This window comes from Pezoporus flaviventris, unplaced genomic scaffold, assembly GCF_033815535.1.
Source record: "Pezoporus flaviventris isolate CSIRO_AGI_PZ_B2104156 unplaced genomic scaffold, CSIRO_AGI_Pfla_v1 ptg000001l, whole genome shotgun sequence".
NCBI lineage: Eukaryota > Metazoa > Chordata > Aves > Psittaciformes > Psittacidae > Pezoporus > Pezoporus flaviventris.
In genome coordinates this window covers 27,396,521-27,888,748 of record NW_026892549.1, presented here as the reverse complement: position 1 = coordinate 27,888,748, position 492,228 = coordinate 27,396,521, and the positions used below count along the sequence as shown (strand labels likewise).

The 492,228-nt window shown below is 38.9% G+C and overlaps 4 protein-coding genes and 1 pseudogene across 23 annotated transcripts in view; 2 read left to right on the top strand and 3 right to left on the bottom strand.

The window, feature by feature from the left end:
• Positions 1 to 9,377: 9,377 nt before the first annotated feature.
• LDB3 (LIM domain binding 3) lies at positions 9,378 to 134,112 on the bottom strand. 13 transcript variants are annotated; one of them, XM_061449530.1, is made up of 18 exons: positions 126,414 to 126,553; positions 126,181 to 126,306; positions 95,128 to 95,279; positions 82,030 to 82,105; positions 69,753 to 69,775; positions 66,114 to 66,317; positions 59,940 to 60,109; positions 58,924 to 58,960; positions 44,354 to 44,389; positions 37,679 to 37,840; positions 35,962 to 36,069; positions 30,944 to 30,991; positions 28,117 to 28,244; positions 21,324 to 21,618; positions 19,923 to 20,103; positions 17,589 to 17,709; positions 16,057 to 16,172; positions 9,378 to 14,064 (listed from the first exon to the last, which is right to left on the bottom strand). In XM_061449530.1, exons 2-18 carry the CDS (start codon positions 126,271 to 126,273, stop codon positions 13,975 to 13,977), a joined length of 2,040 nt encoding a protein of 679 aa, XP_061305514.1. In that variant the 5' UTR covers positions 126,274 to 126,306; positions 126,414 to 126,553; the 3' UTR covers positions 9,378 to 13,974. The 13 variants fall into 13 exon arrangements, with proteins under 13 accessions (XP_061305514.1, XP_061305480.1, XP_061305499.1 ...); XM_061449496.1 differs by lacking the exons at positions 66,114 to 66,317; positions 69,753 to 69,775; positions 126,414 to 126,553 and adding exons at positions 74,330 to 74,736; positions 133,982 to 134,112; XM_061449515.1 differs by lacking the exons at positions 66,114 to 66,317; positions 69,753 to 69,775; positions 126,414 to 126,553 and adding exons at positions 74,330 to 74,736; positions 133,126 to 133,376.
• Positions 134,113 to 149,077: 14,965 nt separating this feature from the next.
• On the bottom strand, positions 149,078 to 200,522 carry OPN4 (opsin 4). The gene is made up of 12 exons (XM_061448124.1): positions 200,385 to 200,522; positions 174,917 to 175,102; positions 167,150 to 167,289; positions 165,101 to 165,234; positions 163,757 to 163,960; positions 160,453 to 160,624; positions 159,430 to 159,594; positions 156,069 to 156,176; positions 154,764 to 154,944; positions 152,216 to 152,368; positions 151,615 to 151,683; positions 149,078 to 150,321 (listed from the first exon to the last, which is right to left on the bottom strand). The coding sequence occupies exons 1-12, from the start codon at positions 200,520 to 200,522 to the stop codon at positions 150,037 to 150,039; spliced, it is 1,935 nt and encodes a 644-aa protein (XP_061304108.1). The 3' UTR covers positions 149,078 to 150,036.
• On the bottom strand, positions 159,470 to 162,310 carry LOC133267322 (dnaJ homolog subfamily B member 11-like; annotated as a pseudogene).
• Positions 200,523 to 222,286: 21,764 nt separating the features above from the next.
• Positions 222,287 to 292,415, top strand: WAPL (WAPL cohesin release factor). 6 transcript variants are annotated; one of them, XM_061449380.1, is made up of 19 exons: positions 222,287 to 222,416; positions 225,673 to 226,196; positions 242,979 to 244,022; positions 250,602 to 250,720; positions 265,315 to 265,410; positions 269,053 to 269,205; positions 269,455 to 269,591; positions 271,543 to 271,654; positions 276,735 to 276,962; positions 282,189 to 282,300; positions 283,225 to 283,322; positions 284,934 to 285,010; positions 286,260 to 286,435; positions 286,736 to 286,851; positions 287,463 to 287,624; positions 288,863 to 289,070; positions 290,234 to 290,322; positions 291,403 to 291,498; positions 291,878 to 292,415. In XM_061449380.1, the coding sequence occupies exons 2-19, from the start codon at positions 225,695 to 225,697 to the stop codon at positions 291,941 to 291,943; spliced, it is 3,591 nt and encodes a 1,196-aa protein (XP_061305364.1). In that variant the 5' UTR covers positions 222,287 to 222,416; positions 225,673 to 225,694; the 3' UTR covers positions 291,944 to 292,415. The 6 variants fall into 6 exon arrangements, with proteins under 6 accessions (XP_061305364.1, XP_061305398.1, XP_061305408.1 ...); XM_061449387.1 differs by lacking the exon at positions 222,287 to 222,416 and adding an exon at positions 222,837 to 223,265; XM_061449406.1 differs by lacking the exon at positions 222,287 to 222,416 and adding an exon at positions 223,682 to 223,982.
• Positions 292,416 to 308,205: 15,790 nt separating this feature from the next.
• The window catches only part of GRID1 (glutamate ionotropic receptor delta type subunit 1), a 596,456-nt gene continuing 412,433 nt past the window's right edge, over positions 308,206 to 492,228 (top strand). The window contains exons 1-2 of one of the 3 annotated variants that reach the window (XM_061449455.1): positions 308,206 to 308,333; positions 372,335 to 372,490. In XM_061449455.1, the coding sequence (XP_061305439.1) occupies positions 308,270 to 308,333; positions 372,335 to 372,490 (220 nt within the window). In that variant the 5' untranslated portion in view covers positions 308,206 to 308,269. Of the gene's footprint in view, positions 308,334 to 369,736; positions 370,164 to 372,334; positions 372,491 to 492,228 lie in introns of those variants that run through there. The other 2 variants (XM_061449436.1, XM_061449445.1) reach the window with 2 other exon arrangements.

The window sequence follows — 492,228 nt, the reverse complement described above, 5'->3', positions numbered from 1 at the left end:
CTTCCCTAGGAAAGAAGGGCTTTCCCAGTGAAGAGCGTAGGGAGCTCCTCTAGGGAAGACCGGGAAGCTGTGCGGGCAGAAACTGGCCAAGTAGGTGTCATGGAGGCACTGCTGGCGAAGAAGAGGGATTGAGAGATGGGAAGCAGCTGGGGCTGGATATGGCTGCAGGGCCCGGAAGTTCCATCTAGATGCTGGCAGAGTTGGCGCCGTGGAAAATGGACAAACTGCCAGGATTGAGAGAGTAGGTGGGGTGGAGGATTACCGTAGCTGCTTTGATGTGAATTAAAAGGGAGCCTGTGTGTGAGCTGGGGTGGGCAACAAGCAGGCAGTGGTGGCACTAGCACAGGGAAAAACAAGAGCCTCAAATGGGCCTTTTAGGTTTGTGGAAAAAGAGTTAAAAAAAGGTTGGTGCTGCAGTGCTCTATGAGAGATAGAGTTCCATTGCAAAGGACAGGATTATCTGTTTGCTTTTTTCCATTACCTGTATCTCTAAATGAATAAGCCCAGTTAGTTAGATTGGAATACATTATAACTTCTGCAATGAACTGCTTTGCTCACTGATAAGGTTGCTGAAGGCCATGATTTGCATTGCGCTTCCAAGTTCTTCATCATTAGGACAAATTAGCAAAGTAGTAATTTGTCTGTCTGTCTTCAAATGAGGTCTCCTAGCAGTAGTGCAGAAGGAGTTTTAATGACTGTATGTCATATGACAAGGAGACCACACTGGTCCCGTTTGGGCTGCGCCTTTTAACCCTTCACTCATCAAAGCGGCAGCAGTTGTATTGTTGAAGTGGGCTTGCCTTTCGCATTTCCTGTCACTTGGCTATTCTGCATCAAGGACTTTGTACACAAAGCCAACTATAGGGGGAAATGAAGTTCATATGGATCGTACAAACCTACTCAGTTTCCCTTTGCTCCAGACGAAAACACCCTTCAGGTCTTCAAGACCAGCAATTGCTAGTGTCAAGATGCCTGTCCAGATAAACTGTTTCTAGAGAATAACCAGTTGGGAGGCAATCTCATTTACCGGTGCCAAAGAACCACATGTGCATAGATTGTGGGAAACACAGGCTTGCTTATTTAGTTGACCTCTCTGCAGCCTAGCTCCATTTTAGCATGCTAATATTAGATAGGTCTTGTAAATACTGTGTACTGCACTCCAGAGCTGGCACATCTGAATGTAAGATGAGAGCACTGCCTCTGCAGTATTGTCACCTGTGTTATACCCATGGATTGCTAGGTGAGTGCTTAGCTGGCACACTATCCTATATAGCAAAACAAAAGAGGAAGTGTAAGTTCAAACCTAACAACTTCACAGACTCCTTTAAAATGTGGGCAGTTAAGAGCACACCTAGGAAGTGTAGGTGGCCAGATACAACTGTGATATGCATTTAAAAATACAGGTCTCATCTCACTAGACTTTAGAAAATTTTTTCCGATAACCATTATCCAGAAAAATCTGTGAGTGTCCAAAATAAAAGACAGCCTGCAAGAAAGACAAAATCACAGCTTTCATGCCAAATAATACAGAACTTGAATACTTATGTTTATAATTTCAAAGGAAAATATGAGTCTGCTGTTCTTCCACTCTACTATCAGACTGTACCAACAGAATAGACACTTAATATGGAAGAAGAATGCGACATGCGTTTGTGTGCTCCCAAGCAGAACCAAAGCTGTTAGAGCTAGCATCTCTTTAAGTAGTATCTGTGTGGTTATATACTCTTGTACTTTTCAGATGCTGGATACTTGTTTAATAGGCATGAATTTAGCAAAAGCCACTAGCCTTGAAATTTATTTGATCCTTTGTGTGAAATAGATCAACTATTTCCACCCAATTCATGGTGAGTAAATTTGCACATCACAGAAACTGCTGTCCCAGCTAGTACTTTGCAAGGCACTGAAGATGCCACAAGTGGTAGTCCCCGTCAGGTCAGAAATCATGTTGCTGTGTATGTAGCTTGCACTGCCATGCCATGCCTATTCTCTGCATAAATGAGCGCTGTGTAAATAGTTGTCTTAATCACAGAATAAAGTCAGTAGAAGTAAACTACATCATAATAATATTAGGGCTGCAGAAGAAGGAACAGAACTTTTATCTAAAATGATGAATCATAGCACCCTTAAAGAGTATTTAGATTGTGATGGATATCTGATGAAACATCATATGGAAAGTACTGGTGTCTTTCAAAACAGTGCAGAACTTACATTAGATTTCCAATTTTATACAGGTATAAATTGTCATTTTTGAAACATGGATTTTTAACTAAAGTATGAAAACAATGCAAGTAGGCTAAAATTCCTTATTTACAATCATACAGCAGTCTGTGTATGAGAAGGAGAGTGTTGGGCCAATCCTGACACATGAAATGTTCAACCTGGTCTTAGAAGATTCTTCATTATGCGCCACCTGAAGAACCCAGTTGTATTTTCCCAAATGAAAGTAACTGGAAATTTAATCCAAGATTTTTGTCAGTTAAACTGTAAAGAATCAAACCTGGTTTTGTTTTGCTTTTACTTATCCTTTCAGGGTAAGTAGAGATATCTATTTGAACCAGAGGAGGAATACTTTAGATGACAGTCAGAAAGACACAGGGTTCAAGTGAGCTAGTTATCGTTAACAGACAGCTTAACCTGGTGAAGATTTTAGGAGTTTGCAAAAACTCGGACACATCAGGTTTTGGTAACATTAAATATTTGTTAATTGAACAACACTCAAAGACTGTAATCTGAAAATCTGAATATATTAATTCGAAATTTGGCCAGGATGGGGTGTGGAAGTCTAACATGAAGCAGAAGCAGCAGTTCAAGACTGACTCTCATGATGGAGAGAGCTGTATTTAAAAAAAGTAAAAAAAACCCCACATTAATAGGATAGTCTTCCAGCTGTTTTCTTTGTCATTTCCTCTCCAGGAATTTCTTAGTCGTCCTTGGAATCACTTGGGAACTGCAAATCTTAATCGAAAGATCTTTAAGAACAAAGAGACATATATAGGGAGGTCAGCCACGTGATACGACTTTATCTTTGTAGATCCTTCTTCTCTTCAGCCTCTGGAATTCATATGTCTTAAATCTGTGGTCCAAATACATTTTTGAAAACTGTTTGCAATTAGATGAGTATTTCTCTCTTACTGTTACCAAAATAAATATTCTATGTTACATATTAAAAAAATATTGTCCTTCAGCCAGGGACACAATTTTTTCACTTAAAATGACATGAATTTGGCTTTGTCTTTTTTCAGAATTATTTTACTTGAAAGCATATTCTTTTGATTATAAATTTATTCAGCTGTTTGTTACTTAGAGATGTCATGGATTTTATTTATTAGGTGTTTTAAATGTAAGCATAATTAATTCAATAAGGCAGAATCAAATCTGAAGAAATGTGTTATAAAAAAAATTCTGCTAATAAAGCACTGGTAGCAAAAAGGCAAAAGTCTTCATCAGCACCACAAGCCCTGGCGAACCTTCAGCCCACAGAGCCCTGTGTGGAGCTGAGCACAATGCAGCACTGCTCAATGTGCAGAGCACAGGCACAAGGAAACAGGAAACTGTTCCCAGAGCTTAAGAACTTGATGTATTTAGAGGTTACTTCTGGGCTTCTGCAGACCAGATTTGTTTTTAGCTTTGTGCAGGTGGACAGGGAGGAAGAAGGATGTAATGGCTATACCTGTCATGTGCCTTACACAGCTGCTGCAGGAAGTGAACTGGTTCCCTACTGAGCTGTGTAGTATGCAACTCAGTTGCATCTTGCAAAGGGCTGTAGTATTGAGAGCACTGCGCTTGATGTTACAAGTGCTCTAGGAGACATTTTGACAGTCGAGCAAAACTTCCGGTTGCTTTTTCTGTTTCTTCTTATGCCTAGTTGAACTGTATATTTCTGTTTTTATGGATTCCCAGGTACAAAACCCTTATTGCAGTCTTTTCACTAGGCCATAATAAACCCTGAGATAACTCTCCTTATAAGTACCAAGAAACTTTTGAAATTATTTTTTCTTAAAACCAGTGTTGGATAGTAAGAACATCAAAAGTCTCCACAGAAAAAGTGTTTTCAGGCTCAGCAGAGGCCTCACCTGGGTGCTTCACTCACTTCAGTTTGTTTGGTGAATTAGTACTGTGTTTTCTCTAGAGGCCTGCAAATAAAATCCTGAAAGTCTTCATTTGGTCTGAGAAGATGAAGTATTTAGATTTAGTCTCTTAGTGCTGATTTTGAAGTGTTAATTCTGATTTAACTATCAGTCTGCAGTGCCGAATGCTCTACAAGGAAGTTTTAATTATCAGCTTCTCTCCAAGAGTACATCTATTTGTGTGCCTCCACCTTTTATTATGAGGTATTTGTTAGTCGCTTTTACAAGTTTGAATAATCCTTATATTGAAAAGCATGTATTAACATTTCTCAATTAACAGATCTGAATTCTTTACAAAACAAATGAACTAAATAATTTCAATTTATCAAATACTTAAATTTTTCTAGTATAAGTATATATTTAATCATGAATGCATTGCTGTTAAATAAGAACAAATGGAGCAAAATTAATAATATGCTTGTATTTCAGTCACAGCCGTCAATTAGTGTGTCTGAAAATACATAATGAAATGAAGGGCATAGCAGTAAAGCTTTTCTCCCTTAGTCTGTAGCATACCTGGAACTGGAACTTGAACACGTTAAAGAAACACAAACTACTAAATGCAAATCCTCACAAACAGTCTATAACTTTGCTTCCAGTGAGGAACTGGCCTGTGTCTGCAAATCTCCTGATTTGGCAGCTATACCAAATTCAGTTTAAACTCCCGCTGGCATCAGCGAAAATTACCTGATTAGCAATGCAGGATTGGAACTAAGATAATAGCATATTAAAATTCCACTATAAATTCAAGGCTACTAATGGAAATTAAATCCCCAAAATATAGTATGTTCAAAGCAGTTGAACACTTTTCAGTTTACATACTCAAAAAGCTAAACAATAGTAGCTACTGCATGCGTGACCATCAGGAAACACAGCTGTGCTTCTTTTGTGTTACAATTAATTACTTCCGTTGTATATAAAATTGAAAGTATTGGTACTCTGGGGCGGAAAAAGGATATCCTGATACACTGCTCCTATTTCCTTAGCAAGGCCTATTACTGAATGTTTCACCATTAATTCAGTTACAGTGAATTATCCTGTAAGGAATAAAGGAAGGGTAGATTGAGTAGTTAATTGCTATGCTAAAAGCTGCATTCCTTTGCATGTTCACTCTCATTAATTTTTATCTCATTTTACGACTTTCACATGTGCCCTCTTTGATAGCAATTCACTTTTAAGTAGTTGCACTTAATAATGAAAGTATAAAGTAAATGTTTACTTAACTATCCTTTGATTTAAATATTTTTCTGGTGTTTTTTTCTTCATGTTATGGGAGCAGAGGAAGCAGAAAGCTCTGTCCCACTCCTTTAAAGGAATGAGGAAAATCTTCTCAGCTTAAGTATTTGTGGCCAGGTTCTCTGAAGCTGGCACACAGAGATACCTTTCTGTGCCAGTGAATTTCCCTAAGCTGGAGGGGGATAAGGATTCTTACCCAGAGTTAGGGAGGAGTAGTAACAGCCCAGCATTCCTCTGTTACGCATTGGTTGTACTAAATAGTGACAGTCTGGACCCTAAGGATATACACTGCCCCCAGACTTTAATGCCTACTTTTTAATAACACTCTCTTTTTAGAGAACTTCTGAACAGAGAGCAGATTCTGCAACTGCTTAAGAAATCAATCAGGTGTCCAGCAACTACCAGCCATGTAAGTCTATAAAAGGTAGATAATATGTTATGTATTTGACACTAAGAATTTAATCTGCCAGGATGCTCCTTCTAACCTGAAAGTCCATAGTTGTGTGCATAGGTGTAATTAACACCACCAGACTGTTTCCAATCCATTACAAGATATGTAGCACAAAGCTCAGTAAATGACATGGGGGAAATGTGGAGTCCCTCAATGTGAGCACAAATAAATCCTGCCAAATGAACTTAAATCTTCGCAAGTTTGAATTCAGCCTACTTGGGGTCACAACTAAGTAATGGAAGAACGACAACCCAGAAAAGCTCCCATAAACTGGTTTACATAATACAGATGGCAGAAAATAATCATCCACATAAAATACTCTCCTTCTCCTGCAGAGCTGGCACTGGGATAAGAGACTCAAAGGTTAACTATGTTCTGTCATTATTTTGTAACAACACAGTTTAGATTCAGGTATGCTAAATTTGATGCAGCACCTAGAACCTGAATCTCGCTAGCACTGTCACGTTCTTGCAAGGATTTTTTGGCCAGAAGTATAGTGCAATGTAGCATAGATGCTGTGTAGCATATATGCAGTAAAGCAGAAACTTCCAATTAGTGTCATATATATTGTGTATCCACAATAGATCTTAGTAAATCTGGTATTTCCAGGATGCATTAGGCTGACCGAATACACTCACTCAGGCGGCACAGCATATTGTATTTCTTTTTACCCCACATTGTTACCCACCTTACAAGCATGTTTAACAGAAAGTCTGGTCAGGCTTCCACATGTGCAGAATTCATAGGGAAATTTATAATGTCCTCAGAATCCATACAGAGAAAAATTTCCAGGAAGAAAAAGAAAATGGGTTAGGGAACATGCAGGCCTAGCAGTGGCATTGGGTACTGCAGGAGGACATTTAGTTGTGAAGGAATATATTTAGTCTTTGTTTATAATGCACAAATAAATTTTTTATTCATATTTTTTATATGAAGTTAGATTTTGGCAAGTGTGCCCTTCTTTCTGCTCCCACGTCTTCTATGATATCAGAATAGTAAAGATGTTACCTCAAAGCACAAAGATATTGGTAATGAAAAACTGGGAACAAAAACTAGGTCTCTAGGTGCACTTGGTTTAATGCATTATTATTATGCTATGTATAGTAAATGGACCATATATCAACAATTTAGGCCCAAATACTGCAGGTATGAAACTCATCCACATAACATACATGTTCCATGCATGAATATTGGAATGTTTGTATTCATCAACATTAAGATTTCTTTAAATCAAACTAAATCATCCTAACATCCTAACATTCTTTTCCAGACTACATATGACTGGATCTTAAAATAATTAAAATACTGTGATTTTTTTGTTTTGAAATAGATCCTTAATTATGACAATGGATATTTATTAATCTTCCTAAAAATCCAAAACATCCCATTCAATGTAAGAATAAAACATTCCAGAAAACCAGTAAATTCTCTAGCTTTCTTGTAGGAGCAGTATTCATTCCACAACCACTGGAAGGCTCATCAGATTTATTCAATTCAAAGATGTACTTTTATCTAGATCTTCTAATTAAAAGAAGAATAAATCATTAATTCAGTTTCAGAAAGGCCTCAACTTGTTTTCAGTAGCACTACACATAGGAAAACTAAGAGCAAGCAGAAAAATTTCCATAACATCTTTGTCATGAGTGAAAATAATCTGATTTCTAAAGTAGTAAGATTATAAAATACTTTTTTGAGGTGGAGGCAGATTTATCAATGGTACTGATGCATACTAATTTATTATCCCCTTAACAGTTAAAATCTAGAAACTTTTTAAGAAAAAACATGTTTTGTTTAAAAGTTTACCTTCCTTCAAAAAAAATTTCATTCTGCTTCTCCTTATTACACAGAAAAGTCTGGTGACTCAGTCTGACAGTCCTTATTAGTACAACACATTTGTTACTGTTTTCTTTTGATGTAATCTTCCTGAAAGGAGGAGGAACTGTATTTCTAACAGCAATCCAAGGCATGTTTTATAGGCATACAGCACAGAATTTATGCCTGAATATAATCTGAATCTCATCCATAACTCTGATTTGGCTGGGAGAACAAAGCATTTCATTGTGTATTCAATAATGGTTTCAGCAATCTTATTCACACATTCCTTCCTTTCTTAATCAACAGAAACTGACTGAATTTAAGATTCATGATGGGGGGATGGGGAAGAGCAGACAGGATGGGACAGGGAAACAATGCCAAAGCCTATATTTTTGAAATCACCACTTTTTTTTGGAGCAAACCATAATCCCTCTTCTATTAAGAATCTCTTACTGCAACTCTTGTCAAACTATTTTGCACTGTGTCCTTTCCTAACGAACTTTGCTCTATACACTTTCTGCACCCTTTAGCTGGCACAGTGCTATGCTTTTGCCTCTATTGCTTCCACTTCAAACAGCTGAACTCTCTGGGGATCACAGTGCACAGTTTAGGAATCACTGTCTTGTGCAAAGGTTAAAGGTCAGAATGGACAATCTGAAAACCAGCAATTGCAAACTGTCAGAAAACTGCAGATGTTCTGTTCATTCTTTTGAATTGTGTTTTTCCTTGTGCACATTGTAAACAGAAATTAGGGCTGTAAAATAAAATCAAAGTGCACAAAGTTGTGATTCTTGATGCTGTACTTTGTAATGCTATCTAAAGCCAAGTCTGTCCATTTATCATCTAACTTCTTAATTAGGTTTTAACATAATTACTTGTATCTTTAAAAATCCTGCATTCCTGAGGGGTGTGCATTAGGAATACTCAAAATGGCTGTTTTTATAAACCACACAGTTATAACAAAGCTATTCTTTCATTTGGAAGTATTTCTCAGCACTAGAGCTCAGTGAAGATGTTTAAAGCTTTTTGTGTATTATTTAAGTCACTTCTGCTAAGAAGTGGAAGAACACTCACCTGAACTTATGCATCAAACTTTGTTCTCAGATGCATCAATGTAACCTAAGACAGAATTTACCCATTCCTTATAAAGTTACTATAAACAGTATTTGTTGACACAATAAGGTCTACGACTATACAAGCCTTGCTAAGTTACAACATGTACTGTTAGTACACTACATTTTTTAAGCAGACTAACACCATCATATAATCACAGAATGGTTTGGGATGGAAGGGACCTTAAAGATCATCCAGTTCAAACCCCCTGCCATGGGCAGGGATACCTTCCACTAAATCAGGTTGCTCAGAGCCCCATCCAGCTTGGCCTTGAACACTGCCAGGTATGGGGCAGCCAAAAATACTTCAAGCAACCTGTTCCAGTGCCTCACCACCCTCACAGTGAAGAACTTCTTCCTTGTATCTAATCTAAACCTACGCTCTTCCAGTTCAAAGACATTCCCCCTTGTCCAATCACTACATGCCCTTGTAATAAGCCCCTCTCCATATTTCATGTAGGCCCCCTTTAGGCACTGGAAGCTGCTGCTCTAAGGCCTCCCCAGAGCCTTCTTCAGGCTGAACGAGCCCAACTCTCTCAGCCTGCCTTCACAGAAGAGGTGCTCTAGTGCGCCAATCATCAGCATTTGTTTAAAACAAATTACCTGGATAACAAAACATTCAAGATTGCTACACAACAAATTTGAAACCAGTGCTTTTATTTTTTATTTTCAGGTCCGAAGTAGAGAAAACAAGCTTGTGTAAGCTTTCTTATCAGTATTACATGGCTGAAAGCTGCCAGCTGTTCACATGCCATATTAATAAATATGCCCAAATCATAAAGCTTTAACTGTATTTGCACATTGCTTTTATTACTAGACTGTTTTATTCATGTTGGCACAGGTAATCCATGCAACGTAGTTACTCACACCTCATAAACCACACTACATTCTGTTTCTGAAATAACTAGGAACTTAGGAAAAATAAATGCATCTAAAAGCAAGGGCACTTGTGGCATCAAGTCAGCATGTCAATATGTTATAAAACCTAGACTTCTAATATGATCACTGCAGGCAAGAAACCACTCATTTTCAAATTCTGATGTTTATAAATACTAAAGAAATTAAGATCTGCTACCAGGAGACAAGTACTACAAATAAATGTTAGGGTGCCCAGCAGTAGACACTAATGAGTGTATTCAGTGCGGTGGACATTCACATTATTAAACATAAATACAAATAGTCTTTAACAAAACATTTCACCAAAAGTACTGACCACTGAAGGACCAAAAGAAAATATTTTTTCCTTGTTTTGAATTGATTTTAGAAACGTGTAATGTGTAAACCCAATGTAGTAAAAACTAACTTCTAAAAAGAAAAAAAAAATAGTAAGAGTGGTTTTTTTTTCAGGTAATAAAAGCAGTCTTCTTTGGAAACATTTCATTTACCCTGTTCCTCAAAAAGAACAGAAGAAAAAGCATTAAGACCATTTTTGCAGCATTTGACTGAAAAGTTATTGAACATTTTTGTAATTAGATAAAAGACTGGTATTTTTATTTGGTCATTCAGGAGTACAGTATCTTTATGATGTAAAACCTGACCTTAATTTGAATGAAAAGAAATATTTAGAGGAACTTAGAACTTGTCCCTGGCATCTATTATGAGACCTAAAACATAAACAAGTATACATTATTCATCTTGCATATTTTTGTACAGAGTGTACATTCAGTGATAGTTGAAAGGCCCTATTCTGAATTACATATATCTATGCATCTTTCCCCCTCCATATCACAAAGGTGACATGTGGCAAAAGAGTGTCAGCAGTTATGTGGTATTCTACCCCTATGAAAGTCAAAATACTACATTATTCTTCACAAATTTCTGGTTCAGATATGTGCAAAAATTGTATCTTAATATAGATATCAAGGGCAGGTAAGTGGATTCCCTATTTTTGGACCATATTATGAAGCAGCACAAGTCAAAACAGGAAATTTATTACATGATAATCCTCAGGGTATCTCTGTTCTTCATTCAGAGATACCAGTGTACCTCATATAGTGATATGTAAACTAGCTTTAATCTCACTTGCTCAGACACCAGCTGGAGTCAGGGCATGTATTACAATGCAGGTTATCTGCCCAAGGAAATTTTCAGGACTCTCTCAAGCTAGTATGGTTCCCATTGAAGTCAGTGCTGCTGTATTTTCACTGTTGCCACTCTGCAAGCTAGCTCAGCTACACTTACAGACATTGCATTCACCTTTCTGCTGTACTGACTTCAAATTTACTAGATTGGATCCTGTATCTCCCTTGCTCACCCCTTCTGTAAGTATTCATATTATCTCTCTGGGCTGTAAGCTTGTAAGTTTACTTTGCTTACAAGTAGCTTGCAAGCTACTTGTGCCCTAATTTCTTGCTTCAAGCCCTTTCCCTGACTGCAGTCAGTCACCCTAGCTATTACCCTCTAAACCCCTCTGCCCCACCCCAACTATCTAACATGTCAGCTTAGTGAAACTGGCCTTACCTAGCTGTTCCCCCTCCTCTGACATCAGCTTCACTAAGGGCTTCCAGTCTCCTCAATGTGTCATCTTTTCACACTCAACCAGGGGCCCCCAGAGCCCCTACATTCTGGCTGCCACAAGTGCTCTCCCTTCTCTGATCTAAGCCCCCCTTCCCCTGCCCACACTAAGATTCTTGCCTCCCACACTCCTGTCCACTGCAGCAGCTCGCAGGCTGTCCTGGATCACTTCAGCTGGCAATCTGGGCTCCTGCGTGAACATGAAGAAGAGACAGTCCCAGGTGTGCTGCCTACCACCATCTCCTTACAGACTGTACCCCTGCCTAAGCTGCAGACCTCCATCTCTGGTCATCTCCTAAAATGCTTCCTTTACACCACCAGTGAAGAGAGAGCTTTTAGGACTTTGAGGGGGAAGGTGGAGAGAGACACACATATAAAGACATGCAGATTAAAATTAATGAAATTTCACACATGACATTCTGAGGCATCACAAGTCTTAGCATTTTGTGTCCACCCAAGGAGCCTGACTCCTTGTTTGATGCTGATAGTCAGAGACTAGTCCTAGTCAGTGGGTAACACAGAAATCGTCAATGCAGTCTTAATATATAAAATACTGATGTAAATTTTCTTACATAACAGAGAATAATAAACAGTATTTTGTTTAATTACATCCAAAAAATTAAAAGGAAATCTGGAATTGTCTCACTGTTATGGAAAGGTATTCAATGAAGTCAAATATGAGTGAAAAAAATACTGCCATGATTACAATTTATTCCTCTAGAGAATATTACGAGCTAGATTTTTGGATTTTGTAATCAATGGAACCATATTCACACCAGCCCAGCACCAACTGAAAACAGAAAATTTGCTTGCTATATTAAAAAAAGGGCTTTGCATATAATGTACTAGTGGTTTAGAATAATTCATGCACACAAAAATCTAACCCTGTAGCACTCAGATCAGATCACTGCTACGATCAGTGAGAACTAAGATACCAAGATACCCACTGAATAAATTACAGGTCATACATATCAAAACTGCCACAGGCAGTTCAGGTTATTTTTGTCCAAGATGCAGACTGCTTGCAACTAACATAACTCTCATATTAGAGCTCCAAATTTCTTTTATTCCGCCCCCAAGCTTTGGATAGCTCTTCATCCTTGAAAAGACTCAACCATTTCCTTAAAATGGGCATTAGCCATAGGAGGGAAAAGGCAGACAATGCTCTGCAATTTCTTCTTACTCAAAAAAAGTAAAATAGGGTGTAGATGGCACCAGAATGTGGCCCATAGAATGTATCCTCAGCCTCAGAAACACTAATTCAAAATTAGTGAATTCAAAATGCTGCGAGCTGTCAATACACACATCATAATTCTCACTTAAAGAAATAAATAAAACTTGAGTAGTGATCAGCCTTTCCATTTTAACTTAGACTGCTATCTCCAATACAAAAGTCATTGATATTTAGAATTCAAAATTCAGAAGTATTATCAGTAGTACAAGTATTGCTCTTTAACAAAAAAAAAAAAAAAATTTTTAAATAACTGTTCGGACAACTTCAAAGTTGTTCCTAAGGTATTAGAAAAGACGATTTTATGGTTATCCTCACTGTCAGATACTATCTACTGTTTTACAGTGGCAAATAACTACAACAATTTGGGATGTGTCACATTTAAACCAGTAAAAGTGATGAAGAGTGGGTGTCCATTATGCTCCCTTAGGAATTTTTAATCAACATTAATTTACTATAGGGAAAAAAGCAAAAGAAAAGATGCCCTTTTCCTAACTATATGGGACACAGTAGAGAACTTTTGCAAGCTATCTCCCACTTCCTAACTGTGCTAGATGGGTGCTTGTCTTCTGTGTTCATCAATATGAAGGTCCATACATAGATTCCTACTTCCCATTGATATCAGTGGGAATTAGAAACCAAAGCAACAGGAAAGGAAAACTGGTTTTGAATTAAAAGCTGGCCTTTCCAGCCAGTTCTATTCCATTCAATGCAGAAGTAATTTGGAGAAAGTCAGTTGTCCTTTTCCATGAGGATTTGAAAATGAACTCATCTATTGTGCATGTAGAAGCCAAGTGCTAGTAAGATGGACCCAACGTGCTTTTCTCAGTCTTACTGGGCTATGGAAGGCATCATTCTGTTTCCACTTTATTTTCAAACTAAGTTATGGTTTATCTCCTAGGCTTCTCAACTACATATGGATTTCAAGGCAGAATTCATATTTGTAAAGAATCTAAAATGTTTGATGCTATGAGGTGGCACCACAACATAATAGAATAGCACTCACTTTTCATAGAAGAAACCCTAATCTATTTATTTCCGTTGGCATCCTATGGCCTTTGCTTCTACAGATTATTGTACATGTGGCACTTACTCATTCTTGTTATGAAAGAAAATGACATTACAAAAGGTCTTTTCCAGTTGTTCTTAAACACTAGGTGTGTGGTCTAAGGAATAAAACTGCTGTGGGTAATTAATTTGAAATTGTATTTGCATATTATGTTTTATATTCCAGTTTTTAGTTAATTTCATTATTTTTCCCCAACTGTTGCTCTAGTTCATATGCTTTGATTGTTCATTCAGTAGGTTTCTGTAGGAACCTTCCAAAAGCATGTCCTGCTTTTACAAAAGAGGTTAAAGTTAAACTTCAGAAGCATCAACTTCCTAGATTTTACCAAAACAAATGCTAGCCATGGTTATCAACTTTATAACTGCCCAGTTAGCCATCTGGGCTTTTTTCAGCATTACTGACTATCAGCTCCTCTTCATTTAAACATTGATGGCATGGGCATGCTTCTTGCACAGTGGCTTGTCCTTCTTGGAGTAGAATGGCTGACCTTCCAAATTCACATGGCATACCTAGAATTAATAATAAATACAATCAGGAATTATTAAAAAAAAAAGAAGAAAAAAAGAGAGAGAGAAAGACATGATTATTACAACTGTATTTCTCTTCTGCCTACACATTTCTTTGGCAGAAGTGCATCTGATTCCAGGATCAAAGTGCATGCCTTGGTAGTTTTCCTACTCCATGTTGAGGTTAGGCTCTGGTTTGCATCTGCTCTTCTTCTGCTCTCTCTCTACTTTCTTGCCATCACTAACCACTAAATTCACTATTAAAAAAGGGCACACAACCCCTTGGCAGCTCCAGCATGTCCCAGCAGTGTTTGTGGAGACTGTCAAAGGAGAGTGGAACACTCAAGCACATGCAGCTAGCTCATCTAAGACCTAGCTTCTTATCTTTTCATGTATGATTTTTCAAAAGCTCTGGTTAGGTGCCATGGTCCCAGAGGTAGCATCCTTCAATGGTACCATTAGATACTCATTCCTGTTATTACTTTGTCTTGGTATAGGTGCTTATGTGATCAAGAAGCGAGTCATTTGGACATCCGGAATCACTGAAAACTACTTACTTATTCTTACCAGGTTATTCTTGAACCGATAGAATTCTCTGCCTGGCTGCTGAAATGCTGGTGTTGACATAACAAAGCACTTGAGAATGCATGGCCCAGGCAGGGCAGCCAAGGTTTAGATAAGCTTAAACAGCCTTTGAATTGTATAGGTATCTACACAGGGTAGTGCAACACCGCTTGCAAGGTCAGAGTTGACTAGAACCACTTAAGAAAGTCCATACATCAGAAACTAGGAATAAGAATAAATGTTGTGCATAATGCTTATGGCAGGCTTAAGACCAGTGAGGGACAACATCAGTGATGTGCTTCTGCAAGTGGAAGAAAAATCATGTGAAAAGATACGGGGATAGCATGCTAGAAATTAAGAGTTATGTGTTTATTTGCATTTGACTTAACCCACTGAAAGAAATTAAGTTAGTGCCTAACAAATGCTGTGAGAACTGCATTAACAAAACTATCGCCTCCAAAGAAAATTGGGTTGCCAATTTAAATAAATACATAAGAATGCAGTTAAATGAACTTACAAAAAAGAACAAGAAATACTCAGAGAAAATGTCTAAGTGACTAATAGCTGTTAATTTGGGAAGGAAACTCACTGTCTTAGTATTCCTTTCTATGTTAGAGTTCACAGGAATTTTTTCTCTCACTCACTTCCATGTACCTTAAGAGACCAGTAGCTGGTTTAGCTTTAGAGATTTATAAACATTTTTATACTTTCGATTCTTGAACCTAAATTTTAAAGTTAACCAACATTAGAAATTGTCATTGTCATTTTTGATGTGGCCAGCATACTATTTTTAGTTAATTAGAGGCTCTAGATACTATTACCTTAGGAATGATACATTGCAGAGTAGCACAGCTGTGTTAGAACCATATGAAGAGTGCTGTTTATCATATGGATTTTACTATTTTGTGTGCAGAGTGTGGGAATTTGGCCACACTACATAGCTGTACATACACCACAGATTGATGAGTTTGACCAACTTCTATGCTAATTACTATTCATTCTCACTAAGCAAACTTCTTTTTACAAGTTTCAACAAGCATTTTGCATGGAAATACGAACTGCATTGCTTTGTAAGTAAAATTGTGGCTATACTGTTGGGTATGGTGTTAATTTATTTTAAATCCTGCTTTATCTTTATCTGGTAAACATTGGAAAGAGTAACAGCAATACTGGTATATATTACTGTATGAACTCTCTAAAACTGGATGATTTATTAGAAAGCACTCCGTTGTGATGGTCAAATATAATAATTCTAGTAAAAGTTTATGGAGGACAAAATGATTCCCATCCTCCATCTGCAAGGAAAAAATGAAATTCAATCCCTCTGCATTCTTAGTCATAATGTTAGTCATTCTTGCTTTCAGGTCTTCTGATGTTACTTCACAATTTATGAGTGTAAAGAAATGAGATAGTATTTGGTATAGAACCCACAGCACAAATGAAGCAGGTATCATGCCAAGTGTGTCCAAGTGCTTCAATGAATTTATCTCCAGCTTCAACAGGAAAATCACAGCCATGGCATTTTGTGCTGAACAAAGCAATATAATCTAAAATAAAACAAAAAGCAAACTTAGAACAAGCTCTTAACATAATTGTATTAAATCCAAGAGAAATAGAAAGTTTCCAGAGGATCATTTTTTTCTTGTTTTTGCTCAATTTCTTCCTACATTCACTGAAACACACTGAAATCTGTTTCTTTTCTTTCATTACTTAAATACTAACTCAGTGCAAAACCCCACATCAGCATGACAGCTGTCATCACAAGCACTGGAAACAAAAAAAAAATCATGAAATACAAAATTATGTTTCTCCCAGTTTTAATGTATGTGGAAGCTATTAATAAGGGCAAATATGGTCATACAAAACACAATTTAATGGCCAGTGATGTTACCTTAAGGGCGGTGTAGAAGCATAATTTAAGTTTCTATGACTGGATTTATATTCTCTCTGCAATGAGAGAGAATAGTATGGAAACCCCATACTGGCTGGTTAATACATCTTTACTTTGAACATCAACTGCAGTCTGAAAGATTTGGCATTGAAAAAGATTAGCAGAAATTCAAAAGGTATATGGAATTCGTGAGCCACTAGAGGTTATGGCAAACCCTCTGATTCTAATGGGTAGGTGCCAAGTCAGTCATGCTGTATGGTTTGCATTCTTCACTAAGAGTTACTTTGATTTGTAAAATTTGATTTGCACAACCATAAGGAAGGACTCTCCAGAGAGGAAGAGGCCAGAAGCTCATTAGATAGACAACACAGGGCTAACAGTGGGAATATCACTTAAACCTTAACCTGCTTCCTGACCATGTCATGCAACTCATTTGCATGGCAAGCGCCATTTATTAAACTATATTACCCTTTCCATAGTTTGGAAGGCTCTTCCTTTCTTAGTTGGCAAGAAGCAGTTCATTTGTTGCAACACTCGGAAAACAAAATCTGCACTACCGTGTGTTGCACATCTAACAGAGCTATCTTTTCATATATGTTGGTTGATCAGTTTTAGGGTGAGAGAGCAGTACCAGAAGTCATAATTCAAGCAACTTTAGTAGAGAGAATGTGGGCAGCAACCCACACATACTGTCTAGAAGTGCTACCGGAATCCTAAAAGAAGAATTTTTCACCCAATCACATGTAGTTTTCTGGTAAGCAGACTCTACCAGGAAAGGGAGGGGGAGAGGGGGTAAAGTGCAGGGAGAGAAGTGGAAGGTAAGTATCATAATATGTGAGGGGGAGAAATGAGGTAAGCATTCTGGGACATAGAGGCAAAAGACCAGTGGCTCTGCCAGTCTGTCATGTAAAGTGGAGAACACAAGGGAAACACCTGTATATGCGGAAAGTGGAAACAAAATCCATGCTGAATGGGTAACTGATTTTATTTTGTTCAGCTGCTTTATTCTTATGTTGCTTCCATAAAACATGAAGCACATGATTACTGAGCAGAACTGTCCAGTTTGCCATACCTTTCTCACAGTAAGGTTCTCCATCCTCCATGTGAAAGAGGCTATTCCCAAACGGCATCTTACAAGCTGCACAGACAAAGCAACTTGTGTGCCAAGTCTGTCTTAGGGCATGCATCACTTCCTGTAAAGCAAACAAACAAACAAATCTCCAGTGGAATAGCATGTCCTGTAACTACCTACTGGAGAACAAAGAGAGGGCAGAGATGCTATAAATTTTTCCCAATTCTCCCCCTCAAAATTAAAGAAGTGTGACAGAAATTGGGCTCCTTTGGAGAGAAAGAGGAAATAGGACTGCAAACTTTCTGGAACAACATATTTGCCAAAATGAAACAACATAGTTCAGCCAGCTGTTTGTATCAACATGCTCAATCACTGTTGCAGGAGAGATTCTGCACAAAGATTCTGATTATTTTCTCCTTTGTTTTGACATGACTAGTATGAACTCTTCAATGCAAGAGTATGATTTGTTAAATAAATTTTAAAGCGTAATTTTCTTTCTGAGACCAAGAAATACATGGAGGTGATAATATTTTAATTCTGATGTTTCAAAGTAACTTACATTATGTACTAATTTCTGTAAGCTGCTCAGAAGAATGCTTCACAAACTAATGTGAAAATCTAAAAAAAAAAAAAAATCTGAAAAATAGGTTCTTAGATTTTAATGTATGTGATCAGTGGAAATGAGTCTGTGTTGTCTGTTCCGAGGCCATGTGCTCAGCACAGGAAAACAAATTCTGTGCAACTGATGTTCTCTTCAACTGACTATCCAGATTTTTATCAGCTTCTTTCTTTTATCCAGTATAGATCAATGTCTATTACTGACGGCTTCATTACTATCTTGTCACACAGAAGCCCTCCAAGTCCAAAACCTCCTGTATTGAGCTCTGCTAACTTCTCAGTCTTACTTGTACCCAAGATGTTGTTCGACAATATATCTCTGCCAAACAGTCCAGTTTTCAGAGGGCTTCATAACAGGTGCAAATTAATTTAACTTCATTAACTTTAGTGAAACAGCATAGATTTACACCAGCTGAGAATCTAGATCCTGGTTTATGTTGCTTCCAGCTATATACCTAGACTCTTATTCTCTTCTAAAGATTATTTTTAATCTCCATTGGCTATGACAAAAGGGACTGAAGTCCTCTTCCATTGAGTGAATAGACAAAATAGTCTAATTTATGTTTGCCATATATCTCATTAGAGAACCACCATTTGAGATTCATTAACTTCTGTTACTATTTGCAAACAACTATCCCTGATAAATAGGTTTGGATCCATTTATGAACCTCACTAAGCTAAGAAGCAAAAAACAGATTGAGAAATCTTATTACTATAAATAGAGGCAGCTGGCATCTTTGCTATTTTCCTGATGAAAATCCATAACGGGGAACTGATTTGTGCCAGCATTAATTAGGTAAGTTAAGTCAGTACTCTGCTGTAAAATTACTGCTGCAGCAGCAAACAAGAGTTGGTTGGAGCCAGAGCTTCACCCTAGATGTCTGATGCTGCCATGCCTAATTGGCCATTGCAGAGAAAAACATCTAGTCTATCAATGCTAACATTTAGACATGTGAAAAGGTGACAGCTAAACAGTGAAAAAACACTGTGGTACTACTTGCTTCCTTGTTTAAGAGAATCATGTCATATATTCTCTATTACTGCAGGCATAACTACCTTGCTAAAATTATTTTATGGTATTCCAACCTCATCACTATCTAACATATATGTGTAGCAAATTTACTTGTACCTAAACATGAGTACATTAAGACAAAATAGGCACCTAGTTTTGCCTTTCTGGAATTCAGATCTTTGTATTTATTCTGGATTTTCTTAACTATAAGAAGTCAATAGAATTCCTTTCAGCAGATGTGTTGCTAGCTGCCAGTGAGGTGCAGCAAGAGCAATGGGCCTCTTCCTAAGATCACTGACTATTCCATTGGAATTTAGACTAAGTCCTGTGTAAGAAAAAAAAAACAACAAACAAACTGAGTTCAAGTCTCTTACTATAAACATAAGGAAAAGATAGAAAAAAGTAACTATGTATCAGATAGTGAGGAACTATCCAGGAAGTGTTACTTATTTTACACTCAGTGAGATGGTAGCTGGATTACATATTCTGTCTAAGAGTTGAATACGGTACAGAAATATCCAAGATTTTGGATAGATAAAAATTACTATAAAATAGTACGTTTTTCATTCTGAAATAATCAAAAGGCTGGGAAATTATTATTAAATGGGGGAAATAAATATCTACATTCACTACTTACAGTCTAAACTACTTCATTATTTCAATGAATGATGCAGTTGGAGAAAGGGTTAAGCTTGTTCTCTTACCCCCATGATCTTAGTGTGACATCTGGCACAGGTTGGTGCAAAGAACTGTTCATAACAGCGCTCACAGTACACACTATTCTGCTCTTCCACAAAGCACATATCAGCCAAGGATGTCTTGCAGTAAGCACAATTGAATTCTTCTGGGTGCCAAGAGCGACCCATGGCTACCAGGAAAGGACCCCTGTAAACAATTGTAATTATCTTAATAGATAAAAAAAAAGATTGAATGACCCTGATAACAAACCCACTTTGTTAGACATCACATACACAGCATTCTACTTAAACCATGAAAGTGCATTAAAATAAGATCCAGAAGCCTGAACAGAAATGGTCTTTTTCAAGATCATTACTCACGCACTTTGCCAATTGGTTAAAATCTTTCATTATTGTTTAGTCGTATCTATTGGATTTAACAGACAACTGTGAGAAAAATCATCATTTTCCTATCTCCATAGCTCTAAGTGGCCTTTGTAAAGAACTGCAAAGACAACAGGAAAAGGCCAAGGGTTGTAACACAGAAGATTATGCTACTATTTGAAAGCACGAAAAAGTAGGCAAGTTTCCAAACAAAAACACCCACATCTCACAATAGTTCCTCAAGTCTCCTTCTCCTGCCTTCCTCTCATCTGAGAGAGCACTGCATGTGGCATATTCAAGAAATGTCAAACTATCAGATGACAGCTTGCTGTTTCATTATACTGAAGACACATTAAATTCATTTTGGTGATTTACTCTTGATTGTGTTTAGGTATAGTGATTATTCCTGGAATCTTTCAATTTCAGGATATATGAAGGGCAATAATCAGCAATTCCACACCACCAAACCAGCTCCTTTTACTGGGGGGAGACTATCATTAAACATGGATTACTTAAAGTTGGTTAGCAGTCCACAGGGTAACAATGGGCAATGGTCCAGCAGAATGAACTGGGAAAGGAGAAGGGAGAAGCATTCTATGAATCACTGGTAATAGAGCGTAGGCATTATCTTTTTCCAGACAGAAAAGCAACAATTACACTTGGCTGCTCTTCCAAGATGATGTCTTCTTCCCTTTCTCTCCATTATCCTCCCCTCAGCCCCCAAACTCTCCCAATGAAGCTATATGTACTTCCTTCAAAGGGTACCTTAGGACCAAAAACTTGTTTAAAAAACAAACAGCAATCTGCCACAGAATCCAAGAAACAAACAATTAGCATGTATAACTTTGCAATGATAAAACGTGAACCACAGAATAGCAAAATGAGCTCTGGAAATGTTAAATTAATGAAGCAGAAAACAGACATCCCTGCTGGGCAATTTAACTGAGTCTTAGGCTCTGGTACTGTATATTAATATACAATATCCAGTGTCTCTGATTTATTTCTTTTTCTGCTTCATCCCTTTTCAAAACCTCATGACCTTACCGAATTATACTGTTACAGTGCCCACAGAGAGGAGTTCGGCTGCTGGCTGCAAAACGCTCAGCCCTCTGAACTGTTCCTCTAGCAGGAGCTTGGGAAGAAGTTGAAACTGGAGATGGGTAAGCAGAAGTTGAGGCAGGAGATGGTACGGGAGCACCCCTTGGTAGGATGTGCTTTGTGACAGTGGTGGTGGTTTTTCCAGGTGCAAATTTCTGGGAAAAGGACTCATCTGTTACCCAGGGAGGGCGACTTGCAGGCTCAGCGTTGGCAGGGGTGTAGGAATGAACTGGTGCCGGCGCTGTTTTAAGTATCCCAAAAGAAAGCAAAAAGTATTTTAAAGTCTTTTCTTTTGATGGCAAAGCAGCAACACTTACCAGATGTACTCATAAAAAAGTGACACATAAAAAAATAAAAGCTGCAGGTGACATTTAATTATGGTCTTTCCCATACTGCTCATTAATTCTGGACTGAGGCCAAGGACATCAGCACAGTCACTGACTTCTAATCTACACGCATTACAGAAGTCATTGTCTGCTGGCTTTTACAGATTTTATGGAGATCATTTTTAAGGACATATCTTCATTTTCTGGTAGGAATGGATATGACAATTCTGTGATAATTTCAAAGACTGCCATATAATCTATTTAAGACAAGTTAAAAATAGAAACACCAGATCATATAATAAAATTTTTAAATAAAAAGTTATGCTTGAATTTTGATCTTGTTCTATTCATTAAAATGCAGCATTTGCCACAGATGTCACCAAACACAGGCTCACCAAGGAACACAGAGATAGAGAGCACTAGAAGCAATACTGAGGGAGCTAGTTCAGCTCACATGACCAGCAAGACAAAGCCAAGAGCACTTAGAGGAAGGCCTGATTTGTGGTTATGACTGATCACTGTTCAGTTCTTCACTTTCCCACAGACTTCCTGTATAACTTCAAGCAAAGCGTAGTATCTCTGTGCTTCAGTTCCTATGTATAAAATGGAAATGTTACACTTCCTTTCTTCCACCTTTTGCCTATCACATGAAATCTTAGTGCAGGCTACCTCTGTGTTTGTATGCACCAGGCTCTAATCTTGGGTGGAGCTTTATCACAAAAAATAAGCAGAAGCTAGAGCCTGCGCATAGCAAAAAGCTTTCCCATTGCCCATCTTTTTTCAGAATGTCAGCTCTTATACTGACTAAAGTCACTGCCCAAGAAACTGCCTCGCTTTGCCAAGTACAGGAGCACTAAATGCAGTTTGCCCTTTGCAAGGAAAACAAAGTGAATGATAGTTGGTTTGTGTGAGAAGGAACAGAAGCTTGGAAAGAGCATAGATTTGGGAACAGAAGTCAGTTCTGCAGTCTAGTTAAATACCCTGCGCCTTGTAGATCACAATGCCAATAAAATGATGATCAAATACAACGTTTACAGTTTTAAGGAGCTTGCAGGTATAAAGGTATTTCAACAAAGAAGGTTCTGAGTGTAACATGAATCTTTCTGCATAATTAAATGGCAAGAAGATTGTTCTACTTAACACTCCTCCCTTAGCCCACACCCATCCACACAGAATACTGATTATTGGCAATTAAAGGTACTTAAATTGCATATATATCAATCCACTGTGATCACCCCAGTGATCTCTGATTTTTTTACTGAGTTCGGAGTTGAAGCTAATGAATCTTCTTGATAAAATTTTCTTATGCTACACTATCAAAAAATTTCTGCTTCATAAAACTCTATCCCACCTTAGCTTCAGGCTTCTTTTTTAACTTCGGTATGGTAAACAGTGTTTAAAGATTTCAGAACTCAGTTTATATGCAATCTCTTTAAATCCTGAGGCTGTTGCTATTTATGTATTAAGGTATTAAGCTAGGCAAAATTAGAAGGCAATATTTCATCTCTAATTGGTGAGTTCAAAAGGCTCCCACCTATGAGGCTCTCTAATTAAATAAGGTGACTTCTAGCTCACTCAGTTTTGTGAAAGGATTCTCCCTCTCCCAAGAGCCAGTTCTTGTTCATGCAAAGAACAGCAGTGTATCCCACAGGGGGCCTAACAAAATGGTGAGATGTTCGAACCCAGAGTTCCAGAAGTGAAGAACAAATGCAGTCCAGGTACCATTTTTAGGATACCTTTTTCTATGACTGTCTTTCATAAATGCTTACAACCTCTTAGCTTTTCACTTTTTCTCCCTTAATCTCACAATGATGGTGTTTTATTTTTCCAGTTAGTTTATTCCAACCAGTGCAGACAGCATATGATTTATCTGGGTTTGGATTAATCTAGACTCCTTTGAAGGATAAACACTGGGGAAGTGCTTATTCTCTCTACCCTATATTTCTTTTTACTCTATCTTTTCTACATGCTGCAGTAAAATAAAGCAGAATTTTTTTTTTTTCCAGTTGCTGAAAGAAGATACCAGGGGAATTATTGCAAAATACAAATATTGGGTGTTTGTAACTGCTCCGAGTTCTCTTTTCAGCTATTCTAATTTGCTTTCACAGGCTGGATTTATTACAACATATTTCCTCCCCATGAACAGGCAGGAATTACTGTTATTTAAAATAGTGTCATTGCAATGTATTAGAAGGGTTCCAGTAACTTGGAGATTTTAGCTATTGTTGTTAAGAAGGAGTTGTTATTATAGAATCACAGAATAGTTAGGGTTGGAAAGGACCTTAAGATTGTCAAGTTCCAACCCCCCTGCCATGGGCAGGGACACCTCCCGCTAAACCATGTCACCCAAGGATCTGTCCAACCTGGCCTTGAACACTGCCAGGGATGGAGCATTCACAACTTCCCTGGGAAGTTCTATTATCTTAGAGCTATAACAGTAAGCTTATTCGAACAACTCTCATCTTAGTAACTTCTGCCATACAAATTCACCTTGTTTGTGTATTTCAAAGTCTTCCAACATACATGCAGCAGATAAAAAGGTCCTATTTGCTGTTAAACTGTACTAAGATTCAGTATATAAGAGATAATCAAAATATCAGTACTGTGTGAGCTGACCCTTGACTGTTCAAAAATGAATACTTACAACAATTCAGTAACCCAGCCTCTATCACCTTGTTTCACTCAGTCCTCAGACTCTCTTCGAGTAGGAGAGAAAGAATGGGACTATTGTTATCTTGAGAGAATGGCAGAAGAGGTTTCTCTTAACAGCAGTAGGAGCAAGCAAATTCCTTGCTTCTGGGAAATCTGGAATTCTCCCCATCAGCTCTTCATTTGTGGTCAATGGATATCTTCCCTCCACAAAAGGTGTGTACCAAAGATGCATTTGATAAAGAGTCATATAATCTAATACTTTAGTCTTACATAATAGCTCACACTGTGAAAACAATTTCCCTTTTCTGTTTTCCTCTGATAGTAAAACACGTAATGGTTATTTGTAATTTTCCAGTAACAAATATAATTCATAATCACAACTGATTTTGCTTGTTCTATGCTTACTGGCCACATCCTTGAAGACCCAAATTTTCCTATATACTGTTCCAGTACATGGTAGATGACGGATACAACGGATAACACAACATGGAAGTTCAGATTAGATATAAGGTAGAAGTCCTTTCCTGTGAGGGTAGTGAGGCACTGGAAGTGAGGTTGCCCAAATATGTGGCAAATGCTTCATCCCTGGTAGTGTTCAAGGCCAGGTTGGACAGAGCCTTGGGAGACATGGTCTACTTTGAGGTGTCCCTGCCCATGGCAGGGGGGTTGCAACTGGATGATCTTAAGGTCCTTTCCAACTCTAACCATTCTATGATTCTATGTCCTCTATATTCTTATTTAGAAGAATTTAAAATGGAAGATGGTATGTAACTTGCTGTTTTAGTTTTAAAGGTGCTCAGGATTGAGTGAAAAGTTCATTTGAGATCTGTGGGAATTTTTCTACCAATTTCTAAAAGAGCAGATTAGGCCTTTACACTTGAGCACTTCTACATACATGAGTAGCCCTGTTAGGGCTTGGGATTTAAAAGGAAAGATTTGCTTTCTTACTTTCAGGTATCATGTTACTTCGTAGTATAATTCTGGCGTTTGAGTTGCTTGGACTGTATGAAAGCACTATTCTAGGCTTGGAAAGCATACAAGAAAGGAAACACAAGTATTTTTCTGCCATCTAGTGGACCTTGTTCAGAAAAGAAGTATGCTCCTTTTAAAAACGAGTTCTGAAGGGAAAAGAATTTGGAGTTCAGATTTTTCCCTGTAGGAAGAAAACAAAGATTTTTAGCAGCAGCCAATTCCTACTGCATTAGGTTAGTCAAAGTAGCACTCTTTCTTTGCTTTAAAGTGTAGATTACTCAGATCTAAGTGAGATACTTACCAATGTAATTTTGAGATTGTTTTCAGTATAAACAAAATTTAGCCCCATTTATTTATTTATTTTCAAACTGACACAGATTAAAATAGTCCTGTAAATTCTCTTAGTGATTGATTCAGGTTTCTGGATATTGCATGTATGAGACTGCTGCTGCATGTTTTAATCTGGAAGTTGCCGGTCCACTTTTTTTTACGGGAAACCAGTCATTTCATTCCCATCAACTCTGAAAGCTAGGATAAAGACATTCCTCTTCTAAATTCTATGTTGCAAACCCTTAATCTCCACTATTTCGGACTTTTCACACAGTAGATTTAGAAAAATAGAAGTCTAAGAAATTATTTGATAAGTGATAGTATAGTTATTCCAAAAGCCTGAGGTTGTATTCAGGTTGGAAGAAAAATAGGTATTTTGTGATCTCATTTATCAATTTGAGAACAGTTGGTCTCTCAGATTGAGGCTGAATTTTATGCTGCTGGACAGAATTTATGTGCATTGACAAGGCTGAGTGAGGAAGTTTTATAACTGTCTTGATGGCTTGTTTCAAAGTACTATTGAACTTTCCCATCTGTGACAGGAAATGCCGTTTCCTCCATTTCTTCCCAAGTGACAATTTCCTGTTTGCTCAGGACTGCAACTGCATCTGGGGCCAGCTCACCTTCCAAAACAATGAAATGCTGCTACATCAAATATATAAAACTTTAAAAATGTACAAGAAAACCCAAACATCTTCAATAAAATCCTTGTATGTAATGTCTTTTATACCTGAATAATTTTGGGGTTCAATTCCAAAGGTATTTTAGAATAGAATCCTTTACTGCATATTTCAAAGTCTTGAACAATATAGGGAGACTTACTGTTTCTTTCTCTGCCAATCTTAATGCTATTTGAATTTTGTCTTTGTAATATATCACATCAGGTATTATTCTGAATTTTCTCCTGCCCTCTAAAGTACACTATATCCTTGCAGTGCCTGCAAAATAAGACTATTCCACACGCAGTCAGACAATATGTGCAGCTGAAGTAAATTTGCTGTATAAATAGTGACACAGAACAGTTTCCATACTGTGTACTTTAGGCCTTTATTGGCAGTAGGGCTCAAAACCAGCAATATAAGGAATTGCAAAGAAGACACCCCACACAGGAGAGAACAAAAACATTGCCTCTTATTCCAAGTCTAATTCAACAGCCAGCTTTTTCTTTAGCAGATACAGCTACTAATTTGATACAGCTACAGATTCATTTCTGTGGCAGGTTTGCCTATTGAGAACTGGAGTTTATAATTCCCCCAAATGAGCATTGGGCTTTGTAGCAATCAGTGTATTTTGGAGATAGTCTGACTTGCCACAGTTTGCTCTGTTCTGCCTTATGGAAATAAACCCTGTCTTCATCTTTCCTTCTTTTGCAAGACAAAAATAATTAATATTTGCCTTCAGTGAGAACATGGTATATGCCGACACACTTAACCAAAAGCAAATGAGAAGCTGAAATTTGTATTTACTTTGAGACCCTTAAACAGCTCATGGTAACTCTGAACTGGCTTTTCCACCTTTATATCTCAAATACAAAAATCAAGCAATTAATCTTTCTGTCTGCTTTACGTCTGAGTAAAATTTCTGCATTGGTTTCATTTCAGTAGATCCAGAGATAGAACATTACAGAAGACAGAGTTTAAGCTTGTTAGAATTCTTGGCCGTTTCATATTTACTTGACAATCAAGATATAAATCAATATTTTAATTCTTTTGCTAAGATCAGGAGAAGCTTAATTTGAAACAGAACTGCATTTAGACTTATATTGCTGCCTCATTTAATTTGTTCATTTTGAGGGTTCACATTTTGGTCATCAATGGTTTTAGTTCACTCTGTTGGTAACATATTAATACAAGGGGAATTTAAATAACATCAAGGAGTATATTTTCCACATGTATGAATAATCAAATATATTCCTTCATAAACTAGGTATGTGGGAAATAGAAGCATAGCATATGAAGTACCTTAATAGGTCGATCTTTATATCAACTATAAGCCTGAGTTTGAGAAGTTCAGTGTGTGGCCCTGTCTATTTTGCAAATATATCCTACTCAAGCTACCTTTACTTATTTTATTTCCTACCTGAGTTGTGCATTCTTAAGCTGTTTTAGCAACTTTGAAGTGTAACTGGGCTCCCAACTGGGCACACTAGGTTATTTTACAAATGTATTTCTTTTGAAAAACCAGGCTACGTATTTTTTATTACAGATTTCCCCCTTGCTTTTCTTCTTTTTCCGTTTCTTCCACATTTTCACTCCAAAGCAGAATACAAATACAACATAATCCTTGATCTTAAGATAACCTGAAACAAAACTACCAACTAGCAGCATTTGGTTCCATGTGTGTAAATCTTTCCTAATGTGTGTCCTATTGCAAGATGCGCACTCTTTCCATTTTCTTTTTCTAAAAGAAGCTTGTGCATTTCTTTTCTGAATCCTCTCAGTGTGTTGAAGCTACCTTACCTGGCTGGTAGACAGAAGGCTTTATGCTGGCAGTAGTAACAACTCTCATTTTGGAAGTACCAGAAGCAGCAGGACTTTCACCATAGCTTCCAGAAACTGGCATTGGAGTATATGACTGGCTTGTGTTTCTAAAAGCAAAATGAAGGTATGAGCAACTTTACAAACAGCAAAAGTTACTGATACTGAAATGACGGATTTGGCAGCTTCCAAAGCACTGGGAGAGGAACTGTCCTTGAGAGCTATGGAGAGAACATAGTGAGATTCATTAGTTGTCATTGCTAAGAAAGGCTGAGACAATTCTTTGAAAAGAAAAAATAGCCAAATAAGGATTTTGAATAATGCCAAGTTGCTCTTGTTGTCACAGAAAATAGCTTACTGAAGGAATATGAGAAATTTATTAAAGGAATTCTAAGTTTAACAAGGGATTAGAATTCAGGAACATGCCTACAAAGTTGGGATCTTCTGTCCCTCTGGAAACCAACAGGACTGTTCTTTTGTAAGATAAATCAATGAGGGATATCTCCTTGACTTAAAAAGATCAATTTTAAGAACAATTACTGCTACTACAAATATTAACTACTATTTATAAGCATTGTACTCTTTTTCAGAAAGACTGTAGTGACCTTTAAAAAATCATTTCTGAAACTAACTCTTTTCCCTGTTTAAACTGAAAACAGGATTTACAATCATTTTTCTAATGTTCAGATTTAGCTAACCCAAAAGCACATGATATGCAATATTATGATGCACTTGCTGCATTCCTAGATTAAAAACTTCTGCTCAGGATTCGAAACATCAATGAGAAATAGCTTTTCTCTGTCTTATGGCTTGGATAGCGATTCTCAGTTTGACCAAAGTAACACATTGAAATACATGCCTCATCTATTTGCCTGTTACTTAGGATGATTTTATTTGTAGTGACTTTGCTTCATAGACCACTAAAAGAGCATTATAAACAAAGCAAGCAAGAAAGAATAAAGTATGAGGGAGGGAAGCAACAGATACTGGGATGTGTGCAATTAAAAAAAACCAAACATTCATTGTTGAACATCATTCTTGCTCACCAGGAAAACATACTTCTACTTTGTTTTCCCCTTCAGTTTCACTCTCTGTATGAATCAAATCCCTATCTATTTGTGCTGACAGCTTAGGAGTTATTTCCATATTGGCTTTGTCTATAGGAAAACGGTTGCCAGCACAAGAACCATCCAGCTTTGCAAGACCACTGGTCCATCTTGATTTGTGCATTCTTTAGCAGTGGAAATAGATGCCATGTGGAGAATTTTTATATATGGCAAACCTAGCAAATTCCTTTGAGTCCTGGTAAAAAAAAACAAAACATCCTGACACATGTAAATGTTTGATTTTTAATTTTGAGCAAATCAAACCTATCCTGACAACATAGCATTTTGCTACTCTGACAGTGCTTATATTATAGATCTAATTTGCATAGCATTACTGCCTCAGGCTAATTTATCTGTTTAATTAGACCTAGAAACATAGCTATTTTACAATGACTACAACTGATTATTTCTGTACTTAGTCTAGGGCTTAGGGCTATATGAGTGAACTGTAGCATGAGTGAACAGGACTCTCCCAAGATAAACTGTTTTAGTGGATTTGTATTCACTGTAAATTCTGTTGTGAACTATGCTGTGATTTTGTAACCACTAAAGCTATTCTAAGCACAGTAAGAATTTTTACTTTTCATTCATTCCATCTATTTCCTGTTGATGCCTCCTCACCTGTAGTACATAAGACTGCACTGTAGTCGGGGTCACTGGACAGAGGATCATTGCTCCTACCGTATCACAGTCAGGAAGTTGTACACTTCAGGTACATTGGCTTCACATACAACTCTCAAAATGCCTTTAGCTAAACACATACTATCAAAGACTTTTCCTTGTTTTAAAATCTACTATTCAAGGTAAACAAGACAGAAAACCAGTAAAACATACTTACCTTTACAGGATCAGTGATCAATATTTACAATGTGGATTAAAAGATTTTACATCATGTGTCATACAGCCTTAATCTGAAGGTCCACTGGTAGAAAGACTCATTTGAAGCTCTCTTAATGTACAAAATACATAAAGAAGTTCTGAGCCAGACGACTGATACTTAGACTGTCATGAAGAAAAATGGTTATTCAAAATTCAAGTGCTTCCCAAAGTTAACAGCATGGTAAAATGACACCACTTGTATATTCAGGGAAATAAAGTTGAAAAACCAAAGAACACCACACATAAACCCCCCCACATATTCATAGTACCAAAATCATGGCAAAATTAAAAGAAGTCAATTGCTGAACTATTTTACGAGTGTATGATGCATATTAATTACAGTGAGGAAGATCAGAAGGCTTGTCAAAGAGAAATAAAATGATACGCTACATTAAGTGTTTTAGTGAAGTTAAAAGATTTATGAGAATTTCTGCTGAAAAGATGCATGTGATGAAAAGAAAGAAGGAAGGAAAAGAAGGAAGGGAAAGAAAGGAGAGAAAGAGAAAAAATAAAAAAAGAAAGAAGGAAAAGAATAAAAAGATATCCTAAGGATCAAAGATGCTTTCATGAGACAGGAAGCAATGGAGCAATGGCACCTTGAGAAGCAGTGAAAGCACCCTTACTGAATTTATCTGTAGTAGCCAACGACATGTGACAGGCAGCAAATTAAATACCGGCTCTGAAAACTATTAGTTGTCAGAAAGAGTAAATATTTCTAAGCAGATCATTTTTATGTTAACACTTTACTAGATGCCTACTAGCAGCAGTAAACTGTTTTGTTAAGTGCTTTTAAGGTAGTGTAGCTGCAGAAAACATATTTATACCTCTTCTTTGATTGGTAGTTGATGGAGGTGGAAGAATGCCGGTTGAAACTAAAATGAGACAAAAGTTGTATTTGAAAAAATATACCAAGATATCTTGTCCTACAGTGAATTTTCTTATGATTAAGAGGTGCTCTTAAGTGCTAAAGTAAACAACATGTATATATTTATAATCATATAAGTTCAGTATTACTTTACAAATTACATTTTGCTTGCTTATCTTATTTAAGCTAGGAATCATAGTGAAACCTGAATAATAGTAACATAAATAAATGAGCTGGGTGTACTGCTCCCTAAGTCATTCTCATTCAGTTTTTCTCATTCTTTAGTTGATGAATTTTAAATCAACCACTGCATTGTTTGCTTTCACATTCACCATTTATTTGTATTAGCACAGAAAAAGTATGAGTTTCTTTTTGTCAGTGTCATAAGCTAAAGTTGCATCAAACCTTAAAAGAAAACCTTGAATGAACTGAAGTCCAAAGATCACCTAAGTTTCTTAGCTTATGAAGCAACTAGGACAACCCCACAGAAAGGACAGGCTGAAGATAGTTGCAGCAATAACATGAAGCCATCACATTAAACTTTTCCTTTGCTGTACCATTCTCCTCTTCATTTACTACAGAGAGTCTTAGGGAAACAGGGAGATTTTTTTTTTTTCTTGGGGAAACAGCATCGCTTCAGAACGTGCATGATTCTTTTCTATAAATACAGAAAATACTTAAAAGCCTACATAATGTATGATACGAGAAACAAGAGGATTCAGAATGAACACCACTCTGGTCTAAATACAGAGCAGAGCAGGGCTGCATGGCATCAATCATATCCCACAGAAGCACAGCCCACATTTGCCAGAATTACTGGAAGCCTATCAGATGTATCAGTCATTTCCATAGCTTCTGAAGAAGAGATTTTCTTCCCTTTACCACAGACACAGTGCTTGGATTAAAATCCTAGGATCACAAAAGCTACACCTTCCCTTTAGAACCATAGTTGTAACTTTCCATCATTTCTCCTGTCTTTGTATCCCCAGAGTGCTGTCTCAGTGTTGCCCTGCTTTTACCTTCCAGATGGAACAACCACTTGCATAAAGAGCTTCATAGTGTATTTAAAACACTCCAGCTATGTTTTCCTCTTTGTAAGTAAGATTGCAAGTGAAAAAGTAACATAACGTTGCAGATTTAAAAGGAAATGTAACACAGTCAGTTAAGGATTAATGACTTAGTTCAATCATTCCTCTTTAGGAACATTATACAGGTTTTACTCATGTTAGATGTTATGCATACAGCCTTGTTCACAAAGGCAAAATCACTATAGAAATTGGATCTACCAAAGTTTAAAATCAGATTTAAATGGTTAAGGACTGTGACCAAGAAATCATCCCACATTTTCTTGGCAGACCTTTTTAAGGTATCTAGAAGGAAAAAACAAACCAAACCAAAACCAAACCAACAAACACTGAAACAATGGTGGCAGAATCTCAGCCTCATTCTATCTGAGCAGGTTTTACAGGGTGGGGATACTGTTGTAACTAAGGTCATCCATATTTTATTTTGAACTAAAATCATATGAAATGCTGCAATGCTCCAATGGTATATGTGAAGCTGAAACTGGATTTTTAAGTCTGTACTTCGGCATGCTTTGAATTACACATTAATTTAGAAGTCAGTTTTAGTCCCTTATGCTTGAATACACTAGCTATAATATATGACAGTTTTAAAAACAAAGATGGAAGTAGCGCTCAAAAATAAAGAACCTATTTCAGCTACAACACAGCCCTCCAGAAAACCAAACAAATGGGGTTTGCTTCTTTATCCAGCTATTAGGGAATGCATTTTTTACAGGTCTGACAAGTTTCTGATTTGCCTTTGTGTCCCAAGGTTTGCTGCATTACTGAACTTCCAAGAGAGACACCAGCTAAGACAATAACATTTGCCAGCTCAAAACAGCTCAAAGCATAAGTTAGCATGATACCCTGTGTATTCCATTGGCAAGTAATATCTTAGGACAGCAGCATATAAAGCTGATGCACAGTAGATCTTACATCTTTGACTTAAATAATTACCAGGTACAAGCAATAGTTTTTTAGTAGTCTGATTAAGGCATTGCTTTCTGAAATGGACAGCTGTTTTCACAGGTTCACAGAATTCTGAGGTTGGATGAGACCTCAGGAGGTCTCTCACCTCGCCTCCTGCTCAAAGCAGGTCCAGCTTTGAGGTCAGCCCAGGTTACTCAGTGTCTTATCCAGTGATGTCTTGAAAACCTTCAAAGAATGGAGACATCAAGTCTCCCCAGACAACCTGCTTCCTCTCAAAGGGGCAGGAAAAGGTAAAATGGTTCATGCCAATAATGCAAGAGATAAAAGACATTTGAATTGGAAGTAAACTTTAATATCTCAAGGTGACCTTTTTATACTCATTAAACTTGTGATTCACACTGATTAGTTCATATTGATATATAACTACAAATTAATTTGTAATGTCAAGGCCACACACTGCTTCCCTTCTCCCCATTAAAAGAATGTAAAATTAAAGTCAAGTGGATAAATCAAGAAGTAGTATTATATTAGCTCTAAGACAGCCATGCAAGTAGTGTCAGCAATAATGGCTATCTTTATACTAATTTATTAGCTGTTTATATGTAAACTATACATAATTGTTGTTTGACTGTCATTTCCAAGACAGCAATGAAAACAAAGGTCATTTATGGAAGAGCAGATTTATCCCAAAAGATAACAACAAATATCTGCATCTACTTTTTATACCAAAAGCTATGCCAGCAGTTGTCAATCTGCCCCCGTTACATTCTGTATATACATATTCTAACACAGCTACCATACTTCAATGTGAAGAATGCCTATTCTGGGATTCAGAAGGTCTGTCCTTAGTTTTGGGATCAATACAAATAAATTATGAGCTTCTTAAATGCACAGCCTTCAGTTAAATAAAAAGTATGCACACACTAACCATTTTGTGAAAATATGCCTTCTGCCTACTTGGGCAGCCTTATTTTAAAGATTTTCTATGATGATAAACTGCCTCTGAAAGGTTTCTAGAGATCTACCACTTTTATGGCTCTGATTTAAAAGCTCATGACACTATGATTCATATATTAATATTGGGTTCCAAAGTTTTTAGATGACTCCAGGTGGGGTCTTATAACTAATTCAGAATGGACTAGCAGTTTGCTCAGTGTTCAAGTCTGTGTTTTTCTTCACCCAGTCAGGCAGCTACACAGAATAATTAAAAAAAAAAACAAAACAAACAAACCTGAAATAAAGCTATTTCTTAAAACTGGAAAATTTGTAGTTTTGACATTTTGAAAGTGTGGTGTGTTCTTTAGCCCTTCCCTTATATTCTCCTGTTTAAGATACTCAGAAATTCTCAATGAGTAGAAGAATGTTTTTTACTCAAGCCTTTCTAATCATGGATGTGCAATAAAATAAATCTGATTAAGCTTTTACCAATGGAGTCCTAAAACTGATAGATGCAATGCATCTGTGATTTTATCTTTCTGCATTCCTCAAAAAAATTGTTCTTTAAAAGGAAGTCTTATATTTTCTGATCGTTTTTCTTGAAGGAGAAAAACTAAGATCCTGTGTGACAGCAATGCTAATCTCAATGAAATATGCATATACTGCAGAAATAAAAAGTATTACATGCAGAACTACTACTACGTGCAGGCTTCAGAGTGCTATTATTAGCTACTACATATAATTCTCACTGAAGGCAGTAAAATACCAAGGCAATCTCTTATGCACGTAAGTGAAAATATACCTCTAATAGCAAGAGAGGTATATGGGTCCTAATATACAGACTAATAAAATATGAAGATGTCTTCTCGCCAGCCAGAGTAGTCACCAAGGCTTCAATCTAATTTCATCTTCTGACTGATGGATACACTGCAGTACTCAATTGAGAGAAACCCTAAAACAGTATTTTCTGTAGCTCAGATATTCACAGTTACCTTTGCTTAGGCAGCAAGGGATTTTCCCTGGTTATAAGAGACTTTTAATGGTCTCCTGCAACAACTAGCTGAAAAGAGATTTGTTACTAAAACAAATGGTGGATGAACTAGTACTGGTGATACTTACGAATTTAATCATACTACACGTACTGAATAAAAAGCAATGTAAAAATTACTTCTGAAAATCAGTGAGTACTCTCCCAAGTAACAAGCCATAGGACAAGCAAAAACAGTATTAAGTTGCACCAGGGGAGGTTTTGATTGCATTTTAGGATAAATTTCTTCACTGAGAAAGATCCTTCTTCACTCTTGAGAAAGATCATTATACTTCTTGATGTATAGCTTTGGAAGGTGTCCCTGTCCATGGCAGAGGACTTCGAACCAGGTGATTTTTAAGGTCCCTTCCAACCCAAACCATTCTATGACTCCTTTTCATATCAAGATAAGAGAGACCTGGATAATTATAATCTCAAATGTATTGCTGATTCAGCTTTTCATTATTTCTGAAGATTGTGTTCAAATAATGAATCTTAAAATGTACTGGTTTCTCCTCTATTAGTCTTGACAAAGTGTTAATGAAAGCAGTGAAAAGGCGAAGCAGTGAAGCAGTACAGCAGCATTCTCTTTCTAGTAATAGATGCTACCTTTCCCTATCAGTGGTCTTTCGTTAAGTCATGATGAAAAGCATAATAAAAGAAGGTCTGTGATTCCTGGGACCCTGTTTTCACCAAGAAAAAAAAAAAAAAGTCTGTCATTCTCACCAGTGTCACTAGACAAATATTTTCATCTTAGAATGGCAAAACCAGCATAAACCAACCAAATTAAACACCTTTGTTCCAAAAGGCTATTTTGGTCACATATCTTAAATCTAGAGCTTAGGTGTTTCCTAGCTCAGTTTTAATGTGAAAGATAAGCAAGAAGGCTGTTCCTTTAAACATGTCATGCTTTTCAGCGGTCCCTGCCAAAGCCAGTCTCTTAAGAAGGTGAAAACCTTAAATCACAGAGAGTAATACAGAATAAAAACAAATTAAAAGAAGAGAGCTTTACAGATATACCTAGCCTGAGATGAGATAGCAGATGAAACAGTGGAAGCTGCTACTGACATGTTCTTGGACCCGTGATAAGGCTTAGGCTGTGAGAGAGAGCTGGGAGCTACAGGCACTCTGCAGAAGACACAGTAAAAGCATGAAAGTATGTACAAAATAATTTCAGAGGGGCAAAGACAGTGACATCAGAATGAAGCTTTGTTGGAGTTCAGATACAGGAGGACTGCTGCATAGTTACCAGGAACAGGTTTTCTGTAGCATACATCCGCAGACTTACAGAATAGCACAATCAAGCACATTCCTACAGAGCACAAGACAAAATGCATGTCATGTAAAAATCTTAAAACCAGAGTCTATTGATTACTCAGAAAGACAGTACTTCAGGACACAACTTCTGTCAATGATACATGTTTTGATCTGCAAGATCTGAAGATGTTTGAGCCTGAATTTAAGCTAGACTTTTTAACATGAAAGTAGTAGTAGACAAACAATTCTCCTATTTAAAACACCAAGTCATCAGCATGATTAGTTTAGGCATTTACTTTTGAAGAGCATATTAGACAATCCATTTTCTTCATGTTACAGTTTCAACTGAGGGCTAAAAATTATTTAAACCATATCATTAGTTCACATAAAAGTGCCTTACAGTGCAGTCTAAAGTACAGAATAATACCTTATTCAAACCTCGTTTGCTGGCTGGATGATTGCTTTTCTTGCACTGAAATAAAAACACTGGAGTCTGGTAGGTCACAGTTTGGTAAAACTGACTAAAGTGAGAAACTAGTTTGTATACGTAAATAATTTCAGTCAACTGGAAACATTAAACAAGAACTAGAGCTGAGAGAACATTTCCAATCCCATTCACACAAATTGAAGCTATGACAGACTGCACCTCACATCTCAATTATTTAAAGTAGTTTACAATTCTACTTGTGTTTTTCCTTGGATTTTTAAAGCATGTGACATCTTTTGGGAATGTTCATGCGGAAAAATAAAGGGGGGGGAGGGGGAATTCACTCTTACTATCTCCAAAATTACTGTAACGCAAGTGACAGCAGTATAAACCCCATGCATTTCTGCACAGACTGCCTTGACAGCTTTTAATATACAACTCTAACACCCGCACTATAAGTGTTCTGAATACACACCTCTTTGGAACTCACTTTAGCTCTTGGGCTACATCTCATTAGAGAAAAGAGAACAGAGAAATCTAACAAATTACTTAATACCTTACAGAGCAAGTCAAACATCAAGTGTGTGGCTTTACTGACGTATTGCTCATTATCCACCGTGTTTTACTGACTTCTGCTATGATATGGTAAGCTGAATCCCAGGAGTAAATAACATTTTCTAATTTTGCTTTTCATGCCATACTGCAGAAACACTATTAAAAGAACCCTCATTCACTGTAACTATTATGAGGAACTGTTTTAATTTTATTACAAGTGGTGAAAAAACAGTTCTAGCTTTAACCCTTGCCTTGCTTTCTGAGAATGTAAGCTGTATTGCAGACTTAAAGCTACATTTTTAGGGAAGTTTTATTTTGCAAAGTTTCTGTAAAATGAACAACGTGCTTCAAAATAAGAAAACACACTAAAATATATAAAAGCACACAAAATAGATTATAGCTTTTACATACTACATTCTTAAGTTAAGAATGTGTATGCACCATTTCCAGAGCCATACAGGGATGTATTTGCAAAAGGACAAAGCAATGAAGCATTACCTTTGGAAGGAGGATGAGAAAGACTCTTGCACTACTGAGGTGGCTGCTGGTGGCATCAGACAGGCTGTATTTTGAGCAGCAGCAGCAGGCTGATGGGCTGAAGCATGTGGTGCAGGAGCAGAGGCGGAACTGGTAGACACCGGAGCATGCTCAACAGGGGTACTAATTAGAGTTAAATTAAATAAAACAAGAAGCATCTTAAAAGGTGCATATTTAAATGTAGAGCTACTATGTTTGAACCTGCAAACATAGTAGCAGGCTGTGTTACTGAGGGGAAAGCACAACTATGCAAAAAAAGAAAAAAATAAGACATCTGTTAGGCCTTCTCAGATGTGCAGTTAAGACTAATGCAGTTTTGGTGCTGCTGGACTGAAATTTATCCCAGGTGTTACTCAGTACTTAAGTCCTGCTTCTGCTGAAGCCAGTGGCAGGAAACATGGCATGCATACTTAAATGGTTGCAAAGAGCCTGTCACAAATTCTGAGCTCAGGTAAACTTCATCCAGTATTTACTCCTGGAGCTGAAGCTTATGTTAGGAGTAAACTTTTTAATTAGGTGAAGAAAAGCAATTTAAAGGGTATTATCACAGTCTTATATCAGCATGTTTCCTGCAAGTTCTGGTAGTCTAGGAATCCAGTCAGCACAGTCTTGTGTTGGGTTCAGTCAGCTTTGTGCAATAAAGGTAGCAGGAAGATGTTTAGTCTTTAGTCAACCTCTGACCTAGATTCACCTTACATTACACTGGACAACCCATCAAACAATAAGATGCTTTTTTATACACAGAAGACTATGCAAATGTAAGATGTGGAATAATATTTTACTACACCAGTTTTAAAATCACTTGGGTGATGAGCATGAGTTTTATCCTTGTGGTGCTCCTGTGTTATTGTGGCACAGATAACATGGAGTAGAGAAATACTGATGTCTAATTATTTCCCTCTATTTGATTGCAAAATAGATTAATTGAAATTAATAATAAAAATTCTGTGGTTATTCTAGTAACCTACTGAACTACCAGTGTCTTTCGTCACCTGCTATCAGAGCACCCAGTGCTTATTGACATATTTCAGCCTTAGAGCCTCACTCAAATTAGAAAGTATTAATCATCTCTTACAGACAGACAAAGGGGGCAAAGTTATCCATTAGAGTTTTGCAAGATAGTTTAGTCAAAGCCATCCACTACTAAGAAATGAACCAATCTTTTGGGAGATTCAGTTTACTGTCTTCCACTAGCTCTTACATCAAATTAAAAAAATAAAAATAAAAACCATTAAGTGGACTTACAAGAATCAAGTTCTTTGCTGACCATTTCAATAAAATTAATATCAACAAAAGAACAATAATATGTGCCTTCATTTTTCACTTGCCAATATACCTAGTAAAAATCACTAGGTCATTTAAAATTAAAAGGGGAATGGGAAAGATAAAAAAAAGAAACAAAAGACAAAAGCTTTATTTTACGTTTAGGCAGCTTTTACTGTGGATTTTTTAAATTATTATCCATAGAACAAATAAGCCGCAGAAAAATAGCTAATTGCAATTTGATTTTCCAGATTATTGCATACTATTTGGGGGCACAGACCTCAGAGGCAATGTAAGCATGTGCCCCCCAGGCACAAGGGATGTTTTTCTTGATGCCATATTATTGTGCTGTAATCTTCCGCAGTAGTTATCACAATCTTTTTTTTTCCCCCTATAACCAGGGCATTACTGTACATAACATAGTTGTCTTGTCCACAAGCTGTGGTATAAGAACATAATGGATGTATTTTTACTTCTTTTGCTCAGACTTGTAAGTATATTGCCACATCTCCGAGTTCTTACAAGTGACTCCTTTGTGATCATTGATGGTGATGAAATTCAGCAATTCTCTTGTGCTGTGTACAAAGAATACCCAAAATAGTCCTTTCTGAGCACAGTATCAAATAACAGAAGAAAGCTTAGAGTTCCACGACTGGTTTTCAGCCAAACCCTACCTCTCAAACATTTTTCCTCTCAGCTTTTTTCCTATGTGAATTTGTCATTGTGCAAGTACTTCCTCTGTCTTTCAGCCATTCTATCTAATGTTTTCTTTGGCTTCTCTCAGAAGCATGGATTCAAGAAGTTATATTCCTCAGGACCTAGAATGACTGCTTGGTAATTCAGAATTTGTGACACCCTTGTTCTTCACGGGACTGTCCCATTTCTCCTGTTCTCCTTTCCTCCACTTTCTTGTACGGTTTAATAGTCTAAATGATAGTCTTATTTCAACTGAGTATTTTACAGTTTGATTAGCTGAAATGGAAGCATGGTTGTTATGCCTACCAATTTCAAAGCTGAATGCAACTTGTGACAAAAGCAGAAGTTATTTTCTTCCTTATGAGTTTCATCTTCTATTATATACATAACAAGTGAGCTCCTATAAATACACATCCTGTTCCCAATTCTGCTTTTCAAATCATTACACCAAAAGTTTTGCAACAGTTTTGCAAAAGTTTGCCCATCATGATATGCATCTGAAATTCAGATCAGTTCTTCCACCTTGATGCACCAGCATTATGATGCAAATTCTTCTGCTTAGCTAATACAGTATCAATTGCATAGACTACATAGCAGCATAGCTGTATATTATACATCACAGCTATGGATCACAGGCAAGCCTGTGACCAAGTTTTAATACATTAAAAGGGTGTTGAGTTAGAATTTAGTACTTACATATCTTTGATTTGACAAACAGGAAACAACTGAAACTATACTGCACATTAAAAAGGACCTTAATATATGTCCTAAGAACAAATATAAAGTAGGAGTTCACATATTTTGTGTTTATTTTCACTGAAGTAAAAGGGAATTTGCTACAGATTTCAAAAGAATAAAGACTTCATACCTTGAACAGAAGAAAACAGTAAAGTTACTTAATCATTGTAACCATCTCCAAAATGTTAAGCAAAACACACACTATACAGTACGTGGACATGAACCTGTGTGAAACAGATTTGAACTAGACAAACACATATAGATGAAATAAATGCAACTAATACTGGAATACCTTATAAAATTTAAAGGAAATACAACAGATTTTATCTTGCATGCTGTTTGTGATGGTTCTTTTATTGATCACCTTCCTGTGGGGTATAATATATTCATTAACAGAGCAAGGAATTGCAATAAGTATAAATGAAGTAGTTGTAACCATAAAAATCAGAGTGATCTGGTTATAGAAATTATTTGCAGTTAGTAACTAGTTCTCTACTCAATTTTATAGAAAGACTGAGACTAACTTGACTGGTTTTAGTTTAACCACTATATATTTTAAATAATTTTATTTAGGTGTTCAAAGAAAATAACATAACTTTTTATTCCCTTAGCTTGCCCCCATTTTAGATTTTCAGTCTGGGGTTTTTTTAGCCCTTCACGTGCAGAAGGATTTAGGAACTGATAAATGTAAATGCTATTTTATAAAATAGTTCATTTATTGTAATAGCCTCATTTTTACATATGTTACAGAAGTTTGTGTCTTTTTCTTAATTATTCTGTACACTTTCAATCTTTATAGGTTTTTGTATTTTAAGGAAAGCAAAAGGAAATGGATCTTCTCAAACATCTCCATATTTGTGGTAACAGATAAACATAAAGTGCACAATGTGAGTAAGTTAGGTGGATGAAAACAAACATCTCTCTCCTCAGCTGATTTTCACTCAAGAAAAGGAACACAGATCAGTAGCGGTTAAGTGAATAATAACGGTTAACAATCATAATGAGAAACCACAGCAACAAATGCACTCAAGCGTTTTTAAAAAAATGAGTGCAGATTAACTTCTTCCCTTCAATAAAGTCTTAAATTCTGAGACTTTCTGTGCAAGTAACGATCAAGTGGATTATTAAAGCAGTACCTTGTCTCCTTTATGTAATTCATAAAGTTATTTTGAATACTCCAACAGATCTCTTGTAAAGAATTCAAAATATAGTGAGCAAAAATAAAAATGAATAGGCAAAAATTATTGCTTATTGTGGCATTTGTAGAATAAACTGTGTTTAGAGAAAGACATAGCATGGAAGACCTTTGCGTATGAGTACAGGGATGTCTGTAGAAATACAATAAACTTCATCAGCTGCTATTTCTCTGCAGAAGGTGCTTAATGACTGTTGTCTCTATATGGTAGGTGCAATCTTTAGCAGTGCCACTTAAAGCCCACATGAACTAGAAGTTGACGGAATTTGTAGAACTTCATCATCTGCCTTTTAGGCAATGGACACTTCCATCTGAAGGAGTTAGAGGCTGTTATTACCAAACCACTCCAAAGCTCCAAACCAGGTCAGTTATGCAGTTACACATCACAGTGTACCTTTGATGACTGGATGAAGTAAGAGGGACTTTCTGGCCAGTAGCAGTGAAACTGACCTCCCTCTGGCTTGTACCCGCTCCAAGCCTCACAGACCCCTTGGAGGCCACTGGCTTAGCATTGTCAGTTTTGGCATCCATGGTGCATGATTTAGGAGGATGCCAAATACTTGAGGTCACATACTGTGGCGCATGTGCAGTACCTGTAGGCCTGAGTAACAAAGATTACAAGGGGATTTGTAAATGAAGTATTTCTTAGGTAATAGCAGGTATTTGAGGGAGAGACAGAATTCCAGCCACAGAAGAGACTGGTGATTTAATAGAGAAAGGTTTGTTTGATTATTTTTATTTTTCAGAGATACACATGCTTACTGTCTACCATACCAAATACAGCATCATTTTAGAATGCTAATGTCTGGCTCTTTGAAACAGCAGTTATTTATATGGAGCAAAGCCTTCAGAAAAACAAATAAAAACAAAAGTGCTGAACCTCATAATTGAAAAGTTAAGTCTAGGTTTAATAATGAAGACTCTATTTCTCAGTTTTCTGTTTCCTGGAAGAAGATTTATATCTTAAATATCCAATATCCTCTTTTTGTATCCCCAAAATTCCTTATTACCATAGGAGATCATCATGACAAAGTCATGACAAATGTTGACAGTTGGGGCCCCCAACATAAGAAGGACATAGGCATGTTGGAGCAAGTCCAGAGGAAGGCTATGGAGATGCTCAGAGGGCTGGAGCACTTCTCTGAAGACAGGCTGAGAAAGTTGGGCTTGTTCAGCCTGGGGAAGAGAAGGCTCCAGGGAGACCTTAGAACAGCTTCCAGTACCTAAAGGGAGCCTAGAAAAAAGCTGGAGAAAGACTTATTACAAGAGCCTGTAGTGACAGGACAACGAGGAATGACTTTAAACTGAAGGAGGGGAGGTTTAGATTAGATATTAGGAAGAAGTTCTTCACTCTGAGGGGTGGTGAGGTGCTGGCACAGGTTGCCCAGAGAAGTTGAACACTGCCAAAGATGGGGCAGCCACAAGTCCAGGTTGGATGGGGCTTTGAGCAACCTGGTCTAGTGCAAGGTGTCCTGGCCCATGGCAGGGGGGTTGGAACTCGGTGATATTTAAGGTTCCTTCCAACCCAAACCATTTTATGATGATTCTATGAAAGGCTTTAAGAACCAAAAAGTACCTCGTGTAAAATCTGGAAACCGTATTGGTAGGAATATCAAAATAAAATGCATAGCAGAGCTATGATGATAATTGTGGTGGAGAAAAGCTATGGCATGACAAACCACGCTAGATTAAGACATTGTAGTATGACGTGAACATCAGTCATACATCAGAAATTGTTCCTGATGAAGAAAAAGAAAATAATATTTTAGTTAAGCAGCTGCATAGTCCTGTAGGTGATTTTGCACAAATAAAATTGCTGATGGAATTGAACTAACAACATGTTAGTTGTTTTTCAATTTAATTTATATTCAGGTGTTATGCAGGAATCAAGGGGTTTATTTCATTCTTTCGACATAATTTAAAAATAAAACTAAATTTTCCCTACTGTTCCAAGTGCCAGTTGCCATTGCTTGTCATAAGTAATGTTAACACTTGCACTTGGATTTAACTGTATGCAATCTTTGTTCAAATCTGAGTTGTCTTACAAAAAAACCCAAAATAAAAAGGTGAGAATAAACAAGGCAGGAAAGATGCTATAAAATTCTTTCCATGACAAACTAGAAAGAGGCACTTCTTTGCTCCATTAAGCAATTGGTTAGATCACTCAGAAAGTATCTGTGTTTCAGTACTTGTGTGTTTTAGTATATGAACTAATAAAAATAAATACATTTCTATATGTAACTGCAAAATGTGCTGATATTCTTTGGGAGAAAGCAACTTTGAAATGGAAGAACTTACTTAGAGAGATATTATGTTTTGAACCCCATGAGCCACTGAGGATCAATCCAGATATGCAAGAATCTGATATATAAATGTTCTTAATATACCAAAAGGATAATCTTATTTATGTTTTAAAAAACACCTTGAACAATCTAGACAAAGTTTAAAATGAAAATTCTTCTTAAAACTCCATCACAAACTGACAATATTTCAAGAACATTTGATAAAAGCTTCTTATTTTTTTTAGGTTTGTAAGTTCTGAGAAACATGATCCCCACCTGCTCCATCTCACAGAGCTTTTTGTAGGAAAAAAATGCCTAACAAACACACTTAGTTGAAACCTCGATATCCATCATCTGCTCAAACAGTGTACAAACTCCATGTTTTTGAGGTAAGAACATTATTTAGAAAGCAGAGGTAAACTCCAAATAGCAGGTAAGCTAAACACACATATCAAAAGTTACCTGTTTTCTGATGCTGCAGCAACATTTTCCTTGTCTCTGTGAAAGGAGGGGATACAGTATGAATAAAGTAAATGCTATTGCCAGTGGTGGCAAAAAAACCAAACCACCAATAAAAACAAAACCTGGGGAGAAAGAAGATGGGTTGAGGAGAAATGTTTGGTTGCAAAAAGCATCCTAGAGTGGTTGCTCATAAGAAACCTCTTCAGCTCTCCAAGTGAAACCCACCAAGTATGCAAGTTTACTGTATGCTGCTTCTCAGTTGCAAACAACTTTGTTTCAGTATTAAAGTAAAAGGAAGGAAAATTAACAGTTACAAATTAGACATTTTATGTGTGTATGTATATAATTTCAGGCATAGCTGTGACTTTAGTAAGTTCCTCCTTAAAAGAAAATGTCAAGAATATTTCAGCAGAATGTAGTTTGACGCCCACTGCAAGTGGTAAAAATAATCAGATTTGGGCTTATCATTTTGAAGTGATAAGCAGTTAAATGGTTAGCAAAGGCTCATACAAGAGGCATTATATATGTTTGGCATCACTTAAACATTCTCCACCTTACCCAATTAAGTACTAGTTTTCTCAATCTAAGTCAGATTAGAAACAAGTGAAATGATTCCTTCATTGAGGTGAAGAGTAAGTCAGCCCCAGTTTCAGTGATAATTAGGTTCTTGTTCTGTAAACACACATACAAGCTTACAAAAATAACTAACCAGTTTAAGTGCAAACAATTGTGTATCTGTAAGAAGTTAAGACATAGGAGTCTAAGGCTAAAGGATTTTAGTCTTTATGAATGTGAAATCCAGTTTAGTAATTGAGATGGTTTCAATATTTAGCAATTTAGTGGGTGGTTGCATCCTTTCCCATTTAAAAGATTGTGCTGGAATTTCAGGATGTTTAAAGTTGAAATATGTGAAATACGAACATTTGAAACTGGGATCTAGGATCACAAAATACAAAGCAAATGTATCCCTATTTTTCAAAAGGCTTTTCAGAAGGAAGGTTCAGTTGGGTAAATTAGGACATGCATTTATTTATACGGATTTGTTGGGCTCAAATTATTGTCTTACATTAACTTTGGAAAGCTATTCTTAATATTTTCCACATTATTAGTAATATATAACACATTTCTATGTTTATGTATGGACATGTACATATTTAGGTACAGTCACATACTATTGCCTTGGCTTAGCTCCCATAAAGTTATAAAAAAACAGTCTAGTTTTTATCAGCAAAGGTTTGGGCATAGGTGTTCTCTACTAATTTTTAAAACCCCTAACTCAAATGTAACCCCTAAAACATATGACTTAAAGCCAGAGTTTCAATCACAGAAGCAGATTTGTAATAACCCTCAGATGTGGCTGACTAAGAATGTTATTATGGTCAGAATGGAAGAACCTATCCTGAAAGTAAATACGCCAAGAAGATCAATTGGTGCACCACTCTAAAGCAATGAGAAACCAAACACCATCTTTAAGGTAACCAAGCCACGAGTTCACTTGAACACCAGGTACAGGAAAGCCAGGGTGAAACAAAGCAGAGGAGGATGGATTAGAAACTGTGCAGGTGTGAGGAGGAAGTGTTAGTGCACCAAGCGCCATAATCATGCAACAGTGTTAAAACACCGTCACAGCCTGAAAAAGAATGAAGCCTTGTTTAATTCCAGCATTACTAAATATGCTATGAGAAATTACAGTCAAGACCAAGAGGCAGGCAATTGAGGGTCAGGCAGATGCAGTGTTACTATTAATTAGTAACAGCATTACTATTAATCTGATCCAAACATTTCCGCCCCACTAGCTGTGGCTATACTGAAGAATGCAAAAGAAAAGGTCACTTGACTTTGAAGTCAGAATTTCACAAAAAACTTTTCTCTGGGAGTACAAGCATAGGATAACACTGAATGACAATGGCAGGGGGGAATTGTGGTGGTTAAAAAGAGGGAGAGAAGTATAGTAAACATACTTCCACAGAATAAAGCAAAAGAAAAGCGGAGAGTAAAATGGAAAGCTGGGTTCAAAGGTACACAGTATTTCTTCATGGTTTTGCTTCCACAAACTACTCCTCTTCCCAGTCAACAGGAGTTAATTCCCATTTGGCTAACAGTGAGAAAGGCTCATGATCAGATGAGTCTCTTGTTGGCAACACCTGTATTTTGTGGAACAGACTGCTGAATTTCCAGCCTTTACTATCAAATGTTGGGGGTTTTTTTGCTAAAACTAAACGCAGAATTCATCTTACTTTTGAGTAAAATACACCCCTGGGGGAAGGCTCAGTGAAGCTGATACCTTCACAACATGAAAGAATTCGGCTCAAAATACTGTGAGTGGTTTGAATCTCTGGCTACACAGACTGCTTAGAGAACTGACAGTAGTGGATAGCAGCTTTGAACTACCTGGGAGAGATGCAATGTTTTTATTCATTTAATTTTTGTCTACAGCCCTTTTAGACCCCACCTGGAATGGCTTTTGGTAGAAGGGCCTTAGTCAATGACTTCCAAGAACAGTGCAGCTCCCACAGATCTTATTAAATATTGGACATCTATCTTAAACAAGTTTTATTTATGCAATATACTGTCTTCCCAATTACACAGTATATTATTATTAAATGACAGTATATAATAATTAAACATTTCCTTCTCATAAAAATATGCTACATGATAGGGTCTTAAAAAGACAGAGTTAATGAAATAACAAAGAATTGTTAAGAGTTTGAGTAACAAAATGTAAAATTTATTTGCAAGCCAGGCTTTTGTGTGTGAGGATCCTAGAGAGAGCCTAAAGAAACTTGGTGGAGCTTGTGCACCTTCCATCTACCCTCTCCTTAGAGGATGACAGACCTAGACTTTCTCTCTCTTGAATAGCTACTCTCTGATCCATTGAAATGCTGAAGACAGACATCACTTAAGCTGTAATGAAGACCTGATGACATAAGGAATATTAGGCATCCCGGGAGATCATATGATCCTTCAACTCTTCTCTTTCAGTACTGAAGTTAACTGAACACTGTAGTTGACTTGTTCTGCCATATTCTCATGGAGAGAGAATTTCTTTTTCTCAGTGTACAAATGAGGCACTGAAACTTACTAGAATTGCTCATGGTCAAAGAGAAGGTCCATAGCAGGGCAAAGAACTGAAGTAACTCCTGAATCGCAGCCAAGTATTTAAATTATCAGCTCACCCTTTTTACTAAGTGATTATGGATTTTTAAATAAATATTACTGTTTGGTTTATCATTATTTTCTTGTATAGATCATCCAATAGTATTCTATAGAACCTTACCAATACATACTTGCTTTTTTTCAAAGAAGAAATAGTTATTAAGACTTAGAGATTACTAATGCCTCTATCTACTGAAATTTAAAAAATTTTTAAAAATCTGGTTTTCTAGTAGTATATTGTAGATTTGCAGGACTTGTCCTCATTACAACATCTTTCATCCTAACAGGTACTTATATTTATATAAACATGTTTGCCTACAAATAAAATTTCACTTTGAGAAGTAGAAGTCACAAAATACTATAAAAAGAATTCTTACAGGGTGGCTGGGTGTAAAGTTATGTGAAGGCCATTTCATAATTGCCTTCCAAACATTTTTGTCTCAAAGGCACAAGATACTGACACTGTTGGAAGTTGGACACCGAGCTAGATTAACTGCTGTTCTGATCCAGTGAGGCCATTTCTACCTTTCTGTGCTTGCAGCCGAGAATTTTTCCATGGTCAGATGAATATAAAACTATTAAGACTGTTTGTCTTTTGCTTTCCTCCCTCTAAGCTATATTTTTGCTATCTTAACAAAGACACCACAAGACATACAAGGATATCACAGGCAGTTAACTGGAGAGGACAAAAGACAACTATCATGCTGGTTTAGCTAAAACTTTAGCTTGGGATCAGAAAAGAGGGGTAGAAGAGCTAGTCTCTCTTTTTCAGCCACTGTAGTTAAGAATGTGAGCAGCCCACGCCAAAACAATTGCAATATATCCTACTAGTATGCCTCCATCCAAAATAGGAAAATACATTTCTCCCAGAAGGCAGCCTGGTTTGTGCAGACAGTGCCACAGAATAGGAAAAGCATCATCATATATTCAGGGGAAGAAAAAACAACCAGCAGCTTACTTTCTACAAGTAGTATTGAAGTCAATCTAAGCATCTCACTAAAATCAAAGCAAATGCCTCCTCTGGAAGCATTTTAGTGGTATCTACTGGTATGCTGTTTTATTTAACAGTTTAATAATAAACGCATAAATGCACCTGGAAATACAGCAGCATCAGTGTCGGAGAAAGTTTACTTCTCCAAGATTTACACAGTGATGTTTGGCATGCAAGTATATGTTCTCCAATTTATCTTATTGGTAAACCCATCACTTCGATAAGATCAAAGACTGCAAAAGGTGGAGCAATTGAGCTGGGATATGTTTCAGATAATTATTCCCTATCTTGGCATTAAATGTGCAATTTGACTTATCCGAATGATTCCCTCTAACTTTTGATAACCTCACTGTAAAAGAAAAGGTATCTGCCACCAGGCACCTGAATGCAGGATCAGGGCTTTCCATTTGTATTTGTGACCAATATAGACAAAACAATGCACAACGCATGTAGGCACTGTACACAAGGAAGTTATTCCCCTTTCACTGAAGTGTTCTTTCTCATCAGGACTTCACTTCTCTCTAGGGAAGCTGAGAGAAGAACAAGAGCCCATCGACCTCAATTTCAGCTGGTAGTTCTTAGAGCTACTTTTTAATCTGTGCACATCAATAAGAAAATTCATACTTTCTCTACACGGTATTATCCTAAGTTTGAAGCTGCATCTGAAATACAGTAACATGTATTTTCTATTCAGTTCCTGAACCAAGTAAGTGATACGAATTAGAGCAGTTGTCATTCCTTCAGAACATGAACTACATTTCATTTCTGAAATTCTCTTAAGTATGTTCTTACCTTCCCTCTCTCATTTGTTATCATATAACATCCTGGTTCAGCTACAACAAATGGATAGGTGGAAATGAACTATTAGGAAGCTATTAGTATTTAGGGTAATTTTACTGACATTAATGCAATTTAGAAGCAGAGCAAAAGGAAGCTGTGCCAGAGCTATGCTATTTGCCAGTTCCCCAGCTCACCCTAAACAAAGCTCTGTGAGCCCGTCTGATGATCCACAGACCACAGCTGAGTACCTCTGGGTTACACACGCCTGCTGAAAAGCCTGCTACATGCGAGAACTGCTATTTCCTTGTTAGACTGAAGGCAGTGCAAGGGAGTAGTCAGAAAGAAAGGTGGCATTATACACTGGTATCTTAGTTAGCCATCTACATTAGTGGAAGGATACATATCAGAATCTTAAAGGTTGCACAATACGAATAAAAGTGAAGTTAATTTTTGCCCATGCAAAAGCTCAGTGGCAGACAGAAACATGCAGAAAACTGAGATGGTAAAGACAAAACGTTAAATATAGGTCAGTACCCTCAACCCATCCTCCTCCCCCCTGCCCACCCAATTGAATCTTGAGCTTTAACAAGCTCTGTTAGCTTATGCACTACTTTCTCTATAAACTATTTTGAGAAAACCTTCATGGTATTTGCTGATTTCGTTTGGAGGCCTCACTCTAATTTTAAGAGAGCTCATTTGAGTGGATACACTGTGTCTTATGGTCACCATCTTTGATCAGTTGGTTCTACAGAGAACTGGCTTGAAAACAAGCAATTTATGATCTCAAAATTATTTTTCCAAACAGGACTTCAAGGAGTATTTTGGGGAAGAAAGGCATTGTAGTTGATCAGTTTTCCCTTCTGGTTTCACTCAGAATTCCACAGACACAATTGAGTTGTTTCACTATTACTATGTTTTTCTCACTCTTTGGGTGCTAAAAAGTAAGTGAAGAACAGAATATAGTGAACTGATGTGCTTATTATTATTTACTGCAGCTACGTTCCTTAAGTGAGAAAGCTACCTATAGAAGTCTGCATTATTTCAGGGGCTGCTGTGGAAAAATAAGGTATCTCTTTCAAAAGGATTTTGGAGATCTTATTAGCATATAGATAGGGAGTTTTTGGCAATTGGGCAAGTCAGCAATGCTCATCATTGGAAATTATGGCGAACAGAGGAAGGGGATCAAGGTGCCTCAGCTTATCTTGGTGGTGGCAGATGGCTTTGATAAGCAGCAGTAGAACAATGAATGTTATTGTGCCTGAGAGCAAAGTTTAGTCAATTAAATTTTGTGTATATTTCAGAAAGCTGTTGGTCAAAGGCTGATTGAAGAAACATACCATACCAAAATTCTAGCTTTTTAACTTTGCAAGCCAAACTTTGTGCAAGTATTCATCTATTTTCTCATATGTGGAATGACAGCCCTGGTCACTGAACTGTGACACTGCTAAAGAAGCTACAAAATCAACCCAGTCCCTGGGGAACCCAAGTGCACAAGTGAAAAAATGGCATCACTTCTTCTGCCCCTGAAGAAGGCTTCAGGCAGCAAGAGTTGGACTTCCCATAAGCGATAAAGTAGTCCCTAAAATACGTGTTCCTTGATCCTGAAGATACACTCCACATAGTTGTGCATAATGAGAGCAAAACTGAAATGAAGAGAAAGTGACCTCTGCATTTGTTACATAGCAAAAACTCGCCCTCCTTCCCATGCAGGCAGGCGTGACAAGAGGGAAGCAAGGGAAGAAGCCACCACAGAACCTTTCTCCTTTTGTATTTTTATCATGCAAGAAAGGAAGAGAGGTCAAGTTCTTTCCTGAAGTCACACTCTAGCCACATCCCATCAGCACACACTGCATGCACTCAGTATTGTTGTGGCACGCTAAGCACCATCGCTGGTGAGGAGGAGACGATTTGAATAGAATACAAGGCAGCAGTATTCAGTAAACAGGTTAGTTTGTATCAAACACTCTTATATCACAGCAGAAAATGAGCATTTCCCTGTGTCATAACCAGACAAGCAGATTTACCTGGAAGGTCTTTTGGTTTTGATTTCCTACTGGCATCAGCTTTGCTGTATCTTCATTAAATGCTTATAACACTATGCTTTACTGGCAATATTAGGAAGGGCAGGGGATTAATATCACTATCCACATCCTACATTTTGCTTTAATTTTGTCATGGAGGCTATTTAGAAGACAGTATTGTCACCAACCATTGTCCTCTGCTCAGCAGAACAGTCACGGTTCAAATTATATTCAGCGTGGCAGATACACCTGCCTATCATCAGCGCTATTTCAAAGGATTGCATGACTCATCAAGTCTTCAATCAGGAACCTATTTCAAGCCTCACTGTCATTAACTGAGAATAATTTTCCTAGGCAAAGCAGCAGACTTTTACAAATGGTCAAGAAACACTGCAAGATGGGGCTGGTTAATCAGAAGCAACATAGAGTGAGATAAGCCTAGACATATTAAGAATAGGGCGTAATGAGGCCACACTTGGCCTTCTGTTGGAATGAAGCCAGTAGTTTCTTAAAGCTGTTCATGATTTCTTATCAGGCCTATGTCTGTTACAGTCTCTAGCAATGAGATGTTGTAGAATGAGAAATCCAGCCCAATTTCTCCACCTTACAGAAAAAGTCTGCCCCCTACTCAGGAGGGAAAAACAAGACCTCTTAATAGTATAAAGAAACATCTATAATGTTCATTTACTGGGCTTGAAGATCACCATCACAACAAAAAGGCAGATTTTTGAGGAGTTAGGGAATTACTAGTCAAAACATGAACAAGAAACTGGATAGAAAAATTTGCCTGACAGTTTAATTAACAAAGCCCATCACTTGGGAGGTTTTTTGAGAGGGACTGGACTAAGCAGTAGAAATATACTGTAGTAAACAACCTTGCCTTAGGGATTGGTAACAGCACCTTCACAAAAGGACTTTATCATTGCAAAAGTTCCTAAAATTACCAAATATTGGAAGATTTTTTTTTTCAATTACTTTTTTCCTTTACATAAATAATTGAAATTTTACAAGCTTGGAGCATGTTTAGATTCTATTTTTTGTGAACTCCAGGAAAAAGGACTATAACTATTTCCCCATCTGATTACATGGTTTATACGCACTCAATTTTTATGATTAAATTCATCTGAAGCAGAGCTAAGGGGGAGGGGTTCCTTAACTACATCTCCATTAATTTCTTATCTGATCAAACTATGCTTTTCTGATTATTAAATACCTTTAAAAATAACATTAAGTGTAAACATTGATATAATCTAGACATTTTCTTTTCCATTATAATACATGCACTAGGACTATTTGAAACAAATAGTGTCTGTATTATGTTCATAAAACATTAAAGATTCACAATTCCTATTTATGTGAAAATACTATTAATACTTATTCAGAAAACCATTTCATCTGATTGAAAATTAGATCTGGAAGATTTTCACTTAGGTACCTTTGATGTTTATGAAAAAAAAATTGAGATGTTAAATTCAATCAGAATTTCCCATATATAAATAAAATTCAACCACTCTGAATCAAAGTTTGATCTTAGCAACATTCAGGAGAAGTTAAAATGTTGCTCTTATTTCATGCAGTTATGCTGATTTTCCACAGGCACTACTAAGATGGTGTGATCAGAATCTGTGTTCCCATAAGGAGAATACAAATGGATGTTGTGCAATAAATGGCATGCTTACAGAACTGCTATGGTAATTATCCAAGAACAGTGAAAAGCATTTTAAAAGGAAATAGCGCTCATTTACTCTTAAATAATAGTCAAAAATTACTATTTTTTAAGTATGATGGCTAGATTTTTTTTTAAACACTCCAATACTTTGTTGGTTCATACAAAATTCCCCTTGAACAGTAGCTTTTTCTTCTTCTGCATAAAGCAGAAAAAAAAAAAAAGGAGTTGGAGTGAACTTTTCTCTTATATGGACTGCTAATATGAATTCCAGATGTTTGGAAGCAGCAAAAAGTGCAAGAGATCTAATCTAATCTCAGGCACTAATCTCTTTGATCAGAACCACTGCTACCAGATAAAGGTACCTAATTTGCAGTTTATAGAAGTTAATGGAAAAATAAAATATTGAGGGCTGTAGGCAGGGCTGCAATGGAGTCAGCCTTTCATTGCACAGAGTTTTATCACCAGAAACTTTTGCTTCAATCAGTGCTGGGGACTCCTAATGCAGGTTGTTGAGGGCTAACATCAAGTGTTTCTGTGGAAACCACAACCAGTTTGAGTTGCATTTTTTGTTTCATTTAGTGGCCAGAGCATAAACTAGAAAGGGGAGCGACACTGCTCTTGGTGTACTTCAGTGAGAAAACAGAAAAACCTGGGGGCCTTCGGTATAGGTTCGCTACATCTTTTCTGACACAGCTTAAAAGCAAAGCGTGGTAACGTTGAAACAAAGAGAACCCGTTCTAAGCACCAGCAATGTCTCTACTGCCTTCACCATGGGCACAAATTAATAATCATTTCCAGAGAATTAGTATTATTCAAATGGAAATGCTAAATGAAATCATCAATAGGTTGTCATCTAACATGTATTAGCTATGCTTTGTTCTCATTCACATCTAATACAATATTTGTTCATTTCTGTTGCTGTTCTTTCAACTGCTCTGATGGGTTTATTCTAATTCAGATAACTCAAAAGTCAGTAATAATTATAGGTAATAGCAGAAAGCTTTTTGATCAGATTTTCTATTGAAAGAGGAAGAACTTTCCCTTCCACAATAATCAGCTGAAACAGTTATTGTTTCAAAACAGAATAAAGTGATCTGCAAAACAGGCACGTAATTATTTCAGTTTTAAAACCTTTTATTTCAGAGAAAGCATGCTGCTATATACAGAAGAAAGAATGTGGGTCAAAGCAAGAGTAATACAGAATGGGCAACATAATCCTTTAAACCTTACATATTCCTTAAAACTTGCAGATGCTTTTACAAACTAGAGTGCACCAGTAGAACTATATATTCTTCTCACTCCTAAATCACCTCTAGTAAAATGTCATTTCCTCACAGGTCCTGAGCAACTACAGCTATCTCTAGCTTTAATATAGTGACAAATTCAGGTTTCCAACAGAAAACTTGTAGCAATGGTTTCAGCATATGTCTTCTACCAGTATAATATTTTGAAGAAATATCACCTTATGTTGCTAATATCTTATTTCACACAGCATCATTCAACTATGCAAACTAAGTATGTTGTACATTTAGCAAGGTCTAGGCCAGGCTCAGCTAGTTTTGCTTTTCATCTTTCTTCCTCATACTTAATTATCTTTACAGCAGTAAAACTCAGTAATCTCTCATTACTCTTCCTCCTAACAAAATACTGTCAATAACTTCCCTCCCATTTTCTTCTAGAATTAAAGTCAAGAGAGTACAACAGGGAAGTTCTCCTGTCTACTGAAGTTACATTTTGTATAGTAAAGGACAAAAGCTAATCTACTCTATAATGAAGAACATGAACCAGGTTGTATCACTATTTTCACTTCTGGTGACAGCGAATGGATACCAGGCTAACAATAGGAATCTACAGAAGACGGACACTCAGGAGAAGAAAGGCCCTAGCAGTATTTCCTCTGTGTGACACTCTTACGCTCTAACTCAGGACAGTGGTTAATTTTCTACTGTAATTCTCTGTCTCATGTATTTGGCTGCTAAAGGTGGGCTTTTAGCTTTTAACATTAAGGATTTGCGCTGACAGGCCGTGATGCCAGTTGCGCAATTTGGCAAAGCGTGGGCTGTTACGTTCCGTTTCAAACCTTTCCCTGTGGCATGAAGAAAGGGAGAGAGAGAAAGAGAGAGAGAGAGAGAGACACACACAGAGAAGAAAGAAGGGAGGGAGAAAGAAAGGGGTTAGGGACCATGGCTACCACTCCCCTGCCTTATAACTAGGGCAATAGCAATTTATTTGGATATTTTTCTTTGGCTTTCAAGTCAAAAGCTGCATGATCCTGTTTGAACCATGCACAAGAGGTTCTGCAGTTGTCCATTTCCCAGAAATAACTTGATGCAACTTCATATTCTTTGACTTGGGCTTGGTAATACAGGGCTGCTTTGGCTAGAAATGCAGTCAAATCCCATTGTTTCCCTGCCAGCAGATTCTCCAAGTTTTTTCCTCCCTCCCCCCAGCTGAGCAGTCAGTGAAAGTTAACTCCATACAAGAGCAAAATGAATGCAGATATTTTCCATTCTGTAATACCTAGGGCAGCCTATATATATATATATCCTGCTGTCCTTCCTGGAAGGACCACCAGCGACCAGTTCAGCAGTACCTTCCTAAAGCTTTTCTTAGTATAATGCAAGTGAGTACATATGCAAGTCTTCACATTTGCATAAGTATTTCTGGTCATTTGTGTCAAAAAGCAGAATAACACAGGATTTTCAAAGCACAGTCCTGCGAAGCATTGGCCACCTCCTGCCAATACTCCTAGCTACTTCTGCTTGCAAATTGGGGTGCTCGACCAAGTTGCAAGCAGTGTTCAGCACCTCTCAAGATTTTATCTTTGCTAGATGTTCTATAGTTTAAATTCAGGTTTGGTTTTGTTTTTTAATAAAAACAGGAAGAGGAGGCTGTGGGATGCAAGCACAGTCAAGAAGTATATCAAACAGAATGGAAAATAAAATGTCCTGGTTATTTGCAAAATGTCATTGATTCACTGCAAACAAGGTAATTTTCCTCTCATTATTTACACCCAAACCCAAGGCAATTGTGTTAATGCAGCAGAACTTGAGAGTGAAACCAGCCAAACAGAAATGAACAGACTGGGCTGCTTTTACTCCTCAGGCTGAAGAAAGCACAAAACAATACACAGAGTAAACACGAACAAATTCACTGATATTTCTGAATTTTCTGTTCCTAATAACACAGTGTCATGCAAGTAACGCTCCTGAAGGAGTCCTGATGTATGACTTCTCAAGCAATCTTTCATGCTTTTAAGAAATTCAAAGATAGAAAGTATTCCTAGCTGAAATGCTGAAGCTTCATGATGGCATTTTTGTAAGTTACACTGGAGCATATTAGCTACAGCGAGTCTTGAGGAAATTTAAGAATTCCCTTACTGCTTTAAGGACATACCCCTCCAATCATGGAAAAGGTATTCAGAAACATCTGTTTGGCTTGAAATGGATACCATCCTTCCGGAAAATATTCCATGACAATTATCACAACAGCAATGGAAAGTTTTCATAGCAAGTTATAATCTTACACGTGCCTTCAGAATAGCAGTAGCATGAGCAAAGGAGAATCATGCAGTGCACTCATTACTGAAAGGAATATTCTGCCACCTGAAAATTCCCAAGCTTTATAGGTTCTGTTCAGAGCATACGTTGTGAAGTTAGAAGCAGCAATCCAGAAGTGACTATTTGTGTGTAAAACAGTTCCACCAAAACTCAGCTGTATGGTTTTTTTCTTACTTTCCCACACCCCCAATCATTTGTAAGAAACCTGATCACCACTTCATGCAGTTCTTGCTGATTACACTGATGAGCTGACACAGAGAGACAACAGAAAGCACCAGAGAGAGACTGCTCACAGCATGCCCAGAGACAGAATTTCCCACCCTGTGAAATCTCTGGCAGCTTAAGTTTTGGAACATGAAGGATTTTTCCAGAATGCCAGCAAAGCATGGGATTAGTGCATGCTGGATCTCGTAAGACTCAGGTTCCACAGTTCCATGGAAACCTGTTTTTGGGAGCCCAGGAAACCTTCCAGGTGATCCCAAACTGTGGGCATGGAGGAAGGCATGGTTGTACAGGCTGCCTAGAGTAGATACCAAAGAGGAGTTTCTACTCCATTTTGTACTGGAAGAGTGGAGTTAAAGTACAGATTCTATGCATCTGACACAGATCCTTCTGTCCTCTACAGAATCAAAAGTGCCAGGGGCCTTGCAAAAAGATTAAACAGAAGGGGGGTCCAGTATGCCCAAGAGAGTGGTATGTGATAGATGCATGCATAACCAGGACTGTTGCTACGAGATCTGCAGTGGAGGATGTGCAATGTTTGAGGCATGAGGCCACCAAGATGGGAAAGCACCATCAGGTAGGAAGGAGACCCCATTTCATTCCTTTCACCAGAGCTCATGCAATCTGCACTGTGTAACCACCTAGTATATATTCCCTTCTGCTTCTGCTACCAATTAATGCCCTTGAATCTCTTTGGGTAATGCAGCTGTGCCTAGCTATAACCATAACTGTTCTTGTTGAAAAAAGGATAACACAGTAATACCTCAAGACTGCAAAAAATATGTGAAGCACAGTGGATATAGTCATGTACGTTCAGTTACACTGAACAGAACATGCAATTTACACATGTTGATGTGTTACTAGAAAATTATTTTCAACATCTCTGATACCATGTTAAGTTCCAATATCTATTATTTTCCAAAGCCACAGACTACAGCTAGAAAGATTATTTCTTTAAAACAACAGACTACTCCCAGACATACATAGGGTCTGTTAAATTCAGCACAATGTTTCAAATCCTATCATAAGGATTTGGATTTATGCCATTACATCAAACCGGATAATGCACAATATATTTAATCAGAATTAAGCTTGCACATTTGGGAGAAGAAATAAATCCCTTAGGGATATAATACCAAGCCTGATGTTCAGGCACCTTGGCATGAATTTCAGTGAACTGCAACGGAAGGTTTATAGCAAACGCATACTGAAAGTATACTTGTATTTTCACAGGGAAAGATGACAGACATCTTTCTCACTGATTCAACATTTGTAACTTGCACTGAGATCAAAAGCTCAGAACCTTTATAGAAACCACATGGCTGTTAAAAAAAAATATTAGAAAAAGGAATAAGTAGATTGAGTATCAAAACCATCACAAACCCAGCCAGCAGCTCAGAGTAGCTAATGTGATACAGGGATTTGAAGTATGCAAATAGAAAACCAGGCTTGCATGCAGGATGCTCCCATTCAACTGCAGTTTTTAAGCTCAACAAAAAATTCTATAATAAATCTATATCTATTTCCTGGCAATGCAAGGCAACATAAGATGATAAATCTTTAATTCCTTATTGTACCTCTGAATATATCCACTTTTTCAGTGTTCTGGGTAGATCATATGAAACAAATATATCTACCCACTAGCAAAAGCAGTCCTGTGCTTCCATAGCCTACAAATTTGTTTGTATTTATCCCAAGCAAGACATAAGCAAGTGATTATGGATACGGATGGAAACAATTCATTTACAGTATCTTTTCAGGAGAATAAAATGTCGCTCACAGGGTCATCCAAATAAATTGCTCACAAATTTCAGTGCTATCACATTATATATTGTCATTCAGTTACACAATCAAGTAGTTACACAAGGCTTGGTCTTAGGAACTACTGCATTCACAGACCCAGTAAAATACACAAAAGTTGCATGTGCAGAGAGTGTTCAGGTTTGGACACACACTTTAGGAGTTTTGCATTGTCTTTCCTAGAAACGTGCTAATTTGTTATCCTTTTCATTCAAAGGCCTCTCAGTAATAGCACTTTTAGTGATTTAAGTAAATGCATTAGAATATCTGAAGACAAAAATATAATAATGCACGTTCATATTAATGCTGGTTTAAAACATTTTTGGTTATCAGTAAGTAGAAAACCTTATTTTTCACAAGGAGTTGCCTACCTTGACCTCCTCAGGGCTTCTTCATCTGGATCTTGCACTGCAGGCAAAAAAAAATATTTCAGTTGAAAAAGAAAGGAAAGAAAGAAGGAAAGAATTTGCTTTCTGATGAAATCTTAAAGTTCTTTAGAAGCATATCTACAGGTACATTCATGCTGACTTCACAGCATCAGATTTTGTAAGAACAGCATGAAGAGGAGCAAGCCCCTAGAGCTGGGAAAGACATTAGTAGGAAGGTAGCTGTTGCAAATACTTCCTCATTCATTTATTAGCAATGTTTCACAGCTGTAGACAATGATCCTACAGAGAGGGCCACCTGTTCTGCAGGAAAGCATGAGAAGAAGCAGCAGATTTCATTTAATGAGAAGATACTAAGTATTTCCCCCTGGTGTGAGAAAAGTCCCTGAACTTCCTTCTGTCTAGATCAGAAACAAGCTCTGAGGTTAGTACCAAGCAGTCAGAGAAACACTTCCATAGGCACAAGCAACAAAGTTCAAGCTCCCAGGACATTCACAGCAGTTCTGTGTTCAGATAACAGGGCTGATATAGCTGTAGGTTCACCACAAGTAATGATCTGTGATTTTTTTTTTTGACCTCTGGGTGTCACTTCTATAAGACTGTGACAAGAGACATAAGTTATTCATCTTTTTCTCTAATGAATGGACACAGCTTTGTATGTCTAGGCTGCTGGAAAATGAAAGATTATGCTGCAGAGGTAAGATTTGTAGCTAAGAAGAACTATGGGGCCCCAGATGCTCTATCACTGTAGAGTCTGTTATACTTCCATGGTGAGACCCATGGCACATCAAAGAATTTTCTTCGTAATGCATGAGACGGAACATTTTGATTTCACAGTTCCCTCCAGTTACACCCAGGGTTCTCTGATCTTAGCCCTCATTGACAATGACTACACACTGGATGTGAGTCTTCCTTGACTATCAGTTGCTAATACTGGCCTAAGAAAATAAAAACATCAGTCTAAAATCGGGGTGAGGGGGATGTTTTGTTATTCCACTTACTGTACTCAGTTCCAGTCATCTGGGCAAGGATGCGAAAAGACTTGGACTGCAGATTGGCAGAACGGCGACTCCAGTCTTCGCTTTCATCTTCAGGCTTGTTCTGAGTTTTAAGCACAGCCTGATACACTGGAGAGGCACTGTCTACGTGAGGATCTTTAAGAGGAAGGGTACTGCAATTCAGAAAGTGAAACGTTGTGAAATAGCACATGGTAGCTGTCTTCCCAACCTCCCTCTGGTCTTAGCTCCTCATCCAGCATAACAGCAATCTAAAACATGGCTTTGAAAATACCATTTTTCAAAAACACCCCACATAGATTAATTTTATGTGAATGAAGAATATTATGCCTCATTCTGTCTTGGAAATAGCCTGTTATCATTCAAATCTGCATATTCAAACCAGTGTGAAAATGCTTGGAAATGTCTGTTCATGATTCCTCAGCCAATGCAGCCACCAATTTACAGCGGTTAAAATAACGGGTGGTGGCAAATGAGAGTATGCCAGGCAAAACCATTTATTCCTCTGACCATTCTTGTCCCGTATTGTTTCTTATAAAAACAGCTTCATGTTGGTACTGTTTTATGTTATGTCTTATTATAGTTTGGGGCCAGTGTCTTTTAAGGATGCAATTAGAAATACAAACCATATCTCATTATAAAAATAATGCGATAGGCTTTTATAAATTTTTCTAGAGATTATTATTCTTTCCAAACTGACTGAAACTTCCAGCTGCCATAACTCTGGATTCACTGTCTACTAAACATGTGACGCATAAGAAGTCTATACTTGTACTCCACTTGCATACGTATTTTGTAGCCGAAATCTTTAACAGCAGAATGTACCTCAGAGCCTTATGACATCTCTGCAGTATGAACTTGCAAAGTGATACATCCAGGAAGAAAATCCCAATTTTGCACACCTAAAGTCAAAGCTACCAACCTCTGTAGCACAAGTGTCGCAACGTCTCTTTGATTCATGATGCAAGCTAGAAACAGACTTAGTAACTTAATAGCCTTTATTTTTTTCCCCTGTAAAAATAAGTTCTGCATAGTATACAATTAAAATTAACAGAGCTGCAGAAATACACGCTGAGGGGATGATGTTTGCTTGGCATAACCTGGCTCCATGATTTCTGTAAATACAAGATCTATTTTTCAAGCATGTGATTTATTGTACCAGCTTTAATATGCTATTCCATACAGAGCTTTGCAAGCAGCATGCTCAACTTCATCAAAACTGTGAAATGGCTTAAAAGTTAAGGGCCATTTGTTCCAGCTAAGTCACTGCCATAAAATTCCAGGAGCAGTTACCTGCTATAAAAGTTGCTTTCTTGTTAACTCAAAGTTAGTGTTCTCTAAGTTACCACTGTACAGAGAAAATCTACGGAGAAGTTGGGTTTGAAAGCCTGAGAGGAATCATGAAAAAGCCAAGAAGCATGTCTGATGTCCTACATACAGCAATTACTTTCATAAAAAACTATTACCAGGTCGTGCTGTAAATATCAGTATTTCCAGCTGACACACTCCTCTTCTTCAGCACTGGGTAATACATGCTCTTTTAATGGATTTGCACCTAACAATAGTGCAGGATGTGTTCTTTGAGTTAGACTGGAAGGGGCTCTGGGACATGATGTGTGCTTATATGCATATGCTACGGGATTTTTTTTCTTAGAGGAATATTTATATTCCTCATAACCCCTGGGTAGATGCAAACTTCTCACTTCCTCGAGGATCCACCAGGGTACAAAACCCAGTTATTTTTCTTTTATATGTTTCACCACAATCACCTATGTGATGGAGCATAGCTTAAAAAAAGCCTGACTCTTCACTTTAAACTCTGCCACAGAAAATAAAAGTAACATAAAGAAGTCCCTCAGCATGGAGGCACTTCAGGCCTATGTCTTGGTACTGGCTAAAAGCAGACAGGACCTTGCCCTGTAATACTGTCATAGGCAACTGACTGCCTGACTTTGCCCAACAGTTTGAATCCCCAGACTTACTTTTTAACCCCACTGCAATTTAAAAAGCTGCTGTGATACCAAATTTCACAGCTGCAGACTGTTGTAGGGTGGATAATAAACCACTAGATAGATAGCACTGCCGATTTTTCAACCATAGACTACTGTGGCGACAGCAGTGTGCAAGTCATGGACAGTTCAAAGTCCTGTGTTTAAACCCTCTAGCTGAAATGCTTTGTTCTTCTATTATGACATATTATCTTCTATAATATACAAAAAAGCAGTGTAAAAGTGTATGCATAGATAACGTCATTAGCTCAAAGGTAGTTAAAAAATGCTAAAGGCTGGACCACAGATTTCACAGTAGCAATGTGTGGCATTAATATGACATTAATATCCTTATGGTAGATGATTAAGGCAGGAAATGGAGCTTGGTGAATTAACCTTCCCTAGCAGAGTGAAACATCCTCATATAAATTGAACTAAATACATTGGAATATTTCCAACTCTGTCTTTAATGCAACAGGCCTTTTTCATTTTTTAAAATTATAATTATATTGTAGATGAGTAACTAGGACATATAAGCCACTCAGCATGGAAGTGTAAAATAGAGCGCATTGTTGATTACGATCATTTAATAAACCTAAATGTGACAGTTCATTTTTACAGACAGCATAGAGATGCACATAACCATGTTAATACCTCTGTTATACCTCTTCTTAATTTAATTTTTTTTCCATCTGGGTGTGTATGTGCAGAAATACCATGCATCTTTAAGCATATTACTTTAAATTGAAGTTATTGAAAAAAAAATTCTTCCCAAATGGGTTACAGCTTTTGAGGACTTTCCTTATTATAAGCTATTTTAGTAGGTTTCAGTAGAAAAATGTCCCCTTTTTTCACATCATCATACAAGTCACACACTAATAACATTAAAACAAGCTTTAAAGATAGTCAAACCTCTTTGAATAAGTAGCAATGTGATTTTTTTTCCTTGCAATTCATTATAAACTAAGGCTTACCAAGAGAACCAATCCCTGGAGTCATTGTTCAGATTTAAGTACATAAGTAGAAATTTAGGAACACTGTAGTGTTCTACCCCTAGTGTAGACATTTGATAAAATATTGTGACTTCAGATTCCAGTCTAAATTAAATTAACCCAACAAACAAACAGTTCATTTAGACTGGTAAACTATCTGAGTAAGTTGACTTATTGTAGAGGATACATGAGATTTTAATTTCCGCAATCACATTATTGATCCTACTACTAGAACTGTTAGATCTTAATCCTGACAAAGTTATTGGATTTATGCATACTTATATGACTTGTGAATTTGGCTAAAACTGCATAACGGAATTTAGAAGAGGTTTGACAGAAATGTACTTGAAATGTACTGACCACATAGTTATACTGCAACTCTTGGCTCTTGGTATAGCAAAATCAATTAAAACAAAGCACCATAGAGTAGAAAAGATATAAAGTCAGGGCATTCTATTTTTTCTACTTTTAAGTTCCAGCATGAGGTCTGAATAACTGCAGTAGAAATAATTTATATGCTTTCCTTTGTGTTTTCAATTTCCATGGGGTTTATTTTCTAAGCGACATGAACCTGATTCTGATCTCACTGACTTAAATTGAAACATCACCAATTTCAAATGGTCAAGCTAGAAAATGAATTCTTATCCTAAGCCTGTCTCTTCATCACTGATAAAAGTAGTAAGCAGCATTTCCAGCTATTGTCTGCCACAAAGAACAGAAGCCCTCTAGATCTGCAGTCTGAATATGCTTACCGTCACCCTGTGGCTTCAGGGCTTATCTCTTACGTAAAACAAAAAGGCCAAAGAAGAGCAATTAAGTGCTGAGACCAAATGATAGGCAGAGAATCGAGACAAACTGAAGCAGTACACAATCGTCTACTTTTATGTGACAGTCTTCTCAGACAAATATGTCTGCATAAGCATAATCAATCAGACTCTATCAGCTAAGCAAACTAAAGAACATCCTTGGTTTCCACAGCAAATTAAAGTTCAGAGTATCACAAAGGTCAAAGCAACACCTTAAGGAAATGAGTTACAGGTTTAATTAAAAGCTTATCAGTCAATGGGTAGGCCATTATATCAGCACAGACCTTGTCTTTATATCTAGACCAAAAATGCTGTGTTAATTGTTATAAAATAATCTACAGAGAAAATTGTTTAGACACCGTTACCAGTTTAAAAACCAGAAGTTACAAACCATGCTGTAGCTCACAGCACTGTAGATTTAGAAATTCCCCTGCACCTGACTGTGTATAAAAATAGGAACATTAGTTTATTCTGGGGCCAGGTGAATGTCAGGCTTAGGAGTCGCATTCCAAAATGAAGGACAAGCTTAAACAGTAGTTTATGTACTGGATCTTGAAGAAAAACTTTTTTGCAGCATTACAGGGGAGAACATAGTCATGGAGTTAGTTGTCTGCAAAGACTAGTGTTCCTCTGGAACTGCCTGATACAAAAGGATTAATGGAGATAATCGCTTCATTTCAAAACCAGCCATGCAATAGGTGGATTCCATGTTCAAAATGAGGATAAGCAGTTAGAACAGAGCTTTTGCTAGTGGCACTCAACACAGCTCTTGCTGTGACTGGTGCAATGACTCAACAGTCCATGAAATCCTATTTTTTATTTGTTATCTATGTATCCATTCATTTAACTCTTTTCAAGATATCTGTATATACCAATATAATTTTTTACCACATTATGATTTATGATTCAAGCCTCTCTAGTTTTTCAGATTCTTTACTTCATAATTTTGCATGTTAAAACAAATCCCTGCCCCTCAGAAGTGTGCTGGTCTTCCAGTTCTAGTTGCACTCATTGGCCTTTTCTCAGTCTATCTGTGATTTTCTAGAAAGGGCATTTTCTACTCCCCATAGCACAGGGTGTTTTGATCTCTTCCACTGGTGGGAAAAGATTATAACATTTTCCAGTCCAGCAGAGCCACTCCCGTGACTGGAAATGCATTTCAGAGATTCTTTTAATGTGCTGTTTAGAAAATGAAAAGGATCCACATGCTCAGCAGTGCAACTTTATAATCATCTAGCCATTTAAATAGGTAAAACTTTTAAACATTGCTATTCCCATTACAATGTTACAGCATTTAGTAGAAAATGACAATATATCACAAAATGTCTCTCATAATCCATGCCTATGAAAGACACGAACCCTTATAAAGAACACTGATAGAATGAACTTTTTTCACTGTACTTTGCTAATTGGAATGAGTCTACATACCCCTGTGGAGATTCACCAAGTCACGGTCAAAACCAGCTAAAGGTATCGTTTGGAAACCATCATTAGGGAGAGTTGCAATGAACAGAATGACGGTGCAAAAAAAAAATCAGTGGGGGGAAAAAAGGATTTAAAAAAAAAGAAATAAATGGGCTGTGAAAGAGAGAACAAGCAAATACATAAAAGTATCCACCTGTTTAACAGGCCTGCAGCTAACTTACCCAAAAGAAACTATGTCAAAGTGTGTTGCTATACCTGTATTTTGTCACATGAAAAGAAGGAAAGTTCTCTTTAGGGTAGAAAGATACCGAGTAGGAGAGAAACCTGACTACATTCATCGCATATGTAATTTCAGTTTAGTCATTACAACTGAGGATAAGATGATCAGCTAAGATTACCAGAAACATGCATTAGAAAAGCAGGATTAAAGATCAATGGATTTTGCCATAGTCCAAAGCATATGTGTGAGACACATGCACACTATGTGAACTAGGGCTAGGAATAATACAACGTAACACTCTATTCTGAAGAACAGAAGAGTAGCCAGTACTAAATAAATATTTTGCATTCTTTGTGGATCAATAAAAATTCCATTCCCTTTTTCTGTTGAGTTGTGCATATAATGTAGTTCCTATTACACAGCACAGTCATCATAAATGAAAATTCATCCAATGTCCTTTATAGAGCACTAGATATATTTTTGTGGAGTTTACCAGTTCTAGAAAGAATACCAAAAGAGAAATGCTACATTTTCCAACTATCCATCCTTTTAACTTCACAATGATTAAGCGCCCTCAAACACTGTCTAGGCATGATTTGGATTTTTTACATGTAAGATACTCCAAAAGAAAAAAAAAGGTCCAGGAAGAGCTGCTGTGTCATGTGTGCAGGGACTGTTAGACGCATCATGCAGAAAAAACACCATTACACACAAGGAAATAACCTTACCCAGCAAATTCTCCACCCTGGGCTTGTGCCTGGCCTGCAATGGCATCCATGATAGCATCTTGGGAATACATGCTGATCGGGGTGTTATACTGGGCGTGAATTATAGTAGCCTTCCCGCCTAGGCCTTTCACCTCAATGGGTTTGTGTGTAGACAGGGCAGAGTCCTTCAGGACATTGGGGTTGAACCGCTCCGTGAACTCCGTGCTGGGTTATGCAAGAGTGAGGGTCGACAGGGAAGGGAGGGGAAGAAAGGAGAAAGGTGTGACAGTTAAGTGAGAGAAAAAAGCACCAAGAGAGGAGTGTGCATGGCTGTTCATGGCGTCTCACCACAAAAGCTTCTGATCAGAGGGTAAGAGACAACATTAAAGTAACAGATAAAAACCGTCTGTGGTAGTGGGTGACATTTTTGTGTTGGCTCAAGTATAAAGAGCCAAAAAGGTGAAATAGTTGTCACTGTATAAAGGCTCATGACAAATCCTTAAGTATTTATGTGATGCTTACATATATTAAAATTCTATTCTTACATGCATACATACACGTAAGGGTATATAAACATACACCCACATATAATCATGCTCATACATACTGCAGAGAATTTCCAGTTTATTCATTCATTCATTCATTCATTCATTCATTCATTCATTCATTCATTCAGAAGGGTCTTACAAAGTGCTACAGAATGCAACGGGGTGAACAGATGACAGGTCATCTATAATTTAGAAGGTTCCGGTACTTTCTGTCTGGATTATTAATCATAGTGAAATATAGTACCTGTGCCTTTTAATCTTCAAAGCTTTCCTAACAAAGCCTAAATTAATCTTCCCAAAATGTCAGTATAACCAGCCGTTAAGTGTTGCCAGAGCATGATAAATGCTCAGCCTCAGATCAAAATATCCTACATTGCAATCAACAGAACTGCAGCTGGAAGAGTAGCTCCAGCTCCAGTAGCTCCAGTGGCTCCATTTATAAGGAAGGACACTTATTTGAGAAAATGAGCCATAAGCAAGTTAATCAAAGCTTCCATTGCAACAGAATGAGTCACACTTCACCTAAAGAGCCCCTGGCTTCCTTGCAGTGCCTACCTGTACATGCTCTAGCCTGAGAGTTAGGACTGACTATTGCCTGAAGTCTCAATGAGCAAGCTAAACCTCAGCTGTCAGTCACTGGAGTAGATGCTCTTCCCCAGCCTATGGGAGATCCGATGAATCTCTCTCTGCTGGTCCTGTCCTGACAGCAGCAGGATGCCAGCAGTATAGATTTTGTATGCTCATGAAACTTGGCAAAACTGACAATTCTGCCCTTTGGGAAATAACGGGTATTTCACAAAGGTTTCATTCTGAACTGAGCCCAAAAGCTGGAAATGATTATGTGTCTGCCCCCCCAAAAATCTGCAAAATTTAATCCCGTTTGATCGAACATTCTTCCTTTTCTTTTTGAAACCATTACACCAAAAGTTTATCAGCTAATATAATGTCCTTGTCTGATTTTTTTTTCCTGTGGCTGAACAGCTTCTCTGGTTGGCAAGGGAACAATACTGTGCCTGTCTGCTGTGGGTTAGCCCCAGAGGATGAGTGTTCAAACTGAACCCTCAACCTGGCATGAAGGAAAAAGGAAAATCAAGTAAAGCTGGCAGCCATCTGATTTAGTTTCCCCAAGATGATCAAAGGTGATGTGCCAGCTCTGAACCCAGCCAGGGGATTTCTCTATGTTTTCAGCCTTTTGTTTGGTGGGATGCCCTGACTGAAGATTGACAGTAAGAAAGATACAGTCACACATCATTCAACATACCTGAGAGAACACTAAAAGCCACATGCTCAAGGAACAAAGACATAAACAAGCACATGCTGCATTACAGCCACAGGCTTTAGTTACATACATCAACATTTTAAGGGAGGGGACTGGGAAACTGCATTATGCATTCAAAGAGTGAAAAATCATCTTTTAAAAATGACATTTTCACACTTAAAATATCTCTCTGTTCCTCAATCCTGACAATATTATTATTATACTGACATCATCTGTTGGAGGGTAATATGCAGAGACATGCAGGTTGTTATAATCTTGACTTTCCAGCATGCACATGCCTTACTTTAACAACGGTATCTCTTTTCTTCGTAATACCCTAAATGATCACATGATAATTACAAACACACAGGTCCTCAAGATCTTGAATTTAGTGTTCTCTTTTCTCCACACTGTTAGAAGTATGGAAGAGATTCTATACCAAAAATTTGAGAAGACTGAATGAGAAGACAGAGGTTAAATACGCCACTTTTAGAGAACAAAGTTCAAAGCAACTGGTTTCCACAATTAGAAAAATAAAAGCTAGTCATCTTAGAACACCCTATACTTCCCTAACAGTAGCACAGTCATGATTTAGGCTTCCACTTACGGTATTTAAACAATTTCAGTGGTGTCTTTCAAGAGGTTTTAGTCACATTACACATACCAAGGCAAAACTTTCACTAAAGTTAACAGGATTCCCATAAAAAAAAATAAGAGAAAGGCATACAGTGTTTTCAACTGCAGAGTTTTTGTTGTAACTCTGGACATAAACAGAAGAGATGATTAGTGTTTGTAAGAGGTGCTACGCTCTAAGACACACTGGCAGAGGCAAGACCCTAGCGAAAGCTGGAGCACGTCTGCAAAATAATTGGGATTTTCCTACTAAGCTGCAAAAGGATCAGAAAAAATAAATCCCAAAGCAGGTAAGAATGAAAACACCCCAATGATGTGACTTCTACCTTCTAACACCGTAATTATCAGTGTAAACTGTACAATTTTATCACCCCAAAGGAGTTACATCATTTGCCTGACGTCACACTCACACCTCATTAAAATCACACAGAACGCCAGGTCAGTGGGAATGATCTATATTAAATATTATTTCAACTTTATGTATTCTACTACTTCTGACCTCTTGTCAGTTTAAATTTGACATTTATTTAGTAAAATTATTTATGCTGAATTTAACGCAGTCTCCAGCAATTTCTGAACAACAATCAGTTCAGAGTCAGAAAGCAGGAACTGAGAGACAATACTCTGCCCCTAGAAAAGTAAACATCAAAGCTGAGGACACTGTCAATATTCCTAAATAAAGCAGACCAATCACACTTACAAATCAATAGTTGCTTCTTGTTTGGGTTTACTAAGTTAAATTACTTTTTAGATATTTTCCATATCAGTATCTTATACCAACCTCAAGTTGAATTTTAGTGGAGTGGAAATTAATTTTGAGGCTAAAAATACATCACTAATAAAACACCAAAAAAGGCTCAGATAAGGTTCTCCAAATCCTGAAGGCCTCAAGACTGCTTAAAGAGTTAGGAAGAATTAAACTCTGGCTGTAGAAATTAAAACATCTGAAACCATTTACAAGAACTGAGCAAGCTCAGATGCTAACTCAATTTGCAGCATTAGAACATCACCAAGAAATGCTGAACATGTGGTGTGCTTAGAAGGGAGCCCCACTGGACACCAGTGGCAGTGCATGATGTTTGCCATGCCAGTAAAAGGTTCTTAAAAATACTTCCACTTGCAAGCAGACACAGCAGGAACACAAGGGATCATGCTACCCCAGAAACGTTCACGCATACAGCACAACACAAATACTTGGAACTAGACAGAAGTGATACTAACTTGGCAGCAGTGTTGGTTATGACCTAAAAGAAGAGAAAGAGAACAAACAACATCAAAACCAACCAGAAAAAGTCAATTGTTTTTAGAGTGCAAAAGGTATTTACAGAAGCTTACTAAAGCTTTTTCAGACCATCCACAAATAAGAACAAAAAGTAAATGCATGCCTGAAAACCCCAACATGATTAAGAAAGGAAAAAATACAGGGATTATATAGTTGATCCACTGGGACTTAGTAGGGTACCATGGCATTTTGGCTGACCCTTGAACATTATTTTATTGCCATGCATCCTTAAAAGTACTATTCTCAAAGTGTATGGGGAGAGGGAGCAAAGGGAACAAAGAAGCACTTGTTGAGCAAATTATCATTTGAAAATATCAAATGAGTGGTCAGATATTACATATTCAGGGTTGAAATCTTCTCCTGAGGCCACCTTCAAAGTTGGTATTGCAAGATTGACGTTTTTGTCTTTTAAATGCTGGAGAATATCCAAAGAATATATTGGTGAGTGTTTAAAACCTAAAACTAAGGAAAACACCTTTGTATTTAACAAACTATTGGCCTAAATCTGACTTTACCTACATTACGCCAACAGTGGTGCAAGCTGATTAATTTCAGAAGAGTCATTTCTAATTTATTCCGTGTGAAAGGAAGCAAGTCTATGCATTCTGTGTTTTTTTGGATACCCGTATCAGGATATTTTATTCCATCTGGTACGTACACAGTATGAAGAAAATCATATGTTTAAGCTTCACTGCATGAACAAGAAGTGAGGGTGGCTTGCACAGCAATTCCAAAGAAACCTAATACAAAACTCAACATAGGCCTTACTCAGGCCAAAGCTGGGAGTGATGAACAGCTAGCATGCTCAGACTGTTGCATTACATTATTTGCCAATAACTCTTTCTTTTGGTTGCACAAATAGCATTAACGGGCTATGACACTGACTTTAACTTAGTTTTCTCAGAGCTTAGAATACCTGTATTTTGCTCATATTCTTGGGTAAAGAGTAATTCATTGTATTTTGCACAAATTAAAGAGGAAGAGAGTCCAGCATCAGTTAATAAACATTTCTTCTTATTTAGCTGCACAGAATGCTGTTGATAGAACTGGGCACTGAATCTTCCAACTTACTGCTGTAACATTTCTGGATCTGGGATTGATACGAAATACTGGACAACAATGTCATACTGTTAAGAGTGACATTTAAAGTGGATTTGTCTCCTTCTGCTTTGGCCTTACAGAACCTTTAATATTACTGCTTCTTTCTACATAAAGTCCTTTTGCACTAGCTCATCCAGCTGCCTCTTCCATGATGTAAAACACTCTAATGAGCCAAAGCTGCAGTACAGGCTTTGCACTTCTGCATTCCCATGGAAAAGCAACCACAGACTCTAGGATTCGTGAATGTTGTAACTTTATAAACCCTACATTAAGCCAAATATATCAGTCTGTCCCAGGGGCCAGGAGAGATATATTAGGAACAAGCTGCAGCCTGTAAGCACATCAGTGATCCTATATCCATTTTAGGTATGTGCAGGACAGCTGGGCACTCATTTACAATGAAACATAGTGTAATAGTATCATTTTCTGAAGTGGACTCCATGCCTGCTTTAATCTTCTAATCCAGGTTCTATTAGTCTAAAATAATACTTTAAGGGTAGAACTTCCTTAATTAAAGGAACCACTTTTTTGCATATATGTTCTTATAATGATATAATGATAAAAATCATTATGTGCACACACTAAGAACAGCTCGAAAAATTTACTAAAAATCTCAGTAAAGATTTTTCTAGATGTGAAGAGGCTACTATCGCTTCCTTCAGAAAGAGTAAAGCTTTACTTCTCCTTATGTTCAGTACATGATGAGAAAATTCGCTCCAGTTCAGAGCCACACATTATTTTAGCTTGATTCTAAATAGGACATGTATGAAACACCCAACTTGCTGCTCTCAGAGGTCACACAGTCAGAATCTAGTAACCCAAGCCACCCAGCACATACTTGTGGGACAGGTATTTACTGCCCTTGACCTACAATGTGAAAAATAACTTACACTGGAATGAAAAAGAACCACGTTACAAGCTATTACTCACTCTTCGTATTTATTAATACTCCCTTTTCCAGGGCTTTCAGCACATCAGGTTCCGCACGCTTAACAGGCCACATCTGTTTTTCACCCTGTGCCAGGGTGATAAAGCTTTAGTGTAAAACTGCATCAGAGAATCAGATACTTTGTTATTCTTCTTCACAGATCAAGGAAATAATCTCAAAATTTATTTTACCTTTCTGATAGGATTTTCCAAAGGGTTTAGCTAAGCTTCTAACAGCAATTCACACAATAAAGTTTAAATGATTTGGTGAAAAGGACACCAAATTGGAATATAAAATATCCTTTAAGATCAACCCCAGACCTGAATTTGCTTATAGTGCCAAGTGCATGTTCACGAATGCATAAGAGATTTGGAGCACCATAATTTCACTATCTGTATGCAGCATCTCATGTTGTACTATATGATAAAAACATCCACAACAAAGGGCAGAGATGATTCTGCAGAGCGCACAGTGCTTTCCTTGTGCACTCTTCCATGTATATCCATAATGAGATCAATACTATCATGGATGATACCAAGTCCCAGGGTAGTTACACGTTCCAGGTTACTCTTTAAAAAGCAGTGAGGAAGATGCCTCTAACTTCATTGGTAACACTCAAGTGGGAGCAGGAATGACAGGATTCTTGAACTCTGAATTTTCTCTGCATGTAAACAGAGATGTACAATTCTCTAACTCTCAGAGGAATTGTCTGAAAAGACACATGTACTTTGTAGCTCTGGGCCCTTTCATGTTTTCAGAATGTTTCTGGGCTGCAGGATAAAGGCTGATTTTTTTTTTTTTTATGGAACAGTTACATGATCTCTCATAAATTTTCTGATTTGTTCATTGGTGCTGCAGATACTACAGGCAGACAGACAGCGACTCCCTGCAATTTTGATCAAAATAAAATATATCTCAGATTTATTCTAAGGTAGACCCTTGCTTTGTAATGCAGTGCACTGCCACAAACATGCACTAACGTGTACGTGTAAAGGAGACATAAACCATGGAAAAGCAGCAAAGTGAAGACAGTGAAGTGTTTTCTGCAGGTTCACCTTTTATGCACCCCAGCAATCACTGTCATATTAATGTCGTCCAATCACAATGCCCTCTGGAATCAAGAGAATGGATGCAGCTGTGTTGTAATTTTGGTAACACAGACAGTCAGAATGCTGAGCCACCCAAAATATAGCCCCTTCACCCTTGCCCTTGCAGATGTTAAGGAGATATGTGAAGATAGTGCAAGAAAGATAGTGAGATATACTCCCCGGAAACTCTGCATATTGAAATATGTCATTTTCCTCAAGCAAACTGTAAATTAACAAGGAAGCATTCTGAGGTTTATTTTGCTGATCTTGCTTACTAACTGAAATGATTTTCTTTTAAACACTAATTGCTTTTCTTAATTACCCAGTATAAGAAAGGAGGATAGGATTTTTTCAGATAAGTTAATTAAGACTGTTAATGCCAAGCGCTCAAGAGAGTTTCAACAAATCATCTAAACTGCCTGAATCATCGAGAACATGATATACGCTCTGTAATAAGGATAAAATAGCCTTACTTCACTACAACTTAACAACCCCCTAGTTTTACTCTTGCAAAGAGCTTCTGCAGTGGAATGTAACATACCTGAATATATGCATTTGCTATCAGACCTCAAGTGGATTGTCTGAATTTCCTGTTTTTTCTTATACAGCCAAGTCCCTAGTACACTCTTCCCCATATTATAATGAGAAATTTATCTTTATTTTAAATAAACCCAAATAAACAAATTAGAGATTTGTTTGCAAATTAATACATGAAGACAGGAAAAACAGGAAAACTGTTTCACTCTGCTTTTTCTCACATGTTGTAGTTCCAGCTCCCCACTTCACAAATCTACTAGTTGATCTGCAACAGAGTTAACACTGAAAACTTTGACAGCATGGGATCAAACTACCTTGGTAGCACCTAGAAATCATTCCTTGTTTCATACAAGAGTAAAGCTAACAGATGTGAGACCGACAAGGTTCAGACCAGAGGATCCAAAATACTGCAATTTTGACTCATTTTGCATAGGAAGGCAAGAATTACAGCAGACACGCCAGCTGACTAGCATGTCAGATTTGCAGTTTCTCTTTAGGAAAGTACTAAAGATCAGATCTGTCTTATAGCAGCTTCTATAATGGCCAGCAGTGATAGCTGGTTCTACGAGACTACATGCATTAGTTTAAATCGCTAAATGCCAACCCTGAGATGAGTCATAGCATTCTCCTCATGCTCTGGTGACTATTGCCAATCCATATTGCAATTCAATTACCAAAGACCAAGAGTTATTCTGTAATGGTACTGTGTGTATGTTTTCGGGGGTACTGGAAATTGCAGTGATCGTTCCAGATTTTAATCATGATTACCAGACAGATACACAATAGGGTAGGTACTATTACATTCATTTTTCAGCAAATTCATTACTTATTTTAATATTAAATATTTTACCACATTACCTACCCTCTAGGAAGTCCACCTTCCGAAGCCCTTCGGTTGAGACTTAATTTATGCATCTCAGCCATTTCCCTTAGAGTCTCTGCTGAGTAAAGGCCAATAGGGTTGTTATACTGCCTTGCAGGGCTCATCTGGTGTACAGGACTATTGCCATCAGTCAATACAGGGCTTAGCTTTGAACCTAGATTACTCTTTGCAGGTGAAATGTCAGGAGTCACAGACTGAGAGGACACGGAAGATCTAACTGTGGTAGTCTTTAAGTAGGAAGAGCTATTTGAAAAGCTGATCTCTTGCTTGTTGAGGTAGCCTGAAAACGTTCCATTGGTTGCTAAAATACTACCCACAGGCCCAGTCGCCGTGTTAGTTAGAGGACTGAAGGTTGTTCTGTTGCCATTGATTTCCCAAGCAGGTTCCTGTAGTAGCAAACATGCAAGCCAAGAAAAGAAAAAAAGAAAACAGCAATCATAGAACACATGCAAAAATAACATATCTGCAATTAATGCTTTCTAAACATATTGATAAGCTTGCAATAAATAGATTGGAGTCAAAGCACCCAACCTTTCAGGGAAGATTTAAACAACGGAAGGCATTGTTTCAAAATAAGGGAAGCAAAACATACTCAGGCATTTTTTTAACTGGGTTTTAGTTGAAACCAACAAATAAAGCTTAACATTAAAAGAGCATTTGCTACTTGTCAACCTCATAGCAATAGTTTTATATAAAGACAACACTGATCACTAACTGCCAGGATAATTAAGAAATCTTCAAGTCTTGAGGTCAGAATCATTTGAGATAGTATACAAACATAAAAGTCAATGCCATTATTATAAAAAACATGATTGTAAACCACACCATTCTATTTTCCATGAGTACATTTCAAGTTACTGAAGCCCACACACTGCATTGCTTTCATAGGCTCTGGTTCATGCTAATTAGGCCATGCAGCATGGTTAGCAGATAGACCAACAGGACTCGACAACAGGTACTGTTCAACAGACAGGATGCCTCTATTCTGATCATTTCTGCGTAATTTTCACCTGAAGGAATATGTGCATGAGTATGTAGATGATGAGTGTATGATCCCACAGTCATGTCCCAGATAATATTCCTAACTAGGACAGCAGGATGTATTGTCTTAGTGGAAGTCACCGGAATCTCCCACAATAGCTGTACCCATAGAAGTCTATGCTGGTGCTCAGATTAGAAACATTCTACCAAAACCCTATGCTGGAAAAATGAAGTAGTATGCTTTAGTTTCATAAATGATTTGCTATTAATGCAGCTTTGTGAAACCAAAATAAAAGGTAATTATCAAAAAAAGAGAAATACTGCCTTTTCAGCAACACAAGGCAGGAAATAAGTTGTGGCACGAGTTCTGAGGAAGTTCATGTAAAACTTCAATATTCACGTTGCCTAAAACACCCTATCACTGCTTCAACTCCTTACGGTGCAACACCATCTAAATCCCTAGGACTGGAGGGCACTCAACGCTCTGTGGAAGCACAGAGCTCCCTTATGGTTAAATTGCCTCATTTCACTCCAGCTACTGGCAGCATGTAGTAACCACAGCTCTGTACTTTTTGGAAGTATGGACAATTTTCTCAAAGAGGAATGCAAACTTCACTTTCAGGTGAGCATTTTATTCCTTTACTCTCAGTTATCTTATTCTTTAATGTCTAAAGGTTCAGTGACCGGAACATGAATAGCATGATTCTAACACTGATTAACATCTCTCTAATGACTGCATTTTGAACATAGCATCCTGAGTGGGGAAACTCATTAGCACATGTTTTAAAATAATGAATCTTATGGTTTCAAAAGCTGTTTCATTTTTCACTGCTGTTTGCCTGTAATTACATGTTTTGGGTGAAAAATACAATCAACAGCTGAGGTACCCAATAAACTATGTGAATGCTTGGCAATTTCTCTAGAGCTATAATATCAATTTGTAATTTATCTCAGAAGCTCCTGGCTCCAGCCTAACTTGGGCTTTTTTGCTACAGGAGAAAGATCACTTCAACCTCTCCCTCTGGACCTAGATTACACTGCAGCCATAACTGGTACCCAGATGCCACAATGCACACTCACAGTTAAGAGGTCCCCCAGTAATGCTGGCAGCATGCTGCAGTCCAGCTCTGGAGAACAGGGACAGTCAGGGGATGTTATCCTGAAGAAGAGCAATACAAGAGCAGGCGGTGGCCTGCAGTGACATTTTGCCTCCTTTGTGCTGGCAACTGCTTCAATCACCATCTTTAACATCTTACACACATGTCCCCCATAGCCTTGCAGGAAACATAGGCCTAAGAGAATAATTTGGCCTCTGATTTTCTACTTTAGCTAGTATTGGTTATTTACTGATATTGATACTAAGGATCACTAGAAAGAGAAATATTTTATATTTTTCTTTTGGCTTTTTCTATATTGCATATTTAAATTTAGGGAGATTACATTTGAAAATTACAGATAATACTGCCAGATTAATTAAAATTAATTGAAAAAAAAACCTAAATGTCTAAGGATGCAATTAATCATGACATTAAATACATTTGTTTTGAATCGAAAATGTAAGGCAGATAAAATGAATTGAGAACATTTTTCTTAGGAATAAACAGGAAGAGATTTTAACTGGCATTAATAGCTGCCTGAGGCTGTAGAAATAGATAATCCTAAAAGGATTTTACAGACTATGCCTTCTTAAATAAATACATTTGAATTACATACTTCAGTCATTATACTCTGACATCAACACCAGCAAATAACCAACCATTAAGTGGCCTACTACAAGCTTCCAAGTATTAAACAAACAGAAAACAGGGATTCTCTCTAAAAATATGTTGTAAAAGTGGCACGAATGCACAAGGGCATGTTCATAAATTAAGCCATCACTTGTGCAAATGACTTTTACATGCTAGCAGGGAGGGACAAACCAAATATTTAATAAAAAATAAAATACAGAGGCAATAGAGAAGAAAAAGGATATGCAACAGTTATACTTTGTTGCCCTGAGAAGTCTGTGGCTTTTATCTAAGTTAACTGTGGGTTCCTTTTCCATACCCCTTAATAAGAGGACTTGCAAGGGGATCTGATTTTAAAGTATCAGTTTTGACTTCTAATGAGATGAATGCCAGGTATTTCCTTAATCCTAATGCATTTTCATAGTTTTGGTAGTACTGGACACTAACAGTAGGCAAAGGGAAAAATACAGGACTACCATAAAAAAAAGACTTTGCTCACCTTTATGGCATGAGTGGAATTTTAGTTTCACTGCTTAAACAATTTCTAGTTGTAATACCAGCACGCTGACAACTCAACACTAGAATTCCCAGGAACCCAGCAGCGCCAGGTTAGCATTCTCCATTTTGAGTTAATATTCATGGTAGCTTTAAGGTAGTTGCTTTTGCTGTGTTCAGGGGGAAAGGGATCAAACAGGAACTGCTCAGACAGCAGCTGTATAATGTCTGCTAAAGATTCACTACCCAATAATCATCTTATTTACCTCTTCCCTTTTGTGATTGTCAAAGACTCTCTCATTCAGTTTATTCCTAGTGGATATTTTAGGATTATTTTCCTTTCCTCCAGTTCAGTGGCAAAAACAGATCAATGCAGCACTTCTGAACTCATTTCTGAATGTGAAGGTCAAATCTCTAATACTGATCAGCAGCACGGCTTTTAGCATTACATCACATGAAATGCAGCCAACAGCAACAAACGTTCCCCTGCTTCACAACTCTCTTATCCCGTTCTGTTGCGCTCTCTGCGGCTGGAAAAGCAAGCTAACATTTCGAACTATGCAAGTCTGACGCTACCCTTCGGCCGACCAGAAGAGGGGGCTCTGACACTGAGCAATGGGATTCTTCCCTCGAGAAGGATGCTGAGATCTACAGCAATCCCTCACTACGAGGGGAAAATTGCATTTTAATGTCCCACTGTAAAGTCAGTGAATGAGCTCAAAAACTGATAAATGAAGTCTCAGACTGTTGCCTTTCCGAAATATTATTATTCTTTTCTTTATAAACATTCAGTTTCCATGAAAGGCAAATGCTCCTTATGTATCAGGGAAGAGAGAAACAAATTCATATTGGAAAACACACCACCAGTTTTTCAGCTCCTCTTCCTTTAGCAGCCCATGCTCTATTTATCTATGACCGTACAGTCTTTATTCATTTCTAATGAATAATGAATAATGCTATACTAATGAATTTGACCTCCCAACATGCCAAATTATTACCTTAAAAGTTTTACAGAAAGAAGGAAATGGTGGCACCATGACATTAAATGACTGCACAAAGACATCCAACAAACAGCTTTTAGCTCAGCCAGCTCTTCCATCCTATGCTTCACTTAAAAAGTCAGTCACTCCTTCATCTCTTTTCTCTTAACCACATAGATTCCCAAATTTGTCAGGAAACAAGTCATAAGCATCGTGAGATCCTCACTGGGTCTCTGGAATAACTGTGTTCAGTATTGTTCCATAAACAGGACAACACAGAGTCATATCTTTAAAATTAAAGAGGCTGCCTTGATACCTTTATGTAAAAGGACAAATGTTAAAGCTATGCTCAGCTGTATAGCTTCTGCTTGACCAAGTTTTGTTCCCTCTGAAAAGCTTCAGGAATTCACCAAGGCTTTGTTTCAAGCCTTGGAATCACGCTGACTCTTCTTGTTACTTGAGTGCTTTCAGCATTAGTTATACCCCTTCTTCCAGCTACGCCACACCTATGCAAAAGACTTGACTAAATGTTTTGACTAAACCCAAAAGATTTAACTAGACTGAATTAAAACTGTTTCAAGTTTGAGACTAATGTCAGCTAAGGAAATAGTGAAACTGCAAATCATTCCAGTAACAGCCCCACAGCTCATTAACGCCATACCTAGGGTTGTAGAACCTGTATCATCCATAATATTGATCAGCTCAAGGAAGTATGGAGAGAATGGAATGAAATGGAAAGGAATGTCAAAAAAAATAAAATAAAAAAATCATGGTGAAGAACTCTGTGGTTTTTCTACCTTCCTTGCATGTTTCTAAAATAATGTATGCTTCGTTTTCTAAGACACAAAGAACCATAACCATAGCAGTCAAAGAAGACATACATGCTTGAAAATTAGTGGAAGCTGCAACTGGATCAGCACAATGTACAAGAAAATTTATGGTTTAAACTAGATACTGAACTTGCACATGCAGATTTTTTTAGCTAACACTGCCATGCCTTAACCTTGACTCAGAGCAAAGTGAGAAAAACTTCTCTTGATGTTTGAGGACAACACTGTCCTGACTGTCTTGTAATGTGGTTTTTTGCCCTTTTTTGAAATGCAATCAATTTCATTTCATGTGACCTGTGAGAGTCTAAACACTGTCAAGCAGTGATGTGGAGGTGACAGCTTCTGCCTATGTGACACGGAATTCTTCATTTCTACAGTGATACTGTTATTAGAAATAACAAAGGGACAAACACAGAAACCTTGATTTTTAAAGTATATTTACTGTAACATACCTTATTGCAACATTCCCAGAGCACTGTCTGTATCAGTAAAGACTTTATATTCCAGATTTTGAGATTTACCCAGTGATTCAATGCTTCATACCCTTCCAAACCACCCTCAAGGAAGAATTTTTCTTCAATTAAAAATTGACTGTTGTCTACTAGCGTATATTAGTGACATAAATGTCACTCCAACATTCTACTGCTACCTATTCCTCCTGGGCCAAAGACCCTGCACTTAAGACTTTTCTTAATACTGCTACTCTGTTTCCCACCATACCTTGTCCTAGATACCACTGTTTTCCTCCAGAAGGGCTCCAGTAAATCTCTTTTCCATTGCAAGTACTACCTGTAGCCCATTCAGAATAGGTGGCCTCCATGTTCCAACTCAGACCACCCTACGGTTCTGTGATTCCTAAACACTGATGCACACGATTCTCAAGTGTGAGAAAACATGCTCCTGAAAAAAACGTTGAGTTCCTTAATCCTCATCTCTCTCTGAAGGGTTAAAATAAGACATGTAAAGTGACTTTACAGCTTTCATGCCAAAGGCGCTTTTAGGACCTTTAGAAAAAAACCTGCAGTGAGTGAAATTAACTTTTCTATAGGGTAGGTAGTTAAGGGAGAAAACTGTTTTGTGTGGTAAACAGCTTTAAATACATATGGCAGTAATTTTAAAATTGACACTTGCCAGGGAAGAAATGCACCCGATCGATAGAGAGTCATGAAAATCTCATGTTGTAGAAACCTGTGTCCCTGTGGTGGAAGTAGAGTAATTGTCATACCCGCACAGGTGCTACTGAGGGTCTCAAAAGATAACTGTCAGTCTTGTGCTGGTGAATTACTCTGAATAAACATGTCTACTTGTTGCATTGAAAACTAACAGCATTCTGTGTAGTTCGTGAGGGAAAATAAGTACTCTCTCCCCCTTCCGCTATCTATTACTTTGCTGGTGCAGCTGAACTCCAGTCTAACTGGAAGAATGATCCGTTGTTTTTCTTCTAGGAACTTCAAAGTACTGTTTGGTGACTCTTCCAGTAACTTTCTCCAAGCTAACTTTTATAAAATCAAGATAGAAGGAGGAACAACTCTGAGCAAGATCAATTCTAAATTTCATTTCCTCTGGACAAAAAGTTTACTAGGTCCAGAGGAAAAAAAAATATTATTTCTTCCTCAACTAATAAACAGCCAGACAGGTTCATTTCAAATTTGAGAGAATAAAACTGAATCAAATTTATCTGCCCAAGTGTGTTCTCTTCTGTTATTTTGCCCAAATTTGCAAACTTGGTTACAGGGATGATGTTATCTTCTGAGCTTTGAATGTGGAAAACACGTTTTTCATGAAAATAACTTAAAATTGTATCTATGGAAGTCAGAACTGCCAAAACTAGTAGAACATCACCTAATTCCCCATGTATTTTGATCTTCAGTATTTCTTATTTACACAACATGTTAGGGATGACACTGGCATTCACAGAAGGGATAAAGTTGCAGAAATGGAGATTTCCCCCTCTCCATTTATCTAATTAAATGCATCAGCAATAGAAATGTCTTACGCAGTGCTTGAGCCTAAGGATACATAACATCTTTCAGGTACCCTTGCTCCCCAGTGCCGCCCAAAGATACAGATGATGAGTTACCAGGTGCAGTCAATGAATGCTATTTATTCTGATACAAACATTTATTTTATGGAAGATGACAAGATTTGACAACAGAAACCAAGGCATCCAGTTCCTCTGCCACCGTTATTCATTAAATTGACTTATCCTCTTTATTTTTTATTCCCGTGTCTTTTGAATAATGTGACAAGAATACAATATGATGCAAGCTTCCAAATGCCTTAATGTTCTCATTCCAAATCAGCATCTTTCCAGTTGTAGTCAGGACTTCAACACGCTCAGGTACAGTCTAATGTTTTTTTCCCCAAGAATCTGCAAAAGCAAATTTTGAGAAGCTTTGGTAGCCTCTTGCAGCCCAGATGAAAACAAGCTGCTCAGAATGGATTAGACCAGATAACTTCAGAGGACAGCTGGATGCTTTGTTTCTGCTAATAAGAAATTAACAACATACAGATCACACTGCATTATGACAGCTTTGCTGACTGTGCATTCATTCAATGCTTACTTATTTGGGGTGGGCAAAAGCTATTTCCTGTAGTAAGTATTTACCTTCACCATGGCGGATAAAAATGGTATCAACTTTGGCTGAAGAGAAATTGTCACATACCTTCTGGTGGGGAATTACAGCCTTGGGAGTATCAATTCTGGGTGCTGTGGTTGAAATTGGCACTGGACGTTTAGATCTAGGGATAACCCCCCCAAAAAAAAAAGAAAAAAAAAAAAATAAAAAATAGGTTAGCAATCTGGACTCCTATTTTTCAGCTCTCATTTAATGCAAAATAATGAAAAGCCACCAGCTAAAGAAGCACTCTCTGATGCAGGAGATAATCCCTTTTCCAGTTCCCTGTGACAAACTGCATCTTCTTAGATGACACTCAGCCACAACTAGATAAATATAGGTTTGGGTAGTATTCTGGAAAAAAGGACTTTCAAAATGCAGAGACTAAACTTTGGTACTGAGGCATCTCAAGATCAACTCCTCAAAAGTTTATTATTTAAATAGCTTAGGTTGTATAGCAATTGCCGTAAGTTAAACCTCTCTGCAGGAAGAAACTGAGCTTCATTTCAGACAGTTTAGTATAGTTTTAAAAAGGAGCAGATCACTACTGAATTAATAACATTCCACTCCAAATGCCTGCCCTTCACCTGTATTTGACAAATATACATACACAAGCATTTAAAAACCAAAAACTAACTCAACTAAAATGCTTTCAAAACACACAGCTTGCCCTTTCATTGGAACATAACATAGAAAGCACAGAGATAAATCCTGACTGAAGCACTCTAGGATGCTCAGGTAAGTGAAGATACATTTCTGGGAGGTGTTGCGAGAAGCTACATAGCTCTGAACATCCCCCTGAAGCCTTTCCAGTACACATGGGATCACCAGAGAAAATGAAATGAAAAATGCAAAAATAGTTAAACAGAAGAATCAGAATTATGTAAGTAATATCCTATTGTCAACCTACAGATCAGGATTATGCCTAGAATTCTCACCTTTCAAAGTACATTTCAAAATTAGGGCAGGTACCAAACCAAAATACAAATTCTTAAAAGCATGCAAAATCAAGTGGAAGTGACTGAGGCATTCAGAGTTGTTTGCTTTAGAGAGATGAGTAAGGGAAGACAATACCAAGGTTTAGAAAATAATGAATGGCAGAAAAGGGGAAGTAGAGCTACGTTCCTGGACATTCAGTGAAATTAAAAAGACAACACACGTAAAATTGATAAAGGCAAAAACTTTTTCCTAGAGTACTTGATTAACCCGAAGTGAAACTGTTACAAGACACCACTGAGACTATGAGAACAGCAGGATATTAGAAAGGATTAGATATTTACACTTGCAAGAAAAAGGCCAACAGCTGCTGTACCTTGGGTAAAAATAAGTAGCCATACAGACACTCATTTGTTATGGCACAACTTAGAAGACCAGTAGTGGAAGAGCATTATTTCCTTACTGAAGGCTGTATTGTACTTTCCTTTGAAATACTTCCCAGTGGCATCTATCAGATATAAAGCTAAGCTAGACAAAAACTGGGCTCATCCGTAGTGGCAATCCCTGCATTAATACCTAGCTCCACACTGAGCTGTGTGTTTAGCTTTAGCTGCCACATCCGTAATATTTCCATAAGCAAGAGTAAACAAACAAACAAACAAAAAACTAGGAAAAAGGAGTAATCCTTACAGGAACTGTGTGATTTCCATATAGAAAATATAGAAGTTACACTACTTTGAGAGCTGAAAACAGCTGATGCAATAGATGCTTACCTCATAATGAGATACTGTGGAGCAATGAAAACTGGAGTTTTGTTTAACAACAGATAATTATCCTATGAAATTCACTGACAGAGTATTCCTGAAGCAAGAAGCTAGAAAACTGTAAAAGGCACTAATGCTGATATTCACAGCTGGAATCTATCACAATATACTCCCTAAGATATAATTATCTGAGAAACATACACCTTTAAGTTCTAAGAACAAGAGTTAACCACTAACTGCCTAGAACAAAATTTCGTCAGGCACGTTACCGACTGATCTTCACTCAGGAGAGAGTGCTGTACCCTTCCTCCAACCATTTCAGCTTAAAAAGAGAAACAATAAATTATATTCATGCACATGTATCATGAAAGACAGCAAAAAAATAAAAAGAAAACAATCAGCTGCACTCCAGAACAAAATCAGAATTGCCACAAACTGACTGGTGATTTATGAACAAAGATGTAAGCGGAGATTCTGATCGTCCTTCCACTGGTGTCATTTCTGGGTACACCCAGTTATTTCTCTGAAGTTACATGGGTGAACCTGGGCAAACTCAAGACCGGAGCTGTGCAGAGTACACATTAAGTGTACCCCTTGCTCTGCTCACTGATTATGAATTTTAGTGCCAAAGTTGCTCAGCACTGTAAATGTCGCTTGTCATGTACAGAGGTATAGCAAACAACCACATACTGCATGTTTGACTCATATTTGGAAAACACTGGTATTGCAGCACAGGAATTTATTTACCAAACTACTCCATCACTTCTGTTGTTTATTGTATGTCTGTTTTCTATCACTCATTACCTGACAGGAGAAGATGATGTTAAAAAGCTGTATTTCTTCCACATTACTGATAAGCTACATCTGTCATTCATAGTGCTATCCAACCAAGATATTTATTTCACACTGACTCTGAGGTTTCAAGATGCTACTTTAAAATAATGAGTTTCCTACATAACTCAGCCCTGCATATTTACAGCTTTGAGATTTAAAAACAGAATGATGAGACTTGCTAGATTTAGCAGAGTCTTGAAACAGCGAAAAGGGCAGAAGAGGTGAAGTCAATTTGTGGAGTGAAAGTGTATGCACTTACAGAATAAAGTGATTATTTACATAAAGGCCATTACTCCTCTGGGAAAAGTATCTGCAAGTTCAGGTCAATTTTTTCCTCCCTCTTTTGCTAGATGCAACACAAGTTTGCTTTTCAGCTGATGATGGTGCTGTTGTAAATGTGTGTGTCCAGATCTACATCTTAATCCATTGATTACAAAATTATTTTATTCCAAACCTTCAGGGAATGCATTTGCTTAGCAGGGCTATGAGGAAGATGAAAGTCCAAATCTCACAAACAACAGTGACAATTTTAGATTTGATATTGAAATGTTCCATCAAGATTTGTTTTGTCATTGCAATTGGATTTCAACTGTTAGACATTTTCTCCGATATTTTCAAAGTAAAAAATAGAAGCAAAAACCTCATTTAAAAATGAAAACTCAGAACAGTTTTAATGATGAACAAATACATTGTTCTGGTATTAATTCTCCTCCTTTCCACAGATATACCTTCCCTCTTTCTCAACACTGGTTCTCTTTCTTAGTGATGTTCCAAACCAAGATAGATGTAGTTTTGCAAAGCAGATCAATTTGACAGCACTGCTGATATGGCTGTCAAAATTTCTACTTATTCCCACCTATATAAATATACCTTGACTTGAAGAGCACTTCAATCCTGGTAGCTACACTCACAACAGAGGTTCATTTGAAGTCAACTGCATCAAGAGGAGCTGCATGTCCCAGGAAGGGCTGCAAGAAAGTTCTGTAATGCACTATCAGTTTAACCCATGTCTCAGGGGAGCACAATACTGTACTTGCAGAGAGGTAACATGATCTAAGAGATAACAGCTCTCTTCCATCTTCGTGTGGCTTTTTCATATTTTGTTTCTTCATCAGTCAGTGTCTTTCTAATTCTCAGGACAGCTAAAATAAGCATTTCTTCTCTTACATTAAGATTTTCCTTTCATTTTAATACATATGAGCACTTATTTAGACCTTGTTGAGCATCTTAATAATGTTATCTTAATATTTCAACCACTAGAAAATGAAATTACTTGTCACCTAATTGAAACCAAGTCATTCTGGAGTGGAGCAGGTAAGCACATAGCAGGATGCAAAACAACAGAGCATGTAGAATTGGGCTTTTGCTATGTATCTATTTTAATGCAATAGTATCCCTGACCATTTGGCAGAGGTGATGGGGGTAAGAGGCATAGAAGGGACAGACTAAATATTACACATGGTTATCAATTTGAGGTGTCCATTTAATAAGATCAGTAATCTGTCACTTAAATCTTCAGTGAATTAAGTAGCCAAACAGAAGCTGCTTCTTGTTTGTAAGTCTTGCACAGAAAATCTTGAGACTTGTGATACCATGGTTTAATTCTCTAAGCCCTGCCTGGGACATCAGCAAGCACCTGTTTTAGTGATTCCCATGAGATTCACAGACAAAACCCAGAAACACTTGATGGTATTTAAAATGCAACTGTGATCACTTTGGGGCTAGGATGAGACCTACTTTCCCTCTCAGGTTATCATCTGTGCCTGCAAGAAAACTGGGAAAGTATTTCCATCAGCAGTTTTGCTCTCTATATGTTAACGGTGAATGCAAGTATTAACACTTAGCTGGATGACTGATTTCTTAATTATTTCCCTGCATTGTGCTGCACTCAGATAATAAAGATTCAGCACCTGTATGTAACCTACCATACCCTGGTCTTGAGATGTGACTCAACCGTGCCCAGTAAACATAATAAATAACAATTTTTAAGAATGCAGGTACAGACTTCAGAGCAGCACTGGGGACTGCTGTAGAGCATCACCCTAAAGAGACAGCTCTCGAATCAGGGAATCACAACATTCAAAGATATGATGATTCACAGAAAAATAACATAGAGCTTTGTAACTGCCTTTTGCTCATACAGAGGAGTTCAAGCGTTGCCCAAATCTAGATTTCTATACTACGCAGATTAATTCTATTCTTTCCCTTGCCACTCAACATCTTCAAAAATCAAAAGCTTAACTCAGGATAATTTGAGCATCCTGACCACAAATTACTTTCTTTAGTTTCCCAAAGATGTTAATGAAACATATTTACTCAGCTGATTTTACTGTAACTCCTCTTAGTTGGGATGTGCACCTTATTGCCACATAGCTTTTAGAGTATTTCTAATTGACATATATGGGTGAAAAATCAGTGACCATGGAAAATTAACTGCAGTACACCTCATTTAGGTCTTAACTTCTTCTGTTTCCAAGCTAAAACACTACAATGCGGTTCCCATTAATGCCTGTATCTGAGAAGCTTTGACTGGAAAGAAAGTCAAGAAAGTTAGGCAGGACTTATCAAAATAATCTGTTTCCTTTTGAAGTACTCAAGTCCTGTTTGAAGTTGTCATTACAGTAATGCTGAAACTCCACATGGCCAGCCTATACCCAGTGCTCAGCACTGCCATGCTGCCACAGACTCCAGCCAAGGAGATCACAGACATGAAGATGCCTAAAAGCCAGGCAAAACAGACCTTGGTGTATCACTGCTCTTGCTGTAAGAAACAATGGGACCATCAATGATTAAAATTTTGTGAAAAAAGAATGAGCCCTGGCAGCTTTCATAGTGGCTGGGGAGCAAGAAGCACCATAGTAAAAATGATCCAAAGGAAACCACAGACTTCGCATGCACAAATAACACATTACAGGATTGATCTAGTAAAGCTTTAGTATTTCATCTGATTGAACAGTTCCTCATTCCATTTCTAAAAAATACTCTATCATTCATTCCAATCAGCTTCAACTGTGTAATTTACATTTTGACATAACCATGCTTAAGCTAATCAATATTAAGCAATAAGAAAAGGTCCCAGCCCTAATACGTTGTGACCTTCCTGTCACTATAACATTTTGGGTAACATATCGACTTCCTCGTAGAATACAACCAGTAACTGTCTGAAAGAGTACAACTGTCGTGTACTTAGTAAGCTATGTCAGCCCACTGACTCTCGTGAGATGTGCCCATGTTTCCCTAGCTTGACCTTTCCATGGTGGAGTGCAGTGTAATATGTGAAAAGATCCTCACAGAAATAATCTTTCTCAGACAAGTAAGAATGATTTTTTTAACCTCACCTCTAAGCTGGTATTTGGGGGAAAAAGAAAATTGACATACACTCAGAAGAGTTCCAATCCCGAAGCAGAATCTTGTTGCAATGAAAACTTCATTGCCCTTTAAGGTCTTGGCACATATCCACAGTTTCCAGACTCTTTTTTAAAACTAACAAGAACACTTTATGCAGTGAGTGTAAATAGCAGTCCACCCAGTTAAACTGCTCGTGTAAGGAATGCATTTATATTTATTGCGGTGACTGACATTGATATTTCATTTTCCATGGAAAAAGCTGCTCATTAATTTTAACAGCATTAAATGTTACTACTCAAAGACAGTAACTCACAGCCCTTTCCAAATCCTAGCCTGACATCTGTTAACTGTCCTCTCATACCCACATACAAAGACAACTGGCCATGCAATAGGATTCTCCTCTATTTCATAAGTAGTTAGAGAGAACCACCTCTCAGCTCACAGTAATACATGGTAGCTTCTTTAATCCACTAGTAGAATATGCTTTTTTTAATGTTTTGAATATAGAGCATCATCTGAAGTCTAGGGAGGAAACCTCGGTTACTGGAGGCAGATGCTCTCAAGAGTTCAAGAGTCACATGCCTAAGCAAAGTAAACTAACTTATATCACATTTCACATCCACAATTAGTGTTCCTCTTCTTTATATACTAATTTGCTTAAAATTTTAAAATTATATCTCATTGTGATTCAGGAAAGCACACAGTCAGCAACTTAACTACTCTGCTTTTCTTGTCTGCCCAAAGGTAGGTTCTGTAACACTTCTCCTGAGTACAGGTACATGCAGTTACCTACAGACTAAGGCGCTCACTGAGTGAATGGAGAACTCCAACACAGACTTTCTACATGGTCACAGATCTGAGTACTTGAGGCAGTCTAGGTCATAATTATTCCAGTGAACAGCACATGGAATATCTAACATTGCATGAGTTTTGACTTTATTTCTTTCTAATATTTAGCCAGTATTTTCTTAATTTAAGCATTAAATCCTACTGAGACTCATAGTGGCATATTTAAACAAAAATGATGCAGAACTCAAGGGAATGGATTAAAGAACAGAGCTTTATTTTTTATTTCTTTTCTTTTGATACTCTGTTTTTTCTGAAGTGTCCTCGAATTTCAAGCTATATTTCTACAGCAGTATGAACGTATTTGTACCTTAAAATAGGATAAGAGTTCATAATTTCTAGTGAAATGTTATCAAACACAAATGGCACATCTTTGTCAACACAAGCTAAATACTGTGTTTTGATAAGAGTCAGGCATTCATACCCTTAATCCATGGTCTTGCATGGTCACAACCACCTCACTTCTGCATCTAGTAATTCAGAGATCCTTACTGGAGTCTTGATGTGGTCCTTGTTCCCCAAACTTTTAAATGCTGCTGCACTAGCTGTTGAGTCCCAGGTGGGACTTCTGCGTGTGAAAGTGTTGCTGCAACCTCACCAAAGGAGCAGTCATCTGGTACTGGGCATTCAGTTTCCATAGCTTGAAGACTACAGTCAGAAAGCCAGGAACATCCAGGGAAAACTTAGTCCCTCTACGAACAGATTTCAGGAGATATATTCATAATGCGGAACATGAACACTAGTAAATTACCACTAGCATTCGTGTTCCTTTTAAGAAACCAAAAGTCATATTCATATGGCCTCAAATCCTACCTCTGGTCTGTAAGCAGCCTCTGAACGAAAACATCATTAGTCTGATGGCTGTAACAGAATCACATAAAGTAAAAAATTCCAAATCCATATTTTAATTTTCTGTTTGTCTACAATTGTCTACAACGCTACAGTCCTACAATACTTTTAGGAAACATTTCTACAGAACAGTCTTAGTACCACTATTTCAGGCTATGCTTTCATCAATAATGTTTATATAGTTTTAATTTACTCTTAAACTGGGACAGATACTCTCTTCTAATTCTTCTGATCATAAACTCAGCCTAAATCTGATTCCGATTTAAAATACGCCCATCAGCAGACCTAATACATACACAGAATTGGTTACTATTCACAGCTTCAGACAAAAGAAAGCAGTTTGCCATAACCACTGAATTCCCCTTGCTTGCAGTTTGCTGTCACCACATGCTTTATTTATAGTAGGCCTGAAATAAATACTGCAGGATCAGCCATCTTTTGGAGCTGCACAAAAAAGGAAAGCTATTAAATATTTACCATAAGTCTCTCACAGCTTTATTTCTGAGACTTTCCCTTTCACTAGAGAAAAGGATTATTTAGCTCACAACTTTCCAGCAAAAGACAGTCAGTTGTGCCTATCTGGAAGTGAATGGTAGCACCACCGGCATGCCCTGGGAGGGAAAGGCTGTGTCAACACACACACCAAGCACAGAAGGGCTGCACAGCCCCTGCTCCTCTCTAGCAGCACAGGGAGACGCCAAGGCAGGAGCCTTAGAGTGTTCCAGGAATGCTTGTGCCAGCAGAATGAGGCACGCTCATGTTACAGCACTTTCCAAAACCAAGCCAGTACATTTGGTGAATCCTTTCCAAGGAGGCTGATCAGATTCCTTAAGTTAAGATCAAATGAGTGTTACGGATACTCCACTGAAACCTGTTGACAAATAATATTGCACTCTAGTGCATTGCATTTACTGTGAATTTTAAATAGAAACCCATTTGTACGGAATGATAACAGATTTTGCATGCATTTCATTTTTCACCTATGAAGTGCAGGATAATAAGTTCATGGACAAGTATGTGTGGGACAGCCAGCCAGTTGAAGATGAACTTTGACTGGCCTAGAACTAAAATGCCGGGGGCAGCTGTGTAGCTCAAGTAACTGATTAGAAACTGATACTGAAAAATGATTGAGAACTAAATTCCAGGAAGTCACAAAAGACTAAAAGCACACCAATGTCTTTTTCCACCACAACCCAGGTCATTAGAGTATGATCACAGCCTTCCATAGCATGGTCTTGCAGAACTTGCACCAATCCCCATCAGTACATCTACATTAATGTAGGTTTCTAAGGAAAGAGCTGCATCTATTTAAGTATCTAATGGTTTAGAGTATCAGCCTTTTTTGCCTCAATAATATTATGCCTCATGGAGTTCTACTGGGTAACAGTGCACATTGCAAAGAAATTTCTTTTCCTTCTCCCTTCACTGCTGCTCTCTTTTCTTCAACAAAGAGAACTCACTTCCTAGATCTCTTTTGTCTTCTACACTGAAGGAAGCAGAGGTGATCTGGAGGGTCCATACTTCCCACATCTCTGGATCACATGTTTCTTTCTCCAAGAATGGTCCAAATAATTCAAATCCCTGCCACTTGCCTGTCTGCATCCTTTAACTTCCCCAAAGCAGCACGGGGAAGCACGCTTCAAGCTCTGGGGTACTAGGTAGCCAGACACTGAAAATGAGCAGTCCTAAAATGCAGTGTTTCATGCAAACTAGTAAAAAGACAAGTTCTGTCTGCCTGATCAAACCTCTGGCACAGCTGGTGAGACTTCCATCCTAATTTTCTGGTTTCACATGAAAACATAGCATGGGTGAAGTGATAAAAACAAATTTAACAGGGAGTTTAGGGAAGGAAGCTGTCAGAAAAAAAACCAAAATCAACTTGACATCCACAATTCCTGAACCCATTATGAGATTTTTACATGGATAATAAAACTCAGGCCAGCACTGTGCACTAAGTACTCACTGAAGAGCTGTGTTAGTGCACCTTGAACAGTGCAAACTGATGGTACTTGAATTAAAACTAAGCTGGTACACAGAGTGCAGACACTCACTGTGTAGGGAGGCAAGTACAAATGGGCATTCTTAATGTTTCCCTTCTCCTACATCTGATGTCTTGCAATTTGATGTCCTGCACAAGTGCTGACACGGTGTACAGTTTTTCTTGACAGCCATATAAAAACCAGTTCCCCACCCTGAAAAAAGAACCCCACAGGAAAATTGAGTGTGATAATAAAAGTGAGTAGCAGCAAATACTGTCCAAGCTGTCAGGTTATAAACAATACCCATGAAACCTTCATGGCCAGGATCAATAAAAGGAAAGGCCATTGCTCTTGAGAGCCAAGAGCCATTAGAAAAATAAAAAGCTTTCTGTCTCACAGCATTTATGTCTAGATTTCACATTCCACTGCTCCTTCCATGGCCTCCTAGACTAAACAAGCAAGTTCATTTATACTTCCAGTGCTGCAACAGGGAAACCAAGTCACAGATTGCCTGGTAAAGCATTCCATGACTTTGAAACATATTGTGTAGAGCCACGTGACTACTTCATGTAAATGTCCAAGATCACCAAAATTTAGGGCTTAAGTTTTCCCATCACAACAGTGAATTTCCTAATGCACATATATGCCTTTTCATTTGAAAGGATTTCCAATGTTTCCAGACTTTTATGGGAATAAGACAACTGGCTGTACCCATCTCTACCATCTTTACAGAAACTAGATTCGTTTTTTCCATAGTAGTGGAACACTCCACTCCAGTTTCATTGCTGCAAGCCATGTCTAAAAAAGTTAAAATGATCTCTTAGCACAGTCATTTTCCTGGTAACCAAGTGCAGGAGATTCTGCCTTTCTCCTGTTTTGTTTTTACTTGGTTGAAAATTGCTATCATTAGTGACTGCTCCCATATTTTTCATGTTAACTATTTTTCCTCTCACCAATAAAATTTTCATAAAATTATTTTTGTTGAGAAAAAAAATTCATTGTAAATTTTGTGCAGGTGACTAAACTGCCACAAGCTTTTTGTACTTAAGTAAATTAATCCATTTGTGCTTAGGAAAATAACTTTTCAAGGTGAGATTAAGCTAACTTCCCAAATATTGTGGTGATGCTTTTTGTTCAAGACACTGGGATGCTGGAACTGCGTAACTGACATGCATATGTCAGCTGGCCGAGATCACATGCTGACAGGGTTTAGCTTGTGCAAACACTGACTTGTGCAAAGTGAAAGCCAGCTTAATGCTTCTGAGCACAACTTTCTGAATAGCCCCTAATTATCTAAGAAAAAACACTCTATTAAAAATAATTACTTTTTAATCTTAGTGTTTCCCATACAGCTCCAGCAAGGCTGAACGACTCACCAATGCAAACTAATAACTCACATGAAAAAGCAACTGTCATACTGAAGAGGAGATTCTATGAATTGTATGCACTTAGAGCACAAACATTATTTGTGAAAGTTCTCATTTGCTAACAAAGAAGTTGTCTGACCTATTAATGCCTAATAGTATTTCCAATCACTTTATGCCATTTTTCTTCTTTTCAAAATGGATCTTAATTCATCTACATCTATTATCTATGCAAGCATATTTCAGTCTGTGGAACGCCCCATTACAGCTTACTTCAGCTGTCCATTATTGACATAACTTGATTATCTGAATCACATACTACTGTTTTGGAGCTGCGGGACAAGGCAAGCCTTAAAAAAAAGAAACAAAACAATAGATGAGCAAGAAAGCAGTAAGTAATGACACTTCCACTAGAATTAAGTGGACAAAGAGTAATGTATACCACAATAAATAAGTCTTCAGCATTCTGAAAATATTTTAAGAAAACTAACAATTACTTTAATCATTCAACAATAAATAAGTTGTCCTGGATGCTGTAAATCACCTTTTTTTTTTATGATGTGGCAACTAGATTTCTTGCAATTTAGATGTCAGCAAGTACAAAAGTACAACAATTACTCACATGAGATGTCCCTGCCAGCACTTGATCAAAATTATGGTTTTAGCGACTTGCATCTGTGATATGCATAAGGATAATCTGGTTTTGTTAGTCAAAGATTTGGGAATCCATCCTCTGTGTGGAAGGAGAGGTGATTATCTGTAGTTTTAAATGCCAAGCCACAGAGACAGCCACTGGACCTTTTTCAGGTCCAATATTCAGGAAACCTAACCTCAAATATGCAACAAGCCTAAGCACAAAAGGAAACATTTTCTTTCCATGAAAAAACACAGGGATTCAACAGAAAAGCAGATAGAAGTTCTAAAATAAATTATCAGAAATTATTTTCCTTAACTTTCAAATCCAAAATAATCCAGAACAATGTAAATATTTTTAAAAAGTTATCATACATATACTCATAATATCACTAGCATTCATTAGAACCGAGAAAAAGAAGCTGGACTGGGCTATAGGAGTTCAATTACACACATCAAAATGGCACCCCATCTGCCCTCAACAATTTGGAAATATCATTTTCTTCTGGTGTCTAATATAACGCCCATTTCAGTACATTTAGGATTAGGCTCCTGGTCTCTCTCACTCTGGCTGAAAACTTTCTGGCTGAAAACCTTGCCTAAGCACACTAGAGGCACACATGCACATCCTATGAGGCAGCAGAAGTTACTCCATACGTCTCCCTGCCTCACTTGCATTCGCTGAAACAGCTACAGCATGCCCTTTGAGAAAAATCTCAAAGATTTTTCTTTGAGAGAATCTGGAACATCTGGAAAGTTTTAATTTAAACTCTTTTCTAGGAAATACCTAAGTGTACCCAGTGTTCTCACAGAAGCTAACAAATGTGTTGCAATTTTGTTAGCATCTTTCTACTTTGTGTACTTGTTTTACACATTATCTGGAATGCCCACTTACAGGCAAACATGGGAGTTACAAAGTCATGTGGAAAATTCAGCCATACATTTTGCTTTAAAGTACCCCGCTCTGTCTTGGAAACCTCAGGTAAAGGTCTTTTTCCCTTAGGTGTTAGCCTGTTCTCGATACTGTTTTAGCTCTATTGCACATCCATGTATGAGATTTTCTGGTATATTCTCAGAAATTATACTTCCACATTACAACCTGCTTTCTGTACCAGTCTTTGCCTAGCCTCTGGAAAAATTACCTTCTCCAGAATGCAATAAAAATAGCAATTACTTTGCTTTATAACATCATGGATCTTTAAATATTAATGCAACTATAACACAAAATCTCTGTGCAAGGTTATCTGATTTGAGAGTAGGTTTCCTTGGAAGTAACATTAACCAGGAAGAGCTGAGACACCTGTTATGTATTCTGCTTTAACAGATTTTAAGAAGCTTGAAAGGATACAGGATTACACCTGAATAAGGTAGGCTAAATTCAACACAGATACACTCAACATATCAACCATAATGATTTCTGTAAGAATCTATGCTGCTTTCGACAAGAATTAAAGCAGATTTCGGCATTCTGTCTCATATCTGTGCATTGAACACATCAAGTAAATCTAACAGACAGAAAAAACATATCACTTAGTCACAAGTTTCATAGGAAGCCCTTAGTTAATACAAGGACTTTAACTTATATCAACATACTTCTGAAGAGTGAGGCTCAGGTTGTGGCTGGCTGACTTGATCTTGTTCTGGGCCTCTAAGTGGGTCATGCTGTCAGTGTTGACTCCATCAATGGCTACCACAAGGTCGCCTTGGTTCATCTGTGACTGTGCTGCCTTACTGCCAGGGGTGATCTGCGTGGGAAAAGGAAAAAAAGTCGTATCAGGATAAGTCATTCTGTACGTAAAGCTCTCACAGAGAACTCAACCAGATTTTTAATAAGGAATAGATGAAGAAATAAATACAGTAATAGATACAACATTAGCTGTATCTGTTATTGTACGGGTGGAACAACAAAATTTACAGAAATTACACTCAAAGTTAACTCACATTTCAGGACAACATCTACTTGCTATTACTTCCATTTTGAAAGGTTAAGCCCAATGCAGTGGTTCCCTTACCACATACTATCTCCTCCTCAAGGAAATAACAATTACTATTTATATTGGATTACTATATAGATACATTACTCAGAAGCAGAAAACGAATGAACTGCTGCATGATTTTATTGTATTTTTCCTCCTAAACCCTGTTTTTCCCAAACTGATTCATTATATTGAGCAGACAGAAAATGAATGTGTGTGAGGGGCCTTGGACATGCTTTGCATCTTTCATAGCAAGCTTGACAGAAAACCATTCTGCTTACCCTTACCCACATACAACTACAGCTCCATTACCAAGACAGATTACTATATACCCGAGATGACCTCATCAACCTGTTGGACCTGACTCTCCAAAGGCAGACCAGCACTTTTAGAAATAAGCCGCAATGCTTCAACTACAAACCCAACTACTGAGACAACAGCTCAAAAGGTCTGGTCATTCACTATGGCATCACATTTTGTTACCTCCAGATGTCTTGTGAACTGCATGCTCTCTGAATGGACAGTGTCCTGACCTCAGTTTTACACAGTCATCTCTGCTTGCACCAGGATGACACTGATACGGTATAGCTACTTAATGAAACTTGACTCCATTAGGGAACTCCAACTAAAACAGAAAAGCTTTCACATACCATCAGATTTTAGTGAGCACATTAGAGTTGTCCTCTGTTTTCAGCACTCAGTACTTAAAGGGTATGGCCATAAGCTATCGGTCTTTGCTCTTATTTTTAGACACTCCCCTATATTCCTCACTTCTAAGAAAACCCTAGGATAATCTAAAATACTACAGCAAAGGCTACAGTCAAAAAGTCTGTTCCTTCACCACATTGAACATAAAATAAAGATGTGTCTGATTATGAGCCAAAATTCTCCTGTGAATTCAGCCAGACAAATGGGAAGTTAAATTCCTAAGGAAACCAAAACCCAACACAAATCCACACACTTTTCATCATCAAACGTTAAGTGAAATTCCTTAACCTACCTTTCCCCAATATGAACTCCAAACACTTAAAAAAGTCGTTCCAAAACAATTCCCTAGACTGCTTCTTTATTCTCTTCCCCTGACAAAGATAAAGAAGAAAAAAACAGAAAAAAAATCCTTTCTTAACAACCCACTAAAGGTGCTCAGTATTGATGTTGGCAGTCTAATTGACAGTGTAATCTGACAATAGCAGTTGTCATCTTACTAGAACACAGGCTCTAGTATCGGGATACTAGAACACAGCACCCTGAATACTTGGACACTCTACATAAAAATAGAGATTACTTTGGAATTAGGCACTGTAAAAAACATCCCAGAACTGATCTGACTGGAAGAGACAGCTTTCTATTCCTTTTCATTACAGATAAAACCAATCAGAACTCGATGCTTTCCAAGTGAAGGACAGCCACAGATACAATGTTCTAATGCAAAGTAGAGTTGACTGATGATGGCAGCGCCATTCCCTGATGTATTTTTCTGGTGTTAAGAAACTGAGCAGTGGGGAAAATGCTTCCTGGTAGTTTCAATTATGCAGTTTTATTCTGCTGTCTAATGCACGCTCATAGAAAGAGATTAGTAGAAACGAGAGACTCGTATTACAAGCATCGTTTTCCCAGCCTATTATACAAACATTAGCTTCTATGCTATGTAATTTCATTGACCTGCATGGTGTGAAGTACACAGAATTCAGAAGCCTATGAAGAATATGGATTATTTGCAAACCTACCTATACAGTTACTGAAAGAGCCTGGATGTGTAATCTGTTTAAAACATTCAAATCAAAGTACAAAATTACACCTATTTTAGTTAGAAGCTAACAGACTTCTCTGAGATTTTCAAGTGAACCCACAGTGTGTGTTTGCAGCAGACATTAAGAACAGTCAGTAATTGTTGGGGACAAAATACCAGTGTACAGATGGATACAGAACAGCCAGATATGAAGTGCCAAGGCACATTCAAGACTATCTTGTTCCCATTTTTAAAGATCCAGCAGAAAGGAATGGAATGTAAAGTGTTTATCTGTTGGTATTTTCCTTTGAAAACTCATCTTTGATCCACTGAAAATTTACTAAATATAATCACAAGCAGAGAAGATCTCACTGTGTCTTTGAGAAATCTTTCAGGATTATTTTCTATTTAAAAAGCTTTTGAAAAATACTTTTATAAATGAAGGGTGAATGATAATTAACTCTTGGAAACAGACTGCAAATCCAGATCTGTCTACACAGTAAATTCTAGTTTGCCCCCATCTCAGCCTCTCTTCTATTAACAGCAGTAATGAAAGTAAAGAAATACAGTACTATCTAGACCAAATATGCATTTTCCAATTTGACCACCAATGTATTTTTCTTAGAACTTCTCTGGGCAAGATCTAGACAGAACTATTTCAGAAAACCTTTGTAACTCACTTGCTCTGGATTACAACATTAGCTTTCAGATGCTAGGTGCTGCAAACACCTTTATTCGAGGCTACAGTGATATCTTCCCCAGAGAGTCAGGGTATAGCTATTTCTGCCAACTAATTTCCAAAATCCAAGCCAGGATACCACTGACACCTAGTTTTAACAGCATTGCTTTAGCACCTCAAGCCCAAGCACAGACTTCGCCTTGAGAAGCCATGTATTTTTCCCTCAGAAAAGCAGAGGAACACTTGCTGCTTCAGATACGTGAATTTTCAGCCCTCACAGATTTCTTATGAGGCAGACATCTGACTTCCAATATTCCCAGCTTAAAGCAAGTGGGCACTCTGGAAGTACCACATGTTGCTTTCAATGCGCTATGGAGAATTCTTACTACGCTTTGTTGTGAGCAGATCTGTATACTGGGTGAATATATAGTACGATAGTGACAGCTGTGCCCTAAACATTAAGTCTGCACTGGGTTCAGAGTAACTACTACTTAGCAGGAGTTCTGGGAGGCAGTGTACAAAGTGCAGCTGCTGCACCACCTTGAGAACAGCAAGTGTTCCCACCCAAGCCCGCTCAGCTACACTCCAGAGGGGGACAGAATAGGGATCAGGCATCATTTGGATGGCTGAGTGTTAAAATACTAACAAGAATGCTTGTACAAACAGATGGATGGACACAGCTTTCCTACCCCAAGGAACTCATTTACAAGTCAGACAAAAATACATAGGGAGGCCTATAGAACTGAGAGGTGTTAATGCAGTAGCTTGCAGCATTAGCTAGGGTATCTTTTTTTAATCAGAACTTGAGTTATGCCTGACCCCTTCCTGACCCCAACCCCAAAATCAACAAGTTATATTTTCCACTTTTCAGAGAATCAAGTATTTGCTAGCACTTAGACATATGCTAAAGCACTAGGAGTGAATACTCTCTTCTTTTCAGGATCCCTGGAATAGAAGAAAATATTAAAAGAAAATACAGTATAATACACTTTTACAAAAGTAGACTATAATACGCTCTTACAAGAAAATGAAAGGACAATAAGGATTATTAGAAAATATGCTTCCTTTACAGAGAAAACAGCATTTAAGTCTCCCCATTACATTTTCCAAGTGGATTTTTGTACAGATGCTTCCAACAAGCCTTCACAGGCTTTTTAAGCACTGAGGCTCATGCCAGCTCATTTAGCTTCCTCATTTAGCAAATAGGAGCACGACCTACTGAAATGAGGAAAGACATGCTTTGAAACCCCACCCCAGTACAGTCACACTGAACTGGTGAATGCCCATATGAATACAAGTAGTTATGCCTGGACTGAAGACATATCAGTTCCTCTACCACTGTGAACAAGTTGAGGAAATGTATATTAATGTTTCCTAAATCATACAATCATAGAATGGTTTGTGTTGGAAAGGACCTTAAAGATCATCTAGTTCCACATCCCCTACCACAGGCAGAGACACCTTCCACTAGACCAAGTTGCTCAAAGCCTCATCCAACCTGGCCTTGAATGCTGCCAGGGATAGGGCAACCACAGCTTCTCTGGACAACCTGTTCTAGGGTCTCACCACCCTCACAGTAAAGAGCTTCTTCCTAATATGTAACCTAAATCTCCCCTCTTTCAGTTCAAAGCCATTCCCCCTTCTCCTATCCCTACATACACTTTCAAAAATTCCCTCTCCAGCTTTCTTGTAGATCTCCGTTAGGTACTGGAAGCTGCCCTAAGGTCTCCATCAAGTCTTCTCCAGGCTAAACAAGCCCAACTCTCTCAGCCTGTCTTCATAGCACAGGTGCTCCAGCCCTCTGAGCATCTAATTGTGTCACTTTCTATAATACTGCTGAAAGGGAAAATCATGGATTTTCCTAGAAAATATAATACAATTCAATAAAACAGCAAAGAAAAGAAATAAAACCCAGTAGGACAAATCACAGGCAGAAAATACACCATTTCATGTGACACATTAGCAGAAGACATGAAACAGGAACAGAGAAAGAAACTGCCTAGAGAGTGGTATGTTTGCTCTGTGGTGTAGACTATCTTTGATGGTGATTTTTACACCTTTCAGTGTCAGCTGATAAATGTAAAGACAGAGAACTGCAAGAAACTGGAAATGAAAGTCTTTTCTTGCATCACTAACCAAGCCTAAAGAAAATTCCCTTTTTGCAGTTACCATTTTCCTCAATAATATGTCTCATTGTTTTCAATTTACTACCAGGGTTTAATTTTTTTTTCTCCTTTCTGCTTTTGCTTTTAATGAGACAACCTGCCTTAAATGAACACTCATGGCATCTGCAAAATATGCCACTGACACCTTGAAGGGCTTCCGTTTATATTAAACAGAGCTGACCTGGCAAGCTGCAGAAACACTCTCAAGTGGCCTCTCAGGCTATGCTTCATCTGTAGTTAAGAAAGGAGATTACAAGACATGTGAGAACACCCAAAATAGCTTTAATCTACCTCTCTTAGGTACTAAGAGACATGATGCTACAGCAGCACAGAGATTCCATGGGGCAGACAGTCAAAACACTTACAATTCAGGACACCCTGTACTGAAAGCTGTATTACAAGAACAGAAGGGCTACCAGCACTTCAGGCTATCCAGCTTACCTCAGTCTCAGGTATGCCAGGCCACATTGGAATGTTACCTCAATTAACACCAGAAATTTTCCTTCTACTTAATGCTTTTTTAAGACTGCTGTTCATATATATAAGTTCTTCAAGGAAGAAGACTGACAACTGGTCCTTCTTGCTAAGCTACATACACCCAGGTGATGAAAATAAGCCAAATGTAAAAGATTTTCAGCTGGGAAATAACAGGAAGTATATAGCCAATGCTTGGAGATTGCCCTAGACAAGGCTTCTGGGGAATTTCTCGAGAGTGAGCGTGAATGCTCTGGTTCCTGCTTAGAAGGAAGATCTATTCCATTCCTTGCCCCAACTCCACATCACCTAAATGAAAAATTTTCAGCCCTTTGTTACAAAAGAAATATCTTGCAGCTTAGCCTGTTAGAAGCATAACTCATCTATGTACACCAGCTATACAGATGAGAGTAAAAATGTGGATGCGGCTTTTTAGTGAGATGTGTTGGCATAGCTATAAAACTATGCAGCTCTCTAAATCTTGTGTGGTATGACTAATAGTAATCTCTCTTTTCATAATCTTCATCTAAAAATAGCTGTTAGATCTATTCAGTCTATTCTCAGTTAGCATCACATACTGTGCCAAGATAGGGTGTGCTATGTATCTTACACAAGTGAAATGGAAGCAGAGAAGTGAGTCATATAATAACAAACCTTGATTGTTTTGTTACAACAGTTTTTAAGAAACAAATGAGTAAGTTGTTTGGTATCAAGTTTTAATAACCTTAATGCAAATTAAAACTGAGACTGTTGAGGTACTGATCCTTAGTACTCTGGCAGGCCGTGTGCCTAAGCAGTTCTGTTGACTTCTGCAGGACAACTCCCTGCAGCAAAGTAACACTCAGCTTGTAAGTGCTTGCAGGATTGGAACTGCCAAGTTTCTTCAAAGGTTCCCCTTCCTCTTCCCTACTTCTTTTTCAAATTCTAATTAACTTCAAGGCAGTTTCATAAGGTAGGATGTTTCTTTGTGTTTCAACTAGGCAGATCTCACTTATCAATATAGCCTTTCACATTTTCACAGCAATCAGCTTCCTTAATTTTACATTCTGTGCAGTCTTCTCACCTCCTCATACAAAAACAATTTGTCTTGTCTCCCCCTACAAGCGTTAGCAATAAACTGAGGGCTTTGTGTCTTTTGCTATTGGCCACTATGGTAAGATGCTCTTTCTTTCAAGTTCATTCTGCTTAATGCAGTTCATTGTATATAACTAAGACTGCAATGCTTTATAACTTTGAAGGGCTTTTGATTGGTTCAGCAACAATAAGCCCTGACTAAAAGGGCATTTGAGACAATACTGTGACTTTCAGTTTGGCAGTTAGTGGCCTGCAGCCACCTGTGATATTAAGCAACTTAAAATAGCTTTGACTTTGAGTAAGTCCTGAGGTTCTATCACTGATCTGACAGATGTGTGACTCTTCTGCTCCTGTGTGTTTTTAAATTAGGGTACTTATTACATTGATACAGGCTTACATATAACTGTTCTTTAAATGTGCATTTGTTTATTGAGTTCTTTTTGTTTCTGGCCATCAGAATACCAGGGGAGTAATTCTTCCTCTGATCACTAAAACACAAACTGCCAGTTTGACGGCAAATAGCAGTCCTGCCTCTAAACCATAAGTATGTGGTATTCAATTCCATGCTTTGCCTACAGATGCTAGAATAGTATAATACACATAGGCATCTGTATGAAAGAGGACGAAACACAGCACATGTACACGGTGACAGAGATGTCAAATCAGAATTAAATTTGCAAGAATGACGTTAGGTATTGTGCCATTACTTTTACATCTAAACTTTTAAGGAGCCATACAGCCCAATGTTGATCTGTTTCAATTGGATGGCCCAGCATTAGCCATCCATCATATAGCATCAATTACTCAAACACTGTCCTTATCCATAACTGTTTTGTACGTGTAGCATTCATCCATGCTCTGCGAGAGAATAAACAAAAGCACAGGCTTCAGACTTCAGAAAGTGAAGAACTCCTTTCAAGATCCAAGTGAATAAAAAAAGAATAGAAGCAAAGTTCCTCTGAGAAAGTGCAATGCAAATTTCTTCTGTAATATGCTGTATTGCGTTTAGCGCATAATGCAACATCCTGCAAGGCATCCCAGCAGGATCCCTGGAAATTTAGAGACATGGCAGTTAAAATACAATCTTGTCACGTTTAACAGGTACGTAAATTGCTGGATGTTTCAGGAAGCAAGGGAAGTTATAGACTGAAGATGTTCTTTTTTTTATGTGTTAAAATGTAATACCTTAAGCTTTGTTTTCCTAGCTTTTCAATCGATCACAGAGATGCCACTTCCCTTACGAAGCCACAGGAACCCCATTTTTTTAACAGGAAATAATTTGAACCACTGACGTAATCTCAAATCCAAAAAGGAAAACTTGTTATGTTGAAGATTGTGAAGACTAGCAGAATAATAATTAAAAGCAACACAACCTGAATTTTTAAAAAGGAAGCATCTTGGTTTAGTGCTTATCTTTACTGAGGAGGGATGTGGATATGGCTGAAGACAAGGACTGCACTTTATAGTGTTACGATGCAAGTGCTGATGGTGGGTACAACAATCTTCAAAAATGTCCCACTTAAAGCTTGCAGAGTATAATACCCCCCCCCCCCCCGATTTTATTTGACAAAGCACAAGCTAGTGACATATATGGTTTTCTAAAGGTAAAAGCATCCCTCTAAGTGAATTTTACATCCATCAGCTTTATAATCCTATAGTGCATAAATGTAGCTGAGTACCTTCCCACACATCTCACAGTGGCTTCAGGGCACATAGCAATAGTAAGACGGAAAGTTTTCAAAGTACGTTTTTGTCTTTTTTCCATATACTAATTTTCCATAACTGTACAATATCATTTTTTTTATGTGACTTTAGAGTGGCTTCCTGTTTACAGAAAAAAATGAAATAATAGAAACGTAATGTTTAAACTACTTACTGTCTGTAGCTAAAGGCTATTTAAGACTTGAAAGTAACATTGAAACAGTACCATTTGTTGAGAAAAATACAGTGACTACTAACACTACTAATGCAACATGGGTGGATTCAGTGATCTACTTGACTTCTCTCCCCTATGAACCACAAGCTTGTTGTGATGAACCAGGAGGCCAAGTAAACCCTGAGTGGCTCTTCTAAGGCTCACAAGCTTGTTTAATTTCTGGTCAGAAAGAAGTCAGATCAGCTGGGTGTGCTATATACAAAGCTGGACTGATAGTCTTCTTTCCCCACAGAGTACTGCTTCATCAGCTCCCCTTCCCAACCTGTACAATTTCCTAGCAAGAATCTGAAGTAAAAATATTTTAAAAAACATTACACAAAAGACAAAGATATTATGTTCTGAAAACTTAGAGAAAGTCTTCATTAAACATCAATAATGTTTATGAGCCGACACATCCTGAAAGGTATATCTAAAAATACTGCTAAGTTAAGAAAATGCAACATCAAGAAGGGTGCACTGAATCAAGGTTTTGACAAGAATGTCCCATAATCTTAGAAGCTGTTTGAGAAGCTGATTTAGAAGCAGGTTATTTAGAAAGAGCTTTAATAAATTAATAACCATAGCCAGTTAACCTTAATTTGCCCATGGTGAATGACTCTTCATTTAAATTGACCTGTGTATGCAGATCCAAACAATGCCACTCACCTTCATCACATCATGTCTTCTATTTTGGGCTGAAATGGTTCAAAAAATTCCCAACTACTACCAGAAAAGCTGTTCTTGGGGAATTTTCATTCCAGATAAAGGCAGGAGTCTGTGATCTCATTCAGCAGAGTGCATAGTTCAAGCAGCCTCAATTATCTTTGGATAAACTACTGGGTTGTTTTGGTTTGGGGTTGTTTTTTTTTTGGTTTGGGTTTGTTGTTTTTTTTTGGCAGAGGGAAAATTATTTATTTAGATTCCCAATCCCTCCACAATTTTTTAAAATGGTAAAGCATATTTATTGGACCATCCCACTCAGCAGCATATTCCAAATACTGCTAGAAAAATAAGACGACTTCTACACAGGACTACTTCTACAATAGGAAAACTCGAAACTTTTTGACATTCACAGAACTTGTTTCTTGTTGTGACAGAAATGCCATCTGGACCTCTTGCCAGCGGTAATACCAGGTGTATAACCTACTTTGTCAACATTCACCCAACAGTCTTTCAGGCACACAGAGTAAGCACTGCCTTGTGGACAAGCTGATCTGTTGTCTGACGACAGGTTTTGCATCCCCAAGGAGTTATGCAGCACGTGTGTGTATGGAGTGGGATTTCAATGTGCAAAGACTGTGACCGGTAACTGGCACTTGAAAGAAGGTATTAAGGCAGGAAGAGAAGGCTAATTAGTATTTCCTATCCAGCTGACATGCTCCTGTGGAGAAGCCTTTCACCTTCTGAGCTACTCACCCTGCTGATCAACAGGTGGGGTTTAGAGAGCTTTCAGTCTGCATCAGGAATGCTAAGTGGGGTGTGTCCCATCTTAATAAATTCTTCAGCTCTTTGTACTACATTCCAGAGGATCCAGTGGAAAGTCTCCATTGTTTCAGTTACAGAAGGCAAAGCAAGCACCATGAACTGTGAATGAACACTTTCTATCTAACCAAAAGGACCCTGCAAAACACAGCCTGCAGATTTGCCTGTGGTACTGACATTGCTGGTTAGTGATACTTTTACCTGTAAAACTTGTGAGCAATGTTTCTGTCAGTTCCTTTTTGGGCACTCTGCTTCTCTGCTGTTTTATCTCATCTAGATCTGGCGTTCACCATTTACTGGTGCAAGCAGCACCAAGCTAAGGCAGGATTACTTTTCCAGAGCATGCAGGTTTTAATAATGTTTCAGGTAAGGCCTTGAAGCACACTGTTTACACGTACTCCGACAAATGCTATTCCTCTGTTCATTCCTATTTCTTTCAGGTAGTTAATTATATTTGGGAGGAAAGTAACAGTGGATCATAAGGATTTCTACCAGTTTGGCAGCATGATCAGTGGTTTAGGAGCTTAGGGTAGAATTTCAAAATCAGCTTACACATTCATATCTAATAAATATTCTTGGGTAACAAAGATTAGGTGCATAAATTATGTATGAAAAACATCATTACTCTGGTTGGTGTAATTAGCCAGGCTTTATCTAGATGAACACGGTTCTGATTCTTAGTTTACGATATTCATTCATCTTTGATTCACAGCACAGCTCCTTATGGATCGTCAAGCTGCAGAGCAAAATTATTCTGCAGGGTGCTTTACTTCCATTTCAAAGCTCTACTTTTGTCTCTATTCCTTCCTTGATAACTATAGACTTATTTTCAGAAGCAGAGGTTGTAGTGAGCTACACACCTAGCCACAGTGAGTTGCAAAATTTTGCATGTCTAAATTAGGGATTTTCCTCCCCTAGTCCAAGGTACATACATTAATTATGATAATCTGATTGCATATTTTATTATGGAATAAATGTTCACAGGACATCTATTTAAGTCCATGGAAGGAATGCAATCAAGTTCAGAATTTGGCTTAACAGTGTTTTCCTTGGCTGTGTTAGACACTGTAACTTCTGCAGTGGAGCATGTCAAAATAATTGGTTTGGAAGAGGCAACAGTAAGGTTGCAGTTTGACCAAGACAGAATTTCATGAAGTCTAAGGTAGTTTGGCTTTCTGTGCCCAGCTTGTCTTTCTTCCTTCATCTTGCACCAAATGAATTGCTAAACAATGAATTGTGTAGATGACAAAATATGACAGTTACTTTAATAGGGATTCCTGCTGCTAGTAAAACCATTATCTGCCTGATGCAAATGAGGAATGAAAGGAACACGTAGAAAAAAGTTAACCCTCCACTTTGATCTCAAATGAGGACATAGCTAAACTGCATGACAATGAGCTTCATCACTGTTTTGTCAAGCAAGCATCCGAATGGCTGAATTAAAGTGACATTTTGGACTGCATAAAGCAAAAATGTCTTTAAAGATTGATGTATTCCCTAATACCAACATGCAAATCTCAGATCCAACCAGAAATATGACTGACAGAATTATGAAAGCTCTCTGTTGTGTAATGTTTACAGTAATATTTTTCAGAACTGTACAGCCATGCGCAAACAAAGTCTGTAGGAGTTTTGGAGTTTTAATATGTTGTCAGAGTCTGGTCTTAGCCAAGTTTCTCCACAACCTCTTCAATCAAGAGATTACTTAGTGGATGACTGGCTCCCACCCTCTCTACTTTATATTTTTCATCTGTTTCCTATTTTCAGTATCCTTCCTTCTCTCACAGCATGTTGTTCAATAACATTGCTTAGTCTCATGAATTATGTTTGCAGAGAAAATATTTTAAAACTGTCAGTGATGGAACTTAGATGTGCTTCACATCAAGACTATTCTAACCACCAACAGCAGCAGAAAAATTTCTCAAAGTGAATATGCACCTATTTAACAACAGGAGGCTTTTACTTCAGATACCAAGAACAGGAAATAAATGAAAATTAAGAATGCCTGGATGGCTACTGGGCAGCTAGGGATATTTCTGGGACAGACAGAAGTGCCAAATGGAGCTGTATTAGTAAGCTCTCTTTATCCTAGGATGGGCTTTCTATTTATAGAATTAAACAACTTTTCAATAGACTGTAAGATTACATATGTATATGACAGGGGAGCAAGACATGCATTTTATATATAATTGCCTAATAAAGTCCAAAGATGCTCCCAAACTCTTACTAAACCTATTTTAAATAGTACCACAGATTATGTCCATTTGGTTTTCTCAGCTGGTGACAGGCATTTTCTTCTGAATGGCCTTCCCCTCTGCCTTTTTGTGTCATTTCCAGGACTGAAAGAAATTCACCCTCTACCTTCTGTTTCCATTTCCTGTGTATCACCTATCTAAAATCCTCAGAAAAGAGCTCCTTCATAAATCCAGATCATACCAATGAGTCATACTTAGTCCAGCATACACTGAAGTAAAAGTAATTTCTATTCCAGTTATATCAACCTCCTATTCTATAGCTACAAAGCAACAATTTCATAATGATGCTATTCTTCAACAGCTATTCAAAGTCAGAACTAGAAAAAGACTTACATTAGTCCATCTTAACATTGAGTCGCTACTGGAAATAGCATTTTACTACCAAAATTTTATCATCAAATTGGAGTGACTTCTGAAGCTGCAAAGGGAGACATAAAGCATAAACTGTAGCTGATATTAAAGCTATATGCATCAACCACACAGAAAATGTAAATATAAGTTTAGATTAATCTGGCTAATTTTCTTCTCTGATGGAGACACACCACAAATCTGAGGAAATTCTCTGGTTTTAAACAGTGAGGCACTGACATGTCTGTTTGACATATATACAGTGCCTAGCACAAGAGGGCCCAGGCCTTCCCTGGCCCTCTACTTCAGGGTAATACAAGTATTGTAAATAAAGAACCAGCAAGTTTCACAGAGTGACAAACGAGATGTCAAGCAGTATTTTTGCCAAATGGTACACAAGACTTGTATAAAGAAATCCCCCGGTTATTAAAATGAGCTCCTAATAAAAATGCAAACAGAAAAAAAGGAGAAGCTGAGATAAAAAGATAAAAATTGTTTTACAAGATTCTGGCTATGACAGAGAAGAACAAGACACTGTCTTCACTCTCCGCTTCAAAACATCTAACATCATCTCATCTAACTCTGCTACCCTGTGTGATGCCACAAACAGAACTGACATGAAAGCACGGACTTCAAGCTCTATACTACTTGCCCTTGTAGTCTAGGCAATAATTCTAGCACCTGTTGCAGTCTATGTGAATAGATTTGCAGTAGTAGCACAGAGGTAAAAGCTCCACAGACAATAAGGTAACAGTCATGTCTCTTTGGAGGTCCCTTATCCTTTTTTATCATGGATGACCCTGTAACAATGTGCAATGCGATAGTCCAGAGGGTAAAAGCACTAGGCTGTCAATCTGAAATTTTGCTGGCTGCAACTCAGATATGACACCAAGTCATGCCCATCTTATGTAAAGACTGATAAGGTGGCCATGCGCTGTTTGTGCTGTATCAGTGTAATTAGAAAGTCTTATGCTTTTATTAGTAAGTAAACGGATAATCAGCCATCAGAAAAGAAAGAAAGAAAAAAACAAAAAAACAAAACCAAAACCCCAGAATGAAGAACCGGAAGTCTGAATATCGAAAGTGGTTAAACGCTTCTAAAGAAGGAACAGCAAAGACCAGAACTGCTCTATGATTAACAGCTTGAAACAACAGGATTACAAGCACTTTCCCCAAGGTGTGAATCAAGCTGTTCAGAAGTTTGTGAGTCAAGGAGTCTGATGCAAGAAATGAATTCCATTGTGCATATTCCTCCCATGACCCCAGCCTGTTTGCCTGAAAGACCAGAGAACTTCTGTCTCTTGGGATATTATTTTTCTGTGCTGTCTGTCAACACATTAGAAATAAAGCTTTAGCACAGCAAAACATTATGGTCCCAATTCCCCATTACTTAGCACAAAGTTATTCCCTTCAGAGAAGATGCAAATATTTCAGTTTCTCTGTTAACTGCTTTGTAGCACTACAAATGACTGCACAGCTCCCTGGCAATGGTAAACAAAAGTTTGCATTTTCCCCTCAGGCAAAATATCAATGATTTCTTCTCAAATAACATTTGGACAACATACCTTTAATTTACAACAGGGTTCTCAAAGCTCTTCTACTCCCTCTACAGTTTTATGTTAATGTTTGCTGGTTTTACGAGTATTGAAGTAAAACCAAGTTTGTGGGCAGCCTAGTGTTCACGTCCCCATTTCCTTCTGTCCTGAAGAGCTACCTCCCTGCTGCTCTTACCAAAAATGACAACTTGCAAGTCCATCTCACCTCTACCATTTAGACCCATGTCTAATGACTATGGCTAGGGCCACAGCAAACTCACTTCACAAAACAAGAAAGCTGGCAGGACTCACACATAACTCCCATCTTGCAAAGTCAATGTGTATCAGACAGTCCTTTTCTGCTCCAGTGTGTAAACACTCAAAGCACACAATCTTTGCAACTTTTTGAATTACATATATGCCCAAATTCCAGAAATTAAAGTTTGAAGATGCCTGTGTTGGCAGAATGCAGACAAGAAGTCCATGTTAGTGGCAGCAAGTGAGAAGAATGGTCCATAGGATCAAAAGGATCTACCTACATTTACCTGAAGTTCACTTAAGCAAATCCTTGTCATGACAAACCTATGATGCATGGAGATCCATTTAAGAAAAATATAAGTGTAATGGATTTAGGAGAGATTGGATTTTAGAGTTGTACACTTATCTCAGGGGGGAGAAAGGATGGCTACAGAAATTTCTGAGGTAAATATGAGTAAATACTAAGAAAGTACCCCCGTCCTACCCAAAAAAGCCCAACAAATACCATCTTTTGTTTCCCATTCTAGCTTTATATAATAGATACAACAATCAGCTGTGAAACATCCATGTGTAGATAGGGCACACTCTCAAATCCAATCATAATATGCAATATGCCAAAGAGGTTGAGGGATGTGTATGTTTTTGTATAAGCTACAAAGTGTCCATAGAACAGGACACACATAGAACTATATTTCTATATAGTGGACAATAAGCTTCTAATACACTATTTTGTTAACCCATCATTTGAACTATGTTAATATTAGTAAAGTAAACAAAGTTTGATCTATTTTTGTTATAAACTTGTAATTTAGCTATGATAGTACTTTCAGTATTTAGTAATACAGACTGATGTTTCCAAAGCCTGACTTAAGAGTATTCAGTGCAACAGCACTTGCTAATATATTGACTGTCTTAGGTATTTTTTTTAAAGTGGAATTTATTTGTAACAGAAATTGATTTGCTGTGTTAAAAATGAAGTTACTTCTATATGCGGCCTGTACTTATGTACATGGCTGTTTCATGAAGGGCACTAATCCAAATTATTACGTGTACTAAATGTCAATTAATTCTCCCTTATGAGTTATGATAAATGATTATTTTAGGGTGAAGCTATACAGTTTCCAAAGGGTCTTTATCACAGCTACATTGACAGGACGGTAAGTATGGTGGTATGTTTAGTACTACCCTAAAGTAGCTGAAGTATGTGCTACAGCAGGTGCCACAAGTAGAACATAGATCTGCTTTGACATTAGAACGTAGGGTATAGAGCAAGTGTAGGATTGACGGATTTGAAAAGAGCATATGCTGTGAGTGGTTTGGAAAAGCAGAGCCTTCAGGGTACAGCATAAGAGTCAAAGCTAACTGAATCTGAAGAAATCCTGCCTCTTCATGGCAACAGTAGTTCGTACTTCATGGTCATCAGGGTATCTGTCATTAAAGGAGTATTTTGCCACTTCTAATGGAAAAGATCACTGAAGTGTAAGCTTTTGGTGAAAGTAAAATCAAAGTACAAAAAAATGCTGTTTGAACTTTAAATGATACATTTCTGCCACACCACTGTAAAAATGGTAATTGCACCTATTTTACAAAATGTAAACATATTTTACATCTCTTTCACATTCTTGTTAATGTCCTCTTCATGAAAACCTGATCTTGAATTTTTGCACCAATCAATGTTGGTAATTAAGGTACCTCCAGTCCTTCAGGCACAAAGAGGCATAGAAAATGAAAGCCTTTACCAAAAGATCTCTCTGCATCTTTGAATTTCTATGTCCCCAACCTACACTGACCAACTCACTCTAACAACATAGGAGATAAAAAGCCCCTCATTGGCCACAGCTATGCCTTCCTGCTGACGCACATACACTTCTTGTATCCATAAGCATGTCTATGCTCCTTCACTTCTCACAATGATTTGGAAACAGTCAGTGTGGTTGTGATCTGTACAAAGTTTCTCCCACAAGAAATTTTTCACAGATTCTAGTAGCTTTTGCAATGTCATTCTACAAAGATGTTGATTCTTCCTTTCCTAATACCTGAGCAATGGTACAACAGTATTGTTTTCATGTTCAAAAATTACTATTGACTTTTCTTGATCCATCTGAAAAATCAAATTTTTGCTTTGTATATGAATTAAGGTCATAGATAACTTGTAAAAATTAAGTCAAATATCCTACTAGTCTGCTAGATAGTCAGGTTATAGACTTGAGGTATGCCAAAACTGTAGCTAAAATTAAAGATCTATGAAAAATAATAGAATCATCCCAAATGCTACTAGGAAAGCACCCTAAGCAGTGCATACACTTCCTAGATAATCATAAAATACATACACAGCCAGAAAACCTCAGCTTCATCTCTGATTAAAAAACTAGAGATAGGTTCTCAGATACTAGAAAAAAATACCACATTCTATGGTGCCCACTCTCCTTAATGGAGTTATGCTGGAGTATACCAACTAAAAGCATTATTCTTATCTTAGTGAGTACAGCATTTCTCTTGCAAAAGGAATTTTAACTATACATTAAATGACAGTTTTTCCAATCACCTTTTACACACAAGTGATTGAGAACAGCGATATTGTACTTCAACTCGTAAGACTCTCTTCACAAATATATTTCTCCTGCAGCTTCACAGAACTAGTGGAATTATACCAGGAATAAATCTGTTCCAGTATCTTCAGTTACTCTATTTGGAAACTAGTCATTTGCCTGACCTTCAGTGCAATGCTAAAAACAGAGTTTGTCTGTCATCAAGAGCCAGTGAGATTTCAGATAAAACAGAAGTCATGGCTCCTGCAATGAAATTCCAGGAGTGTTCATCAAAGGCTTGCCAACAGTAGCATCTCACTCAGTCAATACGTTCATACGTCAATAAAACTGGGGAAAAAAAAAATAAGATTTGACTTTTGGAACTGGGCATGTCAGAGAACTGGGCATGTACTCAGTCTGACATATGTGTAAACAAAATATTCTTTAATTATATAATGATATTCTACCTAAACTTTTATGACTTGAATAGCTTTGGTTCTTTCAGGGCCAAATTCCCCCCTTTGGGTTTTTTTGGTGTTGGTTTGGCTTTTTATTACTTTTACTGAGGAACATTCCTTCTTGCTATGAACATCAAATAAATCAACTTTGTTCTAAACCCCAATGTAAATACTGTGAGCAAGCACTGAAGTGGAAGCAGGGCTATTTAGTCTCCAAGCTTCAAACTTCCTTGTTTAAATTAAAACAGATTAATCTTGTGTTCATTAAAATAGGAGGATTGCTATAGCAGGAAAGCTACCAAGCAAGGCTTCAAACTCGTTCCTTACGGTCCTATGCCAGTACATAGGCTTCAAATGCTCTTTCTTCTTTCAGACTTGATCCTGGCATTTCTCTTGACGTTACTCAATCCAAATACAACACCCAATATACTATCCCAGTCCTAGCAGAATACTGTCAAATGCTTTGACAGTGAACAACAGGGAAAGCAAAAACTACCAGTCATTTCCACATGCATCCTAGATATCCATTAATATGTACATAATTTGTTAGCAACCTCACTGTCATGGAATATATACCTACATTTCCAGTATTCATGCAGTTTGTCCAGCCTTGCAGTTACTTCTTACTTGGGTTCAACTTAGAAGATACAGCTACATTTATGATAAGACTAAGACTGGGTTGGAGTGAAGCTAGAAGGACACCATGTTAACTTTAATATGATGTTCTCATATCACAAGACAGACAATGTATTTTTAATCAAAATATAAAGACCTGTCTTACTCTCTCTCTCACTAGTCTTTGCAATGAAAATTAGCCATAAAAATACCCAGAGGACAGAGGTGTTGGAGAAGAATAGAAAATCAAAACCCCACTAAACTTCAAGACAATGTTGGGCATTACAGGAAGCGAAAGCTGTATTTCAAAGCTAAACAGAGGTTAAGATTCATACTATTAAAGTACAGCTTATAGACAGTTCTCCTTAAACATTAAGCCATGGCACTCTCTATCTAATTAAATTGAGAATTGTCACAGTGCAGCCTATTTGCAATAGGTCACTCTGACAAGTCACCAGAGGAAAAGAGGACACACGAGGCACAGTCAAACCAATGGTTATTTGTCCTTGCTCTCACAGTAGTGCCCACAAGTTCAGTTGGAGATGCTGAGCCTGTTGGACAAGTTTTGCAAATTCATCCAAGAAGAAAATATCCACAGCTATCGAAACTGTTGTCTAACTAGGCAATGCATAGAAAAAGATTAGCAAAAAGAAACAAAGCACTGCAGCTGGGAGAAAAATCCATGTTCTTAAATACTAAAGAAATGAAACTGACAAAAAGTAGAAAAATACAATCAAAACAGCCTAGATATTTACTTATTCTGGCAGCACAGCAAGATAAACAGGGCAAAATATAAGTCATAGCATGACAAATGACAGAGAAAGAATATATATATATATATTAAAGAGTACATGTTCATCACAAGCATACAGAATAATTTATTTTTTTATACGCCATTTGCATTCAAAGATAAATACGTAAGTGACAGGCAGCATACATTCAGGAGGAAAATAGGGAGAACACTTCTTGTGTATTAACAAAAAGTGTAAAACTAAGCTAAAAAAAAAAAGGATGAAGGACATTGCAAGTCACCACCTTCGTCAGTTTTTCTTAGGGTTTGATATCTTTCTAAACAAACATGCTTTTACTTGATTTCGTATTTCCTTTTAAAAAAATAGGTATTTTGAGCTTTTAATATTATGGCTTTACTAAGTAAGTTTATGAAAATATTCAAATAAATATTAAAAAAGAATCATAGAATCATAGAATAGTTAGGGTTGGAAAGGGCCTTAAGATCATCAAGTTCCAAACCCCCTGCTGTGGGCAGGGACACCTCACAGTAAACCATATCACCCAAGGCTTTGTCCAACCTGGACTTGAACACCACCAGGGATGGAGCATTCACAGCTTCCTTGGGCAACCCATTCCAGGGCCTCACCACCCCTACAGTAAAGAACTTCTTCCTTATATCCAATCTAAACTTCCCCTGTTCAAGTTTTAACGCACACATGTGTCAACTTTGCCTTTTCAAGGTGGTCACTATCAGCTCTTGTAGGGTGTTAGAATTTAGCCAGAAAAGATGCTTTTCTCTTACAACACAGTGAAAACTAATTTTTACTGAGTATCACATTAATGTAGTGGTAGCAATGGTGGGAAGATAGAAACAGCTTCAGAAGATGGTGTGTACGTTCTTCTTTTTATCAAAGAGACTTTGGCAATTTGGATAATTTTCTTGCTAGTTCCACATTTTGTTATTGTAAAATTGGTTCTCTGCAGTGGGAAAAGATAGTATTTTAGAGAGTATTTTCAATGCATCTCTCTTCACAGCATTAGTATATCCCAAGAAAGTTTCATACTACTGTGAACATATGACCTAGATAGCCACTACACAGACAGTATCCAACAGCAGATGCTTTAGGGGAAAATAAAAAAGTAAGGACTTCTGTCATCCAGGTGGATGTTCTAAAATGAAATGCCAACAAGCAAAGTTTCTTCCTAAACCCTTTATCTGCACATTGAACAAAGGGGCTTCACAACCAATTACATGGTCAGAGCTCTTCCTTGGCCTCCCAAGCTTGGAGATTCATTTAAGGCAAATAATCATAAGTGTTATATTAAAACTACCCCTTTGTGCTGTTTCCTGGCCTACAAAGAATTTTAATAAAACAAAAAAAGTTAGAGACCACATTAAGTAATCAAACTAAACACTCAGAGTGGCAAAAGAAAGAGATACTTTTAACCATATAATCAAATGGCATGAAACTCAGATCCAGCTCTGAATTCCTTCTTCATGGGAAGGATCAGCATCTCACACTGTACTTATAAAATGCAACGCTCTACAACCGAGTGTCCTGCCTCCTTTCCAGGTTGTCTTTAGGACACATGAACACCAGGGAATCATGGGTGGAATGTATAAAAGATCTTATTGCAGCTGCTTGTACTGCATCTGTTCAAGGGATAAATAAAGCAGCTAAGTTCTAGTTTTGGTTTCATTTGCTGCCGGTCCCTTGATGTGCAAAGAAATGATATACCACCTCCTCATCTTGTCAATCATATTGCAATAAATATGTCTTCAATATTGTGGAAGTGATTTTTTGTGTTTTTTTTTTTGGGGGGGGGGGGCGGGGTTGGCCAAGAATATTCCCACATGCTGGGAAAAACTAAAACCACTTCATATTCTTCCAAACAAGAACCCTGTTTGTGTAAATCAGACTTCTTCCCATTCACACTAGGAAAATAATTAAAACTGGGTCTAGATGAAACTGATCTGAAATTAAAACTGAATGCACAAATTGTACAGAACTTACAGAAGGTTTATTCTGCTTTGTTCTCTCCCGCCACTTTATTCACCTCTGACTCCTGAAGCTTGAAACACATTATCATACTGCATAAAAGAAGAAATACTTGATCCATGCTAGTTGAAGATCCAGGCCTTCTTGATGTGAGTCATGGGGGTTACTCCATTGTCATTTAGGGCATACGCATACATGCACATCTTCACTTGGCACGTTCTCCACAAAAGCTTATTATGTTACTCATAGGGCAGATTTTTTTTTTTTCCAACTCTTGCTCTCTTGCCTATTTCTTTAGGTCACCTAAAGACTGTTTTCTAGAAATACAATGAAGTAAATGATGTTAGCCTCATGGCCTTAGAAAAGATGCACATATTCTGTGTTTTGCCATGAATACCTTACAGAATACTATCTGCTTGAGGTCTTTTTGGTTCTTGTTTTTTCAAGAAGATTAATGTGTCCTACTATCTATGCTCAGCACATTTTCTTCAGAGAAAAAGTTTAAGGTTACAGTCTAAAATAACAATTTGCAGGGTGAGCAAGCAAAGCTCTGCAGAAACTTAAGCACAGAAATGTAGGAAAAGGGAACCACTGATGAGCAGGACAAAACCATCATTTTGCAGGCCATAGGATACTTGGTTGTAAAGGGAGAGAAGTCTCTTTCAGGAATTCTCAGTGGGCATATACTCTATTCTCAATGCAGAAATTACATTGGTATTAGTTGCAGCATGGGTTCCCCGACACAGGGTATATATATATAATCAGAGAAACCACACAGCTACACACAGAGCAATTGCGAACCTTCATAAGGTGTCCTGTTCAGCCAACTCCTTCCTGCAGCCTTACATCAACGCATACGGAAGGAGGAGACAGCAGAGTACCATCCCACATGGAGCAAGGATGAACGCAAAGAGCCAGGATTAGGGGTCTCCCACATGACCACAGACCACAGCAACAGCAGTACTTATCCTTGCAGCCAACTAAGACATACAGTTCTCAAGTGTAAGGTAGTTCCTCCATCAAAAGAGGATAGTTCTGCTATGTCTTGGGGATGAAACAGTCAAACAGTTCCATCATCCTTCACTAGGTCGACTCTTTCTGTCAGGGGCTTTCTTTCAATGGCCTGCTACCCACTACTCTGTGTGCTCATCCTGAACTACTGATAACTATATACCAACACAGCACACATTTTAATTTTAGAAATGTTACACTGAAAAGAAGCAGAGGGCAATTAAACTGAGACTGCTGTTCAAATAGGTTTGGTTTGTTGTTCAAACAACTGATGACACTTAACAGACTTTTGACCACTTCTTGTTAACAAGAAAGAAAAGCCATGTAATAGAGATCCTCATCTGCCCCACCCCATTTAGCTGACCAGAAGGATTTAATCTTGAATAATTTGTTCAATAATTTATGAAAACAACTGAGATAATCTTCTGGACAGGAAAGCGATTTTGACAGTAGGTCAGAAACGTACTTGTATTTTGCAATGCCTGTCAAAAAATTAGCAAAAAGTCTACCCATTTATCTCCTAGAGTAGATAATCTTGGCCAACCCTGATGAAAAAGAACATCTTGTTTCGGCTGCCTATTTCTTTTTTAAACGCCTGCCATAGTACCAACTGCCCTTGGCCGTTTTTGAACCAGCTATGACTAGGTAAGGAGAGAATGCTGACATTCTCAAATAGAGCAGGATGGTCCCAGTGACCCCCAGGATCAAGATAAGGCAACCCAAATTCACCCTAATACCAGAGCATTCTGATTTGGCACTATGTACAAGAATCTGGGGTTACATGTAGTATTTTTGGAGTTTTGGATACCATGCCCCATTCCAGAAGCTTGAGGTAAATGCAGCATTCATTCCAATTCAAAATAGCTTCCTAAGTTACAGGATGCTTTAAATATAGCATGAGAGTCCCACAGAGGCTTCTGAAGAGTGTGCACGGCACCCTAAACAGGTATAATAAGCACCATGATGCCTCACAGTTATTTTTCTTCATGCCAAAGGCTAATTGTCACTAACACTGGCTTTAAACTGAAGAGCCATAAATTGCTTAAAGTAAGTGTATGCCCCTAAACCTGTTACCTTTAATGAGAATAAGGATTTCTGGCTGTGTTAACAAGTATGGCTAACCAAGGGCAGGAAGTAAGGCAGCCAAAATAGCCCAGCAACTGGAGTCTAGACCCTGAGCAAGGGAAAAGAGGGGATATGGTGCGCGCATATGAAAGGCTGTGTTCCTCCTAATCCTCAGCTGCCATTGCTACAAATCAAGTGCATTTGGAAGGATTTTGGGTAAAGGTTAAAACCTATTTATGCACAGTGTCCAGGCACTGAACACCTGTGGAAGAGATGATCACAACACCAGCTATGTATGTGGGAGTGCAGAAAGTAACTCTACCCTTACCAGGGGATTTGCATGCCTTTAAGACATTTGACCCATTATATCTTCCTAAAAGAAGAGCAAGACCTCATTGACTTTTTGGAAAAATGGCTGCTAGTCGCTACTAACAAAAAGAGGAGTCGCCTTGTATGACGCACATTCAACATGTCACCTGGAGCCATTCATAAGATGGAAACAAATAATTTTCAGGGTAGCTAATTCCTGAAACACAGACTGCTTATGCTCAAAGTCAGTGGGTTAAAAAAAAAAGTAGTTCTTCCTCCCCCCTGTAAATAAGTGCTGGGTGCTTTTGCTCCTGAAAATCTCACAGAAGAACACAGAAACACTTTCATGTTGGATAATGGAAGTTTTTAGAACTGTTTCCAGTTACTGATGTCCAACAGTAACACTAGACCAAGCTTCAGGGCCAGTTTCAAATGATCAAGCTTTTATTTCATTTAGGACCTTATGTTATGATAGCAGCTAAACAAAATATATCACCTATGCAGTACGTTTTAACAGGTGATACCTGCCTGCTTTTAAATATATATTATGTAAATGATGGGTCAACACAACGTGATGAAACAGCACACTTGTTGACATCCTTGTCTTCACTCTGTACCAGCAAAAATTAAATTCTTCATTAAGTGCCATTTTTTATATATCATAGCATATTTTCATCAAATTAAGATTTAGGAATTTGGACAACTGGAACAAAAGGCTTATCCTGAGATTCTGCTGTTAGGTAACCCTTTTATTAAGGCTTTAATTACATTAGTACAGAAGAAAGAGCCCTTTAACATACTATATATAAGCCATCCTTTTTCAACTAGCATTACTCATTTCAAAGCATATCATAGGTGACATTGCCAGACAATGTTATAAATTAGTTTCTTTCCTCAACACTTGCAAGTATTGATTTTTACCATGTTCAGCAAAAAATTTCCCTCCTTTCTCTGCCCTTCTCATGATCTTTCAATGGGGATTAATAATTTACATGCACATTGAGCATCTGGCTATTCCTGCAAGAAAACTCAGAATAAAAAAAAAAGCAGTACCTGATATTACATTGGACACCATCTAACACTATATTATACATTAAAATGGTGACATCTCAGGTACCTATGTGTAGAAACTTCTAGTTACGCACAGATCAGTCACATCAAATTGCGTTGTCGCTAACTCCAGTCCACTACAAACTAGATTATAGTGAAGACCATTGTATCTTGCACACTATTTTGATCCTTTCACAGTGCTATTAAAGGTTTATAGGTTTCATTTTGTTTTTTTAATACATACATTTTATAGTTATAAAATAACATACACTTAATGCTCCTAATTGAGCAACAAGACTGACCAGAGGAGAACTGCTGTTGCTGGTATTGAAAGCTAATGCTAATGTATTCTCAGAACTAATTTCCTCTCTTTGTGTTCCACTGGCTGGAGAACATTTTGCAATTATGTATTCAGAATGGGGCTAATGACAAGGTTATCTGCTATGTTAGAAAACAGCGATTTACAGAGTTCAGATAATAACAAAAAGTTTTACCTGAAAAAAGCTTATTGTGCATTTTATTTATAAAGCACTAACTGTTCAGCAGCTTTAAATTTGTAATTTAATGGTTACCTCCTGTTGCATTTACTAGTTCTAAAGGATCTGCAAAATTATTAACTTTAATAATAATTAAGTAAGTCTAAGGACTTCCTGAAATACCACAAGAACTATATTCTCAAAGAAACAAACTCTAGGCCAAAGGCTGAGAATTTTGTCAGACTAGGTTATCCAGTTGCCAGGAAACACTTTTAAATGTTAAGAGAAAAGGGAACATATCTCATGTCATGGATCTCATTCCTCAGATTAAGATACCTCCTCCTTCTCCATAAAGACACAATAACCAGGGTTATCCCCACTTGTGAATGTCTCAGCTTCTCACCAGCCTTGGGCCCAAGTTTCTCACAGTTTAACACTATGCCTCCTGTTCAACCAAAGAGCTCTGTTCCTCTCCCTTTTGCAGGAAAGAAAGCTGCAAAATTACTGCAGAGTGGGTTGTGGCTTTTTTTTTTTTTTTTGTATGAATAGTAAGCTAGCACCAGTAGATACCAACTGTAGTTATAACTGAGTTGGTAATTGCATAGATGCTGTTCAGCCCCATTTTATTTCATACACTAAGCTCTTTTGACAGCTAATGCCACACAGCACTGATGATTCAGATACAACCACATCCCAAAGAGAAAAGCTGCATTTAACAGGTGAAATAAAGAAAGGGCTTCAAACTCAGAAGTTATGTATTATGTGCCAGGATAGTAACAGCAGCAGGTTTGATAATGTAACATCACTTAAGCCAGTACCTCAGCTATTATTCATGTCAATGGGGCCTATATTCTAATAGGGCTAAATGTTTCTCCTGCAATTCAAAACATGGATAGAATTAAGAAACAGAGCATTAAACAGAGCTGTGTGTGATGGCTGCACAGACACAGTGCAGAGTACAAAATACTGCTTCACCAGTGAGCTTAGTATTTAGTGATTACTTTAACCATACAGAAATACAAACATTTCTGATAATGGTAGCTGTAAACATACAGAATTGGCTTGCAAATTAGTTTGAAAGCAAAGATACCATCTAAAGTAACTAGTATTCTCCCATGACACTGACACATTTGTACATATAACAAACGACTGCACAAAATAAAACTCAGAATGTTATAACTTTGGATGGTGTGACTGTTGCTCAAGGAGTTATATGCAAGTTAAGCCCATTATTCCAAAGAAATGCTGATGCCCACAGAATAGATGTTTTATCAAAAAGAGACATGAAAGTTTTGGAGTGTACTTGAAAATTGGCCTGGAAGTATTTTATTTTCCTCTCACAAGGTACTAGAGTGAGTTAAATTGTAGAAGACTGGAAATATGTGAAACCATTCATGCATAAGAAATTACTAGAGTTTATCTAGATATAATACAGTCGTTACATTAAATAGCTCATTTTCCCTCTCAGAAGCTGACTCAGTCATTTCAGTTTGGGGGGAAAAGGAATCATCTCTACTGAATAGCAGTTAAAAGACTTTCAAAGGACAAAAAACTTACCTGTTAGTTTTGCAGAATAACAACTATTATAAATACTGATCTATAGTTTTTAGTATTGTGAGGGATTCACATTTGTAAATTAAAGCAGAAACCAAACCCACACTCTCACAAAGTTGCCGTTGTAGCTGTAGGACAACTACTCAGCAGTTCAAGTCACCAGAGATGGATGCTTAATGGATGATGTGGAACCAGCATTTCAAGTGAACTTGTTGATTTGTTCAGTTCAGTCTAACAGGTAAACTGCACTCTTCTGATTAAAAGTTATGTACAGCAGCACATGGCTATCTAAACGGAAGTTGCAGGATGCATAGTGCCTGACCTGAATAATCTGAGGTTTCCCTGCATTCAAGAATAGAACAAAAAAAAAGCAGAAATGGACTCCATTCATGCATCACTTGACCGTTGTAAGGTGCTGATAGCCCATATGCATCAGGCCTACAGGAAATGAATACTCTCACATAGCTCTTCTAAAGGAAATGCAGTCACAGCAAGAGGTCAACATATGCATGCTAGAGAGTGGAGGAGGGACAGGAAGCAATCAGGAAAAGATGCTAATAAAAATGAAAGAGCTCAACAAATGTGAGGAAAAGCCTTCCTGCTCCTCCAGAGATATGGCCTGCAAAATGCTAGAATAGATCCCCCCCAAAGAGCTGCTCCAGGCTGCTTGTATCAGATAAGCTAAATCTCATTTTTTTCCTATTAGTGCTTGCCATTTACCCTCAGTGCATTTACATCATCACCAGATATCTTCCACACTTCACAGAATAAAGCCAAAATAGTCCTCTAAACTTTTGTTTTGTTTAAACACTATGTTCTTCAGCTTCAGGATCCAACTTTTGATTGGAAACCCAGGCAAGATTTGTAGAAAATACAAAACTGTATGGATAACCCCAGAGTGAATATACTAGTCATGAATTACCACACTGTTCTGGATAATATTTCTGCTATCTTAGATGATGATAATTCTTGCATAACTTCCAGCTCATCATATCACCTGCAAGCCAGTCTGTCTCTCTAGAGAAGCTTGCCATTCAGCAATAAACATTCAGCAATATATGAAGAGGCTCTGCTATTGCTTCTATCCATGTGCAATTGTAACATTTTAGGTAACAGGGCAACTCAGCACTTCAGGTAACTGACTATACCTAACAGCCTTCTTACAGGCTATTAGGTCTATAAAACTAAGGAATTCTGCTTGCTTCTAGACAGTGCAAGCAAGCAGCAGGAGAAAACCTGATTTGCTGCCTACATCAATTTGGAAAGACCAGATTTATGCATATGATCATGCCATTGCTGATAGCTCTTAGCATTGCCAACAACCTGTAAGTCTCATCCATTTCAGTAGGACTGACATGCTCAGCTTTACTGAGGGTCTATCAATACTGTTTTCATACCTCTGCTACCTCATGACATCTTTTGACAAAGTTTCTTCTAGAGGATAGGATGGTCTGTAGGGTAGGGACTGGAAAAATATTTTTCAATATTCCTAGATTAATTTCTAATGCCATTGTTAAAGAAATGTGAAAGCTGCAAGGGTGACCTTAACTCTTCTCCACTTGTTTCTGTCTTGTCTTTTCCTCACCCCACCCCCTCTAAGTTAGTCAGGCACTTATTTTTAGACAAAGAACAGATAAGCAGAACAATCCATTTCAGGGAACATATCTTCAGCTGTCACTCAGCTCACTGACTATAACTCCTGTGTCTTAGGCTGTTGACTATTTAACAGTGAGCTGATCACCTGAACCTACCTGAAGGGAAGAAAATAACAGTATCTCAGACAGCATTTTAAAAAGAGTTCTTTAAAACTGAACTGTTGTGCCAAACATCTTTGATTAATTACCTTCTTTGCCCACTGTTTTAAAATGTATTTTCCTCAACAGAAGCATTTGTCGTATCACAGCCTCAGACTGTGCTTTTGTCAAGCTTCAAAGACCTTCACATTTTCTCCCCTGCTTCTCAGATGAAGTTCAAGCTGAGTGGGAATTGTAAAGTAATGACTGACAGAGTGCAGCGCAACAGTCAACTAAGCCACAGCCCTAGTTCATAAGTCCAGTGTGGCCACCGTATGTCTAAGTGTGGGCCAGCTTCATACTAGCTTCCCCTTTCAGGGAAGTCCTTCGAAACATGCATGAGTAAGACTATAGATGGGATGAACAATCCCAGTGTGGTAGACTGTTGTCACCATCTTTCTCAGGAGGTCAAAGGCAACTCTCTAATAGCATGACTTGTGGCATGATAGAAGAACACAAAGCCTCCATGAGAAAGGATGAGTCTTTTTTTTCTTTTTCTCTGTGGCACACCCAATCAGTCTTACTGCTTTCGGACCGTTAGAAAATAATGAGCGTGTCTACATATGAAATCTATCTGCCTACATAGAGGGATACAATGCATATGTAGACAAAAAGGGCCACTGCACTGGTATTAAATTCCATCTGGTATTAAAAGCAATTGTAAGACCCTTACAGCTGAAGTGTTTGGGGTCTAGGACTCATCTTGCACCTAGGGAGTCCAATCCCATCTCAGGAGAGCTGTGGATCAAAACCAGTCAACATGTGTGGCATGTGGATGGCATCCACTGGCAACATTTAGAGCTGTGTGCCTTTCCCAAGAAAGGGATTTTCTTCAGTTATTTTGCCTCCCCAATAGTATCTTGAGAATGCAAGTACATCTTTCCTTTTCCCCCATGGTAATATTGCAATTATGGCTAAATTCACAGCTGAACTCATTTATGATGGCAAATTGCTGATTAAAGGGAATATCTTAACTGTTTGGAGATATATTTATGTGAGAGATGTTAAACTAAAAATGGACTTTAAGAACGCTATCATCATCGAGTTCCAATTAAAAAGCTATCACAACTAGCAGACTTCCACACTCCAGCTCCCTCATGCTACGTAGCCTAAAGAGGCTATGTTCATTTCTGCATGCCTGCTTTTTACCCCTAAGGCTGGCTACAAATTGAATCCAATCCCAAAGCAACTAAAAACTGGGCCTCACTGGGAAAGAGTTCAAAATATTTAACGGTGCTTTCTGACACTTCTACTGCTGGAAATGCAGCCAGCTGTGTGAAGAGGTAATTTCTCCACACCTCTGGGAATCCATCCTTTGCAGTTTCACTGCTACTTACCATATGCTCTCAAAAGCCCTATGAAAATCTATAGCCTTTGGACATAATGAGTATACTTTAAGAGATTATAATCTAAGAAAATGGATTCTTTGGGAAACAACTGTTTTTTTCTTTCTGATTGTGTCATATATAGTGCAAGTCCCACAGCCCCAGCCTTTGACTGACAGCCTCTAGGTATGACTTATAAAAAAAAAAATCAATACCATACAGTACACACTGCAAAGTGTTATGAAAATGCCTACAGAAATATGTTGACATCTCTCCATACTTACCTTCAGTGGGATAAAGAAAGAAATACCAAAATTATTTATCATACTGAAATTAGTATAAGTTTATGAAATGAGTTTATTTTTGTGTACAGGGCTCCTTTTTGTTTGTTTTTTCTTGTTTGTTTTTAACACTGACAGAACAGCCTTCTTTGCAATTACTATGCCTCTTCCTCAAAAGGGGTTATGAAATGTTCCTCTTACCATCACAGGACCTAGTATTAAGTTAAATGTGGCTCTGTCTTCAGAGGAAAGAATATTCTGCATAAGAATAAGGGACATGAAATAATAGAGAGCTTTATAGTATGAATATGAAATACTGCAGTTAAGATTTAAGAAGGTCATTGACGACTGAGTCATGATCGTTGCAGGGAAATCAATTTGGTACCCACAACTTCACAGACTCTGTTTTCATTAGGCAAAAAAAACAACCCAACAAACAACAAACCCAGTTTTCAGGGTAGTGTAGTGTTTTTTTTTTTTTTTTTGCAGTGGAGCAGACCTTTTGTTTGCATTCTATTTGTTTGTCTGATGAAATCATCCTGGTATTCCTTTTAAACACTCATGTAAGTAACCCCTCTCATCATTGCCCTGCAAAACAAGCCTTCTGCAGGTGATCTGTGGGGAACCAAGACGTCTCTAAAAAGATCTGAAGATTCCGGAACAGATCTGAGATTGTCAGAGTAGAAACAAAAGAAAGAAAAAAAATTAAAAAAGAGACAGGAGCCACAAGAGAGTAGAAAGTAGTTTCCAAACCAGAAGTTACACAGGACTATCTAGCTGATAAGAAAAAGGTAGGTAAGGAAATACTTACAAATTCCCTGAAAACTATCCAATGATTAAAAACCTTTAGGCAACTGAGCCAATTCAGCTAATAAGAGCACTCCACTCTAACAACTTAAAATACTGATCTTAGAGGAGTCAGCTAGGAAATAAATGGACTGATCTGTAATCGACAGATACATCAAGTAATTAATTATTAAATCACATGTTGGTTGTCAGCTGCAAATGGAAGGCTTCTACATAATTTAAGACAGTATTTTAAGTACTATTGAGACTTCTGCTTGACATGTCTCATTTTCATCTGCTTATTGCTCCCCCCCCAAAAAGAGGGGACATGTATCCCTGTCTTTGTCCAGTTTTAGCACCTAGGCTTCACGTATTTACAAGCAGTTACATGATCATTTTCTAAAAATATAGTTCTATATTCCCATTCACAGTTGTTCTATTCCCTTCCCTCCAAATAGACACCACCATATCATATCATTGAGGCCCTGATCAGCAAAAAAAGAGACACCACCACACAAAACAGAACTGGAAGCTTACTTAAAAGAGACAGTGTAAGCATTCTTAAAAACATACTAATGAGAACTGTCTTCCTGAGGCATCATCAATGCCAGGTTGTACCTTGAAGTGGTAAATTTTAAGCCCACATTATATTCTCTTTTTTCAGACCTAGCTGCAAAGATCCTCTATTTTGCTAGGCCAGGTCAGTCTACACATAACCAGTTCACTGCTATTTCCAACATAAACAAGCTCAACAAGACTTTTTTCTCACTTACTCTGGAGATGGTCAAGGGCATATTGAAGTCCTTGCCCCCTTGCAGTCGGAAACCCCATGGTCCAGGTCCATTCAGAGTCACGCTGTAAGCCATGGTGTATCTCTTTCACACAGCAATGAGAAGGCACTGCAGAACAGAAGGATAGGATAGACAGAGAAAGTGAAAAAAAAAAAGCCAGAATGAAAAAAAGGGAAGAGTTTTATATAATGAAAGTGATTATCTTTCTGCCTTGCCTGTTCAGTTGTGCTCTGATATCACCTAAGAATAGATGGGAACTATAATGCAGATGCTGATATCCCAGCTGAGTAGGGTCCATAAAAGGTGTGTAACCAGACACCTACTATGCAAAGACTTCATGACTCAGAGGTCTAATATAGCCCCCAGGGAAGGGGACAGATCCTTCTAGGCTTCTCGAGCCCCTCTTCATGCTCAGTTACCTTATGGGCAAAACACATCTTGTAATAGAACAAAACTCCATGCTAAAATCCCAAACACCCAAAACTCTTTATTGACCTGTTAACAGCTACATAGCCATTTTTAACTTTCTGCTTCAGAATGTTTATTACACTGTGATATACAATGTTCTACAAGCAAGTTGTTTTTACACAGGTATTTCCATATGTAGCAGGAAAGGCGCCAAAGTGTTGACCTTTTTTTTTTTTGCATTAGTTTGTTAAACTGAAAAAAGTACATGCTACATGCATGTAGCATCACAACCGCCCCCCCACCCCGATTTCATGCTTGGCTCTTGCCTTCCCAAGGGAAAAAAAATTAATTCTCTCTGAATGCAGACAGAGGTATTGTGGGTTATTTATAATCAGCATTTAACTTCCTTGGCAAAAGCACAGTTTCACTACATACCTGTCTCATTATTTTGATGCAAGTGTTCTAAAGGTGTGACACTTAAACAGAAGCCTAAGAATACAAATAGCTAGCTAACTGCTTCCTTAATTCATTCCATGATTTTTCATAGTTTATATTCCCACGTTAGGTGTTCTATAAAACTTTAAAACTTTATAATTCTTATTCAGTAATGCTGGACAGCATTTCTGCCTTAGATTTGCAACAGCTAAAATACAGAGAATATGAGGGAAGGCAAGAAGTTGTTGGCAGAACTATAGATACAAGCAAAAACCTTCTGCTCTCATGGTAAAGCTAGAAACATTAAAACACTCACCCCTTTCAAGTCATTAATACACACAGGACCTCCAGAACCACTCTCCTGTTAACTCCACAGCATCCCTGCCTTTACCCTCTGGTTAGAAAGAAATTCCCATTACATTGCGGTGTGGGGGACAAAAAAATAAAATCCCATGGGTTCTACTCTGATAATCAAAAAGACAACCAAAACCACATAACGCACTGGAATGAGGTAGCTCATTTTGAACACTTATAGTAGGGCACTCTGCCCATACACCTACCTTAAAATGTGGTAGAAAAACTGAGCTCAGTCTTTATCTGAGGAGATGGTCAACCGTTTTTCAAAACCATGGGGCAATGTGTTTAGTATTCACAGAATACTAAATGGTAGAAAACCCATTTGTACAAGGGAATAATTAAACTCTGCATACACACCAGACTAAACCACGTAACTGTATTTTTCAGTCAGAGGTCCAAATTAAACCACAGCAGTTCACGTGGATGTGAATGAAAGCTACATTAAGCCAGTAGAATGGGCCCAAACCAAAACCAAAGCAAATAGCAAGACACAGCTTGAAAAGAAATGGGTTTCTGACATCTCACAAATGCCTCTAGGGCACATTTACATTAACAGCTGTAACCTACTCTGTATGAGTCCAGAACCAGTGATGTTTGGATGATGACTTTAAGGGAAAACAAAACCAAATTGCTGCAGTTCAAGTCGCAGAGTTTTCGGTTTTTGTTTGGTTTGGGTTTTGGGTTTTCTGTTTGGTTGGTTGGTTGGTTTTGATGGTCATCTGCACACACAAAAGATTGAAGGTAAATTGTCACTGCACTATTCTTTTCCTAAGAAGTCATTACTGTTTTTTAGTGACCTTTCTTGGCTCCATTTTAAAGATTCAGAAAAATGGAATAAAAACAGAAGACAAACACAGCAAGTCATTGCTTCACTAGTAAAGACAGTATCACAGAATAAAAGTATTAGAAGAAAGGTTACTTTTTTATGGATTGTTCTGTGCATGTTGCCTTCCTATACCTAAATCTTCAGTCAGGGAAGAGGGGGAGCAAAACCCAGACCACAATAAAACTACACAGCAAGCTGAAGAGAATAACCATTAAGAAACAGAGATGCTGTTTAATCAAACTTTATTAATTTCTATCCTGCTTTCACATGTTTAATATGACATTTGCTTATCAGTTTAGGACATTTGAAAGGATCTGAGATCCATCAGGCTGGGTGGTGTGCTAGGAAACTACAGCGGTAATCTCATTAGAGGTACTGTCATTTGAATGAAATGTTAAACTGAGGTCACTCTTTCCTACTCCTTTGGTTTCTGTCCGTGTCTGCATGAACATTCAGCATAGCTTGGCACTTTTAAAAAGAAAGTGTAGACGATATTCCAGTGTCCTGGCCAACACTCCCCTTCAGGAAGGGGAAGGTCCTCACAGGACCACAGCTCTTTCATGTGCCCGTACTATCACTACCAAGTACATTTTTGAAGTATAAATATTCCAGATTTTTCTTTCTCCAGCCTTCTCCAAGTCCTTCCCTCCTACGTTTGTTTCCCATCTGCCTCACTGGAGAAAGCTTTGTGCCTAATAATGAAAAGCAAACAGTAAAGGAGCTCATGTTGTAGTCACAGCTTCATTTGCTGAGGACACTCTTTGCATAGGTCTCACTTGTCTTCTACAGACTTCTAATACAATCAGCCTTAAAATAAAAAAGCTGGTGATCTAGGCAGATGACTACTTCAACCCTGTCCTGTTTCCAAAGGTGAGAGACATGGGTGTTCTCACCATGTCAAACATCCAAAGCAAACCCAGCAACTGGACTGGTGCAGCAGGTATAGCTCCAACATGGTTACCAGCAGAAATCTCAGCAAAACCTCCTGGGAAACCTGAGGACGAAATAAACTGTGTGTACATAATAGAGAATCCCCTTGTTTTCAGCAGCTTCTGATGTTTAGATGAGGTTTTAGTTGCTCTACATAACTGCCTGTTAGATGGACCCAAAAATAATTCTCTGTTTGCTCAAACAACAGTATTTTGTTTCTTTTGGTGAGCCTTCTTCCCTACATTCTCCAGCTATGTCAAAATCTTGCTTATAGTTCCCCCCGCTTCAGGCAGAAGCTATGCTGAGTCAGATGAGGTCACTGGTGTAAGGGTGACATTTAAAGGAATAAAAACAACCAAACATATTCCAGGAGGAGGGTGACATTTTCTCTACAGACATCAAGACAGAGAATTGTCCAGACCTCACCAGGTCCCCCCCAGGGTTGACTGATGGGAACAGCTGTGAGGAAGCTGGATGGACACCTCTACAGCAGAGGAGAATGCCACCACCTTCAGCAAATATTTGGAGCCTGGGCAGAGCCATCCTTCCACGTCAGAGACCTTACACTAGCGGAAACAATTCACACATGCTAAGAGACCACGTTGTATTACAGTGAATTGACTTTAGCAAAGCTACAACTGCATGCTTGGAAGTGCATCACCATTAAGTGAATGAAATAAAAACCACTAGTGTCAATGCTAAATTAGGTGGAAAGAAACAAGTAATGGAAACTCCAATTGTTCAAGTTGCTACTACTTCATTAAGCTGGCTACATTACTCATCAGTTATATTTTAGCTGCTGTGCTAGATATGCTCATAGAAAAACCTTGAATTACTGTTACTGCAGCAACGAGGTTGTATTACCAAGCATTTCAGAGCATCTCATGCTCGAGAGTTGAACTTCTGATCTGCAACAGACTATGCCTCTTTGGCAACATTCACCATTATGACAGACATGTTCTTTTTCTCATGGATTCCTGCACTGTTCCCAGTAAGTTTATCTACACTCTTTCAGAAGAGCGGAAAGGCAAGGAGAATGGATCAGGAGCATGTGAAGAAACTACTCACCTAGACACTGCATGAAGAAAACTCAAGCTTTGAACCAGATGTCTGATATATGCAATGCTACCGGTTACCAAAATTTTAAATAAACCCAATATTAATTATATTTTATGTGGATTAATAAGGAACTGTATTTGAGGACTGATCTTCACTGCAATCCACAAGACAAAATAGCTGATCAGTGCTACAAAATTTGAAACTGATGTATTAGAGATGTAAAAGCTTTTAAGCTCTGAATTCCTACCTTTACAATGTCAAACTGAATATAAAATTACCAAGAGCAAAGATTTTTCCCACAAGTTCAGCACAAGTTCTGTATTGCTTCCAACGCAAGACTATCTACAATGCAAAAGAGCTCACTGCCATCTCTCTTCCTACAGTGCAGAGCTCTGAACTGAACTAATCCTACTTGTACTTCTATGTATAGCTTTGTTTCACCCATTTAATCAAAACCCTTCAGTTCTCACAGAACTTTGTGGTTTTGAGTTCCTCTTAGCCCCTTTATCAAGTTGTCTGAAGTCCTGCATTCAGATCTTTCTTAAGAAACTACATTTTCTATCATGCTTGGCTTCACCAAAATCTACTTTGTCCATGCCATTCTAGTTTGTAGGTCCCAACAGAATATAGTATTGCTGGAGAGATAAGCCAGAGCAATACAATGATTGAATATTATCTCCGTTCTCTGTAATACATCTTCAGAAATGCAGCTCAAACTGTTTTCTGTTTGGCTGTTTGCTGTTGCCAGTATCGCCTTATCAATTCATCAAATTTGCTGTTTACCTCAATTCTAGATTCTTCACCATGACAGAAAAACGGCTTTTCACATTTTTTTCCTGCTGCATGGCTGGTTTTGGTTTGTTTTTCTTCCTGCCATGACCTCTTTCTACTACTACAGAAGGCTGGGTATATACCATAGTGTAGACAGACACTTTTGATCTTCAAAAGATTTGAAGATTTTTGCTAATTGTGTTAAACTACAAACTATACCTGTAGAGAGACAGGCTACGAAGGAAAAAGATACCTGTCCAGCCTGTTTACATAGACTTTTTTGCCCCTGTATTACAAAAAGACTTAAGTGTATGTTACCAAGTTCTCACTTTACCAGCACCTCAGTCATTGTTTTTAAAGGCACCCACTACAGTACGCAATACTTAACACCTCCATGGCACGTTTGGTGTCTTGCCAGGATATCAAATTTCCTTTTTTTTTTCTAAGGTAAAAAACACCTGAACACCTGCTGCTTTACCATGTCAATTTACATATACAGCCATAGCACTTAGGTTACCAGCTTCAGGTCACAAAATGAGTCAACAGCAGCGACTGGATTACAATGCAGGGCTCAGTTTCTAATACAGATACTTGAACTAGATAAAGAAGGCTGCAAAATGTGCCACTGTTTATTTTTTATCATTCTTCCCTGACTCTGGGCTAAATTGGGAAAGTTGATTGGAACCCTGTGATTACTGTAATATGGGCTTTACTGCAGGGGATCCTAATTGACTGTTTTGGCTTAACAGAGGAAAACAGCAGACAAAAAACCCCAAACAAACAAACCCAAACACACACACACACACAAATGGCTAAAGAAGTTATATGCAGATCACTGTTCACACAGACCAGGGGTCTCAGCTATGATATCAATGTCACAGTATCTCTATGGTGTTGGCTTGCCCCCAGAGAGCCTGCGATTTGGCACAGTGCAATGAACATATAAGGCTCACAAGAAGGTTCCTGTGCCACCAGTGCTGTTTGTCTGCTACACAGATTCCTCAAGGATCACTGCACCACGCTGATGTAGCAGTGTGTCCCTATGCATATGCCCAAATGACCAAGGATTCAAGATTTAATCTTGAATCGATCAGGCTTACAGAAGTTAGATTTCAGCCGAATGACTCACCTACTCTTTCTTGCCTTCCCACTAAATGCTCTACTAGGTAACGTTTACCACAACAGAAATTCTTTAAACCTGCAGGTTGGACTTCAAAGACAGCAAATGGCTGCACTCCATAGCCGTCATTCGCAAGCCGTCTTTGCCTAGCATAGGGCCAGTGCTCCTGCCCGTTCGGCTTCTGCTGACCTCTTAACCGAAGAGCACTGGCAGCTTACTCTCCCTACGCAGAGGCGGAACGCTGGGAGCTGCGGCACTCGGCATTAGCCGCCGCCCCTAGGCCCACTCTGCCGGACAGAGTTCGGCCCTTCGCTCTGGTGCCGGCGCTTCTCCTTCCGTCAGAGCCGCGGCACGACCCACCTTGCCCACTTGCAGTTATCTCGAGTAGCGCAACCGGTAACTCTAGACCGGTAAGGAGCCCACCGCTACCTCAGGCCACGCACCGCTTTACCGTGACACGGGTGGCGGCGGGCGTGGGGCTGCCGCTCCGCCGCGGCCAAGCCCCCAGCGGACCGGCGGGCGGAGATCTCCGCCCCCACGGGAGCGGCCGCTGCCCTCAGCGGGCGGTGCTTGCGGTCACACGCACCCACGGACATCTCACGGGCATCCCACCTCCCGCCGGGCCACCACCCCCGGGGAGTTGCCGTCAAGTCACTTAGCCCCCGGGCGCTGAGGAGCGGGAGAGGCGGCCACGCCGCGGCACTCAGGAGGCAGGGGGGTGGCCAAGGTGCAGCTTTTAAAGTGCCCACGTCCCTTCCGGGCGCCTCCGCCGCGGGTGGGCGTGGCGTGCCAGGGGCGCCGGTGCCCACCGGGAGCCGTCAGCGCCGCGCTGACGGGCAGCCGTCTGTCACTCAGCGGGGCGGCGGCTTCGCCGGGTCGCCGCGAGGGGGCGCCAGGGGGGAGAGGTAGAGCGTTTGGGGGCTTGTCGCCATGGCTGGTTGCGGAGCGACCGTTAACCGAGAAACCGTTGTCTGCGGCGTCCGATCACTTCCTAACAGGTCCGTTTTTGAACGGAGATCACCTCTTGGCCTTGGTGGCAGAGCAGGAAGGTGACAAAGCTGTAGGAGCGGTTCGGCTGAGCGCCGGGGGAGCAGGTAGCCGGGGGGCGCCGGGCGCTACGCGTCTGGGTGCCCTCAGGGAAGAAATGGCGGCGGCAGCGGGAAGGGAGGTCGGGGGAGGGCTGTGCCCTGCGGAGGGACCGGGAACGTTCTGGAAAGCGGCGCGGGAGGCGGGTGATGCTCCGGCTTTCCGGCACTCCTCATACGGGGCACTGGGCTCCTCGACTGCAGGTGGTCCGGAGAGATAGGCAGGAAACTGGGGATGTGCCCAAGCTCAGGGAAAGCTCCTAACCATGTTTGTTAATGCTTTGCGAGCTTGGAGCCTGCAGCCTTCACTTCCACGTACCGCCAGAACGCGTGAAATTTCTGTTTTCCCCTTACAAAAAGTGGAAGAGACTTATTTTCCCCTTCAGTGGTTCACTGGTTGATAGGCAATGGTCGTTTTAATTGAGTGGTAAAGTTAAAACTACAGCCTAAGAGAAGCCAAAGGATTTGGAAGACCATTTTCCAAAAGTACAGAGTAAAAAAGGTTATTGTCCACCTGAATTAAAAACACTTAGCCTTGTGGTCACTTCATATGACTGAGCTTTGTCAAGATCTACCTGCTACATACATCCCTCTATTCAGTGTTATTACAGTTACGTGATTTTTTTTTTTAAATATGCCCCCAAAAGTATCTTCCAGAAAGACAGCTGTTTTCTCAGTGCAGTGAGTAAGCCGCTGCTTTACGAGCCTGTTCAAGAGAACAACCAACAACAACAAACCCCAAAACTGAAATAACACACCCGGTTCTCAAGCACATAGACACTCGAACCTGACCCATCCGAATTGCCTGGGACCTGCACAGGAGCACGAACGCCCTGGGCAGGGGAAGCTCGCCGCCCAGGCGGGAGTGCCACTGATCCCATCTCCTCCGGTAACTGGGGCTGCGATCCTGGAGAGCGGGGAGACAGCTGTGGAGGGCACGGGTGCATTCCCGGGGCCGCGCCTGCAGCTGCCCGACGAGCAGTTCCCCGCTGCCGGTGCGCGGCCCCGTCAGCACCAGGGACAGGTGCCGCGCCCCGGAGCGCGCCTCAGCCGGTAGTGGCCGCGACGCTCCGGGGGGCGCGCAGCTGTCAGCGCTCCTAGGCCTGTGCCCCTTACGCGGGGTCTCGGATGGCGGCGCTTAACAAAACCTCTTATCATGTAAGAGCCCAAAAGTATGTCTCAAGAGTAAACCCACCCACTGTGAACACTTTCTCAGCACACTTAAAAGACTTGTAGTTGAGGTTTAGTATTTCTTGCCTTAAGGAAACTAGTCTTTTTATGCCACATGTACACCATGATGCACATTAAGTGGGCTGTTTTGGTCTGATACACAGGATGCACAGACCAGGCCAGGAAATCATAACCTAAATTATCTCTGTGTTTATACTTGGCCAAAGTTCATATTGAAATGGATTGTGACTTAATGGTAGTTACAGAAATATTCCACTGACAAGTCAGCTTACATCCCCAGAGAAAACATTTTGCATCTTGTCAAATGCCTGAATACATTGCTTTTCACGGAGCATTGAAGTTATCAATGTTACCACAAGAATGCAGTTTACATGACAGGTTTGTCACATCTAAGGCAATGCATGAATAGAGCAGATCAGTTTTACCATGGATTATAAAACCAAAATCCTTGCAACTGTTGTTGGGTTTTGGAGGGGTGGAGTGTTTGTGGGTTTTGTGGGGTTTTTTTTTTTGACTTGTTGTTCTTGTTTGGTTGTTTTTTTTTTCCCAAAAACATCACAAAACAGAAAATAGGGGTATGGTTGTAGTGGAAGGAAAGCATACCATAGTGTGTGCATACTCAGTTTTACAGATCACTTACCTTTTAACAACATATTAGATACTACTTTTCTCAAAATTGTTCATAGATAAAATTATACGTCTCATTAGGGAAAAAAAGTGATTATGCTGACAGCAGTTTATTTAATTTGGTTTTTAATAAAGGAATTAGAAAATTGATTTTAAAGTGGCTGTTTCTGGCCACTGGTGCCTTGAGCCATGGAAATACCAAAGGATTGTTTTAAAATTGCTTCTTACTATACCGTTACTAGAGCTATGAGCAATTGCCTGTTAGATTAAGTCCTGAGACAGCAGTGAAATTGTATGGTTAACAAATTTACTCAAATCAATTTATCTAAACATTGCATATATTTGTTTACAGTGGTGATGCTAATCAATTCTGATGATGATAGATACTTCCATATCTACAAATTTATAAAAATAATGGCTATTTGCACGGCATAACTGTGCAATGAGGTGCTTTTCAAGTCAGTGATTATTTGATTCCAAATTTGGTATAACAAAAAACCTAAATATCTTTTACTTTTCTGTGAGAAAGCTTCAGAACTCCAAGAGATATTTCATTTTTCAGCCTTGAATTAAGCTTTTACCCTGCTGTAAGTCTCCCTCTTGTTTAAGTTCATACCCTGTTTGCATCAAGGCTCTTTGATTCTCTTTAGGAAGATTAGGTGGGAATAAATGAGGTCAGAATCTGATTTGATTTTCTGTGGCACATGGCTAGGCACTTCTGTGTGCTCTGTACTAGACTCATCATATGCTGTATGCATGTGCATTTAAAACCCTCCTTAGACCTTCAGTAGCGTATTTAAGGGGTAGGAGTTTTGATTGTCAGAGGCTTTTTGTAGTGGGATCTGTGTTAATGAGTATCAGGATGAAAATACATGCTTTGTTATCCTTGGAGTTAGTTGTAGCTCTTTGTCATCCTTTGAATTCCTCATTGACTCTGCTGTCTCTTAGAAGCCCTCTTTACATAACAAAAGCTGCAAAATGACCACAAGTAGTTCTGTAGATTAATAAGCCTTGTAAAGTATCATAAATGATGACTTAAGCTGGAAAACACCATCCAGATGGAGGGAAATGATGTCTATTTTATTATGAATAGGGTGATGATCTGTTAGATTATTCCATTCTACATGTGATAAAAAAAATCATATTTAGATTTCAGGGCTTATACCTGAATCTTTACAAGGCCTTTAGCAACCTGTTTTTCTGCTCCCTGCTCCCATCATCAACAAGGATGACTGCACATTGGCACATAATCCTGTTCTGATAAGTGCCAGATCAGTTATCCTTCAGAATTTTATTTGTTTGAAACAGGGTGGAATCCAATGCGTGTTGCTCATTAAGTCACTCACAGCCAGGGAATTTTGAAAGTATGGGAGCTCTACCTGCTAAGTGCTCTCTAAAAGAGCCTACGAACTTCTTCTCAGAAACTTCTGCATGTCTTTTGAGGGGAAAGAAAGTCCTCTATTCTCTTTTTCAAGCAAGGACTAGTCACAGTACTAAACTTGCACTTTAAATAATGTTTAAAAAATACACTGCTGCCCTACCAATGGGCTTGGAATAGTTCCGTGAAACACCTTCAGGATCACCACTTATTTTGCAGAAAATCTTATGGAAATGTAGCAAGCACAGCTCAGGTGAGGATCATATTTTTAAAGCAATTCTACTTTGGTAATTTTACCCTTGTAAGACAGAGATCCATCATTCCTATTTTCAGTCTTATCTTACCAGTTTTGCAAAATTCCTATTACTGCCCACATAGAAGAGCAAACAAACAAGCAAACAAAATGATCAAAACATCAAGCTGTTACATAGACTTCAATAAAACTCTGTGAATTGCAACTCTATAGTTTTACTTAAACAAAAAAGAAGTCTATTCATGTGGCAACCTTGAACTGTTCCTGTCATTTCCCTGAGCTACATGATTAGCATAACATTCCTAGTACAGGGTAAAACCAGAGTTATAGCAGTAGGTAATTCAAGATGGACTGTCAGCAGGATGAACCCCAGCAATGCAGCTTGACTCATAACCCAGGCTGCTTTCATACTTGGGCCCAGTCTAGCCTCAAAATGTCAGTGTTGACTACACAAATATTGTGCTCCCGTTTTAGACAGAAGAAAAGTTGGAATTCTCTTTAAATTTAAACTTGATTTATTTTCAGTTACTTTGTCTAAATAAATGTCAGCCTCTTAATTCTAGCTCACTGTTCAACTGTAAGTATTCAGTTGTAAATGCATGCTATTTGTATGAAGGGACAGGTGAATCTTTTTCCACCTGTTTCACTCAATATTTCTCTGCATCTCTCAGTTGTAATCTGATTAATCCATCATTGCATCTTTCTTAAAACAGGCACTGCTAATCCTCTTTTTGAGTATGGAAAAAGGTTTAGTTTGCAATCTTCATGCAAAACCCTCCTAATTTTGCCTTGCAGCAAACTAAGTGATATGGTCATTTACGGATAAACTTGGGCACTGCAGTAAATTGAATTGTCAAGGTCACAAAGGGAGTTAATGCCTTACTCGTGCTCAAAACTGATTCTCTTGGATACTTACCACAAAGTAGTGTCAGCTGAGTATCAGTCTTGTTCAGTTTGGTTACTTGGTGCCTTGATCTGATTATTTGTTCAGTTGAGCCTGAATCAATCAAATTGATTTATTGAAACAATTTTAATTGTGGTATCTGAAGACCAGGATAAACTTACCTGAGAAAACTGTGAGCCACTTGTCTCTTCCAAATAAGGGCTTACCTCAAGTACTGTTTCCTTTAGCACTAAAAAATTGTCTGAGCATGAAAATACATACCCAGAGCTTTTTAAAACAGATGCATACAGAGGGATATATGACCTCTAGATTATCCAAATGAAGAAAGACTGCCCAGCTCACCTACTTTAACAAACAAGAGTTAACAAATATTTTGCTTTGCTGCTGATACAGTCACTACATCCAAGCAGTGAAGGAGGAACATAATGACCCACACTTTTCTGGGAATTTTTCATTTAACTGTAAATAGAACATGGCTCAGCAGCTTTTCTCAAAGTGGCCTACAAGTAGTGCTTTAGCCACTTTGTAGTTACAGATAAAGATAATAATTTTAAAATAAATCTAGTCACTGGAGAATCACTGCTCTATATGGGTATTTTTCAGAGAGTATCATCTTGGTGCCCCACCTCTCAACAATGAACAGAATTTTTCCTGGGATTTCAAGCATAAAGTAAGTTTGTTTCACACCACAGCTCAACAGATTATGTGGCGTAAACTGTTATAGTAGCAGTATGTCTGTTAAAATGGAAAGAGAACAAATTAGATTGAAACCTAGCACAACAGTTTTCATTTAATACATTTATGCTAGCAATCTGTCCTGCTAGTTACACAAATCTACACAAGAGAATATATGCAAAAGCAAACATGTGCTATTCAACATCGGTTTGGAGACTGTAGCCAAATGCTCCAATAAAATACAATGACAGAACTGCTTCATATGAGGATTTAGCTATTTAGTAATGATTTAATCAAAGTCATCTCAGTTTCATTCACACATTCTTCCATTCCTTTCTCAGTGTTTTCAGTTGTACTGGGAATAAGGGAAGAATTGAACTCAAAGCAAGAAGGGCAGGGCGAGAGAATGTGCTAGCTGACTTAACTTGATTCTCCCACATGGTAATTTTTTTGTTATTTGAAAGGTGTGTAGGAAGACTGTTTCTCAGTTGAGAGGAATAAAGATTAGGAATGTCTTGAGGGTGAGATGTGAAACGTACAGCTCATGTAAGACAGGAACTGGCAAATCAACTATGTAATTTGACCTGCCCAGAGTTTTCCTGCAGTTGGTAGAATGAGGACTGGGAGAGAAAGGCACACCATGTCAAAAAACTGTTCTTGACTGCCTCCATTCAATTATAATAAGTGAAATAAACAAATTATTTTAATAATTAGCTTTACTGGCAATTTTGTTAGTAAGTTTACTTAGGGTTAGCTAAACTTTCCAACAGAGTTTCAGTGGCCTATGGGAGGACAAATGGGATACAAATTCAGGATCCTGTTATAAGAGTAACCACATTTGATTCCCCATGTTTAAAGGAATGCATGAATTAACAAGAACAGAGTTCCCAGACAAGTCAATAGGAATGTCTTATTCCAATTATCTTATTTTGTTCCTGAGCTCTTTGCTTTACATGTTGGATATCGGTTGTAGAGGGACCAGAATGGAAGTTCCAATGAAATGTGTGCTCTGTGATGAGCTTTTATCTTCTGATGAGATCCTTCAAATTGAGAACAAGTAAAATAATAGCAGTCAAATTATTAATGAAGTCAAATAATTCTGCTGGAACCAATGTTTCTTAAGTAGAACCAATCCACGGGCTCTTGGAAGGAGGAAGCAGAGAAAGATGTGAATTACTCGCATGTTGAAACTGAAACATTATGGTGTCCTCTTGATTTGTCAAATCAATATTTTGAGTGTAATTTGCACTGAATGTATAATAGCTGGGACTGTTACATTTAGTACTTAGGTGAGACTTCCTGGAAGGCTACTATGAGGTCTCCACGCAGCCTTCTCTTCTCCAGGCTGAACAGCCCCAACTTTCTCAGCCTTTCTTCATATGGGAGGTGCTCCAGCCCCCTGCTCATCCTCATGGCCCTCCTCTGGACTTGCTCCAACAGCTCCATGTCCTTTTTATGTTGAAGACACCAGAACTGGACACAATACTCCAAGTGGGGTCTCATGAGAGCAGAGTAGAGGGGCAGGATCACCTCCTTTGACCTGCTGGTCACACTTCTTTTGATGCAGCCCAGTATATACAGCTGTCTTTCTGGGCTGTGAGTGCACACTGAAGCTGGCTTGTGTTCAGTTTCTCATCAACCAAAACCCCCAGGTCCTTCTCTGCAGGGCTGCTCTGAATGTCTTTGCTGCCAAACCTGTAGCTGTGCCTGGGATTTCCCTGACCCAGGTATAGGACCTTGTACTTATTTGGCTTGGCTGAACTTCATGAGGTGGGCATGAGCCCACCTCTCAAGTGTGTCGAGGTCCCTCTGGATGGCATCTCTTCCTTCCAATGCGTCAATTGAACCACACAGCTTGATGTCAACGGCAAGCTTGCTGAAGGTGCACTCAATCCCACTGTCCATGGCACTGGGAAAGATGTTGAACAGGATCAACATCGACCCCTGAGGGATACCACTCATTACCGGTCTCCATTTGGACATTGAGCCGTTGACCACAACTCTTTGCATATGGCCATACAGCCAGTTCTTTATCCACCTATCAAACTGATCTCCAGTTTAGAGACAAGGACATAGCGCGAGACGGTGTCAAATGCTTTGCACAAATCCAAGTAGATGACATCAACTGCTCTACCCCTGTCCATCAGTTCCATAGCCCTGTCATAGAAGACCACCAAATAGGTCAGACAGTATTTCCCCTTAGTGAAGTCATGATGGCTGTCACTAAGCACCTCGTTGTTTTTCATGTGCCTTAGCACATCTGCTCCAAGATTTTGCCAGGCACAGAGGTGAGACTGACTGGTCTGTAGTTCCTTGGGTCATCAATTTTCCCCTTCTTAAAAATGGGGGTTATATTTCCCTTTTTCCAGTCATCGGGAACTTCACATGACTGTTATTGTTTTTCAGATATGATGGACAGTGGCTTAGCAACTTCATTTGCCAGCTCCTTCAGGACCCATGGACAGATTTCATCAGGTCCCATGGACTTGTGCACACTCAGGTTCTTAAGATGGTCTCGAATCAGATCCTCTCGTACAGTGGGTCTAAGGTCTTCATTCTCAAGAGTCCCTGCATCTGCCTTCCAAGACTTGGGCAGCGTGGTCCGAGTATTTCTAGTGAAGACTGAGGCAAAGTCATCGAGAACCTCAGATTCTTCAAATCCAGGGTAGCCAGTTCTCCCCTTAGCTTCTGGAGAGGGCCCACATTATCCTTAGTCTGTCTTTTGTTTGCTACATACCTATGGAAGCCTTTCCTGTTATCTTTCACATCACTTGCCAGACTCAATTCTAACTGGGCCTTAGCTTTTCTACCCTCGTCTCTAGCTTCCTGGACAGTATCCCTGTATTCTTCCGAGGCCAATCTGTCCTTGCTTCTTTCACCTTATATAAGCTTCTTTTTCCCCCCTCTTTCTCAGCAGCTCCTTATCCATCCACAGAGGCCTGCTGGCCCTCTTGCCTCATTTCCTTCTTGTCAGGATGCAATGCTGCTGAGCTTGTATCAGGTGATCCTTGAATCTCAGCGAGTAGTCTTGGGCCCCACTGCCCTCTAGGACTTTATCCCATGGAGCCTTACTAAGCAGGGTCCTGAAGAGGCCAAAGTCTCTTTTGAAGTCCAGGGCAGTGAGCTTGCTGCACGCTCTTCTCACGGTCCTGAGGATCTCAAACTCAACCATCTCATGATCACTACATCCAAGGCTGCCCTGGAGCATCACATTCCCAACCAGCCCTCCCTGTTTGTGAGCTCGAGTTCAAGCATGGCACCTCTCCTTGTTGGCTCGTCTATTACTTGCAAGAGGAAGTTGTCTTCCACACATTCAAGGATCCTGGGTTGCTTGTGCTGTCCTGTACCCTTGCTCCAGCAGATATCAGTATGGCTGAAGTCCCCCATGAGGACAAGGGCCTGCGAGCGTGAGGCTGCTGCTGCTATCTGTCTATAGAGCGCATCATCCACAGAGTCCTCCTGATTGGGTGGTCTGTAACAGATCCCCAAAGTGATGTCCCCCATTGCTGTTCTCCCTTGTCCCTGACCCACAAGCTCTCTCTTGACTCATCACTTGTCCCCAGACAAAGTTCCATACTCTCCAGCCTACCACTGACATAATTGGGTACTCCCCTCCTCATCTACCTGGCCTGTCTATCCTAAGGAGCCTATAACTTTCCATTCCAACACTCCAGTCAGAGGAGCCATCCCACCATGTTTTTGTGATACCAGTGATATCATGTCCCCGTAGCCATGTACACATCTCTAATTCCTCATTTATTCCCCCCCCATCTCATCCCCCTTGAGATTGGGTCAGGCCAACAGATGGATACCTCTGTGCCTTTGAAAGTAGGGTCACCTACTACTATGACCTGCTGCTTTTTTCTGGAGGCACCAGTAGTGATCACCTTCACTGATGCATCAGCTGGTTGCTCATTTGGTGTGGTGGGTGTTTCCTCATTAGCCCCCTGCAGAACTGTGAAGCTGTTCTGGGTGAGGATGTCAGATTTTGGAGGAAGCCCCTTGCTTTTGATTGTGATGTTTCCTTGTTTTTTTTTTTGTTTGATTGTTTGTTTGGTGGGGGTTTTTTTTGTGCGTTTTTGTGTTGTGTTTTTTTTTGTTGTTGTTGTTTGTTTTTTGGGGGGGTGTTGTTTTGCTTTGTTACTAGTCCCCAGCTTCCTGGATTACTGCCCTCCTTTTCTTTACGCACTGTGGTGGACGCTTGAGGCTCCTGCACAGTTTGGGCCTGGAGCAAGCAGTCCAGCTCCCTCTCAGCTTCTCTGAGATCTTTCAGCTGCAGACGGTGTGCCGCAGCTCAGCTACCTGCTGCAGGAGGACCTCCACCAGGGAGCACCGAGTGCAGCCCTGCCCATTGTGCACCCTCCCCTCAAAAGACCAGTGCAGGCACTCTCTACACTCCAAGTTCTACGCTGCAACCTCCCCTCTCACCGGCTGTACCTGGTGCCGACGCTGCCACAGCCGGGGCATCCAGAGCGGAGCTCCCAGACCAGGCCCTGGCCCTGGCCCTGGCCCTGGCCCTGGCCCTGGCCCTGGCCCTGGGGCGAACCCTCATCATTCGACTGGCTGCTCACTCGCGCTGCCAGCGCCAACCTCGGCACCACACACTGTTCCCGCGCTGCCTGGGGCGGGTTTTCCCCGCTCAGGGCGGTGCCGTGCCTCCTGGCACCGCCCCCTGTGAGTCCCTCCTCGCCTCAGCGGAGTTACCAGGTTCTGCTCAAGGCCCGGCGAGGGCTTGAGGCTTCCTTAGGGGGTGTCTGCGCTCAGAATTGAGGCTCCTGGATGCGGCATTTTCCGTCGCTCCGGGGTTGAAGGCTCCTCTCTGCAGACACCTCGGCAAATGAAATACTAGTATTGTGAAAATCTCAAGCAAGTAGTCACTAAGACGCAAAGTTGTTAGTAGGGGGTGTTGTTTTATTCCTATGGGGCTTTCTGCTTTAACATTTTTAACAGAAATTCATTGATTTGAGATCCCTGTGAAGTGGTTTAGCTGCCATGATTTTCTGTTCAGAAAATACTCCTCAATAGTGGATGAGAAATTGTGTCTTTCTGAAACCCGGTTTCCATCAGGTTCCACATTGAGTGGCTGAATTGTTATGCTGTTAATCTTTACTGGTACGCTATTTCTACCTGTCTAGCTAATCTAAGCCCAGAATTTTAGGTTTCCCAGAAACGGCTTCCAGTGATGTTGGACAGTCAACAGTGTTATTTTGAAAACTCCTGCAATAATTTCACTTTTAAGAGCTGGAATTCAGGTGGCTCAAGCTATTGCTGTGTTCATGACCTGTTCTAATAAGGAATTGCCTTTCTCCTGTGACCCAGTAAAAATGGAGCAGGTTCAGCTGTGATGGGGATTCTTTCTATTTCAGGAAACAGCACAATGAAGGGAAGCTGCAAGATGCAGCTCTGTAATGCATGCTGTGGCCTTCTTAGCCCTGTTTCTGAAATCACTATGGTCTGGCTCCTACACATGAGAAAAAGTCAAGGAGCGTTGAGTCATGAAAGAAGCAAGGAGAAATCTGACACAGATGGTAACTGTGTTCCTTTTCTGATAGTGGCCCATAATGGGGAAAAAGAAGAGGCATGTTTCATATGAAGTTACTGTTGTGCAACACTCCTGGATCCCCTAGTTTGTTTACAATCACTTTATTTTGATGCAGTGCTAATGGCTGTTCTGAATTGTGTTTGCTTTTTTGCTTCCTTTGCCTTTGTCCATCCTCTAACGTGATAATTTGGGGTAAAGCAAGAATTAAAGTAGGTGTGATTTACTGAAATGAAGTTTCACATGATGTTTCATGGAGTTTTCATTGGTTTAATTCCTTCAGTTGAAATAAGTGCTCTCTGCAGTGCCCAAAGAGAGCAGCTTTTACTGCATGAAACTTATTTTTGATCTGACTGAACTTAATGTTCCAGGACCTGAAATATTGGTGTCTTTTTCTTTTTCAGAGGAATGATTTTCAGAAGGACTCTATGTAGTGAATATGACCAACCACTGAGCTGCCTGATGTTACTACTGTCTCAACTCTGTCCTTCACTGGGTGAAGTTCTCTTCTTACTTCACTGAGCAGCAGCAGAAAGTGAGTTTTAACAAGTGTGTCTGGAAAATAGCATTTTGAATAAGATGTATCAATACACATTAAGGGTTCTGCCGTGTGCTTCTGTTACTCAGAGACTTCTGCTGAGGACAGCAGCATTGGAAGGATTAATATTTTAAAGTAACTGTTGGAGGATTATCATAAATCCAGACTCCATCTGTGTACATGATAAGGTGGAAGCATACATGGTTTCTTTAAAAGCCAGGAGGGGATTGTGTTTAATTAATACTGGGTTTAGCACCTGAGGGCACTGGGGACTGCTTGGAAAGGGGTACAAAGGTACATCTGGGCATGTGTCTCATTTTTAAAGAACGGGGGCTTTTGAAGGAAGTGCTGTTACATTAGAAGTACACTTTGTCTGTGGTTCTTCAGGCATGGCACTGTGTGGAAGGGTATAGATTTTCCATTCTGTTTTTTCCAGTCAGTGGAAAAAATAGCAGTTGTAAGTATGCCTGTTAAGGGTCCCATGGCCTATTCAGGAAATGTCCTTTTTGAAACTTTACATGGGAGAGGTTGTGCTGTCCAGTGATGTAATCTTGTATTTTTGCATCAGTTTCTTCTGTGGGCATCTTCTTGCACACTTGCGGAAGTCACAGTGAAGTCTAAATGTCGAGGGTAATTAATAATGCCTTTGTTTTTTACACTGTAGAGTAAAACATACTTCACAAAAATTCCCCTTAGCAACTTTTCTACGTATGTGTCATGTTAATTTTTTTAGAGGCTGAAGCTAATTATTTAGAACAAGGTAGAATGCTGAAGTTGGGTCATAACACTGAAAGGAGATACTTTGTGAGGAGAAGGAAACACGAATTCATATAATGCAACATATACTGCAACTGCACTATCATAAAATTTCCCATTACTGACGCAGGAGATTGCTATCTCCAGGATTAACTGTAATATCAGTATATCACATACGACTCCATAAAAGAAAACACCAAACAGACTAATGGAATAAGAGGCACATGATGAGCTTTACTTTCAAGTTATGTCTGTGTGTTGTGACAGTTAAACCTGAGCTGCAGCTCACTTTGCTCTACAGCATTCTAAAGACCTGATAAAGTTAAAAAGGATGTTTTTGCAAATTCTACTTATCTTTTAAGTTACAGTCATCATCAGAAGATATACTTTGGCTGGTTTTGCTTTGAATTTCTGTGCTTCTGAGTCATAGATCTGGTTGATTATGACTGACTGTATATTGTAGCAGCCCAAATGAAAGTGGGTTTTAAAAAGGTTCTCCCACATAAAGTTTCTTTGGCAAGAGTTGGTTAAAATTTTAATAAAAAAAACTTCGGTCTTAAATCTGTATCAATATTGCTGGTTTTGTGAGTTTAAAAATTATAATAATTTTTAAAAAATAACCCAAACACAAGGGTAGAGAGCATAAGTTCACTGTGGAGAGGAATGAATCCCTTTCAGTTCTTCTCAGCAGCTGGTCTTATTACTTACCCCTAGTTTCAGGTGAATCTTAATCTTGAGATACAATTTCATTGCCAAAAAGTGCTTGTAGGTAATACGTGAACCAGCCACTGTGAGGCTAGCTTTGCAGTCTAATATCGTGAGATCCTGATGTCTCTACGCACAGTGATGTGATACCAGTGTTTGGAAAACGTACTAGCCTTTTCCTACACTGAAGTGACTCTTGCAGCATTTGCTTTGCTTTGCAAGCTGGGTATATAGAATTCCTGTTCCATGTGTCCAGCAGAGCCCTTCTGCTGGGAGGAATGCTGTAGCTAAAAGAAGTATTTTCCTTAAAAAAAAAAAAAAAAACAAAAAAGCCGCAACTTCTTACTGCTGTTTGTGCTTTATATTAGGCTGTTAAGCTAGATTTGCTCTATAGAAACTTTTCTGGCTTTATTGAGTTTAAACTGATGATGTACATGGTCTACTGTCCTTAGAAGGGACGTAAATAGGACAACATATAAACCTTGACAACTGTGAACTTTGTGTTTAGGCTATAAATTTGATGGGAGTAAGGAAGGTATACTAATCTTTTTGTTCTGCATGAAACGTTTAGTGTATGGGATTATGGCCCATGTGTAGGGTTGCTATGGATGACAGTACTAATAATTTACTTCTTTATTTTAAGATTGCTTTTATATAAACCTATTTATAGCATGGAACTCCTCACATTGCTATGGTGTTAACAACTGCAAGGCTAAAAGCACAAATGTTTGAACTGAGATACCTGTTGCTCAGCCACTGAAATACCATTGTCTGATACTAACATTACTTTGCAGATAAGGGCCCTCTCTCAATAGAGCCTTGTGCAAATGGTGGTTTCAGAAGCAGAGACAGATGCCCTGTTGGAGTTGCTGAGATGGTGATATCTTTTACTGAGGGATCAGAGGATGAGGGCCACATTGCAGCACCTCTTGGAATGACCTAAGGGAAGAATGGCACACTCACACTGAGGAAAATGGAGTACATGTAACTTGCCCATATTATACCCTGAAGAGCTGTAGAAACACCCATACAGCATTTGAGGTACCTTTGTTTTTTTTTTTCTGAATGTCAAGACTGCTGTTGCTTTTGAATATGACTTCAAGGAAAATAGTTTTTGCTACTCTGACTTACCCGAGAATGTGTGAAAATTTAATCAATGTCATGTGCTATGATGCTGCTTTCTAGCCCAGTGGTGGATGCATAATAGTTTCCAAAAGTATGGAAAACGAGGCTGTAAACTGCAAAACATAGGGACTGAGATCCCTGGCAGTACATGAAAATTTAAAAGACTGGCAACTTGTGACTACTGCTTTACACACTATTTCAGTCTTGACCTGCAATAGCCTTTTATTACACTGGCTTTGGGCACCTTCTTTGCAGGACCACCAATAGTGACCAATTGCTGCTCAGTTTTGCAGAATTGCTCGGATGATCAAACATTTTCATTTGTTGACCCAAGTCTCAATTAGAGCTTAAGCCCATGAAGATGAAGAGCTTGCTGTTAAATCAGAGCACTGCTTGCTATTACCTTTGCCAGCAGGCTGCTCTATGAACAGCTGCTGTGGTACAAAAGGCCAAAGAGAAGCGCCTCAGTTTGCCCTAGTCCTTTCACACCCCCATGTCACTGGAACATACCCAAACTACAGGCAGTCTTTCCAGTGCAGAACAGGCTGTACAGTTGACTCTAACTGAAACGTGAATCATCTCAGTCCTAAATTATTTTAATCCAGTCATCTGTGTTAAACGGTGTAAAGAGACAGCAAAGCATAAAGAATGGTTGCCAAGTAGAGGATACAGGACACAAAGCTGCTAAGATGAGATGAAATATGAACTAATAATGATTTATTACAAATGCCACTGGGATTATAGTGGGAATCACTTGGAGAGATACTCAGGTGAAATGAATTTTGTAGGCTTTCCCCGGAATGATTATTACAGTCTTAGTAGAGGTGAAGGGAAGGCAAAGCTGTTAGTTACACTAGGAGTACACACAAGAGTTTTGAAGTGCTCCCAAATAAATTCTCCCTAATTAATATAGGCTTTTCAAGCCTCCTGTAAGTAGACAAGCATGAACAGCTGTAGTTCTTTTTATAGACACAAACTAATCTCTAGTACATGTTGGAGTTGAAGGATGTAGAGAACAGCATGCTGTGGATTTGTAAGGCTTTTCTAGCCATGAAAGTATTCTTTTTATATTCTCTAAAAGTAGAAGGGAATGCAGAAGAGTGCAGAGTATAGTCTTCAAGAATCCTACTTGGGAATAAAGTCATGACAAGAGCAAAGGGTCTAGCTCTTAATGACACATACCACACACCTCTTATTAACATGTGTGAGTTTTGACCTATTTTCTTGACAGGTTCAGCCTTTTGTGACCCATATGAAATGGGCAGCATTCACTAGCATTTCTTCCCAGTTTCCACTTGTGTGAACGGCCTTCATGAAAAAGGATGAGAAGAATTACATGCTTCATGGTTTTTAAAATAATTGTAAATGCCTAAGCAATAACTTATAATAAAATCCCTTAGCCTTGATGAATATCTTTGAACATTCTTCCTGTTTGACAATGATATGTTTTCTCTCTCTCTTTATTGCTAGCTGTATGTATTTTCAGTTTAATATTGTCCTCTGCCTGTAGACGATATCCGGTTTTGGCAGGTGAAGGGCGGAACTCTAATAGCTCCTTTCCATCTCTAATGCCCGTGATTTTATTTACATGAAAGCATCCTGGATTTTGAACAGCTTGTTTCTTTTGGCAGTTTATTACCAGCCTGAATGTCCCACTTTTTCATGATCTAACATTCGGCTGCTGCAGAAGTCATTATCACCTCCATTTTTAGTTTTAATAACCTTGCTTTTAATAAACCTCGGTTTGAAGTAAATTTCCAAAACCTCCCTTCAAAACAATGCCCCAGATCTTCTAGAACCCACTGGTTACTTTTTTTCTCCTCAAAGGAATAAGCTGGTTACACTTTTATTTATCTTATGGCTTTTTCTGATGTGACATAGGGAGAACTGATTTACTTAGGGCAAAATGACTTGCTGGGTTCTCTCCATTATTGTAACCAAAGGGAGAACTAACTACTAAAGGGCTCATGGGGAAGAACTGTTTCAATGGCTCTTTGTGCCCTGTGCTTTTTGGCTCAGAAATTGTATGTCCCCATTGTGGACTAACTGTACCTCATAACTCTTGTGATGTAGACTGCTATGGATTGCAAATGAATTTTGTCCATTTATTCTCATGCACTAGAAGGAGCACTGGGGAGAAGTAGAAAAATCACTGTTTCACAGAACTCTTCTCTTTTGATTTCAGAAAAGAGTCACTGTGGGGAAAAAAACTCAGCTATAAGAATACTGCTGTTTAGAGAAGGTAAAAATGAAAATGCTGAAGTGGGGATGGTGTGGATTCCACACATCTCTAGAACAGCTGTTTTTAGGCAGCTAACCCTTACCCTCCCAAGATTCACTTCAAAAAAGCACGTCTAAAGGTAAACCACTTTGAAGTATTAGAAGGCAGATGTATTGACTTACCCATAAGACATTTCAGTACAACAATTGCTTTGAATTCTGCATTCTTCTCATGAAACCTGCTAAAGGAAAGTTGGAAGGAGTTTCCTAATACTTTCTCATGGCTCTGGGGAGGTTAGCTAAGAGTGGGTTAAACTGGTCCCTTAAGTGACTGTTGGAAAAAGAAGCCATGGAAGTATGGAAAGAACCATAGTGCCGTCCTCAGTGTTACTCCTTTCTCTTTCCCCAGAATCTCAGAAATGAAAATCAAGATCTGAGACTTCAAATTACTGCTCAAGTGCATTGCCTTTCAATTGGATTGTAGAAGAAAATGAGGGAAAGTATGTCATTGATTATAGAAGGGAGCACTGACTGTGCGTTCAAGTTTTCATTTGGTTGAAGAACTTCACAATAATGAAGAAACCATCTTCAAGAAGTAATGTACATTTTTTCCCCAAACCTCTCAGCTTTAGCTCTGTAGTAGCTTTGAAGTTAAGCTACACTAGGTGAACAATGGCCAGTTTCGAATCTCATATTTCCCTTTCCTCTCTAGTTAATCCTAGGAGGCTTACGGGTAAGACCCATGCAGTGGTGGGATATACCTGAGCACAGTAAAATCCAAGTGAAATTTTTTCATGAGCTGCACACAAAAAAAGAAATAATAAAATTACAGTGTGACTCTGATCAAGAAGTGGACTATTTGAGAAAGTTTTGATGCTGAAAAGCTTACTCCTCTTGCTTTTATCCTTGCTTGTCTTGTGTCTTTGCAGGAGCACTTCAGAGCAATGTAGGAAGGTATTCTGGATTCAGCAGGTCTGTAGTTGTTCTAGAGGTATTGGCTAAGGTGACGTTGTTGCTTGCACCACTCACTAGGCTGTTGGACTTCCTGTTTTGCTTGTGGCTGTTGATCTTAGGGTACAGGAAACCAGAGTGGTATCCAGAAGGAAGCTCTACTCCTTGGACATTGCTGTATGTTATTGTGATGCTGGGTATCTGGGCTGCAGGTGGTCCAGAGTGAGACTGTCCTTTTCTTTGTCCAGTACCATTCAGGCTTTCAGCTCTCTAAAGGATGTAAGGATTTAAAAGATACTAACATCATAAATATCTACAAGGAGATCAGGTTGCATCATCTATGAAAAAGTGGCATATATTTAGATAAGCACTTTGCCAATCTGCATCACTAACTGAAAAACAAAGGTGGATAATAAAGTAGATCTGAATATTTTTACAGTATTTCATGAACAACTTATGAGGAAAAAAAATGTTTAACAAGTTAACATACTAAAGCATAGATTTTTCATTTGGTACTTAAGAGCTGGTCTACTTCGATAAAGACCAAACTAATGACAGCACATTTGACTACAAACAGAAATGCTGTGAGGATGTTCAGACAGACTATGAGTTCAAGTAAGTAAGGAGTCCCTCCATAAAGAGGGACTGTTTAGGTTCTCTGGGGCAACAGGTGATGTGAAATGCAGTGATAGCAGCATGGATGGTTGAAGGGGAAAGCAAACTAGAGAATGAAGTGAAAAGGGCAATTGAGGAAGGTATTAATTGGCATTTTTTGGCAATAGCAATGTTATCTCTCACTTTCACAGGACCAAAAAATCAAGAGTGTTAGGATGAAGACAACAATAGCTGGTAAGGATCACTGCTAACAATAAGATATAATTTAAGATTTTTATATTACATTTGGCTTAATACTGTAAAGAAAAAACTGGCTTGTTTACATCTGTCAGCTATTTTCTCTTATTTCACTGTCTTCTATCAAGAACTAAGGCAACTTGCCTCACTTGTGGCAGATGTCCAAAAAAAAAAATTTATCGGTATTCTGTAGCTTCGTTACATGGAAGAAGAAATAGACACTAACACAATATCCTACTGAGTAAGTAATATGGCGTGTTTCAAAAACTTACCTTGATTTCCTTCAAGTTGCATTTTTTAGATGTTTGCTGCTACAACATTAAATAGTTAAAAATGTCACTTTGTACAGCAGTACTTGCCACAAGACTATGGCTGTCTCAGAGGTACAGTCATCAGAATGGCTGTCTCAGCTTACTTTGCATATTATTTGTATGAAGATGGCACAAAATTAATGCTTCCATGCTCCACTAAGGAAATCACAGACCTCATCATAAGACCTACTGAATGAAAGAAAATATTCAAGTTCCTTGAAGAAGCGGGACTTAAGGAGATCATTGTGATACATGTGTTCTCCTTCTGCTTAGTTTCAGCAATGATCTACACTTTTTGGTCATATTTTCTATATTCTGCTGGGAGTAGACTGGGTTGTCACTAGGTTTTGTTCACTTGGTTAATTAGACCCATGCCAAATATTAAAATAATAATTCTTACAGTAGGTGTAGCAGTGTATTCTGTGACGTTTAGTTCCACCATGGATATGTCATCAGAATCTACAGCTGTCTGAAAAATAAACACAGATAAGAAAGACATAAATGACATGTAGATATGTTACAGTATTTTACATACATGAAATTCAAAGTATAGTTTAAAAAAGGAGGGGAGACAACAGAGGACTGACAGAAAAGTAGTGATATGCTAAAGATAGCCTTGGTTTTTATCTCTCACCACGTGTGTCCTTTTGATAGCAAATGGTGAGACAACAGGGTTGGCTAAGTGATTTGGACAGTGGAATACAAATATTACTGAATACACACTTAAAACCAAACACAAAGCAACATACCATTCAGATGCTAAGTTCACTAACAGAGCACCATTGCTTGTCAGAAGTGCAACAAAGACAGCTGAATAATGAACCAGGGTAGAAATAAAAAGCTGATGACCTTTCACAGCCACTTAAGTCTTCACTTCCTGTGTTAGCTCATAGGTCATCCCCATCTTCTTGGCAGGAACCTTCATGCTTAATTATGGTAAAATGTGCAGATTTGTTAACCTACCAGTTGTCAGAGAATTTAGATATTACACAGTCTATTACCTTCTCACAAATCCCAGAATCAGGGCTCTTCAGTTTAGGTTTGGTTCTTACGTCACTAGTTTGAGTTGTGCCTTTACCCATTTTGTAGGAAATCTGTCTGCTAGCAAGTCTGGAGAGCATACGGGGGTTATCAGTTTCTGTGTCAGTACAGCCCTAAAATGAAAACAGCAAAAGTAGTCACTCTGGGTTCCTTAGACTTCCATCCATTTGCCCCAAGCGCACCAGTTTTACCTAGACAGGAATTGTAAAACAGAAATTGTATAAAAGACATTTCACATAAGTTACGCCATGCGTGACTTCACAAAATCTTTGCTTGTAAGACGTACAAACAAAACTATCAAGTCTTTTGAGTCTAAAATTCAGCTTACTTCTTTCTTTTTTTTTTTTTTCCTCCAGAGGATGCACTGAAGATTTTCAAACAAAATAATGTTTTATTATAGTCTATTGTTGAAACTTCTCTGATTCACATTGTAGCTCTGAAGTGATCAGTGTTTCCATACTAGTACCCAAATAGAAAGCACAGGGCCAAAGGAGAAATCAGGGCCAAAGGAGAAATTAGGGCCAAAGTTTCCAAAGTAGCTTGGGTGGAAGCAGAAGTAAATGGAAGGAAATTACCAGGGAATGCAGAATCAGTGCTTCAAAAACATTTTGTTTTGTGAACAAGCTGTGATTTTCCAAACTTAGAAGGATTTTTTAGAAGAGCTTAGCAAAATAACCAGGAGGACAATCTAAATATTTCTTTTCCTGCTGAAGCACATGAGGTTGGGCTCAGCTATTTTTTGGATTGCAGCTTATCAAAAAATGTATACCCTGCTTCCCATTCCATGCATAGAGTGTAGTAGCACATACAGTCTGATTCGATTGAATTTCAAAGTGGAAGTAACTTTATTTTCTGAGCATCTGTTCTAGAGTTGGATATATTTCATTGCAAAGAACTTACTGGAAATTGTTTCCTTAGAATTTTCCAAGGTGCAGAATATCTTTGCATTCACAGGAGTAAAAAAAAAAAAAAAAAAAAGTCATGAAGCTAATTTATTGTCTTACAGTTTGATGACCAGCCTTGATATAAAATACACGGCAGCATATGTACTGCCTTTTTGAATTGCGGGTATATATCTAGAAAGCTTAGAGCTTAATTGAGGCACAGATGGTACCAAACAAAATCCAAATAAATTATCTGTGAGCATCAAAGCAATTTTGTTTAGTTTAAACTTGAGCCCTTGTTTCTGTTCTGTACTTCAGCTAAACTGATACACTTACTAATAAATCATTGTTCTATGGTCAAATCAAATAGTTAAGGGAAATACGTTCTTTTCACAAAATGACTCTATCACTGTTCTGAACAAGATCTAGACTTAATGTTTACAGAAAATTCCAGACTGAAGCATGCCAATTGCTTGAAATTTTTTATTTTTGGTTAACTACTTTGTACCCAGTTTTGTACTTTTGTTCTCTGCTGTTCTACCTTGAGTATTAAGAGCTGCTTCCCTAAGCAAAAAAGAATTGCTGAATTGCTTGTATGTTTTCCCCTTCCCCAGTAATGATAGTAGTACAAAACCACACAATGTTACTGAAGGAGTTTGTTAGGTTTTTTAAGAATCAGTATTTACAATCTAAAAGATTCAATATAGAAATGTTCTTTTTTTATTAGCCAGTGACTAGTATCATGTGAGCGGTGGCTACTAGCCAGTAGAATTTGATTTTGATTAGACCGAAGAAATCAAAGTGTCAGTGTTAAAAACAACTGACAGAATTCAGTGCTTGGCTGGATTAGATATGTATATTACCTTGACTATGAAAAAGAATCACCAAGAAAATTATGGCTTTTCATATACTTGGAAATGTCATTTAAAACAATTGCAATGAATAACTGAAGTGTAACTAAGAGTGTAAAGAGTAACTAAGTAACTAAAGTGCTTAGTTACTTAGTAAGGTAACTTTGGGTTGCAAGAGGGAGCTTAAGATGCTGAATATATTCTGTTTCCTGCTGCCATGCAAAACACTGTGTTTCATTTAGACTGGCAGTAGCAAGCTGTTGAGGTGATGAGAATGATTCTATAATGGATTTACTGATTTGTCTAAATCTAGTGATTAATATGTTTCCAAATATATCCCACTTCACTTTCAGAAAACGTTACTGTTTCATTACAACCTTGCTTTCACTAGAGAACTATTTAGTGACTAGCAGTTTCTTTTTTGTTTGTGTCCAGACTGCAAATCTCGGATCAGACAAGTACACCCTCAAAATATGAGCAGATTTTCAAGGGTGCTCTGACTTGAAGCATCCCTTACTTTCTAAAATTCTTGTTGTTCTACCTTTCCACTCTTGCTTCAGTGTCACCAACCATCAAGAGTACAAAGATTACATTCTGCTTTTATACTTCAGCCTTCTGTCTTATATTTCACTTTGTCTCTCTGCTTTCTCTGGAGCTCTTGTAATAAGCACCATAATGCATTTAATCTAAAGAATGTACCAATTTGAAGGACTCAGTGTGAAGATTAATTACTTTGCAATTAAAAATGGGTGTATGGGAAGTGTCTCCCTTACTGATTCACTGTCAGAGAGAAAAGACAGTCGCCTTTTTCCTTTCTGCGGCCCGCTTATCTCAGAAGACTGGCTGGTTACGGTCTCTCGTCTGGAGGAGGGGTAACTGCTGAAAGACTGTGAGTCTTCAGGAGAAACTCTCAGCAGGGATCCAAGACAAGGAACATATGTTGCAATGGCTGTTCTAATGGATGAGAGATAGAACCAGTCAAATTTTTTTCTGTTAGCACGAACTTCAGTCATCATAAACAATGCATGTATTCAAAGAGATGAACTAATGCTGCATAGCCTGGAAAATTGCTGAGTACAAAAAGTTTTCCACATATCCAGTATCTCATTTACAATCACCCTGCAAGATCACTTATTCACAGTGTTCTGCAGAACTGAATTTTTTTGCTTGGCAGGGATAAGAGCATTAAAGTATAACTCTTTGGACTGAAGGGAGCTATTAAAATGATGTTTTGTCTGCTTTCAGCTTAATCAGGGCAAAAAAAAAAATTCTGTCCCTTTAAACTGAACCCTGCAGAAGTAACACATAATGAATTATTTTAATGTTCCCCTAAGCAGCTCTTCTAGCTTCCTCTTACGCATCTGTTTGCCAACTATCTGTAAAGTTGTACAAAATGTGCAGTTATATTACCATATTTCTTTCCTCATATGCAGCATAAGCACACTCTTTTGCCTAGCTTTCTTCTTCCTCCCAACATTCCCCAGTTAGATGTTCATGCCCACCTCTTCTCTATTCAGTTCCCGGTAGTTCTTTGTAAAGCGTATTTATTGCTTTGCTGCCATCCATCAGATCTCACAGCCTGCATCTGAACTTGATATGGTAATGACCCTAGATATTACAGCTCAGAAGAAATACTATCTGAAAAATGAAAGCTTGAAGAAAGCTGGGGGATGTACAGAGTAGGGAAGAGGTGGTTTGACTTCAAATTGCATCTCTCACTGGCCAGGTTAACAAACTGCTATTTGCAACAGTGATAAATGTCTGTAGTTCTCATGAAGATACTTTTTTAAAAATGATGGCGCTTTCCTTTGAGGTGCTAAGGTCTCTATATTTTATCATGTAATCTGTAAGTACAGATCAGTATCCATAAACGTCTCTAACTCCTATCTGCATAGTAACTTGCTCTAAGTACAAATTCTACTGAAAATATGGCATTAAGAAGTTTTCTAGGGGAGGATGAGGCTGTCTTGCGGAGGTAAAATGAGCAGGTGAAGGAGAGTTCAGATTCTAGTTCTAAAAGTGACAGTTATTGTCTGATTTTCTTTGCTATATTAAAGTTAACTTAAGAGTGAACTTACCTGTATTTGGGGTGAATGATGGCATAAATGATAGGGTTATGGATGACAGAAGCTTTGGCAATCACAGCTGGTATGGAGTTTGTGAAGGGTGTTAGGACATGAGAATACCTAGAGTAATGCAAATGCATTATATATTTAGTACTCAGTTCTGTGTAGTCTGTGCAGTTATACACTGACAAGACAATGCTTTATTAGTGTTCCAGGGAGAATAAAACGGGGGTTTCCATACCCAGTGATAGAACAAATTTTATATCCTTTGTCTGTAATGTTTAACAGCATTACATTTCTAAGAAACATTTCTAATTACATTTCCGAGAAACACTATTTTCTTGGGACTTCTCTTGCAATACTTCACTACTGTGACTCAGGATGGTGGTAATTCCCATGCTGACAAAGCCAACATTCCCTAATGAAAAAGTCAGCTTTCAATGTGAACGTGCGTTGATCAGGGTATCTCTGTTCCAAACTTAGCAGATATACTTGACCACAGATAAACTTGTGGTTACTAGATAGCTGTTCAGAATGAAGCATTATAGGGAAAGATAACTGAAAATCTATTTTTCTATTGAAACTTTTTTTTTTTTCTGATCTGAATTAAAAAATGAAGGGGAAGTATTTTTCTGAACTGAACAGTTAAGGAGAAATATTTTCAGGTGTCATATGTCACACATGTTATTGTGGCCATGCGTATGTACAGGTGATGTGATTCTAAAGGATAAAAGAATTATGATGCCATGCTGCTATCAGCCAGTTAATTTTTGAAGGTAGCTTGAAGTAGCCCTTAAGGTTTTGGTCAGGAGAAATTCAATAGAACAACTCAGACCACAATAACAATAACATTTCATAGGCAGTTTCTAGTAGGCAAATTTTCCATAGACCTGCTTGGAGGCTATAAATATCTTCCTGCACTGGCAGAAAGAGTTCTAAGTTAAGTGGCCCAGTAAGTCAGTCTTTCCTCCCAACAGTAATATCCTTTCTGTATCACTGCTTCTCTTACTGGGAACACAGTCTAAGCTCCATCTTTCCATTAGCCTTACATTCCTGTATGATTGGAGAAAACAGATTTTCCTCTCAATCCTCTCAGAAGAAGTTCTTTCATATACATGCTGCAAACAAACAACAGAATTGCATAAGTAGGTGGCAGCTCATTTTCCTGCTGAAGAAATTTTTCATCATGCTATGTGAATATTTATGGCTTGCTAATGGTGATACAGGAATCATTTTGTCAACTGCCTGAATGTTGAGATGTCATTTCACCTCTAATTTGAGGCTTTTTTTTGATAAGCATGTTCTCCATATACAATTTTTAACATGGTTTCTCCTAATCATATGTTTAAAGCATTGTTTAGAGGTGTAGTTCTTCAGAGATTCTGGAGAACAAACAATAGCATGGCCTTGCTGTAAAGCAGTTTTTGACCCTGAGATGAGAGAGATGATGCTTTTGTAAGACTGATGGAGAGGTCATAGTGACAAAGGCTGAGAAATAGTGACAAAGGCTTATGTTTAAGCTAACAATTCCCAGAAATACAACCTTTATACCAGCAATATTAGTGAACCAGAGTATTTTCTAAAGAAATTAAGGTACTTCCTTAATTTTGAGTATGTTGTTACTCTGTCAAATGAGTTGCCTTTAGTCCAAGACTACAGCCACAGACTCCATGTCTGCTTCCCATTTGTAGTACGCAGTGATTTTATCTGAGTTCATTGTAATAAACGTCCACAGAAGACCTGCAGCCTTGGTCTGTTAATCTCTGAAAAAGTCCCAGAAGTATTGCCTAAAAGGCATACTTCAGAAAAAAAAAAGGTGAATAAAGCTGTGTTGCTCACCAGATGTCTTCATGAGCAAAATTTGCAAATGCTCATTTGTCGCATAGAGTTACAAAATTGTCCATTTGTTCATGTTTTGTCAGTGTGAGACATGGGCTAGAAGTCAAGTTCAGCAGGCACTTGATCATCCTAAGGTAGATGCTGAATCATACAGGACAGTGTGACATTACTACGTAGCTAAAATGTAGAGCTTAAACCATCTTCTAGTTTTTTAATTATTTTTTGGTGGGAGGCAGTAGCTTAGAGCAAGTAGTTCTGCAGTGTAGCTGTGCTTCATTTCTTTGTCTTCTTGCTCTTTCTCTCTCTCTGTCTGCTCACATGTGACCAGGGGTGGGTACTGAGTACCTAAGTCCCCCTGTGACAGGAAATGGGATGCTGGGGCACATCCTAAGGATGTGTTTCTGAGTGAGGAATGTATTTACCTTCACAGAGAAAATGTTTGCTGCTGCTTGGAATTGCCCGTGTCGATACAAAGGGGGAGAATCCTCTTACCATTTTTTCTTAGGTATAAGATTTTAGAAATCCTATGTTTAGGAAGATGCCTTCCTAAACCATGTTTGAAAAGAGGCCCTGCAATGGCCTCTTCCTCAGGTGTGTAACAAAAATCAACCCTGCATCCCAGAATGCTCCGTCATACATAAATTTATCCTATGTGTCAATTTTAGGAAAACCTACTTTTTATTTCTGACTTGAGAAATACAGATACAAGTGCCCTGTACTATCATAGGAGTCTTCCACTTGAGGATTTGCAGCTGACAAGACTTTCTAAAGCAGATAGTCACAACATTTTACAAAGACCAAACTGAAACACAGGAAAATTCACAGGTTAACATGGGAGAAATACTTGCATAGAGCCAAGGCATGTGGACTTCCAATCCATTACTTACGCTGGATTGTATCAATTATAGCCTGGTATCAGGCTATGTACAGATACAGTATTAATAGTATCATGCTTTTGTTGAAATTACTGCGTAGAATGCTGACAACTAAATAGATGAAAACATGCTTAGGTTGTTTATACTTATGATCTTTTATATCCAACATGAAAAAGCTCCCCAATGCAAGTATATACTAGTTTTGAACTTGCTTATCATGTAAGTAATTTCAGCACTTTGATGTAACACAATAAAATGAGTAGACTTTTGTAAGTAAAAGAAGTGGGGAAAGAAAAGAGAATCAATTCCTGGGTGGATTTTTGGGGCCCCTTATTTAGCATATTGGTGCTAAATAAATTTCAGATGTTTCAAATATCCTAGTGCAGAGAATCTGCATTCAGGAGTCATCAGCGCAGTAATGTTATGTTGCCGGTAACAATCTTCCTTTTTTTTCCATAACTTTCTTTCTAAGTCAAACTAAGAAAAATAATAGAGTTAGTATGTGCCTCATTTGTTGTATGTCACTCCTAAATATGTGAATGTTTTGGCTGCACTTCAGGCATTAAAATTGACAAGTAGCTTTGACTTTTATCTGTTTTCTACAGTTTTACACCTTTTGCTTTCACTGAATATTCCTTTGTTGATACATTCATAATTACCCAGCAAAAGCTACCAGAGCAACAACAGAGTATGGTGACCAGGAAATGACATAAAGCAAGATGACAATCAGTGCAATTTTGGCCATCTTCCACTCATTTTTCATCCTCTGAAACTGTTTCTGGAACTCTTTATTTCCATGTTTGCATCCAAAAGCTTGAATAGACCTAGGAAATAAACATACAACAGCAAAAAAAGGAGGTAGGGAATTGAGAAAATGGCTTCATAAAGTGTGGCAACAAGTACTCTTATGCTAGTTTATGCTAAGTTTCATGCACTTTTAATGTGTGTTAATGTATACACGTGACCAGTCCTTTCATTGCACTAATCAGTGGCAAATTCATATGTGCTTCAGTAAAGAAAATAGTCCCGTACCAGAAGAATTTCCATATAAATTGGGTATTCAAGCATTGAACAATACTGTGTTAAATATCACTAGAGAAGTCTTTGCTTCTATAGGTCCGATTTTGCTACCTTATTCTCACTTTGTGCTTCTGTGACTAGATATGCTGATATCTACAGGACAGATACCTACAGATTACAAATGTAGTGGCAGACATTGACCTTTATTTTTACAACAATAGCTTTTCTTTCAAAGGCCTTTAATTAAATGGTTTACCTCTTTTCACCCTTTGTCAAACTTGTAGTTTAATTTGACCTACTTTTTGTGGAATATTTGTTGATACACTGTTGTTAGGTGTCTGGTGTCTGGTATTTCTTTTGGTTGGTTAATTTCTGTGCTGCTTTCTCATCCTTCAGATTTCTATTGCTGCTACTCATACCATTTCCTGCAGCATTAGCCAATATACTGAACAGCTCTGGCTTAAATTCAGGAATGGCCCTTCTAAGCATCATGCTTCTTACCGTGTTGACTGTCGACAGAATTCTTGTTTGGTTTCCTTTATCAGTCATGCATACAAATTAAAAATGAAATCTTAACAATTTTCTTTTCTTAGTCTTTGTTTCAAGAAAATAAGCAGGCAATGAAATGGAAGGATAAAAGCTTAAAGCTGTTGGCTACTTACTTGTTGGCCTTCTTGATAGCCTCAAATATAAAGACATAGCTGTATATGATAGCAATCAAAGGAATGAAAAAGACAAAGCAGAAAAGCAGCATTGTGTATGCACGGACTGATGGTGTCAAAGTCATGTAGTCCCAGGAACAGGAAGTCATCAGACCCTCGGGAACATATGCACCTAGAAAGACAAGAAAATGCATAAGCCATGACATGATTCTTCCTCTCTGTGCAGAAGTAAGAGAAAGAAACTTAGAATAGCATGGGATTTAGTCCCATTCTCATAAAGGGGAAAAGAGTCTAAAGGATACACAGTGCTTTGTTCAAAGCACTTCTTTTTATTTTCTTTTACTCTGTTGTCCTGTTATATTTATGTTTAGAAGTCTAAGGCTTCATATCAGAAAGCTGAATAATTTTGTTTCATAAAATCATAGAATGGTTTGAGTTGGAAAAGACGTTAAGATCATCTAGTTCCAACTCTCCTGCCATGGGCAGGCACACCGTGCACTAAACCTTGTCGCCCAAGGCTTTGTCCAGCCTGGACTTGAACGCTTCCAGGGATGGAGCTTCACAGCTTTCTCAGGCAACCTGTTCCAGTGCCTCACCACCCTCACAGTAAAGAAATTATTCCTTGTATCTAACCTAAATCTCCCCTGTTTAAGCTTGAACACATTGCCCCTTGTCCTATTGCTACAGTCCCTGATGAAGAGTCCCTCTCCAGCATCCTTGTAGGCCCCCTTCAGATATTGGAAGGCTGCTATGAGATCCAGTGTGAACAGACCCAACTTTGCTAGCCTGTCTTCATATGGGAGGTACTCCAGCCCCCTTATTATCCTCATGGCACTTCTGTTTTGATTTTTTTTTTAATTAAAGAATTATAAACATATGGGTCAACTTTATTTTGCAGTTAAGGGAACAACCAGGAAAGCAAAGACTGCCTGCAGTACTTGTGGTGCCTGGGTTGTTTCCTGTGGTGAAAATGAACCAGGTGTACAAGCAGACTTCATCACTGCAATGAGTCCTTCATTTATCTTCTCCCTCCTCTCCAGTGAGTTTTTTGTTCTCCTTCACCAATGAAAGAATATTCCTGACCACCCCCCATGCCTGGCTCTATCTCTATTTTCAGTGTTTACTCCTCATTCACAAGCTTGACATTTGGACATTTCGTCACAAACAAGTTCATGAGTCATCTGGAAACATCCAGGAACCAACTGGGTGGTCCTCATCTCCTGCTGGCAATTTAATTTCCATTTGCCAGGTGCCTGTCTTGCCACTGCTTGTTCCTGACAACTTCTATGAAGTTTTCTGAATATACCTTTTCAAGTGTAGCTCCAGGTCCACAGTGATGTCTGTTCCTTGGAGAATGTTCCTGTCTTATTGGCAAGGGTTACCTCCAAACATGAATCAGAAGTCCCCAGAGAAGTGTGAGAAGATGTTTCCATGGGAGTTCTGGTGCCTATTCTTCAGTCCTCCTCACAATATGCATTATACTGCTTCCTCTTCTCCTCATCTGACAGCACCTTATAGGCAGCACCCAGGTCCTGGAACTTTCATGTCCAGGAGTTGTCATGGTTCTTGTCAGGATGGAGCTGCAGCACCAGTTTCTGGTAGGCCTTCTTGATGTCCTTGATGGAGGTGTTGCAGGACATCCCCCCGATCTTGCAGAAGTCCCTCATGGTGGCAGCCTTCCCACAGAGCCCGAGCAGCAGGAGGCAGAAGCAGCCAAGCCAGCTAAGGGCCATGGTGCAGCAACCAGGCCTGCCGGGGGAGGCAGCAGGGAGAGGGAGCAGCATTTCATTTTCTGAATACTGTTTAAAGCTCAGTATAGTCAAAGGGCATCTCTCCAAATCCTTCAGTGGATCTTGGATCGGACTGCACTGTTTTTAAGTATCTCCCTTTCCTGTCATATTGTCTTCCCAAGGAGTGAAAAGAAACTGATTGCTACAGCTACTACTTTTTTAAGCTTGTGCAGCCAAGAGAAATTTCCTGTGCAAAGGAAAATGATTTCTTGTGCAGATCAGACTAATTTTGTCAAGAGGTATAGTTCAGTACAAAGCAAAAAGCATCATACATACATAATATTCTGCCTGATATAAAATATAATCTCCTTAAAGGAACTGTGTCAAAATGTTAAGTAAAAATGTTGTCACCAGGAGTGTCTTCTTAACTTTATATTTTAATTTTCACTGTTTTCTGTAATATTTTCTGTTGAATTGTTAAAAGTATTGCACCAGATGTGCTCAGATACATCTGATTGAAGTATGAGAGTTAGTACTGTGGGTGCTATTAGAATCTAATTACAAGATAACAACACCTTTTAAGCAACTATTTTACCTTCTCCAATTAAGAATCTAGAATCTAAGACTACATTCTCATTTTGTCATTCTAATAGCTACTCATTCAAGTAAAGGCTTCTTCTCCCAGTACTGCAGTTCGACTGCTTAAACATACTTCATGTTTATGGGTGACCAGAATGACAATAACAAGACAATAACAAAATTCTGCTGAAATACTACTCAGTAGCTGAGTTGGTTGTAGCATCGTTTGGGAAGGTCAAACATTGCTGTATTCTCACCTCGGCTGAGTTGACACATTCTCTTCTGGAATTAGGAAGAACAATAATGGGCTAGAGGTTTGAATGATGACTGACTGAAACGGATGACTCATAGGAAACAATGGTAGAGAGATGGATTAAAATGAGGAAGAATAACAGAAACTCTATTTGTTACAAGTTGCAAGGATCAAGATGCTGCGTTTGTGTTCTAATTTGCAGGCATAAGATTCACATTTACAAAAGCAAATTAGTTACTGAATGACATCCTTATTGGAAGCCGTAGTTCAAGATACCAATGGCTGAGTGGAGAACAGAACCAAAACCTGGTGCAATCTGCCCATCTATAGTATTGTCAAGACTTACTGAAGATGTACTTGCAAAAAATACTCAGATTGTATTCCTCTTTTGTGTGAATTATTTCACTTATATTTAATTAGATTTGGTTCAGTCGAAATAGGTATAGGAAAATAGGTGGCTGCATCCTGCCAAGGCCAGTTTTGGAACTGATTTTATCTACTGTTCTTTATTCATTAAAGAATGAGCTTAAGGAAGAGTGCCATTGTCACATAATATGCTGTAATACACTTCCCCCCCTCCCCCTTTGATTAGAGATCTTTAGTTTCAATACATATTTTATCAGTTTTCTTCAAATCTATTTATTCAAACCTAATATGCAAGCATTAACTCTCTTCTATACCTGTAACTGGTCTTTAATCCAATGCTATGAGGGAAAAAAAGCTTTTATTCAATTTAACTTACTCCATCCAAAGAAGGGTGGGAGGCTCCAAGCCAAAGAGTACAGCCAGACTCCTACCAGGATTATTAGGGCCTTCTTCTTAGACATCACTCCAACAGAAGCCAGAGGTTTCGTGATGACAAAATATCTGTCCAAGGCAATCACCATCAAAGTGATCATAGATGTAATGCCAAAAAGAGCTCCGCAGAAGGCATACAGCTCACAGCCTTTCAATGAAGAAGACAGAAGTAGCAGTGAAATTAATCTGCCATGCTAATTAATTTCTGGGATAGTTCAAGACTGTGTTTCTTGTGAACAAATGTCTTCTGGAATTTGTAAAGCAACGGAAGTTCACTTTTCCTGCAGTTGGAATGCTGTCTCAAAGCTGCTATCTTGCCAATTACATTATTTGTGGAGATAAACTTCAAAGATTTTGTTTGCTTGAATTGCTGGAGACAGTGACACTTAACATGTTTTTCTCACTGATTTCTGATGTTTCTAGTGGGATAATTTTAACAGTCCATTAGTAGCTTGTTTAACTCCAGTTCTACTGCAGCTCCAGTAGGAAGGGATGGTTTTTTAACAGTGGGTTATAGCTACTTTGATATCATAGAACCATTTACATTTCAAGGTCATCATAGCTGAAGTAAATATGCAGACTATGAATATATTAATGAGTGATTCTGCTGAGGTAAATATGCAGATGATGTATACATTAATAAATTATTTTAATTATTGAAACAGCCTAGTGATTAAAAGCAGTGCTTTGGGTTTTCATTTTAACATGTATACTTGAACCGTTTGTGGAACTAAAAAAACTGCTTTTGGGCATCAGAGATCATAATAGCAACATTACCTCTCTGACCTTCCTGTCTGTTGATACCTGTTCAAGAAGCAAGAATGAAGGCACCTTCATTCCACATCTTTCTGCATAGGAAATGTTCTGTTAATATTTCTGTTGTTAAAACTCACTTTTGCCAAGCTTTCTTGCCTCACTTTGCCAAGTGCCAGTCCCAGAGCAGGTTATTTAGAAGAGCATTTAAGCTGGTGTGTTGTGGGGTGGCGTTGCTTGTAACTTCAGAGCTAAGGTATGACATAACTGGGGAAGAATTCTGGCAAGAAGACTAGTCCTGTGCCTTACGTTGCCAATGTCACCCTTGTATCTACCTCATGTATGTAATTTTCCTCTCCCTGGTATTTATTGCACACAGGCAAAAATGTTCAAAGAAACATTTGTGTCAACAGTGAAACAATGTTGAAAAATGTTCTCAACATTTCAAGGGGACCTGAGGATAAGAAATAATAGTTTAGCTGCCACTATGATAAGAACATACTTAGTGATAATCTTACAAAGAATATATACAAACCTTTCTCACCAAAAATCCAGCGTTTGTGGAAGCTGTTGGTGAAAAAAACTGGAGACTGTGTAATGGACATCAGGAAGTCACTAACAGCTAGATTGATGATGAATATGTTGGCTGGAGTCTGAAGGCTCCTACTCCTAAAGAGAGCAGAAGAAATATTGCTAAACACTGTTGCACTGTTAATTTCATTGTTGCTCTTTCCTGTGAACATTGTTAGCTTCACAAATACCTAGGCACATTCTATGCAGTAAGCTAGAGCAGAGTGCTTCTCATTTCCTTCACAAGAGAACATAAGCAAAGCTGTTTTATACCTTTATACTCCTGTGCACTTTAGAGGATTCACAGCTCAGTGACGGGGGTAAACTGTATTGTTCTTTAAATATTCTGACCCAGTGCACTGCATGTCCATGATTAACAGGAAATTAAAGTGATGTACTCTATGGATTTCTGGATCTAGGTCATTTTAAGTAGGGGGAGGAGAGTGCATTTCCCACTGCTGATAAAACCAGCAGTGACAAATACAGGGATTAAGCAAACTCACATGTACCACATCAAGCATTTTGGTTTACATCCCTTCTTCTCTGTGACACTCATTTCACTGCCCAGACACTAGCTTTAAACAGATCAATAGCTGTCCTTCAGTGTATCCTGCCTGTGTATGTTATTCACAGTATTGTAGTATAGTGTTTTAAGGGGTGCACATAAAAGCTCAACTGAGAACTCCTCAGTTTGCGATCTCTGTGTAACATTTTAGCTCCTTTCTCTAATTTTCAATCTGAGGCACAATTGAAAAATACCAGCATAAATGATGAGTTTTTTGCACTGATCCAGAATCAACTGATAGGGCTACCGTAACCTGTTCGCAATTTAGGAGCAAGGAGTTATTATTAGTAGATGCTGATGGGCCACTTGTATTTTGTTCAGTAGTCTGCAAAGTTACTGAATATATTTCTGGCAGCTGGTTGTCTTACAGTTTGCCATTACTTGAGACTGCTTTGTAGGCATCTGATGTGTTCTCCAAACTTCTGATGTATTTATTACTTTGCAATCAATATCCCTTTCTGTCTTCATAACGTCTTCAAATTAAGACGGATGTCCTTCAGTGGAACTGCAGCTGCCATGGCTGGATTTCCTGTATGGGACCAACCAAAGAGCTAAGCAGCTCAAGTACTTCATCCTCACATATATGGTCTGCACGCCAGCACCTATTCTGTTTTTAAGGCCATATATCGTTCACACTGAAGTGTTGGTATCTACTATGAATGCACATACTGAAACCTGCCATTTAATGCACCACATAAATATAGGCTCAACACCCAGCCTTTCACCCACACTCCAGTGATTCAAGTTAACACAGACAAATTATCATAGAATTGCTGTTATTTTAGTTCATTACATTTGTTCCCAAAGATCAATGATGAAGTAGAAGCTCACTGGCGTGGACATCGTGCCAATGCTCTGCCCAAGTGTGACAAAACAGAAACAGGATGGCAGAACAGGAATGGTGAAAGTATCACATTTTAGTCAGAGATCCAGTTTCCTTCAGCTATAAAAGCTGGAATGTGGATTTAGTTAAAAGGAAATAGGCCAAGTGTTAGAAAATGTGAAAACAAGAGACATGACAGTAAGGAACAGAGTGGGAAAAGAAACTGGGTAGTAAGCAGCACTTCTAAAATAGAGAAGATATGTGGGAGACACAGGTGCAAAACATCCCATCAGTCCAGTGCAGACATAATTCAGCCAATAGAAGAAAAAAAAGTCACTGGCTGGTTTCTGCTTTGGCTGCTTTTCTATTGCTTGACATATCTGGGTGATTCTTTGCAGTTTTACTAAGAGTTTTCCTGTGGCTATGGTTAATGGGAGGGAGTCACAGAGAAGTGGCAGGTTGTCATTTTTTTTTTCCTACAGCAATGTCTTTTGGTGCATTTTACTATGTCTGGATAGTAGTCTGAAGGTAACATTGGCTGTGCTGCATTTGCAGAGCACAGTCAAGGTACTGTTAATGTTCATAAATCTGAGTATTTTTAAAAAAAAAATCAGAAAGACAGATACCTGCAGAAGACATAGAAGACCAGGAAATTACCCAGAGTTCCTGTGATTCCCACAATAAGAACAACTACTCCAATTGTATAGTGGGCATGGTCTGGGACATCCACTGTAGGAAAGGCACCCGGCACATCTTGCACTATCATCTTCTGTGGAGTAAACAAGAGGTCACAGGTATATCAGACTTTACTGAATAAACTGGCATGTGCTTCTCTAGAGGAGGAAATTGTCAAGGATGAAAAAAAGCAGCAAGCAAAAAAAAAAAAAGTTAATTGCTTTTAAATCACATTTACTGTTGATCATCTTCAGGAGACAAATATGCCATCAGCAGTGCAAAGGTCAAAGGGCTGTTTATATTTTTACTGTTGGTTTAGAATTTTGATGAAGAAAGGCAATGAATTTTCTCCCAATAGAAAGATAGGGATATAGAGAACTGAAAAGAGAGGAGGGGGACCCTTTTCATTGCATCTGACATCAAGTAATGCAGTGCTAAACAAGTAAGTTTTCTGTAGTTTTCGGGGGAGTTTCTGTACCTGTGAAGTGCGATTTCTGTTTTCCTCTGACATCACTGGCTAGACTTCTCTAACTAGAAATGATCTTCTGTGGATGAATATGCATTTTTTTCTTTAGTAGTATGGCTATTTCATTTCTCCTGCTGAATAACACTGAATTGTGAGCTGCCCTCAAGACTCAGTTACCAAAAGCCTGGCAGCATTCAGCAAGAGTTCCTTGGAAACTAAATTAAGGATTAGAAAAACTAAACCACAAATCCTTTATACCTTATGCGTGGTTTCCATACCAGTTCTATTTTCACTCTACACTGAATTAAGGTATTTTGCTGTCTGTGAAGTATGTGACAAATCACTTGATGAAAGCATATGTGTCTTAATCAACTAATAACTCACAGCAAAATTCAGTAGTCAAGTCTGAAGGCTACAGCATTTTAAACAATAATTTAAAAACATTTTTTGGTTACTTATCAGGAGCCATGAACACATTTTAAGCTGAGTGACCCCAGATTAGTAATGAAGCAAATAAGGCTGCATCCAGGAAGCAGGATGACCTGATAGACCTTGAAGAGAACAGCTGTCCAAACCATCACCGTTATGCTGCCTTTTGCCATAAGGTCAGGCAGGGAGACTTAAACACTTCTGTGCAACTGCCACTGTTCTCAACATGTCTTGGCATCAGCTCCAACCACCTAATGGAGTCATGACAAATATCAAGTCCTGTCCTCACTCATCTGCATGGACAGATCCTGTCTGTTCTTCATAGCCAGGCTTACCTCATCAAGAATGGCAGTCACTATGGAATGGCATGCCAATGCCACTGCTCATAGCTCAAGCCTGCAAGATGCAGCCATGGCATTCCTCAGCTACTGAGCTATAAGAATCACACAAGGATTGAGAAATGCATGGGAAATGTTTTGAATCATTTGTAGCCTCCCTACTATGAACACTGTCAACTTAGCTGTGGCCTAGGATCCAGGACAAGTGAATTGCCTGTATCAAGGTCTGTGCCTTTATCAAGCTTTAATAGTGCTATGAGGCTGTATATGTTCTTTTGAATTGTAAATACTGGCAGGTGGTGGTACAGCTGTCATGTGCAGTCATTCCTTCCCAGGAAAAGGAAGGTTGCTGGTAAGAAAGGAGGAAAGTGCTCATGGGTAGACATGAAGTTCTCCCTTTTATGCTGCAGTTGTTTATGCAGTAGTTGGTATTTGCAGTCAGAGTGCAACTCAGAAATGCCTTTGACAATACCCCAGTTATCAAAGGAAACGGTTATTTTCAGACAATAGAGGCAGACATTACTTCTGAATACATCTGTGAGATTGGGCAGAAGTTATGAGAGTGTATATTTAAAACAAGGGTGGCAATAGCAGGAGGTGAACCCCAGGACTGTTTGGAATTCTGGAAGAGTTTGTCTTTGCTTGTATGCTGAAGATTTGCCCACAGCCATCCTCAACAACTAGAAAGCACTCCCTGGGTTTCTGCATTAGCAGCAATAAAATGCTGGACAAATACCCTGAGCTTAGAGAAGGAAGATGTGGATATGGCTGTTACTGTAATTGGAGGAAAAGGTTGAAGTTGATATACTAACTGAATAACAGTATCATGGCATTTTTTGTTCAGGTTCCTGTACCAAATTGTAGGTTGGCGTCACATCATCAACAACAGTGGGCATCTTGCCTAATTAGAAATTGCTGTGTCTAACACACTGCCAGTAAAATAACCCCAAAATCCCACACTAATAGCAAGCGGAGAGGGAGAGTCTGAGATAAAATTGTTGCAAATAAATGACATTGGGTGTTCCTTGGTTTGTTTTGGTTTGTTTTTTTTGTTGTTTTTTTATTGTTTGGTTGTTTTTTTTTCGTTAGGATTGTGGCTCAAACATATTTTAACTGCTGTTCTAAAGAGAGTTCATGATGATTATTAATGGAATGGAGATTTCTGATATTTTTTTCCTGTAGCTATCCATTTAATAACAACTGGATCAAGGTAGCAGAAATGAAGCAACTAAAGGAGCTTGTTTTGGCTACAAAGAACAGATTAAAGTGGTTTTAATTTGAATTGAATTTATGGAGAACTAAGGACAAGGAAAAATTTAAAAGGTAAATATAAACACACAGAGAAATCACAAGAGAGAAGAGGTTATTTAAGGGACAGTAGAAGACTTTAAAATCACTTGCTCAGGAATAAAACAAGTTCAGAATCAACAAAAATGTCAAGTGTGAAAAAAATAAAGGAATAACTTAGTGGAGCCATGATAGAACATAAGCAATACTAAGTATATGGGAGGAACAAATATATGGGAGGAAAGAGGAACAAATTCACATTTTAGAGTGGACTTCCTGTTGGCCTGGGATTTTTACCACAGGGTCCAATTCTGACTATTCTCTAAGAGGCAAAAGTCATTTATTAAAAAAAGTAATTTCAGTGGTTTTGTTGGAAATACAGAGCTGATTCAAATTTTCTTTAAGGCAAAGAAAGGTACTGGTTGACTGACAAGGCATAAATAAGACCTGACCACTTCAAGTTCATCACTAAGTTGCATGCATACTGCTTCCTTACTAGAAAATGAAAACACATGCCTGTATCACTCTTAGTTGCAGATCTTCTACAGGAATTGTACTTCAAAATAAAGGACAAGGAGAAAAAGATAGTGCTTGAAGAAATCAGGTCAGCAGAATAATCAAGAAATCAGACAATTCCCAAAGCTTTTCTCTATTCAGTTTCTCCAGCAGATGGGCCTTATTTAGCCTCTGTCTTCTGTTTTCACCCCATGGTATGAGTATTTGGTTGGCAGGGGAGAATAAAACCCCACTGTTGCAATCTCCACTGTAGCAATTGTCCTTTGAGAATACTCTGAACAAGTATTCCAATTGCATTGATAATACACAGCATTGTTGCCTTGCATTTTTTTTTTCTATTCAGAATTCTTTTTAGAATCACCTCCTAATGAAGAAAAAAAAAAACAGGCAAAACCAGCACTTCATTATTCCTCTTCCAAGTGATGTGAAAACACAGCTAATTTAATGTTACATTGTTCAAAACGTCACCAAATGCACAAAGAAACTGAACTGGAAGCTAAGAGGTTGGACATTTTCCAGTGGATGGACAAATGGACCACAGCTTTCCTGAGTCAAGAAGATACTTGCACCTGAGGCTCTAGACCACTGGGTGCCAGTATACCCACAGACCAGCTGTGCTGCAGGTGGCTTGGGTCGGTATTCATTCTGTAGGAAGCAATTCATTGGGAAGCACCAACTTCCTGAGAGTCATTGCACATTTCTCAAGCAAGCATGAAATGATCATGGAAGCTGTAGAGGACATCAAGGTAGTAACTGTAATGTAACAAAATTTCCTTACGGTAAGTACTGAAAGTCAGCTGGAGAACATATCGTAGCCGTGGACAGCATTTTAGTCAAGCTTAAAAGCAAGGTTTATAATACTGTTTGAGTATGTGAAAAATGGCCTTTCGCTAGAACTGTAGAAGAATTTGTGTTCTTAATCTCCAATAGGCATATAATTTATTATTTATTTACACCATAGTTTTGCATAATCAGATGGATAATTTTAGTGTCATCAGGAACTTAGGGAAGTGCCACACTGATTCAGAGCACCATTCCAGACCAAACACTAGCCTGCCTTTAGCCACAGCTGGGTGTTTCACAGAGCTTCAAAACATGCATAGTGAACAGTGATGTGGGAATTTAATTTTCACTATAGAGTCTTAGCAGTTAATTTGTAGCCTAAAACAGGCTTACTGTCCATTTGAAAGGATAATCTTAGAGGAGGATATTTTTATTCTCCAGATATAGGTGTAATCCTTTTCTAAATCCTACTTATCATTTGCCTCAATAGAGTTAGTAGCAGGAAGTTACGAAGTTAGGAAGTTGCCCTACATTAGTGTATTTCTTTCCAGCAGGTTTAAGTATATCTTTGTGAAAACACTAGAATAGAGGGAAATAGATAGGTTTAATGCAATCTACTTTCTTAAAATGTTCACTGTTCTCCCTAAGGAAATGCTTGTCTACTGCCTGCAACAAAACAGCTAGAACAGAACTGACCATGTTTTCTGTTACCATTCAGTAAATTTGACTGAGACTTACAAATTTAAGATGTTTTTGGGGAGTTTGGAAAAGAGGGAGTGTTTGATAGATAAATAGGTCTAAGTCCTTTCTGTTCTGGCCTTGTCTGTGGAAGCTGCAGCACAACATGGAGCCTCATTCTATATCTATGGCCTGTTTCCCCAGCTGGTTACAAGGGAAGCAGAATTCTTTCTGGAGGGCCAATTTGAGGAGCAGCCTGCTTCTTCAGGAAGAGAACAGTGCGCTGTCATTTCTGCTAAGGCTTGGTGCAAGCAGAGTGTTGTGGCTTAAGCACTGAACCCAGGACACAGAGAAAGGGGTAAAAATGAATCAGCCACAGAGTACATCAGTGTAGGGCAGAACTTGAATTTCACCATGAAGTTTGTTAAGACCCTGCAAGACACTGGTCTGAAGAGAGTTAAAAGGCTAAAGGAATTCCTTTGCAGTCCAGGACAAAACAGTGATTCCTAAGTGATTTGCCCAGGTTAGAAGGAATTCTAGATCAGATATAAATAGGAATATTTGACACCTGCATCTATTCTTTCTTGGGAATCTGTTTATTATACACGTTTTCATAAAGAGATGACTCTTTAAATAGTTATTTTGTAATATAGTAAAAAACCCCAAACAAGAAAAAAAAAACCAAAAAAACAAATCAAAACCAAAACACAACAAACCAACGCTAACAAAAAAAACCAAACCAGCTTAGAATAACTTCTAGCAGAGAACATACCATTTTCGAAAGGACAACACACAAACAATGCAGTTCAACTATTACTGTGGAAAAAAACCCACCCTGTTTTCAAAGTAAGAAAAAGGTCATATCACTTAACTAACTGTCCACTTGGAAATGTTGATTGTTGAAGTTCTACTAAAGCTAACAGTGTTGATGGTAGGAGCAAGGCCATGAATGTAAATACTTGTACTGAACATAAAATCCTGTTTGATATAGCCCACTCCTCATGTTCTCCCAATGGTAAGAGTATAAAGCAAGGTTTAGTTTATACTTACAGGGAAAGCAGAAATCCTCATAAGGTCATTTCGGGATTTGAACATATTTCAGTGCTGGTTCTGATTGATATATTGATTTTTATTTTTGTGCGTGTGACATTGTCTCCAAAGCCAGGAACAGAAAAGACTAGGACAAGGACATTTTTCAGCTACCTCTGCCTGGACATTTGATGGATTGCATCTATTTGGTGTAAAACAACACAAAGAAAGGGGCATAGGAACTGCTATGTCACTGCTTTTATGAATTCATCTGGCTTCAAACTGTAAGCATTGGTCTTGCATATTGAAAGTTTCAATGGAACAGAGCCCAGTTCCAAAACACAACAAGTTTTGACAGTCCCACATTGATTTTGGGAATGTATCAAGTTTCTTTGTTCTTAATTTTCCTACAAATACAGATAATGAAGTGGCTTATTTACACAGTAGGACTTCTACAACCAATGGTAGCATTAGGCCTTTTACATTACAGCAAATCATACAGTTTAGAAAAATTATCAGAAATACTGTAATTTCCTAGGGTTTCTAGGTGCAGTGTTGGTACTGCCTATCTAAAAGGGACTTCAAACAACTGGTAACACTTATTTTTCTTTACGGTTCCTTGCCCTGATTTCTGAGCTTGCCTCTGTAGGCACTTGCTCTGTGATGACAGGCAGCACAAAGAGGAGTGTAATCCCATCTCAATTATGGTTTCAGCAGGGTGAGGCCAACTGCTAAACCCTCTTTCCAGTAGACAGCAGGACTTTCCATAGATGATGCTTTTCCCGTTGAGCAATTTGGATAGCAGATTTTGTATCCTATCTTCTGGATTTAATATCAACCACAAGCAGCACTTATTGCTTTCAGTCCTGAAATTCTCTTAAACCAATCTTTGTGTCAAATTAAAATGCAAAACTTTGAAAATACACACACTTGGTCTAGAGAGAGGAAACAGCTAATTATGTTTTTTCAGCAGGATAAGGAAGAAATCCATTTCTAATTTTCTGATGTAAGTAACTCTGTCCCCAGAATCCTTTTCCATTTTTCCATGTGCTCTCCAGTCCCTGTTATCCCTGCCTGCTGTGTTCCACTATCCTCTTTCATATGTTATCCATCTAATTTAGTTTATAAGCGCCTTGGCTCAGGACCCTTCTCTGTTTATCTTTCTGTAAGACACTGCACAAATCCAGTTTTTATTAAAAAATAAATAATCAGACTGCATTTTTACTATGCAAATACTAAAATATTTACTGATCCTTCATTATAAATTAGGGTCAAACTGAAAAACTCAATCCAACATCCTGTATGCATAAAACCTTCTGGAGTGTTTGTGTTGAAACTTGAACACAGTTTTAAAGTGTCTACTGTGTTATGTGGGCCATGCCAAAATACCTGGTGTGACCACAACAAGAATTTAAGTTGAATTTCAGATTTGGAAAACTTTTAAAATTAGCTTGTTTAAATATTTTATTCTTTACTTTTAAACAGACTTATGTGTAAACAACAGGTGAACAAAACTGTGTAGTTCTAATAGTAGACTGAGAGACGCAACAGGAAGAGGACTTCTGACTTCTTTGGTTTGGGCGTGTGGGTGGGAATGGAGAATATTTTTAGTCAGCCCAAAGGAATTTGATCCTGAAATGTCATCACAGTAGAGTCTCACCTTCACACCTCTAAGGAAATTTTCTTTCTGTTTGGTATTTAACAGCTGAGAAAGAGCTTTGATAGAACTTACCTGAAAGCCTTCTGAACAGATCTCATGGGTAACTGCAAATAACGACTCTTTAACATTTACACTCCACTGCACTTACAGACTGTTACAGAAATTAGGGGGATTTCCATGTTGAATAGTAACACAAGACAGCATTGTGTTTAACTACTAAACAGCTGTTTAATGCCCAAGAACCTCTTCTTTTGACAGTTTGCAACGTATTTGGTGTGCTTTGCCATTAGCCCTTCCTCCCTATCTTCTGCCCATGTAACTGCTGAAAAACCCTACTTCTACAGTCCTTTTTGTGGTAAATAAATAGTTAAAGTAATGAAAAGAAGATTTTAAAGTTTTCATTATGTTGTTCATTATGACATTACAGCAACAAATGTGTGCATGCACCTTAAATGTCCATTCACAGTTCCACAAATGCCAGCTTTGCCAGCAGAACTACTTGCTACAGCTTTTAGTGATAGAAAACACTTACTGTTGGGTCTCTAAGCAGCAGGTCCATCAGTGTGTAGGCATTGGCTTCCAAGTCATTCCAGGTGTTGAAGGACTCCACAATTTTGGTGCAGTTGGTATCCTCACAGGGACAAGAGATCTCCCTTTGAATGAGCTGACTATTTACATGAACAAAATCTAAGAAAAGGAAAGAAAGAAAAGCTCTCCTCTGAATTTAGTCAGCCAATTTACCTTTTTATGTGTATGTAAAGCAGATTGTTAGGTTCTCTGGAATAACGTGAGGTCCAGTGCAGAGTTTCCCACTAGAGCTTCAGATCGCTTCACTCCATCTTCAGCTTAGCAAAGGGCAGCAGCAGCAGCTTCCACTTAAATACAGGAGACAGCAGGGTCTGCACATGCCCAGTTTGAAGATTGTTCCATGCAGATTCCAGCTGCACTTTAATGCAAGTATATAAAACTAACGCTGACTTAAAAGTGCTGTTTTCTTTTTTGCCTTTGACAGTTATGTGTCTGAATTATAAGGCTATATCCATATTATCCACATGTGAAGACAAACAAGTTAAAAGATTGACTTCACTGTCTGTTGTAAATATTAGACTTTACTGTTCATTTTCACTGTACTGGTAAATTAGTTTTTTGTAGTCTGCTTTTAAAGAAGATGTATGTGTACAGTTCTGCTGAAATTGGCTGAACTCAGATTCTGATATTTAACAATGTGCTTATGTGCACTTCTGTCTTGTAGAATTTAGGTCACAGTTGGTCCACTTCTAAAAATAAACAAAAAATAGGGATAAAACCCACTGACATCATCTTTTTCGGCTCTTCAGTTAAAAAAAATAAATAAAACCACAAAACCCCAGGCAAATACCTTAGGCAGAGAACAGCAGACAGCCACTTCTTTCAAGAGTCGTCTGCTTTCTTTTACAGTTGTGTTTAGTTAGCGTGTACATGAACAGATTCTTCTTCACACAAATCTTCCTTTGCACTGCACTATGCAAAGAGATGCAAATTGCTGTATTCACAGTTGAAGGCCCATTACTGTGGTAAGAGAAGTTTAATTGCAATAGAGAATTAAGCAGAGTGTGAAAAAGCTGTTCCAGCAGATACTGCAGCCTGAATATCACAGAGTTTAGGCCTTCTACCCACTGTAAAAATAGCCTAAATGAAAGCTATTTAGCTTCAATGCAGTTGATAATAAAAACAGATGGTGCGAACTGTTCCTGGAGGCCCTTGTGAGAAGGTTGTTTTATCTGTAGGATCTGTATTCCTCCACCTTTGCATGGATTCCAATTCTCACGTACTTTTCCTTAAATTAGCACTTGCACAATCTAACCTTAGACTGGGGGAAAACATTGCATTTCTTTGCATGAACAGGTTCTGTGCCTCTGTATCAAAGGCACTCATCTACAGTGCTGAAATTACCTTTCCTTGATAGTCATACAAGGCATGTAGCATTTACTTTGTGTCACCAGGCCACTGAACATTACCCAGAGGAGACACTTATACTCTACAAGCACTCAAACTGTGAGATCTTAAAAATAATTATTAGGAGATTTGTTGTGAAAGGCAGAGAGATTTCACTGAGTATCTCTACCCTTCAGTGTTAGGTAGACACGACCAACCCAGATTTCAACTATCATCTGTGGCAGAACTGATCTCAGAGGTGGCTAATCACTGACAATTTTCAACATGGTCAGTGTCTGAAATTTTGTGGTCATTTTCTAGGGAGTGCTCTTCCCCTTTTCTCTATGCGTGACATCAGACACTTGAATATCAGGGCAATAGTGGATATGACATTAATGGTACGAACTTCAGAAGACACTGATGTGAACTCCAAATCCATCCCTGTATGCCTGGATACACAGTGTTTGCATGCAGCACACTGTAGGTGTGAAGCAGCAGACAGTGGGGTTGGACATCTTGACAGGAGACTTTTGGAAGGTAATTTTGCATTTTACTACTAAAAAGGCAGTTGTCATTACAGAAAGCCACAACGTGAAACTGTCAAAAACTTGTACTTTATTCAACTTAAGCTTATCAAGGGAATAGAGCAGAAAATGCGTTTTCATTATGAAGTGCAAAGAAAAAATGCAATGGGAGATTTGTGTGAACTTCATATTCAGAGAAGTTCCATACAGTTACATTGTGCTCTTATCAAACTGATAAGATACAAAGTTTGAGACATACAATCTTCAAGGACAGGCATAAATACTAGGTCAGAGGTGTTCTCTGACTTGGCATTCTAATTTTCTTTGCTCAAATCCACTTAGTTTTCTGCTTTGTGTCTTAGTTTTGCGTAATGACAACACTCATTCTCTTTACATACAGCTTGTACATTAAGTTTTTCTTTTCCCTTGGTCACAGATTACATTTTTCTTCCTTCTTATTTCCTCTCATCTTAATAACAACTCAGTGCACTGAAAATATTTCCTTTCCAATTAGCTTGGAAGCATTCAATTTTTGGTATTGTTGGGGAAGCCCATAATATGTCTGGCAGAGTCATCAAATCATGGAATAAATGTAGTCTTTTTTAAAGTAAATCAGACATTGTAGAAACTATGTAGCTTCTTGATTCATTAGATTTGGTGGTGTCGTAATTTCCAGATAGAATAATCAGATTAGTACAGCAGTTCTCAAGAGTATATTATAAAAGAATAAAAGTATAAAGGACAGAAAGAAAGTTTTCCCAGTGAGAAATGGATGCTAGTCCAAAGATTTGATTTGATATCCTTCCTTAGGCTCTGGGGCTGTTTTTGTGAATAGTAAGCATTTGCAAGCTAGAGGTGAAATTGTTTCTGAAAATTGGACCCTAACACTAAGATTCATGTCCAATGGAAATGTTCTCATATGATTACAGTTGTCTGATCCTGTGTTATAGCCAATTGCTAGAGGCAATTCAGCTGACCTATTTTCTGTGCAATGGATCAGCTTCCATGGAAGGAAGTCATGTCCTAGAACTGCAGAAGGTGTGAAGTATGAGACTTCTCATTCTCTGTACCAAGGGTTTGGGAATTCAGACAAAGAAAAATAGCAAATCATTCACAGAACTTCTCTCTCAGATTTGCTTTTGGTTTATATGCAGTATTTGGTTTATATGCGAGTATTACATTGCAAATAAAAGACAGGCTAGGGACAATGTGGTCCCTCTCCAGAAGCTAACAGGAGAACTGGCTGCCCTGGATTTGGAGAATCTGAGGGTTCTTAATGACTTCTTTGCCTCAGTCTTTACTTGCAAATGCTCTGACCACACCACCCAAGTCTTGCAAGGCAGATGCAGGGACTATGAGAATGAAGACCCTAGGCCCACTGTAGGAGAGGATCTGGTTTGAGACCATCTTAAGAACCTGAATGTACACAAGTCCATGGGACCTGATGAAATCCATCCATGGGTCCTGAAGGAGCTGGCGAATAAAGTTGCTAAGCCACTGGCCATCATATTTGAAAAATCATGGCAGTCAGGTGACATTCCCGATGACTGGAAAAAGGGAAATATAACCCCCATTTTCAAGAAGGGGAAAATGGATGACCTGGGGAATTACAGACCAGTCAGTCTCACCTCTGTGCCTGGCAAAATCTTGGAGCAGATTCTCCTGGAAGGCATCCTAAGGCACATGAAAAACAACAAGGTGCTTGGTGACAGCCAGCATGGCTTCACTAAGGGGAAATCCTGCCTGACCCATTTGGTGGCCTTCTATGATGGGGCTACAGAACTGATGGACAGGGGTAGAGCAGTTGACGTCATCTACCTGGACTTGTGCAAAGCGTTCGACACTGTCTCACACGACATCCTTGTCTCTAAATTGGAGAGACATCAATTTGATGGATGGACCACTCGGTGGATAAAGAACTGGCTGGATGGCCGCTCACTAAGAGTTGTGGTCAATGGCTCAATGTCCGGCTGGAGACCAGTAACGAGTGGTGTCCCTCAGGGATGGGTGTTGGGACCGGTCTTGTTTGACATCTTTGTCGCTGACATGGACAGTGGGATTGAGTGCGCCCTCAGCAAGTTTGCCAATGACACCAAGCTGTGTGGTTCGGTTGATACCCTGGAGGGAAGGAATGCCATCCAGAGGGACCTGGACACGCTTGTGAGGTGGGCTGATGCCAACCTTATGAAGTTTAACCATGCCAAGTGCAAGGTCCTACACCTGGGTCGGAGCAATCCCAGGCACAGCTACAGGTTGGGCATAGAAGAGATTCAGAGCAGCCCTGTGGAGAAGGACTTGGGGGTGTTGGTCAATGAGAAAATGAACATGAGTCAGCTTCAGTGTGCGATCACAGCCCAGAAAGCCAACCGTATCCTGGGCTGCATCAAAAGGAGAGTGACCAGCAGGTCGAAGGAGGTGATCCTGCCCCTCTGCTCTCGTGAGACCTCACTTGGAGTATTGTGTGCAGTTTTGGTGTCCTCAACATACAAAGGACATGGAACTGTTGGAACAAGTCCAGAGGAGGGCTATGAGGACGATCAGGGGACTGGAGCACCTCCCGTATGAAGATAGGCCGGGAAAGTCGGGGCTGTTGAGCCTGGAGAAGAGAAGGCTGCGTGGAGACCTCATAGCAGCCTTCCAGTATCGGAAGGGGGCCTACAGGGATGCTGGGGAGGGATTCTTCATTAGGGACTGTAGTGACAGGACAAGGGGTAGCAGGTTAAAACTTAAACAGGGTAAGTTTAGATTGGATATAAGGAAAAAGTTCTTTAAGGTGGTGAGGCACTGGAATGGGTTGCCCAGGGAGGTTGAGAATGCTCCATCCCTGGTGGTGTTCAAGGCCAGGTTGGACAGAGCCTTGGGTGAGATGGTTTAGTGGGAGGTTTTGCTGCCCATGGCAGGGGTGTTGGAACTAGATAATCTTAAGGTCCTTTCAAACCCTAACCATTCTATGATTCTATGATTAAATCAGAACAACTCAAAGTCTTTTGCTGAGCAATAACTGTTTTCCTTTAAGGTTATCTCACTTAAAGTTATCAGAACACTAGACTTACAGATCTGGAGGGAAATTTGATCTCTGGCTCTCCCTTGTTTATTCTCTACCAAAAGCTTAGCTCTGTTGTATCCCTGGAAAACTTAACGGAAGAAATGTATCAGTTCATAACCCCAGGTAATTACTAAAGCTATCCAGCTCATCCTAAAGTTTTCAAATATTTCTGCCAGTGTTGTGTGTGAAACATGCCAGAAGCCTACCTGGCTTATGGCCCAGGTCTGAATTACCCTCCAGTCACTTCTGGAGAAAAGAAAACATGCCCAGAATTCATCTTTGAGTCCTGTCACATTGAAGTATGGTGAGAACATCCTTCCCTGTTTTAGAGTCCTGACTTTCACCTGCTCCTCTGTGGTGGGTTGACCCTGGCTGGATGTCAGGTGCCCATCAAGTCACTCTGTCACTCCCCTCCTCAGCAGGGGAAGAGGGGAGAGGAAATAAGATGGAAAAAACTTGTGGCTCAAGATACAGGCAATTTAATAAAACAAAAGCAGAGGCAAAACATGGAAGCAAATGAAAACAAAATATTTATTCTCTGCTTTCCATCAGCAGGCAATGTCCAGCTATTTCCTGGGAAGTAAGGCTTCAATACACATAGTGATTGCTACACTAAACATCGTAACAAATGCTTCACTTCCTCCTTTCTCTTGGCTGTTACTGCTGGGCAGACATTATATGGTATGGAATATCTCTTTGGTCAGTTTGGGTCAGCTGTCCTGGCTGTTCTCTCTCCTGGGATCTTACCCACCCCTAGCCTACTTGTGAGGGGGGAATGCTGGAGGGACAGCCTTGCGGCTGTGAGACTAGCCAAAACACCGGTGCCTTGTCAACACCATTATAGCTACCAACACAAAGCACAGCACTATGAGTGCTGCTATGGGGAAAATTAGCTCCATTTCGGCCAGACCAAATACAACTCCTTGATATTGATAATTCTGTTCATAGATTTTTATAAACTACAGGCAGAAGTAGCAGAAAGAGCCATTCCATGAAACTGAGAAAACTGCCAAACAAGACAGGGGAACGATAATACATGGGTAAAATTTAATTAAAGTCCAAATGTGCTTAGGAGTTCTTTCACAGTGAGTGAAAGGGATCAGTGTCTTCTTTGGGAGCTCTGCGTGGAATTAGGTTTTAACTGATCTGTAGGAGTACAGAATGGACTGAAAGAACAGGTAATTTGTTGCTTAGAAGTTAAGCAGGCTGCTGTTGGAGAGTTAGAAGACCAGGGGTATGGTCAGCCAAGCATTAATGTCCCTGAGACATATTTACACCTGGGCTTCCTTTAGTTTTCCAAAAGATTACCCAGATTTAGTTTTCCAAAAGATTACCTAGGTTTCTGAGGCCAACATAAGGAAAGTGGAATAGACTACTCAGTCATAGAAAAGGTAAAGTCCCACTTGTCTTCAACACAAACAAGATACTGTGCAGATACAGTTCTGACACTTGGGTTACCACAAATGAGGAATGCACAAGGGGAGGAAGTCGGGTGTTTCTGAAACTTACTACTAAGTTGTGTGATTTTTTTCCCCATTATGACAGGGAGAATGATAGTGATAACCCCTGTAAAACAACTTGGGAATAAAAAAGCTGCCCTCAAAATATGCTCTGCTTGCCTTCTAGACACACTAGATCTTCCTCTAAGTCTTGGGATAGAGGGAGGAATTACCGATTTTTCACTTGAGAGCCTAACCATTTTCAGTATGTCTTTCAAATACAATACCACATTATAAAATCTGAGTCCATTGCAGCCTTCCTCGCACATTCCCTCCTGTACAGAAGTTGTAAGCCCTGGGTATCCGGTGTGGTATTGCTTGTCAATGGCGGTAACATCTGAAAATACACTTCCCTGAGAGACCTACTTTTGTACTGGTACCTGCAGCAAACTCGTCTGCTTAGATATACAGGTGAAAACTGATTGGTCGTTTTATACAGAAATTTGGTTTCAACCATCTGTGTTCTTTTGCCTTTTAGCAACTAAGATCTGTCAGGTGGGATCTCTCCCACTTCCTAATTGTTCCCAGACAGTGTACTCCAATTTTGGCACCCCAGATAACAAAGCAGGGAGAGAGTTGTGTAATATATATCTTCTTTGCGCTCTATTAATCATAGAAATTAAATTTAGTTACTCATGCCTGGAGTAACTTGGTGAGGGGATATGAAGGCAAGAATACCCTTTGTAAATGGTTAAACTGAGCGCAAAGTTCTGTATTAACTTTTTGGGATCACAATCTTGGGACTACCCAAAAATCTACAGACAAAATAGAAAACAGTAAATCAAATCAACATGGTTTCTGCTCAGCTGTAGAAGTGAATAATTCACCTTATAGGTAGTTCTGATTTTCTGAGGTAGCCAAGATCTGCAGTGAACAGCAAAAGCACGAACTGCAGGGTGCAGCCAGCAAGCATGTAGCACTGTGGAGCTGTTTAGCCTCACAGCAGGAGAGTGAGAATCCCAGGGCTGGACTGAATACAGAAGAGCCAGACCAGAAAGGATGGTTTAGAAAAGTTCATTCAAACACAAGTTTTTTTCCCAAGACTTACAAAAAATATGAAATTTAAAAGTCTTTTCCACAGAGATGAAAAGATTATATCAGTGATCCCTCAACAGCATGAATTTAGCTGTGTAACATGACATTAAACTGCCACTCTATGGCAAGACCCAATCCAGGTGTTCTGCCTTAGTTTCCGCAGGAGTATTTCCAGCTTACTTTAGTGGTTTATGTCTTCCAGGCTAGATAGCTTGAAAAGGTCAACCCACCTTTGTCCTCTTGTCCTTCCTCACAGTCTGAAGACAAAGAGTCACACTGAGAGGTCTCCAGATCAGCCAAGATGGATTTGCAGTGCCTCCAGAAAAATCTTACCTTATTTTGTGGGCTGAGCTCTTGAATTCATCCTTCCCTGTCTTCTAAGGCTTAACCTCTTTGCAAAGCCAACCCTTCTCAAGAGAACTCTGGTTAGCCAAACATTTCTCAACTAATTTCACCTGGAAGCTTCCCTACTTCCAGTTTGCAAATAAGAGCTCTCACATATCCATCCCCTTCCGCACATGTGAAATAAAGCTGATTGTGCTGTGCAGGTGCAGTCTAGTGCCTACTGTAGGCAGGGACAAATCATACTTTGAAGATGACATAAAAATTGCTGTATCATTGCAAAGAGAACAACCTCCCCATCCTTCTGGCAATAATTAGATACAAAACTTAAACTTCCATTACTACTCTCTTGCCCATAATAAATCAGGTCTGTACAACAGACAACTTAGTTTGCAGTGGGCTGAAATGATGGGTCAGCACATGGTGGTCTCCAAGCTGCCTTGTCTTTGCTGGAAGTAAGCATTATGAAATATTTGCTTATGCAGAGATCCAGCAGAGCAGTGTGTTTCTGAGGTAGGGTAGGACTCAGAGAGCATTGATAGAAAAGGGGAGAAATATTTGCAGAGAAAGTCTATGTATCAAGCATTTTCCCCCAGTCAAGTAGTGACTGCCACTAGCGGTCCACACAGTGGCCAGTGACAGCCAGCAGTGCCAGGTTTGGGTCAGCATTTATAGAGAGCTTGTACTGCTTACAGGAAGAATGATTGATACCTTTTTCTTTATTGTTTGTTTTTTCTTAATCTTAATGTGCTTATGTAGTAGTTAATTCTGAAATAGAAAGAACTCCATGACATAGAGCCTGTCACAGGGAGGGGCTGCAGAAATATCTTGGTAAGTAGGATAGAGGACAGTAAAGGACACTAATGAAAAGACTAAGGGAAGAGGAATAATAAGAAGCAATTTGTACCCACACACAGCAATCAAAATGAAAACCCTGGGGTTTGAGAAATAATAGTTCATGATAACCAGAAGGTAAACAAAGTGTGATGTTACTTGGTATTAAGAATTATCGTCTTTGTCCTTAGATAGTAGAACAATTGCTTCAGACGATATGCAGAGAATATATATACTGCCCCGATGGTTATACAACTGTTTTTCCTGGTGCATACTGTCTTATTTTACAACATCCTTGTGAAAGAAATCCTGTCCTTTCTAGAAATACCATCAGACATTCTGGGAAAAAATCCAACAACAAACCAACTGAACTGACTGCAGCTTAAGTCTCAGCAGCTTTCAGTTATTGTGGGTACCCTGTGCTTTGCTGTTCTAGACTGCACTGTGCCCATTGCTTTCAGGAAGTTGGGCAGAATGAGGAGGGACCACTCACTAACATCACTGAATTTTCAAAATCTTGTATTTGAATTGTTTCTGAAAACAGCCTGAAGACCAGGTGCAAATTAAGAATACCAGAGGATATTTCAGCCAAGTCTGTAAGAGTTTTCCATGCAAGTGTCCTGCCCAAGATAAAATGGCCAGCAACAACTAAAACAGAAGCAGGATTTGGCTCATACTGCAACCGCTAAATATTTGTGCAGGAAATTCTGTCGTGATCATTAAGAAAAGAGATGTTATGAGGCGTTTGTTCCTGCTGCAAGTTGAAACCTTGCACAAAAAATCCAAAATCAAACAGACCTAATGCTTAAGCTAGAAGAGCATCTATGGCAGTTCTATAATTAGAGCTTTTCAGTGTACAGCAGTGTAAAGCCATATGCCCATTTCTTTATAAACTCTTGTGCTAGTGCTGCCATCCAGCCTGTCATCACCTTGGACTTTGATTTCCCAAGTATTCACGAGGCCTCTGAATGAACAGATTCTTCTTTGTTTAACTCTGCAGTGTGGCCTTTATTAATATCTGCTCTGCTAAATGCCTCCTCTGGATCCTTATTGACTTCCTTTTCGGTTGGTATGACATGCTTTTTCTCTGCCCTTAATTAATGGAATGCACAGGGCAATTATCATAGAGCTGCAGACAGGGTGCAAGTGTGCCAGTGCGGCTGTGTCCAGCTCAGTCTGAGCCCTTTTTAACTTGATCCTGGTCCTCTCCTAGCCCATTGCTTTAACTATTATTGCTATGCATCCCCTTCTTCGATCCCGCTTTTCTATTAAATCATATATATATTGCTGGTCTTCACTTCCAAAGGCTTCCATGGATTATCTATCTCCCGCTTACATACCATCTTTCAGACAGTATTGGCTTGCCTGCTCTCACATCCTGTCAGACAGTGATGCTCATCTTCATCATTTACTGAAGATAGTTTCCAACATGCATGATTTGCTTGTCTTTATGCGGTTCCTCATGCTGGTGGCAGTGGCAATAGGAGACACTGACAATAGTTAGGCTCCAGGCACACAGAGCCTGCTGGCCGTATTGTCAGCTCTGACCTATATTGTATTATTGTTACCTGCTACTTTCCTGCCAGTATGCCTCCACTTCTTGTCTCCCTATACTTTGATAACAAGTTCTTTGGAGCAGAGACTTTTTAGTCTGTGCTGATGTAATGCTTTGATTTGCCTAACATTTCTAGGCATGAGAGTAATGTGAACATGGTGGGCTTTTATTCTCTGGTAGTGTCATGAATTTCCTTAACAACTATATTCTGCTTAATTTTGTCTTGATTAGTTTGTTCAGTAGTGAGTTGGTGAATAGTTCAGTATGGTTACAATAAAAAGTCAACAGAAGCTCGTGGTTTTGTTTTAATAAAAATATGGACATCTGTTTGAAGATTGTTTTCAGAGTTTAAAAAGCAAAAGAGAAAGCCTTCTGAATAAATAACTATCTCAAAAGCAAACCTGTGTGAACTCATGATAAAAACCACTGGCACTGATCTGTAGAAAGCCAAACTATTATTTCTCACTTTACTTTTATAATTCTGCCTGCTCCATATGGAACTAGAAATCCTGTTCATGACTTGCAGATGATGCTGCCCCCATAGTTGAATAGTAATTTTGTGGCACAGCAGACAAACATAGACAAATGTCTTCTCTACTTACTGTAAGAATTTGTCACTGAAGAATATCCTGAAATTCATATATGTGATTGGGAAAGCTGGACACTGCATTCTTTCTGCTTTTTTGAGATGGCTACAAATGTGCTTGAAACACCAAATAACATTAAAACACACGTCCTTGAATATGGACTTAATTTCTGGGCCTCGTTCCCCAAAGCAGGTGAGCTATTTTGCACATGACCGTACAGTTTCCTCCTTGTACAAACTGAAACTTCAGAATGCCACCAGTAGAAAGTGACTCACCTCTCCCTGTATAAACAAACAAGTGGTTCCCATTATGAGGGACATCAGATTTAGGCATACCTTATCTCAATTTGGAGTGAATAATTCAGCTACTTCTTTTCCTAATAAGAAAATCAGTGTACTCTTTTCTAAGAAGAATTTCAGTAATGGGACTTAAAACTGCAGAACACCCCAATAAAGAACAGACTTTTAGAAGCATTTTTCCAAAGAACGGACATTTAGAGGCATTTTTCCCTATTTCTGTTTGTTTACAGAAATGTTTTCTTTGCATCTTTTTACCCTATTTTGCAGCTTTAGTAACAAAATGTAATCTACTAAGAGTAAAATTCTCATCCTCTCTTGCTCCCCTTAAAAAAATCTCTACCCAGCCAAAAAGTTAGGCCTTTGCCCTTAATACACAAAGAATATTTTACTAAGGAAATGCATTGCTGCTGCCTTTGACATGAGAGGTGAAAATGTTACATTTTTCAGGGTTTATTTGTAGGAACTAATTGTCAAGAGAAGAGGTAATGAGAAATGTAGGCACTTGTGTCTTCAAAAATTTAAGTGAAGGTAAGTTCAAAAAATCCTAACCATTCAATCAGTACAAACTGTTACTGTTAATATTCCTGACTATACTTAACAGCCTACTCAGTCTTTTTGGTTTCAAGTTCATTGACTTGAGGTAGAGTTACTTTCTTGGATTTCTTTCAAAGTGAGAGAACAGGCCTGTTTATTTCTCAGTTCACAGGGAAATGTCCTTGTGCAGCAGTCAGAAATGGTTATCATCATCAGACAACTGCAGTGATCTCAACATGCTCTAGTATCTTGCAGACAGCAAGTCAACAATGATCATGTTGGTTACTCCATAGAAACAATAGAAACACAGTCTTGTGGCAGCATTCTGAAATTAGATACCAAAGAAACTCAAACCTGTTTTCTGAACACAAACATTTCACCTTTGAGGAACAGTATACCTTTTAGGACTCAGTTTTACAGTTCTCCAAAATAGATATTCCACCAAACTACTACAAGCTTCCAGGTCTAATTGCCCATACAGAATTAAGCAGTTTTGTATTTTTATAATGGTTCTACTCCTCACATAGCGTAAGTCAACATAGCTCTACTAACAGCTGTTACTGCTGGAGGACCTGTTAGAAAGCAACTGAAAGCTAGTATGTAAATTGGCCAAGAAAGATTCTGCCACAGAAACAGTTTCCAAGCACTGTTCAGATGCCAAAGCATCTTTATTTCCTAGCAATACTTGTTACTTGACAAGAGTCTAGTTTCTGGATGAGCCCTCCAGAGCTGCTTTATAATGAGAAAACAATGGAGGTCTTTTATTCCATTCACTGTCCTGATTTGAACACTACAGGACTCATTCTCCAGAGGAACTTTTTGATAATTTAACAAGTGACTTGGTTCCCCTACAACTCCAGTTCAATACCTGTAGAGCAGAAAGAGTAGCCTTTCTTTTCTCATGGGAACGTTTTGAGATGGTCAGTCCTGAATACCTATTTACTATCTGGCCATTTATTTCGAATCTTAAATTTGGAATCTTCTGACATTATCTTCCAGTATCTGAAGGGGGCCTATAGGGATGCTGGGGAGGGACTCTTCATTAGGGACTGTAGTGATAGGACAAGGGGTAATGGGTTCAAACTTAAACAGGGGAAGTTTAAATTTGGTATAAGGAAGAAGTTCTTTCCTGTTAGGGTGGTGAGGCACTGGAATGGGTTGCCCAGGGAGGCTGTGAATGCTCCAACCCTGGCGGTGTTCAAGACCAGGTTGGACGAAGCCTTGGGTGGGAATGTTTAGTGTGAGGTGTCACTGCCCATGGCAGCAGGGTTGGAATTAGATGATCTTAAGGTAATTTCCAACCCTAACCATTCTGTGATTCTATTCTATGATTTTGGAAGATCAGAGCAAGAGATCTCATGAGTGATTTCTAAAAAAAAATATAAATTATCTGTTGCATTAGAGAAAGATGTTGGTATTTAATAAGTATCTCTAAGAACAGAACAGTTTGAGAATGACCATTCTGAATCAGCACGAAGGTCTGTCTCACCCAACATCCAGTGGCTGAAAGCAGCATGCTGGAAAAGAGTGCAAGAATATGGTGAGATTTCTCTAGAATACTCTTTCAGTTTCTAACAGTATGCAGCTCAGCAAACCTGTGCCTCTCAAACCGTATCTCAGTGATCTAAATCAAACACTGATGGGGCTTTTGTGGGTTTGTAAAAGGATTCTGAATATAAGTAAGAATATAGTTTCAAGTTATCAACATAAAAGTCAGAGAGAAGAAAGGCTGCAGTCTGAGCCATGAAGCTATTTTGGTCCAAACCAAATTACTTTTTAGTTCGAGCAGAAGCACAGAATTCTGAAATCTAACGCAGCCTTTCTTGGAAAGCTTTGTATAATTTAAAACACAGTCATACTACAACACCAGTTATCATCTCAGCTCAGCAACTTTCTTCATGATAGGCAAGTGTCTTTCAAAAAAGTTGCCTGAATAAACCAGCTGAGACACAAGCTGCCTTTCCCTCCTTTCCCCTAATGATTGGAAGAGAAATCAATCTTCTTAAACTGAATTTTTGGTTCACAGATTTTAATGCAATGTTTTTGGGTTTGGTTTGGCTTGGTTTGGTTTTAACGGATCCTAAATAGCTTTATTAAAAGTTCTGATTTTCAAGGTTTGATGGTCAAAACTTTAAGATTCACATTATAGAGAAGTGCCTGCAACTGAAGCACCCAGAATGACTAGTTGAAGATTTAGGAACATGTTTTTTGTATGAGAATTAGGCTGTTAGAACTGAGAGGCTGAATAAAACCAGAAATGTAGCAGAGTAATGCAACATTAACATCCATTATGTTGGGAATAGTTTCTAATCACTGCTATTTCTCAGGCTTTTCTTGTGCTTTGATGATGCTTCTACTGAATTTCTCTACCTCCAGTTATTAGACATTACTGCAGTAAAAAGCTCTTCATGATTCACTGAGTGCAGAAAAAAATGGAGGGGAGACTTAAAGAAGAGCAACTATTTTGCATTCTCCAACCATTACCCAACAGGATAAAGCATTGCACTGGGGCTGAGTTCTGAGTTTTTGGTACCCAGTTGAGTTATTAATATGTATGATCCCCAAATGTAAGGTGTTTTGCAAATTTTGCTTAATGATCAGTATTGAGAGGTCATATTAGAGATCATTCTATCAGAAATATTTGGAAGGCAGATGCAGGGACTGTGAGAATCATAGAATCATAGAATAGTTAGGGTTGGAAAGGACCTTAAGATCATCTAGTTCCAACCCCCCTACCATGGGCAGGGACACCTTACGCTAAATCATATCACCCAAGGCCTCGTCCAACGAAGACCCTAGGCCCACTGTAGGAGAGGATCCGGTTCGAGACCATCTTAGGAACCTGAATGTACACAAGTCCATGGGACCTGATGAAATCTGTCCATGGGTCCTGAAGGAGCTGGCAAATGAAGTTGCTAAGCCACTGGCCATCATATTTGAGAAATCATGGCAGTCAGGTGACGTTCCCGATGACCGGAAAAAGGGAAATATAACCCCCATTTTCAAGAAGGGGAAAATGGATAACCTGGGGAATTACAGACCAGTCAGTCTCACCTCCGTGCCTGGCAAAATCTTGGAGCAGATTCTCCTGGAAGGCATGCTAAGGCACATGAAAATCAACAAGGTGCTTGGTGACAGCCAACACGGCTTCACTAAGGGGAAATCCTGCCTGACCCATTTGGTGGCCTTCTATGATGGGGCTACAGAACTGATGGACAGGGGTAGAGCAGTTGATGTCATCTACCTGGACTTGTGCAAAGCGTTCGACACTGTCTCACACGACATCCTTGCCTCTAAATTGGAGAGACATCAATTTGATGGATGGACCACTTGGTGGATAAAGAACTGGCTGGATGGCCGCACGCAAAGAGTTGTGGTCAATGGCTCAATGTCCGGCTGGAGACCAGTAACGAGTGGTGTCCCTCAGGAACTGGTGTTGGGACCGGTCTTGTTTAACATCTTTGTCGCTGACATGAACAGTGGGATTGAGTGCGCCCTCAGCAAGTTTGCCGATGACACCAAGCTGTGTGGTTCGGTTGACACGCTGGAGGGAAGGAATGCCATCCAGAGGGACCCTGACACGCTTGTGGGGTGGGCTGATGCCAACCTCATGAAGTTTAACCATGCCAAGTGCAAGGTCCTACACCTGGGTCGGAGCAATCCCAGGCACAGCTACAGGTTGGGCAGAGAAGAGATTCAGAACAGCCCTGTGGAGAAGGACTTGGGGGTATTGGTCGATGAGAAAATGAACATGAGCCAGCTTCAGTGTGCGATCGCAGCCCAGAAAGCCAACCGTATCCTGGGCTGCATCAAAAGGAGCATGACCAGCAGGTCGAAGGAGGTGATTCTGCCCCTCTACTCTGTTCTTGCGAGACCTCACCTGGAGTATTGTGTGCAGTTCTGGTGTCCTCAACATAAAAAGGACTTGGAACTGTTGGAACAAGTCCAGAGGAGGGCCACGAGGATGATCAGGGGACTGGAGCACCTCCTGTACGAAGATAGGCTGGGAAAGTTGGGGCTGTTCAGCCTGGAGAAGAGAAGGCTGCGTGGAGACCTCATAGCAGCCTTCCAGTATCTGAAGGGGGCCTATTAGGATGCTGGGGATGGACTCTTCATTAGGGACTGTAGTGATAGGGCAAGGGGTAATGGGCTCAAACTTAAACAAGGGAAGTTTAAAATGGGTATACGGAGGAAGTTCTTTACTGTAAGGGTGGTGAGGCACTGGAATGGGTTGCCCAGGGAGGTTGTGAATGCTCCATCCCTGGCGGTGTTCAAGGCCAGGTTGGACAGAGCCTTGGGTGACATGGTTTAGTGGGAGGTTTTGCTGCCCATGGCAGGGGTGTTGGAACTAGATAATCTTAAGGTCCTTTCAAACCCTAACTATTCTATGATTCTAGGATTAACCCACAGGGAACTGGGTCTTTCAGGCCTTTAATGATCACGTGTGCTCATGCATGCTGGAGAGGGACTCTTCATGAGGGAATTTAGCATTAGGGCAAGGGGTAATGGGTTTAAACTTAAACAGAGGAAGTTCAGGTTAGATATAAGGAAGTTCTTTACTGTGAGGGTAGTGAGGCACTGGAACAGGTTGCCCAAAGAAGTGGTAAATGCTCCATCCCTGGCAGTGGTCAGGGCCAGGTTTGGACAGAGCCTTGGGTGGCATGGTCTAGTGTGAGGTGTCCCAGCCCATGGCTGGGGGTTGGAACTAGATGATCTTAAAACCCAAACCATTCTATGATTCTAGGATGCTATGATTTTGAAGCGCTGGTTCTGGCATTTCAGCTATATACTTATAGTGAGGTCACTTAATGCCATTTTCTGAAACTGCATATATAGGAATGAAAGATACTGATGGTCTTCTTTGCAGGTTACTTAGCTAACTAAACTCTGAGGAATTATTTGCAATTTGCTTTTAATTTTGAAAGCTGCTGCTTTTATGTACCCCACCAATCTGTTACCACACATTAGTTTGTGTGTCTGAAAATGATCTAATTTTTCCAATTAAGACAGCTCATCTAATGAAAGATATTTACATACAGAGCTTGCACAACCTCTCTTTACATAGTAACAGTTACAGCAAATGCCAACAGAAATAATGGCATGTTTTCCTGACTTGATAGCATCTCTCCCCAAAATTCATGAAAATACGCCAGAAACATAAAACACAGGAGTACCATCATTAAAAACCAAGGGTGTGTTGTGTGGAGAAACACAGGAGAGGGGCAGCTGTAATGAAGCCTACAGATATCATTTGCAACTCATTTTCCAGTGTCATAATGAATTGTTTCTCCATTGAACAGAGGCCAGCTTTGGTGGAAGGGCATTAAATACAGTAGTAGGCAATGTGTATGACAAACAGGGTAAAGCACAAACCATTTGGTCCTCTGTAAGAGTGAAGGGATTGTGTTTCAGTAAAAGAATTGGGAATCATAATGCAGGGCTTTAGGAGACTGCGGCAAAATTTTTGAAGAAGGAAAATTCCACCTTTATGGAGTTGCAGACACTCCATATAGCGATGATGGTACGTTTTCCTGCCTGTCATTCGGTTTAGGTTTTACAAATACACAAGTATTTCTTTTCAGTTGACTCGTACAAATGGTTCCTGGAATTCAGCAGCTGAGCTGGATTATTTAAGATTTATACCATTTCTCTAGGAATAACTGTTTCCAGTCACATGTAGCTAGCAACTTATATGATGATGTATGAGCCAAGATGAAACTCAGCAGTTTCCTTTGATAGTGCTGGCTGGACTTCAAATATCAGTACTCCGGTTAGCAATTTATATGATGAAATGTAATAATGACTGTGGCATGAAAATGATCATTTAACAGAGTTTTTTATTTTTCCCAGATAAAAATATGTTTGAAAAATAAGTGTTGTAAAAGTTTCTCCATGATATACTAGTGACTGGGCAGGACTGAGTACCAAAAAAATGTCTGTAACTCGTATTCCTCATATCTGCAATGTGCAGATGTTCTTGGAAGCATGGGTGTCCCTCTTCAGCTGAAGACAATAATTATAGCATGCTACTGTTCAAGATTTACTATTTTAAGATGAAAAGAGTAGGAGTATCTACATATTGGACTTGCATAGCAAGAGAAGTAATGTAAAAGCAGTATATTTATTTTAACAGTTTATGTGTAGATCAGCACTTAAACTGTGTTCAGTGTCAAACTGAACCTGAATTTCAGGTGGGTTGTCCTCCTGCAGCACTTGGGTTCCTGTAGTTCCTGTAGCCATGCAATGCAGCCCTGGCTGTGAAATGGTTACCTTCTCAGGCCTTCCATCCTTCTCTGAACTATTTTTTCTCTTAAGCATCTGATGCTTTTGTCTTGACTGAATGGGACAAAGAAGCCAGGTTTCCTCTTTGTCTTTCCTTTTTTAGGAAGCAGTCACCGGTCTTCAATTACGCAGTAGTCCAGCTGTTTAGAAAGTTTTCTGCATTGGAGGGTTAAGGCAGAAACCTGCTAGACTGCAGTATCTAGAATTCTACCAGAAGTTTCATTTACAACAGATGTTTGCCATGTTTTGCCAGAGGCTTGATCAGTTTACAGCTTTTCCTAAGTGTCAGTTGTTAGTACAAAAAGCAGGTACAAAAAAGCTGACATTTCTTCTGTCCTTTTTTAACAAATTGGGGTAAAGAACATTATTTGTCATAAAGAACATAGTGTGACTTTCTCATTTCTCCTTTATTGAATCTCAGAAGCAAAGTACTGTGTTGTAACTGAAGTGGCCTCCAGGTAAAGTTTCTTCTGAGAAAATAATGATGCTCTAAATACAAATCTGGAATAATACTAGAGGGTTTTCAACTGTGGCTTGGGCAATTTCTCATCAAGCCTAGATAATAGTTTATTCCTTTGCAATATGTTAAACAGTTTACATGAAACAAAAGGAAAGTAACAGGGAAAGCAGTATATATTATGCAAGAAGATGCTTTCTTAATCTCTGAAGTTGTTGTGGTCAGATGTAAAGATTTTTTTTCCTCTGTTCTATTTTACGTTTCTATTATTGTCAGCAAATTTGATGTCTTCTGCAAATTAAATAAATTATGTCCTTTTGACATAACTGGCCTCTGTATTGTAAGAAAGTATTCTCTGCCAAATGCTACTCATTCAGTTTTAAGCTTGTCTGCAAGCTGTACAGAGGCAAGCATTTACCTAGCTGATATGTAGCTTTCACATGGCTTTATTTCTTTTCATCTTACCCCATGTAAAAAGAAATCTCCAGCTGGGACTAGCACAAATGCTAATATCTGATACTATGGAGCATGTCCACTGGAAATTCCAAGAAAATCAGCTCTCAGGCTAAAGAATCTGTATCCACATTAAGGATAAATGACAGCAATATTTGGACATCTTCCAAGGCCCCTGTTAACAGCTTCCTGGTACTGTTAAAAGAATTGCAATCACAGGAGATAAAATTCTTATGATTGATAAGAAATGCTTACGCAGAGATAATGTAGACCTTAGAAAAGTGGGAAGTCATCTTAAACACCCACAGCCATTGGGAACTTAGTTGTCTTTTAGCTAGCTGTGTGCCTTCTTTAAACGCCTCCATCAAGTGACTCATCCCATACTGAGATAGATAGTCTAAGACTAGCCAGAACAAGCCACCCTCTAGGGCTGCCTCTGTCTATCTCTATACTACAGAGAGGGCACAGAGGACCAGCAGAAACAAGGTATAAAACTCTTGCTAAGGTTACCTGAGTTGAATCCACCCTCAGGACATAGCTATGGGAGAAATACACATGGGAAAGAAATATCATTATGCTGGGGGCTGGCTTTTCTATTCGTTAGTACTAGTGGATTCAAGAAACAGGGCTTAGAATTATTATTTGGACTACTTCACATACCACTTCAGTGGCCTCTATTACTGTAATGTTGTACATTCAAACTATACAGGTGACTGTGCTCTGTGTATCAAAAGATAGTAATTTGTAGGGAACAGTGGATTAGAATGCTACATTAAAAATTAAATCTCTTCTTAAATACATAAAACCCTCAAAATCTTCATGATGGGACAGTGACAGCAAAAAATAAGTTGTAAGAGACTTACTGCTGTAGTAAAAAAGGAAATAATACATGAAAATGACTGCATCTGTTCCTAAAATAATCATAAAGAATCTTCATGTCTGCAAGAAAAGGTAGTAAAAATCAGTAGTGCTGGAGCCAGTGAAATACTTTCCGAACAAGTCCTGTAAATAACAGAATCAATGCAAATACAGAGTCATTGCATTGTGTCATTTAAAAAAGCACCTTGCTTTAACGCATCTCTTTTCATGTTTATGTGATGACTTATTTCAGTTGTTTGTCTATAGGAACGTGGTGTTACTGAGCCTAAAATCAAGAGCTACTGCTGGAGCTAAAGAATGAGGTCAGTTAACTTGCAGGGGTTAAGACAGGCTAGGTACTAGGGAGGGACAAAATGACTTGTGTTATAACTGACAATGCAGTTCTGACATGGTGCATGTTATTACTAAACAAATGTGCAACAAACACATCATTAGTTATAGAAGCCCTCAAGCTGCCACAGGTACTCCTGATTTTTAACTGTATCTTTAGATCTCCCATTCATGGTCAAAATCAGTCTCGCTTTAGTAGGAGACAGGGAAGGCAATTTCATATGTGAGTTTCCAGAGGTCAGGAAAGGCACTGGGGTGCAGCTTTCCTGCTGTGGAAAAGGACAGTTCACCATGTGCTTTTCAAGAGGGCACCCCAGCCAAACATTTGAAATTTGAATGTACCGAGGGTCTGGCTTTCATTAATGGTGACACTGTCTTGTCATACAAGGGGACAAACCAGGTTTGAATAAGAATGGATCCTTGTATTCTGTCCATACCACAGAACTCCTTTGTTTGACCAAGGAGGAATACAATGAGACTGTGAGAAAATGAGAAATTATATTTCAAGTGACATTTTCTTTGTGGTTTCCAGGAGAGTGATAGAAAGAAATCGGATGTTTTGACTATTCCTTTTGGTTTGCTAGTAAGTTCGCAGCTAGAAATTCTAAAGCTTAGGGCATGCATTTTTCTGTAGTTATTTACCTGGGGGCAAATAGATATGTTCAAAATTAATATTGTTTATGTATTCATATTAATATAATTTAATAGCAAACGTATTTACCTCAAAATCAAAGGCTTGTTCTCATAGGTCTGGAGATGGGGCTCAAAAGACTTTGCACTGACTATTCCTGACTTCTTGTTTTAGGATAGGCAAAGGAAAGCAAGAAAGAACGAAAAAATATTCCTAATGGAAAGTGTTTGTAGTATTTCAAGATTCTGTTGGAGTCTTGAGGTCCAAAATGTCTTGGGCAAGTGACAATTGTATTTCTAGCCCTACACCTAGAAATATATTGCTTTGCAGCCATATAGCTCTGACAGTACATGCTGAGTAGCTTATATACTTAGAGAGACAAAGTAGTTTTAGATTATACTCTTTCATGGATTGTGCCTTATATGGGAACAGGGTGTCTAAATGTCCTCCTGTGTATTCTGAAGTCTCTCGTAAGGTCCGGGAGCTGGGGAAATAACCAACAAGAGGAAAATGTTAATGCTACCAGAAATCAGATAATAACCACTCTCCCCCTTCTGTTATATAATGTATTATCATTATTAGGTGATGAGTGAAAAGAAAAGGTATTAGTGCCAAAGAAAGAATGAATTAGTATTGTATGAGGCAGGAGATTGACACTATAAATTCAGAATGCAACTTTACACAGACTGATTTATTTACCAGAAGACAGATACTACTCAACTGATTTAAATTAATTTAATTCTTCTTCTTCCACAGTCATTACCAAGAAAACCTTTTTAACAGCCTGTCCTCACCTGAGGAACTTTGTGCTCCACTTCATACAGAGTGCTTGGCTTTCAGTCTCCTTGCAGAAGAATAATGGCTATTAGGTAACAAGGTCTAACAGAAAAACACCACCCAGACATGGGAAACCAGGTACATTTAAAACTTCTGTACTATAACTCTTCTTTTACAACCACCTGCAATATCTTTTATATTAAAGTCCCACATATATATGTATTAAAGTACCATTTATATTAAAGTTGATTTACATAGGCATATGATGTTTGTACTGCTTTGTCCCACAGCTAATGGAAGTGGTACTTTCTCATTTTTGAGAATTAACTTTGATGACTAAATTTTACAGACATTCAATAACCTCGCAATGAGTAAGATTTCCCCCAAACACCACAATACAGTACTTAAAAAAATCTGTCCTTGAAATAACTCATCATCACGCAGCCACTTGCTCACGCCATCCCTCTCTGCTCTCTGGGCAAGATGGGGAGGAGAATCAAAAGAATGTAAACCCTATGGGCTGAGATAAGAACAGTTCAGTAACTAAGTAACTAAGAACAGTTCAGTAACTAACTACTACTACTACTACTAATAATGATAATGATAAGGGAAATAACGAGGGGATAGAATATAAAACTAAAAGGGGAAAGGGAAAAAAAACCAAGCAAAACAATAAACACAAGTGCTATACAGTACGATTGCTCACCACCCACTCACTGATACCCAGCCTGACCCAAGCAGTGATCATTCTGTTCTGGGTGACTCCCCCGAGTTTATATACTGGGCATGACATGCTGTGGTCTGGAATACCCCTTTGGCCAGTTTGGGTCAGGTGTCCTGTTTCTGCTCTGTCCTGGCTTCTTTTGCCCTCCTCACTGGCAAAGCGTGAGAGACTGAAAAGTCCTTGATCAGGGTAAGCACTACTGAGCAGCAACTAAAAACATTGGTGTGTTATCAGTGTTGTTCTCAAACTAAAGCCAAAACACAGCACTGCACCAGCTCCTAGGAAGAAAATTAGCTCTATCCCAGACAAAACCAAGACATATCTGTGCAACAAAAATAGTAAGGGACTTAAAAGTGCAGGTGTTAAATACTACATTAATGAGTGAAGTGTCTGTGGTCTACCAAAGACCTGTCAAACACAGGTAGAATAGCATGCAGAAAATAGCCAAAGATATATAATCTGTACTGAACAGAGGTACTGATGACTGAAGTGTATGTATTCACTGTATAAAGTAATCCAAAAGTCAAAAGTGCATAATAGGAAGTGATAGCTAGAGGAATATGTACAATGTGTAAGTTACTAGTTAAAAAGGTAAGGGGTACTGGAATTTGTACCTTTTGAGTACAAGAGACTGAAGAGCTGGATCTGGTTGTATGGGGCTTAGTCACAAACCCCAAGTGCACCCTACTGCTCTGAATAAAATGTGAGAAATACAGAACTGAGTAAACCCATACACCTGGACACTGCAAAGAATCTGGAACCTGGAAGTGGTGGGATGAGGAGCTGCCAAAGTGACTGAAGAGCCTCCACATTGCTAACAGCAGACTAGTCCCTGGAGAGCAGTAGCATCCAGGCACAGAGCGCCTTGTGGCCAGTGGCAGAGTCAGGCTCTGAACAGAGCAATGAATGTGAAACACCACCCTGTTAACTTTCAAAAAACACTGCTGCACATGGATGAGTTCTCCATTTTTTCAACTACCTTATACTTTCCAAGTATAGTGCAAATTCCTCTTACATAGAAGGTAGATGGTACCATTTAAGTGAGTATTAGAAAAACATAGTAAAGGAGAGAACAGTTCAGTGGCACAGAGGACAGACGAGCAGAGAAATGAAAGGAGACATAGCTAGGCACTGAGTAAAGAACACAGAGACATTCATCTAACAACAGTAACAAGAGGTGACAGTCCTTCACTGTCTAGGAGCAGAAATAAATCTACTTACAGCATTAATCAGTAATGCTTGAAATCAATAATACATAACAGACTAATGGATCTGAAAAGTCATTAGTGGTGTGGGAAGCTTACTTCCTAAAAGTAATCTGCATGAACATTAACATTAGAGCTAGTCAGAGAATGTATAATGTTGCCTGTGGAAAAACTGATATCTTCAAGTGGTATGAAACGCGTAAATTCTGGTTTTTTTTCATGAAAAAAAAAAAGTCAAAATAAGTCTCTTGGTAGCTCCCAGTCAATATTTTTGCATGAAGCTTCTAAACTAAGAATACGTTTATTTCAAAAATATTGTGAAATAATACAGATATTCAGAGTTTTTTTAAGGATTGCACTATTAAAATTATTGGGAAAATATCTAGTTGAACTGCCTTTTGCTAATGGACAACTATTTAGAATTTTTGTAGTAAAGCTAACGAACACAAGAAGTTAATGTGGGAAATAATGAAATACAGTGACTATGCCACGTTGCTACCTTTCTGTTTAGCTTGATAAAAGCCAAAAAACTTTATATATTGCATCTAGACTATTAGAAGTCTGTTCCATTACAGGAATGCATTGTTGCATGTTTTTTATTACTCTCCACACAGAAAGAAAAAAGATGTAAGGGTTGTGATAAGACTAGTAAGTCAAATCAAATGTATGTTTTTAAGGAATATCTACTGAAACCAAGTATGTTGATCTTGATAATGGTTTTGGAGTAACACTTGTGTGAGAGGATTACAAATTTGTAAAGCAAGTCTGTCATAGAAATCATCTCTCCAAAGGAGGGACTCCTCTGGAAGAACATCAGTACTTAGACAAGAATGGCCTTTGAATGTCCAAGGCAGATGAAGAAGGGCTCTTCTGGGCTTTGCTCATCAAAAAACAGGTATCCCTATTAACAAGTAGCATAGAAACAGGATGGGAGGAGGTATGTTTCTCATTCCCTCTACCCAGGAATGGGAAAAAACTTCTAAGATAGTTTTCTATGAGGAAGAAAAAAAAAAAAAAGAGTTCTGAAATTCCATGTGAAATATTTTTAAAAGCAACCAGCAGACATTTGAGACCTCCAAAAGTTAACATAAATGCTGATCATACTACTTTTCTCTTTACTCTAAAGGAGATTTAGTAACTTAAGGCCCCACTTCTAGTTTGCTTTCTTTTGTTTTATCCCTTTGGTCCCTTTCTTTTCTTTCCATTTGTGCCTGTAAGTTGCTGTTTCATTGAAAGGCAGGTTAAAAACAGTGTGAGCTCTAACTGGAAATAACAAATGAGGTCAGTTTCACTTTGGAAGCAAATTATAGTAAAACTGGTTTCAAAAACTGGGCAAGTTTCCAGAAGTGTTTATAGATCATAAGGTATAAAATAAGATTGCAGAAGGTCTGTAAGAATCAGTGTGATAACTTAGTATTAACTGGTATCATTTAACCTCTATCAAATCTGATAAGGACATGAAGCTTATGGTAACTAAAACAAAAACATATGCTAAGTCATATTGATTTTAATGATGTTTATGTGTGTGGTAGATTAAGGCATTGTTATCTTTAACAGCCCCTTTGTTGGTTATGAAAGTAAATATTGATATGCCCACTTCATTGATTAGCACGGAATCTTCCTAAACAAGTGAATTATTTACAGCACTCAAACCCTAGAGGTGTGGCTGTAGTCCACTGCCCAAAGCATACTCTAGTATAAACAAAACATCTCAGGTGAGTTCTCAGTCATAAGAGCTCCAGCCACCCCTGCACACACATGCATTAAATCACATAATGGTAGGCACTGGAGTGGGGTTGTGTTCTTTCAGGAGTTAGCATGTGAAAAGAAGAATCACTTTACATAGTATTGTACATACCAATCTACCAGTTTAGAAGATGTCATCCTAAGGGTTGGAGGCCTGTTGAATAGAAATTGTGATTATAAGTGGAAGAAATTAACAGTAGAATGACCTTAAAAAAATACACTCAGAATTATTTAAGTAGGGTCCTGTGAAAGCTTGAGAGTTCAAGCAACAGTTCATTTACCCAAGTTATGCCATTCTTGTTGCACTATAAATACTGCCTTAGTGATGAAGTAATTCCTTTTCTCACCTTTTTCACCTTACTCAGTTCTTTTTCACCCAGACCCAACTTATCTTGATTTTCATCCCATCCTTCATTTCTTCCTTCCTTCAGTTTTCCCAAGTGGTATTTCTCATTCATTCTTTTTCTTACTTCTCCTTTCTTCATTTCAGTCTTTCAGTCCATGTGGAAGAATAAATACTTAGATTTGTGAGAAACTGGAAAAGCAAAAAGCAGGCTATTTTTCTTAACAGGGAAAGTGATGGACCATACCTGCAGCAAACTAATCTCTGGGAGCCTAACAGTCACTGCTTGGAATAATTCAGAGTTTCATATCTGCCAGTCCCACTCTAATTTTGTGTTCAAGAGTCCTTTGCACACCCAGCAAGCTAACAAGTACACAAACTTTGTAACAAGATCCTTAGAAAGCTTTCACTGCTATGTTTGGCACAGACTTAGGGACTTTTCGTTAGGTAATGAAGGAAACCTCCATTGCAGAGAATGACATTACTTAATGACACGATGGAAACAAGGAAACATAGTTTTTCCCCCCCAGAGTAAAGGCATATTTCAGCGTGTTGCTGCATATAATACACTCACTGAATTACAATCATTTGGGAAAGCCTATGCTTACTCTGAAAGATAACTAACAGTTTAAAAAAGGCCCACACCCAGTGCTAGAAGAATGTAACTATGTAGATGCTATTTCATCGATACATCTGTTTTGCTAAATAGATGTTGGCCTGATTATTTGTAAATTAGATCTAAAATACCATCATTCTGATTTTGGAAATTAGATAAGGAGAATGGAGGTACTTTGTTTTAACAAATAGTATTAAGTTAAGGGGTGCTTTGGTGGTGCTTAGTGAACTACTACAGAATCTGTTTTATAGTGTAATACAGTCTGTTGAACACTAAACAATGAAACTGGGTTTCTGCATGTTGTTCTTTCATTTGATAACATTGTTCAAATAAATGCAATCACAGCAAGATAAGCTATCTTCTGAGATAGGACTCAGGGTCTTACCTGTTTCACAAGAAACTATTTTCAAGTAAACAATAAGGAAGGTGTGGGGATAGCTTGTTCTGCATGAAATTAGAGGGCAAATTTTATTCCTTTGAATACAATTTCATTTGAATAGCTATTAATTTTTAATTTGAAAACATTGATAAGGCACAATAACTTCAATGACAACCTATTTTATCACATGACAAAACCACAATGCCTTGTCTCAATCTGTTCTACATCAGAACATCCCGTGTACATTTGTTACATTATACATTATAGGAAATACCTTTTTTTTTTAAGTGAAATGATAACACAAGGTAAGAAAGACTTTCTGATATAGTGCAGTAAAAACTGCTTCAGCAGAGCCCAAGTCTTTAGGAAGACTTCTTGCCCACTTGGTCTTTTGTTCTGCATCTCATCCTCTGTAGTCACCACTCTCCTTTTATTTAAGTTGTGATGAAAGGTATACAAGAACCTTCTGAATTTATAGAAAAATAATAGTTGGACATGTTCTTTCCCTTAATGGAACCTGTGGAATTCCATGTTTCTCAAACTTCTCTCCTTTGGTTCTACGTCTGAAGTAATGTTTGATATAATCTCAGTTGTATACTTCTTCTTACTATCTATTCTTACTATATTCTCTTACTGTCACTTGGTCTGAGCAATACTCAGTGCTTGAAAAGCAAGTTGCACCATGATTTACCTACCATTCATTAAAATTATTACATTATCTGTTAGATTCTGATTAATCATGAAACAGATCTCTTAAGAAATTTAATTTCAAGAGAAGCACATGTTGTTTCTGTTACCTTTTCAAGCCACCTGTTCTACTGCAGCTGGAAATGGTTCAGCTTTTATGAAACAATAGCATATGTTTTTCCTAGCCAGCTTATCAGTTTGATTATAGCAAGAGTTAAAAATAGCAGCAAAATAATTTATTAATTGTTGGAGAGAAGACTGAATATTCTGAAAGTACTGATCAGGAGAGCTGGGACATAAAAAATATCTGACACATGAACCCCATGAACAGCATCTCAAAATCATTCATCCTTTAGAGAAGTTCCTCAAGTGGGAGTTGCAGTGAGATTCGTGACATCTTTATGGACAGTCTGGTTCAGCAGAGAAGGGCTGAGAACCATTGTTGTAATCCAAATTAAGCATCAACAACAGTTTCTATTCCTTCTCATAATATATTATTTTCTTATTTAAATTGTAATTAGCAAAGAGAGTGCCAGTTAGTCTGTTTAGAAAGGAACTTCAGGCAGTGTCACAACACTAGAGCTGTAAAAAGCTCTGCTGTAGGAGTACTGGTCTCTAGCTTAGTGATTGTCTTATCTGGCTATTGATTCCAGCCATGACTTACAGGCTGCCTTTCTGGCTTCATAGGTTTGTCTTGTCTCTGTGGGGTCTGATGAGTGCTTAATCAGCTGTGTCTGACTCTGGCTGGACCAGACCTCATCTGTAGATCATTTTTCTCTTTTGACCTTGGACCACCACCATTGCCACAACTTGCTAGCTAACCTGGATACTTGATCAAATGTGCTGCTCTCTCTGGGTCTGCCTTATTCAGGTATTGAGGGCACTACCAGCCTTGTTACTGTGCCTAGCTCCTTGTCCATTAGGGAAGAGCTTGTCCTTGCTGCATCCTGACAAAATGAAGCTTAGCAGCTATAGAACTGATCTGTATGGTTTTTAGGCATCTTCAGAGACTATATTTCTAGTCCATATAAACTTTCTCCTTAATGCTACTGTTAGCAATGCTTTACAGCTCACAGAAATGCCTCTGCTTGTTCTCCTCAACTGCCCTTCAGGCTCTTCTTACAGTTTGTCATTTATGTAATGCATTTTCATACTGCTTCCTAGAGGCATGGTTCTCCCTTCCTGTGAAATGAGCCTGTTCAGAGAACTGAAAACAAAGTGCAGCAGAAGTGAGTACTTTACATCAGAAAGCTGATGGAGGCTGAGCATGAGGAATGATGATACAGCTCTATTCTGGAGTCCTTAGATATGCCTATTAAATTACTTGCAGAGTTTTTCCTAGCTGTGCGGGAGTCATAGGGTTGCTTTTACTGCTTCTGAAAGCAATTACAGGGCAATTGTTTTAGTGGATTGTTTTAGTGGAGATTACTTATTTGGTGCTTGAGGTAGTTCCTGTTGTCAAATCCCAGGAGTAAAATAATGACAGGACAATCCATATGGCATTGGATTACTGTGTGAGCATTTTGACTTACTTTGTCTTACCTTAAAAATGTGAGAGGGCAAAGGTCTGATACAGAGCACCACAGGCCAACTGCAACTCAAATGTAAGCACTCCTGTTATATCAGTCGGGTCCTACTACCCTTTATGAGGGAGGCCCGGCAGGCCAGATGCTGTTCTCATAAAGCAGGCTACTGAGGAAAGGGAAGTAATAACATTCCCTTCTCCCCAGTGCAGCATTTCTCACCACAGAATGAACTCTTTTTAGTGAGAAGCTGTAACAGACTTCAAGGGTCAGCATGTTTGCATTCTAGGAGTGTAAAAAAAGGTGGTTTCATCCCACACAAAACACCCTGAAGAAAGACAAAAAAGTCACAAAGGCAAACGCAGTATCTTCATCTTATAGTTCAGAAATGGGACATAACGTAGACAGTTGTGTAAAGCCATTTGGGAAGTCCGTAGCAGAAATAGAGGTTGTCTGAGTCCCAGCGTTGTCTAGACAACCTCTCTGTCCTTGCTTGCACAGAAAGCTATGTTCTTCTAAGAAGCGAAAAAGAAATTCTTTCTGCCTGCCTCATGGCTACTACCAGAGAGGATGTTGGCTGTTCAGTAGCAGAGTCTGTGTTTGAGGGTGTGAATGTGCAGAGGAATGAAAAAGCTGCAAGCAGAACTGTAACTGCTGGTTATAACTCCCTGGCAGCCGGGGAGTGGACTGATGTGGCAGCAGGGACAGCCTAGTCAGATGGGGATTATGGCAGCAGAACCTACTTCAGCAGCATAAGTATGCGAAACAGACCAGATGCTGTTTACAGCATGTGGAAATTATTTATTAACATTCTTAGATACTAATGATAATAACCTTAGGTGTTGTTACAGGAAATACTTGAAGTATAAGAAGTATTTATTATTTAGTCAACCCTGTCTGACTCCACCAGATACCCTAGAAACGGCAAGAAAGGAAAATTATATCTATTCTTGCCTTCTGGAGATACAGGAATCTGTTTTCAGCATAGGACTTGCATATCAAGTAAGTTTCTTTTGCATCAGTGTCGAGGAAGATCCTGCATTAGGCAGGAAAATTACTTATTTCCCCTCACATCTACATTTCTCACAGCCTTAACATTTTTCCACCTTCCTCTTCTTAGAGACTGTCTGCATCTGGTTGTTAAATCACTTTTGCCCCACAGGGAGCTGCTTTTTTCACAATGTTCTGTATACTACTTACACGATAAGTAATTTGTCATAGAACTATGATCACAGGAATTAGTGTTCAGCCTAAATCACTTGTCTTTCTAGTATAATGGACTAGTGTATCTCAAAGGATACTGCTGTGTGCTTAGCCTTCATGCTGTCCTGTAGCGTCGTTACAGACTTTCTTTACCCCTTGCAACCTTTTAAAGGTCAGAGCCTCCTGGGCACCAGTGGCCTTTGGTGCTTCCCTTAGGGAGGCAGTGCCACAGCCTGTAAACGTTCTGCTCACTTGTTCTCAGAAAGCTTTAAAATCTTCTGCTTTGTAGGAAACACTTCTCTGATCCCCTTTCCTACCATAATGCTAATGGTCCTTGGCAGAGCAGAGCCCTGGCTTTTCATGTTTTCAGGCTCCAACGCCCTGTGTAAGGGATCCAGAAGTAAAGAGGGGCAGAGTGTAAAGGTGACAAGAGTATAAAAGAAATACAACAAACCTACCTGTTAAGGAATTACAAGTTGGGTGTTAACTTTGGCTAACAGCTTTTATTTAAAGTATGTAGGAAACCCCAAGCTAAGAGCATGGGGTTTTGTCTTTGTAGCTATTTTAATCTGAATTAAGAACATTTCTTGTTTTGAGTGTCTAGATTCATGTGTATCTTATCTGCTCCTTAATTACTGATTTATTGTGAGCTATCAAGTAAATACTAAATATGCACAGGCTTTTATGTAAGGACAGACAACGGAAGTGGTAATATTCTGGCATGTCAAAGCCTATTTACAGAGTAACTTGTGGGTACACTTGTCTAACAGAGCCATTCAAACCTACTGAATAGAAGTAATTCCCACTGATACTGAGAGCTGGTTTAGGGTCATGATCTACATGGACATTTTCCAAGCCACAAATTATATAACTGAAGAGGCTGGGTGCAAGCAGTGAATTTAGATACTCAGAGTTATCACAGTACAATACATTGTTTTTATAAGGAGATAACTGTAAATGCAATTCAGTAAAAGAGAATTGACCGTGCTCCCTTTTGAAACATAATTACTTTAGTTAACTCCTTTCCTGAAAGAAAAATCAAATGTTTATGGGAGTCTTTTGGAGGTGAAAAAGTGAAGTTTTTTATTAACATAGAAACATATTGTTATTAAATGTATATGTTTTAAAATTATCAAGTAGTTTTACTAACTTGCAGTCAGCTAATGATGAATGCCTTCCCTGAGGGCTGTTAGTGGGAAGGTGTAAGTTTGATTTGAATTACTGGCTTGTATGAAGCCAAGCAATGTGGTTGTGGTGTGTCGCAGTGTTTTTTGCTGTTGGTGATGTGCCTATAAGGAAAGAGCAAAACTCTTAATCTAGTTTAGTTATTTACTTTGTTGTGCATGCTTCCCTTTAAAAAAACTGAACTCCAGCATCTTAGAAAAAACTAATCCGTTTCTACAGAAATAGCCAAAGAGCAGAGTTGTATCCAGCTGGGTGATGGAGAAATAGGAGACTTGCCATCCTCTAGGTCCATCCTTTCTCCTCCTAAGCATGTCAGAGAAGCCAAGGTAGAAAATACAGGAGAAGCAGGAAAGGAGGAGAAGGAAAACGATAAGAAGAGATGGATGTGAATGTGAAATGACAGGAATGGTGAAGAGATGAAACTGGCTAAATAGGAATGATGATGGGAAAGCCTGCACATTGTTTGCCTAAAAGTAATGGAGAAGTGTGTGGTTGGCTATTTTTCACTCCCTGTCTTTATGATGATTACAGCTATGACTGTGCAGAAGGACTGACATTTTGCAAGATGCTGTATGACCTGTCTTCTATAACTGCTGCTTGGCAAAGATACATATGCGTGGCTGATCTGGGAGCCTCTACACTATGTCTGTAGTTCCTGTATTTGATAACTATGCTCTTGAACCTGTGTAATTTCAGATGCACTTTGTCATGCAGTCTGAGGAATGTCTCTGCTAGCTGTACTCTGAAGCCTCAGGTGATACCACCTAATGTCTCTGGGTGGCTACCCTAGTCCAGCACAAATCCCAAGAGTCACTACCTGCTAAGTTCAAATGACATCTTTTGTAGCAAATGCCTGGCTATTAGACAGCTGGGTCTGACATACGGAAAAGTAGATCCTTTTCTTTTAAAGCATCTGCAGAATTTCCTCAATTAGGCAAAATCAGGAGTATGTCTTACACAGTTCTTTTCAGGACTACACCACTTTATTGATCAAATCTTCAGAGTTTTGAAAAGACAAACTGTTGCATTTTAAAAGGTGAGCACAGCTGGCCAATCATCATGTGTTGCTCTGGACTTGCTGCTTTTACTGATTTCTCTCTCTCTGGTAGTCCGTTTGCTCTGTGTAAGAGTTGCAAGTTAACCGAATGGCATATTTTATTGGATTGAATTGAACTGTATTGTATTGTGTTGTGTGGTGTGTTGGCAAACTGTATAGTGGAATGGGACCAATGGTGCCAATACAGAAGTTCCCAGTGAAGTTCTATTTGCATTCCTTGTGAATTGCTACTGCTGCCTCTGCAGGATTTAACTTCCTTTCTATTTTTATATCATTTTCCAAGTCTGTGGTTGATATTCTCTGACAGGGACAGCTGAGAATCTTGGGATTTCCTATTACAGATAATTAAGGAAAATACTAATTCATGTATGACAGATGCCTTGTGGCAAATTGCACCGCATGAATATCATTGCCTTCACTGCTAATTCTGTTTCCTACTGATTACTGAATCTGTCTTCGCATATAAGGTGCTAGAGGCATGCAGCAGGTTTTTGAGCAAGTAGGTGTGTAAAGAAAGCTGCAGAGAAGCTCCTATTTTTTTCCTAAAGTGTTGCTTTATGGGCCAGTTGTCCTCAATTTTTCTGTACCTAGAATATGTGACAGCTTGCATTTTATGCTTTTTTAGTGGAGCTTGGAGACAAACCTGGGAGGGGAACTTGAATTCATCAGGGACTTTTTAAGTTCACCATAGTTATTACCAAATTGGTGTATGGTTCCCTATTAGATTACAGTCAAGCTGCTTGTTTTGTTCAAAAGAGAAATTGCTATCAGGGAGCATCAAGAGTGAGCTGCCTTACAAGGTAGGCAAGCCAGGAGCTGAAGGTGACAGCAAGGTAGGCAGATGAAGTGACCTCACCAATCCAAGTCTTGTGTAATAAGAGCAGTGAAGGGCTAGTGGCAGTAACCAAGCATGACCACAGTCATCACTAGACAAGTCTACAGCAATTAGGCACATCCAAGGTCCAACAAGAAAGCTTACTCAGGGTCCAGATCAGCAAGGCACATCACACATACCGAAACTCACTGAAAACGTAGTTTAGGATTAGAGGCTACACTTCAGACCTTCTCAGCTAGACCAGGGTGAGGTCTGCACTTAAATGCAGCTTAAAGTGAAATGGAGGAAGCCCTGATGAGGCTTCTCACAGCTCTTGCCCACAAGCTTGACCCAGTGTTGCAGCTGCACATTGCTGAGCTGGCCTTGAGCACTGGGCACTTAAGAGGCAGGGGTGGGAAGTTGCAGAGCCTGTTGCTGCAGTCATGCAGCAGTTGTAAACTACTACATGCCTAGTTCTTGAGCTGTTTCTTAGGCAGGAGGCAGGATATTGGGTTAGATGGATTTACAGTCTGATCTGGTGCAGCAGTTGTTATGGTAACATGTTAAACCTTTCTGGCCTCGGAATTTTAATTTGGCCATAGAAGAACAGGACTTCAGTATCAACTGAATGAACTGCCTCAGGCTGAGAAGGTTTGAAGTTTAATACTTTTGTAAAGTAGTACGTCCTTATTAGTTGTCAGCATAAACATATAAACAAGTATTCAAACAAGCAGGGAGCTGTGATCAGTACAAAGCTGGCCTCCAACATCTTGTGGAATAGATCTTTTTCCTGGAGACTGGCTCTTCATCCTGTCAGTGAAAAGATATGATGGTTTAATCCCTGTTCTCTAGGAAGGAATGTGCTGGAGTCTCCTGACTCGTAATTTACTAATAAGCAGAAAGGTAAATGTTGATTGCAACATGTCTAAGTACAGTGAAACATGAGCAGAGAGAAAGGAGTAAGTATAATGAAACATGAGCAGAGAGAAAGGAGATCTGTGCTTGCCTTTCACCTTCTCAAGTGTCTCCTGCAGAGGAATATGAGAGCAGCTTCACTGGAGACACACCAGTTTGCTCTCATCCACCCACAATGGGTACCAGCATCAGGGACGCTATGGCAGGCCTGGCTTTTACAGTTCTATACCTGATGAAGAGCTAGTTTGAGTGTGCAGAGTCACGCCCTATACATCCTGCCTGCTGTGGCCCCCAACTAAGTCAGTAAAGTTGCTACCTGGGGGGGGGGGAAGACTTTTCAGTTGTAAACAGATCAAACTTCATCTGGAATAAAGGAAACACTTAAGTGTGGCCTGAAGTAGGTCAGAGGTTACGCTTAAAACCTGCTTAACCAGAGGCAGTTTATTCAGTTTATTCAATTTTGAAGTCCTGTTATTTCATGTCCAAGTTACCTGTTTGAGGGCACTACTAGCAGGCATGCTTAACACTAACTTCCTTGTACTATAGAGAAAAATACAGACTAGATTCCTGGAGCTCAGCATGATAGATGGGAAATCAGTACAAATTAACAGGACATGTGCTTGGCTGAGGTTGCTGGTTGACCTTTAAGACAGGGATATGGCAGAGTTCAGTAACTGGATTTGACAGACTCCATTGCAACAGCTTGCTCTCCTAGCCCTGTCGTGCCTCTGCTTTTAGCTAATTTTATAAGTTTATATTTCAGCGTGGTTAACCCTGGTTATGGTCATTCTGATATCTATTAAATTAACTGTTTTTTACCAAGCTTTTTTTGCAAGACCCTTAGAAACCCCTGAACACTAGTAGCAGAACAAAGGCAAACAATGCACCTCAGAATTCCTTGTAATTCTTTATCTCCTCTCCCTTGGAATACTGCAAACCCAGTGTCTAATCCTGAACACTTTTTCTATTGATCTGAATAACCCAGTGAGTGCAGAAACTTGTATTTTCTATTCATGCACTGCAGCCATCCTAACCTCCAGTGTTGTGCTACAGAGAATGAGGTATCCTGTGGGCCCTAATTTAAGCAGCTAATATTATAGAGAGATGAAGTGAACATATTTTAATATCTAGGTATAAGTGTGTATAGATATGATGCCATTTTCAAAAAATATATGGATCACTTGGCACTTACTTGGATATGTAATTTATCATAGAATCATAAAGTAGTCCTGGTGAGAAGGGTCCTCAGGACGTCTCTGAACCAACCTTCTGCTCAAAGCATGGTTAACTCTAAGGCCAAACCAGACAGCTTAGGGCTTTATCCAGCTAGGTCTCAAAAGCCTTCAAGAATGGGAACTGCACAGCCTCTCTGGGCAAATTGTTCCCCTGCCTGCCTGAAAAGACTTTTCTAAACTGGCAGTTGGAGTTCCTCTTGTTATCACAACTAAACCCATATTGTAAGACAAGTGCATTGAATTGTAGTTCAGCTGCTTAAGAGGGGTTAATGTCAGATGCAGAACAGAATGCTGAGAACCTATGTGGGCCATAGTTGAAGTGCTGCTGACAGGGACAGAGGCTGATGTGCGTAAAAGCAATGCTCCAGCAGGGATATAGGGGCCCTAATCGTGTGGTACTTAATTGCAAATGGAGCTCAGTGTCTGTAACTCAGCCAGAGTAGAGGCTGCTACAAGAAGCAGTGCCATGACACCAGAAGTACCCCAAAGTAAAAGATATGTTTGTAAAAGTACTGACTGGGTCTTCCATACCTTGTTTTTCTAACAAGTTTTACGCATCTTCCTCCCCTGCAATCTAGTCATGATTCGTGCCTGTGTCTGGTGCTGCTCATATCTTTGTAGAGCAGCAAAACCAGCGTGAAATGGATGTGATCTTCTTTCACTGCTGCCCAAAAGGTTCTGAATAGCAACCCTGAAACAGAGCAGGCTTGTTGGATTCAGTCTGCAGCTGCGTGACAAATCTGCCTCTAAGCCTGCAGCTTCAAGAAGACAGCACAGCATCTGTTCCCATAAAAGATAGCTTTTGGCTTGTCTTTTTGGAAATAATGAGGAACTTAAACTACTGGATTTACATGAAAACTTAGAAACAGGTGACATGAGCTTCCCTCATTTGCCAAGAAAAGCCTCCCACTTATCTTTGAGAAAGGACTGGATGGATTATCCTCAATTTCAATTAAATACTTTAACTCCACATGTGGAGAAATTAACATCTAATTTACAAAAAGCTTTATCCTGGTATAATAATTATAATCTATCATGTGAATCTCTGTTTAGCCAAGGTATAAAGTCTCTGTGATTTTTATGGGCTGGTTCTTTCTATATGCATTTGCTTGTCACCATGACAACTTCCTATCAGTTTGTCTGACACTGTGCACTTCAGAGAAGTTACAGTTAACCCAGGGCTTGAATGCAGAGTACCAAGGAGTAATATCTGAGCATCTGATTTCCATGGGCTCATGCATAGTTCTGCTCTGCTCAAGTCTGATGCATCCATTCACTCAAGTTTAAGAAGAATTACATTTTTTCAGCAAATCTTCAAGCTGCAGCATACTGAAATTTCTCCAGTATTTTTCATTCTAATTATGCACACAGGTTTGTATAGCTAGTATTATACCATGTTTGTAAAATCAATGTGTAACTGTCGCTTAAGAGATTCATAGCCTGACTTACAGAAATGTCTCTACATTTCCCTTAGAAATTATTCTCTTTACAGTCTAGCTTAGAACTTTTTATTACTGTGTACCGAGATCAGCACTTAACTGGCAAGTATTCTACCACAGAACCTAGAAAAATATTCCTGCCTGTGCAAATGTGTCTGATCTGCTCTGTCAGAAGCAAGTTTTCAATTTAAACTTTAGTACTCAAAAGATCTGTGCATTCTTTGATCTGAGATGTTTGGGCTGATACTTTGTGAGTATGCTGATCTGTGTTGCTGAGTGGTGGTGGGTGCTCGTTGCCATGCTTCCTCACCACCCCATACAGCATTTCTGTTGTCTTGGCAGAGTTTGCACTGGAAACTAGCAGACTTTATCAAAATAGGCTTTCAGATAGGAAGCTCCAGTTACTTGAAGGATGGATTTGCAGGACAAAGAGTTGAAAAATTTATCTGGGCTTTGTTCAGCCGTATCTGAAAGTGCCCCGGTGTTAGAGGTGAAACAGTGTTAGAGGAGACAACTCTAATCCTGCCAGAGATTAAGGGCAAAATTTCCTAATTAAACGTAAATGGCTAGACCTCTAACAGTGATGTTTATTGCCAATTGTTTGGCAAGACTGTGGTTATTTCCCTGTCAACCTCAGAAGAAAACCCTTGACCACAAATTGTCTTAAACAGAAATATTCATGCTTAGCTTATGTAGTGAGCCTAATGGTAGATGGAGGTATTAGTCTACTGCACAGAGCAGTAGCACTGCTTTCACTTATTGCATTGATTCTGCATGTTCCAGCTGCAGTGTCTCTGAACATACATTATGCATATTACATCCATTTCTGTGTGTAAAGTCTTGCATATTTGGTTTCTTGAAGAGTTGTAAAGGGTAACCTGAAAGATGCACAGGAATATTCTCTTTTCCTAAACAAAATATCTCAACTATCTTAAAAAGAAATTTGTTACCCTTGGCTGCATTATCTAATCTAAAAGGCATGTAGAAAAGTAACAACTCTTAAGTATTTCCATCATAGAAAGAGATGCTTGTTCCAGCTTTTGCTAAAAGGCCACTGGAAATACCTTATTTGAATCGCAATCCTTGAGATGGGCTATTTCTTTTGTTTTGCCATTGAAATAAAGCCTTCCAGGAGCTCTCTAGACCTCATCACTGTAAAATCTCACAGTAAGATGATAAGAAAGTTGAGTTTTGTATCACCTAACAGAAAAACAAGGCACAAAACAATGAAGGGGGTGGGTGAGGTGGGAGAAATGAGAGAAAACTCTCTCTTAGGGAGTTTACTGGCATTTATTATTTTTACAAGTGCTGGCTGAAGTTTCATTCAGAAATGTCTGTATGACCTACAAGACTAATACACTTGTGACAAACTTGTTCAGCACTACAAACAGCGGGGATTTGTTAGAACCAAAACTATGATCTCAGCTGGTTGTGCTACTGATGAGATTTTAACTTTTGGAATCCATGCAAGCAAATGAAAACAAATTAAGATCTATTAAATTATATACTTTTTGAATACAGTTATATTAATGAAATGACTAAGGAAACCATTGGAGATACATCCCAGTGTACTCTAGTAAGCCAGAATCCACTGGACTGTTTTAATGTATTACTGCCAGTAACAAAATGTATGACTTGACAGTGCCTTTAGAGTGATAAAAATGCAGTTCCAAGTAGTTAATGATCAGATGGAGTCAAAGTACTATTTTGAAAAATAACCAGAAAATGTTTTGTTAACAGTAACAACAAATTCGAACATGGGCCTTAGCCTGAGGGGAAAAAAAAAAAAAAAAAAAAAAATTAGTAATCCTAAGGGCACATGCATAAATTAATGCGTCTGCATTTTCAATAAATGTTTGGTAACTTCTTTATTTACCAGTAGGTGTCACTGGAGTCCAGCAGAGAGCTATTACTACTTCTAAATCTCTTTTCTGCTTAATCGAACCTTTATTTCATAGAGAAGCATTTGGTATTTGTACATTTTAAAGTACATACAATAAAAATTAAGAACTGTGGTCAATGCTCTTTCAAATATGTTTTCTTTTCCTGTCTCAGCTACTGATGACTGTTGGTTTAAATGCTGGATAATTCAATGGATTGAGAAAGAATTCTGATTTTTTTTTTCTCTGCAGTATGCCTGAATCTGGTCCAAGCTGATAATGACCAAAGTGATTATTCGATGAAAAGGTGATGCCAATTAGCAATGCCTGTATGATTACTAGCCCTTGCCCAAGGTTCCATTTGGGGAGGAGGGGAATGGAAAATCAAGCTAAAAGACCTAAATGTCCTTTTTTTTTTTTTTCCCACCTATACTGAAAACTACAGGGAGTCTGGGAACTGAAGGGGACAGGAAGGACCTGGAAGCCACAAAGCAGTTCTCTGCAAGACTGAGAAAGCATTTAAGGAAGAAAACTGATGGATGCTCCACTTTGGTGTCTGTAGGTTCCTACCTCTGGAAATGAGCAGTATGGTCTTGCCGTCAGATATTTTTTTCCTTCAGTCTTAAATTTAAATTCCAAGAATACAAAGAATCTATATAATCATGTCCTATTAGTACTTTATTATATGAATATTTCTCTGAAGATCTGGATCTTGCTTCCTATGCCTTACCTTAGAAAAAGCAGTACTGTGATGAACAAGACTGCTTAGGACTGAGCTGATGTAGAGCACAGAATGATGTTTTCCTATTTTAATGAACTGTCTGCTATGTGTTTGCTAGACAGGTGATCAGCAAAGGTATTTTGATTGAAACATACTTTCAGGTACACTCAGATATTTGCTATCTGAAAGGCACAAAAAAGCACCAAATAGACACCTGTTGTTACTACATAATGCTCAAGCCACTTGATGTCATACATTGAAAGATAAAGGGGAGTTAGGTTTTGTTTTCATCTAGGCATGGTAAAAGGCTTATTCTTTATGAAAACCACCAGGGAGACATTTTGAGTTAGTTGAAGCAGTCCTAGTGTGAGCCTAAGCTCTTGCATCAGTACATTCCTCCAATCTCTTTGAAATATTTACCAAGAAATGACTGAACTAGACAGTAAACATTTATCTCAGAAATTCAAGATCACACATCCAATAGGAAAGTGCAGCATAAAAAGCTGCTGTAGGCCAATGTATAATTAGAATAATAATGTTTGTTCCATTGCCTTTACACTAGGCTAGATGCGGTAATGAGCCACTAATGTACACTAGGCTAGATCCGGTCAACACACAGGTTGTTTTTAGCCTTTTGTTATCTCACTTAAATACATTTCTGAAGTACTCTGCCACCACTCATTTGCCCACTCTTTACTGCATGCTGTAGGATGATCTTTGACCATTTCACAGAACACGGTTATGCTGTACACAGTGAACCTTGTTAAATGTGGACAGGATTGCAGAACTGGCACAATGTACGGCCCTGGATGTACCAGGCTTTTGTGTAAGAGGCAGAAGACACTGCGGCTTTCTTCATGGTACTGCACTGTAATTTGAATAAAGGTGAAAGTAATTTGTTCAGGGCTGTATTCTGGCAGGAAACTAATGAAGTCACTAGCTGATATTTTCTTGCCTCCTAGCTTCCCATGAGGAAATCGTAATTTAATGATTTTTTCAAATTTTCATTTTATCAGCTTAATTTGCTAGATAGTACATTAATTTTGCCATGACCTTCAGGGACACGTCCATCCAGTCCTCCTTAGTCCCACAAGTTTTAATTCTCTGTGGATTTTCTTTTCCAGTTGTAGTTTATGTTGCTGTTATTTGTATCACTACGTATGACCCTCAAAGGCCACGCATACTGTGCAGCTTAGTTGTTTGATCTGATATTGCTATGGTTTAATGTTTGCAACTGCTGTGGAAGTGCTTAGTTACTGGCCAAGTTCTACTCTTCCTAAGAAATAGAAACAAGTACATTTACAACAAAAATGTTGTAAATAAAAACTCAAAAGGGAACTGAATTACAGCATCTGCACACAAGACACACACAAACCGAATAAAGCTAAGAAGACAAAGGAACATAACATGTAAGTTTTGGTCATGTACATGCCCTTTTTAACTGTCGAAGGAAGCAAAATAAGCAACAGGAATGACTGCTACCCTGTTGCTGGAGGAGAAATTGAATAGGACAATGACAGTCCCACCAATGAACTGTTTATAAGAACAGTTAACACAGCAATTGCTTGTTGCATTCCCCAGCAAGTACTGTGTTGGTACATTTTGGTAGCTTTCCTTAAGGGCTGCCACCATGAATACAGACATAAATTCAGTAATAATGTGAAACAGTAAGTTCTTAAAAGAAACACACACACACACAAAAAAAAAAAAAATCAGGTAAAGGATAAGATTGGTATTGAATCTGGTCCTCCTATAAGGCTGCAACAGATCTCAGGCATTTGAAAGAGTCAGCCCCCTTTTATTCCATAACAATACAATGGAAACTTTACCTGACCAAAGAACCCAGACCTTCCTCGCTGCTTTTAAAGTTAGGCTGCCTCCTCACTGCAAATGTGTTTTTTATTCCTGAAACACTTTGGCACATTGTAAAATCTTCATGGGAAACAGCAAAGGTGGTTACTTTCTCAGCAGAGCTTGCAGAGATAAACTGCATGGCAGAATAAAGTTCTGGCCTTGACAACTATAACAACGTGAAACCTACTTTGTGCTTTTCCCACTAGTATTTCACCACAGGTTTTTCCAGTAGGTTTGCAGGCTGATTACCCAAGGAAAAAAACTGCACAGAACAACCACTGAGAATTTAGCTGTAGGTGAATGACTACTGTTGCCTCATCGAGTAAAACTAGTCTTTCCAGAAGCTTTTATATTGCAGAGATGGAGATGAAGCTGCCTCTCACCTGATTGCAAAAGATGGGTGTGCAGGCAAAGAGAACGTGGAGTGGTGCAACTTTTCCTGCTAGCTGCCCAGGTCTGATTCATTAGTGCCATGATCCATGGAACTCTTTTTTTGTCACAGAGAACTGGCCCTTTGCTGCACTCCTATAAGCATTCCTTTGCCCTGTCCAGGGGTGCTTGTTTTAACCTTCCAGTTAACTCAGTGTCTTTGTTTGACCACCTCATATGGCAAGACAGCTGGCATATTATGCAAATACTGAAAAACATGATCCAAAACTGCATAAAGATCCCCTATTTGAATACCTTTCAGTCTCTTTTCTCTCAGGGTTCAGTGTCAGAAATAAGCAGTACACCATCCACTGGAAATATCTAACTAAGAACAGTTATATTTTTGACAGATCAGACTTCCTTGTACACTGGGTTGCAGACCTTTCCTCTTTCCCCACTCCTGTATGTTCTGCCTCATGTTTTTCTGAGAGGAAGGTGTATTGAGTTTGTGTGACAAAGTCTTGATTGGTATCAGGGACCTCCAGAGGGGTTGCTTCTGTGAGAAGCTGCTAGAAGCTTCCTCCTTGATTGGTTGAACCAGTGCCAGCCGTGTCTTAAGATGGACCTGTCAGTGGCCAAGGCTGAGCCCATTTGTGATGGTGGTAGTGCCTCTGGGATAATGTATTTAAGAAATTGGATAAACCTGCACAACAGGAATTTCAGCTGGAAGGAGGAGTGGGCATATGTGAGATCAACAGCTCTGCAGACAGCAAGGTCAATGAAGAAGGAGGGCAGGCGCCAGAGCAGAGATTCCCCTGCAGCCTGTGATACAGCCCATGGAGAGGCAGCTGTGCCCCTGCAACCCATGGAGGTTAACGGGGGAGCAGATCTCCACCTGCAGCCCAGGGAGGAGGACCCGGTGCTGGAGCAGGCGGATGCCCATGCTGAAGCAGGCTCCTGGCAGGACCTGTGGCCCCGTGGAGAAAGGAGCCCACATGGGAGCAAGTTTGCTGCAGGATTGGTGACCCAGCAGGGGACCCACGCTGGAGCAGTCTGTTCCTGAATGACTGCACCCATGGAAGGGACCCACGCTGGAGCAGTCTGTTCCTGAGGGGCTGTACCCATGGAAGGGACCCACGCTGGAGCAGTTCATGAAGTACTGCAGCCTGTAAAAAAGACTCATGATGCAGAAATTTCTGGAGAACTTGTTCTTCCATGGGAGGGACTCCACACTGGAGTCGAGCAAGAGTGTGAGTCGTCCTTCCCCTGAGGAGGAGGGAGTGGCAAAGACATGTGATGAACTGACCAGGACACCCATTCCCTGTCCCCCTGCCACAATGGGGGAGAGGAGATAAAGATAAGCAGTAAAGTTAAGCCTGGGAAAAAAGGGAAGGGTAGGAGGAAGACGGTTTTAAGATTTGTTTTTATTTCTCATCAGCCAGCTCTGATTGGTAATAAATTAACTAGTATCTCCAAGTCTGTGACAGTAGTTGCTGAATGATCTCCCTGTCCTTATCTCAATCTATGAGTCTTTCCTTCTATTTTCTCTCCCCTGTCCAGCTGAGGAGAGGAGTGATAGAGCAACATACTGTTGAGCACCTGGTATCCAGCCAGGGTCAACCCACCACATCTGCTGTGATCCAGCCGCTGCTACTCTCAGTGCAACCTAGCTGTTCTCACCCACCCCCATACTGCTGGTGGTGGTGTTGCTGAGCTTCCTCAAGCATGCATATGTAGTAATACTAATGTATAAATTACTATTTTCAGAGCTGTTTCACAGAAGTTGACTAAAGCATGGTAATTACTTACTTATTGTGTTTCTTTATCCTCCCTTTGCTATGCAAATAGCAAGGGGGAAATTCTAGCCCCAGTGAATTGAAATGGCAAAGCCCTGAGTGCTCTGACCCATGTGTGCATGTGACACTTGAAGGACAGGAACAAGAGGAGCCTGACATTTTGCAAAGAAAGCAAAACACACTGAAATGTTTAGCATTCTAATTGGCACTAACTGGGACATGAAAGCACTGCAGCAGCTGTGCGTGCAGGAAGAACAGCAGGACATCTGCTTCTGCATCCCTTCTCACCTGGACAAAGGGCAAGTGAAGAAGTACTATAGGAAGCTGGAAAGAACTTGGGAGGCAAATAGTGACTAGTGTGAGATGCAAAAGAATGGCAAGGGAGAAGCTGCAGAGTAGACTGAGTGGCCACTGGCGTTCATGGTTCTGAGGGGAGCAGTCTGGCCATGATGAGTAAAGGAGAGAGCCTTCCTGTGAATTACGCTTTGCTGCTTGGGTATTGCTGTGCTGGGAAGCAGGGCAATCAGTTATTGAGCTTATTCTCCTTTTGTGGAAAAAAGAGTGGAGCAAGAATATATTCTGCTGTTAATTTATGTACTTGATATGAAGGATACTTTGTGCTATGGTCCTTTTAAAGTCTGTCTGTAGCTCCCTTTAAGCTGATACTACTGTCAAATTCTAGTTTTTGTTCATGAGGCAGCACTGAGAAGCCTTCCTGACAGCTTCTGGAAGGCTGTTGTGACTGTCTACATCTCCCCACAGAGTTTCTGCTGCATGGGAAATCTTCCATTTTCTTTCGGAAAAAACTGACACAGTTTAATATGTTCTAATGGCTGCCTCAAGACTGAACTATGTGAAAAGCTCTGTACTAGGCTACAGCTCATTTTGAAAAGTCTGTGTTGCTCCCTGCACAGAGATCTGGGAACAGAACCTCAGAAAGAGAATGGGAGGGTTCTAGAGTGCATTAAGATGTGATGCACCCAAGTATCTCTTCTATCCTTCTTGTATATTCCTTTTGCTGTTATACTTTGATCTCCTCTGTCTCCAGCTTTGATGTATTCCAGCTGTGTTTTTCAGTGCTTTCTGGTTTCACTGTAAAAGAGCAAAGATGCTAGTTTCTCTTGCAGGGAGGAGTGGAATGGAATGCAACAGGATGCTGCAGGACTCACTTTGGCTTTCCCAGAAAAGTTTTTAAGATGGAAAATCTAAAGTTGTAAGATGGCTGCTTACTTCCCACTGCTCTCTCATGGAAAAATGCCAAACTAGAGTGCTTCATGTGCTCCTTTTTTTTTGTGAAGGGTTTTGTGAGGTTGGGTTTTGTCAACTATAAATAATAGAATTCCACAAAAAATATAACATTCCTGTTGAATTCCACCCTGAGAATTAAATTTAACTATTGCCAAACATAGATGGGATTTGGCTTTTATTTGCTGTCTTGGTACTTGCATATTTGAGGTAAGCCAGATGAAATTAGCAAAGCTTAACATGTCAATTTCCAAGCTCATTAAGTTACCAGATGTAAAATTTTCAGAAGTGTATTAAGTCAGGTGCAGAAAACTGTTCCATCCTTTTGTTGTTCTTGAACATAACAAAGTTTGTTTTCCATCAGCACCTAAGTAGAAGATTTTATTGGACTTGTAGGCTTCTGCTGATACCCAAGATAGGACACGAAGCACCTAAATTAGTTTAATTCATCCTCTGTTAGTTATGTGAAATTCCATCATGATCATGAATCTGCAGTGTTTCAGATGACTATGGAGATTCTACAAAGACTGAAAATATTGTTGGAAATATGAAGCCAGCCCAGGGGGTATAGGGTGTGTGAGAGCTTCCAAATGACAATTACTGTCACTGTACTGCAGAATTCTCTAAATTACTGTTTAAATCACTTATATAGCTGTGCCTTTAAGTTAGAAACATATTTAATTTCAGCTCTTACTAACCTTCTATCCAAATAGAAACTATTTCCAAACAGTTTCTTGGTGTCCCTTCCTTACTCTGGCCATACTCTTCACATTCTCTGGTTCTCAGGACAAAGGCGTTTTTCTTTATGTTGTAAAGAACTCCACAGAGCCTGACATTATTTTCAGCCCTCAGAGTACTGTTTCTTCCTGTTTGTCTAACACATCAGTCAGTTACCGAAAACAACTTTTAGACTCAAACAGTATGCAAAACTCAAACTGGCTTAGCTATCCATTTTGCTCTTGAAGTTTAAATGAGCTCATTAGTAGCTCTGATGCAAGAATACTCACAGCAGGAAAAAGAAATCTCACTTCTTATATTCAAATTCTGTATTTAAAAAAATGGTAACCTGTTTTCAGTAGCTTTTCAGTAGCTGAGTCAGGTGGTTAAAAATACAGGTGACCTTGTAAGCTTTCTTTGAAACAAACCTTAAATGTATCTCAAATGGCTCTTGTGCACTTCAGCACAAGGCTCAAGTCTATTTTATCTTCACTCTCTAGTTGTATACTGGTGAGTTGTATACACTCTCACCAGTTGCATTGCGGCTTTAGAGAGCACATTCAGAGTGTGTTCTTCAGAATACCAAAAAGCTACCAACACATCAGTAGATATATGGTAAAGGCCCCAGGTCAACTTACTTGCAGGATCACTTGATCCTGCATTGATAGTCTTGCATCTCTTTATTGAAAGCCAGTAACTTTGCATGGGTTAAAGGTAAAACTAATAAAAAAGTAATGTTTCTTAACTACAGGTATCAAGACAACTCTCACCTCTTCTGTGCAGTGATATCAGCCTCTTCATTTTTTATTTTTTTTTATTAATTTTGCATTTGGCACCTGTATTTTAAAACCTTTCCTCAAACAACAGATGGTTGTTGTATCATCCAATGTGTTATGAAAACAATTTAGGTTCCAAGGTTTTTAGAGGGGGTTTTGGGGTTGCTTTTGCCCCCCCCCCCCTTTTTTTTTTCTTTCCTGAGGGCCTCACTCCACTGAAAAATTGCCAATCGGTATGATCTTTTTTAATGCACCATTTTTCTCATAGTGCACCCTTAGTTTTCTATTGCACAAGTATTTTATAAAATGCTGCTTACAGAATGTAGAATAGTGCATTTGATGATTGTGTGCTGCCTGTACACATTTCCTGTACGACACAATCTCCATGGAGTGTTTTTTCACCCTACACAGAGTGCATCATTAATTAAGTCTCAAAGGTGTGCATAAATATAATGTACGTGGGTGGCTGTAACTGCTCTGTATAAGCTGGTGCTAGTGGAAGCAGGAGCTTGTGAAAGCCACTGTTTTTACCGTCTACACTATGAGGATTTCATGGGACTTCTCAGCAGAGCACGTTTCCTCTCTGCAGCGGATGTAAAGGCTTGAGACTGTGCAACCACCGTGAGTACCAATGAAGTGCTGCCATGAGTGGAAGGGGCCGTCACTCCCCTGGGTGAGGCTGCCCGCTGCTGCTTGGCGTAACAAACTTTTAATTGAGTCGACGTAGGGCTGGTGCGGTGCCCGCCGTGCTGCCAAACTGCTCAGGAGGGTTCTGACCGTATCTCTGCCCGCTCCAGCTGCTTCCTGCACCGGGCTACCGGGGAGACCCCGGACCCCGCTCGGGGCCCCTGTCCGGTGCCGGGCTGTGATGGCCGTGGCGGGCCTCGCTGTCCTCGCCTTCGGAAACCGCAGAGGAGACACTTTCCTCCCGGGGGCGCTCTCGAACGAAGGCCGCCTTGGAGAGCGCGCGGGTCCCGTCAGGCCGCGCCACGACATCGCAGCCCGTCCCGGCCTCTACTAAGCGACGGGACCCTCGCGGGCCCAGCACAGCTCGGGGCCGCACTTGGAGCGGGTTTTGTTGCCGACTCCCGGGGGCTTCGCGGGCCCCCGCAGTGGGAGAGGCATCCCCCACCGAGACAGGCGCCCACCAAGCTGCAAACTACAGCTCCCAGCAGCTACCGCGCGGGGTGGGCCTGCGTCAGCTCCGCGCGCGGGGTGGGCGCATGCGCGGCTGCGGCGCTGTCGGTTGAGTAACGCGGGTTGCGATTGGCTGCGGGTGGTGGCCGGGCGTGGGACGCGCAGTGACGGAAGGAGCGGGGCAAATGGCGGAGAGATGGTCCTGGGCCCCGTCCCGAGAGCGGCGATAATCCCGGCGCGGAGGAAGCGGCGCCGGAGGAGGCGGCGCCGGGGCCCCTAACGCCCGCGCCACCCTGGGAGGCTGCCACCGCCGCCGGGGAGCAGGCGGAGGTGTCCCGTCGGAGAGCGCCTTTCGCAGGCGGCAGATCGGCGGCCAGAAACCGCGGCGAGAGCTACATCCGCGGCGCCGCCCGGAACGCGCAGGCCCAGCACCCACCGCTCGCTTGCCCGCCCGCCCACCCACACCTGCTGCCACGACCGACGCCGAGGTAGGTGCCGGGCGAGGAGCGGCTGGGGGACGCCCGCTCGGCGCCCGAGGCCTGTGCGGGCCGCGGAGCAGGCCCTTACGCCCCGGCGGGCAGGAGCCTCCTGCCGCTGTCCCGCTTCCGGGGCGGTGGCGGCGGGGTGCGTGGGGGAGCCGCGGCCGTCCCTGGCCCGCCGGGAAGTTTTCGTTGCGGTAGTCGCGGGACTTTGGTCGAGTGTTAAGTGCGGGCTAGGGCCCGCGGGAGGGGGGAGGATGCGGCCTGCAAGAGCGGCGGATGCCGGCGGGCTCGGTCGTTTCCCCGGACCGAGGGCTGCCCTGCGGCCCGTGGACTTGTGTAATGGGGGTTGGTTTTCTTTCGGGGCGGGGAGAGGGAGCCATGGAGGAAGGGAAATGACATCAGAAATGGCCGGCTTGCACGGTGGGGTGACCCGGTTCCGCTGGCACCCCTTTCCCCCAGCCGCAGGGGGAGGGAGGAAGAAAAGAAACTGTCACCGTGGGATTTCATCAGCTTCTTCTGCCTGCGTGCATTTAACCTATTTTCCTTTACTTTGGTTATGTAAGAGGAGCGGTGTAGCGAGGAGCGACCAGTAGGGATGGCCTGTGGGCTTTCTGGGGAATCGCCGGGGTCTTTTATGTTTAGCTGGTCCGCCGAGTTAGCGCCGGCAAAAGCACTGACGTGTATTTACATTTCTTGCACTGCTCCAGGTATCGCAGCAAAGTACAGGAGAGAGGGGCAGGGAGTAGAAATAGAGGGAATTTGGTCGAGTTTGTTATTTCACACTGAGTGAAAAGCAAGAGGGAATTTTAAGTGAAGTGTCAAAATCCTCATCTGTTGATATTCTCGTGCAAGGAGGTACCTGCGTGTTTCCTTATCTTTAATCTCAATCTAAGATGTGAGTTTATAGCACGGTGTATTTATAGGCTTTTGGATACTCACCTTTTAATCTGTTTACGTATTTATTTTATTCTATTTTCACAATCTTTACTTACAATTTACAATATTTATTAGAGTTTTGACGTTTTGATTCAAAACTCCGTATGAGACAATCTTAATTATTAAACTTAGAAGTAGGAAAATGTGATGAGAGGAGCTCTAATATCTGAAAACAAAGTTCTCTTCACTACAGGAGTCTTTTTAAAACTGCAGGCCACGAGTCATAATCTAAATCTGCCATTTACAGATGCTGGAAATGGATAAATTGAAATAGTTGAGTCAGGGTGTAGGGGAGGGCAATGTGCTGAGTGAAGTGTTTAGGCTTTTTTTGTAATAGTTGTAGAGGAATGGAGATGTTAAATATTTCACTTCAGTTTCTATAGCTTTAAAACTTGGTATTTCTGGTATAAAATATCTGTTAGAACTATTTCAAGCATTGACAAAATAAAACTAGTAAATTTGATTTATTTTGCTGTTTGTTGTCTACAGTATGTAGGGAAGTCTTAGTTTCACTCTTGAATGAAAAACAGGAAGTTAGAGCTAGTTACAGGGGGCAAAAAAAAAGAAAAAGTTTGGCTATGATGGGTTTGGAGCAAGTCAACACTGGAGGAGAAAGGATGGAGATGGGGTTAAAGGGTAAGGCCTACTGGGAGCAACCAGAAGGAATCTGCAGAATGGTGTTTTGCAGACTTGTTGTCAGTAGATAAGCACATGCCTTTACTGTCCAGCTGCTAACCTGCTGAGGAGAAGTGCTTCCGAAAGTGGTGACTCCTGTATCTCTTCTGCCTTGCAGTACCATCCACCTGGTAAACTTCTGAAGTTCAAATTTGATACTTTTAATTCACTTAAAATTTGCTCAAGGATAGGTGGCCTGATGAATTCTCAGTTCATATGATAAGTGAAACTTGGCTTCTTCTGATAAAGTAGAATATTATTAAGTGAGACAGTCTTTCCAGAATGAAGTGGTAGAATGGCTTAGTCTTGGCAGAAGCTGGTCTGGCACTTCAGGTTGAGAAACTCTGAGTGTTGAGAGGAAAACTAAAATATGGAAGACTGTATACCACATATTTTGGGAAATAATAATAGTAAAACCAGATGTTTTGAACAAATAGGTCAAGTGATAAGTTTATTAACCATGATTTTAAATGCTATTTTTCATATACTTTATGTGAAGGCAGTTGACGTTTGAAGAGTTGGGTTTCCTTGGCTCTGTATCTTAAATACATGCCCCCTTTTCAACAGATGTTTTGCCGGTACGGAGAGTAATTTCAGAGGGAAAGATGGACTTGATTAGATTCAGACTGACTGTAAAGGATTCCAATTTCCTATTCATGTTCAGGCCAAACAGGAAAAAAGAGTGCTGGTTTACAAAACAGATATGATCATTTTCTTTTTATGTTGTCTTTTGTTCAGTAGCTTGAGTATTTGTTTTGGGGAAAAAGAAACAAAGTGGTTTGTCTTCTTGAGTTAAGCAAAAGTAGGAATAGAACACATGTAGGGAACTTTTTAAATGTGTTCCTGTTTCATCTGTTCATATTTAAACTTTATTCCTCTGAGAGACCAAACTGAATTGGGCTAGAGTTGTAACAACCAGTCAACAATTGTGGTTTATGCTGGTCCACACAAGGAGGATTCCTCCATGTTCTTAGAAATGGATTGAGAAATGTCTTTGTTGCTGTCCCTTGATCAATTGGATTTACTCATGGGGGATTGTTACGTTCCAGTCTTTACCGTGGCTGTGCAGATGGCATAAACCACATCGTGTTACAAATAATATGATTGCTATGTATGTCTGAGTGTGCAAGAAGAACATGAGTTGGAGTTGTCATAATAGTTTGTAATTAACATCTAAAATATTTACAGCAACTTGAAATATTCTGACAGTTTTTTTTGATTTAACTGCAAAGAATCTTTTAAAGCCATACTGTGCTGTTCGGCTCTAGCAGAGAGCTGCATGTTCAGATGTGGTGAAAATACTGCTTAGTTTTCTGTTGGTGTTTCATGAAAGCAGTGCCATGTACAAAATTAGAGCAAAGCAATAAAAAAAATGATGTGTTTCTAGCACAGTATTTTTTCATTGTGCCATTGTTTTATAAATGTGCAAGTAACTGAATTTTGAGTTAATTTGGTAGATACATATTGCAGAAACTTTTGACATAATGACAATCACATGTAAATGAGTTGGTCTAGAGAGAAAATCAGATGATGTATCTGTTATTCATGTGAAGTATACATGCCTAGTGCTTGTGGGCTCCAAAAGGATGGAAGTACAATCATCTGCCCTAGAAAGTTGGTGAATTTATGTTTCTTCTTCCCTTTCTACCAGAGAATATGAAACAGGAGCCAAAATGACATCCCGATTTGGAAAGACCTACAGCCGGAAAGGGGGAAACGGCAGTTCCAAGTTTGACGAAGTATTTTCCAACAAACGGACCACCCTTAGTACAAAATGGGGAGAAACCACCTTCATGGCCAAATTAGGACAGAAGAGGCCGAGTGTCAAACCAGATATTTCCGAAGCTCCTAAAAAACCCAAAGTTGAAGATGAGGTAACAGAGGATCCATTTGGTTTTGACAGTGATGAAGAATCTCTTCCTGTGTCTTCGAAGAATGTGACACAGGCTAAAAGCTCCTCTCAGCTGGAACCCAGTGAAGCTGCTCAGTCTGAGGACTTCACTCCTCTACTTGAAGCTAACAGCAGAATTAATCAGTCAGACAGTGGAGAACATGTTGCATCCAGCAAGTGCATAACTTTTGACAATACTGTTCCTCTCTTAAAAGAAAAGAGCACAAGCAAAACCATGGAAGATGGAGAATGCCAAGGCAGCAGTGCTAAGCTTGTAACTGCGGGTATGTTTACTCAACTGTCTATGGGGTTCTGTTATTGTCTGTTTTTTACTAATCCACATTTAGACTTTGTGTTTTCAGGGGTTGGTTAAATGTTCTAATAAAACCGTGGGGTGGTTAATTCTTAATTGTAAGAGATTGTCAAGAATATGCTATTTAACTAAAACAATCGGGAAGCATTTTGTGTTTTACGTGTTGATTTCAGGTCTTTGGCACTCTGATTCTTATGTCTGCAAATTGAAATACAGTACTTTAGATTCAACGTATTATGTTAGTCTACCTTGAATAGAATAATCTTCCTTTTCTAAAAATGTGTTCTGAGCTCAGCGCATTCGTGGTTTGGTTTGGGATTTTTTAACATGTAGTGTTTTGAAGGGTGATGAGTTGGTAATAACAGAATGCTTTAGAATAGAATTCTTAAGTTGCTGGCTTTAATTTAGTGCAGGTTCATGGTTACTACCATGCGGGTGCAGATACAGCTTACTACTTGCCTTACTTAATTATTTGAATGGAAAAAGTACTTTTCTGAACCTCAGTTGCACAAAGGTCTTTCTTTCTTTTTTTTGTTTGTTTGTTTTGATTTGGGTTTTTTTGTTTTTTTTTTCTATCGATGTGTATGCAAAAAGTTCTGGACCCATGAAATGAAATTCTGTCTAGCTTCTTCTAGGAGCTGTTTTGAGGCTCTGATGTGTTTGTAAGGTATCTTAATACTTTTCAGAGGGAAATCACAAACCCCATGGAGCTCAATATTGCTGTAATTTTGTTCAAGACATTCTTAGACAAGATCAGATGTTATTAGAGCTCATGTTTTCACATAATGGGCTAATTAAACTGCAGCTTCTAAATTGGGCAGAAGATGACATTAGATGAACCTTGATGAATATGACACCTACTGACTTGCTCTGGATTATCATAGTCAACTTTAATGACAGAATATGTAACTGAATTCTCAGATACAGTTAACGTTAGGATGAGAAATTTGAGTCTACCTGTTTAGTTGTAATACAGTGGACAAGAAGATAGTGAATAGTGGAAGGTATGCATAGCTCAGTTATTTACGAAGTAATTTTATTAGTGATGTAACACATGAAAACCAAAAAAGTGTTGACTTGAATTGTAGTTTGACAGACGCAATGGTGGGACGTGTAGCTGTCTTTTGATTTTACTCTTACTTTTGCTGCTGAAATATTTCTCATTTTCATATGTTTTTCTGTAGTTTATCTATCTGTAAGTATGATCCACCCTCACACCTTCAGCCTGGAAATACAATTTATGTTTTCCTAAGTTTGAATATAGTTTTCATGAGAGATTGAATACATTCACCCTCCAACTTTTGCAAGGCGAAGGAATAATTGCACGTTTCTTTCCTTGTTAATGAGAGTTTGTAGCACAGCAAGTTTTACAGTAAAATGGATTCCATGTAGAAAAGCTTTGTTAGAACAGTATTTTTCAGGTTGGAAAAGAATATGAGAGAGCAGTGGGAAGAAAATGTGATAGAGTGCTGAACATTCATAGTGCTTGAAAGGCCAAGAGGAACAGACAGACGTCTGCAGTTTCATTGGTGCTTCCTGGTTCCAGTAGTGTAGTAAATAATAAAATAACAGTGTTTAGCACGGGCAAATCTTTTAATTTGATGCTTGCTTAAATTCTAGAACCCCTTGTAAGGCAATACTATGTATATCATAAATATATACAGCTCTAAAAGTAAGGAAGCCAATGGATCTTGGTGGGTAGGTCCATCAGGGGCTGTTTGAGCATAGTGGTGGTTTGAATGCAGAGGAGATTACTTAAACAACAGTTTACTGAAGGAATTCTGTTCTTGCATGCTTTCCTGATTGCAGTTCATCCAGAAGCAGGGAATGATAAGGTGGTTCTTGATCTGATTAAATTATTCTTTCAGAATCTATTAGATTCAGTTTATACACAGTCAAATGAAGATTAAGGTCCATTTCATCACTTTCTTCAGAAATTAAATTCAACTGAGTATGAATCTTTGCAAAATGTTCTAGGAGGGCCTTTAAATAAGGGTGAGGGAACCAAGACTATAGCTTTTTAGTTTGGACAGTTTTTCTAAATGAAACTTGGATGGCTTAAGCAGCTATTATGTTTGTGTGTAGATTGATCCAAAATAAATAAAATTGTCTCTGAGGACATCACTCAGAACATTGAGCAATTAGAGGCAGTTGTATAATTAGCCAGCATAGATGTACATACTTCAGAAGGTTTTTTTCTGGATTGACAGTCAAGTTATAAAGTTTGGTGGCATGAGGCTATCTTCCAGAACTGGAGAGAGTTCGTTTTAGTGATTGTGGGTGAATGTATGGGGGAAGAGGGAACTTGGGGGGAGTTAAAACTAAATAGCAATAAAAATGTTGGTGTGTGATCTTCTAAGGTATGGTGTATGCACTTTTACTGTCTACATGTCCTCACCCTCGCCACAATCATTTTCTCCTTCCTGGTGACTTTTGTACTCTACTAGGTTCAACCAGATCTGTTCAGCAGGCTCTGCAATTTCTGAAAGGGAAAGAAAGGGCGGGGGGGGGTGTGGGTGTGTGTGTGTGTGAACAGAGGGAAGGGCAAGCAAATGGAACAATGTTAATATTCCCAGTGTGAAAGAGACTGCAATGTGAGCTTAACCTTAACCCACATATACCAGTATTATCTCTAGGTGTAGGAAACTAGGCTATATTGGTACTGATGTTCATGAAAGTGCTCATTAACTTGCTTAAAGTGCAGTTCGTTAGTCCTTGTCCTGATACTGACTAGACAGTGCATGATTTAAGCTCTCCTGATAGCATGTGCCATTTGTTGTATCTTAAGTGTTAACATATGTGAAATAAGGTTAACAATTAGAACAAGGCAGAAACTCTGATTTGACATGGCTTTGGTAAGCAGGGAGCTGCACTTTAACCTGCTACTTCTGCTCCATGTGTATTGTCCTGCCTCAGTGTCCATTTCTTTAGACATTAAAATAAAGGTGGTGGTGATGCAAGTGTCAGTTAATTTTAACTGATGTTTGGTATTAAAAAAGTGTGTTTGTTTGTTTTAATGTTTGTGCAACCAGATAACACAGTTGAGGATCTGTCTGTACCTTTTATTTTAAATGGCTGGACTTACTGCTTTGTTGGTTTTTTGTTCTGTTTTTAAATAGCCTTCAGCTAGTGCTGAATCTCATTTTAAAGGCTTTGAGAAGCTCTTAATGTGGAAAGCTTCTCATAATCTTACCCTAATGTTACTTGATCAAGACTTAGTACTGTCAGAAGAATGTTCATGGGTAATCCTATATGTAACAGATAATTTACCTGAGTTGCTACTATCTGTACATTAGTAATAGCAAAAGAGTATTCAGTGTTAATAGCTGCTCTTAGGTCACTTCTGTTAAAGTTGGAGGACTTGGTAGCTAGAAATAAGTTGTGTTATTGGAAAAATATTATACTGGTAATTCCTACCAAGCAAAAATTTATCAGCTTAGTAGGTGAGTTTTTTTTATGAGGGAGTCTTACATTAGGATAAAGTGAAAACCCACAGATCGATACTTATTTGGAATTATGAAAAGCCTCGGTGGGTCATGATTTTTTGGGGTTGCTTCAAACTGTTAAGCTAATTCTGTATGGCAGAGTTGTTGAGTGCAATTTACTTACCTCTTGAGGAAGAATTTCAATTTTGGCCTTTACTGTCCAAAAAATGGAGCAAGAAGTTGGGAAACTAAATGAAGTCTGAGCATTTGGCTGTCTTAGGAGACAGCTGGCAGCAACCATGATTAAAAAGACCTGCAGCTGTGCTCTATCTGACTCAAAGCATTAAGAAACTTACAGCAGAGAAGTGGAAAGGTCTGTCAGGAAATATGTATGCCCATAGAATTTCAGTGTTAGGAGGTTTCAGAAGGCAGTAGTTATGCTGGGTATATAGATAGATGGGTAAGTCCTTTCTTCTTCAGTTGTTTTTGTTATGTTTCCCCCTTTTTAAGATACTCTTTCTGCCATTGCACAGGGAATTTTCTTGCTGTATGAACAGCTCAAGTTCAGACTAATGTGATACTAGTTTTCTTTTGCCTTGGTATTAGTCTGATACTTTGCAGGCTTGGTGGTGGTTTGTTTTTTTTGGTTTTTTTTTTTTGTTTTTTTTTACTTGAATTCAGAAATCTGAAATTCAGTTTAAATTTCTATATTCATGCTGCTTTGCTGAAATAGCAATACAGGAAAAAGACCCAAGTATTTAGGAAGGAATCTTCCAATTTCTGCAACATGTTTTTCCTAATGACAAGGAAATGCATGCTGTGTATGTCCGTGGACAGGGTACATGGAACTCTTTTTCCACTCAATCTGTAACTCCCCTTTCCCAAAGAACAGTGATGATCTCGGTACCTTTTTTCAGAATCCATACTTTTAAAATATTTTTTTTTATGGACTTATACAGTGAACAATTTTTAAAAGGTTTAAGTTTTGACCTTTTAATTTCTTTCATGCTTCAGAAGTTGAAGCAACTTTTTGTTCAAAATAGTTGGTTGTTGCTTGTAGAAGAAAACCAAACACTGTTAAATGTGCCTCGTAACCAGGCCAAAGCATGCAGGAAAGCAGAAGACAGTTGGTGAGGAAGCCATTTCAGGTTCAAACTGCTGAGAGACTATTAACTGCATGGGAAATGGTTTTCAATTTCAAACTTAGCTCGTATTTTCTTCTAAGAAACTGCTGCTGTGTTCAGTAAAGGGTTTCAACAAACTTGAGTAGTGTCTGAATTCAGACTGACTTAGCCCAAGGACACATTTGTTTTAACAGTTATTAGTGCTGCTATGTTATAATATGCTTTAATATTTTTTTGATGAGGGCTCATGCTACAAAAGTTGGTGAAAACAAGCTTTTTTGGCACCTGACATCCCCTTGTTTTGCCCATGACAATTTGTCGTCTTTTCCCTGCAACGGGGAAAATAATTAACTTCCTGGATTGGCTTTCTTCTGCTGTTCTGAGCAGAAGATGCCCTTCAGAGCTACCAGTGAGGAAGAATGTGTCTGTTTCATCAGACTTCCCACCAGAGGTGATGGCATGGCACAGCTAACTAGCTGTGACAACTCTAGTACTGCAATTGTGGCATCTCTTCTGACTGTTGGATTTGATGTTGTACTATTTCCTGTCTCTTCGGGATCATTTTAGTTTTAGATTTCCAACCAAGTAATCTTGCATGTGGTGGTGTACAATTCTTCAAAGTTTAATTTTTTCTTGGAAGACAAAAAATAGTTTCCTTTCATTAGGAAGGGGTTTTTAGCACTGTTTACTAAAATGGCAGTTTGTCTTTTGTTTGAGAGAGTTGTGGACTTTGCATGCAAGTTTGGTGCGGGCATTGATAACATGCTGTGTGGTATGCTGGGTTTTTGCATATCGGTGTCTGTGGAGTCACATTATAATTCATATTGTTATGAATGTAAATATGCAGATGCTAGGCAGTTGAAAAAAATTGTTTGTGTCTTTCACGTATATACTCACCAGAAAGAAAACAAATGAGGTTTTAAGCAAGATTAGAAAGAAGAGAGGAGGAGGAATGGCAGTTATTCCAGGCACAGCTACAGGTTGAGCAAAGAAGTGATGCAGAGCAGCCCTGTGGAGGATGACTTGGGGGTGTTGGTTGACAAGAAACTTTACATGAGCTGGCAGTGTATGCTTGCAGCCCAGAAAACCAACCGTATCCTGGGCTGCATCAAAAGGAGCATGATCAGCAGGTCGAAGGAGGTGATTCTGCCCCTCTACTCTGTTCTTGCGAGACCTCACCTGGAGTATTGTGTGCAGTTGTGGTGTCCTCAGCATAAAAAGGATATGGAACTCTTGGAACAAGTCCAGAGGAGGGCCATGAGGATGATCAGGGGACTGGAGCACCTCCCGTATGAAGACAGGCTGAGGAAGTTGGGGCTGTTCAGCCTGCAGAAGAGAAGGCTGCGTGGAGACTTCATAGCAGCCTTCCAGTATCTGAATGGGGCCTACAAGGATGCTAGAGAGGTCCTCTTCATTAGGGACTGTAGTGACAGGACAAGGGGTAATGGGTTCAAACTTAAACAGGGGAAGTTTAGATTAGATATAAGGAGGAAGTTCTTTACTGTAAGGGTGGTGAGGCACTGCAGTGGGTTTCCCAAGTTGTGAATGCTCCATCCCTGGTGGTGTTGAAGGCCAGGTTGGACAGAGCCTTGGGTGACACGGTTTAATGCAAGATGCCCCTACCCATGGCAGGGGGGTTGGAACTAGATGATCTTGAGGTCCTTTCCAACCCTAACTATTCTATGATTCTGTGATTATTCCACCTGTTTAAGGTAAGCTGTAAGACTATAGGTGCAACTGGGACAAAAATATTTATATAGGAAAACAAAAAAGGAAGTTACAGGGCTTTAATTTGATAAAAAATGATGGTGATCATGGTAGGTGGCACCACAGTGGTGGTTAGGGCTCAGCCTTTCGCAGGGTGGAGCCACAGAAATGTCTCCTGTTCTGAAACATGAAAGTCTGTTAGGTTTTTGGAATTAAAATAATGGTTTATCAGAGACGCTGAACACTGTGTTACCAAACTGCTGCATCTAGGTGATTTGAGAGAAGAAAAGGTGCCTTCTGCCTCGCAAACTGTATGTTTAGAAGAATAGCTACACTAACTAAAATGAAAAGAGATAATGTGATTAAGCTTGCTTTAAACATAGTCTTAATAAATAATAAATTCAGACATTTCATATGAATTTCCTTAGAATTTTCATGTTCTGGATGCTGGAAAGGAAACAAGAAAAGCAAACTATTCTTAAGGAAAGTAGTTATGTGGTGACAGCAAATTAAATTTTACTGCTTCCGTGTTTTCTGGGGAATTCTTCTGCAAAGGAAGATGCCACTTAAAACATCTGCTAAGAGACACTGTCTATCCAACCTGCATGCAAACTGGTTGGAAACTCATTTAGATTCAAAGAGTGTGGAGAACCAGAATTAAGAATTTGTCATCATAGCTATGGATGTTGTGATTCTATAATTTTAGCTCTTTTAGTGATTGTTAACCATGCAACTGGTCTTGAGAGTCTCATCTTCTGAGGCTCTTACGCTTATCTTCTGTTTATGTCTCCTAATAGTCACTGCTTTTTTGAGATTTTATGGGCATCCATGGATAATGACTGATCTAAGTAAATTTTGCCCATTTCTTGCAATTGTGTATTTTATATCCCTAAGCTTTTTCTGTGTTTTTCAACTGTTCAGTCACAGGTAGGAAATGGATCAAAGGATTTTAGCTTGTAACCTTTTTTCCTTTCCAACCAAAACATGTGATTTTCCAATGTAGAGTAGAAGAGAGAAACTGTAAAGAAGTCCTTTTTCTTATTTGAAGAAAAGCATGGCTTCTCTGTGGTTGCTGGTTTTCTGTCCAAACCAGAGAAGACACTGTGTGTACATCTCATTTGGGCTCTCTTCCCAGAAATGAGCAATGTGATACAAGCACTTTGTCAAGATTTGTCTTTTCGTTTAGCTTTGTCAGCTTCAAGTTGTAGAGCAAAGGGATGCTTGGGAACATGGGTGAGTGTGTAATGGAGCCTTAATAAATAATTCCGAGAGTACAGGAACATCAGGCAGAGCTGTAGCTCATAATGAGCTTAACAAACTTTCCCTCATCCTGTGTCAGTGGTCTGTTCATGAGCTGTAGCTCATGTAGTTGGCATATGTGCTCTCAGTAGTTGGACAGAGCTGAAAGCCCTGGATATGCTTTTCTCTTACTGCTGTCTTTTCCTTGATGTTTTTTGTTTTCGTGCTTTTGCATCTGTCTGGGTAGTCAGGTTTCTATTTGAAGAGAAATAAAGAGGAATATAAAATTGGAATCATGCCATGTGCCTGCCCTTTTAAAGATTTCGTTGCTTCAGACTAACTTTAATATTATCTATGCGTTCACAATTAATTCTGTTAGTTTCTGTAGCTAATACTACCTAGTTTAAGTTTGTAGATTTCTTTCCTGCAAGTAATAACTCAACCATGTTCCTTTTGGTATTAAAATGAAGGCTTTTACAGCTAGTTACATGGGAGTGAAGGAGCGTAAGATTTCATGCTGCAAAAGCTAAAGAAGGCAGCATAGCTTGTTGCTTGTAGCTTGGAGGATGCTTTGATTAACATTGAATAATTGGTAGAAATGAGAGAAAGCTAACCTGGAGTTCAAGTTAGTAGGGATAATTTTTAATACTGGGAACTCTTTCATGAAAAAAGAAGTGAGAGTTTATTTTGCATATGTGATAATATTTTGACATCTTAGCATGCTTTCTTAGCACACCAAGGCAAATATTGACTGTCCTTTACTTCAACTTCCTAATAACATTTGTACTTGTTAACCAGTTTTGATCAAACTTGAAGTGGTAAGGAGAGATTTCAAAGATACAATAGAATTCCAAGTGCAATGAAAAATGGTGGAGTGAAAAACACACTTCAGTTAATTTGTTTCCTTACCTCTCTCTTGTCTGCATGCTGGTAAGGAAAGTGCAGTTACAGCTAGGTTCCTAATTCATTTGAGAAGGCAGCAGCAGGCTGGCTAGCCAGCACATATTGCTGCTCATGATCTGCAGCGTGGTCTGTGTCATGCCCAGTCAAACAGGTTGGTGTTGAGGAGAGTGCAGAGGGAGGTGGTTGAGTTGTGGGGCGACAAGCTTTGTTTGTTCTGTCAGTCCCAGATCTATTGAGGACAGAAATTTACATCAACATTGTTCACACAGCCTGAGACTGCCCCGTGTTCCAGGTAACTTAAAAATAGCAAATAAGATTCTGCACCTCTCTCTCTAAATCGTTAACAAAAGCATGCAGTGTTTGACTTCAGGCAGGTAGTGTTAGATTCTTAATGATTTGATTTTTATGGAGCTGAAAATGATGTTTTCAGATTTAAAGCCAATCAGTTTACAATAATGGGAATAAAATTGAAATGGGGACTAGGCTGGAGGATACCTTTCTTAATGGTTGGTGTGGATTATGGGTGTGTTCTTTTTGGTGGTTTTTTTTGTGTAGGCTTTTTTTTTGGGGGGGGGGAGGGTGTTGAGGGTTTTTTTTGTATATGTTGGGTTTGGTGGGTTTTGGGTTTTCTTGTGTGTGTTCCCTCCACCAAGAAGAGTTGTTTGCTTTCCTAAGGGATTTTTTTTTATTTTTTTTTTTCTCCACTTTATTTTGGGATCCATCTTGGTATATGCTGTACCCTAAGGATCAGGATTTGGAATTGTTAACTCTTGCAGCTTCAGTAGTCAATGGAGAGAGCGTTATCTTTTCTCCGAACTTGAATGTTTTCTCTTCAAGTAAGGAGGCTCTGTCAAACTTCTGATCTCCTATGAGAAATAGTGAGAATTGTTAAGAGTTGTTTTCATGGCTTCCCCTTTCTGCAATAACCTGCTTACTGCTTTTAGGCCTTGCCCGGAGCAGATGTTAACCAAGTTTGAGTTAATGCAGTAGTCAATACCATTATGATGAACCATGAGAAGGAATGAGGATGGTTCTTGTAACGTGTACCCAGATGCTGAAAGTATATTGTGATCAGTCAATCGCATCAATAAACTTTAATTAGAATAGAATCATGGAATGGTTAGGGTTGGAAAGGACCTTAAGTTCATCTAGTTCCAGCACCCCTGGCATTGGCAGGAACAACTCACACTAAACCATGTCACCCAAGGCTCTGTCCTACCTAGCCTTGAACACCGCCAGGAATGGAGCATTCACAGCTTCCCCGGGCAACCCATTCCAGTGCCTCACCACCTTTACAGTAAAGAATTTCCTCCTTATATCCAGTCTAAACTTCCCCTGTTTAAGTTTGAACCCATTACCCCTTGTCCTATCACTACAGACCCTAATGAAGAGTCCCTCCCCAGCATCCCTATATCCCCCCTTCAGATACTGGACGGCTGCTATGAAGTCTCCACGCGGCCTTCTCTTCTCCAGGCCGAACAGCCCCAACTTCCTCAGCCTGTCTTCATACGGGAGGTGCTCCAGTCCCCTGATCATCCTTGTGGCCCTCATCTGGACTTGTTCCAACAGTTCCATGTTCTTTTTAAGTTGAGGATACTATTACTGTAAATATTCTAGTATGTCATCAGTGATATGAGAAAATACTAGTTTGAGCTGTGTCTAAAAAATTCTCTGAGGAATCTGTGAAGATGTCGAGGCACAAAGATAAGTAGCTGTAGTTTGACAAAAGAGAGCCACTCTGGCAAAATGTATAGCAAATTCTGGAAAAACACTTCAGGGTCCTGGAACCACTTTGCAATCTCTTAAATTATTGTCCTGCCACCCACCCCTCCAAACCCCCCATTCTCCCCATGTACTTTCAGGTAGTTTCTAGTATTCTCTACCTGTATTTACTTTCAAAATAGCCAGTAGGAAAACTTTGCATTAATTACTTGCTGAACTATTTCTCATACTGGGCATCTTTTTCTGGCCACTCTGTACTCTGCTGGCCTGTTGCAGCTATAGGTAATACAGCTGGGTTTTGGCTGTTCCTGTTGGTGTCTTGGTGCTTCATTTCTAGGGCCTGGTGTCATGCTCACATGTGTCACAGAAACTTGCCTTGTGCTTAGAGGTGATGTTGGTCATTTGCCAGTATAAAGTTACTGGAATCACTTTGCTAAGTGGGGAGATAAATTGTCATATTGTCTATTTATTGGTTCTTCTAGCAATTTCTTTTTATAATTTCATCATCAATTCAGAAGTGAAGTTTTCTGAGCCTGGTGATTAGAGAGGTTCCTTATATTCCCCTTTCTTTACTATGGGAGTGGTGAGGCACTAGAACAGGTTGCCCGGAGAAGTTACGGATACCCTGCCCTGGTAGTGTTCAAGGCCAGGTTGGATGGGCTTTGAACAGCCTGGTCTAGTGGAAGGTGTCCCTGCCCATGGCAGAGGGATTGGAACTGGATGGTCTTTAAGGTCCCTTCCAACCCAAACCATTCTCTGATTTTATGATTTATGTTAAGCACCTGCTCTAGAAGGCAACTTGAATTAGTACCAGAGGCCCCAGCCAGCTGGTGTGATGCGGCTTTTGCTCTGGAAAAAACTATTTGCCTTCTTTTTTTTTTTTTGTTCTTTAAGGGAATATTTAGCTAAAGATTGATGGCAAGAAGCCTAATAGGAGGTTGTTTTTTCTGTTTCCAATTAGTAACTTACCTTGTTTTCTTGTAATGTTCAGTTTGAAACACTATTTTTATGGATGGCATACAATTTAAACCAAAGTGATTCTCTTCACTCTGGCAGTTTATGAAAGCCTTGCAGTTTTTCAGACCTTTAAGCATCTCAAGAAGTCTGTAATAATATGGTGTCTTTTTTTACTGCTGTGATCAAACTAAATGTTTTCTGGATGTGGAAATACTTCTTTTTCTCATACAGTACAATAAAGAGAGAGCAGTGTTTCTGAGGGCTATTTAGGAGCGCATTTTCAGGTAGACGTTAGTTCCTTAACAAGAAAAACCTGTTAAATTAAGGGCAAGGTGTGCTGTGGGTACTTAATAAAAAAAATAAATTGGAAATCTGAGATGTCTTAATGTCAAAACCGTGAGAGCTGTCGAGCTGAAGGATGTAGGTGTCTTATCTCTGAAAAAAAAAAATTAAAAAAATTAGGTCTTTAGGAAAACAAAAGTCTAGAATTGCATTCTTACTTTTGTACATGGCTTTAAAAATGAAAAGACAAGAGTTAGTCCCAGCATGGCTACTCGTGGTAGCCACAACACATTTTCTGTTTTGCGGGTATTGTAGAATAGCATTTGTTCCATCTAATAAATGAGCGTTTAAATTAAATGTGTTGTTTAAAAAAGATATAGATGGAATATTCTCTTTATATCTGTCTAGTATAAATGATACAAGTCTTGATGCATATTTGTTTAATGTTTAAAGGTTTATTACAGAAAAAGCAGTGGGATTTTGTCACATTCCCACTGTTTGAACATTTTCATATATCTAGAGGAATATAAGCTATTAATTTTTCATAAATTTAATATGTTGCAGTGTATGAATTTGATTTTTTTGTCTGTTAATGGTCCTCTTACTAAGGTTACTTGGGACAATTATCATGATCACTTAAATACAGCTTTGTGAAGTTAGGTCATGTGCAGCTCTGAAAAGATTTCAGTGGGTTCGGTGGGAAAGAGTAGAATTTTCAGTTATTTTTTTAATTAACCACAGTACTTAAGACGTTCTTACCTTGCTAGTGACATAATGTAAAGAGGTATGTTTGTGAGCATTTTTCTTTATCAGTTAACTTGTAATTTAAACATGGCAGCTGTTTACATTGGTTCTCTCATACTCAGGCTATTCACTTCCAGAAATTTAAATGGAAAACAAATTATGACTGCTGCAGGAAAATGTTAAGGTTCTTAAGAATATTGTGCTAGTACCTGAGGGGGTGGGGAGAAAGCCTCTCTGGTGTATTATGTACTTACATGCTATTGCTGATCTGAAATTACTTGGGAGACTTATTACGGTATTTGAGCCCCAAAAGAGCCTAGTTGTAGTTAAAGTTGGGAGAAGATATCACATGCCTCTGAACTCCAGAATTTAGTAATTCAGAATTAGTTCATTTTCTCTTATTTTCTCTGTGCTTTCTATATCTGTAAATAAAATTATATGTTACATGTTTCCTGCAATCATGCTAGCTTCTGCTGTAATAGTTACTACCGATAAATATAGTAATTTTTAAAATCAATATTATGAGAATTGCTGGTATTGTGTGCCTTTGGGCAATTAGCAAGTGATTTGCAGCAATTCCTGGTAGGGAAGCTTCAGTCTGATAGCTGTTGACCTACTGATGAGATGAAAAGGAGCGTTTGAATCCTTCAAGGAAGTATTTCTCTAAATGTCATTGCCTAGTTTTCTACTAATGCATTATGATGATTCAGTTTTAAAGCCAAACTCTGTACCTGGTGCATGGTAAACAGTTTACTGGTTCCATTTTCCAGCAGCTTTGCTTATTATTTGAGATGGAAAAACCGCTGTGCTGCAGTTGCTAAAACTACTCAAGTACTGTGTGGTTATAAAGTTTTGGTGTTGGATAGGCACAGAATGAAAGGGGAGGTTAACTGCCACTTACTTGCTGAGTAAATTTTTATGCTGTATTAAATTACTAGCTGAGAGTGAAAAGTGAGGTGTAACATTAGGTTGATACCTGTGAAGTCTTTTCAGAGACAATTGAAAGCTCCGTAAGAACGTGGGAAATTAACATTATGAAAATTAACATGGGGAAAATGATGCATAGCTTATAGCAAGGCAGCAGAAGTCCCACTGTGGTACAGAAAGGGCTGTTACTAATGAGTGCTTGACTTTTAAGATAGAAGTGCAGTAAAACAAAACACAGCTGTTTTACTAGGATAGAATGGTCTTGTTATTTATTAGTCAGCTGAGTTGACTGGAGAAGGTGATTTTCCTCACATTTACAGGTGAAGAGAAACAACAAATTCAAGTCTGAAAGAACTAAATGTGTGGTGCTACTGCTTAAAGCCAGTCTCATCAAATTTTACTAATGTGCAGGTGTACTAATACCATGAGTACGTGTACATTTTGGTGGCTCTTTTAGAGGTGGCGGAGAGTAGCACTGAGGAATTAATAGCTAGCTTAATTTCTTTAGCTTTGTACTTTGGACTGTTGGGAACAAGCATGAGGAGAGCAGGCAGGTTGGGTAAGTGTGAAATTGGAGGTGAGAATAGGAGCTGCTCTGGGAAGAAAAAGTGTAGCAGCTTCAGTGCAGCCAGAAAAATGAAATGGAGAAAATAGATATGAAGTAGGAGTGGTCTTATCGTGATGTCTGTCAACTGATGCTTCAGTTTGTCCAAATGAGGCTGCTGCAATAAGAGTACAAAGGTTTGTGCCCTTAATAGGTCACAGACAACTAAATGGGACTGTGTTGCTTGCTCAGAGTCCTACAAATATTAGGCTAATTTTGGCCCATTCTAAAATATTCTAGAACAACTTTTAAAATAATTTTTCAGTGCATGTAACTACACCATCAAAAATAACTAACATTCACTCTTACAGAAAATACTCTCTGTATGTATTACAGGCTAGTCAAGATTTTTGTGATGTCCTAGTAGCAGAGTGTTTAAAACAAACAAACAAAAAAAACCCAACAAACCAAACCACAACAACAAAACCCCAATTAAAACAAACAACAAAACGGGGCACTCACTCCTATTCTTCTTCCCTGTCGTTTTTTTTTTTTTTTTTATTCCCCAGGATGTTGATTAATGTTTCTTTGGAGTCAGATTTCTTGGATTTTTTTTTCCATTAATTTTTTTGTCAATGCCAGTGATGAATATGAGTTGTATATATTTTTATGTATCTTTGGCCTCTTCAGACTGTTTTTAGGCTTGAGGTGTTGATCATCATTTCTACTTAAGAGCACATACTGTAGCTGAGATGCTCATGAGTCAAGCAAAGAGACAATGTAAAATTAAATTTCAGCTTTTTTCATCTCAAAAGAGATTCCTGAGTTGTTTGAGTCTTGGGCTGCGATGTGCAAACCCACATATATATTCTGTTGCTTCCCTGGGAAGATGAGATTTTATTTAGTCCTGGTATGAAATGTGGCTCTTTAAAATCCCATACTTCCTTGGGATGGGAAAACCGTTCCCTTTCCAGATATACATACTGGAACATCTTCCCAACAATTCAGTATTGTTTAGTAAGCCAAGACAGACAGATTGTTAATGTACTTATTTTAAATATTGCTTAGACTTTAAGTAAATTATATGGAATGGTAGTGGTGAGGCTGCAAAATAAGTGTATTTTAGTGAGAAAATCAGAAAATCTTTTGAGTTTCATTTGGTGGTTTTAATGTCTGAGTATTATGGTAGTCTTCAGTTGCACAATAATGTTAAACATATGGGTGAAGGAGGAACATACTGTGCACTGTCAAACTGATTACGGAAAGATTAATTTTGGTTTGGCCGCTTAGATTATCACAAGCATGAGATTGAAATGGGAATAACAAGATTTTTTTTTGTTTAATGCATAGATACTGAAAAAGCTTAAAGAAGATTCCACCACTGAGGTGGCTGAGGCTGTGCTTTGGGGAATTTAGTTTTGCATTTCACATACTCTTGCCGAGTATGTAAACCTCTGACAAACCTCGGGTGGACCCCAGAGACCTTAAATGCAGTTTGTGAGATAGTGCTTGTCCCGTCGCCCAGAAGAATTTCAGCTGGGATTAAGCCAATTTCTTGCAAAACTGTTCTTGGTAGTCATTTTTGTAAAATAGAATTTTCTGCTTGCACCTCAAAGTTCTTTTATAAACCACATACGCAAGGATGGCATTTACATGATGTGGTTGTAATTTTGAAAACAAATGGACAAAAGCGCCAGGGCAGAAGTGATGTTCACTTTCCTCATCAGGAAGGTTGTAACCTTTTGGTCAGTGCTGTGAAATTTTGGTACCATTTGGGTAAATGGTAGCTGATGAAGTTTACTGCAGTCAGGACTAGTGCTAAAAAATGCCAAAGCCTTCATTTTAGTGATGAATTTAGGGAGCATTTGCTGCCTAACAGATTTGAACCTTAGCTATTGCATTCTGCCAGTGGAGCCTCTTTTATTACTGTAGCATTCTGCACCTGTGTCTTCTAAGCATGTTCTCTTCCAGCATTTTGTTTTTGTACTTGTCCCTGTGCCAGTTGCTTCTGTTTCTCCAGTTTATCTCATTATGTGCTACTCTTCTGTGCATCAGGGTCCTCTGCGTTCCAGTTACGCTTCTTATCTTGTTTCTCCTGGCCCAGGCAGCCGGTACAGTGAGGGTTGATAGTAACAGTAGACACCTTGGGTTATACTGTCTCAGAAATTTCAAAGAAATTTCTGCTCATCTAGTTTCCAGGAAGTAACACACTTGTGTTTCTGGGTATCTTTGTGTGAGGTACAGCAACAGAGCATGGCAGATGCAGATGATATTATCTTCATGGAACTCTGATACCAAATCCACTTAGCTTTTGTTGGTTTTTGCGGAAACCAAGGGGAATGGTTTCCCTACCAGTTTAGAGGATAACAGGTGGAAGAATTCGTACTGTTTTCCCTGGCATTACTATTGTGTGAATGCTGGTCAGCTGGAAACAAATCTTACAAAAACTGGGTTCTTATGGTGGAATTTGTTCTCTTTGAGAGCATAAGATGGAAGTGTAGCTATGGGTTGGGGAAGTGCAAGACTAACTTGTGGCAGCAGCTCTTCTTCAGATCTGTAGACCTTAATTGTAAAAACTTGCATTTCAGAAGTGATTTAATGTTGTGATAAAAACTGTTGCATTTTTTTATTTCTCATGGAAGTCCAAATATTTTAATTTGAACAGAAAAATCAAATAACAGTCACTGAAGTTGTATGCCGTTCTGTTTGGAGTACGTTGATTGAAACTTGTGGTACAGTTTGTAACAGGGACTCTACTGTTTTTAGTACAGATACATTAGTGGATTGTTTTCACTGTTTTTTAGTAGCTGTACAGTTAGTGAGGTAGGCAGTGAATTATAGGTTAATTTTCAGCAATTTTACTTACTTCATCAGTAGGTTCTGTGGTCCACACTGATTTTAATTTCTTCCGTGCTGATACCTCACTGCTGTCTAGTTCTCAGACCAGGAATATCTGAAGGGACAAGCTGAAACCTGCCCATGCATCCCCTTTCCTGACCTCAGAAGGAAATTTTAAACTGGAAGGCTTGAATGTATAAAACAGGAGGATAAGGACCTCTTTAATGTTTTTTGTCATTGACCACTGAGTATTTGCTGTTACATTGTGACTTCAAAGTTGCCTGCACGGATGTTATTTTTTTTATAATGCTTTTTAGTTATAAAGTTATCTTTTCTTGTAGATAAAATACAGACTTTGAATGAAGATAATGAGAACAGTCATTTCGGTTATGAGAACGCCGAAGACAGTAACAAAAACAGTGCTGAAACTACAGACACTTCTGGATATAACATTGAAGCCAAGGACTTGCCTGATTCTTGGGACTCCCACATCGGAAAAACAGACTGTCCATCAGAAACATCTCGGACGAAGGGCCCATTAAGAACTCACTTGTATGAATGGGAGGATGATACTGAAGATACCAGAACTGGAGAGTATATATTAGATTTTGACAATGAACGTCTCTCAGAGATGAAGAGCAAGGATGAGGAGTGTGATAAAGAAGATACTGAAAACCCAAAGGAAGCCATTAGTGAAGAACTTGTGCAAACTATTCCTAGGCCAAGCAACTGTAGGACGTACTGTCGATCCAACAAAGCAAAACTGCAGGGGGCAACAAATTTTGACAAGCTAATGGATGGCACTAGTCAGTCTTTATCCAAAGCAAATAATGAGTCAAATAATGATGGTCTGAACTCAGCAAGAAAAGTTCCTTTAAGTAGCGGGACCAGTTTTAGAGGGACGGTTGGACGGACTAGAGACTACACTGTTCTACATCCATCTTGCTTGTCAGTTTGCAATGTTACTATACAGGATACCATGGAACGAATTGATGAATTTACCACCACAGCCCCTACTGACCTGGGAGAAGCTGGGCGCTTAAGAAAAAAAGCAGACATTGCTACTACAAAAACTACAACCAGGTTTCGACCAAGCAATACCAAATCCAAAAAAGATGTCAAGTTAGAATTTTTTGGGTTCGATGATCAAGATGAGGGAGAGGGAGATGAAGGTGCCTCTAGAAGTTCTGGGAGTTCCAATTACAAAATCAAGTACTTTGGGTTTGATGACTTGAGTGAAAGTGAGGATGAAGATGAAGAGTGGCAGGTGGCGGAAAGGAAAGCTAACAAAAAACGAAATAGAGCTGCACCATCTTCTTCGCTACAGTCAACCTCTGATGGCAATGAAAACTGTTCCCAGGATAGCCAGCTCAGTACTAATGCAGGTAAGCAGAACTCTTCTGGAATACATACTTAACATTTAAATTTAGTTGACCTTTGTATTTTGCTCTTCTTGCAGTATACCTGAAAGTTTTTTGATTACTGATTTGGAAATGTAAAAGTTAAATTTCCTTATTTCTACTGTGGTCCTGTTTGGTGCCTCATACCTGTCTTGTAGTACACTTTTTACCCCTCAACCTCTTGCCAGGGGGTAGAGGTTTGGGTTTTGGTTTCGCTTTTTTTTTTTTTTTTTTTTTTTTTTTAACCAGAAGATTCTTACCTTTTTGGTGTGTTGAGCATACAGTGCCTATGCCTGGAAGGCAGATATCTTCCCTCAGAAGCTCCACATCAACGTAGAATTATGGAGCTGAGTGCAGAAATTTAAGTAGCTCTTGAAGATATGAAATACCTGTTTCCTTTTTGTGCTTTTGGATATGTTTGTAAACAGTTTGGACCTTTCTCAAGTTCTCTTACCCAAGGATGCACAGCTCAAGGGAGAGGCTGTGAGCACCGATGGGGTGCCAGTCAGATGAGTGGCTTTGAGTGTGCCTCTGCATATTGATGTATTTCTGCTTTTGCTTTTACCCCAATCTTCTGCATGGGCACGCTTGCTGAGCAAGTTCTGGTATTTTGAGTGCCTTTGAAACATTAGGCTTGCTTGGTGGTCTGTTGGGTGCTACGTAATGACTTTGATTAAGATTGAGATGTGTTGGTGAAGAAAAGGAATAACTTTGAAAGGCTTCTTTTAGCCTTTTCTTTCTGAAAAAGTCTAATGCCAAAGAATCATGCATGCTGGAATAACTATTTCAAAACACTGCCACTGTTTTAGGGAACTTCTTGGAGCATGAAGAATGAGAAGTTTTTATCCATTCACTGAAGTTGTTAACATTTTTAAGACTTTGGCAAGATGTATTTCATGTGATGGGGAGAGGGGAGGACTTAAGTCTAGCTTTGCAAATGTTGGAGAAGCTGTTTTTTCCTACAGATAGCTTCTGTTAATATAATCTAGAAATAAAGTTTCATAGGAAAAAAGTTCATTAATCTAATTATAGCATTCTCCAAAACCAGAATTGTCTGTAAGCCTTATAATCAAAGGCTACTTTAACTGCTGGGTTTTTTTTTGTAAATTGTAAATGGGCCAAATTGATACTGGTATTATAGTAAAGATTGTGTTTTCAAACAAACAAAAAAAACCAACTTGATTTGTTTTCATAAAATGTAATAATGATGAGACACTTGCATTCCAGCTTCTTTGGTAAATGGATTTAACTTACAGGGCTGCTTATGAAATACTCCATCTGAGTCCCTTTCTCTTATGAGTCTTTGTTCAGCCATTTATTCCAAGGGAAAAAAAAAAAAATCACACCGTTAATGCAGCTGATGTGCTGACCCATTAAATCTTTCATCTGCTTTTCTCTGGAGCCTTAAAGTACCTACAGTTTGCATTCAGCACTATGTTCATCGAGGAGGCCATTATACTCTGAGGTATCACAAATTATTTCTCTGTGAAATGACAGATACTTTCCTAAGAGATTTCCATTGCACAGGTAGATGTAAGTTTGTGTTATGTTAGTTTCCTAATACATTTCTCCACTCCTCAGATTAGAGCTGCCTCTCAGACCTCTGCTGAAAGATGCTTCCCCTTTATTTTGCATTGCCTTTGCTCATTTGATTTGTTTTGTGCTACTGTAGCTATGTTGGATTTGACTTGTGGTTTTTCTCTGAAAATTGAAAGGGTGATGCAAGGTTATTTCCCTAAGTTGCAGCACATTGCCTAGTTCAATCCTGTAGTATGCATTACTACAGTCTTGATTTTTGCACTAAAATGCACAAGACAAAACAGTCTTGATTTTTGCACTAAAATGCATAGGGCTCTTTGATACAGTTCATGCTGCCTTTTCTGAGACCTTTGAATATTTTGAGCATCAAGGTTCACTTGGAACATCCATGTTAAAGTTCTAAAATACAGTGATGCTGAGTCTGAAAAATTATCAAGGACTTCTGGATCTGAGTCTGAAGTTGTAGTAGCATATGTTGCATTGGTGTGAGGTTCTGTCTTTACATACTGGAAGAAAAGTGACTTCTGTGTCCATGGAAAATGCCAAGTCTCAGAAAAAGCTTTCAGAACATCTTGCACAATATAGCCTTTCTTTCTGAAGTTACAGACTGTACTGAGAGGTGCTAATGCTACCTGAGGTCTGTGTGTGCTGTTCTTTTTTGTAATGAATACATCCACAGATAAAATTCTAGTGTTCCTGTTCCAGGTTGACAGGTGAGATGCCAGATTGCCTCTCTGAGTTCCAGCCCCGGAAATTCCTAAGATTGGTGTTGATACTCTGTGTGTAAAGAATGTGATATGACATAGCCAGTTTTTCAAGAGATTTGATACTTTCTTTTACAATCTTAGATATTTTTTTTGACACAGCACTGTTTTAGTGATTACCATAATCTAGGCCTACTTTTATGGAATATATTTCAGAATCTTAGTATGAAACACAAGACAAAGATTTTCTAACTGAACTTTCAGTGGACTATTCCTTCCATTCTAGTAGCTCACAGTTGAAGGGAAGTAAGTTTAAAAATACGTATTTAAATGTTTCTGCAAATGAAATTCAAGGAAGTACTAAAAATTGGATGGGCAGTATTGTTAGTGCAGGAAAAAATGCAAAGCGGATAAATTCAACTTTAATTAGACTTTCACTGAAGTCTTTTTTGTTTACTTCTGCAATAGGCTTCCCTGCTAAAATGGTTAAAAAAGCCCACCAAAAAATCTCAAACAAAAGCATAAAAAATTCCTGCCCCCCCCCCCCCCCCGAAAAACCACAAAACAGAAAAAAAACAGATCCCCCCAAACAAAACAAACAAAAAAATCCACAAAGAAAAAATCAAACAAAAAACTAATCAAACCATGAGGTGTGGATTTCAAAGTCCTAGATGCTGTTCACAGATCTTTCTTTGTAATGAAGAAACTTCATAACTTCACAAGCCCAGCAAAGCAAAAGCTCCTTTATTTCACTTGTGGGTCTCCCAGCTATAGTCTTCTAGAATGCCAGGGGCTGAAAGCACTGGTGAGACTTTACTAGATGTGAAGCAGTACCTGTACAATTTCATTAGCCAGATTACAGGATGGCTCTAGTAAAGAGAGCTTTTAATATGGGAGGAAAATAACTTAATTACTTGACTATATCAGCTCAATGAGGACTTGTATCCAGGAGCAGTCTGAACTAATGACAAAGAGTAAGGCTTAACGAAATACAACTGTAAGCATCAGTTTTGAGGAGCAATCCTGTATCTTTGGAACGGTGTTATACTTCTGGAATTAACTGTGCCATCAGTTTGTTTCTGTCTTTTTCTAAAGATCCCTTCATGGTTGTCACTGGTTTGTGTGGTCAGTAAAATTTCTAATATATTTAGCTTATGAACTTGCAGTCTCAGAATGCTCTATTTCCCACCTCTTCAGCTGATGCACCTAGGACTATGGTAATGCTTGTTTTGGTACATTTCATTTTGGCCAATGACAATAAAATTATTACAGAAAGTGTCAGGCATAGCAAAAATCTAAATAAACTATAAAAAATGCTGACTAAAATTAAGCACTGCAGTATTTCTATATAGATTGACATAAACATGATATAGAAGTTGCCCTGAAACCTTCTGCTAAAGGAATGTGTGAAGTTCAGTCATCTCTAACATGCTTACTTTTATTTGGTTTACCTCCTTCTTCATTATATATTTCATCAGCAGTATAGTGATGATGAACTTAGAATTTTCTTGATTTTAAATTACAGTAGCAGTTATCCTGTTATTGTAGTTTAAGTATTGAAGCTTAGCCTTTTGCTTTGAAAATCAGTTCTGATTCACAACTTAACCTTTGTGTCAAGCATTCATTTTTTTCTTTTGGTGATAAAGATCAGATTCCTGTAATTTTTTTTGGATGACAGAGTATCTTTTGTGTACCAGCATCTATCACTCAGCTCTTTTCTGGTGAGCAAGCCTGCTTGGTGTTGGTTTTGTTTTTTTCCTTCCTTTGGATCTCCTCAAAAATTGAATCACCTTAATTGGTTAAATGTTTTTAGTCAGTTAATAGTACATCAAAGTCCTCTAAGGCAGAGTCCTATTTGGACTTCAAAATCTACTGCAGAATTACCCTTGGGCACTTAAACAAATCTGGGTTGTTTTTTCCCAGGGAAATTTACTGTGGTGTTGCCATCTAGTTGGTCTTTGAACTTCTTTCCAATTTTAGCTGAGACAGGCAAATGAGCTCCAAGATCATAAATACCTTGAAATGGTCAGGTACAGGGGAAAAGGCCTTACATGCTCCCATATTGAGGAAAAAGGTCAATATGCTCATCTTATCTGTGAGGAGGAAAAAAAACAGTAATACAAGAGAGAGCCAGTAGAAAACAAGCTTCATTAGTGTCACGGCTTACCAAACTACTTGTGTCTTTGCCTGGCTTGGTTAATGCAAACTAAAGATTTCTCCCCTATGACCTATTTAGTTTACATCTGAAAATCTGGCAAGGTATGTATGCAGAGAGGGCTTTTAGGATACCTGGAAGGTCTCGGAGAGCATTGCTTAAATAAAAGCATTGGAGATAATCTTACAAAGCTAATCATAAAAGCATTTATGTGCTAGCAACATCAGAAATGCAGAATTATCCTGTTGTCATTAGTGGTTGAAACATTTTTACCAAGAAGGGGTTTGCAGATTTGGTTTGGTTGGGTTTTCTTCTGTTTGCTTGTTTTGTTTTTTTTTGTGGGGCGGGGGGGAGGGGGGTCCGATTGAAAAGTACCTCATTTAAATGGGATTGTTCAGGATCACACAGGAGTATAATTCAAACAAACCTACATGTTTCAAAATTGTGGCTTAGTTGATACAGAGTACCGTTAATCAGTATTAACCACAACACCAGCTTCAAGTCTTAGCACAAGGCACAAATTACTGTGCCAATTTGGTGGGTGAAAACACATCCTGTGTTTCTAGAATGATTTGCATGTTTGTAATTATTGGAGTCAACCAAGGAACTTCTTAGCTTTTAACCTATGATAGGAGGATCCAGGTCTGTTCCTTTGATTTTTCTTTGGGAATTGTATTCAGGGCCTGGCTTCTTCAAAAGTATTTCAGGATTTTTTTAATTATTTTTTTTAATTATATGTATCAAAGCAATTTGATTTGACTCCTTTAATGGGCAAGTTGCAGCAATGGACTAAGTTGGCTTCTGTATAGATTTAGAATCAGTTTTGCTTTAAGTTAATGAGAATTGGTCTTTGGTATTTTTCCTCTGTTAGATGAATTTGATCAAAAGATCTTTAAAAGGTCAGTTATTTTCAGAGGGATTGTTCAGTTGTTAAGCTCTTGTACTAACATTGTACACCTAAACTGAAACGTAAAGTGGGCTGGGATGCAGGAGGCTGGTTCTGGTGGGTGCCTTGCAGTAGGCATCCTGCTGCCGTGGTGCTGCCAAACCTGTTGAAATTTACTGCAGTTTAAGAAATGTTTGAGCCTTATTCTAAGAATGTTTATTTTCCCCAGACTAGGTAAGTTTTGTGTCCTTGTGAGTATATTTATAAATTTGCTTGCCTCATTTGCTTTTGATTGCCTCCTTACCTAGGTGCTTGGCCAGGCCTCTTCACTGGATGCAAGTGCACTTGAGATTAAGAGTAACCAATCCAACCTGCTTGTATTTTTGCAGTGCAGTTTTCAAATAGTAGCAGCTTCTCTGGAATAGATAGGTTTACTAAACTGTTGATAGATGAAATAGTGCTTCTCTGTGCCCGTTTTTGTTTCCAGCTTGAAATTTATGGTAACTTCTGGTTTGTGCCAAGTAAAAAGAGCATAAGCTGCTCTCCAAGGGATGATGCTTCAAATACAAGTTTAAAGGGGAAAAACAAAAACAAACCCAAACAACAAAACAGGAAAAGAATTTAATTAGATGAGTGAATTGCAGATTTACTGTCCAGAACTGAGTAGTAGAACCACTGCTAAGGCAAGTACTGAATACACTGAAAGGCCGTTTCAGAGTCTGACTTTGTCAGCTGACTCCTTTCTGAGTTGATGACCATGTTTTTTTTTAATAGTGTTTATAGCAGAACAAGCAAATATAAACAGGCTGCCTTTGTGAGAAGTGAGATCCATTCTTCCATCCTGTAACTGTAGTGAAAAGTATTCTCATAAATCTCTTGATCTCACTCTCTTGAAGAACCCCATCTACTGTTTAATTTGCCTGCTGCTCAGAGGTGTAGCAGTAAGCCATTAAGTAAGCACGTATAAATGGCAACCTGGGATTCACAGGAGTGCAAAATGGGAAATGGTAACTTGAAGCTTACACAAGGGGCCAGAGGTGCTATAATAATTATGACTGTAAACCTTGTGATGTATATTTTATGTATTGTGACGGTCTAGCCAGGAAACCTGAGCTCCATCCAGTACTGTGTTTGGCTTTAAAGCTGATATTTCTGATGCAGATCGGGTTTTTTATTATATAATTTCTTAAGTTACACCTGTGTAAATGCCAGATGCAAGAAATGCTCTAGCACTTCAATAACTTTCAATATGGATATTTTGTGTCTTTTACCTTTCACAGATCTTCTGGAGTTTTCAGAGGATACACCTGGTGTGCTTGAAGGCAATAAGAAATCCACAAATAAGCAAGGTGATAAATCTAAGGAAAACACCAGGAAGATTTTTAGTGGGCCAAAGCGGGTGAGTAATAATACCGAGACCAAGGCAAAGTTATTTTAACTAACTCTTCAGTATTGATGTTTCCTCCTATATAAGTACCAGGCTTTTGTCCCGGTTTATATCTGCACTTGAAATAATTTGTCGGATTTTTAAGATTATATCTAGAAGAGTAAAACTTTAAAGTGCAAAGTTTTTTTATCAGTTACTAGGAATTTCATTTTAGAGATGCAAGCTTGGGGGTTGCACAATGGTAATGGGTAACCTGGATGTATTCCTTTCTAGGTGATTATTAAGCACCAGTAAATATTGTGGGGGTTTATTTTGTTTCTTTTTTTGCTGCTCTCCTAAGAACTATCTATCATATTATAGGATTGAACCTTTCTGAAAGCTTCAAAGGTGTCATTGGTGTAGTCTTCAGGACTCGTCCGTAGGACAAGTGCCTTTGTAGCCTGTGGAAATGTAAGATTTTCTTAGTTAAAAAAAAAAAAACAAACCAAAAAACAACCACTGAACACCACCTCCACCAAAAAAAAACCAAAAACCCAATTCCCACCCTAATATACCCAAACTACGTAGTATTCAGTATGAATTTGCCCTTTCATTATTGAATGGAGCTTATTCATTTTGTTGATGGTATGTGGTTTATCTTGCCTATTATTATAGGTTACTCAGTATTTTGAGGCTTGTGAAAATGTGCATTCAGCAAAAATTGTGTTTAGCTATTAGGTGGAAGTTTGAAATAGTGGGATCCATGTAATTTCCACTAAATGAAGTTTAATGACTTGGTTGTCCAGGATACCGGTTTCTAATGCTTAATGCTTTTTCTTATGTTTTTTTTGCATAATATGTTCCTGTTTGGTGAAGAGAGTAGCTGGCTCACCAGCACTGCAATCTAGAACTGATAATGAGAAAAGGGGGAAAGTGGGAGAGGGAAATATGCTCGTATTTCTCTCTTTGGGTTCTGTAAGTTTTGCAAAGTGTGGCATTTGCATGTTTTAATAGAAACTCCCTTTATGTGTTCAGCCTTCTGACATTTCTAAGAATTTATTTTAAAATTATTTTCCTTGTTATTTTATCTAAAAAATTCCAATCGTTAAATTGCACTAAAATTTCCTATGAAGGTAACTAATTACTTGTGTTGTATGATGGTTCACTTGAAGTAATTTCTTAAGGTTTGGTTGTTTTTTTTTATTGGTGTTGCAGAACAGGAAGATTTGTTATATCCTCAGCTGTGTTGATAGGTAATAATTTTCCATTTAAAAATGTGTATTTATGGGTAGAGGAAGGAGGACAAACTTGTTTTATTTCCCAAAGCATGGAAGAGAATATTTTCATTTGGGGCAGTCCAATAAGTACTGTCAGTTGTAATGGCCTTTTGAAAAGAAGCATTGCTTCTTGTCTCTTGACTTGGGAGAGAACAGGGAGCTCCTGCCTCCCGAGTTTGAAGTCAGGCTGTTGATAAGTGAGAAGGGTCTTTTCAGAACTGAAGTAGTATTTCTTGAAGATCAGAGATCCTCAGCTTCTGCTGATAAAATAATATTTTTTTTGTTTTTAATCAGCTCCTATCAGTGAATATTACACTAGACTTGGAAACAGAAGTACAGGGAATATAAACTCAACTGTAGCTTTTTTTGCTGTATTAGCAGCATAAAACAGCTGTAGGTGTTTTGTTAACTATGGGATATTTTTCAATGTTTATATGTATGCTTCAAATACTGTTCTATAATAGCTTTTTATGTGTTTCGTGTTTAATTTTTATACTTTAAATACTTGCAGGTTTATATGGAAACTGTTTTGATTAATTTTGAATGTCTGTATTGTGAAATTATATGGAAAAAACTTTACAGCAATACTATACTTTATAAGAGAGAATGGTTTCAACTCTAGAAAATTGTCACTTGGGAATAAACTTAAGTCAAGTGGGAAAGGTGAAAATTAAATAGCCTTTTTGATCCTGCAGTTATATAATGGACCTACAAGTAGAAGCTGCTGCAATTGCAATTCAGATTTTAAACTGTAATGGTCTCTAATCATACGGCTATTTCGTGGTGTTACTAAAAAAGCTTGTAAAGCTTGTTCTGATGGTAATTAGAGATGCTATAATTATCTTCCTAAACTGCAGATATAGACTCTTAATCTCAGTTGCATCTTAAGGGACTTGTAATTCTGGGAGTGAAAAATTGGACTATAAGTATTAACCTGACCACAACTAAATGATCCTCTCCTAAAATACCAAACGCAGCAACCCACCACCTCTGGAATGTCTTCACTGTTTCATCGCCTTTTTTTTTTTTCTAGTAGAAACCAGCAGATACAGTAATAATGAATTTCATCTAGGTGGTGATGTTAGAGGTATGGCACTTAGTATCACACTGAGCTGAAAAGTAGAGTTCTGTTACTGAGGAAGCAGCAGGTGGTATTGTTAAACTTCAGTAGGTCCAGGAAGCTGAAGTGTTTTTTTTCTAGTATGTAGTTAGCAGGACTCTCGCTCATGTTTGTGGTTTTGAAACCTGACCATTGTACTCTAAAGTTAAAGTCCAGTTCTTGAAACTTTGATCGTATGTGTAATAAAAGATTACAGACATTATTGACTTAGTGAATAAGTGTTCCTGAAAGTTGCTTTTAACGTATAGAGTCTTGCTGAAATAACTGACTATTCACACACATAATAATGAGCAAAAAAGTCGCAGTAGTGCGCATGTTACGGTAGGTATGTGAAGTCTCAACCAGAATTCTGCTTTTAAGTGAATTAAATCTCTTGATCCTGCGTCTGACTTCCAAGAGGAATATTATGTTCTGTAGCAACATAATTATGTACTTGCAGAACACAAATATTGGCATTACTTGACTTGCAAATTATGGGTGTGAAGCGTACATGAGTAACATCTGCAGAAGTTTGTTTGCAGCTGTTTGCAGTTTTAATTCGACTGGTTCAGTAACTTGTGCTCTAGCATGTAGGTTTGGGAACTGTGGGGCTGTGATATGCCCACCTGCTGGTCCCTTTGAGCTTAGTTCCCTTTTTACAGATAAAACTAATTTTCATTTATCAGGTCAAAACGAGTAAGGTATACAAGAGCTTGCTGTTTTGTGCCAGACCTGTACTGTCTGCTCAGCACTTCTGTTGTCCAGCATGTTGTTAAGGAACACCAAGTCCTCCGAACAGCACATTTTCTGTGATGGCCCTCTGCTCTTAAACTGGAAATGAATGTTTAAGAGTGACTTGCAACTCTGTGCTGATCCTAGTTCTGCCTGTGGCCATAGGAAGCCAATAGAGACAAGGTGAATACTGATTACGTTTGAATATTCCAAGGTAAGAATATAAATAGAGTTGCAAATCATAATTACAGAGTATGGGAACCTTTCAGCTTGAGGAGCAAGGAAGAGGGGGAAGACTATAATCCTTCTGTTAGTGCTCTTCAGTGCTACTGAGACATATGGGAAGACTTACTGTGTTAGTGGGACAAAGGTACAATAGGAAAAAAGCACTGACTCTTTCAAGTTGGTGTGAAAGGCTCTGTCATGCTGCTCAAAGCAGCATGACATTTCAAGGTATTAGGTGACTGCTGTATATCAGAATGTTTATTTTTCTTTTTCTGTGCCTTAGAAATGAGTCTTTTGGTATTAATTTCTTAGATGTTGGTTGTTTCTGATTGGTAACATGAGGAAGAATACTTGCTGCACAGACGGTCTGCAGTGGAGATTTGTGGACTGTTGTTCAAACTAAAAGCTAACTGCAGTGCTTAGTGGCTTTTAACTTCTGTTCAAATTTGTGTATTTCCCTTAACTCACTTTTTCAGTAAGAATTTAATGTTTATAAACAACTTTAAGCTAGCTTTAAATAGTATTTCTTATTCTCTTGCCTTGCTATGTGTGGAGAAACTTCTCTACATTTGCTTGTTGAGGTCTTGGCTCTAGAAAACCTGTCTATTTTGCCTCTCACTCGAGTAATCCTGGGCCATGAAGTGACCTGTGCAAAATACTTTCCTTGTTTTTTAACACTGTCATTGCTTGGAAGTTATTCAACTAGCGTGGAATATACTTGTCAGGAAAAGCGGAGATCTTGTATTACGTGTTTAAAAAAAAAAACCCAACCTGACAGAACCCCTCAAACTCAGCCTACTGTAAGGCCTGGTTTTGTCTGAAAAAGACAGAAACTACTGACAAGTATTTGGAGACACTGCCTTAGCTCTCTTTTTGCTTCACCTGCTCAGTCCTCTTCTCTTGCTCCTTTCCTAAGGTTGTATATTGAACAAAACTGAAGAACCCACTAAAAAGAAACATTTAACAAATCACAGTTTAGTTCACTGGAGACCATAAGCAGTTGTATCCACTCAGGTGAGGAAACTGAAGAAGAGAGATTAAGTCCTCTTAACCTGGTTAAGTCAACATTACAGCTGAGAAGTGCTCACTAACCACGGCTGGCATTAGCAGGATTACAAGTATTATTTTGATCAAGTGACATTAATAGAGTTAGTCATGACAGTAGTGTTGAATACATGAATGAAATCATTGCTGAATTCAGACATGGCTTAGCCAACAGACTGCTTTTGAGCTCTGCATCCGAGACAGAAACTTCATCCAGTCATAACCCTGCAACTGTTTATTGTTTATTTTCATGTTTTATTCAAGTTTTATGAATAACTGCTGTGTTTTATGCCCAACAAGGTACAGATACATGTGCAAGATCTCAAAGCATCCTTTTGGACAGATGAGTTGGAAGGCATTGTCAAATCAGTACTGTGTGAAGAGCTTTAATTTCCAGTTATCAAGGGCTTAACCAGAAAAAAATATTTTTTTTTTCTTCCATGTGCCTTTAGTTTGATGTGCAGTTAGTCCATAGTTCACTATTTAGTTGCATCTTTCTTGCCCTGTAAGTAGGTTTGGGTTTGTTTTTTTTCGTAAGTAGGTTGTTCTCATGAAGTTGCTATATTCCTGTTACAAATTTTCGACACTGTAACTGTCAATCCTTGAAAATAAACCGTATGCGAGATCCTGTTGTTTCTAGTGGATTTGCTGTAATAGAAGTTTAAGGGTATAACCTGTGAGATGTTTTATAGCTTGATGTAAGCTTTTTCCACATGCTGACTGGAGGAAGCTATAAATACCGACTTGAAACAAGTGCTGTGTCTAAGTTTACTTGAAGTCCAGGATGCAATACTTGTACCTGATCTTTGGAAGTGTTTTGACATTGGAGAAGTCTGAAACCATGCGTGACTCTTGGTTTGACTGAGTTATCTTAGGGCTAATGTAATGATATTTGTGTGGGAGGGGAAAGAAACTGGGCTGTGCTGTGATCTGTAGTTTTCCATTTTGCTTGCATTACACTTTGCAGTAGATGTTTATCAAAGACATCCTGCATGTGTCATTTGTTTTTGCTTGCCTGCAAATCGGTCTGCATTCCCTCTAATTTTTAAAGATTTTAAAAATTTTATTTAATGTATATGAAGGTTGATCTATCTTTAGTACCCAACCTCAGGTAGTTTTGGCTCATACTTTTTCCATAGCTTATTTTAAGTAAATAGTCTTGGAAAATCATCAATGGAAGTGTTCTAAAGTTTTGCTATGTTAGTCATAGCCCTTTCCATGCATTTAATGATAGACTGATCAGAACTAATTTTAAAAAGAGCTTCTTGTCTCTAGGTTGGATAACTTTAAGGAAAAGTGTCCCATCAAAAGGATTAACAGCTTTAACAAAGCATTTTTTCAGTGACAGTGAACTGTTGATACTGCATACATTGAGCTGCTGTTAGCATCCTAACCTAGGATGTCAAAATTGCCTTTTTTTTTTAATAGGAAAGTGTATTAGTTGACATTGGCTGTTTTGACTCTGAGGAGTCAAGCTGAATTCTGAAAGTCGCAATACTCTTTGAACTCTCTGGCTTGTATCATTATAGTGCTAAGCCAGCAGTCTTTCATCAGCAATTTGACAAACAAACAGTGATGGTCAGATCTGACATCCTGTGACAGCATGTTGCTGCTTCTGCAGTACATGCCTTTCATTTACTGTTTGGTGCTTTCTGGCAGGTGGTCTTCCCAGTTGTTGTGGTTTAAACCAAACCAGACAACTCGTTCACTCACTTCCCCTCTCTTCTTGCCCTCGCCCTACTTCTGGAGGGACGGAGAGTCAAAAAGAATGCAACTCCCACGGGTTGAGATAAGAACAGTTTAGTAACTAAGGTATAACACAAATCACTGCTGCTACCACCAATAATAATCATGATAAAGGAAATAACAAGGGAAGAGAATACATCACCTCACCACCAGCCGACCGATAACTCACCCCCCGACCAAGCACCGACCCATACCTCCTCCAACCCTGCAGTCTCCCAGCCCTTCCAGCTAACTCCCAGTTACATCCTGGGCATGACGTGCTGTGGTATGGAATGCCTCTTTGGTCAGTTTGGGTCAGGTGTCCTGTCTCTGCTTCCTCCTGGCTTCCCCTCCTCCCTGGCAAAGCATGAGGCTCACGAAGTCCTTGGCCAAACCAAAACATCATTGTTATCAGCTCTGTTCCCGAGCCGAAAGTCAAAACACTGCACTGCCCCAGCTATCAAGGAGGAGAAAAATGACTGCTACTGCTGAACCCAGGACGCCAGTCCTGAACTCAAGTGATTTTTATGGGGCTATTTTGTCCAAAAACTGTAATGATGTATGAGAGATAAGCTGTTCTGAGTTTCAACCAGTTATAAACAGCATTGGTATTTTAAGGAACTTTTATATTGCTGGAATCAATTAATTTAAAAAAAATAAAATATTATAAAAGATAAGAATAAATCTGTTTCTGAAATAGTTGATTTATTAAAACCCAAAGCTTCATATTGATATGATTATTTCACTTAATCTTTGTAAAACCACATTCTTCAGTAAGCACATTTATTTAACTCTGACTTCCTAGTGCTTACCATTCAGGGATTGATTAATTTTTTTTTTCTCCTTCTATTATTAATGTAACTAGACCAAAACCAAATCTTAGTTTTTAAGTTAGTAAACAGGATACTGGTAAGAACTGGCAGGTCTTTAGGATCAGTCACCTTTTTTGAAGTAGCCACTGTAATTTTACTGAATTGAGTTGGGCATAACACCTTGAAGCCATCTCAGAATGGAAGCAAATGCCTAGAGTTGGTCTGCTAACTTCAAGGTAATCATGTGATGCTGATCAAAATTATTTTCTTCCCACTCCTTTATATTAAGCTGTGGTGAAGAAGGGTGTGTCCTGGTAGATGCTGAGCTGAGATCCTTCCACCTGGCAAAACTGCTTCCTCATCTGTTCTCCATATGCAGCTGTTGGGTGGAACTGTGGTAGCAGGGTTCTTGGAAGTACGTGTCTTCTCCTGTGCAGTATCAAGAAAGATGTTGTCAGGTCAGAGAAAGGTAGGGATATTAAGTGCAATGTGAAGGTAACAGGCTATGTCCTCATAGAGGCAAGAGAGACAAGTGAAAAATAAGCATGGAAGTCCTTCTCCCTATGCATGTACTTGTGTTTTTCAGGGAGTAGAGAAATCAAGTTCAATGGAAGATGTTTCATGTCTCAGTGGAAACTGCTTTGTGTTTCCAGCTCCTTTGATAGTAACTCTTAGGTAAGAAGCAAAGATGCATTAAAACATTTTTAAATCAGATTCTCTTTTGCATGTTCATATTCTACCCTCTCCCTCTTCCCCCAGGTTGCATAGTTCCTAGTAATTAACTTGGTGTTTTAGTAATCAGACAAAATTGTCTTCACAGCTCCCATGTACTGTATGGTTGGTGGACTCGCCTCTCTCTGACTTTGTATATGTTAGATAATAGCGCGATGCAACAAGAGCACATTCCGAGAGTGAAACAGTTGGTGCTGAGGGCACAGTGTCCCCATGATACCCATCTAGAAGTTTTTACTTTGAGTTAGCTTTATTCTCATCTGCTTTATGGAATGCCCAGTAACAGCTTGTGTGAGGTGTGTGCTCCCTGGAAGAGCATCTTCAAGATGGGTTTCATCAGAAGTCAGATAAGCGTACTCAGAGACTCAGTGATGCAAACCACAGTGTGGTCACTGGGTACAGCTGGGAGATTTATTTGAAGTGTTTTACTGCTCCCAGTGGAAGCACTTACATGGGTGTGCACACACACGTACCCAGCTGTATGACCTCTGGAATTTCATTGCTGTTGAGGTTTTGTGAGGCTTTCCTGTCAGTAGATTGATACACTTTAAATAGATCAGGATTAACAGGAGTGTGTGCAGGGGGATATGTGTGTGTCTCTGCGTTTTAAGTAGCAATAAAGAGGGCAGGAATTTAGTCTAATGATTTTTATACAAGGATGTGTGTGTACCAGTCAGTTACTTACTGGCAGACACAGGTTTGTTTTTTTTTTTTTCCTCTTGATTGATATGTTTGCAGTATTGTGGCATTATGTCTAAGCTATTGTACCTTGTCCCTTTTAATTAGACACAGCATAAATTTCAGGACAAGTCAGTAACCATAACCATGTGGCTTCTGCTTCTGAGTGACCAGCTTTGAGTGTACTCAGTGTAAGCAGCATACAGAATACCATGAGCTATTTCTGTTTAGGAATGAATCTCACGTTTATCAAACTGTCCTGTTTCTTCAAGATAAATTTTCATGTCTCACTTGAGTGTCTGACCCATTGTCTTGCTCTGCCTTGGAGGCCTCCTTTTGAGCTTTGAGGAAGAAAAAACATTTTGCAGTTTGACAGAAATCTGATGCAGGAAAAGCTTCAGTGACATTTTTCCCTCTTGCTCACCATGTTGTTTGCTGCTGATACTCTTCAACCTTGTCTGACTAACAACTTGTAGTTGTCTAGCTGTGTGCATGCATAATGTTTTTTGTGTACTGTATGAAATGATGTAGCAGCTCACGATTAAGTGGTCCATGGCACCTAGAGGTGAATTACTGGCACTAATCAGCTACTGTGATCCAAATAATGGAGATTTAGTTCACATTTTGAGCAATGAATAAATGACTTCGTCCTAGTTTGCCTCTGGTTTTTAACTGCTGTTGAAAACTGCTATGTTCTCTGGAGTCCAAATTAACTTTCTCCTGTGTTACATACACATGGCTCAGCCTTTGCTGAATTGGTACTCCATCCTCCTCTTTTGAAGTGTAATTTCTTTTTCTTTGCTTTGAAATGGATGTTCATTCCTTTTCAAAAGAAACAGTCCATTATGAATAGTTCTGTGCTGCATAACATACTTGTTATACTTTTCTGTTCAAACTGAGACATGCAGGATGGAGTAGTACTCTTAATGATTATGAATACCGAGTGGTAAATAATTATATATTTTGGTTAACTGGTTTGCCATTTTTTTTGAACTGTAAGCATCTGGCATACAGATACAAATAATGAATTTATCAGGATATGTGTTAAAAATGGCTTTTTGGGGGGTTTTCTTTTCCCATTGTCTTCTATCTTGGAAGGCATTTTTGCCTGCAAATAGCTGCTGTCTTTCTTGTTTTGCTAGTATTTTCAGCATGACTCATGTCCCTGGCTCTTATTTTCTGCTATTCTTGTATCTTTGAATGGTAGGCAGCACTGTATCCATATGTGCAGAGTATCAACTCCTGAAAATTTCATCATGAGGCTTTCAGAGATGGGAGGTTAAGCATGACCCATAGTTTATGCCATTTAGAGATGATTGTATAAAACTGACAACCTTGTGCATTTTGTAAAATCCCTGGCGTTAGTTCTGGTTTTGCATCTCGGTTCACCTCCCACATGTAGGGTCCCATAGTACAATACGCTTTATACCCTCACTGCAGTATTTGCAGTCTTTCAGACATCTCAGTGTAAACAGTTGTCAGCTCTCTACATACGAAAAAAGAGAACTCTTCTGCTATTCAGCAGAAGCTCTTACGGCTGATTAATATTGCAGAAGTTATTTGCCTTAAGAACACAGAATTCAAATGAGTGATATATTTCCTCTTGCATTTATTCTAACTTAATCTTTAGAGGAAGAATTCCTAAAGAAAAGTCTGCATTATTTGAATAATTGCACAGTTGCCTTCTCTTTAAAGAGAAAGTAAGTCAGTTTCTTAAATTACTGCTGCTTAAATGTCAGCATTGCTTCTTCAGGGAAGCTTATCATAAGCATTTGAGTTGCCTTAAAAAAACCACCACCAAAACCAAATAAACCCATTTGCTTATGTGATAAAGCTCTTCTGAAAAGACTTTGTTCATTAGCGTTCATTAGCATTCATTTGCATTCATACTTTTCGTGGCTTCAGTTCTGTCACACAGTAATCTAAAAGCAAGTCTACATGGTTCTTACAGATTGATCGGTATTGGCACAGTTTCCTTACAGTTGTTTTGGAAATTCATCTTTGTTTTGGGTTGCAGATCAGTATGTGAAGGTTCCTTTAAGAGGTGATTGCAGAAGAGTGATCTGTTTGCTATATCCATGTGATTTTTAAGAGAACTCTAAAGTCCCTGCATAATCATAGAATCATAGAATAGTTAGGGTTGGAAAGGACCTTAAGATCATCAAGTTCCAGCCCCCTGCCATGGGCAGGGACGCCTCACACTAAACCATGTCACCCAAGGCTCTGTCCAACCTGGCCTTGAGCGCCGCCAGGGATGGAGCATTCACAACTTCCTTGGGCAACCCATTCCAGTGCCTCACCACCCTTACAGTAAAAAACTTCCACCTTATATCCAATCTAAACTTCCCCTGTTTAAGTTTGAACCCATTACCCCTTGTCCTATCACTATAGTCCCTAATGAAGAGTTAGAACTGATTAGGATATATTTCTTTGGAAAGCAGTGCTGGATTTTGGGGGTGTGCTGAGCTGTGTGCAGTAGGTAGACCAGATGGTAGGAGCTGCTGGGGAGCAGTTTCTACTGGTTAACAAAATATTACTAGAAGGGCATGGAATCACAGGTCAAATCTAAACACTGTTTAGATCTGCAAGTGGAAGATATTACAAACTGTAGTGGCTAAAACTAAACTTCAATAAGTATTCAAGGTTTTAAGTAACTGCCTTTTTCAGTTCCAGTTTAGACTATATTACAAGACAGCTATTAAATGAGATGTCCTCATTTCTCAGGCATTAACTGCTGACATTACTTGATGTCTTACATGCAGCTTTCTTCTATATTGTGTTGGTAGTGCCTAAGCAATCTGTAAAGTGCTTTGTCGCAAAACACTTGGGGATGCCCTAGCTTTTGATTTAATAAGGGATTAAGGAAAATCAGGGAGGAAAAGCCCATTTTTGACTGTTAAATAAAAATGAAGCCGTCTGACTCAGGAAGCCTCTGAGCCCTGATTATTTAGAAGGAATTGTCTTTATCTCTTTGCCCTGTTGAGCTCTTTCCTACGCATCAGCTGTTGCTCTCTGCTGAAGAAAACACTAATGCTGTGAGGACCTTTTGATTACGCTGGTGCAGCTGTTTGTATACTTTGTTCTTATGCTGTACTGAAGCACTGAACTTGATCTCTGTCATCTGTGCTTCCATGCTGTATGCACATATATGAAACAGCGGTGCTAAATTCCGAAAAGCCGAGACTACAGACACTCCTGTTGCATGTTGAGCAAGGACCTGTACCAGCTCAGTAAGACAGCTTTAATGCCAGCATGACTGTGCTCCCCGGCACCTAATAAGGGCTGTGTTTGGTTTGTCATGGAGCACTGAAGAAAAAGGAACATGCAGATAGGGCACTGAGCCAGTGAGGTGTGCTCTTTCCTTGGAGAGGGGTGTGGCAGCTGCAGTAGAGCCTGCTTTGCTTTGTGCCCCTGTTGTTTCTGCATGGAGCTGAGGAAGGCATACATCTAGGATCCTGTTGTGTGGGTTGCATCTCCCTGCAGCATCTCCCTGCTGGGTGCACTGAGCACAGCGCTGCTGTGGCAGAGATCGAAAAAGCTATGCTGCTTGTAGCTACGAGACAGGAAATTCAGGAATATTAATATATTGGTATCCTTTAAGCAGGGATAGGATACTATGTGAGATTATAACTGAGATTTGGGACTATTAATAATGAATATCGTATGTTAATAGGATTTATGGCAGCAGTAATGCAATAGACAGCTGTCAGAACTGTAATAGTTAACTTTCCCTGCAAGGTTAAGTAGAATTATGCATCAGATTGATATTAAATATATGCTGTACTTTCATGCTGGCTACTTGATAGTGTATTACTTCCTTGAATTATCCTGTATACCGGGATGTTGGCACCCAGAAACTTAGACCTTCTCTTACCAGTCTTAAGCACTGAGGTTATCTGTGGAGCAATCGTAATTCAAGAGAAAAGTAGTGAGTATCCAGAAAATATTCTGTTGTGTTTTTTTTTCCCCATTACAGATGTTTGTAAAACCTTGTGTCCTTCAATATTAAAAAAGCATCTTTGTTACTAAGTTGTCCTTGGTTTGTTCATCATAAACCTTGAGCCAGATTTTGATAAGACTTTGCTGCTCAGAAATGCAGTAAGCTTGGGAGAGAAGAGAGTTAACCTTTTAGTGATTTTTGTCAGCAGTTAACTTTTTTTTCTAAAGGGGATCTATACGACACCGTCTTTATGGACAGAGATGTCCTCTCATAACTGTAGCAGCATGAACTTAAAAACTGATTTCTCAGTTTTAACTGTTTGAGCTTGGAGAGATTGTCAGGAGATAAGCTGGTGCTTTCATTACTTTGGAAAGTTAAAAATTAAAATTATCAAACCCCTTATTTTGATACTCCTGCATGTGGCCATGGTGGGTACATGTGGCTGCTGAGCAACTTTACATTCCATTACCTGAAAATATCTTGTTAAAAGAGCTTCCTCAGAAAACAGCTGAAGCTGTTGAGATGATGGCCATTGCATGCATGTTGTTGAATGGTACGTGAGCGCTGCTTAAAAAAAAATTAATTAAAAAGTCCAACTAAGTTAAATTTCTTATCACATCAAAGCTCACTGTAGGAAGGAAGGAGTTTCTCTTGTCTGGAAACTAAAATGATGTAGTTCTTGACAGTTTTTTTGGGCTGTGAAAACTCACAGCTGAGACTTTCATTCTGCTAATATTCTTTGAAGTTTTGTTAGTCAGGGCTTTCTCATCTCGTAGAGAATGGAAGGATGCAGCTCAGAAACATGTGACAGTAATACCGAAACTCTTGAAATCTACTTTGTAGTTTTTGACATGCCAAAACCTTGTTGTGCTTCAGAATCTATAGCTGGGGCTGCTAGGTGTGCTGCGCATAGCCCCTCTGTGGGCTGTACATGAGCTAATATCTGCTTTAAATAGCTGATACCTTACATTTAACAGGATTTCTTTTTTTTAATGCCCAACTTTTTATTTTTTTTTAATAGATATCTATGTTTTCTATGTTTAAAATGCTCTATAAGTGCTTGTGAGGAGGTATGTAGTTACGCAGTTTACACAATATACGGCATGTTGGGAAACTATGAAAATTGTAATACTGTATTAATCTAGAATTATTATAATGCCATTAAATAGGTAAACTCAGCTGCTAGAAATGCAGTTCTGTCGTTGCATCCTCTAAGAATTATATTGTTGTCGTGGTTTAAACCCAGTCAGGCAACTTGTTCACTCACTTCCCCCCCTTCTTGCCCTCCCCCTACTCCTGGAGGGACGTAGAGGAGAATCGAAAAGAATGCAACTCCCAGGGGTTGAGATAAGAACAGTTTAGTAACTAAGGTATAACACAAATCACTGCTGCTACCACCAATAATAACAATGATGAAGGAAATAAGGGAAGAGAATACGATATCTCACCACCAGCTGACCGGTAACTCCCCCCACCCCCAGCCTGACCAATCTCTGACCGATGCCTCCTCCAGCCCTGCAGTCTCCCAGTCCTTCTGCCTAACTCCCAGTTACATCCTGGGCATGATGTGCTCTGGTATGGAATACCTCTTTGGCTAGCTTGGGTCAGGTGTCCTGTCTCTGCTTCCTCCTGGCTTCCCCTCCTCCCTGGCACAGCATGAGGCTCACAAAGTCCTTGGCCAAACCAAAACATCATTGTTATCAGCTCTGTTCCCAAGCCGAAAGTCAAAACACAACACTGCACCAGCTACCAAGGAGGAGAAAAATGACTGCTACTGCTGAACCCAGGACAATTGTGTTTCCCAAAAATTCAAGGACAGTAAATCTTGATTTAGTTTGATTTGCCTTGAAACATTTCTGAGCAGGAAGAAAAAAAAAAAAAACGCTTGATTTATCATATGGATTAAGGCATTTAATTTGAGTGTTTTCTCTTTCTTGAAGCATCAAAGTCTATGTCAGATCTGCATTTTGATTCCAAACTGGTCATATTTTCTACTGACATGATGTTTGCTAACATGTTTTCTTCCCCCCTCATAGCTGTCTGGTTTTGTCTATGCTAAGGTTGCAGACCTTTTGTCTTCGAATAAATTCAACCAGTAGAAAGAAAAATCTTGAAATACATGCACATAATGTCTTTTGCCATTTGAGTGGGTCTGTGTGCCTTTAAAACCATCAGGTACTTCAAAGTCTTACAGATTTTCTGATATGTATGGTACAGAGAACTTGTGTTGCTGGGAATACAGAAGTGGGGGAAATGAAACGCATTTTACTTGTTAGGTAACATTATTGCTACAATAATTTTTGGAGTGCATAGTGATATTGGTAGATTTTGCTTTAAAAATAACTTTTATTTTTATCTTTTAGTCTCCCACAAAAGCTGTATATAATGCTAGACACTGGAACCAGCCAGAATCGGAGGCTCTGCCAGCACCACCGGTTTTGAAAACTCCCAGTGTCCCAGTAAGTAGACTGTTGTTTGTTGTTTTTTTTTTCCTGCGTTTAGTAAGTCCCCTTTTAAGGTACAATGATACATTTTGAAACACAAGTTCTTGATATCTAGTTATGTCACAGTAATTCAGAATGAAGTCTGCTTTGTGAGATGAGCTGTTGAGTATTTGATGGGAAAGAAATTGTCCATGGAAATACCTACGAATGGGGTCTTTCATATCATTTCAATATACCGATACAAAAAAAAAAATACTTCAGATTACGTTTCCTAATCTGCTGAAGTTCAGTTTTCTCACAATGGACTCCATTTCATCTTCTGAGGGAGCCCCTAGGATTAACTTGCTAATACCCACAGAAATCCACAGCTTGCAAGTCAAAAAGGAAAAACCTCAAAAGAGATTTCATTTACTTTTCCTTTCTAATGGAGTATTGTAAATTCCTGACTTGAGTCTTTAGACACTATGGAAGAAACAAAATTTACTGTATACAGCCAGAAATGTTAATATAACCATAGATACAAGCACGTCTGTCTACAAAAAGTAGACAAGAGGTGAAAAGTTCTGAAAGAAGCTTGTTTGTTTGAAAATCAGTGATTGTTCTAAGGCTTAAGGTAATTGTTTCTTAATTCTTTTGAGACCCTGAGAATCCCGGGTCTTGGGCTTATATATGTGTAAAAGCTGTTACGGATTGTGTGACGAGAGCATTGTACATTGTCAGTGATCTTAATTTCATTTGGTGCCTTGCTTTCAGTGCTTGCCTGATGACAGAAAATTGGAAAGTAGATATTTTTGCAGGGATGAGTCTTCAGCTTTTGCTGCTGTCACCCACTTCAGTTTTACTTTCTCCCCCCCCTTTAATTCCACATGCGTGTGTGTTTTGATCCTAGCTCCTCTTTTATTTATGGTTGGTTTTGGTTGCATCCTGCCAGCGTTCTGAGCAGCTTTCCTTTCCTCCTCCTGCCTGGAGAATGTAGATGACTCATTTTAAAATAACCATTACCACTAGTGTTTGAGGAGTGTCATGGTTTAAACCAGGCAGAGGGCTCGTTCACTCACTCCCCCCCTTCTTGCTCTCCCCTACTCCTGGAGGGACGGAGAGGAGAATCGAAACGAATGCAACTCCCACGGGTTGAGATAAGAACAGTTTAGTAACTAAGGTATAACACAAATCACTGCTGCTACCACCAATAATAATAATGATAAAGGAAATAACAAGGGAAGAGAATACATCACCTCACCACCAGCCGACCGATAACTCACCCCCCGCCCCAGCCCGACCAAGCACCGACCCATACCTCCTCCAACCCTGCAGTCTCCCAGCCCTTCCAGCTAACTCCCAGTTACCTCCTGGGCATGACGTGCTGTGGTATGGAATACCTCTTTGGTCAGTTTGGGTCAGGTGTCCTGTCTCTGCTTCCTCCTGGCTTCCCCTCCTCCCTGGCAAAGCATGAGGCTCACAAAGTCCTTGGCCAAACCAAAACATCTCTATCAGCTCTGTTCCCGAGCCGAAAGTCAAAACACTGCACTGCCCCAGCTACCAAGGCGGAGAAAAATGACTGCTACTGCTGAGCCCAGGACAAGGAGAGAGCAGAAATTTCAGTCCTGACTTTCTCCTAAACCCCTTTCTCAATTTAAATTATGTGCATTTGAACTGAAGCTTCTGTTGCTTACTGAATCTGTATAGATACTGTTTTTTGTGAAGTTCTCTGATAGCCGACTTAAAGGCAGATTTTGTCCGAGTCTTCTCAGAGAGGCTTCGAATATATCCTCTTCAGGCTAGGAAAATGTCCAGATCATTTCTATTCAGCATTTTGTCTTTTGCCAAACTTCTACTTTGTAACTGGAACCATCAAAATATTAATTCAGGAATATGGCAGAGCTTTGGCAGAACAAACCAGTTAGGGGAGTTCCCATTTTATAGTGCTCATCTGAAGTTACTTCTGTCACTTTTTTAAACTTTGCTTTACATGTATATAATTAATATTAAAGGGTTAAAAGGTACATGAACCTTGATCCAAATGTTCAGTGGTAATTTCTGCCTCTAATTTCAGTAGAAATTTGTTACCTGAAGATCTGGATAAATTTGTCATAGATTTACTGTGAGAAACCTGTAGCATGAAAACTGCTTATGCCAAGTACTGCTTCTTACGGCCTTCCCAAGCTCCCCTGGAATTTACTTTGAAGGGGAAGCCATTAACCAAGACTTGGATGAGATATTTCAGTGCATCTCCTGTGTTCGCAGACTGATAAGATCAGAGTGCTCCAGTATGTTCTCTGAACCAGCTTTTCAGGGTGATGTATTGGCACTTTTCCACTGGAGCCTAAGTGAGCAAATACTGAAGTGCTGGACAATGATAGAATACTCTGTTAATGTAGCATTTTTTGGCTTATATTTTGACTGTCAATGTACAATGCACAAGAAGGATGTCTCTCAAAATGTCCCCTGGAGTAAGTGACAGTTAATGCATCCTCCATGCCTGCATATTAATTCTATCTTTTTTTCAGTCACTTAAAAAAAATTGCTCATTTTTCTATATAAGGAAACTAAGTACATGATTTTATTTAGAGACTGAGGGTGAATAAATGGTTACTGCATTGACAGTTTTATATTTATAGTTTGTCATTTAGGTGTGTTTTTTCGTGTATGTCTTGTTTTCTGTAGTTTGTCTTTGCATCTGAATTTGTGCCAAAGAAGGAATCAGAAGATAAGGTGACATTTAAGCTTATATAGTAGCATCAAACTAATACAGAGAAGCAGGTTGAGAGAAAACCTGTAATACTTGCCTGAGATGCCTGGCAATTTGTCAGTGATTATTCCTGTTACATCAAGTTATCTGTTACCTTGTATAAGCTCCAAATAGGTTTTTCTGTATTTTGTGTTATACTATGTTGTTCCTAAAGCACACTATAAGTAAGAATAAGGCCAGTGTGCAAGAATACCATGAAGTTACAAGAGCATACCCTACCTGCTTGAGTCATGCCTCTCTCATTTCTCTGTGTGGCAGTTTTTTGTTGCCTACAAAATTCATATTGGTAGTCTGCTACCTCCAGGCAAAAAAGTTTGGAGCGTCAGGTTGGAGAGGTCAGTTGATAGTTGTATCCCGAGTACAGTAGTGCAGTAGCCTCCAGTAGTTAGAGGTGAGAACAGTAAGCACAAAGGTTTTTAGTTCAGTCTATGTCAAGACAGTGATTGCTCATTGCTGTGCTTGAATCCACACCAGTGTACTTAGTGATGGTTTGGTATAGCAGCCAGTTTAGTCCTGGTATCTCCAGTGTAAGGGGGTAAGATGCTTGTCCCTATCAACAATTAACTGTTTTTAAAGGATGAACGTGATTGGTTTGCTTACCCTAAAACTTAAGGAACTAGTGTAAGGGACTATTAAGTTCCAGAATTTCACAGGAGCTTTCCTGACTACATAGAACTTGGGTTTTGTATTTAAAAATGCATTTAATTTATAAGTTTGGTTTTTTTTGTTTTTTTTTAGAGAAGATACATTATCACACCATTTAGGTAGCTCTTGATAGTGTAAGGCAAGGACTAAATAGTCCCAAAATGTCAGTTTGACAATTGCACACCTGTACTGTTTCCTGATGTATTTAGTATGTGTTTACATGCTCAAAACACCTGCCCATTTTAGCACTTTCTTATTAATAGGTAAGGCTATCTTCAAAGGAGGCAATTCATAAAGATGATGGAGTTTTTAAGGCTCCTGCACCACCTCCCAAAGTGATAAAAACTGTGACAATACCTACTCAGCCCTATCAAGAGATAGTAACTGCATTGAAATGTAGGAAAGAAGACAAAGAAGTAAGTATTCTTAACAAATTTTTAAGATAAAGAATTATTAGTAATCCTAAATACTGAAGGAACAGTGTCAAAATGAAATTTGGCTTTCCTATTAAAGACAATATTTTTATCCAAGTAGTTGAATGGCCTTCATTAACTTCTTAATGTTTCCTTGGACTCAAAACTGAATAGATTTTTAAACTGTACTTGTTAAGGTTATAATTAATCCCCGGAGCAACTTACCTAGGTCACAATATTTGTCTCTTCCAGTTATACACTGTTGTTCAGCATGTAAAGCACTTCAATGATGTAGTGGAATTTGGTGAAAATCAAGAGTTCACTGATGATATTGAGTACTTGCTAAGTGGATTGAAGAGCAATCAGCCCCTAAACACACGTTGCCTTAGGTAAGATACCTTACTATAAAACACTGACCTTACATTTAAAAGAGATACTGAATTAAATATTTACTAATGAAGTGACCATGCTTTAAAATGCTGTTTGGGTAATTACCTGGCACTTCTGTAAAGAGTACAAAATTGGAAAATAATCATCAAGGTGATTTACTGTGAATATTCAAAAGCAGGATGACTAGGAAGGTGAAATAAAAAAAAATTACAGTAAATGACATCTTCAACAGATTTCCATGCTATAAATTAAAAAAATCCCCACTTTATTTAGTGCAGTCTTACATGCAGTGTCTGCTCTGTTTTTTTTTTAATGCAAAATTCAGTTCTAAAATAAAATCCTTAAGACTGCAAAGGTTGCTGGCTGTTATCCGGAAGTAATGCAATAGAGATTGTGTAACTCCAGCATTCCTGTTCGTTACCTTCTGTTGAGAAATAACATGGCTAGCATTCACTGGAGGTGGTCTCAGTATTAACTGGAAGCTTTATCTTGAACTGTTTGTTGTACTCTTGAATATGCAAGTTACTGTGAAGTTAGTAGTAAAAAGTGTTAGTCTTGCTTTGGAAAAGTTTGACTTGATGTTATGTCCAGAGACTGGACACCAAAGGTAATTAGAATGATTTCTTGTAACTATGTAATCATATTTTTAATTTTTTATTTAATTATTTTTTAAGACTGGTAAATTTTTCTCTGTGTTCAGCAACACTAAAATGGTAGAGAAGGAAAAACGAACCCACAGAGACCAGGTGATAAGGAAAGACTTGAGATCTGACTGTGGATGAGGAAAAGCTTTAATGCTTTTGAGAGCTATTTTAAGAATTTATTCTTCATGTTCCTCAAAAACTAGCCGTGAATATTGTTGCTGGAGTATAAATACAAGAAATCTATTATCCATAGTTATGAGTGCACTTACCTTGCCTGTATGGCAAGCTTCCTAAGATCTGAAACTATTTACTTTCCAAATTTATATTGTGGAATGTAACTTGTATAAACACAATAAAAATTTTTTCTTTCAGTTAACAAATTAAAAGAAAAGTATTTTTCCAAAGGAAATCAATGTGTAAGGATAGGAATAGACGTAAAAGAGAATCAGAAACTGGTAGGTAAGCTCTAACTGGTGCTGTTGTGATTGGAGACAGAAAGACACTTGTTCTTTAAACACCACACTGTATGAATCTTTCATAGTAAGATTCCTCAATAGATTCCTGATTGCAGAATCATTTCCACATTATTCCCCATTTAAAAGAAAACTATTTTTAATAGTCTACATGTTGCACTGTGCTAGAAATGGCAGGCAGCTTGCTAATAAAACCAGGGGAAGAATTCTGCTATTAAAATAGAACTGTTATTCTGATCACTGATTAGACTAATAGATTTATCATATTTTTCCCAAAATCTGCAGTTTTTCAATCAACAGTGAATACAGCAATAAATATTAAAAATGTTTGAGGTTGGTGTGATTTTTTTTTTTTTTTTTTGTGAAAGTATTGTCCAGCATAAGCAGGACTAATTAACTAGATAGATAACTGTTAGATAGCGAGGGAAGCTCACATTTACAACTTTTCATAATGCTTTGATCCATAATAAACTCTCCTATGCCTCTAAATCAAACTTTGTACTTAATTCATGAACGTTTGTTTTTCAGTTTAACTGTTTTAAATTATTTCAACTTTTGTTTGAAAGAAGCAAGTTCAGGGTACCCTTTGAAATTCTGTTTTTAGCCAGCGTTAAAATAGAGCAGACGTAGTTTGGTGCTGGTAAGCAGCAGTTGAATAAAATGCTGCTCTGTGCACCAACTACAAACTTGCCTTATACAAACTTTAGAAGAAACATCCTAACAGAGTTTGTCAGGGCTTGACATGGTCAGCCACAGTCTGTAGACTTGTTTAGCTGCCGTATTCGTAAATGTGCCCATTTTAGTTGTTCTCATCCAGAATTCATTTTCTTTAGTGTAATCAGCTTGGCGACAAAGTGCGCCATGCCCAGCTTCCGAATGCATCTGAGAGCACATGGGATGGTGGCCATGGTTTTCAAAACACTGGATGATTCCCAACACCATCAGGTATGGATATCTTGTACATTTCATTAAAGTCTGGTCATATTTGTCTACTTTATATGAATTTTGTGTACGCATAATACAAGGTCAAGCATCCCGTATAGTGTGCATCTGTGACCAGTGGTTTTGGTTTTGAAATCTGTAGTGAAAAATAAGAGCGCTTACGTTCCAATGACAGATTCCGCTTCCACTGTAATGTGCTGCTGGGTTTGGAAATTCTTTTGTCAAAAAGACATTTTAGCTATTGAAAAAAAAACCAACATACTGTGCTTTGGAATGCTATTTTCTTTTAAGCTTTTTTTTTAATAGTTTTATTGTTGTGTTTATAATTTCTTTCACATAAAATATTTTTGAAAGGAATCCTTTCTCCTTTTATTTAAAGATGGCTCTAAGTGCTCTTCTCCAGACTTGCTTGTATGTGAATTACTGCCTTTTCTGTAGCTGTTGTGGGGCATTTTTTATGTCCCATGCTTGTTTCCTTGAACAGTGCTGTAATTGCAGTTGTAGGATGCTTTGAGTGTGTTCAGTATTCTATGGTTTATCTAGGAAAGGTAAATTTTAACTGCTTATGGTAACATGACTTGAGAGGCAAAATCTGAAGCAGTTTGGAGTGTCCTTATCAACTTTACAAGTTCAATTCAGTTGTAATAGAAGATGCTTCTTGCAGGTGATAGTATTTTTCCAGGGGTTGGAAACTGTGCCTCTGTGGGGTATCCCTTGAGGTATTGTTACAAAAGCTGAACATAGGAAATGTTACTTGAAGTGGGTAGTAGATGCGTATATCCAGTCAGCTCTATTACTTGTATTTAATAGCTCTGGAAGAATGACATACAATGCAGAAGGAAGCTTTGCACCCACAGAAATAGATATTTAAGAGATTGTATTTGACATCTTACTGTGGGTGGGGGAAAAAGCTGTAGAGCTTTAAGTAACTTATTTAGAATAATAGCTGCTTTTCTATCTCCTTCAAAAATTAGCAGTGGTTAACTGTAAAACACAGGAACCAGGTTCAATGCATTTGTTACTTTGTGAGCTGTCAAAATAGTACCAAGTGATACTAGAAATAAATGAAGTACAGTCACAGTATTTAGGACAGTTGCCACCACTGAGTTGCGGGAGATCTGCAGAGGACAGCTCCAGTTCCTTGGAAAATGTACAAGTCTGCTGGGTGTATTTTTGGCTGTCTTTTGACAGTTACCATTATTCCTTCATTTTCAAAAGAACTAGCACATACAGTTCAAAAGGAAATTGCATGCTATTATTAGTCTGCAGTAACAAGAAGCATTGATTATATTCACTATTTTCAGTGTATCTGATGAAACGCTTCTTGTCAGAGGGGGGAAAAGGTAGTAACATTTTAGTATTGTTACAGTGCATTCTTGATGCAGGTTATACAGTATTATAAAATTATTGATTTATCAAAATACTATTAAATGCTAAAGTATCTCTACTGACAGTATATGCTTCAACAGTGACTCCTGTATAAGCTTGCTGTCTCTATATACTGCTCTTTTGTTCAACAGTTATTTCACTAACATTTTAACTTGTTTAAATAGGAATTTTTCCATGAAATCTCAGTGCAGAGTAACTCACTAAATAACACATGGCTTAAACGCATTTAAGTTGAATAAGGACTAGGCAAAAAAAAAGTATAATTATTTTGTTAATATTTTCTTTAAAGTATTTTGGAGATGGGAAGACTGGCATGGTGACAGGGCTAATGGAAACAAATACGTACATATACTGCATTGATTGTACTTTTACAGTGGAATAGACTGAGAAAGTGGGGGACTTTCATATTTCCATAAGAATATGAAATAGCAGTTGCTGAGGTATTTTGTAACCAGCAAGGAAAGCAAGCTAACCAGTTACTTTACTGAGCTATGCCCAAAGTATTTACGTGAATATTACTCCTTCCACCAAATTTTTCTGGTACATTTGTCTTTAAGCTGCAGTTTCAGTTTTTAACTGACTGTCTCTCCAGGTATGCTCTAAAAGCTTTGGAGTACGAGTATCATTTTTAATCAAAAATGATGTCCTCACTGTAGCTGTCAGTAGTTCAGCACAGAAATGTGGTTTTGTAATGCCTTCAGCATGTGAATAATTATAAAAAAAAAGTGCATTAAATGTAGTGCTGAACCCTAGAAAATAACCATCTGTTCCCAGAAGTTGGGAGTATAAATAGAACAAGCAAGGGAAGACAAGGATGAGAGTGGGTGTAAATGGTCTGCTGTTTCTGGAGTGTATGTTCAACTAGGATGTTTTCCTGAATTCAGTAGAAGTATGGATTGTAACTCCATAGTTAGATGTGCCGTAAAATTTCTGTCTAGAGTAAATCCTATTTAATTTACTTTTTTTTTTCTCTCCACATTTGTCTGGAAGTAGAATGTGTTTTATGCATCTTAAGGAATAGAGTAGGAAGAAAAAAAAAAAACCAAAAATGAGAGAGCTTCACTACTGCCCAACGGTGGGATTTTGAGGGTATGATTTTGTTCTGGGTTTTGTTTGGGTGTTCGTTTTGGTTTTATGTGTTATTCCCCACGCAGAATTCTGTGCACTCTAGGGCATGAGATAGGGTTTTCATAAACAGTTAACCACATTGTCTAACACAGAAGATCAGAGCAGAATGTAGAGATGTTATATTCAAGGTTAAACTAGCTTTCCTCTGGAGACTAGAGAAAAATTTGTTTTAGAAAACCCCTATCACTGGCATGTAGCTGAAGGTTGTTCTACATTATAAGCACCATTCACTTTTGAAGTCCTTGTTTTCCTTACATGAAAGTCGTTACTTTTCTTATAGGAAAAACAGGAATTTTCCTATTGCATGTAAGCATTGGGAAGCTTAGTGGCCTGATTCGCCTTCTGTATACGTGCTGTTGCAGGAACCTAGTTCTTGTTACACCTAGCTGTTTCAGTCCTTGCTTTTCAGGCAGTCCTTTTGTAGCCTGAAACCTTCTGTGTAATGTCTTAGTCCCCTGCTTAGGTCCCTTCTGATTACATTTAAGTATCTTAAAACCTGGGTGGAAGGTCTGAAGAGAAGTGTTGGCAGGACCTATGCGGGGAGAGAACCATTACTCTCTTCATAATAGTAAATTGAATTGTAAAGAAGGGAGCCTAGGACAAGCAAGGGCTTGGGTACAGAGGCTTACAAAGTGAGTCTGGTTGCCCTTATTAAACTCTGGAATATCTATAAAGCGTTTCTGAGTAGTGATCCAAGAGCAGTCTGACTTCCTGAAATGCCTAAATATTGGCAGCCCAGTTTATAAATTCAGCAGTTTCCCTGTATTAATTTTTTTTTTGGGGGGGGGGGGGGTGGCTAAGCATTATTTTATGTTATTCTATTATTTTCCATTCACTGGAATGCATGTGCTCCTATATCCTGCTTTAAGAACAGCCATTTGGAAGGAGCAGAGTTGTCTTCCAGGAACCTGAATTTTCTTGCAGTTTAAGCCAGTTGCAACTGAATCCAGAAGAAACGATTTCTATAATTAAAACGATAAAATTGCAGGGTTTATTGGAGAAAGTTAATAGAAATTAAGTGAAAACAATGTATACCCTGTCTGTGTAGACAAGCCACATAGATTACTTTCTGCCCTAGACCTGCAAAGGCTGGAGGAGTGATACTCACAGCTAAGGATTTTTTTTTTTTTTTAATTTTTGTAACATTTTGTCTTGAGGTTTTATTCATGAAAGGAGACATAGATTTGGAAAACCTTGCATCCTTCCTTCAGTGTTCCAAATGTGTCTTCGGTAGTTAGTCTCTGTTCACCTGAGGGTTTCCTTGATTCATAGAGGAAGGAGTTTTAACATAGCTTTTGCTAGACTATCAGCTGTCTAATCCTGTTTTGGAAATGCTGATACTGCTTAATATGACTTGCTTCTAAAATAAACAGAAGCAGCTAACGATTGGTTTGGTGCTTGGTTGAACTGTAAACAAGATGTTAATCTGCATGACACAGGAATTCTGCTCTTTCCTGTTGAGCTGTGCAACATTCACGTCCCAGAATTGGTTTGTCTCCATATTTTAATTTGCTTATTACAGAAAAAATGGAATAGGTGCATAAAGCACGTTGAACCCAGAAAGACACACACATACACACCCCACCCCACTCCCAGCTTTTTTCCTCCAGATACCATCAGAGGTTTCTGAAAGTAGTATATCCAGCACAACTCAGTTCTCCATGAACATTTCTCCTCTTTACTGTAACTTGGAGCTCACCTGGATGGGTGAGTTCTCAGTGCAAGTGCTGTACTTACCAGCACTAGGGACGGATAGCTTTGCATTGATCTCTTCACTGTTATTTGCCCCTTCCTGACAGTTGCCTTCTGCCTTTGCATTTCTGGATACTCATGAAGAAGAAATTTAATTCCTTCTTGAAGAAGGACTTAAGTATTCTTTATCCAGTAAGATGTGTATATACCAGTTCTGTGTAAGATAGGGGTGATCAAGATAATGCAGGGGCAAGCTGGCTTGTACTCTGTCTTGCTTCTAAAAAGCAGAATTCCACTGGTAGTTAGATGTGTTTATGCTGGAAGGATTTGGCTGAACTACTGATGAACAGACCTGTTTGGCAGAATTGGAATGTGTGTCACCAGGCACTTTGTCCCCCACCCAGTTCACATGCAGACACTGTCCCCACCATCTCTGTATTTTCTGGTGCTGTCACCAGCTTATCCCATCAAACAAGAATGTTCACCTACCTCGCCACGTACCCTGTGCTTTTCACTTTGTTCCCCTGCCATCTGTCTCTTTTCTACAATACTGTGTTTCTGGAGTTACCGTGTCTTACTCTCTGCAGCACTGAGCCCCTTAAAAGTAGAAACCCCTGCTTTTCTACTAGGGTTTTGTAAATGTGTTAAGTGATTTATGTCTCGGTTGTTTTGCTTAGAAGAATGCATTAGTAACTTGCTAGAAGGAATCAACATAAAACAGTAAGTACTCATGCAAGTGCTAGCGTAGATTTGGACTTGCCAGGCTTTTTCTTTTGTAAATCTTTGTTTATTAAAAGTTGAAAAAGGTCTGCCTAATGATTCCTAAAACCTGTTTTGTTTGGTTTTCTTTTTTCCTTTCCTCTCCCAACCCAAGAATTTGTCCCTTTGTACAGCAGCTCTAATGTACATTCTGAGTAGAGATCGTTTGAACATGGATTTAGACAGAGCTAGTCTAGATCTGATGATACGGCTTTTGGAATTGGAACAAGATGCTTCTTCTGCCAAGCTGCTGAATGAAAAAGACATGAATAAAATTAAGGAAAAAATTCGAAGACTGTGTGAAACTGTTCACAACAAGCATCTTGATCTGGAAAACATCACGGTGGGTATCATGCTTTTATTTGAAAGCTTTGGCAGTAGTGGCTTGCTTAATAAAATGGAACTTGCAAGCAGCACCCTTAATTTTGTATCTCTCAGCTGTGAGGAGTCAGGACATTTTGTCTGTGTTTTATGTATACTCAGCACTGCAAGTATCATTGTCTTTAAATCTTTTTTTTTTTGTTTCTAAAAGGCTGATTTTCTTCAGCGGTTTGATTCGCCATTCACCCCTGCTAAGGGTAGCTATTTAAAGGTAGCAGTTGACAAGATGTAACATCTTAACCATGGGTTTAAAAGACCACGTTTAGGTTATTTGAGTCTTGTTTCATTGCCTAAATGTTGCATATACATTCACAAACAGTGTGGGCTCTTACTTGGGAATAAGAGCATTGTGTATTAAATTGAAAATGTGGTGCAGGTTCTCACATTAAAAATAAAAATATTTGTCCAACAGACACTGATTTCTCTGTGCCCAGAGTGTGGTGGCAGGTCTGTTGATTATAAATGTGGATGGTTCTTTTTTCCTTCCTTTCTGAAACGTACTTGTTTTTATGAATGTATCTTCAGCTGCAGCAGAGTGAACTGGTTTTGTTTAAAAATAAATTTGGCCATGCTAGCGGCAAGCTAGCTTGAAAAACAAAGGGTAAGTTGCAAGTCTTTTTAAGAGTATATTTGGAGAATTGATGACGGATTGACTAGATGAGTGGTCATAAATGGCAAAAATTAGTAATGTGGTTTTGCTTTCACCGTATTTCATTATAACAGATGTCGGTATGATCTTAATTTCTTAATATCTTTTAATATATTCTTTTAATGTTTTAAAGGTTCTTACTAGGTTTTTGCCATTCTTAATTTAATACTTAATGACCAACAGGAGAAGCTTCTGATTTATTGTTTATGAAGTGAGCTTTTCAGAGCTTTATCTCTGCAAATAATGTTTCAGCTCCTGTCAGTAATCTGCAGTTAAGATGGTATTCCATTTTAGGTTAGATTAAAAGATGACATGACTTATTGAGCTGCCATTTTCTTTTGCAGGTTTTGTGACTTTTTTGTCAGTTTAGGAAGAGTTTGGTTGGTTTTGGGTGTTTTGTTTTTTTTTTTTTTGGTTGGTTGGTGGTTTTTGCAGTGGTGGTGTGGTTTTTGGTTGGTTTCTTTTCCTAAAAAAAACAATCTAGCTACAGAACAGTTGAATTGGTATGAAAAGTCAGTATTACGTAGTAGTAGAGAGAGCTGAATTTTGGGGGAGAGAGATAATATTGATGACAGTTCTTGTCTCCAAAATGATTAGCAAGGTTAAGGGAGAATTGTTTCAGAGTACCAGTTTTAGACTTGTTTACTGCAAACCTATGAAACATGCAGGTAGGTGGCTTGTATTAATTTTCTGGCCTTGCAAATCTGCAAATGAAGAGTGAATTTGAAATTATTTTCTCTGCTTTCAGCTTACTCTCTGAATTCACTGAATACAATCTCAAGATACTGACACAGAGTGAAATTTGTTCTCCAGGTGGGGATCCGCTAGGAATTGATATTATCAGTGTCTTCTTTCAGTGCTGTTTTGGCACCAAAGGCAACTCATGTTGCTCACAGTCTGAGTGCCAGGGTATCTTTTGCATTATGAAATGTAAGACGCTCCCTTTACTAAGCATGGAACTACTGGTACAGGTTCCTCATTGCCAAAGCATCCAGCCACAGTCTCCTATTTTTTTCTCATATTCATAGTCTGAGCTAGCCTGATGTTTTTCTATGAACTGTAATTCTGTTCTTGCGTTTTTCTTAGGCATGCATTTTAAAGAGAGAGGATGTGTTAAAAGAGACTCTGTCTTGTGAGGAAGCTTTCCATTAGTAAAAAGTAGTATTATCACAGGCCATCAGTTTAAGCTGTTTGGTTCTGGGGGGTTTTGTGTTGTTTTTTTTTTTTTTGCTTGGTTGGTTATTTTTCTTCTTGGGTCATCTTTATTCCTTAAAATTATGTCGAGCTGTTGTGAATGTGTTGAATACTGTAGTACCTCACAGATGGACACTGGTTCCCTCCTAGCTGTATTATCTAGAATCATTATAGAATCATAGAATAGTTAGGGTTGGAAAGGACCTCAAGATCATCAAGTTCCAACGCCCCTGCCATGGGCAGGGACACCTCACACTAAACCATGTCACCCAAGGCTCTGTCCAGCCTGGCCTTGAACACAGCCAGGGGTGGAGCATTCACAACTTCCTTGGGCAACCCATTCCAGTGCCTCACCACCCTTACAGTAAAGAATTTCTTCCTTATATCTCACTTGAACTTCCCTTGTTTAAGTTTGAACCCATTACCCCTTGTCCTGTCACTACAGTCCCTAGCGAAGAGTCCCTCCGCGTCATCCTTATAGCCCCCCCTTCAGGTACTGGAAGGCTGCTATGAGGTCTCCACACAGCCTTCTCTTCTCCAGGCTGAACAGCCCCAACTTTCTCAGCCCGTCTTCATATGGGAGGTGCTCCAGTCCCCTGATCGTCCTCGTGGCCCTCTTCTGGACTTGTTCCAAGAGTTCCATGTCCTTTTTATGTTGAGGACACCAGAACTGCACACAATACTCCAAGTGAGGTCTCACAAGAGCAGAGTAGAGGGGCAGGATCACCTCCTTCGACCTGCTGGTCACGCTCCTTTTGATGAAGCCCAGGATACAGCTGGCTTTCTGGGCTGCAAGCGCACACTGCCTGCTCATGTTCATTTTCTCATCGACCAATACCCCCAAGTCCTTCTCCACAGGGCTGCTCTGAATCTCTTCTCTGCAGAGATTATGTAGTGTTTAGAGAATATATGCAAGCCAAATGAGATGGTTAGGTTCTCTTCCAGTTTTTGACAGTAGCAACGTTAAGTTGAGCCAATAATGAACTTCATATGTAGAAGATAGTTGCTTTCACTTAGGTCTCTGTCATGAAATATAATAACCAATCTCTCTTTTTGTACCAGATGACGTGCAGAAAATGCTAACAGGAGTGCAGATCTTCTGGGGGTAAAGATTTTTGCTTTTCAGACTCAGACATACCCACTGAGGAGTAGAAGGATTGCAGGAGATGTTTTGATAACTCCAGTTTGTTCCTAACCACTTACACCTTTTCTTTCTGAATCTTACACCGATCCAAGAATGATGATCAAGACTGCCCATCTCTTTCCACAGTGTTGTTCATGTGACCGTCTACGAGTTAGATTGGTCTAACTTTTGAGTACTCTAGCAGGTATTCAAAGGGTTCTGGTTTCTAGACAGTTATGAACTTTAAAAAATGTAAATGTAGAAACTGAACATTCTCTGGGGGTTGAATTTTTTCCAGGTTTTTTGTTTTCTGGCTTAGAAGATAAAACCTGAAGAGCTCAGCCCTTGTTTTGGCAAATGGCACTTGTGTGTCAGTTGGAGTACGCCTCTCTCTGTAGCTGATGCTTGCGGCTACCTCCTCTCTGTTGAATTGTAATGAAAATCTTCAGAAGCGACTTCTCTTTTCTGTTGGTGAAAGAGGTTATTCTGGCTTTCACTCTCAGCACAAGGCTGAAAGCTTAAGGGATCCATGTTTTGAACCTTGGTGTTAAAATTTCATAGTAATTGACATAAAAATTGGATAGAATAGATTATACTTTCCTCTAAAGCAAAAGGGTTACAAGATTTTATTAAAAAAAATAAATCGTGTTCTTAATGCCCACTAGTATAAATATCAAATTATCTTCTTCTGAAGTGTTTTTGAAGTCTTTTTGCCCTTTGGCAGGAAACTAAGCACCGTATTTTGAATGTTGTGTGGCCTTTGAGCTTTCATGGTGAAGATATTTAGGAAGTTAACTTAATCTTTTGTAGGTGTTAAGATGTCTAAAGAGAAGTTCAATCATATTCAATCTGCTTTAGGTTATGCATGATTTCAGATATCCATGTTACAACATTTTCAAGCTCAGTCTATGAATTTGAAGGGAGTCATCTACAGAGGATGGGGAGGCTTCATAGAGCTAGGGATCTGTCAAAAGGCAGTCTTCCTGTTTTCTCCCCTTCTCTTTCAAAAAGCTTTCTCATTTGGTTGGCTTCAGAAGGGAAATTCTCCACCCATTGCTTAAAATATTCTCATCTCCTTTAGCATTATGCTTTTAACTTACAGCTTTTAAAAATGCGAGGTTTTGGATCTTGTTATCTCCCAGTGATGAGATGAACTGTAACCAAGCGTGTTTAGTTTCCATCATGTGGGAAGACTGTGAGGGGCTGTTGGCAATTAAAGGCGGTTAGCAGTTTCCTGGGTGGTGGAACAGTTGCAAGAGTAACTGCAGCTTTTGTCTTTGCTTTGTGATAGGGAATTGAAGTGCTGCTGGCACTGGGAGGAATGAGCCACCTGTTGCAGATATTCTGCTGTTGTGTTCTCCCCCACAACACTGTTCATGATGCAAGACACTTCCATTTAGATTGGAGAAATGCTGTTACTAACTGTATGCTCATGAGTGACCATGTGCTCCTAAAAAACACAAGTGGCTAACTTTGGGTGGTAACTCTTCATCAAGACTAATCTTCAACTTTCTTTTCCTCCTTGAAAATCAGTATTTTGAGAATAAGGAAAGCAGCTGAAGATGTTGGGGGGCTCATACAATTTATAACTTGTTTTTCCTAGACAATGGAGTGTTTACTGGAGCCTGGTGAGTATTGTTATTCCCAGGAGGTGCTGAGGTTTGAACTGGTATCCTGGAATGTACTGCACAGCTCAGAATAAGCACAGCCCTCCTTGAAGCAGTACCAATCAAATGCATCAGGGAGGGAAGTTAACTTAAGAGTAGTTAAATTCAGTTGGCTTTTATGAGATCTTACAGCTTCTTCTCTGACCTTTCATTGCTATATTTATGTACCATAAATGAAGTTGAGTTTATAGTAGTGTTCACTGTGGCTTTTCTTGTGTATTTTTCCTGCCTGATTTGTCCATTTCCTTCCTCCACTTGTTTCTTTTGATAACAGGAGAAGTGGATGGAAGGAGTCTGCTTAGGTCTGCTTAGTCTGCTAAGCTATTAATAAAATCAAGAAAAAGTTGAAAAACCAAAGTACCTTTTTATCTGTACCAAGTAATTTCTTTGATATGTATATTTTTCCATCCGTTCTTGCTCCCTCTGGTGGTTGTTCTACTCAGAACCCATAGCTTCCTTTTTATGGTTTTTATGTGACGTGTGTTTGTATGATTCGATACATTGACTAAATCTGCTTATGATGATCTCACTAATTCTGGAACCTAATTCTTTCAGACCGGGCATTTGGCAATGGAGACATTACTGTCTCTCACCTCGAAACGAGCTGGGGACTGGTTTAAAGAAGAACTGCGACTTCTCGGTGGTCTTGATCATATTGTAGATAAAGGTATATTGGAGCAGCTGCGTTGGCAGCACAGAAAATTAGTGAATCTTACTAAGGTGTCTGCTATTTTAAATATTCTTTTTCTGTGGTTAAAAATAGAAACGTGTTTTTCTGAGCAGTGTTAAAAAATAAAGTACATTATTTGATATCAGGTCACTGGCAAATTAATTAGTGACTTTAATCAGTTGCATGTGGGATTGAAGGTAGGTTTAAGGTTAAACCGAATGTGTATAGTGTTGCATATAATGTGTGGTTTAAGCTTAGGATGCATACTAGTGTGTTACATATCTCTGTACAGCACATGAATACAGCACACTTGTTAGAGTAAAAATCTCCTTCACAGTCTTCTAGAATTATTTTACAGTTAAATAACATAGTTGTGTGCTATACAGTCTCTTCACTGTCAGCAGAAAATAAAATACATACATAGGTTATTCACAGCAACAACCATGAACTTGTACAAGTCAAAATTAGCATCATAGAATGGTTTGGGTTGGAAAGGACCTCAAGATCATCCATTCCAACCCCCTGACATGGGCAGGGACACCTCACACTAGGCCATGGTGTTCACGGCTCTGTCCAGCCTGGCCTTGAACACCGCCAGGGATGGAGCATTTACCGCTTCTTTGGGCAATTCATTCCATTGCCTCACCACCCTCACAGTAAAAAACTTCTTCCTTATATCTCACTTGAACTTCCCCTGTTGAAGTTTGAACCCGTTACCCCTTGTAAAGGTTTTGTTTTATTTACTTGGAGAAACTAAAGGCTGTGGAATGCTGGTCATGTCTTTGTTGTTTCCTCATGGTACTCTTGTGAAGTGCAAAACAAGGTTGAGAGCAACTCTCTGAGTAGGTAGGTAGGTAGTTTGTATACTTTGCATTTGAAGACCTCTTATTGATAGTGGAAAACAACTCTTTTGTTGTTTAGTTAAAGAATGTGTGGATCACCTGAGCAGCGATGAAAATGAAGAGAAATTGGTCGCTTCCTTATGGGGTGCAGAAAGATGTTTACGGGTCTTAGAAAGTGTGAGTATGAACAGATGGATTGCATGCCTGAAAACCTCCTTTTCTGAAGCAGACCTTTTCAGTGTTACATTCTTTCAATGCACAGTTGCATAACAACCCTATGATGTTGGTTATTTTTTTATAGAAGATACTGACTTTCTGATGTTGCTCATTGTTCCTGGAGTGTTTGCCTGAAAATTTCTTTTACCCTTTTGTATGTATGTACAACATTGCAAGCTTATTTTTTATAAGAATAACCATGTAACATGATGTTTTCTCTTCCTTCAGAAAGCTGCTGTTTATAGATGTTTGTTTTCAAGGCATGGGTTTGACGCTTGGATCATTATGGAAGCAGTATTCTCTTAGAAGCAATAAATCAATGTATATTTTAAGAATTGCTTCTTTTGCAGATCAGCTGGCTAAGTGCTGAAAGAGAAAACTGCCCTGAAAGTCACACTAGTCCTGTAGTCAGTTGAGCGTGTATATTGAGACAGTAAATGTTTGTTATGACAACTTTGTTCAGAATTAAAATACATGACACTTTTGTAGTGCTTAATTGACAGGAATGGTAAGCATATGCTTCTCTGCCATTCCTTGTTTTGCCGAGTTTCATATTTGTTACTAGTGTGTCTCTTTTTGCATTGTGATATGGTAACCAAGCAGGAGAGTGTTGTGATATTTTAATGGTCCATCTCTATGCATCAGAAAGTGACATTCACGTTCAGAGTACAGGTTGATGAATCTCACTGAACACCTTAAACCCAAGTTAAAGGGCAAATAGCTTCAGTGGTAACTTGCTTCCTTCACTAAAACAGAAGGACAGACTCAAAAGATAGTGTAAAGGTAAGCAAAAAACCTAACGAGTATGGACAATTGCTGAACTACTAATTCAGAGGTGCCTGCTTAAAAATGAATGGCACCTAACTCTACCTGTCTTCAGAATAGCGAGAGGAAAGTTTACACATCTGATTTCTGCTTTCCTACTTGGTAGATGGAACTGACAGGCAACAGTAGGTAGAAGAGCATTGTTCAGTGGTAGGATATTCAGAATTGAACTTGGGTGGTTTGTGATGTAGTAAGTTCCTTAGGAACTTGGAAGAGATGGCAGAAATCAACACACCAAATCATGCAAATTTAAGAGAAGAACTTCTACTGTTTCTGGAAGTTGATTCTGAATTTCAGTCAAGGGAATCAAGGAAAAACTTGATTTTTATGGCTGGATGTGTAATAAGCTCTCAGAAGTGAAGTTCATGCCAAGTCCTAAAAGTAACATTATGTATATAATTGTATTCAGTGTTGTGTTTTTTATATATATATATATATATATATATACGCACACATACACATATATATTTAGACACACACTTAGGACATTGTAGTCCCAGGATATAGATTCAGGGTGGTTCTTTGGCAGAACATTCTGCCACATGGTGCCTGTACTTACTGCATCAGGGAAGATGGTTTCAGTGCAGTTTTGTGTGACAAGATAAAAACTGCAAGGACATACTGGAAAATAAAGCAAAGTTTTACACTGGATAATAACCCAAGAAATATAGAACTGATTAAAGTGCTGTGGTAGTGGAAGGGAATGCTTTTCTTTGTATTTCTGATACTATTTTTTCCTCTTTTTAGGTAACTGTGCATAATCCAGAGAATCAGAGCTATCTGATAGCATACAAAGACTCGCAACTCATAGTATCCTCAGCTAAGTAAGTTGTAACAAAAAGGCAACTTTGCAGAGGCACTGCACGTAATAGGGGGAAAAAAAGCAGAATATAATTGTTATACCATAAGATTGTAGGGGAGGAGGGGGAAAACAATTTCCGCTGTTGCTTTTCATTAAGTAATGCTAAAACTAATTTAGATGAGGGTGTGGGTAATTGCCTGAACGCTACCAGTATATAGTGCTGCTATTGTTGGTTCTGTAGAAGCTGCAAACTGTAGATTCAGCTCCTTCTGTACCAAGTTAATATGAACACAGAAGAGGGCAGTTGACAAGCTATGCTTATTTATTGTGTTTTCATTATGCTTAAGCGTTTCTTGAAATGGAGTGTAACAGAAATGATAGTGTAACTAAAAACGGTGAAAATTTGTTCTTGGGTGTTCTCCCTGGCAAAGATGCCTCTACAAACCCACCTCTAACCCATTTATCAACCTGGATGAGGTCTCAGTTTACTGGCAGAGGTTGTATCCCACTTGTACTGCTCTTCGTAAGAGAACAAATGAAGTTGAAAAGTTGACTCTGCAGACCTCATTGGAAACATAATGTCATGGCTATATGTTACATATTTGGAGTATTTCTTTAAATAAATAAATACGCCCAAAAAAAAACCCAAACAAAAACCCACCAAAAATTCCCAGTTTACTGTTATTTAGACCAGTATGTATTTTTGACATTTTTAGTCTTGTTTGTAATTAAAAGCAGTGTTTTCAGTTTCATATCAAGCTAATGTCATGCAGCAGAATCATGCCTGTGGTCCATTACTGTTTGAGATTAAGATTTTACTGCTAGGAAGTCACATGACATTTATTTCTTGCAGAATGGCAATAGGTCTGAGGACAGAACAAGAGAACATTGAGATAACCCTGTCAGAATAATGTTGTGCATTGATGTCAGACAATATGAGAGGCTGGGTGCGTAGGGGAAGGAGATCTTTTCTAAGGCCATGTGATGGAGTTGGAAAGAAAAATTAACTTCTTTTCTTAATCTCAAAATGATAAAGCTCTAAGCCACAAAGCTTTCCTGATTTTTGTTTTCACAATTTCAGTTGAGCTCATAAAAGACTTTATAAGCGGTAAGTTTATTATCTCTCCCATGGACAGGGCATCTGGGCATCAGAAACATTCTGCCTAAGCTCTGTATTTGATTTTTATTTTTTTCCCCTGGTGAAATGAATCTAAAAGTGTAATGTCCTGTATGTTGTGGAGGTAATTTTGTTCTGCATCTTCTTCTTGCAGAGCACTGCAGCATTGTGAGGAGTTAATCCAGCGGTATAATCGTGCTGAAGACAGTATCTGTTTACCAGACAATAAGCCTCTGCCTCACCAGAATGTAACTAACCATGTGGGTAAAGCAGTGGAAGACTGTATGAGGGCCATCATTGGTGTCTTGCTCAACCTGACAAACGATAACGGTAAAACAAAAATAATGTGCATATTTGGAGTTAAAGCATCAAATAAACCATTAATGTAAACCCCTTTCTTATACTCACTATGGTCTTTCCATGTGCAGTGCAATAGAGCAGTTATATAGGGTGGATGCCTGCCTAATCAGTAATTTGTCTTTGCAAATAGGATGAGTCGTTACAAGTTTTAAGATGCGAGGTTTGGCTTAGAGAGTCCCATTTACCTCTAGGGCCAGGTTTTTATCAATCTGCTTCCAGTTGTGAAAAGGAGTATTTTCAAAATTGAGCCTCTAAACTCTTTCTTTACAGAATGGGGTAGTACAAAAACAGGTGAACAAGATGGTCTGATCGGCACAGCTATGAATTGTGTGCTTCAGGTTCCAAAGTTCCTACCTCAAGAACAGAGATTTGATATTCGGGTGCTGGTAAGCTGTTGGTTTTGTTACATTAACAGGAAATGATCTGCTGCTTTCTTGTGCATTTAACTACTCTGGTTACAAATTAAGGAGCAGCCTCTACAGTTTTAATTAACCATATATGTACACTTAGTGAGGCACTGTAAAGATTTGGTGGTGAGTTCTAATAATTTTCCCTGTGGTAGGTGAACAAAGGTTTAACTAATAAATCTGTGAACTGCCTAATTTTCAAATGTCTTTGCAACTCAAAAATACTGTGCCTGTTTGAGGGAGAGGCTTTGTCAAATTTACCTCAGCTTATCTAAAGTGGGTCTGTGTAGCCTAAGTAGCAGTAGTGAAATTGTGAATGTGAAGGAGTCTTTTAAGAATACAAGATGAAGGTTGGACACCTGAATCCCTAATCTATAAATCAAAGTTCATCTTTAAATGTTTTCACGTTCTCATATACAGGGATCTCAGTTTTGCCTCATTTCTTTAAATCCTAATCCCTCTGTTTATCAAACTGTTTTGTAGAGGTCTAGGTTATGTAGCTTCAGAAAGATGTGGCTGAAAGAAGACGTTTATCTGGATAGATCTTTTTAGCTATTTTTCATGTGTGTAATCCTCTCCAATTCTTGCAGGGATTGGGTCTGTTGATCAATCTAGTAGAATACAGTGCTCGGAATAGGCACTGTCTTGTCAATATGGAAACATCATGTTCTTTTGACTCATTCTGTACGGGAGGAGGAGATGATAGCCTAAAGATAACTGGGCAGATTGATGCTGTTCAGGCTTTAGTGCAGGTAAGAAATGTGTTTTTATGGTAATAGTTAACCATTTCTCATCAGACTCTCAAGGAAAAGGGAAGGGAAAAAGAATTCAGCAGTGAAGATTTGTCAGAATTTTCTTGCTGTTTAGTATTATGAGTAATACAGCATAGTGGGTGCTGTTCACTTTTTCAGTACTGTACATTACAGAAACAGCTTTCCTGGTAGAAGACAGTGGAATCATTATTACAGCATCTAAATGCTGCTCTCGTGCTCCATAAAGCTGTCTTGTTCCTATGCAGTTTATTTCTAGTTAACTTGTTCCTAAATGGGTTACTTTTGTTAAAATTGTAAACTACTGTTGTTGTGCTTTGCTTCCACAGAATATTTTTTAAATACCATCTTTTGGGGACTCTGCAACTTTAATTTAAAAAATAATTAAGTATCATGGTTTATAAGAGCAATAAGCTATGGATATACTGGTTCTGTGTGTAAAATGGCATTCTTAAATGTTGTCTTGACTAACTTGGTGGTGGATTTCTTTTTTTAACAATTTTGGTCAATGAGTTCCACCATGCAAACCCAAATAAAAGAACTGAAAGGAAATTTCAGCATTCTTATTTCAGTTGAGATAATTTTATGAATGCTTTTAGTGGTTCTTTTATTTAACTATGTGAAGTAATTGTCCAGCAGCAGACCAAAAAAAATCAACAATAAAAGTATTTAATATCTTAATGTATACAGCTCAGCAAAGCAATGTTTAAAGCTGATAATTATGTGGCTTGGATAATAATTCACAAGATACAAGTGCACAATACGAGATTGCTGGTTCGGTCACATCCTTGATGTGTCATTTTATATTACGCTTTCGAATTTTTGTGTTGTTATCTATGAAAGGAAAAGAGCAGTAGGGATACTAGCATGGAGAAGAGGGAGGATTGATAGAGAACAAAAATGGGCAAGAAAATATGGCAACCTTTAGTCTTCAAGCTGTGTCTTGAAGACAATGATGAAACATTTTATGATGTCCAAGAGGAGCCTGCCAACTAGTTCAACACTGGGGTGGGAGAGAGGCCTTTTCTGTAGAGCACAGCCTTTGTGTAGGGATAAATGATGTTTTCTTTTGAAGAAGAAAAGGCTGTTGTTAAGAAAAGTATTGAAGGCCTACTGTATTAAGGGGTGAATTGTGATGGGGGAATCAACTTTGAAGTGTTAAGTCAATGTGTTTAGGGTTTAATTTATAATGGAAATTGTCCTGAAATTTTCCCCATTAGCTATTTCTTGAGTGTGAGCGTGCGGCTCAGCTGGCTGAGAGCCAGACAGACGAATTGATTAAAGAAGCTCCTACTGCTCAGCATGATAAGAGTGGGGAATGGCAAGAGACAAGTGGAGAGATACAGTGGGTCTCCACAGAAAAGCCAGACAGCACTGAAGAGAAAGTTAAGAAGGAAGAAGATGATGAAGAACTTGATCTTAATAAAGGTGCGTTGTCTGGTTGTGATGAGCTCAGAAGAGGCAAAGAACTCTGTGACTGCATAAATTCCCACCTTGTTCTCTGCTTCCTATCTACATGCAGTCTCTTGGGCTGAGATTTCCTCAGCATATCCCCCAGGTGAAACTTACAGATCATGAATAGGAGCAGTTCAGAGCTGAAGCATGAGAAGTGGAAGAAGCTATGCTGCTTTTTATCTTCTTACTAGTACCTTCCTTCTGTCAGTTCCTTCTTAAAGTTTGGTTGGTTTTGTTTTGGTTTTTTAGGGACATTCTGTGTAAGAAATATTCTGGAACGGGTGGCTTTTTGGCCTTTATCATATTTTCCTGAAACATTCCTTGAAAGTTGCCTGCCTTAATCTTGGTTTTCAGTGTATCATGGCCTGTTCTTGTTTCATGCTACTTTTAGGGGTTCTTTTCCTCCTCTCCCTGTTTGCACGTATGATGCTTCTGTCCCTGTTTTTTTTGTCTTGACTTCTCACTCCATTGGTGGTATCTCAGGTACCTGTGTAATGCCTTAATGTGCTGCATCTTTGGTAGTTTGTTCCAGGAATTTGAGTATCATTAAGTCAAGTAGTTTGTCTCTGGAAAATATATCAGGCCTCCTTGTTTAATCTTCTAATAGTAACTGCAATGTATTACTTCTAATAGTGTTTTGAATTTCTGTTAGTAGGTGTGGTGTATTACTTTCTCCAACCTGGCTTTATATCCTTCCTTCTTTTTGTAGCTCCATGAACTGGTGTCTTAGCTATTTGTAGTTTGCCCCAAAGTGCCGAGTCTTTAGGAAAAAGTACTATCACTGTTATCCTTAGTACAATAAACTTCATTTGGTGGAAGTGTTACTGGCTTATAGTACCCCATGAAACATTTACATTCGTACTGTTGCGTGTTAAACATACAGTTGCACATTAAAATCACAATTAAGAAAACACTGTACAGTGCAATATGTTGAAAGTGAGTGAACACTGGTTTTCAGTTCAAGAACATGCAGCTGAGTTAGTAAGTACAGAGTTTGCCTGATTCTTGCCTCTGAAGTCTTAGTCCAAAAGCTCATTTTGTTTGAGAAAAAAGATTTCTGAGAAGTGATAATGAAAGATTGTATTTGATACCAGCTGCTTAGAGAACACAATACACTCGGTTGTCTCTCTTTACAGCTCTTCAGCATGCTGGGAAGCACATGGAAGACTGCATTGTGGCCTCCTACACGGCATTGCTTCTAGGCTGTCTCTGCCAAGAGAGTCCAGTAAGGGAATAAGTCAATAACTTGTTCTTAAAGTCCGGTACAACTTTTACTGTAATAATTCGCAGTACTGAAGTGGGTTTATTGAATTAGGCTTTCATGTGAGCTAGTACCTTAATGAAGCTACTCTGATGTATACAGCTGTGTGAGGATTCTGTTCAAAGTCAATTTTCTGAATGGAAAAAAACTGTTGGAATTGAATATTTAACATCTTCTGCCCCTCTCCCCTTCACTGTTAGTCTTGGCCAGCACATGTACTTACTTCAGAAAGGCAAAACAAAACTGGCTCGCCTGTTCTGTAATTATAAAAGCTTGCTTTATTTTTCAGTAGTTTCAGTAAGGAAGGTAATGTCAGACTTGTTTATTCTTTTTCTGTCAGTCTACTTTATTTTTTCCTCCATTGAAATTACATGAAATTGTGTATGTCCATGTTAGTTGAAAATGATTGTCTCAGATTGGAACTGCATAACAGATAGCCAAAGTTAAAATTTAATACAGAACTCTTAATAGCTTTGTAAACTCTGTTAAATACATGCTGAAATGAAAATGAGCTTGAGCCCTGCCTTCAGGCATATCTAAATTTACCATGATGGCAGTAATGTTCTTTAACACACTGTTCTGTACCTTTTGGCTGACCAGCTTCCATACAGTTTTGGTGTTTGGATTGATACTGACAATAAATTTAATAATCATAGAATAATAGAATAGTTAGGGTTGGAAAGGATGTTAACATCATCTAGTTCAAGTCTTAACAATTATAAAGGGAGATTCTCTCCATGTCAGGAGTGATCTGGTGAGGTTTCTAGTTCATGACAATCTCATAGGCCCTGGGGAATTCTGGTGGTGGTACTGAACTGGAAGGCAAGGAGGGGAGAAAAAAAAAGGCAGATTTTTAGCAGTTACTATTTCCTGGAAGCAGAAACATGAATATTGCTCGAGAGAATTAAAACACAGAGATGACAGCAAAAGCTATCTTAATAATGCTGTGAATCTACTTGTCTTATTGTATCTCACATGCAGAGTAGCATAGTTCTGTGTCAGAAAAATATTTCCCAAATTATAATAGATTGTTTTATTTCATAGATCAATGTGACTACTGTGAGGGAGTACTTACCTGAAGGGGACTTCTCAATAATGACTGAAATGCTCAAAAAATTTCTCAGTTTTATGAACCTTACTGTAAGTAATATATATTTTAAATTGATGTATGTAGATATTTTTGTAACTGTTTTTGATAAATAGTCCATACATTTTAGCAGCATTTAACATTTTCCCGTTTATGGCCTTAGAAGAGCACAGGGTAATTTTTCTGTTCTTTAAATACTGAAAACCCAGTTGTTTATCATTATTTTGGTAGTAAATGCAGTGGAGCTACTTTCATTCCAGTTAATTGCCACTGGTCAGGAAAATGTTTCTGAATCCTCTGCCTGAACTGAATAGCTCTTACTGATACATAATTTTGTGTACTGAAATTCTGAAATGAGCATAGCTTTCAGATATTTTGAAGAGGTTTTACAAATGCTTGTTTGTTACTTCTGTTTTCTGTTACATTTTCCAGTGTGCTGTTGGAACAACAGGCCAGAAATCTATCTCTAGGGTGATTGAATACTTGGAACACTGCTAGATACTTAACTTCCGCTGCAGGCACTCTAATGCTGGAGCTACCCTTAGACAAAAGAAGAAGTCATGAAAGAAGTCCTTGAAGGATATACCAAGAGCATTCATCTGTGTTATTCGTGTTTGGATTTTTAAGGCTACCTGGTCTCTTAACCATGCATTCAGCATTTTCTAAAAGACAGTTACTACATCAATCTGCAACTATCAAAAATGAGGGGAAAAGGTTCTAAGGAAAGTAAATAAAGAACCCATGCTGTTTATGATGCAGTGCAGTATTTAAATATTTTTTGGCAGGGTTTACCCTCCCTATCTTTTTTTTTCTTGCTTTGTTCGTGACAAGTTTCAAGGGGGAAAAACTTGCTGCTGATAGTGCAACTGCTGTTTACTGTTGAGCCACTGTTTCATGCCAGCCAGGTGCAAAGGCAGCTTAGCTACTGAGGTATCAAACAAATGTTCTAATAAAGAAGTTCTGGACAGCAGCACCTCTCCTATTTGAGTTTAATTTGCTCTTGCTTTTTTTATTACTAGAGTATTCCAAAATCATAAAAATATAAATTTTTAAATACTTTTGTGATTTTAACTACTGTCTATATTTAAAATTTGTTGGAATCCAAAGAGGTGAGGATTGGATAGTTTATTTTTTATACTGTTTTGATTGAAATTAGGTTGTTGAACTATTTCTCAGTTCTAAAACTATCACAGCCCATGTACTGTAAACTGGTAGACCGTAACACTTTGTAGTTCTGAGAAGCATGCGAACCCATAAACACACAAAGCCATTTGAGGGTATGTTATCCACAAAAGAAAGAGTAGCTGTAAGAAGTTGTGCCCTGTTCAAAAAAGGAGGGGAAAAAAAAAAACAAAAAAGTTGTTTGGTTTTGGGGGTTTTGTTTTTTTTTTCTTTTTAAGGTATTAAATCCCAGGGTAGCTTGCACTTCTAATAAGCAAAAGCTTGGAAATGCTGTTTTGTTTTAAGGAAGCATTCAAGGTGTATTTTGTAATGCTCAGTACAAAGAATTTGGATGCTTTAGGGGGACGAATTTTACAGAAGCTAAAACACCGAAGGGGATTAATGTTCCTAGCTGACATAATCTTTCTATTTCATTCTTCTGAAGTATGACAGAGTTGAAATGCATACAACATAAAGCCTTAAATTGCTGATATAGCTAAGATTTTGTTCAGTCTGAGGTCTAGTTCACAGCAAAGCATTGTGTTTGAAGACTGAAGTGGAACAAAGAATCCCAGAAAATACATGAATTTTTTTTTTAAACCATTTTTTCTTGCACTCATTATTCAGACCGACAGAATTGGTAATTATTTTTATTAAGGTGGTCTTGAATATTTGCAGACTGTTGTGAGATCTGCTTCATCAACATTTTTAAGTACCTGTATAGGTAGTTACATCATGTTATTCCATTAAATTTGTGAAACTTGAAGCCATAAAAATATTAGTTCTATGTATAATGAGGGGGAAATAACAGGAAATCTAACCTGCTTTTAGATCTTGTGTTATCTCCATGTATAAAGTTAAGAACTTGTGCTTTTGTATCAGTGCCAGCTGTAAATTTTTTACATACAGTGGCTGCCTTCTATGTCTTCCTATTTTTGATAATGCAGATTGTTGGGAATTCTGTAAGGAAGTAACTGATTAGCGGCAAAAATCCTATGTTGGTCATACTTTTTTGCGTTTTCTCTCATCACCTTCTAAAACTTAGTGTACCAGTGTAACTTAGAAAAGTGTTTCAGGTTGTATTCCCCTTTCTTTAAAATAAATAAATCTGTATTGAGAGAGGAACTTCATGTAAATTATCTGCATCAGAAAGAAATGGTTGAATATTTTGCCCATTTAGTTTTCTGATTTTCAAGATTGTCACTTATAACAGGATTTCAAATTGATTATGTAGTTTTCTGTGGAGAGAAGACGAGAGAAAATACAATGCATATGTGCTGATGGGGGAAAGCAGGGACAACTACCTTTCTTTGTTACACTGGTAATTGTTTGGGATTTGATTTACCTCAGTGTTTAACAGTTTTTTTTCAATGTAACTAATTGTCAAGCACTGACAAATGCAGATTATTTCTTTTTTTGAGGGTGGGGGGAGAAATCACCCTGTGAACTGCAGTGCTTTTTGTGTGTTAGACCCTCAAATAACTCTGCATTAAAGGGTACTTGAGGCCAACTTGCAAATTAAAGTTTTAAAGTAACTTTTTTTCCATTGTAAATATTTGTGTAAATACTCTCAATTGGAAATTAGAACAGTAGAGTACTTTTCTGAATCCAATCCTATTTTTATTTTATACAGTATTTCTCAGCTGTGATCTTTGGAGCAAAAGCCAACGGCAGGAAAAATAGTTTGTACCAGTTTCATGAAGTATGTCTTTGGGTTTTTGTAAATAATTTTAACTCAAATAAAATTGCTACTTTCAATACATATCTTGTCTTTTAACGTGCAATAAAACACTCCTCTGAGTAATTGCAGAAAGAAGACAGTGTCAGGTAAATTGTTAAAAAGGAAAAAAAGGAGAGAGGAGTGTCTGGAAGGTGCTGCTCTGTTCTTCACTGGTGTGTTGGGACAAGAAAATTCAGTGCCTGTACCTGAGGCTGCGGTGAGTCCAGGCCAACTAAGCCTTGAAATTTTCTGGAGGTGATGCTCTCAAAGCTCTTGATGTGATCTGGAGTTCTCCACATACGTTGCTATTGATCTTTCAGCCACAGGGGCATGTAACATCTCTGAAGAGCTGTAGTTAGAACAGAAATATGCTGAAGTGTAGGGGAAGTGGAGCAGTTTCTGTCATGGTGATACTTTTCACATCATGGGGGATGTTAGTGGCTGCTTTCTTCAGTGAAAAATGAGAAAATCACTGTGAGCATTGCTCTGTTTCTCTATTAATGTGAATGATGCTTTAATTTCCTGTGGATTTTTTTTTTCTTAATTGATACAACTTGATACAGGTACAAGATGCAATAATTCATGAGCTGTAAAGTGAGTTGAATAGGATGTGTCATTTCCACTTTAGCAAGCATCAGCATAATGTAACTTCTTCTGGGCTGTGAAGGGATGTTACTGTAGTTTGAAATACAGAACAATATGTTGTTAGCATGTGGCACTGTAGGGGGCAAAACCAACTTTATGTAAGCAAGTGTTTTCCAAAAAAATAACATCCGGTAAAAGTATTTCCGCTTGGTTATTTTGTCAGTAGGTAGTGGAAGTGTTAGGTGTGGATGCTTTGAGATGACATCAGCATTTTCAGAGTAACAGGACAATTGTGAAGCTTGTACAGAGTTTGGGAGTCATCACCTTTCACATACATTATTTCACTTTAAGACTGTTAGAAATGCATGATTTGTATAATAACAAATGATCTGGCATGATGTGTACAGCACTGGTTTAGGTAGGCGTGCTAGAGGCAATTCCTCAAGCTGGCCTGATGACATTTGTGCTGTCAGCAGAGTGAGCCTGAGCAAAAGATTTAGCAGTCATCACAAAAATACAAAAGCCTTGTTTTTCTCCCTGAACTGAGCATCTGTGCCAAGCATGCAGCTGGCATAGCACAGTTCTGCTGGGGAACTCTGAATACTCACAGCATGGCCACATCTGGGCAGATGGGAAGACCGAGGGAATTCTCATACCCATCACAAGCAGTTACTTTTTTTTACCTTTTTCTGTAACAGAATATTGTAACAGAAGTTCTTGCTTTTAACCATGATTTCGGGCTCAAGTACCTCGCTGAATTGGTAATGATGTTTTTGGTGTCGGATGCACTAGCATCTGACACGAAGGCAGTCTGCCTTCCCTCATTTTTCCTTTCTGGACATCAGTAATTCCTCCTTTGAATAAGGAGAAGTCAAAGCATATTTGGGTAGCTGGGACTATTACTAGGCAATCCCATGTAGCTTTTTCAGTATTTTTTTTTTCTTCATTAATGTACTTCTCTTGCTTAAATAGGGCAAGGAAAGCAAAACTGTATTTGAGTGCAAAAGATAAAAAAGACAAGTAACTGCCATTTTTCTGCGTCAGAGCTTTTCCTTATAGGATGGCTTGTTAATTGGGTTTTTGAAGATAATGAGATGAGAATTTGCCCTGAATCCTGCCAGGCAAGTGTTTTCAAAACCAGGACAATGCAATTCTTGATGCTGCTTCTCCTACTCCTCCAGTATGTTAATTTGTGTTTGGGTAAAGGACAGTACTGGTTTCTCTTAGCTATGCGGAACAGAAGCCATTCATACGTATTCCTTTTTACCTGCCCTAAAGGTCCCCTATCTAAGGAACTGTTAAGACGTTTACAGCATCAGTAGATGCAGATAGTCTTACTGTAAATAAAAGTGAAACCATCGTAAATAATGCAGCTGTTTGAAGCCCTTATCCAAGGGTGGATTGATTTACTAATGCCACAAGGATCTTCATTCCAACTGTGAAAATGAAACTTAATTTGCAGCTGTATGTTAAGCCTTGGGTTGCCATGCTTGGTATGATATGTCTGTCTGTGACAACAGGCACTCTCTGATGCAGACGATATTTTGAGGAGCCCTGGAAAAGGCAATCCTCACTGGGAGGAAAGTGAACTGCACTAGGGACAGCCTTAAATTTGGAAGACAGACACATTCGTATCTTTCACCTCCTGTCTTCCCAGCTGTATCTCTTAAGTCTCCTAATACCCAACTTCTGCTACGACATGCTGAACTTCCATTTCATCAGCTTAGAGGAGTGAAGGCCAAAGAATTTCTTGATGTGTAGAAAGCTAGATTGCTAAATAATAACAAGAGCTGTTCAGGCAATGCTACCTATTTCCTTTATTCCCATGGCGTAGACTCAAAACTCTAGTCTGTCCTAGGTGTTCCAGAGTTATTTAGAGGAATTTTTCTTTCTAATCATTCTTTTCCAAAAGAGGACTCTCCTTGGAGTAAAGAAGAACAGGGATTTTATTTCGATTTTCTGTTTAGTGTGGGAATTAAAGTATCCTGTATTATGACAGAAGATTTTGTTGTGTCTCTTCATTTAGTTTAAGAGTATTAACGTGGTGTGTGGAGTGGATTAAATGAGTTTCATTCCACCTGTAAAGCTGACCCAGTGATTGTGTCCTAGAACAACAGTTCAGCATTGGTCAGGTAAGTAAGTAATAATAGTTTGCATGAGTGTGTTGCTCTTCTCCCTGAATTTATAGCTCTGTTGCTTTATCCTCTTAAGAGGATTAGATGTAGTCTCGCCACTGAACAGAAGGAAGAAAGACACTGAAAAGAGGATGTTTTACCAGGAGAAACATTTGAATCCAAGGTGCACCAAAGAGCTTATGTTTAATGGTGGAGGTGGATATTTATCACCTGAATAAATATTTCTGTTAGACCCAAACCAGACTTCTCTCCTTCACATTGTGATGTTTAATCAGAAACAAAACTTGAGAAACGCTACAAGGGCTACAGTTTGAAGGAAAATACAAGAACCAACCCACCAGCACACCCAGCTTCCCCCAGGTGCTAGAAATAATGTTACTTTTTTTCCACCCAGTAATTGACCAAAGCAAATGTACTCAGATAACAGTTTGACAGGAGGAGGACTTGTGAATGTGGCTGTGATATATGTCCTAGTGACAGCTGCTGCTGTTTGGTTTCCTTCTGCATTACGGTATTCTTTTTGGTGGAAAGCAAACCTTGATGAAAAATGTGTGGATATGAACATGCATACACACACATACATGTATATAGTTACTTTGTTTCTCTGTTGCTGTCAGCACCTACTACATGAAAATCAAGGTGACGGGCATTACTGTAGAAGTTTAAATGAGAAAGGAATGAAGGGAGTTGCTTTTGCACCACATGAGACCTTGCAGGAGCTATCCCTGCACCTCACCACCTCTGGGAATAAAGCCAAAGCTGTGGAACTTTGGGATTTTTCATGAATGTCGTGTTAGCCTCTTACCCCAGCCGTGACTCTTGAAAGTGGTTGTAGGGCACAGAGTCCCAAAATATCCAGCCTAAGTTGTTTTCCGGTCTGCTGTTTAATTTATAGTCTCTGAATAGAATTTAAGTACAAACCATAAGGAGAACTTGGAGGATGATCATTTTGTGTCACAGTTTTTCTCCAAGGTGTGAATTTAGGTTCAAAAAGGCTGATATTCAGGTTACTGAGCCTCAAAAAGTACTTTAGTAGCATGTTACACAAATGGCTGTACAACATCTAGTGTCTTTTTCCTGGCTCAGATTTTGATTTTTTTGCCTTCATTCCACAAGGAATTTTACGGCAAAGCAAGCTTATCCAAATTAAGAACACCATCGTGTTTGTCTAGGTTTAAAGTGTTACGATGAATTTATAAGAAAAAAATAATCTTCCTAATAGGAAAACCAAATTGGAATTTGTGTGCTAATTCTATTCATGCATATCATACATGTCAGTTTTACACTGGAACTTCATCTTGAAAAACAATGGGTTTTATTTGTGATATCTTTGATTACTGTGAGAGTCTTGGAGGCTTTTGCAAGGACAAATTTCTAGCTAGGTAATCATAAAATTTCCTCCTTATTTGGTGCAGGCTAGAATGGTTCTTCAAGTATTATTTCAAATGTGAGACAAAACCAAGTATACAGGACTTCAGATGCCGCTTACGTATTCCTGTAGAATTTCAGTTAAAACTGCTGTGACAAAGCAGTACTCTAGAAGGATATGCTAGTCTACTACATGTCCAGTCTAAGACTGTAAGTAAGTAATCATTCTGTTGAGAGAACTAAATCAATTTTTATGTTCCTCACAGGAAGACATGGTTTTATGGCTATCCTGGTGTTGTACAGTGTTAAGTGGTTTATGCAAAGAGGAAATACACAGCAACTATAATTTCATGTAGCACTTGTGATTAGCCTTTCGCAGTTCTTAGGAGAACCGGCTTGTGCTGTTTGATCAACATCCACAATGTAGTTTCAGCTGGTTTAGATCTTCTGAAAATCACTTAGAATGAGCTTTGGTTTTTGGACTTTACCACCTGGACTCTCGAACCACAGCTGTCTGCACAGCCCTGCCCTTCTCTGGGAGGATTTTCACTGGACACCATTTCCAAAATGCTGAATTCAAAGCCTGAAGTTAACTTTAGTCTGTCCTGTGCTGAGCTCAATCTGTATACCCTTTTCTGTACCTTAGCAAATGCTCAGTATGTGCCTAGGTCTCAGCAAGCCAAAAGTCCTCTTACATCAGCAGGAGTGTGAGGTCTGACCTAGAGGAGTTGCTCTGGGGAGGCCCATGTGGCCAAGCCTATGCACTTGAAATCCACTGAGCAGGAGCATGACACCAAATGTATTTGAAGAAGTGAGCATGTTTGTAGGGGGTTTGCTGAGGTTACTAGAAGTGGCCGTCTTGGGCTCTGGCCCAGAAGCTCAAGCTGTTCATAAAGGGAAATGTATGATGAAGTGGGAGAGGATGCCTGGTTAGGTATCCTAACACCAGGATTTACTGAGACCAAACCCTACTCTCTGTTTCGTTGGCCTGACTTCAAACCCACCTGGTTGCTGAGCTGTTGCTAGCCTCTTTCCAGTTGAGATGACCACCAACGTGTTACCTTTGGGATGCAGTTTTTTTTCCTGGGGCTGGCAGAAACCCTGTGCATGCATTAAGATGTTGGAAATGATGCAACTGAGAGACCCAGAGGAGTTCTATGAAGCCACATTTCACTTAGACGGTATGTGGCTTCTCTTACCAAACAGGAGTTGTACACTCAGAGAGGTGGAGATCACCTCCCTTTCAAATGGGATTTTTGGCACACGTAAGACAAGGATATCTGGAAGAGCAGGATTGTTCTGCATAGCCTTGAGTCACTGTGTTAATTGATGATGTTTCTTCAATACCAGTAAATGTCAGATTACTTAAGGAGCACGTGGAATTGTTGCTGTCCTGGAGATTAAATGAGAATTCTTAAGACTCAGACTTGTGAAAGAAAATGATGTTTCAGCACTAGCATGCTAAAAAGCTTGTCATCCATCTGTGACTAACAGTGCAGATGGAGAATACCCTCAGTTAACAAGCTTTCCCTGGAGATGAAATCAGAGACAGCGGTCTGACAGGGTGGAGAAGACCCATCATGCAAGTTATCACACAGAAGCTGGATCAGCAGCTGGGCCTGTTACGTGGTTGCACAGTTCTTCCTGTTCTGAAGTGTCGAGTACTTCTTGTAAAAACAAGCTGCCACTGAGGGCGTTGAGGACTTCTAAATGGGTTAGCAATTAGCCAGTGAGTGCCTTTCACTTCCTAAATGAGATTTCAGTAGTACCACATGCCATCTAGATTAGGTTGCTATCTCCCAGCATTTCATGATTCTATGATAACTGCAAAATATATCACGTACAGTTGCCATGAAGACTGCGTACACTGCTGCACCATAAGCAACTTGGTTGCAATACTGAGAACTTAGGGCAGAATACTGACCTTAGCTGGATCTTGCTAAGTTTGGCAGTACACAGTGTAACATCCGCAGATGCGATGGCAGGCTCCAGAACAACACTGGCATAGGCTGCCATGTGCTTTCCTTGGAAGCTGCTTTACTCTCCTCTGCTGAATGCAGTTGAAAATTTTAGTACACAGCAGAGAAATCTTTGTTGTCTTCTCTCTTTTCCCATCTCATTTCAACAACACTACAGAAGATTTTACAAGAAGTTCTTGTTGCACAGAAGTACCTGAGGGTTGTTCTTCAGCATCAGAAAGAAACTTGTATTCTATTATATTTTTTTTTTCTAGGGGTGTGGGGGGAATAATCATCCTGATCTACTGAAAAGACTCTTTAAAATGACTGCTGTTTCAGGATGCTAAGGTTTGTTTCCATCAGTCTAAGGTCCAGGCTGCTTTGTGGCAGTTGGTTTATGGCCCACCTTTCCAGTGCTGGTTCTACAATAAAACTAAGGAGACATCAAGTTATCAATTCTGAATTTCCATATTACAGTAAGGACCAGCACTGACTGGTCTACGCTTAGTACCATGTAGTAATAGTAGAAAAGAGGTGCTTTACTCAGAAGTGAACTTGTCAGCTGTGATGTCCAATTTTAAGAGCAGATACTAGAGTATAAAGCCAGTTGTTCAAGATGCTGAGAAAAGTATGAAACCCATAATCTCTTGCTGTCAGTATTACAGAATGACCATCATAAGCCTCAAACTGCAAAGAAACAAAACACAGGGTTTTTGCTCTTTTTACTATAATGAGAGAACCAGGAAGCCCAGGAACATTCACAACCCAGCTTTGAATGCAGCTTTCCAAAACAAGCTCTTCAAGATCCTGAGCTCAAGAGTGACAAGTATTCCTCTAGCAGGTTTCTTGCTGACTCCTTTATCTCTGCAGAAATACAGTAACTGTTGGAGGCATGTTGTGACTCTGCCTCCTCTGATCTCCTATGCTGCTGGCAATAGCTCTGAGGAAGTCTCTTACCAAGTTTATGTGGCTCCCCAGAGAAACTGGTTGTTGAAGCACATCTGAAGTCCTGTCTCTGTGATGCTCTGCCCCATGGCAGTCTGGGGCATCTGAGATCTGCCCTGCTATGCATGTAGGAGCAGAGCAAGTAAGTGTGTGTGCACTTGGCTCCTGAATGCCTCATTTCTGCAAGAAATGTAAATACAGCTGGAACTTTATATGGGGTTACAGCACAAGAGAGCAGAGGAGTTCCTTGCTACCCAAGCTGTCATAATGTTTTATGCTGCACTGGCTGAGAACCACCCATACTGCTGCATAACAGGCACTGTAATCTGGTCAGACTGCAGAGCTGTTCAAATCTGAGCATACAGACTGTTAGTAATAATGTGGGATTTGTGATGGGAATATGAGGTCTTATGAATGGCAAGTGGAAAAAAGCTGTTAAATTGTATCCTGCATACAGTTAAATGTATTATGAACTGTGAGGAAAGCCAGCACACCTGCTGGAGTTCACTCTGTGAAAGAGATCATGTATACAGGATGTCCTTAGTTAGCTTCCTTGCAGCATTTCTACTTAAACACAAGATTTATTATAGAGAAACTTCACTGCCAGTGTTCTGGCAGACACACAATGCTCTGGTTTCTTACTGTCTGCCACTATTTGCAAAGGATTTGAAGACAGCATATTGATTACAAATGGACTTCTTGGAAACTTGGTAGAGGGAAAAGTGTTAAGGAGGTGCCAGTGTCAAAGCATGAACTGTATAGGTTCATGAAAAGATGTGATTATCAATGACTACGAGGCTCAAGTGGTGTAGACCAAGAGCCATAAAGCAACAAATGGCTGTGGCAGTTGGAGCTAAGGAAAGACTGACCACAAGCCTTCAAAAGAGCTTCAGAAATAGTTCTACTAACCACAGGCTAGTAAGTTTAACTTCATTCCAGAAGAAACTGCTAGAAGTTATACACTATAATAAAACACAGGCTGCTGATGAGGTACTTGGTTAAATACTGGGGGGAACCAGCTGCTGTAATATCAAGAGAAACTGTAAGTAAGGATTGCTCTTTAAACTCCAAAGGAGCTTATAAGTAAGCAGACAGGTATGACACAGTTAATGTAAAACCATGCTTGAAAGGAACCATAAAACCATGGCTGAAAGGAACTCACCAGAACATCCAGCCCAGATTTGTGCTCAAAATGAGATGGGTTACCACCCTAGTTTGTCTAGCCAGGTCTTCAAAACCTGGAGGTTTCACAGTCTCTAAGTAATCCACACCAGTGCTGCACTGCTCTCCTAGTAGGAAAAAAAAAAAAAGGTGTTCTTGTCTAATTAATGTATTTTTTTTTTTAATTAAAGTTTTCAGCAAAGCCTCCTCAAGACCCTAAGCTGTATGTAGAAAAGTCCTCTATTGGACTGATAACCTTTAATCCAAGGGCTTGAAAAAGAAGAGCTGAGGAGGAATAACAATCCCATCCCTCCAGGAAAGGACACTGCTGAGTTACCAAGGATATGGGTCAAGTGCTGTGCTGTTGCATGGGGTCATGATTGACTGGACAAGAGGAGTGTGGCAGGTGGGGAGGGAGATGCACTGCAGGTGTTTGGCACTCTGGGGGTATTTGGTTATTCATGATAGTCAAATACAAAGCCAAAAGCAAAGAGCTGTGGAGGCTTTAAAAAATGATGGTATGATAAAAATCCCAATGAAACTCATGACTGATAAATGTAAAGTAATGCATGTGAGGAAAAATATGCCTACATCATGTTAGACTACAAATTAACTGTTGCCATCAAAAGAAAAAAAAAAGAAAAATCAGACTCTTCCATTTCAGCAGGGGGCAAAAAGAAACTTTAACATATTAGGAAAAAAACAGAAGAAAATTGGAACCATCTTCATATCGTGATGTTGCCTTGTTTTAAATACAACATGAATTTTAGGCAGATACAAAAGCCAGTCTCGTTATTTTTCTTCTGCTTTATACCCTGAATAACCAGCAATATGGAATAGTCAGAAGAGGTTAAACAGCCCAGAATTCTTCAGCTTGAAGAAGTAATAATGACTGAAGGGATCTGACTGGGAACAACAAACTCAAATATCATATGAAAAACATAAATATGAAATGACCGTTTCTCCCAGAGCTCTCTCTCCTTCACTCCTACAAGAAGGAGCCCAGTGCAATTACCTGCAAGAGGAAGTACCTTTCAACACAGCACAGAATTCAGCCACAGAACTAACTGCCCCACAGTGCCAGGGTTCTTCACTCTGAACATTTTGCTACTAAGCATTAGCCTTCACATACCAGGCAGCTAAAATTCACAGCAATGCATGAGGGAGTAGTGGCAGGTCTCTCTGATGTCTAAAACAACTGGTCTCTCCTTTCAAATTTTGTATCCTTAACTGCGTGATTATTCTGTGGCAGCACATACGCTCTGCAGTGTGTACCTGCAACTGGAGCAGCTTTACTCGGAGCCTAATTCCTCAGCTACCTAGCGATGCCCCAGACACCACTATGCATCAGGATTAGCTGTGCTTAAAGAGTCATGTCCCTGGCTGACAATCCTAGACTGGCCAGACCCTGGCTCTTTGTTTCCACCCCTACCACCAAAGCACTTCCGTTCCTACAGAAGGATTTCCTAGCATCTGCTTGGATGACAGCATGAGTCTATTCCCCTTTTTTCCATGAGGGGAATTTGTATATATTTACTAGAGCTCACGATTTATCCCCTTCCTGCTTCTCTTCTGGCTCTAACTTCCGTTCACGTCCCTGCTTTCTCTCAGCCTCTACATGCCTACTAACCCCCCATAAATAATCTGTATTCTTTTCAAAAATAATCTGCTACACTTGGACTGCATTTCCAAAACTACTAAACAAATACTTCAGCCATTCAGACATGCCACGGCAGCAGGTCTTGCTCACATTTTGACCTGGAGTAGAGTTCCAGCTTCTGATGACTGGAGATGGATTCCATTCAGTGGAAATACATATCCCCTTGAGCTGTTCAGGTCACATGAAACCAGGCTGGCAAGAAACTGCCTTAGCCAGTCTTTCTGTTGCTCATGGTTTGGCACATTACACAAGCCTTTTGGGAGAGCTCAGCTCTCCCAAAAATACTGTTCTCCCTGTGGCTTCTGTAGAGTTGACAGTGAGGGAGCTCTGAGATGGCTGTCCAGTCACAGAGATCAGTGAGAGGGCAGCCAGAGCTGCAGGCACGCTTCCATGCACCCTATGAAATGCTGGTCTTGAGGCTCAGGCATTCTATGCTGAGAATAGCAATCCATGTCCCCATGAAGTGGCAACGCTGGGCTCAACCCCTGCACTGCCACACACCACTTGTTCTGACTCCATCCAAGAATACGTGAGGGCTTTAGCACAATTAGGAAAAGACAGCCTTTGAACAGGACTCCCTAAACTTGATTGCATATGGAAGTGACATGAATCCTGAGAGCAGCTTGCAGAAATGTATACTGCTCTGGTGTAAGTCCAGCTCTGTGTTAATTATTAAGTAGTAGTATTTTTAGTCAGCATTTGAAATAGATTCCACATGATGAAACCTTGTTCCCATGAAAGTTCATCACAGTGTCAAGTATTTAATTAATTTTAATCTTTATTTTAAAGTTGTTACTGCAATTAGTAGAAATGTTTGTAAAAGCCTCTTTGATTCCTTTCCTGTCCCCTCCCCACTGGGAAGGCTAAACAATCACATGAGTTTTGGCCATGCTTTCTAACATCACAGAGTACTAAGTTTGCCCAGGATATAAATCCATAGAAGAGGAGAGGCAGGAATTGCTGGAGGTTCTTTAAAAGAAAGGCAAACATGTCTTAAACAACTAATCTGTTATTGTCAATGTGCTGTTTAAAACAAGTAAAAAAAAAATAATAATAATTGCAATACTTGCAATCTTTCCTACCAAAAAAAAAAAAAAAATATATATCCTGAAACAGTTGGGAGCTCTTAGTATCATTTGCCTAAATTCATAGACTAATTTACATGTAAGAGCACATTACCATGACAACTTTCAGATCTTGCTAAATTCTCTTCTTAATACTTTTTTTTTCTTCCCTGTACGTTCTCCAAGAAAAGTGATCTGTAATCTGGAACCTCCTCCACACACAAGGACCTTCATCCTGCGTCTCTAAGTGCACTTTGAGTGCTACTGTTGCAATGAAGAGTAAGCTTAAAGCATGTTACCCTCAAAATCTTGCTTATAGGGAGGAAGCAAACAATTTATAGAAAGCCAAGAATTTATTGTTAGTATAACTGAAGTCTTAAGTCTAATCTAAAACTATTATTCCAGATCTAATTATTACAGAAAAAGAAAAACCACTTCTATACAGAATGAATTGCAATAAAAATAATGGTACACCTGAAATTGTTATACTCACGCTTCCTAGCTCTTTACCCTTTCCTGGTGGTGTGCTCCCTCTGCCATTACTTCTCAGGTTGGTGGCTTCAGTGCGGTGGTGGGGGTGCTAAGGCTGGTCACCAGCACATAGGGTCTTTTGCTGGCAGGAGTATGATACTGACGATTGCATCTTTCTCTCTCCAGGATCCACTTGGGGTCTTTATGTTTGCCAACAGGCTTTCATACCTTGCTGTTTCATTGCTGGTTTGCAACTTTACCTGATATCCAACTTTACCGTAAGTGATGTATCTTGCATATGCTAGTAATGTGTTCTTTGTTCTGTTCTTCCATAAAAAGGTGGTTTGCTGTAACTCTACATCTGTATTTCTTTTTAATGGAAAACAGCTGTTCATTTGTTTATACCTGTGGGGTCTCCAGTGGCATGCCTGTGCCTCATCTGTCGTCATCTTGTGCCTGTCCTCCTCCCCATGAAATCCTGTGTCTCCACCTCTGGAGGCCTCTGCTGTTCATCCCAGGCCTTTATTTCTCCACACTACATCCTTATGTTGGTTCTAAGTATCTCATTCTGCACAAAACAACTACTTGTTACTCCTGTCTGTACAGAACCACAGTGGTACCATACTTGGATAAGCAAAAGTAAAACCAAATCATCTGTAACCATGTGGTCAGGATTAAAAATGCTATTACAGCTAAGCCAAGTTAAAAGAAAACTTGCAGGCAGGTCAGCAAACGTTCAGCCAAAGCAAGCCTGGCATGACTGAGTGCTGAGGCCTTGAAAAGTTAGCGCAAAGCACGTGGCCTGTTACTAACAATGGCAATATCTGATAGAGGGCTACAGGCAGCCGTAATGTTAGCAGGAAGCAGTAAGCGCAGTAATGCATGCTGCTGTGTCGTGTTACAGCTGCAGTTACGGCAGTGCCTGCTCTGCTGACAAAAATAAGGCTTTAAGGTGCACAGCAGCAACATCTGGGATCTTAATTACTGTTCATTCAATAGGAGAACCCAGCCTAGCGTTACAGGCTCGGCCCAAGTTGGCTGGGCAGATGCTTGAGTGAAAAAATAGCTTACTGGTGAGATCAGCCTGTTCAACCCAGGGAAGTGAGAAGAGCAGCTCATTATTAAAATAGAAGGCAAAATGAGGCAATTCCTCTGCCTGTCAAATAACCAGCTAAATCTCAAGAGTCTTCGGTTCACATGCTTTGTTACATTTGGTTACTTCTGTCCTGTGAGAGTAAATTCTTGGTAGAGGAAAGGCTGCTTTCACAAGCTTTTAAAAATTAATACTATTTAGAGAACATTCTTTGTTTTCATAAAAAGGTGTTGAAACAGCCCGAGTTTCAGACAGATTTTTAAATAATCTTTTGCATATTTTCAGGAACAATGCCTCGTTTCACTGGAAGTACAATGAGCACAGGTATCTCTCAGTTGCTACAGATGAGCTTCTAGTGTGTAAACAGGGAAGGGAAGCAGCAGTACCTAGTGTGCCTCCAGACAAAGGGACTGGGATTGAAGTGTAGTTTAGCAGTCGGAGTTGGTGTTTTTTTCTTGGCCAGAGGCCTCCCAAATGACTTTGACCAAGTGTCTTTTTGAAGTCCCCCACCGTGGGGCCCTCCACAAAGCTCATCCAAATTAATGAAAGGCAGGCTGCACCAATTAAAACGTCATTAAACCTGCAGAATAGATGCTAAGCCCATGTTTTAGTTTAATTCACAAATGGGATTGAGTAAAGCGTCTACCGGCTCTCCCTGACCCAAATCCCCAAAGGCTCGCTGTTTGCTCACGAGTTGTGAGCTCAAACGTCTCCGCAATCCTGCTCCTAGGCCAGGCCGTACCATGAGGCCGCCTGCGCCCCTGCTGCAGCGACCGGGCGGCAGCCTGCCTCTCACCGCTGCCTGCAAGCAGCCCGCAGGCGCTGGTCCGCCCCCTTTACTGCCTGAGCCCAGGCATGCTGCCCGGCCGCGCCATCGCCACAGCGGCACCAGGCCTTCCCCCATGGAGGCGGAGCTGGGGGCCGGAGGGACACCCGGCAGCGGGGAGCGCAGAGCCTTCACCCCCGTTTCCCACGGGGCGGCTGCCGTCTGCCAGGCCCCGCTGCAGCCGTTTTGCCTGCGCCGAGTGCCAGTGAACTCCGGCTCCCGCCGCCCGTGCCGTGCCGCCCCTTGGCGGCCTTCGCCCTTCCAAGGCCAGGGGCGGCAGCCCGGCTGACGCGTCCCCGGAGTTGCTGCTGCCGCCCGGCGGTGGCGGGTGGTTCTTGTGGCGGAGGGTGGGGGGTGCTCAGCGCTGGCTGGAACCCTTCTCCCCCCGCCCCGCAGTGCTCAGTCGAGAGCAGTACCTAAGGAAGGGATGGAGGGAACCCGGATAACTCGTCAGGGACAGATGAAAGGAAACGTGTGGGGGACATTCGTTCAGTTTAGGTCAGTTTCTCACTGCTGCTCCCCTGGGTGCGGCGCTGAGAGTTTGGGGGGTGGGTGGTTACCTTGTAGCCTGATGTGACACGGGAGCCGTGGGGGGTCCTCAGCACATCAGGAATTGCAGCCACCCTCATCCCAAAAGCCGTTCTGGATGGCTCCCCTTGGAGTTCCTCCGGCAGACCATGCTGCCGCTAGAGTGTGAAAATCGAGATGCACCAAATGCCTCAGATATCCATGTGCCCCAAGGTGAGCGCCAAACACTTGCAGGGTCGGAGGCTGTGGCGGCCATGCCACACAGATGCTTATTGATGGGCAGCCCTGCGCTATGACAGCATAGCGTCAAAGCCCATCAACAGCTCTCAGGGCTGTGCTGTGCCTGCAGCCCTATGTGAGCTCTTGCTCCCCAGCGGCAGCAGGGCAGTGGGAGCTGCAGGCTTCCAGAAGGTTCTTCAGGCAGGTGAGCTGGCAGGGTCCTTGCTGGCCCCCTGCCAGTACTGGTGTTTGCAGGGGCTGGGACAGTAGTTTCTTTCTGTGGGTTGTGGTGAGAGGTGACAGTCAAACACCAGCAAACAAGAAGGAAGGGACTTTGCACTAACGTGCTTTTGCACCCTGCCAAGACCTGTGGCCATTCCCCTGAGGAGGGCCTTGTGGTCAGCACTGCAAGCTAGGCTTACCTTGTGGCCTGAAAGGCTTAAGGAAGTCCAGCGGTTCCACTACTTTTATTTGCTTTTATCTGCTCTTAGTAACTGTCACAGGGTGACATGCTGGAGTTTTAACTAACTACTGAAGTGATTTCTTTAAAGGTCAGAACTCCTGATAAAATTCTGCAGGTAAAAGAGGTGGTTTTTCTTGTGAGCTACTAATGACCTAGCCACTCCTCTGCTGCTCTCTTGGGCTGTGTTTGCAGCATGCTAGCCGCAGCTGATCAATTTCCTGTGGAAATCTTCTCCTTCATGCTAAATAGTGATTTGTTGAAACTGGGGGAAAATAATTGTGAACTCTGCATTGTCTGATGTTGATTAAAAAAAATATTTTAATATATCTGATGTCTCTAATTTCACTAATATTTACAGGAATATATTTAGTTATTTTACTCTTCAGTTTGGGAATTTGCTTTTTTCTTTTTCCTCAAGAGACCAGACAAAATGAGTAAAACACATTTCTAAGTGTTAACATCCATATCCAGTATCTCCCCCATGGCAACGGTGTTTGATGCCACACAGTTTGCTTCTCCCCACCATGCACTACACAGCCCTTTCATCTCAGTCACTGTCCTGTATGCCACCTCGTGATCTGTTTTCATTCTATGCAAAGTGTGAGGCTGAGATTTATGTGCATACAGAAATAGCCCATGGTAGGACCAGTAGGACTGTGAAAAAGCTAGATGTGGAAAGTTGAGCGTGAACAATGCTGATGGTTTGCTGTATGGTGGAAGTTGCTGTAGTTTGCTGTAGATATATAGATGGTGCTGATGTGAAACAGGTTGGATTTTTTGAGTGACTGATGTTGAAGGCTCATTTCTGTAACAAATAGAAAAGAACTTGTGTGGTCATTTTGGGCATAATTGGCTACACATAGTAGACAGTTACACATTGCTTGGGAGCTTATCAACAACTGGATCCTTGTTTAATGACATGATCCGTTTGTTTGCACTTACTTCAGTATTGAATGCTGTTCCTGTAGGTGTGAATGCTGTTTGAAAGGACATAAGCATCAAACTGCAAACTAAACATGAAATAGACCCTGGGCCCCATGGATGCACCAAGGCTGAGGAAGGCAGGGTCTTCACGATGAAAACAATGAAATGAAGGTTGAAATGCTACTGTTTGGGCCTTTAAAAGGATTTTTCATCCCATGTGTGACAGAAGATACTACTTGGAAAGAAAACATGCTCTGTAATGTAGAAGTGACTGCTGAAATGCATATACAGTGAAGACTTGGATACTTTTTTTCTGGGCAGCATTTTGTCACAATCCCATTGCATTGCAGGTTTAAGATTCCAGTGGAACTTAGACTAACACAGAGGGATCACTCCGGTAAATATACTCCTTACCCAGTTTTGGAAGCTTAGGAAGTTTTTGACTTCTTATGGAATTTCACTGCTGAAATGACTTTCTATGTTTAGATAACAATTTGGAATACATACAGATTGTTTTGTGGGTTTGGTTTTGTTTGTCTGTTTATTTGTTAGCTTTTTTTTTTTCTGATCCAGTCCATTACGCAGGGAATGAAAAGGGCTGTAAGTGGTTCCTTGCTAAAATCCAGGCATGCAGTTTCTATTTTAAAGCTCAAGTGTGTGTTTTTATGCTACAATACTGCTGACTTTGCTCTAGCTATACATAATTCCTTGCCCTTTGTCCAAGACATTTTTAACTCCACTGTACTGTTTTAAAGAAAACTGAATTAGAAAAGACACATGCTTCTAATTCAGTCTCTTTTTTTTTTTTTTAAACCTCAATGGAGATGGAAATTGAAGTTGCTCTTGAGGGAAGTGTAGTAGATGGACCAGAACTACTTAATACCAGAGTCATTATTCATGCTGCACATTTCTTATCATAGAAGTACAAATTGTACTGTTCATGAAATTTCAATGCTTTTTTTTTTTTTTACACCATTTAGAACACAGATTTGATCTCTTCAGTTTGGAAAAAGAACTTGGTGTCTTCACTGTACAGAATCTTCAAGCGAAAGCTGACTTCTCTAAGAACAATGAGGTAAACATTAGCTTGATAGCAATAATTAAAAGTGGAGGATTTGTTTCTACTGAGTCACTTCTTTTCTTATCCTATGTGTTTCTGGGTAATAAACCAGTTTGTTACTGACTTTTTATATGTACTCACAAGTATAGGAAGGCCTGTGAGTACGCTGCATTTGGGAAATTCAGCTGCACCTGAGCCAAGTTCCTAATGATCATGGGCCATCCCAGTTGCTGTTAACTTTAGGTAGACCCTGCCCAGTGGCAGGTCCTCAATAGCCTAGTGAATTCAGTAGGAGTTTCTCTTCTAGTGAAAATTATGAAGGTAAAAAAAAGAAAGGAGGAGTTTGTCCTCCTGTGGATCCATGTCTGCTAATTGTACTGCTTCCAATTGTTGATCATTGCTCCTTAGCTATACTTTCTTGCCTTCACAGCTTGTTATCCACTGACAGCCAGCAGTGCAGTCCCTGTGCAACTCTAGTTCTGCTTCAGAAAAAAATGGCAGACTCACTGTGACCTCAGCAAGGCCAACAGCTTTTGTCAAATCTGCCCATCATAGATAAGATGCTGGATTTGTGCTCTTTTCCCTATTTTTAACTCACATACTTATGCTGTCAAAATGTTGTTGTGTAAACCAAGCTGCAGTGTGTTTGCAAAATTAGTGCTTATGTGGCTGGTCTAACACTTCCTTCTAATTACAGTTTGCATATTTGCAGCAGGTGGCTGAGCTGCAGGAGGTGGTAAGACAGCTAGGTAACATTAGGGAGGCTGAGAGGGTGTTAGCTGATTCCAAACGCAGTCTGCAATGGACCCACAGCCTCTGGTCAAACAGAGGGAAGTTACTGAGAAGTATTTGCAAACACCCATCTCCTTTAGCATAAACATGGTGTGGCCTACTGTTTACAGCACAGTTCACTGCCTGTGCGCGTGGGCTCAGGGCTGGGCCACTCCTTGCTAGCTCAGGTAGCTTATCACCTTCCCCTACAGACCTGGTGGATGTTCCCTAATGAGGACAATCTTTTGTAACAAGAATGGAGGTGGTGCAGATGTATTTTTGTATGTCTCTCCTACTTTTCATTTCTTGTCTCTGAATTACCAGCTCCAGTGCATAAACAAGTGATTGTTTTCATAGGGAAAACAAGATACAGAAATTATGCTAAATGAACCAGCTCTTGGTAACCTCTTTCTTTGGAGCAGACATTGCAAGACTAATTGGCAAAGAAGCATGAAGCAGAGCTGGCTTGGCAGGGAGCCCCATAATGCCTTGCACCATGGCCTTTTCTTCCTTGCTTGGAAAAAACCATGGTAACTCACATCCACAGCCTTGAAATTAATCCTATTAGACACTCTTCTGGAAAAAAAAAAAACAAAAATTAACCACCATCCCCCCAAAAAACCTTTATCCAACACAAGAGGCATACAGGTGTGCACTTTGATTAATCCAATATGAACATATTATAAAGACACACCCCTCCCATCATGCCTCATATTTCCATATGCGCTTGAATAGAAATGAGCTCAAGACTGTTGGGGGCTTCTACTGTTCCAACTGTTTTGAGGGTCGACAGAGCACTGGAATAGGTTGTCCAGAAGGGTTGAGGAGTCTCCCTCTTTGGAGACATTCGAAACCCACATGGACATGTTCCTGTGTAACCCGCTCTAAGTGGCCCTGCTTTGGTAGGGGGGTTGGAGTGGAGGATTTGTAGAGGTCCCTTCCAACCCTAACAGCTCTGTAATTCTGTGATATGAACCCATTAATCATATTGAGCTGAATTATCTCAAGGACAAAATTTCTGTAAATGCCATGGGAGCTGGTGGCTTAATAAAGGAGAGAACCCAATGGGTTCTCTGACAGATGGCAATACTGACAGAGTTTAGGTTGTCTGTTCTCTTTGGCATCAGCCAACTGTACAGGCAGCATGGGCTTAGTCCTGCATTGGCTGTCTCTTCATGTGGAGTTATGACAAAAACAGATGGAGCTGCTGCTGCTGTGAGTAAGGATAGTGGTGGTGGTTAGACAATCACCTGTAGGGAAACAACATGTTGTTGATCCCGCTATTTGTGTTGTCTCAAAGGGAGCAATAACCAGTACTGAGATACTTGATTTGAGAACTTGAAATCAGCCATGCTAACAACTTGCAGATTTTCACTGTCTAACTCTCCAGCACAGAGCCTTTGGAAATTTTAGTGTGTTTTTCCCCAATTAATTTGTTTTGTCTGTTCCATATGGCTCTTGTATAAATAAGTCTTCTGTGTTTTCATTTAAAAAACAAAAGCAAAACAAAAAATAGAGTAATATAAGTGAAACAAGCACCTTTGAAACATACTCCTAAGTTAGTGAAACCCCTGCAACAGGAGAAAACACTAAAAATTAAAAGGAAAATAATCATATTAGGAGGGGCAATGTTGCTTCAGTATTATTGCACTGAATATTAATAGTGAGACTTGCAGAACCTATGTGTCATTGAAAAATAACTTTTTTTTAAAGTCAGAATTGTAGTATAGACAGATTCCACATTTGCAATAAAATAGGAAAAAATTTCAAGTTGAGGAAAAGGATCACAGACCCTGCAATATGTGGAAGGTTCTCTGGTTGCAGAAGAACGGAGGTTGTTTTACTTTATGTATTCAGCAGAAGTTATAAGAAGTGGTAAGTGGATGTATCTGCTGGATTTCAGTCCATCCTCGTTAGCTCTGTCACGTTACAGTCTCAGAAACGTAAGGCTTAGGAGGAGGCCGTGTTTGTATTTCCTATTGCCCTCTACAGGGTCTCAGGAGTAAAACACCAGCTCAAAAACATGGAAATATATTGTATTAAATGTATTAACAGCAAATTGCACACTACAAAGAAGAAAGATGAAAAGATGTTAGTAAGTGTTATTTACCTCTGAACAATACACTGCTGCCTTTCTATGGATAAGCTGGAAAATCGCATGTGCAACTTTCTGATTTAAAGAGCTTTAAAATAAGCACAAAATTCCACAGTGATCCTTGCTACCTTCTGTTATTACTGGATGTGTTGCAAACCCAGTGATACTCTGTGTTTTGTGACTGGAACAAACTCAGATTCCCCCCCAAAAATAGAGTTCTTGTTTTCACAACGTTGCCATTTGAATCTACACAATTTTCGGGGAAATAAGCATATTCCTATTTGTCAAACAGTGCTTTTTAGTGTGAATTTAACTCCACTTCTGAAGAGCCAATAGCATTTGAATGCATTCCAAATTCCACTGCAATTCACGCTTAGAAGCTTAGGCTGGAAATCTGCAGAATAGCTTTGGGTTACATGAAAACAAATATTACAGTGCTGAACAGGAATCCCTTCAAATCTGTTGGAGACTTTTTCTATTCAATTCCATAGATCTTCAGTCTGACCATTATTTGCTCTCTCTTTGAACAAAAAGTTTCAGGGAACTACTTGCACATTCACATTTGTGTAGTGTTCAATATGTCTCTGCTGTGCAGTTGTAAAGGTAGGCCATGACTCAGCTTTGCCTCAGCATTCTCACAGAGTGGATCTTTTTCCCAGTACAGGTAGGGCTGATATTACTTACACCAGTTTCTGTTACAACAGTATCTGTTTAGAGGTTTATAGCTCAAATAAGACATTTGGTCTGAAATTTTTCATAATGGTGAGGAATGATGCTTCATATCGGGGAAAACTCTTTTAGTCTGTACACACCTTTGAATGAATTTTGAATTATCCAAATGCTGGAGTTTATACATGTTTCAGCAAAGACTGGCTAGAGCTTAGCAGCTAAAATTTATACCCACATCAAGACTCAGTTTGTCAAGTAGCTAGTGAGCAATAAATTCACTCCATCTCCTTTTGCATTAATGTCCTGTGTAATCAGGCCCTGAATCTGCTGTAAATCATGTTGCTTATGAAAAGAGAGGTCAGAAAATTAAAGTGTATTAGGAAAATAAACGAATTGTGATGAAATGTTATATGTCTATTGGCACAGGACTTTTTTTGCTAGCTATTGTTACAGCATCAGAAGAACATTGAAAATCAACACTGAAATCAGACCTGATTTCTACCTGTATGTTCTTTTATGTTTTGGGCTTGAATAATATCTGTTCATTTTCAAAATGAAAATTTTGAATATTCATTTCAAATGAAAAATTTCATTCAAAATTTTGAATTTTCATTTCAAAATGAAAATTGGGTGGTTGATGATTTTCTCATTGCAGTTTTCTTTTCTCACATGGATAAGTAATTAAATTTGTATGTGCTTGTTTTTAAATCTCTCTTAGCAACTTTGCATTATTTCTTGTGTTTTGACAAAAGCTACTCTTGGCATAGGGAAAAAAGGGACTAGTACCCATCAAAATAATGGTATCTATCATATTTTATCATTAAGAGAACAGGCTGATAAGATCTGTCAGTCTTATACCAGATGGTTACGTAGATAAATTGCTGTTGACCTTTTAGCACGTTCAGTGATCCATCCTTGTTTTAGGGAAATAGGTAGGTGTAATTTCTCCTTCAAGAAAGATTTATGGTCATGTAGACGAAGGGCAGGGAAAATGTGAACCAGTCTGCTGCTATTTATTCTTTGGCCAGTTTCAATCCTTAGACCACTCTATATTGGCTTCATTATACATCCTACAGCCAGATGTTCATCATAGGATTTATTTTTCCATTGCAGCCTTCCTGAAACTGTGATAATGAGTTTATTTTATTACCTTAATATTTTCAGAACACACAAGAACTTGCAAGTGTGTAATTCAGGCTGATTTCACAGCAGTGATTAAATTTGCAATTGTGTTTTAGAAGACAGGATCATGAGGTGTTTTTGTACTGTAGAAAGTAAATCTGTGACACAAATCTTCATTTCCATATCATAACTGTATTGAGAGTGACATTGGAGGTACCATTTAAATCCAAGTAGTCTATAATGCTGAATTTCAAACCCTAGATGTCGTCTATTATGTCAGGCTCCTAGCATTACTTTAAGTATGCTGTGGTAAATTAACCTGTAGGTTGAATTCCTGGATCTACCCCAGTTTTGTATTTTTTTGACTTTTAATAGTGAAACTATCTATAGCTGCTAAAGTGTTATTTCTATGGAAGAAGTAACTCTCCAAGTTCTGTTACATTTTGTTCCTTTTATTGGCACACTAGTCACTGAAGCTAGCATATAGAGAGAGCCATACTTGGCTCATGCACTCATCTGTAATCAGGAAGATAATGAGGTACCTTCAAATGCTTTTCTTTCTTTACTGCTCTTACAAGATGGAAGTTGATCGATAGAGAATTCTATAGCAAGCCGAGCTGGTTTTGTAATTATAATGACTACCAGTTGAATCAGGTAAAATTAATTCACTCCAATTGCTTATGTATTGTGATTATTTCTAAGAATTCTGCTTCACAAAATGTCTCTTCACATGAATACAATTTAAAGGAAATATCACACAGCATTTTGTAGTATAAAATGGGTTTCTTTTGCATGTGGGTGACAGCTGAATGCCATAATGAAACATTCAATAATTGCCCACAACTGGGGAAACCCTGGTGGTCCCACTGGGATCAATTACAAAGTTCGGGTCATTTGCAGATGAATGGCTGAGTAAGTAGTTAATTGGGCATGTGCACTAATAGTAAGAGACCTCTGTCTCTTATAGGTGAGTGAGGGCATATAGTAGGCCTTGTCCCACTTGAATAGTTCTTCCATTAAAATGACGGTACTACCAATTAGACTCCTCTAAGGTTGTTTTCTCTTACGTCAATATCCATTGTGTTTCCCTTGTCTTTAATGACCTTACAATTGATCTGCTCTGTCTTTGATCATGGCCAGCTGACTGGGGCGGGGGAGTCCGCGTTTAACTGCAGTCGGTTACTTGTTGGGTTTGCTTGCTGATAATTTCCTTAGATTTATTGTTACTAATTTCTATAGATTTATTTTAAGTTAGAAAATCAGAAACAGAGTGCAATGTCAAACCTCTACCAGAAATTAGGAGAAAAATGGGAAAAAAAATGAAGTTGAGTTCATATGAGCTATAAAAGGCAACATACAAATTGTGACCCTAGGTAAGTAGCAATTTAATTTTTAAAAAGCTCCTCAACAGAAGTTGCCATTTTAGGTTTTGTATTATTTTTGATGCTGCCAGGTTAATTTGTTTCCCGGACTCTCAGAGGTGCTGAATTAGTTCTGTCTAGCCTACAGAAAATTTAGACAAAGTTATTAATCTGATCATCCATGTAATCACTCCAAAAGGTAGATAATGATGTGGGTATTCAATGTGTATTTGTGGTGATTCACTTTGCAATTATAACCTGCTTAGGCTAAGGTATTGGAATATTTGTTTATCTTGCAAGCTTTTGTCATCTTTGCTTCTTTCACCTACCATTCTAAATGACATAGGGCATAATAATTCTTGAATAAAAAAAATCTTAAATTTTTACTCTTAAAAACTAACTTTAAGTTTGCATATTGTTTATTGCCTAAAATGTTATGGGAGATACTCAATGGGAGTTGTTTGCAATAGCTGAATAGCTTGCTGAGTTGTGACTTTCTAGGCTTGAATGACTGTTGCTTCAGCAGGTGTATTTCTGTAACACATTTTTAAATTTTAACCCTTTGAGTTAAATTAATAATTTGGATAGTTCATTTGATGTTTTTCTAATAAGTGACTTCCAAACATTCACAAATATGCAGACTATGCTGGAGGATGATGCTTTGTTGAAGAAAACCAGTTATGTCTTAAGGGGATGGGGGGCAGAATTTTAATTCTTAAAGACCTTGTCATGAGCCAGTCTAACTGAGTTCAGTGAGTCTGGGCTAAACTATGTCAATCAATTTAATTTTTAAACTTGAGACACAAAGGAATGAAGGCTTCTTCATATTCCACACTGGGAACACTGTGTGCATGATCCCACTTGAGGTCTTTCAGGTTTTCAAAACCACCACACCAGGTCACCATTTTGCCTTGTGAGCTGATGCAGCAGCTTTACTTGGTAAGCACTGTAATGTAGGAAAGCTGAGAGGTAAATACAATGATTTGGTCTTTTCTGATCTTTTATGATTCACCTCACCTGCCTCCTCTGTATTACTACTATGAAATGCTCAGCAGAGCTGAGTAACACAGTGTGTTCAGTAGGGTAAATTTGATCTGAAATGCTGCCCCGCTGTGTGTCAGGGAATAAATTGAATGTGGCTAATACTCTCTTCCAAACAGTTCACAGTTCCCTCTGATTTATGAGTGGAGATTTAAAACTATCCAGTGAAACATTTCTCCCATGCACTCTTGGCTTCTCTGATCCTTCAGAGTCACTTTGCTGAATTCTAATATACTTACGTATGAGCTGGGGCAGCATAAGATGCATAAACATTCTGTTGTGAGTGCTTATGATTACCTTACAGAAGACAAAGTATTTTATGCGTATTCTCCAGAGTTCCTTAAAATGGGCTGATTAGGAAATATGCATGCTTGTAAGCCAGTTCAGTAGAACAATTGTGAAATAAAAACACAATAGAACACAAGGCAGACTTGTAGGACTGGGGCTTTAGGGTTTTCAAAAGCATCTAGAGTATTTTGGAAAACAAATCCCATTGAGAGTCAAAGGGATTTGACTCTTCAGCCATTTTGAAAAACGTTCTCCTAAATGAATAAATAGAAGGAAACTACAACAAATCAGTATATTCATTCCCAGAGAAACAAAGCAAGTTCAGGAAATATATAGCCTTCACACAACAGCAGGCAAAGCAACCTGAAAATTTGCAGATGATGGAAGAAAAAAAAAAATTACTCCCAAGGTTTTTTTATTTGTTTGTTTTGGTTTTTGGGGGGTTTTCTAGTACATATTTTTGCTATTTGTATTTTTACAAATACCTATCCTAACCAGTGGCTAAAGGTTGGATTGATCCTAGGTGTAACTGCTGTGACTTCAGAGTTTCAAATTTTACTCCTGGTGTTTTAGGAAAATAGATTTGGGGCTGGCTGGAGTATATAAATCTCTGTTATCCTGCAGTGGATGTTGTCTCCTTTACTGCTGCCTTTCATTTAAAGACTATATAACACTGTGTTATATCCAGAACAACCATATAAATTAAGTACTCGGGAAGATGATGTTTGCATAGGCTGGTGTTTGCCTGCAAGTAGAATATAACTCAGATCATTTGTAGTCTGATAAGTATGTACCTTAAATCCAAGTGTATAGGCTGAAGCCGGAAAGCCCAATGCAATAACAGTTCACAGTATGCACCAGCTACATTTATAAGACATACTTTCTGCTGAGATGATGTTTCTATTACTGTGTTCAGTGCTGAAGAAATGGTATGCTCATCACTGTGAGTTCAGATGCTAACAGCAGTGTAGGTATGGACATCCTTCCTTTATATATAGTTACTACAGCTGGTAATTCTTCCCCAGTGCAGATGGGTAAACCAATGGAAGTATATTGTACATGTTCTTGGATTATTTTAAAAACAAACCAGACATTTTTGATTGTTTTTATTCCAAGAACTCTCTGAAGAAAACCTGAGATTTGAAGAAGTATCTTGTTTCCTCTTTACATGCTTTCTGAACCTGTACAATGTAATTACTTCACATGTTCAAATTTTGTCTCAAATCCAAGGGGTTTCATTTATTTTTCAATAAAGGGCAAGATTTCTAATGGATAAGTAGATGTGAAATATGGAAAAAACTGTCATTCTCTCTTCATAGACTGGTGAAAGGCAATGTTTGGACTTATTTTTTGCTATCTGCACAAACATGTCCTCATAACTGTTGCGGTAAATAACCACAACATGTGGATGGTGGTTAGTTTTGTTGGAAGCAAGTCCAGTCAAATACTAAGAATATATAGGTCTCCAGGGTATTATTTTTTTGCATGGGTGTGATGTGGCAGCATAGGAGATCAAAAAACTGATCATCATGACAGCTATTAGCAAAATTTGAGGCATATTTTGTGGTCTTCTCTCTTAGTAGTGTTTGAATTATTTCTGCTATCTTTTGATAGAAAGAGGGATTATTTTCTCTAGCACTCTGATACATTCATAAATATTTAGATCATTTAATAGAAAAATAAATAAGCACACACTCCAATTAAATTAAATTAGACACCCTCCCCCCGGCAGTCCCTGAATCCTAAACATCTACAGAGCCAGATGAAGAAATACCATAAAGCAGAAGACAGGTCCTTCCACCCTTCCAGTCAGTAAGCTAGGAAAAGATACATCATATGGAACAGACCACTCATTTTAACAACAACAACAAAAAGAAAAGGAATATTTTTTGTAAATTTAAAGTATCCTATTCCTTACTTCCAGAATAAATAATAGAATAGATTCCAAGGCCAGCATATCTAGCAGTGTGCTGAATGGGGAGCTCTGACACTGCACAGCCCTCCCACACTGAAGAATAAAAGACAGTGACAGAGATGGAACAGAGTTACTTGTTATGTACTTGTTGGTACTTTCCCAGGCATTTACTGCTGAAAAAGCTATCCACCTCCTTCTGAATTTTAAGACAGGGTACCTGGCTGTAAAACATGAAACAAAATAGGGCAACTGCTGTCAGAGACCAGTGATAATGGGAAGAAAGGTATTTTTTTATACAAATCATAAGAGGAGAAGGAGAAGGAACTTTTAACTCTTAAAATGGGGAAATTGTAGCAAGGCAGTGAAGTTCTCTAAGGCAAGTTGTAGTTACTTTCGCCTGGAACTGGGATATTCTGAGGCCTGGAGTTTGTAGAAGGTTTGTAGGAATTGCAGGAATTGCAACAAGAAAAATGGGGAAAAAGACAGAGGTGTAAATGCATCATATCACCTATATGAGGAAGAAAGCTGAGAAAAGATGAATTTTTTTCATGAAAGAGGGACTAGGACTGGACTGATGACTTTCAGTCTGTTTGGCTCAAAGGGCTAATTTCAGTTTGAGTGAATAAGGGACGAGAGGGAAGGCATGATGCCTTGGTTTGAGTGGTTGGTTATGAAAGTGAAGAGACAACAGGAACAGAGATAGTTGGGAAAAGTTAGTTCCTGTTTTGCAGTCTATGAGCTTCCCTTGTGACTGGGAGAAAAAACATAGTAGTTCCTGTGCTAACTCAGAAGATGGGATTTGTAGTTTGGGAAAAATGAAAACTGATCAAAAAAACTGATTAAAGCCACAGGACTGAGCCACTTGACTGTCACAGAAACTCACTCTGTATGTGCTCCACAATCTTTATTCTATCTAAACTTTCACAATGCAAGAAAAAAAGTTTCTTTAGGACCTGCAGAAGTATAAGTCTGCGAAGTTTTAGTTTTCTACACTAAGACACTTAACAAGGGAAAGAAGACCAAGGGAAATGACTGATTTTTACAGTACTGGGGACAGATAGGTTGAGGAGCAAAATTCTGAATGTGCATGTGGCTGCCTAATTCCAGTGTAATATGAATTTAAAATACAGCTTTTCACGAAAGAGATGGACAACTTTGCATATGTGAGAGGGAAAGGCTTAAAAATGTGTTCTGGACAATTGGTAGCACTGTATCTTGAAATGAACTGTTTATGAATGTGATAGAGACAGCAGAGGCATTAGCAGCACAAACCACCCTGCCTACATCTACCAGTATGCCCTTACATTGCTGTAGAAAGTGACAACCTGCCTGGAGGCATGATAGCAGGGAGTATCCAGTTCACTCTGCCGCTGGCAGCTTGTCTGAGACTGCCAGAAAGATGCTAACTAGTGCCAGCTGCTAGTTCTGAGAGGCTCTTCAGATCAGGCACCCTACAGCCAACATAAGGGGACTGCTTTACTTTCACAGTAGTAGTTGACAGTATATTTTCATTCATGTAGAGGGGATAAAAGTCCATTAGTTATGCCAATAAAAAAGGGTGCAAGGAGTTACTTGTCTAAAATTCAAAAGGAAGATTATCTGAATTACTGTCTGATAATGGAGGCACACTGAATTAAAGACAAAGGTACATGCCTGTGTATGTCAGACCTTTGACTTTCTAATCCTGCCCAATTGCTGCAGTCAAGATCGTAGAGATTATTTTTGTGAGCTGTTGCTCAGTAAAAAGCAAAACAGATCAACCATAGTTTGTGGAATTAGATCAGCCCTGTCCTGAGGCATCAAGCACAAACTACAAAGCTTCTGGCAAAAATAGAGGAAATATAACCAGCCTGTCCTCCTTAAATCTAAGTGAGGAAAGTGCATCTGATGTAACCATAAAATAAGAAGTGACTTGTTTTAAAAGGAAAAAGGCACCAATCTGTCATTCTGGAGCTATGCTGGGATTTTTGTTGAGGTGGGGGTTTTTTGTTGTTTGGTTGGTTTGGTTTGGTTTTTGTTTTGCTTGGTTGTTGGTTTTGTTTGTTTGTTTATTGTTTTTTTTCAGTGCAAATTTGCTGTAGGGGTCACAGTGGTCAGGGATAGAGAAAGACTACTGAGTCCATTCCCCTGTGCTCATGGACATAATCCCTTGATGCAAATACATGGTTTATTATGCTTGCAATGTACTTGCTATGGGAATCAGACCTCTAGTAACATCATCCCTGAAGCTCTGGAGGAATAATGCTTCTTCTCTTTACAAGTGTGCTGTGTACGGTTGTGCACCGATGCTGTACACTGATAAAAGGAGTAGACCATGGAAGTAAACACAGAGCAGTAGGAAAGGCCATTTGAAAGAAACCATGAGTGTTCAAGGTGTCTGCAGGCATTAAGTGCTTTTCAGATAGGTCAGTATTTGATGAGAAAACTGAGATATGTTGGCTTGGGACATGCTTAAATTCCTCCAGTAGATCTTGAATTTCAGATCCCATCCTAGTGCACTTCAGCCTAGAGGGGAAAGCTGTGTTGAATGCCACAGAAAGAAGTGTGAGCAGAAGGTAAAAAATTCTGCTGCTATTGGAATCTCCATCAAATAGCTCAGTAAAAGACCAAAAGACGAGTAGCCCAGACTGAGTGCAGGGAAGCAACTTACAGGGCTGGGTAGCTTTATTGTATTTATTATGGAATATAATTCAGTAAAACCTTTGCTGAGTTCTCTGTCCTCCTTTCTTTTCTATGGGATGTGGCTTTTGGTCTACAGCTTAGCTGCTAACAGCAGAGTTGGAAACGCAGCCATGTTGAACACTTCTCTGCTTTTATCTGTTCCAGAATTTCCTTCCTCCTCCCCCTACTCTGGGCTTTTGCAGCTGTGACTGCCACATCTGTACCAGTAGATACCATGGTAGGAGCACTAGGATACATAAAGTGATAGGTTTAAGCTACTGTGTTTACATATTGCAGTGCACAATGAGGGCCTAAGCTCCAAAACTCGGAGACAGCACAACTGCATAAATATCTAACTTGCTTCACAATTATGAGCTTGTGATACATGCCTCATTTTTAACTGAGCTGATGTTTCTTATCACAAGAGATTCAGTTAATCACAATAAAATTAATTCATCCTTCACTTGCCTGCCAGATCCTCAGGGCTGCTTCACTATTTTTCTATTGTAGGAGATGATGTCTTCACAAGTATTTTTGTTCACTGCCTCTTGCTTTACAAGCTTTACGAGCTTAGTGTAGCATAGGACAATACAGAAGAGAGGCCTTGAAATTGGGGCTATTGGTTTTCCTAGAATCTTGGTTGAGGTTTCTGGAAGTTGTAACTCACTCAGGGTTTTGGTTTGATCTGCTGCCAGCATCCATAATTCAGGGAAGAAAGCCCTAACCCTCAGAAAACAGTTGCTGGTGAGGATGTTAAGTTGGTTATTAAAAAATGAAGACAATCACCAATGATTTAAAAAAATATTCTTTAATTTAAAGCCTTCTGCTAATCACTCACCTGTGTATATACACAGTGCTAGACATTTTGGATCTGAAGTAGTGTCCCTTTAAAGCTTTGATGTTCACCTTTTAGAACATTAGTTTCAGTCATTTTTCCTTTTCCTAAAATAAATGTGAGAGTAAACATCACGTTATTCATAGATACAAAGGCTGCGCCTAGCAAGGTAGCTCATTAAGCTTCCTTTTCCCAGGCTCTGTGCTTATTTTAGAATTTTTAATCTGCATAGCTTTGGTTTATATGTAGGTTGTTTTTTTTAATTTAATTTAATTTTATTTTATTTTGTTTTATTTTGTTTTATTTTTTATGGTTGGAGTGTGTGTAGTATTCTGCAACTATGAAATGCTTTGCTGTGTCGTTTATCATCCTTTGCCTTGATGAAAGCCTATACAATTATCTTTGTGCTCATTTTACACTCTAAGGTTTTATAATCCAGGTGTCTGTAGGCTTCTGGAACTTGTGCAGTGGAGATGCCCATTAGAGAAAATGCATTGTTGTTTCTGAAGCCCATCCTTGAAGTAACATATATCCCCTTACACAAAGTAACCTGTTTATTTTTTTCATTGCTGTTCTCTGGCTTATAGCACCACCTACAAGTTACTTTTGAATTGCAGATGCAGGTTGATCTTTGCATGTTTGTGTATTCTCTTCCACGATGTAGCTGCAATTGCCCACTCTTCTGTGCCTTGTGAGAGCATCAGTGACTTCAGCCATAGCAATTCACTGCTTTTAAGGATACTGTGGCTCAGTGATTTTGTCTGTGTCTTGGCAACCACTGAGCTTCATCCAGTTCTGAAGGTAAATTCAAGTCCCTGCATCACATTTGTTCCTCAGCTCTGTATTATTACTAATGAGGGAGGAGCCATGAAGGGAGTCTTCATTGGCACTAAGGGCAGTCCATATTCCAAAACTTGGTAAACATGTAAAAGGCAGTGATGGAAGATCAGGTCCAAAGACAGTCGCTACAGGCAACCAAAAGCAATCTTATTGTTTCTTCATCAGGCGGAGCTTCGTGCTAAAACATTGAGGTTTTTTAACTTCCAACTCAACCTCTTGTCAGTCAGAGTTTGATTACTTAGGTCTCGCGAGAGTGAAATTATTTGCACTCTGACAGAGAAACTCTTCATCAGGGACTGTAGTGATAGGACAAGAGATAATGGGTTTAAACTTAAACAAGGAAGTTTAGGTTAGATGCAAGGAAGAACTTCTTTACTGCGAGGGCGGTGAGGCACTGGAACAGGTTGTCTGGAGAAGTGGTAAATGCTCCATCCCTGGCAGTGTTCAAGTCAAGGTTGGACAGAGCCTTGAGTGACATAGTTTAGTGCAAGGTGTCCCCCATGGCAGGGGGGTGGAACTGGATAATCTTAAAACCCTTTCCAACCCAAACCATTCCATGGTTCTATGACAAGAGGTAATGGCTTCAAGATGTGCCCGGGGAGGTTTAGACTGAATATTAAGAAAACCTTCTTCATTAAAAGGGTAGTCAGGCATTGGAACAGTCTGCCCAGGGCAGTGGTGCAATCACTGTCCCTGGGAGTGTTCAAAAGCCATGTATATGAGGCCCTTAGTGACATGGTTTAATGGTGGACTTGGCAGTCCTGGGGTAACGTTTGGACTTGATGATTTTAAAGGTCTTTTCCCACCTAGTTGATTCTATGATAACTGAACTGTGTGCCCTAAATATCAGTAAGTTATTGCAATGGCTGTAATGGCTTTGGTGGAGCTTTTTCTTCCCTGTCTTTTTCAGAGCACAGTATTCCTCATGTACTTTCATGGCACTATGTGCAGTTCAGGAAATGTTTATCTGCAGCTCTCCTGTCAGTTAATCCCTCTCCCCAGTGTAGCTGACAAATTTTTACCCTGGTGAAAATTGTGATGATACCCTTTATTCTCTCATTTCTGATAAAAAAAGGATAGTATTTGTACTCACAAAAATAAAAGGCACTTACCAACATGGATGCACTTTACAGCTATTGAAACAGCTCACACACTGCCGTTGCAGCTGCTGTAACAATAAAGATGGAGCCTGGGTTCATACAGATTCCTTTTGCTATTGTTAAGCAGAAGAGGAAGGAGATTATTCTGCTCCATTTGAGGAAACTATTGTTTAAATTGAAAAACTTTCAGTAAGCCCCCTAGTTAAACCTAAATTTATCCAATTTGAGCTTTATTTATGGCTTGTTTAATGTATATTCATCTAAAACTTCTTCCACATTACCCATAATACAGTCCCATTCTCACTGGTTTGATATGGCTGACAAGGCTATGAGTCAGAGAAAATACCTGGTGTGAATATTCCCAGAAAAGCATAGGCAAAATAAAAAACAAAAGAGTATTCCTAGCAAGAGACCACATACTTTTTCCATGTAACAGGCATCATTCATTTCCTGACTGGATTTCTATTAGCAGTGGGTAGTTTATCAAAAGGACTTTTCTGCTTGGGAGTAGTCCTACTTCCCCACATAGACATGAACTTCCTGACAGAGTTACTGACTCCTGCTGTTAAACTTGAAAAGCACCAGATTTTGTTGAGCTGTGGTTCTGCAGACACTTCTATTTTATTTTATTTCACCTTCCCTAATTTTTTTTTTTTTAAATTATCAAATACTTTTGCATGAGGACAGGATTCAGTATTTGAAAATTCATAGCCTCCTGCTGTGTCTTCCCTGAGTGAAGTTATAATCTACTTGTGACATCAGAGATTACTGTTGTAGAGGTGGTTACATTATAAGAATCTGGTTTTGGGTCAGGAAATAAGCAGTAGGAGCAGAAGAAATGTCAATTATACAGGTTTCATACTAGCTACTATAGTAATACAGCAGAAAACACACCTCGTAGTCTCAGGAGAGAGGCAAAAAAAACTCTAAAGTTTTGCTTGTCATGTCAGATTCTCTTTTGCATTCTGTTAATTTGACAACCAGATTGCCAACTGGTAGAGAAAGAGAAAGCATTTTAGTAGTGTGTATTGTGGATTTTATTGAGCTTTTTATTACGTTACGGGTAAGAGAGAGAGGTGGATTTTTGCAACATGGTAGCAGACAAGAACTCTAGTCCAGTAACTTTAACAAAATCTGTTACCTGAGAACAGTGCTTTAGATGTCTGTTGAAACAGCTGCAATAATTACTTAATTCTTTCTTTTAGCAAGATACCTTGGTGTCATGCAGAAAAGAGGGAAGGCCAAATGACAGCAGAATACCAGCTGTGGAAGTCAAGGAAATCAAATGAGGGCTTTAATTTGGGGGTTTAAGATGCTGGCAAAGCTTTCTGCAGAGCCTCTGCTGAGTCAGTCATGTCAGGAAGAAGTCTTGTGCTCTTCTTGCACACATGACGATTTGTTTGAACAGAACATGTTTTTCTGCAAAGACACCCTCCTTCCCTTCCCCCCTCTCAACTCATTTCAAGAAGAGTAATGGAAGTAGTACTCTGAGGCCTTATTTAGCCCAGCATCTCTGCCCAATTAGCAAATATCCTGCATCACTGATTTTTAGAATTTATGTGACCATAGTCTTCTAACTAGTTACAACATACTGACTCCATCTTGAACAGTATTAATTTCCAGTTATGAGGGAATAATATGTAGAAAAGCTAACAAGAAAGATTTGCTTAAACTCTTTTCCAAATGCTTTTAAAATGAGAGCTCAGTGTTACACCTTTTGTCCCAGCCAGTCGCTGGTATTGCTGGTATTGATCTATTCATATTGCTTAAACTGAATTACTGCTTGTGCACCTTGCACAGACATTGTGTTCCCAGCAAAGTTCTTGAGTTAGGGTATGTAGACCTGAGCATAGCAGGTGGGAGCCTTTGTTTGCGGATTAAGCAAGTCCAATTAACCTGGATCCTAACTCAGCAAGCACCTTTGTCTCCTTGACGGGGGAGTTTTTTCATCAAGGGTAAAGTGTGTAAAATGTGGGTAGAATAAATCCACTTGTAAGGTTGAGGAGAGCAAAGGTAGTAAATACTTCAGCAGACAGGAACACCATCCACTGAAGCCTCCTTCCTTCGTTTCCTTCATTCTCTGGGAAGAGTAAAGCTTGCAGGGAAGGTGGACTTCTGAATCTTGTCAGTTACTGACCTCATGCCCATGTCACTCCCCTGGCCCTTATGCTGCTTTCTATGAATCTTCTGATAAATGCATCCTTCCAGTTGACTTTTTGTGTGCGCTTCTAGAGAAACTGTATGTATCAATTACAAATACCCTATACCCTCTCCTCATGTTTCCTTTTATTAGTCTTAACCTAACAAAGTTTTAGCCCATTGGGAACTCAGAGCAATATCCAGTTTTACCACCTGACACAATGGTCAGGATCAAGCTATTGATCCTGATTTCACAGTCCCTCTGCATATAAGGACACTTTTTCTTAAATTTTTCTTTTTTTAAATGCAGCAGCATGTAACTCAAGTGGTGGGTGCTTCACATGCTATGAATTTTGTGATCCCACCCACAGTACAAGGCCTTTATTTCTATTGCTTTTATTCCTACCTTTTATTGTCTTTGGATGTCATCATTAAACATGGGATAGTCTTTCCTATTCAACTGTAGTAATAGTAATCTCATAAGCTTCTTGCAGTTAAAATAGGAGTTATTGTCCTACTAGAACAGATTTGTTGTTTGTTTGTTTATTCTTGTTCTTCAATTTAATCCAGGCTTTTGGAAAACTAGGGAGATTTCTTTTAAGTATTCAGTATCTTCACTTTGGATTTGAGGAAATAGTTCCTACTGTATATTTCTGATCTAAGTAATCTGTAAAGAGAATAAATAAATTCTCTATTTGAGAATCATCCTCTTGTATGTACCTATGCCTTTTGCTTCCCGGAAGTTATAGGATTTTTCATTTATGTGTGTTACCTTTTTTTCTCTGTACACACAGTTGCTGTAATTTCTCAATGTTGCTTGACAGTCACGCCTTTGTCTATGTGAGTGCATTACCCCTCAATGGTGAGATCACCCACTGAGCTGACTCCATCCAGAAAAGTCAGATAAGATACAGATGAAAATTCCTGGTTTCACATATACTGAAGTAAAAACCCACAAATAAGCACACCTGTAGAGAGCCTATGAAAAGTCTCAGACTGCTTGCTGTCCTGCAGAGAGCAATGTGGCTTGAAAAATATGTATTTCACTATTTCTACTCTGCAGGCCAAGTGTGGGATGCAGGCAAAATCTGAGAATCACTGAATATATTCATAGCTCTTTGTGCACACAAAATCTGCAACCAAATTGGCTATCATCATGCCATCAGGTTCTCCTCTATGGTCATGGCTGACACAAATGGATAGTAAATACTGGCTTTGCATCTGACTTCACAATCACAAAAATACTGCTGTCCTTGCATCTAACTGTTCTCACATAATGCAGGCTCCCTCCTCCCAGAACTCTATTTCACTTCCACTGAACCAGTGATAAAACCTGAGCACTGACAGCATGAACAATTGGCATCCTTAAAGGTAAACATGAAGCCTTATCCCTTGGCTGCTGCTGCTGCAGATTGCGATAGAAAGATGAGTGCTTGGTAGTGACATTTCAAGATGAGAGATTGCAACAAAGGGAGAAAGAAAGGTCTCTGTACTGATAATGAAATTACTTAATAGTTCTGACATATATAACTTGGAGCAAGTAACCTCCGAATCAAATTGTCAATTAAATACATTTCCAAACTGCACAAACAACATAAGAACTAACACTGTTTTTCATTTTCACCTTTATATTAGCTTAGATACTTTTACCTAATAGTATAAATGCTGTGAATTTGGCAAGAATGGGACAGGCAAGAATTCTAAATGATACTGTATGAAGGAGTTGTGTTGAACTTTGCCAGCTCTTTCCTTTGTTGAGCAGGTCATAGATGCTAAAACTTGAGTATTTTTGAGTGTGGGTTACTTTGCTTTTAATGAGGTTGGCCTCTCCTTTAATCCTTGAGTTTTGTTCACAGTTTTTCTAACCCTAGAGAATATATAAATCTGATTATCAGATCCGAGGCATACTGGCAGTGCTAGCTATGATATTAGGTACTTTTTTCTGATTATGAATACACTGAGGTTTAGCCAGTAGAGGAACATGTGTTTGTGCTCTCCATAGAGCCAATTATGTCAAGTGCAAATTCACTCCTGTGCAATTCTGTTTCCAGTTTCACATTCAGCCAATAGAACTCCTCATCTCCCTCCACCACAAAATCTGTGCTCTGCTGCTGCTTAATCCTGTTCCTGCTTATGTTTCAGAGCCATTTTAAGCTCTGAGCTGTGCCACACATGAGCTGCATTACAATTTAAAACTCAGGTTTCTCTGTTTCTCTTGCCTGGGCTGCTGTTGTAACAGGCATGCCTGAACTCCACTGGGGCTTTCCCTTCTAACCAATTCATTTGAGATGTTCAAATATGTGGTGTAGAATCATAGAATCATAAAATAGTTAGGGTTGGAAAGGACCCTAAGATCATCTAGTTCGAAACCCCTGCCCTGGGCAGGGACACCTCACACTAAACCATGCCAGCCAACCTGGCCTTGAACACTGCCAGGGATAGAGCATTCACAACTTCCTTGGGCAACCCATTCCAGTGCCTCACCACCCTTACAGTAAAGAATTTCCTCCTTATATCCAATCTAATCTTTCCCTGTTTAAGTTTGAACCTGTTACCCCTTGTCTTATAACTACAGTCCCTTAATGAAGAGTCCCTCTCTGGCATCCCTGTAGGCCCCCTTCAGATACTGGAAGGCTGCTATGAGGTCTCCACACAGCCTTCTCTTCTCCAGGCTGAACAGCCCCAACTTCCTCAGCCTGTCTTCATACGGGAGGTGCTCCAGTCCCCTGATCATCCTCATGGCCCTCCTCTGGACTTGTTCCAAGAGTTCCATGTCCTTTTTATGTTGAGGACACCAGAACTGCACACAATACTCCAGGTGAGGTCTCACGAGAGCAGAGTAGGGGGGCAGGATTCTCCTCCTTCGACCTGCTGGTCACGCTCCTTTTGATGCAGCCCAGGGTACGGTTGGCTTTCTGGGCTGCAAGCACACACTGCCGGCCCATGTTCATTTTCTCATCAACCAACACCCCCAAGTCCTTCTCCACAGGGCTGCTTTGAATCTCTTCTCTGCCCAAGCTGTAGCTGTGCCTGGGATTGCTCCAACCCAGGTGTAGGACCTTGCACTTGGCATGGTTAAACTTCATGAGGTTGGCATCAGCCCACCTCACAAGCGTGTCGAGGTCCCTCTGGATGGCATTCCTTCCCTCCAGCGTATCAACTGAACCACACAGCTTGGTGTCATTGGCAAACTTGCTGAGGGCGCACTCAATCCCACTGTTCATGTCAGCGACAAAGATGTTGAACAAGACTGGTCCCAACACCGATCCCTGAGGGACACCACTCGTTACTGGTCTCCAGCTGGACATTGAGCCATTGACCACAACTCTTTGTGTGCGGCCATCCAGCCAGTTCTTTATCCACCAAGTGGTCCATCCATCAAGTTGATGTTGCTCCAATTTAGAGACAAGGATGTCGTGTGGGACAGTGTCGAACGCTTTACACAAGTCCAGGTAGATGACATGAACTACTTTACCTCGTCCATCAGTTCTGTAGCCCCATCATAGAAGGTCACCAAATTGGTCAGGCAGGATTTCCCCTTAGTGAAGCCATGCTGGCTGTCACCAAGCACCTTGTTGTTTTTCATGTGCCTTAGCATGCCTTCCAGGAGAATCTGCTCCAAGATTGTGCCGGGCACAGAGGTGAGACTGACTGGTCTGTAGTTCCCTGGGTCATCCATTTTCCCCTTCTTGAAAATGGGGGTTATATTTCCCTTTTTCCGGTCATCAGGAACTTCACCTGACTGCCATAATTTCTCAAATATGGTGGCCAGCGGCTTAGCAACTTCATTCGCCAGCTCCTTCAGGACCCGTGTATGGATCTCATCAGGACCCATGGACAATCAAAGGAAACATCTTGGTTTTGGTACTGAATGGAGGTTGGGCATCCAATTTCTTTTCGGTATTCCCTAGAAGTCACCACCCAAAAGCCCCCAGAATATGTCATATGTACCTCCTTTGCAGTTGCTCTGGAGTCATTTGATAACTTGTGAATTCCAGTCAACCCGAAGTTAACTGAAAGTTACTTTTTGTGTTTTGTTGAATCTCTTCAACTTGTGAAGGAGAACTAAAAAAGTAGGTGTGAATGCAAACCAACAAAGAGGTAAATAACTCCTCTCTAGTATATTGGGAGTTCATAATCCAATTAGCTGGCAATATACCCTTCAGATTCTTACTGGTATGGTATTAAATATCTTGCCCAGTGACAAAGAAAGATCACAGCACAGCTGTTGTCTAATAGGGTTGCCACTCCCTGTGGGACTTGCAGTGGGAGAGGTAATTCAGAATTGCAGTGTCTTTTAGATTTTATGTTATTAAGCTCTTTATCACGAAGACTGTTTATTTCCTAGCCAAGCAAGGGTCAGGTGGATAAATGATTGGGCATACACTGCATATCCAGAGCTGAAAAATATCTCTGTGAAATTGGAAAAAGGCAGAGATACCCCTCATGAGGGAAGGGAGAATGCTAATTGCATTTACATTCATCACTTCAGGAGTGTGAGTTGTTGATAAGGTGTTGATAGCTAAGATAACAAGCTGTATCCTCTTGTAGTGTTCTGCTTGTGCTTATTGCCTTGCTTCCTAAAGCATTTGTAGAGTGTGTCCCTTAAGCAGGGATTCTTTCCACTGTTTGCATTAAAAAAGCTAAAAGCAAGTATAGTATTGAAGCTGTTTCCTCCGCTTTGATAAAATACCACATTTCTGTCAAGGGTAGTAGCATTATTAGCACAGGCTGTATCTTAGACTTGCTTTGCCATTGCTTGGCATGTCTTATGCCAGGATGCACTCCATGTGGGATCCCTCAGAGCACAGCTGCTGCATTAGAGGCCCTCATGAGGTATACCCAAAGGCTTCAATCTTCCTTTGGAACATCTGAATATTGTCTTTACAGTGAGTGGCTCCTGCTGCTGTTAATTAATGTAGGTTAAACCTTGTTGTTTACTAAGTAGAGACAGCAGTGTGAAGAAGTCCTGCTGCAGGAATTACTAAGTAGTGCAATTCTGTTTTATTGCTGCTGTTAGAGGGGTAAGGGACTTCTGACTTGTTCCCCTAAGAAAACAAATAGCGTGCAAAGGTTGAAATTACAGAGGCTTATTTAGTGTTCAGCTTTTATCTATGCCACCCTCTGGCATAGAAGGTCCTGGTTCTTGTTTGAGGACTGTTTTACTTTGTAGAGGAAGTCTAGCTTTGTAAAGAAAGCCTGACCAAAGTTTTGGATAGGTTTCAGTTACAATCTTTTCTTAATTATACTTCCTCTAGGAGGATAGGGCAGTTGGGGTTGCTGTCCAGGGTTGAAAATCTGAAGGAGAATTTCTTAACTGTTCTGGCAAAAAATCTGTAAATGTTCCTAATCTTGGAATGGGACCCAGGACATGTAGGAAATCTGTGCTGCTTTAGTTAAATGCCTAATGGGCTTGTTTACATTGATAAAGATACCTTTTTATGTAATACGTAGCCAACTTGTATCTGGAATGTTGGGGCATCCTTTTTCCTTTTAATTCTGTTTTTTATGTCTCCTGTATTAAAAAAAACCTATATTATACAGAAATGCGAAATAAGCTTTTCACTGCATGGATTACAAGGTGCTAAAGAGTGAATTCATTGTCTGATCCTATCCTTTTGAATGTTCTTTACAGTAGTCTTCAAGTTCACAATTATGTTAAATATTTTTTGTTGTTTGTTTAAAACAATTATGTTTTCATGTACAGTGTGGCAGCAGAACAGACAATGAAAAAAATAGACTTTTTATGCTCATCTCTCTTTTTCAGGTTGTATTTGTGTACCTATCTGTACAAGCTTAATAATGCCTTAACCTAGTTTTTTGCATTCTCTATGAAATAGGGTTCACAGAAGCTCATGGTAGCAACCTCTATTTTTAATCAGAGGTGGAGAGGAAAACACACCTTGAAAATACTGCTTTAGACAGTCAAATGCTAGATTCTCTGGAATTATGCAGACAAACCCTGTTTAGCTCTTTCCAATGTGTGTGCCTATTTCAGGAAATACAAGCATATAAAGTAATCATGGACTATTTGAGACACCTGACCAGATGAAAATAACTTCCAGGTTGTACTGTATGTTGTGAGGACAGTTGAAATACTACCAGAGTTGTGGTCTGGAGAAGAGACCTGGAATACAAGCTCAATTCAAAATTCTTTGATGATATATATTTCTTTACCTCAGGAACAAGAGATCTAGCTTTGAACTTTAGGTACAGAGTGTACGAGAACCTTGAGGAAGGTAAAAGTGCAGCACCTTTATAGCTGGCAGATCTGCTTTTGTGGAGATGATAAATACAGATGTTTCAATTCTGCAGTATAGACAACAGGAACAAATAGCTGCTGGAAAGCAAAAAAGATTCTCCTTGACTCTCTGCATGATCAAGGGGTCTGTTATTAGAGGGCCTCTTCACAAAGGACTAGAGAATAGTATGTACTACAATGAACTGCAGGGGTCCACATCTGCAAATAATAAATTATAATGAAGGACTATATCTTATTTTTTGAGACGTCAGGTAGAATTTGCAGGGCCACAGCTTTTCCACCCTTTTGTTGAGGTGGAGACTTTTAGGGGTTTAGGATCACAGTATTGCTCCCATAGTACTATTCCAGTCTTTGGCTCAGGTTGATGTTCATCACTATTATCATCAGTTTCTCAGGGTAGAGAACCCTAGATTACTGAAGCGCAGGCTACTGGTAGTGAGTTCTGTCTGAGACTAATCATCTGCTGTGCAGATGGGTACTAGAATTCGAAGTCTTAACTCCTAGCCCAGTAATTCCTATTCCTTCTTTCACCTAGGAGTCTCTTCTTCAGGGATGTTTCAGTGCAAGAAGCAAAAGGCAGCTGGCAGAACTGAAGTGTTTATGTGGACCCTAGGTGGGACAGCCTATGCCTGGCCTGTCACTGTGGGGACTACTTTCATATGACAGACAAGCAATAATTTTCCAGGTAGCATAGAACAATTCTGTTTCTCCTGGCTGCTTCTAGACCATCTTCTTCACCTTCATCATTGCTCACTTCTGATTTGCAGAGGAATGAGAGTGAATAGGATTTTTTTTTGATTTGCTTTAGTTTTTTTCTTTTTCTTTTTTCCTCTCACCACATTCCTAAACTCCTTCTGCATCCGTTTTCTGAATAACAGTGAAAATTAAGTCAAAACATCCACTTGATCTTCTGCTATTATGAAGTGTTTGAAAAAATTTCTTGGGTGTTCATGGGACTTGTGCTCCACTTAAATTTCTTTTTGCCCCAGAGAAAGATAAAATTAAAGTTTGAAATGAAACTTTTCTGTTTTGCTGAATTTTCCAGTGTTGAGGCCCTGGCACAGGTTGCCCAGAGAAGCTGTGGCTGCTCCATCCCTGGCAGTGTTCAAGGCCAGGCTGGATGGGGCTTTGAGCAGCCTGGTCTAGTGGAAGGTGTCCCTGCCCATGGCCGGGGGGGTTGGAACTAGGTGATTTTAAGGTCCCTTCCAACCCAAACCATTCTATGGTTCTACAAAATGACAACTCAGCTTTTGCACTCACTGCCTAGTTAGTTAAGTCCTTACAAAATTACGCAATTCTTGCTAATGGATTGTTTATTTTGAAAAATTCTGAAAGGCTCTCCAGCATTGTTGAAGAGGTGTTCTGTGTGGTGGTACATTTGTGTAAAATACTTGACATTTTAAAATTTGCTTGGAAAGGTAAATGGATTAGAAAGTTAATTTGTTACAATGGGTTTCCATTAATTTGTTATAATGGGTTTCCATGATGAAACATCCAAAAGGTCTCCTGCTCGCATTTTCAGGTCAGGAGACAGTTTGACTCCTACAAGAAAAAATGAAAGGGATTTCTACATAATACATGAATGATGTATAACTTCAAAGGGAACTTTCCTGGAGCAAAGTTTCAGTCTGTCCTTGCCTAACTTCTCTTTACTGCAGGGGGTGGGAAATAAGGGAATAGGCACAGAGGGTTGCTTGAAGGATTAGTAAAATAGAGGAGACACTTTCACTTCCACAGTAGTTCATTAGTTTGAATCCATCAACAGAACTCATCACTACTGATCAGCTGTTCAGTGGTCTTCTGGTGATCACTAGCCCTCTTTGCCAAGAAGTGGATGATGCTGCAGTGAACATCAACTTGAGCTTGAGGCAAAATGAAAAACTGAAGTTGGTTTACAAAAATTCTTGTTCTGAAGACCTAGTGAGTTTGTGATATAATCTGTGGAGGGAAATATGGTTTTGCACCATGGGACTGAAGAAGCTTTTGAATTCCAAGCAGCTGTGTAATATGGCCCTTGCAATAAACTGAGGCTCCATTTTAGAATGAGTCAGGCTGGGTCTTTGCCCGCTCAGCTCCTGTTGGAAGGCTGTCCCATGTTTCTGTAATGACCTTCCCCTTTCCAGTATGCTCTGGGCTGACTTTCCTGCACTAGAACTAGGAGCATCTTGTCCTGCAGGGCAGACCTAGGAAACACGCACAGTAGTTTGCCACGCTCTGTTTAAATAGAGAAATACAGTATTGGTAGCAAATGCTTTGGTCAGTGAAAGGAATTGAAAAGACTGTTGATCTTGTATGCATAAAAATAATTAACCTGGAACTGCTTTAGGAAAGTGGGGGAAAAAAATGCATGGTTTTTGTTTGTTTTGTTTTTAAGCATGATGCCTTTATAATAGGTGTGACCAAGTAATTAGTTTGGAGTTATTTGACATGTGTTTAAATTTAAAATTAGAATCTGGACATGTCTCAAAAAACAAGACCAACAAACAAAACCTTTCAGAAACCAGGATCTTAAATTTTATTTTTCTGCTTTGACAGCTATCATGTCAGTGATCATGCCAACTCTGTCAAAAAGAAATTTGGTTCTAAAGAATAGTTGTAAGATAGCTTCATGTCTCCCAGGGACTGGGAATCATGCCTGTAATTTTTCAGATTAATGATGAGACTTGGGTGGAGTGTGTACTCATAGAACAAAACTGTCTTGTTAAAAAGCCCTGTTTTGAGACAGCTTGCAGCAGCAGGAGATTAAATTGCTGGATTGGCCTTTTATATGGCTTGACTGATGAGAAAACTATGCTGCAGTATTCATTGTTTATCAAATGCCACTCAACCAGTGGCACTAACAAAAAACCAAATATTTATTGGATGCAAGGTTATAAAATGATATTGCAGAAATGTATTACTAGTTTCCGTAAAGATTCCTATACCTCTGTAGGGGCAAAAAGTTGAGATCTGAAACAGTAATGAGAGGCACTGTGCAATGTAACCAAGGAGACATCTGGCACTGCCTCTTTTAGAGAAAAGAGGTTCTTGTTAGTGATCTCTTACTGAAGGGCATTGCAGGAGCAATCTGCATGTGTTTATAAAACCAAAACCAGTTGCTTTCTCCAATTGCCTCATTTTCTTCCCTTACTCCTTTCAAAAATAAACAACCCCAAGCCTTGAGTCCTGATGGGTGTCCTTTTATTGTCGCTTTTGAGATGTAGCTTTCTCTGTGATGGGTTATACCTGTGCATTACAGTTTATACCCACCTAGCTGCAGCATTTCTATCCACAAACAGAAATGGGAGCTTATTTATATGGTTATCTGGTTTAGGCATCATCATAGATGTTGTTTTCATTAGGGCAGTGCTGTGAGCTATGTTATCAGAGTAAGAACCTGAAAGGGGTATTATCACAATATTAACCATTTAGCAAACAAATATGGTGACAAGTACATTGTGGATGTATTTGATATACTGTTTTTTCTACCTCTCTATCTGTAGAAGTGGATTTAGCAAACATGGGATTTTTAGGATTTTTGTGTGTGTACAGTAAGAATGGACTTGGAATGGACTCGGAACGGACTCTGTAATTGTATACCATGAATAATAAACAGGTATTACCTGTTTGTTTGCAGGGATCCTGTGTGTTTGTTTTTTTTTTTTAATTTTTTATTTTTTAATATGCTTATCTAAATACAGTGTTTGTAAAAATGAGTCTCATATTAGCTGTAGTTTAACACAGTTTTGAAGACTTGCTGGGCAAGCATCCTCTAGCCAGTCTGTCTAGAAAGAGCTATGATTAGTGAAATGTTATCTTGGCTAATTTACATCATTCCCCAGTGAGTCAGTTTGAATTCCATTCTTTTATTGCGTTATTATTTTTTGGAATGTAATTCTCAATATATTTGTATTTATTAGGCAACGTACAGTAGGTAGTTAACAACTGCTACCTACCATCTCTGTCAGCAAATGGCCCTCTCTTATTGGGGTTTATACTTACTTCATATTTACAAGCAGAGAATTCAAATCGTATTTAGTTTGCTTGGCTGTGAGCAGAGTTATAGCATGTACCTTCTTTCCCACCACCTTTTAGTCAGGTTTTAAACTAATGCTGCTTCTTTTATACCAAAACAGAGAAAAGCTAAAAACTTGGAGGGTGTTAATAATTGTTTCATCCTTTCAAGGTCTTTTTCCCCTCTAAAACAGGAAAAGGTGGGAGTCTGTGGAAGAAAACTAAGGGAAAAATAACCCTGTCCCACCTTATTTACTATGAATATTTTGTAGGCTTATTGTCTTAGTCTCTGCATTGTGTTCTGCTATTGATTTTTAAGGAGGAAGAGTCTACGTAAGTGTGAGGCAAACCTGTGGTCTAAAACTGTAATTACCAGGAGTAAGGACTGTGTATTTGTGTCTGGAGTTGGTATAGTTCCTCTTGGGAGGTCTGACTTAAGGTCCTTTGCATATCCTTGCAGTTCTGTTACAACTTCTGGTTTCATTCAGAAAGCGTAGAGAAAGTGTAAAATGGGAGGGGAGAAAGAGATTTTAAGAAATACTGGTATATGTCTCTTTGAAATAAGGGAATGCAGTGTTTGTGACTGAGTTTTGTTTTGTTTTGTTTTTTTTTTCAGTACCTAGTCTATAGACAGAGCTGGTAGATGTAGCTGGTGCTACTTTCACCCTACTGCAAAAACCCTGTATTTGGGAGATCATTCATATCAGCAGTAGTTGCTCTAACGTTAAGCAATAGGAGAAAGCTAAACTATGCAACATCATTTCAAAATGAGAAAACTGCCTTTTGGTTAAAAATGTAATCATCATTACCTGATAGATAATGGACAATTATTGCCTTCTCACTGCAAAGCTCTGCATAGAAATGTTCACTCCAGCTGGTTGAGAGACTGTAAAACTAGATTGAGTGTTCTGTGGCATCTTGGCCCGCATAATCAACAACCTTTTGTTGATTTCAGTCTCTTGCTTAACAGGTTAAGAGTACTCAACATTAAAAAGAAATTTCTCTTTTTAGAAAAGGGAAGAAGTGTTTGGGGAGGAGGCTGATTATTTACAGTGCTTACCAGCTTTTCAAAACTGTGTAGATGGAGTATGTCATAGAGCAAGCCCTCCGTCTTCTAATTATGCATCTTATTTGCTTTTTTGATCTGTTGGACAGAAGAAACGATCTCTGTGCTCATTTTACCATTAGAACAAAATCGGCCTTTGCAATCTTACCCTTGATTTCCATACACCTCTGTAGCCTGTAACTGGGCTGAGCTGCAGAATGCAAAGCCCATGCTCCTGACTGCTTGTCCTTGGTTCAACAGGGACACATTTTAGATGCAAATGGCAGACAGCATGCAAAACAGAGACTTAAAAGAGAACCAGAAACACTTTGGAAAGAGAGAGAAGGATACTTTTTCAGATCCAGCTATCTGCTTGAAAAGTATTGGAGAGAGAGAGAGTTTGTCAAAGAGCATGCTCAGTATGGAAGGGTTGCTAGCTGCTTAAGGAGGACCAGTCATCCACAGTGCCAGGGTAGAACACTGATCATACAGGAAAATTGCTGGTGTTGGGGTGTTTAACAAGAAGCTGTAGATAACCTTGGAGACTGCAGAGAGTAGCTGCTTCTGCAGGAGAAAGCCTGTAGCCTTACAGAAGCAGGAGGATGGGGCAGCTGAGGTGGTTGGACAGAGCTGTGGAGTCAAGTCATGCATTGTTGGCACGTCTGGTGGAGAAAAAGAGTTAAAAGACTTTGCAGATAGCTCAGTTTTGGAGAGATCATGCAGTCAGCCCATGAGTACACTAGAGAAGTTCAGTCTGGGTGCTGGAGTGCCCCATCCCTAAAGGGTGTGTTCCCTTGGTAGCGTAGGCCATGTCAGGGAACTAGTGTTCTTTCTGTCCAATGAAGGCCTTCCCGCAACTAGAAAGAATGCTGGCTTGGGGGCATGGCAGTCTAACACCTCTACAGTGCAGAGAACACTTCCAAGGGGTAAAAACAAACCAACAAGCAAATCCCAAACAAACAGGTTCTTGGATGATATATAAAATAGAGCTCCAGCTCTGCTTTACCTTTACAGAAACAAATACAGTTTATGGTTGGTTAAGTAGTGGCTTTCTATTACCATCTGTTGAATCTTGCATTTTCTCTTCCCTCCTGCTCTAGCATCTGTGAGTCTCAGTAGCAGAATCGTTGCTTGGAAACTCAGTTGTCTTTTTGCATTTACTGGTAGAAAAGTGCTCAATTTCAGTAACTTTATTATCACGACTTCTGCATAGATCTAAAACTCCTTAGCAAAGACAGTTTCTTAAGTGACAGGATAAATGCTTCAAATATACAAAAAGTGTTTAACAGTGTTTTCAGCAGGGTTGGAGCTGTTCGGATTTGAACATTTGTTGGTATCATAATTGAGGCATAAATTGTGTTGCATGGAAGCGAACCTATTTTGTATGTGCCAGTATTGATGTGCCATTTCTACTTCTGTTTTTCTCCTGTGGAGTAGAAAACCACCTATGAGTGCCATTGTCTGACTGTGGGTAAATTTGGGGTTGTTTGTTTATTTTTCTTAATTTTTTTGTTTGTTAAACTAGTTTTGCAGTGTACTCTGACAATTTGTTTTGCATCTTTTGGAGGAGTCAAACTTCTAATACTTATCGACTTGTGATAAAGATTCAGTCACAACATGTTTCTGTGGTGTTAGAAGACAACACAAAAGTGTATTGAATCTTTTTGTACAGATAGAAAATGGTAAGTGTGTTTTGTGAGTCATTATATATAATCTCTTGATTCAGACTTCTTAGGAAACAGACACTCCTTCTTATTCCTTGAGACTCATGTTCTCAAATTGAAAACCTGGTGTCAAGAGGCTCACTCCCTGATAGATTCACGAATAGTATGTTTAATGCTGACAACTGCTTTTTTTCCCTCACACATGTTTATTTAACTTGGTGTGTACCTGGCTGAGTGTTTGCCTTAAAAGACTCCTATGGCACAAGAAGGATTTTGAGTTGAGAGTTTAAGAAGCAGTCATATAACGAAGTCTTGACATGTAGCCCCCTGTTTAATTTTCATGTTGGTAATTCTGACCTTCTCTCTTACATTTTGGGGGAGCAGGTAGAGAGGGCAGATTCTGAGTTGCTTCGTAGCACTTTTGGTCAAATTAATCTTCTGACTTCTGTTTGAATCAGTTCTTTCTCTGGGGTTCTTATTTCTCTATTCTTCCCTGCTCCTCAGGGACTTTCTTGATGAGTGTGTTATGGGTAGATATTCACAGCTTGGTGAGAAAATTTTTGTGGGGATTTCTGGTTTGATGGAACACTTCCTGAGTTTGGTTTCTTTGGGACTATTCACTTTGAGGGTTGCTTTGAAGGGAGGGAGAAGGAAACTTGATCATTGCCTTGTTTTCTGGGTTAGTTTTTTGTTTCCCTCTCTGTTGCCTGAAGTAACATGAATTTCACAAACCTTGCAGAGTCAATACTTAAATTGCATACTAACATGTTTTGGAGAACTACAGAGAAGATAGGTGGATGGAGAACACAAAAGGACTCTATCTTTATTCATACTTTGGTTTGAGAGAAAAAATAATAGAGCTGTAATTGCCTTCTGCAGTTATGCTCAGGTACCAGCATCAGTGTGTCTCTACCAACACAAAGAAAGCTTAAGCTTTTGTTTTTATTGTCATAAGAGTTTAAATATTGGATCCTATGTTGTGTGCTCTAAAGTCATAGCAAAGAGTTATTCTTCACTCAGTTTCCAGGAGGTATCACAAGAACTGAAAACTGCGCTAAATGCCAGAGTAGGCTATGTGAAGTGTTAGATCAATACTTGAAATTAGCACATGTAATGACAGCTTTGAAGCTGATCCACATGTGAGCATGATTGATAATTGCACTGAGAGCCTCTTAAGAGAAGGCTGGGGATTAATTTTGTTTAAAATGGAAGGAAAACAGTATCTATACCACACTATGTGCTACACTTTATGGTGTTACAAATGAAGGCTTCCAAGAGTATTTAAGTGCTTTCTGCTATTATTTATCTTCAAAAGTACTATTAAAATCAGCATTTTAGGTTACAGAGCTTGTGGGCTGTGCTTTCCCTTAGGATGGAGTGGTAGTGCTACGAGGATTCTTTTCATGTATTTGTGATGTGTACTTAGTTGGGTATGCACCAGCAAGTATTGCCACTTGATCAATACTCCTACATCACACCTCTTGTAAAGTGGTTTTGACTTTATTCTGTGGATCATATAAGGGTCTGAAATTATGAGATGATAGCAAGTTACCTAATTACCCGTGTTATTCCAGTGTAGTCAGAAGCCTACACTCTTCGCACTCCTGAGGAAGTAATTTGGTGAATCAGGATTGTAAAGAGTAAAAGGAGAACAATGTACTGCTTTAGTGCTTTGCCATAAAGGGCTGTTCTTGTTTTCTCACAGACTATAACCACTGAAAAAGACTTACAGCTCCCCAGTCAGGGACATCCCCTATCTGGGGCCTAGATTATTGTCTTCCATTTGTGGCTTGGGTGTTTTCAGCCAAGAAGAGACCAACCTCCTTTTTTATTTTCAGGACTTGGGGATCTTTAATATTGGGCCCTTAAGCTCCTTTCATGCCATCAGAAGTTATTTATTGTCAGGTAGGAGGCAGGACAACAGTTGTTCTTACAGAAGGCTCTCACTAGATCTTGTTCTGAAAATTTACCTGCTGGAAAAGATTTTGTAAAGGATGTGTTCCCAAGCTCTTCCCTCTATGGAAACTGTTGTTCTAGCTTCCTGTTGAACATTCAGAAATTAATTCTTACAATTTAGTGTTGTATGTATTTATCTATAGGTCTTCTGTTTTTTAAAAAATCAAGAAAGTAGTGAGCTGAAAGTCTGCTTTGGCACAATATGAAGATGATCTATCATTTTCTAAAGCATTTATTGCTGGAGGCATTAATTCAGGTGTGATTTTAATGACATCTGTTTTTTAGGTCTACTTAACAGTTGGATTTCTTAATGTCTGAGCATGTAACGGTGTTGAAATTGGCCTAAATGAGGTTAAGTGGAAAGAAAAAAGCTGCTGTTGGCATGACAGAGAGGCTGCAGAGAGCTGAGTGAGCTGAGGTTTAAAGCAAAACCATGACTTGCTGAGTAGTGCAAGCAGCAAACTGTGAAGTACATTAATTAAAGGCCAGTAGTGAGCAGGTGGGAGAAACTATACGTAAAAAGACAGAGAGTTGTGTATGGTCAAAAAAAGAATACCTTAGGAAATAAATTAGTTGTTTTTTTTTCCATCTTTGTTCCCTTGCCTACTTGTAATAAAATTTTAAATAAAATAATAATAATAGAAAAATCTTTCCCTCCACTCCAGAGGGCTTTTAGGCTCCTCTGGAGTTCCCTAAATCTGAAGCAGCCCTAGACTCCTGTTGTTGGCATAAGATGGGGAAGGATTGATAGTGGCGCTGGCCAGGGCAGAAAGGTCATGCTTGGAAGCCTGGCCGAAATAGCATAAACACAGATGTAACTCTGTGCTGGTATCTTTAATGATACAAAAAGGGAGTGCTTGCAAACGTGATGCTTTTCAGGATCTGTAAATATTTCCAGTGGGGACCAACAGATACCAGACCTGAAATGTTGTGATGTTATGAATTAACAAAAGGCTTTGGATGCTGGGCAGGGATGATTGCATTTTTTTTCCCTACCTGTTTGTATTGCACATTCATGTCTAGCGAATGTGCAGTTAAATCCTTGACCTTTCATCTTAAGCCTTGAAAGATCCTGTGGCACTTTACATGGGAGTAGTATGACTGCTGTCAGGAGGTTGGCATTTGCTAATTGAATCTAAATTGGCTTTTTCTGTGATGCACTCTTAAAAATTCTTTTACAGACATCCTGTTATCAGAGAATAGGCATTTTGTTCTTTTTTTTTTTTCTTTTTATGCTGCTAGTAGGCTCTGGGTAAGAACTCTCATTTTCTATATTCTGGAACAGAATCTGTGGCTGCTAGCATGGTACAAGTATTTTAAAAATGGAACATAGAGAGGCTATAGTCATAGGATATTTTACTTTTTCTTTTTGATGACTTTATCTTGACATCTTCTGAAGGCAAAGTTCTCTGCCAAAGAGATTGCTTTAGCTTTGGAGGAAATTGTACTATTTGGGAACTGGCTTAAAGTAGACCTCATTCTAGCCAGTGCAAAAAAACTAGTATTCTGCCCAGAATCAACTGAGTGTGGAAATGAATTGCCCATATAAAATTCATATGAATGTTTCTTTAGGAAATGTTTCTTCCTCACTTTTCAAATAGCAGCAATGAATATATAACGGGATCTTCTGGAAGTTGTGTTGCATTTTGCTTTTCTCTGCTGAAAAATTTGCCTTGTTTGCTAAAGTGGTGGAATTCTTTAGGATATTTTTTACTGGTGTCATGTATATTGCATTAACTGTGGAACACACCAAAGAAGACTTTCCATGGTCCTGCATCCAGACATCACTTCCATGCCACTCCAGTTGTTTGAGGTTTTATTTCTAGTGAATAGAAAGAAAATCAGTTTCTTCAGAGAAAGTTGTTACAAAGTATTGTAATTGGACAGAAATAAAGGTCTTCCATGCCTTTGCCAGATTCTAGGGTAATTTTTTTTGGCTCATAATACTGAATTAAGAAAACTTGTTCCACGTAGGTCTCAGTTTTGTGTTTTCTTCCGTGAAGATGACCATTGGGCTACTTGTGGTCAGAACTGAAAATGTAAAAGCCTCTTGGAAGGGAAATAATTCTTGGCCCACATCACAAGAAATGGTCTCTCTTCTGTGTAATAACCACCAAATATGCCTATTGTACAAAGGAATCCCATATGAAGAACAGAGCCTCAGAACTAACCAGGTAATTCTATTAACCAGGTGGAAATAATTTGCTGGTTTCTGGGTCCAGGACATAGCTTGAGCTTCATCTTGTTCTTCAGTTTTATCCTGTAGCTTGGGTTGCCTGGAGTAATTTTTCTGTATTTTAGAGGCAAAATCTCTTAATTTTCTTAGTGTAAGGAAAACAAGGCTTCCTATAAATTAAGTCTAGGCGTGCAGGTGCTCATAAGTATGACATGAAGAAGCCTCTCTCAAGAAATGTAGTAGAAGTATTAAGGCTACTTCTTCCCAGCATAACCCTGCTCCAAGATTATATCTAAACCAGAGAGAGAGCTTAACAAGACAGTGGCTCTTTAAAAAATGGTTGTAAGATCTCCAGAAAAATAAGAATTTTTAACAGCACCACCTGGAGACTCCTGTAGCGATATTTCCTCATTAAATTATAACTAATGAACCTGCCTCTTTGGGATAGGTGGCACAGGAATTCTCAGTTATATCAGTTCATCTGTAGTTTTCTTGCTTGAATATGACTGGTCATTGATTTCTGTTTATTTGGGTAGGTTGATCTTAAATTCTTTCTATTCTGAGACTTTCCACAGAGCCGCTTGCTACTGTAAGCTTTCACAGCAATTAAAACCAGTTAGCTGAAGATGGTTAGCTCAAAAGTATTTGAAAAATGTTAGAGGAGATTACATCAGCCTTCATAAAAGGTAGAGTGACCAGATCTCTAAGATAAAGTTAACTACTATGTGCTAAATGACAATTTAGAGAGGTTAGATTTTGACTTATTTTGTGTCCCTATTAGTTTTGATTATAATAAACTGTTCACAACAAAGTGGAAGCTAGCTTGCTTTTTGCAAGCTCAGATGTTAGATAGCTATCAGATGCTGCTTTAATACAGGTAGGATTCTAATAAAATATTTCAGACTTATGAAAAGAAGAAATAAAATATTTCAAGCAATGTGTCTGTCACTTTTATCACATACCCCATGGAAGTTGCTTTGTGAGCTTTGAGACAATACCAGCTTCAGATTGAATCTGGAGCATTAATAGCATGTTGAACCTGGCATGCTGGCTGGTTATTTAGAAATTCATTTTACTACAACGACCGATAACCACAAAAAAGAAAGCTGAGGTTTCTTGGAAGTATTCTATGGACAGCAGTGAATGAAGAGTAAGGTTTCATTTCTCCTTTTCCTGGTGCATTTTTCTTCTGTTGCCCTGAAGAAAAATGAAAAAGACGTGTGACCTGGCTTGGCAGGGATGACCAGGCCCCAGTGAAGTTGCATCACTGGTCCCCACAAGGAGAGGCACTGTGAGTGTGGATAAGCCAAGGGAGAAGCAGGTCATTGACATTTAATTTATTTCTAATGAAGCAAGGGAATTGACAGGGTAGCTGCATAAGAACTGCAAAATCTGCAGTTATGTTGCAGCAGCAGTTTCTCAAGAGACTAATTGGAAGAGGCAATACTTTGAACTCCAATGACTTAACAGGCTTAGTTCCTGGTACTTGTTCAATGGAACAAGGTGATATGAAAAGCACAACAAAACAGTCTTGCAGCTGCTTTAAAGATGGTTTTGAGCTCTGTTGATTGAAATATGGTAATAGGGGGTAACCAACCTCTGAGATCTCAGATTTAACATTCCCCTAAAGTAATCATATGGTAGACTGCACTGGAGAATTGACAACATGTAATAGATAAAGACTTCTGTCTCTTTAGAACGTAGGCCTGCTCTTGGTTTGCAGGACTGATTTAGTATTATACTGGAAGAAGACTGGAAGAGGTTATGCAAATGGCTCTGGCTTTACTTGCATTTAACTGAGATCTGTCTAGGAAATCAGCACTAACAGTGCAATAAGCTAATTGTGAGCCATGGGTATTTTGGGAGGTGTTTGGTTTTTTTTTGGTGTGTTTTTTTTTGGGTTAGGTTTTTTTTTTTCTTTTTTTTCCCCCTCCTTGCACACATGGATATCAGCATAGGATTCTTTTTGTATTGTTTCTTTCTTTTTTTTTTTTTTTAATATTTAGAGAAGGAAACACAGATGGCACCTGAGTTGATCCTAACTCTTGCGAATGATCAGCTTGAATTTCTACTGCCAAGAGCAGGGAATTGGTAACTGTTCATGATTAATGGTCAGCTTGTTGTTTAATTTCAGTTTCTTCTTGTTCTATTACCATTGAAAGGATCAGAGTTAGCACCTAAAACAGACAAAAAAGAACTTGTCAGAGCAAATGTGTTCTGCCTGTGTCCTTAACCAATGGAAATTTCCCCTGGCAGTTCTGTAAATGAAAGATACTAATTGGGTATGCAGCAGCATCCAAAATTCTGGGGATAAATACCTTTGGTCATACCTCTGTTTACTCCTAAATTTCTTTAGACTCCTGGTTTGTGTTGCAATATTCCATTCTAATTAAAATTTTAAACTGTATGCTGAATTGTGAGGTGTTATAGCTGGTACAGTGCTTGGACAGTTACTTAATACTGAGTAATACTGCAAAGCAGTAGTAGAGATGAACAGATTTTCTTCAGGGATGTCTACAAGTGTGTGGGAATTTCCTTCTTTCTGCTTACTACAAAAAGATGTAAATTGCTTTCCCTCCCCCAGACTGCATGCTGGATAATATCCTGAAAACTTACTATAAATGTAAAATTCGTGGAATCTCTTGCAAGTTTTTTTTTTTACACAAATTTGATGATGCTAGCTAGAAAGAAACTTCCTTCAGAACTGAGATCGTACGGTGAAATTCCCCAGCAACATTACTACGATACAGTGCGCATGGCACTCATGTTGCTGTTCTCCAGTAACCTTCCATCCAGATACAGCAGGCGCTGGTGGAGCATTTTAATCCTTGTTTTCTCCGGGAGAGAGACAATGACTGTTACAGACAGGGGATGGCACTGTTGCACTGTGGCTCCTCAGCCTTCCATCCAAAATGTCTCTATTTATAAAAAGGGCTTGCTGTTTACCAGGAAGGGAGCAGAAGAACCAGATGCATGACTGGAAGATTTTCTTGAACTAGTTCTGCATTAAATATCAAATTTGCATTACCAGAAGTTTTATATTTTGATAGAACCCCAAAAAGAATGTGTTAGCATGCATCTAAACTGGATGTTAGCAGTAGACATAGTTTAAGGCACTCTTGTTTATTTTAGATTTAGAATGAAGCACTTGTGTAAAACTCTGAGGAATAGTACAATAAACTCTAAGCACCATGGCAGTAATCATTTCAATAAGAATTCAACCAACAAGCACTTAAAGAAAATAATTTCTATTTTTCTTTTATTCTGGAAAATGCAAACTTCCTTTCTGCAAAGCCTTAATGTATTGTTTTCTTCTGCAGTTGAGCCAGAAATTCCCTAGGGCAAGAAGCAAGTTCTGAAGGATTCCCAGCCCATGTGGGCCCATGTATATGTGGTGCATGTGGAAGCAGCATTAAGCTTACTCATCTTGGCTGACCACAGTCATAGGAACATGGCAGATGGACCAGAAGTATTTCTTTTGAAAGATGGGGTTTTGGTTTGTAAGGGAATGTAGATCTTGATCAGCATCCTTCAACTTTAGCTGCTAGTTGAGTGCAGTCAGAGCTGTTACTTGAGCACTGGCAAGAGCTGGTGGCAGTGAGGTATCCAACTCTGCTTCAGTCATTCAATGATTCTCAGAGGGTATCCCATCCTGGATGTGCTATTAACAACCTCAGTCTTGAGGTGATGAAAGTTTAGGTAATGGTGGGAAAGTCCATGTTCAAAATGCAGATGGTAGGAAAAGCTGACTGGGCTGTTGCTGAAGTGTGATGGCTGAAACTCACTGATTCAGTCCCTTTTCTTGGAGGAGTACAGCTGCCTCTGGCTGTCTTCCACCAGTCCACTGTGGCTCCCTCATTTTCACCTGCATGGACACTACTCCTGAGGTAAATTATGCAAGTCAGATGAGGTAAAGCCATAAAGGTGACATGAGTCAGTATGCAAAACCCACTGGTACAAGACTATGAGAAAAAATATCAGAAGTGGAAAGAATGAAAGGTCTCAAGGAAAAATTAAACACTGCACCAAAGTCTTTATCTTCGTCTCACCATTTTTTTATTGTTTTTTTTCTTAATTTTTCCCCTCCCCTCACCTGAAAATGCATGACTGAGTCAACCACAACAGTCTGTGTGAGATGACTGCATGTAGTTTTTTGGGAGGGAGGGAAACAACACACATAATTTAGCTCAGACCATTTCATTTGGCATTGCACTTAAAAAAAAAAAAACAAAGTTTCAACATGACATTTAGTTTTAAAAGTAAACGTAAAATGTTCCCTATATTTAGTTCTGGGACAAAAGAAAATATATTCAACTTGAACTCACCTCTCCCTGTCCTTCCTGCCAGTGGTGGGAAGAACTGAGGGAGTGAGCAGCTTTACGGAAGCTTGATTTCCCATTTGAAGGGAAGTGGTGCCTGCTGGGGTGTGTAGGTGACACAGCTCTGAGGCCTTCCTACTCTAAGGAAGTCAATTTATTTTCTGGACAAGATAAATCAGATCAATCTGTATGTTTCTGTGACAGTATCAAAGGCAGCCAATCAAGCTAGTAATAGCAGCATTATTACAAGGCATCTGATTCTCATCAATCCCTAGAAAGAGATAATTAACTAAGAAGTCCTTTGGCTTATTCTAAGTCCATGCCTAGATTACCAGAGTCAAGTGCAAGGAAGGCATATACATGCTAAAGCAGTCTCACCGTCTACCTTAGAAAGAGGAGATGAGATCTTGGTTAGTTATTTTATGATACTCTGGTGATGATCCAGAGCTATATTCAGCCTGTCTTTACTGAGTTGCTGATGATCACTGCTGGCCAGGAGTTTGATAGTTGTCCTTAGTACTCCTTTAGAAATAGATTACATAGGTCAAGTGGAAAAGGTGCTAAACTTTTTTTTCTTAGCTCTCCTTGAATGTTCATGTTCATGTGGTAACCTGGAAATATCATGAACGGAAATAAACTAAAAATGTCCTAGCTTTGTTTCGTTTGAGGGCTTGTATAGTTTCAGGTGCTGTTTTGGACAGAGTGCTTTTCATTCTGCTTGCTGGTTTGTTTGCTTTTTTTTTTTTTTTTTTTAACTTGGAAGAATGTTTTTTTATGAAATATATTTGAGCATAGTGAATTTTTCACCTTTAAGCTTCACCCGATCATGCTGTGTATGTTTGTCCATATAGTTATGTGATGACTCCTTCCTGGGAATTAGGAGGGAAGAAAATGAACCTTTAAAGACAGAAGCAATATTGGAAAGTTATTTCTCTTGGGGTAAATTGCTGGTCACCAAAGATGACGATTTTACTTGAAATAGGTAAAGCTAGATTGCAAAAATCATTAAAATCATTGTAAACCTAATAAGACTGCAGTAATACAAGAATAAATTGGAAGAATTTAGAGGGCAAAAGTTATCTATATTTGTAATGCCAAGCATTTTTTGATAGTATTAACATGATTAAAATAGAGGTATTGCTATTTTGGTTTCAGAAAGGGGAAACGAATGGATGGGTGCTGAATGACTTGTTCAAGTTTACTATCTGCATTCCTGTCAAGGCAAGCCTCCTAATAATATTAAAACATAATATTACCTCATGGACTTAAAGAAGAGCTAAGCTTTCTCACTTTAAAAAAAATTATCTTAACCTATAAATTCAAACTGACCATACGTGCTTGAAAGCATTATATGGAATGTCATGCAAAACTCTGTGTTCTGCATTAGGAGCAAGTCAAATACTTGATCATGGTGTTCCTCCTGCATTTTCCTCTCCCCTGAAAACACTGAAATATTGCTGGAACATCCATGTGTCTTCAGCAAAGTTCTGCCTATCCTTCATGATAAGGAATGTCCATGTGAAACTAATCTAGGATATGTAGTACTTATGCATTTAGCACTGCAGAAACTGGGCTGTAAGTCAAAATGTTGACTGAAATGATCATGTTACACTGAAATGAGGCTGATAATGCATAAAGTGGTGAAATGTTTATTTCAATACTTAGCTGATGATGCACTATTTATTTTAAGACTATTGAAATATGTAGTTGTAATAAGGTTTTGAAAGGCAGTTATGAAATGTCCTGATAGTAAATTTGCCACATCTAAAAATGAATCTGAACTCTGGAGGCAAATACTGCAGAATTCTGGTTGTTCAATATCTAAACTTGGTTCTATATTGCTGTGGCTTAGACATACATGTCACTACATTCAGGCATGTCTCTAATTTCATAGAATATTCCATTACAAAGCATCCTGTTTTGGACTTCAAGATGTAATATCTTGCAAAGTTCTCTTTGGATAGGGATTTTGGACACAGACCTCAAAAAGTCACTGTTCAGAAGTTAATTCTGACTTACTTATTCCTTTATTCACCCCAAGAAGATTAGTGTGTGGATTTTTGAATAAGCATTCAGAATTTTCCTTCCCAACATCCTTGTGTTAGTGTTACTTCGTCCATTTAAATTAGAGGCCTGGATTTTTATTTTGTTTCCCCTTTCCCTCCTCCAGAGGTAAATTCCTTTAAATTACATAGCATTTCTCTGCAGGAAAACAGAATTAAGGACGCTTTCTTGGAAGGCATTAGTTTTATAGGCTCTAGGTCTGTGACTATGAGACCTACCTTTTCATAGTTTCTGTAGGATTCCACAGGTCTGTTAGAGATGTACTGCACTAAGTCCATAAGGAAAAGAGCTGGTTTTGGTTATACTTTATGGCTAGGAATAATTTGTTGAGGATATAATGTACTTTTATTCTACTTCTAAGAAAAAAATATCAGTTGCCTTTTTTTTTTTTTTTTTTATGAGGAAAGCTTTCGCATTGTCTTCTGAAGATGGTTTTTGTGTGGTTTGGGTTTTTCTGTTGTTGGTTTGGCTTGGTTTTTCCCACCAGCTTTATAAAACGATATTGAGGAATGCATTTAGAAATTCTCTTATGTGCTTTGTGAACTGCTTCACAGTGGGCCGTACTGTGGCCAAATACTGGTGGACTGTAAGTCTACTTACTGCATCTAGATCCAAGAGCCATATAAAAGGTTCTTTGTTTTGTAGGATCTGTTTGACCGCTGTTATGGAATATGCACTTCACAATTTGTTAAAGAATTTGTGTTGCTGCCTAAAGCACCTAACAACATAAAGGCCTAAAGTACCTAACAACATAAAGTATTTTATGTGTTAAACTATGTGTCTTAAATGAGACATCTATTTCAGGGAACTGGTTGAGTGATCTTGTTTCCTTCTCTCATTTGGTGATTTGGTATGCCACATTGTCTGAAGGTAGGAACAGAAACAAATGTCTTCCTATGCAACTGTGATTTAAACTTGTGAAAATAAAGTGTGAGTGATGGCCACATTAGTACTAGTTTCAGGGTGACTTTTTTTTTTAACTGTTATAATTTGCGAAGAAATAAAGGCTCATTACTGTGATCACTCATATTTTTAAAATAAGCTACTTATTATATTATATTATATTATTATAATAATTATTATTGTTATCACGTCTTAGGGTTGCAAGTGCTGTAATTATTTTTTCATTCACCTTGGATCTTTGATACACAGTTACTATTGCTTACACTAAAAGAAGGATTTGACTCGTGTATTAAGGGTCATCAAGTTATGGATGCCCATAATGAAACTCTTTGTGGATGATTAGAGATGCCATACTACAGTGGCTGTCAGCATTGCTTGGGCTGCTAGATCCCTGCATCCTTTCTGTTTAAAGCAACTGATGAAAGGGAAAATTTTGCAGTAAAGTCACATTTTTCAAGCCGAGAGGTCTAAGGGATGGCAGATTCCAAAGTGTAACGTGCAGGGGCTGAGGGAAAAGGATGTGTGGGAAGGAAGTGTGTTAACCAGATGGCTCTGCTTTACTGTTTTTGGGAGCCCTTGAAAGGAGTGAGGGAGAGATCAAGGCAGCAAGTTTCTGTCTGAGCAGAGTTTCAGCCAAAGGGAGCTTCTCTGCATGCTCTTCACCTCAGTGGTTCAACTCGACTAGGCTCAAGGTATACCCTGTAAATAAACTCCCTTGTATTTTACTTTTCATCTTTCCAACACACTGTTGTTGAATTGGACATTCTGTATGGTACTAACAGGGATCCTCTTTCTGGAAATGTACAGGCTGGTATTTACCTTTCCATTCAGTTCAATTAAAAAAAAAAAGCCAACTTTTATAATTGTTTAATTGCAGGGCTCCTGTTCATTACAAGTTCCAGGCAATGGAAACTAACCAGTATTTGGCTCATTGATGCCTGTGTGCCCCTTGGTGGCCTTTAGAACAATTTAATTTGGGTCATTTTAGACCCAGTATACCTCTAGAGATCTGTCTCTCCAGGCTAAGCATGGATAATATTGTCCTCTGAGGCTCCATTCAGGGAACTCTGTCTTTTTAAAGGTAAAACATATGGGGATTCTAGGCTACTGCAAAAGCACAAAGCAAAATATGGGAATGAAAAAATGTTGCATGCTGTAACAAATGTTACATTGCTCTAACAAACATACCACTAGTTACTGCTGAAATCCTCTGTGGTAAATAAGAGCAGCCTTTAATCTAACAAACAAGAGGAGGGGAAAAATAAAAAGATAATAATATTAGGAAGCATAAGCCGAATCATGACTATATATTCTCCAAAGAGGTGAAAACAACATCTATTTGAGTTTCCACTTAAAGCAGGTTTTGATGTGAGTGTGCATTGTTTATTTATTTGCTTCATCCAGAGATAACCACCATTCATTTAAATGAGTTTGAACAAATTTTAAGTAGTGGCATTTAAGTAAAATACAGACGTTTTTCAACTTTCATGTCAAAATTATTTGTACCATCTGAAAGCATTTTAGTTCCTCAGCTCTTCTTGATATTATTCGTTGTTCTCGGCTTGCTACTGCGTCACATTTCATAAACTAAGTGAGGTTGCTGTGATTCCTGCTGGCATGGTTTACTGAGTTGCCCTATCTCTTGCTAAAATTGTCTGCCATTAGCTTAAGACTCTCTGAGTTTTATAGGAATATCTCACTGACAGTGAATTGTCTAGAATAACAATATGTTTTCCTCCATAAGGCATCTGTAGGACACAAATGGGAACTTCTCCATATCCACCCCAAAAGCTGCAGACCATTTGCACTTAGTCTTGATCTTTGGCCAAATTCCAGTAATTCCTGTAAACTTCATCGCTAAGAGAAACAACACCAGTTTGCTTTTTAGGTGCATCACTAAAAAGATTGATATTGGAAGTTGTTTGGATGCCTTTTCATGAGAGAGAGAATTTCTTTTTACATTATTCTTTTTGTTCTTGACAGCCTTTCTTTCACTGCTTGACTCCAGGCTATAAGCAGCATGTGCTGCTCTTCGTGTATCAAAAATGCAAATGCAAAATTATTGTCAAAACTTTTTAGTTTCCCTCAAATATTTATATCACCCTGTCTTAACACTGAGAGCTGTGTTAAGCTTAGCACAGTGACCTCATTTTTGGTAGAAATGTAGCTTTTTCTACCATTTATCTAAACTCCATGAAGGAAGTGAGTCCTGTATTCTGGGATGGAAGGCATTATAATCCTGTTGGTTCCGACTTCAGGCTGCTTTGTTGTAGTGCTGTAGAGAAACAGCAAAGGCGATAGTTCCTGTCCTGGGCAGCCGACAGTTCCAGCTATCTGACAGGCAATGATAGAGGAACACAGTGAAGAACTGTGGCAAGGCAGGGGTGGAAGACGGAGGCAATATCAGAGAATGCAGTCTATGTGAGAGCAATTGGAAGTGGAAATAGAAATCATATGTTGATATCCCTAGGAAACTGCTGAGGTATAAATTGTCCCAGACAGTGCTTAGCTATTTCTTCATGTGTGTGCTTGTCCTATGAGAGCTTAGTGTTTATGGTTCCTGTTTGAGTCACTAGTCCTAACTGGACATTTAGCCAGAGACATAACCCCCTCCAAGTTTATGCTGATATGAATACACTGTGACCTATTTTAAAAAAAATCAATCGCAATTTCATTAATTGCACTAAACCCAGCAGTTTCTGCTCAAAGGAAAATTAAGCTCTTGTATATTCGGCCATTTGATGACTTAATTATGTATAGAAGTCATACATCTGATACATTCCAGTCTTAACCTTCATAATGAGACTGTTTTATTTTAATGGTTAATATATGAGAAAAAAGCATCCTTCAGGTACTGACAAACATAATGCAGATACATCCCATTCTAAGTCTGTGCTTTAAGAAAGATTTTTTTTTGCCTGTGTTTTTGTAATTTTTTTCTTTTTTTTGAGAAAAAGAGGAGTTGCCATTTTGCCTGTAGTAGTTTTGCATCTCTTTGAGCTTCCCTCATGAGACACCTTCTCTTGTGGAGATCAAAGAACGAAATCACTTCTATCACATTTGTAGATCATTGCAATATATAATTTTGTGTTATGTGTGTTATGCTATTTGAATGACTGATCAAAATCAATTACATGAAAGTTTAAATTGCTTTTAAAATAGATTAGAATAAGAAGACAGGAGATACATTATTCAGGATATATATCCAATCTGCTTCTTGATGTTTAGTGGCTCAAGTTCTCATAACCAAAGGCTTCAGTATTACGTGTTGTAGCACTGTCAACACTGCTGAACTGCAGCTCCTGAAGTCAGAAATCTTATACATTAAAAAGAAACCAGATGTCATCTTTTTTTAAACCCCATGTTTCATTGTCCTATAAATTGAGATTATCAAATGAATAATTAGCACTCAGCAAGAATAATATTCCTTCTCTGTTAACTACTTTATTAAACATAAATAAGCAACTAGTATCTTTTTTGTCTCTTGCTGGTGGTTCTGTTTGTAATATACATGGTGCTATTATCGTAAGAATATGCTCATCTCCGAGTTAACATTTCAAGTTAAACACCAAGGACACAAGTGGCACCTACTTTATTTTTCCTTCTGCTAAACATATTCCTATAATGTGCATATACTGGCATTATGATTATCCTGTAGTTTACAATAAGGATGGATTTCAAATGGTTGAAAATCAGATTTTCTTTTCTTAGAAGGGAGGGTGGTAACTGGCAATTAGGTTAACATAAGTCTTAGTTGAAAAGAGGTGAAAGAAATTGCTTTAAAATAATAATAATGCCAGGCAGACACAGATTGCTTATGGATGGTGTAACCAGCTGTGCAGGAGAAATGTCAAAAGATGGTTATGGGAGCATTTGAAATGTAGAAAAGTCAATCTAAATGGGTATTACATAAAACCTGTAAATTTTATTATGATGTTACCTTAAGCCTATTATCCTGTATCCTGTCATTATGAGATTCTTTCTGTTGTAAAGTTACTCTACCTTCTCTCATATAACTCCCTTAATGTTATTTATTGTCTTTTGTAGCAGGAAGGCAATGTGCTTTTATTCATGTAAGAAGTAATGAACTCAACCATCTCGTTAAAATAAAATAGATCAGCAAATCAAAGTGTGCTTTGGAACAGAGAAAGTATTAAAAAGAACCCTTATTATTTGGTACATCTCTTTTCTTTGTGTATCTAAAGTCCTGTCAGCTTATTTAAGGCTTTGATGATGTTACATCTGTGTAAAGGTTTTGGTTTTGCATCAGCAGTTTCTAGTGATTCCTTAACAAGGAGTTGTATCTCCCCAGATAACAGGTCATCTGAGACTTCCTCAGCTCTGAAGGAAGATGGTTCCTACCAGCATTTGCTTTGGTATGTGGCATTCTGGGGTTGATTTTTTACACATAAAGAGTGGTACTTATTTTGGATCTTGCTGCATTTTTATTCCAGAAAATACTTATTTTTGTAAGGAAAATTTCTTGCAAACATACAAAGGGAACCTTTTTCTTTTGTGAATTGTTTGCACTGTCAGCAGATAATGTCATGAAAGGAATAAAACTGCCTCTTTGTCTTAATAACAAGTGAAACCAGTAGACTGATAATAGTTTCATTAATAGCTATTTGTCTATCAGTCAAAATGCATAAAGAATGATTACAGAACTGAGATTTGGACCTGTGGCCATGAATGGCTATTTATGGGTGGAACTTGAGCTTCCACTACACTTTTTGTGGTGCAGCGACTCTGCTGCAAGAGGCTGGCCCCAAGAGCTGTGTTGGCTTCTCTAGATCCAGCTATAGAGCCAGGGGTTGCGCTGCAGCTGTGGAGGAGGACTGCAGTAGTCCAACCAGGGTTGTGGTGGAAAGGTAATTAGCCGAAAGCCCAGGCTTGAAGCTATCCCTGGGTTTAGCCCACAGATTCAGTGCTTATGCAGTCAACCGGTTTGTTTCCCTTATCTATGAGTGTGATCATTAAATCATAAACAAGGGATTGATTTTTATGTTTTGTTGTCTTTTTTAAAGCAATACAATATAGAAGGCTGGATTCTGTTCTAACTTAAACATAATTATCAAAGTACTAGAGGCAGTCACACTTTTTGCAAGAGAATTCGTGATAAACTTTTCACTGGTGAGAAAACGAAGAAGAAATGGAAAGGTAAAAATCTGAGCTGCTGCTAAAAGAAATTTCATGCATTTCAAACCGGCCAAGATTTTCTGGCTTCTTTGTGAGCTAGAGACCAAGAAATAAGACATTATAAAGGTCAAGAAACAGGGCTTACCACCCCAGTGTTAGGAAACTTCTCTTGGCTCAAGTTTGAGGTCAGACCTGCTGCTGGTTGTTTGGCTTTGTTTCCTCGTCTATATTTTATTGTCTCTTGATATCTGAAACAGTGTATTCAGCAGTTGCCTGTGTTCCTCACAAGTGTGGTTTATGCACTACATATAAGCTAGTGCTGGCTGTGGCCTTGTGCTCAAAGGGAGCTGGGTCTTCCTTTAAATCCTCTCCGTATAGAATTAAGCCAAAGCTATTCTTTTTCCTGTGAGCTAGAAAGCTTATTCTTCTTCTGAGCTGATTTGGCTGTCTGTTGCTGTATTAATTTAGTGATCTGATCCCTTGAACCTATTGATTCAACTGTAACTGTTCACTCAATTTTGTTCATTGCATTATTCCATCTTAAATTAGCTTAGTAAAACTGTGTAGTGAATCAGCTTAGTACAGCTATGGTTGTTCAAATGTGTTGTTTTTTTTTCTTGTTCAGCTCTTAAATGAAATCCATAAATGCACAGATTTATTCTACTACATTGCAGCAACATGAGCTCAAGGTTACAGAAACCAAGAGATGACAAATGTGCTTCCCTCTTGGTTTCATTTCCCCACCAGTGTTCAAAAATTCCTTTTAGTCTCAGATAGTATCCTGAATCTGTTTCCCCTCTGTAAGCAATATAAGGTTTGATTGTGTGCTAATGGAAAATCGTTTGATCTGGTATGTTGCCACCTTCATTAACAGGAGAGTGTTTTCATCCTGCGCACAGAAAAATCACGATTCACTCCTAACTGTACATAGTGAGAACTGCTCCAGCATTTAGAAGTCTAACTAGAAGAAATTATTCCCTGTGTTTTTAAAATGCATCTTCTCAGTCCACATTGGCCAAAGCACAATAAAATATAGTGGCAACCACTGATGGAATTGAACAGACAGGCTACTGCCACTGGAAGTGAGAGAAGCTGTGGATTTGTGACTGTGGACCTGGCTGGCAGGTGTGATGCAGGGACCACTCACACAGCTTAACGCTGGTAGGGAGCAGAGCAGCTTGCACTTTCCATCTTTTTAACAGTTAGGCAAATTTCTAGGGTTGTCCTCCAGCTGGAGGCAGTTGGCCCTGTGCTTGGTCTACACAACCAAGCTGCAATGCTGTATTATGTATCTACATAATAGAAACTTCTGCTTTTGTGACTTTTACTAGTAATAACCTAGATAAATGAGTGCATGACCAGATAATGATCTGTGTCTTTGAAGAACCTGATAGATTTTATTTCTGCTTATGCAGTTTTGTAGTCAGGCAGTGATGTGGGGGTGTGGCCGAAAAGGACCGATATCGCTGACGGAGAGCTTCAGCTTCTGTGGCCAATAATGCCACTGCTGAAAACAACACTGAGCCCAGATTATAACACAAAGTTACTCATCCCAGATTACTACACAAAATCTATGCATCTGTATACACTTTCACTTTGAACAGAAAAAATATTTACATATATATTTGGCGTTTCCAAAACTTTGTGGAACTGGCTGTCTTGAGCACACTGGAGTAAAAAGAATAACACTCATGGGAAAAAAAATGTCTGTGCAATCAAGTGCTGCACCTAATAATTACATATGCTTGTCAGGTTTTAAGAAAACAAAGTTGTGGGGTTTGTTTTCTGAAATGGATGAGAGCATAGAACTGTGAATTGATAAAGCGTACCAAGAACCACAGTTTTGCAGGTATGTGTCTTGTTGTAATTTTTCCTTGCTATAATAGCATTTCTCTTCCACATTGAATTAGAGGGAGGTAGAAGTTCACTAAAAGGTGTCTGTAATGTGTGTATTAATAGGCTTCTTTTACATGTATAATGCAAAGGTGGTTGGTAGCAGTAAAAGGAACTTTGGTGATTTCAAAAGAAATCCAACTAGGTGGCAACAGAGCAATGGGACAAATTCTAGTGGCTGAAGTAAAACTATCCAGCAGCTCTCCATAGTGTAATAATGCTGCAAGAAATTGTGTTCCCTTAGGTGAAGTAAGTCTATGAGCATACGTGGCAATGAAATGAGGGACTTCTGGGGAAGTGACAGTTCCACTGTGGTGATCCTAGGCCAATCTGCTTTACTACTTCTATTGTATGGAAATTTTGGTTTTGCCCCATGCTGGGGAGAGGGCGAGTCACTCTTTTGTGTGGACTGTTCCTAAATCAAATGCAGAAAGTTTTCAAAGTTCTGGAGGACTGTGGCACTTGGTGCTGGTTCTCCTGTGGCTTTCTGTAAGGCCTGTTAATTCAGTTGATGTAGATGAAGGAGGTAGAGCAGCTATGGCTTTTATTCATCTTAGGGCTGGTTTGCACTTAATTAGGGGGAAATCCATGAATGCAGATTGAAAAGAGAAGCTTGAAGTAAAAAATAGGGCTTAAAGGTAGTAAGTGCTGCTATGTCACTTATCTCTCCTAAATGCATTTTATTTGGTAAGTTATAGGAACTATGTGGAATGGTTAACTTACGGATGAATCTTCAGTTAGCATTTCTACTGGATTTCTCTGGACCTTGACTGTAAGTCTGGCTCTTGGGAGGGAAACCTGTCTTACTTAATAAGCCTGAGTCAGGTGGTAGAATCAAAACTCTTTGAACAAACCAGTGAGGAAAGTAAAATATAATTTATCCATAATGGTGAGTCCATCAAATGCGTAAGTAACTGACAACAATTTAGAGGTAATGCTCCAAGCAGGGCTCAGAAATGGAATTTTGCTTTATTGTAACACATGCCACAAAGGTCACTGTGTACTTCAGGATTTTATGTTTCTGGTGTTTGTAAGTCCTGAGAATGAAACAAAGAGTTTGTGGTAAGAAGGGCAAAGACTGACAATTCTTGTTTTTCCTCCAGCTACTGTGTGAGGAAAAGTGTATATTGCTACTTGTGTGACAGGTTCTGTGGATCTGCAGATAGACCAGCACAGGTTAAGGCACTGGTGCACTCAGCAGCCTTCCCAGCTGGAAGAAGGCAGACATACATACAGAAAAGTATGGTCCTTGGGCATTATTGCAAGAAACCCACTTTGCATTTGGGATGAAGCTGTTAAAGCAGTGAGATGACTAGGAGATGTTTACCAACTTGGGAGCCATTGAGGATATGAGAACTAAAGCACAATTTGCAGAGAAATCTTGGAGAGGTATTTAAAAGTTAATTTTGGCATGGAGTAAGCAGCACCCCAGGGAAACTGGTCAAGCAACGATGTGGCAATAAATCTGGAGGACTGCTTGGGAGCATAAAAACTCTGTAATGATTTTATACTCTCAAGTATGTAATTTAAAATGTAGGTGCAAGGATATGCTTTGGGTTTGAGGTTGATTTTTTTTCTTTTTTTCTCCTGCTCCTTCCCTCCAATGTATTAAATGTAAAGCACTCTTCCAAGAGTGGTTTAGCTTACTTGTTTGTAGACTCTTGCATGACTCAGAGCAGTAGGTGAAGAATCTGCCCCTGTTTTCAGGGAACAGAAATCCCTACCTAAATATGCTCTAAAAGGTCAAATTCAATTTAATAAGTTTATCTCTCAGGCAAAAAAGCATCTTTCTTAGCTAGTGGGGGAAAAAATAAAGGTTTTGCATTAAAAAATACAAAAAAAATCTGAAGCATATTATAGTTTTGTAAGTTTGAAGTGCTAAAAGCTCATATTACTGAAATTGTGCTGGTGTAAATCCTCAATACGTGCTGAAGTCAGTAGAATTATGAGTAATTCTATTACATAGTCTCTGTAAAGAAAGGAGAGCTTCTGGGAAATGCAATTCAAATATGGTCTTAAAGTACTTATCTAAGGGCTGTATCCTGCCAGCATTTTAAAAATTAGGAGTTGTAATCAATGCCATTGCTAAAAAATCAATGTTGCCTGGTATAGTCATGTGTGATAATACAGCATTGCAGCAAACAAAGCTATTTCAACTGCAGACTTTTATTCAGCTGGATGATATATAGCTGTGGTATTGCTGTATAATGCAGCACAGTTTAGACTGGGAGCATGACAGAGTGTATTTAGTGGTATTATGAAGATATCAGCTTTAGAAACTGTTGGTAAGCGAAGTTTCACAAGCGTTCTGTGATAGGGACTGTGCCTCGTGGGATACTGGATGCTTGAAAGGGCACCTGTTTTTTATCCTCCCTGCCCTTTGCATAAACCTTTTACTGCAATATCTCTGAGTTGCCAGAAGACTAGGAAAAAAAAAACAAAACAAAGAAAAATGTTTGGGCCACTTCTTATTTTTTCTCTCAGAACTGGTGAGTCAGGTATGTAGAGTAATAGTTTTAAGTTAATTTCTAATAGAAATCAATAAAAAGAGATCATTGTTTTCAGTGCTTTTGGGCATTGCGTACCATGAACTGAAGTGTTTTGGAGCTCTTAAACTAATTTGTATTTTTTCTGTGGCTTAAACATATATATTATGGCAATAACACCCACACAGTGCTGTATGGAATGCTGCAAAGCTGTGTGGTCCTGGGTTGCCTACTTCCATTGGCCACACTATAAAGACTACCAAAATGTATCTATGATATACACTTATGTTTTTAACAGGCTGTATAAATAAGCAGGGAGAGGTAGTGAAGGGATGAGGCAATACTAAGATGTGGCTTTAGTGACTTAAACCACTGGGAAGCTTGTGAATTCCTGGGCGTGTTCGTAGGCACAAGTATTCATGGAAATAGCTACTTTTAAGGGAGCAGCATGAAATGCCCACAGAAAATCAACTTGACATGAACTTCTTTACACAGGGAAACCTAGGTTAAAAGGCAACTACTCTGTTCACGCACACAAACACCCTTTGCAGCCTAGAAGTAGGAAGGAAGATATGGGCTCTTCTTTTTTCTTTCTCTCCGCCTTTCTCACCAGGCCATATGGGAGTATTTCAAGGTGGCTTTATTTTCTCTCTGTTTCTCAAGAGGTGTATATCTTACCCCGCTCCTTCCCTAACACCTAGTCATCAAGACTCCTTTTTCAGGTGGGAGACCTAGTTTAAGTGCGTACTCTAGCAGAATTGAAGTGACTTGAATGTAACTAGGAAATGAGTATAACCAGCTTGTAGTTCTGGGTGGGCTTCTCTGTAGAGCTTTTCCAATCTGTCTCCGTGTAAGGTGGTGTCCCCTGCCACTCCTCTCTCCCTGATTAAAAAATTGAAAGAAAAGAATCATTAGACAGCTGAAGTCTTGCCACTTAGGTCAGCAATGGAGCCTGGATACCGAATGTTTACATCCAGACTCAGATATGTGGAATGGGCTGGTCCCAAGGACCACATGAAACATTTTTCTGTTTGAAATTATTTTAAATATGACTAAAAGATTTCTAGTCTCTGTAGGATCTACAGACTTGAAATTACTTGAAATTACCTATTTCACCTGCCAAAAATAAATCTACCGTGTTTCCCCTACACCTTCTAGAGAAGTAGAACAGCTGACTGTGTGCAGCAAATGAGGAAGGAACTTGGTGTTCTTGTTCACCCTTAAATTGAGAACTGAATACAGCGTTCATGCAACAGTCCACTCAATTAGTCATGAAATGAATCGGTGACTGTGATGGGAATGGAGCCCAGGAATCATGGCCCCTCTGCTCCAGTGGCTGGATTACACTGCCTTTAAAAAAAGATCCCCTTTTTTTGAGCATGAAATTTAAAATATAGTGTGGCAGTTTACCATACTGGCTTGATTCTTTTTTCTTTTTTTTTTTTCATTTTTTCCCCCTTTTAAAGAGAAAAATACAATAAGCAAGGGCATTGCTAGGATAAATTTTGAAGTCAGACACACAATGAGAGTCAAGTTTCTGTTACGAAATCTTCATTTCGTCCCTTCCTGGAAATATGAATATGAATTATGAACTCTATGACTGGCAACATTTTCCTGAAGAGAACACAGATCCTTGGGAGAATACATTCTCTTGGTCTCTGTGTGTAACTGCCATTAATGCTAATGGAGTCATTGAAAAGGCAAATATGCCCTTGTTTGTACAAATGGCTGCCAAGTAGATGTTGTAGAAAGAGGCTGGGGAAAAAAAAAAAACAACACCCCACAACAAATACACCCAAAAAGCCCCCAAAACAAACCAAACCCCACAACAAAACCAACTCTGTGACATAGCACTGCAAGTCAAGAGAGACCTTGCCCGCTGGGAGAAATGGCCTGTTGTGTCAGACATTAAATATAATACGGTTTAGAACGGACTGTTGAGAAAGATCACCTTTTCTTAAAGATAAAATTACTTTCCACATAGAGTGCTTTCTATTGTAAGGCTTTAAAGGATTCCGCAAACACACACTGCATCATTATTTAGTGGGGGCAAAGGACTGAGGTAGTGCAATTGGAAAGGCCCCTATTCTTTGCCTGAGATGCAGCAAAGGGCAGTGTTCAAGTTCTTGGCTTGTAGCAAAATCTTTCTGCTTATAGCACTTCTCAGTGGAGTTTGCAGTGAAGTAGAAACAAATACAAGATCAGTTGCTGTGTCTTGGCTGCAGGGCAGAACTTTTCAAATGTACATGTTCAGACTTCTTTGGCTATCTGCTTCAACACGCGGCAGCATCTACTTTACCGGTTTTATTGCTCTCTAGATGGGTAAAGTGAGAAGGAGCAAGAACATGACTTTTCCAGTCTTCAGCCAACTGAAGTGAACTGCAGGATAACTTCTAGTAACTTGCTTTTTCCTTGAGTGATGTAGCCCCCGCTGCAGTTTCATCCAGTTCTAGCAAAGAAAGGATATAATTCTAATGGTCAAGTGTTGATAAATTTTGTAACAGTGAGAGTACCGGGAAATTTCAGTGAAGTAACTATACAATGTAGGTATTGTTCTTGGCTTCTTATCACCTGAGAAAGTGTGAGATAAATCAGTATGTGTTTGTGGTGGCTACACAAGTAACGAGATCTGGGGCTTTTCGTGTTTAGGTTTTCGGTTTTGGATTTGCTTGTCTCTGGGTTGCCTGTGATGGCAAAGGACAGCTGTCCTAGCAGTGTCTCATCATCTATAATAGGCAGCTCACTGAACAGCTCATGAGACTGGACTGTGTGTACAATGTAGGTGAATCAATAAGAGGTACACAAGATATTTTTTAATAACTTGTAACCATTTGGACAATGGAGACAGTATCATTTCTATTCTCTTGTCTGTCTTAAGAATTGGGAGCAAGAGTTCCCTGGAGAGGATTTTATCTGTTTGGTGGAAAATCTTGTAAATTCCTTCCTCCCCTCCTCAGATGAATGCTGATAAAGTTAGTTCAGAGATTATTTTGATATGGCTACTACTAAATAATGAAAAATTAATAAAGATTCTTACGTGGGGAACTCGCATTCTTATACATCACTACTGTAACAAAGATGGCAATCATACCTATCTTGCTCCTTTTTTTTCTTTTTCTTTTGAAAAGGGTCTCTGCTCATGAAAACAAGCTTAGAGAGTTCAGCCTTTTTCCAGTCAGTGTCCAGTGGATATAATAACAAGGAGCTTGCTTAGTAGTGGAGGAGAAAGAGTTTTTCCTGCAACTGAGTTATACTCGCATCCCAAATGGCCATGCCAAATGATTCTTTGGCCACCTGTGTGTTAAAGCTCTCCATATTGGTGGAGAGCTTTAAAAAAACACATATTGGTGGTATTAAAATGTTGTGAATAAACAGTTGCCTTCTGATTTTTTTTCTGAATCGGTGTTTATTAAATACAAACGCCAAGATAGAGATTAAATTTACCAACAGTGATACAGCTTGCCTTGGACTGCATAGAAAGTGCATTTATGCAGCTACAAAAATGTGGGAGGCTGGAAAAGCCTATATAGCCCTTGTCTATTGTAAAGAAAACACCAGTTAAAGAAAAACAGGGTGTTAAAAGGCACAGTTGAAAGAGAGGAATAAGGAAACAAATATGAATCTTATCAAGGTGCAACAGATATTGAACTGATGGAATTAACTAAACCTAAGTATGAATTAAATAAAATCTAGGTTGTGTGTATTCTGCTGAATTAAATCAAGTAAAATCTGGAAATAATAGTACTTTGCCTTCTTTATGGCATCTTAAAAGGCATGTCAAACCAAATAAAGTTGTGACTGTGGTGAAGTTTCAGACTGTTAGTAGGCACACAACAAATTACTCAAGAATGTCAACTGTCCCACAAAGAACTCTGTAATTCAGCAGCCTCTTCTTGCAGAGACCCTAGTCCATTTACTGCTGGAAGATTATCATACTATGTTATCAACTGTGAAAAGAGAAAAGGTTTCAATAAGCTAAAGGAAGCTTCAGTAAAGCAACTGAAACCTCAGGCTGTCACCACAGGAAAATGACAATCAAATGACTTTTTAAACATAAATATCCATAAAGTTAGGAGTAGTGTAGGTTTGAGGTTTTGCATTACTATTTCCAAAGAGAAGCAGAGCTGTTAAATTTCTCTTTCTAAAATGCAACGCAATTTGATTTTGTGTGTAACTGCAGACATCTTGGCTATTGGGGAAGGAGGGAGAGTGTTGCTGTTACTAAGTTGTGTATTTGAATCTTTTTGATCGTTTTTTTATTCTCACATTCTTCCAACTCCATAAATTGAGCACCTAGCACTGAGCACCTTGGAGATATTTCTTGCATCTTTACACCTGCATAAGTGATACAGAGGAGGGGTTCCATTCACTTTCATAATAATAATTACTGTTACATGTACACACAGAGATACATGCACACATATTTTAGGGGCTAGCTCTTACTAAAGCTAGGTGTAAATTCATGGGCTTTTTGGATTTGGGCTGTCAGGGGGAACCAAAGAATCATCCTCCCCATCCCCTTACCACTGCTAGAGATAAAGATTTTTAAGAAATTGTTGGAAGTAGCTTTGGAGAAGACTGTTTCCCATGTCAAAACTACCCAGTCTGCGAGTCTTTTTTTCTCCTCTTCTCCTTCCCAAATAAGAACCATGATTTTCCTCCAATGCTTCTCGCATTGTTTTAAGCACCTACCGTTGTCCCAGTTTTATGTGGGGAAGCATCAACATAGCTATTGTAAATGGGTGAAAGGAGGAGACACAGAAATTATGAATCTTGGAGCACTCCATTTAGTCTGAGCATAAGCTGTGATATGATTAAGAGTATCAATGTTCTGCTCTTGCAGAGCTCCTACTTATGAAGCAGCTTTGTAAATGCTCAGTAAACATGAGAGGCTTTACAGATCCAGGCATATCCTGCAACCATAGCTCTGGTGATGTCTTTCAAAATGTGCCTTGTTCTTCTTGTGGCAGCACAGAGGGACAGACCCCTGGGCACAAGGCTGTGAGTGTGATGCTGCACAAAACGTTTCAGTTCACTTTTGTAGGATGTTCTATGGTTTTAATTGCAATGTAGTTTTTGGACCCTTACTCAAGTAATTCTCTTGTGGTAGCAAAACACATTTGGTACAGGTTTTATTCTACGTTTGCTCTGACAGAAGAAATAGCTCATGGTAGGTTAGCTTAAAATTACCACAGTGATTTGCAAGGGTAATAGGGCTGTTAGAGATGTGCATAGAATTGCATCCGTTGCCACGGAGTTGAACTTTGAATAGTGACTCTCACTTGAGTTGGGTACCTACCTTGCATACTTCTGATGTTGTTATTCCATCAGTACTATAAATCCAGTGGTACCTTGTGTAATGTGTAATGAGTTGTCCCCTACACAATGATGATGGAATATCACTGTGACTTATAACACTCTTAATATGCAAAATGCTGGCAAATGGATTAGCTTTTTAGTGCTGACCATTGCATCTAAACAATGTACACCCACTACAAAATGTCAGTGCTCTTCCAATGGCAAATGATGAATGGCAGAATTGGAATGAGCTCTCTCATTTATACTGGCCTTAGAAATGCAACATTGATAGCTGTTTTGGAAGGAGGGAAATACTAATGGAAGCAGTAAGTTGGAGGGGAAAGATAAAGAAAGGATTAACGCAGGTAATGGAGAAGAAAAAGTAATGCAGGTTACTTTAATCAAGTTTAAAACCAGAGACAGTGAAGTTTTAGTACTGCAATTCTCCACCTTGCAGAGATGGTACTGAAGTGGCAGTTCTTTTTGGTGTGGTGGATCCATTCAAGTCTCATTGTCCTTCGTACGTTACAAAACAAGTTTTATGGATTTGAGATTTCTTTTAGGCCTTTTCCTCATTTGTTGTCCTCTGGCTGTGACAAATAGCCTTCTGCCCTTTTGGGGGGCCTGTTTCAGTTGGTCTGTTTTATAGTATTGTGGGCTCATGTCCCCTCTCTTGGCTAGGACTGGATCTTTTTCTGCAGGCAGAGTCTTTGCTCATGGATTTCACAGAAAATTTGTAATTTGTTCAATTCCTTGAGTTTAGTTTTAGTATAATACTACTTTACTATTATTCAGATAGCAGCCAGAAGCATCCAGCTGCAGTCAAGACCTCACTGTACAAACTTAAGTAAGAGGCAAGCCTGCTCCCAAGTGCTTGGGGTATAACTGTTTGGACGCTTGCATAAATTGCAGGGTTAATAGATGCATATTTCTACAGGTTTCAGGCTAGGATGGCAAAGCACATCTCAACCACAAATAAATTTAGCCTCTTTTCCTCTGTGGAAGTTGGAGATTGGTTCTGTGGTAACACTTCCCCCCCCCCCTCTAATTCCCACACATGTACTTGTTACTGACATATATATGACTGTGGTCAATATAGGTGCTTAACTTTTTAAAGAGCCTGTGTAAGTCACTAAGTGCATATTGATTTGAAACAAATGTAAATTAAAAATAATTTTGACTTGCTAACGTAGTCAAATAAGGAACATTTCTATTGATCTTTGTCCCAGAAGCCAATTATCTGGATTAAGTGTTTTTATTATATGAAATACAGTGCATAGTATATATCATTCTGCATTGATCAGTGTGAAATTGCATGTTTAAGACAAGAACTGTACGAGCGGTTAACAAGTGATTTATTTTTTAAAAGTAAATCCTGCTTTATTTACCCCCCACTTTTACCTGTTCAGCAGCTGTGCTTGTAACTGACCAGGAGGCTGTTGACGCATGTGGATCAACACATTCTTGTTCCTATCATTTCCGTTTTGGCTTCCTTCCCTTTCACCCTGCTCCATCTACACTATGTTCCCTCCCCCTTCTGCCTCCCCGACGTTGTAGAGCTTACCTGTATTTCTGACTCCTTAGCATTGGCAGTTTTTGCCACACTGTGCTCTGCATTGAAAGACTGTTCTCTGTATTAAATAAATACATTGCGGCAATCTCTCATGCCAGGAAGCGATGCTAAGGATGTGGAGAATTTAGTAGCGCATGTACAGGTGATGGTTATAAAAAGTGTGCTGAATCTACACGCTAGTGCCGCTGTACCGACGGGGGTGCGGGTCGGTGGTCCGCTGCAGCCGAGCTCCCGGGGTGCCGCCGGCGGGGCTGCTCCCCCCCACCAAACAGGGGCCCCGGCGCTGCCTCCGGGAGGCAGGATGCGGCCGCGGCGCTCCGCTACCAGACTAGCCCTTGCAAGACGGCGACCTCCAGGAATCGCTCTGCCTCTCGCTACCCAAACGCTGACAGTATCTACACGTATCGCCACAGCGGGCCGTGCCTCAGCCCCGCAGCAACTTAATAATCTTGGTAACATCCTGCTCTCGACTCATTTTCTTGGCAATAGTTTTAATTACGTTTCGGGCTCCTGAATGGTTTTCTCTGGATCCTTGGTATATTGAGACGCTTGTCACGTTTGGGTGCCTGCAATCACTGATGCGTTTGTTTTAGGGGATGAATTAGTCTTCTGAGCCTGAGCATGTCCAATTTCTGAATTAGCTTTCATTGAAAGCTAGAACAAAACAAAACAAGCAGCGGTTTTGCTGTGCCACTTTCTTTCTCCCACCCCCACGTTCCCCGCGGCAGGGTAAAAAATCGCGCGTTTCCATTCGGCTCGTCAAAAGCGGATTCTGGCCCGAGCCCGAGCGTGCGGAAGAAGGGGCAGCTCCCTCCTTCTCCCCCCCAACCCCCTCGCCGCGGTGCCCCCGGCCGCTGAAGTTGGGAGAGCGGCAGTGAGGGCAACCCCGCGCCCCCTGCACTCACCTCCATGTAAGGGGCGGGAGGGCGCCGCACCGACGGTGCAGTGCCGCGCCGGCCTCTCTCCGGGCCGGGCGGGGGCCACGCAATGCCGGGCGCCCTCCGGGCAGGGGCTGCGGCCCCGCGGAAGAGCCTGTGCCCGGCAACCGAGATGCTGGCGAGCCGCCTCGCCTTTTCCTCCTCTCTCTGGGCTGGGAGCATGCTCCCCCCCGGGACATATACACACATTATACATACATATATATAAAAAAGATTATAATTCTGCATACATCTAAATATGTTAACTGCGATTAATTTCGCTGCTCTTGCAGAGCCACCCCGCTTCCCCGCGGAGCTGCGAACTCCCCTCCATGCCGCCCGCCCGAGCAACCCGCTGCCCGATCCCGGCCGCCGCCGCGCCGTGCCCCGGCGGCACCGAGGCTCCGCAGTCACGTGGCGCGGGGGGCGGGCGGCGGCGGCGGCGGGGGGGCCGCTCCGCAGTTCGCGGTCTGCCGGCGCCCCGGCACACACCGAGCGCTGGAAGCTCCGCTGCGCCGTCTGCCAACCCGGGATCTACCTCCGTGCTTTTTTATCCCCGGCTTCTTTTTTCTCTCCCCATCGCCCGTTTTTCTCAGTCTCGGAAAATTCTTGGGGTGCTGGGGGAATTTGGGATTTTCTTTCTAAAAGGGGGTGTCTGGGCATCTCCCCCCCCGCACCCGCTGCCTTGCTCCACTTGCCCTTGCGCCTTTTTTCTTCTTTTCCCCTGCCAGTCTCTCCACCAAACCCGGGCTGATGTGCTGTGCAAGAGGCTGGAAATGGAAGTGTTGATGCTCTGGCTTTTCCCCTGGATATTTCAGTGCGTGTCGGTGCGGGCGGACTCCATCATCCACATTGGTAAGAGAGGGAGCGGGGCGGGGGTGGAGAGGGACGCGGTGGCTAAATAAATAAATAAAGGGAGCGTCTCGTTTAACCGCGGGAATGTCACAGGCAGCGGTTCAACCCAACTCTGCGGAGAGACAAGAGGAGGGAAGGGCGACAGGCAGCCGAACCCTTCCCCCCCACCCCCGGTTGTAAAGTTAGGGGCGAAACGGCGGCTGGGGGTGGGGGGGTGGGGGTGTTGTGTGCGCCGGGGCGGCCGCTGCGGTCTCCCATGTGGCAGGGGAGCCCGTGCGGGGACCTGTTTGCGGGGAAAGGCTTTCTTCCTCCCCCCGCCGCCCGCCTCCTCCTCACCGAAAACAAACAACCGCCCCCAAAACCCCAGCGGGAGGGAGGCATAACCTGAACGTGCTTGTAGGGAAAACTTTCGGGGAGCTTGAGCCCGGGTTCCCAGTCCCGCGTTCCCATACCCTGCCGTAGCAGGTGTCAGCCGAACCGGAATGCAGGGGGAGGAACGGGGGGACTCGGCTGGGGAACGGTTAGAAAGGAGATTTGCAGCGGCTGTATGCGTGCGTGTGTGTCTATGAGCGCAACTGTAGTGGTCTGAATAAGAGATCTCATTACATTAAACCCCTGGGCAGCAAGGAGGCTGGATCAGCAGTGGGAAGAAGAGAGGGATGAATAAGGGGCAAAAGAAAGGCTGATGTGAACTTTTATGGCTTCTGTAAGGCATGGTGCTGTCCGCGGAAAGCCTGGCAAGCAAAAGCGAGTCTCTGCAGTCACCTTTTGGCTGGTGTCGAAAGGTACTAGCAGGACTGAAAATGAGGATGTTTAGGGTCAGAGAGGGGGGAGAGAATCACTTGTGGAGGATGATCGAGAGTACAGATAATCGGGAGTACGGCTGGGAAATGAAAAGCCGTAATTCCCACCGGCCTTTTCGGGAGGATGGCAGATCAAAAAGAGGAGGGGGCAGCGGCGCCAGCGACCCTGGCGAGGGGAGGCTCCGCGGAGACCGGAGTAAAGTCCCGCTGCGACCCGGGGCGGGGAGGGGGAGAGGGGGCCGACCCCGTCCCAAGTTTCCCGGCAGGGGCGGCTCCGGGGCCTGCGGGGTTGGGGGGGGGGGGGGGGGGAATTCTCTCGGCGCCGCTCGCCTCCGGAGCCTGGGGGCGCAGCCAAGGCAGACAGCATTGCGGAGGCATTAAGGAGACGGGGCCAGCCCTGACAGCTGCGGGGAACTCCGGTTCCGGGGCACTCCCAGGGCAGGGCAGACCTGACTCCGGCGGCATCGGGGCCAGCCCCGCGGGAAGGCGGGAGGGGGGGGCAGCGAAGGGAAGTCCCTGACCGAGGTCGGGGAATAGCCTCCGCGGCTGTCTTCGGCCACGCTCTCCTGCGAGTGGAGAGGATGAGTTACCTCAGCTTCTCCCCGCACGAACTTCAGCCCGAATGCTGGTGGCGAGCAAACTCCTCGCGGAAATAGCGGTCCAGTGGGCAAGAAAAGAGAGCTGCTGTGTGCGGGGCCAGATTTCCCATGGGCAGTACATGGAGGCTCCAGCCAAAGGCGCGCGCGGTGTGAATCAGCAGGACTTCTCCAGGCTGGGGGGATAAGGTTTTTTTTGCTTGTTTTGTTGCCAGCACTAAAGAGCTCCCACCGCCACGCAGAGCCGGGCAGTTAAGCCTAGTGTGGGCGTACATACGCGCTGTAGAGAGCGGATTTTATGTAACACACATCGCCAGATGTTTTCACGTTAACTGCATAAACAGGACAGTGAAATTAAAGCTTCCAGGTTATGGACACAAATCCGGGCTTCATGTTCGTGTGTGCATGCAAGCCTCAATAAAACCGTGCCCGAAAGGCAGCAGCCTAAGGACCCGCAAAGCAGTGAGCAGAAGTTGGTCAAATTCCCAAGACTGCTCCGTTTCCCGTCACTGGCGAGGTGCGTCCCTCACGACAGCGTGGCTCCGGCTCACGGCTCCTTCGGTGTCGGTGGAGCAGAAGTGACGGGAGGAGGTCTGAGCCTCCCCGTGCTCTGGACGAGCCCGTGCAGACACATGTGTGGGTCCGGGCCCCATAGGCGTCCAGTGCCCCCGCCGAGCCGGCTGGAGCGCTGCACAGTCCGGGTAGGGGAAAGACAAGGGGGTTTCTGTGGCGCCCGAACTCTCCTCACCCTCTGTCGCCTTCCCCTTCTCAGGTGCCATTTTCGAAGGCAATGCTGCCAAGGACGACGAGGTGTTCAAGCAGGCAGTGTCGGATCTGAACCTCAATGACGACATCCTCCAGAGCGAGAAAATCACTTACTCCATCAAGCTCATAGAGGCCAACAACCCCTTCCATGCGGTGCAGGAAGGTGAGCGCCCCGGGCGGCACCCCCGGTGCGGGCGGGCTGCTCGCAGGGAAGGGACCGGGCTGAGAGAGGATCCCCCCGGCCCAGCCCGGCCCGTTGACGGGGAGGGAAAAGCCCGGACCCGTCCTGGCGCTCGGCTGGAAACTTTTCTGCGGTCGGGGGTTGGCGCTGTCTTACAAGGAAAAGGGACGCGCGGCGCGGTGCCGCGGTAGCGTGCCCAGCCGTGATGCGCAGGGCAGCCCGGGCCAGTGGTGGCAGCCGTGGGAAAGCCGGCATGGCATAGCACGGCGCAGCACGCAAGGCGGGGCGGCCGGTCGGTCCTGGATCCACAAGCGGCCGCTCTCTTCGCCGCTGCGGAGGAAAAGCCGGCCTCCACCGCCGCCCTAGTCCCCGCAGCAGGGTCCACGCGTATACGCGGCTGGCAGGGAAGACGAGGGGGTCCTGCCGGGGGAGGGATGATGGTTTCATACGGCGCCAAGGGGTCGGGCAGGACGACTCGGTGCTTGCGGGAGGTGACGGGGCACAAGTCGGCATCTCGCCCTGCGCGTCTGCCCCAGAGAGAAGCAGGGTTCGGGCGGCCGGCGGCCGCAGCGCGGCCCTTTGAGAGTGGAGCTCCTCCCGGGTGGCTGGGGAGGAGGGTCAGGTAGCCCAGTAACGCGGGCTGAAAACCCTCCCAGAGTTTGCAAGATCTGACAAGTAGCTATGTAGGTAAATCACGTCAAATTTATTTTTTTTTATTCTTCTTTTTTTTTTTTTTTTTTTCCCAAAGGAAGACGCTTAAATTAATCAGCTTGCCTTTACAAATAAGACTTTAAAAAGATATTATTTGTGATTTAATGAAGCCAAGGTTAATTATGGCCTAGGTAATTTCAGAAGCTGTGTTTTTCAGTAGTAATTATTCTAGAAACAGAGAGCTATTTATATACCTAGACTAGAATATTTTTAAAAATGATTCATCACCAGCCTTACCCTTAGTTCTACAGAGCACAGAATGAATCTTACCCTGTATGAAAATTTGCATTAATCCATATGTATTTATGCCGAGTTGTGTACATGTAAATTATGGCTACAAAATTACATCAAATGTTAATGTTCATGAACTCTGAACAATTTCTTCTGCCTTTTTTTTTTTTTTCCCTTGGAGTAGGTGCTAGTTAGTATCACATGCACTCAGGAGAAAGAGCAGTATACACGTTTTTAAGGGTCTAATCCTGTTAACAGTAGGATTCCTCCTGATGCTCTGAAAGCTTAGTAAGGCAGTATGGAAAAACCCTTTATGAAAATGAGAAGAAAGGGATTTTAAAACAAAACTTTACCCACCAGAGGAAAATAAAAATCTCTAAAAATAATGATGTGTTGATTTATTGGCAAAGATTAACTCTGAACAATTGGATACATTTGCAAAGCTCAGTGTCCTATATTGGAGCTTATTCATATTCATGGAAGTGACAGTAGTTGGCTGGCTGAACAATTGCTTTCAACAATGTCTCTTCTCAGCAGTAAAACTTTATGAAACTATTCTGAGTACCCTGCGATCTGACAGTCCTGTTGATGGAGTCCCTTTGCTTAGTTTTGTTGAAAGCAGAAAAGCATGAACTGGAGCATTCTTGACCCACTAGGATTTTATTTATTTTTTCTTTTTTAATTGGTTTATTTGCTAACCTTGAAGATTCATATTGCATTTTTGAAGACTGTTATGAAAACAAAACTTCTCTATTGAAAATCCATGATGGACCCACAGAAAAGACTCTGGTCAGATTTTTAATCTTTTTGATACAAAATCTTTGTGCTGCCTGAGTATATGTAAATAAAGATATTTCTTACTGTCTCTTCCAAGATACTTTTTCCGGGCTCATGTGCCCATTGCAATTAGAATTGCTCTTTGATGAACTGACCCCACACTGGAGAATTCAGGAAGTGGTTGATGGATGTCACAATTCCAAAGAGAACTTGTTCTCTGTCACTGCTTGATTAAGGCATATCAATGTGTCTTCTTTTGGGAGGACTGCAAAATGATCCTATCTGTGAGTAAAAGCTTGCCACAGTGGGAGAGCCAAGATAAGAGTATCAGACTTGCTCAATTTCCTGGCTTCCTTTGTTGGTTCAGGTCAGGTCTTTTTTTTATTTAAGATTTAATTTCCTACTTTTGAAACGGTTATGCAACTTGCTGACAGAATGATCCACAGGATGTACAAGTTACCGCATTATTCTTACTGAGCGGAGTCTCTCTGCCCAGTGTTACTTGGTGTCATTCTGACTATTCAAAATCTAATTGTATTGCATCGTACGGATGTCCTTCTCATTTTGGTATAATATTGCTTATAGTAGTCAAAATAACCTGGAGCAAATCTGCTGCCCAGACTGCTTGTAGGATCTTGCTGCTGCTACATAAAATGCCCTGACACCCACATTATTCTTCTGCAGTGAATTGCTAAGCAGCACCATGGAAATCAATGTTACAAGCATTAGTTTCATAGTGATGGAACTTTTTATAGTAAAAACCAATTTGGAGTAAAAATAGACCATTGTGATACTACTGCCAGAATAGTTCACGCAAGCAAACCAATCACAAATATTGTTTTTATTTGAAGTGTCTTTTGCAGAGTCTTGTGAGATAACATGGTAAATTACTCCTTAAGTCTTTGTAAAAGAATGCTGCAAGCAAGGACCTTCATTTCAATGATACTGTGCTAGTAAAGTTATAGAAAGTCATCCTTCCGTGTTACAATGTCTGTTACACAGTAACAAGACTTTAATTACTGATGGAGATAGTCTTTAACATGCATTTGATCTGGCATTTGTTGTGCAGTTGGAGAACTTCTGCATGGGTAGGAACTATAGGATTTTTTTGGTAGGAGCAATGGATTTGCAAAAGTAAAAGCCAAACAGAAGGTACCTTGCCTTTCATAAATAGTTTTCAGTGCTGGAAGATGCTGGGAAGTGTCATAAGATTTTGAAAACAAGCTTTAGGGACTTTAGAGAGATAAGGGCACTACTGTGATAGTTTCTGATGACTGAAATAGATAAATAAAATGCAGCGATCCTCTTTTTTCAAAGGTGGGCACTCATGTTAATGGTGCCAGAGAGCAGTAATTAACAAAATGTAAATTGTGTTCCATCTTGTCTTTCATTTTAATATACATTGCAGAAACAAGATCCTGTTGTGCTGTGAAGTAAAAAGGTTGCTTTGGCCCTATCAAACTCATATTCTATAACAAAGTGTAGCAAGTGGGTGGAAGGAACTTCAGTGGCAAGGGATGTAACAGTAAAGACTCAACAGACCCTAGTGTACACATAAAATAGGACTTTTGTCTGTGCTTGCAAGTAGTCATCACATTTTGTAGAATATTGCTTTTATGTATGCGGGAATTACTTGAAGGAAAAATTGCTTTTTCACTGGCTGTCATGGGAGAAAATATACATGGGGAATCATTGTTCTTTTCATATGGTGTTAAGGAAATGAGCTCAAATCACAGACATGATGTTAAATTATATCTTTGCTTCCAAAAGAGCTATGTGCTCAGTTTCTGTTAAGTGATTGAAATGCGAGATAATAAGTGCTTGTTTGTGTGTGGTGTGTATTCAAGCTAGTACTGTGGTAACCTTTCTATGATTCAAGGATTCAAATAAGCTCAAAGATACGAGAAACAATTTAAAGCTTTCAGTTCAAATTGGGATTTTTGAGCCTGCCATTGGTTTTGAAAAGGGACTGTGTGTATGATATATGGGTGGCAAACAAGTTTCTAGCTGGGCTTGAAAACATGATTTTATGTTTAAACTAAAAACCAAAGCTAAAATGTAAGTTTCTAAAATGCTGCTTTTAGAGGTGGAATACTTAGCTATAAGTCAAAACTGGGGCATAGGAAAGCTAATATTCCGAGTGCTCTTTGGAGAAGGGATCCAAAGGAGACAGTTACTTGGAAACTGTGAAACTTTAAAGCCCGGTTTCTCAGTGGATGGTGCTTGCACATCTATGTAGATTTCCTGGAGCTGAAACTTGCTGTTCTCTCTGCATAGCAATTTCAAATGAATTGTTTCTAATTTGGGCAGCCTTGTATGTGTGCTTGTTGATGTTAAAATGCTGTCAGCTCTGGAAACCAGAACAGATTTGGAAAATCAGTATGTGATTTGAGAGCAAGAATGGTGTTCCATAAAAGGGTTTATTGTCAGCATGCTGCTGTGGTTTCAGAGCAACTCAGAGCGGCTGATTTTTTGGATATCTGTGTTGTATACCATTGAGTGAATTTGATCTCTTATCATAGTCAGTAGGACTTGGTAATGATACATACTTGGCGTAAAATAGAGTAGATAGAATAGACTATTTCAGTTGGAAGGGACCTACAATGATCATCTAGTCCAACTGCCTGACCAATTCAAGGCTGACCAAAAATGGAAATGCCTCTTAAAAACTGACAGGCTTGGGGCACTGACCCCCTTCCTAGGAAGCCTGTTCCAGTTTTTGACCCACATGCTTGGTAAAGAAGGGCTTCCTCTCCCCCCCACCCCTGCACCTCCCCTGGTGAAGCTTTGAACCTTCCCATGCACCGTGTAACTGGATATCGTGGAGGAGAGATCAGCACAGAGTTCTTGACCTGTCTTGGTTCCGCACATATATTTCATGTTACTGCAACTGTTGCTTTCTAAGAGTTTTATTTGTTGAGAAGGTGTAAGCTGATCGATGTGTAGATAACGAAGGTGAAATACAGACATGGAAAACGGGACTCAGCAGCTATGTTGCTATTCTTACATTTATTTATCCGGCTAAAATCTCAAGCGAAGCTATGCTTGTCATATGTGCATTGCCCAGTGGCAGGAAACTGCAGAGTGGTGTGACTGTATGCTTGTGTCTGTGCATGTGTCTCACGGTATTTGCACATAGCTCTTTTTGCAAGCCTGGGACTCTATTTCAGTAGTAGTGCAAGTGTCCCTGACCAGAAAGCCACAGATGGCCCAGAAGCTGTGTCCTGGCAAAATACAGACTTAAGACTTCAGTTAAAAGACTATTTTCTCTGTTGTGAGATTTTAGGTGGCTATTAAATATAGAAAGGGACAACAGCTGTGAAAAGATACCCCTGGGCATGGTGATAACCCTTTCCTTGCCATTGGGTAAGCCCAGGTCTAGCACCATATGAAGCTTTGTCACATAGGTGTTTGTGTAAATGTGGAGGAAGTCATTTTGTTTTGTTGAGCTTATAGTTTCACATGCTGCAGAAGTGAAGGTTGTTTTTAGAGTTAGGATGTTTTAATATCAGAATGGAAGAGTAGAGGGAAAGGAAAGGGAAGTTTAAGAAATAGAAACAAAAAATAAGGTAAAAATTCATAAAATATTGCATATACAAATAATTAGTTTTTTGCAAAGCAGAGCTTTATTGATTTGACTGCATTAGATTGGGGAATTTGGTGCCTAGCTAGAAATCATAGGCTGTACCTAGATTCCTAATGTAAAACACACAAAAAATGCAAAATTACTATCTGCCAGATAGCAGAGGATTGGTTTATATCAATATACTGTCAATTGATTTTTCTCCAGTGGTTTCTCTTAAGTCTTTCATTGTAATGTAACTTTACCTGTATCTGCTCTTCTGATGTGGCTTGCTTCTACGCAGATTTCACACCGTTTTCATCAGGGTATGGGGTCTTGTTTGGCAGTTTTTGACAGGTGAACTCTGAGCACATATTGCTACATAATTTTTTTCTAGCTTTTATCTGAGCTATCAGCACTTTTTAAAAACCAGCCAGGAAGCATGAAGGGTGGTGATCCCTCCCATGGTCAGAGAGGCCTTGCTGTGTGACTACACATTGTTTTCTGTACTAGTTTGCTGCAGTTAAAAGCTGTTGCTCCGTGGGGTGAACGGGCTTAAAGATTTTACCTCCTTGTGCCCTTTGAGACCAGACCAAGGCCTGTTAAGGACTGCCACAGCGGAGACATCTGTGACACCATTGTCTCATCGTGGTTGCGTTTTCGTGCTCTGTAGTTGCATGGCTCAGTATATTACAAACTGGAGTATTTTGCAGAGCTAAAGAAAACATTCAATTAAAATGTCCATCTCTTCCCATTCATAGAATCATAGAATTGTTCCTGTGTGTTTGCTATGCTAAAACCAAGGACCTGCAGGTATCTTTGGTAGGAAAGGAGTCAATAAGCTTTAAAGGAGTCTGTTTGGTGTTGAGAATAAAGGCAGGCTACAGACTGTGGGCAAACATCCAAATACCCCTTTGCTTTGTTGTTTCTTTACATCTATGATTTGTTACTTTGTAGCCATGGCTCTTGAGGTTCTGGTCACAATTTAATTGCAGGTGCCAAATATTTTGTACTTTCGGGAGGCCGTCCCTGGCACCCACGTCCCTGCTACGGCTTAGGTCTTTTTTTACAGGATCTATTTGGGTTAGTTCCATCCCAGCCATGTTCTTTGCTTTTGCAGAGGCTTCTGCCAGTTCAGGTGGGGCTGAGCTGCCTGGGGACCAACCCCCATGCACTGGGGTGCAGCAGACAATGAGGAGTCAGAGGAAGCAGTAGGTACTCCCTGGGCTCACAGCTTAGCATCCCAAGGTAGTAAGGGTTGGTTGGTTGGTTGGTTTGTTTCCTGTGGAAACACCAGGAGCATCGATGTGAGTGAGCTGTTTGGAGCAGAGAGTCCTGCTCCAGTTAGAAGGATTTTGTCTGAAATACTCCCCCCCTTCCATCTGCATAACAGGTTAAGCTTACTTCTTCTCTCTGTTCTAATATACGGACTTGCTAATACTGTTCTTTCCATGTTGGGTGTGGGTCACCCATCTGTTTTAAGGGTATTGTGCACAAGAGTAGCTGTAGGGTAGGCTACAATTTTTTTTGAGTACCCAGTGGTCTTTCCCACTAATCCTGCTGCCGATCCTGCTCATTTATCAAGAAGCTGCAATTGGGTTTCTTTTTCTAGGATTTCATCATCAAAAATATGCTACATCATTAGCCAACATGTTAGAAATTATCCCAAATGATCAGAAATAAGCAATATTGATAAAAATATTAGCAAATATGTTTCAAGATTAAATATTTTCTTTCTGTTTCTCTTTTTATTTCATTTTTTTTCTTGAAGAAAATATTTTTCTGAGTGCGTTGTTTGTCTGTGGCACCTTTTCTCAGTCATTACTGTGGAGGAGGATCTGTAAATGTGAAATGAGTATACAAAACCGCCTCAGCCTGATCTAGTTAAAATAATGGTGAAAAAAAATGGTCCTTAATTGTGAAATACAGTCTGTATATATGCATGTATATATGTATGCCCATATACTCCATACAAATAATTTAATTGCTAGATTTACTGTAATGTGTCCAGCAGAGAATATGCATTGAGCTTTTCTGTGTTCAGAATCTTCCAGCTACAGATGATTAGAGGATTGACTGTCTAATATTACATTTTAAATTATGTCTTCATGCAGAATGAGATGAATTTAATATTTTGATGTGATTTATCATGCTATGGTTGAGCCATACTGTGAAAGCAGTTAAAAGTACATGTTCTTTGAACAGAGGGGTTATTGTCATGTTTATTAAAACTGTTTATAGCTTACACTAGTCATTTACTGGTAGGAAAACTAAACAAAGCCTCAAAGCCTAATTATAGAATGGCAATAGTGCCTGCCTATAAGACTACAGCACCCTAAGAGTGTGGCTGAAATAGTTACTTCAGACTTAACTTCTTGCCACTTCAGAGGAACACAGTCAAACCCATGTTCATTTTTTAGGCAAAAATCAAGAAGTTTTTCATGTTTTTATTCATAATAAGTTCCCTCTGAGGGGAACTCCTGTTGTGTCTTTATTTGTCTCTGTCATCTCATGCTTAGAGGTATTTTTTCAATTTGCCCCTCAGAAAAAATTTACTTAAAATGCATTGTTGGAATCATGGCTGTGTGAGTCTTTTATATATATATACACACGCATATATATATATATTCATTGTAGCAGGACACTTTCACATAAAACCAGACATCTGCATATATATACTCTTTTAGCAAACATATATAATGTATGTATAGTAGAATGAAAATGGCTCACACAGTTACTGCTTTTCTGGCAAAAGATTTTTCCATAATTTATATATATTTGAGATGATTTTGAAAAATGGCTTACATGTTCAATTTTGCATTTTGACAGGGTTTTTTATTTTTTTTTTTTTTATTTCATGTAATAGAACTTGTAGTCATTTTTCTTACATACAGAAATGCTGTGTGGTTCTTCTCATTTAGAAACCTGTTGAAAGATGCCAGGTTTCAGACTAAGGAATGAAACATTTTAGACACATGGCACATACAAGTTATGCAGACTACCTTCCACAAAAAAATGTCAGCTCTGAAGCTGAAATCCAGGTGCCATCCTGAGAATCCTTGCCATTTTACTCTTCATTGAGGAAAGGGACCAGCTGATGCTAATACTTAGTGTGGCTCTTTGGCTATTAGAATTCTTGTCCATGAGAAAATTGAAGTGAGACTGTTCAATAGAATGCAACTTGTTGAGAACCTCATTTTATATCATATGTAGATCTGTAATAATTTCAAAGGGAGATAATAATGGTATGCTACTATGCCAAGTTTTCTTTCATTTACGTAACTTTAAGGCAATAAATATCTGAAATGAGAAATATGTTGAAAAGGTTTCTTTTATGTTTTTCCTAATGGCTTGCATTTAATTATAATTTGGAGACCTGACTGCTGTGCTTGAAACTACATTCAGGTTTGTGGGTTTGGAGTGCTTTTTATAGCCTTAAAGGTATGTCTTATTAGAAAGATACTGTCTGTACTATCCCTGCTTTTGTGAAGTTATGTTTCTTTGACCCTGTTGTGGCATGTTGGTGCCTATTTTTTTTTCCTTTTGCCTATTACATATTCAGATATGCAGTAAGAATTAACACTGGAAAGTACAAACTGCCAGTGCTTAAAGGTATAAAGAACCAAGAGGCATTAATTTCAAGTGGTGTTTGACTACATTAAGACACACAGCAGGGTTTCTGCTGCTTGACCTTACTGACAAACTATTCCCTTAGCAAGCGTTCATAGAGTAAAAGGACAGTAAGAAAACATTTTTTCTTCCCCCTATATTCAACAGAATAATATTTAAGAAATTACTTTCTCTCTTAAAAAATACAACAAGCTCAAACCAAAAATCTCCCAGTAGGTCCAGCATCTCATTATGGATCTTGTTTCTCAGTCCAGTCATTTAATCCTCTGCTTTTTAACTTACTTATCTGAATCTTTGAGATTTTAAGTAGTAGCATTGCTGATGGAATATTTTCAATATCTTCTGATAATCTGTTTTGTTCTTATTTAGAAAGTGAATAAAAAGATTTTCCATATAAGTGAATGTTTGTAAAACTTCCTGAAGATTGTCTTTGTCAGCAGGTAAATAACTCAGCTTTATAGGATTACTTAATACTTAGGAAATACCAATTATTTGCTGCTTGGTAAGAATTTAAGTGGTGAAACCATGTAATTATCTAGAGCAGCATATTTATAGCCCTTTGTTTCCTTAGCCTCTCTGCTCCTGGATAAAGTTATAACTTGGGATGGTGAAAAGAAGAGAGACTGAGCCTCTCAGTGTTTTTTCTGTGTGTTTGCAAACACTTGACTTAATTTTATTCCTATTTAAAAAATGCTTTAGAACCCCAAGGAAAACTCTAGTATAAATTAAGCATTCTCTTGTGTGGAATATTAGCTACATTTTAATCTAAAGGACCAGTGTTTTGTCCACTTTGTATCCTACTGGAGCACATTTTTGGAATGATAGCAGTTATCTGACACACTCAGAGAAAAGAAATTTAGAATGTGATGTCTGTAAGGGTCAAAACAGGGCTAGGATGTTGAAGTGCACAAAAAATAAAAGGGAACAACCCAATTACTGGCTTTAACTTTATTTTACTGAAACTTTTTCTTTTCTTTCAGCTTGCTTTTGTCCTGAAGTGCTTCAGTTACTGTGGAAGTAACAGTTTTTCTGATACAGCTAGGACTTAGTGACCCAAGCAGAAAAAGTTTGGGCTTCCTCTGGTCAGAGCAAGAGGCTTGCACAGCATGGGTCTAGATTTTTGAAGAGGCTGTAGAAGGGCAGGGCTGCCACAACGCTAGCGAGTAATCAGTCTGCAAATAATCACCCTGTGGCAGGCATTTCACTTCCTGGGAGAAGAAAAGGTATTTCCAAAGTGTGCTCCCAGGACAAGATAGGGAAAGATATGGTCTAGCAGAAGTTGAGGTTCACTCAGCCTCTGCTTGTAGAAAGTCACTTGTTCTGGGCGGCTTGAAATTAGAGTGCCTACATCTGGGTTAGTGATGCATAGTCAGCATGAAAAATAATTTCACGTTTCAGCACTACCTAGGTTGGGATTAATTTTTTTTCAATTTTATTATTTTTCTTTTCCCTTAGAAAAAACCTATCAAATTGTAAGAATGCTGATGGACTGTATGTGATAGTGTTTAGGGAGCGCTTGGGAGGAAAGTCTGCCAGCAAGGCTTCTAGACAAGCAGTATCTTCAGCTATGTGGTTAGTGCACCCATTAAATGTGTTTACAGTGCTTCAGCAGCCAGTGGGTCCTGCCTTGCCTCTGGATTCGTACTCACAAAGTCAGCTGTGCAGGCAAGCCGAAGTGCTATTGTCAAGCGTGATTAGAGACAGCCTTCTTAAAAGCAGGTGGTTGGAGTAATCTTTCTCTCCCTTCTCTGCCTGTGGCAGAGGCTCTGGTGTGTCAGGATTGGTTCACAACTGGGTTTCTTAAGGCTCAATGCCTTAAGAAGTCTCAATGTCCTCTTTGCTTTTACACCATTGCTTAAAAATAAAACATAATGTCAGCTAAAACTCAGAGTCATCTGGGCAACACATGACTAGAAATGCCTGATTCTTTTTGATTCAAATCTGCAAACCTAATTCTCAAAAGGCAGTTTGCTGTCTTTCCTTATTATTATTTTTTCAGTAACCTAATATTTATGTAAGGAAGGACTTTCTTCTGTTATCCATTTTGTTTGTTCTTAGTGTCTTATTGCCAAGCCAGGGACGGTACAGTTGTAGCTGGTATATCTATGCCTGGGGTCCTTTCTCAAAGGCATCTGGGTGGGTGAGACATACACTTTCCTGTCTGTGGTTGTTCTTTTCAGAGCCATCTCCTCACTTCCCACCATGTCTCATTTTATATGGATAGCAGACTCATCATTCTACTTCCTAGTGAGGTTTGGAAACATAAATAATTTCTCCAAAGTCTTTTTCAGCTACCTCCTCTTGTTTGGTAGCATGGTATTCCCCCTCTACTTCCCCCTTTCCCTGCCACTGCTCAATGCAATAGATTTTATGAACATCCTTTTTGTGATTTGCTGGATTATTCTATTTCCACTGCATTTTAATCATTGTGATGACATCTGTTGGCACCAGTACACAGATGTCTTTTCAGAGCATATTCTAAGGTTTGTAAATGGTTACTATATCTACATGAGAAAATGAAGGTTTTGTCTTTTCCTTTTACATTAAAAGAAATGGAACTGCATTATGGAAATGAAATGTGTGTCTCTGGGAGACTTGCTGCCTTTTAGTCACCGCCAGAGGAAATTAAGTGTTTCACGAGGGTTCCTCTGTGTTACCTGCTGCAGTGAGCCCGAGGGGTTTCTATTACAGAATTAAGTCTCTCATCCTGCTTTCACTGATACGATGGGTAATTTTCCTACTTTATTTTATTTTAGATTTTAACCTTTAAAGCTGTGTATCTCTGACATTATAAGGAAATGGAGAACACATGTGGACAAGAAGCCCATGGTGCTCCTTGAGAGCATCACAGTAGCTCTAAAGAATGGCAAAATATCAGGAATGTGAAAAAGAAATTACAGTGGTGGTCAGTTATATTTGCTATAGTGCATTCTTGCAATGCTGGCGGTGAAATGCATTCAGAATAAAATGGTAATTTGATCAAAAAAATACTTCAGAAAATGTCTATCAACTAGAAGGCAGATAATGTATTGTCATAATATTAATGCCCCTTTATTTTCTTTCTTGTGCTAATTATCTTCCAAGAGTCATTGTCCTTTAGGCATTTCAACATGCCGAAAAGCACCTGATAGGTATGCAAGGAGCAAAGTTTGTTGATCAAAACTGGGAGTTCATGTCCAGCACTCATAGTTGCAGTGGGGCTTTAAACTGGATTTTAATAATTCTGCTAACTGGTCTCTTATTGTTGCTGGCCTGTAGGGAGACTATTTGTAAACTGGAGTCTTGTCTCTTGCCTTGAGAAGTTCTGGATGGTTGTGCTGAGTCAGTGGAAGTGGCACGTCTCCTAAAGGATGCTGTAAGAGTGGCTTGAAGCAGGATGTGTATGATGTTTTGGCTCTGAAATTAGTTTTTTTGAAAAAAATAAATGAATAAGCTGTTACGTGGGGTAATTAATAGGGAAATAAATTATTTTGCATCTTTAGTGAGAGAAAAATATGCATCATACATACGCATGTATCATACATGACATTTTACCTAGATAAAATCAAGTTGAACTAAGTCACAAGATGATCAAAGGACAGGCGGAAAAAGGTGTGAGCCAGCCTTGCTCAGTTCACTTCCTGGGTAAGTTCGGTGAACTAATAAGATAAGATTGTTCTCTTTGAAGTTGAAGAAGAAATAGGAGGAATTTCTTTGAATGTAGAACAGCGTAGTGACAGCTGGAAAGGCACTGGGAAAGGCTCTGTTGGGTCCAGTGCACCTGGAAAGTGCCTTAAGGCAAAATGAAGGCTTGTGTCAATTTGCCATTTAAGTGTTCCCAACTACTTTTTTTTGGTGAAGTGTATTTCTCTTAGGAAATACAAATAAATACATGGATTTAGAAAATTCTGTCTTTTAAAAATATATCTCTGTCTCTTCAGGCTTGCTTTGAATTAATGATTTGCAAATAGCTTGTCAGATTACCAGATTAACTGGGAAATAGTTGTAGATTTTAGGGCCTTTGGAAAATGCCCTTGAAGCTGAGAATTTTAAGTGGGATCTTCAAGATTTAGCATGTTATTACAATGTTAACAAATAGCTTGAGAATCGATAGGAAAACTTATGATTCCATTGATAAAATGCAAACCAACTGAGGAAGCTGATCTAAAACTTAAATAAGCATGCAAGAGGGAAAATGAAATTGCTTCTGAAAAAAGGTTTGTATACATGTGAATTTCAATTTTTTCTTTTTTTTTTTTTTAGTATCTCTAGTGATGTTATATTGATATTTAAAAAAATTACATCAATTTCTTTTGGCTGCAAAGTTTCCTAACAGATATGACAAAATCGTTAACTCCATGAAACCATAGAGACAGACAAATGCAGATGTATTTCGGTCTTGGTCTAATAAATCTAATTTTAAAATGTCCTTTAAGTTTCTTAATGAGGGATTGTTAGTATGCGATGTGCCTGTGTTCTTTCCAAAAGATTTTCCAGGGTATCCATATTTGCAAATAATGGCTCACATGGGAAAAGTGTGGCCATCAAGGTAATAGAGTGTTCACAGTGCTTTAAAAAATTGTGCCTGCAATGCATTCATCTGGAATAATATTAGGATTTAAACTGAAGATGGGAAATATTTGCTGACAGGACTGGCCTCAAGGCGTTCTTTTTCCTTCCTAAATGCTGATAAAATTGCTTGAAATGTTCTAAAGTATATTGAAGGTTGTCTCAAGATGGAGGTATTGACTTAAAAAAGGATTATTACATTCTCCCCACAATAATATTCTCTTTTTGATGAGATTTTACAAGAAACTGATTTTCTGTCTTTTTCTATAGAAAAAAAATTATATAGGAAGTGAACTTGTTGAGAGTGTTACCTTGATATAGAAGAAAGTCAAGTGATTTTCTGGATGCTGGTCCTGGATTAAGTTTTAAATTATCATAAAATCATTAGGGTTGGAAAGGACCTTAAGATCATCTAGTTTCAACCCCCCTGCCGTGTGCAGGGACACCTTATGCTAAATCATATCACCCAAGGCCTTGTCCAACCTGGTCTTGAACACTGCCAGGGATGGAGCATTCACAACCTCCCTGGGCAACCCATTCTAGTGCCTCACCACCCTAACAGGAAAGAATTTCCTTCTTATATCCAACCTAAACTTCCCCTGTTTAAGTTTTAAACCATTACCCCTTGTCCTATAACTACAGTCTCTAATGAAGAGTTCCTCTCCAGCGTCCCTATAGGCCCCCTTCAGATACTGGAAGGCTGCTGTGAGGTCTCCACGCAGCCTTCTCTTCTCCAGGCTGAACAGACCCAACTTCCTCAGCCCGTCCTCATATGGGAGGTACTCCAGTCCCCTGATCATCCTCGTGGCCCTCCTCTGGACTTGTTCCAACAGTTCCATGTCTTTTTTATGCTGAGGACACCAGAACTGCACACAATACTCCAGGTGAGGTCTCACGAGAGCAGAGTAGAGGGGCAGGATCCCCTCCTTCGACCTGCTGGTCACGTTCCTTTTGATGCAGCCCAGGATTACGGTTGGCTTTCTGGGCTGCGAGCGCACACTGAAGCCAGCCCATGTTCATTTTCCCATTGAACAATACCCCCAAGTCCTTCTCTGCAAGGCTGCTCTGAATCTCTTCTCTGCCCAACCTGTAGCTGTGCCTGGGATTGCTCCGACCCAGGTGTAGGACCTTGCACTTGGCATGGTTAAACTTCATGAGGCTGACATCAGCCCACCTCACAAGCGTGTCAAGGTCCCTCTGGATGGCATTCCTTCCCTCCAGGGTATCAACTGAACCACACAGCTTGGTGTCATTGGCAAACTTGCTGAGGGCGCACTCAATCCCACTCTCCATGTCAGCGACGAAGATGTTGAACAAGACCGGTCCCAACACCGATCCCTGAGGGACACCACTCGTTACAGGTTGCAGGTACAGGTCTCCAGCCGGACATTGAGCCATTGACCACAACTCTTTGTGTGCGGCCATCCAGCCAGTTCTTTATCCACTGAGTGGTCCATCTATCAAATTGATGTCTCTCCAACATAGAGACACACAAGGATGTCGTGTGGGACAGTGTCGAATGCTTTGCAGAAGTCCAGGTAGATGACATCAGCTGTCCATCAGTTCTGTAGCCCCATCATAGAAGGCCATCAAATGGGTCAGGCGGGAATTTTGTGGAAGTTTGACTCTAACTCTGGTTGCTGGTGAATGAGAATTGCAAGGTGAAGAGAGATGGGAGTCTCAGTGCATTTTCTCATATGTTTGCTTAGCTCTGATCTGTTTAGCATGGTAAGGAAGACAGAACTTTGTGGCCTCTGTATGTGTCATTGGGATTGGCGTTCCTCTTCCCAGTGTTCATGGAGTGTTATCACATACTTCATGCCTCTTCCCGACCTGTCTGTAGGGCCCAAGAAGGTATTTTCCTCTTGAAATGTAATTTAAGGTGCATGTGTTTTACTTCATTTCTTATTTCCTTCTCTCCTTTCTCTTCACTGTCATTCTTGGATCACCCAAAGTACGAGGTTAGCCAAGGGAAGCTTTGAGATATTTGGTGGTTTAGGCTGGTACACTTGTCAATTCTGTTATTGCTAAACTGTATTTTCTTAAGCCAGAAATGGTTTAAACTAGATGTGGACTTGTGAAGGAATTTTTGTCCCTGGTGAGGTAAGTGGGGACCTGGTACTTCATTTTTACTCTCTGTACTGTGTGGGTTGTGATCCATTTCTCAGGATTTTCTGATATAACACATTTATGGTATTGTTGGGGCCAGCAAGAGGACCTGAAGTTCCTCTGCTCTGCTCTTGAGTTGCATTGTGCTTCTTGCCTTTGGTCTTTTACTGTAGACTGTGGGACGGCTGTAGGCCAGTTGTTTTCAAGTGTGTTCAATTTCTCTACCTCTAGGAAAGTTCCTGAGAGGGGCCATGAATTAAATTAATGACAAAAGATTACTTTTTTTTTTACTGCCTGGATTGCCTTGTGAACCACATGTTGAAACCAGTAGTAGAAGATTTAGGAAAATAGGATTAGGAATAATCCTTGGTGTTCACAGGACTGATGTCTTCTTGACCCCTCTGATTGAAAAGAATTGGGATCAGTGACCCAGATGATTCTTCCAGCTTTGTCCCCAAGACACAGAGCATAAGTATAGAATCCTAGAATCATTTAGGTTGGAAAAGACCATTAAGATAATTGAGTCCAACCATAAAATGACAGTATGCTCACTGTGTTTAATCTCATGTTTATTTTCCTTAAAATGGTCTGTTAAATTTCTATTTGAAGTACTGAAGGTTTGTCTTATAATTAACCAACTACAAAAAAAAAAACCTAGGAAAAATTGATAGACATTTTTGAATGACAAGCTGTTATCTAAGTGCTTGCAAGCAGATGAACAAATCCCTTAAATTTGCTAGTCTCAGTTGTGTTCTGTAGGGAAATACAATGGGAAGGAGAACTGTAGGTCTTTGGAGGTATAAAAGCCTCAGAGATATAAAATGAACACGGGATTTTGGGATGTCTGACAATCAACCATAAGCTCAGATACTTTCCTGTTTGCCAAGCATGACTGTGCCACTGTCATAAAGTAGACTAGAAGTCTTTAATAGCTGTACTTCAGTGCTTGTAAACTAGTGAGCGATTATTTCATCTTCTGTTCATACCATTCATCAAAGCAGTCTGGGCTGACAAGGCCCAGAAAATTCTCAAGGGTCTTGCTGCTGTTAATGCAGTGCGCTACAATGGGACCTCTCTTGTACAACAATGTTTCTGAGTGCTTCTAAAATTGTAGTCTATATTGGCACTAACTCACTGAATCATAGGAGTTGCACACTCCTACCCATCTGCCTCATTTGAAATGATTGTAGTAAATTCTTTGGAAGTTTTTCCTTCTGTATATTGCATGTGAACTTTTGAATTTGATTATGTTTATTACCATTGATAACACACAGTAGCTATTTGGTGATTTTTAAAAACTCAGACCATCTACTTAAAAAAATAGAATTATTTCTGTGAGGATTTTGAGGAACTGAGATTTTTTTTTTTTTCAGAAATCTGAATAAATATCTCCAAGAAATCACTGTATGCAGTGATGTTTTACTGCTTTAATTTATTAAATTTATTAAATACTACTGCAGCTCTCTTCAATTCGTAGAAGCTTTGTATGAGGACCACAACTTGCTTGCTTTCTCTTGATAGAGATCTGAAAGCATAAGCTTATAACCAGCAATAACCATGTGAACTTTTGCCTGGCTTTATCCTCAGACTCATTATAGCTGAGGTTCTAGACCACATGTAACCCCATGGCAACTATTTGATTTTAAATAGTGTAAATCATAGTTATTTTTTACAAGCAGGCTGAGAATTTGTGCATAGAAAAGCTTTCCAGGCCCACATGCATTTAGCCCAGACTGGTGACCAGTATAATATAAGTACTGTGAAGATGAGCCCGATCCAGTCGTAGGGATACCTGTAGGTACATGATGCAAGCTTTATCTCCTCTGCCCTGCCATGTGTAGTTGTAGTAGAGCATGGCATACACACACTTTGGGATGCATTTCTCCTTTCTTTTCAAGTTAGTTTGGCTCTTCAGGCTCTGTGAGCGGGCATCTTGTACAACAAAGCAATTAAATTGAACTATTGCTTATGCTTATTGTAGTCACCTGAAATCCTTTGCAGGAATTTCTGAAATATGATACTTGATTTTTCCAGAGTCAGAACCTGCACATGGGAGGAGCTTCTCACATTCATGGGCTTAAAGGCAGTATGGTTCAAGGCACATGCAAGGAAGTTCTGGGGCAAGTGACTCTAATTGCAGCATCAGCTTTAGTTGTAGTGATGAACTTGGCTGCTCTGTGAAGCTTGCCAGTATTGCTGCTACCCAGTGAGAAGGGTTGGGATTTGGGAAAGACAGCTGTGGGACAGGGAAGGAGCACCACTCCTATTTTCCATTGTCTCCCAACTGACAGCAGGGGTAAATCTGAGTGCACTGCTGGGACTTTGCTTGTGGTTTGTCCCTTCATATTTATTTCATATTATGGTGGAAACAGCCTGGACTTAGCCTGAAACAACCTCTTATAATTGTGGCATCAAAATTAGATTCTTTCTAAACTTCTGAGAGGATGTGAGCTATCTCTGATTAACAGTCCATATGATATACTATCTGCTTTGCCTGTGTGGGAGCTGAGTCCGTATTTCTGAAAGGTACAGCCCATGGGAAAATAATTTCAAAATCAGAGCTGCACCATGGGCAAAGTTGAAGGAACACTTGAGTGTTCTCAGTGATACACCCATTTAGGTCAGACACAGGTGATCATTTCACAGGTGAAGGCATGTTCAACTGGCTAGTGAAAGACAACCAGGACTGTGTCACTGGGGTGACTGCTTCCAGCTAAGTCACAGCAGACTTGACTGATCTGTAAAGATTTGAAGTGGTTAATTCCTAAGAGAATGAACTGTAGTCTGATATATGGTATTCAATGCAGGCACAAAAATAAAGCCTATACTGGGGGAAGTTATTTGTTGAAAATTACTGTCACCTCTAGAAGAAATAGGCAATAAATCTCCTTGACTGTCTTCATTAAACCAAAAAACATCTGTTGCAACTCTTGTTATGGTAACTGAAGTAGGTATTAAGTTTGACTGTAAAAGTTATAGAAAACATAGCTTTAAAAATTCATTGCCTGTTTTATTGTGAAATAATTCCTAAAAAGAAGTTTTAAAGGGTCTGATCTGTGGAGTTCAGAGTTCTGAGTCTTGATTTTGGTTTGAGAGTAGCTAGCTCTTCCAAGGAGGGCCTGTTTGCAGATTTAAGGTCAGTATCAGATGTTTTTCTAAGCTCATAGCCACCTATTGCACAGAAGTGAGCAAGAGCTAGCCAAGTATGGACCATGGGAGACTGAAAATAGAAAATTCCCTAAGAGGATCTTTCAGGCCTTAGTGCCAGCGATGCAGATGGAGCTTGGTATCCCTACTTAGGAATATCCTTAAACTATAATAAGAGAAAGGGTCTACTTGCTCCAAAGTACCAGACTGCATTTATTAACTTACTGTAGCAGCTACAACTGCTGTTGTTGTATAGTGCAAAGCATACAGAAGAGATCTGAGCCTATAATTTTTTTAATACACAAAAATGGTTACGTCTAGCACGGAATGTATTCCGTAACAGATTAGAGATCCATTATTAGGTTTTAAATGCTTTCAGCAGCAGAATATGATGGTTCTTTGAAAAGTCATGTAGGCATCTTTACTCCTTTATCATTCTCCTGAGAAAATGTATAACAGAAAATGCAAACAAAATTAAACTCCTGTTTTTTAAGAAATTCTTTCCATGAGATTTGAAAGAGCAGTTGGAAAAATCCTTTTAATCTTTGTTTCTTTGAAACCTCAATAGAAGGCAGGTTTTCTGTTACAGACTTCTTATTAAAAAATAAAGAAATAAATACTCCTGCCTCAGAATGTTTAATTTTTGGTGACAGTGCTGTTTTCTATTACCTCTGCCCACTCTCCCAAGTAAAATCCAAGAAAACCTTTGCTGTCATTGCAGATTCTTCTTGTGGTAAGGAATATTTTTAGCTACTGAAAATGAAGCAGCTAATCAGGCTTGGGCAATAGCAGCCCATAGGCAGAACTGCTGCATTTTCTTACCCTCTGTAGTTCCCTTTGTTTCATATCTTGAAAATACTGGGGAGAAGCCCCTAACTAAAATAAAATAATCTCCAGGGAACTATTTATTCTTTTAGTGTAACTGGTTATATGACAACGAAGACTGATTATATTTTATATGACATAAAACCAAATGGAAAATATGTGACTTCTGCCTTAGAGCTTTAGTGGGCTTTCCCTTCCCTATAGTCAATGGTTGCTGGGTCCAGGGAAGGATGAGGCAGACCTGGTGCTGTCCCACTGCTGAGAGCTGCCTTACATCTGGTGGGCATCCCTGCTTCTGTGCAGGCACTTCTGGGAAGGGGGCAGCAGAAGAGGGGTGCGTCTAGGCCTGCTGCCTGGGCAGCCGGCCAGGGGCTGCTGAGGCTTGCGGACAGGCAGTCTTCAGAGACCTTTGGTCTCTGTGAGGCAGTCACAAAAGGTACCTTTTGTGTACCTTCTGTGAACTGTTCTTGGGACATTTTTGGTGTCTAATGTGGAAGCAGGATATTTTGGGTTGCTCACGACTGATCGGCTGTTGTCTTTCTTGAGAATTGTTATTGAAGTCTGTATATGTGGGCAAAATTTCCTTTTAACTTCTGCAAGGAAGGTACAAACTGAGGCAAGGTAGTCCTGAAAGCTGGAACTTGAACCAGTCAATTGATATGTCATTTTGTTATGATAGTGTCACTGGTTTTAACACTAGTCTTTATTTTCTACTGTCTTCTATGAAATTGAAACCTGTTGTTTTCATGCTTTTTTTTTTTTTCAGTAAAAGTTTCCTAAAATATATGTCTTGTTTTATGCTAAAACTGTCCTTCATAGGAATTTCTTAATTAAATCCTTGTTGTGCGGGCAGGCTAACTGCAGCCCCTGCATGGCATTGAACAGCAGTTTCTTGACTGCTCTGGTACCTCCTCTGCAGGCCCAACCTCTTCCAGGATGGGCTTGTGCTCTAGATGACCCAGCCGTCAACTACAGAGGCACAAGTCTCTGCAGCACTCGCTGGCATGTAACTTCATGTTTGCATTTGCACTGGAACTCTTCGATCAGATATTTAAATGAGCATCTCAGTGTTCTTATTTCTCACAGAATATTGAACTCTCCATTTAATATATAGTTCCTTTCATGAGGAAACACTCTGCACAAACTTTAACACTACTTGAATCCCATTAAGAATTGCTGTGATGCCCAACGTGTGTCTTGTAACTTGCCATAAAGACAGTTCATGATGATTTGATACAACAGAAAGAAGGCATATTTCCATTGAAAGTACTTTTCTTCTTGCCGTTTGTTCAGCCAAATGCGTCAGAAATAGCTATGGTGCTTGGGTTTACCATTGCAAGCCTGAGTTTTTTGATATGGGACATTTCCTGTTCAGAAATGACTAATTAGGTGGAACCTCAGAATAAAATAAGGAAGTGTCAAATGTGGTAAGAATATCTAGGGAGGTTGCTGTGCACTTGCCCTGTGTGTTTGATTAGAGAACACTTTAAAAGCCTGGGAAACAGACAGGCTGTCATTATTGCCTTTAATGGGAGGCCTCAGAACTGTTAACTGCTCCAGAGATGGCACTGTGGATTTCCCTTTCAAAATAGTCTTGAGAGATAATGCTCCTTCCCCAGATCCCTGGTGACATGAAGGGCTTAGAAGTGTGTGTCTGACTTACAGCCCCTCAAAGCATTCTTATCCAGGGGAAATCTTCCCAGGAGTCTCCATAAAGATACTTGAAAAGAACAGGAGATCGCTGCTTGCACACAGCCATAAGATATCATAAAAAGGAAAGCTTTACAGAATAGAGGAATTTTCTTTTTCTTCATATACCCCCTAATGACTGAAATCGGTAAAAACTCCCAAACTGTAGCCTATCACACAGCAAAGGAAGAGGACTTGGGTTAGACAAAGTTTTTAGCTTGATATAAACCTTTGTGTTTTGTATAATAGCTGTGTGTCACTGTGAAGCGCTGTAGAAGGGCTTTTATCAAGAGGGATTTAGATGAACACTAAGGCAAGGTGGTACTAGTACTTACTTGTTTCACAGGTAGTCTTTGTCATTTTAGCAGTGTCAAAGTTTCTTACAGCCTGGATGTTTCAAAGAGGCAAATAGGTATGTGTAAATGCATTGATTGTTCAGGATGGTTATAACTTTCAGGCTTGTGAAGCAGAGCTTAAAAATCTCAGTCTTTAAAGCAGGGAAAAGAAAGGAAGTCAATTTCGCATAAAGTTGTATTTTTTTAAACAAATATTTTAGCTAGACCATTTTATTGTCTATCACTGGATAGATACTGATATGGTTACTCTGTAATATAATCTTTCTGTGGTGCCTATTTGTGAGAAGCATTGTGAGAATTAATTAACAAGGCCTGATAAGAATATTCAGCATGCTCTTAAGTATTTTATTCAGAGATATCTTGCCTTCACTACAAGAACTTGAAGTGTTTTTCTTTTCTCCATTTGCATTAGAATAAAAGGTCAGGAAAGAGTCTTACAACGTTTGACCTGAGGGATTTGTTTTCAGATAGTGGGTGGGGGTTGGCTGGCTGCCTGAGAGTCTCTGAAATTGCTGTTTTGATTGCCTTTCGATGGGTTTGCCCCTAAAGTTTTCTGAGCATAGATGTCCCTTCCCTACTGGTGTCTGAACTTGAAAGAGAAGTAGACGGCATGTCTTGGGAGTGACTGAATTAAACAGGAAAGTGGCAAGGTCCTGTCGAAGCTGCAACTGCTTGGCTGCATAGTGATACCTATTTTGAGAATATCCTGCATCACAAAGTGCTTTCTTCAGGCTCATCTGTTCCTTTTGCTACCACTTCAGACTTTACTGATTTTATTTTATTTTATTTTTTTCTCAGCTGTCCCTTTCCTTTTTCCTCTCTGCCTTTATTTTTGGGCCTCCCTTCTATTCTACTGGTGCAGCCATGGTCATCAAATGTTGGTTATGTAGGATGTCTCTTGCCTTAGTACTTTCAGAAATCTTATGTGAAAGGAAAAAGGAAGCAAAACTGCACATTGCTTAGAAGTGAGGGAGGTTAAAGTGCAAGGCCTCCTTATGCCAGAAGAATATCCTTGTGTTCCTCAGTCAGGAGAAACATTATTCCCCCACATTATTTTGCTCACGTTCCTTTCAGACTGGATATACATAAATGTGGTTATATGTCAAGTCAAAGCAGGAGCCATACTGAGTCAGACCATCCAGGTTCCCCAAAGCATCTCATGTTCATCTTTCCTACAGCAGTCATGCTTTCAGATTTTATATAACCTGGATTATATACCCTGGAATAAATATTTTCTCCCTCTCTATCTGGGTTGCATTTCCTATTTATGGTAGAAGAACAGATACATCTTATTCTTTTTGATTTTTTTTTTCCCCCTCTGTGCATCAGCACAGCTGGAACTCTAAAGGATACACTTCACATGAGTTCTGAATTCTTACATTGTTTGCAGCAACAAACACTGCAGTCACAAAAAGACTTCCATTATAGTCTCTAGCTTGGCTCTTGCCTCCCATCAAGCACTATGGATTCCTCTTTCATTTTTACTGTTCATCTTTAAATGACATATGTTATCTGCAAACACAATGGAGAGACGAGCTCTTCAGAAATTTATGTAATAATAATAATCCATTCTGCATGCTATTCAGCATGAGGTGGTGAGTATTTTGGAATCTGTCCTGCAGGAAAACAGTGCCATTTCAAATGAATTGCTTTGGAAAAGTAAGGTAGGGCAGTGTCCTGCTTTCCAAAAGAGTAAGGGAAGTAATTCATGTTAACCTGGCTTTGTGGATTTCTTAAGTAAACATGAAAAGCTCAGTTATCCTTCTGAATCAAGATGGCTTGTATCTACTGTGTTGAATCAGAAAGAATGACAAGTGTTTGTTTTTATCTGGGGTGTACAGTGGTGAATATCAAACCAGCACACTGCTGTAGGTTTAAAATCTGTCAAGCCTCCAATTTGCTTGTGAGCATGGCTCTTACACAGGATAGGGAGATAAAGGATTTTGGTCTACTTGAGGTGAGTTCCCCTCTCTTAGCAAGTGTGGGGATTTCATGCACTATAGAAAGTACATTTTGGGCATAGTGATCAGTAAGTGAAAGGAAACTTCTATTTATGCTGGTAGGGGAAGAAGAAAAGCTTTAACTTCACTTTTTGTTCCCTCCATTTGCCTGCACAGTCATCTAAGGATAAATTTCCTTAGATGGGAGACCAAAGTAGGCACAAATATTCTCTTCTTAACTGTGTACGTGGTAGTTGCTTGTTAATGAATTAACTATGAAATTTGGACATTCACAGTAGACTGTGGTTCAACTTCCCTAACCCAAAGGTTATGTGTGAGACAAGCTCCCAGCTTTATTTATTCCAGTGGCTTCAATGCAGCTAATTTGGAGTCTGTTAGTCAAAGTGCATGTTTAAAGGATTTGTGCATCTGCAGACTGATGTTCTCAGTTTTGTTGAGGGTCTGGAGTCAGTGTTTGTTGCCATTAAATGAGGATTGTGTTCAAGGTCTGGAAAATAACAAATCCAGACCTATTCAGTCCTTGTCACGTAGCTGTATTATGATATGTGAAATTTGTACTGTGCTTTCCAGTGTTCTGAAGATTTGTGTTGTTTCTGCAGGGAACAGCTTATAGATAAAAAAGATCTGTGGGAAATTAGAGTCATTGGGAGAGCCTCTTCCTCCTCTGGTCTGATTCCCCCTAGTTTTCTGCCTGAGAAGGAAAAATTTGTCCTGCATTTTCATAGAATAATTTCTGTTGCTAAACTGTGTGAGTTTGGTGTGACACAGTAGGTATCAGGAGGATTATGATCTATATCATACTCTCCCTGAGCGTGCTTCTTTGCATGACTTTCTTGTTTGTTTTTTTTTATAGGTTTTTTTGTGCCTTCTGTTTCTAGTCTTTCTAGCAGAAAGAATTTATTCTTATGATTTTTGATGAAGGCAGAGATAGGATGGACATAATGAAAATTACATTTTGAATACTTTTAATAGGCAGTGATCCCTACACTTTTTTTACAATTTAACTGAAATTTAAGATTTCCGAAATAATATTAAAAAAAGCTTTCATGGCACACGTAGTAAGAAGGATAATAAAATAGGCATCTACTTTAACCCATGCCATTCTATTGGGTCCCTCCTTTGGGTTTTCATCAGAGGGTCAAGATTTGGGACTCAGAAAAAAACAGAGTGACAGCTTCTGTCACTATATCTTTTTGAAATATGGGCTTTAAATGACTGTATTTGCTGGTTTGTTCTTTTTTTTTAAGGGTGTACAGAAGATCCAAAGTCCTGAACTTGGCTTTTCAGTTTAATTTTCTTCCATTGTTATAATAAGAAATACAGAAATGCATAGAATTTCTGGGTAATGGCTATTGAAAACCAGCTTGTGCTATTCATGTGAACTTTTAATTACATCTTGGTAGATTTTGTATTTGCCAAAACCTGGGGATATTTTGGGGAAGAAGAAAATAGACAAATTTAGGGTAAAATGCAGTATTTTTTTCAGAGGAAGAAATAGAATTAAAAAGGTATTACAACATTTCTTGCAGTGTCTTCACATAAAATATTTTGACTTTTTTCTTTTGGAAATGATGTAGTTCAGGGATGAACTCTGTTTATATAAAATCATGCTTGAGAAGTTTCTATACCTTTTGCCAACTTTATATCCCAATCTTTGGCTCTAAAAATCCGCTAAATTAAAATGAAATGCTGTTGAATGAAGGTCCTTTCCAACCCTAACTATTCTATGAGTGTATGATTCTTTGATTCTATTTCAGAGGAGCTTTACTTTTTCCCCCCAGTGTTTTGGTCCTGTAGAGTTTTGTTGTTTTTATTGTTTTAATTTTTAAATTTCTTTTTCTTAAACCTAGCTTCAGCTCTATTTCTAAAAGCTGTAAATGGTAAACAATCACAGGTAAATGAACTATCTCAGCATATTCCAGTACATGCAGACGGTCTGGCATTCTGGTATTCCCTTCAGGGAGAGAATACGTTGTGAGCAATCTAGTCAGCAAATTATCTCTCATAAAATGTATTATTTCTGGCAAAGCTACAAATGGGGTGCCTGTGTCGATGCATGCCCACAATGTCATTAACCATGTTCCTTAATAACTATTAATTAGTTTCACTGGAGTTTAGGTAGTCCAGATTAATTGCAGTGGGAGGGCCAAGGGGAAATAAACACTCCTTCGTTTCACTGCTTGTTTAGAGTTGACTGCATTTATTCATAGGAGGCTGCCATTTGTCTATAACTGTTTGAGTGATGTTAGTGTCCTTGGATCTTTTTACCTGTCATGACTGAAATAACACCTATTACCAGTATCCAAAATTATGATTGAGAAGAGCACTCTCATCTTCCTTTGCATGCCAGTATACAGCTTCCAGGAATGCACATAGCTGCTGTGCAGGTAGTGTTAGATTTTCCTTAATCCAAGTATTTTTTCATCCTGTACCCTTTGCTGTAAACTTTAAAAAAAAAAAAGAAAAGAGAAGAATGCAGAAAAATAATGTTGTATTGGCTAATGCCCTGATGAGCACAAACCAGGAACTGCAGCAGGACAAGGGATAAGAATCTGTTTCTTTGCTCTTTGAAGAAGTTTATCTTCCCATGAATCAGAAGGGAGCTCCCACTACACATCAATCTGCTCGAGGACAACTGTTTTGGTAGAGAATTGAATCTTCCTTATTTTATCAGTTTTGAGAGCTAGATTTGTGATTTTTTTTTTTTTTTAAGAGTCCTACAATAGCTGTACCACAGGATAAATTCTGTTGACCCAACTCAAATAACTACACCAGATGGATTAGTCATACCTATTGTTGATGTGCTGCTTTGGTTGGAAAATGTTAGTATTTTCTCAAACTTTAGTGATTTCCAATGATTGCCGAGCTATCTCTCCATAAAGGAATTAGCCATATTAAAAGTTAAGCCATATTTTCAAGTTATTACTGAAGAGCAGTTCTTTTTTCTCTCATTTCAGAGTATTTTAATTTTGGAAGGGAATTTTAATTTGGAAGGGATAGAGCAGAATTAGTTGATATGGTCGTCTTGTAATTTATGCAGCAATACTGGTACGGGGTTACAAATACAGGTACAGTTTTTTTTGTTTTTTAATTTATTTTAAATCAAAAAAAGAACTTACCATTTAATCTTATACTACTGCAGATAAGAAAAAAGCACTGTCTCATTTGGGTTGCTTTCTAATTAGGAAGCAGGTTGGTTAGACTTTGAGCAATTTGCCGGCTTCCAGCTGTAGTAAAGTGCTCCAAAGCTTTTAACCCAGTGATTTCTAATCCAGGTTTTTATACCACTTGGAATCTGTATGCTTGAAGAATTTTTAAACTGTTATTAAGGAGACTAAATAAATGAAATTTCGAGAAATCCAGAGGGAATGGGAACTCCAGACTCATAACAGTCTGTTTTTAATGGCATTTGCTGGTTGTGGTTAGAAATTGTTGCCGATTTCTGTGTTTTGTTCTCTGCAAATTTTGTGTATTGACTGATCTTTTCAGAGGCAACCTGCTGGGAAGTGGAATACTGCCAATTTTTTTTAATGTATTGACTGAGATCTTTAGAGGTAGTTCAGAGTGAAAGCAGAGGAGGGAACGGGATGTGAGTGTGTTAATGAAATCAGCTGCACATATATTCATTCAGAATCTGTCCTCCCAATATAGGAGAAATGGAAAGATACCAGCTGTCTGTGACACAGTGATACGTTATTTTATAAAGACAGTGGGCTTATTCATTGTGTTTTGGGATACCGATACTACTGATAGTTGAAGTAAATGTGAAGCCTTCTACATAAGTAGACAGAAAATAATCAACTGTGGTTATCAGTAGAAAGTTGACTGTCCTCGGCAGCAGCACAGTAGAATTTGCAATGTTTTGGAATTTAATTTGAAGGATGCTGAACTTGTTTTCTACTGTCTTCATAGGGATAAAAGTAAATAATAACTTATCTCTTTGTGTTTCTTCTAGTTATGTTAAAAAATAGCGCATCTTTTGTTCTAATGCAATGCATTGACAAGACCTACTTTTCCTTCTCATGAAATAAGACAGGTAATACTGTATTCTTATAAATTGGATAAAAAAATTTATTCTGGTCAAATGGATTACTTCTGTGAGCAACAGAGCTCACTTTGCACTGAGACTTAGGCTGCAACCTTCATTTGTATGTGACTAGCTGTTTCTAGATTTTATTTAATGATAGGCTGATGAAATTTCAGCCTAATATGTGATAGAATTGGGTTTTGACATTTTGGTTCTATTATAATAATATTGATCTTGTTCTTTCTCACTTTGAGTACTTATTTTTTTGCCTAGTATCCAAAAGTGTAGTCTTTCTTTTAATATCCATCTATACATGTAACAAATGCAGGGTCAGTCCACTTTTGAAGCTGGATTTCATAAGCCAATAAGGAATGAAGGGTCTTCACTGAGACTATAGCCTCTCCGTATGTGTCTGCGGATGTGAAGCCAACTTAAAACTGATCTTATTTCTGAATAGTCACTCTTTCTGATTTAAAAATTCAGAGTTGAAAAACATGTATTTGGTGAAGAAGATATAAAGGTATCTGTTCAGTTCATGCATTCACATTGCCTGGTACTTAATGTGACGTTAAACAAACAAAAAAGAAAAACTCAGGCCTCAATTTTCCATTATTTACAAGGAAGAGATATCATGATGTCTTAATGGCAGATTGTCTCTACGTCTAAGATTCAGAAACATTTTACTGCACCTTTTAGCTTAGATAGAGTAAGACCTATTTTGTTCTCATTAGATTTATAATCCCGGAATTACTTTCAGCACAGATTGCTTAATGGAACAAAATTATGCCTACGTTAGATAATTTAGTGTATTTTTATTAAATTGAAGATGTGAATATGACCAAACTTGAATATATATCACTCAGAACCTTTTAAATTATCAATTAACTCTTGGCTTGAGTAACATAAAGCGGATATTAAAATGAAGTTTAGTGATTAATCTTGGAGCTTTTCTCTGTTCTTATACAAGGCTTTTTTTGTAAAGTTGCAGTCCTAATTCTTTGCACAAAACCGTCTTACATCTGTTGCTCAGAGTAGGCAGGATATTGAAATTCCAAGTAGATAAATGTCTTCAACTTTATGATAGACATTTAAACAGTTTTGGCTGTAAAACGTATCATATGGTGTTAATATTTATCATCTTATTTTATGACGTACTCATGATACTGCGATTTCTTTAAATAGTAATAGACACTTGGAAACTGGAGTGTTGAACTTATCTTGGATGTGTTATCCAACTACAAGGATGTTTTAGAGGACAGTTTCCTATATGCGCATGTGTGGTTCTCTATGTCACTGCGCTTTACTGCTGTAGATCAGCATTAAAAAGGAGGAAGAGATAAAGGTGAAAATTCTCTTTGCTGTGGAAGTAGAATTGTGTGGTAGCCTTGTCTGGTTCTATATGTTACTCCGTGTATCCGTTATTAAGGCAGGTACATTATGGTATGATAATGTGGCAGAGGCCTAGTTTTTGTCCAGTGGCACATAATGTCTCTAGGATGTCATTTAATCCCAACTGTTCTGTTGTAGCCATGGTTGGTGGAGAAGAAGCTCCTTGGCAAATAGTGGTCTTACTGGGCAACAAAAATATATGAACTATTGAAAGAACAGCTTGCAGGTGTATTGCTGTAAGAAAACAGAATTGCTTCATGGCAGAAAAAAAGAAATAATATATGTCTTTTTGGGTTATGCTTCATCGTGGTGCATAAACTGTGTTACTTTGTCGCTGGAGGCTGAGTCCCAGTGAGAGAACAGGTGAAATTCAGTATGTGCGGGCTTTGAACCAAATTCTAAAGGATGAAAGAAAATTACAATTTTTATAATTTTATATATACTTAATGTTGCAGGAAAACTTGTAGTCTGGCTAGTTCACTGATATACGTTGTGTGGGTGACATTAGCTGTATCTGGAGACATACCAACAAAGTCTACAGAGGTCCTAATGAACATTTCACATGATCCTCAAAGCCGTATGTAACCTAAAGCTTAAAACTGACATGGAAGTAATGTTTTTTTAATTTTGTTTTTCCATGCTGATTGACTTGATATAGATTTTCTTACTTTAGGAAGTGAGTTTTTTATCTTATCTAGGATATTACTGGGAGATGTAATATGGATTTGGTGATGAGATTCATTAATAACTTGCTCGCATGCTGTTAGACTGCTGAAACAATACTCTTATGTTTACTGTCGTTGGGTATGTGTGGGTCCAAAGGAGTAATTTTGCAGTGTTTCCTCCACACTGGAACCATTTGTGGTGTTCAGACTTTACATGTTCTTATTGAAGGTAAGTGGTATTTATTGAAGAATTTGTCTTTTCTTCAAAATTATATGGGGGTAGTGACTTTTAAAATGGGAAACAAAATCCTGGGATCTTTCCCATTTTGCAGTCTTTGTGTGAAATATTTGACATCTTCCTTGAATTATTTGCACTGGTGAAAAGCCTATGTCACAACTGGAGGATGCAGCCAGATAAGGAGTGAGAGTTGTTGGCACTGTTCTGATTCTTGAAGGTTGGTGGTATTACTCTTTTTAGGCTTATCATAGGCCAAACTGTTTTGTCTGGCACTATTTAGATATTTCCAGATCATTTTTCAGAATGCAATATCTGGAGAATATTTAACTTTTTTTCTTTTATACCATTCACAGAAGTAAGCCTGATGGAAGATCTCACATGAATGTAAGGTAAAGCTTTATGACTTAGCTGTACTGTGATTAACTTTACAAAAGAGGAATTATAAGCCTCTAAGTTCTACTGAATTCCCTTGTTAGCAGCCCCCATACAGTACAAAGCTTATTATACCTAAGGGAAAACTAATATAAATGATACTGTAGTGTGCCATTAACAGGTGGGAGACAGTTTTACTTGCACTATTAGTTTCATGTTAAAATCTTGGAAAGCAAAATATTTCATCTGCCCATGACTATAGTTAACCCCTTATGTCTTTTCCCCATAGTCATGTCATTTAACAAAGCTTCGTTTGGAGAGGCTCTGTAAGACAGCATGTGCTCCTACACGTGCAAAGACCACTTCAGTGATTCCCTTCTGCTAGAAGCTGGTTATACTGTAGGGCAACTTTGCAGGATTAGTTACTCTCTGAGTTTCTTACTACTATTGCCTATTTTAAACACTAAGATAGTAGACAATTCTGCATTCCAGAGTCTGTTACCACCTTCTGCTTTGAATCCTGTTTTTATGTAAATACTTATTGCTGGTTGCTTGGTTCATTCAGTAAAGCATGAGTACATATAGGACAGTAAATGCTGTTTTTCAGGAGATAGGAGAATGCTGTTAAAGTTCAATGAAACTGAACATTAGGCATGTTGTAGTTGGCATAGCATTTGTGCATTGTTTATACCTTATATCCACAGCACTTAGCTGTATCATCAAACTGTGGTCTGCACTGGTCTAACGTTGAGAAGGAAGATACGCCTCTTCAACCTTCAGTCGACTTGAGCCCTTCACATCCCTCACCTTGTACTGGTGATAGGCTATGGAAAGGTAACCCTGCGCACGTGGTCCTGTTGACACAAGTGCTTAAAAGAGGCATGTGGATGGGTACTTCACTGAGTTTCCTCCAGGCTGGTTTTTGGATGACAAAGATCCTGGCTGGATCAACATGTCACTTGTTACTGTTAGCCAGGAGAACTTGAAATCTAGTCTAGTAACTATTCTTACTGGACTTATGGTATAAGAAGAGTAAAGGTTTGTTACTTAGCACCCTGCAGCTTATGTTGCTGGAAGTGAAATTGCTTGAATAATTTTTTAACGGCAGATCAGTTGCTTAGCACAAATGATAACTACCTGCATGGTGACTGTTACGCTATTAACAAACGTGTTGTAAGTTTCAGTGCATTGTGATATGCTAGTTACTTTGTAGGTCAAAGTCAGTCAGTGTTAAGAAAGCTAAGATAATTGAGTTGAAAGAGGGGAATAAATTAAAATAAGTGAATTGGATAAATAAGAAACAAGTTTCACTGTTCTTTCCAGCTTCATAGAAGCATGATTGTATTACCACGCACAGTGGTAAAATACTTCCCTGAATGCTCTGTTTGTGTGTATTTCTTCTATGTTGTATATGATCCTGTAGATTAAACATGTAAGTAAATTTGTTTTCTTTCAGGTTTGCATTTTCTATAATCTTGTGTACCTGTACTTGCTGAATTTGATCTGTAGTAGATATTGATTAATGGGACAGTAGACTGCAAGCGTAGCACAAAAATCATAATGATGTTTTGAGGAATTTATTTCTATATTGTTTTCCAGTGTAGGAAACTTGCATAAGTCACATTCATTTGACTTGGAAAGTAAAAATATTACTACGATTGGATTAGAAAAGTAAGGAAGGAACAGGACATAGTAAGAATAATTCAAATTATTTCACAGAGTTACAGAGCTGTTAGGGTTGGAAGGAATCTCTGGAGATCCTCTACTCCAAACCCCTTACCAAAGCAGGGCCAGCTAGAGCAGGTTACACAGGAATGTGTCCAGGTGGATTTTGAATGTCTCCAGAGAGGGAGACTCCACAACGTTCCTGGGCAGCTTATTCAGTGCTCTGCCACCCTCAACGTAAAGAAGCTCTTCCTCATGTTGAGGTGAAACTTCTTGTATTTTAGTTTATGGCCACTGCTTCTTATCCTGTTGTTGCGCACCACTGAAAAGAGTCTGGCACCATCGTCTTGGCACCCACCTTTGAGATATTGATATGCATTAATGAGATTCTCTCAGTCTCCTTTCCTCTAGACTAAACAGGCCCAGCTCCCACAATCTCTCATCGTAAGAGAGATGCTCCAGACCCCTGATCATCCTTGTGGCCCTCTGATGGACCCTCTCCAGTAGCTCCTTGTCTTTCTTGTACTGAGGAGCCCAGCACAGGACACACTACTCCAGATTTGGCCTCACTAGAGTGTGCCAGCCACTCCTCTCCTCCTCTCAGCTTTGTACCATCAGCAAACTTCCTAAGGGCACATTCTATCCCTTTATCCAGGTCATTGATGAACAAGTTGAAAAAGATTGGACCCAGTATTGATCCCTGGTGTACACTATTGACTGCAGGCCTTCAACCGGATTCTACTCTGTTGATCATGACCCTGTGAACTCTGCCGTTCAGCCAGTTCTTATTTAAGATTTCTATTTTTTCTTCTTATTTTTTTTATTGATTAAGAAACCATATCTACTATGAAAACTAGTTGCATCTACGTGTGGTTTTTCCTATTGATTTTAATATTAGTTTGGTAAGAACTCTACTTCATTTTAAAATGAGGGGAAATGGCTGAAATAAACATTCACAAATCAGAGTTATCATTGAAGAAGCTGGTTAAGAAGAAGACCCATGTTTACTTGTCAGCTGTTCAGATTTTCCTGGTCAGCAGGGTTTAGACAAAATCTAAAACTGTTTTATGACTAGTCTGTCTTGACTGAATGAGGTACTAACCCTCCCTTCTGTGGCACCAGTAGTATGATAAATGTGCATGGGATATTCCAGGACTTGTAATTTTTTTTTTTTTCCAGTCTAAATAATTAAATCCTATGTGGGGAATGGTGTATATTACTTAAAAAGACACTACTACAGCCCATGCCACCTACTTTAGTCCAAAGCAATGACTGATTCCTTTTCTCCTAGTGTAAAACTAGCTATTCAGAATGATATTTCTCAAATTTTCATAATACAGATCCTGAATTGCTTCATCATTAAGCTTAAAAAGACAATAACTGCACCTTGGCTGTCTAAGAAAGGTCACAGAGACTTGGATCACAAATTTCTTTTGATCTCTCTTCCTCAGTTGCTTTACAAAACCATATCCTGCCCAACAGAGTACTAAATAAGACGGTGGATGGCTACAGCCATCACTGATGCCATAATGAGAGACATGAACGTATTTCAAAATTCAGGTTTTCAGTCATCTCCACCCTTACAGATAATTACATTTTGTAAAATCAAAGCCTTGTAAACGCTATGTACCAATGACGTATTCAGGTCTTGGATGTGAAAAGCCTAGTCTCTTCTTGCTTGTGCAGTATTCATCCGTGAGAATAGATTTGCTTCTGTTAAAATATTTGCTGATGCTGCATGACTTCTGAATTGGAATGAATGTTTAAAATTGTGCAAAAAAAAAAAAAAATCAGGGTAAAACAAGCTTGTGAAATAGATGTCCTTTTTGTGTGCTCTGAATTGCTGCATGGTTGATGTGGTTGTAAGGAGATAGTGAGGTGAGATGGGAGTTTCCTGTTTTGCTGGTGATGTGTTCTTGTGTGTTGAATAATTACTGTGTTTGTGCTTCTGATTTATTTTAAGTAATATGATTGTCTTCTTTCTCAAATTCTATGAAAAAAGTATGTAAATGTTCTTAGAGTAAACTGAAGACAGTCTAAAATTAAAATTAATGTATTGCAAGTTTGTACTGGAAAGGAGTGATGAAAATGTACTTCTCTCACTTTGGGTGGTCCCTTTAAACACAGAGGTGCAGAGGAGTTTGTAAGAGAACCAGATTTCTGTTAAGTTCAGATTTCTGCACAGTTTTAATGGCACAGTTACTTTCTTTCTTCTCCAATATTTAATACAAAATATTTACATTTAGTTTTTTTGTTACATTTTAATAAAGGAAGTTATAGTTAACATGTAATTGAATAAACAGAATTTCCCATTCTGTTGCCAGTTCCATTTGTGTGCCTTTATAATTGTTCAGCAGACTCTTCTTGTAATGCACTGTCTGTACTTTTCTTTTTTCTAAAAAGCAGCAGTTCTTATTTTTCTTTTTGTAATTCTACTTCTACTGCTGGCATCACTGTCTTGAAAACTTGACTGTAAGTACCTGTAATCACCTGCCATGAAACAGAAGAAATCTTTAAAATTGGAAAATCAAATTTGGCTCATAAATTGTTCACATCAGTCACAAGCCTAGTGATGCTTCTGGTGTTCTCTGCATTTCCCAGAGGGAAGTGAGAAATGTTTCTGCTGCTCCTGCTTACTGATCCTGCAGTCTCTGTCTCTCTGCTTCTACTGCCACAGTAGGAAGTATGTTCCAGGTAAAGCCTTGGCTAACTGAACCTGTGTTAGGAGGTGGATGTTCCCTTTTGAGTGAACTTTCTTTTTGTTGTTTTCTGAGAAGTTATGGAAGATTAGTTTACCTTCAACAGTGTGCGTTGCCACATCAGCAAAAAGCCACAATTTCTACTAAATAGTCAAAACTTCTGTCTTTGGTGGAGTATGTTGAGCAATTTGAAGAAAACAAGCATTTCTTGAAAGTAAAGTGTACATATCAGGTGAGTTTCTTCTAAACTTAGCTGGAAATATATGCCAGCTTCTGGTTGCAGTCTGTTGATGCAGCAGGTGAGGAAGGTTCTTAACCCTGCATGTGCAAACTTAGGTGGGAATTCTTTCCCTAAGACTTGCAAAATTATATCAGGAAATCTATTTCTCATAAATGAAAAAGAGCAGAACAGTATTTTGCAAGATAAGATTTGCGACGTAATTTACTCAAGTGATGAAAGCATGGAACTGAAGGGTTAATTAGGTCACCATAAAAGAAGAATCCAGGTAGTGTGGTATGTTCATGGAAAGATGTAAAAGGGTTTTTGTACTCTTCTGGTTAATAAGTGTGACAGGTGCAGTGTGTTCCAACTGCTCACAATTACACTATTTGTGTTTCTCTTTCCTGTTTTATTGCTATCAGATACCAAGCCTCTAAATGCAATCATGCATCTGTTGATAATAAAGCGTGAAAATGTCCGTGTTTGTTTTTTACATATAAGTACATCATATTGGCTTTGATTGCAGTAAAAATCCAAGAACCAAGTACTGTATGTTTGTTTGTGAATTGAATGCATTATACAATGTAACAGTTCTGGAAATGAGCATTGCATATGTTCAAAACATGTTTGTTTTTTCTGACATGATATTTACTGTGAAAGTTTAAAACATTTATTCCTTTCCCCTTTTCTTTAAACTTTTTTCTTGGGGAATCTAAAAATAAATTATTGTGAGGCTTATTTTAGCTTTTACAGATACTGAATCATTATGAGATGCATGTAAGTGACTGATACAGTTTTAATTGCTGCTATGCTTGTAATAGCTTTTCATCAGCGCTGTCCATTTCTGAATGGAGTGGTATCTGGATTACAGAAGAATTATCAAGCACTGTTATAAAAAGGGGGAAGGGCTCCCTGTGACAATGCTAGGTGCTGTAATGAAAAGCATATAGTATTTTCCTGGCATCTGATTGTTCAGTTACAATAGTAGTTTTCACGTCTGCCGCAGTACAGTGCCAAGTCTTGTAGAAGGTACGCGTTTAAAGTTTTTTTTTTTTATAGACTAGATCAGTTTTCAGAATCCATACTTCAGAAGCTTGAATTCCATTAAATTAAATGGTTGGTTTATTCAAGACTTCTTTTATGCTCTGGAGAGTCTGAAAACAAGAAAAAAGAATCTGATAGGATTTCCAGTGTTCACTGATGTGGGGGTGAAAAGAATCCCTTTAAATGAACTCAAAGTTCTTTGGAACAGCACATTTTTAATTATCAAAACTATGTAGGATTAAGCCTGCAAAAGATTTACTTCATGTAATAAAAAGGTGTCAAGCTGCTTAGCTGGATCTAAGAGAAATTAATTAATTAAAGACAGTAAAATCAGGTCTCCAGTGAGTACAAGCCTCCACTGATCAATATAGCATGTTAGAAAGAACTGGGGGAGGATCTGTTCAGAATGCTAATGGTGTGCAGCCCAGTAGAAACAACAGCTGCCAGCTGGAAAGCTGGTTCATGCTTCCTCATGCTCCTGGTGCCTTTCATGGCCACAGAGCCGTGAGGCTGAGCATCTTTTAACTGCTACTAAACTGTGTGGAGGGAATAGCACAATGGTGGGTATAAGAAGTGGGTTATTAGTCCTGAGTTCATGTTTGCAGTAAGGCCCTGTTCCAAGTGGCAAAATTCCTTTGTCTAAATAAGACTTGGACAATTTTGTCTGTATGGCCTCAGTCACATGTAAGATGTAATTACCTGGAGTGGTCAGCTGTTGGTGTCAGCCCAAGGAACCAACACTCCTATCGGGTCTTCTTTAGTTTTCCATTTAATTTATAAAAGCTTTCAGGACCAGTTTACTAAAAATCTTTCTTGGCTGCTTAGTCCAAGAATATCTGAAGCATGATTTTGTATGATAGGGAGGTATGTGTGGCAGTTGATAAAAAGTGCTGCTACTACTGAGCAGCCCCTTGGAGTGACTGCTGTGGAAGAATTTGAAGTGAATCAGAATCCTTAGAAGGCACATGGAGTAATGTGAGAATGTGAGGGAATGATCTTGTAGGAAGTTCTTGCCTGAAGAAGATCTGTCATAGCCATGAGCCTTGCACTGAGCCTGTCAGCCATATTATAAAAATCTAAAATTAGAGAGAACAATGTTAATAGTGAATATTAAGAGACAGCAAGAATTATGTAGTTTTTGTCTATGTAGTGGATAGTCTTAGAGGCTTCAGTATTATCAGTAAGCTTTATATGCCAGTCAGCTCTTAGTTACAATGATTTTAAGTAACTCACAAATAAGATGGCAGTGGAAGTGACAATACACCTGAAAGTTTCAGCAGAGATAAGCAACAGGAGGATTTTGTATTGGGCATTTTGGTTTTGGAGAACCTGCCAGATTGTTTGTTATTTTTGCCCAAGGTCAGGTGGGAGGGGAAGAAAGATTTTTTTTGCCTGGGTGATGATGACTGCTCTCAGGTTCTGCCTGAGGTTCACACTGGAGCAGGCCTTTTCAGTTGTTCTGAACAAATATGAATGAAAGAGCACTGTACTTTTATTGTACTTGTAGCTAGAGGTGAGTACAATAGTCTCTCTTACTTTTAGATCAGTCAGCTGTATAGAATGGTGCTTGTTTTAAATTGCTCAAGTTCAGGGACTTTTCAGAGTGTGTAGATACTTGCTCTCTAAATATTTCAACATTTCTCATTCTGTACTTACATGTGAAGTAATTTTTAAAGAACTTGCCAGTGTCTTTCAGGGTGCAATAAGAAAAGTAATAGTAAAGAATTACTAGAAGTATTATTTAAATGCAGGTCTGGAGGCAGAAACTCGTGACATTTAATTCTAGTACTGAAACTAATCCTTCTGTGGCATTTACTTCTCCTAGGATTCTCCTAATCTTATTACTACAAAAATATTTTTATTACTGTCAGGCACCTATCTTCAGGCTTTAGCAGTTAATCCCCATGCCTCATTGAACCCATTGTACAAATGGAGGTGCCACTTTCCGGCATTGCTCCCTGAGCATGCTGTGATCATTACGGCTCAGATTCAGGAGAAACCCTGAAGTCTTTGGTCCGTTGTGTTTATGACTTGAGCTATACACATGAGCACATTGACTGTATGCATGTGTTTTGTCCTGAGTAAGGATTATTTGGGAGGAGAACAGAAGGGGGTTAGTGGCAACCAAATTCTAGTTCTAATGTATCCTCACAGTAATTAACAAAGGGTTATCCCAGATTTATTCTTTTAAAACTATCTGTGAGGTTAAATGACCAATTGTTTGAAGAGACTGGTAGCCTTTATCAATCCATTCCTTAGGAATGGGCCATTGAGATAAATGCTGTTAATTAAATACAAGTCCTTTTCTTGATTGCGCAGAAACAGCCTTGCTACTGGTCCCTCTCCTAATCTTGTTATAACAGCCCCCTGGTAGGTCTCATTAGATTGTCTTGTTAGGTGATACGGAGTATATTTTGCAGCAGACCAGACACAAAAGTTAATCTTAGTCAGTTGTAATGTGTCTCAACCGCTAAAGGGTTTTTTTTCCTCTTACTTTATTGACTTTTGTTTACTCTTTATCATCTAGTTCCTTTTGTTCTGTTGCCCAAAACAATAGATGTGTGTGAAACCAGTAATTTATTTACTTTGATTAGTTTTTATTTAATCTGTCATGGTTTATTGAATTTAATTACTTTAAAATCATTAATTTAAACTGAACAACGTGAGGGGAGAGAGAAGAGCCTTGAGTGTCTTGTACAGTGTGAATGGGACATGCCACGAGCTAGTTCCTTATTTGCCAAATTAAAGGAACTTCTTCAGACATAGTGCTTTAATCAAAGATGCCTTTTATATTGCCAGGAGAATATATGGAAATATTGTCACCTACAATTGAATGTGTAGGATCTTCTCAGTTTCTTTATCTGTGACTTTCTTGAAGTCAGATGCAGAGCTGACTCTCAGTTACTTGAGAGATCCAGAAGACCAAGGCCTCTTGAAAAATGACTCTTTATAAGAATGAACACTTGTAAAAGGTAATGTTGGTATTTGGAGTTGTCCGTGATTGTGCTAGTTGACTTCATTGCATGGCCTGTGGAAGGTGAGTTTCAGTAGGGTTAGCACATTTTGCATGGCGGTGTTAACAGGAGACTTATGAATTCCTAACCATGAAGAACTCAATATTAATTGCTCTGGTACTTAGCAAACTCTTAGACTTGTTGCCAAAATGTTGCTTATACAGCGCTGTTTGTGTGTGATATTTCTTTAAAGAGGGATGGCTTGCAACGGAGACTTTATAGATTAGCAGATATGGTGAGATGCAAAATCAGGGAAGAAACTAATAAAACTACTGGACTTGTTAACTGAATGCAATCATCTGTCATTGCTTGCTTCATTTTTACTCCTGTTTCTCACAACGATATACCATGTGAACTATCTTTGTATAGGCAAGGTATTCATATGTTTTATATCATGATTTATTTATTTTTTTTTAATTGAGAATGAGATCTATAGCAAGAGGAAACAAGTGCTTTGTTACCTATTTTTCAAATAGTCTGTGTTTCTTTATCCTGTTTTATTGAAGAAAACTTGGAGGGAAATGGTATACAGAATAGTCTTATTAGAGTTTAGTAATACACTAAAGCTAGTGATTTTATATATATGTGTATATGTAGATGTATTAGGTCCTTGATTATTGAAACTGAGGCCATTGTAAATGGTTACTTTCATTTTTTTGAGAAAGGTATCTGTTGTATTTTCTGTTTACTGTCTCACTGGAGGCTAGTAGTTTGAGTTTCAAATTTGCAAAATGATTCCATCACTCTTCAGATAATAAGGACCTTACATTCTCCTGTTTCTCAAAAATCACGGTAGTAAAGCCACCTTCAGCAAAGCTTTTTTCTCCCTGTTATTAACTCTCTGCTTTTTCTTCTTCCAATGTCTTCCTTTGCTTTTGAACCTTAACTATGTTAAAAATTCTGAGGAGTTAGAGTCTGAGGATTTTCCTTCTCAGATATCTTCTGATGAAGTGAATGTATCCTAAGACGCTGATGCCAAGCTAAATTGATCTTCTTCACAAAAGACCAATACCAATGTAAAGTGCAGCATCAGGTGCACAACCCATCTGTCCTGGCTTACAAATCTCTGTCCTTTTTCAAATGCAATTTTATTTTCTGTCTTTCATGTTCCATATTATATACATGACAAATCCCCAGCTAGAGCCGGCTCTCTGAGGAGGAATATAGGTGGAAAAAACAGTGGCACTCTAGGCAACACTGCATGTTCACATTTATTATTCATTCTTGCATAGATACAGTTTTATTCCATTTGGAGCTGCTCCTCTAAGATTTCTACTACAGCATTTGTAAATACTTACGTGATATTGGCTCACTGTTCAAAGAGGGAAGGATGAGAGTATCTTTGGAGAGCAGTGTTGGGAGTCTTTGCCAAGTAGCTGTATGTTTTAAGGAGTAAAGGATGATAGCTTGGCAGATGAAAAGTGGGTGGGCTGATTGAAGTGTGGGTGCTGGGATGAAAGAAGAAATAAAACTGAGAATGAGTACAGGAAACAAGTGTGCAGGTAGGAGGGACAAGGAAACTGGTTACTCAGCAGCCTGATACCCTTTTCAACTCTGGCATAACAGAATCACAATGATCTTGGTGATTTTGACTTAAATGGTCAACAGTCACAAGTTTACTGCCCAAGCCTTTTTAAAATTCAAAATATTTATGAGTTTGATGAAACTTGTGGCATGTTAAAAGCCATCTCTAGCTACACTGGAACAAGCTGTGGCTCTTAGCGTCATTTATGGTTTAATTTTGAATAAAGAGTGTTCATGCAAGTTTATTGTAGGTATGACTAAGTGGTCAACTATTCTTATTTCTGTTAAATCTGAGTTCAGACCAGGCCAAAATATCACCTGGCTTCATGATTGTGGTTAGGTTTTGATCTTCTAGTTGATTTCTTTTTTTTTGTTTGTTTTTGTTTTTTGATGTTTTGGTTTTTTTTTGTTCTTCAGCTTTGTGCATGAGAAAAAGGAAAGGTAAATTCCTCCTTGGGGCAAATACATTGGCTCTTTTTAACATATCCTATTTTCAGAAACCCAAATTCAGCAATATATTGTACAAAAGAGCATCTGAGGAAATGTGCTTAAACAATAAAGAGAGCTGGTAAAGCTGCTTTTGTGTGTAGTGTAATAAGAACAAAAGGCATGAGTGATTATTGTTTTTTTGTCCTGAAAGATGAAAAGTCTATGGGTGTTCAAAGACATCAGGATGAACTCGAACAAGAGCCCATCCCATGTCCTGCCTTGTATAGTGTGGGTAGTATGGGCTTATAGAATGAAAACAGCTCCCATTTCCTTGGTGAATGAGCAATAGCCCTGGGGATATTCTGGCTAGGAGCATATGATAAATTATTCTATGGGAAATAATAACTGTTTTCCTCAAGCCCATATTGGATTTTTAGCATGCATCTGCCACTTTACCAACAGCCTCCCACATTCTACCATGAAATCATAACTTGCACATTTTGGTCTTGGAAGGAAATGTTTCTTACAGGCCTTGACTTCTAACTCAGAGTCCCTAAGGATCATTATAAAATGTTTGCATAATTAATTTTTTAATGGGATACAGCTTTTGTTTATTTAAATGATACTGAATGTAATAATATCCAGGTGTCTTAAACTCCTACTAATGTTAACAATAGAGTATTCACAAGTGTTATAGGCTGAATCCTCCAGAAAAGGCTGTCACTTGCAGGAATACAGGGAGCAGCCCTGCTGCTACTGAGATGATTTGCATGAAGACTGAGCATCTGACCACCTGTGGTTCCTGATTGCTGGCGAGTGTTTGGCATCTCTTGTAGAAGAAGGCAGGAGAAAATCCTTCATCTCACCTTGCAAAAGTTCAATCATTAAATCAGATGGTACTTTCACTGTTAGCTAAACCCCCATAAAATGTGACTGGATAAGCTTTTAAAAAGCCATTCTTTCAGTTTTAAAGATCTGCAGGTTAGGAACAGAATGGAGTCATAGATACAGGAATTGATAGATAAACCATATTTCAAACAAGAAACGCTTGAAAATATATCCCCCTTTGCTTGCTTAATTAAGTACTGAGTTCTCCACCCCACCCTGTCTTTATGGCTGAAAATGTCAGTAATGAAAGAAGAGACAAAAAACTGTTTATACTTTGCAGTCATTGCCAAAGAGACATTAAAGAGCAAACATAAATTTTTTTAGATTGGATATAAGGAAGAAATTCTTTACTGTTAGGGTGGTGAGGCACTGGAATGGGTTGCCCAGGGAGGTTGTGAATGCTCCATCCCTGGCGGTGTTCAAGGGCAGGTTGGGTGAAGCCTTGGGTGAGATGGTTTAGTGTGAGGTGTCCCTGCCCATGGCAGGGGGGTTGGAACTTGATGATCTTAAGGTCCTTTCCAGCCCTGACTATTCTATGATTCTATGATTCTATGAATTTCATGTGCAATTTTATAATCACAGTGGTAAAATAGTAAATGATGCAATGCAGAGCCAGCACCTTCCAGTGACTTCTAGACCAGATTCTCATGTCTAAGTGTGACCTAACTCCATCTGAATACAATGAAGTAACTCCTAATATCCTCTAATTTAGTGATTTTTTTCGGTATGGTTTACCTCAGAAGTGTTATTGCTAATTACAAGAAAATAGCTTTAAGATCTCAGAAGCCAGAGAACTACATTGGCTTCCACAGTTGTCCAGAACCTAAATGATTATAGCAAAGGGAGGAGTCTGGCTATACAATCCACAGTGCAGTAAAAGAGGTGAAAGTATAATGGTTAAAGCAGAAATGTGTTGGTGGTTCAGCTATCAGTGGTGAATAAGTCCAGGGATTTTTACTGCTTGGTTATTAAAAATGCTTCCTTTTGGGGAAGGAATGGGATTCATATTCTAAATACTTTTAATCTGAGGGTTGGTAAGTGTCTCATCTGGTCCTGTTCTTGTAAGCATTTTATAAAGTAAAATAAAACATATGCTAAATAATGTGAAATTTCAAAGAGGGGTAGGAACAAATATTTACATTAGTGGGCAGTATTTTTGTTCATCAGTTTCCTTTTATTTTAATATTGTTGAGTTTATTACCCCATGGACCTTTTTAAATTTTTTTCTTGTGATTTTATTTTCTTCTCGGTTGTTTTTTTTGTAAATTTTAATTTATAGTGTTGCATTTACATAATGAGCATAATTACATCTAATTATATGTCATCTCCCCACTGAAACTTGTAATTACAGAATTATGATGTATAACGACATCCATGTTAAATTCAGTGGGCGAATGTATAAATGAAGACCATAGCAAATTCATTTAAAAAATGAAATTACATTGAAATAAGAAACCCCAAACCAAACCAAACCAAACCCACAAACAGAAATAACTGAATCCAACCAATTGAATATTTACTATTTGAACAAGTTCTTACTTCAGTTTTTCTTTATTTTTTTCCTGGGCTGGGAAAATTAAGTTCAATTTCTTCTCAGACAGCATTTTACTTTCTCAGATTCAGAGACTAAATTTTAGGATTTTTCCCTGGCCAATATTTATGCAGTGTTTTGTCTAAGCATTTCACTTACGATGTGCAATTAGGTTAAACCGGAGAATTACAAAGCTGCAGACTGTGTGAGGCATACAGAAATAGATACAAATTAAAGAAGAAGATCTTTTGTATCTTAAAATCTGCTACATTTTAGGGAGAAGTACTGCTTTAGCAGTAGTAAATATTTAATCAACAAACACAAATTTTTCTTAAAAACCAGAAATTGCTGCCTTTATTACTCAGTTGGAAGAAAGCTGTAATCAAAGCAGAGAGTAATTTTAGAAGTTGATTTTTAGTGTTGCGAATGTATCATTAATTTTGTAACTGAGAACTCACTAGAAGATTAGAAATTTTCCAGTCCTGCTATAGATGGGATAGCAGTTAGATACGCAGACGTGTAGCAGCTGTGGGCCTTGATGGAAAAAGCCCACAGCTGTTTGAATACACTTCTTTGTTCCTAGGCACTGTGTGATTTTCATCTCAAGAAGGTGGACAGAGCTAAGTGACTCATCGAGTTCCTTTGTGCTGGAGGCTGAATGTCTAGCTGAAATGAACATCTCTTAGTGGGTTCATAGACTCTCAGGAATTGTGTGGGTACTAAAGTGTAGCAGCAGAGGCCTTTGGGAAGGCCTGCATACAAAACTTTTCACCTGTCCAGGTATGGAGAATCTAGAACACAGGTTGATGTTGGAGGACTTCAAATGAACTTGTTAAGGAAACTGGCAATTCTGATTAGCAATCTGGGAAGAGGAATAAGGTGGCCTTTTCCAGTTCATCTTGGGCTACGAATGCTTGATGGATGATCCCTTAATTATTCTGGTGCCTCATATTTATATTGTTCTAATTGGTTTATACTTGGTATGAGCGAGAAGGGATGCAGGCCTTTTTTATAAGAGCAAAATATTCAGAGCAGGCTTTCTGAGGTCTTGAGAACACAGTGCAGTAGGGGAGAGATGGGAAAATCCTGACTTTTGGCACATCAGGGTGAAAACCCCAAAAGGTTCTAACTGTCCTGTGTTGGAGGCTAATCCTTTCAGAAAGCAATGACAGTTGCTTGCAGTCTTCTAAAGGAAGCTGATCTGGCCCAATTCCACCTTCAAACAAGTCCTCTTCTATTGCCTTCTGACAGCCTCTTTTGCCTCATCAGTGCAAGGTCAATGTTTGACCTTGCAGTGAGTTATCTTGTGACAGATAATTCTGTTCACAGTGCATTCTTTTGCAGTACAGCCTTGTCAATAGCCTCCTCTCTGAAAAAGTGCTTCCCGGGATTCATTTTGCAATCGCCACGCTGTTTATAAATGGGCTTTTTCACGCAGATGATGGCTGAGCTGAATTCCACCACAGTCAAACCACATCACTTGTAACATGAAAGGGACTTTCCTCGATAGGCTTGATTTCTGGACTTGTTTATTAAAGAATTAAATGCTGTACTCCAATTCCCCTCACAATTTCTTTATGCCCTCCCTCTCTTCTCCATTTCAGTCATTCACAGTAGCAGGCTCCTTTACATAACAGCCAGCAGCAGGCATTTTCCACCTGTACAAATGAAATGAAACCACTGAGCATAGCTGAACCAGAGGCACAGTTAAATATGTTATAAACTACCAGGAATAGGAGGAACATGCCATGAGGGCATCATATATCACAATAGATGTGGGAAGGAATCTGTCAATTTATTCTATGTTAATACCATGATAAATTGGTATTACTTACACATCTGTACGTATATAGCTGTTTAGTCTTAATTTCTTTATAAATAGATGGGAGAACAGCTAAACGCCTGTGAAGACCTCTCAAGCTATTGCTCTGAAGTTAGCAAATTCTTGGCTCAAAGTAGCTTTTTTGCAAATGAAGTCTGAAAGCTGTTTATGTTTGACTGAAATACCATAATGGAGAACAAATGAATGACACATTTAATTACATCTGTGGAATTAAACACGCTGCTAGAACATATGCGTAAGGGTTACAGCAGAGAGTTTTATTTTCTGAGAAATTAATTGGTTTATTTATTATTCATAAACTGAAATCACACAAAATTATATTTGATGTATCTGGGCTATTTGTCTTTAGCACATTTTAATTTTCTCTGAAACAAGATTTGTTGAAAGAGCTTTTGTCTATTTATGTTTTCAGAAGGTACTTTCTGAGCAGCCCTTAGATGTTTGATAGTGGCTCTTAAGTTTTCCACTTACTAAGTTTTTATAAAAAATAAAGAAGAAGAAAAAAAGAATATATTTTAATATAATGTGTTCAGGTGTATGCTACTTAGCATAACGTTATTTCGTAAAGTAGGACAAAATATTAATGCAAGAAATGGGAAAAACTGACCATAGTTTGCTGTAACTGGTACATGATCTGAGTGGTGCACAGGGAAGATAGGTATCTGCCACAGAGTACATATGCACACAGTCTGCTCTGGAGTATCCTTGTGCTTGCCTATTGTAAGCAGTGGGTCTGGGATTGGTTTTCTTACCTCTATCTCAAACACTGATCAGGAGTATGATAGGAATACCAAAGTAGCAAGACAGCAATTTATTGTTTGTGATGTTTTGTCTGTGCAGTGACCTATGCAACAGCCTTGAGCCTAAGGAGTCAGAGCAGTTGGGTCTGCCCAGGTTGTCTTGGAAGTAAGGGGATGAAGGGTAGAAGATGACATCTCTCCTAGAGGATGTTTGGAGTTTACTCTTGCTAGCTATTTCCATACTCCATGTGGAGAAACGAAGTACTGAACTGAGTACAGAACTGAGTATATTGTTTCATTGCAGATAATTTTTGTTTAGTCATCCAGGTGTTTATAGCTACCTTGTTTATATTCAGTGATGAGTATGTGGGCAGCAGTCTATACTGTTGATATATATTACTTAAATCTAGGTGGGCTGTTAACTGAGAAACAGTAAGTCAGACATGGTGAATTTCTAGTCTAGAAATAGTTCTAGTCCCTAGAAAAGAGCTAAAGGTAATTCTGAGGAAAAAGCAGGCAAAAAGGCAAATATCGCTGTGAATACTGGGAAGGGAAGAAGCAAAATCCTCTTGGAAGACGTGAAAAAAGGATGAGGTTGCACCCAGATGTGTTACTTTTCAAGCTAGCTGCATGAAGAGCTCCAGCTGTGGCTGAGAGTTGTTGAGAGGCAAGGAGACTTGAAAAGAACTGTGAGAGATGTAGCAGAGTAAAGGAAAAGCCTTAAGGCATTTGTAAAATACTGCACTGTCATTCTCACTGAACCCTGGGCTCCCCAAGACGATACAGTGGGGACCTTCTGCTTCTTTATCATGGCAGAGTGATAGCTGTGGTCTTGGAAAGTCACAAGAAAGGGTCAGTGTTGGCTCCTGGAATACAGATAATGTTATCTGTTCTTTTAGTTCCAGAGCTGCATATCAGAGGAAGGAAGAAAATACCAAGGCTGATTTCTTTCTTCTGTCTTCTTTTCTTCCCCTCTCTTCCTGTAATCCACTATATCCTATCAGCCAGACTGCAGGTAAAACAAGCAGAGTCACAGCTTCAGAGGGAGCAGTTAGATACGGACTTTTCAATACCAGGGATGTGTTCCGGTTAGTAATGCTTAGTTAGGTGGTAGAAATAGTATAGCAGGTAAGCTGCCGATGATTTGATGTTAGCCACTACTGCCAGCAGTTGAATTCATCCATAATGCATGTTTTAAGACAGTACATCTTGGCCCTAGTCTGCAAGTGGAAAAGCAAAGAAATATTTTGGAACCTGTGTTATCAGTTCCATGATAAACTCTCAAATAATGTTAATAAAGCTTATTCTCTTTTCATCATTAAAGCTAAATTTGCCGTGTGCTTTCTTTTTTTTTTTTCATTTATAACAAAACAAAGCTTTTCTGTGAGTGCTCAGCATGATGAAGTTTTTCTCAGATGGCTACAAAAAGTACTCGACATGTCAAGCTCAACATGGTGCTGATACTATCTGGGAAAAAATCCAGAGTACATTGAAGTTGATGATGGAGTTTTCAATATGCTCATTGACTGCTTGGACCCTGACAGATATAATTTCTTTGGCTGATTTTCAGAAATGGTTAATTAATGTCATTAATGCAATTTAAACCTATGTTGCCTTTGAATGAAAGCTGATCTGAAATTTGACAGGAGTGAATTAGTTACATAAAGACCGGGAACCAATAAAAACGGAATGTACAGTACACAGTTCATGTGGTTGATCAAAAAGCAATTGTGAAACCTATGGGTAGACATGAGACTGAAAATGCAAGTTGAAATAGGAGGAATGGACAGAAAATCAGTGAGACCAAATGGAAATTTTTCATGCATCTCTGAATTGAAATGAGGTATGAATGCCTTTAGAATAAAATCTTGCTATTTCTCCACAACTTGCACAAAAATTGGCAATTTAAATGTTAGATCTAGAGCAAGGGAATGTTTTCTTCATACCTGTCTGCCATATGATCACAGTTACCTCTTCCAATTTTTATGACAACTTTCCTCCAAAAAGGGTGGATTATTCCTTTGTGTATTTTGTCAGAGAATATTTATGTGGAAACAAACTAGGGAACATTTCCAATTCTTTAAGTAAAAGTCACTAAGTTCACATGACCCTTTTTAAGAATCAATTTTCTTTGATTCCAGGTTTCTTATACTCTAAACAGTTGCATTTTTTGTCATGATGGCTCAGGGTGACTTAAGGCTAACATATTTCAAAATGACAGGGTGAACTTGGTGCTATGAGAACATAAAATGGGTTCTGTCTATCATGTTCTTTAGAGAATTATATATATGGTGGAAGTTGTGTCAGATTTTATCTCGGTCAAAGCTAATATTAAAATCACTGTCAGTTTCCAGGCATCTATACTATATTGAAAAATGTTGTAATTAGTTAACATAGTCATGTTTAGTGATGTCAACTTTTGATGTATTGTGTGAGTAAACTAGGGAAGAAAAGTATTTAATATCTGTTGTACCAGACATCTACATTTCTGTGAACTATGCAAAAGCACCTATGGGTAAAGTGTGTTATCTCTTAAAGCATTGCTTGTCACAGCACTCTATATGAAATGTAAATGTTCTTTTAGCACCTGAATTCTTACAGTGAATTTCCCTGGAGGAAAAAAGAAAAAGGTATATAGCCATAAACCAGAAAATAGTTTTCTGGTTTGACAGATGTATCAAGTTCCATCTGGTAATGAAGAATGGATGTGAATAGCAAACCTTCCTGATCCATGCATGTTCCAGCATAAATTTGATGTAGCCACAGTTGTCAGAGAAGTTACCTCATGTCACCTCATTTAACCTATGTGGAGTGGGGGCCCCTGAATTCAGTTCCCATACTGACTTGTATACTTATGAGGGTAAGAATCAAAGAAGGTAGGGTAAGCCAGATGATTGAAGGAAGATTGCAAGAGGCAGAATGAGAATTAGTTTTATTGATTGCAAGAGATCAGTTCAGACTAAAAGGTGAAAACATGGAAGCTGCTTCTCAGCTTGTTAGGGAGAATGAATGGCTTTTGCATTCCAGTGTGCATGAAAAAGCAGTTTCAGCATGAGAATCTCATTTGCATACACAAGTACTGCTCTGTTAGGTCATGTATCAATGTGGTTATGGGTGTAATACCTGGATTTCCATGTCATTCTTTATGCAGTTCTTACTTATGTTAACTGGCTAAATATGTTATATGCCATAAAGGAAGAAAGTTATTTATATTATCACATACAGTATATGTTTTGGAGAGCTCCGTTTTTCTGTAAACATTACAAGAATTAAAGTCATGCAGAAGTTAGAATCCATATTCACAGCAATTACATTATCAGTGTAAATTACCTTCATTGATACTGAATTAAATTCAGTTACAGAAGAAATATATTTCCAGCAATACCCGAAACCCATTTTAGAAAATGTATATAGGAGTAGGACGTTGCGTTTGGCAGCTGTGTTTGATTTCAACACAGGAGATAACTAAAGGGACATTAACACAGTAAAAACGTGATGCACAGTGAAAAAGTTTCATTGCATTCATCCTCATTGACAGGAATGTTTCAGGCTGCTTGACTGTTGGATGCTAAACTGTTTGGTTTTCAACACACAGTACTCTTTGAAACTCAGTACCTGTCAGAGCTGCGAATGAATGCAGGAGACAGTGAATCTCCTGCATTCAGCTTAAAAACAGAGAACGGCCTTCACTGTGGTGAAGAGAGACGAAGGCTTTGTACCAATGTGACACTCCAGAGTATGAGCTCTGGTCACAGCACAGGACCCACATTGAGGTGTAGCCATACTTCAGAAGGGTTTTGAGAAACAGTAAACAATACAGATTCTACATTGAGAGTAATTTTGAGCAAAATTGACAGAGTGACAGACACATTGAGTTTTGTGGAAAGGATATGTTAGGATTCTGAGAATACTTTCTGTGCCGAAGGTAAGTGCTTGAGACATGAATTTAAGTAGTGCATGAACTGGTTTTGCACTTTATTCCTGGCACATTCCAGCAGTTCAGTCCTAGGCTTTTTAGGTGCAGAAGCTGCACCTTTGCTCAAAAGAAAACAGGAGAGGGTTTATTTCCTTCTACTTTTACAGAAAGTTTTACTTCCTATTTCTTTCTGTCTTTCTTCTTATTCAGAAAATGAGAAAAAGTCTCAGAAAAGACCACCAGAGATGATCCTACCCAAACTTAGGTTCAAGAGAGCTATGTCAAGACATTTGTAATCCCGTGTAGTTTTCTGCAGCAGTCTTGTGCTTAGGATAGTTTTTGTCAGTTTCAAGATGCAGTTTCTTAATGTTTCTAAGGTCTTTCTAGCTTCTGTGTTTGAAATACAACATGAATTTATGACTTTACTAGTACTAGCTGGCAGAGGTGAGAGCAGTAAAGGGGTAGGGTTTCTCACTCCCAGGTTGCTTTATTTCTTCTGCAATATAGAACTGTTGTTGACTCCACGCGTGCTTTCCTGATGTGCTCTTGATGTGGTCTTGTTCATGACGCTCCCTTTACTAGGAAGAGGAAGATAAATTGTATTTTTCATTAAAAAAAGGAGGCAATTCAGAGATCTGTCTCTTTTTTAAAATCTGCATATGGATTAGTCTGCTTATTTCAGATCTTACTATCTACTTTTTTTAAAGGGATTTTGTCACAGAGAGCATAACTACAATTTAAAATGTATTAATTCTAAACCAGTTTAAAGATACACATTTGCTATTTAGGGACATTTTACTATACCTTTCTGCACTGCATTTTTTAGTTCACTGTCTTTAGGTTGTCTGTAATGTTTTAACACTTCTGCCATAAAAGCTATCATAATCAAATTTGTATAATGAGTTAATTGCTAATTGCTAGTAATTGTTAGTTTAAAAAAATGCCTGAAAATTACCCTGTAGTAAGAACTCTGCAAAGAGCAGAATTCCCATTCTTGTTTAGCTCCATCATTCGCTAGTTAAGGTTGGAAAGCATGGCTCTTGCTTTCATGGGAGAAGTCTCCCCGCTTTTTGATGGGAAGTACCTTCATGATCCGCCATGAAGGGAGTCACGTTCCAGGAGAGTACGTGTATCCAGAGGGAGGTATGTGATTTTGCTTTTTTATAAATGTAAGTTCTCAAATGTTGGAATGTGTATTGCCTAAAATTAGCGTGAAATTGATCTGGTCTTAGAATGGGTCAGGAAGAAAAATAAATGAGTACAGAAATATAGCAGCATATAATATATAAAGTCGGCAGCCTTAATTGGTAAACAATAGAGCTGTAACTAGTTTATTTTGATTGTATTCACTAACAGAGTAATTATCATTTTAATTGATATGTATGAACAGGTGCTTACACTGAAAACAATTTCAAACTGGGATGCGTTATGCTTGAAAAGTAGCCTGGGTGATTGTTCTCATTAGCTGAACAGATGGCTGGACGTTTGCTTGCCATTTTATGGAGAGAGAATTATATTCTGACAATATTTTACATAGTGTGAAGTATTTATAAATCAATAAAAGATGAAATTTATGCTCTGTAGTAGCGTAGAGTAAATGAAACTTGCATGCTGGGGAATGGTATCTCCCATCCTAAATATCAAGCTACTGTTGTAATTAACTCTTTCAGAGGATTTACTTCCACATGCTCAGGAGTATGTGGAAGCAGACCTTATTTTAAATGATGGATTTTAGTGCTCTTCCCTGACACAATGCATCTATTTCATTCCCATCTATGGCCTGGTTTTTAAAACTTTAGGGCTTCTTAGGAGGAGCCTTGCTATGAATCTCTGAATGTTAAGCGGGCACACTCTTAAGTGTTGGCTTGTATATTTTAGCGTTGTTGAAAATGAGGTTATGTGGGGATTCCCAAATTTTTAATCTAAATTTACTTTTAGATTTGAGAATCTCCTTCAGTTATTCTCTACATAGTGTGGGATAGTTCTTTGTAACCTGCGGAATAACTGTGATGCTATATTGTGCTCCCTTGTGTGGATAGTATGGTGGTTTTGATAGTGTTTGCTCCAGTGTAATTTGAACTTTCTCAGTTTGTTACTGTACTTGGCCCTGCAAAATATCTGATTTTGAAAAATTTCATTTTGTGTCAAACGAGTGTTTATGCGGGCCTTTTGCTCCAAAAATTGGGAGAGAAAATGTAGTCTGTAAGCAACAAATGAAGGCAGTTACCTCTAATTTTGGAATGACAGAACAGAAACATTTACATTGTCTTTACATAATACCTTAAGTCACGTGGGCCCTCGGCTAATAAATGTTCTTTGGTGTACACCTATTCTTGATTCTGGATCCAAAAGACCTTTTCCAGTGAGACTCACTGTACCCTTTAAAGTCTCCTGAGGAGTGTGGCTTCCTACCAAAACCAATCAACACCTAAAATAATAAATCACAGATATCTGCATCAGAGACTACTTAGCAATGTTTTCTTCGGACGTAAAGTTACAAGGTAGTTTAGGTACATCAGGTTTGGTGGCAGCCAATCACCTAGTAAGTCATCTACTGCTATGAAATTCTGCACCAGAATGAATCTTCTTTACTTGGCACTTAATTCTTTCCAGAATGTTGACTGCAGTATCTGAAAGAGAAACAGATGACCAGCTGGAAGGATCAGCAGTAGCTCTTCACAAACTTAAGCATTCTTGATGACTGCCTTGCTTTAATATAATATTCCTGTTAATAAATGTCAAAGAGAAAAGAATTATGATCCTGTAGCATAAATAAAAAACTTAGAAAAAATAATGCATATTGCATAAAATATGCTACAGTGCTAGTAGTAGGGTGTTTTTTTTTTACATTCAGATACCATAAACGGTCACATATTAAATTTCCAATTATGGCTTCAAACCTGGAAACAGATTTCGGGTACGTAGGAGGGCTTTTGCTTAGCACTGACACTGAAATAAAGCTGTAGCTACCTGTCCTTTTTATCTCCCCCTTTTTTCATGCCTCCCTAGCCACATGATGAGCCTTTTTATTTTAGACTTTATTTCAGCCTTGGGATCCAGATGACCCTGCAGCCACACAAGCAGCCATGCTGGTACAAAGACTTTCAGCGTCCTGGGTTAGGTGGAACATTTGAGACTAGACGACAGCAGGACTTGGCAACAGCAATAGCTTTTGCTGCCTTACAATGCTTCTGCTGCTGTAAAATATTTAAACTCCTGCCATACCTGGAGGCCTTTGAGTACCAGGCTTGATACTGTCCAGCTGGAGAGCCCTTCTCTGTGATAGATACTCCCTGATCAGACGACCTGCAGCGTGCTGTCCCTGTTGCAGCAGGCATTACCCTGTTAAAGAAGCAGCTGTGAATGTGAGATGGTATTGAGTTGAATAAAAATGATTTCTAGCACTTCCTTGTTTCCTGTATGGGGTAATGTCCCAAGTATACAGCTTCCAATGCTTATCCGTAGCTGCACTTGTACAGTCTATACTTTGGGTAAGCATTTGAAGATAAGATGTAGAATCTCTCACACTGAACAGACTCTTATGCACAATGCATCTAAAATAAGTTGTCTCCTCCTTGGTCCTATGGGCCCAAGTGATAAGCATTTCATGCTAACCAGTGAAGACATTTTCGGTGCCAAGCAGCATTCCTCTTTCTTTGTTAGCACCAGGGGCTTCAGAACAGTAAATAGCATTAACAGATTTTCTCATGATTTAGCCATATTGTTGTGCAATCCAAAGACAAGGCAAAAGACAAAGCTAAAAAAGAGTTGTTTCAGTCAAAGTATGATGAACAGCACACTTTTCTGAAACTCAGTTACAAATCATTCTGTCAACAAATCTGAAATTACTTGGCCTTCCAAAGACGGTGATCACCATGGAAACAAAATATACCAGATACTTCATTTTCCCCAGGCCTTTATTCATGTCATAAATGGAGTGGGAGCCCATCCTTCTTGTACTAAGGAAACAGGAGAAGTATTTTCATGGGTGCTTGTTATCTGTTGTAAGATCCTTGCAAACTTGCACATAACTGGGAAATGTTTGCTAGGACAGGTGTTCCTGTAGAGTATCTGTGTGTGCAGAGAGACTTGAATATGAGTTGAGACCTAACTTGGTAAAGCATTGAAATGGTCCATAATGGTTGATGAATTGCCATGGGAGCTGAGAGGAGAAGAGAGGGAGAAGGGGGTGTTTGGTACTGCTTGTATATGAGTGCTGGAAGATAAAAGCAAACTTTTAGCAAAAGTAGTTATCTTTATTTCCCTTGGTGAATTTATCATATTTCAAGGGCCCAGAGCTCATAAACACACACCTGGCTCTTGAGTTGCAATTTGTGTATTGGAGCCTCTTGTTGTGTAGCTGCTGTACTGGAATAGGCAAAGTTGTTTTACTATTATTATAGATGCTGTCAGTTCGTTCTTAATTTAATTTTATAAGCACTCCACGTATTTTCTCTGTAGTTCTAGTAGGCCATCTGGAGCAGTCTTGTTTTCCTTCTTTGCAGTTTATCAGTTCCACACTGACTAGTAGCCCTTTACTTTATAGTTCAATTATCCTAGAGAATATAGTAACCAGAAAGAGTTAGTTCAAACTGAAAATGGATCTTGAGCAAAGCTCCACATCTAAGACCATACTGAGGGAAAAAACCCCAATGGGTTTGAGCCTTGAATTTCCTTGGAATACTTCAGCAGAGTCTTTCATTGGAGTAGGACACAGAGCTGGAGTAAAATTTGATGAAAAATTCAGTTGCCTCTTCTTTTTTTTTTCTTCCATTTTTTCCCCTATTATTCTTCTCTTTTACTGCTTTATAGAGACTTACCTTCTCAAAGCTATTTTTTAAAGCTGTTCCTTGCTTGGCACCAAGTAAAAGCTGGGAACAGTCCCTGATGGACTTATTTTATCATGCTATATATATGTATTTTGGGGAACTCTTGTAATGCCAGAAAACTTTGGTTAAGAGAGCAAGTTTTCTAAAATCATTCCGTTGACCTTCCGTCTGACCTTCCCCTAGCTGTTGCCTTTAAGGAGACAGTCTATTTTTTAGGCTCAGAAATTTGTATAAACAATAATATTAATTCCCAAATTCAGTGATGGTTTTGAAAAGAAGCACTGTTTCAAAGTTAGTTTTGGAGTTTTTCTTTCTTTTCCTAAATGCATCCTACATGCAGTGTTTTGACTGAAAGCAGTAGATTTACTAAAAAAATAAACCCGAAGTCCTCTTCTATAATGTAATCTTCATTATAGATCCTGTCTTTATTTTTCATATTGAGATGTAATAAGATTTTCTTTCTTTCTGTTCTTTTTATCCTTTTTTTAAATGTGATTCTATGATAAAACATTGATCTTGAGGTTTCTTGTTTGCAGTCCTTAATTAAAATTTAGACTTAAAATGGAGAGTATGGTATTTCAGGTTAAAAGTGAAAATAAGCATATAGACACATAATCATCTGTAAATTTGCTTCTGTTTTAAGAGGAGAAGCTAAATGCTAACCAGGAGAGATTTTCATTGATGCAAAGGAAAGTGTTGGCATAACTTGATCACTTACAAAGGAACTTCAGATAATTCCTTTCTAATATTCAGCTGAACCACAGACCTCAAAAGTTCTGAATGTATTAGGAGGGGAGATGTCCCAGCTCCTGTCTATCACCGTCCCTGGTGATAGATTGTTACTATCACTTAGGCAGCTGCTCATTTGAGATGCTGCTAAGGGCATCTGGGATGCTTTCAACTATACGCTTCATTCCTGTAGTCTGTTTTGCATAACCAATGAGTAGCCCTGGATGACAATATTAAATATTATAAAAAAGACTCATTGTTGTCCATATAAGTCAGTAACAATGAGAGTAGCTTTCATATCCTTGATCTTTAAGCTTTTCAGAGTGTACGGGAATACAACCTGCATGTATGTAAGTATCCATATCTTTTAGTAAGGTTCCTGGTGAATATTGTTGTTTTCTTTTTTTATTCTGACATTGTGCTGTCACAATTATTTTAACTTGAAAATGTGCTTTCTGCTGACAAAATATTATTCCTAGTGGAATTGCTGTTTTAATTTATTACAATCCCAACTATTTGCTTTCTTCTCTATGTCATTCTAGTTAAAATGAGACTGTATAAATTCTTTGTGGAAAACATACAATGAAATTTAAAAATGTTTAGGAAAATATTTTTCTTGCTCTATTATTGCAAGCAAGTGGTAGTATGACAGACTGTGATATGTAGTGCAGTGTACACAACACAAAGTAGTATGTCAGAACTTTAAGCTCTCTGTGGTGCAACTGTTAGCAGTGTGTCATAGCTCCCCTCCTCCTTTACATGATAAATATGCAATAAGGCTTTTACGCAAGCTGGGAAAACAATAGATCACATGTCATCTCAGAGTATAACGTCTGGTCATGTACAGTAGATTTTCAGCTGTGTAATTCCTGCAGGTTAGAAATAGTTGAGGGAAACCTTAATTTACATCCAAGAAAATTTTAACACCTGTAGAATTACTGGCCAAATAGACCAGTTAGGTCTATGGGTGTGAAAACCAGGCATATATGACACCAAGCATCTGATTGAATAGATTCCAGTTTAATATATGTTTTTTGTTTTCATTTTTGTTTTGTTTGTTTGCTATTGTTTTGATTTGTTTTGTTTTTTTGTTTTTGTTTTTTTTTTTTGGTGGTGGGAGGAAACACGTAATGCATCATTATAATATATATGTCCAGGAAAAGTTTGGCGTTTTAAACACAGGGTGATTTAGGCACTGGGCAGGAGTGGTATGGGATCTTTGCTGACTGGCTTAGGGAAATAGCTTTAAACAAAGATCAAGTGAGAACAAAAGAAAAATACCAGCAACCTGGACAAGTGTATAAAGATTAAAAGCCATAATCCCACAGTGTAATGAGAAAATCTTTAAATTTTGATAATTCACAAAAGACTACACAATCAGGAATCTGGTGGGATAATTTTATAATGACACAGAATTCAAGATTTGGTAGAGTGTAAACTTTAAATAGGGATGCATGGGTGTTAAAAAATTGGTGGATGCTCAGCAAAGTCTTGGAATTCATTCAGGTTGATTAACTGACAAGTATTTGTTTATTGATTTATTATTGATAAGGACAGTGTGAAAATGGAAATTATTCAGACAGCCTTCAATCTAATCTAGGAAAATTCAATGCTGAGGGTCATGTTGGGTGAGAAATGCTAGAGGGACTAGCACTTTAAGAAGGCAGGCATATAAACCTTTAAGATCTCCTGGGGATAGTCTAAGGAAAACAGAAAGTAAGGTGACCTGCTTTGAAATAGAAGACATTAACAGTATAATTCAAAATTATTCATGTATGTAAGAAGGATAGCAGAAGAAGATTATTAAAGACTAGCTTGGCTAAATCATGAACTCCCCACTGTGTGAAAAGAAAATTAGTTAGTTTACTAAGAACAGCTATAGAAGAGTAACACTGATTTATAGAGAGATACTTAGAAAGCCAAGCCTCAAAATTAGGTGCATTTAGCAAGAAACATTAAGGATGACAAGAAATACTTCTATAATTGCTTTTGCAGGAAAAGGAAAAAACTTTGGTCCTCTTTATCAATAGAAAGGAGATTTCTCAGGAGATGATGCTAAGAAGGCCAATATTCTTAATGTCTTTTGAAAGACATCAAATATAAACAAAAGGGCAGCAAAATTAATGCCAGCAATAAAAGGAAGAGATATCTTGCAGCTTGGGAAAGAACTTTGCATTAAGCACTTTGATAGTTAAAAATGTTTTCACATCAGCCCAGTATAACTTCAATATATGATGTTTAAAAGCTTCTTGAATAAACCTCATAACCAGCAGTAGCTTTCCTTTGGGAGCTTGTGGAGAGTCGCTATAGTTGAAAGAAGATACAAATTTGTCCATCTTTAAAAGAAGTCAAGGAGGAGAAGAAAAGAATTATTCATTTCAGCAGTTTGGTTCCTACATACATTTCTGAAACAAAAGGTATTTCTAAACACTTGTGATTGGAGGAGAAGGCAAGTAGCTGCAAATCAGGTCAAACCGGTCTGGTTTTCTTCTATGCTAGGAAGATAAGGTGTTGTACACAGGGGAGGTGTGGGTGCTCTCTGTGTTGGATTTATTAAAACTTTTGCCACTGTCCAATATGTCCTATTCACTTGTAAGCTGGGGACATGGTCTTGGGACTGTTCCTAAGGAGTGACTGCAAAGATCAGAAAATTAAAATGAAGAATTGATCAATGAGTAGTGTAAGTGTATATTGGTTACTCTGTCATGTCTTCAGCATCTGTGTTTTTCCTGCTGGAGGAAACCAACACAAATATATTTGTACACATTTCTGATAACATTTCCCTCCCTTCCCTTTCATCTTTGTGGTTTTAGAGTTTGAGTAGAATGTCCCTAGAGTCATAAGGTTACACTGCATTCTGGGAATACTTCTGATTTCAGGTTTCTGGTCAAAGTGTTGAAATAAGTAAAAGAGTGGTATTCCAAAGAAAATCTGTTTAAAGCATGCCCAAACAGGTCTACAATAATGTGTATTTGTGAAAAACAAGCTTCATTGGTATCATCAAGGTTTACCTTTGCGTCCCAGAATTTTGTCTTGTCAAATTTACGGTTGCTTGTACTGTAGTTACCTGCAGTTACCATTTTAATGTTACAGTTATTTTATAACTGTATTCCATATTTTAACAGAACTTGAGTATGTTTCTTTATGATTTGGAGTAAGTCTATTTATTTCTTGTTGGAAAAAATTTTGGGTGGGTTGGTTACCTGGATGGGTAATGTTTCTCAGCCACATACTTTTGAACAATCTTCATGGTAAAGTTAGTGATGAAAACCATCTCCCCTTAGGAAATTAATTTTAAGTATGAATTCTTAATTTCTTAATGCAGTTGCATCACATAAAGATGCGTGTACTAACCCATTATGTGAAATAATGGCAAATGTTTTGAGATAACAATTAATTATATTTTTTTTTGGGGGGGGGTGTGTTGGAATTTATAAACTTGATCTTGCTAAACTTCAGAAATAAATAGACTTACTCCAAATCAGAATGAGAAAATTGCCTTTTTCCAGTGAAGTGGTACCTGTCTGGTAGAATGTCTTATTCGGTATTGGTGTACATTAGCTATACACATACGTATAACTTGCATCTTTCAATATTTACTTAATATATGATTACTTTTTTTGGAGATTATTTTACACTTGCGTAGGTGTCACTAGCTTAACCTTCCTGTCATGTGTTAAGGGTGCAAAAATATGTCTTCAACACTCAGAGGAAATTTTGTTTGTGATTAGAAAGATGCTATGCTCTTCCTTGCGTTCTGCCATCCCTTCTCTTCCTCCATCACTTTATCAGGAGTCTTGTTTAGTAGCTCTTGCTAGGTTTCTAATTGTGGCTTACTGAAGGGAACACATGACCTTGTGTTTCTTTCCTCTGTGGTTTCATATTTTACTGGGAATCATACACCATTCATTATGGTACCTATTCTTCAAAAAATGCGTAGTTTGTGAAGAATCATTATTTTTTGTATCACTTGTCAGATACACTTGGTCCTTTCTCTTCTGTCAAGATTCTATCTTTATCTTTTGATCTGTTGAAGTAGTTGACAGCAAGCAAGCGATAAACAAATCTATTTACAAATAGGTTCCGGAAAGCCTTTTGTTCTGTTTATGTCAGTGTGTTTGCCATATAACATCAGACTGGGAAACAAATTTGTAAACAGCCTTGAGGAGTTTCTTACCTTCAGCTAAATAAAAGGTAATAAATTAATCCATGCGTCTGTGTTTTTGTTTGTTTGTTTTAAAAATTTTAATACAGAGTCCTTAAAATAGAGGTTAGTTTTCTTTTAAGAGTCAGAAGAAATTGTTGATTTGACAGAATCAAAAGGACAGCTGACTCTGAAGTAAAGGTCACTGATTTACTTAAGAAGCTACCAAGAGCAATGCAGCAAAAAATAGAGGTCTTAAAATGGGCCTTGCAAAATCTGATGACAAATGTGAACCCGATAGGGTGAAATACTTGTGAATGACTGATTTATGTCTTGGTTTTATTACTGCTCTCCACCTTCCATGAAAATACAGAGAAATGATCTTGAAGCACTTAAAAATTACTTTTCTGTGAAATGAGTGCAGAGCTCTGTTATGCCTGTGCTTTATGTGTGGATTGGAAAGGACTCTGTTGAATTTTTCATGCTCAGAGTGGGTATAATAACTGCAGTTGATAGCAAATATTGGCTAACTGGTAATAATAGGCTACAGGAGGTATGACACCCTACATGTACTCTATCTGCAATGCTATTTAAAAAGAAGAAAAACAAAAGTCCCCAAGTTTGGCAATGAACTCCATCAAGTACTTCATCAGCCCTAATATCTTTACTTCAGTAGCCTTGGAAATTCAGAGAAAAATCTTGTAAGGCAGATAAGTAGCCTTTTGTCTTTCTATTCTGATTGTGTTATAAACTTAGGTCATAGTCAGACTTGCATTGCATAGAAAATACTAGGTGATGTGAGCTTGAATGTTCTCAACAGGATACTTGGCCTGTGAGGCCATACACCCTCTACCTCTCCTTTCTCTTTCCTCAGGATTTTCATAATTACTAAGGGAAGTGAGAAGAATTGTTCAATAAGTCTCTTCTCTGCTCCATTTCCTAAGGTCTCATGGTACCTTAGGATGTGAAAGTATCACATGTGTTTCGTGGCCAAAATACAGGCGCCTCACGTACAGAGACCAAAAAGGCAATTTTGTCAGAAGGTAGGCAGATTTACTATCACATGTTGAACATTTCCATGGTGAATGAGGATATAGTATGGGGAAGACGTTCCTCTACAGAATGTGAGTGATTTTAGACTCAGTAATGCCTAAACTCACCTGAGGCTGGTAGTGGCTAGTATGTTGTCTGGAGTCCATCCTTGCAGCAGCTTCTGCCAGCTTTTGCTATATTTCAGGATGTGATCACAGATCCTTTTTGGGAAAATGAGGAAACGACTGTACAGACTAAAAACTGCTGTATTTTTATATGTTATTTTTAATGGTAATTTATGTAAAATTCATCAGTCAGAGCTAAAACTGATTTATGGTTTGGTGATATTCATTTAGATGGTTATGTGAGCTTATTTTGTTAAACTATTAAATTACATGATTGCACCTTAATTTTTCCGTAGGACCCATACTCCCTTCTGTGCACAGTGGGATATGTGAACGGTTGGTTTTCAGCAGCGTTTGAACATAGTTACTTCTATTTTAAGAAACAGAAAAATAAAGTACAAGTATTTTAAACATGACATTAACTGCTAGTCAGTATTAGCTTTTTAATAGTGACAATACATGCAGTAAAGTTAGACATCACTAAATTAAACTGCGTAAGTGTGTAGAACTAGGTGTTTAATTGGAATTTAATAGTGTAGTAATCACTTGCAAAATAAATCAGTTTGGAATGCATATATTATAGATATATGTTAACCATTTCATGAGAAGTAAATGTCTTATAACTGTTTTATGTTTAATATTTATGTACCATTAACATACTATTGAGTCCTAAAGGGTAACAAATTGAATTAGTTAAGGTGCACTCCCTTTCTTCTCCTTCATTACTGCAGCCCTACACTGTAACTGGTTAGCATTCATTATTTATACATTAAATGTTGCCAGCCTTTTTTCTCATATATTACCCCTGTGCTGTTTCCCGCTATGTGGCCCTGTTCTTCACTTCATATGCATACTTAGGCTGCAAGGAGCAGTTTTGCGAATGCCCATTATGTGTTGTGTGCATATGCTGCATTACCTGCTGATTACTAAATGTATGCGTTGCACATTTACAGTTTTATGTCGGACTTTTGAGTAGATTTGAGTTACTGCACGGGTAGGAGCAGGATTGCTAATTGGGATATATCCCCTTAGGAAATGTGTAGCTGAAGGTACAGTAGGGGATAAAAATGAGAAAGAAAGGTGGAGATTAACCAAAAAGGCTCTGCTTGTTTGATCAATAGGATCTCAGAGTCTTTTTACTCTCCAAGAGGTAAGAGCCTGCTGCCAGAAGCTAATTGGCTTTGTCTTATTTCAGGAAAAGGTAACAGCCTGTCCCTACTGACTCAGGAGCTCAGGCAGCTGAGAGCCCGAGTGGCTTTCTTGACTGGCTCTGTCTGGCTGAGGCACAGCCATATGAGTGCAGTAACCCCGTTGAAGTGACAGGTAGAGCAGGAGACATGCTGGTCATGTCTCCTCTGACACCTCCTTCTCACTTATGCTTCCCACTAATACACTGGAAGTGGCAGTGGCAGATGAGTTGGGCACCCTTGAGAGGAGTGATGACAGTCACAGTGGCTCTGAGAAATAGGCCATATGCTTTTCTGGTGGGCTGCAGTTCCAGCAGCCCGCAGAGTACTGTGGGACTGATGAGGGCTGTGAAAGTGGCTGGCTTAGATTGTTCTAATGTATGTGAAAATCAGATATGTGGTGAGAGGCTTCCCCCATGCTGTATGGCTGCTTTGCTCTTCAGACAGGGGCTTATTTGTAGTCAGACCCCATGTTAGAAAAAGATGTAATTAGGAGGATGGGAAGACATTGATGTCTGATGCCTGAAGAAATTGCCTCCTGCTCCAGATGGCAATCTGGTTGCTGAGCAGAAGTGTAGGGATGAAGCCTTCAGTTACTGTAAAGAAGGAGACTAGAGGGTGAGGAGGAGGTTAGTGAGAGCTTCCTCCCAGGCAGAGTGGGAGTTGTGCCTCATTGTCCCTGGGTGCCCATGGCTGTTCTGTCACCATTTCCCAGGGATGGATGCTGCGATGGGGCACTGCATATCACCCCACCTGGGACTCTGCGTAGGACCTGTGTTGCAATGTATAATATACCCAGGTTGCATGCAGTCTTGTTCCTTCCATTATCACCACATTTGGTGAAGCATGAATAGATAATTTTGTTTCTCTAACTACTGGCAAAAGTGGGTGATATATAATTTTATTTCCTCTCTGCCTTTTGTTCTGTCATCATCCAGCTACAAGAAATATATATCCTTTATCTCTCTTTATCTTTACATTATTTAATAAAAATAAATAGATCATAGCCGATTTCCAAAATTGCATAGTATACATATTTAACTTCTCTGGATTTGGGATGACCAGCCAATAAAATGGGCTAGTGATAATGTTCTACGGTAGTCATACAACTGTTAGAAGTGTAGTTGAGTTCAGAATTTCATTAGTAATTTTAGATTATCATATTTGTCATGTTAACAAAGAGGCCACTTACGTGTTCTTGTGTTATAATAACACAAATATTAATTGGTGTGCTTTGCATTAGTGCTGAAGAGAAGAGAGAAAGTTCTTTCCATTCTTCTGTCAAGGCAACATAGCTTCTGGCCTTCTGTCTTGTCAAATTACCTTACTTTCACCATATATAGAAACATTCATTTATCCTATGGGGCACCCAGAAAGTTTATTCTAGGAAGTAATTCTTATTGTTAATACTACAGTGTAAAAGATATGACAATCATTTAACTTCCCATTATCCATTTGGCAGGTAAATTTGTTGTTGATTTAAGATGGTGTTTCTAACCCATTTTATCTAGTTGAACAAATTGTGATTTCATGTTAATTCACAGTTAAAAAGTGACAAAACGAGGCATGAATCTTTAGGGTGAACTGTTAGCTTTGAGCTATGGCTAAAGGAAAATCAAGTGCCTAATTTTTTAGTTTAATTTTACTACCAACAAAATTTTAATGTTTTAAAATATTTGTTTAGGAAAGACAAACTACACAAACAGGCTTTTATTAACTCTTGTCTCTTTATTAGCTTTTGTCTCTTTGGTTCTGAAATTGTTTGCCTTCAGTTTGTCTTATCCTAGCACGTTTTTCTAGTTTATAGGAGTGAATATTTTCCTTATCGCTTAGGTTCAGAAACTTTTACCTGCTGGACTATTACTGCCAACAGAATTAATGTGGTTAAGGAGTGGAACTTACTTTTCTTTGGAGAGAAAGATAGAGCTTCAGCATGTTTTACAGTATATTGCAGGTTTTATAGTAAAACAATAACAGAAGAAGAACTGCAAACAAGAAATGGTATAATGAATGAAGGTGACTCAAATCTGGCTTACCTTCTTGCCAGAATCTTAACTCATACCTTTTGGTGAAGAGGTGAAAGCAATATTTGCAGAGGTGGAGGAATGACATCTGTTTTATAGGGGCAGAGGAATGACATCTGTTTTACAGATGCTGGAATAAATATGCCACGGAGGATTAAGACAGTCTTTGCCCAAGGTCATGAAATAATTCAGTCAAACAAGTTGTTAGGAAATATGATATCAACTACTCATGTGTTGAAATGTGGCAAACCATTCCCTATTTTTTTACATTCATTATTATTAGGCCTTTCTCCTGTCACTTTAAATCCTTTCTCTATCCTTATGGTTTTATTCCTGTAGGCTATTTCTCTTATGACAGTTTTGTGTCCACTTTATTCTCTGTGCATTTGTTACTGTGGTGTCTGAACATCAAATATACAGATAAATAGAGCAGGTTCAGAAAAACACTAAGAGAAAAACAATTCCCATCTTTGTGAAATTCCAGGAGTTTAACAAAGTTAATTAACATTACTTATGAAAATAGAAAAATAATATTCTTTAAGAAAACCAAATCATACCCTCAAGAATTCTTTGCTGTCACTTTAAAAATGTGAATAATAAACTACAAGTAGAATTATTAAAATTAACATTCCCATTTAGAATTAGAAATTGGTTCTCCCGTAAAACCTTCAGATTTTAAGAGCTCGGCAATCTCAGATGAAAAAATGCTGGAGAATTTTGAGTGGGTAAACTATCATTTTCCTTGACTCATCCATCAATCTGTGTTGCCATGCTAATTTATAGCAATAGTACGACAGCATGGAAGAAATAAACCTGTGCTTCTGGAGGTTAAAAATTGTTGAACCCTTAATATATAACCAGTAGTAACAGGTTCCTTTAAAGTGGGCTTCTGTTCCGGCTATACCACTGTTCTTTTTTTTTCCCTTTCACTTTCTTGAATAAGTTACTATCTTTGACAGTCTGAGAGAAATAATTTTTTTATTGTTTTGTACTCTATTATAAATTTTTTTTTTTTTGGTATCAATTTCCCCTTTGTTACACTGGCTGCACCGGCAATTCTGTTTTTGTTTTATGTCTTGTCTCTACACGCATTTTATCATTTTTGACTGGATATATTTGGGAAATCTGTTAAAGTCTTTGTCCTTGTACTGGAATAGTTTTCTGGGACAAGATCACTATTTGCATGTGACACACAGGTTTTGCTCAGCAGCATCTTTTTGTGGTATGGCCATCCAGAGTCTGTGTTGACTTTTATGCTTTGCAGAAGTTGTACGTTGTTTTATTTTCAAGTTAGATTTGCAATGGAGAAAATTAAAGTCTTTGTCAATACACTGTCTCATATGTCCTTGTGGTTTGGTTTTTTTTTTTGAATTCAGAGGTTTCATAAGCAACTGTGTTCTTTTTCTGTACTGAAATGTTATTGAATGTAATCTGTAGTGAAATGTTATATGAATATATGGCATTTTGTACACTTGTTTCAAATGCTTGTAACATCTTCCAAATGAAATGATCCTTTTTACACCTTTATCATCAAGAAGGTTTACTGTTATTTGGTTCTGTTTTTTTTTGTTTTTAACTTGTTTGTACTTTCAGAGGGAGATGCTCTTAGGATATGCCAATTGCACCAGTGTCTTCACTTTCTATATGCTTTTCCGTAATTTGTTCTGCAGTACTTAATTCCAAATCAGTGTAACAAGGCGCTCTGGAGGAATTGCCTCAGACTCTTCCAGTGCAAGCACTCAAGGATGATCTGCAAAGAATACAGTGTATGTTCCTGTAGAGGTCAAAGTCCTGCTGTTATGCTGGGGAGTGCTCTGCTTACCAGTGCTTTTCTTTGGAGATTTACCAGCTGTAAAGAAATCAATGGGAAGGAGTGGCTGTTGCTGAAAGGTAGTGATTAGCAGTTAGTCCCTTAAGAAACTGCAACATGATGACTATGTGTGCACAGACAAAACTCCCACTTCCATACAGAAGTCAAGAGATGAACAAACCCTGCCTGTAAACCATTGGAACGAGCCTTGTTATTTCTACAGAGTGGGGAGGGTAAGACAAACTCTGCATTACTGGGTAGTTTTACTAAACTAAACTAAAAATCACCATTAGCAATACATAAATCAATTTTATAGCAAAATGTTACAAGCTCTCATGAAGGTTTAGGCCTCTCCTTGCCATCAAATTCCTTGACAACTGTGAGGCAATGAACTGTCCCCTGGGTCTTGAAAGGAGGAGGGTCCTTTTCTTTCCAAAGCATTCTCCTTTGTATATCCTCAGCCAGGGTAGTGATCGCATGTTGCAGTGATTACCTTGTATCTTGTCTTGTGTGGGCGGTAAGCTGTATGCTACTTCAATGCTGAAGTGCCAACACACTCATCAGCTCTGTTGTATCATTAGAACAGCTGTGTGACAGTGACAAAATCATATAGTTTGTGCTGTAAACGCGTATAACCAAAGGACCAGTTGGGAGGTTTAACACATCCCGAAATATTTTAAGCCTTTTATAGCAAAATGTGTTACATTCTTTAGGCACTGTAAGGGGAGTTCTTACAGGTGTGAGCTTGTAAGTGAAAGTGGGAATTTAGCAAGACCAGCAAGGTTATAGTGTTGCTCAATGTACTGGTTTCTTGCAACCCTGAGTGGCTTCTCACCACTTGATAACTATAAAGCAATGAGAGAAGTCTGTGTTTTGGCAAAGCGCGCCTTTCTTTCATGGTCTTTTTTTGAAAGCAGGCAAGTAGATAAGGGAGGAAAAAAATATTTTGGTTGTGTTTGCTGGTAGATCCAAATAAGTAGCAACATTATGATATTGATCCCTTAGTCGAAGCTCCTCTGAGTAGCAATAGCATGTGGGAGGTGAGCTGATGGCAACCAAAAGTGACAAAATTGCCTGTTTGCTGCTTTATTGATAGAAGGAAGGTTCAGCAGTACTGCTGCATTACAGCTGGGTAATTGCACAGTGTAATTGGGTATACTTATTTTGGTGAAGTCAAGGGACATATTTATTCTCTGAAAAGCAGTGTAAGAGATGAGAGATGCAAGAGTATGAGAGATGCAGGGTTTGGGTGGTAGCATACTCTATGGTCTTCTTTTAATCTGTTTTCAGAGGATTACTCCTCCCATCTTCTGTTAAGTTTCATTGTAGTTAGAAGCTCTCAAAGATGTACTTGTATGTAGGAAACGAACCATCAGAAGTCACAGTAGAATCTTGGATAAATGAGTCTACAACTAGTATTTTTATTGAAGCAACAGAATTTCTTTCTTTTATTCCCTTGTGCACTTGAAATTTTGTTTGGCAGTAATTGTGCCAAAAGAGAATAGCCATTTTTTTTCTGTAAAGTTCCTGAAGAGCTTAACAATACCGGGGTAGTGCACCTTTTTTCTCTTTCTCAGCTGCTTGTTTTGGGCTTAAATTATACGGATTAGTTTAACACTACTTGAAATTGTATTTGCAGAGAAAAATGGAAGTCCTGTAAACAAAATGCCTGTGAAATGCACTCCTTCCAGTTTTTATTCTCCCTATCTCTCCTATCATGTTGAGTAGTCTTAAGCTTTGAACTGCTGAAATGGAAAAATGATGTAACAAGTACATTTTGCCCCATAATACAAATACATAATACAAATACATATGTGCCATCCCTGGAATTGTTCAAGGGCAGGCTGGAGAAAGCTGGTCTAGTGGAAGGTGTTCCTGCCCATGGCAGGGGCTTTGGAACTAGATGATCATTAAGGTCCCTTCCAACCCAAACCATTCTATGATTCTATGATAATATACTGCCTATCTTTGCAATTAACATAAAAGCCTTTCATGGCATTACATGAAAATTTTTATGTTGACTGATTGGTTTTTGATGTATTCTACATTTACTTAACATGAAAAAAATAATGTGGTGATGATGGTTGTGAAGACTGACTGCTTCTCTGTGGTTCACTCACGAGGGATGTGTTACTAGAAGCTGGTTTTGGTATAATTGTGTTTTATGGTATCTTCCACTACTTCAGAATAATTAAGTTCTTCCGAAAAATGAGGTGTTTAATTTTCAGTGAATCAATAAATACTCAGACAGATGTAATAGGTGTAATAGGTGCTGTGCCTTGGACAAAGTATTGCTTGTTAGGTTATAGTTTCTGCTCTCTTGCTCTCTGCATTAGTCATTAAGCACAGCAGTTTTGCCCAATGATGCTGTGCTGGACCAGTTCTGTTCTGGGATTGGAGGTATCTTCAGGGACATACCTTTGTGCTGCAGGCTAATGATTATGCACCATTACCTGGAGTTGTCTCATTCCAGTTCTTTAACTTTTCTCTCGTGGTGCTCTTTTCTGGGTAGTAAAGAAAAGATATACTACAGATACTTTCTGGTATTAAAAATCTCATAACACGTAGTGAAAGCACTGGTGGTTTCCACTTACTTTTGGTGAAATTTCCCCATTTGCAAGGCTATTTCATCATCTTTCAGTGTTTTCATTATAAGGAATGAGTTGGAATACAATTATCTGAGATTTATTTTAATGATTGTGATAGGCCTCCTCATTTCCTGTCCTAAAATTGCTGTAATTAAATAGCTGCATCTCAGAACTGGCTGAAAATCAGGGACTAGTCAGTGGCATGACAGTGTTTTGAGGTGCTGGTGACCTTGTATTGTCCACAGTTAAGATGCTGGATAATTCTTGTGCTGTGAAGAAAAATCTTACATTTGAAAATGTAAAAAGAAAACTGAACTTGTTAAATTCTCTGCTGTTATAATTTCCTCACTGGCCTGGAAGACCAGAGTTTTGAAAGTCACAAGCCTATTCCTCAGTTACTTTGCGACATGGGTTTATATGCAGCTGGTTGTACTTCAATGTCACTTTTTGCTAAAAATCCAAAGAGAAAAGAAAAGAATAAAGTCATTGTTCTGTCAAGATTAATAATCTACATTAGAATCTAATCTGTTTAGTGGCTATTTTTCAGTTTTTTTAAAGGCTGTTGGAAATCTGATTATCAGTAGTGTGTTATACAGATCTTTTATTAATGCATCAGTTTATCTTCTCATAGAAGACTACATAGCAGTATGGCTATTTCTCCATGTTTTTTCTGACTAGTGCCATTTTTCATGGAAAGGCAAATAGTCTGCAGAAATCACAGTTCCATGCATTGCCTTGAGATCAGTATTTTTAGGTTGATCAGTTACTTTTCTTTATTTGATCTGATTAATATGCGGTTTGATGGTGAGAATTTTGAAATGCTTTGTTCCCTAATTTTGGTTTATTTATTCTGAAAGAAGAAACTATGCAGTCAAGCTTGAGACAGTATAATATAATATGATATCTATATTATATTCCTCCTGACAAAAATAATATTTGGAAGCATTTGTCAGATTCCTTTTGTCACATTTAGCCATTCTTGACGTGGTTGATACTTGGGAAGTCCCAGAGAGAAGATCTTAGTAAAGCAATATAAACAGATGAGTTTGCAGTGGGAAAGGAGCTATCAGAATGTGAGATTCTGAAGCAATTCCTTTATTTCAAGAATACTGAAGAGCAGCTCAAGAGTAGTTGAATGGTCCCAGAGTTTTAGGCAGTAAACCTTCAACACATGGATGTGAATTAGCCTAGTCCTGCTTTGATTTGTTGTGTTATATAGCAAGTATTTCAGAAAGGAAAGCAGAGCTGACACTGTTTTTCTATTTTCTGTTCCTGGTAGCACCTGAAAATGTTCAAAGACACAATTGGTTAGGACTGGCTTGTCAGAATCTGCCCATCAATTTTCTACCACTTTGTATTAGTATGTAGGTTTTGTGGATTACTTTCAAGTTCAAGAGACATTTGTGTCCTCATGGAGCACAAATCTGTACAATAGAATTAGCTCGTGATTTTTACTGAGATTTTCTATAAATAGATAGATCACTTTCTAGCTTCTTGCCCGTACTGGGAAATCTGTACAGCAGTGGTTGATGTTTACCCAGTCAGTAGCTGAGACTTGTCACGTTGTTTAGGTTATGTTGGTTCACCCTGTCTTTGGAACCATTCATTTTATGCCTGGGATTAAAGAACAAGAGGAGTAAAGTATAGTAAAATTCTAGTAAAAGCATAGTTTCTTCAATTGGAAGTTTAGCTTACCTAATGAATGCAGTGAAGTGATACATGCTTAAATCAGTAGTGGCATTGTATGTTAACTAGCCAGCACCTTTATTGTTGTTTGAATGGCAATCTAATTTTTAGTTATCCTTGGGAATACCACCGCCTCCTCTTCTGAAAACTCTCACCATTCCTGCAAATAACTGACAGTCTAGATTTGATACAGCAGCAAATATGTAATATCTGGGCCTAGGCAGGTCACAAAAACTATATTGTAAAAAATTCACTTGATAACATAATTGGTTTTAAATAAAGAAGTGCGTGTACTTTAACTACCTAAAGAATTCATAAACAACACTAACAAAAATAATTTCACTTGGATCTCTGTTATTGTATAGTTACTGCTACTGGGAGATACCCACCGATTGTTCAGATACTGTGTTCTTCCTTCTTTTTCACTTCCTTCCCGAAGATAAAGCGAGCAGGTTCTGCATCTACAAGTAGGTAATCTGTTGCAATGGAGTTTAAACAATTGTTGGAAGTTATGAAAAGATTTGGTAACACAAGCACAATGCTCCTCTAAGCTGTTTTACTTAAGAATTAGCTATCCTGGCTACAGGTTTTTTTCTAAGCCTGTTGGAAGTACACAGGTTGTCAGGATATCAGGGGCTTCCACTTATAATTCCTCATATAGGTGCACCAGTGTTCTAATTCCAGATATTTTGGTTGTCACCATCTCTTTATAAAATGAAAATAAAATATAAATAAGAAGAATCAGGACTTTTCACAGGGACTTTCAGGGAAAGTTCCTACTTTGGTTTATTGCTTCTTACAGTTGAAGAATATAATAAATATTTTCTCGAAAACAAATATATTTGTTTTGGAGAAAGAGAAATATGATTAAATACATGTTTTGTTTGAACATGAATTCCTCTTTTAAATGTAAATAAAATTGGGATTTCAGTCTTTATAACAGGTCTGGATAATCCAGTATTTTTAAAGTTGTTATTCTATTTTGTAAATATAGAACTCAGAGAATATATTTTATTCAAATAGATGCATATGCTCTGCAGAGATACTCTAACAGAATGACAGTGCAAGGCTGTATGGATGCTTGATTAACATTTAGCATCATTTCTGCTAAGTGGTGGTTTGATTCCCCCCCCCCCCCCCCCCCAGTAATTAAGGGTTTTATCACCATGTCTGCAGCTCCCTGTGTTTATCAAGCTCTCCTCAGATTCCTCCTCAGTTCTAATGCCTTCCTCCCCCAGTCTCTTCCAGTTCTGGGCTCTTTCCTGACACACGCTCTTCCTTTCTCAATATAGTGCTACTCAAAGCACATAGTTATACCTATTTCCACTAGCATGCAGCTCCCTCTGTCCAGGACACTGCTGTCTTATGTGTCTGTACATCTGTGTAATTGCACTCAATATAGCATCTTCTCTGGAATGATATTTCCTGCACCTGAAAGAGATGATAAATGGATATTTGACCTTATCTTTTAGTGCAGAAATAGGAAGTGTTAAGATATGTTCACTGGTTTTGTGGCCACCTGTAAAATATTTCTGTCATTTAGAAGTAATAAATGTACATTTGACCTATTCAGGCAACATGAGCTGCAGAGCTAATTAATTACGTTTGTAGGCATACAGGTGCACTCATTGAAATGCCACTGACTAAATTTAATAACACACGATGAGTTTGGACATGCTGCCAATTTGATAGAGTTGTTTGTTTCTTCTTTAAGATATACTTAGTAAAATACTTGCCTTTTTTCTGGAATCTCTGAAGAGTTCAGATGATAAATAATTTTCTTCCCTTATGAAAAGAAAGTGGTGTGGGGTTTTTTCTTTTTCTTTTTTTTCTTTTTAGGTTGGTGATTAGACATTTTAAAATAGAAGCAATTGTTTAGAAAAAAAAATCAGCTTTGATATTTGGACAAGGAGAAGGAGAACTGCATCTTTCTCAAGGCCAGTGCTTTAGAGAGAAAATGTTTGCTCTTTAGAATGTCTTAATGATGGCTGAATAAGTATTGGTAGGTGAGATAGCATTTCTTGGAAACATCTATGTAATTATTCATATATCAGTTTTCAGTTTTTTTTTTTTTTTCCTTAATTTTTTGGAGGAGGCCATTCATTGTATTGATGGGAAAATAATGCAGTAAATTACATATCTAGACAAGTCACCCAGAACCTGATCTTGGGGCAGAGCATTCTCTGCTATTCATTCCCTGTCCCAGCACAGTTCCTAGGCCAGGCTTATTCAGAACAATTGCCTGGCAAACTCGATAAAAACATTTCCATTGCTGGAATGAGTCCCCTCGGGTGTGCTGCAGGGCTGAAAGACCTGGATGCTGTGTTTTATTCCTGTCCTGGAGAAATCAAACTTTACACTTTGGAAGGAAATTAAAATAGCTTCTTGTTCTATGTGTGTAAGACTTAACATTACAAAATCTAAACCAGTTCTGAGATAAAATTATAAGACAAAAATACAGTCATTGTCTTAACGTATATATTTTGTTGGTTTATCAGTATTGTTGGTAGTTTCCTTAGAATTTAGTTCTTGAGGGTTTAAGGCTTTTAAATTGTTCAGAGGATTAATGCAATGCTCTTAGTGTCTGAACTAAACACATTTCAGTTAAGCCATTAATTTGTACAGAAAGATAAAGTGCTTCTCCTTCCAATCAAATTGCACTGAGCTGAATTTCTAGTTGTCTTTCTTAGCAAAGGATTTTACTGCCTACCCTCTTCGCAGAGAGCACAAGCTCTATTACAATGGTATCTTCACTGTCTTAAGTTTCAAGGCTTACACACTGTAAGAAGTATCAGCCAGTGCAGTGACACTTATTTGTATGAGGGAAGAGACCTTGACATTCTCAGGGAAGAAAATCTGGGGTGTGGAAGGAAGAAAATCTTGCCAAAGACCTTTTTCACATTCTCAGAAAAATGAGCTTTTTCAAGAAATAGTTAACAATACTGTACAAGAAGCAAAGCACTGTTTTTCTCCTGTCTTGAAAGACATTATAAGTGCATATCAGGATAAAACATGTTCAGTTTTGTGGTGAAACATACCAGCTTTACAGTGGTGTCTTCCTGAAAGTAAGCATCTCAATTTCTTGAGTATCTGCTTTGTCAAATCAATATGTGAAATATTTACTGTAAATAGATAGGAGCTGTGCAGGTAAGGTACAAATTCTGTCTCTTATACAGAACCTGGGTGTCAGAGAGGTGCCAATGCAACTCCAAGGAGCATGACAGGAGGATGACTGAAACTGGAAGATTCTGCCTTGCTCTGGACTGCAAAATGTTCTTACTCTTCTTCCCTCAATGTTAACTCAGGATTCACAGCTTACCTATCTGCAAAAGCACCAGTGTTCGTCCTTATAATTATCAGGGAAGAGCTAGCTAATCAAGTCACTAAGCCAAAAATATTTCCAGATGGACAACGCAGTCCAAATTCCATTGACATTTTCTACTATCATAGTGCTTGTCAAGCTTGGAACCACTTTATTTCTTCCCAGTGATCCTTAGACTCTCTTAGCACAACCACTTTTTTCAAGTTTCTCCTTTCAAATGCTTCTCAAGTTGAGAACTATTTGTTTCTCAAGGGACACCTTATAGCTCTCTACAGCTACCCGAAAAGAGGTTGTAGTGAGGTGGGTGTCAGTCTCTTCTCCCAAGTAACAAATGACAGGACAAGAGGAAAATGGAACAGGCTGCCTGGGGAAGTGGTTGAGTCACCATCCTCGGAAGTATTTAAAAGGTGGGTAAATGTGGTGCTTAGGGACAAGATTTAGTGGCAGACTTTGCAGTGCTAAGGTTAACTGTTGGACTCCATGATTTTCAAGGTCTTTTCCAGGCTAACTGATTATATGATTGATTGTTCTCTTTACCAGCTATCATCTTTTTGCATTTATTTTGTCTGTGTTTTTTTTGTTTGTTTGGATTTTTTTTTGTTTTGGTTGGGTTTTTTTTGTGTTTTTTTTGTGTTTTGTTTTTTTTTTAACCAACCTTTCCAATGTTCTCATTCCTGTTTATTGCACATTCCCGTTTACCAGTTAAGGTCCTTAACCTTTTTTTCAGCCAGTTTTATATCAGATGTTGTGAACGAAGTTCTTATATTATCCCATGTTTTCCCCCTTGCAACTATATATTTTTTAATGTTTTAAAATGTTGTTCATCAATGTTTTTCATTAATTTTGAATACAAGTAAGAAAAATCCCCCTCTCTAAGAAGCCATTTATGTGAGTAGCTAAGCTCAGAGTCAAAATGCTTCCTGAATGAGATCTTTCAGTAAAGAGCAAAGCACTAGGAGTGAGTTTATCATCTTATTGCTATGAAATTATACATGTTTTGCAAGCTTTTTATCTTAGCGTGTGTAAGGGCTTGCATGATACTGTCTTTACGACCACCTGCTACTCATCAATCTCAGTTCCATTATACTCTCAGCTGAAATTTTTTTTAGTACTTGTTCAGGCATTTTAACTGCATTGACAATACAGATTACCTTTATTTCATATTCTGAGTATTTACTCAACATTTTTTTCTGCATATTTCTATTTATATAATATTTTTTGATTACTTAGAATAATTGCAGGAGTCACAAAACCATGACATTTCCACGTGGTGTAAAAACCTTAGGAGGCGTAGCCATCCAATTTGTAAATGCTGCCTTGCAAGAACTTCTTACTAGCTCTTCATCAATGACTGTTTCTAGACTGTTTGTCATGCAGCTAAATTGCCATTTTTTTGTTTATATCAGGTAATGGAAGGGTATAAAATTATATGTATAGCTATTTAAAGTTTCACACAATTTAGTATGATTAAGCTCTGATGAACTTAAGGAATGAAAAAATGAGTTTGTGGAATATTTGATTAAATGATTTCATATCTGATGGTTACTCTAGTTCAATGTTCATAGTAAGAGAAAATAGCATCCATGAAACTTTTGCTTTCCCACTTCCTTATAGTCTAGATTTGTGTGTAACACTGTGTCATCTTTATTTTTTTTGCTTCCAACAGTGACTTTGCACTGTTGAAAGAAGCAGGAATTTAATTTGTAAACCAGGTGGAACCCTAATGGGCCTACATGCTATCAACTTCATGTTTTGATAGTTTCTTTCAGTCTAATCTTCATGGGGCATTGTGTCCAAAGCCGCCTCCTCTACTTTGGTGGGTTTTTCAATGTTGTCCAAGAGGCAACACAGGTTGGGCTGTGGATTTTTTCCTGAGTGAGGCATGCCACTTTTAATCTTAGATGAAGCAGCAAAAAGGATTGGTTTAGTTAAATGCTTCTAATGGAGTTTCCCTTTCAGAGCTTTCCATTTGTCATTATACTATGTTCTCACAGTAAATATTAAGAATTTCTTAAAATGTATAGAAAAACCTCAAATAATCTGGAATGATTTAAGAAAGTTGGGGGGGGGGAGGAAGTATTGTGGAAAAGTTTAGTGTGTATAGTCTGAGAGCTTGTTTCATATTAACATTTGAAATTATAAATGCCATTTGAAGATGGAGTTGAGAAAAGTGAAATTCAAACTAAATATGGCAGCATGAGAGTTTTGCGTACCGGAATAGGCTTCCAGTGGTAGTAACAGCCCCATTTCTTCTGATACTTTAAAATCAGAGAGGACACAATTGTCAAGTTTTTTACAAGAATTGGCTTACGTTGGCTTTGTAATACATTGCCCACTCTGAAACATGTTTTCAGTCTGCTGCAGTTTTTAGTAGGGTTTTATTTGATGTTCCCTGGAGTCCTCATGTTTTCTTTACCCTTTTCAGGCTTGCTAAAGCCTCCCTCTGTATGTTAAATGCTATTTGGGTTCTTATGTTGTTATTGATTTCTTCTGGTTAATGGACTAATGCCAGGTGTCTATGTTGATTATTTAAACGTGTTAGCAGTCTGCAATATTATTGACTATTCGGGAGTATTTGGGCATTTTTAGGATCTCATGTAGATATTTGGACTCATACTTTAGTAGTTCTCTTCCTTTTTTATATGAAGGAAGAATTACTGAGTATGGTGTTAGGCAAATTTATTACGCACAGGAAGCTTCGTGGTCTCAAGTGCCACAGGCATATGCCACCACCCATTTTGCTCAGATCTATTTGTGTTTGAGATCACTAGAGGCAACTATGGAGTATTTTGTATTGCGTTGCCGTAAGGAAGTAGATTATGTGCTCCTCCTCACTCTCTTCATGTCATGATACTTGAAAGAGACTGTTTGTCATCCAGTGCCTGCTACAACTTTTACCTAATCATCCAGTTCTACAGTGAAGAAAGGAATGTAATTGGTGCCATGTACTTCAAGAAGTTTTAAAAGATTAAGACTAAACTGTTTCTTGTAGTGATAGCTCTAAGGTAGTAGACTGCCATATGTTGTATTTTATGTGCAAAAATTTGTTCCAAAATCAGTTGCGTAAATAGCTTTTTAAAGTGAGACATTTCATGATCAAAAAACGTTGTGTCTTAATACAGTGTTGCTGACTTCAGTATTTGAAAATAAACCCCCAAGAACTTTGCTTTGCTGATGGTCATCCTTAACTGGTTATAGCGGAACACTGTTTTTTTCCTTAATGTCAGGAATTCAGTACTACAGGAAAGTAATCAAATTATTTTGAAAGAAGTAAGTGTCAAGGTTTACTTTCTGTAACGAAACAGTGAATTCTCAGTGGTTCAAATTGGGCCACTTGAGCCACTGATGATGACAGTTACTGAAAGAGAACACACACACTATTTTTTTGCAGTATTGGGGCTATCAGTGCTTGTTCTGTGATTTCTGAAAAGCTCCAGGGTTGTGGTTAAATGTCTTCCCTGATGTGCTTCTTGTGACATGCCTTCATAGCAATGTATCTCTAAAGTAAGGTTATGGCCCCCTAACCAATGGGTAGTCAGGTAATTTCTTGCTTTTCTTCAAAAATCTATCACTGAATTTGTTGCTTAGGTTCCAGTGACATTGCCTAGAGTCAGTTGCTGCATGACAAGTTTCAGACAATACTGTGCGCAAGTTTCCCCTCAAAATTTTGCGAATATATGTCTCAGGCTTGACTGCAATGCTGACGGCTGTTCTGCATGAGAACGAGTCTTCAGCAGAAAAATGTGAATGGTGTCGCATCAGGTGATGGTATTGGGAAATACTGTCCATTCAGTCATTTCAGAGTGTGGATTTGTTCCCCAGGTAGTGAAAAGTTCTCAGTATCTCACTGCACCAACGGAGATATTAAGTGTGTCCATGTAGCTGTACAGTGAAACTCTACTAGTCTGTTTTAGAAGACAGATGTAGTTTATGCAAAGCCTCACCTGTGGCTAATCTGCCATTCTTCTTTTGCAGCATTCAAAGCAAATTAGAAATAACTTCAGAAGGGTGAACACTAATAATGAGTCACTTTAATTCAGTAGCCTCTTTCAGAAAATCACAGAAGTGTTTTAGTTCTTTGCGTAGTCTGGGTGCTTTTGTTGTCAGTCATAAGCTTGTGTCCAAGGGCAAGCTCTGTGAACATTTATAGAAAGATTTCCTAGTCATTTCATGCCTACCACAACTCATTTTAATTATCTTGTTTAAAAGAAATAGTTTAGCTTGCAATAAATGCCATGCCGTTTGTGAATACTAATGTTTTATAATTTAGTTCTTAAAATCTATCACAGAATACAGATAAGACACAATAGATGAAGGCTTGAGAAGCCCAATTCCTTTTCTAAAATAACTTTATCTTTTCTGTTCTTCCTTCCTCCTTAAACCCTTCTTCTGCCTGAAAAAAATGAACAAAAAAACCCCACCATCTCTATTTGGAAGAGGAGAACTGACTTCACCTCTCACGGAAGAGACAGAGATGCTTTCAAAGTCTAGGGGAGATGCCAGTCCATGTTATCACCACCTTTTTCTTGTATTACGAATAGTAACAATCTGATATTGCTAAAAGCCACACAACAATATGCAGATACACTGTTAGCATGCAGTAAACTCTGACCAGATTCTCTGGTGTGTTGGCTTTATTGAAGAGGCTTTTCATTATATAGTGCATTTTTGTTTTATTTATTTAAAAGAAATCCTAACCACTAATTATTGTAAGCCCTTTAATATATACCATGTATTTAACACAGGCTGTGACTCTCCCCTTGCTTTTATGAGCTCTGTGCTAATGCAATGCTATTTCTGACTCGGCTGACATGCAGTTCTATAAATGGAGATAATTTGTTTTGCCTATTGAGACACTAAGTTGTCTGAGCTAGGACTGTCTCCTACTATAAACAGTACTTAAAATGAGGTGACTGTAACCTTAGCTAGTGTCTCTGGGTACTGTTGCATACTAATGGATGTAATATACATCAACTGCCAAAAATGAAGGATTTTCTTTTGCTTTAAGGTCCCTTACTGTCTAGTTTTCTCTCCTCTGTCTTTGTATATTCCCAAGCCTTTTGTGATTTCACCTCCTTTGTTCACACGATTTTGAAAGTTCAGACCTAATACACTTGGTAGTAAAAAGCCCAAAGCAGTAGTGTTGCATAGGCAATTAAATATTCATGCTCTTTTCAAATATTTATTTGTATAGTGTTAATAAATTAGAAGAGAGGAGTGTGACCTTTTCCTCCCTGTGAGTGAGGGCAGCTCTCTGACACAGCAACACCTATAATGTGTCTTAAAAGTGTAACTACATGGATCCACCACTTAGTTGTTACTAATTTCTTTTTCAGTAGTCATTCTAGTAGAGGGCTCTGAGATTTTCAAATAAAACTTCCACATATCAGGGTTTCTCATATGTGTGAAGATTTTGAAAATTTGTGGTTTTAGTGAGCTTCTGACTTTTTAACAATGCACTAGAAGTTTTAAAACTGGGGGAATTGTGTTTCTATATTTACACGTGCATTTTCATTTTTGAATCTTGTCAAAAGATACTTTTTCATGTTGAAATCTGTACTGTTAAGATGTTACTGTTGCATACTTGATTTTTGAAGGCAGAGATTGATTTGATTATTTAGGGTTGCTTGTAAGATTGTAAGAAGAAATCCAGCAACCCATGGGCATATGCGGCTGTGTAGTACAGTTTGGATGCGTATTATTTATCCTGGCTCACAGAGGAGCAGGAGAATTTTCTTTTCAAATCTCCAAAGTAAGTATTGCCAGGTGGAGCTCCTTATGTGAGTACAGACCTCAGGGGCATAAGCTGGATATTCATTCATGAGGGCAAAGCAGGATGCTGGGGTTGAAATCCATCATGGTCAGAGTTATTTAATAAATCTCTGCTTTGCGCTGAATATAAAGCACAGTAAGGTTAGTTCTGGTTCTCCATGAAATATTTGTATGCTATCATAGTTCAAATAATACTTGCAAACAGATTATTTCACAACCAATTGAAGTTGATGGAAAGACGTATTTCAAACTATTTTTTTCAGAGACAGAACCTCATTAAATTAAAAATGTCTATGAACAAAATTGTAATAAGGAGGTTAGTGTAGTGGAATAAAGCAAACACCCTCCCACCCCCCAGAAAAACCCCCTCTTACTGAGTCTTGCTGGTTACCCAAAGAGTTCATTGCATAAGCACTTTCTTGTATCTGTAAGTTTAATGAAATGTGGCTGTAGAAACTAACTCAATTCCTGGATTCAGATTGTTTGCTTATTTCTTAAGCTTATTATGCTCAAATGTTTCTTGTATTTATGTTCCTCTTCCAAATAGGAAAAGTGGGGATTTGAATTTCATTCTCCTAGGAGCTGTGGCTGTGCACATGAATATCTTCCTTAGGATACAGTGTAACCTTCAGGACCTTCATTAGTTTTCAAATTATTATTTTTTTATTTCATCAAAGGCTTCAGTTTCATGGGTCCTTATTGGATATTCTGGAAATTACAGAATTATGCAAGACTGGAGCATGTATTCAGTGATCTTTAAGGGCTTTTTCTAAAGCCAGTATGTGTATACAGCCGTAAATAGTAATTGTTCTAACAAGGTTTTCATTATAAGTCTAAAAAAGCTATATTAATCCAAAAAGCTAGAATATTTGGAGTTTTGTAAGTCATTGGGAGGACAACATTAGAGCTCTACAGGGGTTAAATTCTTTTTTGTCTTCCCTTTTGGACTCCTTTTCTCTGCAAAACTGAAGTAGTGGCATACGCAGGCAGAAAATCGGGTATACAAGTAACATTTCCTTCTTTTTTTCCTCTTCCTTGTTGCTTGCTGTGAGAGTTTTATCAGATGCCAAGTTTGTTGTGTATAGTCTCAAATTTTGCAGAGATGGTTTAGATGTACCAGCACCCTGGAGTTCCAAGTGGGATAGTTGGAGAGGAATGAGGAGTGGCATTCCTCAGGGGTTGGTATTGAGACTATGGTGCTATTCAACATCTTTGTTGGTGACATGGACAGTGGGATTGAGTAGCACCCTCAGCAAGTTTGCCAGTGACACCAAGCTGTGTGGTGCAGTTGACACGCTGGAGGGAAGGGATGCTATCCAGAGGGACCTTGACAAGCTTGGAGAGGTGGGCCTGTGTGAACCTCATGAAATTCAAAAAAGCCAAATGCAAGATCCTGCATCTGGGTCAGGGCAGTCCCAAGCACTGCTATTTTCAGGTGTGAAGGATTCTGCTTCAGTTAAATTAGCTTTTTCTTTGCAATTTTTTCAGTTTTTGTCATCTCTTCTTTTGCCTGGTTTGTTTTCTGAACACCAGTGTATTAGGCAAGTGTGTTTTCAAAGCAGCTTTTCACTGACTTACGCTCTTATTTTTCATTTGAACACTCCTTAGTGTAGCTGAAACTTCAGGGTTATGTCAAGGCTGGTTGAGAAGCATAGCAGTGTTGGTGAACAAACCTCGGGGCAACCCTGACAAATATGATTTGCATTGCTGCAGTCTCTGTATGTTTACAAAGTGTTATTATTTTGACAGTGTCTTAGAGGATATGTTTTTCTTGTAAGATTATGACCAGGTAGTCCCAATTTACCTCCAGATGGTCATATGTCTGCCCTCCACATTAACTTTTTATTGACAACTGCATTCTCCTGTCTGCCTTCAGGTAAAGGATAAATGTCTGTGTGATGGAAGTGCAATCTAACTTGTCAAAGGAACTATTTGTAGAGCAATATATAACTCAGAGTAAGGTCATCAAAATCCATTAAAAAAAATATTTGAGATGTATTCAGCACTTCGAATCTGTCAACTGTATATAACAAAGAATAAGCCTTTCAAATGTTGATAGTACATTCACGCTGTTTGAACATAAATAAAAATCTTTGGATATAATTTTCCCAGTTTAGTGTAGCTTGATAGGAAAAAATTCTGGGGCATGTGGGTTTTTCTTGTTTGTTAGCTTTTGGTTTTTGAAACAGTATTTTATTGTTTCGTAACAATATTATGCTTTTTTTCCCCCTTCCCTCAAGTATGTCATTGGTATCTTACAAAATGAAGCATTGTATGCACACTAGAAAAATGCAAATTTATGCAGAGTCACACTGCTTTAAAAACCAAAACTAACAGTAGCTTTTCCTGAGTAGAGAAAAATCCCCATTCCTTCAGGATTGCTCAGGAATGATATTTTCACATGTTTATGGTAAAAAAATTATACTGGCTGAGTGCTGAAATCTTTCCAACAAACAACTATTTTACATAGTAGTGAGATCTCTATGTTAGCTACCAGCAGTTTCCTGGGCTCTTACTCTTTGTCTGTTCCTCATCCCATTTTGTGAACATGGCTTATTTTCTGGTTGGTTGGGGTTTTTTTCTGAGTTTTTTTTTTTTAAGAGATAGATGTTAGATATTCAATAAAATATGGGTTTTATTGTGGTTTGGTGTGTATTCTTTCTCCCTGTTGGAACAGGCATCTGTTCTGTGTATATGTTGTTGTCCTGGAAAAGGGGTAAGCTTGTAGTATAGCTCTGGTGGCAGTGCTGCTTTTCTGCTCAGACTCCAAACACTGTTCTCTTCCCCAGAGGCAAGTGACCACCAGTGTCCTTCCGGAGAGAGTCCTACTTTCAGACGGAGCGAGCCTGCTCTCTGAACGTAGCAGTGGATCTGTTGTCATTTTACATACTTTCATACTTAAAGTAGTAGCTGACCTACTTTTTCACTTTAATGTAAATCTATTCCTTTCCCGTTCCTTTCCCCAGTAACTTTTTTTTCTTCTATCAGTAGTTACTGTAAGTTCATCTGGAAGATGCAATCCCAACTCTTTCTCTTTCTTTGGATTGCATCTGTGTTGTACTGAATCTGGTAATTTGCACTGGATTCTAAGTTTTATTGTCAGATACTATATTTTTTACTTTCCTTGCTCTTACAGAATTGTTGGCAGAGCGCAAACAAAACAAAAACCCCCAACTAAAATTAACAGAATGCATCAGACAAGCTTTTAGAAAGAGTAAATAGAATTTAGAGTTTATAGCATTGATTTGTGTGCATCATTTAAAATTACATCTTTGCTTTTGTCTGGAATATGCTAAGATTATAAAATAAGTTTAGGGAAAATGTGAGGTTCTGCAGAAAAATTGATGATCTGCTTTCAAGATGATTGTCCAAACCTTTATTCCTTTTTCTTCCATGATATTTTGAGAGACAAGCCCACCCCTGAACATACTGGGTCTCAGTGATGAGATACAAACCTGGGAAATGGAAGATTTGGATCAAAAGGTGTATCTGACTTATGTGCGTGTGTGTATGTGTCCTGAGAAGATGGAGGGGGATGTTGAGATTCCTGTGACCCAGCAAAGTGCTACAATCATTATGAGTTTTTTTTAGAAAAGTCATCTCTCTTTCTAGATGTCTCATAAAGCTTCCAAGCCACCGAAATATTTGTCAAACTGAAGGTATTGGATGAGTTTCCCAATTTCAATATCTAGTTTCAGAAAACAAGTAGATTCTGTGGATCAGTTTATAGCCACTAAATTGCAAAGGTATTATTTCCTTGTATTTCTTTGTCATTGTTATATTTGTTCCTAAATTTTCTGAGCAAGATTTACAAACTTCATATGGTAGAAATGCTGTTCTGTCATAGAAAGAAAACAGTCTCTCTTTGTATATATAGTTGACTCGAATACCAAATCTATTTGTGCCTAATAATCTCATATTTAAACTTGAGTTTTATGCCAATAAACAAAATTTAGCTTTAAATTTTAATATACAGTAATGAAAATAATTCAGTGTCTTGTCACCACTGAGCTAGTTGCTCTTAGGAATTTCATTGTCATTTAATTTTCCTTAATGATAACCTACCTAAAAAATAGTTATGCTAGTTATAGTAATAGCAGAAGCTATGCCACACTCAGTCCATGCTTATTTAATTTTGAAAAATAGATTGTATGATGATGATGATAATAAAAGAAGTAGACACAATATTGGTAAATTATCCTAGGTTGTGTTTCTGCTCTTTTTACTTAAAGAATGGAGAATTTCCAAGTTTGCGAGAGTACATGTGCAGTGCAAGGAGTTATGTGCTTTCTTTTATGCATGGCTGCTTTAGACTAAGCACATTCACATGCCTTCGTATGAGCTGCATTGCAGTGATCTTCTCCAGCACCACAGAACAAACTGACTGCAAGGCTTTAATATCACATCCTTAGAAGCAGAAGAGACTACTGAAACGTTGCAAATTGCAGACACAGTGAAGAGACTTTGATTTATAAGCTTGCTCGTTCAGAAGAGAAACAGGAATGCTTCATTTTGAGTTCCATTTCAGATTATGCAAATTGTGGGTGAAATAGGTATCTTAAGAGAAGAGACATTGAAGTTTTCAATTTCCAGGTCTCCATTTCAGATTCTGCATGAGACAGAATGCTTCTGAAACGTTGCTACCAGGTTGCTGTTTGGCCAGCAGTCCAGTTTCCTGTGTGTTACTGACCTCTCTAATAATTAATATGCAGATTAACAATTTGAATAATGACAAAAGCCAGTGTAAATATGAAATCTACTTTTTCAAACATTAAGATACCTTTCTAGTTTGTCAGCAGTGCAAAACTGGCACTGAAGGAAGCTTGTGCTTCTGATGTCTTCTGAGCTCAAGAGTTTATTATCCAGGGAATCTTCTCTCAGTTTCTTGCTATAAGTAACTAGTGAAATCTTGACTATATGAAATTGCATGTATTTATGTTGAAGACCGATAGTTTTAATTTTCTTCAGTAATTTAAAACCGTTTGTCTTGACCCACTGCTTTTCTCAAAGGTATACATGTTCATGTTCTACTTCTTATAGCTGAAGAATATGTGAATTGACTTGCAGCAAAGCCAACTTAAAAAAAAACAGTGAGAATGGGCCAACTCTGAATGCTATGGCTCCCTCTGAAGCAACCATGTTTGGTTCTGTGTGTAGAAAAGATTAAAAGGAAGATGTTTCAGAGAGTGGCATGCTTTCTTGCTAAAGTTGTCCCTTTAGTAGTTTCCATCATGGTAATGTGAAATGTGGAGACACAACAAGGCCAGGTGGTACCAGATGTAACACTTGGCTAATTGATTAATACTGCATTAGTGCCTTGCCACCACTTGGCACTGTGGCAGAGGAAATTTTACATAGATCCAGTAGGGAAGCTTCTGCTTTTATTATCCTGAAAAAAGGAAATGGCTTTGATGAAATGAATCTTTTTAGTGAGATTTTCTTAAATCTTAGCATGTTCTAAGATCCCCCTCTTCAACCCTGCATGCATATCCCCTTTTTGAAGTTGAAATTAAAACTGGGTCCTTATTTTTTTTCAGTAGGATCTAGTAGTCTTAAGATCATGGCTAGTGACTCTGAAAGTGAAAAACTGCATTTCAGTAAATGTGCTAATAATAGACTTTGTGGATAGCCTGTCATAACTACTGACTAATGGGTCTGCAGACAGGATGAATGCACTTGATTCTACTAATTCAATAAAGCAAGTACCTTTCTGTACAGTGGGACAAATTTATTCTTGGAATTACTCCATACACTCAAATGCACTTAGAGCTGAGCTGAATTTGTCCCCGAAGGTCCCATTTGGAGAACAATATTCATCATTTGTTCAGTTATGATAACAAAGTACAGAGACATCTTTCTATTTTTATTATTGTATTTAAAGTCACTGAGAAGTTCATAGTAACATTGTAATTCCAAGCTCTGCAGATCCCGCAATGGGAACTAGATTTCAGGAAAGAAGGGAGTATCCTGCAGATGCAAACTTGCAGCACACAATTTATGATAGAGGTGACAGTTACTTAACTAGTTCTTTCCTTAACTTGGGCACTCCTTCTGAGCTTTGGGAATGTATGTTTGTATCTTTTAAAATGCAGACACAGGCTTCCCAAAAGCTTTATTAGGAATTACTTGGGACTGGGAATGAAGTTTTAGAAGAAAAAATTTCTGTCAGAGTAATTTACTTCTCAGCTCTGCACTATATTTACCATAGGCTCATAACCCTGTCTGTTGTATTATACCTCAATGAGTACTGCTAAAAAATAAAAAAATCATTAGAGAATTGAAAATGGAAATGTATAGGAACATGGGCTGGGCTAGCTTTGTCCATAACATGAAGCTTGGGATTTGGATTGGATGAATTCTTCTATTTCATTTAGTTTACAAGTCTGCATTCAACAATCACAGAATCATAGAATAGTTTGGGTTGGAAGGGACCTTAAAGGTCATCTAGTTCAACCTCCACTACAATGAGCAGGGACACCTTCAACTAGACCAGGTTGCTCAGAGCCCCATCCAGCCTGACCTTGAAAGTTTTCACAGACTGGACATCTACTGCATCTCTGGGCAAACTGGTCCAGTGCCTCAGCACCACAATGATAAAAAAAAGTTTTCCTTATATCTAGCCTGTATCTACCCTCTTTCAGTTTAAAACCATAACCCCATGTCATGTCACAACATGCCCTACCAATGAGTCTGTCCCCATCTTTCTTATGTTCCCCCTTTTAAGTATTAAAGGCTGCAGTAAGGTCTCCTTGGAGCCCTGTTTTCTCCAAGCTGAACAACCCCAAATCTCTTAGCCTTTCCTTTAAGAGAGGTGCTCCATAGATCTGGCTGGTTTTTTGGCTCTCCTCTGGACATGCTGCAACAGGTACATACGTTTCCTGCACTCCAGATCTGAACTTAATACAGCCTGTGATTGTGCCTCACCAGAGGGGAGTGGAGGAACAGAATCACCTCATTTGACTTGCTGGCCACACTGATTCTTATGCATGCCAGATTATGGCTGGCTTTCTGGGCTGTGAGCACACACTGTTGACTGATATCAAGCTTTTAATCCACCAATATCTCACAATGCCTTTGTCTTCTGTACTTTAGCAATGACCAAAGAGATACTGCAGATCTCTCTCTCCAGTGGGATTTGCTATAAGGAGAGCTAAAGGAGGCTTTAAAAAAATCTCAGAGAACCTTTAGCATGCCCAAATATGTAGTATGTTTGGAATAATTTTAAAGGGAATAGCATCAAACGTAAAATATCCATACACTTGCACACAAACATTTTTTACATTTTGCATTAGGTGTTTTCTTTTTCATCAGGCATGTCAGTTGCTGTGCTAGTAGATGAGTCCACCTACAGTGTATTTACATAAAGGCATTCCCATTCTCAGTTTCTTGCAAATATTTTTCTGTTTTGATGGTGGTGGTGGGAGGAAGCAAAAAACCTCTAGTCCTGTGGTGAAGTCAGTTTAAAGATTTAAATAGCAAATCCAAATCAGAAATGAGACACTTAAAGCAGTCTTTCAACAAGAATTGCTTTCTGCAGGAAGATACCTTCGTGTTTGTGTAGGCATGTATATGCACACATTTATGCCTTATTTATATTAGGAAACAAAGCAACAAAAAAAGGCAGACATCAACTATTAAGAGCTGGTTATAGCTTGAGTGTCCAGAAATTTCAAAGTACTCCATATCATCTTGTTAGCCTAGCCAAACACTCTCTCTGCATTCGTTGCATCATCACTGGCTGAGACATTTGGAACCCTCTTTGGGAATCTTCCTGCCAAAGTGGGCAATCATGACAGTAACTTTATGGTGACCATAAAGCTCATTGGAAATAGGTCATCAAACATGCAACATGCCCAGTGCTTTTGCCTAATGAAAGCTTGGTTCTAATTAGTTGTCTAGGAGGTTAACAAAGTTCTTTTTTTCCCATCCCAGTCTGCCACTGTATCTGTTTCTGTAGTGGACAGTTGTGCTTACGTTATCTGGAAACATTTAATTTTTAATTAGTTTTGTTTTGTCTTGTCAGGTGATGAAACAGAATCTTGTCTTCTATCCACTGCAGTAGCACTACGTGAATTCATTTAAATAAATTTAGAGAAGTCTTTTCAGGCTGGAAAAGAGACACCTGCAGTGGATTATGATAGAAGTCTGTAAAATCTTGACTGACATGGGATCAACTGCTCCCTGTTTCTTCTAAAGTGAGCACTAGAGTTCACCAGGTTAAAGTAGTAGGTGGCAAGTTTGAAACCCATGAAAGAATATGGCTGTTCTTGCTGCAGATTGCCATAGAGGTAAAAGTTTACATCGATAACAGGAAAGTCTGGAAAAGTTTATGAGACAGAAATGCACTGAGTGTAATTAAATGCATAGAAACTATATCCAGGTCCCTAGTCTGAAATCTGTTGGCTTCCTGAGCCATCAGTATTAAGTTGAAGGAACAAGTTTACCTTGTTCTTATTTTCCTCTGTAGGAATACTTTTGTAACCCCTCGTGTGGAGAAGGTACAGGTAGTTGAGAGAGTAAGGGTATGGGTAGTAGAAAATGTATCATTTCTACCCGGAAGCATGATCAGCTTGTTCATCGCTGAACTGGTGATTTGGAAGATATTTATAAACTTTAGCCAGCCAAGATTTTAAAATATTTCTGAGATAATAGTGCAGTAAAAAAAAAAAAAAAAACCCACCACCAAAACCAACAAAGAAACCAACCCCAAAAAAGTAATCTCTTTTTCTGTTCTACAGCTCTCGGGCATAATATACCCGCGTTTTCATTCATTTCTTTTTCAGGAAAAATACAATATACAAAACATGCTTTTGCCAATCAGCATTAAGTAATGATTTGCTATCTATACCTTTTATAGCTGTTTTTGTAGGAAAAAGCAATGCTAGATTGAATTTGTTGAAAAATGGCACAAAGCTAATGATCTAAACTGTTTAGGCCAAAGTATTGCCATATTGGAAAAGGGTTTTAGTTTAGTTATGTTGTTGAGACAGTGAACATCTGAGTGTTTCAGAAGAGAGCTTTAGAATAGATTGAGTGTTGGAATATGAATTCGGATATGTATTTGGCTAATCCTTTGGAATTATAAACATATATTTCAATAGTCGAAATACATAACAATGGTCAGGAAAAGTGTAGTAGAGAACGCGGTTCTGTCTGGTTTCTATATAGATTCCAGCTATTGCTTCAACATGAAGAAAAGCACTAATACAAACAGACAATTTACACTCATCTTTCTTCCAATCCTGGCAAATATTGCTGAGGTTCCAGTGTAGCACCTAGAAGCTTCTCTGAATGATGCCCTGATAGTCTTCCATACATGCAACTGCTTCTGTCTATGTTGGTGCCTAATTTGCAGAAATGTGTTATCTTCACATATTTTTTTGATTTGTTCTTACTTTTGTAACTTCAGGATTATCTTAAAAGACATCTGGAGGTCTTTTCCATGCTTAAGAAAGAATGAGAAAGGACTCTGCTGCAAGAAATCAAATTGCTGGTTCAGAAACTAATGGAACACCACAAGGTGCTGCCCAGAGCCTGAAGAAGTCGTACAAAAGAAACATGGCCTGAATAGGACCCTGTCAAAGTGCTTGTCTATTGTAAGGTTGTGAAAGAATTCAAATACCAGAGGGAAGAAGCTTTGAAGAGTAGCTGTTTATCACACATGCTTCTCCTTGCTCCTATTTAGAGATGCTTGCAGCTACTTTCTGTTAGAGCCCTACAAGATGCATAAAGAGAAGCAGATTGCTTACAGGCTGGTAACATAACGCTTTTTTTAGCACAGAGCAGAGAGCAATGTATTAGCTCCCTTCTAATGCTGTGCATGTCAGTACATTGCCCAGCTAATACTGCTAACATGTTTTCCCTGAAAAGCTTTAAACAATATGAAAAAAAGCACTTTTTTTTTTTGAAAGCTTGTAAAATTCAATTTCACAGTGTTTTATAGTTTTAGCACCTTAGTCAGTGGAGACTGAGTGCTGCATATCAAAACAAAAAGTAACAAGCTGGATCCGTTGCAGCTTTTACATGTTCTAAACAGTCTTTGACATCCAAACACCATGTTAAAGGGCTGCCTAAAATTGACAGAGGTATTAGATTCATCAAAGGCTATAAAGGCAGATAGGCTATTTGGACAGCAAAACAGGTATCTGAAAGTGATTGCTCTTGTTTATCCTTGGTTTTGATAGCCTTGGTTTTGATAGCCTTTAAAAGAAGTTAGAGTCACAGCTAAGTAATAGTAACTTAGGTGTGACTCTAAGTTCTTTAAAGGTAAGAAAAACAAGTTAAGCAAAACAAAACCTGCAATGCATTCCTTTAAATGCATGCACAAACAAACAAGGTGAGATAATGTAGCACTAAGAAAATCATTTGTGCTAAGTCTTAGAAGTAAAAAAGATAACATGAACATTTTGTGAAATTGTTGCCTTTTGTTTTAATGCTAACTATTCAGCAAACAGTTCTGTAGTTAAGAAGGATGTGGGATATAGAGCTGCTGATATAAGGGCTTCTAGGATTTTTTTAAAGATGAGTGTGGTTTGAATGTATTTTGGTGAAAGCAGAATCATTGTGATAGCCTAACATAAAACTATAGACATGAGCCAAATACCGTAGTAATTCTCATCTAGAAGAAACAGTATTGAGGGGATGCAGTCTGGTAGGTGTTTTCCTATTCTGAATTCACATTTTCAAGGAGCATTTGGTTTTGCTGGAGTCTCAAATAGGCTGGCCCTCCTATGCTCCTGAGTCCTGTAAGAGCCTAGTGGGAGCAGGCTTTTATGGAAAGTTAGGAAGAAAAAAAGAAGGTGTTATTTTGTGACTCCTACAGCTGTCTTCTGACATCCTCTTGCTGTACTTGGCCCAGCAGACCTGGGTTTTCAATTCTTTCTCTCTGTCTTTATTTTCATAGAGACAAGTGTCCCAAGATACTCTGCAAAAGAGGAATGTGCAGGCCTTCTTTGACCTTGACACAGTGACATGTCAGTCTTAATGTTCAGGCAATGCTTGGGTTCCACTTACTCTGCATCTGGTATTCCACTTGCTGTTACAGCACTTGGTCCTCTCCCCTATCTGCTTTTTAGTGAGAAAGCAACACCTCTATGTTTTCACCAATCTCATGGCCATAGAGCAGTTACCCAGTCAGCTGCCCTTTGGAGGCATGCCACATGAGCTGTATGAAATATGGTTATCAATCAGAAACTGTTTGACTCAGTACTGTTTTTACAAATGACAGTACGCTTGCTTTTGTCTTTTATTTCTTTGTTACAGTTTTGTTAATAACCTTTTCTAGAAAGCAGCGTGGCATTCAGCACAGAAACGAGAAATCTAGAGCATGGGGAAAGATGAAACAACTACAGAAATTTGAAAGATGCTGCATAGGTGGCAGGTGTGCTTCACTTCAAAAGTTGCTGGTACTTTATTCTGAATTTATCTCTGCATAGCAATTGTCATGGAGAAAAACCAGAATGGAGTGATAACGATTATCAGGGGTTTAATATTTTTCTTTTTAATCTGGTTATTGTTGGTGTTTACAACATAAAAATTAGCCGCTCTAGAAAGAAATGATAGGCACTGTCAGTATAGTGATATTATTGTTGGAAGCTCAGTGTAGAATAAGTATGGCTTGAAATTCACTGGAATTGGAGATGCATGTGTCAATGGGAGGAAAAAAATTGTGGCTGAATATGATTTACCAAGTTAAATATTTGTTAGCATTATGTTTCACATGCAGAATAAAAATGCAAGGATACCAAATCTTAACACTTGCAACATTTCAGCGTATTTAAAGTATAATTATTACTGTAGTTATTTAGCATAATGACTAAAATAGCTGCACAAAGTGCTTTATTTATAGCAGCATTTGTAATTAGGTACTTGAACGTTTTTATTTCAGACAGGATGTCCTGTAGATCTAACCCATATGAAATGAATTCCCCAGTTAGTGAATTTACATATCATGCTTGTTTCTGTGAAAAGTAAAATTAATTTTCTTTTTCTCAGCAACTTTCGTTACTATTAAGTTTGGTTTTAAGGAAACAGTACAACATGGCTCTCCTTTGCCATATTTAAATCTTAAACTCAGCAACTGTATCCTCAGTGAACAAATATCACAATTATTTTCCAGCTGAAAATCCTCAAATATTATTATTTCATGGGGATTACTTGATACTTTTATGGTCATGAAGATGCTTTTTATTCTTGTAGCTCTTCTGCCCTTTCCTTTTCCTCCCTCCTCCAAAAGAAGAAAACCCCAATAATGTCTAGTATAAAAACCGGGGTAAAAGATATTTCTCAAAATGAATCAAATTCATTCTTTACAAATTAAATATTATCAAGTCCCTTAGTAAGGTTTCTGTTTCTTTTAGTAATGTTAAATTAATTAGGGATGGTTGTGCCTGGTGCACAAGGCACAGTATGGTGAAGACTTTTCAAATGCAGCACTCTTGAGGCTGGTAAAGGTGTTCATATGAAAGCTTTGTCTAAATCATTGATGTAAGGTTGAAGAAAACTCGTTTGCCACCATTTTGAGTGCCAAACATAGGAAATAAAATAAATATTTATATAACAAAGGTTGTCATGACCTCTACTGAAGTAGTTCCTAACTCTGTGTAGCAGCTGAACTTTACGTATGCGACGTTCCTTTCAGTCCAATTTTCTGCCACTATTCATAAACAGGACATTGTATTGGAGGATGGGAAACTTGTGGTCAAATGCTAGTACCTCTTCTTGGTTTGAATCAGACTGCTGAACTCAGGTTTCCTGCTTCCCAAGGGCTTTCGTGATCACTGATTTGTTGAGTGAAAAAGGATCATTCCTGGCCTCGTTTCTTCCTTACCTTGTGATCTAGTTGAGATAGACTGTAGATTTAGTTTGTACCTGTACTCTCTACAAGCCGCATAGCTGTTGTGATTTGCACTTACCTATACTGAAGCTCCTCTTGCAGAGTCTGAGGAATCTGGGTGCTGACCACAGGCCTCTGGGTTCCTCTTGGTGCAGGGACAATTTTCACACTGATGGCTGTGCCCCATTCGGGAGATATCTTAATTTTAATAAAATGGCTTGGCTCACCCTTAGTATCTGATGTGAAAACTTAAACTGTGCTGATTTAAATGTAGTTTACTATTTTGTTCAGATGATGGTGACTGCCAAGGAAGAACACTGCTATTTCAAGCATTCCTTTCAGGCACTGAAACACTTCAAGAGAAATAGAGAAGTTGTGAAGCTTAGTGCAGGCAGTACCACCTAAGCTCCCATTTCCAAATAATTTTGCCGAAAGTGAATGGATGAAGAATTTGTCATGTGGGAGGTAAAAAGTAACTGTGACTCTGGGATCTGATCTGTTGGACTGGCTGCTTGGTTGAGTCTGTGAAACACTGGTAGTGTTCAACCAGTTTATAATAGATTAGGTTTAGAAGACTAGTAGATTTTTAGTAGTAAAGATAACAATGCATCCATGTCCTTTATGGCAGTTTGTATGCCTTGATTTAAGGGTGATAGTGATACCAAATTTCAGTGACAATAATGACCCCAGCCAATTTAGGAAAGACAGTAGTATCTGGATAAGCTCAAATTTTAAGTATTTATTGCAATGAAAACAAATCATTCATGCCCATTAACACTGATGTTAATGGGCATGAGGTGTGGTTGGCCTTCTGCTTTCTTAACTGTCAAATACTTTTAAATACTAATATATATATTCCCATTCATAAAGATGCTTCTATTGCTTTGTAAGAAATTCTTGTTACTCTTGTTTTCTGAAGAAGCAGAAGTGGTGGTTTTGTACAACAGTTGACAATTTGCTGGAAATCGGGGAAACAGAAGCTGTTCAAGTCCTGTGTGTATTATGCTCAAGCAGCTGAAGTGTTTCTATAGCCCCTTAAAAACACAAGTAAAAGAATTGCTTTTGATCAGAAAATACCAATTTGTTGAAACGGTACCATGAGGAATAGACACCCAGGCTGATAACAGAATTTCTTGAGAAGGAAACAGATTCTGATTTCAGACAAATGAATAGCCTGTTAGTTGTGTCTAACCTTTGAAGCAACCTAGGGCTAGTTTGTTTGCTGTTTTACTGAGCACAGGACTTGAAGTCAGGCTCCCTGGGGTTGAATATGTAATTGGCATTGAACAGTGAGTTACACAAAGGCTTGGCGTCCCTTGGGCAGGGCACTTGCTGGGGTAGGAGACTCTGGTGTTCTAAATTGGTAAGAATAAAGCTAATATGTAGATAGGATTTGAATGCTGTGGTCACCAGGCTACTGGGTGATCTCTGCATGCAGTTTGTCTTGTAGTTGATGAAGGTTATCCGCACAAAAAACAAAATTCCAAAAGTCCTTGGAATATAAGGCATAGGTGTCTTGTCCTGTTTTATTAATGTGCAAAAGGCTGTAGGCCTGTGAATATTTCTTCATGACAATCTCTCACATTTGGACCTTTCAATGACACTCCAAAGGCAGTGCCATGGGAATATGGTAATGGTTTTTGCCTGGCCTGTATATGCCCCTTTTTATTAAATCCAAGACCTGATTGATTGTCAGTTGAGAAGAATTTAAAGCCCTCCTTTTTTTAAGCTGTATCTTATCAGTTTATTTTAAAGGCTGCATTTTAAAGAAACAACACTGTATCCATAATGTAAAGTTTTAGTAGGCATTTAAAATGTAAAGTGTGAACTCTGAAATATTCTTTTATCTTAATGAATTTAAAATATTAATATTTCAAATCCTTTTCCTGTGAGTTTTCTAATATGCTTGAGTGTTAATCTAGAACATACACTCTGATTTCTAAGAAAATACATTTCATTAAAAATTATTTCACATTTCTAAGAAGTGTAATTTTCTTTTAGAGCACAGCTTATGACAGCATGAGCACTTTTGAAACATAACACAACACAAGTGTGGTGCCAGGTAACATGACTAATTCAAGTCTGATGTGTAATTAATGTAATACTTCACAATATGAAAGCTTTTTGTAAGAAATAAAAATGCTAGTACAATTCAGAAAGATAATTAAGTAAAATAACCTGAAAAGGCTGTCATTATTCTGGAACAAGCAAGGGCTGTTCGAGGCTTGGTAATGTATAGCTCACATACTTGCAGATTATGTAGCTGGTGGTGTGGGTAAAGGTAGTGAAGGAATTGATGGTAAAACTGAAAAAAAAATAAAAATGATGCATTTCTTTAGTTTGGAGAAGAAAAATTGGGCATTAATTGAAGATAGCAGAAAAAGAAAAAAACATGGTGTAATTTGTTATTTATAGTTAGGCAGCTCCAGTGTGCTGAGGTGTATTTAAAATGTCAAGTTTATGCTTTTACCTACTCCTTGGGATTTGGCACATGATTTTGAAAATTATCCCTTAAAAAGTAAGAAAAATACTTGAAGTAGGAGTTTTATACAGGGAAAAAAAGGAGTCAGTGTTCAGAATTCAGTGTCTTGTTAGCTATATATTGTTAATAATGCTCAAGCTTCTGGTAAAAGGGATTATGTCAGTTGTCAATAATGACAAACTTGTCTTTTCACTTAAAAAGTTTCTAAACCTAGAAATATCCTCTGAATTTCAGCTTCCTCAAAGATGAAGGTCAAAGCAGCTCAGGAGAAAAGCGGCGAATGGTGAGGAGAGGTTGGGGAAAGGAATTATGTGCAGTTCCTGGAAAGGACAAAAACTCTGGTCAGACGTGGGTTTTCACTTCTTTCTCTCTGTCTTTGTTTTCACAGAGACAAGTGTCCCAAGATATTCTGCAAAAAAGGAATGTGCAAACCTTCTTTGACCTTGACACAGTGACATGTCAGTCTTAATGTTCAGGCAATGCTTGGGTTGCACTTACTCTGCAACTGGTATTCCATTTGCTGTTACAGCACTTGGTCCTCTCCCCTATCTGTTTTTTAGTGAGAAAGCAACAGCTCTATGTTTTCACCATTCTCTAATGCTTTGCAGTTTCACTCCAGAGAGTGAAATTCTATTTCAAGGCATGAAATTTCTGCATATATGGTAAAAGAGTGTATAGAGGGGTTTATGGCCATAGAGCAGTCTGGTCCCCAGTCAGCTGCCCTTTGGAGGCATGCCACATGAGCTGTATGAAATATGGTTATCAATCAGAAACTGTTTGACTCAGTACTGTTTTTACAAATGACAGTACGCTTGCTTTTGTCTTTTATTTCTTTGTTACAGTTTTGTTAATAACCTTTTCTAGAAAGCAGCGTGGCATTCAGCACAGAAACGAGAAATCTAGAGCATGGGGAAAGATGAAGCAACTACAGAAATTTGAAAGATGCTGCATAGGTGGCAGGTGTGCTTCACTTCAAAAGTTGCTGGTACTTTATTCTGAATTTATTCTCTGCATAGCAATTGTCATGGAGAAAAACCAGAATGGAGTGATAACGGTTATCAGGGGTTTAATATTTTTCTTTTTAATCTGGTTATTGTTGGTGTTTACAACTGTCCTGGGTTCAGCAGTAGCAGTCATTTTTTCTCCTTCTTAGTAGCTGGTGCAGTGCTGTGTGTTCACTTTCGGCCTGGGAACAGAGCTGATACCACCGATGTTTTGGTTTGACCAGGGACTTTGTGAGCCTCATGCTCTGCCAGGGAGGAGGGGAAGCCGGGAGGAAGCAGAGACAGGACACCTGACCCAAACTGACCAAAGAGGTATTCCATACCACAGCACGTCATGCCCAGGATGTAACTGAGAGTTACCTGGAAGGACGCGGGGTCTTCTGGGTCGGACTCGTCTTTCAGTGGGTGGTATTGTTATTCCCTTGTTATTTTCTCTTATCATTGTTGTTGGTGGTAGCGGTGGTGATTTGTGTTGTACATTGGTTGCTGGACTGTTCTTGTCACAACCCGTGGGAGTTGCATTCTTTCAGTTCTCCTCCCCATCCCTCCGGGAGCGGCGAAGGGGGGGGGGGGGGGGGGGGGGGGGAAGGAAAGAAGGAGGAAAAGCAGGGGGAGTGAGTGAACGAGCTGTCTGGCTGGGTTTAAACCATGACAACAACATAAAATTTAGCAGGTCTAAAAAGAAATAATAATAACAACAAAATCTCTGGTCAGGTATCACTTACTTATACCTCATATTTGTTATATGTGATGTGAAACATGAATGAGACTTGGAAAGGTCTCTGGAAGGGAAAACGTCCGTGGTCTTTTTGAGGCCCTGCAGACTGCCTGGATAAAGTTGTCTGGTTCCTTGCAACATTACTTATTTAGTGAACTCTGCATCAGCGGGACTACTTTGGGAAAAAAAGAATGAGTACTGGTTACCATACTAACACCATGCTAACACTGTACACTTCCAACTTGAGAGCCGTTTTTATACTAAACCTCGATGTGCAAACATTCTTCTCAGTCACTTCCTACTACCATAGAGCAGCCACTTTCAGGGCAGACTTTTGTTCTCATGGGTTACTTCTATTTCTGAAGAGTGCACTTCTTCAAATAGTGGTAAAAACAAGTATAACATGCAGGTTTGAATAGCTGGTATGTCACATTACAGATCAAACAGTGTGTTTAGAAGCAGAATACCTACCAAGTAAAGGTAACTTCCCTACGCCTAGCAGCCTAAAAATGCACTTAAATAAGGCTCACTTATAATAGTGCCAGGAGACTGCTTTTAAGTGCTCAAAGTAATTCAGGGAAAAGGTTGTCTTCTCTATTTTAAACTCCGGCTGTTTCAAAAAAAGCATCCCAAGTGTGTGAGAACATTGGGTAATGCCTAGAACAGCAGAAATGGCAGCAAATTCAAAACTGCAGCACACCTACCATGCTAATATATCAAAACAGGTAGTCATGCTAATAAGGCAAAATCCCTTGTGATGGGAGGGGTATTCTGGCTATGGGTGTCTCAAAGGCTATGCACAGCTAGTGAGTATTTAGCATATAAAAAATGCTGGGCTCTGGAGCCAACACAGGATTATACTGATTCTTCAAGTTCATTAATAGATGTGAAAACAGTCAAGAAAGAAATGTAAATATATTTCTGCATTTGTGTGTGTGTGTGTCCCTGAATCTGTGCTGAGAAGCAGGGATTCTTCTCCTTTTCTAAAGGACTCCTGCCTTGTTTCTGTTTGGCAGTCAAGCCGCTGCAGTCATTTGCAAACAAATTTCTCCTCTGCTCCAGGCCTTAGGTCAACAAAACCCAGAGTTCAGATGAAATTGGTAAAGATTAGAAAGATACAACTAAATGGAACGTTCCTAACTGTTCGGCTGACTACGGAGCATTTTAATCTTCTGCAGTGTTTGTATGCCACATTCCTGTTTTATACCTACGCACTGGTATCTTCTTTGTTCCTCTGAGAGTTCCTGTGCCCTAACAATGGTCCTGCTGTGCTGCCCTCACTAGTTTGCCCTGCTGCATGGAAGAATGGGGCTCGAATATTGATCATAGATCACAGAATAGTTAGGGTTGGAAAGCACCTTAAGAACATGTAGTTCCAACCCCCCTGCCATGGGCAGGGACACCTCCCACTAAACCATGTCACCCAAGGCTCTGTCCAACCTGGCCTTGAACACCGCCAGGGATGGAGCATTCACAGCTTCTCTGGGCAACCCATTGCCGTGCCTCACCACCCTAACAGTAAAGAACTTCCTCCTTATATCCAATCTAAACTTCCCCTGTTTAAGTTTTAACCCGTTACTTCTTGTCCTATCACTACAGTCCCTAATGAAGAGTCCTTCCCCAGCATCCTTATAGGCCCCCTTCAGATACTGGAAGGCTGCTAGGAGGTCTTCACGCAGCCTTCTCTTCTCCAGGCTGAACAGCCCCAACTTCCTCACCCTGTCTTCATACAGGAGGTGCTCCAGTCCCCTGATCATCCTCGTGGCCCTCCTCTGGACTTTTTCCAAGAGTTCCATGTCCTTTTTATGTTGAGGACCCCAGAACTGCACACAGTACTCCGAGTGTGGTCTCACAAATGCAGAGTAGAGGGGCAGGATCACCTCCTTCGACCTGCTGGTCATGCTCCTTTTGATGCAGCCCAGGATATGGTTGGCTTTCTGTGCTGCAGACATACATTGCTGGCTCATACTGAGTTTCTCATGGTGGGCTTTCATTACAGGTGCCAAAGCAGCTAATTTTATTCTGCAGCTGGCTGAATGCACAAGTGTTTTGGGAAGCCAGGAGTGCATGGCCATGTCATAGCACTTGGCTGTACAGATACATAAATACCAACACACATAAAAGAAGGATTCAGTTTGAGTCTCTTAGATGCTGTGTGGTCCTGCATCTCACCAAGGGTTCTCTTTGCCATCCAGACCCGCGTGCTTTCCAGATGAAGAAATCCATATGGTTATTGTATGCTTTTTGTCCTGTGAATAAATTAAGAATCACAGTTACTCATATACTTATTCTGGAATCTTCAATATGTGAACATGCAGGGTGAGATTTTGTGTGTGCATATATAGTCAGAAAAAAAAAAAAAGAGAGAGAGGTGTTATTTCAGTTAAACATCTGTCTCTATGTTAACCTTTATACTGAATAGCTAACCTTAGAAAATCATTTAACTACCTTTAACTCTGTATTTTCATAGCAAAGGGTACAACGTTTGATTTTTGCTTTCTACCTTTCAATCCTCCTGTGTCTTGTGTGGAATTTAAATGCACCTTGTTACTGTTCTCAGTTACTTTCTAGAATGTCTTAATTTAATTCACATCCGTTCTCCCCTGTGGCCTTCAAAGAAAAGAAAATAGGTGGGGCAGACCAATTGGAAAGTAGGAAAATACTTTGTGTCAGCTTTTCTGATTGTGTCAGGTGCACTGCAGAAAAAATAATCTACTTCATTATCGCCGTGTTCAAGTGGAATACTAATCAATATCAAGGACTGAAAGAACAGCTTCTGACAAATACAGGATGCTAGTGACAGTTCACTTTTTAAAGTGATCATTTTTATTTAATAGCGACTTGTGGTTAACTATTATTTGAAATATTTTTTAAATGGTAAAGTCTTTAAGAGTGCTGTGTTACTATTTATGCCTTTGAAAAGGAGACATCACTGAAATGTCCTTTACTATAGATAGAGAAAAAAAAAAATAAAGGTCTTTCTCATGTAGCTTATCCATTTAGAGAGCAAACACAAATTCTTTTATTCTAACATCCCTTCTTCCTTATTTTATATTTTCTGTTCTGGACCAAGTTTTTTGGATGTTTGTATTCATTAGTATGAATCATCATTACTGATATGTAGCGAATGCAAAGTATTAAATTACATAGGAAGGATTAGGCAACCTCAAAAATAAAAGCCAGTGCAGATACCATCAAGCATATTTTCAGCTTAAGATAGTTTTTACCCTATGAAGAGCATGTACTCTCACTCTGGCCTAAAATCAGTGGAAATATACAACTCTAGAAAAAGTAGCATATACCACCTCACTCCTTTCTGATATGTTCTGAGCTAAATGTGAACTCAAGAGCTCTACCTTTCCCATTTATCTCTCCTGTTTTCTTCAGCAAGGAGTAGCCTCATTTGGATTAGGAGATTTAGACAGGTGACAATCTACCTTCTTAGTCGTGTTCTAACTGTAAATTTAGTCTCTTGTTTTCAGTACAGAGACTTTTTTTTTTCCTGAAAAACTGCCTTCTTTGTCCATTAGTGGGTAAAAAAGACTTGAACCCGACTTTGAAATTGCTGATCACACTGTTTCTGTAACCTGGTGTCATATGGAGGTCAAATAGAGCACCTGTAAATTTTCTGTATGTAATTAAATTTCCTAGGATAATATTTTTATGTGATAGTGACTGTCTGTAAAAGGTTTCTCTAGCCAGGGAGCAGAGTGAAAGCCTTGCAATTATAGTCACTTAATAGCAGAAGTAATCTTGATACTCAGAATTAAAGCATGTGTCTTTTTGTGTGAAGTTTTGCATTCCTTCACTGCTTGTACACCTATGATGGCCATCAGGAGGTGGCTGTGGTGTTTGGTCTTGCTGTTCCTTTATGAATCATTGCTCAGCTGTAGAACACCTATGTGTTCCAGAACTACCTTAGAAAGGGGAAAAAAAAAAAAAGATTTGAGTGGTGCTCTTGCTGCTTTGATGTGTGTGTCTCTGTCTGCTTTCCACTTAGCAGAGCTGCTGATGCTCCAGCCCAGCATCCTCTGTTAGGGGTCCTCTGCGGACATTCAGACTTGGCTTCGGAGCCTGTATGCCTTCAGTCATGCCAGAAAGATCGAACTGGAGCTGCTGCTTTTGCTTGTGGAGGAGAGTTAGGACAGAGCCCAGTGTTTCATTGATGAAGGTGCCAGCTGGTTCAGGAAAATATGGAGTAGTGTTTTTTAGTCTTTAATGTGCTTGATTGCTTTTTTGAAGGGAGGGAGAAAAAAGAGGTTGAAGCTTTCCTCTTGTTTTATGTGTTCAATTGCAGTTCACACTGCTTTGTTCACACTGCTCAAAAAAGGAGTTAATAAAAAGGAGTCAGTGGAGTGTCAGGGTGGTCTTTTTACCACATATGTGACTAGAAAGAAGTACAAAATCCGTATAGAAGTCCAGTGCTTATCGCTGTACATATGATGATGATGGTATAAGTTACTTTATTTTGTGATGGCCCTGTTTATGGGCTGAGATCCCATTCTGCCCATTCTTCAAAAATTGCCTAAAATTTATATCCTTCAGCATTAAACCAGGACAATCTAGTACAAGTTGCAGCTGTGAAGGTAAAACTCTTCAGGGCTCTTACTGAACTCTTGAAGAGCACTCTATATGAGATCACTCTTGAAAAAAACATTTATTTTTTAGGAAATATTATTTCTTGTATTTGCCCTAGAAGAAAAGCCATCTACCTCCTCTTTCCCAAGATATAAATAAGAGGTGTTTACTTTCTCTTTTTTAATACCATCTTCGCATGGCTTAATCCTTATGAATGACTGCAGCTTCGCTCTGTGCTATGAATCCACCTATATCTGTAGACTTTAAAAAAACCCAGCAAACCACAACCAAAACCCAAACTGGGAAGAATATTGGAAATCTAGCCAGAAAACCCCTCTTGAACTTCTTTGCTAGAGTGCCTGGAAAGGAAGAGAGAACACAGAATTAAAAGAAATTACAGGATTCAGAAGTGCATTAAATTAGCCCTAAGAAATTGCTTTCTTCTTGTATTAGTGACTAGTGATAATCCAACACACTACAGCCCTGTCCACTTTATTATTTTAGAAGAAATGGAAATAGAGATGTAAGAAAAGAAAGCTTGAGTAATGGGTCAATGGTTATGTTTTAAACTGATAAATAAAAATATTTTGCTTAAGAGGAAACATCCTAGCAAAGAGTTAATTTTAAAAGAAAGAAGAGGCATCATAGAATAATTTGGTCCTGAAGGGATTTCTGAAGGTCCTCTTGTCAACCCTCTTCCTCAGAGCAAGGGCCAGTGGAGATAAGGTTGCTCAAGACCTTGTCAAATAAAGTTTTGACTATTTCCAGGGCTTTAGATCCCAAAACCCATGTGGTGTTTAGAGGGTGAGGTGCACCTTTCTCAGCACAGATCAGAGAGAGGAGTTTCAAGCCACAGATTGCTGGCACTCTTTATGGATGCCTTCCTCGCAGGTTTTTATGTCAGGAATGCATTTTTATTGTTTTGTTTTGTTTTGTTTTGCTTTGTTTTGTTTTTCCCACAGTTAATAAATGGTATAGGTCTGTCTCTGTGAAGGTGTTGATTATTTAAATCAATATTGTTTGGCCATTGTTCAAATGGTCCTACCATGGTATGTATCTTCTCCAAGGATTAGAATTTCCCTGAAAGACATTTGTAGGTTCAGTATAAAGCAAACACTAATAGTCAGTATATGTGAACCGACTCAGCCATGCAAGTCTGATCATGTTATTTGGCTGCTGTGCTCATCTACTTAAGCACTAATTACAGCTAGGAGTTTAAAGTTTGCCTAATGCAAGCATGCAGAGCTGCTACAGAGCAATTCTGGCTGCAAAGATCTTTCCACTAGGTTAGACTGCAACTTCTTTTTTTTTTTTTTTCTTAAAAGTGTTGACCATATCTCTATAATAAAAAGAAAATACAGAAAGAACAATAATTAACTGTAGTTTTCTCCATAGCTCAGTGGGAAAGACTGTATTAACAATAAAAAATCATTTATGAAGTATGCAGCAAAAGTAAGACCTCCTCATTTCCTTTGTTTATTGTGCAAATGTATTAATCCCAAAGGTAAGGATTTGCTGGAGAAAGTGAAATATTAACCTCAGAGCAGTAAATGAAAGGATCATCATTCCTCAGTTTTTATACAAACATTATTCTTGGATTCATTTATGACTACCAGAAACAACTTTTTTGTTTGTGCTTTGCTTTTCAGTAAATGCTTAAATAATGAGCATTTCTAAGGATGCACCATATACATAAAGCCTTTATATATGTAATATTGAAACTTTTATTCCATTGGAACCTGGTCAAGTCCAAGGGGAACAGATCTGAAAGGGACATTCTTTCACTTGTCTGCCATCCTGAATATCTGACTTACTTTTTATTGATTGATTGATTGATTGATTCAGTATGTCCTATATATATTTCACTGGCTGTGACTATCAGAGGCATCCTTCAGGCTTTGTTTTCCAATATGTATCTCTCTGTCTTCCTTGATAGCTTTATTGTAAGGGAAAGAAGACACAGTCTGTGTTCCATGAGTTATCTGAATCAGCATGCTGTTGTCTCAGAAGTTAGAGATGTGCTGCGTAATGGATGCAGTGACACAGTGGAACAGACAGATGAGTGGAGGGCATATTTTTTTTTGAGCAGAAAGGAAGAGTGTAGACATGCTTGCTAGTACTGGGGGAGAGAAATGAGTCCTCAGAGAGTAATCCAAAGAAAGTCTTTGGAAAAGAAAGATGGCACATTCCCCTGTAGTTCATAGGAAGCAAAAAAAAGCATAATCAGTCACATCAAAGCTGATCGGTACGTGACAAGACCTTACTTCAGGAAGGTCACAGGCTGAGGAATCCCTAGTTATTTATCAAGGATACCGCTTTGGTGTAACTATGAATAAGAATTATTATAGTTGTTACAGGGCAGTTACTCTATCCTAGAGGTTTATTCTATAATGCATACTATATAATTTAATTTGTTTTGCTTTTTGGTGTTTGTTTAGCATAGAATGTCGCTGGCAATTTCTGCAGCTTGCTAGCTTTGTAACTAGTAAGCGTTAGCCAGTGTAACCTACAAATAATTAATGAGTGAAGAAAGGGTTTTGAGTTTGTTTATATGAAAAATATAAGAGAGATTATTTGCAAATAGAGATCCAATGTAAGTTTAATTGAAAATATTTACATTTAGAATGCAAGATTAATAACTGTCAATTTAAGAATTTCATGTGCAGTGGTAACTTGGCTCTCAGTGAGAAGAAAGTGTTGGAGGGATTTCTAGAAAAAGGAAGTCTACAAGTATGTTTTCTAGTATTTCTTTGGAATGACTCCTGAGTTTGTATGATCTTTTATTGTAGTTTGCCTCAGAACAAACTTCTGAGGCAGAAAAAGTGCTATCCTTATTTTAAAACTGGGGAGCAGCAACACAAGATAGACTGGCTTTCCTAAGGTGCAGGAAGATGTGTGAAACTGAACAGAAACTGGTAACTTGGTTTCCCCTGTCCCAAGTTGGAATGCTGACTCCCAACTATGTCAATTTCAGATTGCAATAGAATCTAGTTGGTTGGGTTTAAACAAGATGGCTTAGACACTGATAATAATTTCTATGGGAGAATGAATTTCAATGTAGTCGAAATTACTCTGCCCCTCATCCCAGTATCTGGAATACCTGGCACTACTGAGCTTTGTGAAAACTTGGTTTCATATTCCTAGTCTAGCTAATGTAAAGGCTTAGAGTCTAGCCACTACACTAAAGTATGTTGGATAAACATACCCTGTTGTATAAATGTACCACATTCTGTGGAGTAAGAAAGCATGCTTTTGTAGTTTAAGTCATCTTAATTTATTAAGTCCAGGCACGTGATAGTTCAACCAGAATCTCACAGTTCTGGCACAGATACACAGATGTGTAATGCTGGTCAGGATACTTTTTCACTGTGCCCTGCAGTTCTCCTTCTTTAAACTGGAGGTAATATTTCCTTGCCTCTGGACAGTGCAACAAGAATAAATTCAGGTCTGTGGAATGCTAAGAGCCAGGGGAAAGACAGTCCTAAAAATACACATTTTAAGTACCTTAGACTGCTGAGGCGTTGCAGCTGCCCAGACTACCTTATTGCTGTTAAATTCCAACCCTAAGTATTCTATGAATATTGTACAATGTCTACATCCTGTTAATGTCTAGAAATGCAATTCTGGGGCACAGTAGGGAAGGATGAAAGTTTAGTGTTTCTCTTCTTTGTTGTTTTCAAATGGAAAAATGAATTTATTATTGCTTTAAAATTGGTCTCAGTTGCAGGCTTCAAGAGTAAGATTGCAGCCTGCTCTATGCCTGTCACTTATTTGATTTTGTAGGGGTCAAAAATAGTGTTGTCAAATAAATGTATTGATGAGTTTTCTACCTTTCATTAAATCTTTATCTTTGTACTTTGTTGCCTAAAACTCTTTGTTTCTTCTGCTGCCATAAAAGGAGCCAGAAAGGTTTTCAATGAGTATAATGTCATCTTAATGTAATCATCTGAATGTGGGTTGGCCAGAAGGCTGTATGCATCCAGAGATACACTACTCACAATAGATGCACAAGTATCCAAAGGAACAGAGTTTTAATTGAGGAATACTCTACAGCCAAAAGTTAAGGTTGTGTGACATTTAGTGCCTCTCTGACTTGGAATGAACAACTTAAAATTGAAACAGTTTTGAGCCCCCTTCTCCCTACAGCAGTTAGCTAAAGGCTCCAGTAAACAGGATTTGCAGGCCACCTTGTTTTAGAGCAGAGTAAGCAATCATTTTAAAGGGTTCGAGAATGGACAGATTTTCTTCCCTGTAAGTGTTGTTATGGATAATCTCTCTGGAGTCCAAAAAACCTATAGAAGTGATAGAAAAAATGTTCTGTGACTGAATGGCTGAAGTGATTGATGAGAATATAGGATATTCATGTTTCTGTCATTTTTTAATCCAGAGCAGGTAAAAGAGTTGTGCTCTGACAGTTGCTGAGCAGTCTGTGCAAAAGAAAGCAGCGCACATTTTACAAAATCTAAAACCCTTGTGAAAATTTTAGATTATGTTTTAGGGCTACTTAGTAATACGAATATTTACTGTAACACAAATGCATGAGGAGAATTCCTAAGACCAACCTTTTAGAATTCAAAAATATTAGTCTGACATTGGAATGGAACCACTAGTATACCTTACTAAAAGATACTTAACACAAATTCTAACAACAAACAATAAAATAAAAAACTTGGAGAAGATTTTAAAATAGCACAGATCTTCTGATGTTGTAAGGGGGAGCATGTTCTTGCTTTCCCAAGAGGCTGAGTTAGCTCATTCCAGAAGCTTCTTCATGCATCATCAACAGATCTGTGACACTCGTTTTGTTATCAGCTTTGTGGTGTTTTAAGCTCCCCTGAGAAGGAAATTAAAGCTCATCATCTTTCATTACAATTTTTGTGCATTATCTTATGTGAGACATTCATTAACACATAGTGTAAGATACAAATTAATAAAGTAGCCCATCACAGAGCAGATCTCTGTCTTATAAATCATAGAATCATAGAACAGTTAGGGTTGGAAAGGACCGTAAGATAAATCATCTAGTTCCAACCCCCCTGCCATGGGCAGGGATACTACACACTAGATCATGTCACCCAAGACTCGGTTCAACCTGGCCTAATGTTTGTAAAGTCTGCCAGCATAGGTGCTCAGATCAGACTTCTGTGCTGAGAGTTGTCATGAATTTCCAAATAGTTGTATAATTAAGCTAAGTCAGGAATAAAGTTTTGATCATGGTTTGTTTGTTTTGTTATTTTTCCTTAGTTATTAAAGTCAGACTAGGAAAACTTGTGAGCAGATGTGATATGTTTTGCTCTAGAGGTCTTTTCAATGCTTTAAAATTGCCCACTGTGTGCCTTTTCTATACACGTCCTTCCTGACCAAGAGTACCACATATGTATAATTTAGGGGCTTCATCAGAAATTCATCCTTCAGTGATTTGGGTTTTTCTTCCCTCTTGGCTGGTATTGGTGAACTTTAACTCTTGGACTCTTACTGACTAATGAAAGCATATTTTGCATTTCTGCATCTCTTGCCTGATGTCAATATTTGAAAGCAAGAAAAAAACTCTACTATTTTAATAGGTTTGAGAATGCAAAGTGCCTCAAAACGGGTATCTGAACCAGAGTTGAAAGCCTTCTAATTACCTGGGCAAGAGCAGAAATTATACTTCATGAATCATTCAGAACAAGCAAGCTTACAATCTGCTTCTTGATTAAACTTTTCAGTTGATATTCTGGAAACACCCTCCTTCCTCAGTTCATTTTGTTGGTGATGAGTTTCCGTCTGCCAGAGCCAGAGCTGAGCTGCTCCTTCCTTCCTGGCTCTGAAAGGTTCATCTCTATTGGTTTGACTCTTTAATTATGGCAAATCTGCAATTTTTTAATGGAAAGGAAACATGTCATCTTAGATGTTAAACTGATGCACGATTTTATCATTATTGATTAACAGTGAGCAAACTCTTTAATTTAGCATATTTATATTTATATGAAGTGAATCTGAATTTTTGCTGTACTTAGTGTTGGACTAATTACACAGTTCAATACAATCTAATAATTCAGCCTGAAGTACAGGACAGTAGAAGATATTTCTTTGTAATTTAGCTGGCAGCAAACACTAATCTTTGTGGTTGTTATCAGAGGAAAACATCTGAATCTATAGCAGTATTCGTTTTTTTGCTGGCACTCAATTCTTGTTTCTCTGTGTGTCAGAGTTTTGTTTATCGTTTCCGGTTGTTCTGGGCTCATAACATTCATCTTCATTTCTGTGTTTTTTCCCCTTCCCTCTGACTCACAGTAATAACTTATTTTCCTCTTAGGTTGGTAAACAACATACTGATGTGTATTCTGAATCTGATGTAGGACATTTCTGTTGGATCAGAAGCAGTGACTCAGCTTTCTTTAGCCAGCAAATGGCCAGTTGCTGATTCACTTTGGCAATTGTCTATTTTATGGTGAACGGTGGTGAATGTGACAGTATTTAAGGAACTCCTGAATAAAATTACTGCTCTTTTTGAATACTTTAAAGGCTGATACAGGCGCAACAGGTGGGAGAAAAAAGATGCTTAAAGAGTGACCTTGATCATTTAAAAGAGTACAGTCTCTGATATAAAAGAAATTTGATTGCTATTCCATTGTGAGAGGATACCTAATAAACTGAATTCATTCTTGGCATAGCTGCTAGATAGGTAAATCAGTAATATAATTGTCTCGCTTTGCTTTTTTACTGTACTTCATATATTTATATAAAGAGTTGTGGAGAAATTCTTCGCTTGTTTTGCATGTTTTCCGTATTTTCTTGATTAGTGGTATAGAATGCTATTTTACATTGCATGAAAACATCCTTTATTAGTAAACTTGGGCTGCTAATTACTGCAATATGATTTCCACCCGTTCCTCCTTCTTGCTTTGTCTATTAACTAAAAAGTGATGAATCCAAGACATCAGTCATCACTAGCATAAACCTGTTATGGTATCATTTTATGTTTCTATTATGCTGTTTCTGCTGATATGCTTTAGATGAAGACCTTAATAACAACAGAAATTAAAATAAGGGAAATCACAGCATCTTCTAGAGACAGATGGTATTAATTTATTTTATTTTTCCCCTCCACTTGCTTTCTTAAACAGGAAGACAATAATCCTTCTTACAAGAACAGAATTTTACTTGTCATTGATATTTAGAGAAGTTAGTCTTAAAGCCTTGTATGTTTTAAGACTGTAAATAGGATAATGCTGTAAGTGTATGACCTTAATACATGAAGATTGGCAGAACTGACCACATAAGTGAGAATGTACTTTCTGTGCATTTACAATTTCCACTTGCTTTTCTGACTTTTTTTTTAAACATTTTTTCTAGCTGTATGCTATTTTTAGCTTAATATGATTTAGTTATAGTTAGTCAGACTTTGTGGTAAAGGTAACCTGCTAGGGATGACAAACAATTTTAAATAGAGGAAGGACTACCTTTTCATTAAAAATTAGGGGGGGTTTATTAAACAAAAATTGCATGTTTTGCTTGGATTCAGGATATAAGGACTGGTAGAGTCAATCTAACTGAGCTAAGCCAAAATTTTGCCACAATTCTGACATTTTTCTAATTTTTTTTTTTTTTGTTAAACAAAGTCAACATTTCCTAAAGGGAAAATGTAATGTAGTTGGATGTGTTTCTCAATCTGAGACTAGATTATTTGGTCTGTTATACCAAGTATTTGGTCTTTCTTTCCTTGTAAATGAGTATTGGAAAGTAAGTGTCATCTAATGTATAAAAGTTGGATTTGCAGCAAATAGATTTTACTGACATCTGCTCCTCTTGGGGGAAAGAAAGGCAGCTTAATATTTAAAGGGAGGCAGATCATCTGATCTCATCCTCTAGAGAATGTGTTAAAAAGCACCTTAGGAAAACTTTGGTATATCACATAATTTCTGAAGCCTTGTATTCTTTATGAATTACTATTCATTCCTGAAAGATTTGTAAAACACTTCCCAGAGCTTTGCATTCACACTTCACAGGTTTACCCTTCTGGGTAACTCAGTAACTGCTTTCTTCATTTTCATACCTCTACAATGACATCCCTACTGGACAAAATTCGAAAGAAATGAAAAAGTGGAAAAAAAAATAATAAAAAAAGGTGAAAGTGATGAAGCACATCTGTTTGAGTAAGTGCAGCAAGGATCACCCAATAAACTACATGATGGTTTGCAAGACAGAATCATAGAATCACTGAATAGTTAGGGTTGGAAAGCACCTTAAGAGCATCCAGTTCCAACCCCCCTGCCATGGGCAGGGACACCTCACACTAAACCATGTCACCCAAGGCTTCGTCCAACCTGGCCTTGAACACCGCCAGAGATGGAGCATTCACAACCTCCCTGAGCAACCCATTCCAGTGCCTCACCACCCTTACAGTAAAGAATTTCTTCCTTAGATCCAATCTAAACTTCCCCTGTTTAACTTTGGACCCATTACCCCTTGTCCTATCACTACAGTCCCTAATGAATAGTCCATCCCGAGCATCCCTATAGCCCCCCTTCAGATACTGGAAGGCTGCTATGAGGTCTCCACGCAGCCTTCTCTTCTCCAGGCTGAACGTTCAGCCCCAACTTTCTCAGCCTAAATAAAGATAACTACAATATAGTCTACAATATTAGATATTAGGAAGCAACTCTTCCCTGTGAGGGTGTTGAGGCCCTGGCACAGGTTCCCAGAAAAGTTATGGATGCCCCATCCCTGGCAGTGTTCAAAGCCAGGCTGGACAGGGCCTTGAGCAACTTGGTCTAGTGGAAGGTGTTCCTGCCCATGGCAGATGGGTTGGAACTAGATGATCTTTAAGGTCCCTTCCAACCCAAACCATTCTATGATTCTATGATGCAAAACAGCTCTATAGTGGTGGAAGTGTCAAGGAGCATCTTATGATATCCTTTTCTCAAGTGTGTATCTATGGAATTTTCTGGCTACACATTTTATTTTTATTTCATCTTCTAAAAGTGAATGGATATATAAAATAAAATCAGTGTTGCTTGACTAAGGGCTAGTGAATACATGTATAGTATTTATTATACATACATTTTTTAAAAATAGTTATGTGGGTAGTCTATCATTTACTTACTGGTTTCCTCATGCCTTTCTGTTGTGGTTTTTTTTTTGTCCCAGTTGTTTCTTCTTGTCTGTCTTGTATTTTACTGGCTCCTACACCCTTTGAATTATCTTTGCCAGGAATTGCCATTTATTTTATGTCTGTACAAGGCCTAGCACAAAGAGGCCCCAAATTTCTGAAATCTCTGGTTGCAAACAGTAATATTAATAATTAAAAATGGTACAGGAATATTGGATTGAGACTAGGGTTTGTATGAAATGTAATATTGAATGTAACAAAAGAGACTCTTTAACATATAAATGGATTTGAGAAGATACAGAGTAATCAAATACAACTGCATTTTTTTAGTACTTTTCCTATCATGTCTCCCAAGGTGCTTTACAGCACAATAATCGTGATTAACTCTGGATTTAATCAGTGAACTTGTGCAGTAACCCACAAAGTGGGACAATGAGTTAGAAGAGCTGGATGTTCGTGAGGACTCTAGTGACATGGTAAAATTCATGAAGTTTGGGTATGGCAGAGTACATGGGTAATCAATTCTGTATTTCAGAGTAACAGTTGGATCAAAAGTCCACAAATGTTTCTTTGATGACATAATAATCTGGGGATGGGAAGTTTGGGATGTCTGCTTTTTTAAGTATGATACTGACTAATTGTAAGTGGAAATTACACCACATTTTCTGACTTGCTTCAGTTTTGCTTTCATAAATGTTTGTAAGTGCAAATATCTCTCAAATGTGAACTCTGTGAATTGCAAGTACTGGTTTCTTGGCAACCACATCAGGACTTTTCTATTTGCAGCTATAAAGGAGGGCGCATTTTCAAACAGGCTGCAAATTTAGAGGATTTGGTGGGATTGATGGTAATGGAGCTTTATGGTTTGTGTTTTAATTTTTTAAAACCTTACATTCTCTGTCCTTAGACCACTAACTGCAGTATGCCATCAATGTGGTGAGTACTAAGGTAATATTGAATTGCCTAGGTAGTGAAAACCTGGGCAGTTTTTCCTGGTTATAAGACAATTTTTGAAATACAAACCTTCCTTATATGGATGTTTTGTCACCAGGTGATGAAGTAAACTACTTGTATAGTGTGTTTCAGGTAGATGATGATGGGGACTCACTCTCCATGTTACTGAGAGATTATGATGGTAGGAGCTGAGGAGACAGTGTTACTGCATGTAGTGCGTTCCCTGGGAGAGGTTGTTCATGTATGGAAGGGAAGAGCCTGTGAAGGGTAAAGGGCATTTGATGCAGTGTTATGACCCAAAAAATTTCAAGTACAATTTGCCTCCTTCTACTTCCCTCCTTCATCTCACTGCCTCAAATCTAGGTAAAGTATCTTGGATCTCTGTAGAACACCAAGAAACTGATGGATATCAGGCAGAATAGGCAATAATCCAGTTGCTATGGTCCAGACGCCTAATATGAAAGCAGTACAATTTGAAGTCTTAAATACATTTTCCTCTGCTGTGTAGTTTACATAAATTGGTATTAAAAAGCAATGGCATGGATGAAGAATTCTTTTAAAGTATTTTATTATGGTGAACAATTAGAGTGATTTATGTTACGATTTTATTGCTTTCTGAACCAAAGAAAGCTGTGGTTATGAGAATTGGCACTGATTTTGTAAGATAGTGATTCTACTACATTTCAGGTGAAGAAAAGAGGAAGGTCAGTGAGAGGAGAAAGATGAGATATTTTCATTCTCCTTTTGCAGATGTTGGCGTAGACTATAGAATGCATGTTCTGAACGTGGATTGGATCAAGGTTTTTAGATTGTGGGCTCTTTAGGAGAATTTTAAAATTATGCCCTACTTTGGATAAATGTTATCTAGTATTAATGAAACAGCATACTTGTCATAACTGCATCAAAGTTTATTATAAAGCTTCTCATTTTGTAGCACTGCAGTCTCAATTCCCAGTACATTTAAAAAAATATAAATGAACTGACTCTCCCCTACCTTTAGAGAGCAGATACTTTTCCTGTAGCTAATGAGCTCACAAAAGAAGACAAAAGTAGTTTCTAAGGAGTTGCCAGGCTTATTGTTTCTTTGTTGCCCTGACCAAAATTTTCTCACTCTACCCACCTTTGCTCTCCTTTAATCCTTTCTTTAGAGTTAGGCCCCTTCAAAGCATGTCTGTTGGTCCTTTTGTTTTTGTCTTTTTTTTTCCAATATCTTAACACATTTTTTTCTTCCGTGAAATGGAGAGAGCAGTGCTTATACAGCCTTCAAACGGTTTAGTACTGTTGGCTGTTTCAAAGATGCAGAATTTCTTGAGCCAGAGAGCTAGGACTTTACTTACATATCCACACAGGAAGAAGAAACTAATAACCCTTTCTTTGGGTATTTTATATTTCTAATGTCTCCCTGGACTACTGATGGATGAAGCCAATGCATCATGTCTTTCTCAAGCTCATTCTGCATGAAGTCAACATCTACCCATATATTTATTATTTATTACATGAAATATTTATTATTTTACTTGCTATTATTTTCAGAATCTCTTGACACAATTATTGAATTATGTATGATTACAGTTATGTTTGTACCGAGATGAAGATGGTACAGTATAGGTTTCAATTTTGAGAGTTAAGTAAAAGCTAGCTACATACGAAGAACAACATATCCAGATGAAGTATGTCTTCTGCTAAAGCAAATGGTGGCACTTTTTCTTCTTCCCCCTGGAAAAGGGCCATGTTTTTGAGATGAAATCCAGCATCTCAAATAAATTTTTCATATTACTTGCATGTAGCAGGGTTCATTTTCTCCATCGTCTAATGGATCATGTTTATTGAATCTGAAAAACTTGAAAAACTGAACTTTCAGATGCAGAGAGTAAATAACTGCCTGCATTTAATTGGCATTATTGATTTATCAAGACTTTCATCTTGTGCAGGTTGTGTTCCCATCCCTTTGTGAAAAGTTCCATTATCTTACATCTTTTAAAACTAGTATTGAGGAAAAATGATATTTAGGAAAACCACTAGAAATATTTTATAGAAATTTTATAGGATGCTATAGAGTAGATGAGTTGTTATTGCCTTTCTGTTCATTATGTTGATTCAGTGGAGAAGAGAATATGACTTCTTGAAGGAAAAAATAGTCTTGATACTGCTTTTAGCAAGGTCCATAGTGAAACTTCTGTAGTTCTGCCTCTCTTAAAGATGTGGATACTCAGCTGTTTGGGCTAAAGATATTTTCTTCTGTTGAGATTTTGCATCTGCAACAGGTCTTCTGTTTGAGCTGTCTGTCTGGTAGTGAAAAGACTGATTGCTCCCATCATTGTAGGACAGAAACCTGCCTCTTTTCTACTAATACTTTCCTTTCTGAACACTGAAATATCACAGTTCCCCAGCAGAAAAACTGACCTTGTTGCATTGAAATAAAGGGGGAGAGTTACCACTGTGTTCAGCAGTAGTAGGGTCAAGTTCAGAGTTTCACTATCTTTTTAGCATATAATTTGAATCCACCACTGTTCTATGGTTTCTATCAGCTTTACACATACCATAGAAACGCAGGGCACTTAGGGAGCGCATGTAGGAGCCAGCAGACGACTTTAGAAGAGTAGAGTCTTGGGCATGTGTGTGCTTGGTGAGCAGCAAGGAGAAGCAGCTGTGAGGGATCTTTTGAAAGGGAATTTGCAACACCTGGGTGGGGGTGGCCTTGTTGGGAGCAGGAAGTGGGGTGTGCTTCAGAGGTGGTGGTCTACTGAAGGTCTGCCTCTGAACAACAGTGTTCAGACAGGACTTTTGAATTTTAGAAGTTGATGATATAGATCATCTATACAGGTACCAAATAAGGCTTACTTATTGTTCTTTATATTGGGTCATTTTTGCTTATTGTGAGCATACATGTTTGTATATTTTTGGAAACTTGAATTATATGTATGAGCTGGGCAGGGCATAAGTCCTTTTTAGGACTACCCTAAAGCGAAAAGATTGATACATAGAAAGTATTTGGGGTGCAAAAACTCAAATGTAAATTAGAAGACTGAAAGATCTGTCTGTGTTTCAGACTTAGCAATTGATTTGGGCAGGGAGCTATTGGATTGCTACTTACCTGGTATTTAGGTATGTTGGGTGTATGGGAGTCACGGAGAGATAACTATTGTAACTGCAAAAGGCGGCTCAAAGCATGTTCAGTGGTTATATATATTCTTTTTAGGTATATTTCACTAGATTTGCATATTGTGTGATTTAGTGCAGCTTGGCTTTTGCATTGGCTCTTTGCTGTTAGTAACTAGAATGAGATGAAGATTTTTGTGTGTTAGGTTATGGAACTCACAGGCTGTGAAGGATGTGTACCAGAAATTTGAATTTGCTTACCTGTGTTTATGCTGGGTGGCAGATACTGCATGCTGTGCTCTGTGGATCGATTCTCTCCTGTTTCTTTAATGAAACCCTTTTCACTCGTGAAAAGTGAGTGTAAAAGGCAAATAGCAAAGTCTGAGTGGTGCAGTGGATGTAAGAAACAATACATTGGTATGCGTGGTTCTCTTTTTGTAACCATATTCCTTTTAGAAAACTAGAGGATGTATAGTTACGAGGGGGATTTGAAAAATTTGACTGCAATTGTTAAGGTTGGGTATTAGGAAGCTGACCAAATTTCTTCAAGCACTAGCTGAATCCTGTTGCCTTTTACAGACACTTCATTTGCATTCTTCCTCTCCTAGATACCTTGCACATACAGATTACAGGGGTTTGAAATGAAACAAGGTGTACGCTCCAGGGCCTTAATTGCTGACTGTTAGTAAAGGGAAGTTTTTTGCATTAACTTGTTGCAAAGGCTGCTGAGTTAACTGCTCTGTGGTATAGTTTGCTCTCATTTTTGGGGAGCTGTTTCACCTTTTGTGAATGCTAAAGGCGCATTTTGAATTACAAGGATTTGTTTCAGAGGCTGGGCTGTAAAAACTGAGACATCTATCAGCTGGAAGAGAGCTCAGTGTTCTTAAACTGCCAGTCTATAAATGAATTCTTGGGTTGCATTCTTTGAGCTCCGTGAAGTGGACTAGCATGCAGGTATCCAGTTGTGAAGGATTACTTTTAATCCCACTAGTTCATCTAGAGAAGTTTATATTTTATTCTCACACTTTGGATGACTGATTCATGTCTCGATGGTGTACATCTGGATATGTAATCCGTTGATTATTCGCTACTATTCATATGCACTGCTTGTGTGTTGCCTTATCAACCATAAACTTTCATCACTGTTATCACTCTTATCTGGAGTGCCGCTAATAATGAGAAAGCTTGTACCATTGTTAGCTGTCTCTGGTGTGGTAGAATGGGTTGCTTTGCCTTTCAAAAATATGTCCTTCCGGAACAGTGGAAGGAGTGATGCAGTTGTCAGGGATGCCTACGCTAGTTACCTGCTACAAAGTATTGTTTTTTTTTCCATTGAACAAGTTTACTGCTATTGAAATCCAGCCCTATGTAACTCTGGGAGGGGAAAACCGGAGAAATAATAAACAAAAACAAAATAGTGCATGGTCTGCAGGCTGCCTTTCAAAATTCCAGTCAAACCTTTGGCTTCCAATAAACTGAACTCATTGCTGCTTTAGACCCAGAGTGGAAATCTCTTTAGAGAAGGAGAAACAAACTCCATTTATTGAAATAAGCCAGACATTTCTTTGTACTGCCTCAAGTAAGAATGTGGAGGGAATTTGTTTATTCAAATGTTATAAGGTGTGTTCGAGATTTCTGCTTTCTCTCTTCACTCTTGAATTCTATGACTTAATGTCTGCACTGGTGGATTTATGCAAAATTTCAAGGCTAAGCATCAGGTGTCACTGAGGCATGCCACATTCCAACTGGGGCAGTATATTAACGGTGGATTCTTAGTTGTCCTCTAGCACAAGAGGTTAGAGTTACCAGAAGCTGTGTCCTCTCCAGAAGCTGGGGCATGACATACTGAGATACTTGTATAAACAAGTTGAATTCAGTGATGAGCTGTGCTCTGAACTGACAGATACCTAAAAATATGATTGATTTCAGCGATGGAATTATGATTTCCGAAGGTTTTCTTAAAACTGCATTACACATAAGGGAAAAATAATGAAGAGTTCCCTTTGCTTTCTTGAAAAAAAAACAAAAACCAACCAACAAACAACCTAAAACCCCAATAGTCAACTCATGATATTCCAGAGAATGTAGGAATACATTCTGAAATATAAATGTTTTATTGAGACTGGGGGGGATAGTGTGCGCCTTCCTTGCCCCTGTTTATCCACAAAGATGGACTGTGATTTTTGTGTGTTGTTTCTAGCTTGAGAGTATGCCAAACCTTCTTACGGTTTGACATGCCTGGTGTCCTTGTGCTGGGACAGGACTATAACTTTTGCAATGCCAAAAAGCTGTTTTCCCTAGGGGATAATGGGAGTCAAGGATACTGAAAAAATCACATACATCCATGCTATTACCATTTTTTTTGTAGGTCTTTTGTAAGAGATTTCATAAAGTAACATGAAAGCTATGAAGGGACTACTAGATGAAAGTACTGTCAATCAAAATGTAAAACTATGTATCCTCACTAGAAGTTACAATAACGTACATTCATGAATGATGCAGTTTTGATGCAGAACTAAATTTTGTGGGTTGTTTTTTGTTTTTGTTTTGTTTTGTTTTTTTGTTTGTTTCATAACATAGGATGTTACCAATTATTAAGAAAGTAAAATATGGAATAGTGATTCTTGGGCAAAGTAATTCAATCCTTGCTTTAAAAGGGTTCCTTTTGTATTACTTTTGCCTGCTTAGCATTTCTTTCTTGCATGTGACAGCTGGTTTTTCTGGTAGGGTTGTTTTTTTGTTTTTTTTTTTCCCCCAGAGGTAAAATAGCACTGAATAGCCAAAAGGGAGAATACTATACCTTGGTTTGCCTTTTATATATGCATAGAGTCAGAGACATTTATGTTTACATATAGCGATACATTTATATAAACATGAAATTTAAAAAACTTTGAGAACTTGTATCAGGCACAACATAGATGTTTCTGCTTTCTAATTATGCCGTGCTCTATGCTTCTAGCAGCTAAGAGAAACTTTTCATATTACGTTTACCATTTTATTGTGTTTCCCAAAGGAAACCATGCTTGCATGTATATTTCCTTTTCACTTGTAGTTTCTAGCCTTGTCTAATTTCAGGTGAGCTTGGCAAGATGGTGAAATCAAAGAAGGGGTGGCTGGTTTGGGGAGATTCTTTTAGTGTTCCCTGCTGTGAAGAAGCCCCTGTGGCCAGAGGAGGTGTTTCCCGGACAGGTGGACAGTTTCATATGCTGCTTGCCTATGGAAACCGTTGTATTTGCTGAAACAGTTCACGCTTAATTTCCTGAATCAGCTACTGCCAGGACACAAATCCATGGGAGATTACACTTGACTAGTTGTGCTGCTGAAAGAACTACTGGTTACACCTTCCCGCCCTGAACACTGGAGACTTACGGTTGCTTTCAGAAAAGTAAATTTTAGAAAGTGTGTTCTATTAAAGCAGTAAGTGAACTGCAGCATCTGATTTGTGCAGACAGCATATCTGAGATAGCATATCTTTAGTTAATTAAGCTTTTTGGTTGATCATCTTGCTAAACTTAATTTGGGAATATTTGAACAACATTACTTGAAGCAATAAAAGTAGATGTGCTAAATGTTGCCCTACTTTAAAAGTTTTTCTGGGATACTTCAAAGTCGTGTATTGTTGATAACAACTTCATACAGAAATTCTGTGTTTGAGCTGTGTGACAATTGGTCATGGAACTAGATGGAGAGAGAAGAAGCCTTTTGTGCTATTTGTTGTTGACTGACAGTTAAACTGCAAACAAAATAGTTTTGTCCTTTGGAAGGAAAATATAGCTGGAGAAATACTTTGCATTTATAATAAAGATGACTTACTAATATTTCGTAGTGGACTTGGTTGAAGAGGATTAAGTTTTTAACTTTTTTGGAAGCCACTGAAGTAATAAGCGTTTCTGTGGTCCTGATGTATTTATTATTCAAGCCAGAGGAAGGCTGTTTCATAAAGCATTAGGAGAGATACTGAGCTTCTTATCGTTTCATGGAACAAAGCATGAGGCAGTTTACAAATGTTTCAGAGTGAAATCTTGGATACCAAACTGTTTGATGAAGTACTCACGAGTTTAACAGAGCCTGGAATGTAAACCATCCAGCTGTTATATGCTGTGAACTGGCATGTTCTAAGAACCTGCAAGCTGTATTTATAGTTTGTGCTTTATGTCCAACCTATTAAGTCTTGGATAGAATATTGGAAGCTGAGTTGTAATGTTCTGCATAACTTTTGTGTTCCTGAGGAGTTAATATTGAGATATAGATAATTGCAGTTTTTCATCTGCGATAGGTGTCTTGGCAGTGATTGTGGAAAGAAGGCAACCAAATACTAATATTTGCTGTATGATCTGGTCTGAAGGAGGGAAGGGTTTTTCTTGGGTACTGTCAGAATTGTGTTTAAATTTATGTGGTCCCTCAGCAGTCACCATGGAAGATACTGGCTTTGCAATGAGTTAAACACTTAGACTATGATTCTGAAAACAGCTTCAGGGAGAACACACTGATATCTGACTCAACATGCAATTATATATAGTTACATTTCTGTCTTTTGGTGAGGCAATTAATAACTTGTAATGTGATTGTCATCTTTGTTCAAGGAATATAAATAATGCAAATTTAATTGGGCCTCACAGGCTTATGTGTTTAAATCTTATTTCTGTTCTTTAAACTGAATGAGAGGTGTTTCGGTAGATTGAAGACCTCATCCACATTGCCCTCCAGGATAGTCCATGTAGTATTTGTCCAGTTGCTGAGCAGACATGCAAGTTGTGACCTTATGTAAAGCTTTCTTTGCTTTTTATTTTTTAAAAAAAACAAAGCAGTTATGTTACATGTTGTGTTGGAGCTTGACTTCTGTTTTAGTTAATTTTTCTTAAAAAAATGCCACTGAATTGGAAATATTTTCTTCAGTATCTTGTGACTGCAATTCCAACAATGTTTGTATGAAAGCTGGTCCAGCTTCTTGCTCTTGTAATTGTTACAAAACCCCATTTGCATATTTACATGAATGTTATAGGTCTATCTTTTTCAAATGCTGAGTCTGTTTTCTTTTACTGAGAAAACCTGTCCTTTAAAACTACTGGGTTTGATCAGGGATGTATGACATGGCTTAAGCTATTCCGTTTAATTTGAAAATATAGCTTTGGAGAATTGCCTGCAACTTACTTAAAAATGGCTTTTAAGTTCTTTATTGAAAGATAAATATAAAGGTAAGTTGTCCCAGGGTTTTTTTTGTTTTTCTTTTTTTTTAGGTAATAATTATAGTCAGTGTTATTTCCCATATTCAGAAGCAAGACTATTCTAGTATCTTTATACTTGCCGAAATGTTCTTTTAAAAAGAATGCTATAGAAGATAGAGGTGAATGCTGCCATAGTTAAATAAAGTAGCTAAGATGATAAACCCAAGGAAGCTAAAAAGAAAAAAGCATAATTTTCCACTACAAAGATTCATTCTTCAAGATATTTTATCTTAAACTGATCTGGAGACTACATGTTATTAACAGTAAAATATTTATTACAAAATTGTAAATCCCTCTGAGAAAAATGTATGATAAATTAAAGATCCTAATCTATCATATATCTTAGAGCTGGTTTGATCCAAGTTGAATCTCTCTAGTGGTACTTTCCTACTAGGTTGCATAAAGTATATTATTTGGAGCACAGTAGTTCTTTGTTGGTATTTGTCCTCCTTCTTGCATAAATAACATTTGCTACTGAGTTCAAGTATTTTAAATACCAAAGCAAGAAGAAAATAAGAGGAAAACAATTCTAAATATTGGAACAAAGACATTTTGAGTTTGTGTGGGTTTTATTTTTATTACTATATATGAGTCTTCTGCATGGCAGAAAAATGTGCAGTATGTGATCATAGAATGGTTTGGGTTGGAAGGGGCCTTGAAGATCATCTAATTCCAATCCTACTGCCATGGGCAGGGATATATTTCACTGGAGCTTGCTCAAAGCCCCATCCAA

What these genes read in the sequence shown, in the direction of transcription:
- LDB3 (XM_061449496.1), bottom strand. Translation starts at nt 126,273, where the DNA reads ATGGCTTACAGCGTGACTCTGAATGGACCTGGACCATGGGGTTTCCGA. An exon ending in CTGTAATTCCCCACCAGAAG is followed by an intron (nt 74,737 to 82,029) that starts GTATGTGACAAT and finishes TTGCTACTACAG; the next exon opens with GAACCTGCTTGGGAAATCAA. An exon ending in ATACCTGCTTCATTTGTGCT is followed by an intron (nt 14,065 to 16,056) that starts GTGGGTTCTATA and finishes TATTAATTCTAG; the next exon opens with GTATGCCATGTGAATTTGGA.
- OPN4 (XM_061448124.1), bottom strand. Translation starts at nt 200,522, where the DNA reads ATGAAGAAAGGAGAAGTAAGAAAAAGAATGAATGAGAAATACCACTTG. An exon ending in CTGGATTTTTGGTGAGAAAG is followed by an intron (nt 163,961 to 165,100) that starts GTTTGTATATAT and finishes CTTCATTGAAAG; the next exon opens with GCTGTGAGCTGTATGCCTTC. An exon ending in GCTCTGGTAGCTTTTGCTGG is followed by an intron (nt 156,177 to 159,429) that starts GTAATTATGAAT and finishes GCATTACTCTAG; the next exon opens with GTATTCTCATGTCCTAACAC.
- WAPL (XM_061449380.1), top strand. Translation starts at nt 225,695, where the DNA reads ATGACATCCCGATTTGGAAAGACCTACAGCCGGAAAGGGGGAAACGGC. An exon ending in TGCTAAGCTTGTAACTGCGG is followed by an intron (nt 226,197 to 242,978) that starts GTATGTTTACTC and finishes CTTTTCTTGTAG; the next exon opens with ATAAAATACAGACTTTGAAT. An exon ending in TGATCATATTGTAGATAAAG is followed by an intron (nt 282,301 to 283,224) that starts GTATATTGGAGC and finishes TTTGTTGTTTAG; the next exon opens with TTAAAGAATGTGTGGATCAC.